Source organism: Oryctolagus cuniculus, chromosome 6, assembly GCF_964237555.1.
Source record: "Oryctolagus cuniculus chromosome 6, mOryCun1.1, whole genome shotgun sequence".
In the NCBI taxonomy this organism is placed as follows: Eukaryota; Metazoa; Chordata; class Mammalia; order Lagomorpha; family Leporidae; genus Oryctolagus; species Oryctolagus cuniculus.
In genome coordinates, this window is record NC_091437.1 from 95216151 (window position 1) to 95781874 (window position 565724).

Consider the following 565724-nt stretch of genomic DNA (forward strand, 5'->3'; position numbering starts at 1 on the left):
AACCTCAAAGGCAGGCACGCAGGCAAAAATAAATTCCACAACAAAAGCCTGTGATACCAGCCTTTGGTGTTTGTGTGTTTGCCAGGGAAGGGAAAGTAACAAAACCATTGCCTTGCAGGTTCATAGATTACTAGGGTTGGATTTATTGGCAGAGGATTGCGATTTTAGGATTTTCCAATGAAGTGTCTTGAAAATTTAAATTTAGCGAGGAGTAAGAGTATATGGTGAGAATCCACAAAGCAAATTTATTTTCATTTATGTCTAAAGCTTATACATAGACACAGATTTATTTGGCCATTCATCTTCATTTGTGCAGTCAGAGTTTCGATTTGCTACCCAGTCCATTGCAACATGCAGCTGCAGGTCCCCTCTTCCTTTTGTCTCCACTCTCTCCGAAATGATTTCTTTTTGTCCATCACAGAAGAATCCAAAGACACACCCTGACTCAGTGTTGACTTACAGACATTTTTAAACAAGCTTGTTTTATATCACAGGAAGTGCTACAGAGAGTGACCCAGAAGCCAGATGAGTCACCATTTTATCCTCTGTAGCTTACAAATAGCGTCTTTACTAAGATATAATCACATGCCGCACAATTCACGCATTTAAAATGCGCATTCATTTTATGTAGTAAATACACAGAGTTGTGCAACCATCACTACAATCAATTTTAGAACATTTTTATTACCCGCAAAGGGAACTCCAGAACCTGTGGCCGTCACTCCACCTTTATTCCTCCCACAGTTCCTGGTAACCAATAATCCACCTGCTGTCAACATGGGTTTGTTTACTCTGGATATTTTGAACAAATGGGGTCATACACTAGCTGTCTATTTATATCTGACTTCCTTCACTTAGCATAACATTTTCGAAATTATCCATGATGTAGCACTTAGCAATATTTTACCCAATTTTTTGATTAATATTATTTTTCTGGATAGACCGCATTGTACAAATCCATTCATCAGTTGATGGATGTTTAGATTGTTACAGCCTTTTGCCTTTGTGTATAATGGTGCTGGGAACACGTTTGAACAGCTTTTGTGTAGTTTATTTTCACAAGGGTATTTTAAAAAGTTTGTAGGAAAATGGAATTCAAAATAAGTTTGGGGCAGGTGTTTGGCACAGTGCTTGGGATGCCTGCACTCCACGTTGAGTGCCTGGTTTTGTGCCTCTATTCTGCTTCTGATCCAGCTCCTTTCTAATACACACCCTGGAAAGCCAGTAATGGCTGAAGCGCTTGGGTCCCTGCCTCCCAGGTGGGAGTCCTGCATGAAACTCCAAGCTCCTAGCCATGGCTTGGGCCATAGAAGATCTCTCTTTCTCTTTCCCTCTTTCTTGCTCTGTCATTCAAATAATAACACATAAATAAATACTTTTTTAAGAGGCAAGTTGATTTAGGTGCAAAATATTTTAGAAATCTATGCATGAGAGGATTCAGAAAGTTTATGAAATACATATTATGGAAATTACAAATGGTTTTTATATGTTGTCTTAGAATCCTCGCTCTACATGTAAGCAACTGAGAAAAGTTAGATAACTTGCTTATCACTTTGTTGAAAGTCACGCAGGTCTAGGGCCAGTGGATTCTAGCGCTGAGGGTACTTGCTTTCGCACCACCTGCGTTGCATTATTATACTCTAACATTCAGATGGTGTCTAATTAGAAACGTTAAAGTTGCCACTGACCCTTTTATTAAAGTTCAAAATTGGCGAGTTTTTTTCATTTCATCAGGAACACAAATAACCCTCTGTGTTAATCAAAACACTTATGGAAGTTTCGGTATATGCCATATGTTTAATGGATTGTTTTGCCTAAGCTATGATATTTCATTTTAAAATCAAACTCATTTTATAAATGAGGAAACTAAGGCTCTAAAAAAAAAAACAAAAGTTATATAGCTTAACACATAATGAGGAAGAGCATAGAAGTCAGAGGTTTTCACTACAGAAGATTTGGTTCCGGGTCTTTTCCTGCACTGTGACTTACTCCCCTCCCTTCCTTGTCCTTCCACTCCCAGCCGCTATGTTCCTAGGTTACTGAGTTTTAAACAGCCTACTAGTGGAGCTTTTATACACTAGAAATACATTGTCTATAAATTTATAGCTGTGTTAAGCAAAAACATGAAATCAGGGGTGGACATTGAGCACCGCAGTGAAGATACCACTTGGGACACCTATATCCCATGTCAGAGTACCTGATGCAAGTCCCTAGCTCTGCTTTCAATTCCTGCTTCCTGCTAATGCAGGCCTTAGGAGGCAGCAGGTGATGGTTCAAGGAGCTGGGTCCCTGACACCAAAGTGGGAGACTTGGATTTAGATCTGGGCTCCTGACGTCATCCTCGAGCTGCTGCAAGCTTTTGAGGAGTGTGCGCTCCCTATCAAATAAAATAAAAAAAAAATTAAAAGAATTAAAATGTAAAATTACACGATTTTAAAATAAAATAAAATACATCCTTCCCTAAACTTATCAACAAAAGCAAAACATTCTTTATCTAAGTGAGGTTGGCAAATGTTTTTGGAACTCCAATACGAACTATAGTCAACTATGGGTGGCTCCTGAAATACTGTGTTGAGAATTCTGAAGCCTTACCCAGGCTCAGAAGAATTCTGAGATTAATTCATGAAGTTCCATCGGTGTGGGAACATAGACTTGAGATATGGGTTTACCTTCCCTGAGCGTTTTAAAAATTCTCACATCAAATTGTGTTGTCTGTCTTAATGTAATGTTTTCCTCAGGTATGACTCTTGTTTCTTCATGGCAAAAACTAATATAATTTTTATGTCTCATTTGAGATATATCATAGTTAAATAAGAAGAGACAACAGGAAATTAAAGGTTGGGGGCTAGGGGACCATCATAGAAGGTTGAACTGCTGCCTGGGATACTGGTATCCCATCTGAGCACCAGTTACAGTCCCAGCTGCTCCTCTTCTGATCCAGCTCCTTTCTCATGCACCTGGGAAAGCAGTGGAAAATGGTCCAAGTCATTAGGCCCCTGCACCCATGGGGAGACCTGGAAGAAGCTCTTGGCTTCTGGCTTCAGCCTGGCCCAGCTCTGGCCATTGAGGCCATTTGGGGAATGAACCAGCAGATGGAAGATGACTCTCTCTCTCTCTCTCTTCTCTCTTTTACTCTGCCTTTCAAATGAACAAATAAATCTTTTAAAAATTGACTACAGCTAAAAAAGTAAACCATGTTCCTTTAAAAAAAAAGAAATCAAAGGTTGGAAATTTTAAATATTATACTAAATAAGAATGACTTCAGTAGAATTCTGGAGTAACTGCAATGATGGTCAGAGTAATGAATGGCGAGGAAAATCTCTCCAGGCATAATTTGGTAGCAAAAGGAAGACCATGAATTGGTAGAATGGCCTTAATTTCCAAACTGAAATTGAAACACACAGTCTCACAATGATTTTTTTAAGCAACTAACTAAATTTATTGGTAGAAAGACATTTTATGAAGATATTAAAATTAGCACCCAAATATGTTTTAAATAAGTCACCTTTATTAAAAAGATCTACGACAACATTATATTGAGAGTGATCCCAGAAATGCAAGACTGCTGATTTATTTATTTTTTCCACCTCACCCAACTTATTTTTTATTATTAGTTGCCTTGGGACTGCTGATTTAAATAGCAGGGAAAGAATTTGGGATTACTGCTCTTGGAGTTCTCCAAAGAAAACTACTTGCACCTTTCCAGCTCCATTGCTCTCCCTGAAATTCACTGGGATCCTTGAGCTTCTGGCTAAAATCCATAGATAGGAGAGGAACAATTTTGGCTGGCTAGAAACAGAGTTCTCTCCAGAATGAGCTAATATTCTAAGAGGGAACTGTCAATCAATTCTGAGAGCTCTAATTCTAGAGGGTTAAGGAAACCACTTCCTATATTAGTTATCATTTCAGGGTCTTTTACGTGGAGATTCTAGATTCTCAACCTTTCATAAGCCTTAAATCCCCCCTTTTAATCATTCGCTTACTTTCAAGGGGTGGCTTCATCTTAGTTTCATTTCAGTGTCAAGTTAGCGTAGGCAATCTGTTATTTTCATGAGTGGTCTAGGAGTTCTTCCGTAGAGTATGAATTCCTCCAAATTCCCCGTGTATTGTCCTTGCTTATGACCTTTAGCCCCTGTCCTAAGACTTTTCCATACCCTTCTGCGTTTAGCTTCAGGACATGCTGCCAAACCCAGCACCGAAAAGTCTTTTTTCACTTTGGCGTTACTACCCAGCCTTATCTATGGATGACTGTTTTTCTCTTTTATCCACAATAAAAGCAGAAATGAGTACCAGTATATTCACTAATTATTCACTATTTACACCTCAAAACAAATTAAGGGAATTTCCTTTAATGCTAGTTCATAATCCTTTCATTTTATCATGTTTTCTTGCCTTTTCCTACTCTATTAGATAGTTGTGATTAAATGTTAACTTCTGCTTCTCCAGCCCTCAATTTTTTCCCTCCCTTCTTTGATCCTTCATTGAAATCATAATGTGGATTTGTGACGTCACTCTCAATTGTTTCCAGATGGTTTCTCAGACTGATCAAAAGAAGGTGAAGCCAATATATGTTGTAAAAAAAATAGATCTTCAAACAGGGAGATGTTTCAGCAAAAAATTTAGAAAAGGAGAATAATAATAATAATGTTGAGAACACAAAACAACTATAGGTAAGACAAATTGCCTTTTCTCTCTGTCTTAAAATAAAGTCTTTGATCAATTGTACCAATGTATGAAAATTTGAACTCTAAAGAGGCCAGGCAGCTTTCTAAACCCAAACATCAAAAGCTTTGCTTCCATTAGAAAAATTTAAACCCATGATACTTTGAATGGATTTGAAATTCTCTAAAATGAGCTCTAATAATAACCTTCACAAACAGAAAGGAGAAGAACAGTAGGTTATGTGGCTTCATGCTACCATTTTCTCTGGTACATTAGTTCTCCAAAGATGGCATTTTGGCTTGTACCAAATAAAAGGGCAAAGGTTACCAAATGCAAGCCTGAGGAAGCCAGAAGAGAGAACAGCTATTACAATGGAGGGGGAAATCCAAGCTGTCAGCTCTGAATGGATAGAAATTGCATGTGTGAAATTGACAACCAGCAACAGCATGGCACCCTAAGAGGGGCCAGGAAATTAACTCTCCCAGAGTATTAGGGGTGTTTCTGTAGAGGTTTATTCAAGATTTCACAGATAGAAATCTCCAGGTCTTTGACAACTTTCATAACGTCCAGTTGTTGTTTGGAAAGCAATCTAAAAGACATAAAATATCAGCGTGAGAATGGTCGAATTATGATATAGAGAGAAAACATATAAAGGGAAAACATCACCCATCATACAATCTCTTAAGAGTCACTGTTAACAAATTGGCATGTTTGCTCCTCTTATAAACATTGCTTTATAAAGTTGAAGCCAATTTGTACATGTAATTTTTATTTCTGCTTTTTTATTTAGTATTATATCATACTTTTCCATGCCATAAAATTATCTTCATAACCATGTTATTAATGTTTATAGAGCCTTCCATCCAATGAACATATAGATTTTAATTTACTTAACCATAATTAATTCTACACTAACTCTTCCCCCATCTCCTTTTTTTTTTTTTTTTTTTTTTTTTGGCCCATATTCCAATATATTTCCCACTCAGGAACTTAAGTGATCTTTTAAAAATTTGAAGTTGACTTTGATACTCTCCTTTTTAAGCCCATTCAATAATATATTCTGTTATTAGAAAATATCACCATCCTTAGCAGATGTGGGCTCTATGTCCTTGCTACTACATTGGTGTCACCTGAGAACTTGTTAGAAATGCAGAATCTCAACTCATTCCTAAACCCACTAAATCAGAATTTGCATTTCTTAAAGAAAGAGCTCTGGCTCTTGCGCCTTTCCCAAGAGCTTTACCAGGACCTGGCTCTTTAGTGCTCCCTGGCAGCAGAGACCCAGCCTCAGTGCCTCACTCACTACACCTCAATCTCTGCAGTTGTTATGCGAAGAATGTTTGTGCTGTCCCCTGTCCCCCTCTAAATCCATGTGATAGTTTTTGGTTTTGGAGCCTTTGGGAGGAAAGCAGATTTAGATTAGATCATGCGGCCAGCGCTCTGGTTTAGCAGGTAAAGCCGCTGCGTGCAATGCCGTCACCCCATATGGGAGCTAGCTCCATTCCCGGCTGCTCCACGTCCAATCCAGCTCTCTGCTACAGCCTGGGAAAGCAGTGGAAGATGGCCCAAGTCCTTAGGGGCCCTGAACCCACGTGGGAGACCTGGAGGAAGCTCCTGGCTCCTGGCTTCGGCTTGGCCCAGCTACTGCCATTGTAGCCACTTGAGGAGTGAACCAGCAGATGGAAGACTCTATCTCTGCACCTGCATCTCGGTAACTCTGCCTTTCAAATAAATATATCTTAAAAAAAAAAAAAAAAAGATTAGGTCATAAAGTTAGGGCCTTCATGATGGGATTAATTTTTCTTTCTCTCCTTGTCTCTCTATCTCCTCTCTCTGTCTCTTTCTCCCTCCCTTGTTCTCTCCCTCCCTTTGCCATGTGAGAGCACTCCCCTGAACCAGACCAAGCTGATTCATGGAACTCTAGCCTCCAGAAGTGTTAGAAAATACCTACAGTTTAAGCCACTCAATATATTATATTTTGTTAAGGCAGCCTGAGCTAATACAGTAGGTATGCCCTGTGTCCTCTGCCTGGAAAGATCATCCCAAGAACTCTTCATCAAGTTTACTTCCATTTACCCTTCAGAACCTTGTTCAAAGGTGAGAGTGTATCTACTGTCCAGAATATTTAAAGAACTTTACAACTCAACAACAACAGCAAAATATCTAACTACTTAATTTGAAAATAGTGAAAGATGGGGCCAGTATTGTGGTATTATAGGTTAAGTCATTGCCTGTGACGTCAGCATCTGATATGGAGACCAGTTCCAGTTCCAGTTCCAGCTGCTCTACTTCCAACCCAGCTCCCTGCTAATGCACCTAGGAAAGCAGCACAAGGTGGCCTATGTCCTTGGGCCCTTGCCAGCCACATGGGAGATCCAGATGAAGTTCTTGGCTCCAAAATGTGGCCCAGCCTAGACGCAGTCATTGTCATCATTTAGGGAGTAAACCAGCAGATGGAAGGTCTCTCTCTCTCTCTCTCCCTCTCTCTGTAACTCTGCCTTTCAAATAAATAAATATTTTTTAAAGTGGTGAAGGACACGATTAGACATTTCTCCAAAAATAGACAAATGGCCAACAGCATATAAAAAAGCTGAATGTCATTAGCTGTCAAAGAAATGCAAATTGAAACCATAATGTCATACTTTTCATGCCCACTGGGATGACTAGATTAGAAAATAAAGGTAATAAACATTTGTGAGGCTATGGGGAAACTGGAACCCTCATACATTGCTGGTGAGAAATTAAAATGATACAATCACTGTATTAGTTAGCTTTTTATGACTATCACAGATCCTGAAAGAAGCTACTTTTAAAGGAAGGTTTATTTGGTCTCATGGCTCTGGAGGTTCACAGTGCAAGATCTGGTAGGCCCTGTCAGTTCTGGCATCTGGTAAGGCTGGAAAATGGCAAGGTGGTGTCATGGGGAGGAAGAAACATGTGGCAAGTGAAAAAGAAGCTAAGCCCACCTCCACTTTTATAACTAATTCTTTTGTAATAACTATCTTCCAAGTGCATGCTCTCAGTGACCAAAGGCCTCCCAGTGGTCTTGCCTCCTAAAGAATATAACTGGAACAAGTCTCCACCCTCTCACTACTATTAACTTACAACTTTGGAAGCTAAATGTCTGTATGTGTTAGGAGCTGTATCTTGTTCAAAACATGGCAGCCCCTGTGGAATACAGTTTGATGGTCTTGCAATGAATTAGTGATAGGATTGTTGCATGAATCCAGACTTTCTCCCCTGGGTAGATGCCCAAGAGAAAGAGAAAGGTACGTCCACGCAAAACCTTGTACACAAATGTTTATAGCAGTCTTATTCATTTTGACCAAAAGATGGGAAAAAAGCCTAAATGTCCATCAGCAGACAGATGGATAAACAAAATGTGGTGTATACATGCAGTATATAAATAGTGATAAAGCTCTAATACATGCTAGAAGGTGAATGGACCCTAAAACATTATGCTGACACAAAGGCCACAAATATTCCATGATTCCATCTACATGAAATGTCCTGAATAGGGGACTCCATTGGGTCAGAAAGCAAATTAGTGGTTGCCAGAGGTTGCCAGTGGTTGCCAGAGGAGGGGAGAATGGGAGGTGGAGTGGCTTTATGGATGTGAGGTTACCTTCTAGTTTTGGAACTAGAGAGTGATGATGGTTACACAACAATAAGAATCTACTAAATGTCACTGAATTGTGTAATTTAAAATAGCTAAAATGTTGAGTTTTTCTCTGTGTATCATACTATAAGAAAAAAAGAAGATGAGAAGCAGAAGGAAAGCACTGAGACAAACAAAAGCAACGAGATCAAGATGAAAGTGGATTCTAAGAAAATTATTTATTCACTGTGAAATTCAACCATGATGTTGTTGAGGTTTATTTATTTATTTATTTATTTATTTGGTTTTGGTTGTTTTGTTATGTTTTGATCACTCTTACTGTTTGATTTTACTGGCAAACAGACCTCCTAAAACTTTCCCAGATTCTTCCAGTCCAAAAAGAAGTGTTTCTTCCAAACTTAGTCCTTGGGCACAGACCTCCTGTTTATATCCTTCCTCCCCCACAAGTTTCAGCTGTCCACATGTGATCACCCAATGTGTATTTTGAATGTGCACCTCAGTCTTGAGCTCAGAGACAGGTATTTCTAGCTCTCCCCGGATAATTCTACTTGAATGTGTCATCATCATCTCTTATTTGATGTATTCATAATTCATCCCTGGAAACAGCACCCGTCTGCCACTTCTCTCTTACACCCTTTAGGCTAATCGTCTTAATTCATAGAATCTGAAACCCAGCAGTGTGAGTTTTTCAAGCCACACAGCCAGCAAGAGCAGTTCCCACTCCAAAAGCTCGTGGTCATCTTTCACTCCCCCCCCCCCCCCTCCATCCAGGATCACTGAATTGTGTTGCTTTTTCCTTCAAACGGTCTTTTATCCATCTGCACCCTTCCGTCCCCACTGCCAAGCCCCCAGTTCAGATTTTCAACACCTCCCAGCTCAGTGCTTCTGGCAGCCTCCTGGCAGGTCTCTAAATCCAGTCTGTACACTGTGGCCTCAGTAGCTTGCCTGAAACCACAGTATGTTTGCATAGAAAGGATTTGGGAGATCATCAAATCTGTTGCACTAAACAGAGAGCATGGGTGAGCCAGCACAAACCTCAGCATGCTGCCTAGGTCCATGCCAATCCCCTGACTATCAAGATGTAGGGGGAGAAAGCAAGAAAGGATGAATTTCAAGATAAACACGGCCTGCCACAGACTGTTAATGGGACATTCTATTTCTGCTTTTTTTAAACATCTATGTCTTTAGTTTCATCTGTGTGAAAGGCAGAATGACAGAGAGAAAGGCAGAGAGGGAAGAAGGGGGGAGAAAGAGAGAGAGAAACAAAGAGAGAGAAAGAGACAGACAGGAGAGAGAATCTTTCATCTGTTGGTTCACTCTCCAAATGCCCAAAATAGCTAAGCCAGGGCAGATCAAAGCTAGGAATTCAGAACTCCATTCAGACCTCCTCTGTGGGTGGCAGAGGCTCAAGCACCTGAGCCATCATCTGCAATACAGACCTACCATATGGGTACCGGTTCAAGTCCCGGTTGCTCCACTTCTGATCCCACTCTCTACTATGGCCTGGGAAAGCAGTGGAAGATAGCCCAAGTCCTTGGACCCCTGCACCCATGTGGGAGACCCAGAAAAAGCTCCTGGCTCCTGGTTTTGGATCAGTGCAGCTCCAGCCGTTGTGGCCATCTGGGGAGTGAACCAGTGGATGGAAGATATCTCTCCTTCTCTCTCTGCCTCTGCCTCTCTGTAACTCTGCCTTTTAAATTAATTAATTAATTAAAAAATAAAGCACACAGAAGGATATACATGCTTTACATGCAAACTCTGCCATTTTATAGAGAGGACTGAGCATCTGATACATGGAACCTGGGAATCAATTTCCTCTGGATACCAAGGGACAACTATATCTCCAAGTTCAATTATACTTACTGCCGTAGAAGTACTCTGAAAAAGGCATGTCATTCAACTTAAGCTTCAGCTCTATTTCTGGCCATAGCTCATATGCCAGCAATCATTTTTAATTAACCTTATCTTTCTAACATGAGTGACAAAATTATAATGTGTTATATATTTGTGAATTACAGACATTTTCAAATATAGGCACATACTGTGTACCACAAGGATGTATTGAGTATGGTGATCTCTTTTTTTATTATTATTATGCTATAAATTTCTGCAAACTTGTCTCCTCCCAACAAAAGTTATCACTAGCAGAGGCTGTTAGCAGACACAAGGAGTCTGTTCACTTGCGGTGTCACCAAATAATCACATTTTAGTGGGAGTTGCTCAGAGACAAGCTTTATTTACTTGTGACAACTCAAGGAGACCGTGTAAAGGGATGGTTCTCCAAAGAGATGGCCTCCCAGAGCTGTGGTTTGCTAGGGCTTTTATAACATCCGTTATGGGAAAGTCTAGGAGGTAGAAAAGAGGGACCTGACAGCTGCTTTTGGGCAGCTTTCCATGTTTGTGGTGGCCTGGTCCCTTCTGGGGACAATGCTGGAAAGAAGACCTTCCTGGGACATGCTCTGAACAAGGTGAAGTGAGTAACCTGGTTCAGATTCTCTGCCCATGCTCCAGTGCCCTCCTTTGCCTAAATCTTACACTTTTGGTTACAGGGTCTGCAGAAATTCATCCCTAGATGAGGGTAAATTTCATCCCCAGAGGTGAGGGTAAAAAAGGAAGCTAAGAGCTCTTCTCCAGAATGACTACATGTGCGAATATTCTTCAGTTGTTCCAGTCTTCACAGAACCTCTTGTCCAGACCAGAAGCTGGCTATATTTCCCATGCCTGACATCCTCCTCTGTTCAAGAACCAGCCTGGGAGCTTGTGCTGACATAACTTCTGCGTCCTGGCCATCTCATGACCCTCCTCAGCCTCGGGGAGCTCTGCTGACCTCTCGGTACGGTCAGCATCTGTTTTTCTGAACACCACGTGCACATATCTTTGCTCCACACTCTTAATGGCAGTGATAGCAAAGTCTATTTTCTGTTGCCCATCCATATTAGCAGCCAGCACCACAATACGAGATGTGAGCATTGCCAAGTGGCAGCAATGCCCATCCCTCCAAATCTACTTTAAAGGACCACAGAGTCACATACAGAGAGCTCAAAAACAACATGGAGTTGGAGCAAAATGTGCAGGACCTTTTCAGGGCCCACAGGCCAAACCACTAGGGTGTCCAAGAAGAAATAAGTCTATGGGCCCATCCTGTTAATAAATAATTTAAATACCCTAATGAAAAGGAAGCTAAGAGAAATGGTAAATATAGGAAGATGTTGGAGACTGCTGAATTTTGACAAATTAAGTGTATTATTAACCTTAGCCTCAAGTTCATTTGCATTTTTAAATCTTCTATAAAAGCAAGCACAGAATATCAGACTTGCTTGGTTTCTGGAAACCAAGAAAACAGTTTTCCATTGACAAGATGTTACCAATGTGTCAGAAGCCTAAATGGTCTGCACTACTGAGTTTATTATAAGAAGATCAAGAGACTGCTCCCTTGCTTAGTGGTAGAGTCAGTCCCAGTTTGGAACAGGTGAAAATGTTATGTGGCATCTTCTAACCCCTGTCTGCCCTCTCAGCATTCCTTCACCCCCCCTTCCCTGCAGGCCCCTCCCACACACATTCCAATATCCTCATCAGGAATTGGCAAATGTTTTCTCTAGGGAATAAAGGGCAGGCATTTAAAAAAATAGAAAGACTTCACAGATACATCGCCATTAGAGGAATTCCAGATAATGTGAGTGAAGCCAATAGGGCTAAGAGTGTTCTATTAGGATCAATCTCCCTAAATTCCCACTTTGTAACTCTCAGATTATGTATAATCCCAAGGTTTTCACAATTCTCAGAGCTACACAAACAGGAGACATTCAGCACAGAAAAGGGGAAACATCTGCCCAATTTTAGATACCAAGTGTTCCCAAGTTCAAGGCTCTCCAAGTAGCCTTCTTCCCTTTCCCTACAAGACCAGACTTATTTTCTTGTTACTACTTTTCCTAAAATTTATTTATTTATTTATCTGAAAAGCAGAGTGATAAGGAGAGGGTAAGGGAGAGGGGGAGAGAGAGAGACAGAGAGAGAGAGAGAGACAGTCCTTCCCTCTGCTAGTTTACTTTCAAAATGGCTACAACAGCCAGGTCATGGCCAAGCCAAAGCCAAGAGACTAGAACTCCAGCTGGGCTCCCACATGAGTGGCATGGACTCAAGTACTTGGGCCATTATCCACAGCCTTCTAAGGCACTTTAGTAGGGAGCTGGATCAGAACTGGAGGAGTCAGAAGTAGAACCAGCATTCTCATACATGGTACAGGCATACCAGGTAGCAGCTTAACCCACTCTGGCACAGTGACCACCTTTGCTTTAAATTTTTAATTTATCTTATTTTAATTTTATTTGAAAGGCAACAAGGTAGAGAAAGGCAGACAGACGTGCAGACAGAGCTCTTCCATCTGCTGCTTTATTCCTCAAAAGATTGGAAAAGCCAGGGCTAGAACAGGCCAGAACCAGCTGCCTGGAACTCAGTCCAGATCTTACATGTGAGTGGTAGGAATCCAAGTACTTGAGCCATCACTGCTCCTCCAAGGGCGCACATTAGCAGGAAGCTGGGATTGGAAGCAGAGCCAGGACTCTTCTGATGTGGAATTAAAGTATCCCAAGTGGATCTTAACCTCTGCAACAAACTCTAACCCTTCTATTTTTATTTTGATACTTTGAATTCATTTTCGTGAGATTGAAACTGCAAGAATAGAGCCTGCTGCACTTTCCTGTTTAATTCTATGCATTTTTATCTGGATTGCCTTCCTTCCTGGCAGCCATGGCCAACCATAAGGAAAGCACCCTTAGTCTTTGGACTTAATGTCCAGTGCTCACTACTGCAATACAGTAATTTATATAATACAAATGTAATACACCAAACATTATACAAATGCACTATGATTACAAATCTAATCAATATCGACTATCAGTAGCATTTAAGGCAATAAGAAAATACTTTATTTTAAAGACTTTTCTTTCCAGAGTAACAAAATACAAGTACTTGGTTAGCACTTTTGTTCTAAAACATGATCAGAGAACAGGAGTTTGGAAATTCTCCCTTCTTCTGTGTTTCCCATGCTTATGACATAAGGAGCTTCCTACCAGCAATTACCCAGAGGGCCTGTCTCTAAAAACAACTGTCCCTTGAATTCAGGTTTTCTAATCTATTTCATTTTCATTTACTTCCCCTCAATTTGTTGAAGTGACACTTCCCAGAAAACGTCTCATTAGTGACTTCACAGTCAAATGCTGAAGTGCATCTTCCCTTAGAGAATACTTTGAAAATCGCATCCCAGATACGTTTTTTCTCAGGAAATTTTTTTATTAGTTGATAAAGGAGTCTGTGCTGAGTGTATTAATTTCCTTAGGAGATCTTCAGAATAAGTAATAATGATGATGATAATGATAATAATAGGTAAGTTTAACCCATTTCCAAAACAACTTAGACAAAATTAATAAAATTAGATATTAGATATAATATCATTTTCTTTTTTAACCCATTTTGGCAAACAATTTTAAGAATATTTCTCGGAGAGGAGGGAATTTGACTTAGTCATTAAGATGCCACTTGGGATACTTGCTATCATATCAAGAGTGCCTGGGTTCAAATTCTGGCTCTACTCCCAACTCTAGCATTCTGCTAACACATACCCTTGAAAGCAACAGGTGATAGTTGGGTCTCTGCCACCCACATGGGAGATTTGGAGTTCATGGCTGCCGGCTTTGGCCTGACCCAGCCCTACTATTGCACACATTTGGGGGAGTGAACAAATCGATGAGAGAGTTCTGTCTGTCTCTATATTTTTCTCTCTGTGTGTATCTCTGCCTTTCAAATAAATTTTAAAAATTATAAAGAATATCTGAAAACAATTAACAATGTTAACTGCCTTTAAAAAATGCAGAAATCCTTTACATTTACCCTTGGCTGCTTTCAAATCTAGCTTCTAATCCCATAGTTGAGTCCACAGCAGTTTGGACTGTTTTCAAATATTCTGGGGTGTTAGAACTCACTTCTGATTCAAATGAAGCATCAGAAAATCAGGCACGGTATTGTCCTGAGAAGCTCAAGAATGACAATTTAGATTCCCCTGGGTTAATTAGAGGAATTAGAAATGACTATTAAGAATGATATTTTAATGACTGCCATGTGGACATGTACCTTGTTTTTAAAAATCAAACACATGTAGCTGTTAGGTACCACAAAAGCCATAGCAGGTAACAGAAGTGAAAGGCAGTCAAGGCTCCAACATAAAGAATTGGTGTGACTAGGTAGACCTACCAACCTCAGTGGAATTGAATATTACCTGAGCACCTGCTTTGTCCAAGGGCTCCAATGTCCTTGGGTTGATGTGGTGAGGGAATGACATCCCTCTCACTGAATGCAAGAGACAGATCACATTGGCAAAATTCTTCTTGAAGGTTCATCTATGTCTATCATTTCAGCACAAAAATAGAGCCTTAGTTCTACAATTTATGGCAATCTCTGAAATACAAAAATAAGCTGTAGTTAAGTGAAAGGAGACTTTGGATGAATTACTTTATCACTTTAAAATTCTCATAAATTGCAATTAATAGGAAGGGCAAATTCATTAGCGATTTAGGCTTGAAGGCAGGAGTTCACATCCAGATTCTGCTTCTTAATGGGTATTTGACCTTGAATCTAAATCAGTTCTCTTGACTGTGAAATACAGCTGGTACCTTCCTTACCCGCGTGTCATGATGAAATTAACCTGAGTAAATACATTGAAAGGACTCACAATGGGAGTTCCAAAATTATTAGAATTATTAGTGATTATTATTTTTATTATAGTAAGAATTTAGAAGAAGAAACAGTCTTTTTCATGGGTTAGGTCAGCAGTAAACAACAAGTGAAAGCAAAGTGTAGTATCAGTGTAGTCCAATGAAAAATACATCAATGCTTGCAAGGTTTCTTTTAGCAAGAGAAAATTAAATTTTTGAATAAAAATCCCCAAGAAAATCTTTTCAGAGAATAGATTTTATATTTATATATGTATGTATGTATGAATGTATATATAAATTCTGTTTGTGAAATAAATAAGAAACATGGTAATTAGCCTCCAAAGTATGTTGTCGTATAGCTTCTGGCTTTAATACTATAATTGATGACATTAGCAGCAATTATGCCATTAATTAAAAATCTGTATTGTTGCTAAGCAGAAAAGAAACAAACTACTTCAATGTTAGTGTCTGACATATTTACACACAAAATAAAAGCTTGAAAGGGCTATTTAGCATAAGAAAGAGTTAACATTCATTTAGGGGTGTCTTTTTTTTTTTTTTTTTTTTTTTTTTTTGAAAAAAGAGGTTTGTTAGAAAATACTGTGCGGGAGGGAGGGAAAGTGGGAAGAATCACTATGTTCCTAAATCTGCGTATGTGAAATACATGAAACTTGTGTAACTTAAATAAAATTTTAAAAAAAGAAAATATGCCCACAATCTACCTTTAAATTTACTGCAAAAATTTTGTGACTGCCCTTTTAACAGTCTCAGGAAGTTTAGCCAATTCTGTAAATAATAAGCAGACCGCACTTTAGAAGTTAAGAGAGAAAGAGCCAGTTTTCTATTTGATTTAGTTGTATTTGTGCACATGCTAGTGTGACGACCAAGAAGGACTAGCATACAGTTAGGTTATTATGTCAATATTTTAGATACCTTTCTGAAAACATCTATCAAAATCCAAGCTCTTATTTAGCCTGCAAAAATCACATTGATCTATTGAGTAAACAACAAAACATTGCTGCTCCTTTGAAGAAAACTAAATTCCATGGAAACAAACCTTTTCTTAACATCTATCTGTAAGCTCTGGTTTCTTGGTCAAGACTGTCACAGAGGTAAGCTTGGGCATTTGTTACTTAGAAACTTTCACACACATACTTACTTCCCAGTAGTTTTAAGTGAGTGGTAGGTACACATTATGTCCTTAGTGAGAAAGGAAAGAGTGCCAAGGAACCATATTCTGCTTTTGAATCTCTATGAACTCAGTAGGTCAGTTTACTGAGAAGTAAATGCCTACAGCAAATCGATTTCAAAAAATGCTGTATCTCCTCCGAGGTGCCAAGCTCTGTGGTTGAAGAAACAGCTCATGGAAATTCTACCAAGACAAGCAACCCACCAATGCTGGAAACTTGTATTGAAGAGCCATCATGTAAATGCACCGTGCTGTGTTTGGAGAGAAGATATGCAAAAACAGAAGGCACAGTTTCTGCTTTCAAAGAGTTTCTGATTTTGCAATGACTTGACTTTGGAGTCTAAGAAAAAAAAAAAGTCCCCCTCTTTTTCCTACTAAGAGGTTTTTTGTTTTTTATTTTTATTAAACAGTATCACTTTTGCCCTATGTCTTCATTTTTCTATTATCTTCCTTTCTTTTTTTTTGCAAGGCTTGTTTATTTATTTATTTGAAAGAGTAACAGAAAGAGAGCAATAGACACACAGAGATGTTCCATCTGCTGGTTCAACCCCCGGATGGCCACAATAGCCAGGGCTGGACCAGGCCAAAGCCAGGTGCCCAGAACTCCATCCAGGTCTCCCAATATGAGTGGCAAGGACTCAAATACTTGGGTCTTTATCTGCTGCCTTCACAGGCACCTTAGTAGTAAGCTGCTCTGAAGTAGAGTAGCCAGCATTGTTACTCTGATGTCACATGCAGGTACCCCAAGCGGCAGTTCAGCTCACTGCACCACAACGCCCACGCCTCTATTGTCTTCTGTTACGTTGGTTCAATGATTATCGCTTTGCCACTAAATTTTTTATTTCTTCAACTCACCTAAGGCTCAGTTTTACATTTCAAATTTTTTAAATAACTCTGAGAAAAGCAGAGAACTCTCCTTTTTGAAACTAGATCCTGGATGAGGGGCAATATACTTTTGTTAATGTCTTGAACATGAGGAAATAACCGGGACACATTCCTGCCTGATAATCCAATTGTTTTACGACCCAAGCAAGGAAAACTTTTTTAGTTCAGAATCTGCTGTCCAGTTCTTCTAAAATCTATACAGCATCAATGTCATTGAGACATCCCTAAATCTCAGTCATATTTTTTGTAAAAAAAAAAAAAAAAAAAAAAAAAAAAAAAAAAAAAACATGAAAGAAAGAGAGGGAATGACAGGGTGATGTGCCCCCCGGGTCCCATCTCAATTGTTACAGTAAAGCACAGCCATTATAAAAATCACTTTAAACAGTGTTTATTAAATGAATCTCCACTGCACTTATAATAACACTACCTACGAGCTCTCACGCCTTTTAACCCTTCTGAGGGTTTAATGAAGAAATACTGCATAACTAAAGGAATTTTTTGTATCTAAATTTACACAGATTTCTCAAGTTACATAATATAGCATGTATAAAGCACAGTCACTCCAGTTTAGGAGAATCTTTGCAGTTTAGAATTTTGTTTCTAATGAAAGCACATTATTGAGAGAAAATAGATAAGCTAGTAGATTAAATCTTCGGGTGTATTCCCAGTTCCATTAATGACTCAAATGTTACCCTTGTACCTTCCGCAGCCTCAATTTTCTCCTTTCTCAAATAGATTTGGGGAGGTGGGGTCAGAGGCACTTTTCACAGTGGATCAATCCCGCTACTTGAAGTACTGGAGTCCTCTATCAGAAGTGCTGATTCTGCTTCTGATCCAGCTTCTTGCTAATGCGCCTGGGAGGCAGCAGGTGATGGTCCAAGTACTTGTGTTCCTGACACCCATGCCAGAAACACAGTTGGAATTCTGGTCAGAATTCTGTCTTTCACCTGGCCCCAGCTGCAAGTATTGTGGGCAGTCGGAGAATGAACCAGCAGATAGGGGATCCTCTCTCTCTTTTTCTTTCTCTTTGCCTCTTCCTCTCTCTTTCTGTCACTCTGCCTTTCAAATAAATAAATCTTTTTAAAAAATATATATTAGGGAGAAGGCTTTCATCCTAACATGCCCACACCTCACATTCACAAACCCGGATTTTATTCCCAGCTCCTGACTACGACTCCTTTTCACTACGTAGACCTTGTAAAGGAAGGCAGTGGTGATGACTCAAGTAATTGGGTTCCTGCCATCCACACGCAAGACTTGGATAGTGTTTGAGGCTCTTGGGTTCAGCTCCACCCCATACCTAGCTTTCACCAACATTTAAAGAATAAAACAGTAGATGAGAGTTCTCTCTCTCTCTTCCCCTCTCCCCCCCCATCTGTTTCTCTCTGTGTGTGTCTCTGTTTCTCAAATACATAAATAAAATGCAAAATTAAATTGAAAATACATTGTGTGTACACTTCCTTCCAAAAGCAAATTCTACTTCATTCTCTGGACAACAGTGATGTTCCTTATTGCTTCCAGTTTTCATTCATACTAATTACTTTAATTAGGAAATGTGCATATTATAAAGAGAAGGTAATTATCTGCCTTATTAGGCTCAAGGTGTAATTCATCACAGATAGCAGCAATCCTATCTCTAGGCACATTCGAACAATAAAACCTCAAGTTTCTATTACTGAATCCTCATTTTCCTCTTAGTCGATATCTATTCTCTCTATTATATCCCATAAATTTAATTATCTTTTCAAATGAAGACTAAATACTGATTCCTACAAGTATGGTTTTAGAATGAATTTTGGAAATTTTTACCATTCTTTGGAATGCAGCATCTTTCATTAAAATACCCCATGGTTATGTCATTGTTTCAAGTCATTTCCTACCCCACCTCAGTTTCCCAGGATTATTTACAGTGCAACCACATAGCACTTTTCAACAAGCTTCAGGTTTGTGTTTCCTGAAGGGAATTCACTACATTGATAAAACCATTTCTCTGGTACGAAACCTACTGCTGGCTCCAGTACCATCTCCTACACGGTGACATAATCACAGCAAACACGAGCAAATCTGGTGCTTGTTGCCCAGCATGTGAATTCATTTAACAAGCGATAGTTCCCTCTCGTTCTGAGAACAATTTGGCTCAATGTGAGTAAAGGCAGTAAAGTTTAGTTGGAGAATAAGGGGATATCTGAAGTTGTGTAGCCTTAAGTAATGTAAATATGCAGGTGTTCCAAATTACAAGATTTATTGCGTCTCTAAAATTTATGATGTGAATGACAAAGGGCTAATTGCTTTTTTTAACTTTCTTTTTTTAAAACTTTTATTTATTATTTATTTATTACCTATTTTAAAGGCAAAATGAAAGAGGGAGAGGGAGAGAGAGGGACCGAGAGAGATAGAGAGATCTTCCATATGCTGGTTCACTCCACGAAATGTCCACAACAGCTGAGGTTGGGCAGGCCAAAGCCAGAGCTCAAAATCCCATTCACATCTCATACAATGCAGAGCAGGAACCCAGCCACTTTAGCCACCACCTGCCACTTCCTAGGGTGTGCATCTGTAGGAAGCTGGATCCAAAGTGGAGCAGGGACTGGAACACAGGCACTCCCAATTTGGAATGTAGACATCTTAACCACTGTGCCGAATGCCAGCCCTAACTAACTGTTATTCCTGTTTCTAGGATCATGGGATTTTTTTTTTTGTCATTTGCCTAACGGGAAAAAAAAAATCTAAGAAATGTTACCATCGAAGAATTCGTCAGTGTAAGGAACTTCACAGATTTCCATATCCTATCAGACACAGCATTGATGATCAGAATTTTTCATTTCCTGTTTCTAATACTTAGATTACAGATGACATCAGATGCCAACCTCCTAAACTATTTTAAGAATAAAACATTCCATTAGAATTGGAGGAATCTTATCCTCAATCACTTGCATGTCAAAATTGGTAATGAGAAAGAGTCAGCAAGAGTAGTTTGTATGAAAAGGAGAAGTTGTAATGCTATCATTTCCATCTACTTTTACCAAGACTACACATGCCCATCAAGGGTGGGTGTTTAGCTTAACAGTTAAGACACCTGCATCCCAAACTAGTATCCCTGGGTTTGGAGTTTGGCTCTGGTTCCTGACTCCAACTTCCAGTGAATGCAGACTCTAGGAGGCAGGTGGTTTGATAGCTTCCATACACCTGGGAGACCTGGACTGATTTCCTGGCCACTGGCTTTGGCCCCTGGAAGGAGCTGTTAACGTGCATTTGGGAAGTGAACCAGTAAATAGAATCTCTCTCTCTTCCTCAAACTAAAACAAAATGTTACAACCCTAAAACAAGGCCAACTCGAAAGAATGCTTGCTTCTAAGTCAAGGACCGATTACCTACAAATAATCCTTAACTGAAATTGAGTTGTGTCCAGAGAAGTAAATTCAGCACAAATGATGAAATCTTGGGGCTTATTGAGCTCCCCAAATTCCATGTGTTTGCGGAAGACCTCTCCACACCCTTCACATCAGATTCTTCAGCTGTAGTCACAGGCCCTGACTGTAGGGACTGCAGCAGCAGCATCTGCTCGTGGCATTATGGTACACAATAGCTTGTGAGTGTGGAGATGCTACAGACTCACACACACACACACACACAAACACGCGCTTACACACACACGCAAGAGTCTGGCGAGCACTTCTCTCAGCCTCCCCATCATTTGTTTACTGCGCTCAAGTTGGGATTCTTGGCCAATTTACAGTGCAGGGGGAAAAGAACCCTGGTGTCTTAAATGCATTAAATCTTCATGTTAGCCCCCTGGCTTGGTAAACCTTTCTGTTAGTTTTGTTCTCTTTTTTTCAAGCATGACAAACAAGTGGATTTTCTTTTTCACTTTAATGATTCGTTCAACAAAACCAGAGCAGTTTAGGGTTTTCGGCAAGGCTGATAGGTGGCTCTGCTTAATGAGGTTTTTATTATACTGTATTGGCCTCCCTGAAAAGAAATTACGAGCCCCACACAGCTGATAATAGAACAAGACTGCAAGAAACAATAACCAAAAAGGGGTGGAAATTAGTGCGGTAGCAGATGCACGCGTTGTAGCTGAGGGATTAAATGGCACTTCCATTCTCCCTTGGCCATCATTGTGCTAGCACTAAAGTGAATGCAGGCACTTATGTGCCAGGGATGTGCGCGCGGGAGACATGGATATGGCTATGGACCCGCTGCACCGCCATGTGTGGGGGAAGAGGGTGGTGACTCAGTCTAGACAAAGATAAGTGAAACTCCGAGTGCGGGGTTTACAAGGGCTGGTCGGTTACCATGGAAACTAATTGGAGCTAATAAGTAAAGGGACATTTTAACTGTGGGAACAGAATAGGAGGGGGCTATTCTTCAATATCACCGTTACCTACAATTAATCTTTCATTTTAGGAGCGTGCGTGCTTCATCCCTAGGCCAAAGCTCTTCGCTCCGCACACGCCCTCACCCTGCTCATCCTGACTTTAAAATGCTGGAGAGCATCTCCTAGAACGTGCTGCACTTTAGGTTTAGATCTTTCAAGACAGAATCAATTTCACTTTTTTTTTTTCCGCCTTAAAAAATAAACTGTTTGCAGATGGCAAGGCGAAAGGAAGGGAAGTAATGGAAAATTCTTAACTTCGAAACTGACATTCTGCTGAGCACTAGAGCTGGCTACGGGGAGAGGGGGAGCTGGGACCTTATCCTGCAGCACCAGCTTCAGGTTTTTGTTTGAGTTGATTTTCCCTAACAAAAGCATTTCAGCCCAAGAAGGAAAAATGTGTCTTTGTGGACTCATTGTGCAATACTTTTCAAAGGTAATCTTTACACTGTGCAGACTCTAGGTATTAAGAACCTAGCAAGTGCCTACTATCTATTGTATGCTTGTATTTTTTTTTTAATTTTAAAGCACATGTTGAGTAAATAGCTGAGTTATCAATGAAAGAAGAGTGACTGAGCCGTAATGAAAAGATTTACAAAGAATAAAATATTCACGTTGAATAGCACTATAAATTATAATGTAGGTCCTAGCCAGACCCATTTGGGAAACGTCCTGTAGAAGGGGGGTTACGAGCATCGCGTTGATGAAACCTCTACAGTTTCTTAAGTTTTCCTTTTATAACTCAATTTGCAGTTTCAGGGAAGGCAAACTACCTTCACAAAGTCTCCAGAGTCTTCAAAATCCATGCAATGGAGGTAATCCAGATTTCCAGACATAGACCTGGTTGGATTAATCCCTCCTCCCCCCAAAAAGAAAAAGGAAACAATTGCCTTACAATAATTGGCACCATTAAAAATTTATGGTGCCCCAGGGAAGTTTTTGCTCTGCCCTGCCACTTGCTATTGTTGGGACTGGTTAGGTTGATGATGTTGATGCATTGAGGCGATCAGGAGTCCAGGTTTAGTGAATGCATTCTGCATTGTGAAACAGATACTTCATAATCACTTCTGGGAAGAAACAGAGCAAATGACGCAGGACTCCTGCTTCTGACTCTTTTTTCTTTCTTTTTTTTTTCTTCCCTACAGCTCAGCTTTAGGAAAAATTCCTTATCTGAAAATTACAATTCTCAACCCAGTGCTTCAGAGAATTGTACCAAGAGCACATGCTAAGTGTCTTAACATAACCTCCCCTGTAAAAACAAGTTAATCAAGTCCACGTTGTGAGAAATTGGAGCAATTGTCTCTGTGGTTCTGGCCCTCCCAATATCAGATGTCTATAGTCTAACTCTGATGCTTGATTCAAGGTTCAAGGTGCTTTTTGTTTGTTTGTTTGTTTGTTTCCAGTCCAAAAAATTCAAAGGGTGCAATATTTAAAATGTTGGCTTCCAGTAGATACTACTCAGAACTGGTACTATTTAAACTCCTGTTTTCTCTCTCAGATCATCAACATCTACTAGACATCTGATGGAATTTTTGAAATGGTAACATCACAAGTCATCTATTTCCAGTTTTCTTCTTAAAGTACCATAATAAGCATGGCTGTTTTGTGGTTCAGACTACTATCAAAGAAATTAGTTCTATAAACCTGTTAAGAGAAATACTACTACTACTACTAATAATAATTACAATAATACACATAAGAAGGAGGTTTTTAAAAAGTCAATGCTTGGAAACATTGCAAAGCAAAATTGTTAATGGGCTGCTTGAGCTGCAGGAACATTATAAGTGCAATTAACTAGAAGCCAATAACCGTGATCAATGACAAGTCTCATACCAAAGGATGTCTGAAAACAGCAAGTGAATTTTTTTAAAAAGCCACCTTTGTCCCTGGGAGTGCATGCCATTTTACTCGAATAGCACTGAAAATGATTTCCATTGGCTCTTTCTGAAGTTCTGCCTGTGGCAAACAGGGACGGTGCATGGTCAGGCAGAAGTTCGGCTTTTCGCTGCGCCCCCTGCTCCCTCCCGCCCAGGAATGCAGAAGGCAGCCACGATCTCCGATCTCCTCGAAGGAAGGTGGGAGTTTAGATTTCAAAACGTAGATGTCACACTTCAGTGCAAACTACTCCCACGGCAACGCTTTATCCGCGTGTCACGATGAATCTGTTATCTCCTACGGGGGTGGGAGAGGGAGTGGCTTGCCAAGCAGACTGCCCTCTGTGAATCGGCAGCAAAGGAGTTTTAAGTGTCTCCGGGCATCCTCGCGAGGGTCCCCCGCGTCCCCAGGGGCACAGCAGGAGTTGTGAAAAGTAACGCACAACTGGCCACCGGCGTAATTCGTTCCCTCCACCTTCCCTCTGGCACCTCCCACTTCTCCTCTTTTTATAGCAGTCCTTTCTCTGCGAAAATCTCAGGTTACTTGACTGGGAGTTCTCAGACCTCCAGTTTCAGCCCTGCCCTCTGCCTCTCAATCGGTAAGAGACGCCCAGCCCCAGCAATTGGATTGGGCAGCCTGTCTTGACACACCACTGTGCTGAGTGCTTGAGGACGTGTTTCAACAGATGGTTGGGGTTAGTGTGTGTCATCACATTCGAGTGGGGATTAAGAGAAGGAAGGCTGCCTGGCTGGAGCTGTGTGGTCTTCTCCAAGGGAGAGTTGCAGGCACTAGAACTGCTTGGCTTTGGGAAGAAGAGGACGAAGTCGTTTGCAGCAGCCACAAGAAAAGCAGTTGGCTCAGGTAAAGGAAAAGACATTGAATGCTTCTCTCTCCCTCTCTCTTCTACCGTAGTTTTGAGCGGAATGCTAGCGCAGCACACGTGTCAAAGCCAGTTGTTGCTGTCCTATCAATGCTGCAGATAACTGCGCACAGAGCTTGATGCTTGGCTGTCTTTGTAGAACGAACACTTCTCCTGCCTGGCTTTTGAAGGTGTAGCTAAGAAAATGTGTTTTGGAGCCATGTGTGTACCCTTTCGTGTCCCCGTTATAAACTCAAAACGGGAGCCATAAATCGCTCGTAAAAACAAAACAAAACAACAGACAAGGTAAAGGGAGCATTTCTTTTAGCTTTCACAGTCAGAATTCACTCTCACACTGTTGCATTTTGCTACTGGATGTGTAACGATTCCGTTAAGGACTGATGCCTGGGTTGCTGCTGATGGAAACGCTTCCTTAACTGATATGTGCAAGGTAGATTATGTCTGATTTATGATAGGGCAAAGAGTTTTTAGACATTTTTTTTGGAGTTTGGCTGCAAAGTTTGGAAACTGCATAAGAGAAGGGGCTGCCGGTAGTCCGGTTTGAAAACAAAAATGCTGGGAGCTGGAAGAAAAGCAGAAAAGGAGGAAGGAGGAAAATGCTCTTTAACATAACCCTCTTGCAGCTGCAGGGGGAGCAGATGGAGGTAATTCATTTGCAGATCTGTTTGTGAAAGTTTTACAAGTCATGGAAAACTAAAGTAGCATCTCTGTAATGGATCATTAAAGTCACTGCATTTATGGGTTTTAAACAAGCTATCTGAAGTGTTAATTAAATGTAAATAGATTTTCAGGCTTGGTTATAAACAAACAAACAAAAAAGGTTTTCATTATAAATTAGTCATTGGAAATTAATGGCCATCCGGTGCCGGGGCAACATAAAATGAGTTGTCATCATGTATGTGAGTAGTCGTTAACCGCTCTGCCAGAAGCACCTACCAAAATTAAACTGAACTGAATATAACAAGGAAGTTGAGGCCAGTGTACTATGTTTAATTTGTGGTATTGGAGAAAAAACAAATTTAGAACTCGACGCCCTATTGTAAAAGCAGGGATGAAAATAGGAAATCCTCAGTCTTGCAAACTTTGGAACCAGAAAAGTGAGCCGCTCAGTTACTGTTTTTGCCCCCAAATTGACTTCTCCCCTACACCATCGTGCCTGTACCTGGAGAACACGGTAATTCTTACTCGCCCTGGACATCACATTTGGTAGAAAAACCCAACAGTGTCCTCATTCTCTTCAGGTGAGAGTCTATGGAATCATACAGTCCAGAAACTATTCGCAAAAGGGAGCTGTTTCGTCATTTGAATAACAGGGTTCATGGCTAGTGTTTTGTGATGTCAGAATTCAGCTGCATAAAGATGCCTGTGAAGTGAGGTTTCAAGTTGCCTTACAAATTTTCCCAAGCAGACAGCTGATTTGTTTTAAATTCTGTTTTTTAAAAAGTAGACACTAAAACAGCATGTAGCGTTTAGTTGTTATTCCGAATAATCTCTGGTTATCGTCTCCAAAATGTCCTTCCCTGAGAAAATATCTCATAAATAACCAGGCACTTACTCTGACAGAGTACTATCTGATTCCTGATATTACATAACCAAAAGAGGACTGAGTTCATAAGCTGAGGTCTTTTGGAATTCCAGTCATTCCATTTTGGCTTTACAATGGAACTAGAGTTTAAAAAAATAAAGACAGAAAAGCCAGCCAGTATCTCTGGTTGTATCAGCATTAGAACCACACGGACAGCACATGCTGTTGATTCATGCCATTTTTCACTAGGGGAGAAATATTTCAGGAAAAAGTAAATTTCTTCCTCCCAGGCCGGATTTCCTGCATGTGACGGGCATGAGGTCAGCCTAACCACTGCAAGGTGCGGTTTCACCAGGGAGCCCCAAGAGCCCAGGTCCCTGTATTACAGACTGATCACAAGGCTGCCTCTGCAAGACCCTGAGAATACCGAAGAAGCCTCTCCATGCCCCCCCCACCCCCCCCACCCCCACCTCCCCCGATCATTTGTGTGCAGCAGCAGGCAGGATAGAAAGAGGAAGGAAGTGTTGAGAAAGAATACATTCACACCTTGAAGAGGCGGACTTGTGTTTTTGTCTCCCTAACTGGGTAATAGGAAGTGACTGAGCCAACTGCAAGGGCTTTCGGGAAGAGGCACTGCCACAGGCAATCCTAGTTTCTTGTCGAATTCTAAATCTGCTGGGCCAGATGGCAAACATTCAGAGCCTTATTTATGGTGACTTCCACATACCTCCCTTTGACATTTGGTCTCTTCCTGACAGAGCTGTGCTGCTAACACACATGAAGTTCCCATCAGCAGCTTCACAGCTGTAAAAGTGTTTGAGGACACGGGGGATCCCTCCCAAGGAAGTGAAAAAAAAAAAAAAGTTGGGAACGGGGAGACCTGGAGTGCACCGTGGATGCATCCCTCTCTCGAGGTGGGCATTACCTAGGTGGGCATTACGACGCGGAATCGCGGAGGTGAAAACGAGCTGAAAGCTCCGCTCCCCAGAGTTACGCGGTGCACAGGAAGCCGAAAAGACACAAATCCAGGTTTTGACTGAACGCGTGGTGAATGCTGAGTGCAGACCGTTATCAAAAAAAATAACAGGGCTCCACTCTGTTTCCCTTAAGGAAATTTATGTGACTTCCGGCAGATCGCCACGACCACTTCCGTTATCACGGTAGAGACAGGTGCCAAGTGGGGCACTTCTCATTTCCTTTGCTCATCCTGTATTCATGTAGGAACGGATGGGGTTGGGTTCTTTTTTTTTTTTTCTGCGTTGTGGATTTAAAACAGATTTATTCTCTAAAAATCCTTAAAGCAGGATTTCTGATGCTGAGCTATATATAGTATTGAGATTTCCCCGACTGTTGCTATGTGGATGAGGCCAACCAATGGGTCAGGTCAGGACATCTGGTTCTTTTTGTCCCTGTGCAATATTTCTGTGGGGAAGAAGATGAAGTAAATTTCAGGGGATTGAAATTTCTAAAAGCTGACTCTAAATAGATTGTTATTTTTATCTTCATTATTGACTGTGGGGGAAAAACAGGCTCATGTATGAAAGTAAGTCTACAGTCATATGGCAAATTCACCTTTACTTTAGGTTAGATCCATGAAAAGAGAAATGAAAATATTTCGTGGAAAAGGTTTATCCTGAAATATGTTTCCTATTTAAAATATCTTCAATTTAATTTCAATATGCTGGGGAAGAGGGGGATTCGCCTGTTAGCTTTTTTTCCCTAATATTCTCTTCTTCCCCATAACCCATCTGTCATCAAATTCTGTGAGTCTTCCCTTTAAAATGTCTTTCACATTTGGCCCACAGCTACCCTCAGAAGGCAGCCATCATCTCGCATGTGTGGCTGTGGGACGTAGCAGCCGTCTTCTACCTTGCTCCATTGCCATGTCCCATCCACTACTTGCAGACTGAGCTGCTCGCCACACCACTTCCATCAAAGCCTTTCTCATCTAAGGATTACCACATGGTGTCTCCTTCCCCACAGGATGAAGTTCAGACTTCTCTGTCGGATCTGTCATTGCCCTAACTTCCTTCCAACCCTATTCCTACAGCGTCAGAAGTCTGCCCTCCCTCCAGCTCCAGTCACAAGCTCAATGTCTCCCCCTTGCTCATCTCTTCTCTCAGCCCTAACGCTCTGGTTTTCTATCTTGCCTGTAGAGCGAGAGTTCATCACCAGGTGCACAGTCCCTTCTGGTTCTATGTGCACAAGGCTGTGTGTAGAATGGCACACTGCTTCATCCTCATTACCTCTACAGATTTATCCTTCAAAGTTGCAGCCGAAAAGCCACCTCCTCTGAGAAGCCTCCCCTGATCTCAACTTCTACAATGATGGTTTATTTCCCTTGAGGCCAACCAATAGTTCTCTATGAATTGAATTTAGCATAGTTGACTTATTGTTTTTAAATTCTGCTTTATCATTTGCTTTAAAAAAAAAAATCCCTGGACCTCTCAAGTTGAGTGACATGGACTACTAGCCTGTGTGTTCCATAGAAGACACTAATAAATGTGTATGTAGAAATTCACTGTAAGGCTAAATAACCTAGGTACCGTCCTCTCTCTAGTTTCTCTACTTTAGAGCCATGACTTGGTTCTAGTAATTTCCACCCCACACGTGGGAGGAAGGGGGAAAAAACGATGAACCTCAATTGCTTTTACTTGGGGGAATCTTAGGAAAATGCCACTTAGGCAGAATGTGAAATTATTCCACAAATTTAAGTTTGAGTATTATATGAAAGACCCTCCCCCCTCAATTTCAACTTTTTATAACTGTGGTAGAAATTACCTCTGTTAGCTGTCTCTCTATCACAGGAAATTGCAAATGTGACTTTCAGGCAGGTGAGTAAAAGTATTGGGTGCCAACAGACCTGTGTTCTAATCCAGGGACCAACCCCCGCTAGCTGTGCAGCCTTGGACCAGTGACCTAGCTGTTATAAGCTTCAGTGCCTCCTCTATAACCCTGTAAAATGGAGATATGAATGCTTACCTTCAGAGTATTATGAAGACAATGGATGAAGCACCTCACTAAGTGTGTGTCCAACATGGGATGTCCGATACATGAGAAAGAGGGAAGGTTGATGGGTGCATATGTGGATACAGATCTAGGCTGCAGGAATGTGTTTCTCTCAGTTATGGCAATCATTAATTCTATCTATTTATCATGAACCTTTTCCTTCTTCTGCCACCAAAGGCGGGGGTATAGGAAGAAGGAAAAAGAGAGAGAGAGAGAAGTGGAGTTCTTGGTATTTAGGGATTTAGCGCAAGTGAGCTGATGGACAGCAGTGACAGCAGGGAGGAGCGGGGTGCTGGGTCCTGTGTGAGGGGTAATAAAGAGCAGGCTCCAGGCTCCTGTGCTGGGCAGGAACAAAGGACGGGATCAGAGGACCCCAGCAGGGAGCTGGATTCACCAAGGGTCATGTGCTGCTCTTCCTTCCTCCCCGCACACTATTTAGAAAGAAATAATAACTTGGCAAAACACCGTGGAGAGTCGGGTCAAGCTTCCAGAAGTAATTGGTAAAGCAATATACCACTTAAACAAAACAGGGGGCTTGGACCTTTGCCGTCCTTCACCTCCAAGGCAAACTGAACAAAGAGCTAAAGGCAATCAGCTTGAGCACTTGTCTTTTCCCAAACCCTGCACCCCATCAGACATGGAACATTCTGCTGGTGCCTTCTCCCCAACCCAGTAGGGCAGCTGACTGAGAAATTCTCTAACAAAGCACTGAACGCCACTTAGAAACCATGTCCTTGACCACTGGTCATTCAATTCCAGTTTTCAGGATCTTGGGATAGATGAAAGGATATGTTTTCCAACCCTGATCATCTGGTCTGCACCTGCCCTGGGCCAGGGACAGGAAAGAAACGGGAACTTCTCAGGATGGCACTGTTTCTAAAGCTCGCTCCCTCAGCCCAGCCATCGTGCATGTAGTACTTTCAAAGAGAAGTTTCAACAGTGATGTTGCTTGACCTTATCTTCAACTACAGTGGCTAAACTGTTTCTCTTTGCTCCCAAGATATATGGTCCATGTACTCCTGTGCAATAGTGTGTTAAGCTTTTGTTAATTAAAAAATAGTAGCTCCCTACTTTACCTTCTACCTTATCTTTCTTAGACCCTTTTTTATAACACAGGTGCAAATCTAAAGGAGTTTACTTCTACGTTTCTAAAATGTGAATCTAGGGGACTTGATCATGCTATGGTTTAACCGTAGTGGGTGTAATTAAATTAAATATCTATGCTATGAACATGCCATGTTTCTAGATGAAAAGCCATAATTGTACAAGGTACAGTCTTCCAAAATTATTCTACGAATTTCATATCATACTCATCAAATGCTAGCACAAGGTTAAATGTTGACAGTAGGTGGAGAGTTTGGGAACTCACAAGAGCCCATATGGCTCTTGTTAAATTAAAAATAAAAAAAGATTGTAAAGTTCATGTGGATAGTAAATTCATGAGCAAGTCTAGACATCTTTGCAAAAGAAGAGTATCAGTATAAGGCAGGGACTTGTCTTACCACATATCTAAGCATGTTATAAAATAATATTTGAATTTTCTGTTCCTAAGCAATTGATTCTGATGTGGATCTTCATCTATGGTCATATAGTTTTACTATTGCTTCATTTCACCTCAATTTTTTAAAGGTTCATTTGGTTGAAAGGTTGAGTGACAGAGAAAAGGAGAGAGAGAGACAGAGAAAGAGAGAGAGGCAGGGAGGGAGGGAGAGAGAGAGATTGTGCACTTCCATTTTCTGTTTCACTTCCCAAATTCCCACAACAGCCAGACCCAGGCCAGGTCAAAACTAGGAGACAAGAGCTCCATCTGAGTTTTCCATGTGGGTGGCAGGAACCCAAGTACTTGGGCCATAAGCTGCTGCTCCTTAGTAATTAGAAGAAAGCAGGATAATAAGTGCAAAATAGCCAGGACTTGAACCAGGCACTCCAGGATGGGATAGGGCATCCCTAGTGGTGGCTTAACCCACTGCACCACAGTGCTTATCCCTTACCTCTGTTGTAATCTATTCTTTTTTTTTTTTTTTAAAGATTTATTTATTTATTTGAAAGTCAGAGTTACACAGAGAGAGAAGAGGCAGAGAGAGAGGTGTTCCACCTGCTGGTCACTTCCCAGATGGCTACATTGGCCGGAGCTGCGCTGATCCAAAGCCAGGAGCCAGGAGCTTCTGCCGGGTCTCCCACGTGGGTGCAGGGGCCCAAGAACTTGGGCCATCTTCTACTGCCTTCGCAGGCCACAGCAGAGAGCTGGATAGGAAGAGGAGCAGCCGGGACTAGAACCAGCGCCCATATGGGATGTCGGCACTTCAGGCCAGGGCGTTAACCCACTGCGCCCCTGTAATCTATTCTTTGGAAGGCATTGCCCAAATCTTTAGTTGAACTACGAACTACTGCTGCTAGGTATTCATTCTGTTGTTACAATTAACTGAGCTAGTTTTTTTTTTTTTTGCTTTGTTCTATGACTTTTTTCCTATCTGCAAACAGGACTACTAATGCATGAAACTTTTCCACTTCATAGAATACCAAGAAGGCCTGAAACAAGGTTGTTTCAAGCTCAGGAAAATGTCCCTGTATTCTCTAAATGAAAGATGCCTAAAAATTACCCAATACTCTCTCTCTCAATTTTTTCTGAGCAATAATTGCAAATTCCTAATGACCAAAATGGAAAACTTAATTCCAGAGAGTGTTGTTTATTGTCCAGTTTAGTAGAATGGTGTTAAAACTTATAGGCAACAGCTGCTATATTAATTCAAAATAAAAGGGAAGGTTAGGCTATTACAAGGTGTTAGCCATCCCAGAGTCAGGGTGAAAAAAAGACATTAATTGCATTCAGAGTGTGCATTTATAGATAAGTCTCTTTAGAAGCATGCACCTGTGGATATTATCTTCAAACTCACATCACTAACAGGGCTTAGCACCAAATTCACCTTTCTATAATCTAACGTGCTCTCTAAATAGACTTCCTGCCAGTGTAACACCTCCCCTTAGCCTTCACCTGCCAATCATCAATCTCTCCCCAAATAGAATGTCCAAGCAGGCAGATGTGCTTGGCAGTGCATCCAGAACTTCTTGAAACTTTAGTGTTTAACTTTCATCTGACAAGAAGTGCATCCCACAAGAAGAGGCCCCTGCAAATCATGTTCTCCTTTTTTTCCTCTTGAGAACGTCATGCTGCTGTGTTAAAGGAATATAATCCAATCATGAAAGCATAAGATATGCAATACTTTTTTTTTTATTCTGGACACTTAGAGTCTTCACACGTGTTATCACGTTCTTTTTCATGCATGACATCTATATTTAGTAAGGGAGATTTGGGGGTGTACTCAGAATCAAACAATTTAAACCTCTTTACTTTCCAGCAGTTGAGTTGATGTTCTTAGAACAGCCACAATATGCCTCTTAAGTAGAATCAGAGCCAAAAGGAACAGGCCAAACAAAGTTCCATTGTATTTAAGAACTTCCTGTGTGTGTGTTTCTATCTCAGGTGCAGAGAGGTCTACAAAACAATATAGGGTACCGTTCTTGCTGAGAAGGCATATCCAGGTTACCTGTAAGGAGAAGATATACACACACAAAATCCCAGGAGCAATGCAAAGAAATTTTTTGGTTAAATATCAGTTATTACATACTCATTAAATGAAAATGGCTGTCAACAGAGCCCCCTGTTGGAGAAGCTGGGATCTGCTCTGGGCAGGATCTGTTGCATGTCCAAACCCATCACTTACAAACTGCAGCTGTGCCCTTGGACTGTGTACTCACACTCTCTTTTGCTTCTCTATAAAATGGGACTATGGTTTTCATAAAGGGTTGTTTATAAATCATATTTTTCTTTTAAAAGTAGGATGTTTTTTAAATTTTTAAAAATATATATTTATTTATTTATTCAAAAGGCAGAGTTACAGAGAGAGTGAGAGAGAGAGAGAGAGATCTTCCATCCACTGGTTTACTCCCCAAACTGCTGCAACAGCTGGGGCTGGGCCAGGCCAAGCCAGAGCCAGAAGCTTCCTCTAAGTCTCCCACGTGGGTGCAGAGGCCCAAGGACTTGGGCCATGTTCTGCTGTTTTCACAGGAACACTAGCAGGGAGCTGGACCAGAATTGGAGCAGTCAGGATTTGAACCTGTAACCATGTGGGATGCTGGCTCTGCAGGCAGAGGCTCAATGTACAATGCCACAGTATCAGCCCCTTGAAATGTTTTAAATCAAAAGTTTCATATAGATGCAACTTGAAAATACAGTAAAGGGAGTAGCTTGGGCAAAGAGAAGCAAGAGGTGAGAGGAAGAGAAAAAGAAGAGGAAGAGAAAGAAAAGTTTGGAGTAAGAGAGGAAAAGAAGAGAAAAGAAGAGATAGAGTAAGACTCTTCCTTGTGCCTCTACTCTGAGCCCTTTTCCTCTCCCACACCCTGCCCCCTTGTTTATTTGAGAGACAGAGAAACACAGACACAGAGAGAGATCTTCCATCTGTGGGTTCACTTTCCAAATGCCAAAGCTAGGATCTCAGTCCAGGTCTCCCACATGGGCGGTGAGGACCCTCAAGCACTTAAGTCATCACTACTGCCTCCTAGGGTGTGCATTAACAGGAAGCTAGACTTGGAAGCACAGCCAACCTCTGAACCCAGGCACTTGCACATGGATGCATATGGATCCAAGTTGCCTGTTAACCACTGTACTGAAAGCCCATCCCCTTTGGGCCCTTCTCTATGTTAAACATGGTCATGTCCTAGCTAAGGTAGACTGGAGTCTAGGGTATCCTGGTACATTAGGTAGAGAGGTTGGACTTTACAGTTAAACTAAGTATTTTTTTTTCAGGAATGGGAAGAGAGACAAAGAAAGAGAAAAGCAGACAATTAGGAGGGTCCCCAAATTCAAATATTTTAAAATTTAAATATTTTAAAAATGATGAAATAATAAATAACAATAACATAACTCGGTGGTGGGTCAAACAGAGGAAGAAAGGGAGAAAAATGACAAAGCTCCACTGAGGTGTGGAGTCCAGCACACAGAGGAGGGAGGCTCCACCTAAGGGTATCAGGGTTGCTGAGGGAAATTTCACTTGGTTGCACCTTACAATTCCAAAGTCAAAGCCACAGTGGTCACTGTGGGGCAAGTGTCTGTTTGTTACAGGCTGCATTTGGGAAAACCAGAACACAAGCATGGGTGAATATATGTGAATACATAGTACAATTAAAACAGATAAAATCTAATTTTATGATCACTAACAGACATAAGAAACAATACACAACTGTGATTTATACACACACACACACACAAATCATATTCCTCCTACAATAAACAGGTTATTTTCTCAAATTAAGAAAATGGTTCACCAAGTAACAGCCTAGTGTTTACCTGGTGTTAAGTAATGAACTTTCAAGTCAGAACAACAAACTAGTTCTGCCAAAGATCTACAATTCTTTTCTTTCAACTAAGGAAATGTTGGTACACAGAGACACAAAATGTAAGGGTCAGAGGGAGGGGGAGATGAAATATGGAAGTTGTTCTGCTCATAAAACTTCAGACCCTGCCCCGAAGGAGGTTGATTGACAACTGTTTACACAACACGAGTGATTTATTTTACAGATGATATATACCCTTCCCTCTTCAATGCAAAAACAAGTCATTCTTTTTTGTCTTTATTTGACACATGATAATTGTATATATTCTCAGAATGCAGGGGGATATTTGGACACCTGTATACAACACACAGTGACAAATCATTCTCAATTGTAAGGTTTGTAAGTGGTTTCCTCATTCCCTGCTTCTTTTCCTACCCCCTTTTATTTGGCCCTTTAATTTTTTATTTGTTTCAGTCATCTTCCTCTTCAAAACAGGAAAGCCATTCTTTAATAAAGTCCTATGTAAAGCAATAGACACTTTTCAGGATTTGGTATAGTTTTGTTAGAAGTAGAAGATTGTCGCCGGCACCGCGGCTAACTAGGCTAATCCTCCGCCTTGTGGCGCCGGCACACCGGGTTCTAGTCCCGGTCGGGGTGCCAGATTCTGTCCCTGTTGCCCCTCTTCCAGGCCAGCTCTCTGCTGTGGCCTGGGAGTGCAGTGGAGGATGACCCAAGTACTTGGGCCCTGATTGGAGGGTGAACCAATGGCAAAAGGAAGACCTTTCTCTCTGTCTCTCTCTCTCACTGTCCACTCTGCCTGTCAAAAAAAAAAAAAAAGTAGAAGATTGTCCTTGCCATTTAAGATGCTTGTATGCTTGTACTGTACAAGAGTACTTCAAAGGGTTTGTGTGAAAATGAAATTAAAAGACCAATCTGGGGCAGGCATTTGACAGAGCAGTTAAAACATCACTTGGGATGCCACATCCCGTGTTTAGAATGCCTAGATTAAGTCCTGAATCTGCTCCACATTCTCACTTCCTGCTAATGTGCACCCTGGAAGGCAGCAGGTGATGGCTCAGGTACTTGGGTTCCTGCCACTCATATGGGAGACCCTGATTGAGTTGCTGGCTCCTGCTTTAGTCCTGACCCAGCCCTCACTGTTGCAGGCATTTGGGGAGTGAATCAACTGATAGAAGATCTATTCTAGCTGCCTATCTGTTTCTTTGTCTGTCTCTCTGCTTGTCAATAAGTAAAAATAAAGACATTGCAGAACAAAAACTATATGATTACCTCAAAAGATGCAGAGAAAGCATTTGATAAACTACAACATCCTTTCATAATGAAAACCTTAAGCAAACTGGGTATAGAAGGAACATTCCTCAACACAATCAAGGCAATCTATGACAAAGGCATTTATTATAAAAAGATGTCTATTGTGGTGCAAAACAACTTTGAAGTCCACAAATTGTCTATGAATTTTTTTTTAAAGATTTATTTATTTAATTGAAAGTTAGAGTTACACAGAGAGAAGGATAGGCACAGAGAGAGAGAGAAAGAGAGGTCTTTCATCCACCTATTCACTCCCCATATGGCCGCAATGGCTAAAACTGCTCTGATCTGAAGCCAGGAGCCAGGACCCAGGAGCTTTTTCTGGGTCTCCTATGTGGGTGCAGGGGCCCAAGGACTTGAGCCATCTTCTGCTGCTTCCCAGGCCATAGCAGAGAGTTGGATCGGAAGTGGAGTAGCTGGGACTGGAATTGGCACCCATACGGGATGCCAGCACTGCAGGTGATAGCTTTACCTGCTAAGCCACAGAGCTGGCCCCATCTATGAACTTTTGAAGGCCACTTGTATGCTGGGCAGTAACACAAAAAATACACAGCTTAAGTTGGCAAGATTTGAAATTGAAATTCCAGCTTGCTACCAAAAATTTGAGGAAATTGCAACAACCGTGGAGACTTGACAGGATTTCAATTCTCAAAAGAGACTTAGTTTCCCTTCAACTTTTTAATGAAGATTTTGGCCTGTTTCATTTCCCCAAAGTAGTTTTCTGAGCATATACTCTGGTCCTAATGGAACGAATGCCAGCCTAAGGATCAGCACCTGTAATCTGTATCTCACTCGGGATTGCCAGGCATGAGTCTAATCAACATGAGCCAATTTATATTCATGGCTAGCCCTGAATTGTGATACCCAGTGCAGTGAACCAGCGGGAAAATGTATACAGATCAATAAGCATCAACTGCACAAACCAAAAAGTTGGCCTCAGCTGCCAGACTTTGCACAGGCTTTCTTTATTCCATACCCAGTTAGGTAAATGCCTATGTCCTGACTGGGAGGTTAGGGAGTAGAACATGACCTGATGCTCCTGAACGTCTTAATTTTAGATATCTAGCTTCACTTTCTTTTTTTTTTAAGATTTTATTCACTTATTTGTGAGATAGAGTTACAGAACAGTGAGAGGGAGAGACAGAGAGAGGTCTTCCTTCTGTTGGTTCACTCTCCAAATGGCTGTAGTGGCTGGAGCTTTGCCAACCTGTAGCCAGGAGCCAGGTGCTTCTTCCCAGTCTCCCACGCAGGTACAGGGGCCCAAGCACTCAGGCCATCTTCCATTGTTTTCCCAGGCCAGAGTAGAGATCTTGATTGGAAGCGGAGCAGCTGGGACTCGAACTGGTGTCCATATGGGATGCTGGCACTGCAGGCGGAGGATTAACCTACTGCGCCATGATGCTGGCCCCTTGGTTCACTTTCAATTCAGGATCCTACTCTTGTATGTGAAGCTTTTAGACCTGTCTTGGAGGTGCAATGATATCTAGAATTGGAGAAGTATAGTCCTTTTGGAGAAAAAAAAAGAAAAAAACGACTGTACAAAGTGGGAAAAAAGGAACACCAATGTAATCAAAACATATTCTGTCATAAAGTCACTTTTTTGACACAAAAATACTGACAGAAAACAGAAAAAAATAAGCAATATAAAAAACTCCACAATTAGCTATTGTTGTTCTCAGCCAGTTTGTCACAGAAATAGTTCCCTATCAGCATGCCATTCTGGTTAACACTGTAGCACAATTGCTTCTGTCATGGTCATAACACCTTTGCAAGCTTAGTTTATTCTGGGAATGCCTCTTTGGCTTCAGGTAAATCATCTTTCCTGCTGGGCAAATAATATATCAGAAAGTATGTTTCGTTATTTTCTTGATAGCTTTTCAAAACTTAAAAATCATTAAGCACATGGTACTAGCAATGATTTGCTGAATAAGAGCAACGGTAGGGATGGTAGGAAAAAGAAGCAGGTGGTACACAGTGGGAAAAACCATTGGAATTCTGAATTATTGAATTGCCAGCCATTAATAATGTGATTGGGAGCTCATTGGCTAGTCTTTCAGGGCCATGCCATCATCCTGTTGCCTGTATTTTGTCATTCTTTCCCTCTAGATTACACGATTCACCTCCTTCACAGGTGCCTACCATTCCCTTAAGATAAGCCTACATGAGCAACAGTTTTCTTGAAATTAAAAACGATGGTAGGGGAAAAGAAGGACTTTAATATGGTTCTGCATCACCTCGTGCTTCTAAATTGAGATCTATACTTTTTCTTACTTCCATGCGTCTTACATACCACTGTTAATCTAATCTTCCTTTACCAGTATTTCACCATCCCACTATCCTAAAGTAGCTGGGTTTGAATACCTGGTTACTCCCGGGGAACTTTCTTTCCTCCCAGCATCAATAATTTCCCTCTCATATGTGCTCTCTTCTCACTTAAAACCTGTCATATAATGTTATTCTTAGTTATGTACAGTTTGCACTAATTGCTATTCATCATAGATTTTTATTCATGCTTCGAATTTTATATTATTAGAAACATTAAGGCAGAAGTTGAGTTTCAAACATCTGCATCTATCAAGCATAGCTTGAAAACGGTGCATCCAATTCCTGCTACAGGCCTTCATTACGCATTCACAGAATGGTCAGAGACAACTGGTATAGCAGCTACATTTTTTTGTCATTGAAAAATTTTAGGAAACTAATCAGCCACAAATCTACAGCTATGCCAGGCATTCTCTGGCAGTGTGGAAGATATTCTCTCAGCCACTAATTCTCTGGCTTCATTTTTTTCTTTTTCCATCTTCTGCCCACTTCAACTCTCCAGGGCTGCATTAGAGCCAGCTGGATTCCCGCCAGAGACAGATTCAAATAGACAATAGGCCAACTAGAATTCCCATCTTTCTTGATTAAATGTGAAATTGTATAGCTGGGTGTCACTCACATGCCAACCATTCAGGATTCTACATTATCAATTAATTTCTCTTGAGGATTGAACTGAGGAGATGGTGACAATTCTATTTTTAAGGACCTGTAAAATGATGATGAGGCCAGAATTTCAGCAATAGTGCTACATACATAGACCTGTCCACTATTTCCTGGATAGCACAAATTAATAAGCTCCATAAACTCCATTGTGAATCATAGGGATTTTTTGTTGTTGTTGTGGGACTTGATTGCAAAAATGCTTTGTCTAAGAATGGTGTTTTCATTTGCAGAATGATTAGAAAGTGAGGTGACAGGATTTAACTTACTTGGAAGAAAGAGGAATTTATCACACATTCTATCCCAGCTAGCAAATCTTATCAGTTGTTTCTTAAATAATTTAGAACTTGAGGTGGGTTTTCTAGGAAATGCAGGTAAAATATAGAAACACAAAATGTTAAAGATGTACCTTAGCATCTTACCATAACCATAAGAAGTTTAAATACCCAGAAGATAGAAGACACTGGCTCTTTGCTGAGAGTACACAGCTGGACTGAAGTTCCAGTTGGAAACAGTTAGTGCTGAAGACCGATTGCTTTAAAATATTCACCTTACTGTTCCATTCACTGTCATCTTTCCTTTGTGCTTATTCTGCAATGTACCTAAATAAGAGAACCGACAAGAGTGGGTAAAGTGACCAAGATAAAGACAGAATGACATACCTAGTTTGCTTCTCAATAGAGATCTAAGAAAAATCTCATCCCACAACTGAGGAAACACGGGACTGAGCTTTTTAAAGACCTGCCCCAAACAGCAAAACTCATTCTACAAGGAATTTCAAAAAATTCATGGGAAAAGGAATTACAAGATAAGTGTATTTTGATACAAAAAAGGGAAATCCATGCACAGTTTTTTCAAAATATGTATTTTCCATGAATTTTTTGAAGACACTTCCTACAGTCCAGACTTTGCCCAATAGTGCAAATCAATGAAATTCCACCAGGACTAACATAAATTCATGTGCTGATTTTAGGGCCCAGCAACAATATGAAGGGATGAGCCCAGTTTTTTCAGTATGGACTCCCTTGTTGAGTGCTACAGTGAATAAACAGGTGGTGTAAAGAATGCTTGGGATTGGAACAAATACAAGAAAAAGTATTTTTCAGATGTACTTCTTTTGGAAAATTCATTTTAATAGACATAACCAAACATTGTTGCTGTGGATGATCTGAAAGTAATTAGTTTTATTATAGAAAGCATTCTTTATAACAGCAATTTTTAACCAATGGCAAAAGAATACTACAACCCAAAATGATAATGACAATATTAACCATCACCCCTTAAAACGATTTTCACTCATTGAAACGTGCTATATTTGGGTAAGCAAAGCACGTCTTCAGTTTTTGTGCTCCAGAAAGGTGAATTTGAGAAAGGATCTGCCATGTGCCTTACATCTAAAGACCAGGAAGTGGAGTAGCTGGTGTTGGAACTCATGACTTCTGACTCCTACCTCATAGCTTCATACTTCAGATCTTTCCAAATATATCACATTTGATCAATATTTGGGAAATCTATTGCCTTAGAACTGTTGAACTATCTATCCCTCAATAGCATCACCTCTTTGGGAAAAAAATTTGAAATATTTCCTTAGATACTGGAACTTTTCCAAGAGAAGTATAGGAATAATTCTTCATAGATAAATAAATTGCATGAGAGTGTATACAATTATGCATTTTTATAATTTATGTTAAAAATGATTTGTAAAAGAAGTAAAAGTAATTATTGTATTGTGTGTTTCACATTAATTAATTTATATTTTTATTTTACATTATAAAGAAATGCAATTCCATAATTCAACATACAAAGATTAATGTAGAATACCTAAGTGTGTTTTGACTTTTTGAAAAATAATTTTCATTTTAAAAACATGTTCCAGATTTTCTTTTTGTTATTGTCATAAGTGTCTAAAGGAAGTCTATGATTCGCAGAGAAATGAAAGAATGTGTTACAGGAGATGAACATTTTAGTTCACATTTTAGGCTATTTCAATCCATTGGAAAATGTGACCTCAAATCTGGTGAGAATTACAAAAACATCATGCTTATCATTATTTCAACTTCTGATGGAAGGGTGACTTCTGTTCAGAATGTGAAGATAATGTGGCAGAGGATTATCCATATTTTTGTATGGCTAAACCTTATTACAGTGAATGCTGAAAAAGAAGTCTATAAAAAGTAATTTATTTGGTCTATAAGAATACTTCGTTCATACTATTTTCGGCAAAGCCTATACAGCAAACATCAAACACTTCTCTAACACAGTGCTTCTCTATTTCCTCTTAGCATCTCAATTGTTGTGTATACTGATAATACAGCATGTCATTTTCACTACTAAAGGGAGGACCAAGAGAAATAAAATTGAGCTCTTCCTAAACTTTACAGCTCTATTGTTCTGCCATTGAGCAGCAACTGCCCTCCAGTTTCTATGACCTTTTCTCAAATTTGTTCATAACTGTCATCAAATAGATCATATAAAATGGCAAATGTTAAAGTGAAAAATTACACCAAAAAAGATATAAATCCTACTCAAGGGGTTCAACTCAAAAAGTATCATGCACGAGGTAAGGGCATCATTCTCTTTTCTCTCACCACAGACACAAATCTGGCAAAATCATCAGCTTGTTATACAAATAGACAATGGACTTTCATAGTCTGTACATTACTTCAATTTGTAAGTCCTCTGAACTTTGATGTAACTTGAATTTTTTGCCCATAATTATTTTTTCTGATACTTTATTTTTTTCATGCTAATGTAATACTAACGCAAAGAGAATAGATTCAATATTGGCCCTAGGTACAATTCTTAGAATGATTTTCCCTTCCCCTCTCCCACCCTTCTTCTATTACTTTCTTCTCTCTCTCTTCCGTTATTTCTTTCTCTCTTTCCTTGCTTCCTTCCTTCTTTTTTGTTTTTGAGTTAGTATATTTTAAATTAACATTATAGTCAAGAGCTTAATGCTTCACTAAACAAAAAGCTTAACAAATAAAAAGATCCTAGTTCAGTGGTAAATAGGCAGTGGGTAACAATAATCAAATGAAAAGGTGACCATTTCACTTATACACCATAAATTTTAAAATAACTACAGATCATTAAAACTATAGTACTATAACAGAATGGTTATGAGGGCATGAAATGATTTAAAATTTTTCATTTGATTTTGGCAGCTTTATGTAGCACATTGCATAAATAAATATCTGTGTCCATTTTAAAGAATAAGAAGCAGAGTCACACACTGAAATAAAATATAACCATACAATGTGTGCAGTAAAGTTTACTCTCAGTGGGTCAAGAAGTTGGGGTTTGGGGAGGAGGCAGGAGGGGATAGCTTTACTTTCTTTCTAGACAGACAGACAGACAGACAGACACACACACACATATGGATCCCAATGTACAATGATTCAATTCACAATTTTACGACTTTACACTACCAAAGCTTACCCATATAACCATTTTTTTTTTTACTTTCTGTACATAAAATGAATGTACAACACTTTATTATAAGATAGGCTTTGCAATTTTGCCCAACTATAGGCTAGCTTAAGTGTTCTAAGTATGTTTAGGGTAGGCTCAGCTAAGCAATGATGTTCAGTAATTTATGCATATTAAATGCAATTTTAACTTGCAATGTTTTCAACTTAGAATGGATTTATCAAGGCACAATCCCAAAGGGCCCACATTGTGGCAAAGTGGGGATGCTGGCATCCCATATGAGCACCTGTTCACTTTCAATCCAGCTTCCTGCTGATGTGCCTGGGAAAGCAGTGGAGGATGGCCCAAGTCCTTGGGCCCCTGTAACCCATATGGGAAACCAGGAAGAAGCTCCTGGCTCCTGGCATTGGTCTGTCAGCCCCACGCATAGTTGCCATTTGGGGAGTGAACCAGTGGATGAAAGATCTCGCTCTATCTGTCTCTATGTCTCTCTCTCTCTCTCTGAAACTATGCCTTTCAAATAAATAAAAATAAATCTTAAAATAAAAAGACACAACCACATCATAAGTTAAGAAGCATCTGTATATGAGAAATAAAATAGAAAAAAACAAGAATCTAGGTCACTGGTATGCAAGTGTTCTTCCGACTATTCCTACTACCTTCTCATGTTTGAAATTGTCTCCAGGGCCGGCGCCGCGACTCACTAGACTAATCCTCCGCCCCGGCACCGGCACACCGGGTTCTAGTCCCGGTCGGGGCGCCGGATTCTGTCCCGGTTGCCCCTCTTCCAGGCCAGCTCTCTGCTGTGGTCAGGGAGTGCAGTGGAGGATGGCCCAAGTGCTTGGGCCCTGCACCCCATGGGAGACCAAGATAAGTACCTGGCTCCTGGCTTCGGATCAGGGCGGTGCGCCAGCCGCAGCTCGCCGGCTGCGGTGGCCATTGGAGGGTGAACCAACGGCAAAGGAAGAACTTTCTCTCTGTCTCTCTCTCTCACTGTCCACTCTGCCTGTAAAAAAAAAAAAAAAAGTCTCCAAATGTAAAATTCTAAAAAGACACAGACACAGGGGAGTTAGATAATTTGCATACACAAACAGAACAGACTAGAGGCAAAGTGAAGAACTCAAATCCAGGTCTTTTATTTTTCCAGACTTTCTCCAAATCTGTAACCTAGTTCTGTAAATAGAAATGTAACTAACTTTCACTTAAAATACTTATAAACTGCCATCACATCTTTTGCCAGTTAGTCATCTATAATCAATATAAGCATCAGCCTAGGAGGAAGAAACATCATCATTATGATTTAAAGTTTACTTATTTATTTATTTTTATTTACTTAAGAGAGAAAGTGAGAGAGACCTTGCATTCACTGGTTCACTTCCCAAATACAGCAGCCAGGGTTGGGCCAGCCTGAAGCCAGGAGTGCAGAACTCCAGCAGAGTCTCCCACTTAGGTGGCAGGCACCCACATACTTGAGATATCATCTGTTACCTCCCAGGGTGCACAATACCAGGAAGCTGGACCAGAAGCAGAGGTGGAGATTTATTCCAGGCATTCAGATATGGGCTAAGAGCATTCTAATCAATGTCTTAACCCACTGCGACACAATGCCTGCCCTGATTGAATAATAACCTTTATTTATACATCATAGTGCCCATTGCGAATCATTTTCACCAATCCTATTATATTTTATCTTCATCATGCTTCAGATGAAGTAAACAGGATAGGCATTATTGGACCCATTTTACAGATTAAGAAACGGGCTGTGAAAGCTACTTTTCTACTAGTGTTCATAGACATTAAATGGTGGAGTTCAGACTCACATTTAAATTCCAGAACCAGAGCTCTTTCCAAAATAACCTTTTTTTTTTTTAAGATGTATTTGTTTATTTGAGAGGCAGAGTTACAGAGGGAGGAAGAAAAACAGAAAGGCCTTCCATCCACCACTTCACTCCCAAAATGTCTGCAATGGCTGGAGCTGAGCAGATCCAAAGCCAGGAGCCAGGAGCTTCCTCTGGGTCTCCCACCTGGATGCAGGGGCCCAAGCACTTTGGCCATCTTCCAATGCTTTCCCAGGCCATAGCAGAGAGCTAGACTGGAAGTGGAGCAGCTGGGACTTGAACTAGTGACCATATGGGATGCCGGCACCACAAGCGTAAGCTTAGCCCACTACACCACAGCACCAGCTCCCCAGTATATCCTCTTGACATTTCAGCTCCTTGTCACACTCCTAACAACCACATCTAAAACTTTTAAACTTATGTTTTATTTGGGAATTAAAAAAAATAATATTCTGTTAAAGAAAACAAAATGACTGATAAGGATGTCAGTGCTGTACTTATTACTACAATTTATAATAATAGCTAAGGTTTATTGAATAGTCCTTACTGTAACTATTCTACATGCATTATCTAATTTAATTTTTCAACATCACTATGACATAGAATCCTCATGACCCCCATCTTAAAAATGATGAAACAGACTTAGACTTAGTTGATCAATGTCACAAAGCTATTGGAGCCAAGGTAGATACAGACCCATGCAACCTACATTGTCCCTTTTTTCCTTTAAGTCCAGTTTAATCAAGCTATTTTCCATGTATTCAACAATATTTTTATTCCACAATTAGAAGACTTCTTTCTAAGAATAACTGGCAGCCGGCGCCGTGGCTCAATAGGCTAATCCTCCACCTTGCGGCGCCGGCACACCGGGTTCTAGTCCCGGTTGGGGCGCCGGATTCTGTCCCGGTTGCCCCTCTTCCAGGCCAGCTCTCTGCTATGGCCAGGGAGTGCAGTGGAGGATGGCCCAGGTGCTTGGGCCCTGCACCCCATGGGAGACCAGGAAAAGCACCTGGCTCCTGGCTCCTGCCAGGATCAGCGCGGTGCGCCGGCTGCAGCGGCGGCCATTGGAGGGTGAACCAACGGCAAAGGAAGACCTTTCTCTCTGTCTCTCTCTCTCACTGTCCACTCTGCCTGTCAAAAAAAAAAAAAAAAAAAAGAATAACTGGCATGTAAAAGTCTATGTATTAAAAAGGACATCACCACATCTTGTCTGCAACCTCTTGAAAGCAGGTGCCACATTTTACCTGTACCAACAGCAGCTCCTAGCATACATTAAACATGCAACAAATGCTTGTTCAATGAGTGAATGACATTTGGAGTTCTGTATTAAAAAGTTTTTAAGATGTCATGATCTAAACACTTAAACCTAAAAAGTGAAAACTAACCTCAGTTTTATGGCAATGCATACAATTTTAAGGTAAGAAAAAAATGATAAAAGGAAAAAAATTTCTACTTTAAGTGGCTTTTAATTCCAACCTTGGAACGTTGAAGTACTCTATCAATAAATTTCTAAAGATTGATTTTGATTTATTTATTTGTTTGAAAGGCAGAGTTACAGAGGGAGAAGGAGAGACAAAGAGAGAGAGAGAGAGAAAGAGAGAGATATTGATTCCATTCACTGGTTCACTCTCCAAGTGGCTATAATGAATGGGGCTAGGTCAGGCCGAAGCCAGGAGGCAACAACTCCCTCCAATCTGCCACAAAGGTGCCTGAGCCTCAGCCATAATCCACTGCCTTCTGAGACACATTAGCAGGGAGCTGGATCATAAATGGAACAGTTGGGACAGTGCTCATATGGGATGCTGGTGATGCAGGTGGCAATGGTTGAAACCACTGCACCCCAATGCTGGCCACTCTATTGATAGTTTGACAGCTGTAGCCTTTGATTTGATGACCACTTTCAAAATCATTTCTTTATTTGAAAGACAGAATGACAGAGAGAGAGAGAGAAAGAGAGAGAGAGAGAATCTTTCATCCATTGGTATATTCCTCAAATACCCACAACAGCCAGGGCTGAGCCAACCCAAAACCAGAAGTATACAACTCCATTTAGGTCTCCCATGTGTATGGCAGGGAGCCGGATACTTGAGCCACCATCTGCTGCCTCCCACGTGCACTAGTAGGAAGCTGGATCTGAAGCAGAGGCAGGGTTTGATCCCAGGCACTCCAATATGGAATGCTATGTCCCAAGCATTGGCTTAACCCATTGTGCCCCAATGCCATCCCCTAGATGACAACTTTTAGATAAAAAGTGATGCTGAGCCTCACCAGGAGTCGGAGTCATGACTTCCCCCTTTGCTATAATCAGTAAGTATAAAAATAAAGAAACACTCTGCCAAAGATCCTGGTCTCAGGGCAGGAGCAGAATCACCTCCAGGATACACGGCTGGCTCTTCAAGGCACTGCATGCAATGGTCCACTGAGCAATGACTCAGAAATGGACCAGCAGGAGGGTAACATTAACCCAAGACAAGCAGTGAACATGGCTTTGTATCTCTCACCTTTCAATCTACACATCCAACCATCTACTTGATGTTTTCTCGCTATTCCAAATTTTCCCATGATATTCATTTGTATATATTTTCCCCTAAACAAGAATGATTAGCTGAGCCAAGAGGACCACATTTAGCCACCTTCCATCCTTCTTTAGAATGCTGCCTTTGTCCTACCCTGTGTATTCCAGTACAGCTCGCAGACACCCTAAGTGCACAGCTTAACTTTATGCACTGTAAGGGAATTTCAGGATGAAAGTGTATTCATTGGAGTCAGTCGCACGTTGGAGCTCAGGTTACTGAGCTTGGCATGCTTTAAAACCCTCAAGTAGCTCCTTTCAGGCACTGCTCCTTATCACTCCTTTTGCTGTCCATCACCCTTGCATCAGGCTCCAGCCTCAGCTCCAGCTTTTTCTTACTAATGCATCTTTCAGCCCCAGACATGAGTGTCTTGCAGATTGTGCAGAGCAAGGCTCTTTCCTGTCTGGGGCTCAGCACATCCTTATCAGCATCTCTTGGAGACTGCAACCTCTGCAGCAGGCTTGTGTCCAGGGTCCAATTCGCCACACCTCTTGTTTCCTCTCCATTCTCTGCCAGTCACTGCCCCATGGCTTTGCCTCACTCCTGCGTCTGGCAAGCGTGGCTTTGCACTGCCAATCTGTGTCTCCACACAGCTTACACAAAGATGAGGTGACAAACTGGACTCCCCACCAACTGACTTGCTTAATGATTTTTCCTATGTCTCTTTAATCAACTGTTTTCCAGCAAAAGTTTCTAAGAGTTCTAATATCCACCCCAACACTGTTTTACCTGAAAGACTGTCTCCAGGGGCTGAACTCATCACAGTAATTCAGATTATTATTAATCATCACTAACCATCATCTTCTTCCAGAGATCCCTATTGTTTTGCCTTTATATCATTGAATATTGTTATTTCTTTATATACATATTTTTAATGTGGAGTTCCACTTCTGTTTTTAATTCATAAATTACTTTTTTTATTTGAGAGGCAGAGAGACAGAGAAAGATGGAGATTGCTCATCCACTGATTCACTCCCCAATGCTCGAGAGCATGGAACTCAATCCAGGTTTCCCTTGTGGGTGGCCAAGGCCATTACTGTGGCCTCCCAGGTTCTGCATTAGAAGAAGCTGGAACTGAGAGCATAACCTGGAATGGAACTCAGGTACACCAGAGTTATAGACAGAGAGAGAGAGACAGAGAGAAAGGTCTTCTTTCCGTTGGTTCACTCCCCAAATGGCCGCTACAGCCGGTGCTGCACCAATCCAAAGCCAGGAGCCAGGCACTTCTTCCTGGTCTCCCATGCAGGTGCAGGTGCCCAAGCACTTGGACCATCCTCCACTCCCTTCCCGGGCCACAGCAAAGAGCTGGACTGGAAGGGAGCAGCCGGGACTAGAACCCGGCGCCCATGTGGGATGCCGGCGCCGCAGGCAGAGGATTAACCAAGTGAGCCACAGTACCAGCCCCGCAAAGTGGTGTCTTAACATCAACACCAAGAACCTGCTCTGAATGTCTATATTGAAACCCAGGAACTCTCAGAGTCACCCCTGAAAAGGGAATAAGTTGCTTCTTCACTTGGGGTGCTTAATGCTGAACTTGTGCTTAAGGGTACTCACAGCCTAAAAGACTCAGAAAAGGAAGAAGAATCTGAGTGAGCGCAAGTCCGTGCATACGCTGGTCACTGCTATTCCCCTTCAGACATTGTTATCCCTACACCAGTCATTCCCTTGACAAGTAAAGGAACTAGACTTTCAAAAATTTGGAAAAACACACACCTGTATACTAGCATTTACTGACAGGTCACTTTGTAAAAAAACATGAGTTCTCTTCAAAAAACTTCTACGTAAATACGAAACAGTAAAACACACTCACTAATTACATGGAGATAAGTTACATTTTGCTCAATGTATACCTTTTTTCCTAAATTTCCTGCTGAGAAGGGATTCGTCCCATGATTTACTGAGCTTTTTGGTAAAGAGCTGTGAAGCTGGTGAAGAAGAGAAGACTGAGATTCCAATAAAAACTTGTTAACGGGTGTGCAGCACCATGCCCATTAAGCGCAGAACAACTCGCTACAGAATACGCAGACTTGTTTACACCTTGCTTTTTAAGTGCAGGTCCAAGTGCTCAACTCTCTTAGTCTTTGTCACTTGGGCTCATGCCCAAGCCAGCCTTGAGAAGCCTGCCATAACTCCTCATGGAAAACTCTATTGGTTATTTAGAATCTAGGACACAACAGTGAATATTCTGCACTGTGTTTTCATAAAACATTACTACTGTTGTTCAGAATAAGCAAGACATGCACGCCTGGTTACTTAATGTGTTTTCCCTTGATTTACATGTTCTTGCTTAAATCATTCCCAGAAATTCTTAGTAAATGTGAAAGGAATTTATCAAACAAACGTGTTATCTTTTCCTCTGACAGAATGTCAGATCGCTTCTTGAAAGATCCTTTCCAGATTCTTCTTCAGTTCAACCTGATTTTAACAAACTTGAATCCGCATGCTATAATTAGGAACCGACAGTAAGCCAATTTATTCAGTTAATTTGCATCAGTCTAAATAATTTTTCCTGACAGATCACTTCCGTTCTAAGCATGAAGTACTTTTTAATCCTACTCAGGTTATTGCTAAGGATAAATGATTTCACATTTCTCATAAAGATGCCAGTCATTAAGAATATTAACACAAATTCCTTCCCCTTGAATAGAAAAGAGCTGTCATGTTAGCAATGTTGCTGTGTCAGCCTTTCTATTGTCAAACACAACAAATGATGAGAAAATCAATTTACTCTTTAGAATTAGTCAAGTGAGGAATTCTTTGAAGTGGGGGTGGGAGCTGTGGGGCGGGTTTTCCCTGGATTCTGTAATTGCCTGAAAGCGAGTACTGTATGTATGTTGGTAAAGTGTTGTGAAGTTGATGGAATACTATTTGTTGCAGTAAGACCTTCCAGACAGACTCTATCTCTGCAAAATAATTCCCCACTCCAAAAATAGAGGTTTGATGAGCAACAGATGTGGTTTAAATGAACCCTTGTTTAACGGCACCAAGAATATATTTCAATCCGTAGGAGCCACAATCTAGGGAGGGGGAGGTGACAGCCTTGCTGTTGAGGTTGGTTGTGGGGTTTGAATATATTTATTTACTGCATGGAATTTCTCTCATAAGGCAGGATGTAAATGAGCTTTTAATTAATACTGTCTATAGCTGGAGGATGTCGTCCACACTTCTTATGAGACAATTTACATTTTTACTTTGTAGTCTCGAATTAGATGGGGAGACGGCCTTCCCATGGGCCCTCCCAATCTCTCAAGTCCTCTCTGCCCTCTCTGTGATTTGCAAGGTCCACAGCCCAGTTTCTCCACCCACAAAGGGAAGATTAGATCGTTGTTCAAGAATGACAAGTATTTAATATTTGAAAATGACTAAATAATGAAGTGTCTGGATTCTATAGAAATGCCAAGGAGAAAAGAAGATTAATTTCAGACCCAAGTCTAGTACAAACATGACCTTCCTTTTGTAAATCTCATGAATAGGAAAAGAAATTATCTCCAAAGCTTTCTTTCTGGGGCTGAGAAGTTGAAAATAGATTAATATTAGGATGTTGCAGATGAAAAAAGCAAAGATCTGTGTATTATAATCTCTTGGCTGTGGAGATGAGAAAAATTATTTCTGGGGTTAGCAAAGATTTCACTGATAAGATGGAAGGACCATGCTTTTACTCCTTTGCCTGTAGGCAGGATTGCAGTTCAGCCATCTCAGGGAAGAACAGTGCTATTGCGCCCAGAAATCTCCAGGTGAGAATGATAAAAATTAAAAAGAGCAGATGGAAAGCTCAGGGACCTGGGAACGAATAAAGGTCGGTTTCGGCTGACATCATTTCAGTTAAAATTCATCTCTATTTGCAAATAGCCTCACCGTGGGTAGAACTCCAACGGATGAGCTGTTTGGCACTCGTTCTCTGCGAAGATTCCATGTCATCCTAGCAGTCACGTCTCGTCGCCGTTTTGATTGCCTCCTCTTCGCCCTGTCAGTAGGGAGTCCTGCCCTAGGGTGGGTTTGGACACCAGAGAAATGACATCAACCCTCAGAGGCACTCACAGCCTGGGAGGAGGAGACCCCACACCGTGCAGGCCACAGGGTGTCACACTCCAGGAAGCAGGCTTGGGAGTAAGGAGAGGATGCGGTGCCCCAGCTTCCCTGCGACTGTTATTCATCTAAATTACAGCCTGGGCTAGTGGGGAAGCGACAACCATGAGGTTGAGCACCAGGTGGAGCGCAGCTGGTGTAGGTGATGGGGAAGAGGATGGGTGGGCGACCTCTTCCACCGCGAAAGAAGCATATCAGGTGGAAGCAAGGAGCCCACAGGTAGACCTCAGGGCCTATGTGATTTTAGCTTTGAGCTGTGCTGGCTTATATGATGTCCACACATTGCCTTGGCCAGAGCTGATGTCTGTAAGAACACTATGTTCCCCACACATGTTGTGTCTCCTGTAAAATGCTTGAGTCACTCTAGACCAGTTTGATAAACGTAGAGTCTTCTCTGGCCGACACTACACACTTTGGGTTGAATGGAAAGCGAGGAGAGCCCTGAATCATCTGGACAAGTGACAAAGTTAACCCTTTCTTGGACTTTTAGTTGTCATGGGTTAAGTGTTGGCCAACTTTAGATTTGCAGCTCAAGGGCTCAACAAACAGACGACCAGGGGGCACAGTGAAAGTATTCCTGCCTCCTCTTGTTCACTGTCAAGACACAGCAGCAGGCAGTGAGCTAAGTCTTACTACAGGTTCTCAGTCACTGTCCCTGCAGTGCAACAGGTGAGGACAGAGGGGAGACGGACAGTAGTCTCTGGCAGAACCAGGACATCTGAAGTAACCTCTGGACCTGTCCCCCTCAGTCATAAGTCCTTGAGCAAGGTATTCAACGTCTCTGTGCCCCAACTTTCATAAGGAAGTTAAACCAGATCAAGAGCCTTAGAATAATTTTAGTAGCAAAACTTTTTGTTTCAATCAAAATCTAAAGTCACTTTATAAAACAGATAGAAGTGGGCCAGCGCCGTGGCTCACTTCGTTAATCCTCCGCCTGCAGCACTGGCATCCCAAATGGGTACGGGATTCTAGTCCCGGCTGCTCCTCTTCCAGTCCAACTCTCTGCTGTGGCCAGGGAAGGCAGTGGAGGATGGTCCAGCTGCTTGGGCCCCTGCACCTGCACGAGAGACCGGGAAGAAGCGCCTGGCTCCTGGCTTCGAATTGGTGCAGCATCGGCAGTGGCGGCCATTTGGGGAGTGAACCAATGGAAGGAAGACCTTTCTGTCTCTCTCTGTCTATAACTCTACCCGTCAAATAAATTAAAAAAAAAAAAAAAAAAACCCAGATAGAAGTGACGCTTCTTCCTTTGGGTCCAGGGAGTGCAGCCCAACTGCAATTGACCTGGCCTCTGCTCACGGTTTCCCTTTTGCCATATATGGCAGAGGTTCCTGAAATACCTCCCTGAAAGCTCACAGCTCCTTGGAACCCAATTTGAAAGCCAGCAATTGAGATAATACCTAAGGTTTCTTTTAGCTTTCAGAAGCCTGGAAAAATCTTGGACCATGCAGTCAATTTTAGGCTCATATCCTAGCCCTGTAACTTTAGTCTGACCAGACTCAGTTTTCCCATTTGCAATAGTTCTGTTAGGATGGTTTCCAGATTAAGAAGCACGGAGAGCCTAAAACATAGAAAGATTCATTAACAGCAGCGCTCACAGAGGTTATGGCCTTGACCTGAGCAGAACAAAGTGAGGGAAGAGCCTACATTGAACTCCAAAACTGCAAGGAGATTTCTTTCTTTCCTGAAGCCAAGCCCTCGAGAACTTGAGGCTAAAATCCTTTCAAACTTGAATTGGTCTTGATTGTTCCAAATTAGTGGAGGCGGGAAAACTCTTCTAATTCACTGCACATTCTGTATGCAGTGGAGAGCGTGTACTGTGAAGACACACCCCGAGTCTCTAAAATGACACCATGGCCGATCTAACTGCCACAGATGGAATTTCAAACATGTTGTTTTTACCAATGAATAACAGGGACAACGTCATTAGGAATGCTTTAATACAAAGCCACAAGAAAAATCAGTAGCTGACAGCTCCTGTTCCATATTTCACCCTGTATCGTCAAACCTTTCGTCAGAGAGCTCTTACTCATTTGTTGAGCTGCTGTTGTGTTAGCCCACACTCTTTCAGCAGTGGAGGTGTTTCCTCCATACAAATGCACCCCAGAGGTCTGTGATCTCTGAAGATCTCACCTTTGAGGAATGTCCCTGGCATTTTGGAAAGTCAACTCCACCTTGCAGGTCCTTTAAATAAAGAGCAGTGGCATTGGTGCAAAAAAAAAAAAAAAAAAAAAAAAAATTGCCAGCAGGCCTATTTCCCAACAACAGTGCATCCCAAAGGAAGCTGCCTCTGTCAAGTTCACATGCTCCCCTTCGTGTTTTATCAAAATCTTTCCTCTCTTTTGGAACTTACAAAAATTTCCCAACAAGCCATCAATCCCACAACCATCAGTACTTCATCACCCAGGAGGCCATGGCCCCTTGCACTTCTCACTGCTGGCTCACGGAAGCTCTCCAGGGTCAACTAAATTCTCATTAGGCACTTGCTTTATGTAGGGCCCTGTCCTAGGCCACCAGGGAGACCAACACAAGATCCCAAACCTATGAAGGCAGGCAGCCTAGAACGAAGCAGAACAGAGAATCAAATCCAAGAACTGGGGCAATCAGGAAGGCTTCGGTGGGGGTGCTGGGGTCTGAACGGGGGTGAGAAGGAGGCATGTGAGGCAGGTAGGAAAAGAGGAACTGAAAAACCATCTTTAGAGGATGATTCATATTCTAGTGTGGTGAGGCAGGAAGGCAGGAGGGGAAGTGGAAAATTAGCGTGGGGACAAAAAATTGTGGGCTTTGAATGCCAGCACGAGGAATTTCTTCACATGTTGGGGAGAGGTGCCAAGAGCAAGGCGGGGTAATAATAATCTAAAGAAAATAGGAACAGCAAGGCGGGGAGGCCAGGGCATCACTCAGAACTTTTCTCAGAGGACCCGGGAACTGAGGGAAAGAGCCCTCTGGCTCTGTTTATTGCTCCCCCAGGGAACAGGGCAGAGCGCTGTTATAAAAGTTTAAAACAGGGTTTGGAGGGCACGGAGAACTCCTTGCTTACCATCATAAAGACAACAGGAGACCCGGAATCAAGAGAGGCGGTAGCAGCACCTAGTCTGAGCGGAGAAAGCTCAGTGTTTACCAAGCCCCTGGGCTCTGGACTGCCTGGCGTGGCCAGCACCCCTCTTCCTCGTGCACCCCACCGTGCCCCAGGCGGCCGCTGTGCCGAGCACCCGGAGTCGGAGCCGGGGCGCAGCCTGGAAGCCGGGGCTGCGGGCCACTCCCACCGCGCCGGTGGCCAGCGGCGGCGCACTGTTTGTTTGCCGAGGTTTGCATACACAGCTTGCCTTGACTTCTCTTTCCCCCCAGTGGGCTCAGCAGTGTCCCGAAATTCACCTCCAGTGTAATAACTTCTGCCTCTGCTCCTCCTCTTCTTGGAACTGCCTTTTGTTTGTCTGGCAGCGCCGGCTTTTCTGGGGGTGTGTGATGATAATAATACGCGGGCTTATATAACCCTCCTCTTACTGCCAGTACTTCGCAGACAGTCCCTAATGAGTCTCGGGGCCGCTGTCAGGCCGGGCGGCCGTCCCCGAGAGTAGGAAACCCTGAGGCTCCGAGGCCAGAAAGCAGGGCGGCGAGGAGCGGAGGCCGGGCCTTCCTGGCTGCCGGCGCCCCTCGGAGGTCAGCGGAGATAACCAACAATGAGTCTCCCCTTCTGGAGGAGGAAGGAAGTCCCGCTGCCACCTTATCTCCGCTCCTCTGCCCCCTCCCTGTTCCCAAGGCTTTTTCTCTAGAGAAGATTGTGAAGGCGGCTTTTGTAAGTATGATGCTCTGCTTTTGCTTTGGAAAAAAGAAGACACGCTTTCCTTCCTGCCCTTGCACGGCTCGCGGCGTGGAGTCCACTGAGACAGGCAACGGGTGTCTCTTGGCCGGAAGTCCTCCGCCCCAGTCTAGACCCTCCTAAGGACACTAGGAGAGGCAAAGGGGTTTCTGATGCTGCTTCATGTATCAAAATAGCACCCACGCCCCGGGCTGAAACTGGCCGCCTTCAGGGATCCTGGTCAAGTCACCCGAGTACACACACACACACACACACACACACCCCTCCCAGATAAGAGCTCTGGGTACTGTCAGTTCCAGTGGGATATAATTGTTGGAAGTTTCGTTTCACACTATGAAACAAACCCCATCTTTCAGGGGGTTTCTTGGAACTTGCTGGCTTTGTGTACAGTGTATACGACACTGTAACTATAGCGGACATGTGGATTTTTATGAAGTCTTTCCGTGCGTAACTGCAAGAATTGATAGTAAAAGAACATGAACACTAAGTTCCTAAACATCGGCAAGATCCAAAGCCCTGCTATTACACTTTGCTGGAAAGCATGCTGAATTGTTGCATTATTCGGCTCAGAGGCGATGCTAGTTACTTGGTGAAATTGCTGTCAACAGAAGGTGAATTTAAAACTCTAGAATAATCACAGGGAAGGTACAATTTCTGAACGCTTAGAAACTATGATTTGCTAATTGTAGAAATCAAGAAAATGAAATTCCATTAGGGGTAATTGTACAATTTATAAAGCCATGATTACAACTGGGTGTGTTATGACATATAGAAAATTATTGTCTTAATTTTAGGTGCAGAAAGTAAGAAAGAGAAATCAGTAATAATATGGAAAAGCAATGCCTCTCATTTTTAATACCATGAGTACTGTGATTAATCCATTGAGCTTAATTGCCTATATCTTTTGAAAAACAGATGTGAAAACCATAAATGTTATGTACGAATATATGTGCACATATATATATACACACTTAGTTTGAAATATTATATTTGTTATATTTATCAGGTGCTCAGTTTGAAGTTTTATATTTATTATATTTATCTGGTGCTTGGTATTTTACATGAGAGTTATAGTCTCCAAAACAGAGAAAGTTGAGAAATTTCATATCAAATTTCAAATTACAATAGGGCTGTTTGTTCATTACTTATTCAATAAACATGGAAGGTGTTATAAAGTTGGCTAATTTTAGGATTCAATTGAAATGGCATTTCCAAGGAGAATTCTCTGTGGCTCCAGAGATAGTCTAAGACATCATTAAAGTTGAAAATGAGACTAAATCCTAGTTGCTTTGTATTTAAAAGTGATCTGTCAACACTAGATTCCCCATTCGAGCTAATTTGATTACAAAGATCAGTCACATAATCTCGACATTAGTCTCAAAGGCATACTGAATCACAGCACCAATAATAGACTTTGACGAGCTCTGGATTGGAGGCTTAGTCTGGCTATCACCCTGTTATATGACCAGCAGCACGACCCTTAAGATTTTCAGCCTCGGGTTTCACATCTATGAGATAAAATCAAAACAACTTGCCCCAAAGAGAGGACTGTTGAGAGGACTAAAAGGAGATAATATATGTCAAATATCTAGCCCAGAGTCTGAACATAGCAGACTATGTGTCAGTCCATTTTAGGGCTTTGCCATTGAATTTCTTTTGTTTCATATTTCATTCTGTTCATTCATTTATTGAGCATCTACTATGTGTTTGTTGTATTCTGTGCTGAGCCCTGGTCCTGCTAGAGAGAATAGATTCATATTCACCTGGGAAGAGTTCACAGACAAGGAGACAGAACAAAATAACACATGACTCACAGAAGTAGACTTGCTTTCAAGGTTAAGAAGCAGCACTGAGGCCCTGCAGTTATCTCTGCCTAGTGAAAGCCAGAGGACTTTGTCACAGGGTGATGAGAATTGGATTTTAGATAAGCAAGACCTGTGGAAGGACATTCCCCAAAGAGCAGGCACTGGAGGGCAGGGCTAAGAACCCTGGGCTTAGTCACTAACTCAAAAGGGCTAGAGCGTGCGGCAGGGTCAACCAGGGTCCCAGTCAGCAGGATCCTGGTGCTTCATGCCGAGGTGTTTGGGCTGATGAGCTTTCGTGGGGGAAAAAAAAAACTCATCTGTGAGCCAGCTCTGATCCATAAATTTTGTTTAACGTGTTCACATCAATTTAAACTTGGTTCCAGATATCACTAAGACACTGATTGGCTAAATGAAGTATTTTATTTGTTTGGACTATTTTGTTTGCAGCAAACCCATGTCTGAAACATTCTAGCACAGGCTGTTTCACTTTCCCAGCTGGGCACTTCCGGGATCACTCTTTAATCAATAGAGAGAAACGAGAATTTTGCATGGGCTAAGAAAGTGGAAAACAGGTGTGATATATGTTTTAGAAAGGCTCTTATGAAATGTGGGTCAGGCAGAGAGGACTGAGAGTAGCAGTACTACGAGCTGGGAGACCAGCTAAGAGACCACTGTAGTGTAGAGTGATAAATTGCTGAGGGTCTGAGCAGAGCAGGTAGATAGTAGGACACAGATTCCAGAGATACTTAGAAGGTAGAACTTCTTTGACTTGAGAACTGAATGAGGGGAATGAAGGAAAAGGAGGCATCTAGAATGTGATGTGGGGGCTTGTGTAAGTGGGTAGCTATAAAATGAGAAGAGAGACTGGTTTCTAGAAGCTTGAGTGAGTTGGGGTAATGTCCGGTTCAACATCAGTAAGAGGTTAAACTCCACTACTGTGTAAAAATAAAAAGTAGTTTCTTAAAAAGCATAAAATTGCTATATTTTTCCCTAAAATTCTTGGAAGAAAAGTAAGGATTGAACTCTTACTCTGACACTCTTATATTCCCAAGAAACATCAATATCTGAGTTCCCCGGGCTCGGAACTTCAATTTTGTGTCCCTGCTGTCTTTAATCCTGTACTCCCATTGCCCAGCACTCTGTCTTCCCATTAACTGTACAACAGGAAGGCCATGTCTCAGACAGTCTCTCTGATAGCCTTGCATCCCCTCAAAGAAAGTCCATCTTTACTTCCTATGAGCCTTCAGAAGTGAGCAGAGATGAGGAGAAACCTTTGTGGCCTACCAGAATACTTATTCCTAAAAATCACACCATCAGAAAGAATGACTACTCATTCACTAAAAAGGAGCCCTTTCCTTAGCAGGGTAAGTTCACTTCCTGGAGCGAGGGTGCCCTTTCAGAGTCTGAAGCAAAGGAGGTAAATTCTAACCTGACCACTAATTAGCCTACAACTATTTCACCCTTCTTCAGTGTGCCAGACAATTCTTCTCATATAGTGTGAATAGTGTGAAACTGGAAAGGAGGGATGAGTAACATTTGTGATTTTTTTTAAATGACAACTTGCAAGAATTTTAGCATTTTGAATGACTAGAAAACAATCTGATTAGAAGACAGGAAGCTGGGACTTTTTCAATCTATGAGGTCTGATTACCTGATAACCTTGGTTTTCTCAAACCCTTCACCCCTTCTGTACTCAGCACTTAATCTTCTATGGCAAGGCCTCATTGGATTTCCTGGATTTCGGAGCTGTTACCCCAGCTGAGCACTTCAGAGCAAATGCCATTTATTATGAATGGGGCTTAGCCCCAGACTTTGTGGCTAGTCTTGCAAAGTTGTATAATATTTCTTTCTGGTAGGTGAACTATATTCATACATTTAAAAGCAGGTTTTCAAAGCTATTTCCGTCTAAATAGAGTTTTATCTCTTATGAGAAAGAAGGTATTTAGTTATAATCTGAATTCCTTCCGGCTTCTGATAACTCACTTCAAAATTCACCAAGCCTGAGAAATGATCTTTGACTTTTGAAGTGATTAAAAAAAAAAGGCTTTTCTATTTTTGCCGAAACACTTTTGCCATAAAAAAAATGAAGACTGCCAAAAAGGAACTGTTAACAGCTCAGCTATGCAAAATAATCACCAGATATATACTTTAGAATTCGATGAGTTTGCCTCATAGCAAAGCAGATCATTTCAAGGAGGAGCAAGATGCATTTGGGGGAATTCCCATTAGCACAATTGAAACGTTGAAGAATATACTGGGCTTCCATATATGGTGTTGGCCATTGCACTTTTAGGTTACTCATGCCATTTAAAGTCTTGGCTTCCTAAGCAAGTGCTCTGCTCCTCACAATCTTTGTGGGTTTGCTGACATCATGATTTACTCCAGGCCGGGTGCTGCCACAGCCACTGTGCTTGCCTATGCAGCGTTTGAAGAGTGGAACAGTCGCAGCTGTGCAGTCCCCCAGACACCTGGATCCAGAGAACTGCTGGATTTTGCTTCATTTCTGTGCTCCGTGGAAAGCTGGAAGCTCCCCAACTCTCTCTTGGGTTTGGCTTCCTGTTCACATGTTTTCGGGTCCCATGTCATTGTGTATGAAGTAACAGTCCCACATGCGTGCACCATCCACAATGGCAAGACTTGTGTGGTTCAGTGCAAGGTTTCTAATGAGGACATTTTGGACCTTCCAGCAATTCTTTGGGGAAAGCAGTTTGGAACCGGTTATTGCTTTCCAAGGCGAAGGGAACAAAAGCAGAATGCACTTCAGCAACTAGACTAAAGCCATGTATAGGAGGCAATTAAAGAACCACTACAAAAGAAAAAGTTTCCTTATGTATCTGTCTAAATGTGCACGTGTGTGTGTGCACAGTATAGAAAAATGTCCAAAATTAACAGTTTTGAAATATCAGTTCCTGTTGCAGCATTCCACTAACTATGAATGAGGCTGGTGTTTTCCGCTGAGGCCTGTTATTTTAATGACATTTCTCGGCAGCAACATCTGATGAGTTTATGAAGTTGGAGAGCCAGGAAATGCAGTTCCATCTCTGAACAACTGAGGAAGCCAAGAGAGTTGAATTCAATCATGTAGCTGCTTTATGGCATGGATTCGCAAGTGCTAAATGCAATAACACACTAACAGAGAGAGAGAGAGAGAGAAGCCAAACCAAACTTTTGAAGTACAGCTGTGCAATGATCGAGCTTAACTTCCTGACATATTATCAACAGGTGAAATTCTGGCACACCTCCACACTTATTTGTGGATGGTAATGTGAAATTAATGGGCATACATGCCAACGCTCTGTGGAATTTTGGAGCAAAAAATGATTTTGGAGGTATTCCAATCCTAACTTCCTTATCCTTTAGTTTTAGGAATGAAAAACAGAATAGTGTGAGCATTCTCTGTCTCTGTCTCTGCAACACTTGCATGGGCATCCCTCATCCCCCTGCAACACACACGCGCACGCACACACACACACTCCTGAGTCTTGTACTGTGTCATTGCTTACAAAAATATCATGGGTCTGACTGAAGAAAAATAAAGAGGAAGGGTGGGTGTTTGTTGCAACAGTTAAGACCTCCACATCTCTTGTTGGAGTTCCTGGGTTCGACACCTGGTTCCTCCTCCCTCCCTTCTAGCTTCCTGCTAGCATGTATCCTGGGAGGCAGCAGGTGATAGCTCAAGTAATTGATTACCTGACAGTCATGTGTGAGATCCAGATTGAATTCCTGGCCCCTGGCTTTAGCCTGGTGCAACCTGGGCTGTTGTGGGCATTTTAGGAGTGAACCACTAGATGGGAGATCTCTGTATTTCTCTCTGTCTCTCTAAGGAAGAAAAAGAGAAAGAGGAAAAAGATAAAGGAAGGGAAGGGAAAGGAAAAGAAGGCTAGAGAAGAGAAAGGAAGAGGAGGAAAGAGGAGGAGGAGGGAGAGGGAAAAAGAAAGGGGCAAAATGGATCCACACAGCAAGGTGATCGGTTCCCTGGTCCATTCAAGGATATGGAGCCCAGCTTCAGGGCTGTGGGCAGACAGTTTGTTCTTGCTTGAGGAATCACTCAGGTCAGATTTTGTAAAATGAAAATCTTGAATAAACCCTAAAACAAATCAAAGATCAGCCTGTGACCCAGACCTGAGCACACTTGACAGTAGTGCTCAGTCACCGTGTGGCAGTCCCTAGCATCACATTGTGATTACAGAATAATATGGACAGGAAGCCCAAGACATAACCCTCCCTCTGAGTTGCCTTGAAACCTGACAAAGAGACAAGACCATCACCCGTGTGAGCCAAGGAGTTAGTAGCAGAGATTACGTCACCAAGTGTGCAGCACGGATTTCCAGTGTTGTAGGTTGTGGTGAGGGAGAGTCATGAAAATTGAGGTTGCTGGAAAATGGAATTTCAGCCGATCCCAGAAGAGCACTTGGAATTTTAATATGTGGAGGAGAGAACAGCACAGGAATGAAAGTGTGGAAAGAACCACTTACCGGTGGGGCTTGATGACCCAAGGCTGAAGTGGGCTCACCAGCAGCAGTGCTCAACCTAGCAATGAACCTGGAGCCCAGCATTCACTTCTGTTATTATCTCTCTCAATGTTTCTAAAATAGATGCCTCAAAACTAGGTATAAGTGCACTTTACATTGGTGAAAATGTACAGCCATGCTTTGGGATTCATGGGGATTTGTTCCAGAACTCCACGGATACTCAAACCCATAGATGTTCACATTCTTCTGTAAGATTACACAGTTTGTGCATATAATCTACACACATCTTCCCATACACTTTAAACCCTCTCTGGATTATTTATCATCCCTAACATGATGCAAATACTAGGTAAAAAGTTGTTATACTGTATTGTTTGGGGAATAATGACAAGGGGGAAAAGTACATGTTCATGACAGATGCATTTATTTTTGATTCATGGTTAGCTGAATCTGCAATTGGTGATACCATTGTCACGCAGTGGGTTAAGCCACCACTTGTGACACCTGCATCCCACTTCAGAGCACTGGTTCTAGTCCCAACTGCTGTGCGTCTGACCCATCTTTGTGCTAATGTGCCTGGGGAAGCAGCGGAGGATGGCCCAAGTGCTTGGGCTCCTGCCACCATGTGGGACACCTGGATGGGATTCCTGGCTTCTGGCTTCAGCAGGGTCCAGCCCCAGCCATTGCAGTCATTTGGGGAGTGAACCAGAGGATGGAAGATGTCTCTTTCTCTCTCTGGCTCTCACTCTGTGTCCCTTTCTGTCACTCTGCCTGTCAAATAAGTAAAACATAAATTCTTTTGAAAGTAATTGATTGTATCTGTAAAAAATTAAAAAAAAACTGCTGATATAGAACCTACTGACCTAACTACATACTAATTACATTTATATCATTGAAAATTCAGAATAAGTTATTAACTTATATAAATGGTAATATTATAATCACTAATATTAATGTTATTTGTAGATGATTTCTTGCTGAAACTAAAGACAATTTTGTTTTAACCAACTACTCATTACTGAAATTGGAAAGGCAAAATATTTATTTTAATAAAAAAAAGTTCTATTGCATATTTAGTGTGATGCCTGTGTGTCAGGAACTGTTATTGGCCCATACAAAGAAGAATGGATCCAGGCAGCACATGTGTTAGGGTTGAGCTGTGGAACTGAGAACCGTGATGACGTGGTCCTCTCATCACCTTCTATTCTGGTGAACAAACAAACCTGCAAATCACACACTGGGAGTATTCGACATTCCTTTTCATACACATGTTAAGCAGGTATGGAAGCCAGCTCTGTTCTCTCTTCAATAGCCTGCACTAATCACATTATTACATAATTTTATCACACATTGTCATTTAGTGATCAGAAATCGAAGTCTCCATGTATAAAATTTAAGAAAATGCTAGTTTCATTCCATGAAATTGTCTTTATAAAAACTTTTCATTGTATTTAAAAAGCAGAGAAGCAGAAAGAGACAAGAGAGACAGAAATGCATAGATCTTGATCCACTGATTCACTCCCCCAGATGCCTGCAATAACCAGAAATGGCCCAGGTGAAACCAAGAATTTTATCCACATTTCCTCTGTGGCTGGCAGGGACAGAAGGACCTATGCTGTCTTCCGCTACCACCCAGGGTTCACATCAGCAGGAAGCTGGCTCAGAAACAGGGTAGCTGGGACTCAACCAGGAGCTCCTATAAGGGTGACAAAACTACTGCCTCACATGCCTGACCCTAAAAGTGTCTTCTGATTGCAAATGCACAAGGGATATTGATTATGATCAAAATTTTTTTTTGTTTTTCACCCAATTAAGAATAAATAATAGCCAATGTTTACCAAGCACTTATTTTGTGCCAGGAATTCATCTTGAGTTTTTACATGGATATTTTCCTGTAATCCTCACATCACAGCACCCTAGGGGGTAAAACATATTTTTAGCTTCCAGAGAAGGATGCTGAGGTATGGAGAGTGTAACTCGCTGAAGGTCAAGTGGCGGAGTAAATGCTGCAGCCTAGAATTCAGACACCGAATTTAGTAACAGATTCAGAACCGGCAGAAAAGGTGTTTTTTTGGCTGTTGGTCTATGCCAACATGACCTGAGCAGATCTTTTGGCATCCCGTTCAGATGTAAATTTTGGCTGCCGGAGATCACAAATCGCACGTGCAACTATAGGCATAAACATTTTTGTGGGGCCGGCACTGTGGTGCAGCAGGTTAATGCCCTGGCCTGAGGCGCCGGCATCCCATGTGGGCTCCAGTTCTAGTCCCAGCCTCTCCACTTCCAATCCAGCTCTCTGCTATGGCCTGGGAAAGCAGTAGAAGATGGCTAAAGTCCTTGGGCCCCTGCACCCTTGTTGGAGACACGGAAGAAGCTCCTGGCTCCTGGCTTCCAATTGGCACAGCTCTGGCCATTGCAGCCAACTGGGGAGTGAACCAGTGGGTGGAAGACCTCTCTCTCTCTCTCTCTCTCTCTCTGCCTCTCCTCTGTGTAACTCTAACTTTCAAATAAATAAATCTTTTAAAAAAATTTTTGTGTGTCCTCTAAGAAGTATTTACAAATTGGGCATCTCCGTGATGGCCGTAATAGTTTACGATATTTTCAGAGCCTTGGAAACAGGATGTAAATGTTCTCCACCTCCCCCACTCCCTGAAGGAAAAGCACAGGGCATGGGTGGGGCATGCCGAATCACACAGCCGGGCACGTACCGGAGGCTGAGACTTCGGCTGTTGTCCAGTGCGGAGAGACACAGCGAGGGTGGTGTGGGAGGCAAAGGAACACAGCAGCCACCGGCCGGTTGCTGAGAGGCTCCGCTGCGGCGATTTTGCCGTAGGAGTGGTGCATCCAGAACGCAGCCCAGGACCTGGGACTGCCCACGTGGACCCTGAATTCCCAAGGCCGGTTAAGAACAAGTGATTCCGGGTCTATGGAGGGAAAACATTGGCACCCATTGCGCCCAAGAGTCTCCTCTCTACACCAGCACACAATTGCGTTCACCAGTGGAGAGGTAAAAAAGAATGCTCCAAATGAAATGCCTTAGTTTTAAAAATTCTTTCTTTCGCCGGTGCCGCGGCTCAATAGGCTAATCCTCCACCTTGCGGGGCCGGCACACCGGGTTCTTTCTAGTCCCAGTCGGGGCGCCGGATTCTTTCCCTGTTGCCCCTCTTCCAGGCCAGCTCTCTGCTGTGGCCAGGGAGTGCAGTGGAGGATGGCCCACGTGCTTGGGCCCTGCACCCCCTGGGAGACCAGGAGAAGCACCTGGCTCCCGCCTTCGGATCAGCGCACCAGCCGTGGCGGCCATTGGAGGGTGAACCAACGGCAAAGGAAGACCTTTCTCTCTGTCTCTCTCTGTCTCACTATCCACTCTGCCTGTCCAAAAAAAATCTTTCTTTCTTTCTTTCTTTCTTTCTTTCTTTCTTTCTTTCTTTCTTTCTTTCTTTCTTTCTTTCTTTCTTTCTTTCTTTCTTTCTTTCTTTCTTCTTTCTTTCTTTCTTTCTTTCTTTCTTTCTTTCTTTCTCTTTCTTTCTTTCTTTCTTTCTTTCTTTCTTTCTTTCTTTCTTTCTTTCTTTCTTTCTTTCTTTCTTTCTTTCCCTTCCTTCCTTCCTTCCTTCCTTCCTTCCTTCCTTCCTTCCTTCCTTCCTTCCTTTACTTGAAAGGCAAAGAGACATAGAGAGATCTCTCATTCACTGGTTCACTTCTCAAATGCTCCCAACAGCCATGGCTGGGCCAAAACAAATCCAGGAGCCAGCAACTCAGTCATTGGGTGGCAAAGACTCAAGTACATCTGCCCTAATCTGCTGCCCCCTCCCCAGGATGCACCTTAACTGGAAGCTAGAATTGGAAGTGGAGCTGGCATTGAAACCCCAACACTCCGGCATAGGATGTGGACAATCCAAGCAGCATCTTAAGTGCTCACTCCAAAATGTCTGATCAAATATTAATATTTACATGGCAAAAGAAATATTTTTAAGTATAAAGGATATTTTCAATTACTTAATGGAATGTATTGTTTTCCTGTTCTGTCTTATTTCATATCAAATGTAATCTCTTATATGAAGGAGCTCAAAAAATGGAACTAAAATATAGAGGTGATCTTTTCCCATGCACTTTTTGAGTCCCTTTATATATCATACCACTTACTTATGTAATGTGTATATGCTAAAATGTGTTATCAAGGCAATGAGACTGCTTCATGGAATCCTTAATGTGTTAAACCAAGGGCTTCCTCTTATTCAAAGTATCTAAATGTATTTTAGTCACATCTCTCAATTGTCATGAATGCAAAATACAAAATTAACCACTTGTCATGCTTACCATTGCTACTCACCAAATAATAGTTTGCAGCAATTTTAAAAGAGTTTATGATTCAGCGTATTTCCCTTTAAATAATAGGTTTCAACACGTGAAATTAGGTGTTATCCAACCTTTCCCCTTGGAACATTTGTAAACTTTAAGAAGAAACATTTCTCTATTGGTTCTGTGATATCCAGGGAACAAATGTTCTGAGACAAACCTCATGGAATATCTTTCCTTTGATAAAGAGACCTCTACAAAAGGACTGGCTTGCCCAGTGCTTCAAAGGCTCTTGTGAATGGTTGTCAGAAAATCAGTCTGCATGAAATTTGGAGAATATGATTGTTAATGATATTCTCCTTTGAGGCTATGAAAAGGCAACATTGGAAATCGCTGATAAATTGCAACTGATTTGGCATTTGCTCTCTTCCATTGTAGCTACCGAAGGCCATCCACCACCAACTGAAGAGGGTGAATTCAGCCAATGACATGCAGCTTCTTCAAGGCAGAATAATTGCAGAAAATCTTCAAAGGTACCCACACCAAGTTTTTACCTCTTGGCTGATTAAACCAAAGGCCACCTGAGCATTCTATGTCACCTGCAGGGGGGATCACTTCACAGATGGGGAATTGTAAGAACTAGTGGGAGCCCAGGAGGCAACAGGCCCTACCCCTTCTGGTCGCATTCTCAACTTCTGGGCTGTGGGAGCTAAAAGGGACCTTAAATGTGGCAGAGCCATGTTGTAAAATCAGGCATCAGGAATGTCCAAGGAGCCATCTGGGAAATGGGCATCTAACCCATGAGACGTTCTTGACATGTTCTGAACTGCTCGGAAGCTTGGGGGAGAGGACGGGGCAGTGAGAACAGGCCAGACGTGTGCAGACATCCACAACATGTTCTGCAGGGTCAGAAATGGAAATCGCACAGATGTCCCCTGCAGTGGTCACTGCTTATCCTCACAGTTTCTTGGCTTGGCCCGGTAAACACTAGCACCAAGAGTGCTACAGGGCCAGGGAAGGTTAGGGAGATCCTCCACCTCAGCCATGTGGCCTTGGTGGCCAAAGCTTCCTCGGGAACTTTCTCTGAAGAGTTCACACCCCCATGAATCTTTTCCCAAACGTCAGCTTTGGAAGTTGCTCCCTTCAATACCCAACCACAACAAATGCAGTGGAAACTCTTGAGTTCCTTTTGGTTTCAGATTGCCCCTCCTCAAAACCATTGGCCTTCGCTTCATTTTCTTTCTAGCCTGGTGTTGGTCCTGACTGGCTTGGAATCCAGCCTCTAATCACCAAAAAGTTCATGAACCCCACACACAAAAACCAAAAACTAAACAAAAGCTTTGAGTCTGGCCTGAATTTTCAGTTTGTCTTTGGAGGAGTGTTTTATCCAGCTGCTCTTTCTAATAGTTCTGGAGTCAAACATTTTAAATTCATTCTGCAAATGGCATGGGAACAAGGGCATGGCTGGAAGGCCATGGTAGTGGTTCAGTTCCTTGACGTAAACGCCTGAGCATCAGCAGTTTTCCCTCCGAGTCTCACAACTCTGCAGATGGTCTGGGGTATTGCCACTGCATTGTACCCTCTGCCTGTCACACACAAGCTGAACCAACAGTAAGACAGGACAAGCTGGAAGTTAGTTCTCTTTACTTCGAAACTCCAAACCGGAGAGGAAAATATTCCCACACAGAAACCAGGAAAGATACACGCTTAGGGGTAAGTTCAATCAAATAGAACCATGACTTTATTAGAGTTCTTTGGCTACTTGAATCTGTTTGCCAAACTTTTCTGTGTGAATCTCCAGCCCAGTGCATCTGCTTCGCTGTTAGAAAGAAGAGACTGGCCTTTGGTAGCATACTGTTTAAAACTGCCTGTAAAACAAGCTAAAAAAAAAAAAAAAAAACCTCTTAGTACTGGAGATCACCCAATATCTTCCCAGGAAGTCCATTCAGATGGGACATCTCCAGGCATCTGTCTTACTGAGTCTCTTTGGTGCTTTGTAGCAGTGACTTTGGGAGCCTCATGTTGTTTCTTACTGGCTGGTAATCTTTGATTTGCGGTTTCTCCTCCTCCTCGTGGGTAATTTTGCCACTCTAATCTTTATATCCTGTTTCTTTCTCAGCATATCCTTATTATGGGAAAATAGAAATAAACGTTTAATAACGGACCACAGTCAGTTTTCAGATTTAACGCATAGGACACTTCTTAAAAACCTGTGGATTCTGTATGAGAGCTGGCTTCAGTCTGCGTTTTCCATCCTTGGGCTGGAAAATTCAAATTTCATGTCTGACTGGCTGCCAGCTTCCATGATCTCCGCGCCTCCTTATCCAGCTCCACCATTGGAGCTGGATTAGATAAGAAGCTGAGTCACTTCCCCCCACCACATCTGTGTTCAGGGATCCGCAGAGCTCTCCTCTGGTGAACTTCGTAGAAAGAAATGGGTCCCTTTTGTGTGTGCTCATACAGTCAGGTTTATAAAATAAGGACCACTTCACTGGACCTTCGGGTTTTGAAGTGCTGCCCTGTGAAGTTGGGTATAAAGTTCTTTCATTTAATATTTGCCCAGCTTTAAGACTGTTTGACTGCAGCTCATTGGACTTGTCATTACCTCGAAGATATATAACCTGAGAAACGGAACCTGCAGATAATAGAAGCAAATTTCAGGAGCTGCCCAGTCCTCTCTGTCTCCCAACAGATTGCCTGAAGATAATCTCTCATTTCAGGGAGAGATGGATTATATTCACATATAATAAGACACCAAGAGAACAATTAAATCTCACAGCTTGAGAGAGATTTGTGAGGGTTCTGACCAAACAGGCTCACACCTGTGGAACAGATTGTTAATTTTTGAGGAGCCTGGGTTTTGACTTGATATACACCTGCCAAAATATGAATGCCTGTTTTTGTACCTTCTGGACTCAAATATGGCACTGTTGGTGCACACAGATGGGATAACTTACAATAGCGGCTGTGCTGGCTATAAGGAAATTAAGACGTTTTCTACCCCACTGATGCATACTTGGGTGGAAAATTTTCTCATAAACATACCTTAGTTGTGCTTCATTGTTAATTTGAAAATGTTGTTTTTGTTAATTTTTTTTAACTTTTGTTTAACAAATATGAATTTCCAAAGTACAGCTTATGAATTACAGTGGTTCCCCCCCATAACTTCCCTCCCACCCACAAGCCTCCCATCTCCCGCTCCCTCTCCCATTCCATTCACATCAAGATTCATTTATTTTGTTAAATTCAATACACTAACTTAAATTTAAATAACTTTAAAATTCTATAACTAAAACAGGTAACTGCATCTTTTTTGATATAAGATGTAGACCCAAAAAAGTCTAAAATTATTACCATCTCAGTATTCCATAAGCATTCAATGCTTGCTGCAGAATATAAAGACTGAATTTGGGACTGGTGATCACCTTTTTAATGAAATATTTTATTAACAATAATTATACATATATATGGGCACAGTATAGTATTTCAATACATGTGTATAATGTATACTGATCAAAACAGGGACATCAGCATTTCTCCTTTGACTTTGCTTTATGATTGGTAGCTTGCAGCTTCTGTTTGTTCACACAACATATACTGTGTTATTGTGAACTATAGTCTCACCACTATGCTATGTAACACTAGGACCTTATTCCTTCAATTGAACTCTGATTTGGTGTCATTATCCAAACTCCCTCTATTCCTCTCACCATCTCTCCCAGCCTCTAGTAATCACTATTCTGTATTCAGATTGAGAATTTTTGCTCCCAGATATGAGAAAGAACATATGGTATTTGCCTTTGTGTGTCTGGTTTATTTCACTTAACAAAGTTCCATCCACTTTGTTGCAAATGACAGGGTTTCATTTTTTTTATAGCTGAATAATATCCGATTGTGTTAACCTACCAAACTTTATTTATTCATTTGATGATGGACACCTTGGTTGACTCCAAGTCTTAGCTACTGTGAACAATGCTGCAGTAAACATAGTGGCACAGGCATCTCTGTGATACAATGATTTCATGTCTTTTGACATGTATGCTCAAGTAGTGGGATTGCTGGGTCATATGGCAGTTCTATTCCTAGATTTTTAAGAAATCTCCCATCCTGTTTTCCATAGTGATTATACTGATTTACATTCCCACCAACAACATGTAAGAGTTACGCTTTCTACACATCTTCACCCACATTTGTTACTTTCTTTTTTGATGATAACCATTCTCACGGGTAAGGTGATAGCTCATCTAATTTTGGTTTGCATTTACCTGATGGCTAATAATATAGGATATCATAAATATTTATATTTGTTGGGCATTTGTAATTATTCTTTTGAGAATTATCTTTTCAAATCCTTTGTCAGATAAATAGTTTACAAATATTTTCTTCCATTCTGTCAGATATCTCTCCATTCTATTGATTATCTCCTTTGCTGTGTAGAAGTTTCTGAGTTTGATATAATCCTTTTTGTCTAGTTGTGCTTTTGTTGCCTGCACTTATAGTTGCCTGCACTATGAAAAACGTATTGCCTATACCAACATCTTTAATTGTTTCTCTTATGTTTTCTTCTAGCCTTCTAATAATTTTGTAGTTTTAGATCTTACATTTAGATACTTGATGCATCTTGAGTTGATTTTTGCATATGTTATGAGGTAGCAATATAATTTTATTCTTCTACATGTGTAAATCCAGTTTTACCACACCATTTATTGAAAAACTATACTTTCTCTAATTTATGTTATTGGCACATTTGTCGCAAATCAATTGGTTGTATGTATGTGGATAAATTTCTGGGTTCTCTATCCTGTTCCATTGATGTATGTGTTGGTTTTGTGCCAGTACTGTGCTGTTTTAATAACTATAGCTTTGTAGATGATGTGAAATCAGGTATCGTGATGCATCAAGCTTTATTTTTATCTCAGGTTATATTTTGTTGTGGTAACTTTTACTTTGCTTTAAACATTTCTCATTAAAGAGGGCAATTTATTGTCCAAAACAACATCATTTTAAATTATGTTTTCATTGTAAAAACAATGTAATAACAGTCTAATACAACATTTAAAGAAAGCTTTAAAAAGCCGCATTTAACCTGTAACTCAGTCTTTTCTGTGTGAATGTATACCAAGAGTAATAATAGAAAATCAGTGCTGCTTGTCTAGCTTGACCCACATATGGTACAACCTAATATTTCGCATAATTGCAAACATGAAGAATATATCATTTTAGTCTATTTTTAAGCTACTTTTTATAAGAAAACTTCATAGTTTTGGCATTATCTGTATAGTTGCTTTAAATTTGTACATCATGTTCTATTACATGAATTTGAGACATGTAAATTGCTATTGCTTTTAACCTATGAAGAGGTAACACTCCAAAAACTAAGTCAATGCCTTTCTTCATACAGTCTTACTATTTGATTGCATTCTAATGTCAGTTTTTAAAACCAGTATCTCTTTCTGCATCATTCTTTCTTCCCTTTGAGGCTAAAATAGTTGGACATGTGTGTCTTCGGTAATAATGTAAGTGATACACAGTTGTCAGTATGTCTAAACATGCACATTTGTGCGCTTATACCTACTTAGGCCAATGGGTCTGTGTATGCAGTATATACATATTCAAAACCAATGAGTCAGTGTTTAAAGAAAATATAAAACTCCACTGGATGAGGAACATGGTGCCCATCGGTTTGTGCCACCTTTAGAGCTTCTCTCCATTCTCATCTGGATGACGCTTGCACCAGCAGATGGCCCTCCCAGTATACTTTGGTGGCCAACAGAATTGGGCATTGTCTGATCAGGCAAGGAAGCAAACCCCAGGGATGCTGACTGGCCAAGGGAAAGCCCTTCGCTCTTGCTATGATATATTCAGACAGGAAGTTAAGAGGAAATAGCTATTTAATGCAGTTTAATTATAATGAGGGTGAGGGCTTCGAGACATTCAGAATTGGGGATCAAGAAAGAGAATGGGATGATGTCATTTTTCACTGGGACAGTCACGGAAATGAAATCAGGTCAATTCAACAATGGTCTTGTTCTATGCGTAGAACCACAAGTTGCTATGAGATTATCAGGGTACTTCAAGAAGTTCTTGGAAAACAAAATTAAAAGACTCATAGTTTTGTTGCAAACAGATTTTGGAATCCATTTGTATAAAGGGTCTTCAAAATCGTCATGGAAAACATGTGTTACGAAAACATTGTGTAGGATTTCAAATATTTTTTGGCACCAAAATAAATTTATCTTTCAATTCAATTTCCCATGATCTTTTTGAAGTTCCTTATACTTTGCTGTGATGCATCTTGGGAAGAGTTCAAGGGTACCTTGCACAAATGAAGATATGTCCACCAAAGACTTTAAAACAGCTAAGAAGTGGATAATCACTTCATCCAGTGCTGAAGTGGCCCACACTAGGTTCGCAGCATGTGAGATCATGGGGTCACTGTTTAGAATGAAAGTGTCTGGGTTCTTACAACACAGTGAATTTATAAAAGCAAAATGGGATCACACAAGTTGGTGTCAGGGCAGATGTTCTAAATTGATGACCTTTTTTCTTAGGATAATTTTGAATGGTACTAAAGCTAAGATGGACTATCTTCCTCAGTAGAAAATCTGAAGGAGCCACTTCCTGAGAAGAAATACTCCTTTGTGCCACATTAGGGCAATTGTGGGGCTGATTAATTCTGCTTACAGAGGAAGCGTTTGATCTGTGTTGATCTTGAGTTCCTAATTGCGGTGGCAAATACACTCGATTTTGGGTTCCTTCTCTCTATGGTGTTCTAATTTGACCTCATTTATCTGCTTAGATTTCACAAGAGTGCATCATAATTACAAAAGAGGTTAGACTTTCTAAGAAGCCATTCCTGGAATAATTAGGTTTCAGGGTCAAATCCTGCTATTAAAATTCTGTTGTTACTGCATTAATGAGACTTAGAACAAATAAGCCATTGGCTGAGGCATGTGTTTGTGTGTGTGCACAGGCACCACACAAGTATTCATAAGAGTAGGACTCAGACAGTGAATGCAAGCCTTTTACATTGGCATCTATGAGATGAGAATTTGCCAAAAAAATGTTCATTTTGGTAAACCACTATTCTTCAAATTTATTTATATTTTCAGAGACAAGGTTCTTCTCTCTTGTATGCTACATGGAAATGTAAAACCAAATTACATCATAGTGGGAATTCCGATTCGTCTTATGAGTTTTGCTTTGAAATTACTAGGGAAACTTGTTGTTATAATCTAGGTTGTAGGGGAACTTGTGATGTGCCTGGAACAAATATGTTTGAAAACTGGTTTGGGTGTGGTTAATAAATAGAGACACATTTTGAAGGAGTCCTTCTGGGGCAGATCCTAAAGTGCAACTTCAGTGATTTCTGTCACAAATGAAAGGTAATTTAGCTAAAGGATCTTTGAGAGAGGATTATTATTTTTAAATAAACAAATAACTGAAGCATTTCCAAATAAAAGGTCAGCAATATCAGAAGTTCCTAAGTTTTCAAGACAATGGTTAATTTTCTTTTTTGTTTGTTTCTACTGCCTTTAAAAACATGAATCCATTATCCCTGGTCAGTGCATAATATCTTCTTAAATGCAGATGTTGTTTTAAGCAAATACATTCTTTACAACACAAATAAGTTACTAGTAGCTTTGTTCAATGGGATTCACCACTGAATGTAAAATTGATTTTATTTAAGTGTGGGGGAAGAGTAGATGGAGAGAGAGTGGTGAATACAAATATGGACACAGGTAGAGAGGAGGAATTTCAAATTGTTCCTAAAATGAAGAAATGCTAAGTATTTGAGATGATGAATATGCCAATGACCCTGATCTAATCATTCCACATTGTACACCTGTATTCAAATATCACACTCTACCCCATATACATATGCAAAAGTTATGAGTCAGTTAAAAGCACATTAAAAAAAGGATTAGCAAAATAAATATCTATATGTAGATTATATTAAAAAAATTAAGCGTGGAAGATTCAGGACAGCATAACATGCACTAAAAAGCATTCATTTTAAAATTACTGGCTTTTACAAGTTTATCAAAAAATGATTTGATGTATTTTCTGCATTAAAAAGTTATTTATTGGGGGCCAGTGTTACGGCATAGGGTAAAGCTGCCACCTGTAATGCCAGCATTTGTGTTCTAGCTGCTACACTTCTAGTCCAGCTCCCTGTTAATGCACCTGGGAAAGCAGTGGAAGAAGGCCCAAGTGCTTGGGCCCCTGCACCCATGTGGGAGACCCAGATGAAGCTCCTGGCTCCTAGTTTCAGCCTGGTCCAGTCCCTGTTGTTGAAGGCATTTGGGAAGTGAACCAGCAGATGGAAGATCTCTCCCTCCCTCCCTCCCTCTCTCTCTCTCTCTCTCTCTGTAACTCCACCTTCCAAATAAATAAAAATAAATATTTTAAAAATATATTTATTTATCACATAAAGTGTGGCTAACATTCCAGGAGAGTGAATCCACTGGCATCCTGCAATATGCGTGCAGGTCTGGTCTGGGCAGAGAGCGGGTCAGGATGTTGATCAGTGGTGTGGAGTGGCCATGGAAATGGGACAGCAGCCACAGAGAGCAGGTGGTGCTGTGCATGGGTTATGGATGATTTGAGTGTTTCTCCTGATGCCAGGGGTGCCAGAGTATGATGAATCATGTGATACTGCTCTGCACTTAGAGTCAAGACACTGGCTCTGGTTTTAGGCATTTTAGTAACTCTGTGACTTTCTACAAAATTAGAATGTCCTTGTCTCATATCCCTCACTGAAATGTTGTAAAGGTAAGATAAAGAATGCAGGGGGCAGGTATTTGGCACAGCAGTTAAGACATTGCTTGAGATGTCTCATTCATATCCAAGTTCCCTACAGCCTCCTGATTGAATGTTTTGCCAGTGCACACCCTGGGAGGCAGCAGGTGCTGCATGCCTCAAATACCTGGACTCCTACAACCCAGGCAAAAGACTCAGATTGTGTTCCTGGCCCCTGGCTTCAGCCTAGTCCAGCCCTGGCTGTGGTAGGCTTCTGGGGAGTGAGCAAGTAGATGAGAGAATGGGAGAGTCTCTGTCTCTCTCCTTCCCTGCCCCCCCCCACTCTCTCTCTCTCTCTGTCTCAAATAAAAAAAAGATAAAGAATGTAAAGAGCACTTTACAGAGATAACAGACACATGAAGCCACTCAACATAACCTCTTCTTATTGTGATAGTAAAAGCCTAAGGTATTATGTGGTAATCATTAGTTCCCATCACACTGTGCTATTCCCAGCACCTATTTCTCTCTCATTATTCTTTTAGTTTTATGTCTCTGTCTGCCAGGAAACTAATCCCCATGTGGATTTTTTGATGATTGGCAAACATTCAAAAATGTTTAGCAAAGAAGGAAGGCTATAGAATCGCTAGGATTATCACTGTATTCAATGCATTGAAAAATAACAAAATAAAATAGAATGAAAACCAGCTTAAGTACTTAAAATAGAAGTGAAAAAAATTAACATGTACTGTATTATAAACTTGGTAGATGTTGGAATTCAGCTAAGGGTTGACTCTAAGTCACTTTATGTTTGGAAAAATAATGTGTGAGGCCAACTCACTGGGGAAAGGTACTACTACTTTGAATATTTTCCCCAGTCTGAGGCCAGAGACAAGAAAATGGCATCCCTCTGTTCACTGACAGTGCCTGTCACAGGAGTGCCTAACGGGACGTTCTTGCCACCTTTTCTACCCCCAAGCATTGGTTTATACAGGACTTCATCCAAATGTCGCATAAGGTATCAGCTTGGTCATTTCTAAGTGCTGAAATGGCCCTTCTGGGCAAAAGAAGAGAACTGTAGTTCACATTTCTCCTTTGAAAGTCCCATCTGTTTTAAAGAACTTTCTTGGGTTGAAGCTGGTATTGTGGCGTAGTAGGTTAAGTCACCACCAGCAATGCTGGCAGCCCATATGGGCACTGATTCAAGTCATGCTGCTCCACGTCCAATCCAGCTCCCTACTAATACACCTGGAAAAGCAGCAGAAGATGGCCTAAGTTCTTGGGCCCCTGCTCCCATGTGGGAGACCAGGATGAAGCTCCTGGTTCCTGGCTTAGGCCTGGCCCAGCCCAGGCCATTGCAGCCATTTGGAGAGTGAACAAGCAGATGGAAGATCTCTGTCTCCCTCTCACTCTGTAACTCTGCCTTTCAAATAAATCAAATAAATATTTTTTAAAAAAAAGAACATTTTGGGGTCAGGCATTGTGGTACAATGGGTTCAAGCTGCAGTTTGGGCACCCACATCCCATATTAGAGTGCCAGTTCAAGTCCCAGCTGCTCTGCTCCGATCCAGCTCCCTGCTAATGTGCCTGGGAAGGCAGCGGGAGATGGACCAAGTGCTTGGTCACCCAACACCTATGTGGGAGACCTGGATGGAGTTCCTGGCTCCTGGCTTCAGCCTGGCCTAGCCCCAAGTGTTGGAGATATTTTGGGAGTGAACCAGTGGATAGAAGAGTCTCTCTCTCTCTCTCTTTCTTTCTCTTTCTCTCACTCTGTCTTTCAAACAAATACATTAGTCCTTAAAAGAAAAAGAATTTTCTTTCTAGTGTGAAACTATTAAGACAAGGTTCATGTGTTGTGTCTTGTTTGTACCTGTGTGAACAACTGTTCTGTGAACTGCCAACCTCTAAATGTGGTAGACAATAATTCTGGCAATCAAAATACTACCATGATTTTTCCTCTCCCTGACTCATGTAAGCATTGAGACCATGCATCTACCTGGTTGTAAGTAGGCTACACTGAAGGCTTTGTTTATACCTGCAAATGTACCAGGTGATTGGTGCACAGTGCAGTGGTGTCAGGACGAGTCTTTTCTACCCCAGGAAGCAGTTAACAAGAATTCAGCAGTCATCAATTACTCAGATGGTCTTGTCTTCTTAAAACAGAAATCTCTTCCTTTTTTTCCTAATGGAGGGTGAGCTGTGAGAGAAGCATGGTTTAATGGTTAGGGGCATAGGTTTGGGAGCCAGACTGCCTGAGTTTGAATCCCTGCTGTGCCATTCACTGGCTCTGATTTAGTTTCGGTGTGCCTTGGCATCTGGAGCTGGAAACTGAGAACCAGTAACAATATCCATTTCATTTCACTGTTTTGAGGATTAGATGACTTCAAATGTAGAAAAGACTCAGCTAATGCTTGGCATTTGGTAAGCGCTTTATGCATAGTAGCTGTCATTATTACCTGTGGAAATTAAAAAATCTATAAGGAATCCCCTAATGTTAGTCTGCCCATAATTCTTTTTTTTTTTTTTTTTTTTTTTTTTTTGGACAGACAGAGTGGACAGTGAGAGAGAGACAGAAAGAAAGGTCTTCCTTTGCCATTGATTCACCCTCCAATGGCCGCCGCAGCTGGCGCACTGCGGCCAGCCCACCGCGCTGATCCAAAGACAGGAGCCAGGTGCTTCTCCTGGTCTCCCATGGGGTGCAGGCCCAAGGACTTGGGCCACCCTCCACTGCACTCCCGGGTCTGCCCATAATTCTGCACAATTGAATGCACACACACACACACACACACACACTCACCATTAGTGCACCAGGCACTCCAGAGAAACCAGTCTCAGGCCACGGTGCCTACTTTGTGCAAACCATGCTAGACAGGAGTGTGACACATGCATGTGCCTCTCAGATAATAGCAATACCAATACCTTATGTTCATACACTTTACATTTCCAAAATATTTCTTTCTTTGAGAGGTAGAGGCACAGAGACATCCACTGGTTCACTTCTCAGATACCCACAACAGCCAGGGCTGGGCTGAAGCTGGAGCCACAAACTCAATCCAGTCTCCCACGTGGCTGGCAGGGACTCAACCACTGGAGCCATGACCAGCTGCCCCCAAGGGTATGCATCAGCAAGAAGCTGGAGTCCAGAACATTTCCGGGACTACACCCTGGCTCTCTGATATGGAAGCATGCAGAGGTCTTAATTGGCATCTTAACCACTATGCCGAACACCTGCCCCTGTCTACACACCTTCAATGTCCATTTGTACACTCTTACCATTTTCTGAGAGAGCCAAATGACATGAAGTGCAGAAAAGGCACCTTGGGAGGATAATATCAGCATATGTACACAAAAACTTTTTTATATGAGTTTTGAATTTTCTAATTTCTGACTTCCCTTGGCAATTATTTGGCCTTTGCTTTGGCTTTTTCCCCCACCATTCAACCATGATTTGGTAAATATGAAGAAACAAAACCTAATCCTCACAAAAATTTTATAAAAGGATTCTCCACATGGGGGCTTTTACTATCTAGCAGACGCAGGTTCTGATCCCCAAACAGGCTGGATGCTTATTCTTCAGTCTAGACCTTACCCTCTCACAGACCTGGATGTGGGGGGTCCACACAAAAGTATCATGGGTCTACATCTTCAAAATGTTTCCCTAAAGCGGCTGGCACCATGGAGCAGCGGGCTACGCAGCTGCATGTAACACTAGCATCCCATATCAGAATGCCATTTGGCATCCCAGCTGCTCTGTTTCCAATCCAGCTCCCCGCTAATGTGTCTGGGACAGCAGCGGATGATGGCCCACGTACCTGAGCCCCTGTCGTTCACGTGGGAGATCAGAATGAATACCTGGCTCATGGCTGTGATTGCTGCTATTATTTGGAGAGTGAACCAGTGAAAGGAAGATTTCCTCTCTCTCTCTCTCTCTCTCTCTCTCTCTCTCTACCTCTTACGTTTTAAATGAATAGAATAAAAACTTTACAAAGCCAAAATATCATAAGCTTTGTAAAATATTCTAATATTCTTTGATTTCTTTACAGCCAGAATTTCTGTTTCTGCACTGCTGTAGATTTTGTACCTTCATTATGGCTCATATGGACATTTTGTTGGTACCATACTGTCATTTACGTCTCTGCCTTTCATTGGGGTATGTACTTTTTGAGACAACATATCAACCATCCCTTTATTACTGCAATTTATTCAGCACAGTATTTTGGTAGTAGTTAAGTGCCTAAAAATGTTCATCATTAATCTAAAAAAACAAAGTTATAACTTCTTGTTTAAGAACTGTTGAGCCTTGGGAATCTCAAAAAAGACTCACCCATGCTTTGGCTCAGGCTAGTCACCTAGGGGTAAATTTTTAAGAACATTTAGATGAAGTTCCTTCTCTTCACTTAAGTGCTTGCATATTTAATAGGATCCTTTGTAAATAGACTTAGAAGTATGAGGAAAAGCCTGGGCTCTGTCATGTGCGTTGCACAGTTCATTGAGAGAGACCGGCTATACATAAAGCTGTCACAGAAGGCAAGAAGTCCATGGAATAGTGAATCAATAACCCCCAAAGCTCTTGGCCATACATCAATATTTATTATTTATATATTTTTGAAATTCAGAATTACAGACAGAGGAGAGAGAGAGAGCGTGCTCTTCCATCTTCTGGTTCACTCCCCAGATGGCTGCAATGGCCAGGGCTGGTCCAGACCAAAGTCAGGAGCCAAGAGCTTCTTCCAGGTCTCCCAGGTAGGGGCAGGGGCCCAAACACTTGGACCTTCTTCTGCTGCTTTTCTCATGCCATTGGAAGAGGGCTGGATCTGAAGTAGAGCAGTTGGGATTCGAGCCTGCACTCATATGGGATGCTGGCCTCTCAGGCAGCAGCTTTACCCACTATGCCATGAAGCTGGCCCCCATCAATGTCTCCTAAAGGTATTTTTTCATAAAGTATCATTCTGAAAGACTATAACTGCTGGCACATATGAATTCTACAGAGACTCCTTCAAACCTAATAATATGGCCATTGCATTGGCGAAAAATAACAAGATGGAGGCAGCAGAAAAGCCCTATTGGTGGCCAGGTGCCTGAAATGAGGTGTTTAATTGGAGCAAAAGCCACTGTGGATCCCATGAGGCAAATAAACTGAGCCACAGCCACCACGTGGTATTTTCTCAGTAATGAGCCTGGATCGGAGGGCAGCCTACTCATGTACTTGTTGTGGCCAGAGCTTCCTCTGGGAAGATGTCCGTGATTTCAGCCAGACCTTCAGAAATGGAAGGATTCCAGCAAAGGCTAACACACCAAAAACAGACAGCAACACTTACTCTTCTGCAGTATTCTACAAAGGGGCTTTAAGATGCGTTTTTTGTTGTTGTCTGTAAAGATAACAGGGTGACCACGTAAGGGCAAGTTTCAGGTAGCCTGGGCTGTGTATCCGACAGGCTGTGTGACCTTGGTCAAGTCACCTAACCTCTCTGGGCATTGAGTTTATCCTCTGTAATATAGAGATCACTTAGCTGTAGGATGATGTGGCCAAGTTTCCTAAGATTATTTCCTTCCAGTTTCCCACCCCGATTACATCACCTCTTGGATGAGAATTGGTCCTTTCATTTGAGTTTTATCAGGAAAATGCAATCTCAAGGAACAAGATGAAACACAAGTGAGTTTTAAATTTTCCCTAACTCAAACTGACTGTTGATTCTCCCACCAAATGAGATTTGTCGTTGATGGATACAAATGTTGCTAAAAATGCACTGATCCCTAGTTACAAATAGCCAAAGTTAAAGATGATCATTTATAAACCAATCTGCAAGGGGTTCTATTTGCATTATAATGTTGGCTGGTGATTGATGCTATTTTTTACAGATACATTAAGACAAATACATTAGTTTTCCTCCCTGGAAATCTAAGCACAGAGCTTAAAGCATTGGCTGGAAGGGCATTTCATGTGACTGTGCGTGCTATCAGAAACCCGCGCCTCATCTGAACTTACCAGCCTCCCATCCTGCTTTTCTGTCCTTGGAAGACGAATAAAACGTCTTTCCCCTGACCCACCACCATGCCAATGCTGACGACATATTCAGTCCAAACTTCTGATGTGACATACATCTCAGACTCAGAAAGAAATGGCTTTAGGGTAGATGATAAGATCTGAAGCAAGGGAAGGCGATGAAGTTTCACCAATAAGCCCTTGAAATGCACGTTGGTGGATGGGGCAAAGCTGAGAATTGGGAACACTGATAGAAAAAATAGATGGGGGTTGAGGCTCGGAGGGCCTGGAGGCCTTTACACAGTACATCCAGGCTGACATAGTTATGAGACATAAGTAGAAGATAACAGAAAAAGTGTTTAATGAACTAGACATCAGTGGAAAACAAAGAGGAAAGGGAAAAAAGGTTTCTCTGTATTTTCATTCTGTACTTGCATTATCTGCTTCTGTCTTCTGTGTTTCTCACTACCATAACCCCAGTCATCCTGACACCGGTAAATGAGGAAGGAAGATGCTAGGCTGAGAAATCCTCCAGGTGATCTACAGAATGAAGGAGAAAAAGAAGTGCATGAATTAATTGAGGAAAATTTCATAAAGCTTGAGTGGCCCTTATCCGGAATGCTTGGGACTGCAAGGGTTTCAGATTGTAGATTTTGGAATATTTGGGTGAACATGATAAATCTTATCTTGGGGATGGGACCCAAGTTTAAACACAAAATTTATTTATATTTCATGTATGCCTTACACATATAGCCTGACGTAGTTTTATATTATTAATAACTATAATATGTGAATCAGAGTTCAGTGGTGTGGAATTTTCTACAGATGGTGTCATGTGGGTGCTCAAAAAGGTTGGAATTTTGAGGCATTTCAGATTTTGTAATTTCAGATTAGGGCTGCTCAACCTCTATTTAAAAATTATTAGAGGCCTTTTGTTGTTATTTCTGTTACAGCACTCAGCAGATTGGATTTAACATGCTTTTGATTAGTCAAGCTTTTTGAATCTCAAGATTTATATATTTCTTAAAAGATAAATTTATTTATTTGAAAGGCAGAGTTACAGAGAGGCAGAGACAGAGAGAGAGAGGTCTTTCATTTACTGATTTCACTCCCAAATGACCTCGATGGCCAGAGTTGGGCCAATCGGAAGCCAGGAGCCAGGAGTTTCCTTCGGGTCTCCCACATGGGTGCAGGGGCCTAAGGACTTGGGCCATCTTCTGCTGCTTCCCCAGGCCATAGCAGAGAGCTGGATAGGAAGTGGAACAGCCAGGACTAGAACCAGTGTCCATATGGGATGCTGGCACTGCAGGCGGATTTACCAACTACGTCACAGCATTGGCCCCAAGATTTATATTTTTGAACATATCTGCAAGTTTTTCAGCCAGTATTTCTTCAAATACTTTTCAATTACCAGTACCCCTTCCCAGGAGTCTAATTACATGTATATTAAACTGGGTGATACTGGAATTTTTCCACAAATCACTGAGACAGGACTCACTTTTACGAAAACCCTTTGATTTCAGTTACTGTGACTTTTAGCTCTACAATTTATATTTGATTGTCACGTCGTTTCCATTTATTTATTCATTATGTTCACATTTTTCTTAAAATTTTTGTGCCTATTTATGATAGTCTTCAACTGTCAGTTCTATCATCTCTGTCACTTTGTCGCTCCCCCATTCGCAGAGGAATGACACCGGACCCTGCGCTGTTCTCTTGCCCGGCCCTTCCTGGGTTTGCTGCTGGTCCTTCCCAGGTTTGCTGCCGTTCCCTCACTCACGGAGGAACGACGCCGTCCCGGGTTAGCTGCCGGCCCCCCCACCCCGCGGAGGGGCAGCACCCCTGCCGCTTTCCCCACTTCTTCGGAGGAGCAGCACACCGCTGGCCGGCTCTCTCAGGGGCTGCTCAGGTGTTCCTCAAGTGTTCCTGGTGCGTGTTGTCTCTCTCCTCCTTTATAGTCCTCTTCCACCAATCCCAACTCTGCTACCCACACGCCGAGCACGCTGCTCTCCTCCAATCAGGAGCAGGATCAGCTCCTGCAGCTTATCAGTCAAACTGATGAGGCAGCTGCATAGAGGTTGTTTGCTCCCTCTCAGCGCCATATTGTTGGAGAGCAGATGCATAGAATAAGTCTTTTTTTTATTTTTATTTTTAATTTTTTTATTTTATTTGACAGAGTGGAGAGTGAGAGAGAGAGAGAGAGAAAGGTCTTCCTTTGCCGTTGGTTCACCCTCCAATGGCCGCCGCGGTCAGCACGCTGCGGCCGGCGCACCACGCTGATCCGATGGCAGGAGCCAGGTACTTATCCTGGTCTCCCATGGGGTGCAGGGCCCAAGCAGTTGGGCCATCCTCCACTGCACTCCCTGGCCACAGCAGAGAGCTGGCCTGGAAGAGGGGCAACCGGGACAGAATCCGGCGCCCCGACCGGGACTAGAACCCGGTGTGCCGGCGCCGCTAGGCGGAGGATTAGCCTAGTGAGCCGCAGCACCGGCCAAGAATAAGTCTTAATTCCAGTAACTTAGTCTAGTCTCAGTTGCTCCCCACACACTTCTGATCACAATTGACTAATTTTTCTCCTAGCTAAGGATCACATTTTCCAGCTTCTTCATATGTCCAATAACTCTCGTTCGACTGCTGAATATTGGGAACATTGCATTGTTGATATCTAGATTTTGTTGTTTTTTGTTTTTGTTCTTCTTTTGAATGAAAACTATTTACTTGTGTTTATTTTAAAGGCGAAGAGTCAGAGAGAGAAAGAAGGAGAGAGACAATCAGAACTTTATCTGCTAATTCCCTTCCCAAATACCCCCAACAACCAGGGCTAGGTCAGGCTGAAGCCAGGAACCAGCAACTCAATCCAAGTTTCCCATGTAGGTGGAAGAAACACAATTACTTGAGTCCACACCTGCTGCCTCCCAGGGTGTGCATTAGACACAACCATCAGAGGGCTTACTACATAGAATGTGACCAGGATAGGAGTCAAACAGTGGTGAGACAACACATGCTGGCTCTGTGAAATGACGGGGGGCTACAGAAAGAGGGGCCCACGAATCACTTTGCTATGTGCATTTAGCGTCTGAGACAGTCGCTTTGTATGCATTATCCAGTTGTCTGGCCAGAGGACCGTGTCACACCACGTACTCCATGACCAGAAATAGAAGTCACAACAAATCTAAATTCATTTCTTTCCTTCACACTAGCCAGTGGAAACCCTTCCAGGCAGTGGCAACAGAAAAATCTATTAGGCACCTAAATACATGTAAGCCAGAGATCAATGCTGATTCTCTGGGAAGCTTACTTAGCATTCTTTATGGCTGTAAGATACCAGTATCAGAAGCAAGGATCACATGTCTTCAGGTGCCTATGGGACACTAATGACAAGTTGCTTTAGATATGAAAATGATAGGGACTGTTTCTACCATTCGGTCCATGATGATGTCTAAGGCTGTATCTCCATTCAGAGATTTCTGCTTCTAAGCATCAGAAACTGCCAGATTATGGTGTTGTTTCCCTGATTCCTTAAAGGACTATGGTGGCTTTTCATTTAACAAGCAAATTTGTAAAAACTCATGCTATCTTTTTCCTGTGATCAAAAAGTTTAACTGCAGTCAGGTTGCTATAAACTATAGAAATTGGAAGAAGGTTTTACATTTCCACGTGAAAGGGTTTACCCTGAAATCTTAACATTTGTACAGAAGATTTGTAAAAAGAAATATCTCTGTCTGGAAGAAAGTCAGATTTGTGAAAGTCTCAAAAAATCTGTTATGCTGGGGCCCGCAATGTGGCATAGTGGGCTAAGGCAACACCTATAATGTCGCATCCCATATGGACGCTGGTTCACCTTCCAGCTGCTCTGCTTCTGATCCAGTCCCCTGTTTGTGCCCATGAAAGTAACAGAAGATGGCCCAAGTACCTGGGCCTCCGCCACCCATATGGGAGACCTAAAAGAAGCTCCTGGCTTTGGCCTGGCCCAGCCCTGCTTGTTCTGGCCTTCTAGGGAGTGAACCAATGGATGGAAGATCTTTCTCTCTCTGAAACTCTTTCAAAATAAATAATAAATACATCTTTTAAAAAAATATGTAATGCTTAAAATCTATGAATACGGGTATATCTCCTGTGGTTTAGAGTATCTTTATTCCATTTTTTAAAAATTTATGTATTTATTTGAAAGGCACAGTTTTTTATATATATACACATATACATATATAACTAATATATATAATATATATATATATATTTTGGAGAGAGAGAAAGAGAGGTCTTCCATCTGCTGGTTCACTCCCCAAATGGCCTTAATGGCCAGGGCTGGGCCAAGCCAAAGCCAGGAACCAGGAGCTTCTTCTGGGTCTCCCACATGGGTGGAGGGGCTCAAGTACTTGGGCCATCTTCCACTACTTTCTAAGGCACATTAGCAGAGAACAGGGTTGGAAGCAGAGTAGCTGAGACTCAAACCAGTGCCTTTATGGGATGCCAGCACTGAGGGCGAAGGCTTTACTTATAGCACAGTGCTAGCCCCTTTATTTCATTATTTAATTTCCAAAGTGTTCCAAACCCATTGATACACACACACACACACACTCATAAGTTAATCCAAGGATCAACAGTATTATCAATAACACAGCCTTTAAATACTCAATCTCACTTCATCCATAGGATTTTCTTTTTCTTTTGACAGGCAGAGTGGACAGTGAAACAGAGAGAAAGGTCTTCCTTTTGGCATTGGTTCACCCTCCAATGGCCGCCGCGGCCCATGTGCTGCGGCCAGCGCACCGCGCTGATCCGATGGCAGGAGCCAGGTACTTATCCTGGTCTCCCATGGGGTGCAGGGCCCAAGCACTTGGGCCATCCTCCACTGCCTTCCCAGGCCACAGCAGAGAGCTGGCCTGGAAGAGGAGCAACCGGGACAGAATCCGGTGCCCCAACCGGGACTAGAACCTGGTGTGCCGGCGCCGCTAGGTGGAGGATTAGCCTAGTGAGCCGCGGCGCCGGCCCAGGATTCTTAAAATTCCCTTTCATTCTTGTTTTACGGTATTCCTGGTTTCTGTCTATGGAAAGTCACAGCAGTTCAGGTTAAAGAACTCAGCTGTGAATGAGATGTCAACCCTGTTGGTTCATTCTTCTAGTTACCTTCAGAAAGTCCCCATTTTATCTTTGTTCTTTGATTACATGACCTACCAGGTGGAAATAATAACTCGGTCTGCACATGAGGGTTAAGGACCCCTGAAATTCTAATACAGAATAACAAAAACCTGGTGCATTATCGAGGGGAATTTGTCAAAGTAATGGCTGTAACTGTTTCAGGCTTGAGTGAAATGATGTTTTTCAAAGCAGTGATTCAAGTTCACAGTCCAAAGTTGTTCAAAACCAGAGATTTTATTTCACTCTGGTTTTTTTTCCCCTGACATTTCCTCCCCTGTTTTACAGTCCCTGCTAAGAATCTCAAGCAAACCTTTGCCAAAGCCTCAGGTTCCACCTGGTTTGGGGTTGAAACCACATGAAGCCACTGAATTTTGCATAGTTTCCATGTGAAATGATCTATCAACTTGGGTTCGCTTTCAGTGTTAGCCAGGTTTACATGAAACCTGGCCAAGCTTTAGATGAACCTGCTCTGAGTTTTGATTTTGTATCAGGCCTTAAAATGAGGCCACTCACCTCACTCTGTCTTTCTAAAAGCTCTCATTATGATGTTCCCAGAGTGTGTGTAATAGTTATTAGAGGCTGTGGTGTGACAACACCTTGTTTTAATATATTGGGATGAAGAATTTTTTGGCTGTTTGGAACTCATTCTGACTGGGAAACCAGACTCACTCATTAATGCAGGCCCTAGCATCAGGCATAACACTTTGGGGAAAGAATTTCTTTTTGAAGTCTCAACAAAAGAATTGTTCAAGTAAATAGCTCAGACAGAACAGATTAATTCATTTTTCCTTCACTTATACATTCGTTAATTCAATGGATATCCATTGAGCACCTTCTACATACTATGCCAAATACCATGTATTTGGGATATATCAGTGAGCCAACGACTGCCGGAAGCTGACATTTGTGAGTCTGACATTGCAGTAGCAAGGGACAGACAACACAACTAACAATGATAACAGATCAGAAATATTATGTTATTATATTCTATCATAGTAGCAAGGAATATAGATGAGTATAAGTTGTAATGTTAAAGAAGATTCAAGGAAAGACTCAGTGAAATGGCAGTATATAAACAAAGATTTGAAGAAAGTAGCAAACAGATATCTTAAGGTAGAACACTCCAGTCTGGAAAAACACCTAGAACAAACATCCCAAGGAAGAAATTACTCATATGTTAGAGGAGCCACAGGGAGACCATTATGCTGAGAGTACTAGGAAGTGAGGTCAAACATGTCACGATAGGTCAGCATATGACCTCTAAACCACAGGAAGGCTTTGGGATATTTTTCTAGATGAAAAGGAAGCCATTGCAGAATTTTGTTCAAAGCAATAGTACATTCTCATCTGTATTTTAAAAGGCTCTATCTGTCATGTTAAGAACAGATAATAGTAGATGTACAAAGATGAGCAGAAGAGACTTATTACACACTATTGAAAAAAATTAGAGTGCTTCAGGGTTGGTGACAGTGATAGAAGCAGTAAAAATAGATGCTAGCTGTATGGCCTGATCAATTTGATGTGGTCTGTGAAAGGCAGAAGAAGGGAGGGAGGGAGGGAGGGAGGGAGGGTGGGAGAAAGGAAAGAAGGACAGGAGGAAGGGAGACAGGGAGGGATCCCAGACACGGTTTGGGCCCCAGCAATTGAAAGGACAGAGTTGCCATTGGAAGGGTAGTTGGATGAGTTTGGGGAAGGTAGATCAGGAGTACATCTCCTCCAAAAGGAGATACCATGATTTAGGCAGTTAGATTTGTGAGTCTGGATTTGGAAATAGAGGTTTGCATTTGGAAGCCATTAGCATGATACCAACAAGGCTGTGAGTACAGGTAGAGAAATGAACTACCTGTACTCACACGTGCAAACATAGGTAGGAGAGAAACAAAAGGGTGAGGAAGACCATGTTTCAAGGAAGAGAGCTTAATCCACTGTGTTCAGTGGGTCCAGTGTGATGAAGATTGAGAACTGGTTTTAGAACTTACCTGCTTGAAGGTCGTTGATGACATATGTGAAAGCAACATTAGTGAAGTGATGAGAAGTTTCATTATAGCAGGTGTAATATAAAATGAGAGAAGAGAGATGAAGTCAGAGTATGGCAGCTTCATTGAGGAGTTTGCTGCAAGTGGAGTGAAGAAATGGGGCAGTAGCCAATGAGAGAAGTAGAGCTAAGAAAGTTTTTAAACAATCAGGTAATAACAACAGATTTACATGGTGATGGAAGTGATGTTAATTGTGAGAGGAAAACATGGTGGCCTGGCAAAAGATGGGAATACTCCTGGAGCTCTGGTTTTCAACTGGTGAGAAGACGTGGATCCCCGTACCGCGGTGGAAGAATCATCTTCAGACAGAAACAACATTGGCAGGGCTGAGCATTTGGTGCAATGGTTAAGATACCACTTGGGACACCCACATTTCATATCAAAGTCCCTCGGTTCAAGTCCTAGCTCTACTTCTTTTCCTTCCCTGGGAGGCAGCAAATAATGGCCCAAGTACTTGGGTCCCTGGACCTACACAGGAAGCTCACATTCAGTTCCAGGCTCCTGGCTTCAGCCTAGCTCAGCTTGGCTGTTGTAGGCATGTGGTGAGTGAACCATTGGATATAAGATTTTCTCTCTCTCTCTCTCTCTCTCTCTCTCTCTTGCTATCACTCTGTCTCTCTACCTTTCAAATAAATGAATAAATAAATTTTAAAATAAGAACATCAGAATCTCATCTACTCAAATAAAGTAGAAGCATATAATGGAGTAGATGCTGGTGGGTGAAGAGACAGGGGGATTGGGGAAGGAGCTGTGGCAGTTCTTTTCCAGCTGCTCTACTTCCTCAGTGAACTATGAGCCAAGGTAACGACCAAGAGTCAGGAGTATGAAATGGACATCTGAGAGAATGGAAGAGTTATGGCCTAGAGAAATCAAGTATGATCACCTGGGAAGCAGTAAGGGCTCCTGGAGGCCCATGGCACTGAATACAACTTAAGATCATTTAAGGTGATTTTGCATTTTTCTCTAGGCACAAGGAGTTGCAGAAGTACAGATGCAGAGTAGGTAGAGTTGAATTTAACCATGGCTTTGGGGTACCATGCAAGGATGGAAAAGTGACAAATGAGGAAGTGGGGGAAGTCATTGAAAGTGTTTGCAGAGGACTCCTTATAATGACTGACAGTGGAATTTAACTTGACAGGGAAGAGTGGAGACTCAAAGGAGTGAGGACCAGGAGAGCGGTAGGATCCAAGGACTGAAGAGTCCTATCATGTCAAAAAAATTGCTAAAGTCCCCTAGTGAGAGTAATAACCAGGGAGTGGAGTGCTTGAAATTGAGATGACAAGAAGATCAGTTACCACTACTGATAAGGGCCAGGATTGACTAGACTGGCCAGGAAATAGAAGGGTTGCGGACAGTAAGTGGTCCAGAAAGGAAGAGGCAATGGAATTGGTAAGCTCACATTCATGAACTTGGAAACCTCGAAGAATTCAGACAGGCATGATCCTGGAGGCAATGAAAGTGAAGCAGAAGTTAGCATCGCTTAGGAATGAGGGGCAATGTCCTGGGGTCAGTTGACAACTGTGGAGTTAGGAGGCTATATAATCTGATAATAATAATTATATCTATGTATACATACATAGATATACAGAGTGTGAAATAAGAAATGTAGGGAGAGCGGGGTGGAAAAATGGGTGAAGGGAGGAAGGAAAGCAGGCTGGCAAGCTTTAAGAAAAGTTTTCTCACAATACTAATTGAACGGAAATACCCAGAATTGCATTCAACTTTCTGGAACTGTGTTATTCAAAGATAATGCAGTCATGAACAAACCTTGGCAAACTACTGCATTTTGTATAAAGTAACAGTTTGCCGAAATGAGATTCTTTCCCCTTTGTCCATCAGAAATGATCAAGGTACCCAATGACTTGCTGCTGCTTGTTTTACGGTGAAATAAACAAGAACATCCTTAGAAATGTGCCAAACACATTCAGATCTGGCTGAAGAGCCCATGAGAGTATTTTAGGCATGGAAAGCCAAGACACTCTGCAAAAAAAAAAAAAAAAAAAAAAAAAAAAAAAAAAAAAAAAAAAACAACTAAATGAAAGACCTCTGCGAGTGAGATCCCAGTAGAAAGAATGGGCCATCGAAGAAGGAGGTACCCTTCTCTGAAGGGAGGAGAGAACTTCCACTTTGACCATGGCCTTGTCTAAATAAGATTGATGTCCGCGAACTCAAAAGGCTTCCATAGCCTTGGCAGCTCATGACTAGAGCCTAGGGAGATTACTGACGCCTTAAACAAGAGTGTCAATTTGTTAAGTCAACAACAGGAGTCACTGTGCACTGACTCCTCATGTAGGATCTCTGTCCTTAATGTGTTGTTCAATGTGAATTAATGCTATAACTAGCACTCAAACAGTATTTTACACTTTATGTTCTGTGTGGGTGCAGACTGTTGAAATCTTTACTTAATATATACTAAATTGATCTTCTGTATATAAAGATAATTGAAAATGAATCTTGATGTGAATGGAATGGGAGAGGGAGCGGGATATGGGAGGGTTGCAGGTGGGAGGGAAGTTATGGGGGAAAAAGCCATTATAATCCAAAAGCTGTACTTTGGAAATTTATATTTACTAAATAAAAGTTAATAACAACAACAACAAAAAAAGAAACACATAAAAAAATGTGCCAAACAATAGTGTAGAAGAAGGAATCTAATTTAAGCATACTATTTGGCAATACTAAACCAAGTATCTTCCCTGGGAAAAAGAGCCCCAGTCTCTAAAGGACAATGGATAGTGCCTTTTGTGTGTAGTGGTGGCTTTACTATTCCTAGGCATCTCCTCCTTGCTTTGACAAAAGATCATGTAGATGGGTAGTTTTTCCAATGATACCTATGAAGATTTTGTGATCACAAAGTAATCGATGTTTATCCGAGTGATAAACATGAGAAGCTTTGAAAAGGTGATCAAGTTTTTATGTTGTCATAGAAAGCCATATTTCATTCATGATGCAAGAGAAATCATTTTTGTAAAAAAATTAACTTCCTGAAAATCTACTTTTCTAAAGATTTCCTGGAACCTCCACTGGGCAAGTCCTGCACCAATCTGAGCCCATAAATACTCAGACAGCACTCATTGGAAAAAAGTCTTTTTTTTAAGATTTATTTATTTATTTGAAAGTCGGAGTTAACACAGAGAGAGAAGGAGAGGCAGAGAGAGAGTGTTCCATCCACTGGTTCAATGCTGGCCGCAATGGCTGGAGCTGTGCCAATCCGAAGCCAGGAGCTTCTTCCAGATCTCCCATGCAGGTGCAGGGGCCCGAAGACTTGGGTCATTTTCTACTGCTTTCCCAGGCCACACCCGAGAGCTGGATCTGAAGTGGAGCAGCTGGGACTTGAACCGGCATGCATATGGGATGCTGGCACTGCAGGCGGCGGCTTTACCTGCTATGCCACAGCGCCAGCCCTGGGAAACAGTCTTATATGTTCAGTCTTATAGTGGAAATGAACCTTACTGTCTTCTGGAGTGATTATACGGAAAAGTTGCCAGGTACACTTTCCCTGGAATAATTTTCCTTTTCATGTTTATGAGTTTCATCTTTCCCTGTGGCAAGCAGAGGCAAAGATGAGAGCAGGTGGCTCATTTTAAAAATTAGTAAAACAGAGAAAATCTCCTTCCTTGAACTTTTCTAGGAAACTGGGGAGAGGGGAGGAATAAATATTCAAATAGGAACAGAATACTAAGTAGAGAATTTTTAATGAACTTGGATATTGTTTGTACTTTACTAATAATAGCAGGATTTTAAAATGGCCAACCCTAATCAACCATTGGTGGGAGAGGAATCTAGTACAGGCACTGTGGAAGACAGTATGCAGATAGCTCAGAAATCTGAAAATAGACCCTCCATATGACCCAGTCATCCCACTCCTGGGAATTTACCCAAAGGAAATAAAATCAGCATATGAAAGAGTTATCTGCACCCCCATGCTTATTGCAACTCAATTCACAATAGCTAAGACATGGAATCAACCCAAACGCCCATCAACTGAATACTGGATAAACAAATTATGTGATATGTACACCATGGAATACTACACAGTAGAAAAAAATGAAATCCTGTCATTTGCAACAAAATGGATGCAACTGGAAAATGCTATACTTAGTGAAATAAGCCAATCCCAGATGGACAGATACCATATGTTCCCCCTGATCTGTGGTAACTGATAGAGCACCTAAAAGGTGATGTATAGAAATGAAATAGACACCTTGAGATGTGATGACTTTGAACAGCCCTTGTCTCGACTGTTGAGGAACAGGTTTTTTGTTTGTTTGTTTTTCTTTTTCATGCTATTTGTTGAACTCCTTACTTAGTACAGAGTTACTATTATGTGTATAAAGTTAACTGGAAATAAATCTTAGTAAAAAATAAGAATGAGATTGGGAAGAGTAGGAGGAAGCAGGGTAGGAGGGCAAGCAGGGTGAGAAGAATCACTATGTTCCTAAAGTTGTATTTATGAAATGCATGACGTTGGTATACCTTAAATAAAAGGTTTCTGGGTAGAAAATAAAATAAAATGAAATGGCCAAAAGCTTCTCTCCATCAACGGACACTCTGCAAAGTGGATTCTGTGAACTTGGCGTGGCATGATAAATCTCAACCATTCATTTATTCATTCAGCAAATGTCAACACATGCCTTTCATATGTGGGATGTTATGCTAGACACTGAGTCTGTAATGAAGAATGTTTCCCGGCAGCTCTGCTCTCAGGTACCTTACATTCTAGAATGGTCGCAATGCAACTACCATGGTGTGAGCTGAAACTGTCACTGCCAGTGCCAGACACTGAAGTTCTCAGTGTGATTATTCCAGATCGTGGATCTGTGGTGGAGGGGATATGAAGGCTCTTTAGCAGTACAAATTTCTTAAAGCTCTTCGGTGCAGGATAACCTTAACTCTACTGTTGCTTAGAATATGATATCAGAAAAATGCTTAGAAACTAATAATGAAAATTTGCAAGATTTTGTAATGAAATAAAATGAAAATTTGCAAGATTTAGCTCAGAACTATAAAATTTGGCAGTAAAAAATTGTTAAATAACCACACGCCTGGCTTCCACCAGTCTTGCCAGTTTCAGGATGTGTAAGACTGTGGAAGGATGTCCCAAGAGCTTCACATCAACCAGTGCTTGGAGTGCAACGGAATCCCCATTCTGCAATGCCAATGACATCCAAGCAGAGAGTTCTTCTTCTGCCTCCCCTAAAGCTAAAGGACTCCTCCCACAGCTCTTGGCTGTGTTGTGATGACAAGGAGAATTGAGCTGTGTGGACTTTTGTTTCCAAATATCAATCTATCTTGTCTTATATTCTGTGGGTTTTTAAAATCAACTGTGATGATTGACTTTTGTGTTTATTAGTCATGATTTTTTAAATGCTTCTGTTTCAAAATATTTGTCTTGTGCCACTTCTAGAGAGGCTACTTGAGCTTTACTCAAGTCACAGGATTAACTTTGTGAGAAAGCAGCAAAAAATTAATAAGGCTCCTTCGAGTGTCTGAAGGAGAGGACTAATCCAAAAGTACTTCAAACACTAGAAGTGTGCATGAGAGGGTCCATGTGCACAGTTCCTGTTGGGCTGCAGCAAGTAGCTGGCTGATCCTGAGAACTTTCTCCCGGTTTGTTGATGACTCACAGTCTGCCCTGCCAAGGATGACGACGACCTAGGCAAGCGGAGTATGTGAGGGGTCTTCCAGAAGTCCACGGAGCACACTTATTAGGAGAAACTGTTTACAGATTTTGAAATTTTTTTGCACCAAGATAAACTTATCTTTTAATTGCCTTTTTCCCTGAGCTTTTTGAGATCGCCTCATACAAGCATTCTTTAGACCTGGCAAGTGCGAAGTGGCTTGTATTCAGAGCTTCATTTTCAAAGCCATGATATCCATCTGCAAACTGTCTATAAACAGAAAAGATGGAAAAGAGAACACAATAAGGGAGGGGAGGGGGGAAGTTCTCTAGCTAGTAGATCGTTCTGCTGAAAGCCTTGTGGTAGAAACCAAAATAATCCAAACCCCTTACAGCAGCCATGTCACTGGGGGCACATGAGGAGGCAAAGCAAATGGCCCGCTGAGCCTCAGAGGGAAGAAGTGAAGGTCAGAGGCATTAGAGGCTCTGCAGAGGGGACAAAAGCCGTCGCTCCAGATGCTCCAAGACAGGCTGGCTGGTGTCAGCGGGGGATTCCGGGGCAGCTTAAGCACAAGGCTTTGGTTTACTTAAAATACCAGTTACGCAAAGACCAGAATTGCAGGTGTCTCCACAAGATGTACTTCTCCACATGTTCCTCAGTCAATAAAGGGTAGGCAGAAGATAGATAGATTAAATGAAAAAACAAACAACCATTATCCATGCAGCCTTAAAGGCTTAAAAATCAATGAGATTTTCATTGTGTGGTTTCTACCCATGTGGTATGGGCACCTATTACTGTGTGTGGGGTGTGTGCGTGTGTGTATACTTTTTCTTTAGAATTACAGGGAAGATGCATGCTGAAAAATGATGCTTGAATATCAGAATTCTTATGTGTTTCCCTGGGTGAGGGCAGAGAGACAAAGATGGGAGAAATTGAAAACAGGAGATTTTTGAGGCATTTGTTTAAATATTACCCTGTCCTATCCACCAATTTAAGCAAAAGGAAGACTAGTTTTGAGAGGATCAAGTTTTTTAAGTTAAATGATAAAAATGATATATATCCAGCCAGTTTCCTGCTTTCCTGGGACCTCTTTTTTGTGCAACTGCACAGTTTCTGTCTTCTTCTAATCTTTCCCAGTCTTCTTGCCCTTTGCCCTTACATGACCTTTGACACATTGCCTCCTGACTTTAAAAATGAAGAGTTCAGAGTTTTCAGGGGAGAGTCTGACAAAGCCACCTGCTGTTCTACTCTACCTTTTCCTCACCACTGAATTCAAATAGAGTGGTAGAGGAATAAATTATGTGAAAATTCTGAACCACTCCTAACCACCACCCCCCCCGCACATTTCCTGTGAGATAAGACCAGGACCATGGGAGGGAAGAGTTTGGGTTATCCTCTTCCCACCCCTACCCAGATAGCAGTGGGCATGGAAGATCCTGTAGACTGGAATGAATCCTGATTTCCCCTCTCAGGCGGAAAAACTGAACAAGTCAGGCCGTGTTCTCAAAAGATTAGTCGCCCGAGCCTTGGGCTTTGAAGTTGAGATGACTCTTTATTTTCTCCCACAATATTTGGTATTCTTTACTAAATACTGTTAAGCTCTAGCTGGAAAACCTGGAATATTTGGTTATCCACAATTTTGCTTCTAAAAATTCCGACTTGGGGCCATCCAAGTATAACTCTTGGAAGGAAGAGCTGTATCAATGTGTCTTGAGTTAGGGGTCATGTAGCTGGAGGAATGAAACAAGTCAACCACAGCATGGGCTCTGAGCTATTGGCCCTGGTGAGATAGATTCAGTCACAGTGGATCAAGATAGGATAGACAAGGAACCATGGTGATTTTGTCAGGTGGTGCTTCCTTGTCTGAGTCTGGCTCAGATTCAGTTTGGAAAATGCTCTAGCTGTTTAAATGCAGGGCACATGAATACATGGATCTCAGAAAGACAAGAAACTGTCACAGAGTTAAAATGACTTGATTGCAACAATAAATTAGCAGTAAAAGTGGCAAGGGCAAGTGTTGTGGTGCACAAGCTGTCTCTTATGATGTCTGGAATAGAGTCCTGACTCACTTCTGGTTCAACTTCCTGCTCATGTGCACCCTGGGAGGCTGCAGGCGATGGCCCAGGTGCTTAGATCCTTGGATCCACAAAAGAGACCAGGACAGAGCTCCTGGCATTTGGCTTAGGCCTGGCCCAGATTACGACTGTTGCAGGCATTCGGGGAGTGAATCAGCCAATCAGTGATTGGCAGCTCTCTCACTCTCTCTCTCTTCTCCTCCTTGTCACCCTCTCTCTCTGTCATTCTGACTTTCAAATAAATAGAATTAAATAACTTTAAAATGGGGGCCAGCACTGTGGCATAGCTGGTTATGCTGCTGTCTGTAGCACTGGCATCCCATGTGGGTAACGGCTCGAGTCCCAGCTGCTCCACTTCCCATGCAGCTCCCTGCTAATACGCCTAAGAAAGCAGAGGATGGCCCAGGTCCTTGGGCCTCTGCACCCATATGGGGGACCTGGAGGAAGCTCCTGGCTCCTGGCTATGGCCTGGCCTACCCCTGGCTGTTGTGGCATTTTGGGGAGTAAACCAGCAGATGGAAGACCTTTTGTTTCTTTCTCTCTTTCTTTGTTTCTTTCTCTCTTTCTGGAATTCTGACTTTCTTTTTTATATTTATTTGACAGGTAGAGTTATAGATAGTGAGAGAGAGAGAGAGAGACAGAGAGAAAGGTCTTCCTTCCATTGGTTCACCCCCCAAATGGCTGCCACGGCCGGTACTGCGCTGATCTGTAGCCAGGAGCCAGGTGCCTCTTCCTGGTCTCCCATGGGGTGCAGGGCCCAAGCACTTGGGCCATCCTCCACTGCCTTCCCAGGCCACAGCCGAGAGCTGGACTGGAAGAGGAGCAACCGGGACAAGAACCCTTTGCCCATATGGGATGCCAGCGCTGCAGGCGGAGGATTAATCAAGTGAGCCATGGTGCTGGCCCCCTGACTTTCAAATTTTTAAAAAAATTTAAAAAACTGTAGCTGAATAGAATGTATGTATATCCTCTTGTATGCTTTAAATCATCTCTAAATTATTTATAATAACTAATATTGTGTAAATACTATGTAAATAGTTGTTAAACTATATTCTTGGGGAAAATAATAAGAAAAAATCGCATATTCAGTGTAGGTGCAATTTTTTTCAAATATTCTCGATCTCTTGTTGGTTGAAGTAAGGCACCAGCTGTACTAATTAGATAGCTTTCTATGTTCCAGCTATTCTCTTTTAATTGACATATATTAGGTTTTTGAAACCTCAAAAAAATCCACCAAGTGGGTACCAGCACCTACTCGAGATCTTACAGCTACCAAGTGGAGGAGCCCACATCAGAACCCTGCGTGTTAGACCTCCCCAAATTCCATGTTCATTGTAAACTACTCACCCACCTGCAAAAGGAATGCTTGGAGATATGCAAGGAAAAAGAAGCAAAAGTGCTCTGAAAAAGCCATTTGGAGACTGCTGCGGATGACCACTGATAAAGCTATTCTCAGACATAATCAACAGTTAATCATGTCACTCTAACTACAGAATTGAAAGTGGCTTCAGTTATTTGTGAAATTGATCTTTTCTAAAAGTTTCTCCTGTCAGTTTCCTATTGTTGCATTGAAAATGACCCCAAAATGTAGGTGGGTTAAAATAGGCTGGCTATTACACTTACTGTCCATTTATTAATAGGGCTGGTTGGATGTCAGCCTCATCAGGATACTCAGCTGTCAGGTACTTTGAGCAAACAGAAAAAGCAGGCATGTTACTGATTACTCTCCATACCATTCAGCTACTGGGCAAATCTACTTGGGACACCTTTTGATGAACAGAGCCACTGTTTGTGCAGAACCTTAGACATACTGGGACCATGGAGAAGGCTCAGTCTGCTATTCGTAGGTATTCATTGCTAATGTGAGTCTTAGAGATAGTTAAGTATAACAAGCACCTTGTGTAAAAATTAGAAAGTTGACACCCCCAGAAAACTAAGACATGATTGCTACTGCATGGTTACATATGGGATGCTCATTACATCTTGATGTCTCGTTGACAAAAGCACAACTAAAACTACTGCCTTCAGAGGATTCTGTAGATTGCACTGCTGTTCCTCTACTCAAGTAACCAGCTGCACCATTTGTTCTGCTTCCCAGAGTTCAGTCCAGGTTCATAGATTATACACTCATAATCTAGTCCTGCTTAGAAAGACAAAGCTAACTAAGCTTCAATGCTGGCATTGACCCATAGCCAAGTAACTACTTTCTTTCCTTTAAACCAGTACATCAAATTAAACAACTGTGCTTTCCAAAGGAGTTGAAGCCATTGGTACCCTGCATAACCAGAAGAGATGGAGTGCAACAAGAAAACAAGAAGGCATTTACTGAGCACTTGTTGTATACCACGCAGGATGCCAACATTTCACACCCATGCCAACTCTTCAGTTCCCACAAAAATGGTGTAAACTAATGGATGTGATGATTATTCCCTTTTACAGAAGAGAAAACTGAGAAGGTAAACAATTTGTCCAAGTATACTCAAGAGGAAAGAGGCATATTTAGGATTCAATGCTGGTCTGCCCAAGTCTGTGTTGCTATCCCAAACTGGCCAGATACCACTCAAAATTAACTTCTCCAGGAACACACCTCATTCCTTCTTGTATTCTGCCTCTGCAAATTGACTCATATTGCTTTGTGAATATTGAGTTTTTTTAAATATTTATTTATTGGAAAGGCTGAGTTACAGATGGAGGGAGAGACAGAGAGAAAGAGGACTTCCATCTGCTGGTTCACTCCCCAAATGACCATAACAGCCGGAGCTGGGCTGATCTGGAGCCAGGAGCCAGGCAGGAGCTTCTTCTGGATCTCCCATGCGGGTACAGGAGCCCAAGGATTTGGACCATCCTCTACTGCTTTCCTAGGCACATTAGCAGGGAGCTGAATCAGAAGTGGAGCAGCCGAGACTCAAACTGGTGCCCATATGGGATGCTACCACCGCAGGTACTGGCTGTCTTAATCTTTAACAAAAAAAATTTAAAAAGTAAAATAAAGCATTCAAGAAAAAAAGAGATAGTTATATCCTCGCTCTCTCTATCACTCTACTTTTCAAATAAATAAATCTTAAGAAAAAAACTTACAAAGGATGTACAGCCATATAACAAGTTTGCATTTCAAGCTGAGTGTTCTTACAAAAACAGCCAAAAAGCTAAGAAAAAAATTGTTTTAAAGAATTATTTTATTTATTTGAAAGACAGAGCTACAGAGAGATGTAGAGACAGAAAGAGAGAGAGAGAGGTCTTCCATCCGCTAGTTCATTCCCCAGATGGCCGCAATGGCCAGGGCCATGCTGATCCCAAGCCAGGAGCCAGGAGCCTCCTCCAGGTCTCCCACATGAGTGCATGGGGGCCCAAGGACTTGGGCCATCTTCCACTGTCTTCCCAGGCCACAGCAGAGAGCTGGATCGGAAGTGGAGCAGCCGGGTCTTGAACCGGCTCCCATATGTGATGCCGGCGCTTTAGGCCAGGGTGTTAACCCACTGTGCCACAGCGTCAGTCCCTGAGAAAATATTAAAATGTGTAAAATAAAAGTGTCACAGCTAGCTAAGATCAATTGATTACTGAAGAAAGAAATTTTATAAATTTATAAATTTCATGTTGAGCCGGCGCTGTGGCTTAAGTGGGTAAAGCCGCCGCCTGCAGTGCCAGCATCCGATATGGTCATCAGTTCAAGTTCCGGTGCCTCCACTTCTGATCCAGATCCCTGCTATGGTCTGGGAGAGCAGTAGAAGATAGCCCAAGCGCTTGGGCCCCTGCACCTGTGTGGGAGACCCGGAAGAAGCTCCTGGCTCCTGGCTTCAGATCGACTCAGCTCCAGCCATTGTGGCCATTTGGGGAGTGAACCAATGGATGGAAGATCTTTCTCTCTGCCTCTCCCTCTCTCTGTAACTCTACCTCTCAAATAAATAAATAAATCTAAAAAGAATAAAAATAAATAGATTTAGTGTAGCCTAAGTGTACAGTGGTGCACAGCAATGTCCTAGGCCTTCCCATTCACCTGCCGTTCACTTACTCACCAGAGCACCTTCCGCTCCTGCAAGCTCCAAGCATGGTATATGCCCCCCTCAGACGTGCCTCTTTTATACCATGTTTAATTGTACCTTTTCTGTGTTTAGACGTGCAAATACTTAGCACTGTGTTCCAACCGTGTGCAGTCTTCAGTACGGTACCATGCTGGACAGGTTTGCAGACAGGCCACCCCATACCATCTGGGGCCACAGCAACCAGGTCTGTGTAAGGACACTCTATGATGTTAGCACAATGACAGACAGTTTTCAGAAAAAATCCCTGTTGTTAAGAGATGCATGGCTATTTGGGTGTGTGCAAGTAAAGAATCCCCAAATATAGTTATCTCCTTAGAACAGCATTCCTTTAAGATTTCCCTTTTCCCCACCAATGGAGTATAGCTCCATACTCTGCCCACAATGAGCTATGGTGGTAGCGCTTGTTCTCAAGACAAATTTTCATCCAGGCCACCACCTTCTTTCTCCCCACCCCTAACCAAACCCACTGAGCATTCTCTTCTGCTAGTGGAGAAAGCAATGATTTTTTTTATTCGTAAGATCATATTATTTCTTCCCCAAATTTGGGCATGGTATTTTCCCCAAGAGTCCTTCTTATACTATACATTCATCTGCTTTAGAGTTGTGATTGCAGCAATTAATGTTGACGCTAAAAATCAGTTTTATTATGACTGGGTGAAATCTCCATGGGGACCCCGTGTCTTAATTCCATCTTAGCAGTATTTTTTTAATTCTGAAATCATGTTTTCAATGTAGCACGCACATTATAATCAAAGCTTTTGGTGGTCCCTCTCTGTAATTACTGAGGAGACCTTCTCTTCGACATTTCTGTCTGTGGAGTGGCTGCACCATCCTGCTTCACCACAGTAGAGAGACAGCTCTAAGCTGATGAACTAAAACCGCTGTCCCTTCCGGGGGGGCTAGCATTGCCGCCAGGCTCGGGAATGCATGTTCCCCACAGCAGTGACAGCCCTTCAGTTAAAGATCTGAGGCTCATCTGCCAGCTGATGACTTTAGTGGGGGGCATTTCTGGCTTTGTGGGGACTCCGAAAGCACCAGTTCAGGGGTGGAGGCCAGTTAAGATGCCAGTGTCCTGTATCAGAGTGGCTGGGCTAGATACCTGGCTCCTGATTCAATTTCCTGCCAATGCGTACCTTGGGAGCAGCTGGCGATGGTTAAAGTAACAGTGTTCCTGTCACCCTCATGGAAGACCTCGGTTGACTTGCTTGTGCCCAGCTTTGGCCTGGCACAGTCCTGGCTATTGCAGGCATTTGTGGAGTGAACCAATGAATTAATTTCTCTCTCTCTCTCTTTCTCTAATTTTTAATTTTTTTAAAGAGCATGGAGAAACAAAACATTACATCCTATTTGCATTGAATAAAGTAGCATATTCACGTAACTTACAAAATGTTTTCTTTTTTATGTTTTCTTGTTTTTTCTCTTTTTTTTCCCTCTCTTTTAAAGGCAGAGAGAGACAGGGAGAGATCTTCTACCCACCTGTTTATTCCACAAATGCTGCAATGAAGGGCTGGGGCAGGCCAAGACGAGGAAACTGGGTCTCCCATGTTGCTGTCAGGGACCCTGGTATTGGAACAATCATCTGCTACTCCCCAGGGTGTTCAATAGCAGGAAGTTGGATGAGAAGAAGAGTAGCAAGGACTTGAACCAGGAACTCTGATACAGGATGAAAGTCATCCTAAATGATTACTTAACCACTGAACCAGATGTTCACCCTTTGAAGTTCTTGGAAGGACATGAGTCATTCTATGTCTTAGAATGATTGTTTCGGCTGGCGCCGCAGCTCAATAGGCTAATCCTCCACCTAGCGGTGCTGGCACACCGGATTCTGTCCCGGTTGCCCCTCTTCCAGGCCAGCTCTCTGCTGTGGCCCAGGAAGGCAGTGGAGGATGACCCAAGTGCTTGGGCCCTGCACCCCATGGGAGACCAGGAGAAGCACCTGGCTCCTGCCGTCGGATCAGCGTGGCACGCCGGCCGCAGTGCGCCAGCCATGGCGGCCATTGGAGGGTGAACCAATGGCAAAAGGAAGACCTTTCTCTCTGTCTCTCTCTCTCACTATCCACTCTGCCTGTCAAAAAAAAAAAAAAAAAAAAGATTGTTTCAAACCAGACATATAAGAACGCTTTGAGATTCGTAGAACATTAAAAATTGTTTTCAATATGTACATAATGCGAGAAATCCTTTGATTCTTTTTAAAAAAAATTGGTCAGCAATACAAGGTGTTCTTGTTAGATAATAGTTCATATGTCTCCTAAAAGCCCATGTATTTTTATACTATTGGTTAATGGATTCATGTTAATGATTGATGGATTTAAGTTAGAGTTTGATCCAACAAAGGTTTCTGGAGACAGACTTATTGGGAGGTCTTTAGGTCACTAGGGACTTACCCTTATGAGCTGAATTCAGTCCAGCCTCTCTCTCTGCTTCCTGGTTCACATATGATTATCTCTATCATTCATCATTCTCTGGCCTCACCAGATGCCCGAATCAATGGGACTGACAGATCTGACAGATCTTGTATTGTGGACCTCCAAACTGTAAGAAAAAAATCTTCCTGCCAAAATAGCTTCTCTCAATTATTTTAGGTGGTTAAGATAACAAAAAGCTGACTAATACACAAGGGCACTTTGAAAAATTCATGGAAAATGGAATTAAACGATATGTTTCTTTTGGTGCAAAAAATTTGAAATCCATGCATAGTTTTGTCAGAGAACACATGTACCAGGAAGTTTCTGAAAGCCTTCCACAGATCCATTAGCAGAGCAGAAAACTTGTTGCTAATACTCTAAAGAAAATCAACAAATACTTACAGATTATAATAACTGCCAGAAAAATTTTCTCATAAACAGAAAGGAAGCAATGTCTTGATGACTTTATGAAAGAATACAATGCATTTTCTTAAAGATTCACTTTATTTTTTATTAATTTGAATGGCAGAGTTTCAAAGAGAGAGAGAAAGAGAGAGACCTTCCATCTGGTGATTCACTCGCCAAATGGCTGCAATAGCTGGGACCAGGCCAGGTACAACGGGAGCCAGGAACTCTACCTGAGTCTCTCACATGGGAGGCAGAAGCCAAAGCACTTAGGCTATCTTCTGTTGCTTTCCCAGGCATCTTCGGTGGGAGGTTGATCAGAAGCAAAGCAGCCAGGATTCAAACCAGCACCCTAATAATCGGATGCCAGCATCACCAACAGCAGCTTAACACACTGAGCTACAATGCTGGTCCCAGTAGGATCTTTAAATGTGCTCCACAGTAAGAAAATAATACAAAAGAAGGCAGGAGACAAGTAGGCAACTACCTATCTGACCTGTAGATACCATAGATTTACTAGTAATTAATAATTTTTAGCACAAATAAATTTAGATTTTAGATTGATTAATATGGATTTACTAATAGTACAAACATCATAAATTATTTCCTGGCTCAAACAAATGCTTAAGTACATTTGTTTGGCTTTTAAATTCTCGTATATAGTCTTCTATATACATGGTTTTGTGCAAAAGTTGTTGAAAATCCCGATCACAGATACCTATAGTCCCAATGAGGCGAGGTTGAATTAAGTGGGGCAGAGTGGGAAAACCCAGCTCTGAAAAAAAAAGACCCTTGGGCTACTTGTTCCAAAACCAAACAAATTGGAAAGAATGTGGTTATTTTTTATCCCTAATTTGTTTCTACTGCAATATTAAAATGAAAGACTTGTGTGTAGCCTAAAACTCCATAAACAAAGTTAAAAAGCAAACAACAGACTAGGAGAAAATATTTGCAAGGTTCAATTGTGAAGTCAACTGTTTTTCCTGGCTTGAGGGAATTTTATTCTTAGCAGTTAAGATAATGCAAAAACCATGACCTGGAATAGAAATGAGAAGGAAGCTCTCAATGGTGTAGGAAAACCTTCTGTTAATGGCTTCATCGATAGCCATATGATGGAAGTTTATCTTGAAAGCTGAGTACCTGATAATGTACATTTCACATTACTGAACCCTGAGGTTTGCTTGCTTGCAGTTCTTGCAGGAAGTAGCTACTAATTAAATAGGCAATCTCCAAGAATCAGATGAAAATTGGAAAATTCAGGAAGCATTTACAAACAATTTGTTTAAATGTCTTTAATATAATATTACATCTTTAGAGTCAAATAGGGAAACTCCTTAATTAAGAGTTCTAAATTGTGCACAGTCAATATTTTTCTGGGTGACTTAGAGTTGACTCAGTCTTTAGGGGAGTTATTTGTATGCCATAAGAAACAAGAACCTCAATGCACTTGAAGATGCTAACACTGAAGAATAAGGATTTATTACTAGAAGCATTACCAGTCATTGAAGTTTTTTTAAAACGTGTATTTATTTGAAAGGCAGAATGCAGAGAAGAGGGAGAGAGAGAGAGAGAGAGAGAGAGAGAGAAGAGAGATTCCATTTAAGAGTTCACATCCCAAATACCCACAATAGCTGGGGATAGGAGAGACAGAAGGCAGGAGCCAGAAACTCCATCTGGGGCTCCTACCTGGGAAGTAGGAGCCCAATACTTGGACCATCATGTGCTGCCTCTCGGGTACATTAGCAGAAGGCTGCATTGGAAGCATGGAATAGCTAGGACTTGAACCAAACGTCTGGTATGGGATACGGGCAACCCAAGCAGGAGCTTAACCCACTGCCTCCCAACATCCGCTCCTCGTTTAAGTTTTATAAAGCCTGAGAAGAAATATTCTCTCCAGGAAGGCAGGAACATTGGGCTGATTTTACTTTTGTCTCTTCTGTTACCAATTCCAACTTCAATATTGGAAAGTAGCTTGATTTTCCATATGTCCTTGACAAAGGAAGGAATTGCAAGACTTTATTCCACTACTCTTTTTCTAAAGAGCAAACTTGATTTGTATTTTTTTTGAATCTATTTGTTTATTTATTTATTTGACAGGCAGAGAGACAGAGAGACAGATGAGAATTTCCGTCTACTGATTCACCCCCCAAATGTCCACAACATCCAGGGCTGAGCCAGGCCAAAGTCAGCAGAGCTGGAATTCAATCCAGGTTTCCATGTGGGTGACAGGGACCCAACTGCCTGACGCATCACTGCAGACTCCCAGCACGCACATTAGCAGGAACTGGAGTTAGGAGCTGGAACCAAACATTGAACTCAGGCATTCTTTCTGATGAGAGATGTAGGCATCTTAACTGCTAAACTAAGTGCACACCCTTATTCCACTACTTTTTGAAACTTAAGAGAAAGGAGACAAGATAAATGTTTCCAAAGACGATTTGAGAGGTTGGCATGATAACAAATTTCTCAGGTCTATGAAATGAATGTGTTATAGATATTTAACAGGAATTGCATTTTAAATTTGCCCTAAACATTAAAGTCACCATTTATAATTCTTAAGTGAAAATCTTTTTAAATAAATCAGATAGGAGTGTGCTGATAAGAAATGAAATAATGTTAGACTTTATAGGAGTTGTTTCCCTCACAAAGGCAAATTGTTTTCAAAATTAAAAGTCGATGTGGTATGTGTGTGTATGTGTGTGTATCAATTAGAATGCTTTGGGTTGAAATAGAAACGTTAGCCAAAATTGCCTTAAGTAACCAGAGACTGTTTGAACTTGCAAGTGATAATTACAGGGACTAAGGCACCTTGCAGCTGGGGCTCTACCTGAGCTTAATTACAGTCACCTGTTCTATTTCCGCCTCTCTATATCTTGGCTTCCATGCCTGCTGTGAAATCATTCCTGTCTAGGCCCTCTTGGTTACAGTGTAGCTGCTGCAGCTCCAGCTTCACATCCTTACAGACTTAAGACAACAGAGCACTGGCTTCCTCCATAACACAAACAACAAAGCCTCTGATGTGAGTGTTGAGTGGCTTTGAGTGACCTGGTTTGGGTCATTTATCAGGCTTTGAAACAATCACTATTGTTAGAGGAAATGGAAATGGAACGAACTCTGGACAATGTGTCCTGAAGGGGAGGGGAGGAATGTGTGACTATTGCTAGAAGTACGAGGGAGATGGAGGGGGACAAATATTTCTGTGAACGCAAGATTCAGAACAGTTACAAGAATGAGGTGTAGCTCCTGGGTAGGGAAAGGCAAATAGCCCCTCAAGGGTTACAGTGTCTGAAGTATGCCCTCATGTATCTCGTAACAGAAAAGTCATGAGTTGACTTGGATAAGATGAGGGCTCCAATTAAAGAGAGCCAATGGAATAGGTGCTAGAAAATGTGAGTGCCTGCCCAGGAACATCACAACCACCCTTATCCTAGGGGAAACCTGAAATCCCTGCCTGTGATCACCAACCAGCACCTGGCCTTTCCTCGTGGGGATGATGTAGGGATCTTGCTCGAGTTAATTTGATCACATTAAAAAAAAAAAGTTATGTATTTTATTTGAAAGGCAGAGACAGACAGACAGAGATTCTGTACACTGATTCATACCCCAGGTGCCTGCAACAGCCAGGACTGGGCCAGACTGCCTCCCACCATGTGCATTAGCAAGAAGCTGGAACTGAGAGCATTGCTGCCACTTGAACCCAGGTATTCTGATAATGGGATGCAGGTATCCCAAGCAGCCACTTTGTGTGTATGTGTGTGTACGTGTTTCTTTTTTTAGAAAAAAAGAGATTTGTTTATTTATCAGAAAGGCGGAGTTAGAGAGAGAGAGAGAATTGAGATCTTCCATACACTGGTTCACTCCCCAAAGGCCACAGCTGCCAAGACTGGGCCAGACCAAAGCCAGGAGCTTCTTCCAGGTCTCCCACGTGGGTGCAGGAGCCCAAGCACTTGGGCCATTCTGCATTGCTGACTCAGCCACATGAGCAAGGAGCTGGATCAGAAGCAGAGCAGCCAGGTCTCATACCGGCACCCATATGGGATGTGGGTGCTGCAGACTGCAGCTTAACCTGCTGCACAACAGAGCCAGCCACCATCCCGCCCCCCACCCAGCAGCCTCTTAAAACTGCTGTGCCAAATGCCCCCTCCACATATTTTTAAATAATTTTTTATGCCCAGGTGTTTTACACAAATCATGTCATGGGTGCTTGTGGTATTGCTGGTGAGCACCCTGACCCACTGGGGTCAACGGTATGATCAGCTGTCTGCGTGTGTGTCAAGGAGGGCTCCTCGTATTGCACATGTGCTTAAATTCACCTTACAGTTCTTAGAAAAGGGCCCTTGAGTTCCTATCTAAACAGTGTTAAGAGGATGGAAGTGAACCATTAAGCACGCTACCAAAATTCGTTTTGTTTATACTTTGTATAAACTCTGGGATCCTGAGTATCTTTTGCAATTTAAATTAAAAATGACTGATGGTCTATGGTTAAAACTACATATCAGAGGGCATTCGGACTTTTTTTGCAGCCTGCTATCTGTGTGTATTAATATCCGTGATTAGCTGGACACTGTGCTTCTATTTGTCCTATTCCCCAGGCTCTAGCAAACTGTGTCTTCAGTAATCATTTTACAAACATAAAATTTCTGAAGATGGAGCCCCACCACCTGCACACCTGGGAAGATTTACCTTTTTCTAAGAGTCCTTGGCATCTTGAGTCACTAGTTGCTATTCACTTAGAACAAGGTGGCAGATGTATTTTCCATTTTAAAAAAAAATTTATTTTTTTCATTCTCTTTGACTGAAACACAGGTAGAGAGAGAAAAATCTTCTATCAGCTGGTTCACTCCCCAAATGTCCTCAATAGCCAAAGCTGGGTCAGGCCAAAGCCAAGAGCCCAGAGCTCCATCTGAATCATCCCCAAGGTGGATGGCAGGGGCCCAAGTACTTGAGCCATCATCTGGTGCCTCCCAGGTGCATTAGCAGGAAGCTAGAATTGGAAATGGAGCTGGAACTCAGACCCAGACAGACTGATAGGGATTTGGGTGTCCCAAGCAACTTATTAACCACTGTGCCAAATGCTGTCCCACATTTGCCATTTTTTAAGGGTCAACATGTGGGACTTATACAACACAGAGTGATAACTATTAGCAAGACCCATGAGACCACAGAAATCCTGGGCACCACGACCCTTCCAAGGAGGCAGGGTGGTGCCCTGTAGAAGGACTTGCCACTAGACTGCCTAAGTTATATGCCAGCACCCATCTATTAGCTGTGTGACCTTGCAAAAACTTTAGTCTCTCTGTACCTCAGTTCCTTCAACTGAAAAAAGGGGGAAACAGCCCTTCTGTTCTGTGGGGGAGTTAATGCACTTTTGCTGGCACTTACTATGTGCTCAGTAAACATAAGCTTTTATTAGTGGAGTCTCTGACTCCCACGTGCATAACTTTGGCAGCATTTGTGTCCTCAGGAGAGAGCAAGCCGCTTGAGCTAGCTCTTTCTCTCGGCAGGTGGAAGGTGATTAGCTAGTAAACCAGGTACAAATCCCTGGATTTCTGGGCATCCCTGAAAGTGTCTGGTACACAGTAGGGCTCCTTGGAGGTTTGTTGAATGAATGGCTAGACGACATACCCTAGACGAAAGCTGCTTTTCTTCTACCAGGTATTCACCACTTAATAATTTCATGCATCTCTTCTTAATAACCTCAACCCATTGCCCTACCAAATGGATTGCTATTGCCAGAAATGATCATTAAATATGCATAATTCTGTTAAAAGATTTTCATGATACAACTTCTGATCTCCGAGAATGTATTTCATATTACTTGGATACTAAATTCGTAGCTCTACTCTCTGTATGGCTGTGGGCATCTTAGGGGTACCTCAAGAATGTGAATTATTCAAGAAGATTCCCTTTCATGCCGAAGCTATTCCTTGATATTAAGGTTCAAATGCTTCCCCTTTTGACCACAAAGGACAAATCAGTCTGCAGAAGCACCTCATGTCCTACTAGCAAGTCAGGGGACCCGAAGGCTGAGGTCATTTGAAATGAGAGTCAGTGATACGTAGTGCTTTGTACAAAATAAGGCAACAACGACTTTGACTTTCAACTTCTCATGTCTTTGACTGATTTTCAAATTCCTTAGAGTGTGTTTTCAAGGTTTTTAAGTTGTGCGTCTGAAACTGAAACAACCTGAAAAATGTCTTTTAAAGGAAAAACTACTCAACCTGCTTTTGGTTTTGCTTATTGATTGATTTTTAGTTTGTTTTCCTTTTTCCTTCCTTGAGCCATTGATTGAGCTCTTTGTGCAGGCAAGTGCTTCTCCTCTACCATGCCACAGAAGCAAAACCTCTCAGCAGCCATGGCTACTAGTCCCCAGGCCATGGCTGTCAATTTGATGTGAGACTTCTAGATTAAGTATGCTCGTGCACAGGGACCAGAGCCCCTTCCTGCAGATGTCAGCATCAGGAGTCCGTAGGTCAGGAGCTTGAGTCTGGAAAGCACCTGTCTGGAAGGTGAGGGAGGGGAACTTTGTAGTGGTTTCTACAGAGAGGAGTTTGGAAACAAAGAACTGAGCAAAGCTGAGACAAGGACAGGAAGCAGAAAATCCTGTCATGCCCAAACTTTCCACCATGATAGTCTGCGTTCTGTGTGCGAGCTTGAATGTATTTTCAAAGCAAAGTGAGGTAAGCCAGGATTGGGCCCTGAAGCTGGACACCTGCGAGAAGTCCAGAGCTATCTTTAAAAGGCACAATAGGGGTGCCTCTGCCAGCAAGTCCCCCTTCACTGCTCATGCACCAACCTCTGTCATCCAGCTTGCTTTCAATTAGAAATACATGAGATTTTGTGTTTGGAAAGCAGAAATTAAAAGCCAAGAAATGGCTTCCAGACTAATTGGAAATGAAGTTCAACTCCATAACTTTTTCTTTTCTTTTTGAGGAAATGAGGCTAGATGAAAAACGAAAGATTATGCAAGATGAAAAATTCCATGTTTTTTGAAAAGGGCATTTATGGGGCTGGCATTGTGGCACAGTGGGTAAAGCTGCCAGTATCCTATAGGAGATCTGGTTTATATACTAGTTGCTCCACTTCCCATCCAGTTCCCTGCTAATGCACCTGGGAAAGCATCAGAGGATGGCTCAAGTGCTTGGGCGCCTGCATCCATATGGGAGACCCGGAAGAAGCTCCTGATTCCTGGCTCCAAGCTGGCCCAGCCTTGGCCATTGTGGTCATTTGGGGAGTGATGGATGGAAGATTGGAAGATCCTTTCTCTCTCTCTCTCTCTCTCTCTCTCTCTCTCTCTCTCTTTCTCTCAGTGTGTGTGTGTGTGTGTGTGTGTGTGTTTCCCTCTCTATAACTCTTTCAAATAAATAAATAAAATCTTTTTTTAAAAAGGGGGCATTTATTTAGATCTCCTAATTTTTCTCATTCAAAAGGTCTTCAAGAAGTTCATGAAAAATGTGTGTTATGAAGAGACTATGCATGGATTACAGAAATGTTTTGTACCACAATTAACTTATCTTCTAATTCCACATTCCATGAACTTTTTCAACTATCCTCATACTATGATAAGCAAATATGGGAAGATCTTTTCCTCTGCAGATATTTAGATATAACTGAAGATAACAAAGGACAGCTACTTCATTATTTAAGTACTTTACATTTGGGCTGAAGAAATACCCATAAGAGTTGGTACAATCCCATTTTTACAACCATTCTTTTATTACAAAATCATTTATTAGTCCCCTATAGTATACCAGAATCCAGGTAGGTTCTAGAGGGAAAATGATGGTTCAAAGTAGAGGTATGCATGGCAAATCTCTGGAGTCCCGGGGAGAAACACAGACTTTCTGGGGAAAGGGGAGTATGAGTAGAGTGACATCTAGGAAGGAATCATTGAGGTCTGAAATTTCTTAGATAATAAGAAGGAATCAACCATTTTGGAAGACTGGAGTTGGTTGGGCTGGTATCAGCAGGTTCTGGAACCTAGAGGGTGTCTTAATACTATGGCTATGATTGAAAGGTACTGAACTTTGAACAGGAAAAAGACATATTGAGGCTAGCATCTAAGTGAAAATGCCTGGATACCTTTAAAATGAATTTACAGGGAAGCCGACAGCAGGCAGAAAGACCACTGGAAGTTGTTATGATTATCTGAAAAAGAGATGAGGAAGGTATGAGCTACTGCAGCGAAGAAAGAAACAGGAAAGGGAACAAAATTCAGAAACATTTGGTGATAAAAAAAAAAATCAGCAGGACAGGTGGTTGCTCGTTTCTGACAACTGGGGAAGGTGCTGGCATAAGTGGGGAGAGGGAAGACATACACATATGGCCTCCAGATTCCTCTCTGACCACAGGATGATGGTTGTGCCACCAGACAAGATAATGGCACAAGTAACACCCTATATTCCCTCCTAGCACAATGACAGGCATTATTCTCTGAATACGGAGACCCAAATACTATAGTGCCTAATATAAGGCATTGTCACATGTATCAAGTGCTTCATTAACTTTGAGCTTTGGTCACTTATAACCACCCTGGATGACATTTTAGAAATGAGAAATTATGAAGTTGATGTTGATGTCTCAAAAATCACACACCTGTTCAGTGGGGAGGCAGAAACTCAGGGGCAGGATTTCCTTCTGGATCAATCCCTTTTCTTCTAGAGCTGGCCTCACTCCTTTGCGAGGAGCTGTCTCCCTGTCAGGACCAAGGCACAAGCTGTTTCTGTGTTGGCATTGGTGTGTCCTGCCATGTGCATTGCTGACCATGCTTCAGACTGTAGATTCTTGCTATAGAATGTCATTTCAGAGCTGCACAGGACATAGATTTGCACTGTATATCTACCTGCTCTTTCCTTTTACCAACTAAAGTCCATAAATGAAAGATGAATGATATGTTTCCATAGCAAATGAACTCTTTGTACCTTTCCCAAGACTTGTCATTGTTGTGATGGCAGACATCTCATACATGAGATCAGTACGGGCTTACTAATACCTCAGTTAGAATCACTCTAAACTAACCCAAATTATCTTGGAATCAAAAAATCCGTATTTTCAATCAGAATCTCTAGTCTGAAAAGGTTGTAGTCTTTTCTGTGTGGTTCTGCTGCTAAAGGATTCATGAAAAGAGGAATTCGGGAATCAGGACAGGAAGAAACAGAAAGCTATGTATGTCTTTGGAAAAGGGAGAATAATGGAGTAGGAGAGGGGAGGTAGGGGCAGGTAGAAGAAAGGATAAAGTCTTAAGATCTATATATTAATTTCTACAAAATTCAATTAAATGTCAGTAGATGACACCCATATTATCCAGAAAAATTATAGTAAAGCAAATTAATTTTAAGTGCCCCCCTACCCCTCCACACACACATAAACACACACACACTTGTGATGCCAGATCACACCTCAGCTACTCTTAACCTAAGTAAGGGCAAGGTGACATTTCTTCTGATGAGCGTGATGCCAGATAGGCCTGCAGGCATTGCTGGAGCAATGTGAGGAATCATCTAATTTTACTGATGTCTTCCATCTGCTGGTTGACTCCCCAGATGCCCATAACTAGGGCAGGGCCAAACAAGAGCCAAGAGCCCAGAATTTAATCTGAGTCTCCCATATCAGTGGCAGGGACCCACAACTTGAGCTATAACCTTCTTCCTTCCTTAACTGGAGACACAACTGGCTTCAGTGAAAAATTTCGTGTAACTAAAAGTGCACTTCTTTGCCTCCAGTATTGTCTGTGTCCCCCACGTGATCATGAGAGAACTTTCTCCCCAATAGGAGAAAAGTACAAGATGTGGGCTTCCTCCTCCACTTTGAGAAACAGTTATTTGAGGCCACTCATTTCGACTCTCTGAACATGGTTTAAACCCTGAAAAGTGAGGGTTCCTGAAAAGTTCATATTAGCTCAAGTCTATGAAATATTTTGCAGTGAAAGTTTAATACAAATGATACTGTCAACTGGTTGAGGCTTCACCTTCCTCAATTTTATATGAGTTGAACAAGATGATTCCTAAAATCCACTCTTGATCAAAACTTCTGAATCTGTGGTTCTGTGAGACAGAGATGTAAGTCATCATCCAAATGATTCTTTTTACTTTTTAAATCAGACTATTTCTGGTTTATTATTATTATTATTATTATTAGTGTAAAAACCATCACTGTATACAATGCATACCTATAAATAAGAAGGCACTTAAAAAACATAATGTGCATTTTCCATGAACCTCTTGAGGACTCCCTATAAAGAAATCAAGCCCTTGACTTTTCTTAATCTGTAATTTCTAATATCTTTACACAGTGTTTGTAAATACTATATTACAATCACATCATGCAGAAATCTTCATAGCCCACTTTGTAGATCAAAGTGTCCTTGTAATCACTGTGCTGGCAAATAGATTACAAGTAAGTGTGTCAAACTGAACTGTTGATTACAGGTATGTCAAGGTGCTGACCTCCTCTGCCTCAAGCTAGACAGGTCCAGGATGGCCGGAGTCTCCCAGGGTCATGAGCAGTCCCATCTGCTTACCCCATTGTGCTGTATATAATCAGCATCACTGATTTCTTTGTGTGCCATGACAGGAAACAGTTTGGAAATCATAGTCCAATCAAATTTACCAAATAATTTTATTTCATGGTAGTTAAATGTAAATCAAACTGATTAAGGTGTTTTAGCTTATATGTCCATGTCGTTCCTTCTAAACTTGGTTAGTGTGTCAATGGCATCTTTGACTTTTAATAATTGCTATGGACCCAGCTTGCCATAAAATGGTGGGTTTGCATTTGAGTTGCAACTAAAGCAATAAAAAAATTTGCTATGGAATCATTACAAGTAACGGTTTTTGTTAGACACTAATTTGAGTTTGTAAAATCCCAATTTGAAGTATAACTGAGGCATATATATGAAACAAATCATTTCAAAAATAACTGTAAAACATAGAAATCTTGAGTTTTAAGCGTTTGAATGTTTCAAAAATCCTTCCCGTCCAAGTAAAGGCTGATTTTTTATTGAAAACTAAAACAAGTCATATTTTCAGGAATGAGAAAAGGAAAATGTCAACAGATGAAGAAAGATCATTAAAGTTTTTTTCAAGAATAAACAATTGAGGACTTGTTTTTGCTTGTTTTTGTTATCATCTTTGTACCCAACATTAAAATTCCACTGTTAGTTTTTTGAAAAAGACTATCTTTAGCAATATTTTATGAAAATATTGAAATTCCTCTTTTGGAGATGAAATAAGAAAATCCATTATGTAGGGGTTACCATTTGACCTCTTTGAAGAAAACTCAGGTAGGGTCCTGGCGTATTGCCTACAACATAGGCTCCAGGCTTTGTTGATGTTGTTGAAAGGGGCTAAAGAACAATTCATACCACAATGAAATCCACTTGAATCCTGGGAAATATACAAGAAGAGGAATCCATTTCTGCTTTTCATTTCCATGGCTAATGAGAAATTCCTAACATTCTTTAATTGACCCAGAAGACTTAAACTGCCTTAAATATTAGTTAAATATAGTCTGGGGTTTAGTGCCTGCTGAGAATTTCGTGTTCCTTCGTGCCCCTATGGATCTCACAGCACTTACCAGAGTTGCAGTTACACATTTATTTGTATACTTCTGTATTTCTTCAAATCCCTCATTAACCACAGGTTGTTGTTTGTCCTATTCCAAATATAAACCAAGCTCTTCTGGTTTGATTTAAAAGACTGTGTTTTCCTAGCATTTTAAATACAGGATGGTTGTAGAATGAGAAAAAATACTTTTCGTTAGGAGATGTAATACATAGCAGACACCAAAATAGTGCCTTATTGACAGAAGGGTTTGCTCTCTCAAGTATAGGAAATCCAGAGTCAGACAGTCAGGGCTGAGATGCCAGTGGCCAAGAAGCCGGCTTCTCTCCTCTCTCTGCTTCACCTTTATGCATACTGTGAGAGCCTCTCATGGCCCAAGATGGCTGCACAGGCTCCAGCCATGAGAAGTGACAAAAGGCCACCCACACTCTTTTATAACACCATCCCAGAAATCCTGCACAACCCTTTCATTACATTTTATTGGAAAGAATTCAGTCATATGGGATAGAGAATCTGAGAAACGTTGCTTAAAGCTGGGCACATTGCCATCGCAAAGAAAATTGGGATCTTGTTATAAATGAAGATGGTAGTGCCTGGTGAGGTGGGTAATTAAGGTGCAAATCAGAGAATTTATGACTATTTATATCACTCAAACATAAAAAGACATGTTCTTTTCAACAAATGATACCAGAAATAAGAGGAGCTTAGGATTTGGAGGAAATTAGATGTCAATATCAAACAAAATAAAGAAAATTTTTGCCTTACAATTGCTATCTGGAATACTTTTTTGACCTTTGTGTGCATCACCATGGTCACTCAAACAGCTTCCAGCAAGGTGAATTTCCAAGAATAACTGGCAATTCCAGCTGTCCTCTCCCACATGAGTCCTACCTAGAGAATCCATTTGTGAGCCACTGTGCACGGAGAAGGTGCTAACTTCATCTTCCTTTCCTCTTCCCTATTTAAAATTTGGAGTTTATGAAATGTACAAGTGCATTTTCAGCACTGTAATCCATCTGGATTCTTAATCTATGTTTGTAATGTCAAGACTTTCCTCTACTACTCATCAATTTATTTAATCTGAACTATTTCATAGACATATTTTTTACCAACGATCTACTTTCAACGTGCATTTTTTTTTAGATTTTTATTTATTTATTTGACAGGTAGAGCTACAGACAGTAAGAGAGAGAGACACACACAGAGAAAGGTCTTCCCTCCTCTGGTTCACTCCCCAAATGGCCACTACGGCTGGCACTGCACCGATCAGAAACCAGGAGCCAGGTGCTTCTTCCTGGGCTCCCATGCAGGTGCAGGGGCCCAAGCACTCGGGCCATCCTCCACTGCCTTCCCGGGGCCACAGCAGAGAGCTGGACTGGAAGAGGAGCAATCAGGACTAGAGCCTGTCGCCCATATGAGATGCCAGCGCCGCAGGCGGAGGATTAGCCAAGTGAGCCACGGCACCAGCCCCAACGTGTATCTTCAAGTATAAGATTCTGATAAAGATACCTTGGTCAACATAATAGTGTTGCTCAAATGATTAGGAGACAGCATTGACACTTCAACTCACCCTATGCCCATTACTAGGGAAATGATGACCCTTTTATATATTCACTTATTGGTGCAGAAAAAGCAAATATATGTAAAACTAATACTCTATTTCCTTGAGATGTAACTATATTTTTTCCTTGCTTGTCTGTGATTTAGTTTATTTTTAATATCTTTGTCCATGGATGATTGAGTTGGTAATAATCAATAAAATAACACAGTGAGATGGAAAAGAACTAATTTCTTATGTGAACCAGGCAGCAGCCTCAGTCACAAGACCTGAGTGTGGATTTCAGTGTAAGCTTCTCCACCTCCTATGCAATGGGGGTGGAATCAAGTGGCAAAGGAATAATAATGCCTGCTCTTCCTCCCCACATACATTGTTGTGAGGAGCAAATCTGATGATTTGTGCCAATGCCTTTCCTGAACTCTGATGCCCTGTGAACTAGAAGGAGTTATTTTATCAATGAAAGAGCAACCCCATCTTCCACTAGAATGTGATATAAGAAACCAGTCAGCAGTTGAAAATCTAGTTTGCCATTCAGTGATTATCAATGCAAGGTCAGGCTTTCAGAAGATAGTTAAATATATATTAGACAAAACCACTAGCTAGGAAATAGTTGTCTACTATTCAAGTTGGAAATTGTTGGCTTTCCTCTACCTTGACTGGTAAGTGTGGCTCTTCGGGGTTTGCTTTCAATGGAAAAAGATGGACATCAGGCTCCACCACGGCATTCAGTGTAATGTCAACCCAAGTGAATAAGTGAATCCCAGGCACAGTTAGGGAACCTTGAGGTCTTTCAGGGTTCATGCTGCATTTAGAGTGTCCATTCTGCCTTTAGAGTAAGGGCTACTTCCAGCACCTTCCAGAACTGCAGGCTGCTTACTCTTGTGTGTAGCTGTCAACTCAAAGGCAGGGCTCTTTGCTCCTTCACCCATCACCTCCAGTAGTGCCCTGTGATGAGCCTTACCAAGTGCTCAGCAAAGGGTCTCTCGGTTTAAATGCCTATGTTCATCAGAATAAATGAAATTGAACAGGAAATGTGAGATAAATAATGTGAGATAAAGTTTATGTGTAGTGAGATATCAAGAGAAAAATATCCTACTAATCATGGACACAGCAGGAGAGTTCACTCGGAGCTTAATCCAAAACCTGATCTTCCATTGCTTCATTTCTCTAACACCCTCAACCAGTCAGCCAGCAAGCACAATCGAAAAAAAGAAATCAAGTTGTAAGTCTCTGAAAGACCCACACTGAGACATTTGTTACAGTATCCATATTCTAAACCTACTAACAGTTCACCTTGAGAGAGACCCCAATGTCTTTACTTGTCGCTCCCCCACTTCGCGGAGGAACAACACAGGACCCTGCGCTGTTCTTTTGTCTGCTCGGCCCTTCCCGGGTTTGCTGCTGGTTCTTCCCGGGTTGGCTGCCGATCCTTCCCACCTCCGTGGAAGGGTGGTTCCCCCTGCCAATTTCCCCACTTCCGCGGGGGAGCGGCACACCGCAGGCCGGCTCTCTCGGGGGCTGCTCAGGTGTTCCTTCAGATAGATGTTCCTGGTGCATGTTGTCTCTCTCCTCCTTTATAGTCCTCTTCCACCAATCCCAACTCTGCTACCCATACGCCGAGTACGCTGCTCTCCTCCAATCAGGAGCAGGATCAGCTCCTGCAGGTTATTGGTCGAACTGGAGGCAGCTGTGCAAAAGTTGTTTACTCCTCTCCCAGCGCCATATTGTGGGAGAGCAGAGGCATAGCATAAGTCTTAATTCCAGTAACTTAGTCTAGTCCGAGTTGCTCCCCACATTTACTTATTTTAAATATGGAGCCAAGAAGCTATCTGGTATCTCTCAGCATATGAGAAGGGAGAAGGTGGGGAATGAGAGGTAAATACATCAATCCTTACTAGAATAGAGCAATAAGAAGGTAAAAAGCAGCACTATTATTGATCTGGTGCCTTTTACGCATTAGGCAAACACCTTGCCACATCCCAGCGTCCCCTAGGGAAAGCTGAATTAGAGCCAAGGGCAATACTGATGTTAACAGAGGTAACCCAGAATCACAAAGCAATGACATCCTCCATGGTGTTCCTTGAAGACCAGGGAATATGCCATTCACTTTTCAAAGTGTGTGGCATATTGTATCACAATTTCCAATGAGGGTTGCCATGCAACCTCCCTCCCCAGGGGAGCAGAATTTATCTCCACTCAGGCTAGACTCCACCGACCACGTGGTTTGCTTTGGCCAACGACAGGTAAGCAAATGTGCCACATGACTGTCCGGGCAGATGTTTGAGCGGCATTCAGCAGCCCTGCTCCTGCCATTGCAATGCCGTGAGAGTTAAGAATGCCAGCTTCTCACCCAGAGGCTGCTGCTGCCACAAGATCTGCAGTGGGAAGGTGTGGAGAGAGTCAAAGCCTGGAGCAGAGTATACTGACCCCCAGTCTGTATCCTCCATGTAGTGAAGTGGGGAATCACCCTTTTTTGTCATCAGTCAGTGAGCTTTAGGAGGTTTGTGGTACAAATCCTGTGGCCTTTAAAACAGTACCTATGTTTTGCTTGTTTTATGTTTGAGCCTTTAAAGAGTTAAATGAAGGTATCAAGGAAATTCACATATCTGGAGACCTTCCTTCCCCCTACTGTGATAGATAATTGAGGTATTACTGTGAATAGCCTGAGTCAAATTGCATGAGAGGAGATGGTGGAGAAACAGCCACAAGCAGTCAAGTGCAATGCATTAAGCAGATTGTACCTCCTCACCCAGCAAGCCAGGAAGCCGGGCTTCCAGGAGGGCTCCCGTGGGTGTGCCTCCCTGGGCTGGAAGAACAACTCCTGCTGGGGGCAGGCGGGTGAAAGGGGATCTCAGAGGACGGAATTTTCATGGACTGGCGATATTGAGGATGATCTCATTAGGGTGTGGGTTAGGACAGCTGGCAGCCACCTGCCTTTCTTTTAGAAAATTGCAGAGATGCAATGGGGGTGGGGGGCGGTGTTGGGTGAATCTTTCAGATCACAGACACAAAAGGGAAAGTCAAGTTCGTCTGCTTTCTGTCTCTGGAAAACTTGAAGCGTTCCAGGAATAACCCAGAGCCTGAGAATGACCGACAGCGTGACTATGCACAAATTATTTCACCTTCTGCCTTGGCACCAAGGATTAATTAATCATTGCAAGATGTCTCTCGACTCCACAATGCTAAATACAAATAGAGGAGACCCTCGAATTCATGGGAGTTGTGACTCATGGTCTTGAATATTCATGTTTAACCACACCAGTCCACTCTCACCCAGCAACGCCGCTTTGTTTTATGGAGCTCTAGGGTTTCCCTTCTGTTTGTAAGATGGAAGGGGTCTGTACGCAGTGTGTGGATGCAATACAGATGCCCTGTTTTCTTCTCTTGGGGAGACACCAGAAGCCTGGAAACACCAGAAACACTAGAAGCTCCTTTTTGTCCCCATACTTCTCCCCATTAATTTTAATTATTTTAATTAATTTTACCAGTCTGATATTTCTTAGGCATGCAAGATCTCTTAAAGTGAATGCACACTTCAAGAGAAAATGCAAAAACAAAACAGTGAGAAGCTAAGACTGATCATTGTGGGGTTGTCCTGGTTGTGTCCCTGGCTGTGTACTTTTTAATGCAATTAAAGGTTGGATGTTTTGGGTTTTTTTGTATTTAAAGATGAATTACTTTATTTATTTGAAAGACAGATTTAAAGAGAGAGGGAAATAAAGACAGAAGTTGCATCACCTGGTTCATCCCCTAAATGGCCGCAATGACTGGGACTGCGCTGGGCCAGACCAAAGCCAGGAGGCAGGAGCTGCATCAGGTCTCCCACATGGATGCAAGGGCCCAAGCACTTGGACCATCCTCTACTGCTTTCCCCAGGCACATTGACAGGTAGCTGGATTGGAAATAGAGCAGCCAGGACTCAAGCTGACACCCATATGGGATACTGGCATTGCAGGTGGAGGCTTACCTGATGCACCACAATGCTAGTCCCACTATGTAATTTTGGATCAATCCTTTAACTTTCTTGACTGTTTCTTTATTTCAAAAATGAACGAGTAATGTTCCTTTATGTGGCTAGGATAAAGTGAACTAGTGAATATGTAAAGCTTAGTACATGATATGTGTTCCATGGGTGTTAGCAAGGATTGTTATTTCTTTTTTATGACATTGCCTGTTTATTTTTAAGATTTATTTTATTTATTTGAAAGGAAGAGTAACAGAGAGAGAGGGAGACACAGAGAAAAAGATCTTCCATCCACTGGTCTACTTGCAGTTCAGTTTCTCAACAGGCTTGGAGCAGAGGACTCACTGATGCAAGGCAACAGGAATAAGGGGGAGGAATATGCTAATAAGTGGGAGTAATAGTCATGGATTTTCTAGGAAGGGGCTGTGTAATTCTTGGAATAGAGATCCACCTTCTTTTTGTCTCTGTGGTTTCTTTCACTGATGCCATTATGATTGTCAATTGTCATAGTGCCAATAGGTGTGACTTTAGCATATAAACGAGATTTTAAGGAATCCTGAAGTCTACCTGAGTTCACATTGGCAGGCATTTTGGATCTTCCAATTTAAAACAGTTGACTTAAGGAGGAATATTTGCCCTTAACCCATCAAAGAGAAATAATGTGAGTATTAGGATAGAAACTTAACTTCAGGTAGAAACTTAGGCAATATTGGCATTGCCCTGGGTAACACTACAAGAATCAAGGACACAAAAGAGTTTGGAAGATGGCAGAGTTGACTTGACTCTGTCTCAGCCCACCGAATCTAGTCCTGAATAGTTCTGTCCCACTTTTTCAGGTTGCTTTGTGTGGCCTCATCTTTTTCTGCACTCTGTCACAGTGTGGGAAGGAAATCAGCTCAGGGTTTCACGTGGCACCTCATGGGGTCTTGCACAGCACAGCAGGTGGATATGTTTTTTGGACCATGTTGTTTAATTGATTCAGAGTTTGTTTACTACCACAACTCTGTATACCTGTGAATGTCTCAAAGAGGAGGTGATCGATGGGGTGATGGGTCCAGAGGAGGCAATCGACAGAGATAGTTAAACAGAATTGGAAAACTGAGGAGTATCATTAAAGCAAAAATGAAGTAATTGGCTCTGCCTCCTTAATCTCTGGCGATAATTTATCTGTGAATAGATCTAATATTTAGTGGTGGTAAACCTATCTTTGTGCATAGCAATTGGTTAATTACGTAACAAGCTTGAACACTGCTCTGGGCCACTGCCGGATCCCGTTGCTTCATGTATGTCAGGGGCTTGAGGAAACTTGTTCCTTCAGACATTGGAAGACAATACATAGAAAGGGCTATTATTAGATGGTCATTTGAAATCTGCTCAAAAGAACACTTTGGGACTTTTTTTTTTTTTTTTTTTTTTTTTGGACAGGCAGAGTGGACAGGGGGAGAGAGAGAGGGACAGAGAGAAAGGTCTTCCTTTTGCCGTTGGTTCACCCTCCAATGGCCGCCACAGCCAGTGCGCTGCGGCTGGTGCACCACGCTGATCCGATGGCAGGAGCCAGGTACTTATCCTGGTCTCCTATGGGGTGCAGGGCCCAAGCACCTGGGCCAACCTCCACTGCACTGCCGGGCCACAGCAGAGAGCTGCCTGGAAGAGGGGCAACTGGGACAGAATCCGGCGCCCCGACAGGGACTAGAACCGGTGTGCCGGCGCTGCAAGGCGGAGGATTTGCCTATTGAGCTGCGGCGCCGGCCTGGGACATTTTCTAAGCGAATTTGAAGGCTCTCCAATGGAAAACTTCTAGATACTTAAAGTGTTGGAATGTTTGTCTTCTCAGCAACTTTGCAAAACATGGTCTTCCAAATTATTGCTGTCAGTTATGAATTAATTGGAATGTGAATGTTCAGCTGCTTGGGTCACTGCAAAAATCTGGGAAATCAACCACGACGGAAAAGACTTGGGAAACCTGCTGTGGTCCTTCACTGTTCCTGTTGTACTGTTACAGAGTTAGGGTTCTCTTTGACTATGACCTTGTCTAAATAAGATAAGAGTCGGAGAACTCAAAAGGCTTCCATAGCCTTGGAAACTCATGACTGGAGCATAGGGAGATTACTGATGCCATAAACAGGAGTGTCAATTTGTAAAGTCAACAACAGGAGTCACTGTGCACTTACTCCTCATGTAGGATCTCTGTCCTTAATGTGCTGTACATTGAGATTTAATGCTATAACGAGTACTCAAACAGTATTTTTCACTTTGTGTTTCTATGTGGGTGCAAACTGTTGAAATCTTTACTTAATGTATGCTAAACTGATCTTCTGTATATATAGGAAGTTGAAAATGAATCTTGATGTGAATGGAAGTGGGGGGAGAGCGGGAAGGGGGAGGGTTGCAGGTGGGAGGGAAGTCATGGGGGGGTGGGGGAAGCCAATGTAGTCCATAAGCTGTACTTTGGAAATTTATATTCATTAAATAAAAGTTAAAAAAAAGAGAGAGAGAGTTAGGGTTCTACGATGTACAATTTCAATTAGCTTCAGCATCACCCAGGAACTTGTTAGGCAAATTCTTGGGGATCACCTGAACTAGCAACTCCAGGGCAATTAGCAAGACCTCTAGATGGTGCTGATGAACACTTGCTGGACTTAATGAATTAAGTACTTGAACCTGGGGCACTTGTTTAACAGTAGAATGGAGATTCTTTTGTTGTGTAGCTCCTTTAAAATATCCAGCATCCTGGAAGCCAAATGTGGTAAAGAAGACACTTCTTCTTGGAAGAAAAATTCCTCAAAATCTAATTGCTGGAGAGGAATCAATGACTAAATTGCCAAGGAATGGGAGAAAAATTTCCAGTACTTGGGTTATGACTTCAGTATAGATATCCATCCTTCTTGTCTAGGTTAACTCTGCCATAAAGCTCTTTAGCAATTTAATTTTGTAGGTTTCAGAAGTTTTCTGAGTTAGATTTAGTCCAAAGAGGAAATAGTGATACATAAGGTATTTTTTTAGTGAATTTGGAAACCACTGGTTTACAGCAGTCTGATAGTCAAAATCCCTTTGAACTAAATGTGCAATATATATATGCTACCTCCCTGTTTGTGTAACTACAGCTTTTTAGGATCTGTTGATCCAATACTTATCCAACCAAAGGCTGGATTCAAAATAACCCCTTCCAACTCTCTTCCATAATTTACTACTAAATCACCACGTAAGTATGATTTGTAAGAGGAGACAATTTTGGAGTCTGATGAAAATAGTCTTGAAATATTGGATCCATTCATCACATAAGAGTATAGAATTATTTTGTGAGGCTCAGAAGAATAGGACCTAATTTAACAATTAGAAAAGAGAGGAAAGTAGATTTTGTCTGGTAAAACCTTAAACGTTGCCCAAAATATAACATGTGGCCTAGTAAGTTTCACGTTTCCTAGACAGAAATTTTGCACTGATAGTCCAGAGACCTTTCATTCCTTAAAGTTAGAGGCAGATGAATTGAAAGATCCATTCCATTAAGGTGTTTCTAGACCATCTCCTTCACTGTAACTCTGGACAGTGAAGGTTGCTATCTCCTTTCTCATATGTGATCTGGGCCATGCATCGGTGTTCCACTGGGGAAGGCAGATTGCCTGCATGCCAGCATGGTGCTTTTTACTGATTTTGCAAAACCATTTGTGATCATTTACACATTTCCGTTGGTGTGTGTCTCAAGGCTACATAAGCTATATGAAGGAGATCCTGAAGTGGAGGACCAGAAGCATCAAATTCAGTCCTCTGTATTATCATCCAAGAGTGCAACTTCATGCAATAGAGAAATAGAAAAAAGATTCAGCAAAAACAAAGCATCAGGAGCTCCACAGGACTTTCAGTTTTGGTAAACTTTAAAGATTTTAGTAAACTTTGCCAGACTTAGCAGCTCTAAGAATCCATGTCCACTAATTATGACAATATTTTGAAGTTGTGAAATACTGCTACATGACACAAAATCTTAATACTTCACCATAATGAGCCAAGAGAATGATATACTTGATATTCACAACTTTGTAAAGAATTTGCTAAATAACTCCAGTTACTCAGTATTCAGTTACAAAATAGTTATTGTACTTTGTGAATCAGTGAAAACTGTTTTTGAGTTTCCCCTTATTTTCATATACAAATTTTATAGACAAACAAAATCCAGATAACACAGGCGCATTCTTTATTTTTGCTTTTTTTTTAATTGGCAAGCATCATCTTTCACTCTATACATATGCTTTTATTAAGCTTACTTATATCATTGAAAATTGCTTTTCTCGTTGAAGACTAAGAAAAATAAAATCAGCCCAACACAGTTGCATTACAATCTCTAATATCACATCAGGTTTTAATAAACCTCCTTTTTGTGATACATATGTGCTTAAGACTTCGTAGAAACCAAATCAGTAGAAAGAGGGATTATCTTCAATGACTCTGAAATATGCATTGTTTGAAGTGGCCTCTGGTGACCAGCTTTCATGAATGGCTGATTTTACTGCTGGGCCCCATCATCTGGTTTAATTATATCAGCTCCTTTGTGTGACAAGTGCTGTTCTTGTGTTCGCTGAAAAATGAAGGCTTCAGACAAAGTAGTTAGTGAGAAAATAAATTCTGGAAGTAGAACACCATTAGGTTAACTACATGTTCTAACATGATGGAGTTAGAAGTTAAGATGAATTCTTAGGTCCAGTCTACCTGTAAACATCTACTTATAAAGACACTCCAGTGATAATAAACATAAATTTGCCCAAACATCCTTGAACAGAGATCAGAATCTGAGCCCTTTCAGGAAGATTTTTTTTCTAAGGAACCGGGCAAGTAAGTGTTTAGGACAGTAATATAGCTCTTAAATTTTTTATTCTATAAATGTTCTATAAATGATTTTTTTAAAAATGTATGTGTTTATTTTTTAAGATTTATTTATTTATTTATTTGAAAGTCAGAGTTACACAGAGAGAGAAGGAGAGGCAGAGAGAGGGAGAGATCTTCCATCTGCTGGTTCACACCCCAGATGGCTGCCACGGCCAGAGCTGAGCTGATCTGAAGCCAGGAGCCAGGAGCTTCTTCTGGATCTCCCACGAGGGTGCAGGGGCCCAAGGACTTGGGCCATCTTCTGCTGCTATCTCAGGCCTTAGCAGAGAGCTGAATCAGAAGTGGAGCAGCTGGGACTCAAACCAGCACCCATATGGGATGCTGGGTCCACAGACGGCGGCTTTACCCGGTATGCCACAGCACCACCCCTATGTATTTATTTTGAAAATCAGAGTTGGGTTGGGGGAGAGAGAGAGAGAGAGAAAGAGAGAGAAAGATCTTCTATCTATTGGCCCATTCCCTAGACAGCTGCAGCAGCTAGTGCTGGACCAAGCCAAAATCAGGAGCCAGTAGCTTCATCTGGACCTCCCATGTGGGTGGCAGGGACCCAAGTAATCCGGCCATTTTTTTAAGGCAAAGTGGACAGTAAGAGAGAGAGAGACAGAGAGAAAGGTCTTCCTTTTGCCATTGGTTCACACTCCAATGGCTGCCACGGCTGGCGCACTGCGGCCGGCGCAAAGCACTGATCCGAAGGCAGGAGCCAGGTGCTTCTCTTGGTCTCCCATGGGGTGCAGGGCCCAAGCACTTGGGCCATCCTCCACTGCACTCCCTGGCCACAGCAGAGAGCTGGCCTGGAAGAGGGGCAATAGGGACAGAATCCGGCGATTAGCCTATTGAGCCGCGGCGCCAGCTGGCCATTTTTTGCTGCTTTCCCAGATGCATTAGCAGGGAGCTGGATCTTTAGTGGAGCAGCTAGATCTCAAACTGATACACATATGGGATGCCAGCATTGCAGGCACTGGCTTTACCCACTATGCCACAAGGCTGTCCCAAAGTTTACACAGCTTGAATTTAATGAAGTTTACTCTTTTGTAAGGATACAGTAAGCTGTTAAGTTTTTTTTTGTTTTGTTTTTGTTTTTGTTTTTTTGACAGGCAGAGTGGACAGTGAGAGAGAGAGACAGAGAGAAAGGTCTTCCTTTGCCGTTGGTTCACCCTCCAATGGCCGCCACGGCTGGCGCACCGCGCTGATCTGAAGCCAGGAGCCAGGTGCTTCTCCTGGTCTCCCATGGGGTGCAGGGCCCAAGCACTTGGGCCATCCTCCACTGCACTCCCTGGCCACAGCAGAGAGCTGGCCTGGAAGAGGGGCAACCAGGACAGAATCCGGCGCCCTGACCGGGACTAGAACCCAGTGTGCTGGCGCCGCTAGGCGGAGGGTTAGCCTAGTGAGCCGCGGCGCCGGCCAGCTGTTAAGTTTTTATTAACTAAAATATCTCCCAACTTCTGCCCAGAGAGTAAACAAAGACAGAAGTGATATATTTTTTAAAAAATTCAAATGTCTTTATTTTTATCTGCTTGAAAGGCAGAGTGACAGAAAGAGAAGGAGAGACAGTGAGAGAACAAAAAGGATCATCCAACTACTGGCTCAGCTTCCAAATGCCATAACCATCAGGGCTGAGACAAGCCAACGCTGGAGCCAGGAACCCCATCCAGGTCTCCCTCTTGGATGGCAGGGGCCCAGGTACTTGGGTCATCCTCCACTGCCTTCCCAGGTACATAACAGGAAGCTGGATCAGAAATGGAGCAACAAGGACTCAAACCAGCACTCTTACAAGGGATGTTGGCTTCCCAGCAGGCAGCTTACCTTGCTGTGTCACAACACCTGCTCAAGAAATCGTATTTTAAATGTCAAGTTACTTTGTGCTTTTTTTTTTTTTTTTGCTACAAACAGCATCATTTGAATTTTGTAAATGTTAGTGAATTCATGGTTTTGAAAATATTCTGCTGTATCTCTGTGGGTACTAATCCATTTGAATATATTGATAAATACCTCTGTTTAGGGAATGATTTGAGGTAGATATATGAGTTTGGGAAAGAATGTCATAAATCAGACAGGTGTCAATAAAAATAGATAATTTGTATTAATTATATGCTTTATGGCAAAGATTAATCAATTATTTTTCCTAGAGCTACCTATTAGTTACCTATTAGCTACCTATTAGTTACCTAATGGCTACCTATTAGTTACTCAGTTTATTCTGTTTCAATAGTATTTTCCATGACTGCATGCCTGAGGTTCTCTAGAAATTTAAGTAGAGCTGATCTTTTCACCTGATAAAGGTAAAACTTGCTTGTTAGTCACTGGGAGCTAAGCTAATAGGGACTCAACAATCTGAAGGTAACACAAGGACTTAGGTACAGGTTAAAGGAAATTTAGTCATCAAAAGGCTTAGAATATATTTAACCAATAGTGCAAAAGATCTCAAAACAACGTTTTACAGTAAAACTTGTAAAGAAGGAGGAGTTTTGAAATATCAATACATGAACGAGTCCGAATTTTAAGGTTTCCCTGAAAACATCTCTGATAGTCAAAGGCACTGACATAAATATAGATGCTTAATTTCTGAACAGGTCTCCTGGTAAGTAGTAAATCTTGAGTAACACAGCTCATCTCTATAATGCGCCTTTAGTTAGGAACTAGAATTTTCTGGAGCTAGGAATTAAAGGGAGCAAGAAACTAGAATTTTCTTATTTGTCTTTTCAAATGCTGTTCTATCCTCTACAGTCTGTTTCTCAGAGCTCCCTTTCTTGGTTGTTGCTCTGCTCTGGCTATCAGGATTCCTGGAAGGTACGTATATCTGCACTCTGCTGGTCTTAAACTCTTAGAAAACAGTAAAGATCATTATGCTGTTGGTGAGCATTATAGCATAGAAAATAGGCCAATAGAATTCTCTCGAGTGTGGCTTAATTTATATAGTAAGGTCAGGTCTTCCTCTTTCCTATCTAGTATACAGTATTTAGAGAAATCCTTTTGAGATAGATACAACATCTAATTGTCTTTCTAAAATATCTTCTTCAACTTAAATGTATCACAAGAATTACGGAAACAAGTTAAATTTGCATTATGCTAGGTTAGGTACATCAAGGAAACAGACCAAAATTAAACATAACTACAATTTCTCCAAATCTATTTAAAGTACATTTTTGTGCCTAAGTGTGTTTTGCTCTAAAAATTTATGTGTTAAGTTCTAAAAATTATGTTTCTTCATTTTTTGAGATACCACGTGTCTGAGTATTTATATGCACAAATCTTAAGTGTGCGTATGAATGCCTGCATGCAAGCGTGAGGAGTAGTAGTAGTAGAGAGAGAGAGAGAGAATTACATAAAGTACTGATGGAACTTTCTGCTTGTGGTGCGGATAGTCACGCTCAGCCAACACTTCATCTGCTCCACCAAATTTCCCAGTCCTCTTGCAATGGGGTGGGACCGTATGACTATTTGCAGTCAACAAAATGTTAGAAATGAAGTCACTTCTCCGTTAAAGCCATGAAAAGCTCCTGCAAAATTCTCTTGTTTTTTTCTTCCCTTGCTTCTTGGTCAAGCTATTGTGACAACAAAACAACACTGTCCCTTCCCCATCAGCTTGCAGTCATGCATGACTGGGCAGAGTAGAACTCTGCCACCTTGGGTGGGACTTGTAATGTGAGCCACAAATAGACTTCTATTGTATTAAGCTATTGACAGTTGGATTTTGTTTTCCAACAATCCACTTCTGCTTACTAACACAATACTTCTTCGAGATACTTCAATACAAATGGGCTATAAGTACATAAAACCAAAGGCAAATTCAGTGGTAATGGAATTTAACATAAAACACCATGTAGTGTAAGAAATGGTGAAGATGCATCCAACTACTTTAGTATTTCTTTTTATCAATATTTCTGTCTTTCCATTAAACCCATTTTAACTGAAGTTCCCAGTGTCCTCCTCTTTCGGAAATCCAGTCATCCCTTTGTTCTCATTTTCTTGGATCTCACAGCCACCATTGAAAGCAGAGGCCATTATCGTCCTTTAAGAAACTGTAGCATCTGCTTCAGGAATAGTGAATCCTTCTGGTTCTTTTCATAATATTTAGATCACTTTGTTTCCCTTTGTTTTGCTAATTCCTGCTTGAAAGAAACTGGATGAATAATAGTCTTGGACTTTTGCATTCTCTAAAATGCCCTTGGTAAGCTCATTTTCACATGATTTTCATTTCTGCCTTTATGAGACTAAATCTCAAAGGTACGTTTCTTGCTATAACCTCATACTTTCAACTCTGTTCTGAGAAGACAGAAAAAAAACTAGAAAGCATAAATGTACTGATTTCTATTTTTCTAATGCAACAGGTCTTGAAAAAAATCCAATATATATACTTGAATGAACTAGAAAATAATATCAGCCCCTCCCTTCACTGTACTCCAGGAATAATCAATACTAATGGTTTTGTGAATGGATGACTTTACAAGATTTCTTTGAATTTCAGAAGCCACAGTGTTGAGGGGAGTCCAGGGAGATATGGAAGAACAGCAAACATCATTCAAGGAGGATCTCATCATTTAGTTGAGCACTTCTCCAAAAGTGCCCCATGTCAGAGGCATATACTGTTTGGCTATCTTTGTTGTGAAAGGATTTATTAGTCAAGGGGGGATTTATGCACCAGAAGACTGCTGTCTATTTTTTTTGCTTGGAATTTTAATAAATTAATTAGGTAAGGAGACTTTCTGGGATTAACAGTAGATGAACTTTGGCAGCTCTGGGGTTGTTAAAAGAAGAGATTATCGCCTTCATGGTTTCACATATATCATAAAGAACATAGCATGAACGAACGACTTTCTCTAAATGAAGTTGGTGATGTATGGGAGACTTGAAAGCCAAAAACTTATGGGGAAAGGGTGACATAAACTGACCCTAAGGGATCCAAGTGTGCAGGCTAGCAGTGGGGAAGGGACAGATAGGAGCTAGACACAATCTCCTTGCTGCTATAATACTGTTTTGCTTCACTCTGACAATAATCTAAGTATGTTCACACTAAATTCAGACTGTAGTGATTGCATAATCTCCCCTGCTGTTTCTGTTGGTTATGTTGTCCCTTTTCTCTGGCCAAACTAGCAAGAGGCATTGCTTTGTGCTGGAAACAATTCCTTTGCCTTGTCTCAGAGACATTTATTTCTGTGGTGAGTAAGTGAGTTATTCTGATCCTGTCCTTTGCAGAATTTAAATGTATGAGCACTCATTTGTAAAATTCAGTGTTACCCTCAGGCTAAACACACACACACACATACACACACACACACACAATGTCATCACTCATCAACAACTGCCATGTTAGTGAAAGACCCAAGACAGTTGAAAGGCTATAGGGAAACCTGTGCATGAGAAGCTTATTAATAAGGCCATAACTACCCCATAGAGGTAGAAGTCTGAGTTATAAAACCAGATGTGCTAGAGGCCAGCAATTCTCAGATGCTTTGGGTTCAGGATCCTTCTATGTTATTAAAATTTACTGAAGCCCTGCCACCCTCTCTCCCAGCAACAGCTTTTTCTTGTGTTGGTTATAGCTATTAATACTCAAAAACTAAACAGAACTTATCAAAAGTTCTATTAATCCTTTTAAAAAGAACACTCAAATAGCTGTATTTTCCAAACTACAAAAGCTGGTGAATAAAGGGATATTAAGTTTTTTGCAAATCTTTTTAATATCTATATCTGAATAAAAGAGAACTAGATTCTTGCAACTGCTTTTGCATTCAGTCTATTGAAATACAGGGAAAAAATTCCTGCTTCACATGGATATTGGAAAGTAGAAGCATTTTAATGCCTTTCTCAGGTACTTGTAAATAGCTTCTTTAATATTACAACATGACTTGATATGTGATAATATCTTAGAGATTAGTTGGAGTAAGAAATCAAACCCTATCAATGAACTTTTCATACTGTTATATTAAAATCCAATGGCCATTTTGTGTTTTGAATGAATGTCTTAACCATGTAGGATTTTTGCAGCACAGTGGTCTTTTGAGAAATATTGGTTCCCTGAAGTAGGTGAATATTCTAAATATTGACACATCTAATTTGACAATACAAAAATAGCATGTGTTAATATTACCACCAACATCGTCAGAAAAGGTTTTATATTTGGGAAAGCTGCCAAGCTCATGAAAAACTGTGCACATTTTCCAAAATTCTGAGTTCAACTTGAAAGTTACATTTCTATCATTGGTAACAAATACTACCAATTGTTCTCCTTGAAATGGCAGGCTCATTTCATTTATTGTTTCAGAAAATGTCTACCAAATATCCAAGTCTGAATGATTCTTTTAATTAAAAATGGTGTCCCATGGGTATGGGCATTGTGTTACAGTAAGTAAAACTGCCACAAATTCGAGTCCTGGCTACTCCACTTCTGATCCAGCTTCCTGCTAATGCACCTGAGAATCAACAGTTGAAGATTCCAGTATCTGGGTTCCTGCCATCCATGTAGGAGACATGGATGAAGTTCTTGTCTTTTGCTTCAGTCCTCCCTAGTCCTGTCATTGTGGTCATTTAGGAAGTTAACCAGAAGAAGGAAGATATTTATGACTCTCTCTTTCTCTGTCTCTCTCCCTCCCTCCACACTCCCTTCTTTCCCTGTTGCTCTGCCTTTCATGTACATACATATTTTTCTTAATTGTGGCCCATGTAAAATGAATTGTTAAGCTTGCAGCTCAGACAGCCAAGTTTAAGTGTTTTTCCTGAAGACAACCACTGCACTTCCCAAGGCAAGTGAGGGACTGTGTGTGCATCTCTTATCTCAGCAGACAGAAGACAAAACAAACAAAAAAGCACCATACTCAAGGTCAACTTTTAATAAAATTAATCCTTTACTGTTTCATCTTAAGTCGTGCTGGCTTTTTGAATGAACTTCCTTCATTCATACTAAAACAAAGTTTTCCCATTTCTGTGCAAATAGCAGCAAAGCAGAAAAAGCAAAATGTGTGTCAGTATTCTTATCAATAATAGCTCTGACCTCTAGAACACCCCCGGAGGGTCTCTAGGTTCCTGAGAAGTCCCAGGCAACACTAAAAACTGCTATGTAGATGAAACCAAGCTGCTTCTGCTGCTTTTTCTTTTTAAATTTGATTTTTTTTTTGAAAGTCAGAGATGGAGAAAGGTCTTCTATCTACTAATTCACTCCCACAGCAACCAGATCTGGGCCAGGCCAAAGTCAACAGCCAGGACCTCCACATGGGTGACAGGAACACAAGTACCTGAGCCATCTTCTGCTGCCTCCCAGGGTGTATATTAGCAGAAAGCTGGATTGGAAATGGAGTTGGGACTCTCACCCAGGAACTCTGATATGGGATGCATTTATCCCAAGCTGCATCAGACCTGCCCCAAACACAGGTTCTGTTAGCATATTGCCACTCTCCGCTTTGAAAGATCTCAGTAGCAACTGCCCAGATGAGGGGGAGGATTGGCAAAGACAGAAGGCCTCTTACACCTGTTGGGAAGATGAGGACTTCCACTCAGTTTCAGGAATTGCTAGACAAGACTGTATGAACACAACGTTCTGTCTAGTTGGCTTAGAGTCCTTTCAATCTTTATTTTTTCCTGTTATTCATGACTTCAACCATGTAATGTCACATGTATCATTTGGTTTGACTGCCCTCAGCAAAGTCCAGTAAATTCTCCACACCAATTGCTCATAACTACGATTTGGGTGTTCTTTTTATGGCTTGGGGAAGAGGCAACTTGTATTCCAGTCCTAATTGTTGAATGCAATAATTAATTCCTCAAGCTCCCTTCCCACGTGTGAGAAAAACTTCTCATTACATTTCGCCCATTTTCTACTATTTCTTGAGACAAATTGTTGGTCTCTAGGGACACTTGTCGTCTGCCACAAAGTATCCAATTCAGACATTGGGTCCTTTGGGGCTATGTCAAGTTCGGCATTTTGTCTGTCAGCGTTTATTCTTTTTCTTTTTTTTTAAACTGCTTTTCCTTCTGGGTCCAGAAAGCAGGCAATGGGAGGACGACAGGTTCTGAAAGGTCATCTTTGAATAAAGAATTGTCTGTGTGCACTTTTGTGACAGTGGTGTGTTTTGTGTGTATGAGTGAAGGCAAGTGGACCCAAAAAAAATGGAGCTCTCCTTCCGTCTCGACCTGTCTAAACGTTCAATTTTCTTTACCATTCAGTTTATTTGCATTTATATATGAATGAATGCCTTGAATTGATAATAAATAGGGAGAGAGGGAATTGAAAGAACTTGACCAAAGGGTTCAAATTCCAGTTAGAAGGAATCAGCTTTTAAGATCTATTGCCTAGGAGGGTGACTATAGTTAGTAACAAATATTGGATATTCCAAAGTGGCTAAAAGAATAGATTTTAAATATTCTCACTATCAAAAATGATAGATGTGTGGGACAGGTTAATTAGCTTAATATAATCATTTCACCATGCATACATGCGTAAAATTGTCACATCATACCCCATAAGTATGTATAATTATTATCAAATAAGAATCAAGATTTAATTAATAAAATAAAATACCATAAACTGTGGGAGAAAAACATGTAGGTCTCTTTCGCACCCTTCGTTCTCCTGAAGGGGATGTCCCATAATAGATAAAAATCTAATCAGTTTTCTCTTTAGTAGGAAATGCTTTTTGATATAGTTTATACAAAGGTACCACTAAAGCGGTTTCTTTTTCCTGAAGGAAGAAGTTAGGAAAATAAGATAAGGAAAAGAATAACTAGCAGTGTTGACAGGCTTCCAGGGACTGTTATCAGCATCAAGATCATCAAGGACTTTCAGTTCCATGTGTGGCTGATAATTTAAAATGAGTGCCACTGTCTGTGCCGTGTAGTGTGACCAAGTGCCTTTCCCTGTGGCCCTTGGCAGCAGAGTTTGGTTTAGATTTAGGCTGCAGCAGGAGCGGGATGGCCCGGTTCACTTTTCCATCATACACTCTGGCAGGCTTTGAGAGGTGACCAAAGTTCTGCTACTTAACAGAACAACCCGCTAAGAAATAGCTATGTGGAACTATTTAGCGTGATTTCCACTCCGTGGGAACAAGCTATTGTTTGACATCTTATTTCTTTGGTTTTCCTGTCCTTTCGTGCCCGTATCAGATTTCTCATGATTTCAAACAAATGCAAGGAAACTAAACAGTCAGTGCAGAATAATTGCAGGCTTTCAGGGTTCAGCATGCACAGCAATCACTGGAGTAAGCTTGAGTTATTAGGAGGAAAGCAGTGCCTCTTACATATTGACTTTTGCAAAGCCACAGGATCAGTTGTAACCAGCTTGTTTTGTTGCTGGGCAGATAATGTAGTCAGTGCTTGCACTGGTGCAGATTCTTGCTTAAAAACCTATGTCTTGTTAAATCAGTAGGTCTCTTTGTGGTTCTCTCTCTCACTCTCTCTCTCTCTTTCTCTTTTCCCTGCCCCCGTCTCTCTCTGTATGTGTCACACACACACACACACACACACACACAGAGTCAGTGTAATTACAGGCTGCGGAGTGAAAAGCATTAGAGCTGTTTACAAAACAACTCATAAAGTTTAAAATAATAAGGGTGTGTACGTGGGTTTTTGTAAAAACCAAACAATGTGTAAGGCAGGAGTAAACAGTGCACAGTCTTTCTTCTTTCTTTTGTCACTGCCCCATGTCACCCCCCAGAGTCTAGGACTCAGAGACGAGTGATGGAGTCCCTTTCCTCCCGCAATGTGATGCTCATGCTTAATTAGTTCTGCTTATGTATCCCATGCCAGTTTATTGTTGCAGGTCAAAATACAGCTCCTCAGGTGTGCAGGGACAGAGTGGGTGGTGGAGCAGGCTGCCATCTAATGCATTTTAGAGCAGCCTAAATGCCCACAAAGGGGTTCCCTTGTGACTTAGAAGAGAGTTTTGGGTTTTGATTTTTGTTTTGTTAATGAGCCCTTTGCTCTCTTTCAAGAATTCAACAGCAAAGCTTTCAGCAGATTTAGTGTTCCAAAGTGAGGCGGGCCTTTTTCCAACCATTTCGTGAAACTCCTCCTATGCAGCTTTGCAAAGATTTTGTAGCACGATGCCATGGATTTTATTGATTGATTCATTTATTTATTTGAATACAGAAGGGTAGCCACTCACCTCCAGCCTGGAAGCCAATCACTCATTTTGCTTTGCAGGTTTAGATCTGCTGTGGCAAAGCAAAACTGCTGTGCTAGCTATGTTGTGGCCGCTCTTAACGACACTAAGGCTAGTGACTGACAGTTGGAGGGGGCCCTGGCCGTTTAGCCGCCAGCGTGAGAGCTGAGGACTTTGGCTGGACAGAGGGGCAGCTGTGTTTGGAAGACGTACCTTCTCCCTTGGTGATTGATGGGGGACAGCGAGGAGCTTTGTAGGGGCTGGAAAAGATTGTCCTCCCAGTCATTCACTGTGAAGTCTTCGTCAACAGAAAGGACTCTTCAGGGTAGTGAGTGACATTAGACAGATGACAAGTGACAGCTTAGCCTTTCATTCTGCCTGATAGGTATTCAATATGACATACAGGTGAGTTCCTGCTGCCCCAACACGCCCCTTACGCCAGCCGCTCCCCACATGTAAACACACCTTCCAAATGCCCTGAATTCCTCCCAGGCACCACCGCCTCCTCCCAGTCAGTGACTTTGTTGGGGATGCTTCGAGTGCTACTGGGGTGAGAGCAGGGATGCCACCCTTGCCATCACTTATGGAGCTGATTATGAAATGAAAATAGTATTTGAGCCATTTGCTAGCAGTTCTGCATATTATTTCTGTCTGTTCTTCTCTTTGGGAGTATTTAAGAAACAAATATATGTATATATATTATATATATATATACACACATGTAGAATATGCTGTTTCAAGAGACTACTTCAGATAAAAAAATCTGTTTCCAAATCCTTGACTGATATTTCCTTTGCATTTTTTTTCTCTCCCTTCCAGGACTCCATCTACATGTTCTGAATACCTCTGAACCTAGAAATTGATATTTTCAACCAGGACACCTAATTCAAGGTATTAGCTCTTGTCAGAAGGCTTTTACATGGGAGCTGTTGGAAATTATGCTTTGGCAATGAATTAAAATAGGAAAAGTTGGAATGAGAATCAAAGACAAAAGCGAATTTGCAAAATAATCAAGTGCTTAAAAAACTACCCAACGCTTGGGAGGGTTTGCACCGTCTGACTCATGTGCAGCCCTCTCGCTGCCAGTGTGTGTGCCAATTCTGACTTATTTGTAACCCTTCTTCTGCAACTGTGTTTGGGGCTTGGGTTTCATTTTAGTCCTCCTTCTCCCTTTGTCTCCCGACTTGCCCAGACTTCCAGAAAGCAGGAGACTGAGACATTTTGTTAACTTTGCGACATTGGACCAAATACAATGAAGTATTCTTGCTGCGCGCTGGTGCTGGCTGTGTTGGGCACAGAATTGCTGGGCAGCCTATGCTCGACGATGAGGTCCCCGAGATTCAGAGGCCGGTTGCAGCAGGAACGGAAAAACATCCGACCCAACATTATCCTTGTGCTCACGGACGATCAAGACGTGGAGCTGGGTGAGCCACTGGATTCTTCGCTTGTTGCTCTCTTTTGTTCAAATGATTTCCTAAGCCGCTGCCTTATGGGTAGCACTCTGAACCTTGGGAGAGGGAGAGTGCACTTAATGATAGCATCTTTACCAGTAATTTCAAGGTTAGCCTGTGAACTTGTGTTGACCATAATGCATTTGGATGCTGTTAAGTCTTTACTTTTTTTTTTTTTTCTTTTTTAACATTACTTTTCTGGTGGTAAGCCTTTGAAACAGTCTCAGGAGGGACGTAGGGAAAGGTTTGGATGGAGGAAGAATACAGTGGAAGATTATATTTGGGTACTTTCAAAAGTTCCTGAGAAAGATAAAATTAAAGTAAAAACTTAGCAAAAAAAATGGAATTTGAAATCCATGCATAGCTTTTTCATAATACATATTTCCATGTACTTTTTGATGATCCCCTTCTCCCTGTAGAAATCAAAGATTTTATTGTGTACCTTGGAAACTCTTGGTCAAAGAATTGTTAAAATATTTGGGCAAAGTTGTTCTCAAGAAGATGAAAATGTGAATGTGATTTTATGCAAGGTATCTGAAAACATATTGACACTAAAGGAACTTTTGGTGATTGTTATTTTTAGCATGAATTACTCGTTGATCACTTGTTACAGTAATTATTAGGTAGCTGAATGTGATGGTGTACGCCACATCATTTTGTAGTAATTTACCCACTGCTACCTTTGCAATGGTGCTTTTTGAATTGTCTGGCTTGGATTAATTCTACAACCTCAGAGTGACGGCCACACCCTGGGAGTTTCAAGTCACTTGTGATTCATCTTTTTCCCCTTCTCCAGTGGGGTGTCCTAGGGTTTATCCATGAGCCTATGACCAAGTTCTTCCATCCTGCAACGGTTGAAAATCTGGCCCCTAGTGGACATCAGCACTCTTCCTTTCCTTTCCTGGACTCCAACTCTTTGCTCTCTGAGGTGTTGCTCGGCTGTGCTTACAGAACACACTCAACTTGACCATGGGTAGAATCTTCCAGAGCACACTGGGCTTCTTTACACAAGCCCTGTGGCGTGGTTGGGTTCTAGAGAACAAAACCTTCCGTGCTGGAACTTATCTGCATGAAAGGGACTTTGAGTTCCAGTTTGAAACTAAACTGTAGAATTCCAACAAAGTTATGTCTTTGGGTTCAGCTGGAAGTAGATGCACTCAGCAAGGATCATCATTGTTGAAGTCGACTTGCGGAGTTGGTTCCCTCACTTCATTTTAAAAACAGAAAGAATTGTTGGTTTTCTGGTCACAAGATATTTTCTAGTCTTGCACATATGGCTTTAGAATGTCTGTAGCTGATCATCTGAATGTTTTCAATCACTTATAGAGCAAGCAAAATGAAGTACGCACATTTGAGTTCACATTCCTAACATCACTATGTCCATCCTTTTCACTCTAGCTGAGTCCTTTTTTTCTGAAGATTTTATCCATTTATTTGAGAGGTAGAGTGACAGGCAGAGAGAGGGAGAGACAGGTCTTCCAGACACTGGTTCACTCCTTAAATGGCCATAATGGCCAGAGCTATGCCAATCCAAAGCCAGGAGCCAGGAGCTTCCTCCAGATCCCTCTGCAGATGCAGGGCCCGAGCACATGGGCCATCCTCTACTGGTTTCCCAGGCAATAGCAGAGAACTGGATTGGAAGAAGAGCAGCCAAGACACAAACTGGTGCTCATATGGGATGTTGGTCCCAGAAGCGGAGGCTTAGCCTACTATGCCACAGCACTGGCTCCCAGCAACTGAGATCTTTGGTTCCTCTGCATCTATCCCAGTTTTTCCATAACCAGGTGGTTACCTGGACTTCCCATCCCCTTTAGTCTCTGTTCTTCTGTGGTCAGAGTTATCTTTCAAATGTCTGATCAGCTCACCTTTTAGCTTAAATCCCTTCCAAGATTTCTGGAGGTTTCCCTTTGCCAAGAGGAGCAAGCCCTTCACCTCTACAAACAAATGAGCACTGGATGACCTGGCCCTGGTTGTCTCTGTAAAACTGTTGCTCTTTTGTCCACCTTCACTCTGTGTTTCATAGAAACAGCTTTCACTCTGCTGAAGGTGACTGGTGGTATCATCCTCCTTGCCTCTAGTCCAAGCATTTCTACAGCTCATCTCCTCTGCCTATCCCCACTCGCTCCACCTGGAGAAACCCTACCTGTTCATGACTGAGTTCTGGTGCTCACCTTCAAGTTCAGTATATTGCACCAAACCATCTTCCCCATCAGCATGGTCAATGGAACTTTCCTTTATACCCTTTAGACATTCTTCTAGCTAGCATGGCTCATGTTCTGTGGTAACAGTTGTAGACCAGACTCAGTCAATCCAGGTGTCACCTACATAATTGTCTATGTCCTCCCTTGGTTTTCTGGCAAGGTAGCATGCTACATGTTAATGTTTAATCTTCCCAATAACCCTAGGAAGTAGTTACTATTACTCCTCTCAATTTGTACATGAGGAAAATGAGGCTTGGAGAAGTCATGTAGCTAGTGGAAAGCTAGTACATTGTAAAGCCTGGACCTGTAGTAGATCTAAGCCTCCTCAGCAGGATATTTAACCACTGCCCATTCCGTCAACCAGCCCTTCGACTAATATGTGAGTCCTTTCTACAAACAAGCTGTGACTGCATACTAATGTTTCTGAGTTCTGAGAGACAACAGAAGCCTAAGATGGGCCTTGTTTACTCATTGGCAAAACAAAATGACTGTGAACAACAGTGAAGTGTGAGTAAGAAATTTAGACAAGACCTCCTTTCTCAACAGAACACTCAGGCTTCTGGGAGTGGTCACTTCTTTGTGGACACCTTTGTGCATCCTTTTGTAACATGCTCAGAATCCTTCCTAAACTTTCTGTGATTTGGTTGGGTTTTTCTGTTTGTTTGACCACCTTAACAGTGTTTAAGTATATAGTTCAGTAGTATTAATCAAGTGCATTCATGTTGTAAAACCAACCCCTAGAACACTTGTCATCTTACAAAATCAAAAGTCTGTGCCTTTTAAAGGACAACTCCCTGTTTCTCCCCTCTCCGAAGCCCTGGCAACCACCATTCTACTTTTATGAAATCAGCTCTTTCAAGTACTTCATAAAAGTAGAGTCACACAGTATTTGTCACTTTGTGAGTAGCTTAATTCACAAAGCCTAATGTCTTCTAATTTCATCGGTGTTAGAATTCCCTCTTTTCTTCAGGCTGAATAATATTTCATTGCATACATAAACCACATTTTTGTTTACCCATGTATTTGCTATTGGGAATCTTAGTTACTTCCTCTTTGTGGTTATTGTGGATAATCCTGCTGTGAACATGGGTGTTCAGGTATCTCTTTAAGTCCTCACTTTCAGTTCTCTTGGGTCTATATACTCAGCTGTGGAATTGATGGATTATACAATATATTTTTAAATTTTTTATTTATTTATTTATTTGAGAGGGAGAGAGAAAGTTCCCATTTGCTAGATCACTACCCAGATGTCCACAGTGGCCAGGGTCAGGCTGCATTCGGCTGAAGCTGGGAGCCAGGAACACAGTCCAGGACTCCCACGTGAGTGGCAGGAATTCCTTTTACTTGAGCCATCACTACTGCCTCCCAGGGTCTGCATTGGCAAGAAGCTAGAATCAGGAACTGGAGCCAGAAATTGAACCCAGCCACTTTGTTGTGGGATGTGGTTGTCTTAACTGCTAGGTGAAATGCTCACCCCAATAATTTTTTTGAGAAACTGTTTTATTATTCTCCATAGCAACTACACTATTTTACGTGTTCTCCAACCATACACAAGTGTTAATGATTACTCCACATCCTCACCAACACTTGCTAGTTTCTGCTTTGTTTTGGTTTTGTGTTTTTAAATGATACCCATCCTAATGGATGTGAGGTGATGTCTCATTGTGGTTTTTATATTGTTGGGTTTTGATTTTTACTTACAAGTAATTTTGTTTGCCAAGCGCTTTCATAAATCTTTGTCTATGCAAAACTTTTTGCACCTGTAATGCTGCAGGCAATTTTGGCTACTATGCCTATAGAAAGATACAACAGACTTAGAAAAGGCTTAAAAGAGCAATTATGAACATTTTTATAGAATGTTTTTCCTATGGGAAGAGAAGAAAATAATTCTGCCTCTTGGGAAAGACAAAGGCAGAGAATCAAATCGGGAAGAAAAGCACTTGTTCAGAATAAGTAGGGGCCACTCCCTCAACTTTGAGGACAAATAAAGTAAACTAATACTTTTAGAAGGAGTAAGACACATAAGGAATTCATTAATAAAAGTGCTAGAACCTTGTATGTGGATAACAAGAGGTTTTGCCAAGGAACATTCACTCACATTATTGTGAATGAACATTGTCATCCCACCCAAGTTGGGCAGTTGGACAAAGATCATCATCCCAAGAGGAAAGAGCCTGTGGAAAAATTAAATGACTTAAATGATGGTCCCCTTATTCTGAATTAGCTTTTTTGCTTTTTCCAGAACTTAAGAAATTTCTAAGGTTGTGCCTATACCCATAAATAGTTCATGTCTTTAGGCTAAAATAATGAGTGGAAAATTTATAAATTTTTTTGAATCTGGGAAAACACACACAGGAATGATCAACTTGAAGTTCGGGATGCAAGGTGCTTCTGGGGAATGATGCCAACCAAGAGCATCAACAGCATTCATTTTTATTTTAAAGATTAAAAAAAAACACACCTGAAGAACTGCAATCATGTTAAGCTTCAATAAAGACAGGGGATGCATTAATTATTCTATTATTCCACACAATTCAAATATTTTATACATCAAAAGGAAGAAAATCAGAAATTCTTGGGGGGACCTACATTTGTGACCTAGAGTGAAAGCTTTAGAGCCTTATAAAGACTTATTTTGTGTTTATTGGAAAGACAGAGTTACAGAGACAGAAGAAGAGACAAAGAGAGATATTCAATCCACTGGTTTACTCTAGGTGGCCACAACCTGGGCCAGGCCCAACGCCAGGAGCTCAGAGCTTCTTCCTGGTCTCCCATGTGGATGCAGGGGCCCAATAACTTGGGCTATCTTCTTCTGCTTTTCCCAGGCCATTAGCAGGAAGCTGGAATGGAAATGGAGCTGCCAGCGCTCAAACCATGCACATGGGATGCCAGCATCACAGGCTGATGCTTAGCCTCCTAAGCCATAATCCTAGTCCCTAGAGGCTTCTAAGCCTTTATCAAACAACCCCTTACTTCCACTCTGAGAAGCAAAATATTGAGCCATTTGGACCATTGATGTGACTCACTCTAGCATTTCTCATATTCTTAGGAAACTGGACTGGTGCTAACATCTAGGTAACACAGAGCCAATGGTTCTCTTGGACCACACGTGGAATTAAGTCACAGAGATACTTTGCATCTTGAAAGAAGTGGTCAACAAAAGGATCTTCCAAACAAAACTAGCCCACAGATGTGTGTTGCTTGACCAATACACTTTTCCAAATTAAGTCAATATTTTTAAAAATCAAGTTTTATACTGTAACAGAAACAAACAAAACCCACATTCCTAGTTTTCTTGAAAATCTAGAAGAATGAGGTCTTGCATTCCCAGGAAGGAGCCATCAGTTCAAAGTCTGAAGGGAAGTTACAGCTGCCCCTTCAGAAGGGGCGTTAAGATCCCCATCTCTCACTACTGTTCACCAACACCCATGCCAAGGAGTTATTGCTGTTTATCAAAGTGCCCGAATTGCTTTTTTGTAGGGAAAAGTTCCATAAACTGACATCTCTATTGAATGTAAAATTACAAAAAGACACAAAAGCCCTATGATGTTTCTTGTATCTGGCTGCCTCTACTTTGCCTACCTTATGTGTAGCCCTGTAGGCAGGCATTTTACCCTCCATTCCCATAAGTAACTCACCTCAGATTTCAATAGCTTTTTGCTCTATGGGAGAGAGTGGGCATTTTGGATCTTAGTGACCTGGAAACACTAGAGAAATTTATTAACTTTTCTCTTTCTCTTCCTCTCTCAACTTGTTTTTCTCTCAAGGTTTTAGCTGAGAGCATCTTTTTTTCCCTGTCAATTTTCTGGTTTTGGTAGAAAAAGTATCCCATTTTATATTATTTCCTTGTGCTTTTATAACTAAAATATTAAATAGCAACTTTAAATTTTATTTTTTATCTTTGTAAAGATTTTACTTATTTATTTGATAGACAAAGCTACAGAGAGAGAGAGAGAGAGAGAGAGAGAGAGAGAGAGAAAGGTCTTCCATCCTCTGGTTCACTCCCCAATTGGCCAAGCTGGGCCAATTCAAAGTCAGGAGCTGGGAGCTTCCTCCACATCTCCCAGATGGGTGCAGGGGCTGAAGCACTTGAGCCATCTTCTACTGATTTCCCAGGCCATAAGCAGAGAGCTCGATAAGACGAGGAGCAGCTGGGACACAAACCAGCATCCATATGTGATGCTGCTGCCTCAGGAGGAGGCTTCTATGAGTCATAATGATGACAATACTTTCTGATTTTTGAGATTTTTCTGGACACCACAAATAAGCTTGATGGAAAATCTAATGTTTAGCAATACCAAATATTGAATAATCTAGTGCTGGGATATTTGAGTTGGGAAAGTGAAGCTGTGTTTAACAGATCCATGGAACATGTCAGCTTGTCTTTGTGCTCTTGGTCATTCAAATGAGGGGATATTTTCCCCCTCCTGGACTTTTTCATGCTAATGAGTTGGGAATCAGATAGTTGGAGTGTGTAGAATAACTCACAATTCCTCACTGTGTTTTTTTATTGTTCATCTCTAACCCATCACATCACCATCCAAAAGCTGTCTCTTGAACCGTGACTTTTAACTTCACTCAAATAGCAACTGTAGTGGATCCTGCAGGATTCTGGAAAGTTGCAGTTTCCCTATTCTCAGACACTGCTGACCTGTTCAGCATCCTGGCCCAAGCCAGTTGCTGTCCCAGCATCCTCCACCTAGCTTGCTGGCACAATGGCAAACGTCCCCAGTCCCCGCCTGGAGCTCTGGCACTATGAGAGTGTTTCCTGGCAATCCTGGGACTCAGCTGTGTCCTGGACCTCCCCTTGCCCCAAGCCCGGCCAGAGAGCAGTGCCCTGCACTGGCTCCTCAGACCTAACTGCAGTAGTTTCATAGCATGTGTCAGGCTCCCACTCCACAGGACCATGGAAATCAACAAAGAATTCAGGCGTTCTGTTTGGGGATTGAGTAACAGTGCAGGTGGAGAGGGGAAGAATAGATTGATTTAAATGTAAGCCGGTATCAGCATTCTCAGTCTTAAAGCACAAAAAAGTTAGTTGCAGCTCTTATTCCACCATTTGGAATTCATATGTAAATTCCAGAGAAGGAGATGGAAGAAGCAGGAAAACTGACCGTGGTGGAATTGAGGTGAGAAGGGTGACATCACAGCCTCATTGCAACTCTCCTTGCAAGGAGTACCTTGATGCTGTCATGCCATTTGCTCCTCCGGGTCCCTACTAGCTAATCAGGACAGCTCCTATCAGCTCCATTTTGAAGATGAGAGATGCAAACCACAAGAAGTTAAAAGGGAGCAGCACTGTAGTGCAGCAGGCTAAGACGCTGCTTAGGACTCCCACATCCCATATTAGGGTGCCTGGGTTCAAGTCTCAACTCCACTGCGCTTCCAGCTTCCAGCTAATGCACACACTGGGAGGTGATGGTTCAACCGTTGGGTTTTTACTACCTAGTTAGAGACTCAAATTAAGCTCCTGGCTTCCAGCTTGAAGCTGGCCTAGCCAGGTCCCAGCTGTTGCAGGCATTTGGGAAATGAACCATTGGATGAAGATTTCCCTCTCTCTCTCTCTCTTTCTCTCTCTCTCTTTTTCTTTCTCTGTCACTGTCTCTCTCTCTCTCCTGTTTGCCTTTCAAATAAAATAACAGAGAATAAATGAATAAAGTAAAACTGAGCCTCTCTACCTGTAGGACAGAATAATTGACCCATCTGCTGCTCTCAACAGCTGTGAATGCATAATCATGAACTTTCTCACAGTCTGATTTTTTGGTAAATGTTGCCAATGAAAAATCAATGGTGCAATCACAGCAGCAATAGATACAATAGATACTGAGAAAGGCATTGTTATTGGCCAACATCAGTCACTGCACAGCCATAAAAAAGAAGGTGGTGCTTGGTGCTTTCCTTCCTGACACACACTAGCTGGCAGGATGAGGGGGCCCAGGTTGTTACACTGTGTCGTCTGTGTCTGCCCAGAGGCTCCAAGATCAGAGTCTGTGACTAACTCCTGTGTGTCAGCCCAGCAGCCCACTCCTCCCTCACCTGTACCTGAGCTCCTGAGATCATTTCAGCCATTAGAGGGCTGGAGGCAGCTGCGAGTGCCTGTCAGCATTCCCCAAGACTCCACATGAGCAAAAGATGAAGGGAAGCTGTAGGAAGTGAGACTTATCTAGACCGCGAGCTGGCATTTCTGTTTCTCAGTCTTGACAATGTCAGTGTCACAGCCAGCACTCAGCCTAGACAGAGCTGATCTCTGAGACAAACCACCCTCATTTGCACCTGGTCTCTGCTATGGGGGGGTCTGTATGGTCCTAGTCGTGTGATTTCACTCTTTCTACCTGAGTTCTATCATCCAGAATATGGCAAAAATAACTGGTGGTCCCCACCAAAAAGGGTTATTGTCAGGAGTAAGTGAAAAGGTGTGTGTTAAAAGAGTGTAGAAGAGTACCTGGCTGAGGGTAAGTGTGAAGTCAATGCTTCTCTTTCCTGTCTGGAGTGTACCTTAGACTTGGGAGCAGTCTCATCCATTTAGATGGCTCAAAAAGATCCACCCACTAAAGCGTCTTCCAACTCCAGGTTTCCTTGAATCTTCACTGACCTGGAATAGCTCTCCAGGTGTGGTCCATCCACAGGCAGACTCGGCATCACCTGGGAACTTTCTAGAATTGCAAATTCTTGAGCCCCATCCGAGAGTCACTAACCCCATATCTCAAAGTGGGCTCAGGATTCTGTGACTATAATCTACTCTCCAGGTGAGCTTAAAGGTGGACAAGCATTTTTTAAAGAAATTTATTTATTTTATTTCTTGAATGGCAGAATGACAGGGAGAGAGAGAGGTGGGAGAGGGAGAGAGAGTTTCCATCCATTAGTTCACTCGCCAAATGCCCACAACAGTAGGGGCTGAGCCAGGCCAAAGCCAAGATCCAAGAATTCCATCTAGTTTCCCATGTGGGTGATGGGGTCCAAATACTGGGAGACAATCACCTGTTACCTCATGGGCACATTAGCAGGAAGCAGGATTGGAAGCAGAGGTAGGACTCAATCCCAGGTACTCTGATATAGAATGCAGGCATCCCACCCAGTGGCTTAGCCTGCTGCATCACAATGCTGGCCCCCAAAAGTTGGATCAGAATAGCCTATTAGGATCTTCTCTTTACGGAGAACTAAGCCTGATGCCCACTTTCAGGCACCTCAGAGATGAAGCTGCGTTGTTCATGGTGGCTGCAGGGATCCAGTGTCGTCTTCTAGATGTGTGCACTGGGCCTTTGCAGAGGTTGCTGAACACACAGCTGATGCACAGACGGATGATCCTGAGAGTGAGAGAAGAGTCCTGACAGGGGCAGTCCCAGCAATTATCAATCAGGCTTAGCTTTAGCCTCCGTTTTTATATATTATTATACCCTTAAATCAGCTTTTCTTCTCCATTCCACATTTGTAGTCTGGATGAATCTGTAAACTGGAGCTTGCAGCTCTGTGATGCAGGACCTTCCAGGATGGCCTCCAGCTGCACCCTTTATTTATTTGAATTCAGCTAAGACTCATACAGGAAACTCGAAGAGCTCACCCTTTGAAATAGGCTATTAGGCAATAAAAATTCATCAGCAGGACTTGTTGTTTTCCCAGAATTCAGGATTCTCCAGTAAGTAACCACTGCAGATGTCTAAGTGGACAGAGGAGGGATGAGTGGACATCCTCAGCCTCTCTTCTTTCTCTCCTCCCTCTTCCACATCCCTCTTCATCCATTTATGTCCAGGACACTTCCTCTTGTTGATCAACCAACAGAGATGAGATGTAACCTTCCTTCCTTCTTCCCCTTCCTGTTCTTTCTCTCTTTCTTCTTTCATTCTTTCTATTTGAAAGGCAGAGAGACAGAGAAACAGAAACATCTTTCTTCTGCTGGTCCACTCTCCAAATGACTGCAACAGCCAGAATTGGGCCAGGCTGAAGCCAGGAGCCCAGAACTCAATCAACGACTTGAGCCATCATCTGCTGCATTCCAGGGTGTGCATTAGCTGGAAGCAGAAGCAGAGCCCAGACTCAACCCAGGCACCACATGGAGATAGGATGCAGGTGTCCCAAGCTATGGCTTAACTACTGCACCAAAGGCCCACCCAGAAGCACTTTTCTAAAATAAACTTCTTTGACCTTCTGTAGGGCAAATTGCTTTTCCGTTACTTCTTCACTACCAGTGAAACCATGCCTTTTCCAGCCTTCTTCCTGGGCTGAGAACTTTGAGGTTTCGGTCAACTCCCAGCCCTCTGAATCAGCACTGCATCGCCTGCATCTGCTCAGAGGCACAGTCCAGTCCAGGTTCCTCTCACCCAGGACTGGATGCCCTCAGTAACCTCTCGGCCTTCCCCCGATGGACCAGCCCTACGACCTCCTTAACCACATGCACTGTTGCCACAGCAACACCTCTCCTAGATGTTTTTCTCATGGCATATTCATGTATTGGCCAAAGGACCTACTTTGCCTTCATTTGTCCACTCTAGCAAATCTGAGTATCTCTGCCCAGTCTCCAAGCCATTTGCTAACCCTGGTCCCACATTTTGTCAAGAAAATTCTCCAGATCCTTTACCATGCCAGGTACTCAGTGTGTCATCCTTATCACTCTACCTGCCTCTTTTCTTTTTTTTTATAAGAGGTGCTCTTATCATGAGGCAGTAGGTTAAGCCATCACTTTTTTTTTAGATTTTTTAAAATTTATTTATTTGCTTGAGAGAGCTACAAAGAGAGGGAGAGACAGAGTAAAAGGCCTTCCATCTGCTGATTCACTCCCCAGATGGCTGCAAAAGCTGGAGCTACACCCATCCGAAGCCAGAAGCCTGGAGCTTCTTCCGGGTCTCCCACAGGGGTGCAAGGGCCCAAGCACTTGGGCCATCTTCCACTTTTTTCCCAGGCCATATCATGGAGATGGATCGTAAGAGGAGCAGCTGGGGCTTGAACTGGCGCCCATATGGGATTCTAGTGCTGCAGGAGGAGGCTTAGCATGCCATGTCACAGCACTGGTCCTCCAACTCCAGCGTCTCACACATGCCATCCTCCCTAGCCCCCAGCAGACACCTCACCCACCCCACATTGCTGCCCTCTTTTCCCCTTCATTTGTCCTCACATTGGCTTTCTAATCTCTTAGTAAGTATTCACTCCAGTCTCCTCTATTCTCACAGATACTGCCACATTCACCTTCTCACGGGTGTGTTGCTTTGCACATACCCCCAAATTATTTTTATATACAGATTCTGGCTAGGGAACTTAGTCCCAATGGCCAGAGGCAGAAAATTTTCCATTTGTTTTGATAATTCTATACATAGGGGACCAGCCCAGAGAGCTAAGAGTGATAGGATGTTCAGCATGAGGTCGGCACACACTTCATGTTATTCAGTGTTGATCCCCCGGAAGACTACAAGAGGAGAAGGAGCAGTGTGGAGTGCCCCCAGCTGAAGCCTATTTTAGGGGGCTCTAATAAGACCCAATTAGAAAACATCCTATGGTGTGTGAAGAGTAACTCTGGTATATGAAGGAGTCAGGCTAACTGTGACCTTTGGGACTGCCGTGTGCTTCTCCTCTGCTCTGAATGCCTGCCTGGTTTGCATTAGGATTTCCTCCCTTGCTGGAAAACATAGGCTTTCTCTCTCTCATTGGAAGAAGTGAGACCTGTTGGAAATCTACAGCTCCAGGATTCAAATGCAATGGCTTGGCTGTGGTGCTGTGCAGTGCAGTTCTTGACAAGTCCTGAAAAGACTATTGAATTCTGGCCTGTTCTTTTCTGCACTTTTGGATGTGTTTCAGCTGCAGGGTTTGGCTGCATAGAGTAATCAAAATCAATTTTTTTCTCTTCCTCAGCAATCCTAGGTTTCCATTTCACCCTTACAGTTAAAATGGGACATTTTTGCAACCATACAGATACTTCTGAATGCAATGCAAACAAACAACCAATCTTTAAAAAGTGCATGTATACAAGTCAAACTATAAACTGGTGATCATGTCAATGAAAAAAAAAAAAACCTGAGGTGCACACATTGATGAGCTCCCTCTGTGGTACCAAGTTACATTGAAGACCTTTTTTTTTTTTAATTAATACACTCATTTTGGAGGGACTTTTACTTAATAAGGATTTGTTTTTCTTTTCTTTCATGTTATTAAAATGCTCCATGTAGTAATCCCAGCAATGTCGGTGGCATTTTGTACATGTGGTGGGCTGGGAGTTTTGATGCTCCCTGTACCCGGCTATTGTTCTCCAGTAATCTTCAAAGGGCCACTAGCCTTTGAGTCTGCTGCGTATCTAAACTTCGAGCTTTCATTATCAGATTAGCCTGCATTTTTTTTTTCTTTGTGATTAAGGAAGGGGGAAGCTAAAATGTGCTTATTATTCTGCAAAAGACTTGAGAAGGTAGGATCCTTCATGTTTAATTTTGTTCTAGAAATGAGAGCTGATCAAATTATAGACTCCTTCCAGCCAGGGGAGGGAAAGTAATAAATCAGGAGAACAGAAGCACTGAGTGACACGAAACAAATGGGTCCCTGTGCGGTGCACCGCACTGAACAATGCCGGGATTGTGCCTTTCAGGGTCCCTGCAGGTCATGAATAAAACCAGGAAGATTATGGAACACGGAGGGGCCACCTTCACCAATGCCTTTGTGACCACACCCATGTGCTGCCCGTCCCGGTCGTCCATGCTCACGGGGAAGTATGTGCACAACCACAATGTCTACACCAACAATGAGAACTGCTCTTCACCCTCGTGGCAGGCCATGCATGAGCCTCGGACTTTTGCTGTATATCTTAACAACACTGGCTATCGAACAGGTAAGGGTGGCATTTCTGGCCCATGAACTTCTGGGAATATGAACTTCTTTCATGTGAAACAATGCACTATGTAATGCAATGTATGAACGTCCAACAAGACTCTCAATGGGAGTAGTGTAGCTTCTCTCTTCTCTACCTGTTGCCTCCCTACCCCATACTCTTTCTTGGAAAAATATACAAATGAGATCCCTTAGAGAAAAATCAAAACATTTCTCAGTAGACACAGTATGAAATTGCTGTAGGTACCCCATCAGAGCCTTCCAGCCTTTGGAATTTTCCAGAATAACTTGCAGTGGAAGAGTTTTTGTCTCATTTGCCTGCTTACTTCAGCCTCCTAACAATCAAGGGATCACGGCTCAGCTTGAGCCTTTTGTTAGATGTTAGTAAAGTCTTACTGTTTGTTTTCTTTTTGAAAATTTCTATTTATTTGAAAGGCAGTGAGACAAAGGCAGAGACAGAGACAGGTAAAGAGAGATCCTCTATCTGTTTGTTCATTACCCAAAAGCCCACAGCAGTCAGGGCTAGATGAGGCTGAAGCCAGGAGCCTGGAGCCTGGAGCCTGGATCCTTGGAACTCCAGTGCTTGAGCCATATGCTGCAGCCTCCCAGTGGATACATTAGCAGGAAACTGGAGTCATAAATAGAGCCAGGCACCCTGACATGAAATGCAGGCATCCCAAGTGGCATCTTACTCGCTGTACCAAATGCTCATTCCCTGTGATTGTCTTCAATAAGATAGTTATCAGGTGTTTTCACAATGCTTAGCACCCACCCCAGAGTACTGTGACCCAACAGATGATCGGAATTATCTATTGAATTAATTAATGACTGAATTAATAAACCAACAAGATATACCTTGTTGATTCACTTGCTTAGTCATTGACAATTAACAGAATTTGGAAAGTTTCTTTAGCTTACATCATGGTGGTTTGTAGGTCTTGAATGTTCACCTCCGTCTTCCAGGAAAGAAAGGTGTCCCAGTTACTATACTTACTGTCATTTACCCTACAAGGGGCCAGGAAAGAGTTGGTTGCTTGGTCTTTAAACAGTTGAGGACCTCTTTCACAAGGGGTCACAGTCATGTCAGTCTTTCTAGAAAGAAGCAATCCTCTTTCTGGTGCTATTCTCCTCGAAGCCCCCTTCTTTCCAGCTTTCTCTCAGATTTTCTGAGTTTTTCTTTGTGGAAGGAAATACTGATGCTGACAGAGGGGCTGCAGTGTCAAAGTGGAGTTTTTGGGTTTTTATTTTTCCTTCAGAATCATTTATCTATATTCTTAAGAATTATAGATGTCATCATTAAAGCTGGTTGTAAATGATTCTCAGGCCTATAGAGTATTTGGAAGGTTTAAAAGTAAAGGATTCCAGATAAATATTCTCTGAAATGTCTTTTGAAAATTAAGTTAATCTTTCCCACTGGACTCAGGAAATACATGGCCATTTACTTCTTTCCTGAGCATCCTGTGGGCACTTAATACTTGGTATTTATGGAATAAATTATTGATTGTGCATGTGATAGCAATGTCACTCGCTAACATTTTGAGATCTCTGCTTGCAGAAGCAGTTCCTCTCATGAATCTCCAGGGCATTTGCCTATGCTTGGGAAAGAAACTAGGTTACAGTGGGGTTACAGGGAGAGCCCTATCCTGAATGTGTTCTCTCACATTAGTGGTTTAAATTTATAGCATCTTTCATCTGAGAACTCTAAAGCAATTTGAAAATCCATCAAACATCCCTGTAGACGTTAAGTGTACTTGGCTCTGTTTTGTAACTGAGATGGGGATTTCAAATATTGTGTGACCAACCCAGAATCAGAATCAGAACTGCTGCCCTAATGCCTAGTTCCTGAGTTTAACCACCAAATTGCATTTGCTCATGGGAAGTGTTGTGTGAAATCAGTACCTTTCAACTCCCGGGCTCCCTATAATTTAATCCCTAGTGGCAGATATGGAGCTCCAAAGGGCGAGGACTTTCACCGCAGCCAGAGTGATATGAATGGTGTTTGTCATAAGAAGTAGAGATGTAGGGTGACAGAGAGCCCTCCCGGGACTTAGACCAGTCAACAAGGACTTGCCACTTTGGTTCAGGGCTGAATCAGCAAAGGAGTGAAAGGATTGGCAAGCTTTCATTGCTTACCTACTCCATACCAGGCATTTTAGCCAAGATATCTAACTTAATTCTTTTTTTTTTTTTTTTTTTTTTTTTGGACAGGCAGAGTTATACAGTGAGAGAGAGAGACAGAGAGAAAGGTCTTCCTTTTTCCGTTGGTTCACCCCCCAAAGTGGCCGCTGCGGCCTGCGCATTGCGGCTGGCGCACTGTGCCTGTCTGAAGCCAGGAGCCAGGTGTCTCCTCCTGGTCTCCCATGCGGGTGCAGAGCCCAAGCACTAGGGCCATCCTCCACTGCCTTCCTAGGCCACAGCAGAGAGCCGGACTGGAAGAGGAGCAACCGGGATAGAACCGGTGCCCCAACCAGGACTAGAACCCTGGGTGCCGGCTCCATAGGCGGAGGATTAGCCTAGTGAGTGCAGCACCGGCCCTACTTAATTCTTACAGCAAGATTTAAAGAAAGGATTCACCCATGTTACCAATAAAATCCAAGACTTCGGAGTACCCTCTAAAGTCACAGGTTCATCAGCTCAAACTCTTTCCTCTTTCATTGTTATTCCTTTACATATTATTCTGTCCTGCTTCATTCCAACTTGCCTTATAGACATACACAAAAATACCGCAATACTGAACAATAAAGGCCTTGGAAAATAGAAACAAAGAGTAGAATTAGAGTCAAGGCCACAGTTCGCTTATCAACTGTATGCCATGGAATTTTAGGGAAAAGCTGCATTTTTGGAATGAAGCTTCAAGCTATTAAGAGTGAAAATGGAAATACTCATTGCAAAGCTTGCTGGGTCAAAGGATAAAAACAAACTAGTTGCATCTAGGAAGCTTAGTATATCCTGGTATTTCTTTTTTTTTGACAGGCAGAGTGGACAGTGAGAGAGAGAGACAGAGAGAAAGGTCTTCCTTTGTCGTTGGTTCACTCTCCAATGACCTGGCTGCCGCGGCCAGCGCACCGCGCTGATCCGAAGACCAGGTACTTATCCTGGTCTCACATGGGGTGCAAGGCCCAAGGACTTGGGCCATCCTACACTGCACTCCCTGGCCACAGCAGAGAGCTGGCCTGGAAGAGGGGCAACCGGGACAGAATTCTGCGCCCCGACTGGGAATAGAACCTGGTGTGCCGGCGCCGCAAGGCGGAGGATTAGCCTAGTGAGCCACGGCGCCGGCCTGGTATTTATTTCAATAATATTGTAGTGTATGCTTCCTTATGACAAAATGAAAGAGCTTTACTAAACTCAGAGATAAATTAGTTCAATTGCCTTATGGCTTGAGAAGCAAACTTATACCCCAAATAATACTGAAGGGACAGATCTAATGTTCTAACCGGAAGAGAAGACACCAGGATTTTAGTCTTCAGGGTGCTTTCTGGTATAGCACCTGAACGTGGAGGATTAGGTGAAGCACCAGAGGCTTTCCTGATGAGAACTGTCAGTCTTTGTCCAGCCCAGTGAGCCTGCTTCAGTCAGGAGGTTTTCTCCTGGAAAGATGTCTGAGTCGAAACTCAGGGGTTTAATAATGGAATTTATAATGACTCATCCCCCAAAATAAAGGGAGTTCTCTAAGGGCAATAAAAACCCAAAGCACTTACATGGAGAGGAAAAGAGAATGGACACTCAGGAAAATAAATTTCTATTTGCTTATTAGTAAATCTGAAAGATGAAGAAGTGGAGAGAATAAAATGGCAGTGATCTATATAAAGTTTGAATTTCTATCTGATGTGAAAACATTAAAGCATCTCAGATAATTAGGAAATGAAGAGGTCTTTTTGAGAACAGTTCTTGATCCAATCATGGACTATGACCCATTCAAAAATACACAAACACCTAAATATGCTAGGAATCCTAGGAAATTAGGAGAGTCAGTGAGTGGCTATTAAACCTGCATAATTATTCATGAGACACGAACCTAATGGAGGAATGCCAATACATAAAGATTGTATTGTTTTCCTAATAATGAAAACATTATTTGGAACACTTAGCTGCAAGTCTAAGAAAAACAATGAGGGAAGCTGAAATATGTGTTTTACATAAACATCCATCTAAGGGAAAAGCACAAAGCGGCCATAAGTTTTATGAAGAACAACTCAGAGCAGACAAATTACTAAGAGGCTTATTTTGGGTGGTATCCAGAATACATGGGTTTAAATGAATTGAATTGATCCAATATTATATTTACTATTGTATGACATGATTTTTCTTTTTCAGAACTGAGGCATATTTTTGGACTGGCTGTAGTCTAAATTTTTCTAACTTTACTCATGGAAAATATGAGTCTGCAAGAGCTTAACCGATCAAGAAGGGAAAAATACAGTAACATTGTTACTGCACTTCATGTTCTGACAAGTGAAGTGGGAATGATACTGATTATCTATCAGAAAAATGAATATCTTGCCTGGAGTCTGCTCTAAACTTCCTAGTTCAAATTTCTTCTGAAGGTGTAGATGTTAGTACAAATCTTGGCATAAATGCTACAGTAAAACTAATTAGTCCCAATCAAAAGGCAGCATCAAGTCTAAGAGAAAACCCTAAGCTGAGACTGGGTGTTGATGTCGCATGCTACTCTGCCCATCTTTTGTTTCAAGGACTTTCCAACCCATGTAGCACAGAGATTGCCCTAGAATGATTCCTACAGTCTCCTTCCACTCCAAAACTATATTGTAGCTTCATTATACTCACTGTACTGATTATATTGACTGGTTTAAAAACTGCAGTGTTCAAATTACAATCATAAAACATGATATACAGAATCACATATGAATTAAATTTTAGTTTCACTAACTAATTCTTCTTCACATTACTGGAGTAGAAAGGGCAATATTTAATAGATATCTGCAAAAAAACCCATTTTATAAAGGATTTTTTGTAATAAATGAATCAACGAATGCATCTACGGTCTAATCCTGTGTCTTCATACATGAAAAAATTATAATATGCTAGCAAATTTATTAATTTGTTCTCTTATATGGGATTTCTAAAATGCAGAGTCCACTTAAAGTAAGATAGACTAATATTCTTATTTTTGTGCATTATGGAATTATAGACATTTTATAAGTGAAAAACCATAAGTACAGCATATATTTATTGACCCATAGTGTGTTTAGAATTATACTGGATACTAGGATATGAAGAGTTTTAAAGTAATATTCCTGTCTTTAGAAGACTTACCAGCTAGTTGGGGAAACCAGACTTCAATACTGACATACATCGTCATTTTAATATGGTTCAAAATTATGTCTACTTATGGGGACTACTGTGAAATCCTGCCACCCCAAATCTATCAGTTGCATGTAGTAAAAACTCAAATAATATATTCATTAACCCATTGAATATATAGTTTGAGGTGTTAAATAAGATTTGCATTCTCTGCACTGTCAGATCTTTTGTGTAGTGACTATTGCTCACTTAAAAATAAATGCCTTTTCTTCTAATAGTTCAAGGAAATTCTTCTGAAGGTTATGTAACAAGTAGTTCTAGGCAGAAATAGTGTGGCCTACAGCCAGCAATAATTATAATTAGGTCTTTCTCCCTGTCTCCCAACCCCCTTCCACTTTCTGAAACAGCTGGGAGGAGAATGATGTCCAAAAACCGGTCAACATCATGTTAACTATGCATTCAGATAGCAGTAGTTGCCACTGCCAAAGGATAAAAAAAATCTTCCAGCTACCCATAACTTATCCACAGACATCATGGCAGCCCAGGCTAGCAAGCGAAGTTCACCTTAGGGAGGGAGAGACTTAATACATGCGGAGGAAAAGAATTAGAAGTCCAGATAATCAGTTGCAGAGTGCTGCCAGGAAGCACGATGCTGAAAAAGGCCAAGGTGATTACAAATGAGTCTCAGTGTCACAAGGCAATAGCAACCAAAAAGAGAGGCTGCAGGAACTTGAGATTGACAGCGTTGGGTGCCGCATCGTGACGCATGGGGGCCTGGTCTCTTGGAGCGAGTGCAATGGGTGAGGGCACATCTGGAATACGGAGTGCATTCTTCACACTCCATTAACACAGACACCAAAAACCTGGAGGGAGTTCTGAAGCAAATAACAGGGACTATTAAGAGACTTGAAGGAATAGTTTACAAGGGAAGGATTAAGGCAAAGGGTGATGGCCATGGCAATGGGTAGCAAACAGTACAGAATTACCTCAAAAGTAAAACAATGAGGGAAGGGCACGAACGACTCGCTGTCTTGACATAGGGGAAAGTCCACTAAAAATAGCAGGAAAAATTGAAAAACAAATTAAGCAAGAAAATGTTATGCCAAAGAGGGAAGATGTGCTGCCACAAAATAAACCCCACTGGGGAACCATGTGTAACCTGTCGAGAGATGTTTGCAAATGGCCTAGAGCCCAATTTGGTAGCACTGCAGGATGGTAAATTATTTACCGTGGAAAGACAGAGCCAAAAGGATGATGCTAAGACTCATACTCGCAGCACTTGGCCAGCGCTGGTTAGGAGCCTGGCGTCACTTATAGGTACTTTACATCTGGACTCATTTCATCCTCGCCACAAGCCCACTGCCGTTACCCTTCTCGTGCCCTGGCATTGCAGCGGGGAGTTGGAGGAGAGGGGTGAATCGATGGGTAGCCAAGGAGCGGAGCCAGGATTTGAACCTAGGCAGGCTGGCACTGGGGGTTCCAAGCTAAATCTCTCTGTTTATTTCCCTCTTTGAAAATAAAAGGAGGAGAAAACAGGGATAATCCCACCCCAGACGAGGAGGAGCCCAAAGGAAAGAGCAGGACCAGACGAAGCTCAAAGCTCTGGGCAACAATCCCCTTCTGAGCTGACCGTGACTGGGCATGGCCTTGGTGTGGCGCCGGCCACCCCAGCTCACGTTGCTTTTGGTCAGAAAAGGAAAATCACTCTGTGGTTCTATGTGGAAAGGTCGCTGAGCCTGTAAAGACAAGAACCCGTCATTAGAAGAGCTTCTCCTGTGCCTGGGCAGCCCAGAGGGAACCCTGACTCATCCGGCGGGAGACTCGCTGACACTTGGTCCTACACCCAGCACCCAGCACCCCACCCAGGGGCCTCCGGGATCCTCCAGCTGAGGGCTGCATTGACTCACTTATTCATTCATTCAACAAATAAGCACTGTCATGATTCTCAGTCCAGGCTCTTTTCAAAGAAAATAAATATAAAAAGAAAAGCTAAGGCAGGTGTTGTACACGGTGCGTTAGCTGCTCGAGACACCCATGTCCAAGGTCGGAATGCTTGGGTTATAGTCCTGTCTCTGCTTCCCATCCAGCTTCTTTCCAGTGAACACGTTGGGAAGCAGCAGATGATGGTTCCGGTACTTGGGCCTCTGCCACCCACGCGGGAGACCTGAGTTGAGTTCCCAGCTCCTGGCTTCAGCCTCAGTTGTCCAAATTCGAGGAGTGGTCTAGCAGATTGCTGCTTTCACTCAGTCTCTCTCTCTTTAGACTATAATTCAAATGCAAACCTGAAAATTTTAAAGTCCAGAACTTGCAGAATCCCCAAAATATATTGGGTCCAAGAATCCCAGGTCAAGAAACAAGTGAGGGGCACAGCAAGTTAAGCTGCTACTTGCAACACTGGCATCCCATATCAGAGGGCTGGTTCCAGTCCTGACTACTCTGCTCCAATCGAGCTCCCTGCTAATGTGCTTAGGAAAACAGTGGAAGATGGCCCAGGTACTTGGGCCCCCAGCCACCCACATGGAAAACCCAGATGGAGTTCCTTGCTCCTGGCTTTGCCTTGACCCAGTTTCAGCAGTTGTGGCCATTTGGGGAATGAACTAACAAATGGAAGTGCTCTCTCTCTCTCCCCACCCCATCTCTCTCCTCTCTCTGCCATTCTGCCTTCCAAATAAATAAATAAATCTTAAAAAAATATTAAAAATGTGAAATCTTTCCAGGGCCTTTTTTAGTGCACCATGGCATTTTTTTGGCCTGGATACTTCTAAACTCATAATGTCTATAGGAACTCCGTGTCGCTAGAATTTTTCATCAGCAGCAGTAGATGTGCATGTTCATAAAACACACATAACAGGGCCGACACTGTGGCAAAGTAGGTTAAGCATCCACCTGCAGTGCCGGCATTGCATATGGGAGCCAGTTCGAGTCCCAGCTGCTCCACTTCCAATCCAGCTCCCTGCTGCTGGCCTGAGGAAGTAGCAAAGATGGCCCAAGTGCTTGGGGCCCTGCAGTCATGTGGGAGACCTGGAAGAAGCTCCTGGCTCCTGGCTTCGGATGGTCCCAGCCCCAGTTGTTGTGGCCATTTGGGAGGTAAACCAGCAGATGGAGATGGAAGACTTTCTCTCTCTCTCTCTCTCTCTCTCTCTCCCCCTCTCTCTGTCTCTCTCTTTCTCTTTCTCTCTGCCTGTAACTATGCCTCTCAAGTAAATAAATAAGTCTTAAAAAAAAAACACAGACATAAACATAAATGCCCATGGTACAAAATACCTTGGACATACAAACCCTAACCATACCCCATAAAAGTTGGGTTGACCATAGTTCCCTGGTTAAGAAAAATTGTAACCTTTGGATACGTAAAAACAAAAACAAGCTTTTTTCCCTAGTATTTTTATAATTCACAAATAGGAAACTTTTTTTTCTCACAAAGACTGAACTTTCAGTTCTCCAGTATGGCCTCTCGGATTATTATATGAACTTGACAAAAGAGTATATTTTGGTTTTATTCCAGTAGGACCATGGGTAATAAATTCACTCAGAGTGCCATGATCATTATGGTGATTTTATTGAACTCTAATCCGTGTACTTGGGTACTACTTATATTTATCCAAAAGGAAAATGTGTATATGTCACTTTGCCAAAGGATCAGAGTATTAAACTAATATTATTTTGGTGTTACCATTACCTAGGTTAACTTTTCTTTGAACATTCTCTATTACAGGTCATAATTTCAGTTTATGCATTTACTTATGATTAGTCATTTCATATGAGAAAATAATCCTTCTTTTCCCCATTGCAGCCTTTTTTGGAAAATACCTCAATGAGTATAATGGCAGCTACATCCCTCCTGGGTGGCGAGAATGGCTTGGATTAATCAAGAATTCTCGTTTCTATAATTACACTGTTTGTCGCAATGGCATCAAAGAAAAGCATGGATTTGATTATGCAAAGGTAATTTTCAGGCACTTTTACACTGCATCAATTTACTTTGTGCATAATGGGGGAAAGCCATTTTCAGTGAGTTACAGTATCCACAAGATTGGCTTTCTGTGTTCTCACAATGTTACAATAAGAAATTTTAAGGTAATTGTAAACTCCAGGCAAGAAAAAAAAAAAACTAGCAAGGAACACTGCCTTTGAATAGTGATTTTTTTCCCCTCATTAGGATAAAAGGCAATCAGCCTTTGATAAAAGAATCATCAAGAAGAGCATAGATCCTTCGCTCTGTCCTGTGATGGTTTTTGTTTGCCCTTCTCTGGATGACTGGTCCACCTAATCAAATGCCCATCGTGTAGTGTTTTAGTTTGCATTGGGGCAAAACTACATTTTGCCCATGACTTCAGATTTAGAAGTAAGAATAAGAGCAGACATGCGCAATAGTTAAAGGTTGGGAAACCGCATTCCTTGCTTTTACTCCTATCTGAGTAAAAGCATGCCCATGGCAGCAAGAGTTCACCGAACTCTCTGAGTCCACCGTCCTAGGATTCCCAAATCAGTTCATAGAAACTGAAACTGACAGGTCCCATGGTTCTCAAACAAATGAATCCCAGATTTGACTTGAAAATTCACAAAGATTTTATGGTTGTAAACTTGAAATTTAAAAATGTCTGGATTCTAAGAGTGAAGGGGAAGTTTAAGGAATTCATGCAGGCAAGGAGTCTTTGGAAAGTCCATGGGAAATGTGCTTCACAACAGAGTTATGCATGGGTTTCAAATTTTTTGCACCAAAATACACACCTTTTAAAATTCTGCTTTCCATGAACTTTTTGAATCACCTTACCTTCGAATTTAGCCTGCTAATTTGTCTAAAATATCCCCCTTTCTTTCTCACCACAGCATTTTTCTGAAAGAAGCTAAAAATCCATGTTAGCTAGCAACCCCTTCCAACTGGCTGGAAATCGGAAAGAGGGAACTTGATTTACTGCTGGCACGTGGCTGTCTTTGTGCTTGGTCTGCTTTGAGCACAAGGGACTGGGGAGAGTTAGGTGTGAATCCCACTCTCTCATACCCTTTGGAAAACAATGAATGCAAATGAATTCGCAAACATGGCTAATGGACTTCCAAACTCATCAAAGTTGAGCCTTGGCAGGGACCTTGGGGGCAAATGTGAACAACATGAACGACACCGTCCTCATTTTAAAAAATGAGGAGGAAGCCCGGAGTGGTTGAGCCACTCACTCACCGTGGGTCATTTCCCACTGCATGCAACGGATGTGTGCCACATGCACTAATTGTCACCGCTATCATCTCTAACTGTGGGGATGCTTTTCAGGCTCCTTGTTCAAGCTATTAACCTTTCATTCCCTGTTGTCCTAAGGAGAGCAAAGTAATCAAGATTCTCTCCAAATACTAAATCAGCGTAACTTGTTCATTATCACAGCTGATTAAGTGTCAAAGACAACTGTGTCCGGAAAGAATATCTATCTTTTTTTTTTTTCAGTGAGGGAAGGAATGAAACAGACACCCCGACAGAAGAAGGGGACAGCCTGTGGTCTTGTCCTCACCATGACATGTGACACAGATTTGTCCCTCTAGCACTGCTTTTGCAGCTGTTCTGGTCCTTAAATCCACAACATGTGATTAGCTATGCCTGGAAGTCTTTGCCATTGTGAACATGGCCCGGGACTTTCTGAATAAAGTTTATACTGGAGCTCCAGGCCAATGATACACACTTAGAGGAAGCAGGTGGTTTAATTTAAGTTTTCATCTTTCCTTTTCATTCCATTTCCCCTCTCCCCCTTACAGACTGGAAGCAGCCCCCGACTGTGGGTTAAGTCATTTTATTAGTGAGTCGGGCTCTAATCCCAGCAGCTGTATTACTTTAGTTGTGCAATTAACACAGTATAATCTGCAGGAAATCAACTGCTCCCCATATTTAAGAGTTTCAAGTAAATTAATTGATAAAACGTTGCAAGCTTTTCCCTATGCTCGGGGATTTTTTTTCCATGGCTATGATTAACAATCATTGTTTAATTTTCATAGTTGAATTTGCAATTGGAAGAGAAAATCCTTTCTTGTGTTTGTGCACTTGTGTGTGTGTGTGCGTTTGGGTGTCCGTGTGTGTGTGTCCTGCAACTGTGGACTTGAAGTGGGCGTGGGTGCTTCCTGCCCTTGAAGTAATTAAATTTTTTGCCAACGAATTACATCAACGAAACCTGAGCATGAACTACATATCCGGTGTTTCATGTGTGCAAGCGCTTGCATTGCCAGATCTGTGTATTATCATGGGCACACTTGACTTGCCTTTTTTTTTGTTTGTTTGCTTTCCTAACTATTAAGGTGTATGTTACTTAAGCTACATTTTTAGCATATCACCGAGCTAGCCACCCTAGGAAACCCTGGGAACTGGTTTTCTCTTTTCATGAAGATGTTTTGCTGCCTTGAAAGGAAGGACCCATTTTCCTTCTTGCTTTAGGCATTCCCTCTGCAGCGAGTCCCTTCTGAGGAGAGCAGTATTCAAATGTGATCTGATAACTGTCACCTTTTGTAATTGTTGTTTTGTGTCAAATGTATGTTTCAGGACTACTTCACAGACTTAATCACTAACGAGAGCATTAATTACTTCAAAATGTCTAAGAGAATGTATCCCCATAGGCCCATTATGATGGTGATCAGCCACGCTGCGCCCCACGGCCCTGAGGACTCGGCCCCACAGTTTTCAAAACTGTACCCCAATGCCTCCCAACACATGTGAGTAATAACCGGGACGCTGCCACCTGCCGCGGGGAACATGGCCCCTTCCTTCCCTAACTTCTACCCCATGTCCTCCCACACTGCACATCCACAAGGCAGGACCGCTGCCTCCTCCTGATGAAAATAAGGGGTTTTCTTAGGAATCAGGTTTCCGACATTTGCATGTAGTGTACTGGAAAGGAAGAGCCTTGTGGAGGGTGGATGGGGACAGTTTTTATCAAGGGTTTTCTTCTGTCGTTTTAAATCAAACAGCAGAACTTTAGAAAACATGTATCATGAAAGAAAAAAAGTGATGCATGGATTTTCAATTTGGGGGGCACCAATAGAAACTTCTCCTTTCATTACATTTTCCATGAAGTCCCCTCATATTCATGAGTCGGATCCAGTAATAATAAATAGTCCAATGGTATGTTTTTCATAGCCACAGAGTGGCGACCCTGGGTCTGGCTCTAGAAACATAGGTTTATTTTCTAGGCAAATTCTGCAGCAGCTTTGCTGCAGATGTATCATGAGGATTGCTTGCAGGAGGCAGCTTGAGTGGTTTGTCCAGGAGGCCTTCCCAGGTCACAGCTTTAAAATAACCTGATGTTTCTTTCTGAGAGGCAGGAGAATCAGAGGGGGCAGGTGGGGGGGGGGGGGCAGCGAGCTGGGCTGCTGCTGTTGGGGGTTGGTGGCAAGGAGGTGAGCCAGAGAGCAGAGAGCTGTAGTATGCAAAGGATTCTCACCGGCCAACGCTGTAATTATCTGGGGGCTTTGGAAGTAAAGAAAATGATTTTGTTGTTGCCGCTGTGGACACAGCCTACTCCCAGCCATTGCCAAAAGCATGCTTGTCCACACAGAGCACTTGGATCTGTCTGCTGGAAGTTTGGTCATGAAAGAGGCAGAGAACAGGGAATTAATATCTGTTTCTCTTACCACTACACCTTCAAAATTGGTTTCTTTTTTTTAACACTTTTTTAAAGATTTTATTTATTTATTTGAAGGCAGAGTTAGAGAGAGGGGGAGAGAGAAAGTGAGAGATCTTCCATCCACTGGTTCACTCCCCATAATGGCCACAATGGCCGGAGTTGCGCCGATCTGAACCCAGGAACCAGGAGCTTCTTCTGGGTCTCCCATATGGGTGCAAGGGCCCAAGGACTTGGGCCATCTTCCACTGCTTTCCCAGGCCATCAGCAGCGAGCTGGATTGGAAGTGAAGCAGCCAGAACTTGAACTATGTGAGATGCCAGCACTGCAGGCGGCGGCTTTACCTGCTACACCACAACGCCCACCCCCAGAATTGGTTCTTAATCTGTTTGTGCTTCTACACCATCCCTTTTCATCCACATGGATTTTCTAGCCAAGATCCCCAACGGACAAAAGCTCTATGACAATAGATACAGGGGTGCCCTGTTTACTGGCCATCCCATGTCCCTGGGAGACCCCTTTCTTTACGTTTTTATTTTGTAGAACTCATTCGCTGAAGATTTCTTGTCAGTGACCTCTATCACACCAAATGTTTAGACTCAAAAGAAGTGGGTCAGAGCTGGCTTGAGACAGGAGCTAACAGTATTGATGCAGACAGGGTGGGGAACCTACTGAGAGTGCCCAGGATCTTAGAGGATGGGAGTGTTTTAATGCATAAAGTATTCTCAACACACAGAGAAGGTTGTCCCAGCCATTGGGGAGTATGGCCTGAATGAGCCATTGTGTTTTGGAATCAGCTCCACGGGCAGACACACAAGCCTCTGACAACCTTACCCTACATTTCACCCTGGCGATCAGCTTCCTGCCACTAAATTCACAAATAAAGCTCATGAGTGGGGAGTGGCTCTCCATTACTGCTTACGCATTTACTAACCCACCGACTCAATGAGAGGAGAAGATTTTGCAGTGAAAACCCATCTGTTCCCTTTTCTTTTGAAGCAGAAATGTGGTTGCCCTTGTACAACCATAAACCTTACAGGTGTTTCCCTCGGTTTGAGGAGAGGGCTTGACAAAAATAAAACATTGTTTTGTGGTTCCTTAGAAGTCAGCCTGCTTTTGAAGCTTCCAGGCCAAGTCCCAAGACCATGGGAAGATCAGGTGCACGTCAAGGGGTTCTGACAGCTCTGTGGCGTAGACAGACAACTGTATGAGGAGCATTTGCACAGTTCTCAAGGCCTGAAATTTTAAAAAGCATCTATGATGCCAACAGTGAAGAGTTTATTGCATTCCACAAGTATTTATGAGAGCAGCTTGGGACATGGTATATCGCAGCAGTGGTATAGGCCTGAGGAAGACACAGTCACTAACATTTAGCAACTGGTATGCTAAGAGATTGAGAGACCAGGGCCCACAAAGTCACCAGGGTTTGTTAATCAGTTTTTATTGAAACACAGCCAGGCTGATATCCTTAGACGTTGTCTGCAACTGTTTTTGCAATATAAAAGCCAAGTTGAGTAGTTGTGGCAGGTACCATGTGACCTGCAATACCTAAAATATTCGCAATCTGATCCTTTGCAGAGTACGTTTGCGCTAACCTCTGCTCTTGGCAGATGGCCAGCTAGTCATATAACCAGTAGTCCCAGAAGTGGTAAGTTTAGAGCAGATATTCATGGGACCGTGGAATTTTGGAGGGCAAACTATTCACTGCATTTGGGGGGAACCAAGGAAACGTCAAGGCCCAAGAGACATTCAAGAATGGGTAAAATCAGGCCGGCGCCGCGGCTCACTAGGCTAATCCTCCGCCTAGCGGCGCCGGCACACCGGGTTCCAGTCCCGGTCGGGGCGCCGGATTCTGTCCCGGTTGCCCCTCTTCCAGGCCAGCCCTCTGCTGTGGCCAGGGAGTGCAGTGGAGGATGGCCCAGGTGCTTGGGCCCTGCACCCCATGGGAGACCAGGAAAAGCACCTGGCTCCTGGCTCCTGCCATCGGATCAGCGCGGTGCGCCGGCCGCAGCGCGCCGGCCGCGGCGGCCATTGGAGGGTGAACCAACGGCAAAGGAAGACCTTTCTCTCTGTCTCTCTCTCTCACTGTCCACTCTGCCTGTCAAAAAAAAAAAAAAAAAAAAAAAAAAAAAAAGAATGGGTAAAATCTCTTCAGAGAATTCTACAGTGATTGGGTAGGTGATTTCAGGAAGAGAATGTGGCACAGACTAGGGTCTCCGTGTAAGCAGGGTGATCTAAGACATGCACTAGAAAATGGAGAATGGGGTACAAATGAGACAATATGGGATAAACCTTAAGAGAGAAACTTGCAGAATTTTGAAGGTTTCAGGGAATTTCTCTGTTTGTAGGCAGAAGGTCACTGGAGATTATTAAGTAGAACAGTAACAAAATATAATGTCAAATATAATGTGGCCATTTCCACATGGAGATAAATTCAGTTATTCATTCTTGGTTCAAAGGAACCAGCTATACCCCAAATAATGATTCCATAAAGCAAAATCTATGCATGTTAGAGTGAAAAGTACTCCAGCCTTAGAGGTAAACAAGGCTAGTTTCCTGATTCAGCTCTACCCTCTGAGCCTATGAGCTGCTGCTTTAACCTCCCAGAATCTCCATTGTCTCATCTGTGAAAGGGGCATAACACCAGCACCTTACTGTGATATTGTGAGCAAAAACTAAGAGAGGCAGTAAAGAAGTCCCTGCATAAGGCCTGGGACACGGTAAGCACAGTGTCAATATTAATTCCTGTTGATCTTTTCTATTGAGATGAACCATTTGGATCTACCAATATTTGATCTTCCTTGACCTCCAAAAAGCACAGTTCTCTCTGGTTCAACTAAGGTTCAAAGGAAGCAGCTAGAGAAATCACAAGTTGGTGCTTGCCCCTTGTGACATGGCAAAGCTCTTGCTAAGATAAGCTAAGGTGATGAGCTTCTCACACCTGGCTGGTCTTAAAAAAAAAAAAAAAAAAAAAAAAAAAGGCAGGATAAGCACCAAACTGAGCTGTGTTATCTTTTCCAGGTGCAAATGTGGGTTATGGGCAGCTGCCAGTTTGGAGGGCATCCTAGCCACAGAAAATGAAAATTCATGTGGTTGGTTGAGTGATTCAGCTTCTCTTTGCTGCTAAGCCTTGGGATTTGTGCACCGAAAAGAATGTGGAGAAGAGCTGTGTCTCCCTCAGGCCTTGGAAGCCTTGAATTCCTGGCATCTTTGCTGTAAAGTTTTCCCTGACTGTTGCTGGAAGAAGGGGTTGCAGGGAGTGAGTGTGCATCCCGTGTGTCCCAGCAAGGGAGTGCTCAGGTTCAGGGTCCAGGCTTCAGACAAAAGGAGTGACACAGATTGAAGACAAGCTGTCCATTGTGGTACCTGGAGCCACCGAATAGCTGGCTGCATTAGCAAAAAGCGTCAGCAATGCATTCAAGCAATGGGATGCAAGAAGTTAAGTGCTTTGCAGAAATATTTGGCAGGTCTCATGAAAACACAGCAAGAAGCTGCAGCCTTTCCCCTGTTGTGAGGGCACCAGGAATGTGAACACTGTCCTTCAGGTCTTCTTCCTTGGTGGCCAACCATCCTCCCTGTCCCTTTCATCTGGCCTTGGGGTATAGCTCAGTGACCTCTGTCTGGGGCCCATGTATCCTGTTTCCAAGGTGTTTGCTGTTCCCAGCAAAGAGAGCAAGTTTAATATGGTCACGTGGCCCCACAACTGGGGCAAGAGATTATGCCTACCAGCTACAGATGGGAGCCAATTATCAACCCCTCATGGACAGGGAGTGCTGTTTAATCAGACAGTAGCCCAGGCACCTGTGCCTCTGAGCGCTCTAAGGAGATCTCGGTCATAATAACACAGAAAAGCCTGATCAGGTCTATAGATAAGGTGCTATGTCCTTAGCTCACCGTAACAGCAGAGGGGATAATATGCACCTGTAGGAAGCTGAGGGCCTCTGGCATCATCCAGTTGTCACCCACTGGCCAACTCTGCCTCCATCAACTTTTTTCAAATTGATTTTTTGTTGCAGTGCAGCACTTCTTTCTCCCATGCCTGGACACATGTATGACTTTGTGAGTGTGTATGTACACACACACACACACAGGTTCAAGGGGACTCTAATTCCATGTTCAGGAATTTGGAAGAACCATTATGAAAGCAGAGCTTGCACCTAAACATGGCTTGTGGATCAACAAAGCAAAAACTTTGCTTGTATAAAACACTTACTGAAACACCTTTGCTCTCTCAGACTGGAAAGAAATGTCTTGCCTTAAAAAGATTGTGTACTTTCTTGCCTCTTTTCTCCTACAAACACCTGAAAGAACATGCTTCTAGAGATGAGAAAATGTTAGATTCTCCAAAAGAAATGACTGATTTAGGCAGAACCAGTGGCTCCCTTTTTCTATTTCCATATTGTTCTTTGTTGCTTTCTACATATCCCATGAATATTAGTCATTTACCCAGAGGTGTGAAGTGGAATTGAACAACTCCTAGTGGAAGCATTCAGAACCTTGTGAGAGGAGTGTCCTGGAGGAGTGCGAGGCAACTTTGTCCCGAACACAGAGACAGAAGAGTTTCTTCTCTCTACCTCCAAGTGTCTGATAGACACGGCTCCTGAGACAGGAGTCGCACTTGTTAACCTCACCACCTAGCTGACATTAAAATGTATCTTAAAAATGATAATAACATCAGAACATTTAAATAGCAAGTTTAATGAACTAAAAGGACACTTAGAGCTACTGTAATTCTGTAATTGTTTTTTTAGATTAAAAAGTGAATCCTCGAAGTCCCAAGTGGCTTTGCCCAAGGCCCCAGGAGGAGTTAGGAACAAAGCTGGTGCCCAGCCTCGAGTCTCATGGCCTAGATAATCTTCCCACCTCACTGGTCTAGCTCAGGGCATGGCACAGGCAGTTCGTGTGTTTTCACTTAACTCTAAATGGTGTTTGCTGCATCCTGAAAATACCAAGTTATTTTTATCAAGTGCCTATAACTATAATTAAGGTCATTTGGTATGATTCTTTCTGCCCAAGTTCAAACGTTACCTATAGAAAGATATTTGAACTCAAGTGGGGAATATCTCCACAAAGTCAATTAAGTAACTTCAATTTTAGTGAAAACCGAGATGGCGTGACTTGGGAGATTTAAGTATAGAATTTCCAATTTAATGTTCTCAGTGTGTGTCTGAAATCTGTAAAACTGGCTTATTCTGGGAATTGAGACCAATTTAATTTCGCAGCAAATGATGGTCCTGCTACCAGTTCCCTTTAAGAATTAGATCATTAGTATTTTGGCTGTTGTATGAGACTAAATAACAAATGTAGAGAATACATGGGCAAATACAAAACACTGGAAGTATTTCTCTGCACTGGAGTGTCGGCAGAGACCAGCCACAGCGAAAATGAGCTGCTAAGTCCTTTCCAACTCCCCAGCAGGAACTTAATATACAACACTTGCACTTCATGAGAACACTTTGCTAGGAAGACTTATTCTCTTTTTTTAATATTTATTTATTTATTTGAAAGGCAGAGTTACACAGAGAGAGGCAGAGAGAGAGAGAGAGAGAGAGAGAGGTCTTCCATCTGATGGTTCATTCCCCAGATAGCCACAACGGCCGGAGCCGCGCCTATCTGGAGCCAGGAGCCAGGAGCCAGGAGTTTCTTCCAGGTCTCCCATGTTGGTGCAGGGGCCCAAGCACTTGGGCCATCTTCTACTGCTTTCCCAGGCCATAGCAGAGAGCTGAACTGGAAGAGGAGCAGCCGGGACTAGAACCGGCGCCCATATGTGATGCTGGCGCTTCAGGCCAGGGCGTTAGCCCACTACCCCACAGCGCCAACCCCAAGACTTATTCTCTTAAAATATTCACCCGCCAAAAAAGAAGGGGACACCCTTGATTTTCAGAATCCTTATTCCTGTGAAGTCAGTCAACAACAAGGCCAATGGAACCCTGAAGAGAAGTGGGTGGTGGTGAAGGCTTGGTGATACATGGGTTGGTCTATAGATTCTGTGGTGCAGTGTGTGAGTGACCATGCGAAACAACCCGGAACTGGAGAACAGCGACAGGCAGAGAAGCCTGGCTGGGAAAAGTCACAGCTTTAAAGATGGGAATCACTTGTGGAAGGTTACAGGTGTGTTTGCCCCGAAGTTCAAGGTCTGGAGTGCACAGTTCTGGTCAACCCCTTCAGTAACAAACACAGAGTCGTAACCAGGCCAGATGTCTGTGACTATACCTGTGACACACAAACAGAGAGAGAGAGAGAAACAGAGAGAGAGAGAGAGAGAGAGAGAGAGATTTTCCATCTACTGTTCACTCTCCAAATGCCCACAACAGCCAAAGCTGGGCCAAGCCAAAACCAAGAATCAAGAATTCCATCTGGTTCTCCCATGTGGGTGGCAGGAACACAAGTTGTTAAACCATCATCAACTGCCCTCCAGATGCGTTAGCAGGGAGCTGCATACAGAGGTGGGATTTGATCTCACATACCCTCATATGAGATGCAGGGGTCCCAACAACACACACAACACGCACCCTAAGTTTTTATAAAGAAAGCAGAAATCTCCCAACAGTCGTCTGGCCATTTGTCCTCTCAGTTTTAAAGCCAATAGCCAGCACGATCTAGCTTGTCACTGATGCATCTGGTGTGCCTTGGGGAGTCAGACTGTATTTGCAGCACAAGTGGACACTCAGGAGCTGGGGGGGAGGCACTGGAATGGGAAGCAGAAGCTGCTGGTATTTCAAGTCAGGATGAAGACCAGGAGTTTTTGGACTGATGACTTTTATTAGGAAGAAATGCATGTAATGTTTTCCTTTTAATCACTGGGATTTGGGGGCCCTTTTGTGGTTCAAGGCTTGGTGAATGTGACATTACAGAAGGAGCACTGGCCAAGCACTGCCCCAGAGGGTGCATTCTGAGCCACCTCTGTGCAGTTTGCACTTTTTTTCATCTGTAAAATAGGAATATGATGCCCTGCCTACTCAGAGTCGCCCCAGCAGTCTATGGAGCTCTTTCTCGGCTACCTGCAAATATGGGTATGATGTGCTCCCTGAATCTTAATAAGAACTCTGAAGTTGCTATTCCCATTATATGGATAAGGAAACTGAGGCTTATACAAAAAAATGTTGTCCAGATTCACATACTAATAAGTAACAGAACTGGGATGAGAATTTGGATCTGATTCCCAACACATTCTGTAATCACTGAATTTGTGGTTTTTCTACTTTTCTGTAGTTACCTGCTTCCTTCAGTCAGACTTGCGTTTTGTCTGACAGCTCCAAGGCCCTGTTTGAATAATTTTAAGTCAATCTTTAGCTAAGGCAGCAAGCCTTAATTATCACTAGAGGGGACAGAAGGCTGCATCTCCCAGAAATTTGGCAGACCTCAGCAGGAAGCAACCACAGGTCTTTGGCAAAAGATCACTTTTCAACAACGTTGTCAATTCCAGCGACCCCTCGACCTTCCACCTGCAGGTCCCTGAACAGCTGCTGTTCTGTGGGAAGCAGTGGCAGCCTGTCTTCCTTTAAAAGGCAAATGAGTGCCCCCTCTCCCTGCTGCCTGCTGGGATCCCACCTGGGATTTCAGCCCCAGAGCTGGGGGTCATCTCCCATATCGAGAAATAAAGAGAAGGGAAGGGGGGTAGAGGAGGACAGCTTTGACAAGCCCTGAGTTCTCCCTTTTAATATAAGCCAGATTTAACATTTGTCATTCTGGAAATCCAGGGGTCCAATTTGAGGCTTGTAATTTGCTACAACCTTCCCTGGTCCTCCAAGGGAGGTGGAGCTATGCCAAGTACATCAAGGTAACTGGTGGAAGACATAATTTGCCCACTGTGAGCCTGCATTTCGGTTCCCTATTGTAATTTTATTTGTCTTGAGGTTTTGTGGTTTCTTTAAAAAAAACAGCCAACTGGATTTATTTTTAAATTAAGCCGATCCAACATCAAAGGCAAAGAGAGGAGGATGTTAGGGTGTTGTAAAGAAACCCCGGGTGATCTGTTATAACTGTGTTATTTTGCAGGGTGTGTATCAGTAGAAGCTAGGGGACCTTTCACGACCAGCTGGCTGGATTTCTTTGACCTCAAACTACCCCCATGGGGGAAAAGCCCTTTGCAAGGGGATTTAGAAGCCCCCTCTCTGCTCCTCCTCAACCTCTTAATCTAATCTTGTTTGTAAGAAGAGGTGAAACCCAGGCTCTGGCCATCCCTCCTTCCCTTTGGTCTGTGGTTTGCTTCTAGATGCGAGGAGCTCTTTCAGGCCAAGAGAAAAAAAAAATGGGACCATTGGGTTCATGGATCCTTTACTCCAAAGACAGAAGAAAGCTTTTGTTGAATGCTTTTCTTAAAAAGTTCCAGAGGAGACATGTGAAGAGTTGGGTTTTTAATACGATGGAATTTTTCAGCCCAGGTACTTATACAAAATGTATCTGTTGCAGGGGTGGGGATTGTCCAACCCACAGGCCATGGAAAGCCCACAATATCATTTGGCCTGACCCTGGCAAGGCAATAGCAGGCAAGACTCCAAATTCAATACATCTATAGCAGGCTAATTTTTAAGTTGATAATTTCTTATGACCCACTGATGTTATTATAAATATGTAAATAGCCCTTGGCAAAGAAAAAAAAAGGAAAGAAAAAGAAAAAACATCAATGTCCCAGCAGAGAGACAGAGATTTTCTGTCCATTAGTTCAGTTGGCAACGGCAAGGGCTGGGCCAGGCCAAAGCCAAGAGCTTAGAACTCTGTTCAGGTATCCCATGTGTGTGGCAGTAACTCAAATACGTGAGCTGCTGTCATCTGCTGCCTTCCAGGGTGTGCATCTGCAGGAAGTTGGATGGAAAGGAAAGGAGCTGGGACTGTGACCAGGCACTTCCATGTAGGATGCAGGTGTTTGAAGCAGTGTCTTAACTGCTGTACCAAACACCTAGCCCATTCCAGGCATTTTTCAATGATAGTATATAATATAGTTGTTCCTCAAAACTGCTGCTTAAGAGAAGTGCCATTAGCCCCATTTACAGCTGAGCAAATTGGGCCACCCCTCTTTTCCACCTTATAAAGGCATCCCTGTAAATGGGAGCTGACTTACATTTCTGTAGGGAAGTCGCGCACTTTGAGAGAAGTGTCAGCTAAGCTAAATGTCATGTTGTACTTATGCCGTCGCCCTCTGCTGGCTGACCAGCACTCACGCTGACCAGCAGGATGACTTTGTGTACCAAGGAGACCCACAGTATTACACAAGCATTTTCTAGTGTCCAAAGGTAGGCTCTGCCAACGCATTGGATAAAAAGAATGCACAGTAACAGGTGACATGTGTATGGCTCATTGTGCATGGACATTTCCCGATGTATATCCATGTCTCAAACATTCAACGTTTTCCACGTGGGAAATCCACATCCCCACCACAAGCAGGGCAGCGATCAAGACGCCTGAGATCTGGACTTGCAGTGACTGACTGCTCCTCTAGCTTTATAACATTAATGATGGCATGGGGTCCCCGTCAATCACCACTGTCCACAATCTCTCACTCGTGGGATCCTCCCCAGAACAGAGACAGGTAATCACCTTTCTCAGCTTAGATCATTGCTTGTTCTGTGAGAGCGGTTGTAAAATTTTGGGTTCATATTAAAAGCAAATCCCTGACATAGGAGGGAAAAATGGGAACCAAATGGTCCCATTTTTTTTCTCTTGGCCTGAAAGAGCTCCTCACTTCTCTCTTTGTTCATGTTATTAAAACAAATGGGTTTTGGGACTCAGTCCTTGTTCTACCACCTACAAACTGTGTTCATCTGGAGAAGTTATTTAACTTTGCTAAGCCTTAGTTTTCTCAGCTATGAAATGGGGGTAATAAACATAGTTCCCAGAGCAGCTAAGGTCATAAATGAGTTAATGTATACCAAACACTTTGCACAATACCTGACACATGGTGAATACCTAGTCTTTAATATTAAATAATTTCTATGGGCTTAGTAGCATTTAAGGAGAAGGTTCAAGTGGATTGTAGTCTGGTGGAGAAACAGTTCTCTTTGAGAATTTCTCTCGTGTAGGTTTGCACTTTGGGAGCAGGAGGTAAAATTATCTAAGTCAAAGGAGCTGTGTAGGATGCCAGTATTGGCTTAAATTGTGGGTTCCCAATTGTGGGGTACATAGGACACTACTTGGATTTCTGAAGTAGGTAAAATCTAGGCTTGGACTAACCTATCCTGCAACAATAGCACCCACTTCCCTGTGTTTAATAAAAATCATGTCCTGCATCCATATTGATTTGTCTGTTGAATGAACAGCTTTATTACTAAATACCTATATTGCAAAAGTAGACTTGGTTATAATTCCAGTAAGGTGTAATTAGATTAATGATATTTACATACAAGATCAAGAGAGGAAAAAATTCATGCAGATTAGATACATAAATAATCAACAAAATAGCTCTAATAAATTCAGGAGGAAAAATGTGTTGAAATGATGATTCATCATCATTTCACATAAACATATGTGTGACTGTATTTAGTAGTGTAATTAGCAGTAAAATTTTTATGAGTTAACATCACCATGAGAACATTTCCTTCTATATGACTGAGTTTTACCTGCAGATTTGTAACAGAACCATATTGTCTGGATGTGCTTCCTACATGTTTTAGTCAATGAACCCAAATAAACTTGCATCAGTTACATGTTCAGCTGCCAGTCTTGGCTTTTTTAAGTTTGAAGTTGTATATCTGTACAGAATATATGCTATGTAGTATGGCGAATACTTCAGATCTTACTATAAGCACAAAAAGAAGGTACTTGGGAGAGAAAAATATCTTAGCAGTGCCTACATTATCTTTTTTAAATGATTGTTTCACCACCTATGACTTGAGATGTTTCCTTAAATGATGACGATATATCAGTAAGATTCCTTTCTGGATGTTTGCAGAACTCCTAGTTATAATTATGCACCAAATATGGATAAACACTGGATTATGCAGTACACAGGACCCATGCTGCCCATCCACATGGAATTCACCAATGTCCTACAGCGCAAAAGGCTTCAGACTTTGATGTCAGTGGATGATTCTGTCGAACGGGTAAGCACACGAACCTGCCTCAGGGAGAGGTTTTGGTCCAGCTTCTTTTGTGGAGACCCATTCTTGCTAATTCTGTTTCCCCTTTTCATTTTCCAGCATTGACAAGAGAGAGCAAAAGAGACAGAGAGAGAGAGAGAGTTCAGTGACTTTCTCACCCTTCCTTCTTTTGCCCCTTTCTGCTCACCTCTCCATGTGTGGCACTTACGGAGCCAGAGACAAAGAGGAGGGGAAAAAATGAAATCATCATAAATTAGGGGCCACACCCTCAAATTCCTTTAGAAATTGGCAATTAACCTAACTGTGTAAATGACTAAAGCAGGTCCTTGTACGACGGTGGAGAGTGGTGGGGATTGCAGGAAACCTGAAATTAAGAACCCCATCTAAAGCAAGCAGCAGCTGCTCAACCTCAGCAAATTTTTGCCATGAGGAAACATGAACAAAGCATCTATCTATAGGCTTCTTAGCATTTTAAAAGAAGATAGAAATACAAAAAATTTATTTCAAATTTCATAACATTCAAACCTAGCGTAAGTCAAACTAGACATACCTGAGGCTGGAGCTAGCTGCATCCATCTTGGAAGCAGCCTTTTTTTTGTTGTTTTTTTTTTTTTTTTTTTTTTTCTGTTGACAGGCAGTTAGACAGTGAGAGAGAGAGAGACCAAGAGAAAGGTCTTACTTTCCTTTGGTTCACCCCCCAAATGGCTGTTGCGGCCAGCGCGCCGCACCGATCCGAAGCCAGGAGCCAGGTGCTTCCTCCTGGTCTCCCATGCAGGTGCAGGGCCCAAGCACTTGGGCCATCCTCCACTGCACTCCCTGGCCACAGCAGAGAGCTGGACTGGAAGAGGAGCAACTGGGACAGAATCCGGCGCCTCAACCGGGACTAGAACCTGCCGGCGCCTCAGGCAGAGAATTAGCCTAGAGAGCCGCGGCACCAGCTGGAAGCAGCCTATTTTTAACCTAGATAATTAGATATCTGAATGATGATATGAAAATTTGCTTTAACAATGAATTTGCAAAACAAAACCTCTAAACTTTGGTGATAGAAATTTTGGCGGGTGGGAGGAGGGTATTGGCTTGTTTGTTTACTTTGTTTCATCAAACAGGTGAGCAAAGTCTGTAAGTAGAATGTTCCAGATTCAAAAAAGTTACTGGCCGGTGCCGTGGCACACTAGGCTAATCCTGCGCCTGCGGCGCTGGCACCCTGGGTTCTAGTCCCGGTTGGGGCACTGGTTCTGTCCCAGTTGCTCCTCTTCCAGTCCAGCTCTCTGCTGTGGCCCGGGAGTGCAGTGGAGGATGGCCCAAGTGCTTGGGCCCTGCACCCGCATGGGAGACCAGGAGGAAGCACCTGGCTCCTGCCTTCGGATCAGTGCAGTGTGCAGGCCGCAGCGGGCCAGCCGCAGTGGCCATTGAGGGGTGAACCAACGGAAAAAGGAAGACCTTTCTCTCTGTCTCTCTCTCTCACTGTCCACTCTGTCAAAAAATAAAAAAATAAAAAGTTACTTCTCAGCAGTGTCACTGGACCTGTAAGCAAACAGAAAATGTGGATGATGTTCAAGTGTGTGTGAGCCTTATCGCAATAACTCCTGCCCCATGGAAGCCATGGGGAAAGGCTTGGGGGAAATCATGCAGTGCTATGAAGTGCCATCTCCGCTGCCACGGTGGGCTCTGACTTGTCCCTGTGTTCTCATTTCAGCTGTATAATATGCTCGTGGAGACGGGGGAGCTGGAGAACACTTACATCATCTACACTGCCGACCACGGTTACCATATTGGGCAGTTTGGACTGGTCAAGGGGAAATCCATGCCATATGACTTTGATATTCGTGTGCCTTTCTTTATTCGTGGTCCAAGTGTGGAACCAGGATCAGTGTACGTACTGCAGCTTGCAACTTTCAGCTGTCATAGCTCATATGTGTCTAAGATAATTTGATTACCAATCTCAGTGTCTGGTTTCCTTTCATCCAAAACAAAAAAGGATGTATATAGGTTGGTAATTTAGAAGATGAAAACCTTTTCCCTCACCGCCACATGTTAAATTAACTGAAATACACTATTTAAAGGGAAAGGGAAAATAAGTGTATCAATGACTAATTCTCCCAAATTGACCAGAATCTGTGTCGTTTCAGCCCATGTACACATACAGAATGTGATCTCTGGGAATATCATTGTTGCCTTCTTTGAATCAGTGATCCACTGTCATTTTTAAAGACCATCTATGCCATTCTGCTTGTTCCTAATTTTAAGTATAGAAGTATATATATATATGTGTATGTATATATATAGAAGTATATATATATATAGAGAAGTATATATATATATATATATATATATACTTCTTTATTGCTAAAGAAACTTAAAAGAAAACTAAAATCTGAAAAGCACTATTTCCTTTCGAAGGAAAAGAGACCTAAAAGACAGAGAATCTGAACTATTGTCTTAGGCCAGTGGCTGCACCTCCCTTTCCGTCTCTATTTCTCCGCCACAATGTGTCTCGCAAGCCTTGCCAGTCACGGCAGAGTCATTTGTGTAATTCAAGTCATGAGGCTGGGCACCTGGCTGGTGGTTAACCTGCTGATAAGGAAGCCTGCATTCCACCCCAGAGTACCTGGGTTTGATCCCCCACTCTGGCTCCTGATTCCAGCTTCCTGCTAATGCAGATCCTGGAAAGCATCAGTGATGGCTCAAGTTGTGTGTTCTTGCTACCCACATGGGAGACCTGGGTTGAATTCTCAGCTCCCTGCTTCAACATGGCCCAGCCCTGGCCATGGCAGGCATTTGGGGAGTGAACCAAAAGATGGGAGCTCTCGCTTATCTCTCTACCTCTAGAATAAATAAATAGTTGTTTCAAAAATATAGTAAATAGTTGTTTTAAAAATATAGTAAATAGTTGTTTTAAAAATACAGGATTATGTACATGAAAGAATTATGGAGAAAAAAGTAGAAAAGTAGAAATAACTGCAATGGCCCTTTAAAAGCACCTGCTTGCTGATATAACAACAGAGAAGCTGAGGGGCCTGACTCAGAGTTCCTGACAGTGACAGGGGGCCCAGACCCCCAGTCTATACTTCATCTGCTGCCACCCCACACTACATGCTGGGGAGACGATGATGGGAGAAAGAAGGGTGTCTTAGAAGAGCGATATGTCACTCAGGAGCATTAGAAATATCCTGGACACTGGCAGACCTTGGTAGAAGGTTTTATGCTTGAAGGACTAGGCAGCATGGATTGGATTGAATTGAATCATAAAAACTAGGTGTCCTCTTTTAGAATACTGACTTTTAAGACTTTGTTCAATATAGGGGTTGTGAACTACTGGGTTTTGAAGAAAGTATACATCCTACGAAAACCATTTATCACGCCACATGTTGCCTGGCAGTGCGGCCGGGGCACAAGGTTGCGGGCATCTCTCCAACCTGAGCACTGTGAGACTCCATTGATCTTTCTCAGTGCCATTGCTGCTGACCACTCCCTCACCCTGGCCGAATGCCACTGCCCATTCCTAGGAGCCCAGACGGGAGGGTGAGAAGAGTGGAAGACCAGTGAGTCTCTGCAGCTCTGAATGCCACCCTCTGACTGTAACCACCTGGCCCTTGCAGAGTCCCCCAGATCGTGCTCAACATCGACCTGGCCCCCACCATCCTGGATATCGCGGGCCTCGACACACCTCCTGATGTGGACGGCAAGTCTGTCCTCAAACTTCTGGACCTGGAAAAGCCAGGTAACAGGTGCGTCACTGTCTCGTCTCTCAGCCATCCCTAAGCACACTGAGCTCTGGCTGGCATCCAGAGCAAGCCCGCAGCTGCAAAAAAAAAAAGGGGGGGGGGAGGCAAAATAAGTTTTTCCCGTGAGGCTCACCCCACGCTGAGCCTTTCTCTGCTGTTGGTGAATAACACATTGATAAAGGTGCAGTCATGGTCTGTGGGAAGTGAGAGGTGTTTCTTTAAATAAACTGTTAGCACAGATCCATTCGGAAAGATGTCCAGATGCCAACAGTAAATATTATTATTTTGCTTTCAGGTTTCGAACAAACAAGAAGGCCAAAATTTGGCGTGATACATTCCTAGTGGAAAGAGGGTAATTATTGGTTCCTGGGGTACTTCTGGGAACCCATCCTAGTGGGCAGCTCTCCCTGCTGGGAATTTTTTTTCTCCTCCTTATTTTGGTTTACAAAGCATGCAGATTTCATAAGCCTAGTTGCAAGATTGAATAGTTTGCTGCCTATTCTTTACCAGCCAGCTGAGTAATTACTGCTGCAGAGAATTGTAAAGAATAAATTCTCGTAAGATAGGACCAAAGCCTTGAATTACTGTTGCATTGCTCAGTCATTGCTAATTGAACCAGCTGGTTCACTTCCCCAGTAGTCTTTCCCAAGTCCTTCTCTCTGTAGACTCCACGGTTGGCCTGGCACCCTACTTTCTACTGCTTTCTTCATGTTGCCTTTTTAATGTCATTAAGTATATACATTTGTTCATTGTAATGATTTTCATAGTCATGTCTGGGTCTCCCATTTCCATTCATAAAGCTCATTGCCTTGTTTTTCTCCAAACATAAATTGGGAGACAGAAAAGCAGGTATATAATTGGGTTATTTTAAGAGAAGAGCTAAAAAAGGACACATAACACCAAATATCTTTCCCAAGTTTTGAGATCAATGCTTTTGAGGGGCATGATTCTTCCATATCCTGACCTCTCATCCTCACAACACCCAGTTTGTAATCTTCATCATGGGCTTTTCAAATGAAGTTCTGTAGACAGAGGGTTAACATCTGTTTCTTGCTGTTTGGAGAACATGAAGTCATTGGACAGGGAAGGCAGAGAGAACAGGTAGGACTCAGGGAATGTCGTTCAGATCACTTCTCACATAAGAGTCTTTTCCCTTTTTGTCAAAGCAAATTTCTACGTAAGAAGGAAGAATCCAGCAAGAATATCCAACAGTCCAATCACTTGCCCAAATATGAGAGGGTCAAAGAGCTGTGCCAGCAGGCCAGGTACCAGACAGCCTGTGAACAACCTGGGCAGGTGAGTGACACCCTTTGCTTTACCCTCCCTCGTGCATTCATTCATTTCTAATTTCAAAGATTTACTTAATGTAGATTTGTGTGGATGTCAGCTTTTCATCCTGGGCATGAGGGCAAACTCACTGTGACACCTCTCCACTGACAGAATCATTTAGCGGTCCAGCCTGGGCTACCTCATTACTACTTGTGTTCCCTCCAGATTAATTAAAAAAAAAAAAAAAAAAAAAAAAAAAAAAAAAGATGGTGCTCTCAGAGAGAGCTCTGTACTGAAAGACACTGGCTCCAACTGAAAAGGTTCCTGGGACCCTGGGACCAAGGAGAATGTTCCTGTTAACCGGTCATCAGGGTGTGGTGAAAAGGCTACATAGTCAAGACATGGGTAGATGCTGGGGCTCTGGGCAGTGAGCCAGCCCTAGAAATGTGCTGGGGTCTTCCCACAAGGCTAACATCTGAGGTCATCTAGCCCAGAGTGGAAGACAGAATCTGTGAGCAAGATGGGGTAATGGGAAAGGAAACCCTGTTCTATATGTGTATTGTTTCTTCCCCTGCTCACAAAGTCTCTTGACTCAACTATTTCATTAGAATGAATCCTTTTTGTGAATGGAAATATTACTGTGGAATCCAAGGCTACCCGGAACACCTACCATTACCAATGAGAGCTAAAGAAATAACATACCAAATTCACATTGCTTTTATGGAAAGTGAGAACACATGGACACCTATCATTTGAAATATTCTTCACTGGAATCTATACTAGCTAAAAGAAAATGCTATGTCATAATGAGAGAGAAGTTGAATCTCTACCTAAATCACCATAACTTAGGAAAAAATCAGGAAAGTGGTAAGAACTAATATGTGCTGAGCACTTGTTTTAAATCATGGTACATAGGTTTCTATATGCGCTTATTCAAATTATTCCCCGTATTTGTCAAGGGTGGTAGGCATTGTCATCCACTATTTGTTTACAAAGGGTGACTGGCAGGTTAGCAAAACTAGGTGCAAAAAGGAGTTTAATTTAAACACCTAAGCCACTTGCTGCCCTCCAAGGTAGATTGCCTTAATGAGGTAAAGGAGACTCCAGATATTTTGTGCATCTTTGTAAGTTATCTGACCTCTCACCATCCACGCGACTTAGTCAATACCAGTTCAAGATAGCATGCATGAAAGGAGTAGCGTGGTTATTAAAATGGACTCATTCATTATACTTTTATGATATGGTATCTAGCTTCTTGAATAGAGACAATTCTTATAAACAACTTGATCCATCTCCTCCTTAGTTCCTCAGACTTTTTCGTACACAGCATCCCTTTGAAATAGAAGAGGGTGGGCAGGGAGAGCTGCTAAAGGAAGGGATAAACCCCGGCCTGCATGGCATTCTAGTAAGTCTTAATTTTCAAGTGTTTAGGAGAGAAGCATAGACCTACTCATTATATTTTAATTTGAAGTCTTCAAACCTTTCTTCTGGAAGCTGTAAGTATCATTATGAATAAAACCTCAGAATTGTTTTGTAACTCTAAGATGATTTTTATGAGCCAGCTGCAATAGACTAGTTACTTTTACTCAGGAGTTGGAAATGTTCAGTATTAAATGTAAATTATACAAATTGGTGCATTTGTTGCTGTTTTAGCCCTCTAAGTGGTGAACATTATAACCATTTGGGAATAAGGTACACTGCCTACCTTTCAGGATACAATTCTGCAAATCCCTCCTATCTGGTTTGCCCTGAAGTTTTACTCTCTGCCCTGAAGGGCAAGTGTTGCATAAACTAGGTTATGGTACTTTGGCACAAGCTTTTCACTTACATGTTGAATGCTATGTTAAAAACTTAATTTTGCTTTTTCCTATTTTTATAAACTCGTTTTGCGCCCATAGAATGCTTGCTTTCCTGTGTGGTTCCCTGCAATTCTCTGCTGCTGCATTCCTATGTGAATTGGAATGAACTAAGATTCCATTGCATGGATATATGAGAATGTCAGCAATGATCACTTTGAGAAGTGCCTGAATTAGGGGAACAAAGAATCAGGCTATGCCCCTGGCAGGGATGTTATTTTTGTAGACTGTCTTTAAATGGGCTATTGTGGGCTCCAGAAAGGGTGAGACACAGAGCAGGTTTCAGACTACTCAAGCCTCAGTGTATCCATGGCCCTAGTGAATTATTCATCTAAGCTCATGGTAGGTGCTGTGTGGTCCCCAAACCAGATCAGCATCACCTGGGAGCTAGTTAGAAATGCAGTTTCTCTGGCCACCCCAGACTTACTGAATCAGAAGCCCTCGGGGTGAGGCAGGGCAGGCTGTGCTTATTATATTTTCCAGGTAACTCTGATGCTCCTTGAAAGTGTGAGAAGTGCTGTTCTCACCCCCTACCGAACCTACTGATGGAGCGCAAGCCATGGCATAAAATTCTGAGAACTTCAGGAAAATGTTGAGCCTCTTGAAGGCACATATGGAAACCGGGTGAAACCTGATAGCTCTCTCGTGTTCTATAGAATCCCTGTGTCTTAGCCTTTTACTCTTCCTAGCTGGCTCTTTTGAAGATCATCTCTCCAGTGGCAGCATTGCTGACTTTAAAAAGGGAGGAAGAAAGCCCAGAAAAATAAGATTGCTTTGTTCAGGGTCAAGGTGACAGCTAAGCCTAGAATGAACTTACTTGGAATCTGCTCCCCTGTCACTGGCTTCGCACCTGGCCTGTACCTCGTCTGACTCAAGCTAACTATTTCCATTGTAAGGTGACACAGTCCTAAGTTTGGCTTTCCACAGGATATGAAGGGGAAAAATCAGCAATATTGCCCTGTTTTTCTCCTTCCCAATCAACAAAGAGAGTGTATGCCCTCTTCTGCCACACTCCGTGCCTGGCTACCTAAGCATGGTTTGGTAGAATCAGCATGAATGCAAGAAACAGAGTAAGAAAAGGAAAAAGGAATTTGAGGTCAAAAGGTTTAGCTTAGAATATTGGCAGCTACCACTTTCTCATCGTATCTTCCTGAGTTTCAGGTTTTCCATCTCGAAACAGAGAAAATGAATCTCACTCTTGTGAAGATTAAGTGATACCATATATGTCAAGTGCTAGGTGAGACTGAGATTAATTTTCTCCAATGTGCAAACATTGGGTGTTGTTACTGTTCCAGGCCATTCTACCTGTCTTATTCATTCCTTGGAACCAAAGGGGAATTAAAATGGGCTGCAATCCCAGATACTTGGCATTGCTTCTTGACTGTGCATAGAACAACCAGCAGGGACTAATTAAGACAACCTGGACATATGTGTTTGCATTATTTCCCTGTTCCTGAATTAATATGAAGTCCCACCACTCTCGCTGCTCGGTGTTACACTCCCAAGTACATTTATGTGCAGACATACCTCTCCCTGTGCACACATGCAGGTGTGCACACTCATGTGCAGATCTCAACTTTCGTCTTCAAAGGCTCCTGTTCAGCAGAAAGCACAGATCGGTGATGCTCAGCTCCGGCTGCACATTGAAATCACCTGGAGAAGCTTTTGAAAAAATACTCATGCATCACCTCACCCCAGACCAGTCAGAGAAGTCAAAGGTGAAGGGAGGCATCTGTATTTATTTAACAGGGTTAAGAAACACATGGGGCAGGTATTTGGTGCAGCAGTTAAGATTGCCACTTGTGATTCCAGCGTCCCATACTGGAGTGCCTAGGTTTGAGTCTCAGCTCCACGCCCTATTGCAGCTCCCCACTAATGTGCATCATGGGAGGCTGCAGACAGATGATGGCTCAAAGAGCTGAGTCCCTGCTACCCATGTGGGAGTCCCAGGTCCTGGCCTTGGTTTTGCCCAGTCACATTGTTCAAGGCATTTGGGGGAGTGAATAGTAAATGGAAGAGATCTCTCTTGTGCTTTCAAATAAATAAGAAAAAGTTTAAAATGCAAAGAAAAGAATCACAGGCCTAGAATCAAAGAATGTCAAAGTTAGAAGGAGTCTTAGAAATCTACCATTTTCTTGCTAAGGAAATTTAGGTCCCAAACACTTAAGCTACAAAGCAAAGCCAAAACCTGCATCTTTTCACTTCACATTGAGGACTTTGTTCCCTATAGTGTGCTACCTCTGCAAAAGTGTAAGGCTGTAGATTTTCCCTTTGAAATTATGAATGGTGTTTGCTATGAATGACTGGCTCCCACCATTCACAGCACCTACAGCAGTGGTTCTCAGTCTTGATTACACGTTAGCATTTCACGAGCAGCTTTAGAAAAGCTGTTCAAGTGCCACCCGGGACAAATTAAATCAGGATCCCTAGGGAGGGATCCCAGGTGGTATTGCTTTTTTCGAGCTCCCAGACGATTGAGAGCCATAGACGCTGAGTGAGCATTATTGGGTTGTTTGTTTTTCCTCCTAGGTATAGATTATGATTCCTTCGACAAGCTATATAAAGGGAAATTCCTCGGGCATCCAGTTTTGAAACACGTTTTATATATGCTCTGGCATTGAAAAGGAAAAAAGCAGCCTGTTTTGTTTTAATAAAGCAAATGCCACGTCCTTTAGTTGGGTTGTTGAATTCCAGTGTTCTGGCAACTTAGTTTGTGGCTCTGCTACTGTGTCAGTAGAGCATCAAAGATTTGTTTAAAATTCTGGAAGGACTGCAGCATCAAGCAAGTTGAGAATATTATAAAAGAAATTCGAATATCACTTGTTGAGAGTAAAATAATTTGGTTCCAGGAATCGTGTTCTCCTCCTAAAGTTTTCCCTTTGACCCTTTGTGGCCAGCTACAGAGCGTGAGTAGAAACACATTTACCAGTGAGCTCTGGTTAGAACTGTTAGTTTGCCAGAAATGGATAGCCTGCTTCCAGAAACTCCTGGAACCCTGGTACAAACTGCAGCCTGGCTCACAGACATCTCCAGGCTGTCCTGATTCCAGAGGGCACATGCAGAAGCACTGAGTCCCCGGCCATCCTTGGACGGAATTCTCATCTGTCCACGGGCCCAGTGGGGCACACTCAGCCTGCAAGGCTTGCTTCCTTACAACTCCAGTCTGAAGGCTGTGTCTGAATGGCTGCTCTGCTCAGACAGATTGATTCTGTACATTTACTTCAAGCAAGACAGAAGGACACGCACGCACCTAAGGACAGCCGTTTACTCATAAACTACGTAACATGAACCCACTGTGTCTACATAGGCTGTGTCTTCTCAACTGCTTGGTCAGGTTCCCCTTAACCCTGTCCCTCAAACACAGCACGGGCATCCCAGGCTCCCATCTGCCTACAAGCTGGTGCCTCCGCCTTCCAGGATCCACACCTTGGCCCAAGCCACTCTCCTTTATATCGCTGTCCTGGGTAGGGTACCCAGTGAAAGTCACTTTCTTGGTACATAACCATGAGTAATCACTTCACCTAACTCTGCCTCTGTTTCTTCACCTGTAAAATGGATGTAATAATAGTACCTGCTGTGGAGCATTGCTGTAAAAACTGAGCTAGGCATGTCAAGCACCAGGAACAGTGCCCGGCACATTGCAAGAACTCAACAAGTTCTTGTGGATTGCTGGGGGCCATGCACCGATTTTATTTTTCCTGAAGTGCAAGGACCATTCTTCCAGCATCCCAGTGTTGATTTTTACAAATGATTACCCAGTTGAAAATTTAAAGGAAGAAACACTTCTCTCCTTTCTACTTCTTCCTTTCTAGTTTCTTGTTCCATCCCCCCCCAAAAAAAACAAAGGAGGTAAACAGCCTGGGCACAGGTTCTTCACAGTTACAGCCAAACATGACAATGGCTTGAGCTCAGTAGCAATTTGAACAGGGATGTTTATTCTGTCTCTTCTTCTCCAGTGCTGAGATAAAATTTTAGACACATGTCCACATGAAGGTAACTGTTTTTTATGATGTTGGTACCGGCATTAAGGATATCAGATTATCACAGAATTGCTGTACATTTGTTACATTTCAGAGAACATGATTTGACCTGCATGATGGCCAAATCCACATAAGACACATAATATTGAAGAATGTGAGCATGTTTGTGTGCATTTGTATGTGTGTAATTAAGCTTTCATTGGTATGTAACTTTGAAAAACTTGCATCCAAATTTGTTTTTGCACATGGGCATGAGTATGCATGCATAAGAACATAGAGCATCCTTAACCAATCTGAGAAATGTATGTATTGCAAAATGTGCAATTATTATCATGATCTGCTAGTTACTTCAGGTGGAGCTATACAATCACCTAATGTCATGCTAAGCATTTTGCATGGGAAACTAGTATATAAAATATTTATTATGCCAATTTGTTTTTTAAAAGATTTGCTTTATTTATTTGAAAGGCAGTGTGTGTGTGTGTGTGTGTGTGTGTGTGTGTGTGAAAAGAGAGAGAGAGATCTATCTATCTGCTGGTTTACTCCCCAAACAACAGCTGTGGCTAGGCCAGGCTGAAGCCAGGAACCAGGAACTCCATCCAGGTGTCCTATGTGGGTGGCCAGGGCCCAATTATTCAGGCCATCTTCTGCTGTCTTTCCAGGCACATTAGCAGGAAGCGATATGGGATGCCATTGTTGCAAGCAGAGGCTTAAACCACTGTGCAAACAATGCCAGCCCTTCATGCCCATTTTAAACAGGAAGACACTGAAGCTGAGATGGGAAAATAATTTTGCCAAAGTCACACAGCTAGAAGAGTGATGAGTCTGAGTTCAAACAGATTTGTGTGATTCAAAGTCATGAACTCCCCCACCAAATAATAATGATTCTGTTATGTATAATTTCCAACCTGGAAACATTAACTTCCCCAAGAGTTAGATAGACATGCTGGAAGGTCAATTACGATAGTACTGCTCTGGATTCATACAGTATATCTTTTCCCCCAGAACTCCACACTCAACAATGTATTCTCAGGACATATGCGTGAGGCCAAGAGAAGAAAGCATTATTTTACCAGATGTGGAATCTAGAAGAACAAAGATTCTGCAAATTGCTGAAGGCCATAGAGATAGCGCAAGAGAAAATTAAAATTGAATTCTTTAGGTTCCCAACCTAATACTTATCTCCATTAAAAATGGCTACCTCTCATCAAGTGGACACTATATCCAGTTCATCAAGCAATAAATTTGGAGGCTGTGTTTGTATAATTAAAGACAAAAAAAAAAAAAAAAAAAAGCTGCCTTTGTTGAGTACCTACCACGTGCCAAATTCTTGCAGAGCCTGTTATCTCCAGCTCTCCTGATCCGCACAGCTAACTTGCCTGGGGCCGCATAGCGATGTGATAAAGCTGGTATTCAAATCCAGGCTTTTATAGTTTGAAAGTCCAGATTTTTTTCCTTTAAGCCACACAATAAGAGTACAAAATTCCATTCCCAAGTCCAAGACAGGATACATGTGGTATTCACCACAAATCCTGCTCCAAAAATGAATGGTGGCAGCGCATTATGTTGTTATAAGGATGAAATGAATATATTCCTATAAAGTGCTCTATACCAGTATGTGATATCAACTAAGAATGCAGTAGATGACAGTAATGGCGTGGTAAAGATGATGATGACTTGGACTGATTGAAAGACATTTGACACATTTCTCATTAAGTTTGATTTTGTCAAGCTGGCTACACACATGTATCCTTGTACCAAAATAGCCAGCTTCCTCATCAGAAGTTATTTGCATGCAGAGCTAATCAATCAAAACCAGTAATGTGTAATTATCTATCAGAGTGATTGTGTGCCAAATTAACTTCTGGGAATAATTCAAGAATATGAGACATAGTCCTTGCCTTTAATTCTAAGTTCCAGTGTAGCTGGAAAGGTTAGAATGAAATAATAATGAAAGAAATTATCTATTGAGCTATTAAATTAGTTCTATCTGCACCATAAATGTGCAGAATAGTTTGTGGAATGAATGTGTACTAAATTATTGCTACAAACTGACCCATCAAAAAGATAGGGGAAAATTGATTGATGTTGTCCCAGGAAGGCAGGAAGGGACTTGCAAAAAACAGTGGATGGTAGATGAAGATGGAGACAGTGGGATTTGGCAATTAACTGACCTTCTGATAAAGTTCAAGGGCTTTGACAAACGTGTGGCAGGGTGAGAGCTGTATTTGTGGCAATGTCCTTGTTGCACAAAGCTCATCTCTGATGCTGACTCCAGGGCTCCTTAGCAGGTGCCCCTCATGAGCTCAGGCGCTCATCTAATTCCCCAAACTGTGATAATGCGGAGTCATTTCCTCTGCTTGTGATTTTGACCACTTACATGGCTTGTGGTGTGAGATTCAGAGTAATTCTTTTAAAAATTCTCTTTCTTTGCCTCCCGCAATAAACTCTCTAAGTAAAATCACTGCTTTAGTGGCAGCTATTTCAAGGTTTTATTGCATTGTCATAAAACTTGTCATGATATCAAGCACTGAAATGATGGTGGCAAATGTGTGGCAATTATATTTCATTGAAATTGCTTGTATGCTTGCCCTTGAGGAGATTGTCTAAGTCTTTAGCTAATTACATTACCTAATAGTAGCCCTGATTTTTTTCAGAGTCCATGGTAGAGAAAGTAATTGCCATTTTTATCAGTGGCTCTTGCTTTATCCAAGCATGTGCGTAGATACCTGCTTTATGTCATATATGAGTGTGTTTGTATTTGTAGACATGTGAATGTATGTGCATGTGTGTACATGTACATACATGTATGTGTGTTTGGTTTTGTATTGTTATTGCCCGACATCTGATGTGGTTAAATCCAACTTTTCATGAAGTGAACCCTTTCTCTTAATCTCTATCCCATAAGAAACCAACAAGCAATTTGACTAATGGGAAAATTCAGGATGGATTCTAAATTGGCTAAGTCACTAAAAATTGTGCCTACACTTTTTTTTAAAGATTTGTTTATTTATTTGGAAGGCAGAGTTACAAAGAGGCAGATGCAGAGAGAGAAAGAGAAAGTGAGAGAGAGAGAGAGAGAGAGAGAGAGAGAGGTCTTCCTTCCACTGGTTCACTCCCCCAAATGGCCGCAATGCCCAGAGCTGAGCCTATCTGGAGCCAGAAGCCAGGAGCTTCTCGTGGGTCTCCCGCACAGGTGCAAGGGCCCAGTCCCTTGGGCCATCTTCTACTGCTTTCTCAGGCCATAACAGAGAGCTGGATCAGAAGTGGAGCAGCCAGGACTCGAACCACTGTCCATATGGAATGCTGGCACTGCAGGCGGCAGCTTTACCTGCTATGCCACAATACCAGCCCTGTGTCTACACTTTTATGTTCTACAAGAATCTCCTTTGTATCGTAAGCTCTTCCTGGCCAAAGAAACAAACAAAAACCAAAACTAACCACGTAGAATTTTTTTAATGTGATGTAGTTATAAAACTCCAGTAAGTTTTCACCATAGTCATGCCATTTAAAAATTAATGTAGTATAATTGACACAAAGCAAATCCACAAAAAGACTTAAAACTATCATTCTTCAAGTATAAAGTCAGTCAGGGCTGGCATTTTGGTTTAGCAGGCTAAGCCTCTGTCTGCAACGCCGGCATCTCATATGGGTTCCGGTTCCTATCCCGGCTGTTCCTCTTCTGATCCAGCTCTCTGCTATGGCCTGTGAAAGTATTAGAAGATTGCCCATGTGCTTGGGCCCCTGTGTCCACATTGGGGACCTGCGAGAAGCTCCTAGCTCCTGGCTTCAGATCAGCCCAGCTCCGGCAGTTGTGGCCATTTGGGGCTTGAACCAGCAGAAGGAAGACCTCTCTATCTCTGTCTCTCCATCTCTTTGTCTGTAACTCTAGCTCTCAAATAAATAAATAAAATGTTTAAACAAAGAAAAAAAGAATAGAGTTAGTCACATTTTTCTGTCATTGAAGATAAGGCATTTCTTTCTTTTTAAAATTTTTTTTAATATTTATTTCTTTATTTGAAAGTCAGAGTTACACAGAGAGAGGAGAGGCAGAGCAGAGAGAGAGTGAGAACTTCCATCTGTTGATTCACTCCCCAATTGGCCGCAACGGCCGGAGCTGCACTGATCTGAAGCCAGGAGCTTCTTCTGGGTCTCCCTCATGGGTGCAGGGACCCAAGGACTTGGGCCATCTTCTACTGCTTTTCCAGGCCATAGCAGAGAGCTGGATCAGAAGTGGAGCAGCCGGGTCTCAAACCGGCGCCCATATGGGATGCCAGCACTGCAGGTGGTGGCTTTACCTGCTACGCCACAGCACCGGCCCCAAGATATGGCATTTCTGAAGCTTCTACTTGGCTATGGATTCGGAATCCACTGACCTCTTCTCTTGCTACTGTAGACTTTAAGTAGTCAACTCTAGTTCCTATTTATTTATTTTACTTTTTAGTTTTTATTTTTAAATTATTTATTTGAAAGGCAGAGAGACACTGACAGAGTTCTCATCCACTGGTTCACTCCCCAAGTGTCTACAACAGCCTAAGCTGGGCCAGGCCAGAGCCACAGGCCGGAAACTCGATCCAAGTCTCCCATATGTGTGGCATGGACCCAACCTCTTGAGCAACTGCAGTCAGGAGCTGAACCAGGAATTGAACCCAAGGCACTCTGATAGGGCACACAGCCTAACCAGATCTTAATCACTAAGCCAAACACCCACCCCCCTTGAAATAATTCTTGTTTGTGTTGCGTTTTCATGGTGTGGCAACTAGGTGGTTGCCTTATCTCATGGGTGCCCCCTTCTCTGGATGAACACTGAGGACTTTTTAGCCAAGCCACCAAAGGGTAGAACCTGACAGGGCTTAAAATATGGGCCTTGAGTAGCACCGAAAGCGCAGAAGGCTAAAGCAAAATCATAGAACAGCCTCTGTAGTTCTAGGATTTAGGAATTAGACAATCAAAGCCCAGAGGCAACTCAGAAATTCAATACATGAGAACATACAACTTCATTAAGAAAAAGCTGTGGCTCTACATCTTGTTTGTTGTGATCCATTGCATGTTGTTTTGCTTACAAGCATCATTTGTCTCATGGCAAAGCCATCTGCAACCCTTAGTCAAACTTCATCTTGCATTAGAAAACTTTGCAATCAAGATGTCACTCAAAGTGCAGTTGTGTTACAACAGGGGAATATGAGGTCATTTTAAATGGTGCATGAAAGAATGTCCTTTAATAGTTATTTACTTATTTCAGTATATCTGAAAGCATGTAAATGGCATAGCAAGCACATAATTGTATAGTGTAGATACTATTGTATTGCCAGAGTTTAGACATGTATTCATCTACAGAAAAGTTTCAACACATAATAATAACCAAGTAATTCTTGTCAAGGGAGCAGGGAAAGAAAAAGAAAGTTTGAAAACACCACATTGTGGCTTGCTGTAATAGTCTTGATCAATTGAAAATTGAGGTCCAATACTAATCTTGCATAACACGGCGGGGGGAGTCCTCAAAAAGTTCATGGAAAATGCATATTTTGCAAAAATTCTGCATGGATGTCAAAATTATTTTGCACCCAAAATAAAGCTCTCTTTCCACTCCATTTTTTTCTACAAACTTTTTGAGGTTCCCTCATGTTAGGGAGGAGAAGGAAAAAGCAAACAAGTTATTAGGCCTTCAAGAGAACTGTGGTGGAACCCATGAAATGACCCCCAGAGTGAGGAGCTGTTATTTCAGCCAGATCACTACTCAAGAGGCACGGGGAAGACTTAACTGTGAAACAGGCTCGGGTTTAATTCGAGGGAGCCTGCAGCATCGTGCGGCAAGCTTGACAGAAGACCCCAACCAGAAAGCCCTGGGCCTGCTCCCCAGGTGGGGGTCCCTTCTAGGAGCATGCTGGGTGTGCAGTGTTTGCAGAAGGAGACACAAAAGGAAACCTGACAAGCTTGCCAATGTCTGGGGAAGGCGAGAGCTGGCTGGCCCTGGGAGGGACTCCGGTTAAACTCATCTCTGTGTTCCTCGTGTGCTGCTCTTCCTGGGCTCTCATTAGAAATGCAGGGGCAGAGAACAAAGCAGCCAAGTTTGTTTTTGCAGAGCAAGAAGGGGCTGGTGAAAACAGCCCTGACAGCTGTGCCCTGTGTCGTGGTGGACTAAGGGCTTTTCCATGTTTCATTCAAGACTGTTTAGTCTGGTTGCTGAGGATTCGTATATCAGTTTTTGGCTCCAGAGTCATCGAGGTCGTTCTGATTTCCAATGATTTCATTGTCATCTCTCTCGGCCCCCGTGAAAGAAATAACAGAGCAATGCGTGATTGCAGGGTCCCTTAAAAGCTTGCTTTCTCCCTTCACTCTCTCTAATGGTTTTGCCAGTGCTTCCACAAAGGCAACACTAAAACTAAGCTAAGGCGGCAAGCAGGCCTTAATCAGTCACCCCCGAGTCGGAATCCATCACCTGCTTTCCCGTTGGCCCTTGCAGAAGTGGCAGTGCATCCAAGATGCGTCTGGCAAGCTGCGGATCCACAAGTGCAAAGGACCCAGTGACCTGCTCGCGGTCCGGCAGAGCACGCGGAACCTCTACTCTCGCGGCTTCCACGACAAGGACAAAGAGTGCAGCTGCAGGGAGTCTGGTTATCGCGCCAGCAGGAGCCAGAGGAAGAGTCAACGGCAGTTCCTGAGAAACCAGGGCACTCCAAGTAAGCCGTACTTTTGTGAGCATCTCCGTGGCTGACCAAGGCCTTACAGGGACAAATGGTCGCTCTTTCCACGTTTTTAGAGATTACCCACGCCTAGTTCTCAGGCTAAAAGCAAATCGATGGCTTTTGTTTTTGCTTTTTGTTTTTTAAATTAGAAAGTTAAGATTAACTTGAAAATTTGCTTTGTAAACATTTTCACTTAGGCAGAGAATGAAAGGATATTTAATATAAGCACCAAATGCAAAATGATTGCATACGTTAAAAAAAAACGTGCAGAGGGGTTATTCCAGAGTAAAAGCATGGTTTAGGTCCATTTTATTTTACTTTCATGCTAATTTTCTGCTTTGTCTGCCTTTAAAAAAAAAAGTAAGTTTTCAGTGTATGTGCATGTGCACGTAAGATGAAGAGTGTAAACACTTTTTTTTAAAAAAGCATATATTTTAATCTCTGTTAGGACAGTATATTTTTCTAAATTCTGTCAAATGGTTAATTCTTGTTGGGTGACAGGGTCAAACTAGTTGGATTCAGAATGAAAAGCACTGCCTAGCATTTTCTTCATAAAAATTCTAGGATTATAGAAATAGGAAAACTCACAGTCTAGCATCTTCTAAAAAATAATGAGAGTCTAGTGCCATCTGGTGGACTAGTGTGAAAGTGACTCAGTTCTGTGGTGATTTTGTACTGGTTTGGAAATAAGCAAACTACATTAAATTCAATTCTGTGTCCAAGATTTGTAAGTCAGATTATTCATTAGACAATATAAGGCCCTAGAACAGACATCTTTATCCTAGAATCCACAATATGAGCATTAGGGTAATGAAACCCCTGAAATTTCATCTAAAATTATAAGTATATTCCGTGTATATATGCACATTTTTCTTCCTCAATGTCAGTAACACTGAAAAAATCCTTTTTTAAAAAACATTTATTTATTATTTTAAAGGCAGAGTGATGAGAGTGGAGAGAGACAGGAAGAGATCTTCCACCCAGATGTCTCCCCAAATGGCTGCAACAGCCAGGCCTGGTCCAAGCCAAAGTCAGGAGCCTGGAACTCCATCTGGGTCTCCCATGTGCATGGCAAGGGACCCCATCTTCCACAGCCTTACCAAGTGCACTAGCAGTTTGCTGTATGGGAAATGAAGCAGCTGAGACTCAACCCGGGGTTCATATGGCATGCCCGCATTGCAAGTGGCAGCATAATCCACTGTTCCACAATGCTGCCCCTCTCAACAAATTCTTTTTTTTCTTTTTTTTTTTTATTTCTTTTTTTTTATTTTTTTGACAGGCAGAGTGGACAGTGAGAGAGAGAGACAGAGAGAAAGGTCTTCCTTTGCCGTTGGTTCACCCTCCAATGGCCGCCACGGCCAGCGCGCTGCTGCCGGCGCACCGCACTGATCCGATGGCAGGAGCCAGGTGCTTCTCCTGGTCTCCCATGCAGGTGCAGGGCCCAAGCACTTGGGCCATCCTCCACTGCACTCCCTGGCCACAGCAGAGTGCTGGGCTGGAAGAGGGGCAACCGGGACAGAATCTGGCGCCCTGACCGGGACTAGAACCCGGTGTGCTGGCGCCGCAGGTGGAGGATTAGCCTAGTGAGCCACGGCACCGGCCCACATTAAAGTTCTTATCTAGCACCTGATGAGCAAGTAACAGTATCCCATGGTCACCAGAAGACACGCTGGCCTCCGCCTGTTACCTTCCATCTACCAAGTGTGAGAAGTCTGTTGGCTAATGAAAGTGTTCGCCAAGTTTTCACTTTGCTGATAGCAATCTTCTACTGCTGGTGTAGCTAGAAGGAGGCTAAGCACTCACCTCTTTTGACAAAGAAGCCTGTAAAGGCAAGACTTTGTAGCCTGAGATTTTAGCCTCACTCCCCAACCCTGCAAAAGATGCAGAACATGCAGAGCCTCCATTTTCTCACCCAGTGGTTAAGGATGAAAACAACGCATTCGTCCGCCTACACTGACAACCTGCTGTGTTTTTTATAATTTATTTTTATTCAACAGGTGGAAAGAGAAACAGAGATAGATAGACAGAATTCCCATCCACTGGTTCACTCCCTAAATATTCACAACAGTCCCCAGCAGGGTTCCAAGCACAAGCCAGGAACTGGAAGGTTTCCTCCCATGTGGGTGCAGGACCCAACTGCAGTCATGTGCAGTCATGTGCTGCCTCCCAAGGCCTACACTGGCAGGAGACTGGAGTATAGAGCTAGCAACAGTGAAGAATTGTCCTTATTACTGTGTGCTTCAAGTAAGCTAGAAGAAAAGGTGTTGAGTGGCATCAGCCTAAAGAAATGATCGCCGTTTTAGAAGAGAGATGTGTTTTCCTTTGTATGGATATTCCACAGTGCTTATATGGATCAAGGTATTACATAGGACCCCACAAACTGGTTTCATTATAATGATTCAGTTAAAGAAAATGAAAAAAAAGATAGTCTTTTTTCCAAATTAATTTCATTTCTTTTTCTTTTGAGAAACAATTAACTTTAAAGAAACACCCAAGATTCTTTAAAGTTAATTAAGTTTCTGAAAAAAAAAAAAAAAGAAATGAACTTAACTTCAAGCTGCAATAACCTTTTTTTTTTTTTTAGAAAGCTTTTATTTAATGAACACAAATTTCATAGGTACAGCTTTAGGAATATAGCAATTCTTCCCCCCATACCCACTTTCCACCTTCCACCCCCACTCCTGTCCCACCTCCTACTCCCTCTCCCATCCCATTCTTCATTAAGATTCATTTTTATTTATCTTTATATACAGAAGACCAACTCTGTACTAAGTAAAGAGTTCAACAGTTGATGCAATGAGTTTGGACAGCCCTTGTCTCGACTGTTGAGGAACAGATTTGTTGTTGTTTTTGTGCAAATTGTTGAACTCTTTACTTAGTATAGAGTTGGTCTTCTGTGTACAAGTTAATCAAAAATGGATCTTAGTAGAGAATGGGACTGGGAATAGGAGAGGGAGGAGGAGGAGGGATGGGAGTGTGGGTGGGAAGGTGGGATGGTGGGAAGAATCACTGTATTCCTAAAGTTGCACCTATGAAATCCATGAAGTTGATAGTCCTTAAATAAAAGGTTTCTTTGAGGGGTGGGAGGGAACAAGTGCCCAAGAATGATACATCTTTTGGGAGCACTTAGCCATCACTAGTTATAGTGATAGTGATAGTCATAAGTTATTATGAGACATAAGACTATCTTCCACTTAATACACTAAAATGAAATAAATCTTGGAGAACAAGTTTTACTGTTAACTCTTGTAACAAAACTCTTTGAGGTCAGATGTCATGCGTGGGAAGTTAGTGCACCATGCATAATGCAGTCATTATGATTAACACCATCATTGGGAACATAGTTGTAGCTGAACCAACTGCCTTAGCAGTTTCCATTGAAAACTGAAGGTAGGAGGTCCTAGGCTGCTGTAAGTGGACAGGATCGTAGAGATCCATACTTGAGGAATGAAAGTTGCCTGAGACTCAGAGAAGCACATTGTCCCTCCCAGCTGTGCAGTGGCATGAACTCTAGGAAGCCGCCCAGGCCACCACAATGCCTCTCAGCAGTGCCCTGGGTCCTGCCAGCCCCTCTCAGGACTGCCCCTGGGCCACATCATCGTTGTCTTCCCTCCTAAACTCCACGAGGACATCCCTGCTAACGTGACTTCCCTTATTTCCAGAGTACAAGCCCAGGTTCGTCCATACCCGGCAGACACGTTCCTTATCCGTTGAATTTGAAGGCGAAATCTATGACATCAATTTGGAAGAAGAGGAATTGCAAGTATTGCAACCAAGAAACATTGCCAAGCGCCATGATGAAGGCCACAGAGGACTGCGAGGCCGCCAGGCGGGCAGCAGTGGCAACGGGGCCGGGATGCTGGCAGACAGCAGCAATGCTGTGGGCCCGCCCACCACTGTGCGAGTGACACACAAGTATGAGGACTCTACATGTTCATTAGGCTTGGGTTCAAACTTACCCTTCCTCCCCTGGGACCACTGTGTTGTGCTTTGCAAAAAGTTGGATCATTCAGAAATATGGTGTCCAAAATAACTGGGTCACTCCAGGAAGCATTGAGGAGTCCCAACCATCATTAGCACACATAGGCTGTGTGCTATGGGTTCAATTTCACTCCAAGGCTGATCAGCTGGGAATCCAGCCAGTCAGTTTGTCCTATCTTGACTTAGCAACACAGAGTTTGTATGTATCTAGAAAACAGATGGAAATAGTTTATGGGAGCTGAGAGAGGCTCTTCCATGCTGCCTGGTCACTGTTCATCCCAGCAATGGGGTGAGTGAGGACCTCAGAAACTAAATGTAGCCAGGGGAGGAAGCTGGGTCTCCGAGAAGCTTCCAGAAAGATGATGTAGGTTAGGAATGGCTGCCCAGACCTCAGAGAACAGAAAGGGCCTTGGAAATCAGGGAAACAGGAAAGGGAGATGACTCCCCCCTAGCTCTAATGGACTCATTGGCTGTTCAGTTCCTTCCAAAATCGCTTGCACTCTTTCTGAATTTATTGGCAAGATCTCTGTTTTCTCCCCAGTTTCACTACTTTGGGGAGGTGAGGTACCAAGATCTTGCCAGGATTTTCATCTGTGGGACAGGTCTCGGTGCCTGCAGCTGTTAGGGTGATATACTAGGAGAGGCAGGCTGGGATTTATTTCTCTTGTATTATAGATTGACCCCATATCCCACCTGCTCTCCATCTCTGGGGCAGCTTCTTTGCTTCAGAGCGTAATGACACACTTAAAGCAAGCTCTTTATGGCAGAATGGATGGGCTGAGTACGCCCTTTCTGGCTCTGCATTTCTTCAAACAAGCCGTTTTTATTAGGACTGTAAAAACTTTTTTCTACATGTATTTGCTTAGGTTTTCAAAACTTGAGTTCTGGGCCGATATCTGTTCCAGGGGTCAGGGATTTTGAGAGCTGCCCTGAAAGGCGGCCTTAGCGACAGCCTCAGTCACAGAGCTGTGACATCATCCCTCTCCCAGCCAAGTGACAGAACACGTTCCACATACTCTGGCTAGGCATGTACTCCAAACTCCCTGTCTCATCTATGTCAAGACTTTAGAGGATAATACGTTCTGTTTGGAATATGAATTTATGTCTTATATTTTGGTTGGTTTGTGCAGGTGTTTTATTCTTCCAAATGACACAATCCATTGTGAGAGAGAACTGTACCAATCAGCCAGAGCCTGGAAGGACCATAAGGCATATATTGACAAAGAGGTAAGCATGGCCATGCAATTGTAGGGTCTAGTCCAAATTCAAAATCGGTGTGCCAGCCCTGCTGTGATGGTGCAACCTGCCGTGTGTCCACCCACCTCATCATTTTTGTAATTACATAAAAAAGGAAAAAAAAAGTAATCAAGGTATCTGTCCTCCAGTGATTGTGTGATAGACTGCTGCAAATGAAACGGAGTGTGAGAAGAGAGTGAGGATGGACTCGTAGCCTTCTGATGTCTCTGCAGGAAAATGATTTATTCATAGAAATGCCAGTATTGTGGTGTGGTGGGTAAAGCCACCGCCTGCCGTGCTGGCATCCCATATGGGCGCTGGCTTGAGACCCAGCTACTCCACTTCCCACCCAGCTCTCTGCCATGGCCTGGGAAAGCAGTGGAAGGTGGCCCAAGTCCTTGGGCCCCTGCACTCATGAGGGAGACCTAGAAGTAGCTCCTGGCTCCTGGCTTCAGATCAGCCCGGCTCTGGCCATTGCGGCCATTTGGGGAGTGAACCAGCAGATGGAAGATCTCTCTTTCTGCCTCTCTGTAACTGTGCCTTTCAAATAAATAAATAAATCTTTAAAAAAATTTTAGTTATAACATATCAGAACACAAGGTGCCTTCAAAAAGTTCATGGAAAATATGTATTATAAAAAGACTAGGCATGAGACATGGGTTGGCATCAAATTGTTGGCATCAAAATAAACAACTTTTCATTCCATTTTCCTACTTTTTTTGAGAAATAGAGAAAGAGATGGGGCTCCCATCAACTGATTGCAATTCCCCACAAAAGCCAGGACTGGCCCTGGCTAAAAGTTTGAAGCTGGGAACTCAAATCTAGGTGTCCTTTGGGGGTATCAGGAGCACAATTCCTTGATCCATCACTGCTGCCTACCAGTTTCTGCATCACCAGGAAGCCGAGATCAGGAGCTGGAGCCTGTATTGAACACAGGTCTTCCAAAGTGAGATGTGAGCTTTGTAACTGTGTCTGAACTGCTAGGCGACACAGCCACGCCTCCACAAACTTTTTAAAGTTTCTTCACATAGAGGTAGATTCGGTTTGTTTCCGAATGAATTATTGTCTCAAATGAGTGGTTATAGAACACAACCAATCCATAAAGCACACTCATAGAATGACAAATGCCCCAAACAGCACTCTGCCCTCGAAATCAACCCTTAAGGCTTCCTGGTCTGGCTGAAAGGCCTCTGAGAGCTTTTCAGGCATAGAAAGCCAAGACATTGTGGCAAAAAATGACCTACATGAAGGATCTCTGTGAGTGAGATGCCAGTGGAAAGAAGGGGCAATCAAAGAAGGAGGTACTTTTCTCTGAAGGGAGGAGATAACTTCCACTTTGCTTATCCCTGTATAAATACTGATGGAGTTGGTGGACTCAAAAGGCTTCCATAGCTTTAGCAGCTCATGACAAGAGCCTTGGGTGATCACTGACATCATAAATAAGAGTGTGAATCTTAATGAAGAATGGGATGGGAGAGGGAGTAGGAGGTGGTACAGTTTGGGCTGGGGAGGGCAGATATGGGGGGAAGAATTGCTATATTCCTAAAGCTGTACCTATGAAATTTGTATTTATTAAATAAAAGCTTTCTTAAAAAAAAGAAGAAGAACACAGCCAATAAGATGAAAAGAAAGGTACAGCCGGCGCTGCGGCTCACTAGGCTAATCCTCCGCCTTGCGGCACCGGCACACCAGGTTCTAGTCCCTGTCGGGGCGCCGGATTCTGTCCCAGTTGCCCCTCTTCCAGGCAGCTCTCTGCTGTGGCCAGGGAGTGCAGTGGAGGATGGCCCAAGTGCTTGGGCCCTGCACCCCATGGGAGACCAAGATAAGTACCTGGCTCCTGCCATCGGATCAGCGTGGTGCGCTGGCCGCAGCGCGCCAGCCGCAGCGCGCCGGCCGCAGCGGCCATTGGAGGGTGAACCAATGGCAAAAGGAAGACCTTTCTCTCTGTCTCTCTCTCTCTCACTGTCCACTCTGTCTGTCCAAAAAAAAAAAAAAAAAAAAAAAAAAGAAAGGTACTTTGCAAAGCAAATCATGATCTCAAAGGGCAATTTTGCAAATCTCTGTTTTGCAGATTGAGGCTCTACAAGATAAAATCAAAAATTTAAGAGAAGTGAGAGGACACCTGAAGAGGAGGAAGCCTGAGGAGTGTAGCTGCGGTAAACAGAGGTGAGCCTGGAGCCTCTGCCGGCTGCTTCTGCAGACTCCAACTCACACAGGCTATGGGGTCGGTACCAGGCTCCTTGTCCTCTCTCACCGACAGAGTTTCCTGTGAATGCATTACTGTATAGTAGATGACCTAACCTATATAAGTCAAACTAAATCTGCCAGAAGGTAAAAAGTCCCAAGAAGCTAGAAGTGTTACGGCAAAGTGCTGACCTTTTTTCTCCGTTGCTTTCTTTTTATGAACGGTTGGGGTCAAATGTGAAGACTCACTTTTTCATTTCCTTGCCTGCAGCTATTATAATAAAGAGAAAGGTGTAAGAAAGCAAGAGAAATTAAAGAGCCATCTTCACCCATTCAAGTAAGTCATGCTCTGTTTTCCACATTTGCTGGATGTCAGGGACTGTCCCCAAGGCGCCTCTGGGAGGCAGGAGGGTTCCCTGTGGGCACAGTGGCACTGCCCTGGAGGAGGCAGTTTCACCCAGTAGGGCACATAACTCGAGAAGGGGGGCACAAAGCCGACGCCTCCCCCGGGAGCCATGCAATGCTTTTGGAATCCTGTGCAACCCAAGCAACGACAGCTGTGTTGCATTCTCTCATCCTGTGTGCATTTCTGCATTCTCTACGGAACCAGTATCTGGACTAAACTCGATGCAAAGTATGCAGAGTGACAGAGTGACAAAGGCTCATTAGGTCAGTTTAGGTTGGTGTGTTCTATGGAGCAGCCTGTAATAGCATTCGGTTCTAAAAGTGGAAAGAAACATCCATATTTGAAAAATACTAGCAAAACTTGCTTGCAAAGGAGATTTAATATTTGAACCTCAACAGAGTTAGAGTTGTATTCAAATGTCAAGATAATGAAAAAAGAAAAAAAATAATGTAGAATTATATCTACAAGGTACCTTGAGTCTGTAAAAACCTAATTTAAAATTTTAAAAATGAAAATTTTTTAAAATTTAATTAAAAAACATTTTTTAAAGATTTATTTATTTGAAAGGCAGAGTTACAGAGAGAGAGCAGGAAAGACAGAGAAAAAGGGAACTTCCATTTTCTGGTTCATGTCCCAAATGGCCACAACAGCCAGGCCAAAGCCAGGAACCAGGAGCTTCCTCCTGGTCTCCCATATGGGTGCAGGGGCCCAGGCACTTGTGCCATCCTCCACTGCTTCCCTAGACACATTAACAGGGAACTGGATTGGAAGTGGAGTGGCTGGGACTCCAACCGGCACTCATAGGGGATGCCAGCATTGCAGGCCGCGGCCTTAACCCACTGAGCCACAGTGCCAGCACCTCTCCAAACTCATCCTGTAGAATTCATCTAAGAATTCTTTAAACCTTCAAATCAAAGCCATCTAATCCAACGCACCATTGATTCAGTGGCTGATAGTGTGGCGCCACCAGCAAGTGAAGACAGTTGTGCAAAGGGCCCGGCCAGCAGCGGCCACTGATTCACCCTGACATTCACCTCCATTGGTGTTTCCATGTAAGTAAGGAGGAAGCTGTTGATCCTGCTAGGGTTCCATCAGCTCCAAGAGAGCTGTCACTGAGTGAGTTTGCCTTCCCTATAGCTGATTAAATGATGATATAATCATAAAATTTGTTAAAAAAAAATCCAGAATTCATTACTGTGCATCTAAATGTCAGTGCAAGACTCATTGCAACAATCCCGTTTTTGATTGAGGAAGTAGTTTCTGATCATGCAAAATAATCTCTTCTGCCGGGCTAGGGAGGCTGCCCAGGAAGTAGACAGCAAACTGCAGCTTTTCAAGGAGAACCGTCGGAGGAAGAAGGAGAGGAAGGAGAAGAAACGCCAGAGGAAGGGGGAGGAGTGCAGCCTGCCTGGCCTCACCTGCTTCACCCACGACAACAACCACTGGCAGACGGCCCCGTTCTGGAACCGTAAGTCGCCCCTCCTGTGCTGCTTCCCACCTCCATGCAGACACTGCGATGCCCACCCCAGGAACACAGACTAGGGATTCTGTGGCATAAAACCAGGAATGTCGATTGCAGAGAAAAGCACCTTGGTATAGTCCATACTCACAATTTGAATCCTTTTTAGGAATTTATTTTTTCGGTTTATTTGAAAAGACCAACTCCTCCTTGGGTTTTTCCTCTCAAGGATGTGGTTCCGCAGGGCAGGCTCCAGCTGGCAGAGCCCCTACTGGGTAAGACTACTCTGAGTCTAAATAGACAAATAAATGGACCGCAAATGGATGCTGTTTCTGCTTTATGTCCAGAGCACACTCAGCGTAATAAAAGGAGTGAAAGGATAGTAAAAGACACTCAAATGTAGGGCCCACGTCCTAGTGATTGTGTGGTTTTGCATTGAATTGCCGAGGGTCTGGAATAATAATACTTTTCAAATTAGTGCTTGTATTTTCTTTTTCAAATAGGACCTGTTTTATTTTTCCTGAACTTTTTATTGGTTTACTTCTTTGTTCAATTTATCTGAAAGGCAGAGAGAGAGAGAGAGAGACCGAGAGAGAGAGTGAGAGAGAGAAAGACCGAGAGAGAGAGAGACTGAGAGAGAGAGAGATCTTCTGTATTCTGATTTACTCTCCAAATGCCCACAAATAACACAAGGCTGAACCATGCTGAAGCCAGCAGCCAGGAACTCCATCCTGATCTCCCACATGGGTGGTAGGGGCCAAGGAACTTGAGCCATCACCCACTGCCTCCCGGGGTACTCATCAGCAGAGCCAGGACTCAAACCAGGCATTCCAACACACGATGTGAGTGACCCCAATGGCATTGTTAACCGCTGCACCACATACCCACCCTGAAATGCAAGTATTTTCTTTAGTGGTGTGTGCACATTATCCACAGAGGCATTATTAGAAATGACACCCAAGCTCTTGGGGAGCATTGTTCAGTTGAAGGCTTTGGAGACCAAGGACCAGATGAGACACCAAATTTTGTGATTGTGGGAGGATCGCTGCATAGCACCTGGCCTCTGCTTCACAAACTGGGATTGGGAGACCCCAAGGAACCCACAGACCATGCTTGGGAGGACCTAGGGCCTCTGCAGGAGCAATTTTTGTTCCACCTTCCTGTTTTGGTACTTTGATTTCAGTGTCCATGTGTGCATTTCATTGAACCATCACATGGAGGCTGATTGAACTCTTACAGTCATAGCATCAAACCTTATTAGAGTTTCTAGAACCAGGAACTCCAAGGCTTATTTCCATTGCTCAGGCTCTGTCCTCTGCCAGGCTCAGAGCTGAGAACTGGGGACACTGAACATGATGCCTTGAGCTCTGCCCTCCTCATACTTAGTTTTAATTGGGGGAGTTTGCATAAGGAAAGAAAGTGAAATAAATACAACAAGCTGTATTAATGATACAAAGGGAACAGTGGGAGATGACAGAGCTCTGTAAGGAGGTGAAGTTTGAGCAGCTGAAACCTAAAGATGGAGCAAGGCAATCCATGTGGAAGGGGAACAGCATCCCAGGCAGATGGAACAGCATAAGTGGGGTCTGCAGAAGTAATGCACTGGTGTAGCCAGGGCTAGAAACTCCTTGAAACAGGAAGTAGTGGACAGCACAATCATAGTTTGTGCACACCAGAAGGAGAGGTCACCCCTCTATCTGCCTGCTTGCTTCCAACCCCGATTGAGGCCAACCTCCCCAACCCTCCGCCACTGCTTACCTCCCCATGGCCAACCTTCCTTAGTGGCATCTCAGACTCCTCTCTGCCTCTCACCAATGTGTCCTGCCCAGAAGAACTAAAGTGGTCTTCGGTGCCCTGTGTTTCTTAGGCTAAAGAGCAATGTCTTTAACATGGACCTGTGTTCTGTAATCCAGTCCTACTCTGGGACATTCCCTCCCACCTTGCTTACTCCACAACTTGCCTTCTCGTTCTCTAGTAAGCATTCCAAGCTCTCTCCCACCACAAGGCCTTTGTACGTCTTGCTCCCTCTTTCCGTAAGGTTCTTCCTCTGTGCCTGTCAAACATTACTCCCCCTTCACATCTCCATTGCCGTGTCACTTCTGATGGACACTTTCCCTGTGCCTCGGGCCACATGAAGCCCCCTTTACACTACACTGTCAGCAAGCCCTACATTTTCTCCATGAGCCTGACCACATCTGTGATTATTTTGAGTTGTTTTACTTGTGTTTTTGTTTAACTTTGATCTCTAGGCTGCAAGCTTCTCAAAATAAGAGACCATGTCTTCATGACACTGCATCCCCTGTCACAGTATTAGCTGAATAAATAAACAAACAAGCAAACTACTCCATCCAAGATCGATAACTCTTGTCAATATAGCTAACCTTTGAGCACCTGACCCTGAGTACCACTGTGCAACAATGTGAGGAATAAAAAGTGAGCCAAAAAAAAAAAATCTGCTGTCACTTGGGTCTTTCAGAGCAAAGTGGAGACTTAATCTCACTTGGTACCAAATCCGGGGCACTTTCTAGCTATCAGAATTCTTTTGGTAATAAGTCACAGTAAAAAAATACCTTTTATCTCAGGATCCTCTGCATATATTGTGCATACAGAAATATATGTATCAGTGTGTATGCTTGTAATATATATGATACATATAATGTATATACTGAAGTTGAAATTTCAGAAAGCAATTCTATGTGCCATAGTTTTGAGTTTTCACCTATTCTGTTTCCTATTTTGAAGAAATAGTTTATTGCCACATTCCCAATATCTGTAGTACTAACCTGAGCCCTTGCCTCAATAACATTGAAAAAAATAGGAAAGAAAAGTCAATGCACCCAGGCATGTGACACTCCAGTGCAATGACCTCTGAACCTTTTTGAGTATGTACCCATGTCTGTTTTTGAAATGAGCACAGAGCTAAGGAGAGGTTAAACTAAACTACTAGATGCATCTTAGCATTCTGCCTGTGGGAGACCACCACCTTGTTTTCCATTTTTCACCTGGTTTTACAGAAAATCTGTATAGAGATGGGGAAAACGTGCAGGTGTCCTTAATATGAAACCACAGCATTTATGGAAAAGAAACCACAAACTTTGAAGTGTAAAGACAAGGAAATGCTGGGACAGCTTGCCTGCTCAAGGTCTTCCATGTTTTTATTTTGCTTTGTTTGTCTTTTCACCCACCAGTGGGATCGTTCTGTGCTTGCACGAGTTCTAACAATAACACCTACTGGTGTTTGCGTACAGTCAATGAGACACATAACTTTCTCTTCTGCGAGTTCGCCACTGGCTTTTTGGAGTATTTCGACATGAACACAGATCCTTATCAGGTAAGAAAATGCATATCATTTTATGGAGGATGTTGAAAGTAGGATAGCCAGAACAAGAGCCAAAATGCATTGTCCTGCTCTCCTCACCCGCAGCTCACAAACACAGTGCACACAGTAGAACGGGGAGTTTTGAATCAGCTGCATGTACAACTGATGGAGCTCCGAAGTTGTCAAGGGTACAAGCAATGCAACCCAAGACCGAAGGGCCTTGACATTGGTAAGGAAAAGATTTATTTTTTTCTTTATTACTGGGACAGCTGTTCGTGTTACCAGCTTTTCTGCCTTTGAAATAATTCTGTGGATATATAGAAATATGCAGTTGGTGGATACTTACAGAGGAAATTTTCTGGACAATTCTACACGTGATTGGTTCTCTAAGCTTAACTCTGGCTGTATTAATGAAAAAATGTAATCCACCAAAACACTTGATGAATGCTTCCTTCCAGTATCTCCCACAGGTCTATTCAGTTGGCAAACCTTGATTCCTAGTAGAAGCATCTACTGGGAGACAAGATCAAAATTTTGGATATTTCTTTGTCATTGCTGTCAACAGTCATAAGAAATGCTCTAAAGTAAATGAGAATCTCTTCTTTGAGGGAATATAGATGGAAACACACAATGTCCTATTTCTGCTTATCACATTTTGAAATGCCCTCTGTTGGATCCAGGTCCACAACACAGGGAACTAGACTTCTTGTCCCAGATTTTCTCATCTGGACCTAGAGATACGTGAGCAGTGCATTAACTCCGTGTCTAGCAGAAGCAAGAAGGTCTCCATGGAAACTGCCAGATGCTCCTTCCCTGCCCTGTAGTGTTAAACTCACTTCCTTTGGTGCAAGGAGGGTACAGCTCTTAGCGTGAGCCCCAGTTCTTTCCTGGTTAATGAGAATACCCATTTTCTTCTCATCATTTCTGTAAAAATTGAAATGTTGGTGGTCCATAGCAAGTTGGAAAAAGGGCTGGAGCTGGTAAGGGCATTGCCATTGGCCTAGCGTGTCAGCCCCAAAAGCATGAAGAGCTGAACTTCCAGGCGTTTGGGAGCAGTATTTATGCAGCTGCTTTCTGGTGTCTTTAACAGCTGTGTCTCTGAGTTCCAGGCAGAGCCAGCAGCACCAGCAATGAAAGTGGGCAGCTCTCTGGGTCATGGGAGACAAAGGGGGCAGGGGATCCCTTTCCAAAATGGACAGTGTCCTCACTTGTCATTTCTACCACTCCAGGGTTCCAAAGGCTTTCGTGCCATAGGAAAATATAAGTCCTGTGGGAGATGTCACATCCCAGGCCTCAATCAACACTTCTCAATGAATACCTAGGGGAGGAGTTGCCAGCCAGGCAGGGACTGGACACACAATATAGGTCTTTGGTCACTGACCTCACTCAGCTCAAATTCAAATATTCTGCTTATCTGTTGATCTTTTCCTCCAATCTCAAAAGAAAAAGAAGAAAGAGCAAGAGATGAATAAAGGACCCACAAAAGCCTGGAATCTAAACCAGCTAGTAGAGACACCCGAACTGTTACACCTAGATATTTCTTCCCAAAAAATCGTAATGCTCTTAACTCCTATTGGTGATGACATAACAACTCTACTCAGCAAAATCTGATATCAGTGTCTCTTGATGGTGAAGTGACACAAGGTGGAGCCAGTCATTGCTGTTACACTTCAGGTAGTCCTCTCCACCTTCTAGATCATTCCTCCAGGAGACTATCCATTGCCCATTTTCTCGAGTGTTTCACATAACCAAAATTTAACTTTGGCTGAGAATTCCACGGACTTCTGGAAGTATTTTTCTCACTGCTTTTAAATAAAGTCTCCTCCCTTTCTCACCCCCTCTCCATTTTTCCCACATGTCTCATATATTTTTATCTTAAGCCTTTTTATTTCTAGCTTTCAATCTTCATTTCGAACCTAATAGAAAAAAAAATCTCTGTTGGACTTCAACCCTCTCTGTGTTTAACACAGTATGTTTCTTTTTAGGATTTAGATGTTATGCATGGAAAACTTCGTAGTGAATGGTTTTATGAGTTCTAAAGCTAACATAAATTACTCTTCTATTTCCCTATATCAGGAAATAAAGATGGAGGAAGCTATGATCTACACAGGTATTCACACTTTTTTATTCTCGGCAGCTTCTTTCCCAATAATTGCATGTTCCAGTCATTCCAACTAATTTCTGTTTCTTACCATGCTGCACAGAGTATAGCTTGGGGTGCATGCTTGTTCTAACAGCATTCCCTGCCATCTTGTGTCATTGGTTACGGATTTTTTTCATTCTGCTTTCAAATCAGCTCACTGTCCCAGCAAGACATTTCTCAGAGCATTTACTCATGCCATGCTTGTTTGCCTGTTGGCTGATGCTTTTAAGCATGAAATGATGTGACAAAAGCAGACCAGCCTTTGGGAGCCTGGGAGAGGGTGGGAGATGTATTTTCTTTGTCATGCTTACATTTTGATTTGGTGGGGAGGCATCATGGAAACAAGTTAGAAATTTTTATTAATTATAATGTCAAAGGCACACGAGGACTGATGCGCATTCTCAAGTGAAAGTTGGGGGGAACAAAGGAACTTCCTGGTCAGTGATCATTAAAGAACTTTGGTCCCCAAATCAGCAACCACTCACACGTGTCAGAGGACTCTGCCAGGCAGTGGTGAATAAAGAGATGGTGGTAGAGAGTGAGGACGGGTACCCGAGGTCGAGAAAGATCCCCACAACACAGTACTGAGACAATAGTGCCTTGTGCACAAAATTTCCCAAACAACCATCAGCCTTATCATCGTATTACCCTCATCTACCCCTCCTACCTCATGGTGCTCTAACAGGGCATCAGACACCTGCTGGCCCTTGGCAATATCAGCCATTGTTAATTTTCTACACTAAGCACTGACCTCAGGAGTGGTGTAGGTAGAGACTGAGGGAACACTGCGTTATGGATGTGTCAGCACCTTAGTTGATGCATTTAGTTGTGAGAAAATTTTCCATTAAAAAAAATATGGACTTAATTGGTGCCATCCATATTGATATCTTCTTAGACAAACAAAAGATTGCTAGTCCAAGACACCCTGCTCGCATCCTGCCTACTCTGACTCAGATTCCTCCTTTCAGAGACAGTTCATTGCTCCCAGGAGAAGCTAAATGACTTTAAGAGAGGTGGTGGGGAATATGAATGCCAACAATAAAGCAAAGGAAGCTGGCTGGACTTTTGGGGATAGTTTACTGCCACTTATGTATGTTTTCTTTTTGCCTTTTTCTCTCATCTTTCTTCTTTTCTTCATTCTGCCCAACACTAATTTTGTGTCCGCCTGCCCCCAGCACATAAAAATAAGACAGCAGGAAAACATTCTTTTTAAGCAATTTTTAATTTATTTTTATTTTTATCTTTTCTGATTTAAAGAAAGAGACAAAGAGGGAGCACACACCCATCTGTTGATTCACTCCCCCAAATTCCCCTGATTGTCAGAGCTGAAGCTAGCAGCCAAGAACTCAGTCCAGGTCTTGCATATGGGTGACAGGAATCCAGCACTTGAGCCATCACCTCTGCCTCCCAGGGTCTGTATTATTTGGAAACTGAAGTCAGGAACCAGAGGTAGATATCAAACCCAGGCACCTTTATACAAGACATAAGCATCTTAACCAAATGCTTGCCCCAGAACACTCTCAAGTGGGTTTTACACAGTGTAGGCTAAGCAGCCTACTTCCTACGGATCACATTAAGGCATTTCCAAAGTATAACATTATAAATGGACCTAACACTAAATATTGACTGCAACTATTCTATGATGCATTCAGTTTTGTAGCAGCACAATCTTCAGTCTAATGTTCTTTTACTTCTGTCATGAAAAAGGCTAAAAAGATGGATTATTTAAGACATCATCCCAGTCAGAACTGAGTTATTCTCCACAAAGTCAACCCTGCTTTGAACAAAAGAATGGCTGACTGCTCTTGAGATGTAATTAAATGACAAGCATCTGGGACTCTCCCATTCCCTGACCTCTGCCACCAGCACTCAATGGGCCAAATAATCAAATGTTTCTTGGGTCATTTTCACATGGCCTTGGCAACTTTACCTGTTGAAAGCCTGTGTACAGGAGTGACAGCGTTACCTGTTGCTCTTTCCCCACCCCCTTCAGATTCCTTATGAAGAGGCAACACTATGGGGACCTTAAAACTCAAACTAGCTGTTATTTTCAGATATAATCTGTAGGGAAAGTCACCTTGCCACAGCGGTCCCTGCCACAGACGGGAAATCTTGGCACAGAATTACTTAAAGAACATTTACTCGTCACACACATCTGGGACTTACGGGAACCCCAAATGCAGCATTTAATGGAACCTTCTCCCTTCACCATGTCTTGTTGAATTGAAAGGGAACAGATGCGAAACACACCATGGTATGTGCAGAATTTTCAGGAAGCCTTTTCCTATGGTGCTGGCCAGTGTGCAGAACCCCCCTTGCTGGCACCCTGAAAGGGGTTTCAGAAGGCTTCCTTCTTCAGATTTTGATGGTTTTGGAAATCTACTCATAGTACATCTTAATCACAAAATTTGATGACAGACTCATCAGTTAAGGAACTGCACAAGACCCCCATATCCTATATCAAAGTTCCAAATTCAAGTCCTTCTCCTAATTCCAGCTTCCTTCTAATGTGCCCCCTGGGAGGCAGCAGATGATGGCTCAAGAACTTGAGTCTTCTGTCACCTATGTGGGAGACCTGGATGGAGTTCTTGACCCCTAGCTGTGGCCTTGCCTACCCTTGGCTGTTGTAAGCATTTGAGGAGTGAACCAGCAAATGGCAGATCTTTTCTTCTCTCTCCTCTGCTTTCCTCTCCTCTCCTCTAAAGTTTTTAGTGGAAATTTCATGAAAAAAGATTTTGAGAGAAATGCCAGATCTGAAGAATTTGAAATTTGAAAATTCAACCAAGTATTTTAGAAAATTGATCTCGTATGAGTTGGACTAAGTATTTTTTAAATGCCTCCTTTTTCTGGTGAATTTTCAAAAATGAATCTTCAGACTTTAAAAAGCAAGTCCATCCCTGATACTGTTTTTCTCTTTTTCCTGTGTCATGTGCAGGTATGAAGCAGGGACAGCTGAAATACTTTGCTGGCTCATACTGGTCATTTGCCAGGTTAAGACCAGTTCAGAGCAAGGACAGAGCTCAGAAAGAGGCATCCATGGCTCAGAAAATAATTGTTAGAGTGCTTTGAAAGCAATTACTTCCATCTGTGTTGCAAAAGAGTCAGAACTATAGGCGATGCCATTTCTTTGTCCTGTTCCTATGAAAGCTGATGATTCTGGTGCCCTTTGATGTCAAAGAAGAGCTCCTTGCAGCTGTGGTCTCGTGGGCGACTCTTGGCACCTTTGCTCTGGCAAGACGGCTTCCTGAGCCTTTGCTCTAAGCCCTCCATGCCCCATCCCCCAGCAACAAGGTTCTGCCCACGTTGCTGCTCCTTCTTTTGATTCATCTCTCCCTAGAGCAGGAGTTTGTGCCCAAGATGGCTGTGGATGACACGGCTGCAGAGCACTGTGGTTGTGAGTGTGGCTGCTGGAGCCAGGCTGCCTTGGGTTCAAATCCCAGCCTCACTGGTGAACATGCTTAGAACAGAGTCAGGAGGTAGCAAGCCCCAGTGAGCGGTAGGAATTATGAATAAATCAGAACAGGGGACACAGAGCACTTCCATGAATGAAATCCTATGTGAAATAGAAAGTTATTTAATTCCAAATATTGCTAGGATGTTTCATCAGAAAGACAAAAATAGGTGCTTGCCAGCATCAGCACCACCTCCATCATCCTTTACAAGCAACCAAGAGTCAAGCCCACAGTGCATTTTCGTGCTGCCTCCTGAGATGAGAAGACTCCAACCTTCACTCCCCAGCTCTGTGTTGCCCTGAGGGGCTTCCCTTGGCTCTCTTCTCTCTGTCTCTTCACAGGGATGCCACATTAGTTTGCAATTGCCTTGCTAGTGCTGTTGGACTTTTCTGTTTCAGGTATTCTAATGAGAGCTGGGGCAAGGTCAGAGTGAAGGGTTGAAAGGAGTGGAGGTGAGGTTGGCCTCTTAAGGCAATGAGGAGACATGTTTGCAGTTATACGGTTTGTAAGAGTAGGCACTGCAGCCCAGGCAAAGAAGCTCTGTTAGACATGTCGCACGCACAGTGGTGAAGGTGGGGGTGATACCAATAGTCACTCTGTTCAGGGTTAAGATCAGACTTTGAGTTAGTCTCGGTTCAATTTTTCTGATGATTCCACATGGCGTACCTTGTTCCTGTGCCACACAAAAAGAAAGTAAATCAGCATCTGCAGAACTGCTTAAGACCCTCCCCACACTGAAGAGTGAAATTGATCTTTAATCAGTTTCACTGTATAGTGGGAAATGACAGGGAAAAAAATTTGTGTGCATTCATTCATTCAGCAAATAAACCAAAACAAAAAATCTAAAGGAACAATTCAGTGCAAGGTACAGACTTCAAGAAGTATGTACTCAAGCAGTAGAACTATGAGGAATTTGCAGAAAGTTCATGGAAAAGGCATATTTAGAAAAAACTGTGCCCAAATTTTAGAAGCTTTTTTTCCTAATATAAATTTGTTTTAATTCCATTTTTCCATGAACTTTTTCTACCCTCATAAAACGCACACTGCAAAGTGCTATAACAGAGAACACAGGGTTCCATGAGAGCCACCAGAAAACCTCTGACCCAACCCAAGGAAATCCAGAAAAGCTCCCCTAGGAGGAGGCACTGATGCTGCATCTGGAAGACAACATTGGAGTGGTCCCCACACAGGTTAAAGGAAGTCAGTCCAGCTAGAAGAGACACCTAGTGGGGACTACAAACAGTTTAGCATGAGAGAAGATAAGGGAGAGGGATGAGCAGAATAGGTCAATGGCCCTGTTTTATGAAGAGTGCTGTGTGCAGGGGGGCAGTGACTTTTCTTCAAAATAGGGTGTGTGTTCGACAATGGGGAAAGGGTACTGAAAATAATCAGGATTATGTAAATGTTGATAGCTGTGTTTCTTGACCAGTGAATTGATCAATAGGTATAGAAAGCAACTGTATTTAAAACAATTTCTGTTCTAAAATTTCAAAAACTCTGGACAAATGCTAAACTGAACAAGATGCAAATGCAATAGGCATAAATTGGAGCCAATCAGGGCAAATCAGAAAATTTGGCCACCCTAGTGATATGTCACATCAAAGATAGCCTATGTCTTGGGGGCTGGCGCCGTGACTCACTTGGTTAATCCTCCACCTGTGGCGCTGGCATCCCATATGGGCACGGGGTTCTAGTCCCAGTTCTAGTCTTCCAGTCCAGCTCTCTTCTGTGGCCCACGAGGGCAGTGAAGGATGGCCCAAGTGCTTGGGCACCTGCACCATGTGGGAGACCAGGAAGAAGCTCCTGGCTTCAGATCAGCGTAGCTCCGGCCATAGCAGCTATTTGGGGGATGAACCAATGGAAGGAAGACCTTTCTCTGTCTCTCTCCCTCACTGTCTAATTCTATCTGTCAAATAAATAAAAGAAAAAGATAGCCTATGTCTTAAGCCATGGAGAGATTTTTGGGAGTGTTCAACTGTGAGAAATAATGTGAGAAGATTTGGGTTGATCAGAGTGGATGACATGAATGCTTAGGAGAACAATTGTGCAGGTCAGATTGAGTTTAAGTTCTGGCTTTGCCACTTCCCAATTTGGGGAACAATTTTTTTCGCAGTATTATACAATCCATTATGCTCCAGCACTCTTCTAAGTGCTTTACATACACTGACTCACTTAGCACTCACAAGGATTTTGTGAAGTTAGTGTTATTATTCCCATTTTACAGATGGTGAAATTAAGTCACAGAGTCATTAAGTAACTTTTGCAGAATGAGGCAGCTGATGAATGGTAGAATAGAGTTGCAAACTCTGCTTCTACCATGCACTCTTATGTGCAAAGTTAGGCATGTCCATCAGTAAGAAGGTATATTGTTTCAATCAATTGACTACACAGTTATTAATCTATAAATATATTTATTTCAGTATAACTCCATAGTTGAACATTCATTGCCTTTTATTCAATGAAATAGTATTCCTGCAACTTATAAATAAAGTAGGTTAGAAATTTGTAATCTTCCATACCAAGCAAATGCTATGAATATGTGATTACCATTGGCTTCTGGATATGATGCAAGACACCAGACTCAGAATCTCCAAAATTTCAAAGCCTGATTCCAATTCCTTTTCAAGCCAAAACGTGTTATGTTTCAAGCAGCATGAGACTTGCTCAAGATACATACCAATGCAATCCCCAATGTTGGAAACCCTGTGTCCTCAGAAAAAATATTCAGAGAGTGCAAAAAAAAAAAAAAATGTGCACAGGTTTACAGAGAAAGGGTAGAATTGTTAGTTCAGGCTCCCTCAATTTTGAACACTAAATTAGTATCATAGAGCTGCAGCCTGCAGGGGCATAGCTGTATTGATTAAAATATCCTCAGATAGAGCATGCAGCAGACTCCAATACTTTATGATTTCCTGGTTGACTCGTCACTCGCTTCATGGAACTGTAGACACCTGATCAGATAAAGTTCAAAATTTACTCTTGGGCATCAGTACCCAGAATCAACTGCAAATGGATGCTGTGGTTTTTTTTTTTTTTTTTTTTTTTCTCCCATAGCTGAGGAAACCCAGGGGAAGGGCAGGGAGGGAAAGATGCTTAAATTTAATCTTGAAGGCTGAGAGCTAGCCAGGACAATGAGGCAGCCTAACACATTCTGCAAATAAACACAAGCACTGAGGAAGAAGGGAGTCTGGTGCTTTCAGGAACTCGTACCTGTTCCATGGGGCTACGGAGGTCTCAGAAGTTGCCAGGAGTTAGGCTGTCTCTGTGGAAAAGCACCTCCCTATTTCTTGTAACACTCTTAAGGCTTGTTGATTATGACACTGCCCCAGAAAGTGTTAAAATTCCATCCATGAATGATCTCTAAGCCACCTGCCTGTAGAGTACAGCATAATGGAGTTGGGTGGTTCTGTTTTTATTTTATTTTTAACAAGGAATGGGTTTTAATTCTTATTTTTTTTTATTTGAGTGACAGCACTCCTAACCCCTAGTTCACTCCCCTAGTGCCTGCAAAGGCCAGAAGAAAGTACATTCCAGGTCTCCCACATGGGTGGCTGGAGCCCATTACTTGAGCTATCCCCACTGTTTCCCTGGGCCTGCATTAGCAGGAAGCTGGACTCAGGAGCCCAGGCTATATATTGAATCTGGGTATTCCGATGTGGGGCTTGGGCATCTCACATCTAGGCCAAACGCCTGCCCCTTATGGATATGTTTTTGAAAGTAAGAAAGTTTTATCTGGAAATTGACTCGGCTTGAAACTTGGGTATGTTCTTCAATGTCTCTTAGAGGCTTCACAATCTTCTGTTTCCAGAGTTGGGTGACAATTACCCATAATTTGAAATCATGTCCATTTATTTCCAAAATTCACTTTTCAGAACCAACCTGTTCTCACCTTTCCTCTCCGAGTGGAGAGCTTCATAATGGCTGTAGGAAAGGATTTCCTTTGCATGCTGATAACTGGCAGAAACCTGCACAGACACATGGAAAACTTGGGTTCTAATGTCTGCTTTTATTTATTTTCTGTTCTTATATAATTTAACTTTTACAGAAAGGGTGCAAGAATCATTCCAAGAAATTTTACCCTATTTGCATCATTGTTTCCTTTTGTTCTCTTTGTCTACATACACACACACTTTTATTTTTCTGAATCATTTGCAAGTAACTTACAAATGTTATACTCCTTTATGTATACATGCTTTAGTATGTATTTTCCTAAGAGAAAAAACATTCTCAGACATAGCTGTTGTACACTTATAAAAATCAGGCAATGCAGCATTGACGCAACACTATAATACATACGCATTCTACATGCAAATGTTGCCAGCTGTTCCAATAATGTACTATTTGTGGCTTTGTTTTTTCTGATCCAGTGTCCAGTCCAGAATCATACATTGTAGTAAATTGCCACCTCTTTTAAGTTTCCTTTCATCTGGAACAGTTCTTCAACTTTTCTCTATCAGTCATGACATGGTAATGGATACAGACTTTCAGTTGGGATTTGTCTGATATTTCTTCATGGTCAGACTAAAGTTGTGCGTTTGAAGCAAGATACCACAAAAAACAGCATTGTGCCCTTGGGATATCTTATCAGGAGCTGCATGGTGTCTGGTGATGTGTCCTTTGACAATTTAGCCAAGGTGATGTTGTCTAGGCTAATCTACCCATAAAATCACTCATTTTCCTTTTTTAATTAACAAATTAAAAAATCTACTACCTTTTATAGGCATTCATAATTCTTGCTCAGATCATTAGCCTAATTGCTGTAAAAAGGTGAATTTTCCACATATTGTTCCCCCAAATTTCTTATTCCCCCAAAATTTATCATATGGTATAAAGAGATTGCCCCTTTTTCTTCTCTATTTATTTTTTTATATCTATGTAGTCTCACTACTTCCCATTTTGTTCCATGGATACCCTTTTGCCATCATTATTTTTGTGATGATCAAAGTGTCCCAGGTTTGGCCCCTGGTCCCTTCAGCTGGCTTCTGTGTCTCCTTGGAGTATCTCCATCAGTTTTGGAGCACTTCACTGCTTTCTGGCCTAACAAAATGTTCTAGATTCATTGGGTATTTTTGCTACCCCACATAAGGAAAAGGCCTTTAGTTCCCTTTAGAAGAAATGGCCTATGGAACCAAGATCTGGATCAGAGGCGTAGAAACTGGCTACTGAGAAGTTTTTACATCTTGACCCTTTCGGGGGATACAGCCAGGATGATACGTATATGCATCCAGTTGACTTCTGCTCCTGCACCTACAGATACATAGGGTGATGTTTAATTGAATGAACTGATGCTTCCAGTGTACTACCTCTTCCTGATCTTAGTGAAAACACTTTTAGAATTTGCTCACTAAGTGAGAGCTGGCTGCAGGACTAAGTTAGGGACCTTTTCAAAATGTTAAGAAAATAGCCGTCAATTCTTTCTTTAATGTTGGTATCATTAATGAGTATTGACTTGGTCAAAAACTTTGTCGACAACAGTGACGGTGTTCAGAAAACTTTTACCTTTAGATCTATTAACAAGGTACCTTATGTTAATAGATTTGCTAAGAATCGATGAACCTTTCATTCCTGTAATAGATCCCACTAGGTCATTGTGTGCTATTTTCTTATATATTACTAAATTCTATTCTCTAATGTTTAATTTTCTGTATCATATTTAAAAACACTATTGTTTTTAAGTTTCTTTTTGTTTGTGCTTACATTATCTTTTAGGTATTTCTTTGGTTTCTTATTGTTGCTGTACTAAGTTGTCAGAGTATTGAAACTACAAATTTATTCTCTCTTATTTCTAAAGGTCTCTTTATTTCTAAAGTCTGAATCAGGTTTTAACAGCTAAAATCAAACTGTCAACAGGGCTTTCTTCCTTCTGGGAGCTCAAGGGTAGAACCCCTTGCCTTGCCTTTTCCTGTTTCCAGTGGTTGCCTGCATTGCTTTGTCATGCCCCCTCCTTCCTCCATCTTTGAAGTCAGTGATGAAGCAAATCTGCAAAACTCCTCCTCCCTCCTTCTCTGCCTCTTTCTGTCTTTCTCTCCATGCATTAAGAATACTTTGAACATTTGCTTCCACCCCTTGGAAGGCAAGGCCTGGACCTGAGGGTCTCTTACTATCAGGACCCCTTATATATCCTCTTCCAGCATGGGCCCAACCTAATCCACTTACCAGCCCTGCTCAGGGCCTTTCCTGGAGGGGAATCTGCCATAGCCACCTGCAGTCTCTGTGTCTCCTGCAGGCAGACAAGACAGTTCCTGTTGTCCTCTGAGAGTGCAGGAAGAACAGGTCTGGATGCAGCCCATCTCTGCACTGCTGCAGCCCCCTTGGCCCACGTCCGTCCATGCATGGACTCAAGTAGGGACCACAAGAGGGTGCACTCCAAGGTTCACCCAGCAGATCCAATATCTCAGTGAATATTCATATTTGGCTTTAGTCTATTTGATATGTCTTGGACTGCATCTGTCCCATCATTATGTTTCTCTGTATTTCTCATTATGTCTTGTATCATCTATTCCACATAAAGATGGTTCTTTTGATTCCCTCTTTGGTACTTAGTAAGAGCTGTATTTTTGTCCCACTGGTTACTTTTGTATTCATATCTTTGTAATGCTCTTAGGTCCTGTTTTCTTGTTTCACCTCTCATGATCAGTTTTTAATGGCATTCTTTGCCTCCCTGCTATTACCTGACCATACTCAATGAGCTCATTCTCTTTCATCTACTCTACTTCTTCCATTTTTAACTAAATTATTTCTACTTTGTTATGTAAAATACATAAATTGTTTTTCACTATTCATCGGCCTTTGTGTTTCTTCTAGATCTAATTAATAAATGTAAATGCTCACCATTAAATGCTCAATCTTTTTTGCTGAAGTTTCCCCAGTGATTTCTTGGTTGAATGAGGCTCGTCTTCTGGAAGGTTGCTCAGAAAGAGCTCATGTGTCCAGGATTCCCGGCATTCTTACATGTTGTGAGCTGTTTTTCTATAGCCTTGAGACTTGAAGGAGAACTTGACTGGATAGAAGATTCCTGGCTCATACTTTGTTTTCTTATTAAAGATGATTTTCACATCCCCAGATGCTTGATTGAGAACATTTAATTTACTTACCCCTGGTGTGTTGTGGTTTTCTTTACCGTAGGGTTTATTTTGGCAGGAGCAAAAGAGATGATTGACTTTTTATTCTTGTTTTCTATAAAAATAATTTGGTATAAATTTAGGCTGCTTTTATTCCACAGATTTGGAGTATTTACAGGATTCCTAGTTTAAAAGGATGCATTCCTCTTGGAGCAATCAAAATACACTCCTTTGCTTTTTGATTTTGTTATTGTTTGAGAGTGGGAGTAGTGGTATGTTTTCCAATTTTTCCCCTTTTTTTCTTACAGGACCTTCAGTGTCTGCCCTTTTGCTTGTGCCCTCCTTTATCACCCATTTTCCATTTCTCCCCACCTACCTTTGCATCTTTTACTCCCTGAACCAATGCCTTTCAAACACCGTGACTTTGAATCGTGCACACTTCTTTTTGATTTTTTAGTATTTATTTATTCATTCGTTTGTTTGCTTGAGAGATACATGGACAGAGATCATCCATCCACTGGTTCACTTCCAAAATGCTTGCAACAGTCAGGGCTGGACCAGCTGAAGCCAGGAGCCCAGGACTCCTTACAGATCTCTCACATGGGTGGTAGGGACATCTACTTGAGCCATCACATCTTGCCTCCCAGGGTTCATGATAGCAAAAAAAAAAAAAAAAAGTTGGAGTCTGGAGCAGAGCTGGGCCTAGAATCCAAGCATCCAAGCAGTCTGACAGGATGTGGGCTTCCTGACCAGCGTTAACCACCAGACCAACACCTGCCCGTGTCATGCAGTTCTAATTCCCTGCTTGCTGTCATTGCTGTGACTCACCAGGATTTCCCCAGTGGTTTCTACTGCAGGTGGACGATCTTTGCAATAATGGCTTCAAATCAGCCTCTGGCACCTTCCTCAATTCCCTTTACTCCCATCCTTGGTGTTTCCCAAGGGTAGTGACACTCAGCTCTGCTGGAGTTTGGAATAATTTTTTAATTACAGATGATCTGAAGACTGCAGAATTCTCTCACTTATGAAACCAGAGGTGTGGGCTTGTGTAGTGTTACTAATTCTTCTTGCTACTATGTGTTGCTTGGTGTTAGCTTACTGCAACCTCTTTAACTGTTCCTTGGGCACAAGGAGGGAAAAAGTGTTGTTTTCTTCAGGACTGTGATCATCTATCATCTTGGAGTGGAGAAAGATCTGAGGGGGAGGACCCATTGTATTCTTTGGGTGTGTGAAAAAGCACTCAAAGATTGATTTACCTAGGGCATTGATTTATGTGAGATATAGAACTATGAGGACAAAAAAAACGAAGAAACAGATTCAAGCATTTGACTTGAAGAGTTTAATTACATTTAAGTTTGGCTTTCTTTTGGGAATAAAAAGTAAAATGTTTATTAGGAATAAAATAGAAATGGAATATAAATTAATTTGCCCTGGAATGTAGAATAAAAATATCATCCTAGGCTTTGCCTATTACATTAAAATGTATTCAAATCCATCATTCACTCAGCAACCCTGTAAGGCAGAATCTTATTCCTCTAAGTAACTATGGCTTTATCACACAACAATTCTACATTTAACAGATGAGGGAGCAAGCCTGAGAGCTTCACTCACAGCCGTCCTGGTCACGGAGTGGATTTGAGTAGCCAAAAGTAAAACCTGAGTCTGCAATTTGATAGGACAGGGCCATTTCCAGCACCAAATAACCATGCTTACTCCTTGAAATTTTCATGTGTTTCATCTTTTTCCCAACTCATTTTGTTTTCAATCACCTTTACAACCTAAGGCCACTCCTTGTGGGCAAATTACTAGGGAAAAACACTTGTTTGTGTTGTATTTCAAATTGATTTGCTCTCTAAAATCAGTGTAAGTTGCTTGTCCAGATGGCAGGAGATGTTTTCTCCACTAATGAGTCACCTTCATCTCTCTTTTCCCAGAGGACAATTATGGGATGGATGGGAAGGTTAGTCTTCCCAGTCTCCCTGCCAACACCAACTGGCAAGGTCTGGAGGATTTATACCGTGTGAATGAAAGCATCTATGAGGACAGACAAAACTATAGACTTAGTCTGGCTGACTGGACTAATTACTTGAAGGATGTAGATAGAGTATTTGCACTGCTGAACAGTCACCACGAGCGAAAGAAAGCAAATAAGACTCAAGCTGCACAAAGCGATGGGGCCCCGGTTGGCTCTGCTGAGCTGCCCGTGCCAGTGGAGATGTCAGATGCAGACCCAAGTCACACAGCTGGGGAAGCGCCTCATTTGACCTTGCCAGCCGACCTTCGAACCCTGCATTTGGACCAGCCAACATTAAACCCAGAGGGTAAACTTGAATGGAATAACGACATTCCAGAAGCGAGTCCTTTGAATTCTGAACACTGGAGCAATCATCAAACTGAAAACTGGGTGGAGCATGAAGACATCAGTCATCTTGAGACCGGGGCCAGTGGCAATGGCTTGACAGAGCTGACGCTCCTGCCCCGCCCCAGGCTGCAGCCACTTAGTGGGTATAAGAAAGACCCTCCCCAGGAGGGTGGCCCAGAAGATGATGTTTTTGAAGATCAGCTGCATCTTCCTGTGCATTCTGATAGAACCCTTGTCCATCAGACGGTCAATGCAGCCACCATGGAGCAACCTATGAATTCCAGCCTAGTGGAGAGGATGTTGACCACAGTGGAGAAGAATTCCACCATGGACAGCTCACCGCATCTGGAAGGCAGTGCCTCCTCTCCACTCTTCTCTGATTAGATGAAATTATGACCTTCCCCTAAACACAGTATTTCCTTTTCACTTTTTATTAGTAAACTGATAGCAGCAATCATTACTGCCAACATTCCTAGCTACCCTGAGTCCATTTGTGCCACAAAATTAAGGCACATGTGAGCAAACGAGATGCACACAGGGACTCATTGTTGTAGTTCACTATTTGCCAAGAGTAGAAAGAAAGGGTGGGAGGTTTTTGTTTTGTTTGTGTTGTTTGGTACTAAAACAGTATTATCTTTTGAACATTGTAAGGACATATATATACACAACATATATATATATATATGTATATATATATATATATATATATATGCTGTCCAATCAAGATGGCTAGAATTGTGCCTTTCCAAGTTTCTAAAACTTGACATCCTCTGTGAATTTTTCAACACACACTTTCACTGCCTGCAGGATGAAGTTTTGAGTCCATTGTAACCACTGGAAGTTTTCAGTGCCATTATTTTTGATTCAGTGATTTTGCACTTTGAGATTGGAATGCCGTACCCATTGGGTGAGTCTTACCATTTTTTGCAGGCTGATCACCGTCGTGTTGCTTGCTCTGCCTGTGACCAAGTCAAATAGAACCTCAAGGATGACACACAGTATGGAACACATATTGTTGAATATACGCTTTGCCAGAAAATATTGCATGTGTTTTACCTCGACTTTGCTAAAACTGATTAGCAGAAAGGCATGGCTAATAATGTTGGTGGTCAAAACAAATAAATAAATAAGTGGACAAAACAAAGATTGCCTGCTCTGTCTATGCCTAGTCTCAAGTTGTTCATCCCATTACTTAAGACTGCTAAACCTAGATTCTTTTCTTGCCAGGAGAAAGAGGACTGAAGACCTTTTACTTTCATCTTTAATTTTGTTTTCTTGGCCTGGTTAATAAGCTTAAGTGTTGAGAAAACATGTTTTGTTTTGAATTTATATAAAGAGTTTCTTTCAGCAAAATCAAATCATGAATGTTTCATAATTAAACCAACCATAAGGGAGCTTCATTTCATAACATTGTGTTGTAAGAATATTTTTAAGGTCTTCTCCATGTTTTGAGAGTTCAAAAGGACATAATTCAAAACTGTATTTGAAAATCTGTATTCCTGCAAATATTCTTGTTTTGTATTATTAGAGTTTTAAATAACAGCAAAAGGATTACCTCATTGAGAGTACCCTATTCAACTAACTTCCCAAAAAGATTTTTTGTTTAACCTAACAGTGGTTTTTACTTTTAGATCATTCAAGTGCTTAGGTAAATTATGCTTTCCTCAAGTGTTAAGATAAACTCTTCTAAAGGAAATTTAATATGTTCTAGTTGACTCTTTGGTAACTTTAAGGTTTTATCACAGACTGTACATATGTTAAAATTAACTAGCTCTTTATCAGATGTGTGTGTCACCGGCTGAATGACAGAATAAACATATTTATGGTCGTGAATGATGTGCTTTGTAAAAAGATTTCAAGTTATTAGGAAGCATACTGTGTTTTTTTAAAATCTTGTATAATACTCTGTAATACTTTTATAGAACAATTCTGGCTTCAGGAAAGTCCAGAAGCAATATTTCTTGAAATAAAAGGTGTTTAAACTACCTGTTTCAGAGAAATGAACTTAACCAAGTTTTTGTGGTACATTCCTTCCTTCCAAGTGAACCGAGGGCTGACCTCAGCCTACACAATTGAAGAAGAGCCAGCCTTGTCACACCAACCCCAAGACCCTGCACTGTGGAACATTCTCTTTAGTGATGCTCCATGGATTTATTTGTCTCACTACTGTCAGGGGGATGTGTCAGAAGCAGCCCCAGGTCCCAGTGGACTCATGCCTGCCTTAGTGCTCTGCTGTTGCCATCTTGAAAGACGTTAGTATTTTTGAGTGAGGGGCTGTCATTGACATTTTTCCCTAGATCCTACAAATTGTGTGGCTGTTCCTGGGCTGCATAAGCAGGATTTTCCAAAAGCAGGGGAAAGACCCACTGAAGGTAGTTTGGATTCTTTGAGGGTCATGAACTTTAGGAGAAACCTAACCTCCAGGACCTGGACTGTTCTAATTAAAACCCCCCTTGAGCTTCTGGTGTTCCAAATCTGAGATGTAGCCTTCAAATGGAGAGACTAACATCTGGGAAGTGTCCAGAGACCAGAAGCTTGAAAAAAAAATGGGGGGTGGGAAGGAGGTTGGAGCAAAGGACCCAGGGATTGAACAAACCACAGTTTTGTTGAGAGAACAGAGTTCAAGATTATAGTGTACCCAAAGATGCATCTTGGGTCCTTGCTCTGTATTCCTCCCCTGTAAAAAGCAAACAGGCCAAAGGCTGCTGTCCTGGAGAATACTCCATTTTAGTTCAACTCATTAACTATTCATGGAGTACCAGTTCCCTGGGGTACCTGTGTGTCTCCCAGGGCTGCTTTTCAGATCTTGAAGGGTCCTTAGAGACTGCCCACCCTCAACTGACCACACATACCCCACTCCTCACAAAAGTGGAAGAGAAAGAGATTTAGCAGAGGTGAGGGCCAAGCACTTCTCACTTTACCCACTCAATCACACGTACACGGGGCAGACGTTTCATGCCATGATTAAGACATCTGCGTCCCATATCAGATGCTGGAGTTCTATTCCCAGCTCCACTCCTGATTCCAGCTTCTGGCTGTTGCCCATCCTGGGAGTCAGCAGCTGATGGCTCAAACACTTGGGTCCTTGTCACCCACATGTGGGTTTTCCCACATGGAGTTCCTGCTCATAGAGTCAGCCTGGCCCACCACCAGTGGCTGTTGGGAGTATTTGGGGAATGAACCAGGGAGGTCTCTCTCTAGCTCACTCACTCATAAATAAATAATTTCATGCATATGCACACACACAGCACAGAAAATCCCACACATGTGCAGCCACACAAACACCAACCAAGTCAGAAGAGAGTGGCCGTAGTGGGGTCCCATTTGACAAAGAACAACGAACATGACAAATAAGAAGACCTCCGTGGATTTCAAACTAAATTTTACTGTCCATGTGAGCTTAGGAAAGCCACATGAACTTTGCTGAAAACAAGTTCAGAGCTGACAAAAATCAACTAAAATAAGAAATTTTGGTCAAGGATGACAAATACCCAGTGTATGAGCTTTCTTTTCCTAAAATGTGCCTTGGAAAGACACTGGACACTTTCCCATTAAATGTTTGCCTTTGTGGCATTAAAACCCCTCTTGCTACTACCAGCTGTTTCTCCAGCCAGCTACCAACTCAGCTTAATTGGAGTTGGTGTGCAAGACAAAAATGCTATTTGCCACCCCCAAACTAGATTCCCTCTGAGGTGCTTTCTGGCCCTTTTGAGACAAAATATCCCCTGATCCCCAGCATCTACAGGGCTTTTTGGTTAAGAGAAAAGCAGTTAATACCTAATACCCCACCCAGGGCAACATATCCAGGCATGCCAGCCTTCTACACTTAAAAGACCTTCAACTGCTTTTTTGTTAGGTCTTGTTTAAGTTCTTCAGTTCCCCAAATTCTTTCTGCCTGGTATGTCCAATCATGTAACAGAAAACAAATCAAAAATCCCAGGGCAATGAAAACCTCAATGTGTTCCTCTGCCCAGGTTTGACAGGCCCTCCTGACTTCTTGTAGAAGCTGCCGTAACAGCTCCAGTAGACACAAAGCCTTTCACGTCTCTGGCCTCTTGCAGCTCACCACGTATCTACGCTCACTTCTGATGAGCCTTTCATTGCCATGGTTCAGGCCAGAGCCTCCTTCCCATCAGAAATCCTCAGTGCTTTCTAACTCCTCTGTGTTAGGGACTTGGAGCCAGAGGAAGCTGCTGCAGCCTTCGTCTCATCTGCTCCCCTCCATCCCGTGGGTCCTCCACTGACTTCCTGGGCCCGAACTGGCCCCTTCTCTACCCTCTGCCCTCCCGTTTCCACCCCTCCAGACCCCATCTCCACTTGCAGAAATACCCTCCATATTTCAATTCCCATCTTGCTTCAAATGTTATTTTTTCTTCTCATGGAAACTTCCTGGACTTCTCTACCCTGGACACGACATCTCCCCCAGTTCACACTCTTCCCTTAGTAAGAAAACTAATTTTGTACCAAGTCCAATGCCAATGGCGGGAAGAACCAGCTACTCCCCAGATCTTGCCCTGTCCCCAGTTGTGATGAAGCAGCTGCCCCTGAATGACCAGGGTTAGCACTGCTCTGGTTCGTTCTCCTTTCTCGTGGCTGTGTGTGGTAGCTGTGTGCCTACACCGTATCTTAGGGCTTCCTAGTGAGCCCATTGCTGTATGAATGCAGTTGAGAAGGAGATTGTCAAAGATCAGATTCTTCCTATTGGCACTAAGGAGTCCCTGCCCCTGCACGCTAGGAAATGCTCCACAGAAAGACAGGGACAATGGAGCCACACTTGCTGGGGTCTTTTGTGCTCAGCATTGCCTCATTCCAGCTGGGAAATGAGAGCAATGAACAGAAGGTGTTGCCTTCTGTGTGACTTCTCTACCTTGACCCCAGGGAGCCTTCCAGGACTCAACCTGGAGGTCCTCTATTCCTGGTTTCCCTGACAGTCCCTGACCTTTCAAGGCCAGCAGAGCTAGAGAGAAGCCAATACAACCTCTAGTAGGTTTCAGCATTAGCAAGTTATGGGCCTTGCTACGTTAATAATAATTATAGAACCACGCTCCCTCAAGTCCAGGAACCAGAAATTCCTTAACACAGTCCATGTGCTTTCCAAAATGACCACTAGGTGTCGCTCTAGTGTAACTAAAGACAGCTAGCTTTGGCGCCAGTATCTGCGCTATCAAAGCTGCCACTTACATTGAATTATCAAACAGCTGTGCTTCTCAGAACACATCTAGAACAACTTGATCCATAGCTGGCTTGCTTCTCCTTCAGTACTTAAGATCTTAGCCATTCCAGCAGACCAAAGAGCAGTTTTAGTTTTTTACTGATTTATATTGGTATTACGAGTTGGAACTGCATCAAACTGACATTTAAATTCAAAAGTGAGCACCAAATATTGATCCATTCACTTTCCAACGACTTTGTACAATTAAAATGTTTTTTGGCTCCTGTACGCTGAAGCCACAGAGGCCATCTCTGCCCAGCTGGCAATTTTAAAAAGAAGAAGAGAACTGGATGCTTTATAATAGCTCTTAAAACACTGAAATTGTCCAGGTCTGGCACTAAAGACAGATAAGTGAACACATTCATCAACTTTCCCCACTTCTCCTTTCTCAAGGAGAAATATTGTCTAGTGTGTCTATTTCAAAATGCCCAAGACCAAAAATGCTGCTGCCTATACCCCAAAAGTGTGAGAAAGAAATTCTGGAGAAATCTTTTTGCCTAACTTCACACATACAATTGAGAAGAAGATGGCAGATTCCGGCAGGAGTCACTGTTTACTCTTTGCACAAAAAGGGCTCCCCTGATGAATGCACAAAGCCAGGAAGAAAAGAGGAGTCAGCACACAGTCATCCCTCAGTCCAGTAGCTCAGGGGCCTGACTGATTGTACAGTGGTTGGGAGAGAGAAGAATGGAAATCAGTTCCCCTGCTTTCCAGCTATGGAGTGCTCAAGGCAGGATTCTAAATACAGTCGTTTTGCACTTCAACCCCTAAGTCATCCTGTTATTTCTCTGCCTCCATTCCCTCTTCTGCTTCTCCTGCAAGAGTTTCCAGGGGTCGGCGATGTGGCATAGTGGGCTAACCCTCCACTTGGGGCACCAGAATCCTGTATGGGCGCTGGTTCAGGTCCTGACTGCTCCACTTCAGATCCAGCTCTCTGTTGTGGCCTGGGAAAGCAGTAGAAGTTGGCCCAAATGCTTGGGAGATCCACATGGGAGATCTGGAAGAAGCTCCTGTCTCCTGGCTTCAGATCCGCACAGCTCCAGCAGATGGAAGACATTTCTGTCTGTCTCTCTGTCTGTTAACTCCACCTCTCAAATAAATACATTAAAAAAACTTTAAAAAAAAAAAAAAAAAGCGTTTCCCATGCCATGCTGTCAATCAGGAAGGCCCTCACCGCCCAGGGTTTTCGATGTACTTGAAAGATACTCTGTTCAGTAAAATAAGAGGCACCCAAAGGCAAACATGGCATATTCTGACTTAGGTGGAAGCTCCAGAAGCTGTTCTCACACAGGTGCAGAATAGAGACTGGCATGGGAGGAGGTGACCAAAGGGACTGCAGAGAGGGTGGATCCTGGGATGGCCGTTGCACAGTAGGAATGACTTCTCATGTTCTATAGCACAATAGGAAAACTATGGTCGACAATTACTTGTGTATTCCAAGTGTTCCCAGCACGAAGAAATGATATATGTTTGAAGTAATGCATTTGCCAGTTACCCTGATCTGAATTGAAATATCACACTGTATAAATTCGTACAATTATCATGTGCCAATTAAAATGTTTTCAACATATTTTTTAAAGTCCAGTGCTTTTTCTCCCTAGCTGGAGTTTGAGCACAAGCTCCTGTCCATGGGCTGCTTTACCAGTCAGCAATGAGTTCATCACTCAGTAGCAATGACAAGACAAGCAAGAGGGTTTTTAGCTAATGTGCTGGCCACATTTGATATTCACTCTTGGATATACTCTCTCTTGTACTTGAGGCTGTCCCTTTACTTATCAAATTTTGGATTCATCAGTTGAACACTTTCACAGTCCTTCCTATCTGATCACAGTCAACCACAAAGAATAATACCCACCCTCACCATGTGTTCCCCATTGGCTTAGGGCTCCAGGCAATTAGGGGAAGCCATGAGAGTAGTTCAAGTAAATGAAGCAGGAGAAGTACCAGGTATCACTTCTGGACTGAGAAAGAAAAAATCCCCTTTGCCGTTTTTCTGGGCTCTTCCTTTCCTTGTTCAGCAACCAAGCCCAACCCTGAAAGTTCAAGATGATGAAGTCTCTGTTCCTGGGTCCCTGAGGTATTGTGTGGAACAGACCCCTAACAGACATGTAATGTGAGTGAGAAATAAACTCATGTGCTATAAAGTTGCCAAGATACTAGGTTAGCACGTCACTTAAGCATAACTTAGCACACCATATTCAAGGCATGTGCCTTATTCTGCAGTCAGAAAGTATTATTTGAATTTTTAGATATTTAATGAGCTACTTAAAATAATTCACTTTGGTGAGTCAGTGAAAGATGGGCTATGGCAGACTCATAACACTATAATCCTAGTACTTCACATGTGATACATTCTGTTTTGAGGCAGAGGTACTACTTAGATAAAGTTAATTTTTTGGGAATGGTGGGAAATCACACTGGCATCATTACTTCATCTCTTCAAACAACAAACATCTCAAGACAAACTAATTCTGATCCAACACAGTTTATTCTTTTTTTAATTTTTGTCCTCAATTTTCAATGATCAAGTATTCAAGATGTTGTAAACCAAAGTTTATTAGTACACTGACAATAGATTTCATTAAACACAAGGAAATTACACATTTTTAAATTACCCTAAGAGGTTTCCAAATAAATACTCATGTTAAAAATCAAAAAATCAAATCCTTTTATGTAACAACTGGAAACAGCCTTTCATTGCAAGCATACCTCTACACACACACACACACACACACACACACAGAACACACACTTCATTAAGATCCTAGAGCCAGCTTATTTGACACAGTTATTATACTATATTTCCTTAAATTAAAAAGTTAGAGGTTGACCCTCCTGATTCGTGCTTCTAAACTAACATTTGGGGTATGGGATAGAGGTATGTATTTTGAGAAAAATGCCCACAATCAAGTCGTATATCAATGATTCTTGCTTTTTACTTCTAGATACAAACTTTAAATAACTTTAGCTCACCCCTTTGGTTTAATATGTCCCTGCAGTTACTTTACTTTTTGAGAATATGTTCTTCAATTTTAACTTGTAAGAGTAGAATACCAGAAAAAGACAACACTTCCAAAAACCCAGTGATAACAATATCTTACATGGGTATAAGCTTTTTGGAGAAGAAATAAGAAAAGATTATCTGAAATATTTTCACCTCTCTCTGAAATTATTTTTAGCATCTAATTATTCTTGCTAAAATAAATATCAAAAACACTGAGTTTTCCATAGAAGAGTATCCCCCTTACACGCTTCCTTTCTGTAGTGTGGAGTGCATGAATTAACTGTTGAAATGCAAGTAGTGGGTGCTTGTTTTCTGGGAAATTTTCCAGATTTCCAAATGGAAAGCACATGCAGCCCCTATCAGTGAATTACTGTGAAGTCAGTGGAGAACATGCATTGTTAGATATTTTTAGCACCAAGGCATTTTTTTAGTATTGCTAAAGCAAACAGCTAAGGAGAGTTTTTATCATATTTGACCCTTCCTAGGGGTGAGTAAAAATGAAGTGTTGAAAATTCCAATGCAACAAGTAGTCTGGGACAGATACAGCCAGCAGCATCCCAGAAGATGAAGAAGAGAGAAAAAAAGAGAGAAGATAAAGTGCACAAGGCAACTAACCTCACCTGCCAGCCACAGGCTTCCTTACTATAGACGGGGAAACACAAACGTGTCAAGCTACCTACAAGTTGGTATAACAGAGAATTACCAAACCTGCAGTCTAGGCGATTCTGAGTTCTATAGTATTTTGGTATCCACTGCTACTCAGAACACTCAGTATGCACCTATGTGTACATAGTTGTATTCATGGTGTGTGTCATCTGGATGTCCTAAGCACATACACAATCACAAAGTGTAACTGGTACCAGCCTAGAATGGCGCTTGTCTCCTGCCCCCAGGCACACTAGAGAATTCCCACAAATGCTTCAGGTCCCTTCAAACCATGAAGGTTCTCTTTGGTGCACAAAAGGTTGCTACAAAACAGGCTGCAAAAAGAAATTTTCTGGATCCCAGTCCACCAATACATGCACTCCAGAAATGCAAACTAAAGAAGCATATCCTTGGTGGTTGGTGAAGATGTAGGACAGCCCTTCCCTCCACGGGGCCCTCCACCAGGTCACTCCCTTCTTGGAACACTTGCAAGTGCATGCTGCAGTCTGTTGTCACAGCTTCTAAAGGTAACAACTGCATCGATGGTTAGCTATGAATTTTGTATACATTCATTTGAAATATTTATTAGGAATCTTAAAATTCATATCACAAAAATACCAATGAATATGCTAATATTCTGAGAGAGAAAAAAACATACACCTGAAACCCCCAAAGCTCAGATTCAACAAATCAATACTACCTTCCCTCATAATGTTTCTTTCTAGAAACTCTACTGTTGACTCAATGTCACAATTGAATTTGTTCTATGTTAAACATGAACTATAAATAAATATTTGAGGTATGTTATGAAAAACAATTTGAATGTAACACTTGGCTAAATACATGTAAATTTACTTTGAAAATCTAGTTAAACATTAAATGTTGATGTTTCCTACAGGTTTTTTTTCTATTTACACAAAGAAATTTTAACTTCTGCACTCTTTAGAAACAGCAACACATCCAAAAAATGAAACATTTCAACTTCACTATTTTATTATCACATCTTGCTTTCATTAACCAAAAACTACTGTATGCATTGGGTAGTGTAATAAGTGAATAACGCAGAGAAATCTTCACCCTGATTTTATCATTCTTTATAATGATACACAAGGTATTTTGCCACTCTTGGCTTCAGTTTTTTATGTATTGAAAAAACAGAATGAAATCTTTGCAAGGTTATTAAAGGGATTAAAATGATGTGTATTAAATACTTGACAAAATGCTCTACAATCAAAACACAAAAAAAGTTCACTTTTTCTTCTCTACTCCCCTTCTCGCCTTCCACCAACATTTTTCACTGTATTTAAGAACTAAATCCACCAGCAAAGAAGAAGGAGTCCATGATGATGAAGATAACCAAGAGGATGTGCTTCAACCACTTAATTCACCCTCTGGGAGCTGCTAAATTAGTAGGCTGGACTCAAGGATATTATATTTGCATATTAAAGCCAAATAATACTGTGACATAGAGTATATAAAGGAATAAGATGACCTTCTGCCAAACAAGTAATCCAAAGCTACACTCATGGAAAGTGGCAATGAAAGCTAATAGTGGCTGTGACCAGAAAGTAACATGATCAATTTATTAACAACCATAGATTGGCTTTGTATACACAATTCAATGAAATCATCTACAAAACAGTCACTGTAATTGGCCATGCACTACTTCAGTGCTCCCACCAGATGCCAAAGCATTTTGGAAACAACTATCAATTGGTACATATTCCAAAACTTCATTCCCTCATGATTTTTACTGCTTAACTGACGTTCATTGACAACACATTAATGACACACCTGCTATTTATAATTATTGGATACTTTAGGAAGTACAATATTAACACTGTGATGCACATTTCAGGCCATTTTCTTTGGATTCTGGCCTGATCAGCAAGAAGGACTTCATGAAGTAATAGATGACAGTCAGGCAAAATGGTACTTGACAGTTAATTGGTGCATGGTCAATGGCTGCACATCTGGATGACTGTTCAAGGTAGAGAAGGGGCTAGAAGAAGGCTCTCTAATTGCCCGCTGGTGAATTCAGCAATCTTAGCTACCAAATAAAGTGTCAATCCCACCAATATCCTGTTATTGCACTACCTTAATGATCACAGGAAAATTAAGAAAGCATCACCCGTTCCCTACCTACACATCTTTAGTTCCAACAATAAAGGAAAACTTCTGAAGGATCAAGATCTCCCGTAGAGGGCAAAGAGCAGCCCTGAGGTCTCACAGTAGACATCAGGTCGATCAGCAGTGTCTTCTGAACACCTTCAGTGTGTGCCACCTTGGCTGAAGTTTGACAGATACCAGTACACTTACAATCTTAGCCAAGCAAGAATGTACGCCACTTTAAGAGCCAAAAACCTAAGACCCAAAGGGAAGTCCTTGTCACTTGAAACCACAAACTCCACCCCTTGCAGACATGATTCAGTCCAATAGAGAAAAACCACCACCACAAATTGCATGTACCAAAAGAACCACTTGACCATTTCTAGGTAGAGAGGAAAATGACCCTTGACCTAGGAATAGTCACACGATTCCAGCTATACAGCCCAGCAAAGATGGAAGTCAAGGGCAGGAATCGTGGGGCCATCCCGCAATCACATCTCTTCCATGAAAGAGTGTAAACCAGGTGAGGAAAGAAACATGGTCCAAATTAGCCCTACACGATCACAGGTGCCTTGGCAGAAATCTCTCATAATTCTATTGGTATTTGGATCTTACAGTCCCCAACAGCCAGATCTCATAAATTCACCTGCTGGCAGTCACTACCCTAAGCACCATGTAGAAAGTGTTACATGTGGTGCCTAAATCAAAGTGACATGCGGGGAGGTACTGATGAGAATGACGGATAATGAATCCAAAGGGCATGTAGGAGCCGAAAAATCCGCTGAGACTCACAGCAGGAAGGTGACAATAGGAGGGGATCAAAGAAGGGTGCACCATGATTCCAACTCTTATCGAGTGTGACAGAACAGTTTATCGTCAAGAATTCTCCACCATCACTTAGAATCATATGCTGGGTCCAGCTTACAGATCTGCCTCTTCCTGCATTCAAAGTGATTTTCATATCCCAGGGTCAGCTTTCCTGCTCTAATGACTCATTGTCAGAAGCAACACAGCAATTTTCTGTATGAAAAAAGAAAACAACATGGATTTGCCAGTGCTTTCAAGATCCTGGTCTTACATCTCTGGAGTCTGTTCTCTGACTACTTTGACTGTGTAGCTTATAATTCCTAACTATCCTAAAGAATTCAAGACATTTTTGCAGCAATTTCCTTAGATGAGAAAGCCATCTGTTTCTCTTTGTATTATGCATCTTAAATTACAATTGTGGGCCATCTTGTTTAGCACACAGGTTTTAGAGTCCCTTATGAAAGAATACTGGAGTTTTTATTCAAACTATCAGATTCATGATCAGCAGCCTCTTTAACTACCTACAATAGGGCAGACAGACTAAAAGAGAATGTGTCTTGGGAAATGATGTAGCTGCTCCTTCTACGAGGCTATGCACATGGTTCCTTTGCAGCATTTAAAAAGTTCTACCTGATTGAAAACTCCGCTATGGCTTAAAAGGCTACTAACAGTACTTTAGGGAATGCTTCCCTTCTTCCATTCAAAGATATACCTGCTCTATTCTCAGGAAGCCAAAGTAGCCTGCTGCACTTTCATTTTTCCCATCAAATTGCATAGTTGAGTCAAATGCATTTGTGCTTTGTAGCAGAACTCACAGTAGGTGTTCGTATCTAAAAACCTTGATGTGTAAGAGTCATGGTCAAGCTCACCATTGTTTGGAGTGTATACTAAGGAGATGCACCACCATTACCTTTCCCAGATTTGGTTAACCATGTACCTCGACGTCATACCATACTGGAGCATGAGCATTGGGTTGACAGAGCAGAAATGCGAACAAATTTAGCTAAACTCTCCTCTTGGAGAAGAGAGGGGCGAGGCTCGCAGTCTTGTTGAGGTATGCAGCCCTCCTCCGATAGTGGCTGAGTATGCTGAGTTTTGTTGGTTTGAGGATTGTGTCTGTAGAGGTTAAAAAAGGAAAGAAAAGAAGGCACGGGTGTTTCTCAAGTCGCCATATTGAACTCAACCAACAAAACCAAAGTCTTCATTTTCAAGCTTCAGGAGGGAGCTATAGGGCAGCGGGACTGCCTTCCAGCCCCGGGTCTGCACAGGAACTGACTGCTTCTGGGAAGGGCCCCGGATAGGTCTGTGCCGTGCAGTGGATGCCCTTCTGCAGAGCTGCCTCTTCGTGGAGTTCTCCCTGGGTGCTGAAAGCGGGACACGATCTAGTCCGGGCGTACTTCTCAGCACCGTGGGGCTGGCCCACGAGCTCACTCACGGTGCTTAGGGGGCGCTCTCTCCACCTCTGCCTCTGACGGCCCTCCTCCTTGTATTTGATGGAGTACCAGGCCAGAAAGATAAAGATGAAGCCGACGAATTTGAGGCCAGCCGCCAAACCAAAGTAGACGAAGCGAAAGGACGTCACGTTGTACTCCCAGCAAGAGCCCTGCACTCCGCACTCCTGCTGCCAGAGCATACAGGTGGTGTCGATAACTGCTCCAAAGTAAATTGGGGTCGGAATGTATGCTACAATTGAGGAGAAGGAGAAAAAATGTCAAGATCCAGCACATCTCAGAGGAGAAAACAGATCGGTAAATGAGCGAGGCAAGCTCTAACACCAGTTGATAAGCCTGATTTTCTTACAAGAGTTTTTAAAAGATGAGTCACATCTTATCATCCTGTATTTACCATAAAAGCATTCACTGAGTGGTAAATACTTAAAAATCCTGCAGTTTGTAATTCAGAATGCATTAATGATTTTAGTCATAAAAATATCCGTTACCTGTATATGCACATTCAATCACTACCTGTACACCTTAGATAGATAGAATTTTATTTGTCAAATATCCTTCCATGATACAAATGCAATTAAAGAATAATTAAAGACTCTTCTTAACCTTAAAAGTGGAATTTTGCCATTAATACTTAGGAGACTGTGCTTAAACTTTTATTGCCACCGCAATTCTGTGGCCTTAGCTCTCATGGGTTGGGTTCCCGTCCTTGGATATAGGAAGAACGTGAGAAAAGCCTTGTCTCTCAGAAGCCAGTTAGCATATCAAGCAGCACCTTTGTAAAGGTACTTGAGGTGTGGAAATCATTATGGCATAGAGTTCATCTCTGAAGCTTAGGAAACATTGGAGATGAGCAGTAACTTCACTGTTTGGCCTATGATTCAGACATAGCTTTATTTTTTCAAATATGTATTTATTGATCTGAAAGACAGAAAGATGGACAGATGGAGAGCTCCCACCTGCTTGGTCACTCCCCAGATGTCATCAACAACCAGGGCTGAGCCACACCCAAATGGGAGCTAAGAACTCATTCTGTGTGTCCCACACGGATGACATGGACCCAATTACTTGAGCCACAACCATGGGCTCCAAGGGTGCACGTTATAGAAAGCTGGAGTCAAGAGCCAGAGGTGGCACTGAACCCAGATTCTCCAGTGTGGGACACAGCTGTCATAACCACCCTTTAATCCCTAGGCCAAACTCCAGCCCCTAGCCATTTCTTTAATATCTTAAGAAAATATGCCCACTAGTCATCTTTCATCGTATGCTTATTTTCTTTGCCAAAACATGCCTTAGCCCCAACTTATTCTGTGGGCAAATGTCTATCCCTCCTTTAAACTCCTTGCTCACTGAGCTGCCACTCTATTCCCAGTGCATTGTATTAACTATGTATTAACTTTGTATTCACCATGTATTAACTATGTATTAACTTTGAATTAACGATCACAGTGTTTAATCTGTTTGCCTCTCAGCTCCTTCATGGCAAGGACTATGCCTTTTTGTCCTTTGCATTCCAGGACCTCTGAGCACAGCCCAGGGGTCCTCAACAAGACTGTGTAGAAGGAGGTCATGGATGTGAGGGACCCAGGGAGGAAAGGAAGAAAGAAGAGGGAAGGAGAGAGGATGATGAACACCAGCCCAGAAGGTTGTGAGTGATGTCTTTTTAAGGAAGTTGTATTTATTTAAATTGAGGGCTACCAATAGAATTAAATTTTAACATTATGAAAGCATTTTTGCTTTGGAAGTTGGGGAATTGAAAATTGGCTTGTTGGCCTGACTACCCTTTTCGCAATCAGTGGAGGTGAAGATCACATTGAATTCAATACTAAAAGCCTGAAATGCTCTCCTCCCACTCCTTCCTGCTGCTGCAGTATGCACCTGCTGGCTTACCTTTACCTTCAAATCCACATCAAATCGCCCAGCCCCAGGGCCACTCCTCCAGCAAAAAGAAAAAGCTATTTTTCTCTTTTCCTATTCAACAACCCCATTGGTGAACAAATTTCCATTTCAATATAATGCTTTTTACTTTTCAGTGAGTACTATAGGGCACACTTCTTAACAATTTCTGAATGTGTCAGAATTTCCTAAAGCAAGCTTGCTTTTAGAAATGATGCCTTTTGAAGTCTTATTAGTACCACAAAGCAAGCCACCAATGAACTGACCCTGGAAGCATTTCATCCTGGAGCTCAGTAGAAAGTTCTCTTTCCTGAGAGACTGAGCCGCCATCACACTGAGGATTACCAGAGAGGATTACTGCTTCAAATGCTCAGAGGAGGCCATTTTAAATATTTTATTCTTCAATACCAAAAACACATTGAATCAAAAAATCTGAATTTTTTTTTCCTCCTGTTGACAATGGTACTGATTACAGGGGATGGGGGAGACAGGCAGGGAGTAGCAGCTGACTGTCACTTTAGAAAGAAAACATCAACTTGGTGATGAGGAAGCCAATTGTAAATGCACTGAAATTGGTTAAGGGAATGAGTTTCTTTGTACGCTTTCTTCCCATTCATGGTCCCAACACTTTACAGGTGACACCATGCTTGTAAACATAAGGAAAGGGGGTGAACATTTAGCAGAGTGGTTAGGACTCTGGCTGGGACAGGACACCCCATATTGGAGGGCCTGGATGCTGTGCCCAGTTCTGACTCCAGTTTCCAGCTAACACAGACCCTAGGAGGCAGCAGTGATGGCTCAGGTAACTGAGTTCCTATCACCCACATGAAAGACCTGGACTGTGTTCTCAGAGCCTGGCTCCCAATTTTGGCCTGGGCCAGTCCCAAATGTTGTGGGTCATCTCTTGGTCTCTGTCAGATAAATTAATTAAATTTTAAAAAAATAAGAACAATATTCTGCCTACACAATGAACTCTTTGGTTTTTCACACTGACATAGAACTAATGAGCTTCTCCTATTAAGAAAATCTATACAAGGCAGTCCTTGTATTTTATTTGGGGAATTTTTTGAATTCTTTTCGGCCAGCGCCATGGCTCAATAGGCTAATCCTCCTCCTTGCAGCACCGGCACACCGGGTTCTAGTCCCAGTCGGGGCGCCAGATTCTGTCCCGGTCGCCCCTCTTCCAGGCCAGCTCTCTGCTATGGCCCGGGAGTGCAGTGGAGGATGGCCCAAGTACTTGGGCCCTGCACCCCATGGGAGACCAGGAGAAGCACCCGGCTCCTGCCATCGGATCAGCGTGGTGCACCGGCCGCGGCAGCCATTGGAGGGTGAACCAATGGCAAAGGAAGACCTTTCTCTCTGTCTCTCTCTCTCACTGTCCACTCTGCCTGCCAAAAAATTTTTTTCTTTTGCTCAGAAAATTTGACAGCTATACTCTTGACCAATAAAATTACTAGAAAGAATTGAAAATTTCATAAAATAATCACCAGTTTCTTCTTCTGCTTTTGTGTTAAAAAGTATAGAGATATCAAAACATCAAGAAAACAAACAAATTTTAAATTTCTGGCTGTACTATTTCTTATGGTACAAAACTCTGGGGAATTCTGCTCAAGTGTATATTCAGAGTGAAAAAGGAACTAACCTAAAGTTGGTTTGGTTTTGTTTCAACCCAGGGAAGAACTTGTCAACTTTAAGTTCACAGCAGAAAGTGGTTAAAGTGCCATCTTAAGTGTTAAAGTGACCATATGAAGTGTCAAAGTGATCATATATATAGAATTCAGTATTAAAGGGATCATATAAATGAGATCAAGTGTCTTGTAATAATAATACATAGAAATAAAAAGGAGAGAATGTCCCAACATGGGAAGCAGTCCACAAGGCACACTCATAGACTGATAGTCACTTTAAATAGCACTCTTACCTCAGAATCAGCCCTTAAGGCACTCTGGTCTGGCTGAAAAGCCCATGAGAGCATTTCAGGCATGGAAAGCCAAGATACTGTGGCAAAAAAAGTCCTACATGAAGGATCTCCTTGAGTGAGACCCCAGTGGAAAGAAGGGGCCATCAAAGAATGATGTAGTTTTCTCTGAAGGAGAAGAAAACTTCCACTTTGCCTATGGCCTTGCCTAAATACTGATGGAGGCTGTGGACTCAAAAGACTTCCATAGCCTTGGCAGCTCATGGCAAAAGCCTCAGGTAATCACTCATGTCATACATAAGGGTGTTAATTATTAAATTAATAGCAGGAGTCACTGTGCACTTACTCCCCATGCAAGACCTTTGTCCTGATTAGTTGTACTATGAGATTTAACTGTAAAACTTGTTCTCAAACAGTTTTTTATATTTTGTATGTATGTATGCTTTACTTTGTGTGTGAAGTCTTTACCTTGCATAGAGGTGGTCTTCTGTGCATAAAATTAATTGAAAATGAATCTTAATGGTGAATGGGACTGGGAAGGAGAGAGGGAGGAGGAAGTGGTGAGGGAGTGGGAATGAGAGGGCAGGTATGGTGGGAAGAAACACTATATTCCTAAAGATGTGCTTATGAAATTAATACTCATTAAATAAAAGGTAAAAAAAAAAGTAGTAGATTGTGGTTAAGGGAATCTGATCAAGCAGAAATATTAAAATACAAAGCATCTATTAAAAAAATCACAGCAGAAAATAGGAATTTGTGTTCTCACCACTAAGCTGTAAATCCCTAGCTGCTAAAAAAAAAAAAAAAAAAAAAAAAAAAAAAAAAAAAATTTCCTAGCTGCTACTGGTGACAAAGGACTTCATTTGCAATTGAAAAGACACAGAGAAACTGCCATCCACAAAGAGGAACTAAAAGCCACCCTTGGAAATTCAGGAACGTACCAAGTGTTCTCAACAAAACAAACTGCATCCCCAATGCGAAAGGTCTCTCCTCATCTTCCACTGATCTACAGTGAAGGGAAAGAAAAAAACATTTTAAAATAGTGCCAAGAAAATGAATGTGGAATCAAGCTTATGTTATGCAGAGCTAGGAACTAAAGGAAAGCTGGGCCCAAACATTTAACCACTAGAATTTCTGACAACAGCCAAGCAAGATGACTGAATAAAGGGGTAGCCCAAGAGATGTTGAATAATGCTGACGGTCTCTTTATAAATACCGGTAAAGGTCAAAGGCTGTTGTCTGAAGAGGCAGCAGCTGTTCTAACTGAGCTTCCCAAACCAGTTCTTTTTTCTTAATTTTTGGAGTTTTATCCCAAATACTGCATTCTTTTTCTCTGTTCACCTCTAGTTGCCAGAATGATAGGTGTGCACACTGAAAATGACTCCCATAATTCCTTATTAGGACAAAACAACCAGAAAATGTAAAAGCACAAGTTAAAAGCCAAAGAAAGAATAAGTCCCTCTCAGACATCTGTTATTTTCCTAAAGCATTTGCTCTGAGCAATTCCTAGATGGCAGGAGGACTGGAGTCCTTTAATTGTGTCATTAGCAAACAGTCAAGGACTCCTTTTTCCAGCCTTTTGGGTGAGAAGCCAACTAGTGGTTCGCCACATCTGAGCACTATAAAATGGTGGCCTTCTGTGGGTTATTTAGATTCTGTAGAATTAACCTGAAAAGATTTATATCATTTAAGTGAGGGAGTCTAGTAATGATTCATGCTCTTTTCAGTTGAGGGAATCCTTATCCTCTCTAAACCATTCACATAAATGTGTGCTTATAAAATGGAAAATGTCCAAGGTGCAGTGTCCTTGTTATCTTCTCCCCGACTTATTTATTTCTCATAAGAATTTGCTGGGTGTTGCACGGGTGGTTGTTACGTCCCAAATATCTGCTAATTGAGGAACCTAGTGAGTAAACCAGTGGGTTTCTCATGCACCAATATCTTACATTCCAGGCACAACTTTACCAAGAGAGTAAAGTACAGCTCACTGCCTTGCTAAGCAGTGCCCAGCACTGTGGTGATCTAAAGAGCCAAAAGGAAGGATGAGGGTTAAATCACTTCTTCACTCCCTTATGGCACAGTGCCCCTGGTCTCCCTACAGGTACCATGCTCTCACTTTACCACACTGCCCCTTCTGCCCACTGCAGGCTTTACTGCAAATACCAAAACACTGATTTGAATGTGACAGTGTCAACTCTTTTACAAGAACAAAAGTAGCTTCCAAGTCCCCTTATAAACAAACAAACAAAAAATCAGATAGGATGAATAATAAGGCAAAGAGGGCACGGCTTAAACAACTGAAAATCACCTCTCCCAGGCTACTGTTTTCTTGACTCATCTCCAGAACGTTATACGATAGGAAAACAAGTGAGCGCAGCATTTGAACTGCAGGCTCAGCATAAATCATCATGGATCCTGGAGGTACAGTATGAACAGCCTACAAGGTTGCAGATAACAGCCTTTGTTGTATGCATCATTTAATAACTCTACCAACTGCCTTCCTGCCTTTCTGTGGGTCTGGCTTCTCATAGTTAACACAGTAATGATTTTTAGCTCCTAAAGATGGACCTCATAGGGCAGAAAATACAGGAACAAAAAGCACCCCAAAGAAGTTTCAGTTAACAGTAGGACCAGAACCTAACTAATAAAGAAAGTTCCGGAATATGAAATGGTACAAATAGCCTTTTTGTAATTGTACTGATAATATCTTCCTTTCCTTTTCACATTTAACTAACAAAAGCCTACTGCTAATCTTGTGATTGATCAGAAGATTTGTTCAATAGATGTTGTCCTAAGAACTTCAGGAGCAAACGTCAGATAAAGAAGGGATTTGCGACTACCAGCCCAAAGTGCCAAGCTTCCTGTCAAAGAAGTTTCCATCCAAGTGACATCAGAATGACCAGAACCAACCCTAAAACCTGTCTGACAGTCTTCCCTAACCCTCTAGTCCCCCAGCTTCCTGCTAACTTGCAAATTATGGAAAGCACTTTTGAGACTAAAGTTGTCTACTTTTTCCCCAAGAAGCCGGACTCTTGAGTAAACCTCAACTCTCAACTCTCGTCTCTGGTGAATTGGCTGCCCAACATTGAGTAACCCCCATCTAATTTTTGACGGTATCATCTTCCCTTTCGGATAGCAAAAAGCTGACTCTTTGTAAATTCACCTGGCAAGTGTCTGAACATTCCTCCATACAACTTGTTTTGCCCGCCTCTCTGCTCTGCCTCATGGGCCCACATTCTGGAATCTGCCTCTGGCAGTTCTAAGCACATCACCCACCGAAGAGGTGGGATGCAGTTCTCACCTGAGTGTTACTATGATGGCTGATGGCTGGGCGCATGCTGTGATGAAGGTGACTATGAAAAGAAAAACTAAGAAGGGGATAAGGGTATTGCAGGCGCGTTTACACTTCCCAGACAGAGCATAGCCATTCTCATTGAGATAAGTTTTAACAATGACCACGCGGAGCTGACCACGCTGTCCCACTGTGGGTGGAGTGATCACTTGTCGGCTTTGGACACAGGTGCATTCTGTGTAATTCCGTATCTAAGTGAGCAAAATAAAGGTCAATGTGCATCAATCAAAAGTAAAAGGTAGCATAGGAATATTAAGACAAAGTTAACATGTTCTAAGACAACCCTAGTATCTAAAAAATTAACAATATTTCATTGATAACACCTTCCTTACTGATAACAGTAAGAATTTAAAATGTGTATCTTAATGATGTTAAAATCTGTTGGTCAAAATTGTTTAGACCTAAATTTTTCTAAGAAAATTTCAATACTCATTTGTATAACACTCACAATCCATAGGCTCATTTTTGGTTATAATTAACTCCTCGACTCTACAATTAGAGAAACTTCTTAAAAACAGGGACCCAGGGGCCAGTGCTGTGGCTTAGCAGGTAGAGCCACCACCTGCAGTGCCAGTATCCCATATGGGCACTGGTTCTAGTCCCAGTTACTCCACTTCCAATCCAACTCTCTGCTGTGGCCTGGGAAAGCAGTAAAAGATGGCCCAACTCCTTGGGCCCCTGCACCCACGTGGGAGACCCGGAAGAAGCTCCTGGCTCCCAGCTTCGGATTGGCACAGCTCTGGCCATTGCGGCCAACTGGGAAGTAAGCCAGTGGATGGAAGACTCTCTCTCTCTGCCTCTCTTTCTCTCTGTGTAACTCTGCCTTTCAAATAAACAAATAAAAAAAAAACTTAAAAACAAACAAACAAAAAAAAAAAACAAAAAACCAGGGACTCAGAGGTGGCTGTTTGGTGATTTGGTGCAACAATTAAGATGTCACTTTGGATGCCCACATCCCATAAAATAATGCACAGTTCAAGTCCTGGCTACTCAACCTCAGATCCAGCTTCCTGTTAATGTGCACCATTAGAGGCAGCAGATGATGGTTTGAGTATCTGGGTCCTGGTCACCCATTGAGAGGCCAAGATTAAGTTCTGGGCTCCTGGCTTTGGTCTGGTAGAGCCCTGGCTGTTAAGGACATTCAGGGAGTGAATCAGAAAATAGGAGACCTTTCTCTGTCTCTCTCTTTCTCTGTGTGACTCTCTCAGAATTTCAAGTAAATATAAATAAATAAGTAAACATAAAAAAACAAGGACCCAACCATATTTTTATCTGTGCTCTTCAGAACACCTAGCACGATGCAGAGCATAGAGTTCCCTATAGGGAACGTCCATTAATGTTAATAAATGCAAAGAATTCATAACACAATCATGAAGAAGTGTGAAGAAGGAGTGCTATCAAATCATCTGTACTCAAAGGACTGCTCGTCTTTTCAAATACTTATTTATTTTCATCTACTTAAAGGGCCAAGAAAGAGAGAGACAGAGACACAGAGAGAGGTCTTCCATCCACTGGTTTACTCCCCCAGTGCTCACAGAAGCTAGGGCTGGACCAGGCTAACACCAGGAGCCAGGAACTCCATCCAGTTCTCACACATGTGTGGTAGGGGGCTCAAGCACATGATCCATCATGTGCTGTCTCCTGGGAAGATGTCATTATCTGCCATCTTAATAAAAAACTGGATCAGAAGCAGAAGAGCCAGAACTCAAATTGGCCTTCCAGTATGGGTAGCAGGCATCCCTAATGGCAGTTTAACCTGCTGTACCATAATACATACCCCTGCTGGTCTTTGTAAAAGAATGAGGACCAGAAGATGCATTGGCTCCCAAGGAAGGACTTAGCCACTGGGAAGTGCAGATTTCAGGGTCTGTTTCAAGTTGGTCACACACTGGAGCTCACTAACTGTACAAGTATAAAGGGGGAACCAGCCACAGGAATTCTCCATTTATCACTCTAGTGTAAAATTCAAAACTCACAAATGACACTTCCTAAAAATTCAATGATATAATCCCTTATTATCTGCACAAAACAAGCAAACACACTTAACTTTTCAATTAAAGCAACTTTCTCCAATCTGTTATTACACAAAGAATTAAACCAGGCTCAGTGAAGAACTGTGTAGGATATGAACACCTTCTCCCACAGCATTAGAACCTATTTATAATTCACAAGGAAGGGAATTCTCAAAATAGCCTATTCTTGAACTGACAGAAATATCTTTACCCTGAAAGTCTTTAAAAGGTCTGAACTAAGCTGATGGTCTTGAAAAATGACTACGGTCCATCTTCACAGATGCCCATCACGGAGCTACTTTCCCATTCTCTCCCATCAGTACCAAATGTGGCCACCCTGACTTTCAAACCTATCACAAGAGTCCTGCAAAGGGAATGAGTGCAACACCTAGAACTCAACTTTGTCCAGTACCATTGAGTTGACACAACATGTAACGTGGAGAGGGCTGACATGGAATCAAATCTCTAGACCCAAATGCCCCAGTCGTGCCTGGGGAAGTGTGTCTTTGGTTGTCTAGTGGCTAGGATTTGGTGCTTTCGTGCCTGGGGAAACAATGATGGTACTGCATAATATTCCTTCCTCTAGGATTTGATCAGAGGTATTTTGTAGGTTATTTGGAGCCTCTTAAAAAAGGAGACTGAAGTCATCATGAGTGCATATGAATTCTGTCACAGGACACTGGATTCACATCGGAAGAGGAATGTAGGGTTTATACTTACTCCAGTGCTAAGGTTACCACTATTGACACAGCCAGCCAGACATGGATTAAAGTATGTGATTCCATCTGATCCACAGACTGGCTCATACTCATGTATCTTACAGCCACAGTTCACATTGCAGCTTCCTGTCAGATTCCTATGGGGCATGGTGAGAGAAGGTCTAAGAGAGAAAAAAAGCAAGCCATCAACAACATTTATTAAAACAAACCAGTAAGAAAGTGCTTGGTGGTTACTCATTTGTCCATTCCAGAGAAGATATTCCCATCAAATCAAAGCTGTGGCCCCACGAAGTAGCCATTTTCAGTAATTATTTTTATGACTTTAAGACAAAACATTTCAGCTTTCTGAGAGTACAGTCAATGAGTTTTTTCAAGTTGTCCATCTTGCCTCAGTTTTGCCCTCTACCTTGGTACAGTGGATCAGGTCTCAATGCCTGGCCTCAGCAATTCTAACTCTTGTATACCTATTTGCTTACTGGAAGTACTTGCCCCCATGTCTTAACTAAGCTGAGCCTCAATTTCTCATTACTTTCAGTTTTATTTTATTTTAGTTGACACATAATACCCGTACACATTTGTGCCCTGCAAGCTAACTTATGTATGTGTACATTGTATAATGATCTGTTCAGGGTGATTATCATATCTTTCACCACAAACATTTGTCAATTGCTTTAGCTGTAGAATATAGAAAGTACTTTTCATGACTGAATCAATAACATCACTGAGAGTAATAAACACAGGCTCCATCCATCACAATTATTAGTGTAGGCTCCCGGGACCAAAATCTTTAATTGTGCTAGAAAAACTTATTGAAGTAAGACGTGGGATTCTAGAAACTCAAAAGGAAGTGACTGTTAAAGATTAATTAGGAAGCACATCACTGGTTTGGAGAAAGATTAAACAGTTCTTCTCTTGGGTATATGGATCTGGATTCACAATGAAACATGGTAAGTTTTGTTTTTCATGACATGTATGATACAAAAACAAGGATACAAGATTTAGGGAAAAAAAACCTGTAAAAAAATCAATTCAGGTTGCAAATATAATGAGGAAAAAAGGCAAGTAAGGACACAGGACTAAGGAGAGAAGTGTACCAAAAATGGCAGTGGGGGAACAGAGGCAATCAGATACTCCAGGAGTCCCCCCCAGAAGGAAGTAAAAGGCAGTGCAGTCCACCCAACAGTCCATTTTTGTGACCACCACTGCTACTCACCACTGATTAGATGCTGTTCCTAAAGCTACATGAGTCAACAATAGCAGACCCTTCATCCATCCACCTAGCCGTCCTTCTATCCATCCATTATCCATCTACCCATCCATCCTTCCATCCATTATTCATCCATTCAGCAAACATTCTGGAACAATGGTCAGGTGCCAAGACTTATCTTGGCAGCATCTTTAGTGTTGCTTATTCCAAGGCTTTTCTCCTCTGGCCTCTTTCATAAGCTGATAACTGAATCCTCAAGTGAATGTTTTTTTGTTTTTTAAGATTTATTTATTTATTTGAAAGTCAGAGTTACACAGAGAGAGGAGAGGCAGAGAGAGAGAGAGAGAGAGGAGGTCTTCCATCTGCTGGCTTACTCTCCAATTGGCCACAACAGCCGGAGCAGCACTGATCTGTAGCCAGGAGCCTGGAATTCTTCTGGGTCTCCCACATGGGTATAGGGGCCCAAGAACTTGGGCCATCCTCCGCTGCTTTCCCAGGCCATAGCAGAGAGCTGGATCGAACGTTGAGCAGCTGGGACTCAAACTGGCACCCATATGGGATGCCAGCACCGCAGATAGCAGCCTCACCTACTATGCCACAGCACCGGCCACTAGTCCTCAAGTTTTAATGGGAGAAAAATTCAAAGCAATATGAAAGTCCTATCAAGAAAGTCTTTTTCCAAGGCAAAAGTCAAATGAATTATGTTCTTCATTCATGTCAACCCACAGAAATATGTTATTCCAAGACTGTGGTCATCATGTTCATAAATTCTTAGTATCCAAACATTTAAAGTTTGAATATATCCCTCTTCTCAAAAAAGTCTGATTCTTGGCCAATGGTTCTCGATGCTATGGCATCTGAGAGAAGAGGTCGGGGAGCTCTTAAACAGCCCCTCACCTCCCACAACAAAGAATGACCTGGCTCAAATGTCAACAGTGCTGAGGGTGAGACTCAGATCGACCAACACATTGTACAGAAGGCCAAGGTAGCCACGTGATCAACCATGAAACTGCTAAGGGCTATGGTAATGGCTAGCACATGAATAGCATTCCATGTGCACTGCTGTTCTCTTCACCAGCACTTCAGGAACTTAACTGCAAGGCATGACCACATAAAAGGGTATGTTTAGTCACTAAAAATGGCAGGCTTAATACCATCCCAGTGGCTACTACTGGTGCTTTTCAGAAGCTGCCTATTAACAACACACTCTGTATTTATTTATGGCAGCCAGATTCTAAATGTCCCAGTCAAGAGAAAGGAACCGGAAGAAAACAGCACCAGATGCTCAAAACACTTGAATAACAGGCAGACCAAAACGCTTTCCAGAGTTCAGGAAACAGAGGCACAGCCCTGGGTCACCCTTCGGTATGTTTGCTTTTCTTGTAACATCATGGTGTCTAATACAAATGATGCAATATAAAAAGCTCTAGAAAAATCAATACTAGGAACAAATACAAGTAGCAATGAAAGGAAGTGAGCATTCATGAAAATGTCATTGGAGAAAGAATGTGGCACAAAAAAGAAAATTGCTGACTTGGCTCTTCTTTTACACTGTACTGAATTAAAGGGAAGTCTTTAAAAAAATTAAGAGGAAGAAAGAGCAAGTCATACACACACACACACAGAGAGAGAGAGAGAGAGAGAGAGAGAGAAATTCCATACCCCGCTTTACCCCCCAGGTTTGGGTCAGGCTGAAGCTGGAACTCAGGAACTCAATCCAGGTCTCCCACATTAGTGGCAGGGATCCAATGACTTGAGCCATCACCACTTGAGCCATCACCATGCCTCGTAGCATCTACCTTAGCAGGAAGCTGGTGTCAGGAGCTGGAGCTGAATACAGGTACTCATCTTTGGCCATACCACCCTGAACACACCAGATCTCGTCTGAATACAGGTACTCTAATTGGGGACATGGGTGTTCCACACACTGGCTTAACAGCTTACCCAAATGCCCCAAGAAATAATTTTTTAGAAGAACAACGTCTTGGTTGATTGTGGTTCACTCTCCTGAAAACAGACTGTTTTCTATCAATAGTGAAAGTGCTTACACCTGGGTGACACTAAGCACTCTCATCAGCCCGGAGTGAAGCCAACATGGGAACAGAAAGCACATCAGGGCCTGCCCTGCGCTGCACTAACCCCTGGGCAAAGGGACCGTGTGTCACCTCTCCAGCACACAAAAACATGTCTGACAGAATAACCTCCCAAATAAAAGGCTCAAGTAAATTCATGGGCTCATGTAAGTATTAATTTCAAGGAAGGCAGACGGCCTAACAAATACCTTATAAACTACACAATCCAAGTCACAAGCTTGAGACTCACTCATAGTCTCTTACTATAAAATGATGAGAGATATGAGAGCTAGAGATATGAGAGGAATCCCAGCGATTAACTAGGAATTTGCTAGTCATAAAGACTAGGAAGCTATGAGAATACAATCTTTGCCACTCAGTCATTGAGGGCTCAAGAAATCCAGCCCTTGGAAGATAAGAAAAGTAGTGAACAAGAAGAAAAAAGAGCCTTGTTGTCCAATCTTTATTAAATCAATAACATGAGTCAATGTTTATTTACAGTAACATATGATAGCACAACAAATTATTATCTAATGTAGGTAAAAACCAATAGTTGTCATGAGGTCATTATAGCTGAATACAAAAGAACACAATATATTTTAAAAAAATACATGGAGGCTGGCACCGCGGCTCAATAGGCAAATCCTCCACCTTGCGGTGCCGGCACACCAGGTTCTAGTCCCGGTCGGGGCGCCGGATTCTGTCCCGGTTGCCCCTCTTCCAGGCCAGCTCTCTGCTATGGCCCAGGAGTGCAGTGGAGGATGGCCCAAGTGCTTGGGCCCTGCACCCCATGGGAGACCAGGAGAAGCACCTGGCTCCTGCCATCAGATCAGCGTGGTGCGACGGCCACAGTGTGCAGGGTGCGGCGGCCATTGGAGGGTGAACCAACGGCAAAGGAAGACCTTTCTCTCTGTCTCTTTCTCACTGTCCACTCTGCCTGTCAAAAAATTTTTTAAAAAATTAAAAAAATACATGGATTCAGCACTGTGGTATAGCAGGTAAAGCTGTCGCCTCCAGTACCAGTATCCCATGTGGGTGCCAAATTGAGTCCTGGCTGTTCCACTTCCAATTCAGCTCTCTGCTATGGCCTGGGAAAGCAGTAGAAGATGGCCTAAGTCCTTGGGCCCCTGTACCTGCGTGGGAGACCCAGAAGAAGTTCCAGGCTCCTGGCTTCAGATCAGCATAGATCCGGCCATTGCAGCCATTTGGGGAATGAACCAGAGGATAGATGACCTCTCTCTCTCTCTCTCTCTCTCTCTCTCTACCTGTCTGTAACTCTGCTTTCAAATAAATCTATATTAAAAAATAAAAACATATACAGAACCAATTGTGTCCCATCACCCTGCACCATGACCTAAACATCACTTGAACTTCCCCATACAACATCCTTTGACTGGTCTCTACAAATCAGAGGTCCCCCTTAACTGGCTTTCTGCCTCCTCTTAGGTTTTTTCCCCATTAAAAGATATGCCAGGGGACTGGCATTGTAGTACAGATGGCAAAGCTGCCGCCTGCAACGCCAGCATCTCATATGGACACTGGTTCATGTCCCGACTGCTCCACTTCAAATCCAGCTCCCTGCTACTGCGCTTGGGAAAACAAGGGAAGATGGCCCAAGTACTTGGGCCCCTGCCACCCATATAGGAGATGTGGATGTAGCTCCTGGTTCCTGGCTTCAGCCTGACCCAGCCCCAGCCATTGCAACCATCAGGGGAGTGAACCGGCAGATGGAAGAGATCGCTTTCCCTCTCCCTCCCCTCCCCCTGCTCTGTAAATATTTCAAATAAAATAAATAAATCTTTAAAAAAAAACTCACAAGATCTGTGAGTTCCAATGGAAAAAAAAAGGTATGATATGAAGAAATAAATGCACATTATACTCAAACCACGTGAATTAAAAGAATATGAAGCTGCCGCCTGCAGTGCCGACATCCCATATGGGCGCCGGTTCTAGTCCCAGCTGCTCCACTTCCAATCCAGCTCTCTGCTATGGCCTGGGAAAGCAATAGAAGATGGCCCAAGTCCTTGGGCCCCTGCACCCATGTGGGAGACCCGGAAGAAGCTCCTGGCTCCTGGCTTCAGGTTGGTGCAGCTCCAGCTGTTGTGGCCAATTGGGAAGTGAACCAGCAGACAGAAGATCTCTCTCTTTCTCTGCCTCTCCTTTTCTCTCCCTCTCTGTGTAACTCTGACTTTCAAATAAATAAATAAATCTTAAAGAAAAAAAAAGAATATGATTCACACAGCAAAACCCTCTTTAGCAAAATGTTCTAATCAATTAGAAAAAAACCTGGTACCTTTCTCATACTTTCTTAATTTTTATCAACTTATTCTTCAAGATGGCTTGAGTTAGAATGTTTCCTTTCAACTCTACTTAAAATTATAAACTTTATACTAAGATTCTTCCTTTGCTTTGCAGAGCTATGCAACTTCGGGTTTATAATAATTATTATTATCATCCTAATCACTGTTGCCGTTTAAAACTGACATTAGCAGAGCCTTATTTTTACTCCACAAATTGCACTCTGAAACCTCCACTGAAGTTGCCTCATTCATTCCTCATGAGAATTACAATTATTTTTGCTGTGCCTCCATCCTTCAGATGAACAAATTGGACTTGAATGAATGGATACTGCCAAAAGTCACACAGCTAGTAAGACTCAGAAGAGGGGTTAAACCCAGTTTTATCTGTCCCCATAGTTGGTGCCCCTCAACCCCTATACCAGCACAGCAGCTTTGCATAGGGTCCAGAGTTTCTACTTCTGTAGCACAACTCTTCTGGTGGCTCCTCCCACTTCCTTCTTTCTGGACAAAGCCCTAATGCAGCTTTTCTGGCACTTAGTGTTTAGTGATCCTGAGTATTAAGTCAGAAAGAGCTGAGTTCAATTCCAGCTCCACAATTCACAGCTGCTATGAACTTTGGATTTCACATCATAAAACAGAGATCAACATGTCCGTGTCTCCTAGTTGTCAGGATTAGATGACTAAATGCATTGTGCTAGGACATGAAGGGCGCTAAGACAGCTGTGTGCTCTCTTTATCTGCACATGGCAGAAGCATTCATGAGTAACAGTAACATAATTACAAACTTGAAGAGCACACAAAAAATAAAAACTCATGATATTTTTCTGCTCAGAAAGGAAGAAGTCATTTTCTAATTTATTCCTACAAAAGATGCTAGGAAAAGCACAAGAATAAGATGTCTTGTCAGGCCTCCCACCTTGTAGCTGCAGACCTTGGGTCAACTCTTTTAATCTGTGACTAATACCCTCCCTGGCTACGTGAGACGAGGCAAAGGTAATCAGAGAAGGGAGTACACGATAATATGTGTGAAAGCACTGGGTTTACTGGAGGGCTATATTCATGAAAGGTGACTACTCTATCCAATTATTTTTTATTTATTTATTTTTTTATTATTTGACAGAGTTAGACAGTGAGATAGAGAAACAGAGAGAAAGATCTTCCCTCCATTGATTCACCCCCCCAAATGGACTAACCAAGTGAGCCATGGCGCCAGCCCCTTTTTTTCTATTGTTAAAGCTCCCTTAACCACTAGGCCAAACACCAGCCCATGGAATCACATATTGTACTCACAGCTCAAAATGTCTCTAATCCCATTAATAAAAATAACTCTCATGCTCACAAAACACATGAGTCTACGATCCTTTTGGAAAACTTTTTTTTTCTGATTTTCTGCAATCTCCTTTAGAATTAGTAATATCTGTAAACACCCAAAAGATTTTTCACTGCTGCAGAAGGATTCCTGGGATTTCCCAGCCATGCTCTTCTTCCAGCCTCCTGCCCACCCTGCAGATTTGAGCTGTCTGACCACCTCAACTTCCTACCCTGCCGGCTGGCCCCCCAGTACCTTCAGGCCATCAGCCTCCTCATTGCTAGAGTTCCACAGATCAGCGGCATATACTGGGGTGAAGATTGTGGGCAGTTACCAGAGCTTACAGAGCTGTACCAAGTCCTACCTTGAGCTGGGCAGGATGGCCTGAGTCCTGCCCTGCTGTGGGGGCCATAATAACCCAAGGGTATTTTCCAGGGTCCTGAGAAAGTGGCTCAGTAACACTGCTTTGGACAATAATGTCCTGCTTTGGAAAGTTGCTGGCAGGCCTAGCCCCGAGCCCACACAGGGAACTCCAACCTTATCCCAATGGTTCTGTTGTAGAAGCCATGAGCCTGGTCCCGCCTCCAGAGTGGTGGGAGAAGTAAAAGGTGGGAAACAAACCCGGCTACTCTCCCCGTGGAAGCCTCTTAATACAGTGAGTTAACTTTTAAATGGAGCCAACTTGCAGCCAGTGTAGGCACAGGAACCACAAGCTACCAGTAGTCTAGGGCCTGGTGAAGGAAGCATCAAAGCCCTAAGCTTCTGTTTCAGTCCCACTGGGGCCAGAGAGGACTGGGGCTGCTGAGACAAGCCAGGAGTGCGCTAACAGGTGACTGAATGTTTCAGCTGAACAGACATCTAATTCAACTGTGAAAGTCACTTGCATGGGCGTTTGGTGCTACAATTAAGTCACCTCTTGAGTACCTGGGTTCCAGTCCCTGCCTAATTCTCTATTCCAGCTTCCTGCTAATGCTGGCCCCCTTCAGAGGCAGCAGGTGATGGCACCTGCCACCCACCTGGGAATCCAAGGTCTAGCTCCTGTGTCCTGGCTCTGGCCCTCTGGCCATTATAAGTATTTGGGGCCTGAGCTAGCAGGTGGGAGGTCCCTCAATATTATTAAAGTTTTAAAGGTTCAGTTTGGAATGATGCCAGAAGATTTAATCAGTGGAAGAGAAAACTTCCATAAAGCTGTCACTGAGGTCCAGGTTTAATGGTTTAATTGGAGAACTGAAGAGTGATCGGCAAGAAATGCTATCACTTGCAAGGGCTGGTACGCCTGAAAGGGTTGGCCCACTCTATAAGTAGGCCATGTTGCACAATTGTAAGACCAGGCATGGTGACATGGAAGATAAGGTGCACCAGAGGAAACCTAGGAGACAGGTTTGCATTAACAAACTGTATCTGCTTCATGTCTACAGTCTGAATGCTATGGGACAAACATGGAGTCATAGAAGAAACTTTAGGGGAAAATCTGAACATCTGACATTTTTTATCTGGTGGGACAGCATACATCATCTTGACCAACAGTCACTGCTATGGAGAGAAATTTGTCATTTCTCTGTCATTTGGCAGCTCAAGAAGTCACCCTGAGAGATTTTAGGCCATTGCTTCAAGTCACGAAACTGTAGGAAGATACATTAGTGATTTTACTTGAAGTTCAAAGAGATGACACCTAGTCAGTGAAAGATAATAAAACTAGAATTATTAAATTATTTATCAAGACATAGTCCTGCTTTAAAATTCTGTGTATAGATATGAGATTTAACCTTATTTTTTTTTAAATTATTTTTGATAGGCAGAGTGGACAGTGAGAAAGAGAGACAGAGAGAGAAAGGTCTTCCTTTGCCGTTGGTTCACCCTCTAATGGCCGCCGCTGCAGCCGGCGCACCGCGCTGATCCGATGGCAGGAGCCAGGATCCAGGTGCTTTTCCTGGTCTCCCATGGGGTGCAGGGCCCAAGCACCTGGGCCATCCTCCACTGCACTCCCTGGCCATAGCAGAGAGCTGGCCTGGAAGAGGGGCAACCGGGACAGATTCCGGCGCCCCGACCAGGACTAGAACCCGGTGTGCCGGCGCCGCTAGGTGGAGGATTAGCCTATTGAGCCGCAGCGCCGGCTGAACCTTATTTTTTTAAAAACTATCTGAAAAGAGATTAGAGTGAGGAGCAGTAATTCATATTACATTTCTATAGAGTATCACTTACACCACTTTTCATAGTAAATGGTGGCTCTGGGCTGCAGGATGACGAGTGCACATGTGTGAAACACAGTTCAGCAGCCACACACAGAAAAAGCAAAGCACATTTCCTAATGAAAACTTCAGGGGAATTGTGGGTGTTAGGAAGGTAATTACTTAGGTTGGAAATAGGCTTGGATATTAACTGGAGCTCCTGGTACCTTTCATAATGAAAACTCATCAGATTTTCAAATCTGAAGTCTCTTGATAAGTAATTTTCATTATGCAGTGGCTGGAACACTTAACGAGAGATCTGCCCACTCAATGAATTTTTAAGTGTGTAATACAGTGCAGTAGGCTCTAGGTCACAATGTTGCATAGCAGATGTCCAGAGCTTGTTCATCTTGGCTGATTGAAATTTTATGCCTATTAGTTGGTAACTCCCCAGTTCCCTCTGCCCTAGTCCATGGCAGCCACCATCCTGCTCTCAGAGTCTACGAATTTGATTATTTCAGACCCCTGATGGGAGCCATGCAGTCTTTGTCTTTACAAGACTGGCTTCTCTCACTTAGCGCAATGTCCCCAATGTTCATCCCTGCTGCCAAATCCTGCAGAATCCCCTCCTTTGTCAAGGCTGAACAGTGTTCCATATGCTCCATTGTATGTACACCTACATTCTCTTTATCCATTCATCTCCTGAGAGACATTTAGGCTGTTTCCACAGCTTGGCTATCAAGTCTGAGGCTTTTTTTATCTGGTTCATTCCACGAAAAGACTGTGACTTCGTTTTGGCTCCACAGGAAAAGTTGATCAGCCTAAAATCTCCCAACCCTACAGTAGGCACTTTGGTGGCTCGTAAGTACTTGACACTAATTCAGAGTTGGGTCAGTGAGCCCTGCAAGGTCAGAAAATCCAGCAATCTCTCTCTCTCTCTGTGTTTCAAATAAAAAATCTTTAAAAATATTTTAAAAACCTCACAAAAACTTCAGTGAATGTTGGTTTGTACTGTATACTATGCATTCTTTTTTATTCTTTTATTTGGCATATGTTAATAATCAAAACCATTGCATTCAGAATCAGAGAAACCTGGGTCTAGTTCAGCCATTTTCTAGCTGTGTGACTTTTAGCAAGTTATTTAACCTCTCTGAACTTCTTTCTATTCATATAAAAATGTAAAATATCAAGTCATTAGTCAATTGCCTACTATTTATGCATCTTAACCCACTTTATTATTTCTATAAGCCTAAGAGATAGACACTACTATTAGACTCCTCTTAACACCGAGGACATTGAGGAACAGAGAGGTTAAGGAATTTGCCAAGTACTTTATTCAGTACTCACATCAATTCAATACTATTAGTATCCTCTCCTTAAATATGTGGAAACCAAGCACAGAAAAAGGTTAAATACTTATTAAATATTAAATCCCTAGGTTATCTCTCTAGCCAGAGAACATTCTCCATGGAAATTGAATTTATCTCTTGCTAATGTGTAAAACCTCATTGACATCAAACTGCAAATACTGGAAATACTGGGTCCATGCAGCTGTTCCCAGCACTCCTAGGCAAGCTGCGTTTTCTTGGATGATTGCAGTGACATGAGAAGAAGCAGGCTGTAAACTACGGATTTAGGAACCTGGGTGCAAATTTACATCAAGGTCTCACTAGGTCCAGGAACACAATCAGTACTGCCCTAGCAGAGGTAGGTGCCACACATGCCCTTGTTTCTCAAAAATAAAAAGGAGGGGCAGGTCCTGTGATGTAGCAGGTGAAGCTGCCGCCTGCAATGCTGGCATCCCATATGGCTGCCAGTTTGTGTCCCAGCTGCTCCATTTCAGATCCAGTTCCCTGCTAATGACCTGGGAAAGCAGTGGAAGATGGCCCAAGTGTTTGGTCCCTGCCACCCACATGGGAGACCTGGAGTAAACCAGCAGTTGGAAGATTGTCTCTCTCTCTTTCTCTCTCTCTGTAATGTTGACTTCCAAGTGAAAAAATTTTTTAATTCTTTTTTTTAAAGAAAAGAATACAATGGAGTGATTTTGCTTGGTGTGATCAGGAAGCCAGTAAAAACTTGAAACTGACTTTTATTAGTGTCCACTGGATTCTAGACTCTGCACGAGGAAACAGGAGAACCTTCCCTTCTGTAATCCTCGAAAATCAAAACTACAAACATTTGTTCAACATATTTGAATGCTTTGGGGCCAGCGTTGTGGCACAGCAGGTTAAGTGGCCACTTGCAATCCTTGCATCTATCCCACTTCTAATCCAGTTTCCTGTTAATGAGACTGGGAAGGCAGTAGATGATGGCTCAAATACTTGGGCCCCATGTGGGAAACCCAGATGGAGTTCCTGACTCTTGGCTTCAACCTGGCCTAGACCTGCAGTAGCTGACATTGGGAAGTGAACCAGCAAACGGTTAGTCTCTATCTCTCTGTCTCTCTCTGCCTTTCAAATAAATAAATAAACCTTAGGGGGAAAATAATTGAGTGTTTTAAACTGGAGGTTGAAGATAGGAGAAAAGAACATTTAATTTCTCATTTTTTAACCATTTCTGCATTATTTAAATTTTTAAGCCACATGAATTTAATTATGCTTGTAACCAGCTAAGACTGATGTTATCACCAATTTCACAGATGAGGAAACCAAGACTCAACAATATTACCTGGCTTTTTTGCAAGGCCTGACAGCTTGAAAATGATGAAGCCAGTCCTCGCCTTGAAACTTTAGGCAGTTCGTTCTTAGTAACCTTGTGATCTCACCAATGTGGCATTGGTTGTCCACTGAGAAAATACAGCTATGGTAAGATAAAGAACTGGAAGAAATGGAATTAAGAAAATGGAGCTACCACCAGGGGCCTGGGGAAGGAAGCTGACTGGAGCTAAGTAAATGAATTGCTCAGCAAAGACGAGGGACTGCTAAGATGGGAACTCATCAATTTGTGATGGGGCCAATTATATAATTTTTCCCAGGGGTGCTGGGAGAGTTCAGAAGCAGTTGATTCAGGATGAGCAAGACAGATGGAGTGTTAAACAAGAAAAAGTCTTGAGAGGACTTGCAGTTTAAAAGCAGGAAAGTATTCATGGAGCCTGTCTTCCATGCCCTGAGTAAATGCTTCAAACACACGTAGGAGTAAGGAATAAAGCCATGGTGGCAAGGAGAATTGCACAGAGCGACACCAGCTTCATGAAAAAGGCACGTAGATAGGCAGAGGCTCCGTGAACTGGGCAGACGCTGCCTGGGAGGAAGAGCAGCCAGGCTGCCCCGGGGATTCTCTACAAGACTCTGAGCTCAAAGTCAGCAGATGGGAGAGGGTGAAGTGTGGAGGGGAAGCAGGCGACTCCCTGGGGATGCCAGAGGGTGGGGGAATGCACATCGGTGAGCCCCTCCCTTCTCATCTGTCCACCCACGCCCATCTCCAATGCAGGGCCCAAAAATTCATCAAAAAGTCCTTCTTGGGGGCCATGTAGTGATACTGTAATGTGGGCTTCCCATACTGATGTGGGAAAAGTCAGGGACACAGTTCATGAGCTGGAGGTCACACCTCCCCCACCCTCATGTAATCATATCAACCCACCCCCAGAATGTACCTGGGGAAAGCTCTCTTTCTCTCTCTCTCCCCTCATGCACTCAGGGAAAGCAGAGTATGGAAGTCCCTCAATACCTGGCCCACTCTCCCTTAATAAACCCTCATGTACCAGTGTATTCTCACTCTGTAAATAAACCTTATCATGCTGCATGATGTGTTTGTACTTTCACTTAGAATTCTTTAAGTAAAAGGCAGGAACCTGAGATAGGAGTTTGAGCCTAACCTAGCCCAGAATAATATGAGCACTAGTACAAATCCTGGCTGCTCAGTGATGGTCCAGCTCCCTGCTAATGTTCCTGGAAAAGCAGCAGATGATGATCCAAGTGCCTGGGCCCCTAAACACACACTGGGAGACCTGGATGGAGTTCCAGGCTCCTGGCTTCAGCCTGGCCCTGCCCCAACTGTTGCAGCCATTTGGGGAGTGAATCAATAGATGGAAGATCTCGATCTCTCTCTTTCTGTCTCTCTTTCTCTCTCTCTCTGTAACTCTACCTCTCAAATAAATAAATAAATCATTTTAGCAAAAAGACACAAGGTGGCCAGCACCGCGGCTCGCTAGGCTAATCCTCTGCCTGCGGCACCAGCACCCCGGGTTCTAGTCCCGGTCAGGGCACCGGATTCTGTCCCGGTTGCTCCTCTTCCAGTCCAGCTCTCTGCTGTAGCCCAGGAGTGCAGTGGAGGATGGCCCGGGTCCTTGGGCCCTGCACCCGCATGGGAGACCAGGAGGAAGCATCTGGCTCCTGGCTTCGGATCGGCACAGTGTGCCGGCCGCCACTTGAGGGGTGAACCAACGGCAAAGGAAGACCTTTCTCTCTGTCTCTCTCCCTCTCACTGTCTAACTCTGCCTGTCAAAAAAAAAAAAAAAAAAAAAAAAAAGACACAAGATAAAAAAAAAATCCAATTTTATTTGCAGAAAGATTTGCAAAGACATCACTTTTTAAAACCATACCAGGATGCTGTGAAAGAAACCAAGCAGAATACAATGAAGAAAAAAATTATCCTCAAAAGAAGTATAGAAATTAAAAAAAAACATAGTTTAGATAACTCCTTCACAGCCAAAGACAAATGCATGAGATATAAGAGAAAATAAACTACAAACAACCAGTTTATAAGTTCCAAAATCCAATTAGCAGGAATCCTGGAGAACAGGAAAGGAAGAAGCAAGAGTGAGTACAGCTAAAGTGAAAGACAATTCCCTGAGATACAGAAAGACATCCCTGTTGGGTTAAAAGGGCCTAGAAAGTGCCTGCAACAATGAACAAACAAAGCCCCGTGCTGAGACATCCACTCATTCATTCATTCATTCACACAACAAACATCATGCATTATTTTACACTTATTGTGATGCAAAAAATTTCTACATCCAGGCATAGTTTTTTGATAATATGCATTTTCCATGAGCTTTTTGGAGATGCCTCTTCCTAGCAGGAATGCTACTATTATGTAGACAGAGATAGTAACTGTTCTCAGGGAGCTCAGACTTCAGAGCTTTGCAAGAATGAAGCAAAGAATTAAACCAAATAATTTCAGATCATGTTAAGTGCTACCAGGGATTTAAGGAAAACTAACATAATTAAACGTGAGTGGGTGGAGAGGATTTGGTTCTCCTGTGCAAAGAGAGAAAGCCTCTCCAAGAAGGTGGCATAGATGACTGTGTAACGCATGGCCTCTGTGGTCTGGACCTCAGTTCTGTCATCTGTGAAACCAGCATAACAATGACACCTGCCTGACAGGACTGCTGTGAGGATTCCTGAGCTAACATATGTAAAGCTCTTGGGAGAATGCTTGGCATGCAGTAGGGGCCATAGAAGGGTGAGCTAGGCTTCATATTGTTGCCACTAACACATGCTTTATGAAGGCCCAGAAAAGTGTGTATTGAATGCTATATGTGGTTATGAAACAGAACAACTTAAAAGCATATAGTTGGGGCCGGCACTGTGGTATAGTAGGCAAAGTCTCTGCCTGCAGCGCCAGCATTCCTCAGGGGCACCGTCGGTTCAACTTTCGGCTCCGGCTCCCTGTTAATGCACCTGGAAAAGCAGTGGAAAATGGCCCAAGTACTTGGGTCCCTGCACCCACATGGGAGACCCAGTAGAGTCTTCTGGCTCCTAGCTTTGGATTGGCCCGTCTCAGGCCTTGGCAGCCATTTGGGGAGTGAAGCAGTAGTTGGAAAACTTTTCTCTCTGTCTCTCCCTCTCTCTGTCTGTAGCTCTATCTCTCAAATAAATTAATATATATATGATATGTATATATATATATATATACACACATTCATAGTTTCTTATATAAAGAAACCCTGGAAGGCTACACAAAAAAATGAAAACAAGTGGTTACCTGGGACATATATTTACTTGGAGAGTAGAAATAAGTAGGTGCATGAAGGAATTGGGTTAGAACAAAGCTTTTGATTGTATTTTATGTTTTTAAGCTATGTGAACGTATTACCTATTCAAAACAATATATTGAAATCCATACATGGGGGAGGCATTTAGCCTGCAGTTAAGATGTCCACATCCTGCACTGGAGCACCAGGCTTCTTCCTCTAGCTCCCCTTCTGACTCCAGCCTCTGGTAATGTGCAACCTGGGAAGCCACAGGTGATGGCACAAGTAGTGAGGCCCCTGCCACCCAAGTTGAGACCCAGACTGAGTTCCTGGCTCTCTGCTTTGGCCTAGGCCAGCCCCAGACATCATGGGCATTTGGGGACCCGAACCAGCAGAGAGGAACACTCACTCTCTCTCTTTCTACCTCCCCCATCTCTGCTTGTCAAATAAGTAATAATAAATAATATATACATTAAAAAAAAAACAGAACAGTCTCATTAAGCCAACAAGTATTTCTTCCTCATCTTCCATAATCAAAATGCTATGGGAGTCACCCTGGGAGAGCAGAAAGGGATGCAGAAGGAGGTGAGACCCCGGTCTCTGCCCTCCAGGAGCGTGAGCCCCCCAGAAGAGACAAAGCAGGCAGGGAGAACAGCAGGGCGGCAGGACCCAGGCTGAACTCAGCACAGAAACAGAACTCACTTCTCCCTTCCATCAGACTGAGGCCAGAGTTACTTACCCTGTTGTATACGGGATGTTTATGCCGCCTAGATTAATACTTTCACATCCAACAATAAACAGGGTTGAGAAGCACAGTAAGGACACACCACTGCAGATCATGGCCAGTTTTGCAGATTCTCGGGCACCGAGTTTCAGTTTTTTTATAATGTAGCCTCCTAGCACAATGCCGACACCAGCACTGGGGACAATGATGACGCCTGGAGAGAAGAAGAGTAGAGGATTAATTTGAATCAGTGTGCAGGCGTGTTTGTCTTTTCCAGTGGTTCTGGTTCTACTTGTTCATTAGCAATGAAGACTCCAAAATTACCATAATCATCAAATCTTCAGTGTGCATGATTTGATTGCATAATAATATTTTCAATACCCACAGTCAACAAAGGAGTCATATCAAGACAACACAAAAAATTCTTACAAAGCAATAAAGACAAACAGCCCAGTGGAAAAGTGACAAAAGTTGAATAGGCCCTCCACTGAAGAGAAAGTCCAGGTGACCAATAAATAGATGAAAGTCTCTCAACCTCATTACTAAGAGGTAAGTTCAGATTAAAGCTCCTGTGAAATACCACCCAACGGGCTGGCACTGTGGCGTAGCAGGTAAGGCCGCCGTCTGCAGTGCCGGCATCCCATATGGGCACCAGTTCAAATCCTGGCTGATTCACTTCCAGTCCAGCTCTCTTCTATGGCCTGGGAAAGCAGTGGATGATGGCCCAAATCCCTGGGCCCCTACACTCACATGGGAGACATAGAGGAGGCTCTTGGCTTCGGATTGGTGCAGCTCCAGCCATTGCAGCCATTTGGAGAGTGAACCAGCAGATGGAAGACCTCTCTCTCTCTCTCTCTCTCTCTCTTTCTCTGCCTCTCCTTCTCTCTATATGTAACTCTTTCTAATAAATAAATAAATCTTTAAAAAAAAAAAAAAGAAATACCACCCAACACCAAGCATGATGGTGTTGATGCAAAACTATGGTAATATTGCATGTTGGCAAAAATACGGTGCTGGGAGCTCTCCACACAGTGAGGGGGTATACATTTCAATGGGCACTTTGAAAACAGACCAGGCAGAGTTCCATTCCTAGACCCATACCTGAAGAAACTCATGCACATGGGTGTCAAGAGAAGTTTAAAAGAGATCTGAAGCATCCCACTAGCCAGAACAGGAATAATGCAAATGTCCACCAATGGATTTTTTATACGTAATATTTCATATGATAGACTACTTCTATATAGCAATAAACAGGGAGTAACATGGCCACCCACAACTACGTGGATGCATCATACAATAACAATGTTGAGTGGAAGAAATAAAATGCAGCTGAGTGCACTAGACATGATTACATTCATATAAAGTTCAAGAACTGGTAAAACTGAACTGTGTTGTCTAAGATCATACACTGGCAGTGCCACTAGAGAAAGCCCAGGAAGCAACTGCCACAAACGCTAAGGAAATCGGGGAAGAGCTGGTACCAGGAAGGGATGTGGGTGCTCCTCTGCTGCTGGAAATCCCCCACTCCACTACCTGGGTAAACAGACATTGCTGTGAACAGCGTGTTTGTGTCCACCCCATTCCTGTGTGAGACCCAAACCCCACAGTGGTGGTATCAGAGACTGGGGCTTTGGGGAGGTGATCGGTCATGAGGATGGCAGCCAGAAACACAGCGGTGTTTAAGAGGTCTAGGAGCTCCCTTGCCCCTTCCATTGGACAGTGAGAAATCGGCCATCTATGGCCCAGGAAGAGGACTCTCACTGGATATCACATCAACTGGGCACCTTCATCTTGGGCTTTCCTCTAAACGTGTGAAAAATAAAATTGTATTATTCATACACCACACCATCTGTGGTAATTCTGTTATAGAAGCCTGGTTGGACTAAGATAGTTATGCAAGTGTTCATGGTCCAATTGTTCATCATCTTTAAATTTTGATTAATGCACTTCTGGGTGTGTTGTATTTCACAATAAAAAATAAAGAAATAGTCATGGCGCCCCCCTCCCCAAGAAGCTTATCATCTAAAAGAGCAAGATGTGGGTTAATGAACGATCAGCATACAATAAAATAACTAAATACAGGGAAAGAAACACCTGAGTCCTCCCTGGAAGAAATCAGCAAGGGCTTCTCATACCTGGCTGCATTTGAGCTGATCCTGTCCAGGTGAGACAGAATCTGCCCAACAGACCAGCAAAGAGAAACTATCCTGCACTAAGGCAAGGAAATATCAGGAAGCAGAATTGAGGTTCAGAGCTGTCCAAAGTATTGGGAGCATGGAATACAAGGGACCTAGGGAGGAGGAGGAAGGAAGAGGAAAACCAGAGACCGTGTAAAGGAACCTATGCTGCACCTCTGAGCAGTGGGAAGCCACGGAGAACTCGCAGCCAGGTCAGATGCAATGGGAATTGTGTATTATAAACACCACTTTTTTTTTTTTTTTTAAGAAAAAGGATTGGTTGACTGATTTACTTGAAAGGCAGAGAGACAAAGGGGGAGAAACAGCGAGAGAGAGAATTTTGTATCTGCTGGTTCACTCCCCAGATGGCTGCAACTGTAGCTACCACCATTACAATGGTGTCATAGAAAATCAAGGAAAGATCATTTCAAGATGGAAATGAACAATGTCATCATTGCTTATTAGAGAAGTCCAATCAGCAAGACTGAAATGAGACAAGTGAGTCACTGGAGATGCTGGCAGGGGCAATTCTAAGGGTGTCTTAAAGGAAGAAGCCAGACTCACATGGGCTGAAAAATCCGTCACAAAGATCTAGAGACTGGGAGTTCACACCACTCTTTCTAGAACTTTGTGGAAAAGAAGCAGGGCTTTGGGTCTAAGAGAGTGAGGCCCAGGTAGAGTTAGGGCTTAGGGGAGAGGGCTGTCTGTGGGCCATGATGCAGAGGGAGCATAAACACACTCGTACACTGAGGAAAGCAGAGTGACAGGGAAAAGTTTAGTTAATGACTATGCAAGATCCTTGAGAAGTCAGAACACAGACTCAGCCAGTAGCACAGACAAGGGGCTTAGCCCTGCACAGGGAGAGACTCCTTCACCCAGGCTACAGCAGATAATGCATCATCAAGTTGAGTTACAGTTCCACAAATATTAGATTTTTCTATTTTCCTACTTTGACTTTATTTTGGAGACAAAATGCAATATGTATTCTAACAGAACATTTGAAAAACATCAAAGTATGAAGGAACAAAATCCCCCGGCTTAGTTTCTGGCATATCTCATTGAAGCCTTTTTTCCTTAGAGAACTGATAACATGCTATAGATTTCCTTTTACAGCTTTGGATGGGGGTGGGGGGGGGCTGGGGAGTGGAAGGGGTTTTCATGCTATTGAAAATAAAACCAACTCTTGGACGGAAGGGATATTGAGAACACTAAATGAAGCCAAGAGTTGGAATAGCCATTGTGAGAAAGTGAAGTGAGAACTCAGTAAAAATATAAGAATTTTTTAAGGTTGGTTGGCATGTCCCAGGGGCCAGACAATATCAGGTTCCAGAAATCCACAGCTGTGTCAGTCAGTACATATGTTGGATGACGGGTTCCAGAATGTTCGCCAGCCCACTTAAGGAAACTGGGGAAGAGCATTAGATTAATTTACACCTAAGTTTTGCCTGAAGGTTCATCTTGTAATCCTCACTAAAGTCCTATAAGATCAGCCATGGCCCTTTTACAGGTGAGGAAACAGGAACAGCCGTGACTTGCCAGGTAGTGCATAGTGCAGCAGGGAGAGGCCTAAGGAAAACTGGCCTCTGTTCCCAGCCCAAAACTTGGACCACGTGACCACAGAAGCCCCCGCAGGGCACAAAATCCCTGGAATTGTGTAAGTAAATTGACCAAAGCTCTTAGGGCAAGATGAGCTCATTTGGAAACAGCATCATGGTTTTAGTGGGTAAAGCCATCGCCTGCAATGCCAGCATCCCATATCGGCACCAGTTCAAGCCAGCTGCTCCACTTCCAATCCAGCTCCCTGCTTATGTGCCTTGGAAAGCAGAGAAAAATGGTCCAAGTGCTTGAGCCCCTGATATCCATGTGAGAGACCTGCAAGAAACTCCTGGCTCCTGGCTCCTGGTTTTGGCTTCCCATAACCATGAGCAGTGTAGCCATCTGGTGAGTGAACCAACAAATGGAAAATCTCTCTCTCTCTCTCTCTCTCTCTCTCTCTCTCTCTCTCTCTCCTCTGTAGCTCTTTCAAATAAATAAATTAACATTTTTTAAAAAAAGATGAACTGGTTACTAAAATCTCCTCCTCGTTAAAAGACTAGCACAACAGGTGAACAACATGATGAAAGAAGCAAAGATTTACATTTAGCATGAAAACAGCCCATTAATAAAATTGCCGTTCTGGTGGAACAATGTATGGAGTGACAGGTGCTGTGCCAGAGCCTCAGGATGGCAAGGGAGCAAGGCCACACTCAGAGCAGAGTTGTGGTCAATCAGCAGGGTCACGTATGTGACTATGCACCCTAATAGCATGCAGCTCTTCACCACAGAAAATGTGGCACCAGTACACTGGGGGTGCATCCAACACGGTGAGGACGCACGTAAGTTTCACCTGCTGGGACCCTCCACCCTGCATCTGAATCTCCCGCATCTTCCAACAGAAGGGCCTGACCAACCAACCCATCACACTAATGTGTAGATGCGCAGAACTCTTGCGCAGGAGACAGGACCCAAATGTTGGGCTTCACAGATTTTAAACGTCCTGAGATGAGCAAGGAAGATCTGGGCGGCGCGCCGCTTGCCGGATCTTAGCTTAAGTCCTCATTCCTGGCTGGTGCCCTCCTTCCCTTGGTTCTGGCCCGAGACCCGGTTCTCTGAGCCTCTGAGCTGATCCCACCCAACCTCCTGGCCCCAGCGGGTCTGTCCTGCGGTCCCCAAGTTCCTGCTCGGCGCGCCCTCTAGTGGTCAAGTATGGGGAGCGCAAGGGACTGCCAGGTAGGGAAAAGGCCATCAGTTGGTGCCCAAGGACCAATCTGGGATTTATGAGCGGGACAGAGCATGGACAAACAGGAATCTGTCCTGCACAAAGCCTGGGGGCCCGGATGTCTAAGAGACAAATCCAGGTAAGAGTGTGGGCTCTGCAGCCAGAGTCCCTGAAAGTATCAAACCAGTTAAGACACATGAAAGTCTTAGAATAGCGTAACCCACAGTACACACTCAATAAATGTTATCATCATCATCTTTTTAAGTATGAACATCTTTATTATCTGTCCAATATTAACAAATTTAATATTTTCAACATAAATTGGAATTATAGCCGGCGCCGCGGCTCACTAGGCTAATCCTCCGCCTAGCGGCGCCGGCACACCGGGTTCTAGTCCCGGTTGGGGCGCCGGATTCTGTCCCGGTTGCCCCTCTTCCAGGCCAGCCCTCTGCTGTGGCCCGGGAGTGCAGTGGAGGATGGCCCAGGTGCTTGGGCCCTGCACCCCATGGGAGACCAGGAAAAGCACCTGGCTCCTGGCTCCTGCCATCGGATCAGCGCGGTGCGCCGGCCGCAGCGTGCCGGCCGCGGCGGCCATTGGAGGGTGAACCAACGGCAAAAGGAAGACCTTTCTCTCTGTCTCTCTCTCTCACTGTCCACTCTGCCTGTCAAAAAAAAAAATTGGAATTATAATAAAGAATTATATAAAATATCATATACATATAAAATTTCTATATGCTATGTTATCTATAGGATTTGAAATTAAGCAGCCTAAAATGTCCTAACAGGAACCTTAGTGTAGTCTTTATATATAAACCACTGATATTCAGCTACCGTGTACTCTAAACACATAACCCTCTGCAGTTAGCTATATGTGTATGTATCTGACTCTAAAGAGCTCACTGCAGCAGTAAGGGCTGACAAAGCAGAAGATTCTGCTTGGTTCGTGAAAGCTCTGGAAACACCCTGTAGGTTTTCTGTTGAAATATTTCACCTGCTTATTTATCCAAGTAAATTGATGTATTCATTGCCATACATCCTTTCTTTCTCTATGTCAAGCACTATCACTACAAAAATTTACATTTGGAAGTTTTTACTCTGGGTCCTGACACTGCTTATCCTTATAAAGGAATCAAAAATCTTTATGAAAACAATATTCATTTAATCAACAAATATTAAAGCTGAATTTTCCCTCTCTTCTGCACTTTTTGTCAATATGTGGACATTCTCTGCACTGTAAACCTACATATAAAATATACTGAAGCTTAGATAAAGCATGATTTGGAGCAGAAGAAAACCTTGAACTGAAGGAGAAGAGGACAAAACTAGGGAATCTATTCACCATCAGAGATGTTTTAAGGGCAGGGAACTTGACCGTGCCGCTGCTGCTGCTGCTGTGAGCAACCGAAACAATCTGCTTTTGCAGTGCCCGTGCTGGCTCCTGTCACCAGGCTGTCACCCTCTGTGGTGCTTACTTCTCTTTCTTCCTGTAAGGTTCCAGATGCCAGGGGGAGCACATTTTCATTATCTTCCTGCCTGTCTGCTAGGGTCAGGTGAATGTATGGATGAATGAACAAATGCTTGCATTAAATTAATACATTAATTTGAGAGAGAGAGGCAGAGAGCTCCCCTCCACTAGCTCACTCCCTCCACTAGCTCACTCCCTCCACTAGCTCACTCCCTCCACTAGCTCACTCCCCTAACCGTCTGCAACAGTCAGGACTGGGGCCAAGGCGGGGAGCTGGGAACTCAGTCCAGGTCTCCCACATGGATGGCAGGGACCCAATTACTTGACCCAGCACCTCTGCCTCCCATGCATCAGCAAGAAGCCAGAACTGAAATCAGAGCTGGAACTCAAGCTCAGGCACTTCGATATGGGATTGGGTGTCTTAACTGTTAGTCCAAATTCCCACCAAAATGAACCAATTCTGTTATTTACAATTTATTATATAAAATCTTTAAATGACTTCCTAATTCATTTCAGTTTTCAATTATTCCTTTTACTAGGCTATATCCTATTTTACAAATAGAAAATTTGAGAGTTTATTTAAACTTGCTGGAATCAATTTAAAACTGACAGGCACTCAATATCTCAACAATGGTGCCTAAAAAAAACTCACTTTCACCAGAATTCTGAATTGAATTTTGTTCACAAAGGCTCCAGATGCCAAACCACCAAAGGCAGTGTGCAATGTCCTGTCTCTGTTAGCCCTTTCCTGTGGCGTGACCGCCGGGCTGCAGAATGGCCCACTCTGGTGAGCTAAGTTAATACAGATGGATTTGGGGATTTCAGGATCTTGAACATCTTCATGCTCTTTACTCTAGATTCACTCTCCCTTTCTAGGTTTTCCACATCCCAAGTTTTCTTTAGTTAAGTGGCAAATAAATGGCTTGCCAAAGTGACTCTGGAGGAGCGAGAGAGGAGGGGATAGAGGAAGAGAAAAAGGAAATATTAGATTCTTTGAATTGTGTGTATGAACTCTGTTGAATCTGTTCTCTTTGTATTAATATCACATTAACATGAGAATTGTCTTGTAATTATTATGCATTGCTGAGAATCTAATATATTAATAAATTCCTTTACAAATTTTTAATGTAGATATATAAAGAAAAATGACTGTGAATAAACAAGCAGTATCATTGGAAGCCATTATGGTATCCAGGTTCTGCTGCTGTGTTTGAAGAAAAGAGCTGGGTAGGGAGGAGAAGAGAGAAAGCCAAAGATGAACATCTGGAGAAGAATGAAGTACAATTCATTCATTCATTCATTCTCCTCTCTCCTCCTCCTCCACCCCTCATCTTCTTCCTGTATGGACCCATGTGTACACATATGCACACACTCACACACACGCTGAAATTGATTGAGTGCCAGGCACTGTGATCACTAACCTCTGTATAGGATTTCATTCAGTTCTCAAAATTGTATGGGTTTTGATACTCTGAAATCGAAATGTGTCTTACAGTCAAGCCTAACCTTAGGGCACGGTCTGATCAGACACATTTTCCGTGTATGGTAACTCACAATCGCGTGCATCATCCACAGTGCTCTGCAGGGGAGGGACTGTAGCATTCTCTCCACACCACAGGTGAGGAAACACATAATGAACAGCCAAGCACAGAAACCAACTCAGGTCTAGTTAACTTCTCAGAAGCCCATGCTTCTGACTCTGTGATACAAAATAGAGGTTTTCCCTTTGCCCTTTTAAGTGTCTAATTTCTTGCACAAACATTGTTTTGTAGGAGTTAACATCAATGCGTGTCAGAGAGGACAATTAAAAAGAATATTTAAAAAGCCCCATTGAAGATAGCAAATGTTGAATGGCCCAAGAACAGACAGCACAGTCAGGACACATGCCCACTAACTTTATATAAATCCACAAAGTATTAAAGCATGATATCTCGCTTTCTCTTTCATCTCTCTGTCTTATTGTTGTGAAAAACCTCAGATGTCCCTCACCATGAACTGGGAGTATCATTAGGATTCACTTACGGCAGTTTTCTCTTAGAATTTCATGGCTCTTTCAAGACAGACTGGATTATTTCTTTAAATCCTTACCATTTCAGTGTAACTTCAAGTCAAATGGTGCAGAGGGCTAGCAAAATCCCATCTGGACTTTAGGAGAAGCAGTCTGTGTGTGTTGAGATGAGTAGCGCGTGTCATATCAAAGCTACTAATACGTCATGTTAAGCGTACAAGTGCAGTGAAAGAACATACAGGAAGTTGTTGGAGGGATTCTCCTAAGGAAGAGAAGCCGCTGGGATAGCTGACCTATCACAGGACTGCTAGGGACCTCACCCCTGTCCAGGCTCAGAGGAGAGACCTCAACAACCTCAACTTCCTGTCAAGTACCCCATGACGGCTATGGTGTGGCTCAGATGAGACCACTTGCTGATAACCAATAGAAAATGTTCTGAAATTTCTTCCAATAGCCTTGCTGAAATTATTAACAAAAGGCTTTCAAAGGAATTATATGCTTCTAAAACCTTGGCCCCAATGACTTCAGTGTGCAAATATCTATATAAAGCCCATTGTTAGCACCTCCTAGGGCAAATGGGTCTCACCCACAATAACACTCTCTCCAGCTCCTTGCCAACACCAGGAGACACTGCACGAGGAGAGAAATATGAGAACCCCACTCACTGGGAGTTGAGGCTTTGGGAGCAGTGAAGAAAAGGGAATAAAAAGGAACATTCAACAGAGAAAACAACCTCGCTTTTCATTTCAGGTTTCTGCACAGTTCTGCCTGACATAATGCATAAAAGCAGATGCTGGGCCGTGGCATGGAGGGGACTGAGGCATCGAATCAAATTAATATTTAATCTTTTGTGACTTACAAACCTAGAAGCGTTTTCTGCAGGCAGGCAATAGCACCACTCAGGACAAAAACAACTTGAAATGATGAAATGCAAAAACATCAGCGTGTTTACTTCCATTCTGCCCTGGCTCTGGGGGACCAAAGGTCGCGGGTTATGAGCAAATACACTGCAAAAGGAGAGGGAGGGGCAGAGGCAGGCAAGGCCTTTGGAAGGGAACATTTCACAGGAGAGTCACGGTTCCTTACTAACTTTCCAGTTATCAAAATCAGCCTCAAACGGAGACTTTGGTGTCAGGTTACTGGACCTGGTTTCCATTCACAGAGGCAAAGCTTGCAGATGTGGGTCTGTGCCAAATGCAAAACCCTCTGTGGAGCCCCTTCGGGCAAGATCCATTTTCTGTCAGCAGTTTTCACCTTCTCCTCTTTCCATTGTTGTCCAAATCCAGCAGCTCTTGGAGCTTTCCCATCCAGAGGGTCGGTCCTCGTTACACCCAACGATAGCTGAGTTGCAAAAACCTGACAAAGCTATCCTTCCCCTGGGAGGAGTAAGCAGATTTGAAAAACTCTGAATAAAGATTTGAAACAGCTTGTGCACACCTAAGCCATGCCTGTTTGCAGGGCCCTGGCCACAATCAGGCCAGGTGGAGAGTTTTCTCTTTAGAAACCATATTAATTCTGCCAAGCAAATGCACAAAGGGGACCAGAGCAATTGCTTCGCAAATATAATTACTAATTTGAGCAGTTGTGGTTTTTTTTTGTTTTATTTACTTGATAGCTTTATTGGGCCATAATTCACAAAGTACACACTTTGCCTCTTAAAGTACACAGTTCAATGTATTTTCGCATGTTTACAGACATGTGTAAACATCATCCACATTTCAGAACATTTTTATCACCTTTACAAGAAGCCCTGTACCCATGATCTATCACAGCCATTTGCTCTTCATCCCCCCTCTGCCACTCCAGCCCTAGACAATTACTCATCTGTGTTCTGTCTCTGTAGGTTCACCTATTGCAGCTAAAAGGAGACGTACAATATGTGTGTCTGGCCTCTATCATTCAGCATAATGTTTTCAAGGTTCACCCATGTTGAAGCATGTGTCAATTCTTCATTCCTATTTATGGCCAAATAACATTCCACTGTACACATAGATCATATTTTATTTATCATATTTTACCATATTTTATTTATATGCCCCAACTGATGGACATTTGGGCTGTTTCCATTTTTTGGTTATTATGAATAATGCTGCTATGAACATTCATGAGCACGTTTTGTGTGGGCATATGTTTTCATTTTTTTTGGCTATATGCCTAGGAATGATATTTCTGGATCATATGTTAACTCTATGTCTGAGGAAGTGCCAAACGGTTTTCCAAAGTTGCTGCAGCATTGGACATTCCCACCAGCAGAGTATGAAGGTTCCAATTTCTCCACATCTTCACCAATATTTACTTTTATAATAGATAATGTTTGACTATCACCATTTAGTGGATATGAAGTGGTATCTCACTGTGGTATTGACTTAAATTTCCCTGGTAACTAATCAGGTTGAGCATCTTTTCCTGTGATTATTGGCAATCTGAATATCTTCGTCACAGAAATGTCTATATAGAGCCTTTTCCCTTCTTCAAACTGGCTTATACAACTTCTGATTATTAAATTGTATGAGTTATTTATATGTTCTAAAAATAGTTATCCTAGAAAACATATGATTTACAGATGTTTTCTCCCATTCTGTAGGTTGTCTCCTTATTTTCTTGATGGTATCCTTTGATGCAAAAATAACTTTAATCTTGATGAAAATAAGTTTACCCATTTTTTTCTTTGGTTCCATTGTCTAATTCAAGATTATGGAGACTTATGTCTACGTTTACTTCTAAAAACAATGTAATTTTAGTTCTTACATTAGGATCTCCAACCAATTTTGAGTTGTCTTTGTCTTTGGTATGAGGTAGGGGTCCAACTACATTCTTTTACATGTGGTTATCCAGTGGTCCCAGAGCCATTTGTTGAAAATATTATTGATTCCCCCATTGAATGATCCTGGCATCATTGTCAAAAATCAGTTAACCATAAATGAATAAGTTTATTTCCGGACTTTCAGTTCTATTCCATTGATGTTTCTGTCTGCTTTAAACCGATACTATACGGTTTTGATTAGTATTACTTTTTAGTAAGTTTTAAAGTTAGGAAGTAAAAGTCATCCTTCAACTTTTTTTTAATAAAAGAAAGACAGAGACAGACAGAGAACTTCCATCCATTAATTCATTCCCCAAATGCCCACAATAGCCAGGGCTGGGCTTGACCAAATCCAGGAGCCCAGAATTCAATCTGGGTCCCCCCAACATGGGTGGCAGGGACTGAAGTACTCGAGCCATCACCCACTACCTCCCAGGGTACACATTATCAGGAAGCTGGTATCAGAGGCAGAGCTAAGACTTGAACCCAGGTACTGTGAGATGGGGGGAGGCATCCCAAGTTATGCCTTAATTTCTGAGCCAAATGCCTGCCCTTCCAACTTGGTTCTTTGTCAAGACTACTTCGACAGTACTGAATCTCTTTAAAATTTCCATATGAATTTTAGGGATAGCTTGCCAATTTCCATAAAGAAGCCAGCTGGAATTATGATGAGGATTATGCCAAATTTATAGGTCAATTTGGGGAGTATTAACATCTTGATAATATTGCCTTCCAACCCATGAATATGAGATGTCTCTACACTTATTTACACTTTCTTTCATTTTTAAACACTTACTATTTAATTGAACAATAAAAATGGTATACATTTTCCATGTATAATGTGTTATTTTGAAATGTATATATATAGTGGAATGGCCAAATCAAGCTAATTAAATGTATTCATAACTTTATATTCTTAAGATTTTTTTTACAGTGAGAACATTTAAAATCTACTCTTTCAGAAAATTTCAAGAATAAAATACACTGTTATGAAGTATAGTCAGATCTCCTGGATTTATTCTTCCTATCTGAGATTTTCTATCATTTGATCATCATTTTCTTAATTTTTAAACAATGTTTTGTGGTGTCCTAGGTATTTCGTTGTTTTTTTTTTTTTTTCATGTAAATGTGGCACAGTGTGTTAAGTTGCCACTTAGGACGCTGGCATTTCATATCAGAGCACTGTTAGAGTCCTGGCTGCTCCACTTCTGATGCAGCTCCCTGCTAGCGTGGCTGGGAAGGCAGCAGATGATGGTCCAAGTGCTTAGATCTCTGCCGCTCCTGTGGCAGACCTGAGTGAAGCTCCTGGCTCCTGACTTCAGCCTGGTCCAACCCCAGCTGTTGCAGCTATCTGGAGAACGAATAAGAGGATGGAGAATCTCGTTCATTCTCATTCTCTCTCTCTCTCTCTCTCTCTCTCCCTTCATCTTCCCCTCCCTCCCTCTCTCTCCAGTTTCCTGCTAATCCACCCAGGAAGATGGCAGATAATGGCCCAAGTATTTGGATCCTGGCACCCACATGAAAGAACCTAATGGAGTTCCAGGCTCCTGGCTTAGGCCTGGCTTAGTCCTGCCTGTTATGATCATTTGAGGAGTGAACTAAAGGGTAGATAATCCTCTTCCCTCCCCTCCCCTCCCCTCCCCTCCTCTCCTTTCCTCTCCTCTCCCCTCCCCTCCTCTCCTCTCCTCTCCTCTTCTCTTTCTCTCTCTCTCCCCCTCTTCTCTCTCTCTCCCTCTCCTCTTTCTCCCTCTTCCTCTCTCTTTCTGTCACTGTTCTTTTCAAAGAAAGAAGGAAATTGTTTTTTTAAGTTATTCCTACACCATATGAAGTGTAATTGTTTGGATTTTTGGCTTGTTTTCTTATCAAAGAATCACAGAATTTGGAAGGGAGCTAGGTATTCTCTATGACTGTTCTTTCTTCTGGAGCAAGGGTCAGCAAGTGTCTTTACTGAGCTAGATAATAAGTGTTTTTTCCACGCTGTGGGTCAACCATTCACCTCTGTTGTTGTAGAACTAGAATAGTCACGGATATTTGTAACCAAATGGGAAGGACTATGTTATAATACAGTTTTATTTTTTAAAAAATGGCATAGGTTGACTGTGGCCGGCCATCCCTCTCCTAGAGTAACAGCTTGGTTTAAGGCTTCCTGGAAGACAGACTACATCTCTCAGCCTTTCTCACGACCAGATGTGCACGTAAGATAAGCAGCAGTGGCATCCCCCCTCCTTCCTTCTCTCCTCCTTCCACTCTGCTGTTCAGAAGGCAAATGTGGTGGCTGGACCACCGCTCTGAGGACAGAGGCCATGGCAGAGAAGACTACCGAAACTGAAAGCACCCCAGGGGCAGTCTCTCCACCAGCTCCACGACGCTGATGCTCACAATCCTTGCGCGCGAGAGAAATAAAACACCTTTTGTACCTAAGACTCTGTTGATACTCTAAAATGTATATAGACATAGTCCCAAATTAACACAGGGACTCAGAGATGATCTCTTGAGGTCCCTCATTTTATAGATGGTAAAACAAAAATGAAGACACGTGACTTAACTCCCGTCAGTGGCTTGTTAATGTCAGTCACAGTAAGGCCTACCTTCTAAGTGTTGTCATTCTGAATCCAAAGCTTTTTCCAGATTTATGTGAGGCTAACACTCCTATAAACACACGTTGAAGTTACAAGGGTTTGTGATTTTCTTGTTTGATTTTTTTTCCCTAAGAACAGGTGCTCAGTTTTATTCTAGCAGTAAAAGGAAAACATGTTTTTATTTATAGGAACTTGTTTTATGGTCAGTTCTTCTCAATTCTATTTATTTCCGAAAAAAGAAAGTGCTTTAGAGTAATTATCCACCGAAAGCAGGAGAAAGTCAAAATTCTTTTCAAAGGGTTTTACATATCATTGTCTTTAATCACGAATTCCACACCAAAAAAATAAATGCCATGATTCAAGCAGAGTGCCTGGGTTCTAGTCCTTGCTGCACTCCCAATTGCAGCTTCCTAGTAATACACACTCTGAGAAGCAGCAGTGATGCCTCAAGTACTTGTGTCCCTGCTGCCCACGTGGGAGATCCAGATGGAGTTCACGGCTCCTGGCCCAGCCCTGGGTGTGGTAGGGGTTTGGGGAGTGAACCAGTAAAAGGAAGCTCGCTCTCTCTCTCTCTTACTCGCTCTTTCTCTGTCTCTTCCCCCTCTCCATGCACCTCACCCCATCTCTGTGCCTTTCAAGTAAAATAAAAATAATTAATGAAAAAGATTTTTTAAAGAGAAAAAAGTAACTAAAGAGATTGCATAATCTTTCTTTGATTTTTTTCCCCCAAAATGAATAGATTCTTATTTGTTTCTGAGCATTTCAGTTTGCCTTTTAGAAACAGCAGTACATGCCAAGTGGCTCAAAGGATAGCACAGCATGTATCTATTCAATTTTTGCACTTAATATATAAGCACCTATTCAATTTTTGCATTTCTGAATTATCTTATATACTACATATTTATGTGATATATATTTATATATGTCAAACAAGTTTAAAGACTATGCTACTAATAATATTGAACTGCATGAAACAAGCTTACACAAATTGTCCCTTGAATGGGTAATAGAATTGTGCACCTATCCTCTTTCTAAATATCCACTTTAATATAAAAAAGATAAATTATATTCCTTTTTTTTGGCAAATAAAGATATGAGAAGCATTTCAGTATGATGACTTGAGAAAATAAACAGTTAGCTTGAAATCTAATCACTCCAGCAGTGAAATCCACATAACCCCCTGTTCCACCTTTGGCCAATGGGAAGATGCCACAACAGGAAGTTGAGCCTGGCAGCAAAGCAGATTTTCTGTGGTGCACTGTGAGAGGGCTCAGGTTACAAAAGGACATGACTTCAACTTCTAATAATGTCCTGCGCATGCTTCACTATTGAGATGGGAAGAGTGAGGTATTTCCTGCCAATATCCTGGCCATACTTAAAGGTCAAGATACTTATTACCTCTGGACGTGATCTTTACAAGCTAACAGAAGCATCTCTGAGGATGTGAGGGCATGAGCAGGAAGTCAGCAGTCTGTGGCCCAGTACAGCACGACTTGTGAGGCCAGGAATGTTTGAATTGGTGCACGTCCCTTTATTTGTTTATCTAGAAAACTGAGATAATATTATGCACTGTCCACTACTTTGCCCTACCCCACATCTCTTTCAATACTAATCCTGAAACCTCCCCTCTTGCTTTGGAGGCCAGAATAGCTGATAACCAAAGAGGGAAGCCAGGCCCGTTCTCATCAGTAATTAATATTTGTGTTCTTTACTCTTCGTAAGTCATTTTTCAAATTTTTAAAACCTCAAACAGTCCACTAAAATGAACATGACTATGGTATTTCACAGCTGGTAAACCTGAGGCCAGAGCAATTAGTTAAGTCACCCAAGGTTACACATCTAACAAATGCAAAGGCAGATCTTGAACCCCAGACTTTCTGAGTCTGAAACCTTTCTCTTACTAGCATGTTGGTTCACCAGAAAGCAGGTAGAGATCACCTTGTTTCACCAGGGCATAGGTCTCCCAGAAGAGGCCCACCTGAGTAAGATGTTCCTGTGTTATCAAAAGTAGAAATTGGGTGCAGGAGGTAAAACACTGCTTGGAATGTTCACATGTCATGTTGGAGTGTCTGGGTTCAAGTCCTGGCTCTGCTTCCAATTCTAACTTCCTGTTAATGCACACCCTGGGAAGTGGCAGATAATGGGGCAAGTGCTTGAGTTCTGGGCTCCTGATTTCAGCCTGGCCTAGTCCTGGCTGCTCTAGGCATTTGGGTAGTAAACCAGCACAAGGAAGAACCCTCGCCCCCTGTCTCTCTCTCTCTCTCTCTCTGCCCTTCAAAAAAAGATACTACATGTATGCAAAATCAAACAGTGAGGCATTGCTTAACCCAAATGCCCAGAAAAAGAGACCACACGCCTCAACAGAAGCTTTTGAGGAGTCAGGGGCATGGTGGGATGTTTGCTAGTGACCTTTGCTGAAAGGTCGTTGAATTCAATCCCTCCTTCTGAAGATGCAGATTCTGAAGGCAGAGAGATAAGCACTTTCATTCATTGCTTCATCAAAACTATTGGGCATATCTTGGATGCTGACATAAGCAAAGAAGCAATGCACTTAGTAGCAGAAATGCTCCCCCGTGTGCACCTGACACTCCACTCTTTCTCCTGAGTTTTCAGTCCTTTTGAAAGCTCCATAGTCTTTATCAACCCAGCCTTATCACAAGTAAATACGGCTTCATGAAAAAAAAAATATATATATAGACTAGCTTTGGTGTCTAACATTCTTAAAGGGGCTCTGGACCATTCTGAACATCAGTGATGATCATGGGGGTTTGTTTGAATGTAGGTGTAGAAATGAGAACACTGGGTGGGATGTCCTCTGAGCCTAGAATATCCCCCATAAGGAGATGACACCTGTCTGCTTCTCTGGGTGAGCGTGTGTGCATCTCTGCATGCAGGGGAAACAGACCCCAGACCTAAGGGCTGGGCTATTAACCATCAAAGTCGAGTGAAACAAAACAATGCAGTTAACGGAGAGAGCTGGTCAACCAGCTTTCACTTTGCTGTACTCAAGTACATGAAATTATTAACACTTACATTTTCTTTTTCCCCCTAAGAGATGTGAACAGTACCCACAGTTGAGGTGGAGAAATAAATGGAAAGCAAGTAAGCCAGAGATATAAAGATTTAAACCTGGGAGCAGGCATTTAGCTTAGATGTTAATACACCTGCATCCCACATCAGGGTTAGCTTCCTCAGTCCCAGCTCCAGAATCCAACTTCCTGTGGTGATTCAAGTAATTGGGTCCCTGGCACCAGCATGAGAGACCCGGACTGTGTTGCCAGCTCTAAGCTTCAGAGCCATCCTAGCTGGGAGATGCATTTCAGGTATTTGGGGGAGAGGGGTGAATGGGTGGACAGAAACACACATTCTCTCTCTCTCTCTCCCATCCTCCCACCCAAATAAATAAATAAAAATTTAAAAGATTAATCCTGGACCCATGTAATGCAGCTAAAATCAGTTTGATGTATAATATGTTACAATTTTAAAGCAATGGTGTTGTCATCATTTATATCACACTTCCAAGCCTCTTTCAGCTATGGTGATATTGTCTTTGAGCCTTTCATTTCAGTATCAAGTCTCTCGCCTTCTTTTCCAGCTTCCCATATCCTGTGAGCCATGCTTTTTCTCTCCTCTGGAATTCTACTCCCTCCAGATAATTTCTTTTTGTGAATGCTTTCCACGTGTCCTAAGTCTTAGTTTACACTTCTGCCTTAAATTCCTTTTCCTGAAAATATCTCTTAATGTGAATATTACAGTTATGATTAATAGCTACTTAAATACATGAAATCTGTTCTCTTTATATTAATAAACATTTTAACAATAGTGACTTCCCAGTCACTATTTTAAGGCCACCGCATACATTCTCTCATTTAATCCTCAGAGACTTTGATAGCCATAGAGCTTAATGAAGTTGTCTATGACCACAGGCAGCCTACCAGGGTCACTGGACTCAGAGGCTCTTGAGGGTGTTCTTATATTGCTTTTCCTGCACCTTGAACAGTTCCAGGCCCAAAAAAGAAGCTTTAGAAATATTTGTGCATGGATGAACAGGGAGTGGGTGGATGGTTGAGTATGTAGATCAGTGGATGGTCATGTGGATGGATGGATTGATGTGTGGGTGGATGAATGGGTATATAGAAGAATGAATAGATGGGTGGGTGGGTGGTTAGATGTATGAATGGGTAGATGGAAATATAGATGAATGAATAGATGGATATATGGATGAATGAATGTATGGATGAATGGGTGGATGGATGGATAATGTGTCAGGGCAAAACTTTAAACAAGAACTATTTACCTTCAAAACTGATCAGTCCTCCTAACTGCTGTACCACATATTGGATCTAATATATAAAAAGTTGGAGAAAGAATTAGTACAATAAAAACTCTAAAACATAAGCAGATTCTCTGAGGGCCAGCTCAATATGTAAAATATGGACCTGTATTGATAGGTGTATAGCTTATAAGAACTGCTCCATACACCTCATTTTCATCAACTGTACACAGGATAGAGTGGGGCCTCAACCGCAGCGTTGTTATGCACTGTGAATTTCCTTGCTAATACTGTGCCTGTCTCAGGGTAGAAACCTAGTAAACACCACCTGTCTACCATCATGGCACAGGCTCACTTTGAAAGAAAGATACCAGTGTGATTGGGAAACTCAAAAGCTATATCAATTTTTTAAAGTCCATCCACAGAGATTGATTTTTGATCTTTATAGAAATCTGAGAGCAAATGCTGAGCTTTGAGCAGGGCTAGGAGTATGGGGATGAGGACTGAGTGTTGTATGACAAATATATTCATGCCTTCTCAGTCTCCTTCCCTGCTTTGGAAATAGTTTTTCTGCCAGGGTGAGGGTTAACTGAATGCTGGCCAATTAAATAAGATGTTTTTTTTTTTAATGTATATCAGACAAATGGATTGCTTAGTATGAAATGACTTGCACATATGTGTCATTTCAGCAAAAGAATGGAAACAATTGCATGTCCATCAATAGACTGAATATATTTCCCTGTAGCTGAGTCCTGGGCAATGTCTCTGTACTGCTATGATACAGAGAAGAGAGGATGGTGTTCCTACCTTGGATAAGAACAGGGTAAATCACAAATATAAAATATTCATGTGTGTATTATATATATACTGCATACACAATACACATACTACCTGTTCAAGAGGAAACAAAAGAAGAATACATGGGGCTCATGCTGTGGTATAGTGGGTAAAGCCACTGCCTGCAGCTCCAGCATCCCACATGAGTGCCAGTTCAAGTCCCAGCTGCTCCACTTCCAACCCAGTTCTCTGCTATGGCCTGGGAAAGCAGTAGAAGATGGCCCAGATCCTTGGGCCCCTGCACCCACATGGGAAATCTGGAAGAAGCTCCTGGCTCCTGGCTTCAGATCAGCGCAGCTCTAGCCATTGCAGCCATCGGGAGAGTGAACTAGCAGATGGAAGACCTCTCTCTCTCTCTCTCTCCCTCCCTCTCCTTTGACCTCTGTGTAACTCTGACTTTCAAATAAATAAATAAATCTTTTTAAAAAAGAAAAAGAATACACTAAAGAAACATGGCTTCCTATAGAGGGATGGAGAGAATTAGAGGAAGCCAGTTGGAAGCAAGATCTCTCTGAATGCAGTTTGCTTTATGATGTTGTCTTTCAAATATCTGAATGTTTTTACATAATCTAAAGTACAAATTTAACTTTAAAATATGAAAATAAAGTAAGCCCAAACAACTGAAATCAAATTAAAACAAATAAAGTTTTCAGTGTATCAGACATAACCAAACAGAATTATTTCAAATAACTTTAGAATGTGTTATTTGGAACATCTCATAGTAAGAGGGCACTTTCTGGTAAAAGAATGACAAAGAAATCTACAGCTGAATTTAGTGTTTCATTGTTTTAATAATACTGAGTGTTGGTTTGAAATTAATACACACTCACACTTGGATAAATTAATAATGCTAAAGTAATTATGAAAAATATTTTCAGCAATTTAGGAAATAAATTACAATATAATATGAAAGAAGTAATAATCTGTAATCTTAAATTGGAAGTGCAGATGTCAATATAAATCATGATTTATTATTCTCTTCCTATTAAGAAATGACTCTGAAACAATGACACCATTTTAGCAATGAGCATCCCCAGTGTCCAGATGATGGCCTCCAAATATCTTCTTCCTTTAAAAGAATCCAGGACTCCTTGGGGGAGTTTGACCACCCACAAGACCAGGGCAAGAAATGTGTAAGATAACTGAGGCATCTTCTGTCAGACACTATAAACCAACGGAGGCAGTGCCAAAAGGCATAGATACTAATTTGAGGGATTCCCAGTGGCCAAAGACAGGACAGCAGGAGCATCTAAAGGAACAATGGCTTCAGTGGACTAGAGGACAACAAATATACATAAAGCCATGAATTTTCACAGTATTCATGTAAGAACTCACTGGCCACTTGGTGGATTTGCTGAAACACAAATTTTCACTGCAAAAATGGATAAATAAAGAAAATCACCAAAGAAGTATCAGTCACCTTGAGAACTGACCAAATAGGAGGCTGATTATTTTGTGGCTTGATTTACAGCAATTAAGAGAGATATAGAAAGCAATAGAGAGAGTGATTTATTCATAATTCATTGTGAGCATAAAAACCCTCCCCAACACTTCCTTGCTATCTCCTACTTTACTCCTATGATACAGACTAAAATAGTCCCCTCCCACAATTTCATTTGAATGCATCACCTCTCTTAGCAAGTGGGGTTTAACTGCCTTTCAATTACCACTCTAGTTAGACCAACACAGTTTTTTTTTTTTAAATCAGAAAGCCCAACAAGACTTTCTATTGGAGATTTAAATTTAATGCAGTCTCATAACAGAAAAGAAGGGAAAGCTGATTTTTATTGAGCATCAACTATATACCAAATGCCTAACAATGTAATTATCTCATTTAATTTTTTGCACAAATGATCATTCCCATTTTGCAAATATGAAACTGAGTAGTTGAATGACTTGGCTCAAAGCCTCATCTGGTTACGTGACAGATCTGAGACTCAGAGAAAGGTCTGTGTACTACATCAGGCTGCCCAAGCCAAGGAAAACAGATGTAGTGGATACTGGGCATGGCCAGAATTTGTGGGATGCAATGCTACTAAAAACGCCCAAGTGATGGATTGGCTAATAACTAGTCTCCTTGTAAGAAAAGAATATAACTCTGTGAGAATTTATTTGATATATGTGGCCTTGTAAAAATTAGTTAAGATTAGAACAGGAAGATATTGTAGAGTTCATTCCAGGCCAAGCTATTGTTTCTAGATTACAAAACAGACCGAGAGACAAAAACTGATAAACCTGAAGTCACACAGTGGACTGATTAGTGTCAAAGGACAAAGACGTAATGAATACGCATTCCCCCAGGAGAACCTGCCAGGCGTAACTTCAGCCAGCCTGGCATTAACCTGAGCCATCTGGCAGAATTGAAAAAGAACATTTGCCGGGCACTGCCTGCTTGCTAGTCAGGGCATGAAACACGGGTCTGATAAGTTTTGAGTGGTTTGGACCAACTTGTCAGCATCGTGTTTTGATGAACATGAGTGTGATCATTTATAAGTGGTCTCATTAAGAGCCAGGCAGAGCTCTGCTACTGAGGCTGGTTACATAATTGGAACCTATGTGACCAGCCAAATATAGAAAATATTAAAGTATTAAAACATTTTTAAATATAAAAAGATCTTAAAAATATAACAGACCTCAGCAACATATATGACCAGCAAAACATGGAAAATACTAAATAGGGTTTAAAATAGAAGAGGTATTTTTTGGATGCATATAAAAGACTCCATCCACGACATCATTCTTGACTCCATGGTTCCTGGGTGTTCCATGTGGACATTAGTGGTGCCTGATGCAAGGGGGAAGGGGGTCCCTGGGGGTCCTGCCACATCTTTCTGCAAGGGGACAATTAGAAGCTGCCTCATGCTGGGCAATGGCTGTGTCTGCAAAGCGCACCTTCCTTTAAAGTTGTTGTCAGACAGTATCCTTGCCTGCAGCCAGGGTCAGCAGTCCAGCATTGTCCTTTGGGTCTTCTGCAGTACACGAATCCTAGTTAACCGCCATTAGTCATGCACGGGCTAAGAACTTGCCCCATGGTAGCCACTCCACCATTTCTTAAACTACTTGATGAATGAAAAAATAATCAGAATCTGAGTGTCCTGACATTGTCCACCATAACCTTTTACAAAAGTCCTCGTTAGCATGGAAGAAACACAAATGTAACCCCTGTGATTGATACCTCTCTGACCCAAAGACAAAGCACCTGTAATTTTGCTCTCAGCTCCTAATGGCCTCTATCTATCGTAAGGTTGATTAAAATTACGTAAGTGAGGAGACTCGAGAAGCTAAGATAGAATGCTGTTTTTAAGTGGCTTTCTCTTCTTTCTGAGGACACCTTCTTAAAGGGTGGTGCCAGCACAGGTCTCCAAGTCAAACAATATCACCTGATCTTAGCAGTGGCCCGTGATGCTAACACACACCTATGGCCAAGCTACTCTGTTAGTATTTAAAAGCTTAATGTCAATGATAGAATGATAGAAAGGACATCTCTGTATACCTTTATGAAACTAGTACAAAAACTAATCTTAAAACTATTCTCATAAAAAAGAACTGGCATTGAAAATTCGTACATACCCAAGGAACAACGAAACATATCAAAGCTCCTTCATTTCTCCCTCCCATCTGAAGATGCAATGATCCTAAAAGCTGCCATTTGAGTTCAGTGTCCCTGCCTTGCATTTTGTCAATGAAACCACAAATCAATAGCTAAAAATGGATGGCAAACATTTGATTATGTAGACAACAAAAAAAATAGGAATTTTTTTAAAAAAAATCATACTCCAAGGCCAGCGCCGCGGCTCACTAGGCTAATCCTCCGCCTAGCGGCGCCGGCACACCGGGTTCTAGTCCCGGTCAGGGTGCCGGATTCTGTCACGGTTGCCCCTCTTCCAGGCCAGCTCTCTGCTGTGGCCAGGGAGTGCAGTGGAGGATGGCCCAGGTGCTTGGGCCCTGCACCCCATGGGAGACCAGGAAAAGCACCTGGCTCCTGGCTCTTGCCATCGGATCAGCGCGGTGCGCCGGCCGCAGCGCGCCGGCCGCAGCGGCCATTGGAGGGTGAACCAACGGCAAAGGAAGACCTTTCTCTCTGTCTCTCTCTCTCACTGTTCACTCTGCCTGTCAAAAAAATAAAAAATAATAAATAAATAAATAAAAATAAAAAATCATACTCCAGCCTAATCCCCTTGCTACAGAAATAAGTATCTTGATTATTCTACAATGAAAAACAAATTGGAGTTTTCCAAGTCTACTTCCCTGGTGAAGATAAACTAATTCTTTTTTTTTTTTTTTTTTTTTTTGGACAGGCAGAGTTAGACAGTGAGAGATAGAGAGACAGAGAGAAAGGTCTTCCTTTCCATTGGTTCACACCCCAAATGGCTGCCACGGCCAGCACGCTGCACCAATCCGAAGCCAGGAGCCAGGTGCTTCCTCCTGGTCTCCCATGCAGGTGCAGGGCCCAAGCACTTGGGCCATCCTCCACTTCCTTCCTGGGCTACAACAGAGAGCTGGACTGGAAGAGGAGCAACTGGGACAGAATCCAGCACCCCGACCGGGACTAGAACCTGGTGTGCCAGTGCTACAGGCGGAGGATTAGCCTAGTGAGCCACGGGCGCCGGCCCAAGATAAACTAATTCTACACACCAAAGGGCAGGATCCGAAGCAAATTTTGTGCTGAAGGATCAAAGCGCTGGGCCCCACGTTGTGACGTAGTGAGTTAAGCCTCTGCCTACAACTCCAGCATCCCATATGAGTGCTGGTTAGAGTCCTTGCTGCTTCACTTCCAATTCAGCACCCTGCTAAGACTCCTGGGAAAGCAGAGGAAGATGGACAAAGTACTTGGGTCCCTGAACCCATGTGGGAGACCCATATGGTCCAGGCTCCTGGCTTCAGCTTAGGCCAGCCCCAACCTTTGTGGCTATTTGTGGAGAGAACCAGCAGATGGAAGATATCTCTCTCTCCTTCCCTTTCTCTCTCTCTCTTTTCTGTTACTTTATCTTTCAAATAAATAAATAACTTTTTTGTTTAAAAATCACAGTGTTTTAAAAGCAAATATTGTTCACCATGGCCCAGTGGCAATGAGGTAGATGCAGAATCTTTCTTTTTTTCTTTTTTAAAGATTTTATTTATTTGAGAGGTAGAGTTACAGAGAGAGAATCTTCTATCTGATGGTTCACTGCCCAAATGGCCACAATGTTTGGAGATGAGCCAATCTGAAACCAGGAACTAACTAGGAGCTTCTTCCAGGTCTCCCACATGGGTGCAGGGGCCCAAGGACTTGGGCCATCTTCTGCTGCTTTCCCAGGCCATTAGCAGAAAGGTGGATAGGAAGTGGAGCAAGTAGGACTTGAACTGGCACCCAAATCAGATTCTGGCGCTGCAGGCAGAGGCTTAGCACACTATGCCACGGTACCAGCCCTGAAGTACAATCTTAAAATGACCAATATTGTTTCTTTGGAAACAGTAAAAAATTTGAATAGAGCAATGATAATAACATGTGCCTGTTACAACATTTCAATAAGAATCATGCATCCATATTGATAGACTGCAAGACTATAGCATGCTGGTTCTACAACTCATGATTTGCCTTTAAGCAAGGTACTCAAAATTCCCTGACCCTTTTTTTGCTCATCTGGAAAATGGCCATAATTAGTAATACATACTGCATGGGCATGAGATACATGGATCATACGATGTTATCCATATAAAGACATCTAGTGTTTTATTCTAGGAAACACTGGATAATTGCCAGTAGTTGTCATTTCATTCTCAGACCTGTTCAAGCAGCGCAACTTCAGATGTAAGGTGTTATCCCACCATCATCATAAACAACCATTTTCTTCCTCATAACATGTGATTAAGTCATGTTTTCCATTTATATGGTGCACCTGTCTGAAGCTAGCTAAGTGTCAGAGCAAATCACCATTCACTTCATTATTTTATTCTTACCATAGCTTCAGCCCCTGGGGAGATGGGAGAGATTAGTCTCATTTTACAGACAAATTCCAGTCTGAGCTGAGATTTAGGGGTTTAGGGAGGTAAGTGACTTGTCCCACGTCACACAGCTGGTTACCAGCTGCAGCAGGATTCAATGTTGTGCTGTCCCTGTCCTCCTTCTGGGGTCTTCACATCACTTTAGGCTTTTGCGAAATAACCATTTCAAAAATCTTTAACTACATCCAGTAAATGTGACCCCAGATGGGTTAGCAGGGAGACCATGAATGGGAAGAATGTTCTAGACCCAGATCTGCTGTTGGACAGACACATGCACTAGAAGAATGAAGTGTGATGCCTATGCATGTCGCACTGACATCCTCATCATACACTGGGGTCACCAACTCCCTTCCATCAGGACACGGGGCCTCCATATGACAGCAGAGTGAGCCACGCGGGACTGAAGTCCCTGAGCAGATCCCACCCCCAATTCCAGAAAGCATCCCTCCCACACCCACCTGCTTGCCTTCAGAGGCCCTCCTTCCTATTTCCAACCCAGGGGTGAACTGTCTTTTCTTCTTCTTTAATTTTTTTTAGAACAAGCCTTACCCTCATCTCCTGCATTTGCTAAACCAATCCTCTACCGGAAAAAAAGATCTTTCCTCCAAACTCTAAGTGAGCAAATTCAACTTTTCCTTAAAAGCTACTGCCTCCATAAAATGCAGCTCAAACATACTACCCCATCTGCCCAAGTAAGCTCTGCAGCCCAAGTCTTCTACGAATTTATTTAAACAGGTTTTTCTAACTTATTGTATGAGCTCCCTCTTTTCTCTTTGATCTGTAAGTGAGCTAAGAGCCTGGTTTGGGTCTTTCTGTTTCCAGCAACACACAAGGCCTCATGCCTTGCAGAGAACTGGTGCTCAGTGATCCTGGGAATGAGAAAATGATGGAAAGCCCATCTTCTGGAACCATCTAGAGCTTCATCTCTCCCATGTGACACAAACAGCAATCCGCTATAGAGGGTCAAGATATTTGTCAAAATAATTTTTAAATATAATTTGAACACTTTGTCGGATGAAAAATTAAAGCTATTTTTCAGTTTCTCAGATAAATGTCTTAATTCCACCCTATGCATTCCACATGCATAGGAAAGGATTCAATGAACAAAAGCTCTTCAATTAAGCAAATCTTTTTTAAAAAAAAAATACAAAACTGGGGCTGACATGGTGTAGTAGGTTAGGCTGCCTGCAACATCATCATTTCATAACTCTGATTAGAGTCCCAGCTGCTCCATTTACAATTCAGTAACTGCTAATGGCCTGTAAAAGCAGCAGAAGATGGCCCAAGTGCTTAAGCCCCTGTCACCCCTGTGGGAGCCCCAGATGAGTCCTTGCTCCTGGCTTTGGTTTGGCCCAGTCCCAGGATTTGTGGCCATTTGGGGAGGGACCCAGCAAACAGAAGTGCTCTCTCTCTCTCTCTTTTTTTTTTTTTTTTGGACAGGCAGAGTGGACAGTGAGAGAGAGACAGAGAGAAAGGTCTTCCTTTTGCTGTTGGTTCACCCCTCAATGGCCACTGAGGCCGGCGCACCGCGCTGATCCAAAACCAGGAGCCAGGTGCTTCTCCTGGTCTCCCATGCGGGTGCAGGACCCAAGGACTTGGGCCATCCTCCACTTCACTCCCAGGCCATAGCAGAGAGCTGGACTGGAAGAGGGGCAACCAGGACAGAATCCGATGCCCCGACTGAGACTAGAACCCTGTGTGCTGGCGCCACAGGCGGAGGATTAGCCTAGTGAGCCACGGTGCCAGCCTCTCTCTCTCTTTCTCTCTGTCTTTCTCTATGTCCCCTTAATTCTGTCACTTTGCCTTTCAAATTGTAGCATTTGGAGAGTGAACCAGCAGATGGAATATATCTCTTTCTCTCTCTTCGCCTCTTTCTATAACTGTCTTTTGAATAAATAGATTAATCCTTTACAAAATAAAATAAAAATTAAAAAAATTTAAAAATACAAATCAATGCCCAGGGAGAAAGAAGGATTCACTTGATAAAAATTCAAAAAACAAAGGGGAGTTTTAAAAAGACTTACTAGGATGGGAGAGAGAGTAGGAGGTGGGATGGGAGTTAGGGTAGGAAGGCAGGTATGGGGGGAAGAACCACTATATTCCTAAAGCTGTACCTATGAAATTTGTATTCATTAAATAAAAGCTTTCATAACAAATAAATAAACAAACAAACAAATAAATAAAAAGACTTACCATCCCTTTTCAATTTTACTGTAACATAACAGGCCACCCTCTACTCTTAAGCAATCTGTCCCTTATCTGGAGGTACCTTTCTCTGAAGGGAGGAGAGAACTTCCACTTTGACTATGACCTTGTCTAAACATGATCAGAGTCAGTGAACTCAAAGGGCTAGCCTTGGCAGCTCATGACAAGAGCCTAGGGTGATTACTGAGGCCATAAACAAGAGTGTCAATTTGTTAAGTCAACAACAGGAGTCACTCCTGTTACTCCTCATGTAGGATCTCTGCCCTTAATGTGCTGTACATTGTGATTTAATGCTATAACGAGTACTCAAACAGTATTTTTCACTTTGTGTTTCTATGTGGGTGCAAACTGTTGAAATCTTTACTTAATATATACTAAACTGATCTTCTGTATATAAAGAGAATTAAAAATGAAACTTGATGTGAATGGAAGGGGAGAGGGAGCGGGAAAGGGGAGGGTTGAGGGTGGGAGGGAAGTTATGGGGGGAGGAGCCATTGTAATCCATAAGCTGTACTTTGGAAATTTATATTCATTAAATAAAAGTAAAAAAACAAAAAAAATAAAGATAGAAAAAGTATTAGCTGGGAATACAAATATTTTATCAAAATAAAAGAGTTGTTAATGACAAAACCAGAATGGAACTGGCACTCTGAGACATGGCTTCTTTAATTCAGATATTAAAGCACAGGGTTGGGGCAGGTTAAGATGCTGTTTGGGATACCACATCCCATATTGGAAGGCTTGGGTTCAAGTCCTAGCTCTGCTTCTAATTCCACTTTCCTACTAATGCACACCCCGAGAGGCAGCAGTAATGGCCCAAGTAGTTGGGTCCCTGCCACACACCTGGAAGACTCAGATTGAGTTCCAGGCTCCTGGCTTCAGCCTGGCCAAGCCCCAGCTGTTGCAGGCATCTGAGGAATGAAGTAGCTAACGGAATTTCATCCTCTCCCACTCTCTCTTGACTTCCAAACAATGAAAATAAATAAATAAATTTGTATTTAGAGAAAGAGAAAGTAGGGGGTACATACATCCTGTGAATTAGGCTTTCCCAGTAATGCACTCTCCTGGCCAGGTGGGCCACATCTGGGGACTGCTATCCCAACCACACCACAAGGGAACTGCAGTCAAAAGTCCCAGGTCCAGCTGCACTGTTCACCCCATGTTTTCCATAGGTGTTGTCTATCGAACCTCTGTCTCTATCAGTCATTTTGAGACAGCTTTAGTCAACATGCATTCAAGACACATCAATTTCTCCCCAGCTTATCACTGTCCCACTGTGCAGTAACCTGGGGATCCAAAGGACACATCTGGAGGGAAATGGGTGATCCAGACAGCTCTGCTCCCTAGTCTGACTGGAACAGGGGATACACAGAGGATGGCTTCCCTGTGTGGGTCCTGAGAGGTGCCCTTCCATGAGAAAGACACCTCCAAAACAATTGGGATTCATGGTCAAACTTGGAAAAGACTGTAGTAAGAACCTTCCTCTGGAAAATACCATGCACACTGGACATAGCAAGGCTGACGAACAGACCAGAAGTAGAGAACCCCATAAAACTTTGTTTAATTCCAGTTTATCCAACTACAACATTCGTTCCCAGAACACCTTCCAACATCAAAACTTAATTTGGGGAACACTTGAGACTGCTTCATACTTATAGCCATAATCTAGTAAGCAGCTTTCACTTTCCCTGTCCAAGAGTCACTGTTCAAAAAAGGGCCAGTGGAAGAGTCAAGTAGAAATGAGAAGTTTAGGTTTCCTGGCATCACACTGCAAAATAATCTGGAAATTTTATGTTAATAAAAGAAAACACATTTTTTTTTAGCCAAGATAGAGAAAAAAACCATTTTGGGTCACATGACAATAGTCGACAGCAGTATATTCTTTATAAAAATATTTGCTACTGTGGACTCACAACCCAATTCCAGTCTTTCTATGTTATGTGCAAGATGAAGTGCAGAATAGAGTGACTACTTACACCTTGGAAATCAACTTCTCTGTCTACAGCCACAGAATTTTGCCTAGTCATTTCCAAGTAATTCAAGCTTCCCGGACTTGAGTATGAAATTGGAAAGGGAGGAGCCTAAGTCATCTGAAAGGCTATCATCATTCTTTACTATCTAAATTCATTTCAACTATATGAATAGACTTTATTAATAAACTGGCCCTTCAAAAAGACATAGTCATTTGGCTATCTTTGATACCACTAAGGAAATATCCAGAATATCGCATGACAGTACACTGAAAATTCTTTCAGCATCTGAGAACTAATGTTCCCATATTTTTAGATATCCAACTTCCGACGAAAGAAGTTTCGAGTACTCAGCAGTATGAATGCATGCATTGAAGACTCCTAAAAATCAGCTTGTCCATACATACATCACCTAAAATAAAATTCATAAAATTTCTTTTTTAACTTTAAGCATTTCAGGTAATTTAAATAAAAGCTCTTCACGTTTTTAAAGGGAAAACCTTAATTGCAATGAACTGATCTATATTTCAGGTTATCAATGTTTTTAACTTCAACACTTTGAGACTCACACCAACCCTTGAAAAGGTATATTGAGATTTACATTTGAATGTCAATGCTTCTTTCATTTTTTAAGCTGAGAACCATCTCCCTTTCCAAAACACAGTTGGTAAATATGCCACATGGTAACACAATCTGATTCAAAGAGAACACATTCCAGGATTTCCTCCTCATAAAATCTGGGGGAAAGGTAACTGTTAATGAACTTAACACTCTGATGTTAGATTGCACTTTGTTGTCACTCATTCCATTTCAGTTTAGTGATCAAAAGGACCATGTTTGTAAGTAGCCCTAGAGGCAGTGCCTTACCAGTGTAGATGCTGGCATTGGAAGCTGGGATACCAAACTGTGACTCGATGAACTTGGGAATGAAGGTAATGAAAGCAGTTACAATGGCACTCTCAGCTGTGTATGACAAACTCACAAAAAGGAATGTCATGTTGCTTAAGATCCTGACAGCTGCTCTTGGTAGGTCTACAAAATGACAAAAATGACAAATGAATGTTATAAACAATGGATGGAAAACAAAATAAAACTGAACTGTTTTAGAAATGAACTGGAAATAGCCATTTGGCAACATTTGCCACAAGAAAATAAAAATAGAAAGATCTGATGACATTTAGAAGCATCTCCTTTATTAAATCAATTTTTATGACTTTTTTTTTCTTAAACTTTATACCAGGGTAAGGAAATTAAATAAAGTATCTAAAAACATACCCACACACAAACATCCTGACAAGTAATACCCAAGCTGTCACTACTGTTTTAAAAACTGTTAAGTAATTACTTGAATTTTTCATTGAATAAACCATGTTACTCTCTGTTAGGATCCAAAGTCTACTAAACGTAAGAGGACCTGCAAAACAATCCTTAATTATAGTTTCCACTTCACCCAACCACCACTCCCCTGGGAAGATGCACTTGTGAGCTGACCCAGCCCTGACCCTGCACTGCCACTGCCCACAGGGAAGGGAATGGGCACATAATGTCAGAGATCTGATCTTCCAGACTCATCATGAAACAGGAAATAATCATTGCTAGAAAAGCCAAGAGGGACGAGGCCAACTTCTCAGACATTGCTAAGGACTTTGAATTGGAAAACAAAAAGTCCTGAGAGTTCATGGGGAAGGAGAACTCAGAGGTGGGACTTCAGCATCTACAGGGCTGCCCCCACAAGGAAGAGAGAAAAGTTTCATTCCTGAGTTCAGATTTATTTCACAGAACTTGCCACAAATATGCTTCAAGACACAGGTGCAAGTAATGTCATTGTAGTTTGGGTGTAGCAGAAAAAATTGGGAGAAAATACTTAAATGTCCATCAATGGGAAATGTTTAAATAAATTATGGCCTAACCATATGATAGAATTGTATATGGTAGTTAAAAATGAAATAGAGGTGCATGTACTGGCATAAAATAACTCCAAGAAGTATTTTTTGTTAGTAAATAAATCAGGCCACAGAAACACACACAAGTAGAGTGTGTGTGTGTGTAACTAAAATAAAGAACAAACAGACCAAAATATAGTATTTATGTGTGGTCAAATGTATACTTCTCAATATATATCACACCAAACTATTAAGGGTTTGATCTCTATGAAAATTGAGAGAGGAATAAAAAAAGACTCATGGGGCTGGCTCTCTGGTATAGCAGGTAAAGACACCGCCTGCAGTGCCAGCATCCCATATGGGTGCCAGTTTAGCTGCTCCACTTCCGATCCAGGTCTCTGCTATGGCCTGGGAAAGCAGAAAAAGATGGCCCAAGTCCTTGGGCCCCTGAACCTATGTGAAGACCTGGAGGAGATTCTTGGCTCCTGTCTTCAGATCAACTCAGCTCTGACTGTTGCGGCCATTTGTGGAGTGAACCTGCGGATGGAAGACCTCTCTCTCTCTCTCTCTCTCTCTCTCTCTCTCTGCCTCTCCCTTTCTGTAACTCTGCCTTTCAAATAAATAAAATATATCTTTTAAAAAAAAGAAGACTCATGTGTTTATACTTTTGTGTTTTTGCATGTTTATAACTTGAATCAAAGGACATTTATACAATTTTCACATATCCTCATGGAAAAAGTAAACATTGCATTATGTTTAAGAATATAGTCATCTCAAAGATTATACTACTTTGCTCTAACATAATAAAGCTGTTTCATTAAAATTAACAACTTTTACAAAAGCTATAATTCTTAGCCTCCTATCATCAAAATTTAAAAACCTAAAAAAATTAAGAACATTTGCTATTATCATTTTAAAATTCAAATTAAATTTAATGTGTCAAATAATTTTTCCAGTGTCAAATAACATTTTAAAAGGAAGGTTAAGATGCAGACTTGATTTTTTTAACATGTTTTAAATACACCATAGGAAAACATAATTAAAGTACTTCATTAAATTATCCTCTATTCTATTGTAAACACTGTAAATAAAACATTAAATCCAATTTAAACAGCCATTTTTCAAAAGAGGAAATACAAACAGCCAACAGACACATGAAAAAATGCTCAGGATCATTAGCCATCAGGGAAATGCAAATCAAAACCACAATGAGGTTTCACCTCACCCCCATTAGAATGGCTTTCATACAGAAATCAACAAACAGCAAATGCTAGCAAGGATGTGGGGGAAAAGGTACCCTAATCCACTGTTGGGAATGTAAACTGGTACAGTGACTGCAGAAGACAGTCTGGAGATTCCTCAGGAATCTGAATATAGACCCACCATATGACCCAGCCATCCCACCCTTGGGAATTTACCCAAAGGAAATGAAGTCAGCATATGAAAGAGCTATCAGTACCTCCATGTTTATTGTTGCTCAAGTTATAATAGTTAAGATATGCAATCAACCCAAATGTCCATCAACTGAAGACCAGATAAAGAAACTATGGCATATATACACCATGGGATACTACACAGCAGTAAAAAAATAAATTAAATCCTGTCATTTGCAACAAAATGAATGCAACTGGAAAACATTATACTTAGTGAAATAAGTCAGTCCCAAAAGGACAAATACTATATGTTCTCCCTGATCTGTGGTAACTAAAAGAGTACCTAAAAGATAATCTATAGAAGTGACATTGACTCTACGCTGTGCTAACTTTGAACAAGCCTTGTCTCAAATATTGAGGAACAGTTTTTTGTTTTTTTCATATTATTTGTTGAACTCTTTACTTAGTATAGGGTTAATGTTATGTGTATAAAGTTAACTGAAAATAGATCTTAGTAAAAAATAAGAATGGGAATAGGAGAGGGACGAAGAAGAGTGGGAGGGTGGGATGGGAGGGAGGAATCACTGTGTTCCTAAATTTGTATTTATGAAAGGCATGATGTTTGTATACCTTAAATAAAAAGTTTTCGTGTAAAATAAATAAATAAATAAATATAAATATTGAATTCAAAATTTGAAAGTTAAAATTCTCCATCAACAATTAAAGATTCAAATTAAATTTAGCTCCTATGTTGAAAGCCAGTGTGCTGAATCTAAAACATCTGGAGAAAATAGAAAATAAATTTTAATATAAGAAGACAACATAAGCATCACATGAATATTTTAAGAGACAGCGCTATATTAGACTGTTTATTTTAGATTCATTTGGCATGATAAAGTAGGCTTCTAATTTCAAAAGTAACTAAAAATATATATGATGGCTGTTTATTTTCTTTCATTAAAAAATTCTGCTGTTATTTAGGAAGAATTTAGCTAAAATCCATATTTTTCAACAACTTTAAGTGAGCCTCCTTCTTTCTTCCCCCTCCTCCTTTCTCTTTGTTGAGGCTAAAGTTTCACCCTACATGCCCTGCAGGGATAGAGACCAGAGTATCCAAGACTGCTGGTGGCAGTGGGTATTTTTTCACATATGCAACTAAATACATTGAAAGGTGTAGAAGATAGTTTTCCAACTGCCAAAGAAGAAAATTACAAACATGGAAATAGAGACAATGGATTGTCAGAGACTGGAACTGGAGGTATTAGTATGTATTCAAGGTTTAGCCAGGTGGTTAAATAAGTACATAAAATAATAGATGATGGGTAGATGGATGGATGGATGGATGGATGGATTGATAGAGGAAGAGAGATGACAGATAAGAGAGGATGTGTAAGTGATCAGTTTTCATGTGTATGCATACACACATATTTCGCAATTCTGTCTGTTAACAGGGCTTAGAAATAATGGCACCCCAGTAGGAATTAGCACATCTAACACCCAGTTCTTGGTTACTCAGAGCCATTTTCCACTAAATGGAATGAGAGCTCCTTGGTGAAATGTCTAACTTCAGAGTTGCGATGGAGAAAATACAAGATGCACCTAGAAGATCCTGTTGCACAAGAAAGTAAAGAGTTGCTCATGGAATGCTGGGGCCATGTCAGGAGCACACAGAAGACAGCTTGGCAGATTCTCAACAACCAACTAGGACAATGACTCAATGATGCCAAAACTGACAAGAGAAAGTCTAACAGGAACAAGAGATGACTGATCCTCAATTATTCCTGAACTTTGTATATGCTAATTTGCCCATTTGTTTAAATTAATTGATAACCTCAAAATTAATATTCGCAGGACATTTGTAGTCATGCACAGACCAGCAAAAATTTTCAGTCTTCTGACTAGCCCGTTCCTAGCTGAAGTGAAACAAGGTGTCATTGTGCATTCTTATTTCAGTTTCCATAGTATAAACAAGGGTCCTTCTGATAACATATTCCCACATACCTCTCTTTGCTGTGCTTTCTATTAGTAACTTCATGGTTCTAAATGCCCTCCCAAGCATGCTGCTGCAATGTTGCCTGGTGTTGATAAGCACAGGAGGCTAAGAGGTGTCTTGTGGAGAAACTACATGTGTTAGACAGTGCCTCACTCAGGCATGGGTTGCAGTACTCTTGACCAAGAATTCAATGTCAGTGAATCAACATCGTGTATTAAATAAAGAGTCTTTAAATCAAAGTGCATGTAAAGCAAGATTAAGCCCTGACTGGTCGACAGTTACGATGAGTCTGTCAGGGACTCAACCCTGTATCTGTTCTGGGAATAGTGCTTTTGTATGCATTGACTCCATGTTCATGGTGGTTTTACAGAACAGAACAGGTGTGAATAAGAGAAATTAACTGACTAGTCTCAAAATACTTCCCCACAAATAAGTTATAAATTACTTACAGATTTATTATTACATGATACTTACTAGGGTGGAGAAACCTGGCAAATAGAATCTTAAAGTGATCAAAGCAAACCTAAATGGAAATAGAGCAAATGAATACTGTGGGTCTCTATTATATCCTGAGCACAACTTCATTTCAGGAGGAAACCTGCAAAAAATGCATAAATCCAGAGACATCATAAAACCCACATAACCTACAAATTTAATGACTTATACTTTTTAAAAAATATCAAAGTCAGGGCCAGCATTGTTGTGCTGCTTATGATGCCAGTACCCCATAAAAGCACCAGTTCTACCCCCAGCTGCTCCACTTCTGATCTAGGTCCCTACTAATGTGCCAGCAGAAAATGAGCCAAGTACTTGGGCCCCTGCCACCACCTAAGAGACCCAGATGGAGTTCCAGGCTCCTGGCTTCAGCCCACCCAAGCCCTGGCCTTTGCTGTCATTTGAGGAGTGAACAAGCAGATGGAAGATCTCTTTCTGTGTCTCTACCCTTCTCTCTATAACTTAGCCTTTAAAATAAACAAAATATATCTTTAAATAATACTACTACTAATAATAAAATGATCAAGGTCATGAGAACAATGAAAGATAAAGAGTTGATCCAGACTGAAGAGAACTAAAGACACAAAAACTAAATACATGTGATCCAGGATTGGATCTTGGACATCAGTGGCATTATTGGGATCACTGGCAAAATCTGAATGGAGTCCATGGTTTCAGGGCCAAGGAAATCATGGACCCCATTTTCCCCTGTCAAGAGCCATTTGGATATTGATAACATTAGTCGCAGGTAGTATAAAATTATCAACTTCAAAAATTAGCCTGCTGTAGATTTATTGAATCTCAAGTCTCTCCTGAGGTTGCCATGGCAGCACAAGACTTGAATGATATCGTGGGCTTTATATGCCCATGGGCTGGATGTTCCCCGCCCCTGGAGGCCATGCCACCAGATCGATTTTAATTTTCCATCTTTGATGGTTGTCCTGTGGTTATGGAGGAGAGCGTCCTTGTACTTACAAAACACACAATGAACTATTAGGGGGCAGTATGACATTACATCTGCAACTTCCCACAAATGTTAATGATTGGAGAATCAGGGTGTAGGGTAGCTGGAGCTTTGTGTGTGCTATTTCTGTAGCTTTTATATAAATTCAAAATTATTTCAAAACCACAAACTTTAAAAACTGAGTTAGCTAAGAGGTTGTTAAATCCATAAATTTGCCACCAACTACCTAATTTTTTATGCTGCAGAATGCATTTTAGATCAATTTCTTGGTGTCCTTTATAACTGTCATTGTAAAAAGCCTAACAAAGGACAGATAATGAAATAATGATAGCAAATATAATTTTCCTTGATCACTACTAAGAAATCCTACAAATCAATTCCAAGAGCAAGTTGGCTAAAACCAGGAAATGCCTTAGACAGTAGTAAAGTAGAAATAAAATTCAATACAAAACACCAATATTAAAGAGAATGTGGAATAAAGTGGATTCTATTTAGAAATCACTTTTAAAAGAAATGTTAATACATTGGCAGATCTTTGGCTGCTTTCACTAAGATAGCCGCCCCCACACCATGGACACCTGGACCAGATGTTAACTTGTACTCCAATCACACGAGGGCCGTGCTATCATGGATTTAACATGGTCCCTCCCAATGATCTTGCAAACCTTTATTCACAGTTTCGGAAAACCTGAGATGCGTGGTGTGACTGGATGCCCTTGGAAGCAATAAGGAATGGGGTTGACGAGAACTTTTACCCCTGGAGACAATACCACCAAAGCCACATAGATCACAGCAGAACGAGAGGCAGCAGGTATTGAAAGGTTGGCAATTTTTTGACCACTAAGCAAACATGCTCTAGCATGTGTGACTACTTCATGCTCATTCATAAAATAAGTCAACCATTTAGAGTACTTATTACACTACAGTCTTTGTTTAGAAGAAGAAAGCTTTAAATGAGCTTTAATTCCAGCAAATCTGAAAGCTTGATCTTCTTTTGAAGTAGGCAGAGGGAGGAACTTACTTGGAGGTGACTAGCTTGGTAAAGAATGTACACCATTGTGAAGAGGGGTCTACGATCCTGAGGCTCCTTAGGCCAAAGCTACATGGGTTTTACCACGTGACCTGACATCCCAGAATGAGTTAACCAGACCAGGGAAGGAGGCTGGACTCAAAGGCGCTACCCACAGGCAGCCACACAGCTATGAAGGGTGCTGGGGCTCCTGCTGCAAGCAACAATCTACCACTCCCTCTACTTCGTTCCCCTCAGAGAATCTGCAGTGGGACATGCAGAGAAAGAATTGGGCAGGCAGTATGAAAATGACCAGAGTGAGAAAGAAAAGTGAGAAAAAGGCACTGAGCCCCACACCTCAGGCCACCATACAGCGGGACAAGTGACCATGGGCCTTGATGGCAGTGGGCACTACCTATCAGCCAGAAGCCTAGATGTCAGGTACCTGCCTTCTTCTGGAGCCTTTTGTCACATCCTCCATATCTCACATGGCTTTACTTGCTTCAGTCCTTTATACCCTGAAAGCACCTTTTTGCTGTTGTCTTGGACTATAAAAATCAACCCTTTTTTATTTATTTTTTATTTTTTTGACAGGCAGAATTAGACAGAGAGAGAGAGAGAGAGAGAGAGAGAGAGAGAAAGGTCTTCCTTCCATTGGTTCACCCCCAAAATGACCGCTATGGCTGGCACACGGCGCTGATCCAAAGCCAGGAGCGAGGTGCTTCCTCCTGGTCTCCCATGGGGTGCAGGGCCCAAGCACTTGAGCCATCCTCCACTGCACTCCCGGGCCACAGCAGAGAGCTGGACTGGAACAGGAGCAACCAGGACAGAATCTGGCGCCCCGACCGGGACTAGAACCCCGGGTGCTGGCGCTGCAGGCGGAGGGTTAGCCTAGTGAGCCTTGGCGCTGGCCCCAATCAACCCTTTTTTTAAAAAAAAAAAAAAAAAATGACATGTTTGAAAATGATATGCACACGGTGGAACTGACCAAGCCTAGGAGAAGGCAGACCAGCTTCTAGGAACTTGCCCACTCTCACCAAGCCCTGCAGCATTGGGTTCCAGCCTGCCTTTCCAGTCAGAAGCCCTGTGATTGCCCTACCACAGGCTCCAGCCATGGTTGTGATATTTCTTCTCTCTGTACTGTTTACAGCATTCCCCACCAACATCCCTGGCCAATGTCAAACTCGTCCATCAAGCCTCAGCATCAGCCTCTCCTCCACAGGGAGCCGTCTACAGCTGCCCCACACAGACCCTGTGCTCCCCCAACACTTGGTTCATATCTGTAGTCATGAATTCCTCCTTGCTGTGTGTGTCTACCTTGTCTGTTCCCTTCAGGAGACTACAGAGGCCACGAGGACAGGAACTTAGGATATCTGTCCATCTGCAACTCCTAGCATACATCTGGCCTATAGTAGGTGCTCAAAATGTATACTTAGGATGTATTTATTTAACATTCATTCTTTATTACGTCACAGTAATAATTTGTCCAAAACAATACCTAGACCCTTGTAAGAAAATTAAGTTCATTCCAAAGCTATATAACTGCCTGCCGGAGATGGGTTAGGTGTTAAGAATGCATGTCATACAGTGGGTGGTCCACGTGGGGACTTCCAAAAACAGAAAAACATGAACAATGGTGGAATCAATGATTCTTTTTAAAGTATGGTGCTTTTTTAAGATTTATTTTGATTTATTTTAAAGACAGAGTTACAAAGAGAGGTAGAGACAGAGAGAGAGGTCTTCCATGCTCTGGTTGACTCCCCAGATGGTAGCCTGGCCAGAGCTGGCCAGAGCCAGGAGCTTCTTCCTGGTGCAGGGGCTCAAGGACTTGGGCCATCTTCTACTGCTTTCCCAGGCCATAGCAGAGAGCTGGATTGGAAGAGGAGCAACTGGGACTAGAGCCAATGCCCAAATGGGATGCCGGCGCTTCAAGAACCCGCTACACCACAGCGTTGGTCCCAAAGTATGGTGCTTTAAAGCTAAAGAATCCTGAATTAGTGGGCATTTGGTGGAGCAATTAAGGTGCTGTTTGGGACACTCACATCCCACATTGGGAGCCATATCAGGAGTCCCCTCCAGATACCAGCTCTTTGTTAATGAGCACCTGAGGAGACAGGAGGTGATGGCTCAAGTACTTGTGTCCCTACCACCCATGTGGGAGACCAGCTGGAGTTCCTGGCTCCTGGCTTTGGCCTAGCCCAGCCCCAGTTGTTGCAGGCAGTTGGGGAGTAAACCAGCAGATAGCAAATCAATATCTCTCTCTCCTTCTCTCTCTCTCTCTTTCTCTCTTTCTTTCTCCCCTTTTCAAATAAAATGAGAATAGAGAAAAAAATTTTAAAAGAATCTCGAAGGTATTTAGATAAGATTATAAATGACAACATTTTTTAAAGAAAAATTAAGCTGCTATTGGGAGAAGAAATAGGAAATACACAGATGTCATTTATCCAGCATCTCTGGGAAAGAGGTATTTGAGATGCTGGAACCTTTAGTTAACTGAGCAATTACCTCTTTAAGCAACAAATATTTTTCAAGTATTTTTGGTGTGTTAGCAGGGATTACTAGTGAACCCATAGAACCATTTGACATTTTCATCAAGATTCATTTTAGCATATTTTTAACCTTCTATTTGTTTTCTGATTTTTTTTCTAGTTGCAAGAAAATTGCTTCCCTATGAGGTGTCATTCATGTGTTCATTTCTATCTGATCACATCCTGCTTGCACATTAACTTTTCTCTGTGATGTTCTTCTAGAAAGTCCTTCTAAATAAATGAAGGTTATCAATTTTGTTACTTTGACCTATTAATAAAATATCTAAACTTCCGAGATCAGACAAGATCGGGTGCATTCAGGGTGGTGTTAGAAACGTGCCAGGGGATTCCAACTCAATCCCATCAAGATGGCATGTACCAATGATGCACCATCATCATCATCATCATCATGCCATGAAAATCTCAATAACTTTTTTAATGGCCTAGAAGGCTTCCCCCGCCTGTTTCCATACCTACTATGTGATCACATAAAACCATTTTTGTCCATGACTTTTTGTAAAAGTAAAACCAAGAGTTGGCATTACATTTTGATGTGTTAAGCTGCTGCCCGCAATGCCCACATCCCATGTCAGGGCACCAGTTTGAGTCTAGGCTGCCCTATTTCCAATCCAAATTCTTGCTAATGTGCCTGGGAAGGCAGCAGAAGATAGTCCAAGTTCTTGAATACCTGCCACCCACATGAGAGACCCAAATGGAGTTCCTGGCTCCTGTCTTTGGCCTGGCCCAGCCCAACTGTGGTGGCCATTTGGAGAGTGAACCGGCAGATGGAAGATAGCTCTCTCTCTCTCTCTCTCCCATCCCCAGCCTTTCAAATAAATATTTAAAATCCTAAAAAAGAGTAAGGCCTAGCATTGTGGTATACTGAGTTAAGCTACCACTTGCAATGCCATCATCCCATATGGGCACTGGTTTGAGTCCTGGCTGCTCCACTTCCTATCCAGCTCCCTGTTATTGCACCTGGGCAAGCAACAGAAGATGGTCCAAGTGCTTGGACCCACTTGTGAAACCTGAATGGAGTTCCAGGCTTCTGGCTTTGGCTTGCCTAGCCCCAAGTGTTGTGCCACTTAGAGAGCAAACCAGCAGGTGAAAGGTCTCTCTTTCTCTCTCTTTCCCTCTCTCTCTCTCTCTTTCTCTATAACTACAAATAAATATTTAAAAGAAAAACAGGAAAGTCAGCTGCTTATCATCTACAATATGGCCACTTGGGACCTCTGTGCCCCCACTTCTTGCCATTTTCTTTGAAACTAATGACCCTGTGGGTTACCCAACCACAAGTCTTCCCTCCCCTTCAGAACACACTAGCAAGTGGTATTTCCTGCTGTGTGGAAAACAGCAGAAGAAACTGGATGACACTGGTACAGCACAGTCACCTCCTGACTTAGCCCACGGAGCCCTGAGCCACTTACCTACAGCCAGGAGAATGGACACGCTGCTTCTGGCCCAAAATATATCACTAGCAGCTACTGGCCACAGGATTACCTTGCTTGTTTAAATTTGGCACCACTGAGCATTTGAATATACAAGAGGTTTTCAAAAAACTCAAGGAAAATATATATTATGAAAACACAATGCTTGGACTTCAAATTTGTACCAAAAATGAACTTATATTTTGATTCTACTTTCCATGGACTTTTAAAGCACCCTTGTATATTGCTAAGCAGATACTGCTCTGATGAATAAGCCCCATTTATTCCACACTGACTGTAAGAGAAGGTTTTCTGTTTTAGGGATTCTTCATTGCCAGGCTGGCTACCATTTACCTTTCACTTCATAAGCTTTGTGTTCCAGTCTAAAGGTTTGGCTTTACCGTATGACTGCACAAGCACAATAAAATAAAGGCAAAACAGAAACACAACAAAGAATTAGAGCTTCAGGAAACACAACAGAGCAGACCATCAAAACCAGGAAAAAGAATTGAATATGGTCCTTTAGCTCTTTCTCAGACTAGTCTTTTTAGACTGGTCTCTATGCTTCCTGGCAACCACACCAAAGAGTGATACCAGGATGTTTCAAAAAGTCTGTGGCAGCTAGATTGAAAGGATAAGTTTATTTTGGTGTGAGAAACATTTGGAAATCCAAGGCCCTGCGGTGAGGGGGTGTCTCTGGCATACTTAAAGACCAGCGATGAGCCCAACGTAGCTGAAGCAGAACAAACAAATGGGACTGAAAGAAGTAGGTGGTGCTGAAGAGTTCACCAGGGGTTAGACCAGAGGGGACTCTTCTGTGAGTGCGAGGGAAGACTGCAGAAGCTTTGGACAGAGGAGCAGCGTGTTAACAGGCTCCCTCTGGTGCCGAGTGGAAGACAGCTGAAAGGGACGGGTGGGAAGCTGGAGGAGCAGTCAGCAGGCCACTGACCTTTTCTTCTCATCCCATTCTACTCCTTTCTCTCTCACATCTACTTCCTAGAATGCTGCCAAATGCCTGGTCAAACCTCCCCACTCCTAGTAGGGAAGAATTCAGCATAGGCCTAGAACGCACACTCTCCAAGGGATGGCCCTCCCTCGCCTTCTCAGTCACATGTCTCCAACACGCCAACCACCATCAGCTCATTCAGCACTCTCAAATACACCTACACAGTCTTGCTATCTTCCAGAAATTCTCCTGCCATCTCACCTCCACCTATGGAAGTTCTCCCAGTCTTTGGAGATCATCCTAAATCCCACCTCCTCCACGTCACCTTTCCTACCTGCCTTCAGTACACCATGCCCCTGTGTCCACCCTCTTTGGATAGTCCTTAGTATGTTTCCATCTCTTCTTGTCTTCTCTTCCTCAGTGGGCTCCAAGCTCTCTGATAGTAGACCAGGGTTCCTTAACCTTCACAATGACCATAGGCCTTCTATAACAGGGAATACTCACTGAATTTAATGGGGCCAACATTATCCTTCAGTGGACACAATTCTGAAACTCCCAACAGCTTCTCTCAATCTGTGCATAACCTTACAGTAACTTTTATTTAGTCAGCATTATAAATATACAAGAGCACTTCAAAAAGTTCATGAAAAATGGAATGGAAAGAATTTATTTTGGTGCAAAAGCAATTTTGAACTTCATGCATAGCTTTTTCATCATATGTATCTCAGTACAAAAATATTTTCATAATATGCAGAAATGCTTATTATAAAAATATTATGCATGGATTTCCAAATTGGTTTTGCATCAAAATAAACCCACACTTTTAATTCCATTCTTCCACAAACTTTCTAAACTACTCTTGTACCAGTTGCACTTAAACAGACAAAACTCTAACCCAGAAAAATCTGTTACATTTCATGCTAAATTAGTAATGCTAAGCAATTAAGTTTGAAAGACTAGAAGTGGACACAAAAACACAATTTTCCTCAGGGTTAACTGTCAGCAAAAGTTTTCTACATAGGAAGATGTCCAGTTAAATTTGGAAGGCTTTAAAATGCTGGGCCTCAAACCACAGAAAAATTGATCTATTTAAATATTTTAAGCATTTATTTTTATTGGTAAGACTTTGATGGAATCAACGCTAACCTCTTTATGGGGAGGTAATGCAGACACACTGAAAATTTGACTTTCTTTTTTGTGGTGTTTTTAAAACAGCCCTATTCCTGCATAATTTATAATAAGAATCTGAAAACACTGAGTCAGATTTTCCCAATGTGTCATTAAAATGTGGAGGTGTAGAGTTAAAAGTGCAGTGTATTTTCCTCTAGCATTCTATGCAAGAGAACTTCCCAGAAGGGCACCCCCTGGAAGGCCCAGATCATTTTCTTCTTAAGAAAGTGTAAGTTACTAACTTAGCTCTCTTTCCACCTCCTTGTTGAAGAAACTAACGTTTGTGTCCAGATGCAAAATAAAAACCAAAAGAAACCCTGTACCAGGAAACACAAGGCAAAAGGATCTAGAACTCAGACTCAGATTCAACTCAAAATGAAATCCTTGAACCATTGTTTAATGTGAGGCCATAACAGTGACTCTCAGCTTTGTAATACAAACTATATGAATGGCAGAATAATTCCCAGGGACTTAATCTGTCCTTTTGAGAATCAGAGAGCTATTAGACTTCCTATACGGGATGTGTATTAGACATGCTAGAGAACATCAATGTGTACCAGGTAAATACTAATTAATTTGAAAGATTCCTGCCATGGAACTCCAAATCCTATTAAGCCAGGTGGCACTAATGCCATCTTACATGTTAAAGTGATCATATTAAGTGTGTAACTGATCATATAGATAGGATTAAGTGTCAAAGGGATTACATACATAAGAACAAGTGTCTGATAATAATAATAGATAGAATTAAAAAGGAGAGAATGCTCCAACAGGCCACACAGCAGACTCATGGAACGACAAACAACCTAAACAACATTCTGACCTCAGAATCAGCCCTTAAGGCATTCGGATCTGGCTGAAAAGCCCACGTGAGCATTTCAGGCATGGAAATCCAGACACTGTGGCAAAAAATTATCTACATGAAGGATCTCTGTGAGTGAGATCCCAGAGGAAAGAAGGGCCATCAAAGAAGGAGGTATCTTTCTCTGAAAGGAGGAGATGTGGGGAGCAACTCGGACTATACTGTTACTGGAATTAAGACTTATTCTATGCATCTGCTCTCCCACAATATGGTGCTGGGAGAGAAGAAAACAGCTTCTGCACAGCTGCCTCCAGTTCAGCCAATAAACTCTAGGACTTGCTCCTGATTGGAGGAGAGCAGCGTACTCGGCGTGTGGGCAGCCGAGTTAGGATTGGCGGAGGAGGACTATAAAGGAGGAGAGAGACGGCATGCACCAGGAACATCTAAGGGGAACATCTAAGGGGAACACCTGTGCAGCCCCCAAGAGAGCCGGCCGGCGGTGTGCCGCTCCCCTGCGGAAGTGGGGAATGTGGCAGGGGGAACCGCCCTTCCACGGAGGTGGAAGGGACAGTAGCCAACCCGGGAAGAACCAGCAGCAAACCCGGGGAGGGCCGAGCAGACAAAAGAACAGCGCAGGGTCCTGTGTCGTTCCTCCACAAAGACGGGGAGCGACAGGAGAGAACTTCCACTTTGATTATGGCCCTGTCTAAATACTGATGGAGTTTGTGAACTCAAGAGGCTTCCAGAGCCTTGGCAGCTCATGACAAGAGCCTCAGGTGGTTACTGATGTCATAAATAAGGGTGGCAATTGTTAAATCAACAACAGGAGTCACTGTGCACTATTCCCCATGTAGGATCTCTGTCCTTAATGTGTTGTACTATGAGAATTAATGGTAAAATTAGTCTTCAGACAACACTTTATACTTTGTGTGTCTGTGTGGGTGCAAACTGTTGAAATCTTTACTCAGTGTAGAGTTGATCTTCTGTATATAAAGATAAATAAAAATGAATCTTAAAGAAGAATGGGATGGGAGAGGGAGTAGGAGGTGAGACAGGAGTGGGGGTAGGAGGGCAGGTATGGGGGATGAACAGCTATGTTCCTAAAGCTGTACTTATGAAATTTGTATTCATTAAATAAAAGCTTTCTTTAAAAAATTTAAGAGATTCTAATAACATCATTTCAGTGTCATCAATATTGTCTGAATCATTTTTGGCAAAACATTTTCCGTATCATCTGACTGAAACAGCATTTCTTTCTAACAAGATGATGTGTCTCTTGCAGTTCTAGCCTTTGTACAGTTAGAGAACCTCAGAATGAGAGGAACCGACAAAAATGAGCTTGTCCTCTAGGTCTCAATCAGGAGGCTCAGCCACAGAAGTGGGGTCACTCATTATAATCAAGCCACAGTTGAAAATGGAGAATTTGTCAGAAATACTAACAAGGAAATCAGAAGAGAAACAGATTTTAGAAACCAAGTACCTATCACTGTGCAACAACACTTCCTATTATTTCTTTTAAAAGAAGATATCCTGAGTCATTAAACTGAACATCGGAAAGGCAGAACAGCAACTCCTAGCAGTCCAGGAAGATATCCAATACAACATTTCCATTTCAAACATTTCCATTCCCAAAAGTCATTTTTATTTTTTTTTTATCTTTTATTTAATGAATATAAATTTCCAAAGTACGACTCATGTGTTACAATGGCTTCCCCCCCATACCGTCCCTCCCACCCACAACCCTCCCCTTTCCCACTCCCTCTCCCCTTCCATTCACATCAAGATTCATTTTCGATTATCTTAATATACAGAAGATCAGCTTAGTATACCTTAAGTAAGTATTTCAACAGTTTGCTCCCACACAGAAACATAAAGTGAAAAATAATAGATGATTTTTTTTAAATGATGATGAAATCAGATCAGACCTATTGTCATGTTTAATCCCAGTGAGAGTCAAGTTGGGAATTGATAATTTCTTTCTTTTTTTTTTTTTTTTTTTTTTACAGAAGATCAGTTTAGTGTACATTAAGTAAAGATTTCAGTCGTTTGCACCCCCATAGAAACACAAAGTGAAATATACTGTTTGAGTACTCGTTATAGCATTAAGCCTCAGTGTACAGCACGTTAAGGACAGAGATCCTACATGAGGAGTAAGTGCACAGTGACTCCTGTTGTTGCCAAAAGTCATTTTTATATTCTCTGATGCTTTTATCATTTTGAATCTGCTGATCTACCTGTAGTCTCCCCCACAAGCAGACCCAGAGACAAGAATTCAAGTCCAAGGAATTTATGTGGAAGGCTCTCAAAACAATGGGCCAGGAGGGAGGTCATCAAGCATAGGAAGAGGAAAGTTGAATTGTTGATCAGCCATTTACTTAAAACTTCTTTGGGGAATGGGAGACCAGGAGCATTAATCCTTTGGTACATGAAACATCCCACAAGAACTGCCTCATAGCTGTCCCAGTCTACAAAGAAAATCTTCAGGCAGATAATGAAGGTCCTGGAAGTTGGTGCGCCTCCACCATGAAAATGCTAAGGTCCAAGAATGTGGGTGGAGTACTGACAGTGTTGCCTACATTGCACCCTCCCAAAGCACTTCATGCCCAGCAACAGATTGTATGCACTCTGGCTTTTTTTTATATATCAATGTTCTCCCCCTATCTTCTACCAACCAATACACCACGTAGTTCATATTCAAGTCATCTAGCTCAAAGCTACAAAACAGTTTTCTTGCCTTTGCCTTTATTTCTACCCATAAGTCTCCGTTATATTCTCCTATATTTATTCTAAGTCTATTTTTATGTATTGAATTATTTAACATCAACCTTGCTCTCAACTGAACTGTTTTTTTCTAAAAAAAAAAAAAAATCACTCCAATGATAGTGGCCATAATTGTTCATAACAATATCCACCAAAAAAAAATGGGCTGATCCACAAAGGGGAAGAATTCAGGCCATGTTGTCATCCAGAGAATCCTTTGTTATTGGAGCAAAAGAAGTCACAATTCCTGGCTGCTCCACTTCTGATCCAGCTCCTTGCTAATGGCCTGGGAAAGCAGCAGAAGATGGCCCAAGTTCTTGGATCCCTACCACCCACATTAGAGACTTGGAAGAAGCCCCTGGCTCCTGGCTTCAGCCTGCCTCAACCCCAGCCATTGTGGCTATTTGGGGAATGAACCAGCTGATGAAAGATTTCTCTCTCTCTCTAATTCTAAGTCTGACCCACAAATAAATAAATAAATAAATCTTTTTAAAAAATAAGTCATAATGGTAGTTCCAAAACGCAACTATCTCAAAATAATATGTAGGAGGAGGGAGAATTTTAACCTTAAGTAGGGAGAAGAATTTTCAATTAATTGTCTTTGCACTTGCTTTCACAAATGCGATCTTTAAAAATGGTCCAATTTGAATGCATTATTCTGAGGCTGTAAAGAGAAGCCTATAATATGTTAGTAACTTTATTCTAAGCCTTAAAGTTTCATCTTTGCCCTTATTGCATGCATAGTCAAAATGAAATGATAATGTGCCTAGGTAAATTGAACTTAAAATAACCTTGACTGCCATAAGTCCTTGGTAAATATTATGCTTCATAATTTATACCCAAAAAAATCAATTCAGAGAATTCAGGAAATAAGTCTAAAATGAATGTGACTATAGTATTATAGGTTTCTTGAATTAAAAGGACATACTTCTGTTCAACACATACAAAGGTACTTCAAAAAGTTCATGGGAAATGGAATTGAAGAATAAGCTTGTTTTGGAACAAAAACTTTGAAATGTGTGCATAGCTTTTTCCATAATTTGCATTTTGTGTTAACTCTTTGAAGACCTCTCATACTAAACAGATTATATAATTAAAGTCAATTCTAATTATCTAGCTGTTACATCACCAAATACAGCTTTAATAAAACAGTTTTTAAGAGAAAGAAAAAAGAAAAAATAGGCCAGAACATCACTGAACTTTTGGATGTTTTTGCCCTGGAGTTGGAGGTCCACCCCCAGCCGTGCTTCTCCATAGCCATACACCAGCATTTGACAGAGCCACTGTGAGATGATATCTCTTTCTAGTAGCAGGTTTTATACTTGCATAAGGATCAGACCACACCACCAAAGCCACTGTTCCCCTAAAATAAATTATCCCTGTATAACGCTATCAATATTTTTCAAACCAGACATCCCTAATAACTGTAAATATATATTTAAACATTGGCATCTTTATTATCTAAACCAGTGCTTCTCAATCTATGTATGTAGGAATATTCTTTTCAATCTGTCATCTATGGATACATTTGCAAAATACATTAATGATAAATTATTAGGCAATTTAGTGTTTTTAAAATTAAGCAAAGTAGAAGCCCAACTTTTTATTACTACTCGATTCAACAGATATCAAAGTACAAAATCCAATTTCTAAAACAGTTGTGCAGCCCTCATTCTTCATTTCAGTATTTATCTGCCTGTTGACCTGTACCAGACAGCGGTGGGCTGTGGGCAGCTGTCGCCTAGAACTGCACCTCGGGGAGCACTGATGGATTATACACGTACTTATTCAAGAGCTACACCTTACCTCGGACATTCTTCCCAAATCCCATAGAAGAAACTTTCTTGTCCACGTGGTCACTGTTGTTTGATTTCTCTTTCATAACATCATCATCGCTGGCAGCATCATTAGAAAACTTTTTCTTTTTCTTTTTCTTGTGTCGAGGTGGAAGCTTTTTTGGAAAAGTAAACATTGGGAATATCACAAGAAACATTGCAATGGCACAAAGGAGGAATCCGCTCCACCTAAAAAATTGGGAGATGTGAATAGCATTTTGGTTTTTGTTTTGTAAGCAAGAACAAATCAGCGACGCAGAAGCTTTCAATGATAAAAGTCTCCAGAGAAAACTTTTAGCCTGGAACAATTGTGAGGCAGGAGGAAACTGAACAAATTAAGAAACCAAAGGATTCTCCCCTCTGTGGTATAAATAGAAAATCTAGCCAATCATTATACTAGTATTATAACAAAAATTATACTTAACTGCCTTGATTAGAATTCAACTAAGTACTTTTGAGCACTTATGTGTAGTTCTAACATCATTAACCCTTCTACAATGTGCATTTTGTAATAAGTCACTAAATTATAAATCTGATAGAAAAATAGAACAGACTCTATACATAGCATGCTTTGTGGACCAATGTAGAAACTTTATTCTCAGGAGGAAAAAAGTCATATCTCAAGTGAAATATTTTTAAGCTGCTGATAATATTCAAATATTTATCTATAAGCACATAAAAATCTACTGGCCTCCACTTAGCTGGTCCTCTCAATTCTTAACCAATGTGAAGGCTGAGATACTTAGCCTTAAACTTCACCTTCAAGAACTTATCATCTACTTGCAAGCAAGCCAAAAATATAAGATGCAATCTCTAAGACATGCAAAAACACATACAATTAAATGTTGGATTATGTTGTATAGATTTCAAATGTTATGAAACTTCAGAGGGGAGGTTAATGTGTATCAAAGTTTCCTGGGAGAAGCAGCACTTCAGTGACGTAGATTTGGGATTCTGTCCCAATTCATCTGAGATTACTGTGTTGCAGACAGCTTGTGACACATACCAAGAGTAGAACTCAAATTCCAGTCCAGTGTCAGAGCCATGTGTTAAGGTCTTGTGCTTCTTGCCTGCATAACTCCTCATGGACAATTTCCCAGTCCCCTTCAACCTTTCCTTGGCAAGCATAGGTCCTCAGTCCTACCTAACACGGCCAACACTTCTAACAAGGATACATCAGCTTCACATTCTGCCTTTAGAGCCTCCAGGTTCATAAATGCCCAGACTCTGTCCTCTGTATCAACAAATTTTTAGGGGGCCAGTACCGTGGTGTAGTGGGTAAAGCTGCCATTTGCAGTGCTGGCATTCCATATGGGCACCAGTTCAAGTCCCAAGTGCTCTACTTCCGATCCAGTTCTCTGCTATGCTTTGGGAAAGCAGTGGAGGATGACCCAGCCTTAGGGACCCTGCACCCGCATGGGAGACCAAGAAGAAGCTCCTGGCTCCTGGCTCCTGGCTTCAGATCAGCACAGCTCCGGCCATTGCAGCCATCTGGAGAGTGAACCAGCAGATAGAAGACCTCTCTCTGCCTCTGCCTCTCTGTAACTCAGCCTTCCAAATAAATAAATCTTAAAAAAAAAAAAAAAAAACAATTTCCCACCCACTTTAACTGAAATACAAGCAGTGCCCCAAACATTAACGTTGAATTTGATCCAGGAAGGCTAGAGATCATTTGCAAAGTGAAAATTCATCTTTAAAAAAAACATGTTTGGATCAACTGTGCTCAAGGTCATGGTGCAGTTGAGAAAAACAGTCATTAATAATCAGTGTGCTATTTTCAAAGATATACTTACATCAGAGAATGTTTTTAAGATAATCAGGAAAAGGCTCTATTTTGAGAAGATTGCTTGGAGCAGATACACAGATTAGGTACTATAAAAATTGTTGAATAAGTAAATTGAAAGAGAGAGGTTTTTTAAAAATGCCATCAATCTGCAGGGAACATAGCTATGATATTGTCCAGCCTCTTTAGTACTTGGTTGCTTAGGAGGCCCTCATCTGTCGGCCCCTTCCTCCCACTTACCTCTCCCTGCACTAACTCTAAACACAAGTCCTCCAAACTCCTTCAGTTCCCCACACCTCCAGAAGGGGGCAGGCAGGGGCGGGCAGCAGCAGACAATGGAGGGCAGTGATGGGGAGCGGCTCATGAGCTGTAGTTTCAGACAGTTGGGGGTTCATATCCTGTTTTCACCACTTACTAACAATGAGATCCTAGGGAAATTAGTTTGCTTTTCCAAATTAGCTTTTTCCTGTGAAAGAGGGACAATAAGAAGTGTTTGCTGGAGTCAACAAGAGTGTGTGAAGTGTGTGTGTGTGTGTGTGTGTATACTAAAAAAAAATGCCTGTCCTCAAATCAGCAATTAATTAATGTTAGCTAATTTGGTTTGTTTTATTTCGATTCTATGTAAATCTGTGCTCAGCCACCCCACCATCCCATCCCCAGCCATTGATGTAAAATGAGAGGTAAGTATAAAAAATATATTCTTAATAGAGTATATAACAGAAGGGGAAGAATTGCAGCAAGTCAACAAAAATAGCACAGAAGTGTGAGGCCATTTCCAGGCAGAGCAGACAAGCCTCCAAGTCCACATGCTTCAACAGTCTCCAGGGCTGGCGCTGTGGCATAGAGGGTTAAGCCTCTGTCTTCAGTGTTGATATCCCATATGGGCACCGGTTCAAGTCCAGCTCCCTGCTAATGTGACTGGGAAAGCATCAGAGGATGGCACAAGTGCTTGGGCTCCTGCACCCGCGTGGGAGATCCAGAAGAAGCCCCTGGCTTCTGGCTTTGGATCAGCTCAGCTCTGCCTGTTGTAGCCATGTGAGGAATAAATCAGTGAATGGAAGATTCTCTCTCTTTCTCTCTCTCTCTCTCTCTCTCCTTCTTTCTCTGTATCTATGCCTTTATAATAAATAAATCAATCTTTAAAAAAAACAGTCTCAAATCTATATAACTCATGACATAATGATGGCTCTGGGAAACCTGAATAAGGCAAGAAGATGTGCATTATATGTTGAGGAAAGATCCATCAATAGCTAAAATTGAGAAGTCAAGGTACCTAGACTCCTTCCTAAGCCACTACTTGAAGACCATTCACCAAAGGAGGCTATTTAAATATATTGACTCAGAGCCTCACCCTGGAGTGAGTTTCTTATCCCAGCTCCTCCTGACTCTGAGCTTTGGGAAAATTATTTAACTTCCTGAGCATCAATTTTCTCATCTGCAAAATGAGCATAATATTAGGGACTACATATGGTTGCTTGCAAAGCTCTTAGTATAATGCTTGACACAAAGTAAACAGCCAGTAAATATTAGCATTATCCACTCATTCCTTCCATAACTTTCACATTTATTTATTAAAAAATCATTACTGCCAGACATCATATCAAATAACTGTGCCTTTGTTAGGTTCAAGTCTGTTACAAACAGTACTTAGTCAGTAAATAAAATTCAAATGTATTTTAAATAGATTTGTGTATTTCTATATTGATCATTTTATCACTCATAGAACTAATACTGAGCCCTTTAAATGGATCAACTTATGTGAACACTGACTACATTCAAAGGACTGAATAACTAACACTTTCCAGTGAGCAGGAACTGTTTAGAAGTCTACGTATGTAAACACTCATTCATTCTTCCCAACGACCTTGGAAATTTGGTACTATAACTACTTCCCTTTATGAATTTTTTTAAATGAGGCACAAAGAAGTAACTTCCTCAAAGTCATGTCACTCTTGAGTGCAGAGAAGAACTTAAACCTAGGGGAGCACAGCTTTAGGGTGTGAGCTTGGAATCTCTCCATTCTGCTACCAGTTGCAATGATGTCTACTAGAACATTTTTAAGAGTCAGCATGAAGCACCTGTAAGACTAAAGTTCCCACTTGCCCGCCTTCTCCCCACCCCTTTGCTGGTTCCCCCAGTTTTTCTTTCCTTCCACATAGGCCCTGATTCCATGCTCTTCTCATGACATCTGTAGAGAACAGAGCATATACATTGGATGCTCATAACCTCATTTTAATCCTCCAGTTTTCTGACCATGAAAAAAAAATCTTACACTGATTGATTTCAGAATTTCAAAGAGAATAGCTGAGACCAAATTTACACTAGGAGCCAAAACCCTAAAACTCCTGTGTTAGTTCCCTAACACTGATAGGGGAATTCTTTGTGAGATCTGAAAGTTCTATGAGGTCAAGCTCATCTAGATTTTTAGCTCTTCTAATGTCAAAGAGCATTACTTATGAAGATAAGTTATTGATATTTGTTAACCTCCTTAAAAATAGATTATTCCCACTAGTCTCCTAGGGTAACATGTGGCTGTTGTCCTATAATGAAACACAGAGAACAAGGTACTTTAAGAAACTCTTTAAAAAGTAAATTACTAAACACACACAGTTGCCAATACAGAAGTAATCTCTTTGCTATAAAATGAAAACTCCTTACCAATGTATATTTATTCTAATCTATGTGAAATGAATTCAGGACACTGGTATTTTCTGTCAGTGCTTGCAATCATAAAGAAATAACTTAGTGTGTTCAAGTTAAGGACTGTGAAGAACTCAAAACACAACTCTGGTTATTCAGGGAAATAATATAATCTCCAGAGTTGAATGTCTTGTTCTGAGTCATAAATGTTACTTATTTTGTAGAACAATTAGGGTCTAGCAAGTGAGCCAGCAGCTAAAACTCCAGCACACTCAGGGCAAGAAAATACTATCAAGAGAAAACACCCACTGACAGGGTGACCAGACTAGAGTTCTGGGCAGTAGGGAACATCATAAATCAGAAACCCAAATTCCAGCTTCCTGCTAACGCACACCATGGAAGACAGCAGCTGGTGGCGCAAGTACAGTTCCTTGCCACCCCAGGAAACCTGGATTGAGTTCTAGTTCCAGGCTTCAGCCTCTTCCAGGCTCCAGATGTGCGCATTCGGGAAGCAAACCATAAAATGGGAACTCTCTCTATATACATCTGTCTGCCATTTCTCTGTCTCTCTGCCCCCAAATACATGTTAGATAATTAAACTTGGATAATTTGGGTTGGCAGGGCTGCATCCCTGCTGGAGGCTCGAGAGGAGAACCCATTCCCTGGAGTCTGCCTGCCTTCTTTAGCTCATAGCCCCTTCCTCCATCTTCAAAGCACATCACCCTGGCTTCTGCTTTGATCACACTATCTTCTCTGCCCACAGCCCTCCTGCCTCCCTCTTGCCTTTACAAGGATCTTTTAATGAAATAGGGTACATCCAGTTCATTTAGGATCATCTCCCCATCTCAAAGATCCTTCACGCAGGCACATCTGTAAAGTCTCTTCTGTCAGGTAGGGCACCGTATTCACAGGTTCTCTAAATGAAGAGGGGGAGAGGTGGGAGCCGTGGAAATCATTCTGCCTACTGCCACTGTTCAGGGGACTTTTACTATTTTACTCTCTTTGATAGGAACTTTTTTAGCTGTTATCACACTAGCATTATCAGTAAGGAGTGAAATGAAAAATATAGAAAACCATTCTTACCAGTTTCCGATGAAACGCGGATCATTCTGGTCAAGGTGAACGGGATTTCTGGGATCAACATAAAAACCAATAAGAAGTCCACCTAACAAGTATCCCACTGCAGGGCCAAGTGCTCCCATGACATACATGATGGCTGAGAAGACAGAAGGGGAAATGTGAAAAAGCAGTATATTCATTGGAGCATGTGCAGTTCACTAATCCCCCACCCTACCACAGAACTGCCCCAGTGAAATAGTCTCCAAAAAATGAGAAACATCGGAAGTTTGTGTCTCTCTTGACATTTCACTTTTCAATACTGCCCCTTTTTTAATTGCTACCTGCTGTCCTCTGAGGGAATCAGAATCCTCTGGAGAGTTTTTTGATCACTTTAGTTTTAGTTTTTTTTTTTTTTTTAGCATCTGATACTTTTATTTAATAAACATAAATTTCAAAAGTACAACTTTTGGATTATAGCAGTTCTTCCCCCCATTACCACCCTCCCACACGCAAACCATCCCATCTCCTATTCCATCTCCCATTCCATTATTCTTTACGATTCATTTTTAATTATCTTTATATACAGAAGATCAACTCTACACTGAGTAAAGATTTCAACAGTTAGCACCCACACAGACACACAAAGTACAAAGTACTGCTTGAACATTAGTTTTACCTTTAGTTCTCATAGTACAACACATGAAGGACAGAGATCCTACATGGGGAGTAAGTGCACAGTGCCTCCCGTTGTTGATTTAACAATTGACACTCTTATTTATGACGTCAGTAACCACCTGAGGCTCTTGTCATGAGCTGCCAAGGCTCTGGAAGTCTCTTGAGTTCACAAACTCTGACCTTATTTAGATAAGGCCATAATCAAAGTGGAAGTTCTCTCCTCCCTTCAGAGAAAGGTACCTCCTTCTTTGATGGCCGGTTCTTTCCACTGGGATCTCACTCACAGAGATCTTTGATTTAGGTTTTTTGTTTGTTTGTTTGTTTGTTTGTTTTTTTCCCCCACAGTGTCTTGGCTTTCCATGCCTGAGAAACTTTCATGGTTTTGTTGTTGTTTTTTTTTTTTTTTTTCCAAATTCGAATGCCTTAGGGCTGATTCTGAGGCCAAAGTGCTGTTTAGGGCATTTGTTTGTTTTAGTTTTTAATGGAAGTGTTCAAGTCCCACCCCAGAAACACTGAATTCAAATTTGTTAGAGATCCAGGGTAGTTAAGGAGGCTGTCATGAAGTAGCCAAAAGCAAGTAAAACAAAAACAAAACACAGTCTTAAAATAAGAAAGATAAATAATAATGAAGGAAAAAATAAGTAAAAGGAAAATGTGGGTTTCATTTATCACAGCTGGGAGGTTCTGGCAGGAGGAGGGACCTCAATAAGGCCAGATTTGGCTCCCCAGTTGGATTCAGCTGGATTGGCAGAGCTGTCTAAATGCCCTTAAATTGCTAATATTCTTCAAAACATCACTTTAGAATCAAATAATATCTTGTAGTGCATTTGGCTTATTGTTAATTGAGAAATATTAAAGATAAGTAAGTCTCTGTAAATGGCATGGGTCAGCAGATCCAAATGCAGGACACCAACTACAGATGGATGAGAAAATAGTTTTATTAAAAGATTTATATATTTTACTTGACAGGCAGAGTTACAGGGGCTGGCACTGTGGAGGAGCGGGTAAAGCCTCTGCATGTGACGCTGGCATCCCAGATGGGTGCCGGTTCTAGTCCCAGACGCTCCACTTCTGATCCACTCCCTGCTAATGGAAAGCAATGAAAGATGACCCAGGTGCTTGGGCCCCTGCACCCATGTGGGAGACCTGGGAGAAGCTCCTGGCTCCTGGCTTCGGATCAGCTCAGCTCTGGCCATTGCAACCATTTGGGGAGTGAACCAGCAGATGGAAGACCTCTTTCTCTCCCAGTCTCTATCTCTCTCTCTGTAACTCTGTCTTTCAAATAAATATTTAAAAAGAAGTGAAAGAAAGAAAGAGAGAGAGAGAGAGAGAGAGAGAGAGGAAAGAAGGAAGGAAGGAAGGAAGGAAGGGGGAGGGAGAGAGAGAGAGAGAGAGAGAGAGGAAAGAAGGAAGGAAGGAAGGAAGGGGGAGGGAGAGAGAGAGAGAGAGAGCGCGAGCCAGGAGCTTCTTCTGCATTTCCCACATTGGTGTAAGGGACCCAAATACTTGGGCCATCTTATACTGCTTTTCCATTCCATTAGCAGAGAGCTGAACTGGAAGTGGAGCAGCTGGGAATTGAACCAGCACCCACATGGGATGCCAGCACTGCTGGCAGCAGCTTAACCCACTATGCCACAGCACCAGCCCCAAGAAAATAAGTTTTAAAAGCACATGTTCAAGGCGTGGGAGGACTACATGTCTCACTGTCAGTGGATCAGAAAGATGGTAATTTTTTCCAAACACTGTGCCACCAAAATTACCAAACAACCAGAAATTCATTAGCATTACTTGTTTTTAATTTTCATATCTTCACTTCTATAATTTAAAATTCTTTTTAAAAATTTTTTTTAATTTATTTGACAGGTAGAGTTGTAGACAGTGAAAGAGAGAAACAGAGAATGGCCACTACAACTAGCGTATTGCGGCCGGTGCTGCACTGATCGGAAGTCCGGAGCCAGGTGCTTCTCCTGGTCTCCCATGCGGGTGCAGGGCCCAAGCACTTGGGCCATCCTCCACTGCACTCCCTGGCCACAGCAGAGAGCTGGACTGGAAGAGGAGCAACTGGGACTAGAACCCGACACCCATATGGGATGCCAGCGCTGCAGGCGGAGGATTTACCAAGTGAACCACGGTACCGGCCCCTATAATTTAAAATTCTAAAATAAATAATATATTGCCAATTTAAACACTTTAAGAGAGGATAAGAAATTTCTTAAGCATTATAGAATGATTTTGCCAAACCCATTTTCTGATTCCTATTCAAACTCAGTTGTAAGGAGACAAATCCATAAACCATTTAAAGGCACGGTATTTGTAAAGCGTGAAAACAAGCTCAGGTGCTAAGTGCTTCTCACTTCTATTGCTATCATGCATTTTTAGCCAGCAAATAAAACAGGACATTTTGCCATGTCCTTTCAGTAGCACTCTGTTTACCAAAAAGCAAACTGGAATAATCAGAATGACTTCTTACTTTGTCATCCACATCGAAATAAACTTTGAATAATCTTGTGCCTCCTGTTACTTGTAACCACAGGCAACAATACAGTAATTTAACACCTGCTCTCACTTTTCACACTATTTCAAAAGAGAGAGCACAGTGTTGATTTTACAGAATCATCTGCTTTCAACAATAAGACACTCAGTTCTTCGACGTCTCCATCTGTGTCTGGAAATGGAGAATGGAGGCACAGCCACAAGTGATGGGTACTCTTTTGGAAGCATGTTTTTCATAATTAGGATCTTGTTTTTTTTTTTTTAATTTACTTATTTATGAGAGGCAAAGTTACAGAGAGAGGGAGAGACAGAGACAGAGAGAGAAGAGATCTTTCATTCACTGGTCCACTCCCCAAATGGCTACAACAGCTGGAGCTAGGCTAATCCAAAGCCAGGAGCCAGGAGCTTCTTCCGGGTCTCCTGTGTGGGTGCAGGGGCCCAAAGGACTTGGGCCATCTTCCACTGTTTTCCCCGACCATAGCAGAGAGCTGGATCAGAAATAGAGCAGCCAGCCAGGACCCGAACCGGTGCCCATATGGGATGCCAGCACTGCAGGCAGAGGCTTAATCTACTACACCAAAGTGTCAGGCAAGTATTTTGAGAAATATCTTATTAATCTGCTTATAGTGTAGACTGTAGCTCAGGAATAGAAAGTTCGTTTTTCAGTTTCAGGTATTCCCGTATGCATATGAAGATAAAACTTACACCTCCAGGAAGCCAACACCATTGACAACCTAAAACCGTAAAGAGGCCAAAATGTGACATGAATCATCCTCCCAAAATAGCTCTCCTGGCACAGAAGAGGCTGCCTCACAAACACAGACAGAGAAAAGGGCACTTCCGCCATTCTGTTTATGCCTGAGGCACTTGGGTGCATCATCTTGGAGTGCCAAGCAGGACCGGGTAGGACGTGTGCGAACAAGACCCTGCAGCTCTCCCGTGAGCGGAAGAGTGATTCAGTGGCATTCACCAGAAAACCTTAACTAGTTTACAAACATAGACAATGCTTTTTGAAACTCAGCAATATTGTCACAGTTATTTTTATTGTATGGCAAACACTTGAAGTCCAAAGGCATTACCCTAACACACACACACACACACACACACACCCATCTCTTAGGTCCCATAGATCATTCTCTGGAAACAAAACCTGTATGGGCCAGTGAGTTAACATTCAGTAATTGATTCAACAATGGAACTCACTCACAGCTTGTAAGAGGAGCAAACTGTTGAAACAAACTTACACCATTCACTTGCCCTGTCAAATCTCCCAGTCAGTCCCTACTGACTTATAAAAGGTCTCAAAGGCTGGACCTGGAGTTCAAGGGTGGGACAAACTACCCTCCAGCTACTGCTCCAGACCTCAAACCATAACTTCATGATCCTGTATTCCGGGGTGGAGGACAGGCCTGGGCAGAGCCATCTTTCTTCCTTTGCTGACCTCATCATTCCCTCCCTGGATCCTGGCTCAACCCCATTCATTCTTTAACCAACTTTCATTGTCGTCCCCCAGATGTCTCTCTCCTCAGTGTCTCCCTGTAGACTATCCATCGTCTATTGCAATGGCTGCCACACTTCCTCATGCAACCCTGTAAGAGGTTCTAAGCATGGATTCCCAGTGCATTTACATTTCTGAATAAATAATGTATATACCCTATTAGTCTTCCTTTTGCAGCTTACATGTAATGCACCAGCAAATCGTGTTGGTTCTCCCTTCAACTCTTATTCAGTATTCAGCCACTTCCCCCTATTTCTACTGCTAACAGCCAGGTCCTAGCTGTTATCATTGCTCAGCTAGAAAATTGCCGTTGGCCTTCCTGGTGTCCCTGCTTCCTCCTTTCCTTCCCTGCAATGTATTTGCAACACAGCAGCCTAATGATCCTCTCTAGAAACATGAGCCAGATCATATCACTTCTTCATTCAAACCTTCCAGTGGCTTCCCATCTCATTCTCAGTAAAAACCAAGGTCCCTATGTGGCTAAAAAGACCTGCCTGCACATCTGCACTCTGCCCCCATGATCTCTGCACTGCATCTCCAGTCACTCTCCTTTGTTCACCGGGCTCCCTTCTTAGTGATCTCCTCACACATCTTCAACCTTCAGGCGGGCCCTTGCCTTGGGATCTTAGCACTTGCTCAGTAAGAGTGTGTGTGTGTGTGTGTGTGTGTTGTGTAGTGTGTGGTGTTTGTGTGTAGTGTGTGTGGTGTGTAGTGTAGTGTGTGGAGTGTGTAGTATGTGCTGTGTGTACCATGTGCTATGTATGTAGTATGCATATGTTGTGTAGTGTGGTGTGTGTGTGTGTATGTGTGTGTGTGTTGAATACTCCTGCCCCACATAGCAACATGGATCATTCCCTATGTTCTGCAGGGAGCTACTCAAACAGTTCCTTCTGACGGAGGCCATCCTCAAATACCCTACCTAAAACTTAAAAGCTCTTTTCCCCAATTCTTCCCATCTAACACACTCTACCTCTCCTTTGCTCTCATTTGTCATCTGTCCTCTCCTCCCTGAGGAAAGAGATTCTTGTCAGTGATGATCACTGCTACATCCCCAGGGTGCCCAGATGGTGTAGGAGGCACACAACCCACATTCACTCCCACCCCTCAGTGCTCTCATCACTCTCATTGAATGGGTCCGCAGAAGTTCATGTGTTGGAAGCTGCTTCCCAGTGCAGCAAAGCTGAGATGGGACCTTAGGGAGGTGATTAGACCTTAAGGTTCTGTCCTCAGAAATGCAGAGGTCCATTATGCATGCATCATGGGTTATCATGGGAGTGGTTTCATTATAGACGTGAGGTCTCTCTTTCTGTGTCATGCTTGTTCTGTCTTGCCACGTGATGTCATACACAGCAAGAAGGCCCTCACCAGGCGCAGACAGATGCCAGCATGATGCTCTGGAACTTTTCAGTCTCCAGAGCTGTGTGCTAAATAAACCTCTGTTCTTTACAAATTACCCAGTCTCAGGCAATTTGTTATAGCAATAGAAGTCAGACCAAGATGGTCAGTGAACATTCTAGTGTCATTAACAATGGTAGATGTCAACAATGAAACTTTCTCAGTGTACATTTTGAGATTTTTTGCCAATGACAGTAGATGTCAATCCATAGTTCCTTCAGTGAATTTGATCATTTTACATCTCTTGACTGTGTCTCGTCAGATCTGATTATATCGTCATTGGTTTACTGCCAGGATAAGGAAGTCATACTAGAAGCTTGGGCTATTCAATGAACTAGTAACATAAACGTAAATACAAGTTCCATTCTTGTCTTCTTATATCCCATTGAATTGTCTTATATATCCCCTGGGGTATACACATCACTCTTTGAGAGAACACTGAATCATTCCATGCATTTGAGATTGAATATGCCCCATTTTAACTCCTACTTATCTCTTCAAATATTTGTATCTTAATCTTTTCAAGTAGCTCTTCATCTCAGACAGCAGGAGCCACATCATCGATAGTACTATGCAGTGGTTAAAGCACAGATTCCAAAATTATGTATTCATATCCAGGCTCCAACTGTTAATGATCAAGTGCCCTTCAGCAATTTGCTTAGCCTCTCTGAGCCTCATTTCCCCATCTGTAAAGTTGAGATGGCAAAAGTATTTATTATAGGGATTAAAAGAGTCAGTGCTGTGTGTGGAATGCCTGGCATGTGGAATACTTGTGTATAAGGACAAGGGCTATCAACAAATAAGCTGTGGAGTTGGTATGATTTCATTATCATCTAATTGGTGGCTGGGCACATGAGCTATTCAATAAATGTTTATAAACTGATGACATGTCATGACCAGAAGAATGAAGGTGTCCTGGATTTCATAACCTAAGCTTCTGATTTCTCCTCTTTCTGGCTTACTTCCTCCCAATCTTGACAAGGCATACAGATTATGCATCAGAGCAAGTCCTGTCAATGGCCATTGGTCCCAGACCCACCAAATGACCTGACTCTTGCCAACTTTTTGTCAGTATTTCCTACACTTAACTATCTTTTACCCTCAGACCTCTAATTTTCATTTTCTTCTTAAATCACTTTTCACCTTGTATCCTTTCTTACATTAAAGTACATTAACTCTTATTTTTAATCCCATTTACTGTCTCGTTTTCAACTGTCTCCTATAGATATAACCTTTACTATACTCTCATCTCTCTTTTACTTTTACTTTCACATCACAAACAGTTGTAGCTCTTGATCTTACTTAATTTTTTATATTTTTTAATATTTTTAAACATTTTAATAGAGCTTTGAATCTCAAAACTTAACATTCCAGTTTTTCTTTAAAATGACTTATCTTCTACTTCTCATGACTTAAATAAGTTTGCTTACCTTTTGAATTTTCTATCAAGCTAAAATTTTTATTTGTATGAATTCTCTTGACTTTAAAACATCCAGTGTTTAATTGTTTCTCTTGCCTTTTTTATCCTTCTTGCACTATCATTTTTTCACAATCTTTATCTTATCCTTATGTTTTGCTTGTTCTGTGATCAATTTTAGCAACAACTGATGAGAAGCTGGATCCATCTCCACCACTGTCTTGCAGTCATTGCCCTATGTGCCCCTCAGTGGCTCTGCTAGTCAGTTAATGATGGTAGCCTGAGAGACTCAGGGTTAATTCTCCCCAGGACTCAAGTCTCACTTTGTAATAGCATATTTCAAACTACTTAGTTAGTTAGTTGTCTATTTATTATTTATCTATTTATAAGGAAGAAAGAGAGAGAGAGAGAGAGAAAGGAAGGAAGAACGGGAGGGAGGGAGAGAGAAATCTCCCATCCACTAAAATTCACTCCCAAAATGCCCATCACAGCCAGGGTTGTACCAGGACAAAGCCAGGAACCAAGAACTCAATTCATGGGTGGCAGAGATCCAACTAACTGAGCCATCAGCTGCTGCCTTCCAGGTCGGACATTAGCAAAAAGCTAGAATCAGGAATAGAACCAGGACTCAAACCCAGACTCCTATTTGGGATGAGGGTGTCCCCAGCAGCACTTGAGGGTGCTGAGCCAGACACCCCCCCACACACACAGGGCATATTTAATTAGGTGAATCTAAGCTTGCTCTTTCTCGTTATCCAGTAACAAGAAAACACGAGTCCTAAATGCAAGGTCTCTGATGAATCACTGCTGACACTGAGACAAGCCATGCCCACAGAGGAAACAAGCCCGAGGGCTCTTCATTCTGCTCCCTTGTGGCCCTGGGGAGAGTCCTACCATCTGACCTTCCCAATAGCTCCTTGATAGAAGAGGCGTAATAGCACCCTGCAATGTTCTCCTACCGAATTCACCTCTTGTCAAAGCTGCCATCTCCATTCCTTGCAGAACTGATAGATGCTCTTCCTTCCTCATCACAGATCCACAGTGGGCTGCCCTGGAGATTCTCTCAAACAAGGTCATTCCATAAGGTCAGCTGCAACCAGAGGTAACAGCTCACAAAATCTGCAGCCCACATTGGATAACTTAACCTGCCTCGAAATCCATGCTGCTGACTTAGAAGAAATGATTCTAGAACTCCTAGTAGCTTCAGCCAGCCACAGGCCTCACTGGACCCATGGGAAACTGAGAGGCTCCATCAAACCCAGCAAAGATTCAAGCACCATGGAAGGCTACAGAGTCAACTCCTTTCCAGCCTAAGACATTAAAAAGCTGAGTAGAGCCCACATCTCCAGGTCAGAGGCCACTCTCTCATTCATGCACTCTGTGACACAAGGCCATGGGACAAGGAAGAAACATTGCAAAAGTGAGTAAGACGGATGCACAGCCCTCCAGGAGAGAAATGTGTAATGTGTGTGTGACCCAACACCAGCAACCTGCTGTGGAATGTGGGAGAGCAATGATAGGCTTTAATTAGCCAGAAGGGAAGAACAGAGGAGGCTTCAGGGAAAGAATGACTTTAGACACAACATTCAGGCATGGAAGAAAGAACAGGTGAAGATGAGGCGCTCACCTGGGAAAGGCATACAAGTCTGGAAGTGCATTATGTATCCAGGGAATCACAAGTGCTTTTGCACTCATTGAGAGGCAGAGCAGAGGGGCCACCATTCTGGCTGTGAGGACTGTGAGGACAACCACTAAGTGGCCCAGGGAAATGCTTTTCCTATCATTTTCCACTCGGCTGGGAAGGAGCAAGTCAGCTCTGGTGTGCTACTGAGAGCAGGCTCCAACATCCAGAATGGAAAGCCAAGGCACTCACCTTTGGGGCCCTCTGGGCATGGGCATCTATTTTTTCTCCCATCCCACATCCTTCTCTCACTCCTCCTGCACCAATCAAGGGAATTCAGCCTAACTCCAGAATATCATGTCACAGCTGGAGGCCTCTCTGTTCACCACATTCCTGCTGTCCCCATCACTTGGGAGTGAGAACAATTTCCCTACTTGTTCATTCTGTGTATAAGCAGAATTCAGTGAAACAATTACTAACCTCAACTAAAGTGCACAGCTTTCCTTTCTGCTTCTTGAGTTTCTATGCCCGCCTCTTTTGGTTAAAGCAATTCAACCCCCATTCTTGCACACAGTCTTGATGGCACATCATTTTTGGGGTCCTGTCTTCATGATTCATTGGCAGACAGGTGATCAGCTCAGGCCAATCCAATGCTCTTCACCCAGAAAGACCTTCCCCCAGGTGCCCATGTGGCTCACTCAATTGCTTCTTCTGGATCTCTGCTCAAACACCACTCGGCAGAGAAGCCAGAGCTCTGCCACCTGTCCCCAACACTATATCATCCTACCTTGCTGGAGCACTCACTAGGGCATGCAATCACCATACAGCACACGTTTGTTTATTTCCTTATCTGTCTCTCCCACTGGAATGCCAGGCCCATGAGGGTAAGAACATTTTCTTACTGATGTACTGTCAGTGCCTAAGTGGTACGCAGTGTAAGCACTAAAAAATACAGGTTTAATGAATGAACAAAGGGTAAAGACACAGACTCTTGAATGTTCGGTGCAACAATGAAAGTCACTGCTTTTGTTGAAGTTCAGCCTTACAGCAGAACCTTGAAGAGTTATCCACCAGCTCCTGCTCCACAGACCCTGGGACTGTCTATCCTTGTGAGCCATCCATAGCCTCCCCTCCTCAGGTGCCCTGATTTAGAGATCTGGTCGCTGTAGCTCTCAGCCAGGGAGCTCTGACTTGCACCTTTGTCAGGCTCTCTACACTTGGGTTTCCTGGGTCCTTGGTGCCTGGATCTGCTGTGTCTTCACTTGAACATGATCTCTAATATATCAGCCTCTGCTTCCAACCTGCTCCCTGCCTCCAGCTTCTCACTGCTCATTGTCCATGCCTTTCCCACATTCCTTCTGGCTCAGGACCACCCTCTCAGCCTCCCTTGCTTGGCAGTGAATGCTACTGAAGACTGACGCTGGCAGTGGTTGAGATTATAACAATAATTTGGGTCTGATCTCAGGGACTAGGGTGGAACCCAGAACTCTGCCACTGGAAAACATTCTGTGTACATGGCTAAAGCCCTCAAATGACTACTAAACCTTGTCTGGGACAATGACAGGAGGCTACCCTCTTGTTATGTATGGCGACACAGCTATGGCAGATAAGAGGGCATGAAAAGCAATCCACAGCTCACTGTAACATCGCAGCGGTGATATAGCTCTCATCCCCCTTGCATAATGCCATGAAAAATGGCCCAAGTATTTCACAGCTGCAGAGCACCATATTTAAAGAAAATACGCCCTGCTCATTCCTTCCACTCACAAGCATGGGCAGATAAGAAGCCTTTGATGCTGGGTATTTTAAGCAGTGATTTAAAAAAAAATTCTTTTAAATGATTCAGTTATTTTGACACAGGCCTGATAGCAAAAGAGCAGCTGCCACAGCAGTCAGGGAATCGTCTATCACCTTGCCAAAGCACCCTGACAGCATCGCAAGTCCCAAGGACAGGAGAAAGGGGCCTAGGTAGAATTCAAGTGCTTTTTCCTCACTATCACAGTGAGAAATAGGTGGTTTAAGTTCACAGTCTTCCTTTAGAAATATTTTAAGCCATTTGAAAATTATTTAAGAAATAATGCATTCCCTAAAGGGAATATATAAGTATATGCAGAAGTGCCCATTGCACTTCCATGGCTTGGAAGGGAGACCACTACTATCTGTAAAATTAATCAGATCCTCAGGATTGATCACAAAGATAGCTACCATAAAGTCATAGGCCAAATTTTTTAAATTATATTTTGGTATATGAGAAGAAGTTTTTATTAAAGCACATCTCAAATATGTTGCATGACATTTGCTTCAGTAATTGTAGTCCCTGACACCATGTTGGAGATCCAGCTTGAGTTCCAGGTTCTTGGCTTGAGCCTGGCCCAGCCCTGGCTATTGTGAACATCTGGGGAGTGAACCAGCAGATGGAAAATATCTCTCTCTCTTTCTGTCTCTCTTTCTCTCACTCTGCCTTTCAAGTAAGTAGAGTAAATCTAAAAAAAATACATAAATTACTATGCACAGATTTGAAAATTTTATACCAATATAAACTGATCTTTTCACTCTAATTACTACAGAAGAGAAAGTCCCTGAGAAGGTAAGGAGATCAGCAATTAATAAGTGGTAGAGCAAAACTTGAACTTGACTTTATCTGAAGCCAAACTAGCCCTCAAAGAAAGGTGTTAGCACAGTAGCTTATGGACGATGCATGCCCAATGCTATCTTTTAGTAATAATTCTCCCCTCAGCAACAGTAGACTTCAACAGTAGGCTTTGTAATACTTCTCACAGAAATTCTTTATATGGAACCATAGCACATGCAGTCTTCCTGCTTCCCATGGACTGATGAAAGAAAAAAAAAAAGACCACATTAAAAGTGTCCTAAAAGGTTTATATTACTTGAATGCCTATAAAATCCAGTGGACAGCCAAGGCCATGCCAGGAACGGTAGGCACATGACATTGTTGCACTCTGCCTCGCGTTGCTCTGGACTTGGCTCTATCCTATTGGAATCATACTTCTTCAAGTGCCTAGAAAGCAGAACTGTGTCACACCTGTGCCTGTTTACCTGGAAGGTGCTTTCTGGCAGCGATTTACCTTCCCCAGAGATAAATTTAAACCACCCTTCACAGCTGGTGTGCTCTTCTGAGTCTTTACCATAATCATCGGAGTAAATGTCACACAACATAGTTGGGGTACACTTTTCAGATAATGTACATTCCCTTCCTCCTATGGCAGATAAACAGTGATGAAAATCTCAAAAATGAGCTCCTTTTTAATTTAAATTGTTTTTAAATGCTTCCAATGGTTCCAAAAATATTTTTAGATTTTCAGCTATTATGAGACTGATTTCTTTACTAGAAGAGACACATTGCTTCCTATCACTAAAGTTTTGCAACATTTTTGTATTTGGGAGACACATGCTTGGTTCCAGATAAAGCCAAGTTCAAGTTTGGCTCTACCACTTATTAACTGCTGATCTCCTTAACTTCTCAGAGACTTTCTCTTCTGTAAATGATAGTAATGATAATATTTTTTCATAAAATTATTAATGTTGAATGGCATAAATGATGCATGCTATGGTCATTAACAAATAGGTTAGGATATAATGTTACTTCAGCATGAATTATACTTCAACTGAAATGTTGCCTTTTGTTTGCATCTCATAGGTCAATTCTTCTAGAAATTGACAAGCCTAGCAAAATCAGCTCTACAAATGAATTTACTTTTTATACAAATAGTCTTTCCTTTTAAATTTATAATTTTTGTTCTTTATAGATAACCTACTACAACAATTTCATAAACAGTTTTGAATTACGTATCTAAAAAATTGACCCATACCTATGTGATTTCTGTAGCTTAGATAATTTTTTTTTTTTGGACATGCAGAGTGGACACAGAGAGAGAGACAGAGAGAAAGGTCTTCCTTTTGCCATTGGTTCACCCTCCAATGGCCACCGTGGCCGGCGTGCTGCGCTGATCCGATGGCAGGAGCCAGGTACTTATCCTGGTCTCCCATGGGGTGCAGGGCCCAAGCACTTGGGCCATCCTCCACTGCACTCCCTGGCCACAGCAGAGAGCTGGCCTGGAAGAGGGGCAACTGGGACAGAATGCGGTGCCCTGACTGGGACTAGAACCTGGTGTGCCGGCGCCGCAAGGCAGAGGATTAGCCTAGTGAGCGCGGCAAACAACCTAAGATATGAGAATTAAAAGAAGTAATGTAATGTACAAACATCTAGCTGATACTTGGAACAAGGTAAATGTTCAATAAATGGTCACCGTCATTTATTACAAGAGCCAGCAAACTATGTCTTTGATTAGACTTTATGGGTCACACCATCTCTGGTGCAACTACTTGGCTCTGCTGTTATAGAATGAAAGCAATCACATCCAGGACATAAGCAAATTTGTGTAGCTATGTTCTAATAAAACCAACCAGATCTGGTTCATAGTGTCAACTTTTGATTTGTTAGAATAGTTTGGCCTGCAAGAAGTCATCATGAAGTATTAGGCAGATCAATCTTAAGAAAAGTTGGGAGGGCCGGCGCCGCGGCTCACTAGGCTAATCCTCCGCCTAGCGGCGCCGGCACACCAGGTTCTAGTCCCGGTTGGGGCGCCGGATTCTGTCCCGGTTGCCCCTCTTCCAGGCCAGCTCTCTGCTGTGGCCAGGGAGTGCAGTGGAGGATGGCCCAAGTGCTTGGGCCCTGCATCCCATGGGAGACCAGGAAAAGCACCTGGCTCCTGGCTCCTGCCATCGGATCAGCGCAGCGCACCAGCCGCGGCGGCCATTGGAGGGTGAACCAACGGCAAAAGGAAGATCTTTCTCTCTGTCTCTCTCTCTCACTGTCCACTCTGCCACTCTGCCTGTCAAAAAAAAGAAAAAAGAAAAAAAAGAAAAGTTGGGAGAATGCTGTATGTCCATTCCTCAAAGATTTACTGATGCTCATTACATGTCCTGGTGCTACTCAGTGTCCCTGTAGGTTGAGCTATACATATACAAGGGGATTCAAAATCCTCATGTGAAAATGGAGTTAAAAGATAAAGCAGAGGTAGTCATTTGGTCTGACAGCTAAGGTGCCAGTTAAGATGCCTGCATCCTACATCAGAGTTCCTGGGTTCAAGTCCAGGCTCCGCTCCTGAGTCCAGCTTCCTGATTTTGCAAACCCTGGAAGGCAGCAGATGATGTGCCAAATCATTGGGTTCCTGTCAACCATATGGGAAACCTGTACTGAGTTCCCAGCTCAGGGCTTCAGCCTGGCCCAGTCCCAGTCATTGCAGGCATTTGAGGAGTTAACCAGTAGAAAAGTATGCATTTTCTGCCCCCACCCAAATTAAAGAAAAAAGGTAAAGCACATTTTCCATGAACTTTATAAAGCCCCCTCATAAGAGCAAATAAAACAAGTCAATTAGCCTGCAAAGGTTTACTTGAAGTTCTAAAATATATATTTATCCTACATTTACACAAAGATGACTTTTCATGGCTAGAATATTAGTAGCTGAAAAGACAAAGACAGTATTCCAGAAGATGTGTCTTTTAAAATTATTTTGCTAATCTTAATTTATATTCAATTAGAAATACCTGAAAATATGGAAAGTTATAAAGAAAACACCAAAAAAACCCATTGGAATTTTAATACACCAAACCAATAACTTTTCATACCTGGGCGCATTCCCTCTAGCCCTTCCTTTTTAAGGACATTGGGGAAGCATAATTTATATACCACAAAATCCACCCACTCTAAGCATATGGTTCAGTAGCTTTAGTAAATGTACACCACTGGGTGATGATCACCAGAATCCACTTTTACAACACTGATCCATTCTTTTTCCTGAAGCAAATTTGCTGTAAGCAATTTGCAAAGTTCTCTCTCACACATAACACACACACACAGGTACACATACACACCCAGTAAGCCATCACTACAATCAACAAGGGGAACACACCCTTTTTGCTTCTTTGTGATCTTCCCCCTCTGCCCCAGGTCATCACTGACCCATGCTTTTATTACTGAAGATTAGTTTACATTTTCCAAAATGTCATAAATTGAATCATCTAATGTGTACTCTTTTATGTCTGCTTTGTTTCATTCAATATAATTATTTTGAGATTTGTCTGTGCTTTAGAATGTATCAATAATTCATTCCTGGTGCCATCGTTGTGGAATACCTGATGAAGCCACCTCTTGCGATGTGGGCATCCTATATGAGCACCAGTTAAAGTTCCAGCTGCTGCTCTTCTTCCAGTTCGGCTCCCTGCTAACGGCCTGGGAAAGCAGTGAATGATAGCCCAGTACTTAGGCCTCTGCCACCCACATGGGAGACCTGAAAAAAGCTCCTGGCTCCTGAGTTCAGCTTGGCCCAGCCTTGGACACTGCAACCATCTGGAAGTGAATCAGCAGATAAAAGACCTCTCTCTCTCTCTGTTTCTCCCTCTCACTCTGTAGCTCTGACTTCCAAATAAGTAAATCTTTAAAAAATAATAATAATAATTCATTCCTTTGTATTGCAAAGTAGTATTTCATTGTATGAATATACAGCTTGTTTATCCATTCAAACCCAGTAGACATTTGTAATTGTGTGTTTCTAGTTTCTGTTATGTGGGTGGGTATTTGGCACAGTGGTTAAATCGCTGCCTGAGATGCCTACATCCCATATTGGCGTCCCTGGGTTAAAGTCTTGGCTCTGCCTCCGATTCAGGTTCATGCTAATGTGCACCCTAGGGTACAGAAGTTGATGGCTCAAGTAATTGGGTCACTGCCACTCACTTGGGAGACCTGGATTGAGATCTGACTACCAGCTTCTTCCTGGATGTTGTGGTCATTTGGTGAGTGAATCACTGGATGGAAGAACACTCACTCTCTCTCTCTCTCTCTCTCTCTCTCTCCAACTGCTTTCTCCTAGAAATGTTATAGCCTTAGGTCTTTAATGCACATTTTATATAACTATAGTATTTATATAATAATATAACACTTACATAAATTTGTTTATATTAATTGTGTATCCACTTTGAGACAATTTCACATATGGATTTATAGTGGTTTCAGCACAGTTTGTTGGAAAGACTATCCTTTTTCCTGTGAATGACTCTGTACCTCTGCCAAAGGTCAGTTGTTCTGGATTTTCTTTTCTAATAATCTGTGAGTGTACTTCAAAAAAAATCGTGGAATTTTCTCATTTAATCTTCACAGCAACTCTCTTCTGGTAGGATCTACTATTGTCCCAACTTAAACCATTTTCCTTCATAAACACAATAAATTTTCCTTCAGCAATATAAGAGATTCATCAGAATTAAGAATAAATAATCCTAGGGCCAGTGCTGTGGCACAGCAGCTAAAGCTGCCACCTACAGTGCCAGTTCCATATGGGTGCCAGTTCAAGTCCCGGCTGCTCCACTTCAATTCTATCTCTCTGCTATGGCCTGAGAAAGCAGTAGAAGATGGCCCAGGTCCTTGGGCTTCTGAACCCACGTGGGAGACCTGGAAGAAGCTCCTGGCTCCTGGCTTCAGATCAGCACAGCTCTGGCAGTTAGGGTCAATTGGGGAATGAACCAGTGGATGATAGACCTCTCGATCTCTCTCTCTTTGCCTCTCCTCTCTCTGTGTAATGCTGGCTGTGAAAGAAAGGAAGAAAGGAAGAAAGAAAAGAAAAGAGAAAAGAAAAGAAAAGAAAAGAAAAGAAAAGAAAAGAAAAGAAAAGAAAAGAAAAGAAAAGAGAAAAGAAAAGAAAAGAAAAGGAAAGGAAAGGAAAGGAAAGGAAAGGAAAGAAAAGAAGAAGAGGAAGAGGAAGAAGAAGAAGAAGAAGAGGAAGAAGAGGAAGAAGAGGAAGAGGAGGAAGAAGAGGAAGAAGAGGAAGAGGAGGAAGAAGAGGAAGAAGAGGAAGAAGAGGAAGAAGAGGAAGAAGAAGAATAGTCCCAGGGCCGGTGCTGTGGTGTAGCAGGTAAAGCTGCCGCCTGAAGTGCTGGCATCTCATATGGACGCCTATTTGAGACTCAGCTGCTCCACTTCCGATCCAGCTCTCTGCTATGACCTGGGAAAGCAGTAGAAGATGGCTCAAGTGTTTGGGTCCCTGCAACCACATAGGAGACTTGGAAGAAGCTCCTGGCTCTTGGCTTCCAATCAGCCCAGCTCCAGCCATTGCTGCCATTTGGGAAATGAACCAGTGGATGAAAGATCTTTCTGCCTCTACCTGTGCCTCTTTGTAATTCTGCCTTTCAAATAAATAAATATTTTTAAAAAAAAAAAGAATAACTAGTCTCTGTCAGTTAACAAAAAGAAAGATGATATGGTTTTACCAAGCGAATATGGTTAAGCTTTTTATGACTCCTGTATCACACGATAGTAACTGATAGTAAATAACTGATAGTAAATACTCATGTGGAAACAAGTAGTATACAGTCTACTTCCATATGAAGGAAATGTGGCAAATGACCAGTCTTACACCATATATTTTGTTTAAAATTTTTAAATGTAAAGTCCATTGTCCTAGGGGAAGTTATGATGCTACTCAATATTCACTTGGTTCCTAAGAACACAGACCAGGCATAGGATATCCACATAGGTCTCCATCAGGGACCAGCTCTGTGATCAGAGATTAGATTAAGTTACTTAATCCCACTGGACAGGCTTCCACATCTATAAATAGGTGGTCATAACATTTCCCCTCCCAAAAGTTAGTGAGGGCACTCAACAAGATAATGCATCTAAAGCCCTTAACACTCACTAAGAGCTCAGTATCAACTATAACAAGTATCATACTATTACTCCAGTTAATATATCTGACTCTGCAGTTAAAATCACAATTCTGAGATAACACAGGACTTGAAAGTATTTTCACAACCGCCAAAGGATGGTGATGAAGTTTTATTCAGCATGATTTTAGTGTTAAGTATATGTTATTGTTTCCAAAGTCTTTAAATATGGAATTTGAAAATCTAGATGTCAGAGATCCAGAATATCCATGTACCGAAACTACTGTATTCCGTAATCATTGATCAATCAGTGGTTCATTATTGAAATCATATGAAATGCATTGTATTAGATATTATAAGTGATAAAGAGGGTATGTGACCTATGTGGAGAATGAAATGCACATGAAAGGATTCCTGAGATGAATACATCATTATATATTTGTCCAAATTCATGAAATACACACCAAGAGTGAATGCTACTGTAAACCATAAACTCTGAGTTATAAGTACGTGTTAGTATAGGTTCTTCAATGATAAAAAATGTACCTCTCTGATGGGGCATATTGATAATGGGAGGGACTATATATGTTTGGAAGCAGAGAATACATAGGAAATTCTTTTGCCTTACAATTTTTCTCTGAACCTAAAATACTAGAAAATAAAGTCTGTGTTTAAGAAAAAAGCAAGACCCTAATTTGCAAAAAAAAAAAAATACAAAACATGTACCTGACAAAAGACTCATGTCCAGACTCTCTAAAGAATCCTGCCATGTCAGGAATAAGATTAAAAAGCTCATCCTGAAATGGACAAAAACATCAAACAGTCATTTTACCAAAAAAGGTATTGAGTGACAAAATAACCCATGAAAAGATGCCTAACATCATTAATCATTAGACATATGCAAATTAAAGCAGTGAAAAGCTACTATAACTAGAATGGCTAAAATTAAAAAGAATAGTCATACTCAGTAATGGTAAGGATGCGGAGCAACTAGAAGCCTCGGACACTGCTGGGGGAGTGGCACAGACACCAACAAAGCTGTAGCTTCTTTTTAAGTTAAACATACATTTACCATATGACTCAGAAACTGCATTCTCATTTTAACCAGGAAATATTAAAATAAATATTCACATACCTAGTAAGGGAGGATGTTCAGAGCAGTAACTAAGTCATACTTGGGATGCTTATATCCCATATCAGAGTACCAGGGTTCAAGTCCAGTCTACTCCACTTCTGATACAATTTCCTCTAATGCACACCCCAGGAGGCAGTAATGATGGGTCCCTGTCACCCATGTGAGAGATTTAGATTGAGTTCTGGGTTCCTGGTTTCAGCCTGGTCTAGCTTTAGCTGTTGTGGGCTTTTGCAGCATGTACCCATGGATGAAAGTTTCTCTCTCTCTCTCTCTCTCCCCCCCCCCCCCCTCTCCTCTCCTCTCCTCTCCTCTCCTCTCCTCTCCTCTCCTCTTCTCTCTCCTCTCCTTTCTTCTATAAATAAATAAAAATGTCTTTTAAAGGGAGATATCTCAGTTGCCAGCACTGTGGCAAAGTGTGTTAAAGCCCTGGCCTGCAGCACAGGCATCCCACATGGGTGCCAGTTCAAGTCTCAGCTGCTCCAGAGCAGTAGAGGATGGCCCAAGTCCTTGAGGCCCCGCACCCACATGGGAGACCCACAAGAAGCTCCTGGTTCCTGGCTTCAGATCAGCTCAGCTCCAGCCATTACAGCCATCTGGGGAATGAAACATGGAAGACCTCTCTCTGTCTCTGTCTCTACCTCTCTCTGTAACTCTTTCAAATAAATAAAATAAATCTTTTAGGCCCTAAACAGCACTCTGGCCTCAGAATCAACCCTTGGGACATTCGGATCTGGCTAAAAGGCCCATGAGAGTCTCACAGGCATGGAAAGCCAAGACACTGTGGCAAAAACAACCTAAATGAAAGATCTCAGTGAACAAGACCCCAGCAGAAAGAACAGGCCATCAAAGAAGGAGGCACCTTATTCTGAAGGGAGGAAGGAACCTCCACTGTGATATGGCCTTGACTAAATAAGTTCAGAGTTGGTGAACTCGAGGGGCTTCCATAGCCTCGACAGCTCATGGCAAGAGCCTCGGGTGATTACTGACATCATAAAAAAGAGTGGCAATTGTTAAATCAACAACAGGAGTCACTGTGCACATGCTCCCCACGTAGGATCTCTGTCCTTAATGTGTTTGACTATGAGAGTTAACAATAACACTACTAGTCGAACAGTACTCTATATTTTGTGCGGTTGTGTGGGTGCAGTCTGTTGAAATCTTTGCTTAGTATATACTAAGTTGATCTTCTGTATTTAAAGATAATTAAAAATGAAACATGATGAAGAGTGGGATAGGAGAGAGAGTGAGAGATGAGATGGCTGCGGGTGGGAGGGAGGTTGGGGGGGGAGCCACAACAATGCAAAAGTTGCACTTTATAAATTCACATTTATTAAATAAAAAAATAAAATAATCTTTTAAAGAGAGAGAGAGAGAGACCATCTCAGGGCCTGTACTATATTCCTGGTGGGTTAAGTCTCTGCCTGCAGTATTGGCATCCCATATGGGTGCCTGTTTGTGTCCTGGTTGCTCCACTTCAGATCCATCTCTCTGCTAATGGCCTGAGAAGGCAGTAGAGGATGGCCTGGGTGCTTGGGCCCCTGCACCCACGTGGGAGACCTGGAAGAAGCTCCTGGCTCCTGGCTTTAGATTGGGCCAGCTCCAGCCACTGTGGCCATTTGGGGAGTTAACCAGTAGATGGAAGATCTCTCTTTCTGTCTCTCCCTCTGTCTGCAACTCTGCCTCTCAAATAAACAAATAAAATTTTTTTTAAAAAAGAGCATCTCAAGTGTTTACCAGGGGCAACATGGAGCAAAGATGGATTGTATAGTAGCTCAAGCAAACTTTTCAGGGAGAGGGGTGGCGAAAACCTTCTGTATCATGATAGTACTGATAATAAGATGACTATACACCAAATTGTGTACTGGAAATTGACAAATTGTATGTTAAACCTTATACCTCAACAAAATTGATGCAAAAATGAAAGATAATTAGTGCTAAATAGTGGTTTCAAAAAAAACTACATGATGACTTAACAAGTGAGAGAAGAGAACTAATACAATGACTCCTGTGTGCTTTTCAAACACAATAGTTAATCCCACCAACAAAACATCTAAAAAAGAAGTTTAATTCATTTGTGCTTTACAGCAGGAGTCTGCCCTTCAACATGCTGAGGAATATCTGTCCAGGTCACAAAACCAGTAGGCAGTAGATTCAAGTCCAGGTCTGTCTGACTCCAAAGTTCAAATACACTACGCCTCATGCCTCCCACACGATTTAAATAAAGCCACAAATGAAACAATACTTTAAATCCAATAGATACCAAAATCAAACCATTAGAAAAATCAAATCACCATTAGGGACCCCTAATGGAAAGATTAATAGCAATTTGTGCAACAGCCAAATAATACATAAGAAATCTCAACACACTAAGTCCTAATCTTTTAAAAAGAAAATCCTGAATTGTTATGGGAGTTACTATAATTTTTAGAGCAAAGCTATCCCAGAGATGTTTTCATTAATTTACTATGATGAATTTTCAAATTTACTCACATATTTTATCAAGTTCTTAAGGACATTTCTAGAGTAATCTCATCACTTATAGAGCATTAATTCTGAGACCTGACCAGAGATAATAGCTATTATGTAATATTTAGCAGTTCAAAATGGGAAGTTAATATACTTCTAAAAATACCAAAGAAACCGGTATATAAAAATGTCAACTGTGATTATCAAAAATTACTTTCAATTGTATCTAATTATGTCTTTCTCTTTTTAAGGTTTTTGAATTTCATATCAGGGGTGGCCTTAAATTATAATATTTAATTAATACCACGCACCAAGATTTCACTAGTATCATGTATCCTTACAGCTCAGTGAATGGAGTTTTAGTGATGCTCTCATTAATAGGAAATCTTAGAAACAAGCATTATTGGCTCTCCCCAAGAAAATGATCTTTTCATGTTCTAGTAAATGTGTGTACAGACACACAAATATTCCCACCACCAGCAATAACAATATCAAAAAGATGGAGGCCTAAGATACATATCTGGATCTCCTCACCCCCCAAAAAATTAATCTTTCCTAGAACTATCTGGAAAACTGAGGAAATATTTTATATATACATAAACATACATGCATATATATATATACATACATACATATATATATGGCTCCACTTCTGATCTAGCTCCCTGCTATTGCACCTGGGAAAGAAGCAGAAGATTATTCAAGCTTTGGGCCCCTGCAGCCACATGGGAGACCCAGACGAAGCTCCTGGCTCCTGGCTTCAGTCTGGCCCAGTCCTAGCAGTTGTGGTCATCTAGGGAAAGAATCAGAGGATGAATGATTCTCTCTCTCTCTCTCTCTCTCTCTCCCTCTCATTCTCACTCTCGCTCCCTCTATAACTCTTTCAAATAAATAAAATAAATGTTTCTAAAAGAATTTTCCCCATTTTACAAAAATAAAATGATGTTTGATGCTGTATACCTAGTAACACTTCTAGTGGAGTCTGCAGTGGTTCCCCAAAGTCAAGTTCACTGATATTTCTTCAATAGAATAATAAATACTCACGCTAAATGTGATTGTTATACTCAGAATTTATCTATGAATTACATGGAATCTGTGCTCTGTATTAATATCACATTAACATGAGAACTGATGAGAATCATATTGTAGTAAATATCATTCATTTACTTTAACTCTCAAAATCTAGTGTGTTAATAAATTCCTTAAAAGTTAAAAAATTTAAGAAATAACCTCTAGTCAGGTCAGGTAAGGAAGTATTATCAAATGAGTTGCAAGACTAAGCTTTGGATTTCAAAGTTCTTAGTGGGATGTAGAAGAAACAGTAAAGAATAGTAGCGGTAGAAAATGTTTATGGAGAAAATGTTTGGCACAACAGTTTACATCACTACTTGGGATGCCTATAACCCATATTGCAGTGCCTGGGTCAACTTCTGGCTCCTCCACTTCAGAACCAGCTTCCTACTAATGTGCATCCTCGGAGGTGGCAGTGATGGTTCAAGTACTTGATTCCTTGCCACTCACATGGGAGATCCAAATGGAATTTCTGGCTTTTGGCTTCAGTGTAGCCTATACTAGCATTTGGGGAGTGAACCAACAGATGGAAGATCTCTGTCTGTCTTCTTCTCTGTTTTAATCTGTGTATCTGTGTGTATCTGTGTGTATATGTGTGTGTATGTGTGTGTGTCCTTTCAAAAACACTAAAAAATAAGTCAATAAGTTTAAAATAAATATTTGCAATTATTATGAGAATTTGCTCATGCAAACCAATACCAGGTACAAGCTATGCATCACCTCATTTAATCTCCCTAACAACCTGGAGGTCAAAGCTATTATCAAGAGGGTGTTGCACTCCAACTCATTTTCAAAATCTTAAATCATTAATCAAGTACAATATTGTTATTATCTCACTATTGTTAGCCTTCTCAATTTGAATACTACCTTCGTTCCTCCTTAATTATAGGATCTTAATATCATTAGAGCTCTGCTTAGCAAGTGGAGATAAATTTAAAATAAAAAACATCAGAATTTCAAGCTATTTCAGGAGATTCAGAAAACCACATGGCCAACCCTTGTGTTATTTGCTAGCTCTGCCTCCTTTGATCAAAATTTTGTGTTGACAGTCATCCATGAAGGCATGAAGGCATGTCTTTTAGTGGATGCCTGATCGCTTCTTGGCCTTTTGGCTAAGATCAAGTGTAGTGGATGTCTGTATGATCATCCCTTAATTTTAAAATTATGTTTACTCTAACTACCACTACAAGAAAATTTTTTATTTAAAAAGGCAGGGGCCAAATTGCTAAAGTAATCTTATACAACAGAAACAAAGCCATAAACATCACAATACCAGATTTCAAGACATACTACAGGACAGTTATAATCAAAACAGCCTGATACTGGTCAAAAAAAAAAAAAACACAAATGAGTAGACCAATGGAACAGAATAGAAACTCCAGAAATCAATCTACACATCTACAACCAACTTAATCTTTGACAAAGGAGCTAAAATCAATTCCTAGAGCAAGGGCAGTCTCTTCAACAAATGGTGCTGGGAAAACTGGATTTCCACATGCAGAAGTATGAAGCAGACCCCTACCTTACACCTTACACAAAAATCCACTCAAAGCAGATCAAAAAACCTAAATCTATGACTCAATACCATGAAAATATTAGAGAACACTGGGGATACTCTGCAAGACAGTAGCATAGTCAAACACATCTTGTAAAAGACCGCAGAGGCACAGGCATTCAAAGCCAAAATTGGTAAATAGGTGTATATAAAGTTAAGAAGCTTCTGCACTGTAAAAGAAAAACTCAGCAAAGTGAAGAGCCAAAAGACAGAATGGGAGGAAATATCTGCAAACTATGCAACTGTTAAAGGATCAATATCCATAATCTATAATGAGCTCAAGAAACTCAACAACAATAAAACAAACAATCCAGTTATGAAATGAGCAAAGGACTTTAATGGGCATTTTTCTAAAGACGAAACCCAAATGGCCAACAGTCACATGAAAAGACGTTCAGAATCACTAGCCATCAGGGAAATGCAAGTCAAGACCACAGTGAGGCTTCACCTCACCCAGTTGGAATGGCTTTAATATAGAAATCAACAAACAACAAATGCTGGTGAGAATGTAGGGGAAAGTTACCTTAATCCACTGTTAGTGGGAATATAAACTGGTACAGCCACTATGTAAGACTGTGGAGATACCTCAGAAATCTGAATGTTGATCTACCATATAACACAGCCATCCCACTCCTCAGAATTTACCCAAAGGAAATGAAATCAGCATATGAAAGAGTGACCTGTACCCCAATGTTTATTGCAATTCAACTCATAATAGCTAAGATATGGAATCAACCCAGATGTCTGTCAGCTGAAGACTGAATAAATTATGGTATATGTACACCAGAGAGTATTATACAGCAATAAAAAAATTTGACTGGAAAACATTATACTTAGTGAAATAGGCTGGTCCCAAAATGTCAAATACCATATGTTTTCCCTAATCTGTAATAACTAATACTAAAAGGCAACTAATAGAGTACCTAAATGGTAATAAAAAGTGAAATTGACACTTAGAGATGCAATGACTTTGAAAAGTTCTTGTCCCAACTGTTGAGGGGCAGTTTTTTTTTTCTTTCATACTATTTGTTGAACTACTTACTTAGTGTAGGGTTATTTTTATATGTATAAAGTTAACTGAAAATAAATCTTAGTAAAAAAATAAGAATGGGAATAGGAGACGGAGGAAGAATGGTGGGAGTGCAGGTGGAAGGGAGAAAAGGTTGGGAAGAATCACTATGTTTCTCAATTTGTATATATGAAATGCATGAAGTTTGTATGCCTTAAATAAAAGGTATCTATGTGGAAAAAGAAGACGGGAGCATGGAGGGGCTCAAGTGTTCATATTGAACTAGAAAGTAATTTGCTAAGTCCAGAACTCACACTCAAATACCTGTGCAGACACCATTACATGCCCTGGCCCATAGTCACCATCAGCTGCCTAAGTGATCCTCAGTCTCCTCATTGTTCTACACGTTTGCCCTGTAATTTGGTTAATCTCATCCAAACCATGCCAACCCAGCTTGAAAATCACTGGCCCAGATTACAACGTGCAGGGTTTTTATAAACATGACTCTAAGAGTTGAAAACATTGTAATATCAGAGACTGGAGTGATATGATTATAATACCTTGGGTCTCCTGTGAACGATTCACTCTAATAACCTTGGTATACACTGATTATGCATATAATGATGATTTTTAATATTCATTTATGTTCAAACAATGCATTAGACTCTATAACAACATAATGTGCAAGCATTTTATTCTTTCAGTAAGATGCCTCCCTACTGTGCTTAATTACAGAACAAGGAAAGCATTCCAAATAAATTAATAGCTTTGGTATCATCGGAAATTCTCTTCTCACAAATATGAACATCTGGGCTACTGTAAGCATCTTAGGTTGAGTTCCCCAGAAGCAGATCCTAAAACAAGGCTTTGAGTGCAAGCAGTTTAGAATGATTCTGGTACACAGGACTATAGTGTTCAGAGAGATCACATACTATGTTGATTCAGGTAAATACTATCTCCGAAATATCAGTAAATACATATATTTATTTACATACATATGAGGGTACTTCAAAAAGTGCATGTAAAAATGAAATTAAAACTACGTTTATGGGCCGGCGCCATGGCTCAATAGGCTAATCCTCCGCCTTGTGGCACCGGCACACTGGGTTCTAGTCCCGGTCAGGGTGCCGGATTCTGTCCCACTTGCTCCTCTTCCAGTCCAGCTCTCTGCTGTGGCCAGGGAGTGCAGTGGAGGATGGCCCAAGTCCTTGGGGCCCTGCACCCCCATGGGAGACCAGGAGAAGCACCTGGCTCCTGGCTTCAGATCAGTGCAATGCACCAGCCGCGGCAGCCATTGGAGGGTGAACCAACGGCAAAGGAAGACCTTTCTCTCTGTCTCTCTCTCTCTCAGTGTCCACTATGCCTATCAAAAAATAAATAAATAAAAATTTAAAAGAAAAAAAACTACGTTTATGGGACAGGTATTTGGCACAGTAGTTAAGACGCCACTTGGGACATCCACATCCCATATTGGAGTGTTTGGGTCTGAGTTCCTGCTCTGCTCTCAATTCCAACTTCCTGCTAATGCACTCCTGTAGAGGCACCATGAGATGCCTCAAATAGTTAAGTCTCTGACAATCATATGGGAGACGCGGATTGAGCTTTGGCTCCTGACTTTGGCTCTGGCCCAGCCAGAGCAATAGCAAATATATGGGAAGTGAACCAGCAGATGGGAAATATCTCTGTTTCTCTCTCTCTCTCCCCCCTCCCTTTTCAAATAAATTAAATTAAAAAAATTTTTAAGTTTGTTTTGGTGAAAAAAATTGAAATCTATGCATAGTTTTTTCATAGTTTGCATGTTTCATGAATCTTTTGTAGACCCCTCATATGCATGGATTTACAATTTTTCCACCAAAATAAACCTATCTTTAAATTCCACTTTACTCAAACTTTTTAGATTTTCCTTGTGTTATAATCTGTTTCAGCACTGTGTATGTTCATTCCCCCAGGAAACATGGTTTGTTCTCAAGCAGTAGAAATAGGCCGTTGAGCTTTAGCCACCATAACAGCAGTTACCCTCAGCCGATATAGTGAAGTCAATGAATGTCTGCATATGGTAGACTCCTATTTTACCCAGTTATTTTGTGGCCTGTGAATAATTTTTTTAATTTATTTGACAGAGAGAGACAGAGAGAAAGGTCTTCCTTCCGTTGGTTCACCCCCCAAATGGCCACTACAGCTGGAGCCACGCCGATCTGAAGCCAGGAGCCAGGTGCTTCTCCTGGTCTCCCATGCAGGTGCAGAGGCCCAAGCACTTGGGCCATCCTCCACTGCCTTCCTGGGCCAAAGCAGAGAGCTGGACTGGAAGAGGAGCAACGGGGACTAGAACCAAGTGCCCATATGGGATTTGCGACACAGGCGGAGGATTAACCAAGTGAGCCATGGCGCTGGCCCCCATGGTCTGTGAATAATTTAATAATGCTAGACATATGACCAAACTTAGGAATCAGCCTGGATGTTGGAAGGCAATTAAGTTCGTCTCTCATGAGGTATCATCAAAGAACTGGTTAAAGAGACATTGAGTGAAGACCAAGAGGACGTGGCATTGGTGAAGGAAGCCCTATGAAATTCTGAGCATGTCATGAACATAACTGCAGCTCAGGAGGACTGGGCAGCACTGCCTGAGTAGAACTTTAAAGGAGCAATGCCAGAGGCACATCCTGACTTCAGGGGCTTTGAAGAGAACATAGAGTCCTTGCCAAGTCTGCCATGATACATAGTGTGTTCCCTTCAGATGTTACTTACATCGTGGGGGAAAGGGAAGGAAGGAATGAAGGACAGAAGGAATGAAGGGAGGAAGGAAGGAAAGCAGAAGATTAGATTGTTCCTGTTCCGCTCGACATCGATTGGTACAGAGTGAGACTTCTTCCTGTACCCAGCCCTCCATCCCTAGACAACAACGGTTTTCTGATGACATCCTCCAGCTTTTTTTGTCTGCTACTGGGTCCTCATCACTACCCACCACCTGGGAAGGGCTAACCATGGGTGTCTTAAAGAAGTTCCAAGGCAGCAGAAACTGAGAGTGAGAACAGGCATGCAGCCGGTCCACCATGACGGCTCTGCAGCAAGCAAGAAAGAGAAATGGGTCAGCTTCACAAAACCAGAATGGCAGCAGTCGCAGGAAAGTGAGTATTCTGTAAATTCAAGACACAGACATATGGAAAGGAGGAGAGAGGAATTTTTTGGTATTATATTGTTAAGTTATAGTCATTAATAATCGTGCTTTGTTAGTTCAGAAGACAAATACTAAATTCATGCAAATACTCAGTGCACTAAAAAAAATGCCTGAGTTGTAATTTTCCCTCCCTGCAAGTGTGCCATGCTGCTCTGCAGGTTTCCAGATGACACAGGAAGCACCCACCATGTGCCAGACTGTAGCAGGACCTGGGGTCATGGAGACGACTGAGAAACAGTAATTCTCCAGGAGCTCGCGGCCCCACGGGACAGCCGCTGAGTCATTAACAACAGAAGCATTTGCTCTGTCACTGGGAATTTACAAGCTGGGGTTTATTTCATTTTAAAAACCTTGTACTTGGCAATTTAATGGACTTCTCTAATAAGTGAATTACAGAAGACTTGTTTTGGGAGATAGTCAAGCAAATATTGATCTGACCATTAAAAGGCGCTTAGACTGCAGGATAAACAACATTATAAATAGCAGAATGCAAAAAATAAAGTCAACAAGGAAAACATCTTAGTTGAATTCTATCTGTGCTTTAAAAAAAAGTCTTTTTTTATCTGACATCTATTTTTATCAAATATTACAGATGTATGAACCTGTCCATCAATACCCCATCTATCACCCATCTTCTTCTCTACTGCACTGAGAAATGTAAGCAGCCTCTGAGACATCACAGTGTAGTTAGGGAAAGGAGATAGACACCCGATGTGAAAAGACATAGGGGTTGGGAGTTTGGCATAGCAGTTAAGACATTAAGATATCCTGGATTTGGGGGCCGGTGCTGTGGCTCAGCAGGTTAATACCCTGGCCTGAAGTGCTGGCATTCCATATGGGCGCCGGTTCTAGTCCCGGCTGCTCCAATTCCCATCCAGCTCTCTTCTGTGGCCTGGGAAATCAGTAGAAGATGGCCCTAGGCTTTGGGCCCCTGCACCCGCATGGGAGACCTGAAAGAAGCTCCTGGCTCTTGGCTTCGGATCGGCGCAGCTCCAGCCGTTGCGGCCAACTGGGGAGTGAACCATCAGATGAGAGACTTCTCTCTCCCTGCCTCTCCTCTCTCTATGTAACTCCGACTTTCAAATAAATATTAAATAAATCTTTAAAAAAAATGTACCTGGATTTGACACCTGCACTAGCTCCTAACTCCAGCTTCCTGCTAATGCAAACACTGGGAGGCAGTAATCATGGCTCAAATGATTAGGTTCCTGCCACTTATGTAGGAAACTTGGATTGGGTTCCCAGGTCCTGGCTTTGGCCCCAGCAGTGGAACAGCAGGTACTTGGGGAGTAAACCAGAAGATGAGATATCTCACCCCACCCCCTCTCTCTGCCATGCTTCCTCTAAAATAAAATGAAATAAAATAAAACACACAAGTCAATACAACTTCAACACCACAAAATCACAAGCCAGGGTGTGATTAATGGCCAAATGAAAAGAACAGGGTTATTGCAGTTTAAAAAGAAACAAAAAAAAAAAAGCTGAATATTTTTGAACAAGCATACATTTAATACAAGTCTTAAAGAATGGATGAAATCTAGACATAGACAATGCAAAAGGGCGATTACATTCACATGCTGAAGTACAGGGGGCAAAGGTCATAGACCAAGCAAAAAGTGAACTACTGGGAATATCAGGGAAAAGGTCAATGTAGCCAAGCCTCTAAGGTCAAGCCAGAAAATTAGACTTTATCCTCAGTCACAGGGAGCATAAAGAGCCCTTGAAAGGGAGCAAAAGCATAACACAAAGTGGTATTTTAAGAGCATTGATCTGACATTAAAAAATGCTCGGTATCACTAGTCATCAGAGAAATGCAAATCTAAACCACAGTGGGGTTTTACCTCACTCCCACTAGAATGGCTCTCATACAGAAATCAAAAAACAACAAATGCTGGTGAGGATGTGGGGGAAAAGGTACACTAATCCACTGTTGGGAATATAAACTGGTACAGCCATTGAGGAAGACAGTATGGAGATACTTCAGAAATCTGAATGTAGACATACCATATGATCCGGCCATCACACTCCTGAGAATTTACCCAAGGGAAATGAAATCAGCATGTGAAAGAATCATCTGTACCTTCTGCACCTGCGTGGGAGACCTGGAAGAAGCTCCAGCTCCTGGCTTCGGCATAGCCCAACTCCAACTGTTGCAGCCATTTGGGGAGTAAACCAGCAGATGGAAGGCCTCTCTGTCTTTCTCTTTCTCTCTCTCTTTCTCTGCCTCTGCCTGTCTGTAACTCTGCTCTTTAAATAAATAAATCTTTAAAAAAATCAAAATGAGAATAAGAGAGGGAGGAGGAAGAGGGGTGGGGTGTGTATGGGAGGGTGGGTATGATGGAAAGAATCACTTTGTTCCTAAACTCGTACTTATGAAATGCATGCATTTTATATTCCTTAAATAAAAGGGTTTTTTGGGGGAGAAGAGGAGAGCACTGGTCTGCATCACTAGTAAGGATTAAAAGGAAATTGGAAGATGAGAAAATTCAACTCTGCAGGTATAAGGTGGTAAGAATCCAAACAAGATAAGGAAGGTGGATAGTGGTGTGAGAGAGAATTATGAAAAAGAGTTTATAAAATGTGGTGATACATAAGAGACCAAGATATTCATGTGCCTCAACACCAGGTAGCCAAGAGAAAGAAAAATCATTAATTAAATAAAGCCAAGAGAAGAACTATTACAAACACCTATATGCCAACAAATTAAAAAATCTAGAAGAAATGGATAGATTTCTGGACACATACAATTTACCATAATTTAGGCATGAAAATATAGAAAGCCTAAATAGACCAATAACCAAGATGTAGACTGAATCAGTAATAAGGAACCTCCCAGAAGAGAAGCTTAGGACCTGATGGCTTCATTATTGAATTCTACCAAAATTTTAAAGAAGAACTAATCCCAATTCTTCTTAAACTATTGAAAAGGAGAGAGCTCTTCCAGACTCCTTCTATTAGGCCAGTATCACCTTAACTTGAAAACCAGAAAAAGGTAAGTGAGATTTAGCTTGGGGATGCAAGGATTGTTCAAAATACACAAATCAGTAAATGTAATACATCACATTAACAAATTATCAATAAAAATCACCTGATTATCTCAATAGATGCAGAGAAATCATTTGATAAAATACAACACCCTTTCATGATTAAAAAAAAACTTAAGCAAATTTGGTATAAAAGGAACATATCTCAACACAATCAATGCAATATGACAAACCCACATCCAGCATCATATTGAATGGGGAAAAGCTGGAAGCATTTCCACTAAGATCCAGAACCAAACAAGGATGCTCACTTTCACCATTGTTATTCAACATAGTTCTGGAAGTTTTAGCCAGAACCATTAGGCAAGAAAAAGAAATCAAGGGTATACAAACTGGAAAGGAGGAAATCAAATTATTCCGATTTGCAGATGACATGATCCTATAATAGAGGAACCAATAGACTAAGAGACTATTGGAACTCATGGGAGAGTTTGGTAAAGTTGAAGGTTATAAAATCATCACACAAAAATCAATACCATTTGTATATACAAATCGTGTCATAGCTGAGAAAGAACTTGAAGGATCAGTACCATTCACAACAGCTACAAAAAATTCTTAAATACCTAGAACTAAATTTAACCAAGGACATGAAAGATCTCTGCAATGAAAGTTACAAAACATTAAGGAACGAAATAGAAGAAGACACCAAAAAATGGAGAAATATTCCATGATTATGGATTGGAAGAAATAATATTATCAAAATTTCCAAGGGCCATCACTGTGGCCTAATGGGTAATGCCACCGCCTGCAGTGCTGGCATACCATGTGGGCACTGGTTTGAGTCCCAGCTGCTCCACTTCTGATCCAGCTCTCTGCCATGGCCTGGGAAAGCAGTAGAAGATGGCCCAAGTCCTTGGGCCCCTGCACCCACATGGGAGATCCAGAAAAAGCTCCTGGCTCCTGGCTTCAGATTGGCACAGCTCCAGCCATTGCGGCCATCTGGGGAGTGAACCAGCGGATGGAAGACCTCTCTCTCTCTCTCTCTCTCTCTCTCTGCCTCTGCCTCTCTGTAACTCTGCCTTTCAAATAAATAAATAAATCTTTTAAAAAACATCTCTACTATCCAAAACAATTTACAGATTCAGTGCAATCCCAATCAAAGTACCAATGACATTCTTCTCAGACCTAGAAAAAAAGATCTTAAAATTCATGTGGAAACAAGAGACCCCAAATATTTAAAGCAATCTTAAAACCAAAGCTGGAGGCATCAAAATACCAGATTTTAAGACATGCTACAGGACAGTTATAATCAAAATAGCCTGGTACTAGCACAAACAACAATGTGTAGACCAATGGAACAGAATAGAAACCCCAGAAATTAATCCATGCAGCTACAACCAACTAATCTTTGACAAAAAGGCTGAAATCAACCCCTGGGGAAAGGACAGTCTCTTCAACAAATGGTTTTGGAAAACTGGATGTATGCATGCAGAAGTATGAAACAAGACCCCTACCTTACACCTTATACAAAAAGCAAATCCCAATGTATCTAAATCTACAACCTGGCCGGCGCCACAGCTCAATAGGCTATTCCTCCACCTAGTGGCGCCGGCACACTGGGTTCTAGTCCCAGTCGGGGCACCGGATTCTGTCCCGGTTGCCCCCCTTCCAGGCCAGCTCTCTGCCATGGCCCAGGAGTGCAGTGGAGGATGGCCCAAGTGCTTGGGCCCTGCACCCCATGGGAGACCAGGAAAAGCACCTGGCTCCTGCCTTCGGATCAGCGTGGTGCGCCGGCCACAGGGCGCCGGCTGCGGCAGCCATTGGAGGGTGAACCAACGGCAAAAGGAAGACCTTTCTCTCTGTCTCTCTCTCTCACTATCCACTCTGCCTGTCAAAAAAAAAAAAAACTAAATCTATAACCTGCTATTATCAAACACTAGAAGAAAACATTGAGGAAACTCAGCAAGATGTTGGCATAGGCAAAGACTTCTTGGAAAATAACTCAAAAGCACAGACAATAATAGCAAAAATAGACAAATGGGATTACATCAAGTTAAGAGGCTTCTTCACTGCAAAAGAAACAGCAAAGTGAAGAGGCAACCAACAGAATGGGAGAAAGTATTTGCAAACTATGTAACTGTTAAAGGATTGATATCTAGAATCCATAAAGAGCTCAAGAAACTCAACAATCAAGTTATGAAATGAGGCCGGCGCCGCGGCTCAATAGGCTAATCCTCCGCCTAGCGGCGCCGGCACACCGGGTTCTAGTCCCGGTCGGGGCGCCGGATTCTGTCCCGGTTGCCCCTCTTCCAGGCCAGCCCTCTGCTGTGGCCAGGGAGTGCAGTGGAGGATGACCCAGGTGCTTGGGCCCTGCACCCCATGGGAGACCAGGAAAAGCACCTGGCTCCTGGCTCCTGCCATTGGATCAGCGCGGTGCGCCGGCCGCAGCGCGCCGGCCACGGCGGCCATTGGAGGGTGAACCAACGGCAAAAGGAAGACCTTTCTCTCTGTCTCTCTCTCTCACTGTCCACTCTGCCTGTCAAAAAAAAAATTAAAAATAAAAATAAAAAAAAAAAAGAAATGAGCAGAGGACATAAACAGGCATTTTTCAAAGGATGAAATACAAATGGCCAACAGACACGTGAAAAGATGTTCAGGAACCCTAGCCATCATGGAAATGCAAATAAAAACCACAATGAGGTTTAACCTCACCCCAGCTGGCTATCATCCAAAAACTGAAAAACAATAGATGCTGGTTAGGATGTGGAGAAATATACTTTTTGGGCACATAAACTAGTACAACCATTATGGAAGACAGTATGGAGATTCCTCAGAAATCTGAAAACAGATCTACCACGTGACCCAGCCATTGCACTCCAGGAAATTTACCCAAAGAAAATGAAACCAGCATATGAAAGAGTTATAAGTACCCCCATGTTTATAGCAGTTCAATTCACAATGACTCAACCCAGATGTCCATCAACTGATGACTGGGTAAAGAAATTATGGTATATATACATGATGGAATACTACTCAGCCCTAAAAAATGAAATACTGTCTTTTGTAATAACATGGAAGCAACTGGATACCATTATGCTTAGTGAAATAAGCTAGTCCAAAAACACAAACATCAAATGTTTTCTCTTATATTTGGTAGTTAGTATAGAATACAAAAAAGGTGTATAAGAATGAAATCATCATCTTATGACTTAATTATTTTTTGAACCTTTGTCTATATTCCAGTGGAACAGTGGCCTTTCCACTTACTTGTTGAACATTATGATTAGTGTGCATTAAGCCTGTGATTATAAACTAATTTGAAAGTACACTATTGCAAAAATTAAAGGAAAAAAAGAAAGGAAGGAAGGAAGGTAGATGACAGAGGGAATCGAGGGAGGAAAGTATGGCTGTCATCTTAGAATTTTATCTATCAGCTTTGCACAGTGGCAGTATCGTAGCCAATGAGGTTTATCCAAGGTGCGATTATTGCTAATAAAAAAAGAATTATATCTATGAAATACATAAGATATGTTCTCTTTATATTAATAAAAATTTAAAAATAGAAAGCTTATTTCAAAAATGACAAAAAGTCAACAGAAATGGGCACAAAGCTGTGAGGCAAAAGCAGTGAGCACAGAACTGTGGCGAGTAGCATACACCCTTGGGGAAAGCACCATAGAAAATGCAGACAGCAAAGTCAATCAGCTGTGGGCCAAAAATATTCAGAAAAAACATTGTATCAGTATTAAACATTTACAAATCTGTTTCCTTGTCATTATTCCCTAAACAATATAGTATAACAACTACCTACAGAGCATTTATGTGATAGTTTTTGTAAGTACTCTGGAGATTATTTTAAGTATATGAGAGGATGTGCCTAGTTCTTATGCAAAATATATGTCATTTTAGACAAAGGATGTGAGCATCCAGGCACTTTGGTATCCTAGGGGATCCTGGAACCAATTCTACACATCTACACAGAAACAGAGAGGCAAGTGCATTCTTCTTTTAAAATACTATTTTTTTCTAAGAATAAAGCCACTTACATTTAGTGCAACAAATCTGATACCAAGAAAAAAAGAACAAAAAGAAAAAAAAAAAACCTAAGTGTCCTGCTATTCCGAGATGATCACTTTAATGCTATGTCTATTCTTTCAGACTTTTTTTTCCTGTGTCGAGTGACAACTGTTACAAAAAATAAAAATAAAAAAGAGTAACAACTGTAAGAGGGGAAGGAAAGGGAGAAAAATGGCTGAGATTTGTTGATTGCCTACTACATTCCAAGCACTGTTCTAAGCTCTTGACAAATATTGGCTAAGCCGTTCTTTGCAATAACACTATGAGATAAGCACTATTATTATACTTTTTCTGTAGATAGAAAAACTAGAGCCTAGAAAGCTCAAGAAATCTGCCCAAAGAAATTCAGCTTGTAGGGGACAGTTATGCCCTGAACCCAGGCCACCCAGCCACAGTCCTATGGTCTTAACCACCACACACTCTGCCTCTTGCATGATGCACAACAGATAATACTAAAATCTGTGCATTCCATTCATTCTTCAACCAACTCTCCAAACTTTGCTGCTCCAAAGCAATAGCAAAACTCTGTAGGAAAAGTACACCAAAAGCCTCCAACTGGCATCTTTTCTTTAAAATAGTTCTCGGGATTGTTGTTTGGTGTAGTGGTTAAGACATTGCTTGGGACACTGCATTCCATAACAGAGTGCCTGAATTTGAGTCCTAGCTCCACTTCTGATTCCAGCTTCCTGCTAATGCAGACCATGGGAGGAAGCAGCGGTGGTTCAAGTGGTTAAGTCCCTGCCACCCATGTGGGAGACCTGGATTGAATTCTGGATTACAGCTTTGTCTGAGTTCAGCCTCTGCTGTTTCAGGCATTTGCAGTGCGGTGGAGGTTGAACCAGTGGATGAAAGAGATCTCACTCTCTCATGCTCTCTGTGTTTGAAATAAATAGTTAATAAATAAAATATTATTTACCAAATACCTATCTTCCTTTCATCCCTTGGGATTTTTTCGTTTATTGACAGAGTCAGGATAGACAATATCCCTGCTACAGTAACAAGCAATCTAAAACCTTCTAAGACTTAGAACCATAAAAGCTGATTCCTTGTTCACCATTCACAATCCATCCAGGGCACCTGCAGGGTCTGCTCCATGACTTCTGGTTCCACAGTTGAGGTTGATGGCACCAGAATGTTGCCCACCTCTGTCAGAGGGAAAGCTCTGGAGGGCGTTCCCCTGGCAATGACACACTCTGGCCTGGAAATGGCCCCATCACTCTACATGACTCACTGGCTAGAATTTGTCACATGACCCCACCCAAGCAAAAGGAGGCCAGGAAGGACATACCCACCCTAGGCCCAGAATGGGGGAGAACTAATGCCTGTGAGCACCTCTCACTCCACCTTACCTGTGCACAACTCACATCCTGAGACCCTGGAATACTCAGGTCACCGCCATACCTAGACTAGGAGTCTATTGTTGACATCTCTCTCTTTTTTTTTTTTTTTTAAAGATGTATTTCATTTATTTTATTTAAAGACAGAGTGACAAAAAGAATAGGAGCGACAGAGAGAATGAGAGAGAGAAAAAGAGAGAGAGAGAGGAAATCCCCCATCTCCTGGCTTACTCTCCAAATGGCCACAACAACCAGGTCAGGCTCAGGCTGAAACCAGGAACTAGGAGCTGCATCCAGGTCTCCCATGTGGGTGTCAGGGGCCCAAGTACTTGGACCATCTTTGCCTACCTTCCCGGGTGCATTTTCAGGAAGCTGGATTAGAAGCAGAGCTGCCAGAACTTGAACAGCACTGTGACAAGGGATGTCAGCATGGCAAGCAATGGCTTAACCCATTGGGCGACACGCCAGCCCCTACTGACCTCTCTTTAAGGGAAAAAATGTTAAATATAAATATGTTGAATTATCGAGCTGTAAAGATATTAAAGACTACTTGGGTCCTTTCTACAGAGGAAGAAGATGAAGTCCAGAGAACATCAGTCCTAAACAACTCCTGTTGTAAAAAATTAAACTCCAAGCCGGCGCCGTGGCTCAATAGGCTAATCCTCCACCTTGCGGCGCCGGCACACCGGGTTCTAGTCCCGGTTGGGGCGCCGGATTCTGTCCCGGTTGCCCCTCTTCCAGGCCAGCTCTCTGCTATGGCCAGGGAGTGCAGTGGAGGATGGCCCAGGTGCTTGGGCCCTGCACCCCATGGGAGACCAGGAAAAGCACCTGGCTCCTGGCTCCTGCCAGGATCAGCGCGGTGCGCCGGCTGCAGCGGCGGCCATTGGAGGGTGAACCAGCGGCAAAGGAAGACCTTTCTCTCTCTGTCTCTCTCTCTCACTGTCCACTCTGCCTGTCAAAAAAAAAAAAAAAAAAAAAATTAAACTCCAAGATTTTTTTAAAAATTATCCCCTCAACAATTTCTCAGAAACCACATGAGAAAAAAAATGGACCACCTGTTGTGAAAGTTGATGTTTATATTCAAATCAACTGTGAATTTCATGAAAATTGAAATTTATGCTGAAATATTTTTGCAGCAAAGTCAATTACCATACATCTTAGTCTTCATATGTTTATTTGCTTTACCAACATTTTTACAACTTAGAATTTTATGTTCTCTGACAGATTTTACTTTAATTACTTCTCTGGGAAGTATATTCATTTGCAAGCAAAAAAATCATCTTGATGGTGTTGTTTGGTAAATATATTTATGTGCATATTCCAGTGTTTTTCCTTTGGCTTAGCTGACACAAACTCCACAGTCAAGAAAATTGACAAAATCGATGGTCATCCATCCAGAGTGACGCCAGCATCCTTTCAGAGCAAAGAGAGCAATCTCCTCATTTTAGTTGAGGAAACTAAAACCCACAGAGTCCAGAAGATGCCCTCCAGGCCCACATTCACAAAATATCCCAGCAAAATCTATTCTTCTACTTGCAAACCCAGTGCACTGTCCACCATGCCATGTCATAGCAAGCTACCTTATTTTGGATCAAGTTATTTGATATGTCTGATCCTCAATTTCCTTAGAAAATGAGGAACTGAGAATGGATAAACCAAATGTGGTTTATATACCCAACAGAATACTGCTTAGTCATAAAAAGCATGGGATCCAGTCATTTGTAGCTACATTGGTAAAACTGGAGTTCATTGTGTAAAGTGCAATAAGTCGAGCACAGAAAGACAAACACTGCATGTTCTCAATTTTATGGAAATGAAGCCATTTGCAGAGGCAGGGACAGGGAAGAGTGAAGAGGGCATTGTTAATGGATCCAAAGGTGGAGGTATGTAGGAGGAATAACATCTCAGGGTCTGTAGCATACCATTGTGGGACACCCATAGTCAATAACATTGTTTATTTCAAAATAACTAATGGAGAAGATTTTGAATCTTCCCAACACAAAGAATTACAAGTTTCTGAGATGAAGAATACATCAATTACCCTGAATACATCAATTACCTTGTCTACATGTATTGCAATATTATATTGTTTTCTAGAAATCTGTACAATTATGTGTCAATTAAAATTTTAAAACATATTTATAAAGATTTATTTTATTTAAAGGCAGAATTAAAAAGAGAGAGACAGAGAGATCTTCCTTCTGCTGGCTCATTTCCCAAACGGCTGTGATGGTTGGGGCTGGACCAGCCCCAAGGCAGGAGTCTAGAACTCCATCTGGGTTTCCCAATTGGGTGGCAGGGGCCCAAGTACTTGGGCTACCTTACACTGCTTCCTCTGGCACATTACCAGGAAGCTGGACTGGTGCTCATGTGGTATGCCAGCACCACAAGTGGCAGCTTAACCCACAGTGCCACAACTCTGGCCCCAGAAATGTAAGAATTATTTATTTATTTGAAAGGCAGAGTTGCAGAGAGAGAGAAAGAGAGAGGGAATCTTCCATCTGCTGGCTTATTCTCCAAATGGCCACAACAACCAGGTCAGGGCCAAGCTGAAGCCAGGAACCAGAAGCTTCTTCCAGGTCTCCCACATGGTAAATAAGTCCAGGAACTTGGACCATCCTCTGCTGCTTTCCCAGGCACATTAGCAGGGAGATGGATTGGAAGTGGAGCAGCTGGGACTTGAACTGTTGCCCATAAGGGACGCTGGCACTGCAGGCCGTGGCTTAACCTGCTGCATCACGGTACCAGCCCCTAAAAATATTTTTTTAAAGAAAATTAGGGAGTAAGACTCACTAGATCAAAACTTCCCATGTAAGTTTCAAAGAAAGTCAGCTTCTGAGATGATTGGAGATTAAAAGTTTTATTGTCATGTGTATTTGAAAAAGATGAAATACTTTATTCCTCTCCTGAAGATTAATAAATGGTTAAGATGCCCATGTTCCAGGTCCAGACTTGGTTCCAGCTCCTGACTCCAGCTTCCTACTAATGCGATCTCTGGGAGGTGGCAGTGATGGCTCAAGTAGTTGGGGTCTTGCTACCCTCTTGGAGATCTGAACTGGGCTCTCAGCTCTCAAGTTTCAGCCATGACCCTGTCCCAGCTGTTATAGCATTTAGGGAATGGAAGATTGATGAGAGCTCCCTCTCCTTCACTTTCACTGTCTCTCTGCCTCTCAAGTGATTTTTTAAAATCAATCTTAAAAAGTAATGAGGCCGGCGCCACGGCTCATTAGGCTAATCCTCTGCCTTGCGGCGCCGGCACACCGGGTTCTAGTCCCGGTCAGGGTGCCGGATTCTGTCCCGGTTGCCCCTCTTGCAGGCCAGCTCTCTGCTGTGGCCAGGGAGTACAGTGGAGGATGGCCCAAGTCCTTGGGCCCTGCACCCCATGGGAGACCAGGAGAAGTACCTGGCTCCTGCCATCGGATCAACGCGGTGCGCCGGCTGCAGTGTGCCGGCCGCGGCGGCCATTGGAGGGCGAACCAGCGACAAAGGAAGACCTTTCTCTCTGTCTCTCTCTCTCACTGTCCACTCTGCCTGCCAAAAAAAAAAAAAAAGTAATGAATAGCAGCACAGAAAAGGCTTTAGGAAATTCTGAAATAAAGGAAAACATTTAATGTTGCTGAGGCCAGCATTTCCTGACCTTATATTTGGGCACAGGAATGTTCTGTGTGTGACTCTGCGTGATGTCCTGCCATCCTCTCTGACCACACCCCCTCCTCTCTCTCCATCTCCCTCCTCCAAGTGAGTCCAGCCTCCGTTCTGCTGAGCCGCCAGCACAACGCGTGCCCTCCTGCCTGAGGCCCTCCCTCAGACCTACTGTATGATCTTTGCTAACCACCTTTCCCCTGCAAGGTGTCCTATCTTGTTTTCCCTTCTTCATAGTTCTGACCTCTGCCAAATATCACATGACGCTGTGTCTGCCTCTTGCACAAAACTAGTGGCTCCCACAGACAAGAACTTTGTATTAGATATCACTGGAACATCTAGCACCCAAAACCCTGCCTGAAAGCAGAAGTACACTAAATATTTGTTGAATTAATAAACCTGTGAATGAAGTCTGTGAAACTAGTGACCAGGATAGATATTGTGGTGCTGCGGTTAACTCACATCTTGGGATGTTCGCATCCCACATCAGAGTGCCTGGTTCAAGTCCTTCCTCCTCTGCTTCTGATTCCAGCTTCCTGCTAATACGCACTCCAGGAGGTAGTGAGTGAGGGCTCACGTACTTGGGTCACTGCCACCCATGTGGTAGACCTGGATCTTTTGGCTTCAGACTGGCCCAGGCCAGCTGTTGAGGGCAATCACCAGATCAGTGGCATCAGCATCACCTGGCATTGTTAAATTCTCAGGCCCTGCCCTGGATCAACTGATGCACGTGCACTAGGGGTGGGGTGGGGCCCAGCGAGCCGGAGTCTCACAAGCCCTCCAGGTATCACAGTCTGAACACCACCAGTCTCAACCATCTTCAAGAGAAATTCAATCTGTAGGATCAGTTCTATTATTGGTACAGTTCTATTATGGTGAGCAGTTCTCTTAAGGTGCTTTGAGCATTTGACAGAGGAATGGACTAATTTATCAAGTTTCCTTGGAGTCTTAGAATGTTCATATATGGCAACATACTGGTTTCTCCCTCCAATAGAAACAAAGCTCTAATTAACACAAAATGTCCCACTGAGAACCAATCAGTTTAACTACCCCAACACACTTGTGGGCCATTTTGCCATCTGTTAAAAGTTGAGAAAAATCAGTTACCCTGAAATAATTAAAGTTCTTTCTAAAAAAAGGCTAAGTTTCTCCAAAATAAGGAAGGAGCAAACACGCACACAGGCGCACACATGTTCACACACAAACACAGTCTTTTCATCATGAAATAATCCATTGATTATATTCCCAAGGATAATGCAAAGAAAAAGCTAAATTAATTTTAGAATTCTACTTGTTTGTTTGAGTGAAAGAGATACATGGAATGGCATTGTGGTGCAATGGGTTAAGCCACTACCTACAATGCCAGCATCCCATATGAACGCTGGTTCAAGTACTGACTGCTCCTCTTCTGACTGAGCTCCATACTAAAGTGCCTGATAAAGGAGTGGAAAATGGCCCAAGTACTTGGGCTCTTGCTACCCAAGTGGGAGACCTGAACGGAGTTCCAGGCTTCTGGCTTCAGCCTGGCCCCGCCCCAGCCATTGTGACCACTTAGAGGATGAACCAGCAGATAGATCAATCTCTCTCTGCCTTCCACTCTCTTTCTGCAACTTTACCTTTCAAATAAATAAATAAATAAATCTTTTTTAAAAAAGAAGGGAAAGACAGAGAAAGAGAGCTTCCATCTATGGATTTACTCCCTAAATGTTCACAACGGTTACCTGGGCTGAAGTCAAAGCCAGAAGCCAGGAATTCAATCCAGGTCTCCCACATGGGTGACAAGAATCCAATTACCTGAGCAATGAGTGTTTCCTTTTAGGGTCTACCTTAGCAGGAGGCTGGAGACAGGAACCAGGGGCAGTTATGGAACCCAGTCCAGGCACTCCAATATGGGACACAGGTGTCTTAACTGGCATCTTAACTGCTAGGCCAAATACCTCCCACCACTCCACTGATTTTTAATATTGAGAACTACTCTTAGGGGCAATTTGTATGTTCTCATTTTTATCTGTTTTCATTTTCTGTTGAATCAAAATGGAAAATAGGGTAGTTTTTTGCTAACAAGTTTAAGAGAAGATGCTAAATGAACCATAGTGAATGCCTATAACTGGAAAATACCAATGGTTGTTCTGTGTTCTCAAATATTCTGCTACCGGCTCCCCCGACAACCTCCAGGAGGAACATAGAAGCAAGAAAGCAGCTTCCAACAGGATCACTAGACATCAGGGAAATGTAAATCAAAACCACAATGAGGTTTCACCTACTCCAGTTAGAATGACTCTCATAGAGAAATCAACAAACACTAAGGATGTGGGAAAAAAGATAGCCTAATCCACTGTTTGTGGACATGTAAAATGATCCAGCCACTGTGGAAGACAATATGGAGATACCTCAGAAATCTGAATATAGACCTACTATATGATCCAGCCTTCCACTCCTGAGAACTTACCAAAATGAAAAGAAACGAGTATATGAAAGAGTGATCTGTACCCCCCATGTTTATTGCAGCTCAGTTTAAAATAGCTAATATATGGAATCAACATAGATGTCCATCAACTGATGACTGCATAAAGAAATTATGGCATATATACACTATGATATTCCACTCAGCTGTAAAAAAGAATGAAATCCTATCTTTTGCAACAAAATGGATGAAACTGGAAACCATTATACTTACTGAAATAAGCCAACCCCAAAAAGACAAATAACATGTTTTCCCTGATCTGTGGTAACTAATACGCTACCAAAAATGTAATGAATAGGAGAGAAATTTACATTTTGAGATTCAGTGATTGTTTACAGCCCTTGTCTCTACTGTTGAGAAACAGGTTTTTTTTTTTCTTATGATTTGTTGAACTCTTCATTTAGTGTAGGGTTAATCTTATGAGTATAAATCAAACTGAAAGTAGATCTTTGTAAAAATTAAGAGAGGAAGGAAGATGAGGGGTGGGAGCGTGGACAGGAAAGAGGGTAGGGTGGGAAGTATCACTATGTTCTGAAATCTGTATATATTAAATACATGAAATATGTTCATGTAAATAAAATTTTAAAATTATTATATTAAATTTAAAAAGAAAGTGGCTTCTGGCTCCCTTTACCCAAGACTCAACCTGGGCTTTGATAGAACCCAAAATAATCACTATTCTTCATTATGTATTTTAAAACATTCATTTACACTATAGCTGTGTGGGAAGGTGCAAGCTGTGGCTGGGGCTTTGGGCAGTCACTGTGAGTGGCTTCACATGCTTGGGCTCCCTGATTTCCTAGTAAGAGTCATTGCTGTGGGATCTGTGTTCACACCAAGAACTGCACAGATCCTTTGTGTGGTTCTTGGGGCAGCACAGATGAATATTGTACATACTGGGGCTAGCGCCCAGGTGCTGGTCTCCTTTGAGGAGAGGAGGCGAGTGTGAGAAAATGCCAACTTCCCCTCTGACTAAAAAAGAGAGAGAGAGAGAGAGAGAAATATTTACCATGAGCAACCTGAGTGTCACCTTGGACACTCCCTCTCCCTGGTGCACTGAACAGAGCTCCCTGGCCACATCCTCCACACACCTCTGTGTATTCACTGATAAAGCAGACACTCCACTAAGCCACAGAGGTATAGTCCAAAGATAAAAGTCATCACAGGGAAAAAAAAACAAAACAAAACAAAAAAGAAACCAACAAGTATCTCTACAAATGCCTAATAATAAATGCTACAATTCAAGAAACAAGAATAAGGAAGAAACATGATGCCCCCAAAAGATATAACACTTCAATACTAGAATGTGAAGATGAAGAGATTGCAGAAATGCAAGAAACAAAATTTAAAAATTGATCATAAGATTATTTAGAAGTAATCAGAAGCAAATCCATGAACTAATGAAATCCATATATAATATAAAAAATTATCTCCCATGAAATTGAGATCATAAAGAGAAATCAAAATGAAATCTTGGATATGAAGAATTCAATAGAACAAATAAAGAATGTGGTGGAAAAACAACAGACTTCATGAAGCAGAAGAAACAATATCCAAGTTAGAAGACAAATCTCTGGAAATTTTACAGTCAGACCAAAACCAAGAAAAAGAAACTAGAAACTAAAAAACTCTGTTGGGGCCAGCACTGTGGCATAGCAAGTTAAAGCCCCAGCCTGCAATGCCGGCATCTCATACGGGTGCCAGTTTGAGCCCCGGCTGCACCACTTACAATGCAGCTCTCTGCTATAGCCTGGGAAAGCAGGAGAAGATAGCTCAAGTCCTTGGGCCCCTGAACCCACATGGGAGACCTGGAAGAAGCTCCTGGCTCCTGGCTTTGGATCAGCTCTGGCCATTGTGAACCAGTGAATGGAAGACCTCTCTCTCTCCCTCTCTGTCTCTCTCTCTCATTCATTCTCTGGCTCTATCTCTTTCTGTAACTCTGTCTTTCAAATAAATTAAATATATCTTTAAAAAAAAACACACACTGTTGGAGATCTACAGGTTACTATCAAATGACACAACATACAGGTCTTAGGAATTGCTGATGGCATGGAAAGAGAGAATTGATTAGAAGGCCTTTTTAGTGAAATAATTACAGAAAACTTCCCTAATTTGTCTTTTTAAAAATATTTTGTTTATTTATTTGAGAGTTAGAGTTACAGACAGCAAGAGGGAGAGACAGAAAGAAAGGTCTTCCTTCCTTTGGTTCACTCCCCAGATGGCTGCAACGGCCCGAGCAGGGCCAATCTGAAGCCAGGAGCCAGGTGCTTCTTCCCAGTCTCCCATGCGGATGCAGGGGCCCAAGGACTTGGGCCATCTTCTACTGCTTTCTCAGACCATAGCAGAGAGCTGGATGGGAAGTGAAGCAACCGGGACTCAAGCTGGTGCCCATACGGGATGCCGGCACTGCAGGCAGAGGATTAACCTACTGCACCACGGCACCAGCCCCAAAACTTTCCTGATTTGGAAAAGAATGGGACATCCAAGTACAGGAAGCCCATAGAACTCCTCTAATAGACATGACCAGAAAAGATCTTCATCACAACACATTGTAGTCAAACTCTCCACAGCAAAACATAAAGATTCTAAAATGTACACAAGAGAAACACTAGATTACTTTCAGAGAATCTCCAATTAGACTCACAGTTGACTTCTCTTAGGCTAGGAGAGAATGGGAGATAGACTCTAAGTCTTAAGAGAAAAAAACTGACAATCCAGAATATTGTACTCCAGCAGTTGTGGCCATCTGGGAAGTGAACCAATAGATGGAAGACCTCTCTCTCTCTCTCTCTCTCTCTCTCTCTTTCTCTCTCTCTGCCTCTCCTTCTCTCTATATATAACTCTTACTTTCAAATAAATAAATAAATCTTTTAAAAAATAGTAATGGGGGACTTCAATATCCTACTTTCAGCAATGGACAGATCAACCAGACAGAAAATCAGCAAGTAAACAACAGTTAATCTACCCTAAAGACCAAATGGACCTAACAGATATCTATAGAACTTTCCATCCCATAGCTACAGAATACATATTACATACACAGAATGGAGACATCTCAGAGATCTGAATATAGACCTGCCATATGACCCAGCCATTCCACTCCTTGATATTTACCCAATGGAAATGAAATCAGTATATGAAAAGAGTTATCTATAATCCCCATGTTTATTGCAGCTCAATTAACAATAGCTAAGATATGGAATTAACCCAAGTGTCCATCAACTGAATATTGGATAAAGAAATTATGGGATATGTACACCATGGAATATCACACCTAAACACTCAACCAAAAAGCTGTTAAAATTTACAAACCAATACAGTAAAATTGCAGCTTAGGAAATAAGTATATAAAAATAGTTTTTATGCTATTGATGAACTCACTGAAAGAGAAATCAGAAAGAAATCTCATTTACAATAGCCACAAAAAACTAAAATATTTAGGAATAAACTTAACCAAAGAAGTGAAAGATCTCTACAATGAAAATTATAAAATATTGATGAAAGAAATGATTAAGAAAACCAAAAAAAGAAAAGATATTCCTTGCTCAGGGATTGGAAGGATCAAAAGCATTAAAAATGGCTATACTGAGGCTAGCACTGTGGCATAGTATATTAAGCTGCCACCTGCAGCACCAGCATCCCATATGGGTGCCAATTTGAGTCTTTGCTGCTCCACTTTCTTTTTTTAACTTTTATTTAATGAATATAAATTTCCAAAGTACAGCTTATGGATTACAGTGGCTTCCCTCACCATAACTTCCCTCCCACCTGCAACCCTCCCCTTTCTCGTTCCTTCTCCCCTTCCATTAACATCAAGATTCATTTTCATTTCTCTTATATACAGAAGATCAATTTAGTATATTTTAAGTAAAGATTTCAACAGTTTGTACCCACACAGAAACACAAAGTGAAATATACTGTTTGAGTACTAGTTATAGCATTAAATCACAGTGTACAGCACATTAAGGACCGAGATCCTACATGAAGAGTAAGTGCACAGTGACTCCTGTGGTTGACTTAACAAATTGACACTCTTGTTTATGGCATCAGTAATCTCCCTGGGCTCCAGTCATGAGTTGCCAAGGCTATGGAAGCCTTTTGAGTTCACCAACTCTTATCATGTTTAGACAAGGTCATAGTCAAAGTGGAAGTTTTCTCCTCCCTTCAGAGAAAGGTACCTCCTTCTTTGATGGCCCGTTCTTTCCACTGGGATCTCACTCACAGAGATCTTTCATTTAGGTCATTTTTTTTTGCCAGAGTTCTTGGCTTTCCATGCCTAAAATACTCTCATGGGCTCTACAGCCAGATCCACAAGCCTTCAGGGCTGATTCTGAGGCCAGAGTGCTGTTCAGGACATCTGCCATTCTATGAGTCTGCTGTGTATCCCGCTTCCCATGTTGGATCATTCTTTCCCTTTTTTGTTCTATCAGTTAGTATTAGCAGACACTAGTCTTGTTTATGTGATCCCTTTGATTCTTAGTCCGATCATTATGATCAATTGTGAACAGAAATTGATCACTTGGACTAGTGAGATGGCATTGGTATATGCCTCCTTGATGGGATTGAATTGGAACCCCCTGGCATGTTTCTAACTCTGCCATTTGGGGCAAGTCAGTTTGTGCTGCTCCACTTTCAATCCAGCTCCCTGTTAATGTGCCTAGGAGGGTAGCAGAAGATGGCCCAAGTACTTGGGCCCCTATACCCATGTGAAAGACCTGGAAAGCTCTTGTTTCCTGGCTTTGGATCAGCGCAGCTCTGGCCACTGTGGCCATCTGGGAAGTGAACCAGCAGATGGAAGACCTCTCTCTCTCTGTCTCTCTGTCTCTCTGTAGCTGTGCTTTCAGATAATTGGGTCTTTAAATAAAAAGTCTATACTACCAAAAGCAATCTACTGAATCTACAAAGTGAATGCAATCCCTGTCAAAATACCAATAACAGGGGCTAGCATTGTGGTGCAGAAGTTTAAAGCCCCGACCTGCAGGGCTGGATCTCATATGGGTGCCGGTTCAAGTCTTGGCTGTTCCACTTCCAGTCCAGCTTTCTGCTAATGCACCTGAGAAATCAGTGGAGGATGGCCCAAGTCTTTGGGCCCCTACATCCACATAAGAGACCCTGGGGAAGCTCCTGGCTCCTGGCTTCAGTCAGCTCAGCTCCAGCTATTGTGGCCATTTGGGGAGTGAGCCAGCAGATGGAAGACATCTCACTCGCTCTGTCTCTACCTCTCTGTGTAACTATATCTTTCAAATAAATAAAATAAATCTTTATAAACTAAATAAATAAAATAAAAATTAAAAGGTACCAATAATATTTTTTACAAAATTAGAAAAAAATCCTAAAAATCATACAAAATCACAAAAAAATCCAGAATAGTCACTGTTCCTGAGCAAAAAAAAAAAAAAACACCTAATCTAGATGCATCACAATACCAGACTTTAAGCACACTATAAATCTATAGTAATTAAAACAGCATGGTGCTGCTTCAGAAACCAACACACAGGATTCCAAGATGGTAGATTAGGGAATGACATATGTGCGAGGCTACAGATAAATAGTTTTCAAAAAAGTGTAGGAAGTGCACCCTCAGGGGAGAATTGGAAATAAAACTGCACTGGAAATCCTACAAGAGGAAGAGGAACGTCATGGATCCGTGTGGAGTGTGCAGATACACAGCACGAACACAGACACAACTGCAGCAGCCGAGAGCCTGAGCATGCAGCAGCTTGGAGACAGAGGTGAGACCGGACTGCAGCAGCCCATGGTGATAGAGCTGGAGGGAGAGCATGGCATGAACACAGACTAGAGTCCTGGGAGCTAAAAGTTGCTAGTGATTGCCCACAGACCCTGTGGAAGTAGAGGGGGCACGCTTATCTCACCCCACAGTTTATCTCAACACACCAGTGCCAGTGCCCGGCTGAGAAAGGGCAGGCACCCTTTGGGGTATGGGCAGGAGGTGCAGAAGGTTTGTATGCACACAACAACTGGCTGAGACTAGCTGAGACAGGACACGATCTTCTCAGCAGTCCTGGCAGGGTGGCAGGGAGAGAGCAACATTCAGCCAGTGGCTCTTGAGTATGCATGTGATCCAAAGATTCCAGTAGAGGGAACAATCCAGCCCCCACTGACTTAGAGCCTGGCTGGCAGATGGCTGGGCAACCACACAAGATGGTGAGGTGCCCGCAGCCTCTCAGGATGAAGACATCTAGGTGGAGCTGTCTCAGGGAACCTCTGCCTCTCTGTTGACTGGACAGGCTGGCAGGGCAGATAGAAACCTCTGCACCCAGTGGCTATGGGAGCTTTGTGTGCTGAAACCGTGGGAACAAGAAGGTGCAGGGTGTATCTGGGTCTCCCAGCAATCACTGGGTGTAGTTCCTCAGTAGTCTAGAGCAGGTCATTGCAGTGGGAACTGTGCTCACAGTGAGGACTGTGCATATCATTTGTGTGGTTCATATGGTGGTATGGAACACATGTGGGTTAACACCTGGGCATTGAGATCTACCACACCCAACTTAGGTGTTACCCTGGATACTCACCCCACCCTGGAGCACTGACCAGAGCTCCCAGACCACATCCACCACATACCTCTTGGTATTCACTGAAAGTGTAGACATTCTACTAAGCTACATAGGCATAGCTCAAAGATAAAAGCCATCAGCAGGAAAAAAAATCAACCTACAGATGCCTTAAAACAAATGCAGAGGGGCCAGTGCTGTGGCACAGTGGTTTAACGCCCTGGCCTGAAGGGCCAGCATCCCATATGGATGCTCAAGACCCACCTGCTCCACTTCTGATCCAGCTCTCTGCTATGGCCTGGGAAAGCAGTAGAAGATGACCCAAGTGCTTAGGCCCCTGCTCCCAAGTTGGGGACCCAGAAGAAGCTCCTGGCTCCTGGCTTCGGATCAGTGCAGCTCTGGCCATTGCAGCCAATTGGGGAGTGAACCATCTGATGGAAGACCTCTGTCTGTCTGTCTGTCTGTCTCTCTCTCTCTCTGCCTCTGCCTCTCCTTCTCTCTCTGTTTAACTCTAAAAAAAAACACAAATTCAGAAATTTAAGAAACAAGAATAAGGAAGACACCATAACCACCCCCCTCAAAGGAACACAACAACATTTCAATATTAGAATGTGAAGATGAAGAAAATGAGGAAATGCCATAAATGGAATTCAAAAAATTAATCTTAGAATTACTCAAAAGCAATCAGAAGCAAATGCACAAAATAAAGAAAACCATGCATGACATGAATGAAAATTTTTCCCATGAAATTGAGATCCTCCAGAGAAATCAAAATGAAATATTAGAAATAAAAAAGTCAATAGATGAAATAAAACAATGCAGTGGAAAGCTTTCACAGCAGACTTGGTGGGGCAGAAGAAAGAATACCTAAACTAGAAGATAAATCCTTGGAAATCTTACAGTCACATCAAAAAAAAGAAAATACAAAAACCTAAAAACAGTGTTGGAGATTTACAGTATACTATCAAACAACCCAGCATACAGGTCTAGGAGTTCCTGAAGGTGTGGAAAGAGAGAATGGACTAGAAAGTCTGTTTAGTGAAATAATTACAGAAAAGTTTCCCAATTTGGAAAAAGAAAAGGATGTCCAAGTAGGGAAAGCACATAGAACTCCTAAAAGACATGACCAGAAAAGAGCTTCACCATGACACCTTGTAGTCAAACTTTCCACAGTAAAAGACAAAGAAAAGATTCTAAAATGTACATAAGGGGCTGGAGCTGTGGCATAGAAGGTAAAGCCTCCACCTACAGCGCTGGCATCCCATATGGGTACCAGTTCAAGTCCTGGCTGCTGTGCTTACTTTTTCTTAATATTTATTTTTTTATTTACTTGAAAGGCAGAGTTACAGAGAGGCAGAGGCAGGGAGAGAGAGGTCTTCCCTCCACTGGTTCACTCCCTAAATGGCTGCAATGGTCAGAGCTGGGCCTATCCAAAACCAGGAGCCAGGAACTTCTGGGTCTCCCACAAGGGTGCAGGGCCCTAAACTTGGACCATCTTCTAGTGATTCCCAGGCCATAGCAGAGAGATGGATTGGAAGTGGAGCAGCCGGAAATCAAACCAGTGTCCATATAGGAAGGATGCCGGCACTGAAGGCTGCAGCTTCACCAGCTATGCTACAGTTCTGGCCCCTGCTCCACTCAAATTCTTGGGCCCTTGCCACAATGTGGGAGACCTGGAAGAAGCTCCAGGCTCCTGCCATCGGATAGGTTCAGCTCTGGCCTTTACAGTCATTTGAAGAGTGAACTAGTGCATGGAAGCTTGCTCTCTCTCTCTCTCTCTCTCTCTCTTTCTCTCTCTCTCTCTGCCTCTGTAACTCCACATTTCAAATAAATAAATATATATTTTTAAAAAAGAATCAGTTTTTTTTTTTTTTTTTTTTTTTTTTTTTTTTTTTTGACAGGCAGAGTGGACAGTGAGAGAGAGAGACAGAGAGAGAAAGGTCTTCCTTTGCCGCTGGTTCACCCTCCAATGGCCGCCGCTGCAGCCGGCGCACCGCGCTGATCCTGGCAGGAGCCAGGAGCCAGGTGCTTTTCCTGGTCTCCCATGGGGTGCAGGGCCCAAGCACCTGGGCCATCCTCCACTGCACTCCCTGGCCATAGCAGAGAGCTGGCCTGGAAGAGGGGCAACCGGGACAGAATCCGGCGCCCCAACCGGGACTAGAACCCGGTGTGCCGGCGCCGCAAGGTGGAGGATTAGCCTATTGAGCCACGGCGCCGGCTAAGAATCAGTTTTTTTTAAAAATGTGCACAAGAGAAATGCTAGATTACTCTCAAAGAATCTCCAATTAGACTCACAGTTGACTTCTCATCAAAACCTTGAGGCTAGAAGGCAATGGTAAGATATAGTCCAAGTCTTAAAATAAAAAAACTTTCAATCTAGAATACTGTACCCTGAAAAGTTCTCATTTATGAAGGAAGGTGAAATAAAGACTTTCCATAACAAAAAGAAATTGAAAGAATTTGGCACCACCCATCTAGCCTTATAAAAGATGTTTAAGTATGTGTTACACACAGAAACACAAAAAGATAAAATAGTTATGGGAAAATGGCAGGGCCACATCGTTACTTATCAACAGTCACTTTGAATGTAAATGGACTCAACTCTCCAGTTAAAAGATACAGACTGGCTGAATGGATTAAAAAACAAGATCCATCTATTTGCTGCCTACAAGAAATGCATCTCACCAACAAAGATAGCAGACTGAAAGTGGAAGTATGGAAAAAGATATTCCATACTAGTAGAAAATATAAAAGGGTAGTGTTGTCATCCTAACATCAGACAAAATAGACTTTAACATAAAAACTGTTAAAAGGGACGAAGTAGGACACTATCTAATGATTAAGGGATCAACTCAACAGGAAGATGTGACTATAATAAATGTGTACACACCCAATTACAGGGAGCCTGGCTATTTAAAATAAATGTTAATGGATCTGAATGGAAACATAGACTACAATACAATAGTAATGGAGGATTTCAACACCCCACTTTCATCCATGGACAGATGAACTATACATACTTACTTGTTGAACTCTTTTACTTTCTGTAGCATTAATCATGCAATCATTAAGTAAAGTTAAAATATATCTTTGTAAAAATTAAGAGTGGGAATGTGAGAGTGAGGAGAAGGAGGAGGGGTTGAAGCGTGGGCAGGAGGGAGTGTAAGGAGGGTAGTATCACTATGTTCCTAAATCTGTATATATGAAATACATGAAACTTGTGTAACTTAAATAAAATCTAAAAAAAAAGAACACACAAATCAATGGAACAGAAATTAATCTACATACATACAGCCAACTGAGTTCTGGGAAAAGTACCCAGACCTCACAATGGAGAAAGAACAATCAAACAGTGCTAACAACACAGCATGTCTATATGCAGAAGAATGAAATTAGATCCCTACCTCTCACCATATACAAAAAGTCAAGTCAGATGATTGATGATTAACTTGAGGAAGTTGTAGGAAGGAAATGTAGGAGAAACACTCCAAAACTTTGGAGTAGGTGACTTCTTGGATAAGAACTGCAAAGCACAGGAAACAAAAGTAAAACTAGACAAATGGAATTATCTCAAACTCAGAAGCTTCTGCACAGCAAAGGAAACAATCAATAGAATAAAGAGACATCCAATAGAATGGGATAAATATTTGCAAGTTACCTATCCAACAAAGGATTAATATCCAGAGTATAACAACTCAAAAAGGTGAACAATGAAAAAACAACAAATCCACTTAAGAAATGGGCAAAAGACCTCAATAAAAAGTTCTCAAAAGAAGAAATACAAATAGCTAACAAATACATTTTTAAAAAATGTTCAATATCACTAACCATCAGGGAAATGTAAATCAAAACCATAGTGAAATATCACCTCACCCCTGTTATAATGGCTAACACCCAAAAAACAGAAAGCAATGAATACTGGCAAAGATGTAGGAAAAGGGGAAACTTTTATACATAGTTGATAGGAATGTAAATTAGTGCAGCCACTGTGGAAAACACAATGGAGATTTCTTTAAAAACTAGAAATACAATGCCAGACTTGTGGCATAGCAGGTTAAATCACTGCCTGCAATGCCAACCTCCCATATGAGTACTGGTTCAAGTCCCAGCTGCTCCACTTCTGATACAGCTCCCTGCTAATGCACCAAGAAAAGCAGTGGAAGATAGCCCTAGTGCTTTGGCCCCTGCACCCACATGGGAGACTCAAAAGAAACCGTGGGCTCTTAGCTTTGGCCTGACAGCTCCAACCATTGCAGCCATTTGGGGAGTGAATCAGTGGATGAAAGATCTCTGTCTTTCTCTCTCTCTCTCTATCTCTCCCTCTTTCTCTGTAATTCTGCCTTTCACAAAAAAAAAGTGAAAAGAAAAAACTAGAAACAGATTTACCATATGATCCAGCAACCCCACTACTCCCTACATACCCAAAAGATTTGAATACATTTTATCAAAGAGATACCTGCACCACAGTATTTATAGCAGCACTGTTCACAATAGCAAAAATATGGAACCAAATGAGGTATCCATCATCAGATGAATGGATAAAGAAAAAAATTTTTATATATAAAAATGTTTTATATATACTGTTTATGCATATAAATGTTTTATACATGCACAAACATACATTTTATTATTATTCATTTATTTTATTATTTTATTCAGCTATAAAAAGAATGAAATTCTACAATTTGCATCAAAATGGTTACAACTTGAGGACATCATGTTGAGTGAAATAAGCTGGACACAAAAAGATAAATACTACAAGTTCTCCCTGATGAGTGAGATCTCAAATTAAAAAAGAAAAAAATCAAAAACAAAACAAGAAATGTCTGTGTGTATCAGTATTGCTGCAAAAACAGTTTTGTCAAACTTTGTTTTATATATTTGTCAAATCAGTGATTAAGAATGATATACAGGACTGGCACTGTGGCACAGCAGGTTAAAGCCCTGGCCTAAAGCGCAGGCATCCCATATGGGCACCGGTTCTGGTCCCAACTGATCCTTTTCCTATACAGCTCTCTGCTATGGCCTGGGAAAGCAGTTGAGGAGGACCTGAGTCCTTGGTCCTCTGTGCCCACTTGGGGGACCTGGGGGAGGCTCCTGGCTCCTGGCTTCAGATCGGCACAGCTCCGGCCATTGTGGCCATCTGGGGAGTGGGCCAGTAGATTGAAGACTTCTCTCTCTGTCTCTACTCTCTGTAGCTCTGTCTTTCAGATAAATAAAATAAATCTTTAAGGAAAAAAATGATATACTATGCCCAAGATAGCGGTATAGCAACAGGACAATCTGAGTCACATGGGGCAAAATAGATAGTTAAAAAGGAGAGAGGATATACACCAGAGATAGAACCATGAGAAATTTGTGATGAGAATCCCAGGAGTCCAGCAGAGACTGGGCTGAAGGAGTTCCATGCTGAAGGAGCAAATAAGAAAGGGAAGTGGTGGAGGCGTGGTGGATACACAAAATGAGGAGGCTGGCACCAGCCCCCAACAAATCAGGTTAGATGGGAAATTGCAGGTCTATAGAGCTGCAGATAGCAGCAGGGGTGGGAGGGGAGGAGCTTGGCAAACTGCATTTGAAGTTTCATGCTGGATAAAAGAGAAAGTATAGAGGAACAGAGAGGTCGGGCACCCCCTGCACATCTATGTCTCCGCTGCAGCTGGCAGGGAGAAGCCATATTGATTGTTCACATTTTCAAATGTAAGCAGGAGGCTAATGCCTTTGCCTCACATGCACTTGCCCATCAATTGTGGGGGCACGTCACCACACCCCCCACCTAGGAACAAGGACCACAACATTTCAGAGTAATTTCTTCACCACACAAGCTGTACAACAAGAAGTCCTGAATATAAAAACTCGAGCTCAATCCATGCACCAGTAAGAAGTGGGCCAGGCCCCAGTAGGAGGGACTCAGTGCACCAGAGCTTGTACCCACCCCCACCATGATTGAGAAGTGAGCAGGGCTCCCAGAGGCAGGGCTGTATTCTTCCACTTGCAACACACAGACACTTATCAGCTCATAAAAGAGGGAAACCTCACCACAAGCACTAAGACACAAATTAAAGAGAAAAGCAACCAGACCAAATAAATAAATAAATAAATAAACAAATACAAAGAAACAAAGAAAAAACCCTAAATAAGAATAAGGAAGACACTATGAGTCCCCCAAAGGAACACTGCAACTCTTCAATTATAGAAGGTGAAGATGAAGAGATCAAGGATATGCCAGAAACAAAATTCAGAAAATTAATCATCTGATTACTTAGAAGAAATCAAAGCAAATTCACAATCTAAATGAAAAGTGCTCCCAAGAAATTGAGATATGAAAAAGAAATCAGAATGAAACACTAGAAATGAAGAATTCAAACAAAAAAAAATGCAATGGAAAGCCTTAACAACAGAATAGCTGAGACAGATGAAAGACTATCAAAACTAGAAGACAAATTTCTGGAACTATTACAGTCAGACGAAATAAAAGAAGAATAAACTTGAAAATTAAACAACAAGGTTGGAGATATACAAGGATCTATCAAATGACCCAACATACAGATCCTAGGAGTTCCAGAAGGCATGGAAAGAGAGAAAGGGTTAGAAGGCCTCCTTAATGGAATAATAATAGAAAACTTCCCCAATATGAAGAAAGAGACATGCAAGTACAGGAAGTACACAGAACTCCCAATAGAGATGACCAGAAAATATCTTCACCTCGACACCACGACACACTTCAAACTTCCACAGTAAAACATAAAGAAAAGATTTTAAAACATGCACAAGAGAAATTCCAAATCACATTCAGAGGAAACCCAATTAGACTCATTGCAGACTTCTCATCAGAAACCCTACAGGCAAGAAGAGAATGGCAAGATATATTCCAAGTCTTAAGAAAAAACTGTCAACCCAGAATACTGTACCCTGAAAAGCTCTCATTTATGAATGAAGGAGGAATAAAGATCTTCCACAACAAACAGAAATTCAAAGAATTTGTAACTACTCGCCCAGCCCTATAAAAGATGCTCAACGATGTGCTACACATAGAAAGAGAGAAACAGGAACATCACTACAAAAGAAGATGAGTGCAAAAAAAGACCCAGTAAAAGTACAAAGGAAACCCAAAATACAAAATTAGGACTATTTACGGAAACATGGCAGCACAAAGTCAGTACTTAATAAGAGTCACCCTGAATGCAACTAGTCTCAACTCCCCAATTAAAAGACCAACTGGCTGAATGGATGCAAAAACAAAACCCATCTATTTTCTGCCTACAAGAAACACATCTTACCAACAAAGATGCACACAGATTGAAAGTGAAAGGAGGCCGGCGCCGCGGCTCACTAGGCTAATCCTCTGCCTAGCGGCGCCGGCACACCGGGTTCTAGTCCCGGTCGGGGCGCCGGATTCTGTCCCGGTTGCCCCTCTTCCAGGCCAGCTCTCTGCTGTGGCCCAGGAGTGCAGTGGAGGATGGCCCAAGTGCTTGGGCCCTGCACCCCATGGGAGACCAGGAAAAGCACCTGGCTCCTGGCTCCCGCCACCAGATCAGCGCGGTGCGCCGGCCGCAGCACGCCGGCCGCGGCGGCCATTGGAGGGTGAACCAACAGCAAAGGAAGACCTTTCTCTCTGTCTCTCTCTCTCACTGTCCACTCTGCCTGTCAAAAAAAAATTTTAAAAAATTAAAAAAAAAAGAAAGTGAAAGGATGGTAGAAGCTAATCCATGCTAAGAGAAAACAAAAAAGAGCTGGTGTAGCCATCATAATATCAGACAAAATAGATTTTGCACAAAAAGTATTAAAAGATACAAAGAAGGACACTATATAATGATTAAAGGATCAATTCAACAGCAAGATGTGACTATTATAAATGTATATGCACCTAATTACAGGGCACCTGGCTATCTAAAAGAAATGTTAATGGATTTAAAGGGAGAGATAGACTTCAAAACAATAGCAGTGGGGGACTTCAATACCCCACTTTCAGCAATGGACAATAAACCAGAAAGAAAATCAATAAGGAAACAACAGAGTTAATCAACACAATAGATCAGATAGACCTAGCAGATATCTACAGAATCTTCCACCCTACAGCCACAGAATACACATGCTAGGCCATAAGGCAAGTCTCAGCAAATTCAAAAAAATAAAAATCATATCATGTATCTTCTCAGGCCACAATGAAATGAAACTGGAAATCAACAACTCAGGAATCCCTAGAACATAGGCAAATACATGAGGCTGAACAACATGCTCCTGAATCAACAGTGGGTCATAGAAGAAATCAAAATAGACATCAAAAAATCTCTGGAAACAAATGAAGATGACAATACAACATATCAAAACTTATGGGATACAGCAAAAGCAGTGTTAAGAGGAAAGTTTATAGCAATTGATGCCTACATCATGAAATTGGAAAGGCACCAAATAAATGAGCCATCAATGCATCTCAAGGATATAGAAAAACAACAGCAAACCAAACCCAAAACTAGTAGGAGAAAATAAATAATTAAAATTAAAGGAGAAATCAAGAAAATTGAAACCACAAAAAATACAAATATCAGCAAAACGAAGAGCTGGTTTCTTGAAAAAATAAGCAAAATTGACACACTATTGGCCCAACTCACCAATAAAAGGAGAGAGAAGACCTAAACCAATAAAATTAGAGATGAAAAAAGAAATGTAACAACAGACATCACAGAAATAAAAAGCATCATCAGAATTACTACAAAGAGCTGTATGCCAACAAACTGGGAAACCTGGAAGAAATGAATAAATTCCTGGACACATACAACCTACCTAAATTGAGCCATGAAGACATAGAAAACCAAAACAGACCCATTACCAAGATGGAAATTCAATTAGTAATAAAGACCTTCCCAAACAAGAAAAGCCCAGGACCAGATGGCTTCAGTGCTGAATTCTACAAGGCATTTAAAGGAAAACTAACTCCAATTCTTATCAAGCTATTCAAAACAATTGAAAGAGAGGGAATCCTCCCAAATTCTTTCTATGAAGCCAGCATCACCTTAGCTAGTATCCTATTGAATGGGGAAAAGTTGGAAGCATTCCCACTGAGATCCGGAACCAGACAAGGATGGCCACTCTCACCATTGCTATTCAATATATTCCTGGGAGTTTTAGCCAGAGTCATTAGTCAAGAATAGGAAATCGGCCGGTGCCGCAGCTCAATAGGCTAATCCTCCACCTGTGGTGCCAGCACACTGGGTTCTAGTCCCGGTCGGGGTGCCGGATTCTGTCCCGGTTGCCCCTCTTCCAGGCCAGCTCTCTGCTATGGCCTGAGAGTGCAGTGGAGGATGGCCCAAGTCCTTGGGCCCTGCACCCGCATGGGAGATCAGGAGAAGCACCTGGCTCCTTGCTTCGGATCAGCGCGATGCACAAGCTGCAGCACGCCAGCTGCGGCAGCCATTGGTGGGTGAACCAACGGAAAAGGAAGACCTTTCTCTCTGTCTCTCTCTCTCTCTCACTGTCCACTCTGCTTGTCAGAAAATAAAAATAAAAAAAATTTAAAAAAGAAAAGGAAATCAAAGGGATTCAAATTGAAAAATAGGAAGTCAAACTATCCTATTTGCAGATCGTATTATTCTATATATAGGGGATCCAAAAGACTCCACCAAGAGACTATTAGAACTCATAGAAAAGTTTGGTAAAGTAGCAGTATATAAAATTGTTACACACACACACACACACAAAGCCTTTGTATACACAGACAATGCCACGACTGAAAAAAAAACTAAGATCAATCTCATTCACAATAGCTACAAAAAAAATCAAAACCTTGGAATAAATTAAATCAAGGAAATAAAATATCTCTATGATGAAAATTACAAAACATTAAAGAAAGAAATAGAAGAATATACAAAAAAAAGGAAAAATCTTCCATGTTCATGGATTGGAAGAATCAGTATCATCAAAATGTACATTCTTCCAAAAGCAATTTACCGACTCAATGTGATACTAATCAAAATACCAAAGACATTCTTCTCAGATCTTGAAAAAATGATGCTGAAATTCATTTGGAAACATAGAAGACCTAGAATAGCTAAAGCAATCTAATTAACAAAATCAAAGCCAGAGGCATCACAATACCACATTTCAAGACATACAAGGCAGTTATAATCAAAACAGCCTGATACTGCTACAAAAACAGATGGATAGACCAATGGAACAGAATAGAAATTCCAGAAATCAATCCATGCATCTACAACCAACTTAATTTGACAAAGGAGCTAAAACCAATCCCTGGAGCAAGAACAGTCTCTTCAACAAATGGTGCTTGGAAAACAGGATCTCCACATGCAGAAGTATGAAGAAAGACCCCTACCTTAAGCCTTACACAAAAATCCACTCAAAATGGATTAAAGACTTAAATCTATGACCCAATACCATCAAATTACTAGAGAACATTGGGGAAACCCTGCAAAACATTGGCACAGGCAAAGAGATCTTGGAGAAGACCCCAGAGGCACAGGCAGTCAAAGCCAAAATTAACAAATGGGATTACATCAAATTGAGAAGCTTCTGTACTGCAAAAGAAACACTCAGGAAAGGGAAGAGGCAACCAAGAGGGTGGGAGAAAGTATTTGAAAACTATGCAATGGATAAAAGATTAATAACCAGACTATATAAAAGATCAAGAAACTCAACAACAACAAAACAAACAACCCTGTTAAGAAATGAGTGAAGGACTTAGGCAGTTTTCAGAAGAGGCTATCCAAATGGCCAACAGACACATGAAAAAATGCTCAGTACCACTAGCCATCAGGGAAATGCAAATTGGAAGCACAATGAGATTTCACTTCACCCCCACTAGAATGGTTTTCATACAGAAATCAACAAACAATAAATGCTGGTGAGGATATGAGGGAAAAGGTACCCTTACCCACTGTTGGTGGGAATGTAAACTGGTGAAGACACTATGGAAGACAGTAATGGAGATACCTCAGAAATCTGAATATAGTTCTACCATATGACCCAGACATCCTACACTCGGGAATTTACACAAGGGAAATAAAATCAGCAAATAAAATTATTATCTGTGCCCCCATGTTTATTGCAGTTAAATTCACAGTAGTTAACATGGAATCAACCTAAATGCCCATCAACTGAAAACTGGATAAAGAAATTATGGGATATGTACACTATGGAATACTACACAGCATTAAAAAAAATGAAATCCAGTCATTTGCAACAAAATTGAGGAATCTGGAAAACATCATAATTAGCGAAATAAACCAGTCCTAAAGGGACAAATACCATATGTTCTCCCTGATCTGTGATAAATAAGAGAATACCTAAAAGGAAATCTGTAGAAGTAAAATTGACACTTTAAGAAGTAATGACTTGAACAGCCCTTGTCTTGACTGTCGAGGAACAGTTTTTGTGGTTTTGTTTTGTTTTGTTTGTTTTTTTCTTAATGGAGAATGGGACTGGGAATGGGAGTGAGAGGAGAAGGTGAGGGGGGAGCAGGTATGATGGGAAGAATCTCTATATTCCTGAAGTTGTACTCAGGAAATTTGTACTCATTAAATAAACAGTTTCTTTGGAGAATAAAATGAATAGAAAAGACCATTAAAAACTTTATAATGCCACTAAACTGAAAACAAAGAATGATACACTAATATGATTTTCATGATGAGTGATTATTTTAAAATTTACTGTACATGAGTGAAATGGACATCTTTTCATTTGATTATTATTTATAGTCCTTACCTATATTCTAAATGAACTAGGATTTTCTACTTTTTACTGTTGAACTCTTCACTTAGTGAAGCATTAAAAGTCTTTGACTTTAAATTAAAAATATGTTATCATAAAAAATGAAAGAAAGAAAAATAGAGAAAAGAAGGAATAAAGGAAGGAAGGAGGGAAGGAATAGAGAGAGGGAGGGAGGGAGAGAGGGAAGTATCATTTTCTTAGAACTGTGTGAACTACATGGAATCTGTTCTCTTTTTATTAATATCACATTAATAGAGAATTGTGCTGTCGATATTACGCATTTTCTGTGATCCAACATATATTAATATAATGGATTAATAAATTTTTTAAAGTAAATTTTTTCAAAAGAAGAATTTTCTGGCCCAATTAGTGTACTATACATTTAAAATGCAGGGGCGGGGCCAAGATGATGGAATAGTGAGGACACGCACTGATAGTCTGGGAAAAGATAGTTTAATAAAAATGGAGTTACTGTAGTTTCAGGGAAAGGCTTGGGGAAAAAAATTGCAGAGGAAACTCTTCCAGATCTAGTGGATGTGACCCGGAGGACCTACGGGGAGAGCAAGGATGCCCATGGCTTGGAAGCCCAGCTGCGGAGTCTACGCACCAGCGCTGGAAGGGGAGGTGAGGCAAAACCTCAGTAGCCCGAGACATTGACGGGGAAATGGCAGAAAGAGCCTAGAGGGAACAAGGCTTGAAGCCCTGCTGGGGAAAGTTCACCAGGCTAACTAGAGGAGGGAAAAAAATAAATAAAAGGGACCAGCATGGACACGAGCCTCTCTCTCCACTCACCTTACAAAGCCAAGCAAGACAAAGAGCAGGCGCCATTTTGGACATATGTAAGGTGGGACTCACCATCAGCCAAGCAGAAAAACCTGACTTTGGTGGGGAGAAATAACAGGAGGTTAGGACCTAGTGATGGTATGGAGCTAATGAACTGAGACTGTGAAAATCTGAGGGTGGGCTAGAGAACTCACGGAGTATACAAACTCAGTAACCTTGGCAACCTGGTGAGAGACTGCAGAGAAATTTGAGACCACACTGAGGGCTGCATAGACCCTTTGTGTGGTCCTTGGGGCAGAGCAGATGAACATTAAACCCACAGGGGCCAGATTTTATACATTGACTACCCTCAATTCCGCTCAGTTGTGTGGAATTACTTCCCTTCTGAGTTAAAAGAGAGAGAGAGAAGCAACCTGGGTGAGTCACCTTTGGCACACCCTTAACACTGAAAAACCAAACAGCTCTCTGGCCACACCAATCACAGCATCTAAGGATGCATCAAAAGCAGACAGTCCACTTAATCTAGAGTCATAGTATAATGAGAAAAACCACTAAAGCGAAGAAACCAAAGAATAGCTCCACAATGCCAAGCAACAAACACAGAAACTGAGGAAACAAGAACAAGGAAGACACTATGATGCCCCCAAATGAAATAGACACCCCAATTCAAGATTATGAAGATGATGAGATAGAAGAAATGCAAGAAGCGGATCTCAAAAAATTAATAAGAACATTAAGAATTTCTCAAAAATAAATTCTTGAACTACAGAAATCCTTACTGGACAGGATAGAAACTCTCTCTCATGAAAATGAAATCTTAAGGAGAAATCAAAATGAAATGAAGCAACGTAGAACATGAAACTGTGATAGTGAAGAGAAATCATAATGGAATGAAGAATTCAATAGATCAAATGACAAACACATTAGACAGCCTTAAAAACAGAATGAATGAAGCAGAAGAGAGAATATCGGACTTAGAAGACAGAGCACAGGAAAGTATACAGTCAAACCAAAGACAAAAAGAAATTAGAAATCTAAAAAATATTGTCAGGAATCTACAGGATACTATTTAAAAACCCAACATTCAGGTTCTAGGAGTTCCTGAAGGCATGGAGAGAGAGAAAGGATCAGAAGGCCTTCTTAGTGAGATACTAGCAGAGAATGTCCCGGGTTTGGAGAAGGACAGAGACATCCTAGTACAGGAAGCTCATAGAACCCCTAATAGACATGACCAAAAGAGATTCTCACCATGACACGTTGTAATTAAAATCATCACAGTGAAACATAAAGAAAAGATCCTAAAATGTGCAAGAGAGAAACATCAGATTACTCTCAGAGGATTTCCAATTAGACTCACAACTGACTTCTCATAAGAAACCCTACAGACTAGGAGGGAATGGCAAGATATAGCCCAGGTACTAAGAGAGAAAAATTGCCATCCAAGAATATTATATCCTGCAAAGCTCTCATTTGTGAATGAAGGTGAAATAAAGACCTTTCATAGCAAACAGAAAGTTAAAGAATTTGTTGCCACTCATCCAGCCCTGCAAAAAATGCTTAAAGATGTGCTACACACAGAAACACAAAAACACAGCCATCAATATGAAAGAAGTTAAAGGAAGAAAACTTCACAGTTAAGCGGGTACACAGTAGACTCATAGAATGGCAGATGTCCTAAACAGCACTCTGGCCTCAGAATCAGCCCTTAAGACATTCAGATATGGTTGAAGAGCCCATGAGAGTATTTTAGGCATGGAAAGCCAAGACACCCTGGAAAAAAAAAAGAAGAATACCTAAATGGAAGATCTCTGCGAGTGAGATCCCAGTGGAAAGAACAGGTTATCTAAGAAGGAGGTACCTTTCTCTGAAGGGAGGAGAGAACTTCCACCCACAGCCTTGGCAACTCATGACTAGAGCCTAGGGAGATTACCGATGCCATAAACAAGAGTGTCAAATTGTTAAGTCAACAACAGGAGTCACTGTGTACTTACTTCTCATGTGGGATCTGTCCTTAGTATGTTGTCGAATGTGAAGTAACGCTATAACTAGTACTGAAACAGTATTTTACACTTTGTGTTTCTGTGTGGGTGCAAACTGATGAAATCTTTACTTAATATATACTGAATTGATCTTCTGTATGTAAAGATAATTGAAAATGAATCTTGATGTGAATGGAATGGGAGAGGGAGCAGGAGATGGGAGGGATGTGAGTGGGAGGGAAATTATGGGGGGGGAAGCCATTGTAATCCATTAACTGTACTTTGAAAATTTATATTTACTAAATAAAAAATAAATAAAAGAGAAAAAAATTTAAAAAAAAACTACCCAATTTGGGACATGCTCAAGCTGACTTGCCCCAAATGGTAGAGTTAGAAACATACCAGGGGATTCCAATTCAATCCCATCAAGGTGGCATGTACCAAGGCCATCTCACTAGTCCAAGTGATCAATTTCAGTTCACAATTGATCATAATGAAAGGACTGAGAGTCAAAGGGAACACATAAACAAGTCTAGTACCTGCTAACACTAACCAATAGAATAAATAAAGGGGAGAGTGATCCAACATGGGAAGTGAGATACTCAGCAGACTCATAGAATGGCAGATGTCCTAAATAGCACTCTGGCCTCAGAATCAGCCCTAAAGGCATTTGGATCTGGCTGAAAAGCCCATGAGAGTATTTCAGGCATGGAAAGCCAAGACACTCTGGCAAAAGATCTCTGTGAGTGAGATCCCAGTGGAAAGAACAGGTCATCAAAAAGGAGGTACCTTTCTCTGAAGGGAGGAGAGAACCTCCACTTTGACTATGACCTTGTCTAAACAAGATAAGAGTCGGAGAACTCAGAGGGCTTCCATAGCCTTGGAAACTCATGACTGGAGCATAGGGAGATTACTGATGCCATAGACAGGAGTGTCAATTGGTAAAGTCAACAACAGGAGTCACTGTGCACTTACTCCTCATGTAGGATCTCTGTCCTTAATGTGCTGTGCATTGAGATTTAATGCTATAAAGAGTACTCAAGCAATATATTTCACTTTGTGTTTCTATGGGGGTGCAAACTGTTGAAATCTTTACTTAATGCATACTAAACTGATCCTCTGTAAAAAAAAAAAAAAAAAAAGAAATTATCAACTCCCAACTTGACTCTCACTGGGATTAAACATGACAATAGGTCTGATCTGATTTCATCATCATTTAAAAAAATCATCTATTATTTTTCACTTTATGTTTCTGTGTGGGAGCAAACTGTTGAAATCCTTACTAAATGTATACTAAGCTGATCTTCTGTATATTAAGATAATCGAAAATGAATCTTGATGTGAATGGAAGGGGAGAGGGAGTGGGAAAGGGGAGGGTTGTGGGTGGGAGGGACGGTATGGGGGGGGGAAGCCATTGTAATCCATAAATCGTATGTGGAAATTTATATTCATTAAATAAAAGTTTAAAAAAATGTAGCAAAAAAAAATTCCCAGTAAAAGATCATAGGAAGCTCAAAGCATACACTAGAAAATATCTTTGGAAAAATGGCAGTGCAAAGTTACTACTTATCAATAGTCACATTGAACGTTAATGGCCTCAACTATCCAGTTAAAAATCACAGACTGGCTGAATGGGTTAAGGAACAAAACCCATCTATTTGCTGCCTACAAGAAACACATCTTTCCAACAAAGATGCATGCAGACTGAAAGTGAAAGGTTGGAAAAAGATATTCCATGCCAACAGAAACCAAAAAAAAGCAGGTGTAGCATATTAATATCAGACAAAATAAACTTTAACACAAAAACTGCTAAGAGAGACAAAGAGGGGCACTATATAATTATTAAGGGTTCAATTCAACAGGAAGATGTAACTATTATAAATGTATATGTACCAAACTACAGAGCACCGGTTTATTTAAAAGAAATGTTAAGGGACTTAAAGGGAGACTTAGATTCTAATACAATAGTGCTGGGGGACTTCAATACTCCACTCTCAGAAATAGATAGATCAACTACACAGAAGATCAACAAGGAAACAGCAGATTTAATCGACACTATTGCCCAAACGGATCTAACAGATATCTACAGAACTTTCAATCCTACATTTAAAGAATTTACATTCTTCTCAGCAGTGCATGGAACCTTCTCTAGGATTGACCACATACTAGGCCATAAAGCAAGTCTCAGCAAATTCAAAATAATTAGAATCATACCATGCAGCTTCTGAGACCACAGTGGAAAGAAGCTGGAAATTCGCAACTCAGGAATCCCTAGAGAGTATGAAAACACATGGAGACTAAATAACATGCTCCTGAATGAACAATGGGTCATTGAAGAAATCAAAAGAGAAATCAAAAACTTTCTGGAAGTAAATGAGGATAACAACACAACCTATCAAAACTTATGGGATACAGCAAAAGCAGTGTTGAGAGGAAAGTTTATAGCAATAGGTGCCTACATCAAGAAATTGGAAAGGCACCAAATAAATGAGTTTCAACGCATCTCAACGATCTAGAAAAACTGCAGCAAACCAGGCCCAAATCTAGTAGGAGAAGAGAAATAATTAAAACCAGAGAAGAAATCAACAGGATTGAATCCAAAAAAATTACAAAAAATCAGCCAAATGAAGAGCTTTTTTTGAAAAAATAAATAAAATTGACCACCATTGGCTCAACTAACTAAAAAAAGAAGAGAAAAGACCCAAATCAATAAAATCATAGATGAAAAAGGAAACGTAACAACAGACATCACAGAAATAAAAAGAATCATCAGAAATTACTACAAAGAGTTGTATGCCAGCAAGCAGGGAAATCTATCAGAAATGCATAGATTGCTGGACACATGCAATCTACATAAATGGAACCATGAAGACATAGAAAACCTAAATAGACCCATAACTGAGACAGAAATTGAAACCATAATAAAGGCCCTCCCAACAAAGAAAAGCCCAGGACCAGATGGATTCACTGCTGAATTCTACCAGACATTTAAAGAAAAACTAACTCCAATTCTTCTCAAACTATTCAGAACAATCGAAAAAGATGGAATCCTCCCAAATTCTTTCTATGAAGCCAGCATCACCTTAATTCCTAAGCTGGAAAAAGATGCAGCATTGAAAGAAAATTACAGACCAATATCCCTGATGACCATAGACGCAAAAATCCTCAATAAAATTCTCGCCAATAGAATACAACACATCAGAAAGATCATCCACCCAGATCAAGTGGGATTTATCCCTGGTATGCAGGGATGGTTCAACATTCACAAATCAATCAATGTGATTCACCACATTAACAGACTGCAGAAGAAAAACCATATGATTATCTCAATAGAAGCAGAGAAAGCATGTGATAAAATACAATACCCTTTCATGATGAAAACTCTAAGCAAACTGGGTATAGAAGGAACATTCCTCAATATAATCAAAGCAATTTATGAAAAACCCTTGGCCAGCAACCTATTGAATGGGGAAAAGTTGGAAGCATTTCCACTGAGATCTGGTACCAGAAAGGGATGCCCACTCTCTCCACTGCTATTCAATATAGTTCTGGAAGTTTTAGCCAGAGCCATCAGGCAAGAAAAAGAAATTAAAGGGATACAAATTGGGAAGGAAGAACTCAAACTATCCCTCTTTGTGGACAATATGATGCTTTATTTAGGGGATCCAAAGAACTCTACTAAGAGACTATTGGAACTCATAGAAGAGTTTGGCAAAGTGGCAGGATATAAAATCAATGCACAAAAATCAACAGCCTTTGTATACACAGGCAATGCCATGGCTGAGAAAGAACTGCTAAGATCAATCCCATTCACAATAGCTACAAAAACAATCAAATACCTTGGAATAAACTTAACCAAGGATGTTAAAGATCTCTACGCTGAGAATTACAAAACCTTAAAGAAAGAAATAGAAGAGGATACCAAAAAATAGAAAAATCTTCCATGCTCATGGATTGGAAGAATCAACATCATCAAAATGTCCATTCTCCCAAAAGCAATTTATAGATTCATTTCGATGCCAATCAAAATACCAAAGACATTCTTTTCAAATCTAGAAAAAATGATGCTAAAATTCATATGGAGATGCAGGAGACCCTGAATAGCTAAATCAATCTTGTTCATCAAAAACAAAGCCAGAAGCATCACAATACCAGATTTCAGGACATACTACAGGGCAGTTGTAATCAAAACAGCATGGTACTGGTACAGAAACAGATGGATAGACCACTGGAACAGAATTGAAACACCAGAAATCAATCCAACCATCTACAGCCAACTTATATTTGATCAAGGATCTAAAACCAATTCCTGGAGCAAGGACAGTCTATTCAACAAATGGTGCTGGGAAAACTGAATTTCCATGTGCAGAAGCATGAAGCAAGACCCCTATCTTACACCGTACACAAAAATCCACTCAACATGGACTAAAGACCTAAATCTATTACCTGACACCATCAAATTATTAAAGAACATTGGAGAAACCCTGCAAGATATTGGCACAGGCAAAGACTTCTTGGAAAAGACCCCGGAGGCACAGGTAGTCAAAGCCACAATTAACATTTGGGATTGCATCAAATTGAGAAGTTTCTGTACTGCAAAAGAAATAGTCAGGCAAGTGAAGATGCAACCAACAGAATGGGAAAAAGATATTTGCAAACTATGCAACAGATAAAGAATTAATAACCAGAATCTACAAAGAGATCAAGAAACTCCACAACAACAAAACAAACAAACCACTTGAGAAATGGGCCAAGGACCTCAATATACATTTTTCAAAAGAGGAAATCCAAATGGCCAACAGGCACATGAAAAAATGTTCAAGATCACTAGTAATCAGGGAAATGCAAATAAAAACCACAATGAGGTTTCACCTCACCCCGGTTAGAATGGCTCACATACAGAAATCTACCAACAACAGATGCTGGAGAGGATGTGGGGAAAAAGGGACACTAACCCACTGTTGGTGGGAATGCAAACTGGTCAAGCCACTATGGAAGTCAGTCTGGAGATTCCTCAGATACCTGAATATAACCCTACCATACAACCCAGCCATCCCAGTCCTTTGAATTTACCCAAAGGAAATTAAATTGGCAAACATAAAAGTAGTCTACACCTTAATGTTTATTGTAGCTCAATTCATAATAGCTAAAACCTGGAACCAACCTAAATGCCCATCAACAGTAGACTGGATAAAGAAATTATGGGATATGTACTCTATAGAATACTATACAGCAGTAAAAAAACAATGAAAGCCGGTCATTTGCAACAAAATGGAGGAATCTGGAAAACATCATGCTGAGTGAAATTAGCCAATCCCAAAGGGACAAATATCATATGTTCTCCCTGATTGGTGACAACTAACCGAGCACCAAAAAGGAAACCTGTTGTAGTGAAATGGACACTATGAGCAACAGTGACTTGATCAGCCCTTGCCCTGACTATTGATGAACAACCTAATACTTTATCATGTTCAGTATTTTTTTGTTCTATTTAATACAATTGGTTGAACTCTGTAATTAATACACAATTATTCTTAAGTGTTGAAACTTAACTGAAAAGTGATCGCTGTTAAATATAAGAGTGGGAATAAGAGAGGGAAGAGATGTACAGTTTGGGACATGCTCAATCAGACTTGCCCCAAATGGTAGAGTTAGAAACATGCCAGGAGGTTCCAATTCAATCCCATCAAGGTGGCATGTACCAAGACATCTCACTAGTTCAAGTGATCAATTTCAGTTCACAATTGATCATAATGATAGGATTAAGAGTCAAAGGGATCACGTAAACAAGACTAGTGTCTGCTAATACTAACTGATAGAATCAAAAAGGGAGAGAATGATCCAACATGGGAAGCGGGATACACAGCAGACTCATAGAATGGCAGATGTCCTAAACAGCACTCTGGCCTCAGAATCATTCCTAAAGGCATTCGGATCTGGCTGAAGAGCCCATGAGAGTATTTTAGGCATGGAAAGCCAAGACACTCTGGAAAAAAAAAATACCTAAATGAAAGATCTCTGCAAGTGAGATTCCAGTGGAAAGAACGGGCCATCAAAGAAGGAGGTACCTTTCTCTGAAGGGAGAAGAGAACTTCCACTTTGACTATGACCTTGTCTAAATAAGATCAGAATCAGTGAACTCAAAAGGCTTCCATAGCCTTGGCAACTCATGACAAGAGCCTATGGTGATTACTGACACCATAAACAAGAGTGTCAATTGTTAAGTCAACAACAGTAGTCGCTGTGCACTTACTCCCCATGTAGGATCTCTGTCCTTAATGTGTTGTACAATGTGAATTAATGCTATAACTAGTACTCAAAGAGTACTTTATGCTTTGTGTTTCTGTGTGGGTGCAAACTGATGAAATCTTTACTAATATATACTAAATTGATCTTCTGTATACAAAGATAATTGAAAATGAATCTTGATGTGAATGGAATGGGAGAGGGAGCAGGAGATGGGAGGGTTGCGGGTGGGAGGGAAGTTATGGGGGGGGGGGGAGCCACAGTAATCCAAAAGCTATACTTTGGAAATTTATATTTATTAAATAAAAGTTAAAAAAAGAAAAAAATTGATCATAAAAGAAACCTTTGTTGGAAATAAAAGCACATTTATCTGAAACCTAGAATGCAGAGAAGAGGCTAATGAATTAATACAATGAGCTTATTCCAACCTAAATAATTTAGAAAAAACTATAAGAGGTACCTAGAAATAACAAATTCTAGATTTACATGGATTAAAACACAATAACACTGAAATGACTAACTTAGCCATTAAAAAATCTGATTTTAGATGCCAGCATTGTGGCACAGCAGAGAAGCTGATGGTTATGATGCCAGCATCCCATATCTGAGTGCCAGCTGGAGTCCAGCTGCTCTTCTGATCGAACCTCCCACTATCACCCCTGGGAGGCAGCCGAAGATGGTCAGAGTACTTGTGCCCCTGCCATCTGTGTGGGAGACCCAGATGGAGTTCTTGGCTTCTGGCTTCTTCATCCTGATCCAGACCTCGCTGCTTTGGCCATTTGGGGAGTGAACCAGCAGATTGAAGATCTCTCTGTGTCTCAAGTTCTGTCTCTCCCTCTTTCTCTGTTTCTCTGCCTTTCAAATAAATACATAAATAAATTTACAATATCTGATTTCAACATTAATGAAATTAGAAACTCATCCTTTAAGGAGTATTAATGTTAACATATCTTTTAATATATTTGCACTATTCTGGAGAAATTAGATTTAATCACAGTAGCAGTTTTAGATTATATGAAGCCACAAAGAGAGTTGGTTACTAAACCTCTTAGCACACTGGAAGTTAATTTTTTTAAAAAAATTCTTGAGTTTTTCAAATATATTAACCCAAAAGTATCTAATGGAAATCTCTTACAAAAGAATAGCACAAAAAGGAGAAAGAATCAGAACAAATTAGGTCATAAAATCAGCAGTAGATTACCTGGCCACTTTAGGGGAAAAAATGAGATTTGTATGGAATAACTAAATTAGTAGACACAAGAACCTCAGTAAGCAATTGAATGTAGGCCTCCAAGGATCTTCTCTGAAACATTAATTCACACTGATTCATTGAAGCATTCAAAGGCTTTAAATCAGTAGCACAGGGTAATAAACCAATAATGTTCTAGGAGTTAGGGAAGGTCCCAGTAGGAGCACAGGGACTTGATGGAGAGCCTGAACTGTGACATCACTGAAAGGATTAAAAGCCCTCCAACTAAAATCCCAATTGATGTCAAATAAAAAAGACAATGATATTCAAAAGGGGGGAAGGGCGGTTATTGGCTGGATTCTGTGATCAGTAAGAAATAAACATTTATAATTAGGATATCATTCATGTATGAGACTTTAATGGATGAATATACCCTTAAAAGCTGCATTAAAAGTATAGCTGTTAATAGTCATAGCTAAAGGAATTCATAACAATGTAAAAAATGTAATGTAAAAAATTCACCTGAAAACAAGAATGTATTCCAGAGCCAGCTTTGTGGCACTGGCATCCCATAATGCAGTGCCAAGTCAAATCCTGGCCACTTTGCTTCCAATCCAGCTCTGGCGGATGATGGCCCAAGTACTTGGGCCCCTGTCACCTACATGAGAGACCCAAATGGAGTTCCTGGCTCATGGCTCCTGGCTTCTCTTTGCCCCAAATCTGTTATGGCCATATGAGTAGTGAATTGATGGTTGGGAAATCAAGCTTTCTCTCTCTCTCTCTCTCTCTCTCTCTCTCTCTCTCTCCTTCCTGTCCCTCTTTCAAATAAATAAATGCATTATTTAAAAGCAAGGATGTATTCCAAGTTCTTACTTTTGCCTAACCATCTTTCTTAAAGTAAAGCAAACCTAAAAGCTCCAACATGAGCCAGCATAATCTGAAGTCAGATTATTAAACAAAATGTGCAATAATCAACCTATAATTCCAGCCTGATAACTCAAATAGACTGAGAATTTCTCCTTTAGGTGTCTGAAGAGATAACACCAAAGAGGAACAATATGTTTTTCTTACCTAGATACGACTGCCACTGAAACAAGTATGGATGTTTTGTTAGGTGTACAAATTTTAAAAAGAAAAAAGTACAAGCAGTCAATCAGAACAGTTAAATTTGCCAAAAGAAAAGACCTAGAATCATTTGAGCCATTTAAAACCAGCTTGGTCAGAACATTTAAACACGCTGCCTTCCCAAGGCTACTTACAAGATGATAATTACCATATCATCATTATTATGCCAAGTTAATTATTATTATTATGCTATCTTCCATGTGCTGAGATCCAGCTACTGACCTGAGGTTGGGGAGGCAGGAAGCTTGCAAGGAAGGGAGAGGGAGGGAGGGCAGCTTTGTGTTTTAGCTTTGATTTTCCTCTTTGCAATGGGTATGGGTGAGTGCTGCTCCCATGCCCTTCCTCCTGGAGTTCAGCAACATCATTTGCAAGCTGACAGAATGGGATGTGAGCAGTGCAGTACGGAATGCAGCAAATGGTGACTGATTCACACCTAACTCACATTCATGACCACAAATCTCACTGACATTCCACTAGGCCTAACCCCACGAGAGCACCAGCTACAGACACAAGACCATCCCCACCAAGAATCATAGCTGCACACAGCAAAGCACCTGTATATGGCTGAAATGTCTGAATTCCACGACAGGACAAGGAGGTTCTCATACCCCAGACCCAAGGGGGCTGGGTGGGTTCTGAGAGCTTGAAGAGGAGCTGCAGATGGTAGAATTGGCCCTGTTGCAAGGTACAGGCAACTCAGTATCCTGGGAAAAACTGCAGCTCAGTCAAGGAGACCTCTACTAGAATCCGCAGGGACTGGGTAGGAAACAGGAAGCAGAGGGCCCAAGAGGGAAGCACTAGGGAAAAGCAAGCTGGTGGAGAATTTAGGAGAGGAAGTGGAGCTTGCAGAGAATTTTCTGAGACATGTGAATGCTATTCTCAGTTAACCTGAAGGCTTCAACATGGAAAGGAAAGAAGCTGGTGGGATGGGGTGCCAGTTCCAACAGAAAAGACAAAAGAAAGGCAAACCATAACACTGATAAGAATTATGTGATACCCCGGTACAAATCATATGGATCGTGGATAGGAATCCAAGCTTTATTTCAGACATCATTTTCAATTTTTTTAAAATACTTATTTATTTTGAAAGGCAGAGTTACAGAGAGGGGGAGAAAGAGATGGATCTTCCATCCAGGACTTCACTCCCAAGATGACTACAACCACCAGGGCTGGACCAGGCTGAAGCCAGGAGCCAGGAGCTTCATCCTGTCTCCCACGTGGTGCTAGCGGGCACAAGTACCTGGGCCATCCTCTGCTGCTTTTTCCAGGTCATCAGAAGGGAGATGGATCAAAAGTGGAGCAGTCAGGACACAAACCAGCATCCATACGGCATGCTGTTGCAGGAGGCAGCTTTACCTGCTATGCCACAGTGCTGGCCCCACTTTCAATTTTTTAAGTAAAACGTTTTATAGGACAAATTACATGTAAAAATCAATTAACTAAATCTTGATTTCCTCTCTGTGTCCATGTAAACTCTGGATGGAACCCCAATGACAATAAACTTACTATAATTAAGCAGAGAAGAAGAACCAAAGGCTTTGGTGATAATCTACAAACTCTCATTTGACCCCAGAAAAATAAGTATTAGAAGAAATTCAAAAATTCCTGCTCTAGCTCTAGCAAAATTGGGTCACGTCTCTGGAAGACAGTGTGAAACAATCCCCGAAAATGCTTTCAGGCATTTCTTCCGCTCATTTTGTTTTTCTTTCTGAACTCCCAAGTCTAACACAGACACTAACCTGCATGCACAGGAACCCAGACTGTGCACCCTCTATGAGAGAAGCTAAGCAAGGAAGCCCAGCTCTGTGTTTCCAGGCCATTGGTTGTCTGCTCCTTTACATAATCCAACCCACTCTCCCGTTAAAACCACATGAACCAAGGTTTCAGGAAGCAGACTAGCCATGAAAATCGCGGGACCACCCCAGGAACCACAAAAGGCTCGAGTTGCCCTCATTCAAACATATCTTGCTGTATGGGAGACATAACCGAAGACTTTTCAGTCTAGCACAGGATAGAAACATCATAAAGATAGCCCGTGAGCTTATATATTTGGTGCTACCTCCCCACACAATTAAACTTGATTATAGCCAACAGCTTCCATCATAATTATCAGAAGCCCACGGCAAGAGCATATTGTTAGGAAGCTATTTATAACCTCAAAGCTTTGTCTTCTCTCTCCCCAGGATCACTTTTTATAAAGAGGATATCCACAGACAGCCCAGACACCAGGAGGCACAGATTCCATGCATCGCTGCAGGGTTGGGGAAAGAGGCAGAGGCCTGCAGAAGAGGCAGCGCCCAGACAAGAACACCTCCATGCGATGCAACCCACATGCCTTGTACCTCCTGGCTCATGTCAGCCGAACCCACCATGACCTGAGCAGGCAGTCAGTGCAAGCACAATGAGCCAGGCTTGCAAGGCAGACAACTTGTTTAGAAAAAAAGCACTACCTGTAGAACTGTACCTTGGCAGCTACAATAAAAACTAACACCAACATCTTCCTGAGCTGGATTAGTGTTTTAAAAATATTGACAGCCCATATTTTTAAGTGTTTAACCACGTGCAGACCAGGCCCTATTTTTGGTACATCACACACAGTAGCTCAGAACAGCCCACTAGGATCCCTGTGTTAACAGAAGCAGAGTCAGACACACAGAGGTGGCAGAACCTGCCCCAACTTATGTTACTGACCAGGACAGAGGTAGGATTCAAATCCAGGCAGCCGAGATTCCAGAAGCCACACTCTTCACCACAACCTCCACTCCCTCACAATATGCTCATTTCCAGATGTACTCGAGACAGAGTAGTTCAGCAAAGATTTTTTTTTGAGACCTTCTAACTCAATTCCATCACTTCACAAATGTGAAAAATGAAATCCAGAGATGCCACGTGGCTTGCTGGAGGTCACACATCTCACAGATTGCTTCCAATCATCAAGAATAATCAGGGCTGGGGCTGGCAGAGTGGGCTAAGCTTCCACCCGCAGCACTTGTATCTTATTTGGGAGCCGATTGGTGTCCCAGCTGCTCTTCTTCCTATCCAGCCCTCTGCTATGGCCTAGGGAAGCAGTGGGAGATAGCCCAAGTGCATGGGCCCCTGCAGCTTCATGAGAGACCTGGAAGAAGCTCCTGGCTCCTGCCTTCGGATGGGCTCAGCTTCAGCCATTAAGGCCATTTGGGGAGTGAACCAGCAGATGGAAGACCTCTCTCTCTGTCTCTCTCGCTGTCTATAACTCTACTTCTCAAATAAATAAATAAAATCTTGGAAGAAGAAGAAGGAGAAGAAAAAGAATCAGTACTAAAGAAATCATCAAATGGATTTTCAGTTCCTGGGGGATCAGGAGCTACTTCTTAGGGTTAGTTTTAGAAGTACAGTTTACAGGATAGCAACTCCCCTCTCTCACTGCTGCAGTCATGATGCTGTTGCAAAACCACACAAATTAGTTTAGAAGCCATCTGAGAAGATGTGGAGTCAAATATTCTACAGGAAAAGGAAAAATGAGGTCCTGAAACGTTACATAATTTGGTCAAAGTTGTGTCTGTAATTAAGTTGAGCTTTTGTCAAATTACACATTAGCTATCTATATATATGAAATCGTTTCCACAAAGCAGGATGTCCTGCAAGATTCAAGCCCTAAATTAATCATCTGCAAAGTAGGATAAGCCTCCTTTAAGTGAATAAATAACCGCCCCACCAGAATGCATGTGAAGGCCCTGCACTCTCCCTGACAACATTGGCTCTGGAATCTAAAATGAAAGAAATTGCATGGAGAGCAATGCACATCCAAAAGCTACAAACCCAACAGTTCAAATAATGCTGCCCATTATTCTTCCAGGCTTGGATTTAGCTATTACTGCCCTCCACCAATCTTATGAAATCAAAACAAATTATTTTGAGTTTCACAGCAATGAAATCACTGGAGACATCTTAAGCAGCAGCAGAACTGAATTTCAAAATCATTATTCTAAGATGTATACTTTTTAAAGGTTTATTTGTTTATTTTAAAGGCAGAGTGACAGAAAGAGTAACATCTCCCATCTGATGGTTTACCTCCTAAATGCTCACAACAGCCAGGGTTGGGCCAGTCTGAAGCTACAAGCTTGGAACTCCATCAGAGTCTCCCAGATGGGTAGAAGGAACTGAAGTACTTGAGCCATCCACTGATGCTTCCCAGAGTGTGTATTAGCAGGAAGCTGGATTGAAAGTGGAGTAGCCAGGGACTCAAACCAGCAATCTGATATGGGCATCAAGCTTCCTACATGGCCACTTAACACTGTGCCACAATGCCTCCCATGTATATAAATATAAGTCTTTCCCAGAGATAACCTCTCAAGTTTCTCACAGGAAGATACTTGTTTTTCGTTAAAAAGTGGTGCTGCCCCGGATCTGAAGGGAAGCCATTAAAATGCAGTTCAAATTAGGACATATTTCTCTTTCATATTAAATAAAACACCATGGACATAATCATTATATTTCTAGACAAAATACTAGCAAACATTTGTCACCCAATAATGCAAAGACACTTTGCAAATGAGGATTGTTGGTCCATTATTATACATTGATTAGAAATTGATTAACAATCAAGAAATATAAGAACTATAATTCACTCAACACAGTCTTGTTCAGTTAAATTTCCTCTTCTCTCTTTACTACAAAGAAAGGTTGAAGCTTCTAGGACTTTTATAAGAATTCAAGGCCAAAAACATGGGAAACTACCTAGCAACACTAAAATCATTATTATTATTTCTGAAATGTTATAGTTAAGAATTCTTACATGCTAGAAAGTCAGGAACTGTACCATTCAATTTCAGACACTTGTAAATCATGTCACTTCATCCTGCTGATAGTATTAATTACATGAATATGCTCTTTACTTTTCAGTGAGAGCAACCTGCACCTGCCTTTCCAGGTTATATTCAGTAACGGGAATTAGAGTTTTTTCCCGGTCAACAGTTTCACAAGCAATCACAACTCCACGGAGGGGGGGTAGAATCCGATTTTACCATCAGTTAATATGCAGCTGCAGGAAAAAATGAGCAGGAGGGATGCCTGATTCCCCCAGGGACAGCTGTTATTCAGCAATGCTGCTCAAGCCACCAGGGGATGCAAAAAGGGCTAAGGGGATGGGCTTTTGACAGCTCAAGGAAAAGCACAGCAGGCGAAACTCCTCTCCGGGACAAGGGCCTTGTTTCAGTAAAAGACCCTATCAAGTCAGGCCGAACAAGGCACAGACCGAAAAACTGCAGAACACAAGAGGTGACAGAAATCTAAGAAGCCATTAGCCTTACCTCTTCATCTTCTCTATACATAATGAAATCAGAAAACACAGCCAAAGTCACACCAGAAGTTTATGAACTTCATTCCCTTCCTTTCTCTGTAAGGCCAATGGTTAGAGCTCTGGCTTTGAACAAAGACCTTGATCCCTGGTTGTGCCATTTTTTGGATGACCTTGACCATGTTATTTCACCTTAATTTCCTCTTCTATAAAATGTGGGAGGAGGAAAAGTGGTTACCACAGAGTTATTCTGAGGATAAAATAAGTTGAAAATGTATTTAGCACAATGCCCTGGCATATTTTAAACAATCAGAAATATTCACTGGAAAGAATAATTCATATTAGACCCCATATATAAGTCACATCAACATTTGTGGAGTTTTTCAAGCTAATTTAGCTTTCATGTATTTTGAAGATTGACTCTAGGTCTTAGAACCCTCCTTAAATCTATCCTACATCTCCTCTTGAGGTCCAGCTATTGGGCTGGTGAGCTCCGTAGTAGAATGCTTCTTCACTGTTTTATATGTTTTCGGAATTTCTTGTCTCCATGTTGTTTTCACTCAAGTCACTGCCTCTAAAAGAAAGCTTGGATATCAAGGTCTGGATAATGGCATTTCTGCTCCCTTAAACACACACACACTCTTCAAGGGTTATAGTATTCCCATCTTGAAGAACATAGTCTAGAAAATCTCCATGGTTAGTCTTCTTTTAAGCTTAGGGGACCTGAAGTCATTATAGAAACCAAGAAAATCTTAATATTTTTGCACCCATTAAAAATAATCCTCTATATTTCACCATAGTATCTCCTATAATCTACTAAGCATAGTTCAGTAGAGATCCTACAGCATCTCCTGAGCAATGATATAGCAATGGGTGGTGCACAATTAATTTCTATTTCTTATCCCTCGCTTTCAAAAAGACCTTGCTATTTACACAGTTTGTTTTCCTGAGTTTCCTCCATCTGCTTGCTCAATATTTTTCTGATTCTATAATCTGGAGATTTCTACTTCCAGTTCCATGACATGAGAAACTCAAAATATAGAGTAACTCAAAAGCTTTAGATGAAAAGAGTTTGGAGCATCACTATTGAGAATTCTTGGCTGGATAATTGTTTTATTAGAGGGGCTCTCTTATTAATATAATTACATTGATAATAATATAATAATAACTTAATAATGTAGATACACCTCTATCATTAACTCCAGCTTCTGCTGAAGCAGACTCTGTGAGGCAGAAGATGATGGCTCAAGTAACTGGGTTCCTGATATTCACATGGGAGACCTGGATAGCATTGCTAACTCTGGGCTGAAGCCCTGGTCCAGTCTCAGGTACTGGGCATTTGGGGAGAGAACCAGAAGATAGGACCCCTCTCTCTTCCATTTCTCTGTCTCTCCACCTCTCAAACAAATAAAAATTTTACAATAATAATAGCCTCAGACATTGTCAAATGCCCCTTGGAAAGAGCAAAATCACTCTTGTTTGAGAAAGACCAGAAACTTCTGTCATTTTCATAGGAACTGTGGTTCAGAACCTGCAACACCTGAATAGGGCAAAATTGTGATGGGTTTTGGAGGAGGAGGCCCAGGCAGCTGTGGAAACCCCATCTATTTTTCTCTGCCGAAAGGAAGCTAAGAAAACAGGGTAGGAACTCTAGCTGCAGCAAGAACACCCAGCACAACAGAACATACAGACAAGGGCTGATGGTTGCTACTTCCAAATATTCCAATTCCCCAAAAAGACAAGAGAACAACACAATCCCTCTGGTACATTTATACACCTTCATTTCTATCTCTGACGGCTGTAGTACTCAAATGCCTGTTCTAAAATCCACTTTGTCTCCATTTTTCTTTTCCCAAATCTCTGGGGTTTTTTTTCTTTAAAAAATTATGCCCAGGAAAAATAAGAGTGAGAATAATAGAGAGAGAAGGAAGCGTGGTGAGAGTGTAGGTGGGAAGGCGGGCATAGTGGGAAGAATCACCATGTTCCTAAAGTTGTAATTGTGAAATGTATGACGTTTGTAACTGTAAAGCAGTATAGTTCTGCATACATTCCTACGGACTTACTTCTAAGGGCACAATTTAAAAATTTGCCATGGGACCACAAATCCCCTTAAGCTGAGTGGTAAAAATAGCATTTTAAGTGTTATAGTGATGCTATGGATAGGATTAAGTATTAAAGTGATCATATATAGATAGGATTAAGTGTTTAGTAATAAATAATAGAATTAAAAAGAAGTGAATGCTCCAACAAGGGAAGCAGTCCATACAGCAAACTCATAGAATGACAACAGCCTTCAGTAGTACTCGGACCTAAGAATCAGCCCTTAAGGCATTCTGGTCTGGCTGAAAAACTCATGAGAGTATTCCAGGCATGGAAAGCCATGACATTGTGGTAAGAAAGTGTCCTACATTACTAAGAGTCAAAGGGAGCACATAAACAAGTCTAGTACCTGCTAACACTAACCAATAGAATAAATAAAGGGGAGAGTGATCCAACATGGGAAGTGAGATACTCAGCAGACTCATAGAATGGCAGATGTCCTAAACAGCACTCTGGCCTCAGAATCAGCCCTAAAGGCATTCGGATCTGGCTGAAAAGCCCATGAGAGTATTTCAGGCATGGAAAGCCAAGACACTCTGGCAAAAGATCTCTGTGAGTGAGATCCCAGTGGAAAGAACAGGCCATCAAAGAAGGAGGTACCTTTCTCTGAAGGGAGGAGAGAACCTCCACTTTGACTATGACCTTGTCTAAACAAGATAAGAGTCAGAGAACTCAGAGGGCTTCCATAGCCTTGGAAACTCATGACTGGAGCATAGGAAGATTACTGATGCCATAGACAGGAGTGTCAATTGGTAAAGTCAACAACAGGAGTCACTGTGCACTTACTCCTCATGTAGGATCTCTGTCCTTAATGTGCTGTGCATTGAGATTTAATGCTATAATGAGTACTCAAACAATATATTTCACTTTGTGTTTCTATGTGGGTGCAAACTGTTGAAATCTTTACTTAATGCATACTAAACTGATCTTCTGTAAAAAAAAAAAAAAGAAGAAGAAGAAATTATCAATTCCCAACTTGACTCTCACTGGGATTAAACATGACAATAGGTCTGATCTGATTTCATCATCATTTAAAAAAAATCATCTATTATTTTTCACTTTATGTTTCTGTGTGGGAGCAAACTGTTGAAATCCTTACTAAATGTATACTAAGCTGATCTTCTGTATATTAAGATAATCGAAAATGAATCTTGATGTGAATGGAAGGGGAGAGGGAGTGGGAAAGGGGAGGGTTGTGGGTGGGAGGGACGGTATGGGGGGGAAGCCATTGTAATCCATAAGTCGTACTTTGGAAATTTATATTCATTAAATAAAAGTAAAAAAAAAAAGTGTCCTACATTAAATGACCTCTGTGGGTGAGACCTCAGTGGAAAGAAGTGGCTATCAATAAAGGATGTACTTTTCGCTGAAGGGAGGAGAGAACTTCCATTTTGCTTATGGCCTTATCGGAATACTGAAGGAGTTTGTGAATTCAAAAGCTTCCATAGCCTAGGCAGCTCATGTCAAGAGCCTTGGGTGATCACTGAAGTCATACATAAGAGCGTTAATTATTAAATTAACCACAGCAGTCACTGTGCACTAACTTCCCATGCAGGACCTCAGTCCTCAAAGAGTTGTATTATAAGAGTTAACAGTAAAATTTGTTTTCAAAGAATTACTTCATTTTAGTGTATTAAGTGGAGGATATTCTTATGTCTCATAAGTTACACTTATATCTAAGTGCTTGCAAAAGATGTATCATTCTTCCAGCTCTCTGCTGTGGCCTAGGAAAGCAGTAGAAGATGACCCAGGCTCTTGCGCCTGTGCACCCACGTGGGAGACCTGGAAGAAGCTCCTGGCTCCTGGCTTTGATTCGGCACAGCTCCGGACATTGCAGCCAACTGGGGAGTGAACCAGCAGATGGAAGACCTCTCTCTCTCTCCAGCTCTCCTCTCTCTGTGTAACTCTGATTTTCAAATAAATAAATAAATCTTTTAAAAAAATGTATCATTCTTGGGTTCTTCTTTAAAGATAAGTTTCTCAAAAAAAAAAAAAAAAAGAATGCCAAAAAAAAAAAAAGAGAGAGAGAGAAGAGGAAAAAAAAGGCAAAATTAACTTCAAGATACAATGACTTTGAACAGCCTTTGTCTGGACTGTGGAGGAACAGTAGTTTTCTGGTTTTTTTTTTCTTTTTCTTTTACTTTATCATACAATGTGTTGAACTCTTTTCTTAGAATAGAGTTTCTGTTCTGTGTATAAAGTTAATTGAAAATAGATCTTAGTAAAAAAATAAGACTAGGAATAGGAGAGAGAGAGGAGTAGTGTGGGTGAGAGGGTGGGTACAGTGAGAAGAATTACTATGTTCTTAAAGTATTTATGAAATTCATGCAAATAAATAATGTCCAGGGCCGGTACTGGGGTGTAGCAGGTAAAGTCACAGCCTGCATTGTCAGCATCCCATATGGGCACCAGATGCTTCATTTTGGAAAGATTTTAATTATTTATTTGAAAGTCAGAGTTACACAGAGAGAGAAGAAGAGTCTGAGAGAGAGAGAGAGAAAGAGAGAGAGAGATCCATAGTAGAGAGCTGGATTGGAAGTGGAGCAGCTGGGAATCGAACCGGCATGCCAGCATGCAGGTGGTGGTTTTACCAGCTACACCACAATGCCAGCCCCTGCTTCACTTCTGATCCAGCTCTCTGCCTAGGAAAGTAGTAGAAGATGGCCCAAGTGCTTGGGCCCCTGCACCCGCATAGGAGACCCAGAGGAAGCTCCCCCTGGCTTCAGATCAGCCCAGCTCTGGCCATTGTGGCTATTTGGGAAGTAAACTGGCAGATGGAAAACTTTCTCTCTCTCTCTATCCCTCTCTGTCTCTCTGCCTCCAACTCTGCCTTTTCTGTAACTCTGCCTTTCAAATAAATAAATAAATCTTTTTAAAAAATAAAATAATGGGGCCAGTGTCATAGCGCACTAGGTTAATCCTTCGCCTGCAGCACTGGCATCCCATATGGGCACTGGGTTCTAGTCCCAGTGGCTCCTCTTCCAGTCCAGCTCTCTGCTGTGGCCCTGGAGGGCAGTGGAGGATGGCCCAGGTGCTTGGGCCCCTGCACCTGCATGGGAGACCAGGAAGAAGCACCTGGCTCCTGGCTTCAGATCAGCGCTATGCACCGGCCGCGGCGGCCATTGGAGGATGAACCAATGGAAGGAAGAAGACCTTTTCTCTCTGTCTCTCTCTCTCTCTCAATGTCTGTAGCTCTACCTGTCAAATAAATAAATAAATAAATATATTTTAAAAAAATAGAATAAAATAATGCCCATGGGTGGACAAATTCTCTAATAGGGATGGATACCCAGGTTCCATATCTAGTGCCTGGGTTCAAGTCCCAGTTCTGCTCCTGATTCCAATTTCCTGTAAATGTGCACCCTTGTAGGCAACATTGATGGCTCAAGTACTGAAGTTCCTGCCATCTACATGTAAGACCTGGATTGAGTTCCCAGCTATTAGCTTCAGTGTGAGCCAGTCTCTGTTGTGGGCAAAGCAGCAGAAGGGAGCTCTATGATTGTCAGTCTGTCTCTCTGTCTCTATCTTGGTGGGTGGGTGTGTGTGAGTATGAGTGTGTGTGTGTGTGTATGTGTGTGTGCCTCTCAAATAAAAAAAAATAAAGTTATGCCCAAAAGAAACGACTTTAAATTCCTACACATTTGAAGAAATTCTCAGAGGTAAAGTACAGACAGGTATTAACCAATGCTAGAATGTTGCATGGTCTGTGGAGTTGGGACTCTACCATCCAAGGACCTGGACTTACGAGAATTTGCATTTGCAGAGTAATAATTCGTAAAAATACAAATGAGTCTATAGTTTATAAATCAGTTCAGACCCAAAGCAGTGACAAGGTATGATCTGGGCAAATCCATTGTAACTATCTTTAACTGTAGAGTTTGATGGTGTTACATACATTCACATCATCAAACAGCAGGTCACGCATAGCTTCTTCATCTTGCACAACAAAAACTCTATAATTCAGGGTGGAATCAAGATTTAAGCCACCTCCTGGGATGCCGGCATCCCGTATCATTGCACCAGTTCAAGCCCCAGCTGCTCCTTTTCCAATCCAGCTCCCTGATAATGTGCAGAGGATAGCCCAAGTACATGAGATCCTTCTACTCATGTGCAAGACCCAAATGGAGTTGCAGGCTCCTGGCTTCATTCTGGACCAGTCCTAGACAGTGCAGACATTTGGGGAGTGAACCAATGGATGGAAGACCTTTCTCTATCTTTCTCTACCCACCCCCCATCACTCTGCCTGTCAAATAAATAAATATGTTGTTTAAAAACACTCAACATTCATCAAACAACTTTCTAGGTTCCCTGCCTTCAGTCCCTGACAACTGGCTCTCTAATCTCCATTTCTATGCATTTGGATACTTTAGATATCTAATATAAGTAGAATCACACAGTATTTTCCTTTTGGGTCTGGCTTATTTCACCTAGCATAATATTCTCAAGAATCATCCGTATTGTATGTTTTTATTTCCTTCCTTTTTCAGACTGAATAATAGCCCATTTTAGGTATATATCACATTTTATTAATTCATCCACAGATATAGTTCTGGCTTGCCTCCACCATCTGACAACTGTAAATATATTGCTATGAACCTTATGTGCAAATATCTTTTCAAGACCCTCCTTTTGAGACCAGCACTGTAGTAGAGCAGGTTAAGCCATGGACTACTGCACCAGTATCCCATATGGGTGCCAGTGAGTCTCAGCTACTCTACTTCCAATCCAGCTCCCTGCTAATGCACCTGGGAAAGCATCAGAGGATGGCCCAAGGTCTTGGGCTCCTTCACCCACATGGGAAACCTGGAAGAAGCTCCCAGCTCCCTGATTCAGCCTGGCCCAGCCCCTGTCATTGTGGCCATCTGGGGAGTGAACCAGCAGATAGAAGCTCTGCCTCTCCTTCTCTCTCTGTAACTCTGCCTTTCAAAAAAATCAATAAATCTTTGGGTGAAAAAAGACCCACTTTCAATTATTTTGGAATATACCAGAAGTGGTATTATGTAATTCTATTTTTGACTTTTTGAGGAACCACCATCCTGTCTTACATCACACAAATTCATCTTTTTGAATCTGGGTTCCTTTGTCTACCAAATGATCAGGTTTTTTTTGTTGTTTTGTTTTGTTTTTTGATAGAGTGAACAGTAAAATGATCAGTTTTACAAATGGGACTGAATGAGATGATCTCTATCACACATCTTGGTTTCAATATTACTGCTGGAGAGAATCTCAGCCAGTCAAGCCAGCATGCCCCTTTACTTTGTTTTTTAATTTTTTATTTATTTATTTACTTTATTTGAAAGAGACAGATGGTGAGAGAAACAGAAAGATACAGACGGTGAGCTCCCATCCACTGGTTCCCTCCCCAAATGCTCACAACAGCCAGGACTGGCCAGGCCAAAGCCAAGAGCCCAGGACTCAATCCAGGTCTCCCACATTTGTGTCAGGGACTCAACTACTTGAACCATCCTTGGCTGTCTCCCAGAGTGATCATTAGCATGAAACTGGAATTGAAAGTGGAGCGAAATGCAGGCATTCCAAGCAGCATCTCAGCTGTGCCAAACACTTCCCAGCCTGTCCATTTCCCGTCTGACCACTCTGCAATGGACAAGCTCCTGATCCTCATTCTCCAAAACCATTTCCAATATACCCAGCCCTTACATTTGTCTGTAACCAAATCTCCCAATTATTCCTAAAACTTCTAAATCATCTAAAAGAAAACAGAGCCAAGTGTGGGTTTCTTTGTTTTCCCCTCCCCAGGGGTCCTTATAAAGTGAGCCCACTTAGGGGTGCATAGTTCCCAGACTCATCTCTGACTCCAAGAGTTCCACCAGCAGAACTTCAGAGTGTGGAGAAGGAGAAGGTGGTGTTTTCTTTGGTCAATAACAGAAGGAACACCTTTTGTCTAAGGTCATTTCTCTCACTGAACTCAGCCCTGAGGAGGATATTGCACAACTGTGCGATTCAAAGAAGCAGTGACTGCTTACAAAACACCTGAAAATGACTTCTTGCTTTCAAAAATGCATCTTCATCCTCCTGATGAAGCAGAACTGCAAGCAGCAGCTGGTTTTACCAAGAGTGGCCCCAACCCAAGCCCAGCGAAAGACAGAGTTCCCATCTGTGAAAAGCGCCAAGATCTCCAGTCCTTGGATGGATTCTCGCTGCTCAAAATGTGGTCTTGGTGCAGGCATTTGGCACAGAGGCTAAGCCGTGGCTTGGGATGCCCACATGCCACATCAGAGTGCCTGGATTCAAGTCACTGTTTTACTCTCAAATTCCAGTTTTCTGCTATTGAAAACCCTGGGAGACAGCAGATGATGGCTCAAATACTTGGATCTCTATCACCCATGTGGGAGACTGGGATTGAGCTACTGAACCCAGCATATGGGTGATCTCTCTCTATCTCTCTCTCTCCCTCTCTCCCTCTCTCTCCCTCTCCCTCTCTTCCACCCCCACCTCTCTACATTTTAAATAAATAAAAATAAATAAAGTTTTTTTAATGTGGTCCTTAGAACAACAGCAATGGCCTCACCTAGGAACACATAAGACATGCAGACTCTCAGCCCCAAGCCAAATAGACAGAAACCAAATCTCCATGATGATCGGGCCCCCCTGATGATTCACATTCAGATTCAAGTGTCAGAAGGACTGTTTCAGACTACAAAGATGTCAAAATTCACGCAGTGTGAGGGGAAAGGTCAGCACACCGTGCTTAGCAGTGGACACTCTGTCTGTGCAGATGGACTGAATAAATCATCGTGCCCTCAGTGGCCTTTCCCATAATGAGGCAGCAAACCTCTGTGCTTCTCAGTTACACCTGAAGTTTGTTGGGTTCTCAGCATCTTAGGCTGACGAATTCACCTTAGAGGTCAAAACTGCCCATCACACAACTGATTCAGTTGCTGCTAGGAGAACAGAAGACACACCTGCTATGACACAGAATATCCGTCCTAGATGCACACAGGACTCAGGAACACCCAGCCAAGGTGACGCGGTGTCATCCTCCACTTACTGCACTGCATCGCTCCAGATGATGCTCCACAGATCCTCACTTCCTCAGCTCTCACAAGCATCAGCCTCCCTCACAGGAGTTCTCAGTGGAGATTACTTTTTTGTCTTTTCATGATTTACATAGAGCCTACTTCCAAAAAGGATTTGATGTGGCTTACTAAGATAAACATCTCAAAACAGGACAAAGGAATTAAAGGCAGAATTTTAAAACCAGTTACCGGAAGAATGTGTTCCCGCTGTCCAGGAATGTTTCCTTTCTTGCCTTCTCCCTGCCTCCACTGTTCCTCCCCAGGGAAAAAGAAGGGAATGCATGTGATTGATGAACTTGAAATACGTGGGTGTTCTCAGCCTACCTCCTGCTCTTGCCTCTTGGGAGTGAGTACACACACAGGGAGTAAAACTCTGACCCTGCTTCCTCTTGGAATAAGTCTTCCATAAGCACCTGCTGCTCCAACCCCACACTGGGAGACCAAGGCTGCCACACTGATTAGGGCCAGCATTGCCTGAAACTGAATGGATACGTCCATGTAATTCTATGACTATAGGAAGTCCACTTGCACAAAGATATGAACTACATTCTTCAATTTCACTTCTATCAGTTTTATTATTCTTCTTTCTTAAAGATTTATGCTTTGTTTATTTATGCTTTATTTATTTATTTGAAAGAGTGACAGAGAGAGAAAGAGAATTTTCCATCCTCTGGTTCATCCTCAAATGCCCATAATGGCCAAGGATGATCCAGGAGTCAGGAGTGCCTTCCTGATCTCCCATGTGGGTGGCAGGGACCCAAGTACTTGGGCCATCTTCCACTGTCTTCCCAGGCACATTATCAGGAAGCTGTAAAGGAAATGGAGCAGTCAGGACCCAAACCACACTCTATACAGGAAACCAGCAACTCAAGCAGCAGTTTAACTTGCTGTCCCTATCAGTTTTAAAAAGTGATGTTTAGGCCCCATCGTGTTTACTCCTCTGTGTATTTCTCAATTTACTCACAACTCAAGTGAGGGAACGTAGTGCTGTTTATTGGTCCCTTTCCAAATCCCAACAAAAGAATCAGGAAAAGAAATGCTACAAGGCACTTAAAATACATTGTTAACACTGACTGGGGTGGGGATGGGGAGTCTGGCTTTTTCTGGCTACTAAGCAAAAAAGTAAACAGGACTACTGCAGCAGATATGACAAGGGGCACTCGGTATGCTCCCCAACCCCGTCTCACCCTGCCTTCCTCTTCCATACAAATTAGAAAAATCTAAAACCCACCCTTCCCCAAAGTCATATCAGCCTGACCAGAGGACTCCATTGGGTCAATAGGACATCTTTGAGAAGAAAGGGATGTTGCCTCTTCTTGCTTTTTTTTTTCCTCTGAAGGGAACAGGTGCATGATGCCTGAGGCACTGCAGTCATTGCTAAAGGACAGCCAAGCAAGAAGAAAAGAGGAAGCTGATACCACCAAAGGCTGTTCTAGTCCTTGACTGCCTACCCTAGACAACTGGAAAAAAAGCCCCAACTTGTCCAAGTCCCTGGAGCACATGATTATGTTGTTCCAGAGAACAATGAAAGATACTATATCACTGTTTATAGGACTATAAATAAAATCATATAGGGCAGGCATTTGGTACAGTGCTTATGTCACCGCTTGGGACAACCACATCCCATATCAGAGTGCTTAGATGCAGTCCCAGTCTTTCCACTTCCAATCCAGCTTTCTGCTAATGCGTACCCATGGAGGGAGTGATGATGGCTCAAGTATTAGGCTCCCTGCCACTGCTGTGGGAGACCCAGATGGAGTTCCAGACTCCTGGCTTCTGTAGGCATTTGGGAAGTGAATCAGCAGGTGGAGGATTTTTGTCTGTTTCTCTCTCTATCTCTATCTCTATCTCTATCTCTATCTCTCCCTTTCAAATAAAATAGAGACAAACAAAAGAACATTTTAAAACCATATAGATAGACCTATAGTATAAGAAATAGATTGCCCTGTGTATCATCCCTGAAACACTGATCAGAACTTTCTATGAAGTATTTCTAAGGTGTTATTTCTTTTTTTTTTTTTTTTTTTTTTTTTTTGACAGGCAGAGTGGACAGTGAGAGAGACAGAGAGAAAGGTCTTCCTTTGCCGTTGGTTCACCCTCCAATGGCCACCATGGCCAGCTGATCCGATGGCAGGAGCCAGGTACTTATCCTGGTCTCCCATGGGGTGCAGGGCCCAAGCACTTGGGCCATCCTCCACTGCATTCCCTGGCCACAGCAGAGAGCTGGCCTGGAAGAGGGGCAACCAGGACAGAATCCGGCGCCCCAACCGGGACTAGAACCCGGTGTGCCGGCGCCGCAAGGCGGAGGATTAGCCTAGTGAGCCGCAGTGCCGGCCTAAGGTGTTATTTCTTTTCTTTTTTCCAATTATAAATGATATGTGTATGGATGACTCATGCTTGATAGGAGAAAAACATAAGAAAAAAAATATATGATTATGTACAATCATACATGCACTTTTGCTACATTCTACAAGGCACAAATGTATATGACTTCAATGTTCATACATTATAGAAAGATGATTGCCTAAGGTTGACATGCAGAAAGTTCTGGTGAGAAAATCTTGGGTCTTTGGACAACTGCATGAATCAGACTGGTCAAGATTTTCCTGTTCAATGCTTCTTTATCAATAAACAAGTCTTTTAATATAGATTTATTTATTTGAAAGAATTACACACACACACAGAGAGAGAGAGAGAGAGAGATCGAGAGAGAGAGAGAGAGAGAGAGAGAGATCTCCCATCTGCAGGTTCACTCCCCAAATGGCAACAACACCCAGGGTTAGGCCAGGCTAAATTAGCCAGGAGCCAAGAGCTTCTTCTGGGTCTCCCTCATGGGTGACAGGGTCCCATGTACCTAGGCCATTTTCACTTCTTTCCCAGGCACATTATTAGGAAGCTGGATCAGAAGTGGACAGCCAGGACTCCCACCGGCACCCACATGGGATGCCAGCACTGCAGGGGAAGACTTAACCTTCTATACCGCAATGCCAAACCCCTGCACAATATTTCTAAGGAGAGATTTCCTACACAATTATTTCATTTTCTACACAGTGTCTCTTCCCTTTTTTCAATTATATTTTTAAAAGATAGTTTCAGAGTTTTCACATTCAGAAAGCACAGATTCTCTCTCTCCCCTCTCTGCCCACTCACAAGGATAGCTCTGAATTCTGCTCTGACAGCAAAGTAAGAAAGTCCCTTTACAGCTTGCAAAACACTTGTACATATGGAGTTTCACCTCATCCTGAAAATGTAACAGTGAGGGAAACACATGTAAAAATCCCCACTGGAAATGCAGACTGGGCGAAGTGCAGGTGTTTGTCTAATGTGCCACGAGCAGTCACTGGCAGAGCAGGGCTGAAATACAGACTTTCTGCCTCCCTCCCCGGAGCCCTTTCTTGCACACTGAGCCAGTTCCAACCTCTCTGGTGCGAAGTCAGGGACGACAATTAAGGGGCTGATGGCTGAAATCTGTACCTAGGAAGGGTCTTCAAAAAGTTCATGAAAGTGCATATTATGAGAGAACTATGGATTTTATATTTTTTAACCAAAATAATCTTATATTTTAATTCCATTTTTCCATGAAGTGTTGTTGAAGTGCCCTTGTAAAATAGCTGGCACCCACATTGTTTGACTGATGGCCAGGCTGATGCCAATCACAGCCTATCCTGAGTATCACTGAATTGGACTTGGAGTTTTTTAATTCCAGAAGTGCATCCTCTTCTTCTTCCCACCCCATTAACTGTTCACTCTCCTTTCCCTGTTGATTCGTGAATGTCTTGCCTCTAGTGGATCACATTTCTTCTCACTCCTTGAGATGGAATATGAATCGTGGTTTCATTTCTTGCTAATAGCAAATCTTTCTCTATACTCCAGGTCAACACTGAGCTTCTCTCCTTGCAAAGGAGGAGCGCATTTAGTGGGTATAAATGCTGCTATCTCCCGTCTGTGACCACATCTATTCTAAAGCGAATGCTGCCAGGTTAACTAACATGGAGCTTCCTAAAGATGAAGTTATACAATTACATTCCATTTCCATGGTTTGAGTCCTACTCTGGCTATTCCTTCCTGCCTGCAATTACTAACCTGCTACTTGGGTTTTCTTTCTTCTTTCGTTGTGATGAGAAATCAGAAACACTCACAAAAGAGGTGGGTGTTGGAAAAGGTAATATAAGACATTCGGGAGAGAAATAACAAAGATTCTTTAACCTGTTAGTTACCAGGAAATATCCCACATCATAGTTGGTTAACGTGTTCTTAAGATCTTAATTTATTTTAATTCACACAGAAGTAGCCCAGAACAGCCATGTTGTTTTGATGGCATTGGGATCACATTGGGCCAGACCCGCACTCTGTACACCTTTCCAAACTTCTGTGAACGTGTGACAGCCTTTGGTGTCCTTGGGTTCTCAGGACCTCTTGCCAAAGCACCATGCAGCATGGAGGGAAGCTCAGGGGTTCTGGGGTCAAAAAGGCCTGGGCTCAGATCCCTGATACAAGTGCCCCCAACTCTCTGAATCTCAGATTCCTCAACCATAAAATAGGAAAAATGATCCCTACCTCCTTAGGCCAATGAAAATATTAAATAAAATAATACATGGAAGAGTATTATTTTGTGTTGTCCTTTATACTGAGCCCTAATGAATTTAAAGCAGGATTCTCATGGATTCACTAAAAGAATGTGTCCTGACTGTTCATCAAAATTTTTTCCAAAAAATTTAACTGAGGTTGGCATTGTGGTACAGCAGGTCAAGCAAAATCAGTATCCCATATTAGAATGCCAGTTCAAGTTCCAGCTGCACCGCTTCCAATCCAGCTTTCTGATAATGCACCTGCGAAAGCAGGGAAAGATGGTCTAAGTAGTAGGGCCCTTGACACCCACGTGGGAGACGAGGCTGGAGTCCCTTGTTCCTAGCTGTAGCCAGTCCCAATCAATGTGGCCAGATAGAAGATTTCTCTCACACTCACTCTCCTGTTACTCTGCCTTTTAAATAAATGAATAAATACATATTTTTTATAAATTTTAAAAATAAAATGGGGAAAGGACTTGAGGAGACTTTTTTAATATAACCAATATTTTTAAAACAAGTAGAAAAGGAAGCAAAGAATGTTTCTCTAACTTTTCTCCACTTGGATCTGTCACTTCACCCTATGCTGAGTTGGCACTATTTTTTCACCTCATTGAAAGCTCCTCAAAGTGCTAAAACTACATGTCAGTTTTGGTCTTCTCAAAATTGACACAATGCCTAACACAGACCATGTACTTAATATGCACCTGCTATTGCTTTTCTTTGTAGGTGACCGTATTGGAAAAGTTAAATCTCAGGGCTCTTGCTGGTAAATGTTCTCCCTTTGCATGAGGTTTGCCTGTGGGTTTAATGAAGAAAGTTTGTGTCAGTGGTACACAGAAGTAGGATTCAAGAGAGATTCAAGTTTTCAAAGTAAGTGGGAGCAAAGATAATTAAGAATATAAAAAATAATCGGGATAATTATGGTCAAGGCATCATTTATTATTTTCTTTTTTTTTTCTTTTTACAGGTAGAGTGGACAGTGAGAGAGACAGAGAGAAAGGTCTTCCTTTTCCGTTGGTTCATACTCCAATGGCCACTGCGGCCGGCGCACTGCGCTGATCTGAAACCAGGAGCCAGGTGCTTCTCCTGGTCTCTCATGCAGGTGCAGGGCCCAAGGACTTGGGCCATCCTCCACTGCACTCCCGGGCCACAGCAGAGAGCTGGACTGGAAGAGGAGCAACTGCGACAGAATTCAGCACCCCGACCGGGACTAGAATCCGGGATGCTGGCGCCGCAGGCAGAGGATTAGCCTATTGAGCCGCCATGCTGGCCCCATTTATTATTTTCAAAAGGAGAAATGTATCTTCACAATAAAATATCTGACAATCACTCATTCAACCAAGTGATTAAATTTAATGTCACTCACGAATGCCCAGATGCGCATAATATGAAACACACAGCATTGACTATAAAGTAGTCTGATCATAATGTTTTGCACAAATTCAATCAGGCCTTTAGATTGAACTTCCAGTATATAAGAAATAGGGGGAGGAGTGGGGTGGCATTGTATTACAGTGGGTTAAGCCACTGCTCACAACAGCAGCATCCCATATGGGCACTGGTTTGCATACCTGCTGCCCCACTTCTGATCCAGCTTCCCACTAATACACCTAGAAAAGCAAAGGAAGATGGTCCAAGTGCTTGGGGTCCCTGTCACCCACATGGAAGACACGGTTGTAATTGCAGTCCCCTGATTTAATTTGGCCCAGCCCTGGTCATTGCAGCCATTTGGAGAGTGAACCTTCAAATGAAAGATATCTTTGTCTTTCCCTCTCTAATTCTGCCTTTTAAAGAAATAAATAAATCTTGAAAGAAAGAAAGAAAGAAAGAAAGAAAGAAAGAAAGAAAGAAAAGAAAAGAAAGAAAAAGAGAAGAAAAGAAAAAAGAAAAGAAAAGGAAGGAAAAACAGGGGGGAAAGGGTAAGTCATATCATGAGAACTAATCAGATAAATCTAAAATGTGGAACATTCTACAAATCAAGTAACCTTATTCCTTCAAGAAGTCCATGTCACACTGTCCTAGGTTATAAAAAACTGAAAAGGCTAATTGCCAAATGCTGTGTAAGAGTGAACTTCATAGAAATGTGCCAGGGGATTCCAATACAATCCCATCAAGGTGGCATGTACCAATGCCATCTCACTAGTACCAGTGATCAATTTCAATTCACAATTGATCACACTGATAGGTCTAAGTGTCAAAGGGATCACACAAACAAGACCAGTGTCTGCTAATACTAACTGATAGAATCAAAAAGGAAGAGAATGATCCAACAAGGGAAGCAGGATAAACAGCAGACTCATAGAATGGCAGATGTCCTAAATAGCACTCTGGCCTCAGAATCAGCCCTTAAGACATTCGGATCTGGCTGAAGAGCCCATGAGAGTATTTTAGGCATGGAAAGCCAAGACACTCTGGCAGAAAAAAAAAAAAAAAAAAGAGGGCCTAAATGAAAGGTCTCTGTGAGTGAGATCCCAGTGGAAAGAACAGGGCCATCAAAGAAGGAGGTAACTTTCTCTGAAGGGAGGAGAGAACTTCCACTTTGACTATGACCCTGTCGGAATAAGATCGAAGTTGGTGAACTCAAAAGGCTTCCATAGCCTTGGCAACTCATGACTAGAGCCTAGGGAGATTACTGACACCATAAACAAGAGTGTCAAATTGTTAAGTCAACAACAGGAGTCATTGTGTACTTACTTCTCATGTGGGATCTGTCCTTAATGTGTTGTCCAATGTGAAGTAATGCTGTAACTAGTACTGAAACAGTATTTTACCCTTTGTGTTTCTGTGTGGGTGCAAACTGATGAAATCTTTACTTAATATATACTGAATTGATCTTCTGTATGTAAAGATAATTGAAAATGAATCTTGATGTGAATGGAATGGGAGAGGGAGCGGGAGATGGGAGGGGTGCGAGTGGGAGGGAAATTATGGGGGGAGGAAAGCCATTGTAATCCATAAACTGTACTTCAGAAATTTATATTTACTAAATAAAAGTTAAAAAAAAGTTACATAATAAAAAAAGAGTGAACTTCAGTAGGCTCCTAGCTTTATTGACAGCAATTATGAAAGACTTTTGAAGGCATCTGGAAAGTTTCATACAAATTAAATATCTGATGATATTAGGGTGTGATAGTTGAGAATGCTAATGCTGCTGCAGTTATGTCAAAAATGGTCCTTAGTTTTAAAAGATACATGTTCAAGTCTAGCAGTGTCTGTAATTACTTTCAAAGGACTCGGTTCTCCCCCCCCCAAAAAAATACATTCCTATACATACATGGATCCATACAGATTGATAACAATGAGCAATTACTGAGTCTAGGTAGTGAGGATACTGGTGTCCAGTATGCTATTGTTTCAACTTTCCTATATGTTTGAAATTTGCATGTTAGACCACATGGAGGCAAGGTAACAAGCAAACTATTCTTTTAGGCCCAGAATGGAAACTTCTTCCTGCATTCAATAATAAAAATAATACTTACAACTATGTCCTGACATATTGGACCAGTTACAGGGGACTGTTAAGGACTTGCACCCCCCTCTACACCAGGGTCTGGGGACAGTGGCTGCACCAAAGACAAGGCACAGCTCTCTTGTTTCAGATGTCTTTTTCACTGTGTTTTGAAAACATTACTATTTCCACACCAAGGATCCTGTCAGAGCATAGCTAATAAATTACTAAATGTAACTAGTATTTTCTTATTTACCACCTTAATTTTTTGTAAAGTAAATTCCTTTATCTAGTTTTAGTTTGACTCCAGTGGAGAAACAGAAAGGCAAAGACCTCTTCCAAAGTATGATGGTTACTGGTTCTTTTCAAAGGTTCAAAACTTGGTTTTGAAGGAGCAGCCACGACAGCAGGTGATGGTAACTGCGGAGATTTCTAAGAAGTACATTTTCCCACCCACGGCCTAGCCTCCCATGGTTTCTCTGTACTTAACCCAAGCATTCTGGTACTGATTTATGCAAGTCAATAGGACAAATTCCAGAGGCTTTGCTCTTGAGAAAATAGCACCGCCTTCTCCCAAGTTCATGTAATGAGAGTCTTCAATCAGCAGTATAATTAGCTTTGAATAAATCTTACAACATGTGGTGTTACTTCTGCATTAAAGATAACTTAGCTGGTATCATCAAGGTTTTGTTGGATGCCAGTGATATGTAAAAAATACAGGCATGGGGCAATAAATCATGTTTTATGTAATTTGGCTTCTTCATTACCTCTGCTGTTATGTACAGGAATGAGAAGCATGAGTAAGTGAAAAAAGTAAATTATTCAAAACTTCACACACCAGTTCTTTCTCCCTTCCTGAGTCCTTCTAAGACAGGCAGCTATTACAAAATAGACAAATTCAAATTTTTCCAAAGGTAGGCAGCAAGAGAGGGTATCACTACCCAGAGACCAAAAGATTGTATTACTTTGGGAAAAGACAAGTGTGAAGCGTGAGCCTGAGAACTAGTTCCAACTAACTGATTCTTCCCCAACTAACTGATTCCAACTCTAGAATAACTGATTCTTCCCCAAAACCAAGATTAAACCTATAAACTATGTCCTGACATATTGGACCATGGCGCCAAGGTTAAACAGAAAGTGAATCTTAATGAAAACATGAAAGAACGTGTTTCCTTTGGATTTGAGGAAGGAGAGTAAAACTTATCACAAACAAAGGCAAGTCTTACCTAGGTACAAGGAGGCATTTTCTTTCTTGACATTGTCATCTAAGTAGGTTGGTCCCAGGGTATAAATCGGTGTGGAGCCCATTCCAATGAGAATCTGTGCACAAATGAATAAAGCTACATAGACCCAGTGGCTATTTCCTCCTGAGTCCTTCAAACAGGGCGGAGGCTCCAGAACCGTGGTGGAGTTGCCATTCTGACACAGGCCGTCATTGGAGGCGGAGGCGTTCAGCTCTTGGATCTGGTAGGGAGGCGAGATGAAGTGAGGTAGGGCGAAAAGCGCAGCCCCGACGGCGATGAGAAGCCCACCCACAGCCAGCCACAGGGGCCTCCGACCGCGGCCACCAAAGTAGCTGACAAACACCACCACCACCAGGTTCCCGATGTCAAAGCAGCTGACCAGCAGCCCTGACTCGGAACTTTTCAGACTGTAGCGCCTTTCAATGGTGGTGATGACACTGCTCAGGTACCCAGAGACCATTAATGCCTGGATGAAGGTCAGAAAGCACATGCAGACCAGGAAGCAGCGGGAATCTGTGAGGACCACGTAGAGACACCTTCTCTCCTGGAGCGGAGGCAGAGTGGAGGACCCCGAGACAGGTTTGCCGACGTCTATCCTGTGGTTACATTCCATGAGCCCCGCCGCCCCCGCCGAAGTAGACGGGGCGGAGGGGCTGGGGGCCAACGGGTGCGGGCCTTGCTTCAACTCCTGGTGGCCCAGTGAATCCGTACAGACAGAGACCGGCTTGGCGTCTACACTCGCAGGACTGCAGCTCGGCCGGCAGGAGGCGCAGTTCAAGACTGGTAAACTCTTAGACCTAAAGGTCTCGGGTTCGCACTTCTCTTGGACAGCTCCTATCGTGACCCGCACCTCCAGCTGCTCTCCCGGCCGGGGCTGCAGCCCAGACCCTGCGTCCATGGCTCTTAGAATTCAAATCCGATCGTTGATCCCACACAAGGACTCCGCCGCTTTTCATCCACCGGCAGGAGGGGCCGAAGCCGGGCCCTCTCAGTCGTGCCCACCTGAGACCGAGGCTGGGGGTGCAGAGCCGAGCAGCAGGGCATCCTCACCCGCAGCGAGGCGCCCAGGGCATCCTGACCGCACACGCTGCCCCGAGGCTCCGCAGCCGCATGCCTCTGGGGGCAGGGGTCCTCGCGGTCCCGCGATGAGCCCTACTTGGCGTCCACCTTGGGGCTGTAGCAGGCGCTTGGCGCGTCCTGGGCGCATCCCCTCCGCCACCGCCGCTGCTAATGCCGCCGCCGCCGCCGTTTGGCCCGCGGCCAGGAGCTAGTGCGCCCCGCGCCCAGCGTGGGGGCGCTTAGCGCTGCTGTCCGCACCGCATCCCGCCCAGCTGTCCCTGGGGTGCCTGGTGCTCGCCACCTGGCTTGGAGATACCCTCGGGCGTGAAGCTGCCAACCTGCAAAGCGGAGAAAAGACTGTCAGCTAAAGGCTGCTGAGCCTGGGCTGTCGTCTCTGTGTCCAGGGGGCCAGCACTGGGTGACCCCAATGGTCCCAAGTGGGGCACGGCACGAGCGAGGAGCCAAGCCTGGAGGAGGGGACAGCTGCGGGCTTGGTCTCCAGTCCGGAAACAATGAGCTGCAGGCGGTCGGCAGAGACTCTCCCTCATTGTCTGCCGCGGACCTGCCCCCACCCCGCCCCTTTGCCTTTAACAGTCTGCCTTTTTTAATAATTATCAACCTGGCAGCTCTGACTCAGAGGAGTGTCTTTATTCGAGTGAACTAATTGCAACCTTTTCGTACTCCTACTCCATTACTCAAAATAGAAAATGCCCAAAAGAACAAAGGAAAGTTTTTTTCTTTCCTTGCAAACACACAATGCATTTCCAGTCTCAATTTTTAAAAAGAGGGAGAGTTACGTGTGTCGAAATGTGTGTGCACACTTGTGCGCTGGAACGCGTGCGCGACTAGAAGCGATCCGACTGCTCCCCCAGAGACACGTACTCAAAGCCAAAGGCAGCAGAAAAAGGTCAGCGTGCTTGCCTCTTTATTCCAACACTAAAAATAACCGCCCCCTCCCGCACCCCCCACCTCCTCCACCAAGAACGATTCAATTACAAACACCAGGGGCATTCAAGGCTTTGGCCCACGGTAAGTCCCAGCGCGCCGTGTCAAGCAAACGGAGAATCAATTTGCTTTGCTAGGGCTGGGGAAGCCACAAGCAAACAAAGAGATGCCGCCACGCTGTCACACCGCGCGCGAGGAGCCCCCTGAGCCGGCTTGGCACGCGCGGGCCGGCTGGGAGGTGTGCTCTTCAGAGAGCGCACCCCGCGGGGAGCGTGGGCCCGGGTTGCGCGCGTGCGCGGACACACACACACACACACACACACACCGGCGTTTGCTTGTTGCAACCGCTCGCGCCATCCCGCACCCAGCTTGAATGCATTAAGAGCCGAAAACAGGTGTGCCCCCAGGGTCTACCCCCACCCCGAATCTTGGGGAGCCCCCACTCCGAGACTCCTCCCACCGGGGTGGGGGTGGGGAGGGCGAGTATGCACCAGGTGGGAGCGAGCCCGGCGTCGCTGCTTTGGGGTTCGTTCTGCCCCGCGCCTTTGTGATGCTGCTGAGAAAAGAAAGGAGGAAGGGTAATACGGCAGAAAGGCGGAGAGGCAGGGCGGCCAGGGGTGGCGGCTTCGGTGGCTCCCACAGTTGTGCTGGGCCGGTCCCTGTCGCAGATTCCCGGCCTGCCCGGGCTTCCCCGCCGTCGGCTCGCCCAGGCGCCTTCCCGGGGAACCCCACCAGCAGCTGGGCGCCGAGCCGGGGAATCCCGGTAAACTCAGTCTGCGCGCTGGGGGCGGCCGAGCCCCTACCTCAGGGAGCATCCGCACCGAAGCGCAGGATCGGATGGACGCACGGAGCAGGCGTGGAATCCCAGGGACACCCCCTGCGCGGGCGCGCGTACACACACACACACACACACACACACGTACACAGCCCGTGGGAGGACAGGGCTGCCGGGTGTCCTGGCGCACCAGCCGCCGCTACTCACTGGCGAGTCTGTAGTCAGCCGGGTTGCGAGTGGAGTGGCGGGACGTGGGGACTGTGGAGGTGTGGGTATAGTTGAAAGCTGCCTTGGGAGGCAGGCAGCCTCGGTCCAGCCGCCGAGAAATCAGTGAATGAGACTGCGACTCGGGCTGAACTCTTCCAGCCGCTTGTCTGTCACCCAAGCCTCTCCTCCTCCCAGACACACGCGCGCAGAGCCTCGCCTGGAGCTGAGCTGCAGAGGGCGCAGGCGCGCGGGCAGCCACCCAGCCCAGCCGGCAGCGAGCCAGCCAGCCCTCTGCCCTTCACCTGCTGGGCGGCGGGGAGGGCCCGCAGCGCCAAAGCCTGGAGGGTGCAGGATTCTTAATTAAAAAAAAAAAAAAAAAAAAAAAAGGCAGCCAGAGAGCCCGCTCTGGATTAAGAAATTATTTCTGTTCGTTTATTCTGTGCCCTCAGCACACACTGTGCCTTACCCACCATAGTAGTTTCTGGGCACCAATGAACAAGACAGGACCCTTGGTTTAAAAAAAAAAAAAATCTGGCATGTGGGTGAAATATTCAGGTAAGTGGTTTGAAATAACTTAGTCCATTCTATATAGCCCACTACTGGAGACCCAAATACCCACTAACCTTCATTTCCAGGCAACCAGAAAAGTATGGCTAAACAGGGGCATGGAGCTACCAGTAGATGAGCTGCTCCGAGATCACAGGGATGGGGCAGAGGGTGGGATTCCAAAAGTGGCCTGGTAGGGATGGACACTAGGAGTCTGCCTTCTAGGGCCTCTAGTTAAGCCACCCAGGCATCCCATATCAGAGTGCCCTTTTGAGTCCTGTCTGCTCAGTTTCTGATCCAGCTCCCTGCTAATGAAGACTGGGAAAGTAGTGGGAAACCGCCCAAGTGCTTGGACCCTTGCCACCTGTGTGGAAGACCCAGATGGAGATCCTGACTCCTGTCTTCTGCCTGGCACAGCTCCAGCCATTTGGAGCCATTTGGAAAGTGAACAGCAGATAGAATGTTTCTGTCTCTCCTTTGCTCTGTTGTTATGCCTTTCAAAGAAATAAATAAATTCTTTTTATATAAGTTTTCTCCTTTCCTCTGTAAGTGCTTTACAACCACTTTATTAAAAAAGACACGAACCACTTTAAAAAAAAAAAGCACCAAGAATTTTTTTAAAAGATTTATTTTATTTATTTGAAAGACAGAGTTACAGAGATGTAGAGACACAGAGAGAGGTCTTCCATCCACTGGCTTACTCCCCAAATGGCTACAACAGACGGAGCTGGGCCAATCTGAAGCCAGGAGTCAGGAGTTTCTTCTGTGTCTCCCATGTGGGTGTAGGGACCCAAGGACTTGGGCCATCTTCCACTGCTATCTAAGAATTTTGTAAGATGTGAATTGCCAGTAGTGAGGGGACAGCTGGCTTTCTGGGCATAGAGGAATTAGCAGGTAATCCCAAATCAAAATGTGATGAGGGAGTGGTAGGGGGATGTACAGGAGGGAATGGCTGGAAAACTCATTGGGAAGATAGATGTGGTAGGACTTGCCAGCTGATGCAATGTAGGGGGTGAGGAAATGGGCCAAGGTAGCAAGACTCCCAAGTTTCACACTTGGTAACTGAGTGGATAAACGTCCAGTCAAAACACAGAAGAGAAGCAGGCTTGAAAGATGATTCCCATATTGTATGCATTGAGTTTGAAGTGCCTCTGAGATATCCAAGTAGCCATGTCTCATGAAACCCTGGAGGTTTGGACTAGAGCTATAGATCCATAGTCAGCATCCTGAAGTGGCGTGAGAAAGGCTGAGATACACAGGAACATCCTCCAAATTGTGAAGAGGCACAATCTACAGACAGGGAACACCAAGATTTAAGACGAGAGGCAGAAACCTGAGGAAGGAGACTAGACAGGCATGGAAGGAAGCAGAAAACAGGGGAGAGAGTGTTTGATTCAACAGTTCAGCGGACACCCTCGTGTCATAGCCGAGAGCCTGGTTCCAGAACCAGTTCTGCTTCCAATCCGGCTGCCTGATAATGCACACCCTAGGAAGCAGCAAGTGATGGCTCAAGGACTTAGGTCTCTGCCACCCACTGAGAGATCCAGATAGAGGTCCAGGCTCAAGGTTTTAGCTGTTGCAGGCATAGAAGATCTGTGTGTGTGTGTGTGTGTGTGTGTGTGCGTGTGTCCCCCATCCCTCCCCATTCCCGCCCTTTCTGCCTTTCAAGTAAAAAGAAAATTTAAAAATACAAATTCAGAAAAAAAAAAAAAAGAAGATAGGGGCCAGATCCATAACAGGCTGCAGAGAAGTCAAATAGGATGACAACTGAAGAGTATCTGAGGACTCCATTGACCTCTACAGAGCGGGACAGTGACCTAATGGAGGGAGGGAGCTGCTTATTAGTAGCAGTGACTATGCTGGCCTTGACTGCCATGCCAAGCCCACCCATTTGACCCCTTGCCTTGCCTAATGAGAGCATTGTCCCTGCTTCACATATGTGACAAGCGTGAGAGTAACTTGGCAAAGGCACCCGGCTGATCTGCAGGCCATATGAACTCTTGTGTTCCCACAGCCTATGCCCTGAACCCTGACTCTCTACTCCCTCCCCTGTCATTGTACAATAGCCTGACTTGTCAATGCACTTTGTACCTGCTCATTATCTCATTTTAGTCCAATCACCACCACATCTGCAGTTGGTCATCAGACAGCAAGTGAGACCAGCTGACACCAAAGCACAGCTTACATGTGCTTGAAACTCACACTAAGACAGCTGCCAGAAGCTGTCCCATCTTCTCAGGAGCTCCCTCAGTCCCACAGGTACCATTGCGCAAATGGGATGCCAAACACAACATGACTCCAGCTGCCAACCCTGCCCACAAAGTGGGAAGAGATGTGTGGCACTTCCTTACTCAAATACTCTTGTGAGATTCTTCTGGATCCAAACAGATTCACTCTACTGCCTACTACCTCCTCCCAAGCTCTTTGCTATTCTTTCGCTTCAGTGCCATGCCAGACATCAGCTGTTCTGTAGCAAATGCAATCTGTTGCATCAGGTGCCAACAGAGGGCTTCCCTACCGAAAGCCAAACAATCGTGTCCCTGGAACCTGCAGAGCTCATTCATGGGAAATTACCATAGTCACACAAGAAGCAACCCTGAGAACTCATGTTTTTTGTTGTTTTTGTGTTTTGTTTTTGCCACTAATAGAAAAATCATGCTTTATAGACACTATTTAAATATAGACGATGTTAAATATAGATAATATTTAACAGATCCAATTAACTATCCACCTAGGAAATAAGAATATACTCAACAAGAAATATTTCTCTCACTTTCTCTTTTATAGATAAATATGACTTTGGAAAGACTCAGAAATGCCTCCATCAGCCCTAATCTTTAGATGGGTGGAAAGACATGGATTCACACCACAGGCTTCCACTGACCCCATGGCTATTTCACTCAAGATGTATGCTTGCCTAGTGACTCTTTGGGACAACAGGGGGTCCCTGCCTTTCCTGGTGTATTTAGAGTGGGAGCAAATGACTGTAAAGCTTTGTGATTCTCAGGTTTGCTTCTGCTTCTTCTAAGTCAGTCTAGCTTATACATGCATGGCTTCTTTTCCAATCTTCACACGAGGGGTAGCCTTTGGAAAGCAGAAGGGGGCCTGTTCTCTCCCTTCCCTTCGTTACGAGGGTTCCTGTCCGAAGTTTCTCACACACGGGGAGAAGAACTGAGTTTGGGTCCTGAATGGTTTTTGATCATAAAATATAATAACATAATTGCCAGTACTAAAACCTAATTAGGGACTGGTTCTTTAAGGGGGGAGGGGGGGATTGCATCATTAAAGCGAACTGTCAATAGAACTTGCCTTACACCATTACTTAGATGTGAATTTCAAGCTGGGTTGAACAGGAGAGGGACAGACCTGGCCCTGGAGTGGGATGAATGCAGGCAGTCACACCCGACCTGTGGCTTGGGGACCCCACCAATGCCAAAAGAGCCTAATGAGCAACCCTGTCCATTTCAGCACCACAAGTCCCGAGCTCTGAAAAACCAGTCCCATGAACAATTAGATGTTTGGTCACCCTAGAAAGGAGCCAACTGGTTGGGCAGCCATGAGGACAAAGTTAATACCTCATTGGTTAGGACCTTCTAAAAATTTCCAGCTCCCTTAATAAAACTAAATCACATACTTGAAGGCTACTCATGAAAATACAATTCTCTGTGGGGAGGAGACACTCATCCCAAAAGATTCATGTTCCCTGAAAGGTGTTCCATAGTGACCAATGCCGCCAGCTGGGCTTGGAAAAGAAGGAGGCTGGGGAAGGAAGGAAGGTAGGAGAGGCAATCTCCCAGACTGTAAGTATCCCTGCCTGGTTTTGTTTTGGTTTTGGTTTTGGTTTTTGTGCATGTGAAGAACTCAATGCTCTGAGCACTTTTTTACTCAGGCCATTTTTTTAAATATTTATTTTATTAATTTGAAAGACAGAGTTACAGACAGAGGTAGAGACAGAGAGAAAGGTCTTCCATCTGCTGATTCATTTCCCAAATGGCCACAGCGACCAGGACTGGGCCAGGCCAAAGCCAGGAGCCAGGAGCTTCTTCTGGCTCTCCCATGTGGGTGCAGAGTCCCAAGCACTTGGGCCATCTTCTGCTGCTTTCCAGGCACATTAGCAGGGATTAGAAGTGGAGCAGCTGGCATACAGGATGCCCTCGCTGCAGGCACGGCTTTAACCTGCTATGCTACAGCACTGGCCCTGCTCAGGCCATTTCTTAGAGTTGTGTTTGAAGCCAAAAACCTGGAGAAAGGGGCAACATGTTTCCCTGGACAAAGAGCAGGCTGGCATCTGCTTTACAAAGCAGTGCATCTCCCAAGCTCGGGACTCCTTTCGTGTGTGCAACCTACTGTGTGCAAAAGCATCCATGAGTGTCCCTTGGCTTCACCCTGTGGGACTTGGAGTGAACTGGAAATGGGCAGAAGTATCATGACCCTGACAGAGTGGCTGCTGCTTTTGCCCTAATACCGTCCTTTGTCACCAATTCTAGACTCTTTCCTCCCTCAGAATCCATGAAACAGTAGCAGACTAGCTTGTCAGCTTGAACATCAGGTAAAATTCTACCCCCTATATAGTTATTTTTATTATTTTTATTTGAAAGGCAAAGGGATGGAGGAGGGAGGAAGGGAGGGGGGAGAGAGAGAGAGAGAGAAAGAGAGAGAGAGAGAGAGATTCCAATATTCCATCTACTATTTCATTTCACAAATGCCTACAATGGCCAGGGTTGGGCCAGGCTGAAGCCAAGAGCCTAGAACTCCAACCATGTCTCCCACATGGGTGGCAAGGACCCAAATACTTGAATCATCACCTGCTGCTTTCCAGGATACAGATTAGCAAGAAAATATATCAAAAGCATAAGAGGCAGGACTCGAACCAGGCACTCTGATATGGGACACAAGCCTCTCAATCAGTGACTTAACCATTGTACCACACACCTGCTCCCCCACAGTTCTGGACAGGTACTGCCCAATTTAGCATTCCCACCCAGATATTGGCCTCCTTTATAATCTACAGCACAGCTGGCCTATTGCCTGAGCTTCTGTTTTACTTTTTTCATTCTTGATTGACACATTGTTATACAAATGTATTTCCCAGGGTCTCCCACATGGGAGTCAGGGACCCAAGGACTTGAGCCATCACCTGCTGGCATCCAGGATGTATATTAACAAAAAGAAGGGCCGGCACTGCGGCTCAATAGGCTAATTTTCCGCCTGCGGCGCAGGCACACCAGGTTCTAGTCCCAGTTGGGGCACTGGATTCTGTCCCTGTCACTCCTCTTCCTGTCCAGCTCTCTGCTGTGGCCCGGGAGTGCAGGAGAGGATGGCCCAAGTCCGTGGGCCCTGCACCCGCATGGGAGACCAGGAGAAGCACCTGGCTCCTGGCTTCGGATCAGTGCAGCCATTGGGGGGTGAACCAACGGAAAAGGAAGACCTTTCTCTCTGTCTCTCTCTCTCTCTCTCTCTCTCTCTCACTGTCCACTCTGCCTGTCAAAAAAATAAAATAAAATAAAAAGGATTTAGAAATGGAGGGGCCGGGACTCAAGCACAGGTTCTCCAATACTGGATGTGGGTGTGCCCAGTGGCATCTTAACCACTGGACTAAACGCCTGCCACTATGCTCCTCCTAATCACATGTTTCTGCTGTGATTGTTGGAGGGAAGCAAACCCAGAATCTCTTGTTTTATGCAAGCCACACTTCTCTAGGATTAGCTCATGACAGAACCTTGTTTTCAGACTGATAGAGTATCATATATCCTTTAGGATTCAGCATTAATTTGCTTTTGTTTGTTTTACTTTTCACTTTTCAGCCACAGGAAACCCTATCCCTTTTTTAAATATTTATTTTATTGGAGCTAGCACTGTGGTGTAGTGGGTAAAACCACCCCATGCAATGCCAGCATCCCATATGGGCACCAGTTCGAATCCCAACTGCTCCACTTCCAGTCCAGCTCTCTCTGATGCACCTAGGAAGGCAATGGAGGATGGCCCAAGTTCTTGGGCCTCTGCACCTATGTGAGAGACCCAGAATAAGCTCCTGGCTTCTGATTGGCCTAGCTCTGGCCGTTGTGGCCATCTGTGGAGTGAACCAGTGGATGGAAGACATATTCTCTCTCTCTCACTTGCTCTCTCGCTCTCTTGCTCTCTCACTCTCTTCCTCTCTGTAACTCTGCCTTTCCAAAAAAAAGAGACTACCCTGAGCTCTCTGTACATTTCTCCAAATCTAAATCTTTTTTTAAAGAAAGATTCATTTTATTTTATTTATTTGAAAGGCAGAATTACAGAGTAGGAGATAGAGATCTTCTATCCACTAATTTACTCCCTAGATGGTCACAATGGCCACGGCTGGGCCAAGCCAAAGCCAGAAGCCAGGAGCCTCAGGGCCAGCGCCATGGCACAGTGGATTAATCCTCTGCCTGCGGTTCCAGCATCCCGTATGTGTGCCGGTTCTAGTCCCAGCTGCTCCTCTTCCAATCCAGCTCTCTGCTATGGCCTGGGAAAGCAGTACAAGATGGCCCAAGTCCTTGGGCCTCTGCACCCACATGGGAGACCTGGAGAAAGCTCCTGGCTCAGGGAGAGAACCAGCAGACAGAAGACCTTTCTCTCTGTCTCTCCCCCTCACTGTAACCTACCTCTCAAATGAACAAATAAAATCTTTATTAAAAAAAAACCCACACATTAAAAAAAGAAGCCAGGAGCCTCATCCAGGTCTCCCACATGGATGATAGAGGCTCAAACATGTGGGTCAGGGGCCAACACTGTGGCACAGTAGGCTAAGCCTCCACCTGAGGTACCCGCATCCCATATGGGTGTTGTTTCTAGTCCTGGCTGCTCCTCTTCTGATCTCTGCTGTGGTCTGGGAAAGCAATGGAAGATGGCCCAAGTGCTTGGTCCCCTGCACCCACATGGGAGACCCAGAAGAAGCTCCTGACCCCTGGCTTCTGATTGGCCCAGCTCCATCTGTTGCTCTAAGTTCTAAGACCAGGCCAATGGCATGGGTACAATGGAGATAAAACATCCAAGCATGGAGATGTTGTTTCCTTTAGCTGACATTATTTGTGAAACTTCACACTAGAAAAAAAATTCAGTTTTTAAACCAAAAAGAGCTATTTGTGAAGTTAGTTCATATTAGACCTGGAATGAATTTCAAACTCTGTAGGAGGTGTTGTGGCACAGTGGATTAAGCCACTGCTGGGAATGCCCCCACATCCCATACTGGAGTACCTGGCTTGAGTCCTGGCTATTCTGAACTTCCGCTGATCCAGCTTTCTGCTAATGTGCCTGGAAGGCAAAGGCTGAGGGCCCGAGTACTTGGGTCACTGTCACTCACTTTGGAGGTTGGGATTGAGTTGTGGGCTCCTCGCTTCTGCTTGACCCAGTCCTGTTTCTGTGGAGTAAACCAATAGATGGAAGATTCTCTCTCTCTCTCTCTCTCTCTCTCTCTCTCTCTCTCTCCTACAAATAAATATATCTTTAAAGATAGGGTGCTGGCATTGTGGCATAAGGGCTTAAGCTGCCTCCTGCAATGCCAGCATCCCATATGGGTGCCATTTCAAGTCCCAGCTGCTCTACTTCTGATCCAGCTCCCTGCTAATGTGCCTGGGAAAGCAGCAAGGGTGGCCCAAATCCTTGGACCCCTGCACCCATATGGGAGAACTGGATGAAGCTCCTGATTTCCTGACTTCAATCTGACCCAGCCCCAGTCATTGTGGCCATTTGGGGAGTGAACCAGAGGATGCAAGATCTTTCTCTCTCTATCTCCACTCTACCACCCTGTGACTCTGCCTTTCAAATAAATAAAATAAATCTTCTAAAAATACATACATAAGTAAATAACCTCCAGAGAGGGAACTCAAGTGTGCTTCATGGAGAATTAAGAAATTGATAAGTAATTGAACATGAGCACTTTTTTCCTTGGGCTATGTGCATCCTTCTTCAGTGTCCTCAAAGAAAGTTCTAGAGTTTTGGAAAGAAACTATTTTTGCTAATCTTAGTATCTTTCATATAGCCGACAAAAAGGCACAGCTGAAAACAAGCAAAGCAATCTGCCCTACTGAAAACTTGATAAAATTAGTTCCTCCATTGGCTTCCAAGACTGAAAGTTACCAGTCTCCTGCGTTCCAAAGATCAAGTCTCTCCAGCTCCTGCTAACGCTCCTGGGAAAGCAGTGAAAGATGGCCCAAGTGCTTGGACCCCTGCACCCATGAGGGAGACCCAGAAGAAGCTTGCCTGGTCCAACCCTGGCTGTTGTGGCCTTTTGGGGAGTGAGCCCGATAGATGGAAGATCTAGCTCTCTCTGTTTCTCCCTCTGTCTCTCTCTCTCTTACTCTTTCAAATGATAAAAAAAAAATCTTTAAAAATAAATAAAGATCAAGATCCTGACTCCTGTTGGAGCAAAGCCTGTGGTAGGAAACACCCTAGAGGTGAAGGATTTAATCTGGAGTCTGAAAACTAAGCAGAATTTTACCCACATGACTGGGGCTCACCACCTCCCAGACAGCTGAAAAGGGAGGTGGAAAGAGAGGCACTCTAGGACAGGGTGTCTGGGGACAGCTGGGTGTGTGAAAGGGGAGCTGGAAGGAAGACAGGAAAGCTGGTCACCTCTGGCTAAGCAGCTCAGACTGTGGTCTACTGGCAGTGACAACCAAGAAAGCTTCCTCCGCAGAACAGGGCCAGGGATACATACAACCTGATGAAGATTAATTTCTCAGTTAAAAGTGGGAGAGCCTGGAGCGAGGAAAAGATGGTAAATAGAGAAGACACTCCCAGGGCTGTCAGAACCATGCAGGCAGAACACAACTGACCGGGCTTCATGTTGGAAAGTACAGAGCAGGAGCGCTGTGGTGCAGTAGGCTAAGCCTCCGCCTGTGGCGCTGGCATCCCCTATGGGTGCCAGTTCGAGTCCCAGCTGCTCCACTTCTGATCCAGCTCTCTATAGCCTGAGAAAGCAGTAGAAGATGGCCCAAGTCCTTGGGCCTCTGTACCTGCGTGGGAGACCCAAAAGAGGCTCCTGGCTCCTGGCTTCAGATTGGCACAGCTCCAGCGGTTGCAGCCAACTGGGGAGTGAACCAGCAAATGGAAGACCTCTCTCTCTCTCTCTCTCTCTCTCTCTCTCTCTGTGTGTGTGTGTGTGTAACTCTGATTTTCAAATAAGTAAATCTTTAGGAAAAAAAAAAAGGTTGAAGAAACTGAAACCCCAGGAAGGTAAGTAATTTTCCCGAGTTTCACTGACAGGTAGTAGCAAGGTCAGTGACGGATGATGATGGGATGCAACCCCAATTCTACTCGTTACAGCAACTTGAGACATCTGTCCTCTGTAGTTTCCAAGCCTGAAAGGTGGCTATTATTTATTCTCATTTTGTAAGAGGAAGTGAGCTGAGAGATTAAATAACCAAGCTGCTCAGCTCAGCTGGTCAGCAAGAGAAACAGCGTTCAAACCTGCATCTACGGGCCAGCACTGTCCCACAGCAGGTTAACACCCTGGCCTGAAGTGCCGACATCCCATATGGGCACTGGTTCTAGTCCCAGCTGCTCCTCTTCCAATCCAGCTCTCTGCTATGGCCTGGGAAAGCAGTAGAAGATGTCCCAAGTCCTTGGGCCCCTGCATCCACGTGGGAGACCCAGAAGAAGCTCCTGGCTCCTGGCTTCGGATCAGTGCACTTCCGGCCATTGCAGCCATCTGGGGAGTGAACCAGCAGATGGAAGACCTCTCTGCCTCTCCCTCTCTATCTTTGTAACTCTGGCTTTCAGATAAATAAATAAATCCTTTAAAAAAATAAAAAACATACATCTAGAGGTACATGTCTGGAATAGTGATTAGCGTGCTGCTTGGGATGTCAGCATCCATTCTGGAGTGCCTGGGTTGGAGTTCTGGCTCTGCTCTCTAGTCCAGCTTCCTACTGACGCACACCTTAGGAGACAACAGATAATGGTTCAAGTGCTTGGGCCCATTACAGCCATGTGGGAGACTTGAATTGAGATTCTAGCTCCTGGCTTCAGTTTGACACAGCCCCAGCTATTGCAGGCGGAACCAGCAGATGGAAAAAATCTCTCTCGCTCTCGCTCTCTTCCTTTCAAATAAAATAAAAGTAAAGGAAAAAAATTCAAATCAATATTGTTATCAGTTGAACTATATTCCACATCACCACCAAAAAAATTCACGTGTTAAAGTCTTAGTCTCTAAGACCTCAAACTTATTTGGAAATGGGGCTCCTAAACAGATGATTAACCTGGGGCCAGCACCTTGGCACAGTAGATTAATCCTCCACCTGCAGTGCCGGCATCACATATGGGTGCCGGTTCTAGTCCCAGCTGCTCCTTTTCCAATCCAGCTCTCTGCTGTGGCCTGGGAAAGCAGTAGAAAATGGCCCAAGTCCTTGGAACCCTGCACCTGTGTGGGAGACCGGGGGATGTTCCTGGCTTCAGATCGGTGCAGCTCCAGACATTGTGGCCATTTGGGGAGTGAACAGCAGACGGAAGACCTTTCTCTCTGTCTCTTCCTCTCACTGTCTGTAACTCTGCCTCTCAAATAAATAAATAAAAATCTTTTTTTAAAAAAGAGAGATGATTAACCTAAAATAAGGGCAGTAAGGTGGGCACTAATCCAATATGATCCGTGTCCTTACGAAAAGAGGAAATTTGTACAGAGGGAAGAAGACGTGAAGACACAGGGAGAAGACAGGCACCTGCCGGGCAAGGAGCAAGGCCTCAGAAGCAAGCAGCCCTGTGGAAACCTTGCGCTCAGAACTCCAGCCTCCAGAGCTGCTGTGTAAGCCACCAGCCTGTGGTGCTTTGCACCAGTGACTCTAGAAAACAGATATAAATACCGACAAAAACAAAAGCCAATATTTTAAAACAATAAAAAATGTATTATAAGGTTCGTTCTTAAAGAATTTGCAGGATTCTAGACACTCCGACAATAGGGAAAAGTCTTTAAACAACTTGTATGATTCACGTCTCGATTGGAAGATGACCTAAATAAACAAACAAAAAAAGTCCTACAGTGCCTGTTTTATATTAGAGAACGTGCTCCCACAGCATGCGTTTTAATCCATGAGAGATATTACTATGATTATTGATTGGGCTAAGATAGGATAATTAGAACATATTAAAAAATAAGAGGTACAGGCATTTGGCCTAGCAATTAAGTAATGCTGGGTTAAGACACCCTCACCCCAAACTGGAGGTCCTGGGATTGATACCTGCTAGCTCCTGCTTATGCAGACCCCAGGAGGCAGCAGTGATGGCTCAATCAGTCGGGTCCCTGCCACACACATTGCAGTACTGGATTCAGTTCCAGGCTCCTGGCTTTGGCCCCACCTAGGGACTGTTGAGGGCAGTTGAGGAATGAACTGGGGGGGGGGGGGGGGGGGGGCTCTCTCTTTGTGTGTGTGTGTGGTGAGTGTACACACACACATATGCATTTGTGTGCCTGTCTCTCTTTGTCTCTCTGCCTCTCAAATAAATAATTTTTATATCCTCTCTTTAAAAATAATAAAGCCATTTACATCAAAGTACAGTCATGAGTCACAGTCAGAGATGTGTTACAGGACTGCTTCAGTAGGTGCTTTCATCATTGTACAAACATCAGAGCGTGTCTTTACAGAGCTGACTGCTGAGGCGTACCTACCACACACCCAGGCCACACGGTGTAGCCTACTGCTCAGGCTACAGACCTGTCCAGTATGTTACTGTACTTAAGTCTATAGACAGGGGCCAGCATTGTGGCATAGTGGATAAAGATGCCACCATCCCATATGGGCACCAGTTCAAGTCCTAGCTGCTCCATTTCTGATCCAGCTCTCTGCTAATGTGCCTGGGAAAGCAATGGGAGATGGCCCAAATCCCTGGGCCCCTGCACCTGTGTGGGAGACCCAGAAGAAGCTCCTGGTTCTTGGCTTCAGATCAGCCCAGCTCCAGCCATTGTGGCCATTTGGGGAATGAAGCAGTGGATGGAAGACTTCTCTCTCTCTCTCTCTCTCTGCCTCTGCCTCTCTGTAACTCTGCCTTTCAAATAAATAAATAAATCTTTTTTAAAAATCTTTTTTTAAATGACCGTAGACAATTGTAACACAATAGTGGGTGTTTGTGGAGCTAAACATATCTAAATAGGTTTGTTTACACCCAGTGAGTAATGCATTGAACGATGATTTTACAACTGCTATGATGTTACTCTACAATAGGAATTTTTCAACTCCAATATCATCTCATGGGACCAACTTGGTATATTATAGAAACATCATTATTCAGCACACGATGGTCATTTCGTCCATAAGTAAATAATTCATAAGAAACCAATAAGAAATAATTCAAAAAAATTCAAAAGAAAAAAAAACAGGCAAATACATGTGTCCCATGGGAAAAAAAAGATTGTGTCTAAAAGAAAATGCTAATCAAATCTTAGAACTTCCTTAAGATTCTTAAATATATAAGGAAGCACAGATTTGGGAAAACTGACAAACACATAGTGACACTAGGAGATATCTTTGCTCTCACTTCAGGCTTCCCCAGTTGACATAGGGGTCCCCAGGAGCACCAGGCCCTCTGCCAAAGTAAAGCCACCCCATAAACATGGGGCTTCTTCCTGGAAATAGTATGACAGCCAGATACATCATGGGGTAGAAAGAAAAAACCAGATCATATCTTCTGGTGAAACAAGGCCCTCTTAGGCAACGTGGTTTGCTGAAAGTCATGCAGGGTTGCCAGCATCCTAGACTCCCTAGGGCATGCGGCCACTCCCTCCAGTCAGATGACCTTTGTTGGAAAGTTTAGGAAGTCCCTTTATCTGATGCCAATTTTATCCTCACCTGGTGTGTGTTTTATTTAGGGGACCCAAGGAAAAAGAAATCTCAACCATACAGTTTGAATTTTGCCCAGGCAATTCTTTTACACATGAGGATGATGCTATTAGTGTGGATTATATCATTCTTAGTTGTTCTCAATATCTGAAATGAATCATTTGTAGGAATTGAGGGTGAGTGCGGTATTTAGCTTGGTGGTAAAGACACCACCATGTGCCATATCACAGTGCCTGGGTTCAATACCTTGCTCCAGCTCCTGCTAATGTAGACCTTAGAAGGCAGCAGTGATGGCTAAAGTGACTGGATTCCTGTCACCTACATGAGATACCAGGGTTGAGTTCCCAGCTCCCAACTTTGGTCCCTAGTCTGGAGAGATGATGGGCATTTGAGAGTAGACCAATGGATGAGAGCATTCTCTCTCACTCGCTCACTTGCTCACTCCCCACCCTAACCCACCCCCAGTAATAAGTGTGGGTAGTAGGGAGACATTTGTCACAGTTTCCATGGAAGAAGCAGACTTCTCAGTTGGGTAATTCCAGGGGACTCTTCATCAAGACATGGCAAGGTATGGAGTCAATGCAAGGAATCTGCTGTGCCCTGAAGGGCAACAATGGAATGCTCTGCTCTTCCCACCCTAAGCCTGAGAGTAGGAGAAGGCAGTAGCTTGCAAAGGTTGGACAGAGCTCTTCCTTTCCATTAGGGCCAGGCAGAATGGTTCTGAAAAAGGCGACAAGAAGAGTGACCATTCTTCAATAAAAGAAGTGGCACCCTGAGAATACACCATCAACATTTACATGTGCATCCATAGATGGGTCTTGGCACAGCATGCCCCTCCAGCACTCAAAGACACCCAGAAATGCAGCAAAGAGCTGGCAACTCCGGGTGTCCGGGTGTGCTCATTGATACCAGGCTCAGCTAAGCTGTGTGGGTCAAAGGAGTAAGTAACACCCACCCATCTTGGTGTGTGGTTACCAAGAAAACATGACGAGGATGAAGCTCACCAAACAAGCTGTGTACATTGGCTGCCTGTGTACCTGTTACATTTTTAAAAATCTACTTAAGAAGTGGGTGTCTTATAGTGGTTAAGACACAGATGCCCATATCCCATGTCAAGAGTGCCTGGGTTTGAGGGGCCAATGCTCTAGCATAGCGGGTAAAGCTGCCGCCTGCAGTGCTGCTATCCTATATGAGCGCCGGTTAAAGTCCTGGCTGCTCCGCTTCTGATCCAGCTCTCTGCTATGGCCTGGGATAGCAGTAGAAGATGACCCAAGTCCTTGGGCCCCTGCACCCACATGGGAGACCCGGAAGAAGCTCCTGGCTCCTGCCTTTGAATTAGCACAGCTCCAGCTGTTGCAGCCAACTGGGGAATGAACCAGCAGATGAAAGACTCACTCTCTCTCTCTCTCTCTCTCTCTCTCTCTCTGTCTCTGCCTCTCCTTCTCTCTCTGTGTAACTCTGGCTTTCAAATAAATAAATAAAGGTTTAATTAAAAAAAAGTGTTGGCTTTGAGTCCCAGCTCCGCTCCTGATTCCAGGTTCCTGCTAATGCACACTCCTGGGGGCAGCAGTGATGGTTCCATAGTTGTGTCCTTGCCACCCACGGAGGAGACCTGAATTGAGTTCCTGGCTGCAAGCTTCAGCCTGGCCCAGTCTCAGGTATTGCAGGTCTTTGGAGAGTGAACCAGCAGAGGGGGAGATCTCTCTCTCTCTCTCTCTCTCTCTCTCTCTAGCTATCTCCCTCTCTTTGTCTCTTCCTTCGTCTCTCTCCCCTTTCCAAACCAATAAATAAACAAATGCTTTCTTTTTTTAAAATCTGGTCACAGTGGCTAACCACTAACCACTGATTGTCAAAGTTATAAAACACAAAAATTTGGACAGAAAAGTCACACAATGGGAGCTGTGGCCGTCAGTAGAAGAACCAGTTCAGCCCGAGTGACCCTGCAGGGAGAAACAGGGAGAATGAACGCAGTCTGGAGTCTTCACTCTCCTGTCTGCCTCCGATCTCCTGTCAGTTGTCTCCACTGGCAGCTGAAGGCAAGGGAGCCCGATGTGGCCGTCTGTCCAAGGAGGCTTTGGGGCATCAGGGGACAGGAGAGTTGATCTGGAAGGAGAAACAAGATGCTAGCATGGGAAGGTTAAACAAGGCAGACAGTGTTAAAGGACTGAAAATGTTCAAACAGTTGGAAGAGCTTGGGTTCTGTTCTCAAAGACTTAAAAGTTTTTCTGTGAAAAAAGATTTAGAAAATATGCTCAGAGAGCCTCCGAGGAAAGCACAGATGAATGCTACAGATTCTGGAGCTGAAGAAAGTGGACGTGAGCTACCCTTTGAGGCAGGGCGCTTAGCTCCCTGGGTGACAGCTGCTGGCATCTGCCAGCATTCTGTCTCCAACCTCCTTCCACTCCCACTTGCAGCAGCACACCTGGTCCAGTGGCCAGAGAAGCAGTCCTCCATGACGATGACATTCTCCTGACCCTGTTGGCTATTGCATGAATAGGTGTGGGACCAGTAGGGTAACCAGAATCTTTCCCTGGCCTTGTGTATGTTGAAGCTGAGAGACCTTTCCTTTGGCATCCCTCAGCTGGGCTGTTGAAAGCCCTGCACTGCCTGAACCACGCTCCAGAGCACAGGGAAAATTCCCATCTGCAGTGGTGGAGAATGAGTGTGGGCTCACGCACAATGAACAGTGGTGGCCAGAGAGTCTCAGCAGGAACAACTGAAGCCCTCCTTTGATTTGTCCTTAGGTTAGTGTGCTCTGTCCTTTCCTTCATGCGAATCAATACTTTACCCATGTGTTAGACTGATTTAAATTTAGTTTCTGTCACTTGCAACCCGAAGACTCCTGACAAACCCACTCCCAGACATTGCAGGTGGAATTGTGTCCCACCAAAAGAGATACATTGAATTCCTAATACCCAGTAACTCACAATGGGCCCTTATTTCAAAATAAAGTCTTTACAGAAGCAATAAAATTGAATGAGGTCAGCAGGTGAGCCCTAATGCTATGTGACTGATGTCCTTACAAAAAGGTGACATTTAGAGACAGACAGGCATGGGGGAACAACAGCACATGATGAGTGGACTCATGCTACCACATGCCAAGGAACCACAAAAAGCTAGGAGGGAGACCTGAAATAGATTCTTCCCCTACAGCTCTCAGAAGAAGCTGCCAACACTACCAACACCCTGATGCAGACTTCTGGTCTCTGAAACTTTGGGACAATAAATTCCTGTGGCTTCTGCTTCTCTGTTCGGGTGTTTTGTTACAGCAACCCTGGCAGACTAACCTACCCCATAACTAGAGTATAGTAAGAAGGATTCTGACCAAGAGCTAGACAAGGTAATTTACAAAGTCTTCCAGTTCATAATCACGTCAATCCTATAGGATATGAATACTGATTCCAGGGGCTGGCACTGTGGTATAGCAGGTTAAAGCCCCAGCCTGCAGCATTGACATCCCCTGTGGGTGCCAGTTCGAGTCCTGGCTGCTCCATTTCCAATCCAGCTCCCAGCTAATGCACATGGGAAGGCAACAGAGGATGGCCCAAGTCCTTGGGCACCTGCACCCATGTGGGAGACCCGGAAAAAGCTCCTGACTTCTGGCTTCAGATCAGCTCAGCTCTGGCCATTGCTGCCAACTGAGGAGTGAACCAGCAGATGGAAGACCTCTCTCTCTCTTTCCCTCTCCCTCTCTCTCTCTTCCTCTCCCTCTCTCTGTAACTTTTCAAATAAATAAAATAAATCTTAAAAGAATAATAATAGTGCTAATTCCACAATCACCAGAAGTTGAGTCTCCTTTAATCAGAAAAGACATGGATCTAGCTGCAAATTCAGAGACTGTGCTTGTAATCCTCCAAAGGATCCCATACCTTAACACTATCAGTCAGCCTAGCAGCTTATGAAAGATTTCTGTTCATATACATGAAGTACAAATGCTAAATAAGAAGCCAAAATACTAATAGAAAGAGATTTGGGGGTGTTTTTGTACTACATGGGAAAAAATAACAGATATGCAGAAATCAACTTAGTCACAGAGTACAAATTAATACTTACGATTCAGCACCCCCATGTGGTATTTTTAGTGACTCCCATACCCCAGTACTCCACTAGAACAGAGTCTATAGGGGCTGCATTCTCAAGCATTTTGTATAATAAAACAAATTATTCTAAAGGAGGCTAAAATTTTTTTAAATGTTTCTGAGACCTACATAGATTCCCAAATATGAAGTGTATTATTAAAAACCAGAAATAAGGTGCAGGTAATGAGTTAAACTGCCATTTGAGATACCCACACTCTGTGTAAGAATGCTTGATATTGAATACTGCCTCCCCTTCCAATCCAGCTTCCTGCTAATGCACATGGAAGACTGCAAATGATAGCAGAAATACTTGGGTTCCTGTCACCCACTTGAAAGACCCAAATGGAGTTCATGGCTCCTGGCTTCAGCCTGCCCCAACCTGGCTATTGTGAACATCTGTGGAGTGAACCAGTGGATGGAAGATCTCTCTCCCACTATCTCTTAACCCTTCCCCCTTCCCCTTCTTTCTCTTTCTCTCTCTCCCCTCCCTCCCTCCCTCCCTCCCTCCCTCTCTCTCCCCCCTCCTTTCAAGAAAACAAACTATGAAGGAAAATGAACTAACAGCAAATTCATTTTTTTCAAGAGAGTATGTGTTTCAACGTTGTTCGCTTGAGAAACTCCACACATTCCAATAATGAATCAATCGCTCATCTGTAATTCGTATTAGTCAGACAACCAAATACACTTAGCTAGTTTAAGTAGCAGGAGTTTATGAGAGTATTAGCCTTCTCATGAATCTCCAGGAAGGCTAGGCAAGCAGAATTGGGTATTGCACAGCCAGAAACAATATTTGGAAGCAGGTCTATAGGAGTGTCCTGGATAGAACCCAAGTGCTACCACCTCAATCAACTTGGCAACCCTAATGTTAGAGACCAGAATCTTAAACCTCGGGCAGAACTTTCCAAGAAGAACCGAATGCCTACTTCCCTGTCCCCTGCTGGAAGAACCAACTCCCTACCTGGCCACTGATCTCCTGGTCCACTTGTACCTCCATGTCCCTTGCCAAGGTCACTGTTCAGCAAAACCAGCCACATCTGGGCTTCTGACTGTAAAGGATCCAGGAAATGTAAATCACAGCTTCCTAGTGCCTTTGTTCTAGGAAATGGTTCAAAAGCCATGGGCAAATTTACAGTATCTGTCACAGCACTGCCCTCAGAACGAGTTTGTCAACCAAAGAGAAAATTGTATTTCAATATTTTATAGTCACACTTTGTTTTGACAAGGTAAACTATACTTTATTTGCATTTCTGGCTCTGAAAATCTTTTTAGTCTCTGAAGAATATAATCTAATTCCAAACTCTGATATTTTCCACTATAGATAGCACTCTGAACCTTTCTCTAAACAGTTTGGGCAAGAGCAGGAGTATTGAAAGTGACATTTGCATCCCAAATATCCTGCTTTGAGAGGGACAAAACAGTAAGAGTGAAGATATTCTGAAATGTTTGCTTTTTTTTATCAATCCATTTAATCTTACTAATCATAGACCTACATCATTAGAGCTGCCCACCTGCTTCCTCCAAGAAGGTTGCCAAAACACCTGACGGTGAGCAAAGAGCATCACCATTTTTGGCTTTTTGCCAAAATTCTTACACCCATTGACCTTTCAAAAGGTTGAGGCCACTGCTTAATGAATTTGGTAAGCAACAGCACTGCAATGACACAATACCTAGACAGAAAGCCTTCCATAAATGAAGCATACTTCAAAAAATTGTAATCTCTTAACCATCGCCATTTATCCTTTTGGTTGAATTGACTTCTTCTTAAGATTCTGATGACCTCAAGTCAGGTTTTAATTTGTACATCCCAGGGCATGTTCTTGGACAGTCTTTAGAGCGTATGCTCTGCCAACACAAAGTTCTGGACAAGATCCAAAACCTTACTCAAAGTTCAGACTTAGTTCTTTTAGGCAATGGAATTCTCTTTATAGGTACACAGGCAAATGATCTTAGTTTCTAGTCTTAGTGAGCACACATTCATTCTTGTAGGCAGCCATCGGATTGATATTTGGGATAGGGAGTATTAGAAGGAATGAGGATCAGCGTTATGGTTAATTCCTGCAACACCAGGATCCCATTTCAGAGTGCCCAGTTCAAGTCCCAGAGACCCTTTCTGATCAAGCTTCCTGTTAATGCTCCTGGGAAAGCAATGGATGATGGTCCAGCTATGTGGGCCCCTGCCACCTTCATGGGAGACACTGATGGAGTTCCAGGTTCCTGGCTTCCATCTGGCCCTACCTGGCCATTGTAGCCCTTTGGGGAATGAACCAGAGGATAGAAGATCTCTATCTCTTCTTCCCTCTCCCTATTCCTCTGCCTTTCATGTAAATAAAAATAAAGTTTTCCAAAAAAAATGAAATAGGGGCTGATACTGTGGTGTAGGAGGTAAAGCTACCACCTGTAGCGCCAGCATCCCATATGGGCTCTGGTGCGAGTTCTGGCTGCTTCACTTCTGATCCAGCTCCCTGCTAATGCATCTGAGAAAGCAGTAGAAAATGGTCCAAGTCCTTGGGCCCCTGAGCCCACATGGGAGGTCCGGAGGAAGCTCCTGGCTTCTGACTTCAAATTGGTCCAGCTCTGGCCATTGCAGCCATTTGGAGAGCGATCCAGTGGACAGAAGTACTCTCTCTCTCTCTCTCTTTCTCTCTCCCCCCCCCCAATGCTTCTCTGTAACTCTGCATTTCAAATAAATAACAAATCTTTAAAAATAAAGAAATAAATTAGAGGGTCAGCATAGTGGCACAATGGGTAAAGCTGCCACTATGATACTGGCATCTCAATGTGAGTTCCAGAGGCTCCACTTCTGATCCAGTTCCCTGCTAATGCATCTGGGAAAGCGGCAGAAGATGGCTCAAGATGGGCCCCTGCCACCCACGTGGAAGATCCACGGAGTTCCTGGCTCCTGGCTTCTGCCTAGCCTTTCACCAGCTGTTGCAGCCATTGGGGAGTGAACCAGAGGATGGAAGATCTCTCTCTCTCTCTCTCTCTCTCTCTCTCTCTCTCTCTCTCCTCTCTCCCTCCCTCTCCCTCTTTCTCTCTCTCTCTCCCCACCCTGCCTCTCTCTCAACACAGCCTTTCAAATAAAAAATAGAGAAATCTTCTTAATAAAATAAAATAACTACTTTAACTGACTTAGCCATTTTGCAAGTGTGTTTTATTTGCAAATGACAATGAACATGACCACCAAGATGGTGTCAAATCACAACCAGGACCAAGATAGATGAGGATGGGTGAACCACAACTCTTGGCTGGCTACTGTATGGGTTCGCCCCAGTCATTTCATTCACTTCTCAATAACACAATGCTGTTTCATCTTTTGAACTCTTTGAATCCCACTTCACACAACATGGCAGGGTTACTCTGCACCTACAATGCCCTACCCATTGTATAATCTCAATATATACCAGGTCAGGGTGGGGGTTGGCACAATGGTAAAGATGCCTACATCCTGTTATCAGAGTGACTGATTCAAGTCCCAGCTCCTCTGCTTCTGAACCAGCTTTCTGCTAATGTGCATCCTGGGAAGGCACTAGATGATGGCTTCAGTACTTGGGTCCCTGCCTTCCACGTGGGAGACCTGAATTTAGTTCCAGGCTTCTGGCTTTGACCTGGCCCTGGCTGTTGCAGGCATCTAAAGAATGAAGCAGAAGGTAGAAAATCTCTCTCTCTCTCTCTCTCTTTCTGTCCTCTGTTTCTCTGCCTTTCAAGTAAAATTAAAAAAGATTTTAAAAAAAATTTTTAAGAAAGAAATGAAGTTTCTAAGGTTTAGAGAAACAGAAGCAATAGGATGTAGATATAGGCACAGATGTATATACATAAAATGTATAAATGTGTAAAATTACATAAATGTGTGAATTACATGTATATGTAAAATTTATTATAAGGAGTTTTTTTAATAGAGAATTGAATCACATGATTACAGATACTGAGAAGTTCCAAGATCTACTGCCAGTGAACTGGAGACCTGGGAGGGCAGCAGAAGATGGCTCAAGTATTTTAGTTCCTGCCTCCCACATGGGGAATCCATTTCTGGGCTGCTGGCTTTGGCCTGGCCTAGGCCTGGGTGTTTGCTGGCATTTGAGGATTGAACCAGCAGATGAAAGATATATCTCTGTCTCTCAAGAAACGTAGAAGAAATAAATGTCAAAGACATATGTGTGGTAGTTAATTAATTTAAAAAAACCATTTTTCTGACTTATTTTTTAACATCTGACATATTTGTTGGCTTTTTAAAATGATTCATTCCAAATAAATTTTCTTTTTAGTATCTATTTTGTTTGTGATTTTGTATTCTTTTTTTGGTCTCCAGGTGCAGGTGTCTAACCTCATAGTTAAGACACTTATATTCTACATGGAAGTGTTTGGGTTTGATTCCCATTTCCTGCTCCTGATGCCAGTTTCCTGCTAATGCAGACCATGGGCGGCAGCAGAGAAGGTTTAAGTGGTTAGGTTTCAGTTACCCACATGGAAGACCTGGATTGAGTTAGGGGCTCCTAGCTATGGTCCTGGCTCAGCTCCCACCATTGTAGATATTTGGGGAGGGAACCAGCAGATGGGAGTATGCTCTCTCCCCTCACTAAATTAATAAAAATAAAATTGAAAGGCTGGACCCTGACATTGCTTAAGGTCCATAAAATCTGTCCCTGAACAGGCCTACATCATTTCATAGAATAAGACTTTCTAGCCATTAAGGCCCTTGGAGATCTGTCTGGTCCAATTGTCTCAACCCTGATTGCACACCAGAACCAACCATAGAACTTTACAAAAATACCAGTACCAGACCTCAACACAGACCAATTCAGATGGACTCCCGGCAATGCGGCCTGCCATGGTGTTTTCTAAAAGTTCAGCAGTTGACTGTACCGTACAACTATGGCTGCCAAAGAAAGTTCTAGCCTGATCTCTTCATCTCACAGATGATGAGCTACAGGCTCAGGGAGAGGACGGAGCTTGCTATGAGGCACTCAGCTCATCAGTGGCAGAACTGACCTTAGACCAGGAATCTCAGCAATGGTGCATTCTCTACGTAATCTTAGGAGTTATCACAAACAATACTAAAGTAGATTATCAATGTTATACACTCACAAAGGATTGCTGGCCAGCCAGACCAAGAGATGGACATTTTAAAATCCTGAGGTAGAGAATATACTGTTTACATTCAATTTTCATCCTGCTGAAGCAGAGCGTTTAAGCGCCTGAAGAGGTTTAAAGAGAAAAGGTAGAATGTGGGGGTTTATAATCAGACCTAAAACTACTGTGTTGACTTAAATGTCAAGGTCATGCCAGACTAAAAGCTCCTAAATATAGGTGTTCTATTTTAAGCAAAATTGTCCATTCTGTTTCCATAGCTTCATGTAAAGTTTGTCCTACATTTTTATTATTTTAAGGTCTTGTTTAGACCCTATTATTTAGATGAGGCAAAGTCACTGGCATATCCTAGGGCTTTAATTTCCATTTCAGCATTCAAATGCGAAGTCTTAACAACCTCTCCTTCTTTGGATTCCCATGGATGGGATTTACCAGACCCCAAAGATCTTTAATGACCTTTCCCACATACGAACCATTTTATTCTACAAAATAGTGCATGCCAATCATTTGCTTACTGTTATTATTTTGACTTAGCAGTTATTGGAAGTCTACAATGAGTGGGGCAGTGTTGTATCTCTTTTCAACAGCTGGTGTTTTTTAAATGGCTCCTTTATTGTACATAGCAATATTTGAAAAATATTTTCATATATAGTCATCCCTCAATATCCATAAGCGATTTGTTCCAGGATCCCTGCTGAGGATACCAGAATGCACTGATGCTCAAGTCCTTTATATAAAGTGGTGTAGTATTTGCATATAACCATTGCTCATCCTCCTATATACCATAAGCCAACAAGAGAGAGAGAGAGCTCTTCCAACCACTGGTTCACTCCCCAAATGGCTGCAATGGCCAGAGCTGGGCTGATCCAAAGAAGTCAGGAGCTTCTTCTGGGTCTCCCATATGGATACAGGAGACCAAGGACTTGGGAAATCTTCCACTGCTTTCCCAAGCACATTAGCAAGGAGCTGGATCAGAAGTGGAGCAGCTGGGACTCGAACCTCTGCCCACATGGGATGCCAGTGCCACAGTTGGCAACTTTACCCCCTAGCTACAGTGCCAGCCCTCTTCATATCTTCATATACTTTTATTTTGTGGTTGGTTGAATCTCAATATGCAGAACCCAGATACAAATTGCACAGTGCATTTTGATAATTAATCGTCCATGTGGTCTCATGTCACAATCTGCTTTAGAACCTTATGTTTGTATATCTTGTTTCCATAATGAAATTGTAAACCTTCAAGTGCTTATACTCTCTATTAAATTTTGTCAAATTGAAAGAATAAAAGCTGTAATTTTACAAAAAAAAAAGCTATTTATAAAATTCTTTCTGCAAACAACTTTATTTTCTATTTATTTATTTTAGAGACAGGGAGAGAGAAATGGATATACAGGGAGAGTTCCCATCACTGCTTCACTCCCCAGATGCCTGCAATAGCCAGGGCTGAGCCAGGCCAAAGCCAAGAGTCAGGAACTCAATCCAAGTTTCCCAAGTGACTGGCAAGAACCCAAGTATTTGAGCCATGACTGCTGCCTCCTAGGGAATATACTAGCAGGAAGCTGGAATTGGAAGTAGATGTAGGACCTGAACCCAGGCACTCCAACTTGGAATGCAGGAGCCTTAACCAGTCTCTTAACCACTACAACCAAATGCCTACCCCTGCAAGTCACATGTTCTTTCTCTCATTTAAAAAAAATCACTTATTTACTTTTATTTATCTGCAAGACAGAGAGAGAGAGAGAGAGATCTTCCATCTACTGGTTCACGCCCCTACAGCACCCCAAATGCCTGTAACAGTCAGGGCTAGGGCTAGGTCAGGCAGAAGCCAGCTCAGAATTCTCCTGGTCTCCCACCTGGGTAGGAGGCACCCAAGCACTCAAACTACCATCTTCCTCCTCCCAGGATATGCATTAACAGGCAACTGGATCAGAAGCAGAGTAGTAGCCAGAACATGAACCAGGCACTTTGATATGGGATGGGGGTGTTCCATGGTTTAACCCTTACTTTCCTGTCCTACCACTGTGGCCTTATCTAAGCCCTCAACATCTCTCTCCTGGACTGTTACAATCACCTCCTAAATTCTCCCTTCTCCTGTGTTCCCCTCCAGCCTCCCCACTATCTTCTTCTTCTGCTTCCTCAAGAACTCTCTTGGCCAGTGGGCCAGCATATCAAGTTATCCACTATGTGGTCTCCTCCTTCTGCACCAACTGCCACTCTGACCATTCCTTACATGCATAACTCCTGTGTCCCTGCCATACTACACCACTCACACGTTTTTAAACTCCTGTATAAGCATTGTTCTGCCTAGTGCAGCCCTCCTCCTACTGACCACTTCGCTAACCCACTCATGTCCGCTAAGACACTGTTCAGTAGTCACTTGCTTCTGAAACTTTTTCTAACCACAGTTATCCAGAGGTGACTGCACCCTCCTTGTCCCCCCAACAAGTACTACACATACTTAGCATAGCATGATTTTCTCATTTGTTGTGGGTCCATTTGTACTCCCTAGAGTGGCCTGGTGAGAAATTACCTTGGCCCTTGAGTGAGCAAGGCCCCAGGGAAGATTTCAATTAGAGAAAAGAAAGGTTGGGCAATGGTCTTCCTGGGTACCACAATCTGTGGCCTGGACAACCAGGAGCCAAGCCTGAAGGTCCTGAATGAGATAAGAATGAGCCTTAGGAGTAGGTATTCGACCTAATGGTTAAGATGTCTGGGTCCCACAAGAGTGCCTGGCTTCAAACCCCAGCTCTTGCTCCTGATTCCAGCTTCCCACCAATGCAAACCCTGGGAAGCAATGGTGATGGCCAAGATGGATATCCTTGCTTCGGCTTTGGTTCCACCCAGGCACTAGTCATTGCAGGAATTTGGGGAATGAACTAGCAGATAGGAGTGTTGCTCTCTCTCCTCCTCTCTCCCTCTCTCCTTTCCCCCCTCTCCACCCCCCCATAAATCTATTAATGTATTAAAAGAAGAGTGATCTTCAGGACCAGCACTCTGGCACGGTGGGTTAGGCCACCAGTTGCAGCACTGGCATCTCTTATTGGCACTGGTTCAAATGCCAGATACTCCACCTCTGATCCAGCTCCCTGCTAATGTGCCTGGGAAAGCAGTGGAAGATGGTTCAAGTCCTTGGGCCCCTGCTTCCATGTGGGAGACCCAGATGAAGCTCCTGGCTCCTAACTTTGGCCTGGCCCAGGTCCAGCCATTGCTACCATTTGGGGAGTGAACCAGCAGACAGAAGATCTCTGTCTCTCTTGTTCTGTCTTTCCTTCTCTCTCTCTGTGACTCTACCTTTCAAATAAATAAGTAAATCTTTTAAAGAAAGAAAGAAAAGATAGAGTCAACTTTTTAAATTTTTATTTATTTATTCGAGAAGCAGATTTACGACAGCGAGAGGAAAAGACGGAGAGAAAGGTCTTCCGTCCTCTGGTTCACTCCCCAAATGGCCACAACAGCTGGAGCTGGGCCAATCCGAAGCCAGGAGCCAATAGCTTCCTCCAGGTCTCCCATGCAGGTGCAGGGGCCCGAGCACTTGGGCCATTTACAGCTTTTCCAGGCCACAACAGAGCGCTGGATCAGAGGAGGAACAGCCAGGATACAAACCGGCACCCATATGGGATGATGGCACTGCAGGCGGAGGCTTAGCCCGCTATGCCACAGCACCAGCCCCAATTCAGCATTAAACAAAAACTTTACTTACTTTACTTAAATCAAAGAGGTACACAAGTGGAAGACAAATGCAGGCGAACCGATTTGATCATCATAGATTGATCCTAAGTCCACAGCACCCAACTCTGTTGTCTAAACAGAAAAGCAAGAAGATTAAGGAGCTCCTGGGATTTTTTTAACCATTCATAAGTATGGATCAAGAAGACATTGATAAAGCAGGTGATGTTGCAATGGCCAGAAGGATAAAATGGGAATTTGCTGATGAACAAACCCAAAGCACCAGAGCGAAGAAGGGGAGGCTTTTGCAAGAAACCCTCCCCATATTTTTAAGTAGGTTGGGGATGGATGAAAATATGAGAATTTGGCAGTTAGGAGTGAGGGCAGGAGAAATGAAAGATTAAACTCATCGTGTTCCCTTCTCATGAACTGTACTCACAAGCGCTTGATGGAGGAAAAGGCTGAAACTCACAGCTAAAATGGATGCCAGAGGATTATTGGTAACATTCATTAGCATGCATGACAAGCAGTGGACGCGGGCATGGTCTCAGAATCACTTCTCTGTGGCAGGTGGACTGTCTGGCCTCAGGGAAGATCCGCTTTTGAGTTGTGCGAGGAGAGAATGTCACGACCCCACAGTAATGACAGAGCAACAAAGCGACACTGCCTCTCTCGGCTGTTTTCAAAGGGCTGAGAGTGCCCTATGGCTCCGTCTAGTTCCAGAAATTATACACTCGTGATAACTGCTAAGCAGCCCCAAACAAAGCAGCTCTAGTTTCCATTCCTCATTTACTTCAACCAGCAGAGGCAAAGGCAGATGTCACAATCCTGATCCTAAGACGAAAGGGCATGCTTCAGGCAAGACCAGATCACTGGAAAAAATATACTGCATTTAGGTTATAAAATCACAGGATAGTATAGCAACTTGTCCAGCAGGCCTCACCATTTTTCAAACAATTTGTTTAATAGTACTAATGAATGAGCCTTCATTAAGGTGGAAATACCCCCCCACACATTACCCTTCATTTTAATTGAGGGCACTGCAAGCAGGTTAGAAGGAAAGTCTGCACAGATTTTTCAGGATCATGATTATGGTTACTGCATTGCCATAGTCAAATCCCAATTAGCACACTGCACAGTGAGAAGCAAAAATCGTGAAAGGATTTTGAAAATTCTTTGAGCCCTATCTAAGAGTTCCTATACATGCAGAATTATGGGTAACTGGTTGTGGGGAGCAACTGGGAGCAACTCGGACTAGACTAAGTTACTGGAATTAAGACTTATTCTATGCATCTGCTCTCCCACAATATGGCGCTGAGAAGGGAGAAACAGCTTCTACGCAGCTGCCTCCAGTTCAACCAATAAACTGTAGGACCTGCTCCTGATTGGAGGAGAGCAGCGTACTCGGCGTGTGGGTAGCAGAGTTGGGATTGGTGGAAGAGGACTATAAAGGAGGAGAGAGACAACATGCACCAGGAACATCTAGGGGGAACATCTATCTGAAGGAACACCTGTGCAGCCCCCGAGAGAGCCGGCCGGCGGTGTGCCGCTCCCCCGCGGAAGTGGGGAAAGTGGCTAGGGGGAACCGCCCTTCCACGGAGGTGGAAGGGTCGGTAGCCAACCCGGGAAGAACCAGCAGCAAACCCGGGGAGGGCCGAGCAGACAAAAGAACAGCGCAGGGTCCTGTGTCGTTCCTCCACGAAGACGGGGAGCGACAACTGGTAAGAGCTGTAAGGGCAGAAAACTCCCAGATTTTTGAGTGAAAGTTTAAACCAAAAGTCTTCACTAAGACTTTAGACAAATTCTTCAGAGTTTTAGCTGGTGCCGCGGCTCAATAGGCTAATCCTCCGCCTGCAGTGCTCGCACTCAGGGTTCAAGTCCCGGTCGGGGCGCCGGATTCTGTCCCGCTTGCCCCTCTTCCAGGCCAGCCCTCTGCTGTGGCCCGGGAAGGCAGTGGAGGATGGCCCAAGTGCTTGGGCCCTGCACCTGCATGGGAGACCAGGAGAGCACCTGGCTCCTGGCTTCAGATCAGCGCTATGCACCGGCCGCGGCGGCCATTGGAGGGTGAACCAATGGCAAAGGAAGACCTTTCTCTTTGTCTCTCTCTCTCTCTCACTATCCACTCTGCCTGTCAAAAATAAAAAAATAAATCTTCAGAGTTTCAACAGTTTGACAAACTCTATTAAGATCTCAGAGAAATAACGGACTACAGCCCAAAGATAACATATGAGAAAGCATTTATGATCAATAACATGGGGCATAAAGGCCCACTGTTATTACTACCACAGGTTTAAAAGTTCCTCCAGGGGTGGGCACTTAGCCTAGCACTGCTTCCTGTATCATAGTTCCTAAGATAAATTCCCAGTTCCAGTTCCTGGATTTAGCATTCCTTCTAATGCAGACCCTGGAAGACAGCAGTGATGGCTCACGTAGTTGGATCCTTGCCACCCATATGGGAGACCTGGATCGAGTTCCTGGCTCCCAGCTTCAGTCCAGCCTAGCCCCCACAATTGCAGGCATTTGGAGAGTGAAATGCAGAGGAAAGCTCTTGCTCTTTTTCTGTCTCTCAAATACATTTTTTAAAAAATAAAATACAAAAATGATTCTAGAATATTGAATTAAAGAAGAAATAGACACAGGGAGGGGCTGGCGCTGTGGTATAACGGGTAAAGCCGCCGCCTGCAGTGCCACCATCCCATATGGGCACCAGCTCGAGTCCCGGCTGCTCCACTTCCCATCCAGCTCTGTGCTATGGCCTGGGAAAGCAGTAGAAGATGGCCCAAGTCCTTGGGCCCCTGTGCCCGTGTGGGAGACCCGAAAGAAGCTCCTGGCTCCTGTCTTCGGATCGGCGTAGCTCCAGCCATTGAGGCCATCTGGGGAGTGAACCAGCGGATGAAAGACCTCTCTCTCTCTCTCTCTCTCTCTCTCTGTGCCTCTCCTTCTCTCTGTGTGTAACTTTGTAATTTCAAGTAAGTAAATATCGCAAAAAAAAGATAGAAATAGACACAGGAAAACATTTGTCAACTTTAAAGACCTATATTGTCATCTTCAAATAGCTACCCTCCCAACCATAAATATGTATATTCATATATGTTGAGGACAATAAGAAGTACACTCAAACTAAGATGTTGTCAGAATCATTCTGTAACTGCCTTTCTAAAAATAAGAAGTTGGGGCTGGTGTTGTGGTGTAGGGGGCTAAGCCTCTGCCTGAGACACCGGCATCCCATATGGGCGCCGGTTCTAGTCCCACTGCTCCACTTCTAATCCAGCTCTCTTCTGTGGCCTGGGAAACAATAGAAGATGGCCCAAGTCCTAGGGCCCCTGCACCCACGTGGAAGACCCAGAAGAAGCTTCTGGCTCCTGGCTTCGGATTGGTCCAGCTCTGGCCATTGCAGACATTTGGGGAGTGAACCAGCGGATGGAAGACCTTTCTCTCTGTTTGAAACTCTACCTCTCAATTAAATAAATAAAACTTTAAAAAAAAAAAAAAGAAGAAGAAGTAAGGGCATTTGGTGCAAGAGTTAAGATGCTGCTTGGAACACCTGCATGCCATATCTGAATGTCTGCGTTCAAGTCCCTGATCTGATTCTGATACAGATTCCTGCTAATGCAGCTGATGGCTCAAGTGCTTGGATTCCTGCCACTCACATAGGAGACCCCATCTGGGTCTTCAACCTGGCCCTATCCTAGCTGCTGCAAACATTTGGGAAGTAAACCAACTCTCTCTCTCTCTCTCTCTCTCACTCTGCCTTATAAATAATTAAAAATAAATGCTTAAAGAGCCTCAGGTGATTACTGACATCATAAATAAGAGTGTCAATTGTTAAATCAACAACAGGAGTCACTGTGCACTTACTCCCCATGTAGGATCTCTGTCCTTAATGTGTTGTGCTATGCGAATTAATGGTAAAACTACTACTCAAACAGTACTTTATACTTTGTGTGTCTGTGTGGGTGCAATCTGTTGAAATCTTTACTTAGTATAGACTAAGTTGATCTTCTGTATATAAAGATAATTAAAAATGAATCTTAATGAAGAATGGGATGGGAGAGGCAGTAGGAGATGGGATGGTTTGCATGTGGGAGGCTGGTTATGGGGGGAAAAACCGCTATAATCCAAAAGTTGTACTTTTTAAATTTATATTTATTAAATAAGTTTTCTAAAAATGTTTAAAATACAATACAAAAAAGAACTCAGTATATTTTCCACAGATAATTTAGATGCCTATGGTGTTCATGTTACATTAAAAAAAGCATTAAGCTTTTTTTTAATTAGGAACTTGTGCTTTCAGTTATTTAAAATTATGAATCTGTTCATCTTGCACTTGCCAAAGAAAAATAGTTAAAGCAAGATTCAACATGGAGGGGACTGTCGGGGGAAGCACAAATCTCCTCCACCATCAACAGAATCATCATTAGACACATTTAGACATTTAGTAAATTACCTCCACCCTGTTCACAACTCTAAACTGATGTTCATTAGAAAAGGCTATGGCTCAGAGAGGAGAGGCAGAAGCAGAGGGAGAGAGTGAATCACTGTGTACAGAGCACACGCCATGCTGAAAGGAGACAACAAGAAAGGACACAGAAAGTCTTCCAACCTCGGCACTTGTGAGTGCTGGGGACAGGCAGAAAAGCCATGCGATTAACAAGGCTCCAGCTCCAAATGGAAGGCTGGCATACAGTTGTCGTTGGCTGCAGACCGACTCAGTCTTCCAAGTCCTGGGGAAGATTTGATTTCCACCAGCTAACAATTGCCAGTGACCTTGGGAAGTGTGGAAATGAATCCAGATTCCTGACACCTGACATGCTGATTTCAAGCTAATTCTGTGTGGCCAATGAATTGGTTAGAAGGTGACACAGCCAACCGGGGACCTTCTAATCTTAAGTGACCAAAACAGAGTACAAAACATGTGACCAGGAATTAGAATTGGTTATTGCTAAACATGAATGTGGACACATCTAGGAGAGGATCTGCAAAATTAAAATGGGTGTCCTGAGGCCATAGAATAATATAAATGATTGCTTTCCTTGACTTTATTGTATTGTTTTTGCCATTTTAAAAGCAACAAGGAAACTCAAGATAAATTATAGTCTATGAGAAAAAATTTACAACATATCACAAAGAATACATAGAAAGGCTTAAAATTTGAGGGGAAAAAGATGTCTACAGAAAAAAAGTCTTAAAAGGATAAACAGTTTTTATATAAAAAAATGGCATTTTGGGGGTGAAAAAGATGTTTCATGGCCAGGCATTGTAGTGTAGTGGGTTAAGCTACAACTTGGAAAGCCCACATTCCATATTGGAGTGCCTGGAATTGAGTCCCACCTCCGAGTCTCATCCAGCTTCCTGCTAATGCACACCCTGGGAGCCTGGGAGGCAGCAGATGATGGCTCAATTACTTCTCTCTCATCTCTGTCCCTGGAACAACAGAGCCCCTGTTTGGAGGCTTCAGACTCCAGAACGTGTGGCATTGCCTCCATGTCCCAATTCTCAGGCATTCAACCCCAACCGAGAGGTCTACCATGGGCTCCTCTGGGTCTCAAGTCTTCAGACTCAGATTGAATTCCACCTCTGGCTGTCCCAATTCTCCAGGGACTTAGCCTACACAATCATGTCAGCCAATAGCCATAACAAATTCCTCTTACACGCAGGGTGTATATTGACATTGTATATTCTATTGGTTCTGTCTCTTGGGAGAATTCTGACATATCCACCTAGCACCTAGATTCTAGTTTCCAAAAACGTTTCCTCAAGACTCCTCAAAATACTAATCGCAGGTGTAGGTCAAGGAGTGGGGGAAAAAAGTGAGCAAAGAATCCTGGAAAGCAAAGAAGCTAATAAAGACTAATAGGGGGAGGAGGGGTGGCACTGTGGCATAGAAGGTGGGGCCACCACGTGCAGTGCCACCATCCCATGTGGGCGCTGTTTCAAGTCCCAGCTGCTCCACTTCTGATCCAGCTCTCTACTAGGGCCTAGGAAAGCAGTAGAAGATGACCCAAGTCCTTAGGCCCCTGTACCCACTTGGGAAACCCAGAAGAAGCTCCTGGCTCCTACCTTCGGATCGGGGTAGATCTGGCTGTCACAGCCATCTTGAGAGTGAGCCAGCCTCTCTCTCTGCCTCTGCCTCTCTGTAACTCTGCCTTTCAAATAAATAAATAAATCTTTAAAAAGAGAGAGAGCGAGAGACTAACGGGGTGGTGACAAAGAGGCAAGTTTAAAGGATCAAAGCCAAATTGGAGGCATTTCCGAGGCCACATTGAACAATTAAGGCGTTTCCAAAATTTTAACTATAATTGATTGTAAGTACTGGGTAAATGGAATTTAAAATGAGTCCATAGTAATGCTACAAGTAGGAGGGAGAGAAGAAAAGTCATTCATGGGCCGGTGCCGCGGCTCACTAGGCTAATCCTCCACCTGCGGCGCCGGCACACCTGGTTCTAGTCCCATTCAGGGCGCCGGATTCTGTCCCGCTTGCCCCTCTTCCAGGCCAGCTCTCTGCTGTGGCCAGGGAGTGCAGTGGAGGATGGCCCAAGTTCTTGGGCCCTGCACCCCATGGGAGACCAGGAGAAGCACCTGGCTCCTGGCTTCGGATCAGCACGGTGCACCGGCTGCAGCGTGCCGGCCGCAGCGTGCCGGCCATGGCGGCCATTGGAGGGTGAACCAACAGCAATGGAAGCCCTTTCTCTCTGTCTCTCTCACTGTCCACTCTGCCTGTCAAAAAAAAAAAAAAAAAGTCATTCATGACTATGAAGTTGACTATTAAACTAACTGCCCTCTAAAATTAATAATTAAAGGGGGGAAATAAGTGTTTACCTTACTTTTTAATCTCTCTTTTACAGAAAGATGCCAGGTAAAAAAAAATTTAAGAGGAGCAATACTATGGAAAATTCCCTTTTCCAAACCCTAATGAAGACAGTATTCAGGAAAGAATCATCATTGCACGCTTAAAAAAAATACAGAAAATGTTTGTGCAAATAGTCACAAGGTGCAAGTGTTACCCCACATCTTTTTTCATTAACTGTGAAGGTGAAAGTAACGGTAAGATCTGGTAATCATCACCTTTACTAGGGGTTAAATGTCACTTGAGGGGGCAGGCATTGTGGCACAGCTGGTTACGCTGCAGCTTGGGATGCCCAAAGCCCATATCAGAGTGCCTGAGTTCGAGTCCCACCTCTGCTTCCAACTTCCAATGCAGCTTTCCAGCTCATGTACACCCCAGGAGCCAGATGATGGCTCAAGTACATGAGCTCTGCAAACCATGTGAAAGACCCAGATTGAATTTCTGGCTCCTGGCTTTGGCCTAACCTAGCCCAGATATTGGGGAGTTAACCATTGGATGGAAGATCTCTCTCTCTCTCTCTCCCTCTCTCTCTATCTCTCTCTCTCTCCCTCCCTCCCTACCTCCCTCGTCCCTTCTCTTTCCCGCGTCAGTATGCTTTTCACATAAATAAAAATACAGAATAAACAATTTTTAAACTTTTTTTTTTGACAGGCAGAGTGGATAGTGAGAGAGAGAAACAGAGAGAAAGGTCTTCCTTTTGCCATTGGTTCACCCTCCAATGGCCGCCACGGCTGGCGCGCTGCAGCCGGCGCACTGCGCTGATCCGAAGGCAGGAGCCAGGTGCTTCTCCTGGTCTCCCATCGGGTGCAGGGCCCAAGCACTTGGGCCATCCTCCACTGCCTTCCCGGGCCACAGCAGAGAGCTGGCCTGGAAGAGGGGCAAGAGGGACAGAATCCGGCGCCCCGACCGGGACTAGAACCCGGTGTGCCGGTGCCGCTAGGTGGAGGATTAGCCTAGTGAGCCGCTGCACTGGTAGAATAAACAATTTTTAAAATGTGGTAAAAAGGGATACTTCTACTTCTAGCCAAGGAGCGCCAAACACCAGATTTACTCTCCTGATTGAAATAACCATAGCAGACAAAATATATGAAGCAACAGTTTGCAAAATACTAAACAGCAGGTAACAAAGGCCAATAATCCTTGACTAATCCCTGCTGGTTACCAATTTATTGCCTCTTAACTCCAAATTTACCCTTCCCTGTCTAATCTACAAAAAAGGAGACAGGACCTTGCAGTATTCTCCCCTTGTCATCATGCACAACGTTAAGTTTTATCAGCAGAGGGCACAGGAGAGACCCTGCAGGAAGTCGTTTTGCTTGATGACTCAGGTGTGCTTGCTGATCAGAACCCTGCAACATATGCAGCTCCCCATGGGCCCGAGCAGCACAGCTAAACTGCACTTACAAAGTGGGAATCAGGGAGCAGGCATCTAGCCCAACAGTTAAGATGCCCGCAGCCCACATCACAGTGCCTGAGCATAATTCCTGGTTCCCGCAATGATGACTCCAGCAGGTGGATTCTGCTGCTTACATGGGAGATGGGGATTGCGTTCCCAGCCCCTGGCTCCTGGCTTTATCGCCAGCCCAGCCCCGCATTTATTTATTTTTATTCATTTGAAAAGCAGAGAGACAGAGACAGGTAGAAAAAGATCTTCCATCCTCTGGTTCATTCCCCAAGTGCTGTCAACAGTCAGGCCAGCCAGGAGCCTGGGACTCAATCCAGGTCTGTTAAACAGTTCTTCCAATCCAGCTCCCTGCCAATAGCACCAGGGAAAGCAGCAGAGGATGGCCTAAGAGCAAGGGCCCCTGGGAGACCACATGGGAGACCTAGAAGGAGTTCCAGGCTCCAGACTACAGCTTGGACCAGCCCCCACAAATGTGGACATTTGGGGAGTGAACCAGCAGGTGTAAGATCTCTCTCTCTCTCTCTCTCTTTCTTCCTCTCTCAGTTTCTCTGCCTTTAATACAAATAAATCTTTTTAAAAATTGTTAATATAGCAAAATTTAAGTTATGTATATTTTACAGTTCTTAAAATCAAGATACATGCAAAACAAATATGACAAAATAATAACAAAATTTTAAAGCTTACTTACTTATTTTCACTTAATTGAAAGACACAGTGACAGAGGCAGAGACAGGGAGACCTTCCGTCTGCTGGTTTAATCCTGAAATGCCTGCCACAACCAGGGCTGGGTCAGGCTGAAGCCATGAGCCAGGGACTCCATCCAGGTTTCCTACACGGGTGGTGGGGGGACCCAAGTGCTTGAGCTATCTCCCGCTGCCTCCCAGGGTTCACATTAGCAGGAAGCTGCAACGGAAGCAGATCCCAGGCACTCTAAAATGGGATACAGGCATCCAAGCAGCAGCTTAACCTGCAGCATCACAGGTTGAAGTCTGCCCCCAAACGACTAACAACTGTTAAAAAGTTAGAGGATAGATAGTTGGTGGGTTATTACATTCCTTTAACTGTTTATTGTTTCAATTTTTGTATATTAGGGAAGTCCCATAGCAAGTAATTTTTGAGTTACCTGAAAAGTAAAATGGTACAAGGGGAAAAGAGAGAAGAAAGTAAGAAAATCCCCTCTGTTAATGATACAAATTATTGCAAGGCTAAGCTTCCCAATACAGACTGCCTCACACATGGTAAAGAGCAGGTGCCCTTCAGCTCACACCTGTGGAAGCGACATCTCCACAGATCTCCACAGCCAGAATGCTGTGGGGTTTTGTCCTACATCAGGGTGACATGTAATAGACCTTGAAGATTGATATATATAAATATATAGATATAGATATATGCTATAAACACATATATACTCATACTCACACACACATTTTCCCCACAAGGATGAATCCACGGAACCCTGTACATTAGGGTGGCATTTTAAAAAGATTAAATGAGGGCAAGCACTTGGCATAGTGGTTAAGACGCCACAAGGCACATCCACAGCCCATATCAGAGGGCCCAGCTCTTCTCCTGAGTCCAGCCTCCCTCCTTCTAGTGTGCACCCTGGAAGGCAGCAGATGATAGCTCAAGTGGCAGAGTCCCTGCCTCCCACCTGGGAGACTTGGGTTGAGTTTCTGTCTGCTGGCTTCAGCCTGGCCCCACCCTGACCGTTGTGAGCATTTCTGAAATGAGCCAGTGGATGGGAGATCTCCCTGTGCCTGTTTCATTCTCTCTCCCTGCCTGTCTGCCTATCAAATAAATAAAACTCTTCAAAGGAAGTCTTGAAAAAAAAATGAACAAATATTGAAATCCTAAAGGATTGAAAGTTGAAATTAAATATCATATAGCATTGTTCTAGCTAGCTAACAAAGCCATGTGAGATTTAACAATAAAATGATATTTCATATTGAAGCATTTGGTAGATTTCCTGTTGCTTGTATTCTTTTTTTTTTTTTTGCTTATATTCTTTTTTAAAAAAATAATATTTCAAAGAGTTTGATTTCATGAATAATTGGTGGCTTCATATTATCACTAATGTTGAAAATTACAAATAGACCAAGCATGATTTAAGTTAGTTTTTTTTATGTCCTAACATGCCTACCTTCCAAAAAGCGGTAACCATTTTGAAGAATACGTGATGCTCCTGAGATTAAATTTATCATTTGTTAAAGTGACGCTGACTCAGCATGGGCTTAGCGGAGTTGATGACATTTTCTCTTCCCAACTCCCACACCTCTAATCTGGGAGCTGACCTGATTTTGGGCAGGAACATTTCAGAAAGCAAGGCAAAACAAAAGGAAGAGGGGGCTAAAAAAGAGCGGAAAAAATCAGTAACAACCTACATTCCTGTTAAAACTACAGCACCAGTCAGTCACAAGATGATTGGGAATACCAAGTGCCTGCATGTGAATAGTAGTATATGCATTTCATCAAAATAAACCTCACTTTCTGACTTAACTAAATCTTGCTTTGCTTAAAAAATAAATAAATAAACCTCACTAATAATAAATGATATTCCCAAGGAGTTCATCGGCTTAAGGGATTTTTTTTAATGAGAGAAATCATTTCAAGTTTGATTAAACCCTGTAATAGACAAAAATTCTGTTTGCTTTAAACAAGCTCCCTCTTGTTACCAGAGTTTAGAATTATATGAGTCAATCTAAAAAAGGAAAGGCTCCAATTCACTCACCATACATCTGATCCTGGAGCTTTTGGCAAAAGATTCCCAGAAAATCATTCATCTGACTCAGGGATTACTCCATGTATAAATGTGTCTGGTAATGTTTTTCATATCACTACTAATGAGTATGCCAGATTTTTATTCATTGAATGGCTACTGGTCTAATGCAAATGTGTACATAGTTAAAAATAAAGAGCCCCATTTAATCCTACTCAAGACTTTTTGTTTTGCTTCTCAGTATAAGACTGCTGTATCTACGTCAATGTTACTTCCAGAATGATAGCTACCTATAGAATATTCAAACATCCTAATGATGATAGCAGGAGGACAAAGAACTCCATGTGCACTGCTCAGACGCTATTCATTAAAACTCTTAAGGTTTTGAAAAAAATGAAAAGAAGTGAAAGATGCAGTCTGCATACACAATCAACTGTGGTCAAAAACATGCAGCTCCAAGCCAGCCAATTAAGAAACAAAAGCTAACACTGAACTGCAGTGATTCAAAGACCACAAAAGCTGGAGAAACCATTGCGAGCCACCAAAAATATAAGACCCTAGACTTGAATTCCTCTGGGAATTGTACCGCATTGTATCCAATTTAGATGCCCAATATTTAGCAGGGTGCCTGGAACATGGTAGGAGGCTGAACAAATAGTCTGTACTATGAGGCATATTCTAATATCCAGTCTCCATAGTGATAGAATGTCATATTTTTAGCTGTGTATTCTACAGGAATACACAGAATCCAGACTATATTTCCCAGACTCCCTTGCAGCTAGCTGTGACCATGTGACTAGGCTGACCAATAGGATAAGCTTAGAAGTCCAATGCTCCATTTTCCTCTCTACTTCCTCCTTCCTCCTGGCTGGAATGTAAATACAAAGAAGGGAGTTACCACAACCATCTTGTAAAACAAGTGCTACCTTAGGAATGTAAGTAACCCACGGTGGAGCCACAAGAGGGACAGAGCCTGGATCTCTGGCCTTTGGAACTTCACAACATTCAGAAATGACTGCCTTTCAAATTTTTGAATACGAAGCCAAGTTACATTTTCCTAAAGTTACTGACATGTGGGGGTTTCCTTTATTTACCGCTATTTTCTAATCCTAAGTAACATGCACATCTAACTCATTTCCCTACTATATGTTTATCACTTCCTAAAAATTATTTATTAACTTATTTGAGAGACAGATAAGAATGATAGAGTTCCCTTCCACTGGTCCACTTCTTAAAAGCTTGAAAAGACTGGGGCTGAGCCACACCAAAGCTAAGAATTGAGAAGGTAATCCAAGTTGCCCTTGTGGGTGGCAGGAACCCAAGTACTTGAGACATAACCTTCTGCTCCCAGGATCTGCCTTAGCAGGAAGCTGAAATTAGGATCACAGCCAGGATTCAAACATAGGCACTCCCATATGGAACATGGATGCAGTCACCCATGTCTTAACCTGTAGGTTAAATGTCCACCCAGCCCTTCCTTTTATGAAGATTTTGTATTTATTTGAAAAACAAAGTTTCAGAGATAGAAGGAGACAGAGAGAGATATGGGGGGGGGGAGAGATTCTATCCATTTGGTTCACTCTCCAAATGGCCACAACAGCTGGAACTAGGCCATTCAGAAGCCAGGAGCCAAGAATTTCATCTGGGTGTCTCACAGGGATGGGAGGAACCCAAGTACTTCAGCCATCATCTACTTGCCTCCCTGGTGCTTCAGCTAGAAACTGGATCAGAAGCATGGAGTAGCTGAGACCGGAACCAAGCACTCAGGAACGTGGGCAGGCCAAGAGGTGGCTTTACTTGCTGTGCCACAACACCTGCCGCAGTTTTTCACTTGTAGCCTCTACAGATACTGCCACAGTCAAGTTCCACAGCAAAGGCTGACACTCTTTTCCTGAACAGGGCCAGACAGTAAAAATGGTATGCTTTGCAGCTCACATCTGGTCTCTCTCTCTCTCTCTCTCTCTCTCTCTCTGTTAATCTCCTTGTTTTCATTTTTTTTCAACTCCTTAAAAATTTAAGAACCACTCCTAGATCATAGGCTATACAAAATCAAACCATATAAGGGCCAGATTTGCAGTTTGCAGGCCTATATTTTATGACAATAACTTTTAAACTTTTTTCTAGGTTTCTGTTATCATTTGAGCAGAATTTGGCTCACCAAAACTCATACAGATATTTAAACTGTAATGTCTTATGTGGAAGGTTAATGGATCGATGTTAGTAGATTAAGACTGGAAACTTAACCTAAGTATGGGATCTGGGAGATGGACCTAGGGAAAGTCTTTTTTTTAACTTTTATTTAATGAATATAAATTTCCAAAGTATAGCTTATGGAGTACAATGGCTTAGGGAAAGTCTTTATGTCAACGGAGACTTGCCCATGTATATATGTGTCTGGTAAGATAGTTCTGACATGAGGGTTGGTTATACAGGCAGAGTGTGTACTTCCTGCGCCTCTCTGCTTCCTGGCTCACCAATGTGATCATTCCTCCTGCCTCACCAGATGCCTGAACCAGTAAGAGTACCTGAACATGGACTGTGAATCTCCAAACAGTAAATCAAGTCAACCTTCCTCTCTCTGCCTCTCTTTCACTGTCTATAACTCTCTCTCTCTGTCTCTCTCTCTCACTAACTCTGCCTGTCAAAAAAAAAGTAAAAAAAAAAAAAAATCAACCTTCCTCCTCTAAAGTCACTCTTCTCAAACATTTTAGTTCAGGTTAACAAAAAAAAAAAAAAAAAGTGACTACCACACCTTTGAACTTAATTATTCACACAAAATTTTATTGGCATCTAAATGTTTAAAAGAGGGAAAGGCTATTGAGAAAGCAGCATGAAAGCTTGAATGCTGCCCATTAAGCTGATTTCTTCCCTCTTCTTTATCCTCATCTGTCACTCCCATATCCCAGTTCAGTAACAGGCTTCACCAATCCTAGAGTATGTAGTTTGAAAACTACTGATCCACGATTTAGGATTAGCAGTCTCTTCCACCTTCTTATTCACATGTTGTAGTCAGTCTAGGTCAGTTGTTAGGGGGAAATCTCAAGCATATCATTAGGTACTCTAAGTTGTGTGCATAAGGTTTTACGTATACAAGACAGATGAGAGGTCTTTAAAAAATTCTTGAAGGGGCCGGCGCCGTGGTGTAGTAGGTTAAACTTCTGCCTGCAGCACTGGCATCCCATATGGGCATCGGTTCTAGTCCCAGCCGCTCCTCTTCCAATCCAGCTCTCTGCTGTGGTCTGGGAAAGCAGTAGAAGATGGCCCAAGTGCTTGGGCCCCTGCACCCACATGGGAGCCCAGGAAGAAGCACCTGGCTCCTGGCTTTGGATCGGCGCAGCACTGACCATAGCAGCCATTTGGGGAGTGAACCAACGGAAGGAAGACATTTCTCTCTCTCTCTCCTTCTCATTGTCTGTAACTCTACCTCTCAAATAAATAAATAAAAATCTTCATAAAAAAAAAGTTCTTGGAAAGCGTGTGTTACAAAAATTGTACATATATTTCTAGTGTTTTTTTTTTTAAGATTCATTTATTTGAGAGGCAGAGTTATAGAGAGAGAGAGGGAGAGGCAGAGAGTAGGTCTTTTATCTGCCGGTTCACTCCCCAAACGGACACAACAGCCGGAGCTGGGCCGATCTGAAGCCAGGATCCAAGAGTTTCCTCCAGGTCTCCCACATGGGTACAGGGGCCCAAGCACTTGGGCCATCTCCCACTGCTTTCCTAGGCCATCAGCAGGGAGGTGTGTTGGAAGTGAAGCAGCCAGGATGGGAACCATCACCCATATGGGACGCTGACGCTGCAGGTGGAGGCTTAACCTATTACACCATAGCATCAGTCCTCAAAATTTCTTTGCACCAAATTAACTTACTTTTTAATTTCTTTTCTCCATGAACTTTCTGAAGTCACCTCATGTATAATCATGAACACAAAACTATGTATGTAGTACATTTATTTTTAGCAAGAGGGGAAAATATGTTAGTTAAGCAATCTAATGCTCAGTAATTCTCCTTAAAAGGGAAAGTGAGTCCCACCCCAGTCAAAGAGAAAAATTTCATACTGGTTTGCTCACAAAAGCTGGTGTGGGAGGGAAGGCACACTTAAAACTCTGATTCTGTTAAAGAAGAGACTGAAGACTGTATTTGAAAACTCTATCCCACGTTTTGCTAAAGGTTGAGACCCAGAAGAATTGACTCAGCCCACAGAACAGCTTAATGAGGTCTCAAATATTTGAAGACAATAATGGAAGTGGTATTAGTGAGGGCTGGAGCCAATAACTGCACTGTGTGAGAAATAAACATGAATTTTAAGGGTAGGGATCTCTTCATGCAAAAGTAGAGGGGCAAAAAGACATGGGAAAAGTTGAAGAGAAAACACAGCTACTGAGAAATTGCCAGTTGCTGGGTTGCTTTGTTGTTGTTGTTTTTAATTACTTGAGAAACATAGAAGAAAAGAGAGCTCCCATCACTCTTCAAATGCCAATAACATCTGGGGTACCAAAGCCAGGAACACAGCCCAGGTCACCCACACAGGTAGCAGAACCCAACTACCTAAGGCATCACCACTGTCTCCCAAGGTCAACATTAGCAGGAAGTTGGAATCAGGAGCCAGAGCTGGGAATTGAACCCAGGTAGTCTGATGTAGGATGCAGGTGTCTTAACCTGCAAACTAACCACTAAGGCAAACATTAGCCCCTGCATGAAATCTAACAGTGATTGACAATGAGTACTTATTAGGACAGGCACTGGGTTAAATGCCTTTGGAGAACTATCTCATCTAGCCAAGTAGTGGCAGCTTTGGCATAAATGAGATCCACTCCAGGCCTTTGGATTCCAATCCCGGAATATCTCCAGTCTTCAGTGGTGGAACAATTGTGCAAGATTGCACCACACACTTTTTATAGACTTCTTAACAAAATGAGTCCATGAATTTTATATAATTATACACACATTTTATGCTGGGTAAGTACACTTGGAAATGAAACATAGATAAAAAAAACAAAAGTGTTCCAGATAAACTAGATGAATAATTTCATGTAGAGGGGGAATCTCTTTTACTTTAATTTCCTAACTCTCTTTTAATTAAAGTTGCTGCCGGAATGCAAAGACTATCTGCATAAAGTTTTTGCATAAAAGTCCAATGGGTAAGTTAATACCTAAAGACAAGAGAGGGCCCCCTTTAAGAGACCCTTTCCTCCTTGCTTGATGGCAACACACACTCTGCTGCCTGTGACAGTGAACTCTAGAGTTTGTCTAACATCCCACTATATTTTATGGTTTCTGGCTTACACATACATCATACAATGAAACAATTTAAAGTCATATTTTAGAATGCACATAGATTGTATTACTTCATAACTTCCATCTTCATATTTGAAACTATTTTAGGCACTATAGAGCAGTGTGTTAACGCCCTGGCCTGAAGCGCCGGCATCCCATATGGGCACCGGTTTGAGACCTGGCTGCTCCACTTCCCATCTAGCTCTCTGCTAGGCCCTGGGAAAGCAGTAGAAGATGGCCCAATTCCTTGGGACCCTGCACCCATGTGGGAGACCCGGAAGAAGCTCCTGGCTCCTGGCTTCTGGCTCCTGGCTTCGGATCGGCACAGCTCCAGCTGTTGTGGCCAATTGCGGAGTGAACCATCAGATGAAAGACCTCTCTCTCTCTCTCTCTCTCTCTCTGCCTCTCTTCTCTCTGTGTAACTCTGACTTTCAAATAAATAAATAAATAAATCTTTAAAAAAAAAAAAGAAACTATTTGAACTCTGAGCTTAACCATAATAATTATTTAAAAGATCAAAACAGGGGCCAGCACTTTGGTACAATGGGTAAAGCTGCCACCTGCAACACCAGCATCCCATATGGGCAGCGATTCAATTCTCAGCTGTTCCATTTCCAATCCAGCTCCCTGCTAATGCACCTGGGAAAGTAGCGGAGGATGGCCCAAGTACTTGAACCCCTGTACCCATATGGGAGACCTGGTAGAAGCTCCTGGCTCCTGGCTTGGGATCAACCCAGCTCTGGCCATTGCAGCCATCTGGAGAGTGAACCAGTGGATGGAAGATTTTTCTCTGTCTCTCCCCCTCTCTTCGTGTAACTCTGTCTTTCAAATAGAAAAATAAATTTTTTTAAGGAAGGGTCAAAACAAAAGGTTTGGAGGTCTGTTTAAGATTATTAAGACTGAAGAAGAAATGATTAAAGCCATCTCCAAACAGAATTTGTTCTCTCCTTAGGGCTCCTACCTCGGTCACACTTGTGTCCCTGAAGATGTGGATAAATTTCTAGAGCAGATCTAAACACAAGCCGTAGTAAGACACACAGGCAGAAGCAGGTGGTTGTCTATGGTGACAGTCATGTCCTCTCCTTCCTGGCCACTAGTCTTGATTTGGTTCAATAGCACACAGCCATTTATTCCAAGGGAGTTTAGACTTATCCCTAATCACAGAGGGCTTAATCACACTCTTGATTCTCTCAAATACTACTTGCATTAGATATGAGCATGTGGCAAGATTCTGACCACTGAGACTTGAGGAGAAGTCTATCCAATGAGAGAAAATGGTGTCTGGGGAAAATGGTGTACTGGCAGAAAGAATGAGACACCAGGGGCCGGCGCTGTGGCGTAGCAGGTAAAGCCGCCACCTGCAGTGCCAGCATCCCATATCGGTGCCAGTTCAAGCCCCAACTCTACTTCCTATCCAGCTCTCTGCTATGGCCTGGGAAAGCAATAGAGGATGGCCCAAGTTCTTGGGCCCCTGTACCTGCGTGGGAGACCCAGGGGAAGCTCTTGGCTCCTGGCTTCAGAACGGTTCAGCTCCAGTTGTTGCGGCCACTTGGGGAATGGACCAGCGGGATGGAAGACCTCTCTCTCTCTCTCTCTCTCTCTCTCTTTCTCTCTCTGTAACTCTGACTTTCAAATAAATAAATAAATCTAAAAATTTTTTTTAAAAAAGAATTATAAACTAGAGCAGCCATCTTGGACCATGAAGAAAGCCAACCAATGCCATAACTATCATGCCAACTCACTGAATATTGAAGAGAATGAGTTCTTTTTTTAAGATTTATTTATTTATTTATTTGGAAGCCAGAGTTACACAGAGAGAGGAGAGGCAGAGAGAGAGAGAGAGAAAGAGGTCCTCCATCTGCTGGTTCACTCCCCAATTGGCTGCCAACAGCCAGAGCTGCGCCAATCCGAAGCCAGGAGCCAGGAGCCTTTTCTGGGTCTCCCATGTGGGTGCAGAGGCCCAAGGACTTGGGCCATCTTCCACTGCTTTCCTAGGCTACAGCAGAGAAGTGGATCAGAAGTGGAGCAGCTGGGACTTGAACCAGCACCCATATGGGATGCTGGCACTGCAGGCGGTGGCTTTACCCACTATGCCACAGCAGCAGCCCTCAGCTACTCTTAATGGTTTGTTTCTCAACTTAATTTTGCTCACCTTTTGGGTTTCTTGCTCCCACCTTTGTCTTTCTTTTCTTTTGCTTTAAATGTTTGTTTCCTCTTTTTTGAGGACTTTTTTTAAAGTTCCTTTTCTTTGACAATCTTTCAAAAAACTATTTTCATTCTCAATTCTAGCTTTATTCTTAACATATTTTATATCTTTCTCACTTTAACACTTACCTTTTCATTTCAGTAGTTCTAATTTCTCACAACTTTTATTTTATATCTCTTATGTCACCTCTCCTTTTCAAAATATCTTTTACCTGTCTTCAACATTTAGCCACTAATCGCATTCCTTTCTTTTTTTTTTTTAGATGATTCTCAATTTTAAGTCTTTAACCTCTTATCTTTCCTTGTTTTACTCCCCCTCCTTCTTTAACTTTCCTAATATGCAAGGGTACATAAAAAAGTCATGGAAAAACTGAATTAAAATGAGTTTATTTTGGAGCAAAGAAGTTTTGAAATCCATGCATAGTTTTTCATAATACCTATTCCATGAATTTTTGAAGTCTTACCTCAGATGTTTCTTTCATATCATTGGTTTTTCTTGAGACTACCAAGAAGTGTGACTAGTTGTATAAAGCCCACGGGCACAAACAGGGAAGAGCAGAGGTCTTTGCCCTTCTCTCCATGGTTCCTATACCCACGTGAAGCCTTGAACTACAGCTTACCTTGTATTTCCACACTGGTCACCTCCCTTCTTGGCAGGCTCAACTTAATAAAGTTCCTACCACTGCACCACCTCACTTCTTTTCTTTCCTAATTCAGAAGAGTATGGTAAAGGTGTGATCACAGACTCACACCTCACTGAGCCCTGAGTGGTTATCCCAACTAAGTTACCGTGTCGGCTGGATTGTGGTCAGTTGATATCTCATACTTAAATTATCAGAACCTAAGAAGAAAAGGAGACTTGCTTTATTCTACATTATTCAGAAGTACTCTAGGCACTGAGAAGTGATTTTTTTAAGACTTAGCTATTTATTTGAAAGTCAGAGTTACAGAGGGGAGGAGGCAAACAGATCTTCCGCCCACTGATTCACTCTCCAGATGGCTGCAAGAGTTTCGACCCACTCTCCCATGCGTGTGGCACTCGAGCCACCTTTCCCAGCTACATCAGCAGTGAGTTGAATGGGAGGTGGAGCAGCCAGGACATGAGCCAGCCCCCGTAGGGGATGTCAGCATTGCAGGCAGTGGCTTAACTGACTGGATCACAATGCCAGCCCCTGAGAAGTAATTAAAGTTAAAGCCTCTCTTGCCTCTCTTCCAAAAGTGGAACTGGACACTATTCTAGAGAGATTCGTCTCCTGAGAAGCTCATTCTCATCCGGGTGTCCATCCATTATTCAACAAATGTCTTGAGCACCTTTTTTAAATGTATTTATTTTTATTTTTTTATTTGACAGAGTTAGACAGTGAGAAAGAGAGACAGAGAGAAAGGTCTTCCTTCCATTGGTTCACCCCCAAATGGCCGCTACGGCCGGAGCTACGCCAATCCAAAGCCAGGAGCCAGGTGCCTCCTCTTGGTCTTCCACGCGGGCACAGGGGTCCAAGCACCCGGGCCATCCTCCACCACCTTCCCGGGCCACAACAGAGAGCTGGACCGGAAGAGAAGCAACCAGGACCAGAACCCGGTGCCCACATGGAATGCCAGTGCTGCAGGCAGAAGACCAACCAAGTGAGCCACAACGCCGGCCCCTTGAGCATCTTTTTGTGTGCTAGGTACTAGGGATGCAGCACTGACAAAGACAGGCATGGTCTCCGCTCTTCTGATGTATAGATATCAGCTTCTTAACATGTGACAAATACCTCAGAGAAGCTACTTATGAAGGAAGGAGGTTGTGAAATTTTTCAGTCCAAGACTGAGCAGACCCATGGGTCATGCATCTGATGAGGTGGTGAATGAAACAATGCATGCAGAGGGAGGGCCTCATGGTGAGCCAGGAAGCAAGGAGAGAGACAGAGAACACACGGGACCATTTCTATGTGCTCTATCTTTATAAAGCAGTCATGATTAAATCGTGGGAATTCCTGCCTAACAACCTAATCCAACATAATCATTGCCCAAAGACCCCTACCTTCAGGCACCATAATTGGATTGTTTCCACTCTTAACTTATTATCATTAACATAAGAATTTGGAGAGGGGCAGGCGCTGTGTGGCATAGCATGTTAATGCTCCACCTGCAGTGCCAGCATCCCATTTGAGCGCCGGTTCTAGTCCTGGCTGCTCCTCTTCTGATCCAGCTTTCTACTCTGGCCTGGGAAAGCAATGGAAGATGGCCCAAGCGCTGGGGCCCCTGCACCTGCATGGGAGACCTGGAGGAAGCTCCTGGCTCCTGGCTTTGGATTGATGCAGCTCTGGCCATTGTGGCCATTTGGGGAGTGAACAAGCAGATGGAAGACATTTATCTCTGTCTGTCACTGTCTTTAACTCTACTTCTCAAATAAATAAATAAAATCTTTTAAAAAAATGAAAAAGAACTTGGAGAAAAATCCTTTAACATATGGTCTTTTGGGAGACACCTAAACTTGTATTCAAAGTATAGCATGGTGCTTATGTTTTAGTGGAGAAAGAGACAACAAGGAAATAAATGTACAAAGTGTTTTCAAAACAAGAGAAAAAAACATTGTTCCTACAACACTACTGTAAAGGTCTGATTGGAGATGTCAAGGTAGATTGGCTGAGAAAGTGATATTGAGGTTAAGACTCCAGGGGCAGGGCAGGTGTTGTGGCTCAGCAGGTTAAGCCACTGCTGGGGATGCCCACATCCTTCATCAGAGTGCCAGTTCAAGTCCTGGCTCCTCTACTTCTGACCCAGCTCCCCTGCTAATGCGCCTGGGAAGCAGTGGATGATGTCTCAAGTACTTGAATCCCTGCCACCCACATGGTCTAGCCCAGCTATTGCAACCATTTGGGCAATAAACCAGTAGACAGAAGATCTCTCTCTCACTCTCTCTCCACTCCTCCCGCCCTGCAGCTTTTCAAATACATAAAAATAAATATATTAGTTACTCCAAATAAAAAGAAAAAAAATAAAGAAAAGGCAAAAAGTGTTTAAGGAATTATAATCCAGTTCTGGGATTTTTCTCCCAAGCATCCAAAATGACTAAACCTAAACCTAAAGCCATATTGTGCTCATTGTGGGTTTAGTAATCTCACACTAGTAAGATTCCCTAAAGAATGAATAATGTTTGCAAAACAAGACAACCAGACATCCTTGCAAAGAATGAATAATATTCTCCAGCTATGCACTCAGACACCCTCCGTGAACTCACAGGATATTTTAAACTTTCGAGAGGCACTTGATACCCGTCAGACACCAGGCAAACTGTTAAGGTAAACTGCTAACTTGAGGCTGTTCACAGTTTCAACATTAAACAGCTACATTCTTTTCGATGATGTCATACCTTTACAAAGCTAGGTGTTTGATAGTTGCTTTGATAAAAAGCAAGCAACACATAAAAATAAACATTAAACAGGAAAGGAAGGTGGCAGTGTCCTGGGAAGCAGCAGGAGATGGCTTGGTGTTTGGGCCCCTGACAATCACGTGGGAGACCCAGATAGAATTTCATGCTCTTGGCTTAGGGCTGGCCCAACCCTGGCTGTTGCAGGCATTCAGGGAGAGAAGCAGTGAGTGGAAGGTTGATCTCTCTGTCTCTCTCTGTAATTCTGTCTTTCAGATAAATAAATAAATCTCAAAAAAAAAAAAATAATGGGAAAGAAAAGCTGAAACAAAAAACTCAGTGACATGGTTTTCAAAGATAAAAAGCAAATGGAATTTAGAAGGGAAAGTTAAGCTCCACCGCTACCTTATGGACTCTATCTGTGCCTCCCAGGAATTGTTTTTATCATCTGCCTGTAACAGTTGATTCTTACGTACAAATATCCAAACCAGCAGAGCCCTAACCTGTTCCGTTTAGGACTCTTGATGTCGACTACGTGGGAAACAGCATTCTTGGAAAGCCAGCTCAATGTGTTTGTTTTTGTTTTTTGTTTTTTGGGTTTTTTTGGTCATTATGTACGTAAGAGTCAAGGGACAATCAAGTTAGAAGCAGACATCCACAAACTCGACTTGTGCTTTGGTAACTTGGAAACACACAACAAGCCCTAGCAGTGTCTAATTGATTCAAGTAGGAGGAGGACAAGAGTGACGAAGGGGGCAAGGAAAGGAAAAAAAAAATAATGATAACCTTTACAAATAGCCAGATACTCTGGGAAGTGCTTTCGCAAATACTGGTTCTAAATTACATGCCTGTTAAGTCAGAAATTATCTCTCTGACATTAATCACAAGCAGCAGGGTCAAATTTTTTAAAGCCCTAAAGCTTTGAACATGAATTAATTTGTCCTCTAAATCCAGGACTCAAACAAATGATGTTAATGCGTGACAGGGTTATGAGATCCAGCTGCGGATATGCATTTCCATTCCTTATCCTGCCTCAGTTCCAAAATTGCTATCTAGATATCTCGCTTTTGAATCCACCTACCAGGAGTTGCTTTATCTCCAACTTTCTCTCTCCTGTGAGACAAGGGAGCAGAATGGACGCCAAACACCCACTGGAGGCCTCCTGTGTGACAATGAGCAGCACTCACTTGGAACCTTTATTGCCTGCGTTATGTATTTGCATGCTATGAATTTGTGTCAAAGGAGAATTAGGAGCTAGAAACGTCTGCCCCCTGATCAAGGTGGACATGACATATCTTCGCGTGTTTTGAAAGACCATGGTGTTTCCAGGAGATCAGCTTTACACTCAGGGCTAGGACGTGAAGGTGGCAGGGAGGTCATCTAGTCACTGCAACTCTTCCACACTGAGAGGGGCCTCCTGGCGAGATGATGGTCACCACTCCGTGGGGCGTACCTATACACAATCTGTCAGGATTGCTGTACCTGAGATTTCTGTCTAAGACCAATAATGGGAGGCTTCAGTGATGTCTCAAGGGGATAGGTCCCTGCCACCCACACAGAAGACCTGGACTGAGTTCCCAACTCTCAGGGGGAGACAATGGGTGGGAACACTCTCCCACTTTTTCTCTCTAATAAATAATTAAGTTTAAAAATTTTTTAAATATATAAACGGGGCACACTTGGTCTAGCAAAAGTTAAGGCATTGGTTAAGATGTCTTAACCCTCAACCCGTGTCCCACATGGGAGAGCCTGAGTTCAATTCCCAGCTCTGGTTCTTGACTCTAGCTTCCTGATAATGCATAATCTGAGAGGTAGCTCAAGAGATTGGATTCCTGCCACTCACATGGGGTACATGAAATGTGTTCCTAGCTTGTAGCCACTGTAGGCACTTGGGAAGTGAACCAGCACATGAGAGCTTGTTTCTCTCTCTCTCTCTCTCTATCTATCTATCTATCTATCTCTATCTCTCTTTCTCTCACTCTCTCTCTCTCTCATTTATATATCACTCTGCCTCTCAAATAAATAAAGACACCAATGACACTCAAATATCTGTTCAGGTATTGTAAAGTTCCTCCTGATATATAACTAAGCAATCAAAAAATAAGAACAATGTCAGGTTGTTTCCCAAGAGCTCACTTTATTGAATTAAAAGAATTTCTCAAGGCTGGCATTTGGCCTCATGGTTGGGCTATCTACAGCCCACATCAGAGTGCCTCGGTTTGCGTCCCAGCTACGCTCTCAATTCCAGCTGCCTACTGACACACACCCTGGGAAGCTGAAGGTGATGACTCAAGTACTTGGATCCCTCCCACCCATGTGGGAAAATCAGATTGAGTTCCCAGCTCATGACTTCGACCTGGCTCAGGACTAGCTGTTGTGGGCATTTAGGGAGTAAACCAGCCAATGAGTAAGTGAGCTCTGTCTCTTTGTGAGTCTCTATGGCTATGTCTTTCACAAAAGTTAAATAATTTTTAAAGTGAGTTTTTAAAAAAAAATAATAAAATATGACTTACCTTAATTTTCAGATCAATCAAAATTAACCCTTCCTAATTTCTTATTGGTAGAGTTTCCTCTCTTTTGTGAAATTGTGTGGTAAAAGGTTGGTAGTTGTTGCTTCTATAATAAAATAAAATCACTATGCTGACTTCCCTGTGTTTTTACATGGTAATGGTTCATAGGATTCAAATTAAGAGGTCTACTGGATTCGATGAACTCAAATTTCATCCATTTATTCAAGCCAAAAGTGTGGGGGTCATCCTTGAGTCTTCTCCTTTCCTCAAACCCCCACATCCAACCATCAGCATGTCATGTTGATTCTATGTGCACACATCCCCAGAGTCACCCTCCTCTCCTGTACAATGACCCTAGTTCAGGCTTCCAGGATCTCTCCCCAGAATCTTTGCATCCAGTTCATAAACGAGGTTCCCTGATTCCATTCTTTGCCTCTCACTTCAACTCATTCTCAGGATTAGCAATTACAGCAATTAAAAATGCAAATTAGCAGGGCAGGCATTTATCCAAGCTGTGAAGATGCCCCTGGAGTGATTGGATTTGATCCCTCACTATGACTCCAGCTTTCTGCTAATGCACACCCTGGGACGTGATAGCCAAGTCTGGGTTCCTGCCACCACATGGGAGACCTGGATTGCATTCCCAGCTCCTGGCTTCAGCACCAGCCTTGCCTCAGTCATTGCAGACATTTGAGAAATTAACCAGTGCATGGAAGAGTCTCTCTCTCTCTCTCTCTCTCCCTTTCAAATAAACACAAAAATTATTTTTAAGTAAATTTGTTTGGTGCAAAAAACACTTGAAATTCATGCATTTTTTCATAAAACACATACTCCATGAATTTTTTAAGAACTGCCTTAATTCTAATACCTATAACAATTGTTAGCATTTAGATTATTGTGCACTAGACCCTATTCTGAGTACTCTCTATTAACCTGTTTAATCTTCACCATAATCCTACAAAAAAGATTCTTTTATTATTCTTATTTTACAGAGGGGAAAAGCTGACCAATTTAAAACACCTACAGGAAAAAAAAATGGCCAAGATTCTTACATTGCTCCCCCCATGTAATGATTTTCATTGGTTGGGTCAGTGATTGTTTTAATTTCCTTCTAATTTTTATTTATTTATTTAAGGGACAGAGACACATAAAGAGAGAACTCCCATCTACTGGTTCACTCCCAGGGCCTGCAATGGCCAGGCTGCTGGGGCTGAAGCCAGAAGCCAGGAATGCTATCCAAGTCTCCCTGGTGGGTGGTAAGAACTCAATTACTTTAACCATCACCTCTGCCTCCCAAGCTCTGCATTAACAGCATGCTGGAGTCAGGAGTCACAGCCAGGTATCCAACCCAGCTACTCTGTGTAGCATCTTAACCTCCAGACTAAATACCAGTTCCTTATCAGAAATGTTTTCTTTCTAGTTTCTCTGAGCGTAATGGAGAGAGTGGAAAGAGGGGATATCTTCATTTCTTTCTGATGCAAAGATTAATTCCAGTAACACAGATAATCTGTCATGTCCTATAATTTTCTAGAATGAGCTGTCAATTTCTAACTTTTGTGACAAGTTAAGCAAATAAGCATAGCCTAACAGAATGCACAAAAACGATGCAATAGCAGCAGGAAAACAGAACAATAGCACCACTTACATTTTCTCTTCTGGCAGCAGTCTGCTGAAAAGCGGCCTTGTCAACGTGTGGAGGATCAGGAGTTTGTAGAGAAAGAACTGCACAGCTCCCCGCAAGCACCACCTGAGAGCCAGCCCCGCAGGAAGACACCAAGAGTCTCTTTCACTGCCTCTCCCCTGCCCTCTCCCCTGCTGCTTTCCCAGGCCATTAGCAGAGAGCTGGACCAGGAGTGGAGCAGCTGGGACGCGAACTGGCACCCATATGGAATGTATCTCCCCTGCATGAGTCCCTGCACAAGACAGAAGGAAGCACTCTTTGAAATGCGCCACTCCACTAGGAACCATGGCCCTTGGAGTCTCCCTGGACAACACTTTTTTTGTGGCAGGGCAATGTGGTATGGCTTGCTGGCACCTTTTTTGCATTCAGAGTTCCACTGGCATGTGTCCACATGCAAAATAAATAAGATTCGTGGGTGATTCTGAAAGTTTGTGGGAAACACAATGAAAACAAAAAAATGTTGAAATCTTTTCATAGTCCCTACATAATACGCATTTTCTGCAAACTTTCTGAATTATGCTCATAGTCCCAAATTAATTGGCTCATCTGCTGGGAGTGATGCCTGCAACAAGGCTGGGGACAAGTTCTCAGGAGGTGTGAAAGAGGCATTTCTTTTTTTATTTTTTAAGATTTATTTATTTATTTGAGAAATAGAGTTATAGACAGAGAGAGGGAGAAACAGAGAGAAAGGTCTTCCACCTGCTCTCCCTAAATGGCCACAGTAGGCTAGGCCAAAGCCAGGACACAGTAACTTCCTCTAGGTCACCCATGTAGGTGCAGGGACTCAAGGAGTTGGACCATTTTCTGCTGCTTTCTCAGGCCATTAGCAGAGAGCTGGATCAGAAGTGGAGCAGCTGGGACACAAACTGGTGCCCACATGGGATGCCAGCACCACAGGCAGAGGCTTAGCCCACTATGCCACAGTGCAGGCCCTGAAAGGGGCATTTCTCTGTCTAAATAACATTAAGAGAATCTCATCAAAGGGCCAGGTATTTGGTACAGCAGTGAAGATACCTCTTGGGATGCGAGTATCCCATATCAGAGTGCCAGCCATTCAGATCAATTTCTTAATGGCCAGATTTAATGTATTGGCATTTAGAGCCAAGAAACAAATTTGTTTCACAGAATGCATTTGTGTTGCAGAGAGATGCCATGTGTGTTGGCTTCAAATTACTGACTGGCTTTGCTTCTCAAGGATTTGAGACACATTTTTAAGCTGATCTCTGTGTTTTTAAAGACAAGCTGTAAATTTCTTTTAAAAAGTGACTGGTTGGGAGACCAAACTGTGGTGCAGTGGGTTAAGCCACTGCTTATAATGGCTGCATCCTATATCAGAGCACCAGCTTGAGTCCCAGCTGCTCCACTTCTGATCCAGCTCCCTGCTAATGCCCCTGCCACCCAAGTAGGGGACCAGGATGGAGCTTCTGGCTCCTAGATACAGCCTAAGCCAGCCCTAGCCATCGCAGTCATTTGAGGAGTGACCCAGCAAATGGAAGAACTCTCTCCTTTTGTCTCTTCCTCTCTCTCTGTCACTCTGCCTGTCAAATAAATAAATAAATCTTTAAAAACTGAATTAAAAAAATGTGAGCTCCTTGCTGAAAAGTTTCTAGGGGGAAAGTGGGGAAATAAAGAGAGATCAGATGGCAGGTACCTACACGGTCAGATAGAAAGAACCGGTGCTGGTGTCCCACAGCATAGTGGGTGACTGGAGTCCACACGAGGATATTGTATTCTTTTTTTTTTTTTTTTTTTTTTTTTTTTTTTTTTTTTTTGATAGGCAGAGTGGACAGTGAGAGAGAGAGACAGAGAGAAAGGTCTTCCTTTGCCGTTGGTTCACCCTCCAATGGCCGCCGCTGCAGCCGGCGCACCGCGCTGATCCGATGGCAGGAGCCAGGAGCCAGGTGCTTTTCCTGGTCTCCCATGGGGTGCAGGGCCCAAGCACCTGGGCCATCCTCCACTGCACTCCCTGGCCACAGCAGAGAGCTGGCCTGGAAGAGGGGCAACCGGGACAGAATCCGGTGCCCCGACCGGGACTAGAACCCGGTGTGCCGGCGCCGCAAGGTGGAGAATTAGCCTATTGAGCCACGGCGCCGGCTCAAGCTATTTTTTTTTTTTTTTTGACAGGCAGAGTGGACAGTGAGAGAGAGAGATAGAGAGAAAGGTCTTCCTTTGCCATTGGTTCACCCTCCAATGGCCGCCGCGGACAGCGCGCTGCGGCCGGCGCGCCGCGCTGATCCGATGGCAGGAGCCAGGAGCCAGGTGCTTTTCCTGGTCTCCCATGGGGTGCAGGGCCCAAGCACCTGGGCCATCCTCCACTGCACTCCCTGGCCACAGCAGAGAGCTGGCCTGGAAGAGGGGCAACCGGGACAGAATCCGGCGCCCCGACCGGGACTAGAACCCGGTGTGCCGGCGCCGCAAGGTGGAGGATTAGCCTAGTGAGCCGCGGCGCCGGCGCTGATATTGTATTCTGCATGAAAAACTTGAAGGGGGAAAGAAAGAACTGAAACAGAGGAGCTGGTAGGTGCCAAAGAAAGAAAAATGCTAATTGCCTGATTTGATCGTTTATGATGTGTGCATGTTGAAATATTACATGGCACCCCAGAAAATGATACAAATATTACCTAAAATTCATTTTTTAAAAAAATTGTACTTAAAAATATTTTTTAGGGGCCGGCGCTGGGGCACAGTGGGTTAACGCCCTGGCCTGGGATGCCGGCATGCCATATGGGCACCAGTTCTAGTCCCCGCTGCTCCTATTCTGATCTGGCTCTCTGCTGTGGCCTGGGAGAGCAGTGGAAGATGGCCCGGGTCCTTGGGCCCCTGCACCCATGTGGGAGACCCAGAGGAAGCTCCTGGCTCCTGGCTTCCGATTGGCCTAGCTCCGGCTGTTGTGGGCAATTGGGGGGTGAACCATCGGATGGAAGACCTCTCTCTCCCTGCCTCTCCTCTCTCTGTGTAACTCTGACTTTCAAATAGATAAATGAATCTTTGAAAAAAAAAATTTTTAAGTTTGTAAGAGAAGGCCCTGGGATGTCTTGTTAATTAGGCTCAGAATGAGAGAAAAGTAGGGATGGGCATGTGGTACAGCAATTAAGAGGCTGTCCACATCCACACCCCATATTCGAAGGTCTGGTTCTAGTACCAGGTCCTCTGCTTCCAGTTTCAGCTTCCTGTGTATGGGAGGCAACAGGTGATGGGTCTAGTACTGGAGTGCCTGCCACCCACGCTGGTGATCTAGATTGAGTTCCAAGCTCCTGGCCCTGCCCTGGCTCTTGTGGGCGTTGGGGGAGTGAATAGGCGAATGGGAAAGCTCTCTCTTTCTCTCTCAGTCTGCTTCTCCTTGCAGATAAAATGAAAACCAACAAATTAAATTTTTTAACAGAACAGGAGGGAAGTAGCATCTGGACTTTAAATCTCCCTTTCCAGGTCCCATGTGCACAATTTCCGGAGTCATTTTATTCTTCTCATAGCCATCCTTCCAACAGCTCTGTACGACTCACAAAAGAAACTTGCCACAGAGGAACATATTGACTTGTCCAAGGTCAAATGGAGCTTTCAACAAGTCCAGGAATCAAGTCCAGGTTTCCAGTCCCTTCTGGCTGATGCGCCTTCACATGTCGGGAAACATTCCTTCCCTCACCCATCCTTGCCCTATTCTATTCTCAGCCTGTGTGGATGCCTGCACTGAAAATAAACTTCCCCTACTGTTGCCAGAAGCTCTTCCATCCGGCACCAGGCTGAGGGAGAGGTACAGGAAGGTGGAAGTGCCCATTCAAGCTTACTCCAGTAGTCCCTGCATGAGCAGGGAACTGGATTGGAAGTGGAGCAGCCAGGACTCGAACTGGTGCCCTTATGGAATGCTGGCACTGCAGGCTGCGGCTTAACCCACTACACCACAGCGCCAGCCCCTCCCCAAAGTTTTAAAAGCAATTGCCTTTTCATGTATAATTATAGGTGACTACTCTCTTTCTTTATCTTTCTGCAATGAGCACGTATTATGTTTTTACTATTATTGCTGGACAACAGACTATTGAAAATGTGATGTTATAAAGCAGTCATTATTTTATCATGCTGACAAGTTCTAGGGGCCAGGCATTCAGAAGGTCAGAGCAGGGGTGACTTGTCTCTGCCTCATTGCTTCTCAGACCCCAGCTGGGAAGTGATGCAACAGCGGAGGGCTGGAGTCACCTGGAGATGCCTTTGCTCACGTGTCTGACACCTAGCCAGGGGTTGAAGACCAGATCGGCCTGTTGCGGTGCCTCTATGTGACCTTTCCACGTAGCTTGGCTTTCAACCAACGTGGCAGGCTCTGTGCAGCCCGGTCTTAGGATAGCTCAGAGCTCCACATGCAAGTGTTCCAGTGAGCAAGGCAGAGGTTGCACTGACTCTTCAAATTTAGCCTTGGAAGGTTTTTTTGTTTTCTGGATATATATATATATATATATCCAGAAAGTCCAAATATATATATCTGACAGTCTAAATTACAAAGAGAGAGAGAGAGCAAGAGAGATCTTCCATCTGCTGGTTCACTCCCCAGATAGCTGCAGCAGCCAGTGTTAGGCCAAGCCAAAGTCAGGAACCAAACAATTCATTTGAGTCTCCTATATGGGTGACAGAGGTCCAGGTACTTGGGCCATCTCTTCTGTTGCTTTACCCAGGCTATTTGTAGGGAGTTGAGTTGGAGCTGGAACAGCCTGGATATAAACCAGAGTCCGTATGGGATGCTGGTTTTGCAGGTGGTAGCTTAACCTGCTGTGCCACAATGTTGGCCCCAGCCTTAGAAGTTTTGTGGTGTCCCTTCTGCTATTTCTGTTGAGTACAGGTCGTAAGCCTATACACATTCAAAAGGGAAGGGACATAGACACCACTTCTCAGTCATACAGTAGAAAAGTGAGACGGGAGATAAGGTGACAGCCATCATTGTAAAATATACACATATTACTTTTGCAATTGGAAAAAAGTCCCAAAACAATCCATAAATATCACTGCAATTTTCTTAAATTTTATTTATTTTCATTTTATTTGAAAGGCAGAGACAGAGAAAGAGAAAGAGAACTCTCCCATCTGCTGGTTCACTCCCCCAAATGACCACAATAGCCAGGGTTAGGCCAGGCAATAGCTGGGCACCTGGAACTCAATCCAGGACTCCCAGGTTCATGGCAGCGACCCAAGCAATTGAGCCATCATTGGCTGCCTCCCAGATGCATTAGCAGGAAGCTGGATCAGAAGCCAAGTAGTTAGGACTCAGGCTAGCATTCCAATATGGTAGATTGGCTTCCCAAGTGGCAGCTTAACCTGCTGTGCCCCAATATACACCTCTGGCCCCTGACATCCAAGTGGAAGACCCAGAAGAAGCTCCAAGCTCCTGGCTCCGGCCCGACCCTAGCAGCTATTTGGGGAGTGACCCGGCAAATGGAAGATCTCTCTCTGTCCCTCCTTCTCCATCTCTGTAACTCTGCCTTTCAAATTTAAAACAAACTTGGGCAAATGTATGGAACAGGTTTTGTGGCACAGCAGGGTAAAGTTGCTGCATGTGTCACCCATATCCCACGTTGGAGTGCTTGGTTCAAGTTCTGACTACTCCACTTCCAATCCAGCTTCCTGCTAACTTGTACCACAGGAGGCAGCAGTTGAGTCCTTACCACCCACATGGGGGACTCAGATGGAATTCCTGGCTCCTGCCTTTGGCCTGGCTCAGCCCCAACTATTGTAGCATTTGGAGAGTGAATCCATGGATAGAAGATCAATCTCTCTCTCCCCCTCCCTTTCAAATAAATCAATCTGTTTTTTAAAGGAATGAGGTATGTGTTTCTAATATTTAATCTACGACTAAATGCATTCTTGTTTCTACCTAGACAAATGTGATGTAGCACAGGTTACATTTTATAGTCTGATTTTTGCCTTAACAATCTTAATTGAAAATTCTTTCCATCTCATTGAACGGTGGCATCTTTGACAATAATAGTTATAACAGCTATTACTGAACCTTAGGCTGTTTCCAATTTCTTACTATTATAAACAGCTGCAGTGAATACCCTCCTACAAATCTTTGTATTCATCAATTTTTTTAAGATAAACTCCTGGAAACGGAATTACTGGGTCAAACAGCCTGCGTATTCCTCCAGAAGTAGCTATCCTTCTTATGAATAGGTTAAGTCATTGTGTGCTGCCAACATCATTGTATGACTGCTGTCATGTTTACACTCCACTAGTGACAGATATTCTGATTACTTAAAAATTTGCCAATTTTCTAAGTAAAAATTACCATTCATTATTACAGTACAGGATGAGCACTGCTGATGTGTGTTCTAGCCATTTGTATTTCTTCTTTGGCATGATTTGCCCCATCAAGCAGTTGTCTCATTTTTCTATTGGAATAGTTGTTATCTCTTAGTGATATTCAAAACTCTTTGAATATTAATTATGCAAAAAAATTCCAGTTGGGCATTTGCCTTGTATTGAATAAGCATTTCAAAAATGAAATGTCTGAAAGATAAGATAGTATCTATGAAATTGAATATTGTTATATGACTAGATCTTGAACTATCAGCTTATTATTCCTAATGGCACTGATGTTTATCTAGTATAGAGAAAGAAACTAAATTCCAGAAATGGAGACAAGCAAAAAACACACACACATTGAAACCAAGTGCATGGAGCCTGCTGTGCTGTAGTGAGTAAAGCTGCCACCTGCAGTGCCAGCATCTCATATGGGCACCGGTTCGAGTCCTGGCTGCTCCACTTCTGATCCAGCTCTCTGCTATGACCTGGGAAAGCAGTAGAAGGTAGCCCAGGTCCTTGGGCCCCTGCACCCACATAGGAGACCTGGAAGAAGCTCCTGGCTCCTGGCTTCATATAGGCCCAGCTCCGACCATTGCAGCCATTTGGGGAGTGAACCAGCGGATGGAAGATCTCTCTCTCTCTCTCTCTCTGCCTCTCCTTCTCTCTCTGTGTAACTCTGACTTTCAAATAAATAAATAAATAAATAAATCTTTAAAAGCAAATAAAAAGAAAGAAAAATAAACCAAGTGCAGCATCCCAGTTGAAACAAAAAGAAAAATGGACAAAAGCACTGACCCTGATCATCATAGCTCTATTATATATTATAACTGCTATATTTATATTTCAAATATAATTACTAAATATATGTTTATATCATAAATACAATTTGCTATAATTATCACATTTACATCACAAATGTTAAATTCATTATATTTAATATATTCATTAACTGTATTATAACAATACATCTCTTTACTATGCATTTTATATGCATTCTGTCATAGCATTCTCACAACAGCCCTTGAGAGAATCACTGTTAGTATTTCCAATTTAGATTTAAGGGAACAAGGCCTAGCAAGCATCCGATGCCCCATAAGTGCTGCCACCTGAGGCCAGCTTGGACTCAGGCTGGTGTACTCAAACACTGAACAAGCATCGCCTCCCCTGCCCAACCTGCCCAACCACTCCAAACCTCACGTCCCGTTCCTGGTCTTTTGAAGATTAAATGGCATCAGGCATGTATGATGCACAGTGCCTGGCACACATCACACCCTCAATAAAAGGGGTGCCATCGCCCTCATCATCTTCAACAACATCATGCAGCCTCTGCCACACCACAATAGCTGCACATCCACATTCATACAGATTTCCGCTTCTATGGACAGTTTTTTCTAATCACACCTCACTCACTCTGAAATTTTAATACTACATACATGAGACGTGTATGGGTAGGTAGATGAGCATTTATGGACTGCAGCCCTTTGGAAAGTCACAAACCATGGCAATAGCTACGGAAGCATCTATAAAGGTTTTTTTGCTTGTTTCTCCCACCCCCAAGAATCAGTTCCCATAGCCTTGGCAGTGATATTGGCCTTCCACGCTTTCCTCCTTGAGAATGCTTGGCCTGTGTTGCCCTGGAAAGCTGGTGAGTGCTCGGGCCCCTGCACCTGCGTGAGAGACACAGAGGAGGCTCCTGGCTCCTGGCTTTGGATCAGTGCAGCTCCAGCTGTTGCAGCCATTTGGGGAGTGAACCAGAGGATGGAAGACTCTCTCTTTGCCTCTGCTTCTCTGTAATTCTGCCTTTCAAATAAATAAATGAATCTTAAAAAATAAAATAAAACCGTGCTCCAACATGGGATATCAGGGTAGCAGGTGGCAGCTTAACCTGCCGTGCCACACAAGAATAAAATATTTTAAAAGTGTTGTGTAAAAATAGAGACCTATAATATTACTAGTAAAAGGGACCAGCATTGTGGTGTAGCAGGTAAAGCTGCCGCCTTCAATGCCAGCATCCCATGTGAGTGCTGGTTCAAGTCCCAGCTGCTCCACTTCTCCATTTTCAACCCAGCCCCCTGCTAATGTGCCTAGGAAGGCAGCAGAGGATGGCCCAAGTCCTTGGCCCCTGCACCCATGTGGGAGACCTGGAAGAGGCTCCTGGCTTCTGGCTTTGGCCTGGCCCAGCTCCAGACGCTGTGGCCATTTGGAGAGTGAACTAGTGGATGGAGGATCTCGCTGTCTCCCCCTCTCTCTGTAATCCTGCCTTTCAAATAAATAAATGCCTTTAAGAAAAAAATAGATATGTATGAAATGCATGAAGTTTGTATACCTTAAATAAGTTTCTGGGTTAAAAAAAGATTTGTAAATAAAAATAATATTATAAATAAAATAAAATAAAAGGAAGGAAGGAAGGAAGTAGTTAGTTGCTGGGAGGCGTTATCTCCCAGGCCTTTAAGACCAGAGCCCGATGTGGTTCCTCTGCACAATACTGCCACTGCCAGCTGTAAGCAGGCAGACAACAGTCCTTTTAAACCTCTGCCCCAGGGGCAGGCATTTGGCCTTTGGGTTAAAATGAGAGTTAAGACACTACGTTCTACAAGTCCCATCTCTGCTCCTCCCTGCGAATGCGTATCCTGAGTGGCAGCAGGTGTCTCTGCCACCCACTTAGAGGACCTAGATTGCATTCTCAGCTCCCAGCTTTAACTTGGCCCAATCCTGACTATTGAGGATATTTGCGAGTGAACCTGTGGATAGCAGCACTCTCCCTCTCTCTCTCTCTCTTTCTCTCCCTGCGTCTGTGTATGTGTGTGTGTGTGTGTACATGGTATGTGTGTGTCTGTCTCTCAAATTAAAACAATTTGTTTAACTCAGCCCCAATTCTGACATTTAAAACCTTCATGAAAACAAATATGCCAATTAAGGCAAACATATTGATCACCTATTTTTTCCTCCACTTTTAAAGAGGAAATAATTATCACTGATGACTTTTGCAAAGTTGAGCCTGCATAAATTATGCTGTCTGGACTAAATCAATACGATCTTCTGTGGGTTTCGCTCATCATTGTCTGATACATAATTGATCTAGTGATGAAAACTAGTGAAGAAGTGATGCTCAAAATACCTTGAAGTCATTAAATCATTGGCCAACAAGCCTTCTACATTACACTGTAAGACCATGGATCTTTATCAATTTAGCTAATTAATTTTCTGCTCAAGGTCAAAAAGATCTTATGTTCATTAACCGGAGTATAGTGGGTCTTTGCTGAAGATTAAGAAATAAAGATGATCATTTAACCAGAAGGACAGAGGATAATCTGTTCCTGAAAATAGCAACCTCAATCAGCTGTCAAAGTGGACTATGGGAAAAAAATGTACTCAGGACAGTGCCCAGCTACGGTCCCTGTGCCAGAATATTCTTCCTCCCAGTGAGAGCCCTGAATCGCATTCTTCATATATCAAACACAGCCCCACCCCATCCTCAAATTCTTTCTGGTGAGTTACACTTCTGTATTATGACTTCTGTGTACCATGAAGCAATAGCAAAAGAAGGAACCGCATGATATGCGTAGTCCCTGCAAGAACGCTGTTGAGAATATTGGTTGGCACCTGCCCATACACTGTCCCCTAGAAGACAGTGGAAAGGGACCTTTGTTTTCAGCCCCCAGGAATAGCTGTTCTCCTCTGAACAGCCAGTTTATTTTCAGATGGCAACCAGGAACGGAAGGCTTGTGGGCCTTGGCAGACTTGATCTTTGCATTTTCAACCACTCACAAGGCACACTCCAGTTTAACCACAGCCACTACAAAGCTGGGGTGTGGTGCCAAGCCCTTGCTGTGGAGTGAGTCTGGCGCCCAGTGGGCACTTAGCATAGCTTTGTTGTTCAGGTACCCCCAGTGACCTGCACTGTTCCTCACACACTGTCCTGTCTGGACATGCGCTCCTCTCTACGCTGGCTGCGGAAGCACAAAGAATTGTACACCCCTTCCAAAGTGAGTGGCCCCAACCCCATTCTTCTTAACAATTCCGGCGTATCGCGGATACATCCGAAGTGTCCAGGTGCCCCTTCCAAGGGTCGCGGGATCTGCACAGCTCCCTGAGCAAGCTCAGAGAGCTCAGGTCCCCGGAAACCTCGCAGCTGGGCTCAGCAACACAGAACTGTCTGTCATTGCCTAGGGCCACCTGACGACCGGAAATGCTTGCTTACCGGGTAGGGTTCCGTCTTCACAGAGGAGAGGGAAGTGGGAAATCAAAAAGGGAACGGAAATGTTCCTCTTTCCCCCCACAGTGAGAAAAAGGAGGTATCCTTCCCCGCTGTTGGGGGTGGGGAGGGTGTGAGTGGATGGGACTGCCAATTCTCCAAGCCCAATTTTGATAACTGCTTCTAGGTACTTCCAGCAGAGGGCGCTCTGGTAAAGGTAGAAAGAAAGCAAAGTACTCCAGTTTCCAGGGGGAACCAAGAGACGGCTTATGGTGGTTGCCAAGCCAGTATGGGAAGCTTGGGATACGTTCTGGGTGAAAGTCGGGGTGAATTCAAAGGTGTCCTTATGGAGAAGGGGAAGATGGAGTGGGATAGAAGTCCTTGGAGCTAATAACTCTTTATGCAAAATAAAACCAGTCTCCCAAATAGGTAAAATACTAGCAGCCATAAAGACCTATTTTAGCCACAGTTTCTCCTAATATGTCCATCCTAGCATCTTTCTGTGCTTGGGACATCCCCTCAATATGTTCATTTTACAGGTGGACAGGATAGCAGATGCCAGGGAGATATAAAAAGTGCAAATCCACCTTTGCCTTCAATGAGTTTGTCATCTAAAAGTAAAATCGAGGGTTCACAATTGTGGCACACGCTAAGCCACGGCTTGCAGCACCAACATCCCATACCGGAATGCCTTTTTGGAGTCCTGGCTGCTCAGCTTCTGATCCAACTCCACGCTAATGTGCCTGAGAAGGCAGCAGATAACAGCCCACATATGTGGCCCCCCGCCACCTACACAGGAGACCCAGATGGAGTTCCTGGCTCCCGGCTTATGCTTGACCTAGCCCTGGCTGGTACAGCCACTTGGGGAATGATTCTCTCCCTCTCTCCCTCCCTTTGTCTGTCTCTTCCCTCCTCTGTCATCCTGCCTTTCAAATAAATAAATAATTTTTTTAAATTGGAGATTGAAAAATGCACAAATTATCATACTCCCCAAGCATTAGAAAGACAGAAATGGTCTATAGCAGAAACAGGAATCTCATGTGAGCTGAGAATTACAAAGAAATCATTTGTGGTTAGGGGCTGTTTAGGGTTAGCCCAGCCGTTCTCTCTGCCTCTCAAGTGTAACCCTTGCTCATACTTGCATTTTTACTGAGAGATGATGTTTTTGAAGAGGTAATTATTTAAGAGCCAAAGTCTTGGAAAAAGGTGGAGCTTTGGGGTAAGAAAGGAGGGATTTTTTTTTCAGGGGGCCCCCGACATCACATCCCAGAGGCACAACGCCTTCTCTGTCACTCCTAGATCCCCAGCTATGCTTTTCCCTCATCAAAGCCACTCGTTATCTGTACCTTATGAATATTAATGTAACTACCATGGCCTGAACATGAGTATCTAGCACCTTTGTGAGAAAGCCGAGAATGTATTAGGGAAATGTTGCGCGTTTCTTCCACAAGTCCTGTAGGTGGCGCCCATGCGCTGATTTCGATTGAAGAAAGCCCGCTCTGCCCTTTCCTGAATACTGATACGCATCTCCCCATCTTGGGCTTCGGGGAGAGAGAACAGAGAAGTGCAGCCTCGATCCTGTGCCCTCCCCTGAAAGTTCTCCTTTTTAACAAAGCTTACGCTCACCTGGAGAAGACGGAGCTCCTGCCACTGAAGGAGAAATACCAGCTTCCCGGTACCGCTCAGGACAACCAGCCTTGGGAGCTGGAGCCTAGCTGGAGCCTAGCCTTTTAGGGGCCCTGTCTCCTCACCTAGAAAACAAGGCCTAGCTGGTCTCTATAATTAATTCCCTTAATTATACATATATTTTATTCTCCCCCTGAAAAATCCTAAATGGACCGTGAGCAAAAAGGAAGGAATTTGTAAAACCAGAGCTTAAAAGGACTTTGAGGGCAACCTAGCTAAAAAGCCATCCTGTCTTGGGAATCTGCTACCATATCTCCCCAAAAGATTTTTTTTCAAGATTTTTATTGTTTATTTTGAAAGGCAGAATGACAGAGAGAGAAAGAGATCTTCCATCCTCTGCTTCACTCCCCCAATGCCTGCGACAGCCAAGGCTAGGCCACACTGAAGCCTGGGACTCCATCCGGGTCTCCCACGTGGGTGGCACATTCGCAGGAAGATGGCTGAGAAGCAGAGCAGCTGGGACTTGAACCTGCGGTCCAGTCTGGGGTGCGGGCATCCCAAGCAGCAGCTTAACCCCACTCTGCCGCAATACCTGCTCCACTGGAAACCCTCACATGTGCTTGGAAGAACTTGGATACGCAAGTCTGCTTTTTCAACTATAAATGTTATGAAATCCAAGTATAAACCAAGTAGTCCCAATGACATGTAATTTTTTTGTTTAAAAATGATTTTTAGCAGACACATGAAAATTTAAAATTGGACACATTTATGGGGTACTATGTGGTATTTCAGTGCAGGCACACATTGTGTAATTGAGATTGCTATAAGTGTAAAATAGGACCAGATTTCAAAGTCTTCCTGTAAAAAAAAAACTGTGAATATTTCAGTAATGGTTATATTGATTACATGTAGAAATAATATTTGGGATATACTGAATTCAATTAAAATATAATTAATTTTATCTGCTAATTTTTTGCTTTTTTTCAGGTAGACCTGCCAGAGAATGTAAAACATCTTTTATTGCTTGGGTTATTCTATTTCTATCAGATCATGCAGCTGACAGTCCATCATTTCTGTGCAAATTTGTCTGGTTGGATTTTTAGATTCCATTGTAGAGTCTTCTATTAATCCCCACGCGTTCCTGTTTCTTGGATCTGACATGTCATTCCAGTCAGGCAGTGGGATCTTTTGGAATTTTGATGTCACATGTTTGTAGCCCCCTTTAGCTTCGCACTCTCCACAAGTTTGATAAATAAACTTGATTTCAAGCATGCAGAAGATGTGCAGCACTTGCAGTGCCCTGCTGGAGCCTGTCCCTGCTGCTAACCTGGCCAGGGCCCCAAACCATCTCAAGAATTTCTGACCAGTATCAGGAGGCCCCAGGGCCATCATCTACACTTTTCTTGTTTCATTGTCGTCACAGAAGCCACTGGGGCTGGAGCTGTGGCTTAGGGGGTAAAACCGCCTCCTGTAGTGCCAGCATCCCATATGGGCACCGGTTCGAGTCCCAGAGACTCCACTTCCAATCCAGCTCTCTGCTATGGCCTGGGAAAGCAGTAGGAGATGGACCAAGTCCCCTGCACCCACGTGCATGGACCTGGAAGAAGTTCCTGGCTCCTGCCTTCGGATCAGCGCAGCTCCAGCTGTTACAGCCAACTGGGGAGTGAACCAGAGGATGGAAGACCTCTTTCTCTGCCTCTCCTTCTCTCTGTGTGTAACTCTGACTTTCAAATAAATAAATAAAACTTTAAAAAAAAAAAAGAAGAAGCCATTAAGCAACACCTACTGTATATTTGAAATTTGTAAAGAAGATAGATCTCATGTGTGCTCACCATAAATAAAAGGGAGCAGGCATTTAACCTAGTGGTTAACACACTTGTGTCCTACATCAGGGTTCCTGGGTTCCAGTCCCAGTCTGGCTACTGACTCCTGCTTCCTACTGATACAGAACCTGGGAGGAAGTGTTGATGGCTCAAATAACTGGGCTCCTGTCGCCTATGTGGGAGACCTGGAATGAGTGTTTGGCTTCCGGCTCTGATCCCAACCCATCCCTCGGTTTTCCTCGGTGTTGCAGGTATTTGGGGAATGAGCCAACAGAAGGAATCTCTCTCTCTCTCTCTCTCTCTCTCTCTCTCCCCCTCCCTCCATCTCTCTGCCTCACAAATAGTTTTTTTTTTTCTTTTAAGGAAACTAACTATTTGACATGATGGATATATTAACTAACTCAGTGGTGATGACTTTTTCACAAGTGTATGCATGTATCAAAACATCAAGTTGGAGGCTGGCGCCGTGGCTCACTAGGCTAATCCTCCACCTAGCAGCGCCGGCATACCGGGTTCTAGTCCCGGTCGGGGAGCCGGATTCTGTCCCGGTTGCCCCTCTTCCAGGCCAGCTCTCTGCTGTGGCCCGGGAAGGCAGTGGAGGATGGCCCAAGTGCTTGGGCCCTGCACCCCATGGGAGACCAGGAGAAGCACCTGGCTCCTGCCATCGGATCAGTGCGGTGTGCTGGCCGCGGCAGCCATTGGAGGGTGAACCAACAGCAAAAAAGGAAGACCTTTCTCTCTGTCTCTCTCTCTCTCTCTCACTGTCCACTCTGCCTGTCAAAAAAAAAAAAATCCAGTTGGGGCTGGAATTGTGGTGCAGCGGATTAAGCCACCACCTGTGACACTGGCATCCCGTGTGAACGCCACTTCAAACCTTAGCCGTCCTACTTCCGATCCAGCTCCCTGTGCATGTGCCTGGGAAAGCAGCAGCAGATGACCCAAAGGCTTAGGCCCCTGCACCCACATGGGAGACCCAGATGGAGCTCATGGCCTCAACTTGACCCAGCCTTGGCTGTTGAGGAGTGAACCAGAGGGTAGAAGAGCTCCCTTTCTCTGTCTCTCTGTAACCGCCTTTCAGATAAATAAATAAATGTTTGAAAAACCAAGTTGTATACCTTAAATAGATACAATTTGCATTCATCAATTATACCTCCATAGAGGGAGGAAAGGAAGAAGCCTCAAGTCCTTTAGCAGCATAGCATGTGAGTTTGCCCCGCAGGTCAGAAAGGGAGGGCTCGGGTTTAGAACGTTGGTCGCTCTGCGGAGTCCCGGCGTCTTAGCCCTGATTCCCACAACATGGACATGGGGCTTGGATGCAGTTTCTGGGCAAATCAGATCTTCCAGCAAGTTGGGTTTCAGCTCACTAGCATCTTTGGTCTTTGAAGCAGAGTTTCAGTCCATGGCCATGCCATCGGCTAAGCGTGCGGGTTTTATATCCCACCCCACCCCACCCCCTTAACCCTGCTGTCACAGGTCTCTGTGTCCCAGATAGAGAAGTAACTGACCATCACCTACGTGCCTAGCTCACACACAGGCGCGCAAACCCAGGATCCAAACCATGAGCCCCATCATTGCTTCCCCTCCCCGGCCGCATACCCAGCCACCGTGTTATTGGGGATGGGAGACTCTGCCAGACAGGATAGCGTCTAATTGAAATTACCCAAAGACAACCGTGTGATGAAGTGGTTTGAGCATAGAGGCCACAAGGAGAGATCCATTTTCCAATCCAACTAGGAGGCTAATGATTTTGTGTCACTTTGGAAAATCATCACCTCTCTGTGGAAATGAAAACTAAGTCCAAATGCATGTTGCTTTGTGTTGGGTCAGACCCTCTCACCTTTAGGATCGGAGGTCAAGGCCCCCTTCATTCCATACTGCCACTCCTCTGCAAGAGCCGGAGGAGGAGGAGGGCTGCTCTCCTGGCTACCAGGTGCATAACCCAGTGACGTAGCCAGAAGGTGCAACTTTCCATGGGAGCAGAAACAAAGCTCAACAGGCCCCTCTACCCAACTTAACGAATCCAGTGGAGGAGGTGGGGGGTTTTAGAGACCCTACAGCTCCTGGGGTGCTCTCACCACTAACAAGCCCAGCAAATGCATGGTACTGTGGCACAGAGGGTTCAGCCACAGCTTGCAAGGCGCCCCAGCTGTAGTTTCAGCTGCTCTGCTTCCAATCCAGCTCCCTGCTAATGCACCTGGGAAAGCAGCCGAGGAGGGCCCAAATGCTTGGGCCCCTGCCACTTACATGGGAGATCTGGATGGAGTTCCAGATTCCTGGTTTTGGCCTGGCCCAGCCCCAACTATTGTGGTCATTTGAGCAGCAACCATTGGATGGGAAATTTTCTCTTTCTCTCTCTCTCTCTCTCTCATCTCTCCCTCTCTCTGTGTCACTCTGTCTCTCAAAGAAATCTTTTTGAAAAAATCAGGCCCAGCAAGACCCTTGTGGGGCCCAGGTTAGAGGAAGCAAGCCCAGGCAGGTGGATTGCAGTCAACTTGTCTCAGGGCCTTCAGACTGGATGAAGACTGAAATTATGAGGCTTGCACACCATCTGTCTGCCTCAACTGATCACCAGAACAGATCTGGCAGGAATTGGGGAAATGTTTTCAACAGTAATTCTAGAAACGAACGAACGAACGAACGAACGAACGAAAGAAGGAAGGAAGGAAAGAAGGAAGGAAGGAAGGAAGGAAGGAAGGAAGGAAGGAAGGAAGGAAGAAAAAAAAAAGAGAGTGGGTATTTGCCTCCATGTTCCTTGAACCTGGAACCTAGCAGTTCGGTAGAGGCAGTAGGAGGTCTTGAACTATGAGGCTGTGGATGCCTGTCTGCCAAAATGACTGCTGTTCTGGACTCAGGCAGCTGTACCCTGCAGGCAAGAGTGGAATCCTGGAGGCAGTGAGCTGGTTTTGCCATGTTGGTTCAGCCTTGCAACTGTGCAACCCTGAGCCTCAGCTGTCTCATCTGTACAGTGGGGATAATGATAGTATCCACCTCGGAGGGGTAAGAATGGAAAGGCCAGAAGGAAATAGAGAGAGTGGCAGAAAGTCAATGGCAAAGCCAGTGTTCTATGAATAGTAGCCATGGTGATGAAGGGGAAGCTTTCCAAGCTGGTGTTTGAACACATCAATTGGTGTCAGCATAATCAAGGCCCTTGGTTCCGATTATAAACACCCACAAGGAGCCTCAGAAAAGAGAGCACGGGCAGAGAACACCCTGGGGCATCCCCCAGAGAGAATCCGTAATAACGAGAGACACTGCTGGGCCAGGACCCAATGTTAGCTACAGTAGTTTCCACCCATACCCCAGTGGCAGCAGCAGCAGCAGCAGCTCAGAACATGCAGTGAGATAAACACCTGGTGATGGCAGTAGAAAAACAGAGGCTGGGACTGGCACCGTGGCAAAACAGGTAAAGTGGTTGCCTGCAACGTCAGCATCCCGTATGGGTATTGGTTTGAGTCCTGGCTGCTCTGCTTCCAATCCAGCTCCCTGCTATTGGCCTGGGAAGGCAGGGTAAGATGGGTCAAGTGTTTTGGTCCCTGCATCCCACATGGGAGACCTGGTGGAAGCCCCTGGCTACTGGTTTCAGCCTGCCCCAGCCCTGACCACTGCAGACATTTGGGTAGTGAATCAACAGATGGAAGATCTTCCCCTGTTCTCGTTCTCTCTCTCTCTCTCCCTCCCCCCATCTCTCTCTCTTTCTCTGTAACTCTGCCTTTCAAACAAATAAAATAAATCTTCCAAAAAAAAAAAAAAAGAAAGAGAGAGAGAGAGAGAGAGGGAGAGAGAGAGAGAAACCAAAGCACCACACGATATCCCTGGCCCATGCAGTTCTGATGTGTTAGTGCCGAAAGGGAGACAACAAATATAGAAACCAATACAGGGGCTGGCACTGTGGTGTAGCGAGTAAATCCGCTGCCTGCAGTGCCGGCATCCCATATGGGCGCCAGTTCGAGTCCTGGCTGCTGCATTTCTCATCTACTTCTCTGCTACGGCCTGGGAAAGCAATGGAAGATGACCCAAGTCCTTGGGCCCCTGCACCCACATGGGAGACCCGGAAAAAGCTCCTGGCTCCTGGCTTTGGATCAGCACAGCTCCAGCCATTGTGACCAGTTGGGGAGTAAACCAGCAGATGAAAGACCTCTTTCTCTCTCTGTTTCTCTTTCTCTCTCTGTGTAACTCTGACTTTCAAATAAATAACATTTTTTAAAAAAGAAAAAGAGCCGGCGCCGCGGCTCACTAGGCTAATCCTCCGCCTAGCGGCGCCGGCACACCGGGTTCTAGTCCCGGTCGGGGCGCCGGATTCTGTCCCGGTTGCCCCTCTTCCAGGCCAGCCCTCTGCTGTGGCCAGGGAGTGCAGTGGAGGATGGCCCAGGTGCTTGGGCCCTACACCCCATGGGAGACCAGGAAAAGCACCTGGCTCCTGGCTCCTGCCATCGGATCAGCGCGGTGTGCCGGCCGCAGCGCGCCAACCGCGGCGGCCATTGGAGGGTGAACCAACGGCAAAGGAAGACCTTTCTCTCTGTCTCTCTCTCTCACTGTCCACTCTGCCTGTCAAAAAATAAAAAAAAATAAAAAAAAAAAAAAGAAAAAGAAAGAAGCCAATACAAATATAATGCAACAGTATATTACGAAGAAAAATAGCAAGCTGTGGGTGGAAGAGGCCTGAGGGAGGACTTTAAAGTAAGAGGGTAGAGATCTCAGAGGAGATGGCATTTGAGCAGAGAATGGACTGATGAGAAAAATGGATATATATGAGGAAGTGCTCCGGGCAGAGGAGCGATGTGTGCAAAGGCCCTGAGGCAGAGCACTTAGTAGTCAGTGTATGGGAAGCCCCATAGTTAAGGGCTTGCTGAAAAGGACATTTCACAGAGCAGGAGTTGTGGCACAGTAAGTTCTGCCTCTGCTGGGACACCCAAGCCCATACCTGAGCACCAGTCACACCCCAGCTACTCTGTACTTCCTATCCAGCTTCCTGCTAATGCTCCTGGGAAAGCAGTGGATAAAGTAAACCTCCCATGCCCCTGCTACCCCCGTGGGACACCAGATAGTGTTCCGGCCCCCTGGTTTCAGTGTGGCCCAACCCTGGCTGTTGTGGGCATTTGGGGAGTAAGCCAGCACAGGGAAGCTTCTCTTTGCATGTCTTCCTCTCTCCTTTTCACTCTGCTTTGCAAATAAATAAATCTTAAAGGAAAAAAAAAAAGGCAACTCACCACCACACACTACCACGTGCTTATCACTTTCTAACAAACTTTACCACTCACTGTGCATCTTACGTATTTTCGCTATCTCCCCTTGCTAAATGCAAGTTCCCACAGCACAGAGGTCTCAGTTTGCTTCAGTGGCCCACTCTGAATATCTAAAATTGGCCCTGTCCCAGCATAGAACATGCAAGAAATATTGATGGAGCGAAAGGTTGATAAGATGAAGTCCTAGGATTTCTTCTAAGGGCAATAGACATATATAGGGATATGTCTAGCAGAAAATGAAATGATCTGATTTATTTTTTAAATGTTTATTTATTAGAGAGAAAGAGAGAGAGAAGGAAAGAGAGTGTGTGCCCATCCGCTGGTTCACTCCTCAAATGCCTGCAATGGCCAGGGCTGGGCAAAGCCAAAGCCAAGAGCTGGAAATTCAGTGCGGGTCTTCCCCATGGGTGGCTGGGACCCAGTCACTTGGGCCATCACCACTGCCTCACAGGCTCTGCATTAGCAGGAAGCCAGAGTCGAGTGCTGAACCCAGGAACTTTGAAATGGGATGCATGCACACTAAATGACAACTTAGTTTCTAGGCAAAACAATGACCCCCCAAATTTACTTATATTTTTAATTGCTTTAGCTACTTTAATGGGAAAAATTATCAAAATGGATGGATGGATGAATGGGTGGACAGATTGGATGGATGGATGGATGAATGGATGGGTGGAGTGTGTCATTGACTGAATCTCAGAATCCATGGCTCCTGGTTTGGGGAGGAGAAATTTTCAGTGCAGTACAAACTGGAAGCTGCTCTGCTGGCATCAGAGAGGTAAGCAGTATGCCCTTGCATCCCACACCTACCCCATGGCTCACAGGGACCTAAGTTCACACCATGCAGCAAGGAGGAAACTTTCCCAGGGAGGGGTGAGAGCTTCCAAAAGCACCCGAACATCCACCCTTCAGAAGCCTGAGCAACCAGGACAGAGGCCAGGCATTTCTGTGGCTGGATCCTGGTGTGAGTCATCAGGGAGCTATAGAGGAGCCAGAGGAGAACTGGGGCAGCCACAGGGGTCTGGACACAACTGCCAGAGATGTCCGTGACACATGGCCTGCTGTGGGGCCCACTAGCCTCCTCCTCGTGAGGAGTGGAACTTAATGCCAAAGCTACCCTATGGGCTATGGGTGGGAAAGAGACCCATGCTTAAGCTGATGATTTCAGAAAGCAGAGGTCTTGGGGCAATAAGCTAAGCCTCATCCTGTGTTCTGCAACCCCTATGGGCGCCAGTTCAAGTCCTGGCTGCTCCACTTCAATCCTGCTCTCTACTATGGCCTGGGAAAACAGTAGAAGATCATCCAGAAAGAAGCTCCTGGCTTCAGTTTGGCCCAGCTCTGGCCATTGCTGCCATTTGGGGAGTGAGCCAGTGGATGGAAGACCTCTCCCTCTGTCTCTTCCTCTCTCTGCCTGTAACTCTGCCTCTCAGAGAAATAAACTCACTAGACTAATCCTCTGCCTGCGGCGCCGGCACCCCGGGTGCTAGTCCCGGTTGGGGCACCGGATTCTGTCCCTGCTGCTCCTCTTCCAGTCCAGCTCTCTGCTGTGACCCAGGAAGGCAGTGGAGGGTGGCCCAGGTCCTTGGGCCCTGCACCCGCATGGGAGACCAAGAGAAGCACCTGGCTCCTGGCTTCGGACGGGCGCAGCACGCTGGCCATAGCACCCTGGCCGTAGCAGCCATTTGGGGGGTGAACCAACGGAAGGAAGACTTTTCTCTCTGTCTCTCTCTCTCTCACTGTCTAACTCTGCCTGTCAAAAATAGAAAACAGAGGTCTCAATCCATTGTGTATGTGACCATTCTCAGTTAACCTTTCTGATGTTATTGTAAGCTCCTAAAACAACAATCTTACAGGGTGGGAACTACTGGAAATTTCTGTCCTGACTCTCATGATCTGAATCCTGTGGCACCTCCAGAAAGGTGCCTTACTCCCATGTATCACACAGGCCTTCCTTTCTAGGCCTGGTAATTTTTTTTACATTTTTTTATTTTATTTTATCTGCTTGAAAGGCAAAATGACATTATCAGATGCCCAGTTCATCTGAATTTACTATTACAATGCCAGCTCTCTTTTGGTAAAATATCATCATGGTATGTCTTTTTCTTATACATTTTGCAAATGTGTAATTTTTTAATTTATTTTAAAGGCAGAGCAAAAGAGAGAAAGAAAGAGAGAGATCTTCCACCAACTGTTCACTCCTCAGAGGTCCACAACAGCCAGGGCTGGGCCAAGCTGAAGCCAGGAGCACAGAATTCAATGCAAGTCTCCCACATGGGTTGCAGGAGCTCAAGTACTTGAGCCATCATCTGCTGCCTCCCAGGGTGTGCATTAGCAGGAAGTCAGAGAGGAAGCGGAGGCAGGACTCAAACCCAGGCACTCCAATATGGGATGTGGACATCCCAAGCAGCACCTTAACCCACTGCACCAAGCATCTGCCCATGCCAGGTTATTTTTATTATGCAACTTTACTCACTAATATGTGACACAAAGCAAAGGGTCTGTCTGCATTCCGTGTGACACCACAGTTACCTGTTTTCCACCTTTAATTTGTAAGCGCACAGGGTAAGTGTTTTCCTCGCTGTGCATCAACATTTGCTCTCATTAACTGAGCCATCCATCTGCAGAAAGGCAACAAGCCAGGAACACCCACACTCCCAGAAAGGAACATGAAGTTTTCCCTCTTCAAAATGTGCCTTATAGCTTTGCATTTGCCTTTTAGCTTCTGGTTTCCTCCTGTGGCTTCTATAATCCTATGCAAGTGATATTTTACATTTCCTAAGCCCTTTTAAAAGCATGAAGTTTGGTAAAGTAGACAGTATCCTCTTTCTGCTTTGCAAGAAGCAATTGCAGTCGTGTCCTTTACTGAAATCATTTTATGGGCCATTAATTGAATAGATAATGTTTCTCAGCAAAGGCTGAAGGTCGTTTACCATTTTCAACTTGACAACTCCTTGTGATCACAGGAGAGCAATGCAGAGGGAGGTGGCACTGAGCCACTGCAATCACAAAGCCACCCATTTGGCCCCTTCTTTTACACCGACACATGAGTGAGAGGACCACTGATTTCTTTCACAGTAATGAATCTTTGTTTTCACTGGAAAGTCTCAGTATTAAAATGTCTCCTGATGTGAAAGTTTCATTTAGGAAACCAGGGGATTTGCTCTTCTCTTTGAGAGTCAAGAAGTAGCCAAAGATGATTCAAGCCATGCCAGAAGGGTAGCCATTTGGTGCAGGAGGTTGAGATACGGCTTGAGCAAGGCATCCCATGTAAGAGTGCCTGGGTTCCAGTGTTGTCTCCACCTCCAATGGCAGCTTCCTGCTAGAGCACATCCTGGGAGACAGCAGAGATGGCTCAAGTCTTTGGGTTGCTGCCATCCATGTAGGAAACCCACACTGAGCGCCATGCTCGTGGCCAAGCCTTGGATGTTGGGGGAATCTGGGAAGTGAACTAGCTGATGGAAGATCTCTGTCTCCCTCTCACTGTGTCTTTCAAATAAATAAATGGGCTTTTTTTATATATAAAAAGAGGAGGGTGGGGGTTGGTGTTGTGGGACAGAGAATTAAGCTGCTACCTGCAATGCCAGCATCCCATATGGCTCCTATTCTGACCCAGCTCTCTGCTAATGGCCCAGGAAACTAGCAGAAGATGACCCCAGTGCTTTGGGCCCCTACACCCATGTGGGAGACCCAGATGGTATTCCTGACTCCTGACTTTGGCTTGGTCCAACCCCAGCCATTTGCTTCCATTTGGGGAGTGAACCAGTGGATAAAAGATCTCTCTCTTTCTCTCTTCCTCTCTATTTTTCTCTCTGTAACTCTGCCTTTCAAATAAATAAATGAATCTTTGTTGCTTGGTGAGTTAAGCATCCCTTTGGGACGCCCACATTCCATTTCCAAGTGCCTGATTTGAGTTCCCCCAAGTACTTGGGTTCCTGCCACCCACAAGGGAGACCTAGATGGAGTTCCTGGTTCCTGGCTTCATCTTGACCTGGCCCCAACTGTTGCAGGTATTTGGGAAGTGAACCGGTGAATGGAAGATCCCCCTCTCTGTCTCTCCCTCTGTCTCTATCACTCTACCTTACAAATAAATCAATAAATAAATCTTTTTTAAAAAATTGAAGACAGAAAAAGGAAGGGAGGGAGGAAGGGAAAGAGGGGAGGAGAGCGAGAGAGAAGGAATAGCCAGAGATAAAAGTCAAGGAGCTCACATCCCAAATGCCCACAGCTTTGCCCTTGAACTTCTACACATTTTCAGTGAAGACAGCAGAGGCTGATTAGTGCTTTCCCAGGCAGGATCAGATGAGTACTCAAGTCTCCAAGAAAACGACTCTACACCCCATAAATATCTATACCTGTTGTTAATAAAAAAAATTTTTAAAGAACAACTCTACAAGTGACTGGATCACTCAAGTCAGAGGCAAAGTGATTCCCCTTTAAAGAGATGTCAAACAAACAGCACAAAATGACAAAATAAAACTCATCAAATCCCTCCTCCACCACTGTTACTCCCTGCCCTACCTCCCAACACCAAACAGCTGTTGCTTGTTGGGTGAGACCATGCTTTATTGCCCAAAGAGCAGAGAGTGTGACCCCCTGTGCTGGGTCAGTTTCTTCCATCTCAGGGACATTGGTCTAGCCATTATTATTACTGTTATCATAAATATATATGTAACATAAAATTTACCACTTTATTTTGTTGTTGTTCGTGGAGGAATATACAGACATAAAAGTTACCATTTGAACCGTTTTTAAGTTTACAGTTCAATAGGATGAAGCATTCACACAGATGTCCGCTCTAGGACTTTATCATCTTCCCTCCGGAAACCGCAACATTGAACACACTCCTGAGTTCTCCTCCCTCCAGCCTTGACAACCACCATTCTAATTTCTGTCTCCATTAACATGACTACTCTAGGAGCCCTGCACATGAGAGGAGTATTTCACTTGGTATTACATCCTCAAAGTTCTTCCATGTGGCAGCGTAGGTCAGAATTTCTTTTTTTTTTTTTTTTAAGGTTTATTTATTTTAGTTGAAGGGCAGAGTTACAGAGAGAGGGAGAGGGGGAGGGGGAGGGGGAGGGGTGAGGAGGAGAGGGGGAGAGAGAGAGAGAGAGAGAGAGAGAGAGAGAGAGAGAGAGAATGAGAATCTTTCATCTGCTGGTTCACTCCCCCAAATAGCTGCAACAGCCAAGGCAGGCCAGGCTGAAGCCAGGAGCCAGCAGCCACTTCTGGGTTTCCTATGTGGGTGCAGGGTCCCAAACACTTTGGCCATCTTCAGCTCCCTTCCCAGGAGCATTAGCAGGGAAACTGGATTGGAAGTTGAGCAGCCAGAAATCGAAACTGTGTCCATATGTGATACCTGTGTTGCAGCTGGCAGCTTAACCCACTAGTCATAGTGCAGGGGCCCAAAACTTCTTTTGGGGCCAGTATCATAGAATAGGAGGGTAAACTGCCACTCCTGAATGAGTCCTGAAGTTGTGAGTTCTAGTCCTGGCTGCTCCACTTCCAATCTAGCTCTCTGCTAAAGTGCCTGGGAAAGTAGCAGAGGATGGCCCAGGTGCTTGGGCCCCTGCACCCAGGTGGGAGACCTGGAAGAAGTTCCTGGCTCCTGACTTCAGCCTGACCCAGCTCTGGTCAGTATGGCCATCTGGAGAGTGAACTGGTGGATGGAAAATCTCTCTCTCTCTCTTGCTCTCTCTCACTCTCTCTCTCCTCTCTCACTCTTGCTCTCTCACTCTCTGCAACTGTGACTTTCAAATAAAATAAATCTTAAAAAAAAATTCTTTCCTTTTTATTTATGCTTTCATCTGTTGAAGGGCAGCAGGGTTGCTTCCACCTTTTGGCTGTTGTAATAGTGCTGCTGTGAATATGGGTGCACAAATACCTGCTCAGCTCGCTGCTTCCTCTGTTGCTGTGATGTACCCACAAGTGGAATCACTGGATCCTTTGGTAATTCTATGTTTCACTTTGTAGAGGACAGTCATACCATATTCCGTAACAAATGCGCCATTTACATTCCCACCAGCAACAGCATATCCTCTTTTTTTTTTTTAAGATTTTATTTATTTATTTGAGAGGTAGAGTTACAGACAGCAAGAGGGAGAGACAGAGAGAGAGAGAAGTCTTTCTTCCATTGGTTCACTTCCCAGATGGCCTCAATGGCCGGAGCTGCTCCGATCTGAAGCCAGGTACTTCTTCCTGGTCTCCCACACGGGTGCAGGGGCCCAAGCAATTGGACCATCTTCCACTGCTTTTCCAGGCCATAGCAGAGAGCTGGATTGGAAGAGGGGCAGCTGGGACTAGAATCGGTGCCCACATGGGATGCCAGCGCTGCAGGCGGAGGATTAACCTACCATGTCACAGTGCCAGCATATTCTCATGATGTCTACTGGCCAGTGTATTGCAAAACCTTTAGCTCAAAACATTGCCATTCTTCCATTCCACCTCTTTGCTTTTTACAATCACAAAAAGATAAGCAATGTCCAGCAAAAGGGCTTCAATGAACTCTTCGCCTTAGAAGGCTGGTCAGCAAATAGCTCATCCTGCTGTCAAAAAGAAGATTCTGACCTCACGCTACCCAAGCTCCTGAGAAGGAAGAGCAATCCTTCAGACTGAAGAATAAAACCTCAGGCAGGGGTTGTGGGTAGCGGGTTAAGCCACAGCCTGTGACACCAGCATCCCATATGGGCTCCTGTTTGAGTCCTGACTGCTCTGCTTCTGATCCAGCCCCCTGCTAATGGCCTGGAAAAACAACGGTAGATGGTTCAAGTGCTTGGGCTCCTGCATCCATATTGGGAGACCCAGAGGAAGCATCTGGCTCCTGGCTTCAGGCCTGACCCAACCCTTTCCTTTGGCAGCCATTTGGGGAGTAAACCAGTGGATGGAAGATCTCTGTCTCCCTCTCTCTGTGTTACTCTGCTTTTCAAGTAAATAAATAAATCTTGAAGAAAAAGAAGGAGGAGGAGGAGAAGGAGGAGAAATAAATCTTGGCCACATATTCTCTCCATCCTACTTCATCTTCAAGAAGTAGGCAGGGGTTCTGATACGAAGCCTTGAATGGAGCCACAGAGAATACAGGAGGAGGTGGGAGATCTACCGGAGGAAAGACTGAGATGATGCAAGACCAGAACTAGCACACCTGAGTCTACTCTTCCCACCAGGTCTGTGTGGGCTTCCCCTCAGGGCCAGGGGCATGTCTTGGGGAAAGTTCCTAGCAAATGCTTGAAGAATGAAGATTAAAAGCAATTCTTTGAGATTTGACATCCAGGACCAAAGCCCCACCCCAAATTTCAAAATTTACAGTCAACCCATGTGTGTTTTCTTCCAGAAATGTTGAGCCCTGTAATACAGCCTGAAGCCTATGGCAAATTCATTAGAGATGGCAGAGACTTGGAGCCAGTCATTGGTAGAACTGTGCTCTCCAAAAACATGTGTGAGAGTGCGAGCTCTCCTTCTCATGCACACACACACACACCTGACAATATGGCCTTGGAAATGGAATCCTTGCCTAAGTAATCAAGTGGAGTTGAGGCCGTTACAGTACACCCTGATCTAACACGGCCGGTGTCCTTGTATGAAGAGGGAAGACAGAAATAGAGACTGAAGCTACACCAAGGAACTGCTGGGGCTGCCAGAGGCAAGACAAGGAATGTACCTCCCTAAGGGAGCAAACACCTTTTCTAAAATGTGTTTTGTTTGAGACAGGCAGACAGGTCTCATTCCATCTCAAGATCTTGATTTCAGGTTTCTAGTCTTCAGAACCGTGAGAAAGCACATTGTTCTCATTTTAAGCCACCTCATTTGTGGTCTTTGTTACAGTGACCCTGGGAAACTAGAGCGCAAAATCTAGAAATCGCAGCCAGCAGCCTTCAACCACATCACTGCTGTTGCCATTATTTATTATAACAGATGTTGAGCTACGAGGGTTTCTATTTTTTTAAAAGATTTTATTTATTTATTTGAAAGTCAGTTACACAGAGAGAGGGAGAAAGAGAGAGATCTCCCATCCCCTGGTTCATTCCCCAAATGGCCACAATGGCCAGGGCTGGGCCAGGCTGAAGTCAGGAGCTTCTTCTAGGTCTCCCATGTGGCTGCAGGGGCCCAAGCAGTTGGTCCATCTTCTGCTGCCTTCCCAGGTGCGTTAGCAGGGAACTGGATCAGAAGTGGAACAGCCAGGACATGAACTGGCACCCATTTGTATGTGGTAGCTTTACCAACTACACCATAGTGCCTGCCCAGTTTTCTATATTTTTTTTAGCCACTTTTAAAAAATTTTATTTACAGGGCTGGTGCTGTGGCTCAGCAGGTTAAAGTCTCAGCCTATAGTGCCAGCATCCCATAAGGGTGCCGGTTCAAGTCCCGGCTGCTCCACTTCCAATCTATCTCCCTGCTAATGCACCTGGGAAAGCAGCAGAGTATGGCCCAAATCTTTGAACCCCTGCACCCCTGTGGGGGACCCAGAAGAAGCTCCTGGCTCCTGGCTTTGGATCAGCTCAGCTCTAGCCATTGCAGACAGGTGGGGAGTGAACCAGCAGATGGAAGAGCTCTCTCTGTCTCTACCTCTCTCTGTAATTCCTTCAAATAAAAACAATTCTCTAAAATAAATAAAATTTTTATTTGTGAGGCAGAGACAAAGGACGATGAGGAAAGAGAAAGAGGGTGCAAACTCCGATCTGCTGGTTCACTCTCCAAATGCCCACGGTGGCTGGAGCGGAACCAGGCTGAAACCAGGAGACAGGGGTTCAATTTAGTTCTCCTACATGAGTGGTAGGGACCTAACATCACTGCTGCCACCCAAGGAGCCATTAGCAGGAAGCTGGAGTCAGGCACCAGAGGCAGGAATCAAACCCCTGCACTTCTATGTGGGACTTCATTGTGGGTATATTAACCACTGGGAGGTTCTCTTGAAGCAGTGATTACCTGCCTTATTTTCAGATTTCTCTAAGCATTTGTGGATGTATAAGCCATAACCTTGGTTAATTAAGTCATCCCTGTTGGTTAGAAGGGTTTTAAAAAAATTTTTTTTATTTATTTATCTTCATTTTATTTGAAAGGCAAAGACAGAAAGACAGAGACAGCGAGGTCTTCCAACTGCTGATTCACTCCCCAAGCGCCCACAACAGCCAGTGCTGGGTCAGATTGAAGAACAGAGCCTGATCTCAATCCAGGTCCCCGACATGGATGGCAGGGACCCAGGTACCCAAGTATTTGAGCCACCATCTGCTGCCTCCCATGGTGCTCACCAGCAGGAAGCCAGATCAGAAGCAGAGGGGCTAGGACTCAAAACCAGGATTCCAATATGGGATATGGGTGTCCAATGTGGCTATTTAATTGCTGTGCCAAACACTCGCCCTGAAAATTTTTGCTTTTAGTACATAGGTATTTCTAAGTACATAGTCCTTGGTACTTTTCCTTAGTACATTTCTGTGCACATAATACTTATTTTTAGTGCATAGGTATTTCTGATCCAAACACAGTAAAAACTCAATTTTGTTCAGATGTTCCTTAGATTCATACAGACACATCTAAGTGAGGACTGATTTAGCATGCTGGATGGAGGCGAAGGTTCTCTGTCTCCACTTTGTTTCTCTTTGAAAATATAAGTTTGGCCGGCACCGTGGCTCACTAGGCTAATCCTCCACCTGTGGCGCTGGCACCCTGGGTTCTAGTCCTGGTTGGAGCACCAGATTCTGTCCCGGTTACTCCTCTTCCAGTCCAGCTCTCTGCTGTGGCCCAGGAGTGCAGTGGAGGATGGCCCAGGTCCTTGGGCCCTGCACCCTCATGGGAGACCAGGAGGAAGCACCTATCTCCTGGCTTCGGATGGGCGCAGCGTGCCGGCTGCAGCGCACCAGCCATAGCGGCCATTTGGGGGGTGAACCAATGGAAAAAGAAGACCTTTCTCTCTGTCTCTCTCTCTCTCTCTCTCTCTCTGTGTCTAACTCTGCCTGTTAAAAAAAAAAAAAAAAGAAAAAAAGAAAAAATAAATTTGCTGGGAGATGGTTCACAAGTGGTTTCTGAGGCTCATCAGGCTAACCAAAATTCCAGTGCTTCCTGAAAGATCATTCAAATTTGGCAGCCATTCCTTCTTGTGGTCTGGGAGTTGATGCGAACCCCTCCCCCACGGCCTTCTCAATGAAATGAAACCAGGGTGGCCCTCTGCCACTCCCGCCCTTGGAAATAGCATCCCAGGTGTTGCTGCCTGTTGGTCTGTTGTGTCACGTGTTCTGCAATGCAGTGAAGAAATCTAAAAGAGTGCAGAAAGCGGGGTGCATCTACCTAATACGATTTCTAGCAGGTGCACTGGGGATAGTAACTGAAGTCAATTCACCAAGGTCGTTGTGTTCCCTTCCAGTTGGTGAGGAGGAAAGCAGGATGAAAGTACAAAATCAGAGTGAGGAGGGTGAAGGAGGGAAGCTCAGCCACAGAAAAACCCACCTTTTATTTTTTTAAAGATTTATTTCGGGAGCCCGGGCTATGACATAGCAGCAGGTTAAGCCACCGCCTGCAGTGCTGGCATCCCACTGGTTTGAGTCCCAGCTGCTCCACTTCCAATACAACTCCCTACTAATGCGCCTGGGAAGGCAACAGAAGATGGCCCATGTGCTTGGGCCCCTGTATCCACACGGGAGAACTGGAAGAAGCTCCTCACTCCAGACTTCTGTCTGGCCCAATCCCAGCTGTTCTGGCCATTTGGGGAAGACTTCTCTCTCTTTGTCTCTGCCTCCCCCTCTCAGTAACTCTGTCTCAGATAAATAAAAATTAAAAAAAAATTATGGGTGGGTTGTTTCCAAGACCCCTCATGGATACCAAAATCTGCAGGTGTTCAACTCCCTTATATAAGATAGTATAGTATTTGCATGTAATCTACGTACATTATCCTGTATACTTTAAATCATCTCTTGATTACTTTTTCTTAAAGATTTATTTATTTATTTAAATGGCAGAGTTACAGACAGAGAGAGAGGGAGAGACAGAGAGTGAGGTCTTCCATCCGCTGGTTTGTTCCCCAAATGGCCACAACGGCCAGAGCTGGACCAATCCGAAGCCAAGAGCCAGGAACTTTATCCAGGTCTCCCAAGTGGGTGCAGAGGCCCAAGCACTTGGGCCATCTTCTACTTTTTTTCCCAGGTGCATTAACAGGGACTGGATTGGAAGTGGAGCAGCCAGGTAATAAGCTGGTGCCTACATAGAATGCTTGCGTTGCAGCCCACCACTTTACTCAATATGCCACAACACTGGCCCCACATTTATCTCTTGATCCAGAAAAACTACTTTCTGAAATTTGTCTTGAAGTGCCTGCATACATTCTTTTTTTTTTTTTTTTTCAAAGATTTATTTATTTGAAAGGCAGAGTTACGGGGTTGGGTGGGGAAAGAGACAGAGAGAGAGAGAGATCTTCCACCCACTGGCTCACTCCCCAAATGGCCACTAATGCTTTCCCAGGCACATTAGCAGGGAGCTGGATCAGAAGTGAGCAGCTGGGATGGCGCTGTGGTGCAGCCCGTTATCACCCAGGCCTGAAGCACTGGCATCCCATATGGGTGCTGGCTGCTCCACTTCTGATCCAGCTCTCTGCTATGGCCTGGGAAAGCAGGAGAAGATGGCCCAAGTCCTTGGGCCCCTGCACCCATGTGGGAGACCCATTAGAAGCTCTTGGCTCCTGGCTTTGGATCGGCACAGCTCTGGTGAATGTGGCCAATTAGGGAGTGAAAGATGGAAAGACCTCTCTCTCTCTCTCTCTCCTCTCTCTGTGTAACTTTGACTTTCAAATAAATAAATAAATCTTTAAAAAAAAATGCGTGCACAAATTCTTTGACACGCCCCCTTCAGGAGGTGGAACCTACAGCCACTCCTCTTGGGTGTGGCCTCCACTTAGTCACCCACCTGTCATGAATAAGCAGACAGGATGGCGAGTGACGGCAGAGACTGCCCCACAAGAGGCACTATTTCCCCCTTGCTCTTTCTCACAGATCACTCACCCCGGGGGGAAGCCAGCTGCTGTGTCACGAGGATACTCCAAGAGTTCCATGCAAGGGACTAAGTCAGCCTCAGGGGTGAGCCGTCAGTTTGGAAGCATGTCTGCCAGGCACAGTCAAGTTTTCAGATGACTGTGTCCCAGGGGACAGCTTAAATGAAAGCCTAAGTGAGACCTGGAGCCAGAACCACCGGCCAAGTCATTGCAGGATTCACAGATCTCAAAAACTGAGAGAAGTGATAAGTGCTGGTTGTTTTGAGATAGCAAGTTTTGGAAAAATCTCATTCTGTAACAATACCTACTAATCTAACAATGTTTATAACAGGTTGCCTTTTTGCATAAAAAAGGAGAAAAATAGTACATATTTGCATGTTTTGTTTTTACAGTAATGAAACATTGACAGAGTACCTAAGGTCACCATAAAAAGCATGTGGAATGAGGAACAGAATGGATAGGGACAAGAGTAAGACATTTCAACCTATGCCTTTTCTTTTTTGTTGTTTTTTGTTTGTTTGTTTGTTTGTTTTGACAGGCAGAGTGGACAGTGAAAGAGAGAGACAGAGAGAAAGGTCTTCCTTTGCCGTTGGTTCACCCTCCAATGGCCGCCGCGGCTGGCGCACCACACTGATCCGAAGCCAGGAGCCAGGTGCTTCTCCTGGTCTCCCATGGGGTGCAGGGCCCAAGGACTTGGGCCATCCTCCACTGCACTCCTGGGCCATAGCAGAGAGCTGGCCTGGAAGAGGGGCTACCAAGACTAGAACCCGGGGTGCCGGCGCCACAAGGCAGAGGATTAGCCTGTTGAGCCATGGCGCCAGCCTCAATCTATGCCTTTTCTGTAGCCTCTTTTTAAAAATAAAGTTCATACATACTTGCATATTTTATTTTGATTTATTTATCTATTTATTTGAGAGGCAGAGAGAGAAAGATAGGCATAGAAAGAGAGAAACTTAGATCTGATTGCAGGCATCCCCGGATGCCCACAAAGGCCCCAGGCCAAGCAGAGAGTCATAGCCAGGAAGCCAGGAATTCAGTTCAGGTGTGTGGCAGGAAGCCAGTCGCTAGAGCCATCACCACTGCTCCCAGGGAGTCTGCACTGGTAGACAGATGGAGTCAGGAGCCGGAGCCGCAAGCACTCAGACCCTCCAAGGTGGGACACAGACATCTTCACTAAATGCCCACTCCCTGTATTTGCACATTTTAAAAATAATTTATTTTTAAAAAAGTAAAATTCTCTAAAAAGGACTGCTAGGGAAGAAATATTTTCTCCAATTAGTGGCTATCCCGAATGCTCGCAGTGTCAGCCAGCCTGGGTTTGTCACTAGCAAGAAATGCATTCTGATCCAGAAAGTGATAATGGGGGAACTAGGCAGGAAGATTAGGCAAGAATAAATGATATGGGAGCTGGTGCTGTGGCTTAAAGGGTAAAGCCACTGCCTGCAATGCCGGCATCCCATATAGGTGTCACTTCGAGTCCCGGCTGCTCCACTTCCAATCCAGCTCCTTGCTAATGCACCTGGAAAAGCAGCATGAGATGGTCTAAGTGCTTGGGCCCCTGCATCCCCATGGGAGACTTTAGTGGAGTTCCTGGCTCCGGGCCACTGACTTTGGCCTGGCCCAACCTCTGCCACTGTGACCTTTGGGAGTTGAACAAGTGGATGGAAGAGCTCTCTCTATATCTTTCTATCTCTGTAACTCTGCTTTCAAAAAAATAAATAAAATATTTTTTAAAAAATCAAAAGAGGGGTCGGCACTGTGGCATAGTAGGTAAAGCTGCACCTGTGACACTGGCATCCCATATGGGTGCTGGTTCAAGTCCTGGCTGCTCTGCTTCCAATCCAGCTCTCTGCTACTGTGCCTGGGAAAGCAGCAGAGGATGGCCCAATGCTTGGATCCCTGCACTCACATGGGAGACCCAGATGAAACTCCACTCTCCTGGCTTCATTCTGGCCAGGCTCTGGCCCTTGCAGCCATTTGGGGAGTGAATCAGAGGATGGAAGATCTCTCTCTTCTCTCTCTCTCTCTCTCTGTAAGTCTGACTTTAAATAAATAAATAAATAATTTCTTAAAAAGTCAAAAGATGTTCTGCCTGGAAAAAGCAACAAAGAAGGGGAGAGACAGTGATGGTCCATGACTAACAAACAGCATGGAACAGGCACACACAGTAATAAAAAAAAGAAAGAGCCAAGCAATCGGCTTGTGCCGAAACAAAGACGCAGGTGTTGCTTTCCCCTCATTCAAGCCAGGTGAGGAACAGGGCCCATCTCTTTCCAAAGAGCTGAGCACAAAGCAGAGATGGGGGAAACGGCTGCCTGGGGATTCTGGAAGAATGAGAAGCTGTGCTCTCAGAAGTCTCAGAAATGGGGCAATGATCGGGCACACTCAGGGACAGGGCAGGAGGCAAAATCAGAACCTTTTTGCCTGGTCAGGCATTATAAACTGGTTAAAAAAAAAAAATCCAAAAGATTGGGATTTTCTGATATGGGAAAATTTCAGCTTCCTTATTCTGTTTACAGACCTGCAGGTTGTTGGATCTTATTTTCTGTTACTTCAAGTTCTATTGTAATCATCTCAAAATGAATTTTTTTCTAAGAGTTTTTTTTGGGGGGGAGGGGGGCAGAGAATTGGGATGGAGTTTCAAAAAAATCTTGGGAATATAGGAAGAGGATTCTAAGCAATAAACAAAGAAAATAATTAGGGATGACAAGAAAAGAAGTGAATGAGGCATAGATACCATAAGAATGTTGTGAATGGTTAAGTGCTGTCCAGCTAATATATTTCTTTTCAGATAAATACTGAGAAAAAAATTGAGAAGTGACGCAAGACAGACACTTTAGACCTTGGCCAACAACTTCCTGGCACTCGGGATAAAAACACTCGAACGTGCCTGGAACCCCTATCAAATTTTCTGCCAGGGGACCCAGTTTCTCCTGGAGGCGAGTGAACACCTCTCCAAATTCTTGCTTATACGATTGGCTCCCTCCAGACTTACGGAGGGACCTAACCTTGACCTCGTGGTGGCGCTTGACTCCCATTAGGAACCTGGCTCAGAGCTTTCACTTGTGCCTGGGGCCCAGAAGGAGGTTTAAGCTCTGCAGGCAAGCTGGACCTGTAGTCTCTAAATTCGGAAGTTGACGGCAGCCATTTGTGCCCCTGCCACGTGAACAGGAGGAGTGCCAGGAAGATGCTGCAGAGAGAACAGGAATGGAGCAGATGCCCAGGAAGAGCGCAGAGAGGAGAGAAAGAAAACAGAGTGGATCCACTCAGGTCCCTGCCTTGGATTTAGGAACCTCAGCTTCCAAGGTTACCAGTGTCCTTACAATAAGTTCTAACTTGAGGCAGCTTCTGTTCTTGCAGCCAAAAGATTCTTAGCCCAAATCCCACAAATTATCACATAGAATTAATAGAACCAAAAGCCACGGAAGTGACTCTGTCTTCTACTTCTTCCTTTCCTGTGATTCATGCTTTGTATTAATTCAACAATTTTATTGAGAAATATTTATGACTACCTACATGGACAAGACCTCTATGATTGTGCTTAAAGACCAAAGAGAACGTTTTACTGCTATTTAACAGTAAGGTGGGGAAGTTTCAACACCGTGTTCTAACCCACTTGAAAGAAAAGAATTTCAAATGTTTACAAAATCATAACATAATATATATTATTATTATTGTATATGTTATAAGTATACTCAGGTATATAACATGTGAAAAATAATAAACATATATATGTATAAAACTCTCAAATAGCTTTGTTTTGAAGATGACGTATGAATAAAGAGAATCCAGTGTTCCAGTTTGGGGCTGTTTTTGGTAATAGCTTCATGGTAGAAGGAATCTGATCAATGTCATTAACATGTGCCAGATTTCCCCCGACGTGAGCATCCACAGAGTAACAGTTATTGCCTGCTCTCTGCCCCTGATGGGATGTTAACTCCCAAAGCTCTCATTTCTTTCTCACATCAGCTGGAGCAAAATAAAGTAGTATTGGACTGTGTATTTGCAAATTACTCCATGTAAGAATTTTTCATCAAACCTTGGCTACATAGTTTTCTAATTCCAAATTTATGTTTCTCCAATTTTTAAAATAGTGTGAAAAGAAATACAGCGTAGAATTGTTTTCTATACAGTCCATTAAATAGCATCAACATATGTTCAAAGGTGCCTTCTTTTAGGTATGGTTTGTTCTAGAACCAACAAGCCATGAGAATGTCTAAAACCAAACATAGCTAGAAATTAGTCTTATCATTGCATTCCACTGATCAACAGGAGAGAAGACTATATATATATATATATATATATATATATATATATCAGGTTCATTAACCTATGTGACATTTGTTGAGAACTTTCTACATGCTATTGCATTGGTTCAAGTTATATAATAAGAATACTTTCCTTATCTCTCAAACCCACAGCAATCCTATGAAGAAAGTGTTATCTCCATTTTAAAGAAGAGGAATTGAGCCAAGGCTGGCCTAGAGTCACAGAGTTAATGAACCCAGTGTGTGTGTGTGGAAGACCATGCTTTGCCATGTGCACTGATGCCTTCATAGTTTTAAATACAAACTAATGGGAAACAGGAGATAAAAATACACTGTGATAATTAAGCGCATAGCGGGGAAGTTGCAGTGTTTGGGGTGTTACATAGAAGGGTCCAATCAATGGTTGCACTGGAGCCGGTGACAGTGCTGAGAAGCGAGAAGCGAGAAGTGAAGCAGGACACTGAGCTGAGTCTTCTGGAAAAAGGAATTATCCAGATCAGGTGGACCAGGGAACTCCAGGAGTTTTGAGTGGTATTCCAACCTGTGAAAATGACCCTGGTTTTCAAGGTGAGCCATGGAAAGGGGCCAGATCACCAAGTGTCTGTAAGTCTGACCGCAGAGTTCGGAATGTGTTCTGAATAGGCGGAGGCGTCTCAGAAGGATAATTTAATATATATAAGATTGGGACCGGCATTGTGGCACAGCGGGTTAAAGCCCCAGCATGCAGTATGCCAGCATCCCATATGGGCTGTTCCTTTTCTGATCCAGCTCTCTGCTATGGCCTGGAAAAGCAGTAGAAGATGGCCCAAGTGCTTGGGCCCCTGCACTTGTATGGGAGACCCGGAATAGGCTCCTGGCTCCTGGCTTTGGATTGGCTCAGCTCTGACCGTTGCTATCATTTGGGGAGTGAACCAGTGGATGGAAGACACTCTCTCTCTCTCTCTCTCTCTCTCTCTCTCTCTCTGCCTCTCCTCTCTCTGTGTAACTCTGACTTTCAAATAAATAAAATAATTCTTTATATATATGTGCTTGAAAAGGTGAGTTTTGGAAAAAATGTTCATGCACTCTAAAGTAGATAATAGCTATTGGATAGAAAGGAAGATTTCAGAGAGAATTTAAAATTGGAACAGAGCAGAACCTAATGCTCAATTGGATGTGGAAGAGAAAGGAAAGAGAGATGCAAGGTCCTCAGTAACCCCCAAGTTTCTGGTGACACCACTAAATGACAATAGAGAATTCAGGAGGACAGTGAGTTGGGAAAGGCGTTCAATTTGAGATATAAAGAGGATGCACTTGGAGATAATGGGGCTGGAGCTTAGCAGAGAGATCTGACTGCAGTCACGGAATCGCCAGTAGCAGTAGGAGGCAGAGAAGTGGTTGGACTGACTGAGGGGTGGCACAGAGGGAGAAGAAAACACTGGGTGCCAATCTAATAGTGACATCGCATAGCGAGTGTGCCCAGCACTGGAGCCCCACAGCCTGGGCACCCCTTGCCAGCTCTGCCACAGCACATGGCCCTGGACAGCTTATTCAGCCTCTGCAAGTAAAGGCAGTACTAATTCCCACCTCAAAAGGTAACTGGGAAAATCAAGTGAGAAAAAAAAAAAAAGAGCTTGAATGTGACTGTCCCCAAGTGAGTCCTCAGCAAATGTTTGTTCTTCTCATATCTCTACTGGAAAACACCTCAAAGGTATCCTAAGTTCTTGAATGTTTATATCTAACTCTCATCTCTAGTAAGAGAAATATATAGATATGAGACTTCTATTGAGTACGTACCAGATACTAAACCCTAGAGCTGGGTGTTTTACATTAGTGTCTCCTGTCTGCACAGTAGTTCTCTGATTCAGCATCATGCTTATTACTCCTACCTGACGAGGAAGAAGCAAGAGCTAAGGAGGTCATTGACTTGCCCAAGGTCACACATTCCTTATAAGCCTGAAGGGATAGGATAGTCTCTGCCCTTGGCCCAGCAGAAAGCTAAGAAAAGAATAACAAAGCTTGCTGTCCACACCCAGGGCCCCAGACACACACCCATTAGAGATTTCTATACAGGTAACACGTCATTGAGATTTGCTCTGTTTGGAAGTTCCAGATAAAGTGACTGCTCCACAGTCCTAAAAACCAGGGCAAAAGTCTGCCAAAGGTGACGAAAGTGAAAAGTAGACTTCTTAAACCTTTCCCTTGCAAATTTATCTTGCCTCTTTACATAAAGTAACAAAAAGACAAATTGTGAATAACTAGACTGTATTTGGCACACTCTAATTATATTCAAGAAGGAGAAAAATGATGTGTATGAATATATTCAAAGAATAAGCTACCTAAATATCTCACCTAATCCCAATCAAATTTACGAACAGTACAATTCAATTTTACACTGTGCTGTTTATAACTGAAGAACTTTACATAATGCTTAAAGAAACATGTACAATTGCACATGCACTTCTATTTTCTTCTTCCATTGCTTTATTCCTTGAATGACGAGTAATGTAGGTTAAAGAATTTTTTAATTGCTTCTTTTTCTTGCATATTTATTTGCATTCCTAAATTAACTTCACAAAAGCTTTTCTCATTTACATAGATCAATCTAGAGTGCAAAGCCTGTAGGATATACTTGTAAGTAGACAATAGCCCCGTGGGGTTAAGGTATTAGAACGTGACTACTTTTCATTGTTTGAAAGATGGGCTAAGTGCTTCATTTTAACCTAAATAGAGACCCCACTAGCACAAAGAACCCCAGTCAGTCACGGGTCCCTCCAATGAGGTGTAAAACTCTGAAAACCCCAAAAAGGCTTTAAAAATGTGTGCACCCCCACCCCCACCACCAAAATCATCAGTCACTCACTGCTGACCGCGATGCAGCAATTGCAATTACTATAGCACGTGCTAATTGGGCTTATTAGGTCTTGGTTTGGTGTTGGGACTAGGCCTTTCCTAAAGGAGCATACAAGTCCAATCTGTAGATTATTAACTCAGTGGGTCTATATGCCATAAAGACCATTCTGACCTTTTTATTTTTTCATGAGACATTCATCAATGAATGGATTAATAGGACCACAAAGGAAAAGTGAAGCATTTGTGTGCAATAATCTATCCCCCAAAAGAATGATTAACTGACAGCTTCTATTGAATGCCAAAATCTACGATGAAAATTTATTCTTAAACTGATGCGGTTTAGTTAGTACAATAGTCATAAGAAACAGTTTTATAAGTCCACAGAGAGCCTGGGAAAACTCAAGCCTGGAGTGAACCCAAAGACCCGATGGCTATGATTCCCAGTTAATTCTCCAAGAGAGTAGTCATTTATTCATACTATCCCTTAGTTTTCTGATTCAAATGGAACTGCTATTTGGGGGCGGGGGGGAGGGTTAATTTCTCATAACTTTTCCTGTGTTTGAGTTTTTTATGACAGGCACACATTATTTGATAACCACACGGAAGAATTTTTAAAATTTACAAAATGTTGATCTTTATCATTTTTCCCAGCAAACAGAAAGGAGTACAGGCAGGATGGAAGCTTTCAAATGTCACTATTAGGTGAGGTTTGTGGTGACTGTTTTGTTCCTTGCAAAATTTCTCTGAGGCACAGCTTCCCTGCTAGCTGATTTTTCATTTCATTTCCTTGTTTCACTCCCATATCCTTCAAAAACCTTGTGCTAGCCAGAAAAATCTACTTTTGATTTCTTTTCCTGTATGCCGTACAAAGCTGAATCTTGGAGTCTCGCCCTTGACCTCAGTGGATAACAACCAAACCTAGAAGGAATTGGAAAGAAGACATAAAAAGAAGCAGCTTTGTAAATGGGACTTCAGTTTTACTACATTCTTTTTTTCTTTAACTCTGGTTGTTTTGCTTAGTTCTTGCGAGTTTAATTTCCAACCAAATTTTCTGTTGGACTATTCTTTATACTTTTACACAGAGACTTTTTGGAAGGTACTGAAAACAATTAAAGTGAATATCTAATACTTTCTTTTACCCTCTCTCTGTAACGAATTGGAACTTCTCTGCCTAAAGATAGGATCCTGAAAAGAACATTTGCCCTTTCCCTTTTACTAAGTCATTTTCTTTCTATCAAGTTTGCACCCTTCACTCCTGAAATGATAATTAACATTTTCATTAATGCTACTCCTCTCTTTGGCTGTGCATATTCCAAAGGTGCTCACAGGTTTGAGACCAGGAATTAAAATGTGCATGCATCCAAGGATACCATAATTTCTCTTGATATTGTTTCTTTCAGGAAGCCAGAAGTGCTAGAAAGTAGAATCACAATAATAATACACTGAAACTACAGGATTCTGCAAATAGATCACTGATGAATGTGAATGTTGATAATCAGTTTTCCCTCTACATTTTTCCTGTTACTTTAATTGCGAGCGCACACACAGAGGACTATGCGAGAGTAAATTAGTGATTTGTTCCTGGCCAGAAGGAAGCTAAGAAGCTAAAAGGTAATGAGTTTTATTAACTCTCATAATGTCTGCAAAGTAGCATAGCATCAAAGTATTGGATCCGTTTTTAGGCACTCCCCAAAGACCTACTTACAGGAGCGAGCACATCAATGCCTAATTGACCGAAAGCCGGCTGATGCATTCTGCGTTCAGTCCCGAGCTCAACGTTTGCACCATTTCCGCGGTCTGTAATGAAGCTACCAAAACACACGGTGCCCTGTACCGGGATCAGCGAGACCTCTTCCCAAAGTGTATTCAAAACTCCTGTGTTTGGCATTGGACTGCCTCATGCCATAAAAAGGATGTTACAATCGCTGTAAAATCCTTTGGTTAGTTCCGTGGAAACTGCAATGCAAAAAAAAAAGGCACAGAAATCAAACTGAAATTAAACAAAACTTTAAAAAAATGAAAGAACGATAAATTGGTCACTCTAGTGCTTGAGAGCAGCGAATGGAAGAGAGACTTTCACGGCCTTGACCGGAGCTGGCGGGAGGGCGTTTCCTAGTAAGCGGTCTCTGGTCACTGCATCTAACGGAGAAGCAGGGCTGCCAGACTCAGACGTGGCCCTATTCTCAGTTGCAATGCGACAGCCCCTCCACCTTCAAACGAAGGCCCTAGACAAAGAATCAGAGGACCAGGGGTGGGGTTCCCAGGCCAGCAGCTTCAGCATCCTTGGGACCTGGTTAGAAATGCAGACTCTCCCGCCCGGTCCCACACTACTGAGAACTAGAACTCCCCAGGGCTGGAGCCCAGCAGCTCGGGTTTCCAAAAGGCCCTCCAGGGGATTCTGAGGGCCCTGGGGTTTGAGAAGCCCTGGAATAGACATCTGTTTCCAAAACTCTCCTGGTGATAAAAAAAAAAAAAAGAACAACAACAACAACCTGGGGCCCTGATTCAAGCTAGAGATTCCAGAACCCTTCCCTGGAGATGCACGGGGGAAGCTGCTCTGGGCTGGAAGCTCTGTGGTCTACCCAGCAGCCTGCTGCCTCTCCTCCTCCAAGTTTAGGAAGTCCCACGTGAGTTCACTTGCACTCTGCCTGGGTCTGGCTTTCTCTGTTGCCTGAGTAGCATAGTATTTTGCAATAGGGAAAGAGAGCAAGAGCCAGATAGAGTGAGGTTTGGAGAGTACCTCTCCTTCGGAATAGGAATTGGAGGACAGAGGGAGCCCAGGCAGGGAAAGGAGGTTGTGTTGCTATCTGCCAGGAAACCAGGAAAAGACAAGGCAAAGGAGGGAGGCATGGCGAGGCCTTGTACACACAGGTGAAGAAGATGGGAAACAGACCTTGGCTCCTGACTGAGACAGCCTCCAGACAACAAGAGCTAGGGAAGCAGCGTATATAACTGACCACCTAGCTCGGCAGGATATTCTTCAGTCAGGTGCCTATAATTCAAGAGATCAAGTTCATGTGCATGGCACATTCCAAGTGTGTGGCTTCAACCAGCAATGGATCAAATGGGAGGATTCTATGCAAACACTATTGCATTTTCTATAAGGGACTTGAGCCTACAAGGATTTTGGTATCCTTGGTTGTCCTGGAAGCAATCCCTCATGCATGCTGGGAGATGATTGTCACTTGGTTTGTGCAAATAGCCCTAGCAGTCTGCTGATCTTAGACTGCAGTCTTCAATGGCACCACAGCCAATATCAATGACTAGATCCCTTCCTGATGGATGGGCAAAGGAGGCCAGTGCTGGAGACCCCCAAGCTTCTGCTGACAAATCTCGGAAACAATTTCATTCTAATAGCTCTTTAGTCTATTACACCAGATCCCTTAAAGAGTGGAAAAATTAAGTTTAATTTATCTCAAGAATTCTGCAGCTGGTCATGTAAAGTTCAGTCATTTTTTGCAAGGAGCACATCTAGAGATTGCAGCTAAGTGGATGAATATCTGTATTTGAGGTGGCTTAAGAGAGCCCTTAGGACTGTCTTGTTTGTTTAAAATGGATAGAGAACCAGGTTAGAGGGTATGAATATAAATAATAAATGAGTGACAGCTCAAGATCACAATTAGGCCAAGGTTAATAAGCCTCAGTCCCAGTGGGTAAAGTTGCTGTCTTTGGAAGGAGATAGTACTTAACTGTGTATCACTGATGTACCTGTCAGTATACCTGTCATTTAAAAAAATCTAAATAAGGTGCTGGCACTGTGGCATAGTAGATTAAGCCTCTGCCTGTGGCACCAGCATCCCATTATGGGTTCCAGTTCAAGTTCCAGTTGCTCCACTTCTGATCCAGCTCAACACTAATGCACATGGAAAGACAGCAGAAGATGGCCCAGTGCTTGGGGTCCTGCACCCACATGGGGCACCTGGGTGGAGTTCCAGGCTCCTGACTTTGGCCTGGACCAGTCCGTGATGCAGTCATTAAGGAGTGAACCAGCGGATGGAAGATCTCTCTCCCTCTCTCTCTCTCTGTAACTCTTTCAAAAATACCTCACAAAATAATACATCCATTGCACAGATTAAGACCTCAGGAAAATCACAAATATGTTTGATGAGAGGACAAGAAGGATTCTTTTTTTTTTTTTTTTTTGACAGGCAGAGTGGACAGTGAGAGAGAGACAGAGAGAAAGGTCTTCCTTTGCCGTTGGTTCACCTTCCAATGGCCACCGCAGCCGGCGCGCTGCGCTGATCCGAAGCCAGGAGCCAGGTGCTTCTCCTGGTCTCCCATGGGGTGCAGGGCCCAAGCACTTGAGCCATCCTCCACTGCACTCCCTGGCCACAGCAGAGAGCTGGCCTGGAAGAGGGGCAACCGGGACAGAATCCGGCGCCCTGACCAAGAAGGATTCTTTTTAAAGCACCCTGAGGACCTAAACTGCATAATAGGAGGTGAACAGATCTGAAAGCACCATCTGGTCTCCTTCTAGTACAGCTCTTTACTTCAGTTCTAAAGATTCAGCTAAGACAAAAGATCCTAGCACCATACTTCTCAGCTGGAAATGCAATCACGTCCCATCTGGTCACTTGGCTAAGTCACATTATAGTGGCCTTTAGAGTAGGAAATGAAGGCTGTGACAGTTGTCTTCAGTGTTTGCCACACTAAACTCATCATTCCTGGCTCTTTAAGAAAAAAATCCAAGATCAGAAAGTCTTTAACTGTATCATTAAAATATCACAAATTAGCTTCATAATCTGGACTCTTGTTTTTCTTTTAAAAAAATACATTTAGTGATTGATTCATTTATTCAAAAGCAGAGTGACAGAAAGAGAGACAGAGAGAGAGGGATCTTCCATCCCCTGATTCACTCCTCATACTCCTGCAACAAGCCAGAGCTGGGCTAGGTGAAAGCCAGGAGCCAGGAACTCCAACCTGGTCTCCCACAGTGGATAGCAGGATCCCAAGTACTTGGACCATCATTTACTGCTTTCCCAGGTACCCTAGCAGAGAGCTGGATCAGAAATGGAACAGCTAGGATTAGAACTGGCACCCAACATAGGTAGCAGGTGTTTTAGGCAACAGCTTAACCCACTGCCCCACAGTGGCAGCCCACAATGCATATGTTTGAAATTGTGCATTGTTCTGAGTAACATGACACCTTCCTGTGCTGACCCAACTGGAACATGAATCATCCCTTAACCCAGCATATCCACACTGTACACTCCACCTGCTTGTTAGTCACTTAGGAGCCATCTGGGTTATCAGATCCACTGTTCATGGTGTTGCAGTGCTTGTTTGTAAGGTTTAGTACTACCCACAGTTTCAGGCATCTACTATGGGCCTTGAAACAATCCCTGCCAATAATGAGAGACTACTGGATTATCTTCCTCATTTTATATGTGAGCATGCTGAAGCGTAGAGAGGTAAAGGCTTTGCCCTCGCTCATGTGGCTGATAGAACAGCAGAGCTGGCTTCACACGTCTAGGCAGAGCAGCTCCAAAGTTTGGGTCGTTGACCACTGTATGCACTGCCTCTTCCCATCACTGTCCGCCTACTGGACTGCAGAGTCTTTAATGCTAGAAAATACTGGATGGTGTGGGCATTGTGGCACAGTCAGTTGAGCTACCACTTGGGTTACCCCCATTCCATGTTAGAGTGCCTGGACCAAGTCCTGCCTCGGCTTTAGATACAGCTTCCTGCTAATGGGCAGCCTGGGAGGCAGCGGGTGATGGCTTGAGCACTTGGGTCCCTGCTATCCATGTGGGAGACCCAAATGGAGTCACTTGCTCCTGGCTTTGGCCTGGCCCAGCCCCAGCTGTTGTTTGCAGTTGGGAATTGGACCAGTGGATGGACCATCTCTGTCTCTTTCAGTCATTCTGGCTTTCAAATAAATAAAAATTAATTCAATTATTTTAAAAGTTTTAAAGAAAATGTCGGAGTAGCAATATTTTTTCCAATAGTTTTGGAAACAAAGGTTGAAATGATGCATGAGCAACTGAAAATTATAGTAGAAACACTATGGTTCCTAACTTCAAGCTCAAAAATAAACCTGGCAGGGGAGGGAAGGTGGTGACAAGGCTGTGAGGGTAAGGGAAGGAAGAGTCCTGGAGAATCACCCATCTAAACCTCTTTCTCAGAGTAGAGGTTTCCTGGCCAACCACCAGATTGCAGTTGGTTTCCCATGCACATTTGCCTACAGAGAGAATGTGCTGTAATTAACAACACGGCACTTAGCGCTGGCAATGGGTATACTGCTCATTGAAAATGAAGTAACCTGCTTTCTGTTTGCAGGGTATTTCGGGTCCTGCTTTCTGCTAATGTATCTGGGACAGAATCCGGCGCCCCGACCGGGACTAGAACCCGGTGTGCCGGCGCCGCAAGGTGGAGGATTAGCCTATTGAGCCACGGCGCCGGCCCCATAATACCAAGTTTTATGTCCAGTGCATTTGCATTATTCACCAAATAATAAGCCATTGCTTAGCTGACAGTATACTTGACCCACTGAAGTGCAGCTCAGTCTTCACAGAGTATACAATCCTCATATCATATAATCCTACCCAAGTTAAATCATGATACAAGAATATTCAATAACATGTACATTTTACCAACTGAAAATTGAGCCATATACCCCATTAGTTGATATAATATGTGCAGCAATGTCTTCCCCGGGGCCGGCGCTGTGGTGTAGTGGTTAAAAGCCACTGCCTGCAGTACCAGCATCTCATTTGGGCACCGGTTCAAGTCCTGGCTGCTCCACTTCTGATCCAACTCTCTGCTTTGGCCTGGGAAAGCAGTAGAAGATGGCCCAAGTCCTTGGGCCCCTGCACTCGCATGGGAGACCCAGAAGAAGCTCCTGGCTCCTGGGTTCAGATCAGTGCAGCTCTGGCCATTGTGACCAAGTGGGGAGTGAACCAGTGGATGGAAGACCTCTCTCTCTCTTTGCCTCTCCTTCTTCTCTGTGTGTAACTCTTTCAAATAAATAAATCTTTTTTTTAAAATGCCTTTCCTTCCACCACCCTTTTGCTGTTGCTGAGAATATAAACTCTCATGGGTACAGACCTAATTTTTTTAATAAAAATTTTGTTGTGATATAATTTATTCACATACCATGTAACTCATTCTTTTAAAATGTACAGTTCAATGGTTTCCAATATATTTTGAGTTATCAGGGTCTTCCAAAATTGAACTTTTGATATACAAAAATATGAAATGTGGGGGCCAGCACTGTGGAGTAGTGAGCTAAGCCTCCACCTGCAGCATCGGCATCCCAAATGGACACCTGTTTGAGTCCTGGCTGTTCCATTTCCAATCCAGCTCTCTACTATGGTCTGGGAAAGTAGTAGAAGATGGCCCCAGTGCTTAGGTCCCTGTGTGGGAGACCTGGAAGAGGCTCCTGGCTCCTGGCTTCAGATTGGCACAACTCTGGCTGTTGCAGCCATCTGGGGAGTGAACCAGCGAATGGAAATCTCTTTCTCTCTCTCTCTCTCTCTCTCTCTGCCTCTCTGTAACTCTGCCTTTCAAATAAATAAACAAATAAATCTTTTTAAAAATGTACAAAATGTGAAAGAATCAACTCGGGCATTGTGGTACAGTGAGTTAAGCCACCGCTTGGAATGCCAGCATCTTATGTCAGAGTGCTGATGACTGTCCCAGCTACTCTGCTTCCAATCCAGCTCTCTGGTAACGCACCTGGGAAGGCAGCAAATGATGGCCCAGGTGTCTGAGTCCCTGCTACTCACAGAGGAGACCAAAATAGAGTCCCTGGCCCCTGACTCTGCCTTGCTCAGACTTGATTATGGTGGCCATTTGGACAGTGAAACACCAGATGAAAGATCTCTCTTTCTCTCTCTCTCTTTTTCTCTGTCTCTCCCTCTCTGTCACTCTGCCTTTCAAATAAATAAATATTTTTAGAAGTATGAAATAATCAATTTTCATTAATTATGGTGAGAGTGTTAGTTTTTTCCTCTAATTGTGTTATTTTATGCAATTCTGTTTAAAGGAAAGAAGGTAATTACCAGTGATAAACTTATCTTTAATGAAAAGAACTGTCATTAACAGGAAAAGTCAATTTTCTCACGATGTTCATTCATCTTCTCTGATAGGACACGGAACGCTCTCAGTGATGATTAGATCCAAAATTTATATGCTCTGCTTTATACACTCTTTGATTAATCCATAACAACCAATTACCATTGCTTACCTTTATTATGAGATTTCGCCAGCACCATTACACTCCTGACTAATGAAAATGCTAAGAAGAGTCTATTAACAGCATAGCAATATTGTTCTAGCTAATGCTGAATGGCTGTGTTCAGACTTTGAAGGCATGGTCTCACGATGTAAGGGATGTGAACTATGCATAACGGAACCCATATGAAGCACATATCCAGCACAAAGTAAGTGCTCAGTGAATAGGGTGATCTTATGATCAAAACCAGAACACTTTCCGGATTGACAGGGGGCACCCAATGTGTCTGCTGTCGAGGCCAGCATTGTGGAACAGCAGCTAAAGTTGTCAGTTGTGACACTACCAGCTTCCCATATCAGAGTGCCAGTTCGAGTCCTGGCTGCTCTGCTTCCCAGCCAGCTCCCTGCTGACATACCTGGGAAGGCAGCAGATCATGGCCTAAGTACTTGGGCCCCTGCACCCAAGTGGGAGCCTCAGATGGAGTTCCTGGCTCCTGGCTTTGAACATCCCGGGGCTGGATGTTCGGAGCCATTTGAGAAGTGAACCAGTAGATGGGAGATTTCTCTCTCCCTCCCTCCCTCTCTCTCTCTCTCTCTCTCTCTGTCTCTCTGGAGCTTTCTCTCTGTCACACTGCATTTCAGATAACAAATATTTTTAAATAATAAATATTTTATAATATATACTCTGTTATTAATATTACACAGATATCTATTGTACACAATTGAAATGATAATACAAACAAGCAGCCAATCTTATTTATTTATTTACTCATTTTTAAAAAAAAAGATGGATTAATTTTTTTGAAAGGCAGATTTACAGAGAGAGAGAAAGATCTTCCATCTGCTGGTTCACTCCCCAAATGGCCACAATGGCTAGATCTGGGCCATACCAAAGCCAGGAGCCAGGAACTTCTTCTGAGTCTCCCATGTGGGTGCAGTGGCCCAAGCACTTGGAACATCCTCCGCTGCTTTCCCAGATGTGTTAGCAGAGAGCTGGACAGGAAGTGGAGCAGTCCGGACTCGAACTGGTACCCATATGGGATGCTGGCACTGCAGACGGTGGCCTTACTCACTACACCACAGCACCAGCCCTTATTTACTCATTTGTAAAGGTTTATTTTATTTCTTTGAAAGGCAGTTACAGAGTGATAAAGAGACAGATAGGGATGTCCCTGGTGGAAGCCAGCTTCCCTCCCAAGAATGTGGGAGCCCAAGCATTGAAGCTATTTTTGACTGCTTTACCAGGCATTTTAGCAGGTAGCTGGACCAGAAGTGGGGCAGCCAGGTCTTGAATCAGCGCCCATATCGGATACTGGCATTGCAGGCAGTGGCTTAACTTGTTTCATTACAACACTGGCCCCAAGTGGCTAATTTTTTAAATTAATTTATAATTGAATCTTGGAAAGAAATCTGACATACTTGGGGCCGGCACTGTGGCACACTAGGTTAATCCTCTGCCTGCAGCGCCAGCATCCATATGGGCGCCGGTTCTAGTCCCAGCTGCTCCTCTTCCAGTCCAGCTCTCTGCTGTGGCCTGGGATGGCAGTGGAGGATGGCCCAAGTGCTTGGGCCCCTGCACCTGGATGGGAGATCAGGAGGAAGCACCTGGCTCCTGGCTCCTGGCTTCGGTTCTGCGCAGTTCCGGCTGTTTCGGCCATTTGAGGAGTGAACCAACAGAAGGAAGACCTTTCTTTCTGTCTCTCCATCTCACTGTTTGTAACTCTACCTATCTAAATAAATAAATAATCTTTTTAAAAATTAAAAAAAAATCTGACATACTGTCTTCAAGATCTTCCATTAGAATTGAAGTATCTATAAATAAATAAAGCAAATGCTGTCATCTTTGTCTTGTACTTCTGAATCACACTGTACCTCTCCATACCTTACCCTGATGAACCATGCTACCTATTAGTTACTAAGCAGCCAGAATTATAGATGTCTAGGAACCTGGGTAGTTCCTCTTGAGCCAAACATTCAAGCACCAGCTGTTTGCAGGTGCCAGGCTCTCACACATCTGGGTTTCTGGTACAATTAGTCTGTCACTTTCCGACATGTGATCAATTTTCTGATCATTGAAGTTTCAGAGGAATGGGTAGACAATGCATCTTTGTTCTCCAGCTGTAAGAAAGTAACACACAGCGAGAGTTTTCCCAGTCACAGCAGCGTCCATCACCAGAACTGCTAATCATTTTAGGTGGGAATCTTTCTAAGTATGTGAGTCTCATAACTGTGTTTTCCAAGGAAGCCTGGGTTTTTCTTCTAGAGAGCTTCATTTCACATCATGAAAAATATACCTAGTAGTTAGCACAGTGCTTCAGCCTTCCAGATAGAACATGCACACACACACACACACACATACACGATTGCATGCCAAGGAGGAAAGCCTGGCAAAGACCACAGTCACCGCCCTGTATCCGTGCATGGCTGCCCTTGTTTCATCCCCAGGCAAGGAGGAAGCTTCTGGAATCAGCCTCTCACAGCTCTTACTTCACGGCCTTCTAGCCTTCCAGTTTCACTCCCTTTTCCACCGTGGTGTTGTCCACATTCCCAACACATGTCTGCCCAACACGGATGACTTACAACTTTGCCTGTCTTCCTCTCACTCAATAAAGTTGGAAAGCAAGTGAGCAGGAGAGATGTTACCATATGGGTAGTCTCAAGTCTATTCTGAATTTTTTTAAAAAGCAAGTCAACTTGGGTTTATTTGCAAACTTGGACGTATTTTTGAAAAAAAAAAAAAAAAACAAAGTATAGACACGTGCCACATAAAGACACAGTTAATGACAGTCTGCATACATGACAATGATTTCATAGAATGTCCTGAGAAATTTCTATCACCTAGTGACATTGTAGCCAAAATCACAAAGCAAGGCATCACTCACGTGTCTGTGGTGATGCAGTGTAAACAAACCCACTGTGCTTCCAGTCACACAAAAGTAGGGCACACACAAGCACGTACAGTACAGAACTCGGGAGAGCTAATACACGGTTACTGATATATGTGCTTTGTGCACCAAGCGTTTATTTTTTTAATAACAGTATTTATTTATTTGAAAGCTAGAGTTACAGAGAGGGAGAGATAGAGAGATCTTCCATCTGTTTCTTCACTCTCCAAATGGCCATAACAGCCACAACAGCCAGGCCTGGGCCAAGCCGATGCCAGGATCTTGGAACTCCATCCGGGTCTCCCACGTGGGTGGCAGGAGTCCATGCTCTTGGGCCATCTTCTGCTGCTTTCCCAGGAGCATTGCTGGGAGCTGGATGGGAAGTGGAGCTGCAGGGACTTGAACAAGCGCCTTTATGGGATGCCAGCATCACGCCACCACACCGGCCCCGGGAGGCTACATCTTGCTGCAGGAAGAAATTTTGCCAGACAGACAAGGGAGGCCAGTCCTTCTTATGACCACAGCCAAGCTCTGAAGCCCGTGTGCAGGCCTGAAGGGGTACTGCGGGTAATGTGGAGACACACAAAAGGTGACAATTCTGCAAGAGGAGGAATGTCAGCTGTATTTTTGTTTTTCCTTAAGGCCACAGCAGAGAGCTGTGAAGTCAAGAGAAAATAGAGATTTGAGAGGATTACTGGGGTAGACAAAAAGGGTGTTAAGGACTGGAGCCCCTTCCTCTTCCTCACCTACCCACCACCTTTACTTACACAATTTTTCTCCCTGCACCCTCATCTCTTCAAAGCTGTTTGATCAAATCATTTTATTAGCTTTGTTTAAAAATGAGATAATCATTTGGTTCCCTAAAATTTCTGAGTTGCCAAAGTGTTTCCTCTACACACAGATTTGAACCTGAAGGTTTCTGCCAATAGTATTTGTAAGTTGCCCAAAACATAATGGGTGGTATATCCAGATGATGGAATATTCCACATTTTAAAAAAGCAAAAATCTATTGATATTTGCAGCAACCATATAAACCTCAAAACCTTATGCTAAGGAAGAGACGCCAGATGCATATTGTATGCTGTACATAACTACTTGGCTTTTTTTCTTCCTTTTTTCCTAGAAAAGGAAAATCTATATAGAAAGTGGATCAGTGGTCTTCTGGGGCTGAGGGTAGGCGTGGGGATTGATTGCTCATGCAGTAAGCTTTTGGGGTTATGCAAGTGTTCTGAACAGAATTGTGGAATTGGTTGTGCAGCTATAAATTCACTATAAATCATTTGAGCAATTATTTATTTGTGTAAATAATCTATTTACAATAAACAAATGTTATAGTATGTGTACTATACCTTGGGGAGGCTACTTTATAATGTACTTCCCAGGGCTGGCATTCAGCTTAGCAATTAAGACAGGCTTTAAGACACCCATGACCCACATTGGAGTGCCTGCGTTCAATACCAGTTCTGGCTCCTAACTCCAGCTTCCTACTAATGCAGACCCCGGGAGACACTTGGCGATGAACAAAGTAACTGAGTCTCTGCCACTTACGTGGAGACCTGGATTGAATTCCCAGTAGCCAGCTTCAACCCTGGCAGCCAAAGCCACTACATACACTGGCAGTGAACCAGTGGTTGCAAGCTTTCTCTCTCCATGCGTCTTTCTCTCTTTGTCTCTGAAATAAATACAGAAAAATAAGAAGTAAAATAAAATGTACTTCCCACTTCTCTGCCCTTTTAAAATATGTATTTTGGACATTCTCTTTTTCTTTAAGATCATCAATATAAATATGCTGTGTTATCAGTACAATGGAGTAAGTACTGGGCTGTGCAATTCCTCGGGAAGTTATAAAACCTCCAAAACCTCACTTTCCTCATCTGGAAAATGAGGTTCATAGAAGTATCCACCACAAGTCATAGGACTGTTGGGAAAAGTAAGATAAACATGTAGGGGCGGGGCTGGCGTTGTGACGTAGTGGGTAAAGCCACCACCCGTAGTGCCAGCATCCCATATGGGCACCAGCTTGAGTCCCGGCTGCTCCGCTTCTGATCCAGCTCTCTGCTGTGGCCTGGGAAAGCAGTGGAAGATGGCCCAAGTCCTTGGGCCCCTGCATCCACGTGGGAGACCTGGAAGAAACTCCTGGCTCCTGGCTTAGGATTGGCTCAGCTCCAGCCATTGCAGCCATTTGACGAGGATGGAGGATCTTTCTCCCTCTCCCTCTCCCTCTCCCTCTCCCTCTCCCTCTCCCTCTCCCTCTCCCTCTCCCTCTCCCTCTCCCTCTCCCTCTCCCTCTCCCTCTCCCTCTGCCTCTCCCTCTCCCTCTCCCTCTGCCTCTCTGTGACTCTCTGCCTTTCAAATAAATAAATAAAAATCTTTAAAAAAAAATGTAGGGGCAGGTGTTTGGTTGAGTGGTTAAGCCACTGGGTAGGAAACTCATCCTATATCAGAGTACCAGGATTCTATTCCTAGTTCTGGCTCCCATGTCCAGCTTCTTACAAACCCAGAGCCTAGGAAGCAGTGGTAATGGCTAAGTGGTTGGATTCCTACTACCTACAGGGGAGTCCAGGACCAGTGCATGGGAGCGTGCTCTCTCTTTCTACCTGTCTCACTTTCTCTGTCTTTCAAAATAACTAACTTTAGAAAACAGAAAACATATGAAATACTTAAGACAGAGTTAATGAAATCTCAGTAACAGTGGCTGAAATGGTGTTTGTAATTCCCGTGCCATGATTAATAGATACAAAGGGTTCAGCACATCTCAATCGGACTTACCCCTAATGGTAGAGTTAGTAGCTGATTAACTACTGCAAAGGGGACTTTTTAAATCAATACAGTACTTTAATAAAAGCCCAGAGCCAGAACAACTTACTGCTTTAGGGAATATCCCACTCAGACAGAGGTTCAGGAAAGCACACTGCTCATTCTACTATCCCTCTTGAAATTTCCAACAGGACACACCTTGGGGACAACATTTCTCAAAATTTGTGTGTGCTAGGACAACTGGAAATAGACAGTTTCATTCTGAACAGCTGTAAGGAGCTGACATAAAAACAGCAAGAAGTGGGTGGGCTTTTGGTGCAGCAGTTAAGTCACAACTAGCGATGCCAGCATCCCGTATCGGAGCAGCTGGCGTGGGTCCCAGTTCCTCCACTTCTGGTGCAGCTTCTGGCAACAAGAGATCCAGGGAGGCAATGGGTAATGACTCTAGTACTTGAGAGACTTGGCTTCAGCCTATCTCCCTGCAATATTGTGAGCGTTTAGGGAATAAAGCAGTGAATGGACTATCTCTCCCTGTCCGTCTCTCTGACTTTCAAATTTAAAACAAAAAAAATACATTTTATAAAAAAAAAAAAAAAAGTTGGTCACTACCTAGCAGAGCTGGCACAAAGAGTGTGATGACACTGCTTCCGACCCAGGGACCGGCTTTGAGGAGCACCTGTCGCTGGTGGCCGCAAACGTCTGTGACATTAGAGGGTTTCGCCACCATTTTTGCCCTTGCTCTGCAGATGGAGGCCATTGCAGGGCCTGGCCAGACACAGGGTACCTGCAACGTGAAGAAAGAGGTAAGCAGAAGGATTCTTGCTTGAGGATGAGGATCTGAGGTAAACACATGCCAGTTGTCATTCCTTTTTCTGTTTCTCAGTCTACCTGCACATAACCTGGCTATCCTGTGTGGATAAATGGATAGGCTAGCATCTGATATGTTAGCTCTAGCAAGGTGCCTCAGCACCTGCCCCAAAGTTGCTCAGTAACACATTTAAGCTTGTGTGAAAGAAAAGACATAAGCCACCTGCCAGTTTGCTACGTCCCAGAAATCTGCCTATTTTTCCATTAGAACCAGAGCACTCCTAGACAACTTTATAACTACTAATTATCTCTCTAACAACAAATAGCTTCTCTAAATATAATAGATTTCATTCATGAATACTCAGAGATTACCCAAGATTGTAGTCACCAAAAACCTGCCGCTAACACATCTAAATAATTTCTTGAAATCATGTAGAGATGATTTTCACTCATTATAACTATTAATAAAAACCATAATCTTAAAAAAAGATGAAATTAATCAGCAATATGCTGTGTTTTGATAATCAATTTGAAGAAAACTTGAATTCAATGTAAATGGGAAATTTGTTGCATCACTAGGACTTAGAAATTATGAATACTCGGGGTCAGCACTGTGGCATAGTGGATAAAGCCGCTGCCTGCAGTGCCAGCATCCCATATGGGCATCGGTTCGAGTCCTGGCTGCTCCACTTCCGATCCAGTTCTCTGCTATGGCCTGGGAAAGCAGTAGAAGATGGCCCAAGTGCTTGGGCCCCTGCACCCACATAGGAGACCCAGAAGAAGCTCCTGGCCATTGCAGCCATCTGGAAGACCTCTCTCTCTCTTTCTCTATCTGTAACTCTTTTAACAAATAAATAAAAATCTTTAAAAAATGTATTTAATGATTAATACCTACCTCTAACAAAATTATTTGCTTTCTTTGTAAGAATTTTCTCCACTATTGATTCCTCATGAATACTTTGCTGCTGCACCAGCCCAAGCAGATGAATGGGCAGAGAATTGTTTGGGAAGAACAAGGAGCTGAAACATGAGACTATAATGCCCATGATTTTTTATTCTTACTCTAGAAGTAAAGCCAAAGTCAGAGCAGTGAGATAGAGGCCAGAAGCCTGCTGAGACAGCTGCCACAGGTATTCAGCCAGCTCTGTAGTCAATATATATTGACTTGCAGTATCTCTACACAGAACAATATAGTGGTTCAAGAATATGGGCTTAGGGGCTGGCGTCGTGGAATAGTAGATTAAGCCACTGTCTGCAATGCTGGCATCCCATGTGGGCGCTGGTTTGAGTTTCAGCTGCTCTACCTCCAATCCAGCTTCCTGCTAACGGAAAGCAGGTGGGAGACACAGATGAAGCTTCTGGTTTTGGCCTGGCCCAGCCCGGGCCGTTGCAGCCATTTGGGAAATGAACCAATAATGGAAGATCTCTCTGTCTATCACTCTTCCTCTCTCTCTCTGTCACTCTGCCTTTCAAATACAATAAATAGGGGCCAGCACTGTGGCGCAGCAGGTTAACGCCCTGGCCTGAAGCGCCAGCACCCCATGTGGGCACCGGTTCGAGACCTGGCTGCTCCACTTCCAATCTGGCTCTCTGCTGTGGCCTGGGAAAGCAGTAGAAGATGGCCCAGGTCCTTGAGCCCCTGCACTCGCGTGGGAGACCCAGAAGAAGCTCCTGGCTCCTGGCTTCGGATCAGTGCAGCTCTGGCCATTGTGACCAAGTGGGGAGTGAACCAGTGGATGGAAGACCTCTCTCTCTGTGCAACTCTGACTTTCAAGTAAAATAAAATAAATCTTAAAAAAAAAATAAAAATAAAAATAAATCTTAACAAAAGCCTTTTAGCTTGGGAATCAGAATAATATCTCAACCTTATTTTTTTTAAGATTTATTGAAAATCAGAGTTACACAGAGAGAAGGAGAGGCAGAGAGAGAGAGAGGTCTTCTATCGGCTGGCTCACTCCCCAATTGGGCCACCAACCGCTGGAGCCAGGAGCTTCCTCCTGGTCTCCCATGTGGGTGCAGGGGCCCAAGGACTTGAGCCATCTTCTCCTGCTTTCCCAGGCCATAGCAGAGAGAGCTGGATTGGAAATGGACCAGCTGGGACTTGAACAGGCACCCACATGTGATGCTGGCACTGCAGGCAGCGGCTTTACCCACTTTGCCACAGCGCCAGCCCCTCAGCTCTACTTTATTAACTGTGTGGCCATCATGAATGAATGACTCCACTTTCTATGTCTCAATTTTGACACCTGTAAAATGCGGTAATGATAGCTATATGCATTGAATGAATTACCATGTGTTCAATGCTTAGAATCATCTTCAGTGAATGTTGCTAGGCACTAAGCTAAGTGCTGGAGGAAAAACAGTGAACAAGGCAGAAGTGCTCTCTGCCTAAAGAAGCCTAGGCTGCCATAGTGCGGGGTGCAAACTTGCAAGCAGCATTTACAATCACATATTTTATAAATTTTCAAAGATGGGGTCAGCTCTCTCTCTCTCTCTCTCTCTCTCCCTGTCTTTCCTCTGACTCTCTGTAACTCAGACTTTCAAATAAATAAATATTCAAAAAAAAAAAAAAAGATAGGGAAGAGTCCATTGGGATTAGCCACCAGAAAAACATTGGGTCCTTATCAACAGCCTTTTGAGATTGCTATTTCTTCACTCTTAGGTTCTCCTTCCTTTCCCTTTATTATGTATTCTTCAGCCTTGGAGTGGAGTAGAGGGAGGGGTGAGAGGTGTCAGGTGGAGGCAGAATGTACAAGGTCCTTACACAAGTTATGAAGGGAGGAGAGAGTTAGTGCTGTCGGTTGGAGAGGGAGGTATTCTTGGAAGAGTTTGGAGTCTGTTGTTTTGTTGTGGTTTAGAGGCTAGATTCAGGGTTGCTGACAAAGTGAGGTGATAAAGGGAACAATGGTATCTTCCTTGTTGTTTGAGATGGGACGGCTAGAGAATGTTTGCTTTTTATTTTTGTTTACTTGTTTTCATTTTATTTGAAAGGCAGAAAGAGAGAGACAGAGGGAGCTTCAATTCATAGACTTACTCCACCCAAAGCCCACAACAGCCGCTGGTGGGCCAGGTCTAAACCTGGGAACTCAGTCTGGGTCTCAGAGTGGATGCCAGGGACCCATGTACCGGAGCCATTATCTGCTGCCTCCCAGGGTGCTCCTTAACTGAATTGGAGATGAAGTAGCTGGTGGGATGCAGGCCACCAAAGCATCATCTTAACCCACAAGGCCACATGCCTGCCCCATGAGAATGTCTGAAATGAAAGGCAGGAGGGAGACAGCATGGATCCGCAGGAGGGAGGAAGCCTCCAGGAAGCCTAACGCAGAGCACAGATGAGGGCCGGAATGTGAAGGCGTCCTCTTCTGACAGCTGCTCTTCTCCCTGTGCTAGTGAGAGCAGGTCAATCTGCTGACTGCATTGGCAGAAACAGGATGCCTAGGACAGTGGCGTTTTGAAGAAATCTTGCTAAATGGGAAAGCAAGCTCATGGGATAAAGAAAAAATGGCAAGGACCAGCACCATGGCACGGTAGGTTAATCCTCCTCCTGTGGTGCCAGCATCCTATGTGGGCATCGGTTCAAGTCCTGGCTGCTCCTCTTCTGATCCAGCTCTCTGCTGTGGCCTGGGAAAGCAGTGGAGGATGGCTCATGTACTTGGGCCCCTGCACCCACGTGGAAGGCCCGGAGGAGGTGCCTGGCTCCTGGCTTTGGATCGGCTCAGCTCCAGCCATTGCGGCCATTTGGAGAGTGAGCCAGCGGACAGAAGCTCTCTCTCTCTGTCTCCTCTCGCTGTCTGTAACTCTACATCTCAAATAAATAAAATCTTAAAAAAAGGAAAGAAATACAGAATGGCAGGCAGTGTGAAGGAAGACCCCAATAGTTTAATTCTGACTTCAGAAGGTGCAGCTCACAAGCTCACAGTTGTGTAAGGAAAAAGTCCCTGGAATGGAGTGCAGAGGAAGACAGGACCCTGAGATAGGGAAATTAGGAAAGAGTTATTTGAACTGAAGGGAATTTGCAGTCAATGGACTCCTATTGTCCATCTTTATGGTATGAATTTCACGCACACACAAACATATGTTTTTTTGTTGTTGTGTTTTGTTTTGTTTTGTTTTTAAACATTTATTTATTTATTTGAAAGTCAGAGTTACACAGAGAGGAGAGGCAAAGAGAGAGAGGTCTTCCATCCACTGGTTCACTCCCCAAATGGCCACAACAGCCGGAGCTGCGCCAATCCAAAGCCAGGAGCCAGGAGCTTCTTCCAGGTCTCCCACGTGGGTGCAGGGGCCCAAGGACTTGGGCCATCTTCTACTGTTTTCCCAGGCCATAGCAGAGAACTGGATCAGAAGTGGAGCAGGGGCCGGCACTGTGGTGTAATGAGTAAAGCCGCCACCTGAAGTGCCGGTATCCCATATGGGCACCAGTTCAAGTCCCGACTGCTCCACTTCTGATCCAGCTCTCTGCTGTGGCCTGGGAACACAGTAGAAGATGGCTCAGGTCCTTGGGCCCCTGCACTGCATGCAAGACACAGAGGAAGCTCCCGGCTCCTGGCTTCGGATCAGCACAGCTCCAGCTGTTGTGGCCAGTTGGGGAGTGAACCAGCAGATGGAAGACATCTCTCTCTCTGCCTCTGCCTGTCTGTAACTCTGTCTCTCAAATAAAATACATACATACATATATACATACAATTTTTTAAATTGAATATAACAGTTTTAAAAAAAAAGAAGTGGAACAACTGGGACTCGAACTGGTGCCCATAGGGATGCTGGCTTCGCCTGTAGTTTAACCTGCTGCACAACAATGCCAGCTCATTTGATCTTCACAATAAGCCTAAAAGTCTGGGATTACTCCCATTAAAGAAAAATTGTGTTTTTCAGCAGTTGAACCTGGAGTTACACTCTGGTCTTTCCTTTTATATTAAATATTATTATTGTTCCAAAGTCACTAGAAATAATTAAACCACTTTTACATTTTTCATTAAAGTAAATTTTTAAATAAAATATCAAGCTAGGGGGGCAATTGGGATAGTGGTTGGGATGCTTCTTAGAGCACCCACATCCCACATTGTAGTACCTTAGTTCAAGTGCTGCCTTCACTCCCTACTCCAGCTTCCTGCTAATCTTCACCGTAAGTGGGGACTCAAGTGGTTGAGTCCTTGACATTCACATGGGAGATATGGGACGAGTTCCTGGTTCCTGGCTTTGCCCTGGCTGGGTCCTGACTATTGTGGGCCTCTGGGGGGAGGGAACCAGCATTTGGAAGGTGTTTCCCAGGAAGAGACAGATTGAGGTCAGTGTTGCTGGTGATGAAAGAATTTACCAGTGCAAGGATGGCCCAAGTACTTGGGCCCTGCACCCCATGGGAGACCAGGATAAGTACCTGGCTCCTCTCATTGGATCAGCACGGTGCGCCGGCCGTGGCGGCCATTGGAGGGTGAACCAACAGCAAAGGAAGACCTTTCTCTCTGTCTCTCTCTCTCACTGTCCACTCTGCCTGTCAAAAAATAAAAAATAAAAATTTTACCAGTGCAATACAATAGGGGAGGCAGAGTTACATTTGTTGAACAAGCTGCAAGGGAGCAGTGGAGAGGCAGAACAGCCAGAGGCTTGCTGCTGCTGGAGCATGGACTAGAATCTGATGTGTATACTTGTGACTGCAGCATCTTCTTGGTTAGGGTGAGTTTTCCCAGCCCAGGTAATCTGCATTTCTGGGCAGACATGGAGCCTGCACCACACTTCACCTGGGAACTCCACCTGGTGCCCTGGGACAACCTTCCATAGATCTTTCCATCTCCAGCCTCTCAAATAAATATAGAATAAAAAATTAAGTATATAAAAAAGTCAAAACAATTCAAGCTATAGAAAGGAATAAGTATAAGGAGCACTCAATCTCTTCACCATTCTCAGCTTCCTAAATAGTCTTGTAGAATATTTCCTTGCACTTGTGTGTGTGTTTTTACATAAGACCTGCCAGAGGGTGTTCAGCACCCTCTTTTTATATATCTTTTTTCAGGTTAATATATAGTTTAAGGGAGCCAGTGCTGTGGCATAGCTGGTAAAGCTGCCTCCCACAGTGCTGGCATCTCATATGGGCACCGGTTCAAGTTCCAACTGCTCCACTTCTGATCCAGCTCTCTGCTATGGCCTGGGAAAGCAGTGGAGGATGACCCAAGTCCTTGGTCCCCTGCACCCATGTGGGAGACCCAGAAGAAGCTCCTGGCTCCTGGCTTCAGATGGGCCCCACTCTGGCCATTGTGGTCAATTGGCGAGTGAATCAGCAGATAGTAGACCTCTCTCTCTCTCTCTCTGCCTCTCTGTAACTCTACCATTTAAATAAATAAGTATTTAAAAATATATATGTAAGTGGAGAATGGAACTGGGAATGGGAGAGGGAGGAGGAGGAGTGGTAGGAGTGTGGGTGGGAGAGCAGGTATGGTGGGAAGAATCACTATATTCCTAAAATTGTACTTACAAATTGCATGAAATTTGCATTCCTTAAATAAAAGGTTTCTTTGGGAAAATATACTTTAGGTTAATTTTTTTAATTTTTATTAATATAAAGAGAATAGATTTCATGTATTTCATAGGTACAGTTTTAAGAAGATAACCATACTTCCCTCCTTGCTCCTCTCTTCCTTCCCTAGACCCCTTTCTTTCCTCCCTCCTTTCTTTTCATTAATTTCTTTAAAGGTTATTTATTTGAAAGTCAGAGTTACACAGAGAGACGAGAGGCCTTCCATCCAATAGTTCACTCCCCAGTTGGCCGCAATGGCTGGATCTGTGCCAATCCGAAGCCAGGAGCCAGGAGCCTCTTCTGGGTCTCCCACATGGGTGCAGGGCCCCAATGACTTGGGCCATCTTCTCCTGCTTTCGCAGGCCGAAGCAGAGAGCTGGATCAGAAGAGGAGCAGCCGGGACTCAAACCGGAGCCCATATGTGATGCAGCACTGCAGGCTTTGGCTTTACCCACTACACCACAGCACCGGCCCCTCCCCCTATGTATTCTTGATCCCTTATTCATGTATCAATTCCAAACTGTTTTGTGTACTGTAATCTTACAACACGATTTAATGCCTGTCAAAGCTAGGATTCCCTCACTCTTTTTATTTATTCTCACAATTTTGGCAGCTGATCTTGGAAAATAACATTACATTACATAGAACACTTAATTTAGAGACATTTCCTTTTCACATTTTTTAAAGACTTATTTATTTATTTATTTATTTGAAAGGCAGGGTTACAGAGAAGCAGAGGCAGAGAGAGAAAGAGAAGCCTTCCATCCACTGATTCACTCCCCAAATGGCTGCAAAGGCCAGAGCTGAGCCGATCCAAAGCCAGGAGCCAGGAGCTTCTTCTGGGTCTCCCACATGGGTGCAGGGGCCCAAGGACTTGGGCCATCTTCTACTGCTTTCCCGGGCCATAGCAGAGAGCTGGATCGGAAGTGGAGCAGCTGGGACTGGAAGTAGCACCCATGTGGGTTGCAGGCGGAGGCTTTACCTGCTATGTCACAGCACTGGCTCCTCTTATTCACATTTTAATAAAGCCTGATAAATCTACAGGAACTCAAGGAATCAGAGATTTGATTGGAGTAGGAAAAAAAAAAAAGAAGGAGCATTCAGATAGTAATTAGTTCAGGAAGGTCACACATACACTGTGCTGTAAGAAAAACAAGGGAGAAAAGAGTTTAAAGAGAGAAATGGAAGACCAGAGGGGTGACTTCTGTTCTATCTATTCCACTTGAAATGCTGTTGACAAGGATGCTAGGTTCTTCTGGTCCCAAAATCCAGAAAATCCTTTTCATAGTGTACTGTGGGCAACACCCCAAATCTAGCAATGCCTTGCAGAAACACTAAGTAAGTTATAAGATCAGATTCAACTTGAGTGGCTGCACATCTTCCCTTCCTTTAAGTTTAGTCTGTCTCCTCAGTCTCCAAGAGAACTTCACCCACACTCAACAATGTCTAGATCTCACCCACACTCAACAATGTCTAGATCATATACAATAATCTCTGCCTTTACTTTCATACATCTTCTTTCCCTTTCTCCATCATCCTTACTCCTTCCCACTTGAGTTTCAGAATGGTACAAAGATGTGTATGGGGTACAGGAATGTGCAGGGACAGATGACAGAGGCCCAGGGTTATAAACCATTTCTCCAGTGGTCAGCATTGTGGCATAGCAGGTAAAGCCACCACCTGCAATGCTGGCTTTCCATCTGGATACTGGTTGGTGCCCTAGATGCTCCACTTCTGATCCAGCTCCCTGTTAATGGCCTGGGAAAAGCAGAAGAAGATGGTCTAAAGTGTTTGGGTCCCTGCCACCCACCTGGGAGACCTGGTTGAAGCTCCTGGATCCTGGCTTTGGCCTGTCCCAGGATTGGCCATTGTGGCCATATCAGGAGTGAACCAGCAGATGGAAGATCTCTCTCTCACTCTCTGTCTCTGTCTCTTTCTCTGTAACTCTTTCAAATCAATAGATAAATCTTGAAAAAAACAAACTTTCTCCTAATCTCCAACATTCGCCTCACAGCATAGTTTACTAGACTAAGCCACTCTCTACTGTTCACGAGGTCCAAACACAGTGTCTAGTACGATGTTTGAGAGCAAGAGCATCCAGTGTCTGTTGAATGATCAACTACTGAATTATTTGTTGCTTATAAGTCAAAATTGCTGCACCCATTAAGGACAACTGCAGGTTATCCTAAAGAACTCATTTCTGCAGAACCTGACAGAGACTAAATTTATACATAAGTATAGTTTCATTGACATCTAGTCTAGGGCAAGTAAATTACCCAATGAGGTGATTTATAAATTCATTCAACTTAATTCTCTGATAGGAAGCTGAGCAATGCGCTGTGGTCATTGGGTCTGATTTATAACAGAAAAGTGCACAAAAGAAAATGGAGGTTCTCTATCTTGCTCTTGTCCTCTCCTGGTCTCCTGTTACTATATAACAGGCATCCTTTTCCTTTAATTACCTTCTTCATGGCTTGAGAGCTTTGATGACTTGATTAAGCCTTGCAGTGCAGTTCCAGTCCCTACCCATCTGATTAATTAGCCCAAACCTTATTAACTTCCTAATTCTGATCAATAAGGCACTGATGCTAAACTGTGCAAGGGCAAACTAAGGAGGCAATTTTACTTCAAGACAGAGTCCCTACTGTTGTTTTAATCCATTTTTCTTTATCTCACGTTTAAACACTAGCCAAGGTAGAATATTGTAATGCCATAATAGTTCTACAAAGAAGACACACATTCTATAGTCAAGCCCTTTTCCCTAACTGCACTACTTGATGGCCTCACTGGGGGACTTTACACTAAGAACATGAGGCCTCCATTATTCAGGATATCAGGTAAGTCTGTTCGGAGCAGAAACAAAAGATGATACTCATGTTGGTACCGATGATTTTGATGATGAAGAAAAGGGCAAAAATGGATCAGGAAATACCTCTTCAGAGCAGGCATTTGGCACATGTGTTAAGATGCTGCTTGGGATGCTTGCATCCCATATCAAAGTGCCCGGGTTTGACTCCTGGTTCTGTCTCTAAACCAGTTTCCTGCTAATGCACACCCTGGGAGGCGACAGTGATGGCTCAAAGCCTTGGATCCCTGACACCCATGTAAGAGACCCAGAGTGAGTTCCCAGCTCCTGGCTTCAGCCTGGCCCAGCCCTAACTGTTCTAGATATTTGAACAGTGAACCAGTGGATGGAAGGTCTTACTATCTGTCTTTACCTCTATGCCTTTCAAACAGATACAATCAATAAATAGAAATTAAAAAAAAGAAATTCTTTCCCAAACTCAAACTGAGAATGCAGTTATTCAACATTGAGGGAATATTTCAATAATGTAGACTGAATTAATAGAAATATTTTAAATTTTTCTAGTAGCCAGCCATCTTCTAAAACCAACAAGTGAGGTTGGTTTTAATGGTACATTTTATATAAGCTGGCATTGTGGCACAGTGTATGGTTAAACTGCTGCTTGATATGCTGGCATTCCATACCTGAGTGTCGGTTCAAATCCTGGCTGCTCCACTTCCCATCCACCTCCCTCCTAATACTCCTGGGAAAGCAGTGGAAAATGGCTCAAGAACTTGGACCCCTGCCACCCATGTGGGAAACCAGGATGGGGCTTCAAGCTCCTGACTTTGACCTGGATCAATGTAAGCCAATGGGGCTGTTAACCAGTGGATGGAAAATCTCTTTCTCTCTCTGCTTTTCCCTCTCTCTGCCACTTTACCTTTCAAATAAAGAAAATGAATGTCTAAAATAAACCTTATTATTGCAACATATACCCTAAATAAAATTAATAATGAGTTATTTGCTTTATTTTTCACTCCAAAGCTTTTTCTTAAAAAGAATATATTAATACATTAGATTCTCAGGGTGACAGCAAATGCACAATAATTGCTACAACACAATTATGTCAAGGTGACATTAATACAAACAGAACAGATTCCGTGCAGTTCATAGACACAATTCTAAGAATATAACGATACTTCAATTCCTCTCTTTCTCTTTTACTTCTCCCTTTCTTTCTTCCCTTCTTTCTTTTTTCAATTTTTGAGATAGCATATTTTTAATTTACATTATAGTCAAAGGCTTAATGCTCCACTAAATCAAGAATCCAAAGGTCAAACGTGAAAAACCTCCACGCAAAACCTTTGAAACCAGGTGTACATTTCACACTTCCAGCGTGTCTACATTCTGACTAGCCACATTTCAAGAGCCCAATAAAATCAGTTCACTAATGGTTAACGTAGTTCTAGCTCAGGGAAGCTCACACCTCTGCATGCCTCAGGTGTACCTGGAGGGCTGGTTAAAGCACGCAGTGTTGGCCTCACTCCCATGGTCTGACTCAGGAGGCTGCTGGGGTTGGGCTAGAAAATTTCCATGTCCAATAAATTCCCAAGTGACACTGATGCCATCGGGAACCCTGTGTTAAGAACCACTGCTCTGGGGAGTGAGCCAATGGATGGAAGACTCTTCTCTGTCTCTCCCTCTCTGTAACTCTAACTTTCAAATAAACAAATAAATAGAAAGAAAAAGAAAGAAAGAAAGAAAGAAAGAAAGAAAGAAAGAAAGAAAGAAAGAAAGAAAGAAAGAAAGAAAGAAAGAAAGGGGGGGGAGAGGAGGGGAGGGGGAGGAGGGGAGGGGAGAGGAGGAGGGAGGTGGAGGGAAAGGAAGGGAAGGAAAGGAAGGGCAGGGCAGGGCCACTGTTGTGACTGTAGGGCTTATTTCAAGCCCATCTTCTCCATCCTATGGAGATCCATGCCGAAGCAACGCCCCTTTCTATCAAGATTGGTTCAGGAGTTGCTCTCAGTTCTGTTGCCCTTTAACACTTTCAGAGCCTGGATTAACTCTAATCCTCCACAATCACATGAAATTCTAGGCTTAACAAACAAAGCAGATTTGACCTTGAGCTAGGAAATCATTTTTGCATCGTGTGTGCTGATGAAACAGCGTACTTCACGTGTTCCTGCTCTGCTTCTCCTAGGAACGCTTGCACTTCCAAGGACAGGGGGTGCACCTCCTGGAAGCCTCTGAGAAAGGATTCCCCAACTTAAGGCCACAAATCTGTGCCAGGGAATCCAGCACCCAGACCTTCTGCCCTCACCCCCACACTCCTGTCTCTCCTTTTCCTTCTCGGGCTGCCTTTCCCTTTGTTGCCGGCTTAAGAAAGTCATCACAAAGTTCAATTCCTTATTTTCGTCCCCAGTTCTTTTCTTTATTGAATGAAGTCAGCAGATACCGTATTTACAAAGTTCGGACGATGAGAAAGCAACGCTTCCTGAAGCCCCTGGTCCCCACTTTTTCCCAACCTGTTTTCCTCCTAGAAACTGAACCCTTCTGGGAAAAAAAACACATCTTTAAAAAGGAAAGAAAAGTTGTTTTATGACCTTCTATAGTAAATAATATTTTCCATATTTTCAACAGACACCTTTAGGATCCCAGGATTATCAAATTTTTGACTTAGTTTTTCCTTGATTTATATGTAATTTTGTGAAATCATTTTTATATAAACCTATATATATATAAAACTATCTTTCAAACCCAGTTTTGTATTTCAACCCCTAATTAATGTGTAATATTACAATATTACTTGTATTCTACATAGAAACTCTGCCAATATGCTATTAAATGTGGCTTTGGCTTTTTGCTAAAGGAAGAAAATTTCCAGCATCGTGCACATAATATTTCTTGGATGATTTTCTGAATGGTGTGCATCAACATGCCAAAAAACAAAAAATTTATATGAGTTCAAAAGATATACACCATTATTTTTATCATTGGCATATAATGTGTCACTAATAATTGTATCTATAAAATCATTTCAATTTATACACAACAAAAAAGAAACAACCCATATTACCATATTTTGATTGTCTTCTCAGATTATCTGTGCATAGATTTGTGCATACATACACATACATTTATATTTTTAGAATTTATTTATTACTTGAAAGAGTTTTTATTTATTTATTTATTTATTTTTTGACAGGCAGAGTGCACAGTGAGAGAGAGAGAGAGAAAGGTCTTCCTTTGCCGTTGGTTCACCCTCCAATGGCCACCGCGGCCAGCGCGCTGCGGCTGGTGCACTGCGCTGATCCGATGGCAGGAGCCAGGTGCTTCTCCTGGTCTCCCATGGGGTGCAGGACCCAAGAACTTGGGCCATCCTCCACTGCACTCCCTGGCCACAGCAGAGAGCTGGCCTGGAAGAGGGGCAACCGGGACAGAATCCGACGCCCCAACCGGGACTAGAACCCGGTGTGCCGGCGCCACAAGGTGGAGGATTAGCCTAGTGAGCCGTGGCGCCGGCCGAAAGATTTTTATTTTACTTGAAAGGCAGAGAAAGAGTGAGATATCTTTCATCCACTGGTTCACTTCCAAATGGCCACAATGGCCAGAGCTGGGACAGGCCAAATCCTGGTATTTGTATACACATATTTATAGCAGTATTGTTTATACTCTTATTATTGGCTTATTTCTTGTGATATAATGTCTTCGAGGCTCACTTCTGTCCTGGCACATGTAAAAATTGTCTGACTTTTCAAATCTCAATAATATTCCATTGTACATTGAGATCATTTGAATGTCACTTGGAGGGTTAATTTTCCATGTGAGGCATTAAGGGTAGAAAGTTAATCTATGGTCTCTGGAGCTGGAGCATTTTGAAGGTGAATAAGATTAGAGGAGAGTGTCAGAGTGGAACTCATGAATGAATTGTGGTGGCTTTTAAAGATGGAGGGAGACAGGCCGGTGCCACGGCTCACTAGGCTAATCCTCCGCCTTGTGGCACCGGCACGCCGGGTTCTAGTCCCGATCGGGGCGCCGGAGTCTGTCCAGGTTGCCCCTCTTCCAGGCCAGCTCTCTGCTGTGGCCAGGGAGTGCAGTGGAGGATGGCCCAAGTGCTTGGGCCCTGCACCCCATGGGAGACCAGGAGAAGCACCTGGCTCCTGCCATCGGATCAGCGCAGTGCACCGGCCATTGGAGGGTGAACCAACGGCAAAGGAAGACCTTTCTCTGTGTCTCTCTCTCACTGTCCACTCTGCCTGTCAAAAAAAAAAAGAGGGAGACGACTCATGCATGGTCCCTCTCTTGCCATGTGACACCTTGTGCTGCATTAGGGCTATGCCTGCATTAGGGCTATGCCAGTTAGGAGGCAATCATCAGATGCAGCCTCTGACCCTTCAACCAGAGCTGTGGACCAAAATGCACCTCTTTATAACTTGCTCCCTTTGTGGTATTGTGTTGTTAGCAATGGAGAAGAGACTGATGCATATGCATATGCCACATATTGTTTATCTACTCTTCCTTCCTGGAAGCTTGAGTTGCTTCTGCCTTTTGTCTATTATTAATAATACTGCTATGAACATGCGTATACAAATACCTGTTCTAGTCTCTGCTTTCACTTTTTTTTATTGTTTCCTCAGTGGAATTGCTGGGTCATATGATAATTTTGTTTAGTTTTTTTTTTTTTTTCCAGGAATCTCAGTACCTTCTTTCATAATGATTCCATTATTTTACACTCGTAACAGCAATGCACTAGAATGTCAACTTCTCCAGCCTTACCACACACTTACATTTTTCATATTGTCATTGCAGTGGGTGTAAAAGGATATTTTACTAAAAAAAGATTACTGTGTTTATTATTTGCATTTGCCTAAGACAAATAATGTTGAGGATTTTTTCACATGCTAAGATGTCATTTGTACATCTTTATAGAAATGTCTGCTTTATCGATTATTCATTTTAAATGTTTTTAATGTTTTTAAATTTAAAATGTTCTGATGTACAATATATTCCCACTATTAATCTCTTATTAAAGAAAGAACAGTGCTTTGATCTGCAAAATCTTCACCCTGAGGTGTTCTCAGGGGCTGGCTCTGTGGTGCAGTAGGCTAAGCCTCTCCCTGTGCTTCCCGCATCACATATGGGCGGGCACCAGTTGGAGTCCCAGCTGCTCCACTTGCGATCCAGCTCCCTGCTCCTGCCTGGGAAAGCAGGGGAGGATAGCCCAAATGCTTGAGCCCCTGCACCCACGTAGGAGACTCAGAAGAATCTCCTGGCTCCTGGCTCCTGGCTTTGGATTGGCCCAGCTCTAGCCTTTGTGGCCATTTGGGAAGTAAACTAGCAATGGAAGCCCTCTCCCTCTTTGTCTGTAACTCTGCCCTGGCCACTGTGGCCATCTGGAGGGTGAGTCAATAGATGGAAAAACCATCTCTGTGTGTGGGTATGAGTACCTCCTTCTCTTTCTATCTCTGCCTTCCAAATATATATATATATATATATACACACACACACATACACACACATATTTAAGATTTATTTATTTATTTGAAAGGCAGAGTTACAGAGAGGCAGAAGCAGAGAGAGAGAAAGAGGTCTTCCATCTGCTGGTTCACTCTCCAAATGGCCACAACGGCCAGAGCTGAGTTGATCCAAAGCCAGGAGCCAGGAGCTTCCTCCGGGTCTCTCACGTGGGTGCAGGGGCCCAAGTGTCGCTCCCCCTCTTCGAGGAGGAACGACACAGGACCCTGCGCTGTTCTTTCGTCTGCTCGGCCCTCCCCGGGTTTGCTGCTGGTTCTTCCCGGGTTGGCTACCGTCCCTTCCACCTCCGTGGAAGGGCGGTTCCCCCTGCCACATTCCCCACTTCCACGGGGGAGCGGCACACCGCCGGCCGGCTCTCTCGGGGGCTGCACAGGTGTTCCTCAGGTGTTCCCCTTAGATGTTCCTGGTGCATGTTGTCTCTCTCCTCCTTTATAGTCCTCTTCCACCAATCCGTGCTCTGCTACCCACACGCCGAGTACGCTGCTCTCCTCCAATCAGGAGCAGGTCCCACAGTCTATTGGTTGAACTGGAGGCAGCTGCGTAGAAGCTGTTTCCTCCTCTCCCAGTGCCATATTGTGGGAGAGCAGATGCATAGAATAAGTCCTAATTCCAGTAACTTAGTCTAGTCCGAGTTGCTCCCCACACCCAAGGACTTGGGCCATCTCCTCCTGCTTTCCCAAACCATAGCAGAGAGCTGGATCAAAAGAGGAGGAGCCGGGACTTGAACCAGCGTCCATATGGGATGCCGGCACTGCAGGCTGCAGCTTTACCCGCTGCGCCACAGCACCAGCCCCTGGGCTGCTTTTCCAGAGGCATTGCCAGGGAGCTCTACTGGAAGCAGAGCAGTCAGGACCTGAACTGATGCTCATATGGGATGCCAGCACCACAGGCAGCAGCTTAACCCACTGTGCCAAAACACCAGCCCCTAAATAAATTAAATTTTATTCAAAATAAAATAAAATATTTGTGTTATTTTAAATGTATTTGTTTGAAAATCAGAGAAACAAGGAGAGAGGGAGAGAGAGAAAAAGAGAGAAACAGAGTGAGATCTTCCACTCTGCAGATGGCCACAACGACTGACACTGGGCCTTGCCAGAGCCAGGAGCCAGGAGCTCCATCTGGGTCTCCCAAGTGGGTGGCAGGGGCACAGGCACTTGGACCATCTTCTGCTGCTTTCCCAGGCACATTATCAGGGAGCTGGCTATTGGAAGTGGAGCAGCCAGGACTGGAACCTGTGCTCATTTGGAATGCCACCAATACAAAAGGCAGCTCAACCCACTGGGCCATGACACAGGCCCCAAGTTTTCTACTTCAAAATCACATGAATGTCTGGCTGATACAAGAAATTTAAAACTTCGAAAGAAGTGGAACGCTTCTGTAGGAGACATGACTCTACTTCATACCTAGACAAATTATTTCGCTCTTCTTCAAATTCCTTCATCTGGGCAAAAATGATGATAAAATCCACCACTAGTGTTTAGAACAAGGCCTGATACATACAAGACTACTTCTGGAAGATATTTTTTTTTAAGAGTTATTTACTTATTTATTTGAAAGGCAAAGTTACAGAGAGGCAGAGGCAGAGAGAGAGAGGTCTTCCATTTGCTGGTTCCCTCTCCAAATAGCCACAACAGCCCTAGCTGCGCCAATCTGAAGCCAGGAGCCAGGAGCTTCTTCTGGGTCTCCTACGCTGGTGCAGGGGCACAAGGACTTGGGCCATTCTCCACTGCTTTTCCAGGCCACAGCAGAGAGCTGGATTAGAAGAGGAGCAGCTGGGTCTTGAACCGGCGCCCATAGCGGATGCTGGCGCTGCAGATGGCAGTTTTACCTGCTATGCCACAGTGCCAGCCCTGATAGTGCTTTTTTTTTAATATTTATTTATTTGAAAGGCAGAGTTACAGAGATATAGGGAGAGACAGAGAAAGAGAGAGAGAGAGATCTTCCATCCACTGGTTCACTCCACAAATGGCTGCAATGGTCAGGGCTGGGCCACAGTGAAGCCAGAAGCCAGGAACTTCATTCATCTGGGTCTCCCAAGTGGGTGCAGGGGCCCAAGAACTTGGGCCATCTTCCACTGCTTTTCCAGGCACACTAGCAGGGAACTGGATCTGAAGTGGAGCTACAGGAACTCGAGTCAACACCCATATGGAATGCCTGTGCTGCAGGCAGCGGTTTAACCACAGTGCTGGCCCTTGGAAGATAAAATTTTAATCAGAGTATTCAGTTTTAAAAATAAAGTATAGAGGCCAGTGCTGTGGCATAACAGGTAAAGCCGCTACCTGCAGTGCTGGCATCCCATATGGGCACTAGTTTGAGTCCTGACTGCTCCTCTTCCGATCCAGCTCCCTGCTATGGCCTGGGAAAGCAGTGGAAGACGGCCCAAGTCCTTGTGCCCCTGCACCAGCATAGGAGACCCAGAAGAAGCTCCTGGCTCCTGGCTTCAGATTGGCGCAGCTAGGGCTGTTGTGGCTATTTGGAGAGGGAACCAGCAAATGGAAGACCTCTCTCTCTCTGCCTCTCCTTCTCTCTGTGTGTAACTCTTTCAAATAAATAAATAAATCTTTAAAAAAAATAATAAAGTATAACCTATTGTCAGAAAGTACTTCAACAATATCAATCATACTATCCAAGAAAAACATCCTGCTCTATTTGTATGAGATATTGTCCTAAGCATTTGTCATAAAATATAAGGGTATTTCAAACAGTTCATAGATAATGGAATTAAAAGATAAATTTATTTTGGTGCAAAAAATGTTGACATTTATGCATGTGAGATATTTTCAAGAAGGTCATGGACAATGCATATCATGAAAAAAAAATTACACTTGGAGTAGCTTTTTTACTTAGAGGATGCTTTTAGCAATAAGGTATTGTCTTCATCTACTGCTCTGCATGAGTGACAGCCTCAAATGAAAGATTTCACAATTTGAGCTTCCTGGGCACCGATTTGGAGCTCTTACTTAAAAATTTCTTTCTCTTTATTCTCTCAGGGCCTTGTCAAATAAAACAAAAAAAATGTGTGAAAGTATTTTTGGAAAATTGAAGTTATTTTTTCCTTTGGAAGGATATGCGATCATCACCTTGTCCAGTTGGTCGGTCTTTCACCTAGTTTGGTCTGGCACAGAAATCAGCTTCATTTTCCAGCTCATCACACTCAGCATATGCTCCAACAAATGGATTCCTGTGTCCAGAGACCAGTAAAATCCCTGTGTCCCTTGGGGATTCTGCTACTGCATTTGTTCTAGGACATTAATGGATGTCCTAACCAGTCCACGTTTTCTCAAGCAATGACAACTCAAGGTCATACTTAAAATGAGGCATGTTCAATATAATGACTACAAAAAAATTGTCCATATGCAGCACATAGACATGGCTGGTGACGTCCATCATATATATCGCTTCTTTTTCCAATATGAAATTTAGTGAGGATTCTAATTCTAAGAGGCATTTTAAAAATCAACAAATCAATTCCTAGTAAGAAGCCTTTGCATGAATTAGAGCAAATGTTCAATCAGTACCCAATTTTCACTCAAAGGCAGGGAACTGCAGGGAAGCATAACTAGGCACATGGGCCAGACAATTGACCCCAAATTGGTCACTATCACCGGTTCTCTCAGAATGCATACCCTAAGCCACAAAGAAAGATTTAAGGAAAATCTGCACCACACGTCTTCAAATTGTAGGTCACCAACTCTGTTTGAAATTCTTTGTTAATATTTTTGTCCGGTGAACTAAATTGTTCAGTGTGACTGAAGAATGACTGTATTTCTGTGTGGAGTTTGTGATTGTTCAAAAGGAAAAAGGGAACTATTCAGAATGAAGGGGAACCAAATAAGAAAGGAGAATACAATTTAGAATTTGAAGGAATGTGCCAAAAACACTGCGGGATAAATCACAGGAAGTTTTTCAAGAACATGTAGCAAGACCAGAATGCCAAGTCCTCTTGCAGCAAAATAGCAAGTGATTAAAGCGATATTTCCTGAGTATGAAAATTAGACTAACAGAAATAGGTTATCATCCCCTGTAATAATACAATAGAAATGAACACCCATCTGACTGTATTGGAAGGAAGTAGGTGAATTTTCTCTGTTAGTGGCTTGAACTAACAGACACAAATCAAATTGTTTTACCCTGGTTTTAGACAAGCTACTAATCAACCAAATTATGATTATCTACACTTCGCTTGATGTGCAAATTGTAAAATAGAACACCATAAAAGGGTATCGACATATATAGTAGCACAATTAGAACAATGCTCATAGAAATGGTAAAAAAGATGATCAAAATCGTTATTTTCTCTTTATGAAATTGAAACAAAAGCAGCAAGGATTTTTAAAAGCTCTACCAGATAGATGATGGTAAAACAGAAAGCAGGGGAGGGGGCCCTGCGGCACAGGAGAGGAGTCCTAGCTCCTCTCCCAACTCCAGCTTCCTGAATGCACACCCTGGGAGGTGCTTATGATGGCTCAAGTACTTGGGTCCCTCCCAGCCACGTGGGAGACCTGGATTGAGCAGTTGTCTCCCAGCTTGAGCCTATTTCAGCCCCAGCCATTGTGAGCCTTTGGGGAATGATCCAGCAAATGTGAGATCTCTCTGTCTGGTTCTTTCTCCCTCTCTCTCTCAAATAAACATTTTAAGAAAGAAAAAAAAAAAAGAAAGCAGGTATAGCAATAATTTTGCTAGATAATTAAGTTTAAAATTTTAAAGGGGACAAGAGAGATATTTTATATTCATAAAAGTTATGATGCCAGGCCAGCACTGTGGTATAGTGGGTAAAGCTGCCACCTGCAGTGCCAGCATCCCATATGGGCACTGGTTCAAGTCCCAACTGCTCCACTTGCAATCCAGCTCTCTGCTACAGCCTGGGATAGCAGTGGAGGATGGCCCAAGTCCTTGGGCCCCTGCACCTGCATGGGAGACCAGGAAGAAGCATCTGGGTCCTGGCTTCTGATCAGCGCAGCTCCGACTGTTGCGGCCAATTGGGGAGTGAACCAGCGGATGAAAGACCACTCTCTCTCTCTCTCTCTGCATCTCCTTCTCTCTCTGTGTAAATCTGACTTTCAAATAAATAAGTAAATCTTTAAAAAAAAAAATGATCCACCAAGGATATATAGTAGCTGGGAAACTTTGTCTGTTCAATAATATAAATTCAGAATATATAAAGCAATACATGATAGGTCAAAGAGCTATTGACAAATCCCAAACATGGTGGGATATGCAACTTATCACTCAAAAATCAACAGAATAGGATCTGGTGTTGTGGTGCATTGGGTTAAGCCACTGACTTCAGTGCCAGCAGCCCATATGAGTGCTGGTTGGAGTCCAGGCTACCCTGCTTCTGATCCAGCTCCCTGCTAGTGTACCTGGAAAAGCAGCAGAAGATGGCCCAAGTGAAAGCAGTAGAAGACAGCCTGAGTGCCATCACTAATTCAACCAGAGATGGAAAATATTTGCAGAAATAAATTAAATCTGTATGGAACATGCGTGTGGACTTTATTTGTTGTCATTTTCCCCTAAACAATACAGCATAAGGCCGGCGCCGCGGCTCACTAGGCTAATCCTCCGCCTTGCAGCGCCGGCACACCGGGTTCTAGTCCTGGTCGGGGCGTCGGATTCTGTCCCAGTTGCCCCTCTTCCAGGCCAGCTCTCTGCTGTGGCCAGGGAGTGCAGTGGAGGATGGCCCAAGTGCTTGGGCCCTGAACCCCATGGGAGACCAGGAGAAGTACCTGGCTCCTGCCATCGGATCAGCGCGGTGCGCCGGCCGCAGTGCGCTGGCCGCAGCGGCCATTGGAGGGTGAACCAACGGCAAAAGGAAGACCTTTCTCTCTGTCTCTCTCTCACTGTCCACTCTGCCTGTCCAAAAAAAAAAAAAAAAAAAAGCATAAAAATTCCATACAATTACATTAGATTAGGTATGAGGTACATCTAGAGATGACAAAGCATATTTATGGGAGGACTGCATAGGCTACATGCAACTATTATCCCATTTTATATAGGGGACTTGAGAATCATGGATTTGGGTATCCATAAGGAGTCCTGGAACCAATCCACACCACTCCAAACCATGCATCTATGAAGTCTTCAAGGAGTTCGAGGGAAATGCGCGTTACAGAAAAACTGTTTGGATTCCAGGATTTTTGCAGCAAAATAAACCTATCTTTTCGTTCCATTTTCCATGAACTTTTTGAAGTCGCTTGGTGCATCAGGGAACCAGTGTAAGAAGTCTAAGAGTGAGAGTGTCTTGCATTCAAGTTCACACAGCAGGGAAGGACAGCTTCCCACCTGAGAGCTAGGAAAGTAAAAGGTGAGAAGGCATCAGGAGACGCCTGCCGGGTGGTCGGACCCAAACTGGCACTTGAGTCTCCATTTCTTCCCTACCTGAAAAGCAAGCAAAACAGAAGGGCAAGGGTGGGGGAAACCACCTGAATTACCTCTCTCTAACACCCAGGAACCTTTAGGCAAAAAAAAAAAAAAAACCATAATAAAACAAAACCAGAAACGCTGCCCAGGGGCCCGGAGGTTAGCTGGGCAATCAAGCAGCAGGTTTGCACGACGGAGGAATCCTCTATCCTGTTGCCTGGGTTCCTGTCCCACCCCTTTCCAATCCAGCTTCCTGCTTATGCGCACCCCTGGCGGCAGCAGGTGACGGCTCAGGTACCTGCCACCCACGTGGGACACCAAGATCGAATTCCAGGCATTTGGGGAGTGAACTAGCAGACAGGCGCGTCTGCTTGTCACTCTCTCTGAAATAAACAGCTTAAATTAAAAAAAAAAAAAAAAACAAAAAAACCGCCCACACCCAGATGGAATTCTGGGCTCCTGGCTTCCGTCCTGCGCAGCCCTGGCTGTGGCAGGTACTATGCAGAGTCAACCAGCAGATGAAAGATCTCTCTCCGTCTATCTCTCTGACTTTTAAATAAAATAAAGGCAAATTAAAAATAAAAATAAAAACAACCAGTACCACCCAAAAACCCCGGTCGCCTCACTTCAGTGTGCAGGTATAGACCCCGAGGTGGGCTCCGGTCTCCAGCTGCTGCTGGCCACTCCCGAAAGTCAGAGGCGGAGCGGCTCAGCGACCGGGCTAGGGCGGCTGCAGAGCCGGCGGGTTTCCAGCTGGGCGGTTTCCTGCGGAGCGCGGCCCTGGGAGACGCGGGGTCTGCTGGCCCCGCTCCAGCCCCTCTGTAGCCGGAGTCAGGTCCGTGGAGTGGAGGATGGAGCCAGGGGAAGGCGTAGACGCCGGGTCTCTCCGCCCCGATCCTGTCTTTCCTACCGAAGAAACCCTGGCGCGCGTTTTTTTTTTTTCCGGGTGCGATCGGCGCCCTGCTTTATCCAGGAAAACTCTGAATAATTATTATGGGGTGAGGATAGGGGGGTGAGGGAATCAGGTAAATCAGAAAAGGAACGACAGAAACAGCCCCGGCAGGTGTCTGTGCGCCGCGCGGTCGCTGTTACACCGCGCCCCTGGCCCCCAACGGTTCCACTCCTGACCCAAGTTTGGCCCCCTTATTTCGCCTCTAGAAACAGATATCAACGAAAAACAATCCTGGATGTAAGCATACATCTATCTACACCGACGTTTAGCACAGCAACTGATAACGGTGAGACATTGGAAGCTACCAAAATGACTAACAGTGTGGACGGTTGATTCTCAACCGTAATAATCCTTTCGGTGGAATTTAATGCGCACATTTTTCGGGAGAATAGCATGGCTCGGCAAACAAAACAAAACAAAACAAAACAAAACAAAACAAAACAAAAACAATCCGCTGTGTAGGAAGCAGAGTCGCTTACAAAAGTTTCTGATTGTCGGAAAGCAAACATGTAGATTTAAACTGGATGGACAGAGAACGGAAAATTGTTTTCTCCGACATGGCTAGCTGCTGAGTATAAATTTTCCTCAATGTTATTTTGGTATGGATGGAGTGGGGGGAGGTGGCTATTTTACATTTCTTGAATCTGCACCTCTCCAAATCGGCTCGCCCTCTTTCTTCCCTGGAGGTTGGTGGATTCCAGAGCCCCCAGCCCCGAGGGCTTCAGACAGGGCGCGCACCTGCACCTCGGGCGGGGACCGCGAGAGCCCCAGGAACGTGGCCCGGCTCGGGGCCCGGGGGCGGGGGCTGGGTGGAGGCCGGCGGAGTCTGGGCCTAGGACGTGGGGGACGTAGGTTACGCCGCGATCCCAAAGCGGGTTGGGGAAGAGGGATTAGGACCAAACGTCCACACCCCTTCTCGCTCCCTGGCCCCCCTTCCGGCTGAAGGCTATTTTTTTCCCCCAAAATGTGTTAACTTCGAGAGAATCGATCGGAAACTACAAGCCCAATTTAAAGCCTCCGATTTAGAGTTCCGATTAGGCCTGAAAGGCTTACAACAGCCCCTGGGCCCCTCAGGGGCGTCTGCCGCGGTGACCTTTCGCGTCCCCTCCCCCAGTGGCTGTCAGTGTGCGTGGGCGGGGACTGTGCCCCTCGGCTCCAAAGCACCTAGCCATTAGGGAGGGACGCTCGTGGGTCTTAGCGCACAGACCTGGTGGATTCCCACTCGAGGCCAGAAAACTAGCGGGAGGCAGAACCCAGGGCTGGGCAAGCTTGCCGGGGAGGGCATGCGGGCCAAGTGTCCGGCCGCCGGGGAGGGGGCTGGGAGCTGCGAACGGATCCCTCAGACTCAGCCACGTCCTCCTCCCCACCCCCAAGCCCCCAAGAAACAGGATGTCTCATCCCGCCATTCTCTCACGCAGGTGGAGGCCGCCAATTAGGAGAAAAAAACCCCACTTTCCAGTTCAAGTGCTTATCAGCTTTGCGCCCCATTCTGCCTCTCCAAGCTGGGGTCGGGGGTCGAAACTAGATACAACATAATAGCGAAAAAAAACAGATCCGCGCTTACCTTGCGTATTTTGTTCGTGAAAGACTCAGCAATGATGATATAACCCGATTCTTCGTTTTACAAACAAGAGACCCAAGCCCAATGCGTGACCGCCAGGCTTGATACCAGTCCTCCTGATAACTTGAGCGCATACAGACAGACCTGAAAGAATTCAAATAAGTGCTGGGGAAGTTTGTTTGGAGGTTTTCTCATCTAAGCCCTTCTGCCTGGCTCCTAATGCCTGGCGACCTGTAGTTACTTTTTTTTTTTTTTAAGATTTATTTATTTATTTATTTGAAAGGCAGAGTTAGAGAGAGGCAGAGAGAGGTCTTCCATCCACTAGTTCACTCCCCAAATGACCGCAATGGCGGAGCTGCGCTGATCTGGAGCCAGGAGCTTCCTCCAGCTCTCCCACACGGGTGACTGTCTTGAATGAAAACTGTGAGGGCTCCTTATGGACGTAGACCTGCTATGGAGAGAGTTTGGATGTTTTTTGGCATAGTCTCGTTATTGAGCTTCCACAAGTGTCATGCAGGATATTCTCAAAAACGTTTGTGGAAAGACCTGTTTTCAATTCTTTGAAAAACCTCCGTTTTAAGAGCGCCTTCTCCATCCCGTCCTGCACTGTGTCCATGTGTCACAAGTCCTGTGGCTAAACATTTAAGCCCTCCATTTTCACTGTGCTAAGAACATCTTTTGTTCATAAATCTTTGCCTTTCCGATTCTCTTTAGCCACGATTCCTTAAACTGGAATTACCGAGTTAAAGACTGTAGATCTGTTTGGGGCACGGTGCTTGATGGCTTCCCTAGAATGTGGTGCCAGTCTACAGATCCAGCAGAGTGAGCGTGCCCACTTCATTTCCTTGGTGGTGAGGGTGAGAATTTGCTGTGTGGAAGTGGAAGTGACAAGGTCTACTCAGGACACAGCACCTTCCTTCTCTGTACCATCAACCCACTGTAGTTGGCATTTCCCGTACACCCAGCACAAGGGTTTGTTGACTGAATGAACGTGTTCCCAGCTTGCTTCTCATTCCACCCTGGCCCCCCTCACCACCACTCCCGTGGGTCCCACTGTGATAGAACTGCGGGAATGTCATCTTTCCTTGCCTGTTGAGCGGAGAAACGGGAAGATCTATAATCTGCTAGCAGGGCGCATAAACTCACCCTTGTGTGGTCTTTCCCAGTCTTGTCTTTGCACCTGCCATGCTTTCTCAGTTGTTCTTTGGCTTTGTGTCCCTGTTATTCTTTCTTTAGGCTGTTACATCCCCTGGGTGGCTGCTGTCAGTCTTAACTTAGGGATGCAGTAATGACAATAAGAGGAAGGCCAGATCTCATCTTTCATACACTCATTCATTCGACAACTATTTATTGAACCACCTAGTATACAGAGGCCAGGATGGTTGTTGGGGACACAGAAGATGATATTAATAGCTAGCACTTATTGAGAATAGGCTCAATGACAGATACTGCATTAAAAATAAGATTATATATGATCTTGCTTAATCCTTATTGGAGCCCAATCAGATAAGGATTGTTATTGCCCCCATTTTACAGATAGGGCAACTGATGCCTACAGAGGGTAAAGGGTAAAGTTCACACAGTGGTTTAAATGGTAGAGGCTACATCTTTTTTTTTTTTTTTTAAGGATTTATTTTATTTATTTGAAAGAGTTACACAGAGAGGTAGAGACAGAGAGGTCTTCCATCCGCTGGTTCACTCCCTAGGTGGCCGCAACTGCTGGAGATGTGCTGATCTGAAGCCAGGAGCCAGCCAGGCCATAGCAGAGAGCTGGATCAGAAGTGGAGCAACCAGGACTAGAAGCAGCGCCCATGTGGGATGCTGGTGCTTCAGGCCAGGGCTTTAACCCACTGCACCACAGCGCCGACCCGGAGCCTACATCTTAATCCAAGCAGTCCTAGTTGAAAGCTGGATAACAGAAGGGAGGGGAGTATGGAAGGCAGAAAAGGTTTACGTGAAGGCCCTGGGGCAGAAGGTGTTTTGGCTTGTCAAAGAAACTGTAAGGAAATTCCTGTGGCCACAGCACAGTATTCTAAAGGAAGCCTATCTCAGAGCAAAGTTAGAGGAAGAGGCCAAGGCCTTGTAACTAAGTGTTAAAGAATTTGAATCATGAAAGTGAGCCTACTAATGGCCTTGTGATGATAGGTTGTGCTCTGCAAAGATGCCTCTGGCCAGGAAGAGAAATATGTGGAGAGGGACAGGAACAGGAGAGGGCAGTGGCTGTTGTACTTAGCCCAGGTGGAAGCCATGGGGGCCAAAGGTGGACTGGATGGGAGGCGTGACAACCAGCTTCCTAGGGCAGTAGACAGATGGCCAGTGCCATTCCTGGGGTAGGGTCCTCAGTGGGGTAGAGAGGTGAATGAAGCTTATAGGAAGCTCTTTTTATTTATTTTAGATTTATTTGTTTTATTTGAAAGGCAGAATCACAGAGGGGGGAATAGAGAGAGAGAGAGAGACAAAGTTTTCCATCCACTGGTTCACTCCCCAAATGACTGCAATGGCCAGAGCTGGGCCAATACGAAGCCAGGAGCCAGGAGCTTCCTCCAGGTCCTGCAAAAGGGTACAGAGGCCCAAGGACTTGGGCTGTCTTCCATTGCTTTTGTGGGCCATAGCAGAGAGCTGGAGCAGCCAAGACAGAAACAGGCGCCCCATGGGATGCCAGCACTGCAGAGGCAGCTTTATTTGCTATGCCACAAGGCAGCTCCAGGCAAGCTCTTGAGTTTAGTTATGAACATGTCAAAATCAGATACCTCTGAAACACCCAGGTAGAGATTGCAAGTGGGGGAGTCAGATGGGAATTGAAGCCAGGGCCGGAGACTGTGCAGGGGCAGCAGGGGCAGTGGCAAGAAGCCAGGACACCACCATTTACAAACTGGACATCACAGGATGCTTGTGAAGGTACGAGAGGATCCGGAAGGTGAGGACATCAGGAGGAACCGTGTGTGGTGCAGGGAAAGCAGTGGAAACTGGCATAGCCAGGGGACGAAGGCTCGCGTGGGCAATGGAAGCCATGCTGCCTGTTTCTCAACTCACACACCCTCATGACAAGATCAGTGATTTCACAGTGGGATCCCAGGCAGTTGCCCTTCTGTCTGTTTGGATTCATGTCCCAACTAACAAAAAAAAGGGGGGGGGGATAATATAGGCAAAGAATACTGTCAACATTTTTATTACTCTCATTTTCTGTTGTTTCAGCATTCGTCAACAACAACTAAATACAACTGAACGTTTAAACATAATCTTTACAGTGGCACAAACAGAAATAGTGGATCAAGTTCTAAACCCCAATCTTCAGAGGACACCAAGGTTTCCAGAACCAGGCCTAGATCGGTCAGAGACTGGTGGCATGGAGGCACTACTTTTGTCCCCAAGGAGACTGATTCTGTCCACAGTGTGGAGTTCCTGCTGTGCAGACACCGACTGTTTAATGAACAAAGAAGGTGGCCCTTGTCATGCCAGAGCCCAGAACACGGTGGTGCAGATCTACTTTAAATCACTAGTGGATGTTGTCGCTCTCTTTTGGTAAAATGATAACATGCTTATTTCCAAAGAATGTGGTTGAAGATAAATCTTTGTGCATTTAGGATCAAATATGCACGCAAATATAAAATACTAAAATATACACGCGATGGCTGAATTTAAATAGAGTGCAAAGCCAGTGTATTTGCACTTAAAATGACTAAAGAAACTTAAATCACCCTGCTTGCTGACAGATTGCATGGAGCCCACGGCAGTCTATCTTCTTTTTAGCAATTTATCAACCAATCATTAAGTGAGTTAACTCTACACTCGGGGAATGCTGATGGCAGCATTAGCCATAAATAAATAAGCTAATATGTACAATGGCTAAATGAATAGGCTTTGCCTTGTTGTTTTACGGCCCGAAAAGAACGCAGCTCTTCATTAAAGGAATCATTAGAAAATGTGGAAACTGATACTGCTGCAGTTCAGTGCTCTCTGCCCATTGATAATGGCCTCTGTATTCATTGTGGGGGAGGGAGACTGATGTCCACTTACTTCAGCAAGGACTGCTATTGAATGAATCCTTTAATGGGGACATTTACGACTGAAGGCAGCTAAGAGCTTGGGGCGGCCTCAAACCGGTCTTTCCCTCTACCCTGCCAGCTCTTAGGGAATCAATACAGGTAGTGCATCAGTTGGTGGTCAGCGGGCCTGTGAGCAGAGAGGTAGGGCTGAAATGGAAACTGACAGGTAGCCACTTAGAGGGAGGCTAGGGGTAAACACTTTGAAAAGTGAGGCTTCTCTCGGGAGTTAGTGCTGGGGTTCAAGGTTCAACAGGACCAGATTAGGAGCAAAGGGAAGGGGAATGGTAGGGAGGAGCCGCACAGACCCACCCGTGTGGGTGGTAGCTTTAGAGCCTCCTGATTCCCGAGGTAGCATCTGTGGTGGCTCCCACTGAAAATTATTTAAAATTAATTGTTAAGAATCGTGATAAAACACACCTAGTAGAACTTACCATCCAAAGCATTTTTTAAGCCAGTGGTTCAGCAGCATCAGCGCATTCACACTGTTGAGTAGCTGTCCCACCGCCCATCTCCAGAATAGTTGGAATTCTGTCCTCACGGAACAGAACCCCCCCCCCCAAGCCCTGCCCCCACAGTTCTGCTTCTTAGGAATCCGACTGCCCTGGCTGGACTCACACAGTGCTTTTCCTTCAGTGACTGGCTAACCTCACTTAGCACAGGTTCTTCCAAGTTCTTGTGTCACACTTTTCCTTCCTGTTCAAGGCTGAATAAGCCGCGCTATGTATGAGCATATATACACATATATGTTGTTTATTTGTTCATCAGTGCCCATTTGGTTGCTTCCTCCTTTTGGCTCTTGTACGCTCTCATTTTTTTTTTCAACCTTAAATTTACTATTTTGTCATTATTCTAAGAGTTATAAAGGGAAAACATTTCTTGTATTTCCTATATACAGTTTTAAGAGCAAAGTGATATACTTCCCATCTCTCCTCTTCGTTTTCTTATTTGTTTTTTCATTTTTACAATGGCATACTTTCAATATTCTTTACACTCACAAGTTTAACCCTCCACTAAATGAAAAAATACAACAAGTAGTAAGTAGAAAAACCACTGTTCCTCAAGACCATTTTAAGAGCCACCAAGACCCCAAAAACTTTTGTCTTTTTTTAAAGATATATTTGAGGGGCCGGCATTGTGGCGTGGTGGGTTGGGTCATCACCTGCTGCGCTGGCATCCCATCCGGGCAAGGGTTCAAGCCCTAGCTGCTCCACTTCCCATTCATCTCCCTGCTAATGCTCCTGGAAAGGTAGCAGAGGATGGCCCAAGTGGTTGGGCCCCTGTACCTACATGGGAGACCAGGAAGAAACTCCTGGCTCCTGGCCATTTGGGGAGTGAACCAGCAGACAGAAGATCAGTCTCTCTGTCTCTCCTTCTCTTTTGGTAACTTTGCCTTTGAAATAAATAAATAATTCTTTTTTTTAAAAAAAAAAGAAACTGAATATGTATAAGTAATGTTCAGTTAAAACTACTTATTGTATTTGAAAGGCAGAGTGACAGAGAAAGACAGAAGATTCTTCACCTTCTGGTTCATTTCCCAAATGGCCAGATAGACCAGGACCATGCTAAAGCCAGGAACCCAGAACTCCATCCAGGTCTGTCACGTGGGTGCAGGAACCCAAGCACTTGGGCCATCTTCTAGTGCTTTCCCGGGTGCATTAGTGGGGAGCTGGACCAGAAGAGGAGCAGCCGGAACTCCGATATAGGATACCGGTGTCACACAAGGCAGCTTGACCTGTTGCACCACAAGGCCAGCGCCCTGAAAACCTTGAAAAACATAAAAAAGCAAGCTTTAGATTTGACACGTCCCTTCCCCCACCCTGGACCCCCAGCATTTGCCATTAAGAGTTCTCACTGCAACAATGGGACACAATATTGCCTTTTAGCGAGGATTAGTGTCTCCCAAGCTTCCAATCGTAATAAGTGTCCAGGTCCTCATTAAAATGTGAGTTTCTCTGAGGCTCAGCTCCCCCAGGACTGGGACTCCGAGATTCAGAGTGCCATCTCCAGGACGTGTGCTTTCAAGGGTATTGCAGGTGATTCTTAACTGTAGGGACGTTTGAGACATTCAGACTTGTGCTTGATAGCGACCCCTTCTCTTTGGGAGTTAGAACATGACATCTTGGAAATGAATGGCTGATTCTATTTCTTTCTTTTTTTGTATTTGATAGGCAGAGTTTCCATTGGTTCACCCCCCAAAATGGCCACTATGGTCGACCGAAGCCAGGAGGCAGGTGCTTCCTCCTGGTCTCCCATGCAGGTGTAGGGGCCCAAGCATTTGGGCCATCCTCCACTGCCCTCCCGGGCCACAGCAGAGAGCTGGACTGGAAGAGGAGCAACCAGGACTAGAACCTGGCATCCATACAGGATGCCGGCGCCGAAGGCGGAGGATTAACAAAGTGAGCCGTGGTACCGGCCCCCTGGTTCTATTTCTTTCTAAATATTGACTCACAGTCGTGCACTGTGCAGTGCATTACTAGAAAGCTAAGGGGCAGGCGTTACCCAAGGTATTGAATAAATGAACCGTTCTAACCACGAGCCTGCTACGCCCGGACCTATAAACTCCTGGATGACTTGACATTTGGGTTGTGGGGCTAGGTTTCCTGGAGAGAATTTCCCCTATCCTGCCTCTCAGCATTTCTGTAATTAATATAATTCACAGAGAACCCCACTTTTAAGGAGTATTTGTTATTCAAGACCCATTGCTTCCTTTCCCTTGCAAATCCTGCCACACCCTGAATAAGCAATTGCATGGAACTGATCAACCAGGAGAGGTCTTGGCAATGGGCACGTCAGTCACTGCCAAATTTCCTGGCTGGCGGTGCTTAAGGATCATTTCCCAAACCCCAGCTCTTGACATCCAGCCTTAACCGAGGTTCCTGGTCTACGTGAAAGATTTCAAGACCCTCAGACCCTCCCATTATTTCTGGGAACAGAAAGACCTGCCTTGGGCTTGGCCGGCAGTGGTGGGGGTGGGGGAGAGGTGAATTGCTGAGAGGATTTGGTATTTAAGAACTGGGAAAGAGAGCAGGTTCCTTCCAAGGGAGAACTTGGTTAACAACCTTGGGAAACACCCAGTTCAGTTTTAGTAAAAGAGAATTTGGCCTTGGCACCATTAAATCAGACAGCCTGGAGCAGTGGAATTCACCAAGCACTCCTGAGGGTCTTCCTTGGTTCAGGTCCCACAGCCTTGCCAAAAACATTTTCCATCCTCAAAAACAATTTCAAAAGTGAATGATCTTGTTGTGTACCATTTTCCCTCTCAATTCTCTTGCTGTATCTCAATAGATGAGTCGATTTCAAATGAGTAAATGTATCTTAGAGGAAAAAAGAATGGGAAAGATCACATATTTGACCCTAAAATATTTCTCAATATTTTTATTGGCACTTAAAGATAATCGATATAAATGCCAAATAGAACACACATAGAAGGAAATAGAATACTTGGCATTTTTGTAAAAGCAAGGAGGAGATTCAAATCCCTCTGACATTTATATTTCCTTGATGGCAAACTGCTTTCAATACCAAGTACTGTGCTAGAAATAAACTTGGAATAAGTTTTATAACTATATTGATATTTATATATTAAAGCGACCTTTTCATATATGGCAAAAAAATCCTGAAGAATCTCAAGAATCTGAAATTAAGTTGAAAAAGATGGGACCAGGTGTTGTGGGTTTTGTGGCATAGTAGGGTAAGCCACCACCCGCTGCTCCACTTCCGATCTAGCTCCCTGCTGATGCACCTGGGAAAGCCGTGAGAGATGATTAGTTGGGCCCCTGTCCCCCTTGTGGGGGACCTGGCTAGAATCTCTGGCTCCCAGCTTCAACCCAGCTCAGTTCTACAGTTGCAGGCATTTGCCTAGTGGATCTCTCCAAATGGAGAATAAATGAACTCCATCTCCAGATGGGAGCTCTTTACATCTCTCAAACACATTTTTGGGAAAGTTGGGATCCACACATAATAGATGCTGCTGAACAATGTTTTGTGACTTTACCTCTATTTTGTGAATGGGAGTTCCTCCCAACCCCAGCATATCCTATATTTTGCTTGGAAACAAACTGAGCTGTGACTTTATGGCCTCAACAAGGAGCCTCCTGTGTCCTCACTGAGGTCCCAAACATCTGTCAGTTTTGATAGCTTTGTTCTGCCAGCACCCCCCAACCTCAGGACACCCTGAGGGCCCATTAAGAGCTCTATCGATGTCATAAATACCACTTTACTTCCAGCGTAGAGATTCCCCCCTCCCCCATTTTCAAATGTCCCTTTCTAAATATTTATTTTATTAGTTTCCCTGATTAGGTCATTATCCAAAATAAGTTACCTAAGCTGATTTTGACCTTTAAGAAGTAAGAAAAAAAATTTTTATTGTAATGAATGACCAGATATTTATCCTGAGACTCCGGTAAGGAAAAAAAGTATGAACAGAGAAGCTGCCTCACCCTGTGTCCGCTTTCCCTCCCCACAAAGCTTTGAAGCTGCACAGTTCTGCATTTCTAACAAATATGTCAACTGTGGTCTCTTGATTCCCAGTAAGAGTACTCCTCTGCCTGCAGTCTGTATTCTAATGGCTTCTCAAGTCAACATCCTCTTGATGCTCATTTTCACCCGCTGCTACCTTACAGGGATTGGGAGGATAACAGATAAAGCAATGGCTCTGAAACTTCCCCCAGACTATAGGATCAGTAGATAATGGCTACAGCCAGAGAGAGAATTTGCATTTTTAACAAGTGCCTCGAAGCCACTTTGGGGAACCACTGTCAACAATAAAAGCTGTGTAACTCTGTCTCCCTTTTCTTTAACTGATAGCATAAGGGAAAAGAAATATTTATTAGGTATCATTCCATATACATGTAATCTCACTTCAGTTAAGTCTCACAACAGCCTAGAACATGACTACATTATTTTCTGGATGAGGATGTTAACCCTCAGACACTAAATGACCTTCCTAACATTAAACAGTGAGAAATTGATAGACACACTTTTCAAAAAAAATTTTTTTTACAGGCAGAGTTAGAGAGAGAGACAAGAAAGGTCTTCCTTTTCCGTCGGTTCACCCCCAAATGGCCGCTACGGCCGGCGCACTGGGCCAATCCGAAGCCAGGAGCCAGGTGCTTCCTCCTGGTCTCCCATGCGGGTGCAGGTCCTCTATGTGGTGATTTGCCCGACTTTGTCTTAGTCTTTTTTATTCCTGCTGCAAGTTGGTCCAAATCATTTTTAGAGACAGAAGAGATCCACACTTTAAAGAAACAAGCAAGAGTTTCAGGTAATCACTCAAGGATGATGTTAGGGGGAGCATATCAGGACGTGATGACTCGTGTTACCATTTGATTCAAAAATAATATTCAAAGCCTTAAACAGCAAGAAAATGTCTCAAGTAATATATTTTTGAGCTAGCAGTGGAAGAAAGGCTGCCTAATTACCTGATGAGCCCCAGTCTTTCCAGAAGACCATTGTTTGACTTAATTAACATGAGCTTAAACAGTCCTAAAACAACAGGGCACATTCCCATTAGGAGAAATTGCCGAATTCCCTAGAGGGAAATCTGTGCCTGCTTTTCCACCTGCCGTACATCTCTTCCTAAGGATTCTGCTGAAGCTCAGAGCCTCCTTCTGCAAGACCATCTGTTCCATGCCGAATTGCTCCATTCGGGGAGCATGGGCCATGCATACAGGGTGAAGCAAAGCCCTAAGTAGCCAATAAAAACATAGCTAGGGGAGGGACACGACCTTAGCAGCTAGGGCTGCCCATCAAGCACTTTTTTGGGGGACTGGGCTAATTGACCTTCTTAGAGAAAGCCAGGATTACAAAGGAATTTAAGAATTGCCTTCTTCCCAAAGGTGGGTACTACGTTGATAAAATGCCACTTGTACTGCATTCATCACCATGGTCTGACCTCTCACCTCCCCAGCATTTACTTCCAGAGTGATGGTCAGGGATTCCACCCCGCACTGGCCCAGGATAGCTTCATCCTCCAAGGGGATACTGCCAGGAGCTCAACTTCATCTTTCCAATGAGGCTGCACAAGTCCGGTAGGTCACCTTGAGGCTGTATGGCTCCCAGATGTGGACAAAGAACTGCACATTGGCAGTTAGCTCCTGGTAGTTGCTATCACGAAGAGTTGAGAAAGCACTGTAACCCTAATCCTGGTCTTGGATTTTCCATGTTAACATTTAAGCTTGTTGTTGCTTGCTTTGAGAAATGAGACGCTAATGGAAAACACTCTATTGCCTTAGGATTCAAGCTGAGGAAATGGTGAGTTCGAAGGTTGGGCTTTGTAGTCTGACTCTGGCAGGCCTGGCTCTGCCCCTTTGAGGTAGATGACCACTCACCACTTCCTTCATCTCTCAGCCTCAACTTCCTCATCTGTGCAGCAGTGAATATCCTCAGATCTAATGTCACCCACACCTGAGATGAGTCTCCTGTAGCAAAGTGAATTCTCAGGGCAGGTATATAATGTGTTTGTTGCAGTAGGCTAAGCTGCCATTTGCTTAGGATGCCTGCATCCCAAATGGGAGTGCTGATTCCAGCTATTCCCTTCCAATCCAGCTTCCTGCTGATGTACCTGGAAGGCAGCAGATGATGGCCCAAGTACTTGGGTGCCTACCACCTATGTGGGAGGCCAGAGGGACTTACAGGCTCCTGGCTTTGGCCTGGTTCAACTTTTTGACTGTTGCAGGCATTTGAACCAGTGGATGGAAGAGCTCTGTCACCCTGCCTTTCAAATAAATAAATTTTTTAAAAATTGCATTTCCCCCACACTCACACCAGCCTGGTGATCCCTTATACAGTACATTTTTCTTTTCAGTGGGATTACTTGTTTCTTTTTGCTCTCTGGTAGCATGAGTCAGCTAATTAGAAAACAAAAATCCACTTGCTTATCCATTAAGAATGCAATCAGCTTTAAGAGGGAAGATTAGTTCATGGAGCCAGCACTGTGGTGTAGAAGGTTAAGCCTCTGCCTGCAACACCCACATAGGCAACAGGTCACATCCCAGCTGCTCCACTTCCAATCCAGCTCCCTGCTAATGTGCCTGGGAAAGCAGCAGAGGATGGCCCAAGTGCTTGGGCCCCTGCACCCATGTGGGAGACAAGGAAGAATCTCCTGGTTCCTGGCTTCAGAATGGCCCAGCTCCCACCCTTGTGACCATTTGGGGAGTGAGCCAGCAGATGGAAAATCTCTCTCCCTCCCTGTAACTCAGCTATTCAAATAAATAAGTAAATCTTTAAACAAAAAGATTCATGCCTGAATACTTAGTTTCAACAGTAATGAAACATTAGCTTGGATAGATTTTTAAAGAATTTTTTTATGCAGAAATAGAGCAGGTGATGGCCACAAACAGTACAGGTGAGGGTCCAAGGCAATGAACCTGTTGAAGAATAGGCTTCCTTCCCTCTCATTACAAAATCTGGAAACCTGCCCCAGCCTCTGTACCACAGGGACTGCGAGTCACTCTCAGAGTATGTGTTGTTTTCAGACCCCGAGCACAATCACCCCTCCAGCTTTCATCACTTCTTGTTAAGTCTGCCAAAATTCCATTTTTGTTAAAAGCTCCAGGAACCATTTCTGTGAAACCTGTAAAACCAAGGTCAATAGATCCGGCAAATTCAGCAGACGGGTCAGTTCTACTTTTCTGCTTCTCATTCAATATTGCCATCACTTGTTCATTCGACGCACCTACCACAGGACATTTTGACAGAGAATCCGTGTCCCCAGTCTCCACACTGCCCATGCTGTGAGGGCTAGTAGTGTTCGTGAGACTTCATGTGCGAGCAGACAGCGTCCTGACCTGTGAAGGTCTGTCCACAAACACTGCAAGAGCAGCCTTCATCCTCCTTGTGGGAGCGCCGGACATGGCTGTCATGGGCCGCGTGCGATGCAAAAGATTTGCCACAGTACTTGCATTTGAAGGGCTTCTCCCCGGAGTGCTGTCTTATATGTGTGCGGAGTATGCTGGAGGCAGTGAATTTCTGCAGAGAACAGAGAGCAGAAGAAAAGTCAGCTTCCAGCAGTTGGACACCAATTAAACAAAAGGGTTAAAGCCCGGTGTTGTGGCATAACAGGTAAGCCATCACCTGCGGCTTATGGATGCCATATGAGCACTGGTCCCAGCTGCTCCATTTCTGACCCAGTTCCCCGTTCATGCAAACACCTATGCCAACTTTAGTTTAATTCACTGAATTTTAATTAACCTTAATTAAAATGGTCCCATGTGGTTAACAGCTAACTATGCATTAGACAACATAGATGTGTATCTATCATCAAAGTGCTATAATATCTCTCAGGTGTCCTCTGTTTCAGCAGCCCCTAACCAAATGAGGGCAGTTCAGAAAGTTCATAGAAATGAAATTAAAAGTCAAGTTAATTGTTGAAATCCATGGATGACAGGGGTCTTTGAAATGTTCATGGAAAATGAGCAGTACAAAAAAACTAATAAACTTTTTTTTGGAAGATTTATTCATTTATTGAGAGGGCAGTTACAGAGAGAGAAGGGAGTGTGAGAGAGAGAGAGAGAGAGAGATCCTCCATCTGCTGATTCACTCCCCAGATGGCCAAGCGAAAGCCAGGAGACTGGAAATACGTCTCCCTCATGGGTGCAGAGGCCCAAGCACTTGGGCCATCTTCCACTGCTTTCCCTGATGCATTAGCAGGGAGTTGGACTGGAAGTGCAGCAGATGGGACTGGAACAGGCGCCCATATGGGATGCTGGCCAGTGTTGTCACAGGCCACAACACCACCCCCTAAGCTTATCCTTAATTCTATTTCTCCATGAACTTTTTCAGCATTCTTCCAATTTAAGTCTTCTAGATTAAAGCAGTAATAATGGTAGCTACCGTTTTAGTAGCAGTTACAATGTGTTGGGTATGGTTATGAGAACTTTACCTATTGACTCATGTAATTCAACAGCTCCATAAAAACTACTTACCCCTATTTTGACAATGAAGAAACTAAACAACAGAGAACTTAATGGACTGACTCAAGGTTGCACACCTAGGTTAGGAGTGAGAAGTTGTGTCACAATGGGTTAAGCTGCTTCTCAAGTTGTCTGCATCCCATATCAGAGCACCAGTTGGAGGCCTGGCTGCTCATCCTCTGATCCAGCTCCTTGCTAATGTACCTGGGAGTCACTGGGAAATGGCCCAAGTACTTAGCTCCCTGACAACCACGTGGGAGACCTGGATGCCATTCCTGGCTCCTGGTTTTCAGCCCAACGCAGACCCGGCTGTGTGGCCATTTGGGGAATGAACCAGTGGATAGAAGATCTCTTTTTCTTTCTCTCTCCCTACAACTCTGCCCTTCAAATAAAACATAAAAACATAAAAAAAACTTTTATTTAAAAAGTAAATCTATGGGGCTGGCGCTGTGGTGCAGTGGGTTAAAGCCCTGGCCTGAAGCACTGGCATCCCACGTAGGCGCCGGTTCTAGTCCCGGCTGCTCCTCTTCTGATCCTGCTCTCTGCTATGGCCTGGGAAAGCAGTAGAGGATGGCCCAGGTCCGTGGGCAAGTGCACCCACATGGGAGACCCAGAAGAAGCTCCTGGCTCCTGGCTTCGGATTGGCACAGCTCCAGCCATTTCGGCCATCTGGGGAATGAACCAGAAGATGGAAGACACCTCTCTCTCTGCCTCTACCTGTCTGTATCTCTGCCTTTCAAAGAAATTAATTTCTTAAAAAGAAAAACACATCAGTTCTTAAACATTAAAAACAAAAAATAAAAGAACAGAGAAGACAAGTCAAAAGAGAGCTTTGAACATTGGTCAAACCTCTGATCATTAGGTTCCTATCTATTTGGAAAGTGTTTCATGACACATGCCCTGAACACCAGCTTAGTAACAGGTCATACCCGGGGTAGAAATTGAGAATGAGCTGATAATTGACTAAGATTTACCGAGAACTCAGTATAAGCCAGACTTTTTGCTTTAAATCACCTATGGGCACCCAAGTAGGGTTCAAGACGGATCCTTTGAAGGTGGTTCTGCTTACCTTTGTGCAATATACACACTGGTACGGTCTGTCTCCAGAGTGGACACGCATGTGTTTGTTCAGGCTGGAAGACTGAGAGAAACACTTCCCACAGGTGGAGCACTGAGGGAGAAAACCATCATGTTGAAATTGCATGTTTCCCTAACCAAGTCTCTCCCAACCTTTACACTGACCTGGAGGGGCGAGGGGAGCGCTGTGTTTATTTTGTGTCCATCTGTAAGCAGCGGATCCCCCTGCCCCAGGCTGGGCACCTACTGAGACAGTAGAAAGACATCCTGGGATTCAGTGAATAATCAGCGGCATGGGCACTGGCACTGGTCCAGACCCTGCCGATATCATCCCTAATGCTAATGCTGTGACTCTAGGAAATTCACGAGTGTCTTTGGGTGTCAGTTGTTTCAGATATGAAATCTGGAACCCAAGAGGACCGTGGTATACAATGGAGATCCGAATCAGCCCTGCTCTGTAAACTAGTAGCTGTGTAACCCCAGCAAGTCTGCTCTATTTGCAATCTTTGTGCTCCTGGTTCCAACGGGATCTTTTCCAGGAATTTCACACCAGGGAAAGGGAACCACTGAGAGGTGGCCAAGGACACCTGTTGACGGACATCATTTTTGAAGCAGTCGCACAGACTGCAGGGAAACCTGTGTCCTCTGGAGAAGGCATGCGTGCTACCGTGGCCTCGTCCCCAGGTGTGCTCAGGTGCAGATAGAGCTCATCTTTTTAGATGGTGGGATTTTAGGGCTTCCCTTATTTTCCTCTATGGCTTGGAGTTTGAATAATGAACACCTATAAAAGTGCTCCTAAAAAGTCTACGTAAAATAGAATTAAATTTGGGTTGGCATCGTGGGGTAGCAGGTAAAGCTGCTGCCAGCAATGCCATCGTCCCAGTTCCCTGCTCTTGGGAAAGCAGTGGAAGACGGCCCAAGTCCTTGGGTCCATGTACCTACCTACATGGGAGACCCGGAAGTTCCTGGCTCCTGGCTTCGGCCTGGCCCAGCTCTACGCATTGCGGCCATTTGGGGAGTAAACTAGTGGATGGAAGATCTCTCTGTCTCCCTCCCTCTCTGTAACTCAGCCTTTCAAATAAATATAGGAAACCCAAATGAAGCTCCTGGCTTCAGCCCAATCCAGCCCCTGGTCATCATGGCCTTATCTGGGGAGTGAACCAGTGCATGGAAGCCCACACTCTCTCTCCCTTTCTCTGCCTTTCAACTAAATAAATAAATCTAAATATAAACAGGAAAAAAAAATAATCAAAAAAACTATGGCACTCCATCAACTGTAGAACAGAGCCCAATTTCAAAAATCTTAAAATGTGAAAAGACCTTAAATCCTAAAATTGAAAATATATGACTTGCAAAATATTATTACAAAAGCATTTAATGACAGAAATACCTAATAAGGACATAAATTGATATATTACAAGACCAGTATAAATGGCAAACAAAAAGTTATCTTACAAACTGAAACCTCATGAATAATGAGGATGCAGGGGGCCGGTGCTGTGGCGCAGGGGGCCGGTGCTGTGGCGCAGTGGGTTAAAGCCCTGACCTGAAGCGCCAGCACCCCATATGGGCATCGGTTCTAGTCCCAGCTGCTCCTCTTGTGATCCAGCTCTCTGCTATGGCCTGGGAAAGCAGCAGAGGATAGCCCAGGTCCTTGGGCCCCTGCACCCATGTGGGAGACCCAGAAGAAGCTCCTGGTTCCTGATAGGTGCAGCTCAGGCCATTGGGGCCATCTGGGGAGTGAACTAGTGGAAAGACCTCTCTCTCTCTGCCTCTCTTCTCTCTGTGTAACTCTTTTGAATAAATAAATAAAATAAATCTTTAAAAAAACCCAGTAAGTTGAAAAGAAAAGATAATTATTGGCAAGATAGCCGAGCCCAGGTGCGGTCCATGGATTCCTGCCACCTTCTCTGGAAAGTGATGTAGCACTTTCAGAATTCAAAACTCTCAACACTGGACTCGCTCTTTAACTCAGTTTTTTCTATTCCTAGGAGTCTATCATGAAGAAATAATCAGAAATATACAGCAGAGGCAGCAGCCTCCATAGAATACTGTTCACGGCTGCAATATTGGAGTTAATGGCACAAAATAGGGGATTAAATAAACAAAGTATGGCACATCCATCTGATGTAGAGATATAGCACTGTTATTTTTACACGTAGCTTGTGATATATGTAATGTCAAATCAGAACAGTACCCTTATCATATTCAGTAGGATCCCAATCACACACATATATACACAAACAGAAAACTATTCCTAAAATGGCTCAACTTTGAATCACAGGGTGTCAGGTATCTTTCATACGTTTATTCTCAAAATCCTGTGCACCCAGCATATTGTTTTCTCACATTCAAAAATAAAAGTAAATACTAAAGACATTTATCAAGTACAAACATGAAAGTCACTCCTGGCTTCACTTTCAGTCATACTCCAAAACATGCAGCTGGTGGCTTCTTGTCCTTCACCCTGTTTTCCATTTATATGCAAGACATTATACATATACATTTTAAATAACACCATTCTATACATATTCTGTAACTTGCTTTTTGCTGAATACGTTTATGCATCAGAATACTGAGTAGTTTAATTGTACCTTTGCCAGTCTGATGGGCAAGAAATAACTTCACTGTCTTAATATTTTTAAATCCATTTAGAATGATCCAAATAATAAATGATCATTGCAAAAGGATGCAATCTTCAAAGGGTTGTTACCTAAGACCACATACATGCCAAGCTTTTTCCCCTACCGGACTAACCCTGTCTCCAATATGAATCAGACCCCTCCCTAACCCTTCCAGACTCTGATCAAGGCCACCTTGCCTATGGTGCTTTCACATTCTTCCTTCTGCCTGGTGTCTGTCTGTCCTCTCCCATGGCTTAGTAAACCTGAAGCTAGCCACTGGGAACCCAAGCCAGGGAGGGAGGGTGGCAGCAGGCCCAGGGTCAGCCGGTCATGCACCTGCCCAGTGCTCACCTTGTGAGGCCGATGCTTCTCATGAACATGGAGGATGTGGATCCGGAGCCGGTCCCGCTTCTCAAAGGACCGTTTGCAGAGAGAACAGGGAAATTTCCTATCACCCTTGTCCACGCAGGGGGTGTACTTGAGGTGCTTATCTCTGTAGTATTTGTAGGTAAACACTTTCCCACATCTCTCACATCTGTAACCTTCTGCAGACTCTGTCAAACACAGTGGGGTTAAGTGTCAGTGCCTTTTTCAGCTTCCTTCTCTTTTCTCTCCAAAAGAATTCGTACCAAAGTCAAAATAATACTGCTAAGAAGCCCTCATGTGCCCAATACCCAGCTTTGACAAACATCAACTCATAGCAAGTTTTGTTTTCTCTTGTATCACTTCTCTCCATAATGGGTTATTTTAATACTAATCTATCATTTGATTTACAAACACTGAATCTCAAATTGTAATCTTTGGAATATTTTTAAAGCATGACCATAATGCTATTGTTTTCCCTAAAATATTAGCTGATTCCTTAATAGAAATATGTGCACATATATATGCATATGTGTTTAGCTACTTTATAAAAGAGGGAGGAGAAAGAGATCTTCCATCCACTGCTTCACTCCCCAAATACACTCAACAGCCAGTGTGGGCGAGGCTAAAGCCAGGAGCCCAGACCTCATCAGGTCTCCCACTGGGTAGCAGGGGCCCCAGAAACTTGAGCCATCATGTGCTGCCTCACAGAATGCGCATTAGCAGGAAATGCTGGATTCAGAAGCAGAGTAGGTGGTACTAGAAACCAAACTCCAGCATGGGATGTTACAAGCAGTGGGCTTAACCCCTCTCTTAAGTGCCTTAATCTATAAGCTCTCCTTCCCTTTGCCATGAAATATACTCAAAGAAACTCTTTCTGTAGCATGGGTAAGGTTCTTAAACACGCTTCTGTCCAGCACTTGTTCCAAGGTTAATGCACTCAGACATCCGGACTTTCTCCCCTCAAGATCAGCCTGAGCTGTAAATGCAAAACACTCACCAGGACACCCACAGCTGGCTTCCCAGTGCTGTTTCCTCAGTTTACAATTCACTTTTCCAGGGCTACCATCTTCACATAGAGAGCAATGGGGAAAGTATCTTGACTTCCTCAACACAGTCACCTAATCCTGGTCCGTGCTGAGCTACGACTGCGACTGCGTGCCAGGCAGCCTCCCCCAAAGGCTTGTTGCTTTCAAAGGATGTTTTGGGGGGGAGGTTAGAGAGGGCACAGCGGACTCTAGCTGAGGACACTGCAGATCCAGAGGTGTCTATGTGTTGAGGGCAAGAGAGAGGACAGAGGCCACCTACAAAAGCACCCCCACTGAGGCCTCCCTGGATTCCAGAGGATAAAGTGGCTTTGACTATGAATGTCCCACTGAGACCTCATTGTCTGCTGGCTGTGAGCGAGAAGAGCCAAGAGCCAGTCCATGCAAGAATCTGTAGATAGAAATCTCTTAAGCATCGGGACAGCAGGGAAGCTGTCCATCAGGGACTTTGTTAGTTGACAACTACTTCCCAGGCACGTTTAACAGGTGGCTAAGGAAATAAACCCTTCATTAAGTAAATAACCAAGAAGCCAGCAGCCAACCCAGCGAGGATCTGCCCTGCTTTGTCTATCACTTTCATTGAGGTGCTTAAAACTCAGAATTCCCCTGGTGGGGCTGCTTCCAGCTCAGAGCTAGAGTAGTCATTGGTCAGAAATACCGGGCCTTCCTGCTTCCTGGCCCAGGGGAGGCGAAACAGGAAGGGGAGTCAACGATTTTATAAGCTGAAGCATCAAAACGCACCAAAGTTTAGAATAAGAGTTCAACAGTGAGTCTGCGTAGAACCACTGAGGCAGTAATGAGTCAGGATCTTTAGTAATTAGGCTCCGGAGGCCTACATTCTCTGCTCAGGTTGTAGGAAATTTATCTTCATTTCATTTAATCCCAGTCCCTTCTCCCACTCCCTATCTCTATAGTTTTTTTTCTTTTTCTTTCTTTTCTTTTCTTTTCTTTTTTTTTTTTTTTTTTTTTTTTGACAGGCAGAGTGGACAGTGAGAGAGAGAGAGACAGAAAGGTCTTCCTTTACCGTTGGTTCACCCTCCAATGGCCACTGCAGCCGGCGCACGGTGCTGATCCGAAGCCAGGAGCCAGGTGCTTCTCCTGGTCTCCCATGGGGTGCAGGACCCAAGTACCTGGGCCATCCTCCACTGCACTCCCTGGCCACAGCAGAGAGCTGGCCTGGAAGAGGGGCAACCGGGACAGAATCCGGCGCCCCGACTGGGACTAGAACCCAGTGTGCCAGTGCTGCAGGCGGTTCCACTCCCTATCTCAATCAGCTACTCTTTTAATCCAAGGAGTTTCTAAATACTGATAAGGATATTTTCTGTCCAAACCCAGTTTAGACAATTTGCCAAAGATTAAGAGTTGTCTTTCAGATAGCAGATCACATGTTAAAGTGTTTTCATCACAACTGGGAAAAAAAAAAAAGCTCTATCTTCACATTCCACACCTCCATCCCCCAAAACACACACACACTTGCATATTCAAATATCCCGCCCACATAGAGTCCAGAGCCTTCTCTCCCCACTCCAGCCAAACCTGAAGGGGAAGGCCGCCTCCAAATCCCTTCTCAATGCCAAAATGACCTTGAGAAAAAAACATTTGATTGACATTAATTTCGAACTTCCTTTCCTTTTCAGTCATATCCAGTTCCGATCACAGTAACAGAAGGCAAATGAATTCACTGAGAATTCTTTGCAATAGATTAAGGGGTATACAAGTTTCTTTCCCCACATGGGCCAAAAGACATGCTATCATCTCAATGCCAAAAGCATCAGATGTCATTTTTGCAAAGGTGAGGCAAGTTAGGTTCCCCCTGCTGATCATCGTAAGATCTCATCCCTGGTGCTTGCTATGGTTACGATCTTTGATATCTGCAGGTGATTCCACGTCAATAATGTATCAGGGGCCAGCGCTGTGACAAAATGTGTAAGGCTGCCGCCTGCAGTGCCAGTATCCCATATGGGTGTGGGTTCGAGTCCCAGCTGCTCCACTTCTGATCCAGCTCTCTGCTATGGCCTGGGAAAGCAGTAGAAGATGGCCCAGGTGTTTGGGCCCCTGCACTCAACGTGGTAGACCTGGAGGAAGCTTCCGGCTCCTGGCTTCGGATCGGCCCAGCTCCAGCTATTGTGGCCATTTGGGGAGTGAACCAGCAGATAGAAGACCTCTCTCTCTGCCTCTCTGTGACTCTGTCTTTCAAATAAAGAAATCTTAAATGTATGATTTATTCAATATTTCTACTGTTGAGCACTTAGTTTGTGATTTTCATGAATATGGATAATGCCACAGTAAAAATCCTGACATGCAAAGTGTTTTTTTCCTTTTAGGCTACTTCTTTTCTTTCTTTTTTTCAATCTTTATTTGAAGGGCAGAGCAATAGCGAGAGGAAGAGAGAATCTTCCATGTGTTGGTTCATTCCCCAGGTAACCTCAACACCCAGGGTTGGGTCAGGCCAAAGCCAGGAAACATGAACTCTGAGTCACCCACATGGGTGGCAGGGATCCCAGCACTTGAATAGTCATCCCAGGTTCATTAGCAGGGAGCTTGATTAGAAGTGGAGCAGCTGTCACTCACCAAGCATTGCAATACAGGATGCTGCTAATTAGGTGGCAGCTTAATATGCTCTACAACTCCAACAGTTGACTGTTCCTAGTGACAATTTGCAGAAAGTATTACTGAGGTGTCAAAGGTTAATAAATACTGTATTAGTTTGATGCGTATTATTAAGCAGAATGCACATTTCTAGAAGTGACCAAAACAGACTGAGTTGGCTGGGGGAGTGAGAAGACAGCTCACCTAAACGACACGGAGAAGCCCTCGTTATCCAGGCTGTGGGAAGAGACTGCTCCTCACTTACCTCCTAGCCCCTGCTGCACATTTCCCTGCCTTTGGCTCCCCTGTTTTCTGAAATTGGGTTGCTTTCCCTCTCTCCTGCTGCCCTACACCTCCCTTACTTCACTTCATCCCAAAGCAGCCTGTCCCAATTTAGCAGTAGCTCTTTCTCTTCCATTCAGTTCACACCAGGATCCAGGGGGGGCATGGGGTGTGGAGGGACTCAGGGTCATTCCCCATCCTGAAGGGATCCATGTAGGAAGGAGACAAGCACCCAGCCAACCACCATGGGGTACGACGAATTCAAGCCAGGCTTGGCCGGCGCCGCGGCTCAATAGGCTAATCCTCCGCCTAGCAGCGCCGGCACACTGGGTTCTAGTCCCAGTTGGGGCGCCGGATTCTGTCCCAATTGCCCCTCTTCCAGGACAGCTCTCTGCTGTGGCCAGGGAGTACAGTGGAGGATGGCCCAAGTGCTTGAGCCCTGCACCCCATGGGAGACCAGGAGAGGCACCTGGCTCCCGTGTTCGGATCAGCACGATGCGCTGGCCGCAGCGGCCATTGGAGGGTGAAGGAAGACCTTTCTCTGTCTCTCTCTCTCTCTCTCTCTCTCAGTCCACTCTGCCTGTCAAAAATTTTAAAAAATTATAAAAAGAATTCAAGCCAGGCTTTTTTTTTCCTGTAGCTTAGCATATTTATTAGACCATAACAGGGTTGCTTTTCACCAGACTACACATATTACATGGTTTACACGGTCTTGTCCCACCTGCTGGATGACTGACTAGTCCCAAAACTTTTATGTGTATAAAAATCGCTTGGCGGTTACTTAAAATGCCAAATGCAGAGACTCATCCTTCAGGGTGAACTGGGGTTCCTCCAGCTCCCTGCTGCTCAGATGTGATCCAGGGACAGCAGCATCATAGCCCTAGAAGCGTGATAGAAAGTAGACAGGTAGGCATTGGTATAGCAGTTAAGACACTGCCTAGGAAGCTCACATGCCTTATTGGAGGGCCTGGATTCAAGTCCTGAATCTACTCTTGATTCTTGCTTTCTGCTAAATGCAACAAGTGATGGCTCAAGTGGTTGGGTCCTGGCCAGCCACATGGAAGATGCAGATTGAGTTTGGGGCTTCTGATTTCAGCCTGGCCCAGCCCTGGCTATTGTGAGCACTTGAGAAGTGAACCAGCTTCTCGTCTGTGCCTCTCTCTCTCTCAAATAAGTAAGAATTTTGAAAAATTAAAGAAAAATAAACAAGGCAAAAGGAAGAAAAAAAAAAAAAAGGAAATGAAGAACCTGAACTCCAACCCTGAATGAGAATCAGCATCTTTACAAGATCTCCAAGTACACATACTCAGGCTAGTTCAAGGTCAAGAGCAAGAGTCCAGTCCTATGTTTCTCAGACTTACCTGAGATCCACTTGACATCCAGCACAGGCACACGCATCCATTTGAAACAAGAACTTCACAAATAATACTTCCTATTTCTTACGTGATTCCAATCAGTAATTTCCATCCTGCTTTATTCTGCCACCCTCTTCCACCCCACAACCCACCATCTGAAAAACGCTGCTCTAGCACCTTGACTGCATCAACTGTGGCAGCCTGAGCAGAGATGACAGAAAATTGGCTCTGCTAAAGCACAGGTTTGAGGGGGGTGAAGGGATTGGGGGAAAAGGATGTCCTTATAATCAGAAGTAGTTTCAACAGGTTGGGAGCTGAGAGCTCTTTTCCTTCAGCCAGGTAGCCCCCCCCCCCCCATTACAGACATCCTCAATTGAGTCTCTGCTTTAGCCTGGGGGAGAGGCCCCAGTAAGGAGGGCTTTATGGAAACGAGCCCAGTCCTTCCAGTGGGAGGCCTTCCTGGGGAGGCAAAGCCACACACTCACCTTCAGAGGGCCTGGTTGGCTGCTTGCCGGGCTCTGTGACCTGGAGACTCACAGGAATGTCCAGGAACTTCTCATAGCAGTCTCCATACCACACAAGGAGCTCTTGGTTCTGGTAGATCTCCTTGCAGCTCTCATAAAATATCTGCCCTTGGCACTGCACGGCAACTAGGTTCTGCTCCTTGGGGAAGCGGGCACAGTTGACATAGGACATCCAGTTCCCAGTGCCTTTTCCATCTATAAAGTGGCTTAAATGACCATCTTCAAAGATCTGAATAAAAAAAGACAGAGTCTGGAATGAACTGCTTTTCCCTCTAATTTAGATAATATTTACTTAAAAATTAAAAATTTATAGATTTCTATAAATTAGATTTCTATTATCAAAGTAAGTAGCATATAATCCTACTTAAGCCTAAATAGATTTATTAGTTTAAGGAGTTCTCTAATGGTGAAGTAACAGATTTCCATTAGGCTAACCATGTACCCCTAACACATATATTTTTTAAAAATATATTTATTTATTGGAAAATCAGTTACAGAGAGAGGGAATGAGGAGAGACAGAGATCTTCCTGGCTCACTCCACAAATAGCAGCAATGGCCAGGGCTGAGCCAGGCAAAAGTGAGGATCCAGGAGCTTCTTCCAGGTTTCCTACGTGGGTACAAGGGCACAAGCACTTTGGCCATCCTCCGCTGCTTTCCCAAGCTCATTTGCAGACAGCTGGATCAGAATCAGAGCAGCTGGGACTTGAACCAGTGCCCATTTAGAAGGCGGACAATGGCTTAACCCACTGTGCCACAGTGCTGACCCCTCCCCAGCATATATTTACAAGAATCCTACTTTTATCCCTTCCTGGATACCAAAATTTCTGTAGTAATTTAATGAATTTCATAAGCAAGAGTCATGGAAACAAAGAAGAGATTCTATTTAATTCCACCTCTGAAAGACAACCAATTAGTTTTGCTTTATGCCCACTTAGTTTTCAGCCATATACACTGAATCATATTACTTAATTCTTTCTCCACTGGTAGAGATCTCACTGTCTACAACATTTTGTTATTATAAACAACCCAGTGATTAACATTGTCTGCATAGCCTGAAATTTCAGATTCGTTTCCTAAACTAGATTCCTAGAAGGAGAAATTCAGGATCAGCGGTTTTGCACATTTCAAGGTATCTGATACACTCTGACAACAAACATACTTCAATCCCACCAGCATGCCCTATACACCAGCACTAATTTAAAGCCTGCCAGATTTTAAAAATCCTTGACTAATTTCAGAGGCAAACAATACAGAATCCTAAAATTCTGTGTCTATTTCCTCTGGCATCCTTTCAGAACTTTAGAATAGTAGAAGGGGTTGGTTTTGTCCATAAACATAACACAATGTGTTCAGCTCTCTCAATGGATAGTCTAAGGCTGGCCTTCACAGACTCAAATGACTTAGGGCACCACAAAACACAGAAGTCGTGCAGAGGCACTGTCCTCACGCAGGGAACACCCGCTGTTCCCCCCTTTACAGGCAACACAAACAGCAGATAGCTGCTGGGATGTCCCCTCCCGCGCCAGGAACCACCCCACCCCCACCCCCCCGCCCCGCCTCAGCTCCCCCTCCCCCACCAGAAACCTGTACCTCCCACATCACAGAATTGTCTCGGCAGGTCTTGACTTCGCTGGCTTGGACCACTTTGCCTTGAAAGGGCCCGAACCTGACTCCCTTGGCAATGAAGCTGCTGCAGAACACCCCAAAATGCGAGACTTTCCCAAACATCGTCCGCAGGAGGCGGAGACCTGGGGGACAAATCCAAGGCAAGGAGAAAATGAGAAAAGGGGGACCGCACAAGTGCCACGGAGAAATCCGAGCAAGGGGTTCTGCCCACCTTCTGGAAGTTGAAGGGAGTCTTTGTCCAGAGTTTGAGGAAGCGAATCAGACCCTAGAAATAGGCAGAGGTAGACAATTTTCTTAAGTAAAAATTATGAAATGCTTTTAAAGGCATTTTTCTCCATCCCTCCCCTTGCCCTGTGTTTGATGTTTTATCCATACATTGCATTTTTCCTGTTCCTTTCACACTTGATCCTCAACTGACACTCAGGATGACCCTTTGCAGGTTATTTCGCCCCTGCGTGAACCATTTCTCTCCTGGTCCTCAGCGCTCACTAATACCAACCTCAGGAGCTATGCGGTTAAGCAGGGCTTCTTTCCCAGCGAGCCTGGACCCTCCAGCCTCTAATAAAGTTCCCACCCCCACCTCCACCCGGTGCAGTGACTGCTACAGAGCCGCCCTGCCGCGCCCTCTCCCCTACTCTTGTCCCACCCAACTCAACTCTCAGAAGTCAAGCCTTCCGGTTACCTGAGGCAGCGCTGTCTGCGGGGACCGGGACGCCGGAAACGGCGTGCTGCAGGAGAGCTGGGTGCTCCAGGCTGGGAGTGATCCCATACAGAACCAACTGCAGGTCCTCCTCGGTGAAGTGGAAACGTTGAGGCGACTTCCTCTCCGGGCTCGGAGCCTTGGGGCCATCCTCAGACTGCTTTGGCGGGGAGCAAGACGCTAACTGAGCAGACTTCAGCCCCTCAGGGACCAGGGACGCCTCCGCAGAGGCCGGCAGCGTTACAGGCTCGGGGCCACAGTACTGGGCCCCGTCGCTGCGGCCCAAATCCTCGTTGCTGGCGCCCGCGTACTCGCGGCCGCCGCTCATTAAGTATGGCACCTCCCCAGGGAGGTGGGCGATCGGGTACCACGGCGGCCACTTGCTGTACCAGGGCACATCGTAGAACGGTTCCCGCTGGAGAGCCAGACTGGGACTCAACAAGGGAGGTGCCATCCGGAAGGCGAAGGAGGCCATGGCCTGGGGCGCGGCTACGGCGCCGTCCAGCTGCTGGAAAGGTTGGAAATCCTCTGCCGCGCTCAGGGCGCTCCTGTAGGGGCCGTAGGCGGCAAAAGGTGCGTAGTAGGCAGCTAGGGGTTGGGGGCTGTTCTGCAGCCTCTCCGGTGGGTAGCACACCTTGTCCTGGAGCTCGGTCTCATCCGAAGGTCGCAGAGCCATCCTCGGGGCGGAGTGCTCGGCGGCTCTGCCGGGAAGCAAGCGGGACTGAGCGCGCGCCTCCCCCCGGGGCCCTGCGCCTGGCCGCCCCTGCCATCCCCAGGTTGAAGGAATCGGATAAACCCATTTCGATCCCTCCTCCAGTCTGGTTTCCACGATAAAGGCAAAACAAGAGAAAAAAAAAAAAAAGCAGCAAGCCATAAATAGCCGCAAACGAAAATTTGCCAGGATATCGGCCGACTTCAAGTTCTTAGTTAATGTCACCTCCCCCTTCCCGCTCCACACCCATCTACACCTAGCGCGGCTGCTTTTCAACACCCGCTCCCAACCTGCGGCCCCTAACCCGGCTCCTGCAAAACCTTTTTCGAGTTCCCTACCCTCCGCCTTCTCCGTCCAACAAAACTCCTTCAGGCAGTCGCTTCCAGCCACCCGACCTTCCCGCGCCCCGGGCGGAGGTGGAGAACCCACTGCGAGACACCCCGAGGGCTTCGGAGCACGCGGCGGCTCCAGGCGCCCCTGGGCCCTCTGCAGAGCCCGCGCAGATGGAGGAGGACCGGGAAGCCCGCGTCTGACTGTGCGGGTCCTGGAAATGCAGGCTGCACCGAGGGGAGAGGCGCGCCACCTCCCGCTCCCCAGGGAAGCGCCGTTTCCCACGCCGGCCCAGTCCCGCCACATGCCGCAAGTCCTCTGGCCAACTCCAGTCGCCTCACCTGGGGAACAAGGGGTTTAGGATCGCTTCTCGGGCGTCGGTGGGGGCAAGCCCCCAAGCCAGGTAGGACAGAGACCTCGGCGGCCGCTGGGGTCGCACCGCCCGGAAGGTTTGCGTTTAAGGGACACGTAGCAAGTTCACCAAGGCTGAGGAATGAAGCCCCTTCAGTGTCTCCGTGTCCTGAGGGCAAGATCAATGAGTCCAATAAGAAAACCCAGCCGGGTCGTGACTCAGAAATTAAAGAACACGAGGTCAGGAGCAGAGGTCAGCCGCGACGCAGGCATCTGCCAGTCTCTCTGGCAGCGTCTCAGAAGGCGCGCAGCTCCCGGCCTCAAGCATCTGCAACTTGGAGTTGAGGGAACGCTGAAAGAATAAGAACCCCCCGGGAAGGCAAAGACGATCACCCGAAACGAACTGCGCCAGAGACAGCTGCCCGCACTTCCCAGCCGCCCGGGAAGACGCCGGCCAGAGACGGGGCCCCCTAGGCGCGCCCCGCTGGGCACCTACCTCGGCCACCGCCACGAGTGCACTCCTCCCACACCGTGTATGGGGCTCGGGCTCCGGCCCTGTAGGCTTCGGACGAGCCCCGAGGGCCGAGCTGGGCTTAAGAGGGAGGGTGGGCGGGCGGGGCACGCGGCCGGCGAGGGTGTGGAAGGGACCGGGCCCACGCAGGCCCCCAGCTCGGTTTTCTCCCCGCCCACCGCAGCTATTGGCGGGAGCTCGAATCGTCCCCGGGCCCCCAGGGGTCGCCCACCCAAACTCGTCAGTTCTCCCAACGCTCCGGGACCCTAGTGGAGGGCGCGCTCTTTGCCTGTCTCCGGCGGGCTTTTCTGTCGCTCTGGACTACCTGGATCCGGGTGGGGTGGGGACAAAAAGCTGTGCAGGGGCTCCCAGAGAGTCTCCTCTGCGCACACACGCACCCTAATCGGGTGTCCAAATCGCAGGGGTCGCGAACCTGCCGGTGGGCTTCTGGTTCCCAGGAGATGAGCCTGCCGGAAGGCGGCGTCAGAGCCGCCCGACGTCGCTGACACCCTTCGAGGAGCCGGGCGCCACCCTCAGGGCTGGAGAGCCGCGCCTCGAGCAAAGCGGCTGCAAAGACAAGCCCTCCGCTCTTCCGAGGTTTGGGAGCTCTTACTGAAATGGCTTTCAGTGACAGAGGAGCGTCCACCGCGCCGCCACAGCGGCCCCTTCCCTCGGGAAAGCTCGCGACCTTGGATGCGCAGAGCACAGAAAACCCCAAGGCCCAGACACACACCCGGTTCTCAACGACCGCATTTTTATTCGCGGGACCGGTGATTGAAGGAGAGAAAAGAGCGCTTAATTCCATTCACATTCACAGGGGAAGCACCTGGGGAGGGGACCCGCTGGAACGCCAGGTGACCTTGACCGGGGCCCCTAGCCACCCCGGCCGCGGCTTCTCTTTGCAGAGGGGTGCGGCTGTGAGAGAGGGAGAGAAAGGCTCACTCCCCGCACCGTTCCTGCACGGAGCTAGGCAGCCGAACGGGCAGGAAGGAGGAAGCGAGAGAAGAGTCCACCTGGCTACCAGACGCCACCCAAGTTCCCAGAGCTGGCGGCCACGGCACCGCCCCAACCTTCCACGACGGCCGCCGCCTTCCTTCTAGATCCCGGGAACCCGACGCTGCAGCCTTCGCCCTCGGTGCGGCCGGTCGAGGGGGCTCAGAAAGGCGCAGGGCCCCGAGGAGGCGGGAGGGGCGCGCGCCCGCCAGGCCAGGCGGGGGTCCTGGCTTCCGCTAGGAAGCGTGGGCCCGTGCTGTCCTCGTCCATACCCGTGTGAAGTCGCAAGGAGCATCCGAGCTAAGAGGTGGCGCGCGTTCTACGATATTGACCAGCAGGTTGATGGAGTGAGGAGCACGCGCGCAATCTTGCGCCCTGCACCTCTTGGGGAGGATGGCTGACCTGGAAACCGGTTCCTCCCCGAAGCATCCCCGCGCAGGATCCCTACGACTCGGTCCATTACAGTGGCTTCCTTCCTGCCTCCGGAACTTTACCTGTAGGATTTAATGACTGCTGTGGGGACACATGGGTGGTCCGGGGCGGGGGGCGCGGGGGGGGGGGGGGGGCTCGTGAGCACTTTTTTTTTTTAAGCCTCCAAAGGCTGTAGCTTTCTCTCCTTCCCTCTTCTCTCCCTCTCTCTCCCATCTCCATCCCTCTCCCCTTTCTCCAGGAGCAACATGAACCTTATCTTAGAGTCTCTGCAAAGAAGACAGAGTGTATATGTTAAATATTGCAAACATTAGTCTGCTTAAATGGTTTAAAGAAATAGATGAAATCAAACTGGAAGTTCCTGCTCACTCCAACCCCACTCTATGGAGGTAATCCTGAGCAGCAGTTTGCTTCATTCCCTTCCTTCATTCCTTTTAATTTTCGTTAAAG

At 43.2% G+C, this 565724-nt stretch overlaps 3 protein-coding genes, 2 long non-coding RNA genes and 2 pseudogenes across 14 annotated transcripts; 4 read left to right on the top strand and 3 right to left on the bottom strand.

Moving 5' to 3' along the window:
* Nucleotides 1-23795: 23795 nt before the first annotated feature.
* Nucleotides 23796-218624, top strand: SULF1 (sulfatase 1). 8 transcript variants are annotated; one of them, XM_051844555.2, is made up of 22 exons: nt 23796-24173; nt 65120-65214; nt 133995-134066; nt 134368-134599; nt 147389-147628; nt 156686-156837; nt 159407-159576; nt 171373-171523; nt 173217-173392; nt 175120-175248; nt 175541-175597; nt 176412-176541; nt 188814-189030; nt 192699-192951; nt 194148-194244; nt 196325-196419; nt 196709-196774; nt 198139-198311; nt 201491-201633; nt 201727-201850; nt 203698-203731; nt 216212-218624. In XM_051844555.2, exons 4-22 carry the CDS (start codon nt 134428-134430, stop codon nt 216240-216242), a joined length of 2610 nt encoding a protein of 869 aa, XP_051700515.1. In that variant the 5' UTR covers nt 23796-24173; nt 65120-65214; nt 133995-134066; nt 134368-134427; the 3' UTR covers nt 216243-218624. The 8 variants fall into 8 exon arrangements, with proteins under 8 accessions (XP_051700515.1, XP_051700511.1, XP_051700514.1 ...); XM_051844556.2 differs by having other exon boundaries at nt 23849-24173; nt 159481-159576; XM_070075147.1 differs by lacking the exon at nt 23796-24173 and adding an exon at nt 53737-54087.
* On the bottom strand, nt 35534-53509 carry LOC127490724 (uncharacterized). The gene is made up of 4 exons (XR_011389129.1): nt 53332-53509; nt 42676-42803; nt 38791-38970; nt 35534-36891 (listed from the first exon to the last, which is right to left on the bottom strand). It is a non-coding gene; the product is annotated as an uncharacterized lncRNA (long non-coding RNA).
* A 5696-nt stretch (nt 218625-224320) lies between the features above and the next one.
* SLCO5A1 (solute carrier organic anion transporter family member 5A1) lies at nt 224321-408307 on the bottom strand. Of its 3 annotated transcripts, XR_011389128.1 has the most exons (11): nt 408083-408307; nt 405079-406493; nt 309207-309339; nt 303672-303889; nt 285383-285547; nt 255471-255669; nt 239763-239922; nt 236980-237221; nt 234620-234684; nt 229327-230099; nt 224321-228629 (listed from the first exon to the last, which is right to left on the bottom strand). XR_011389128.1 is itself a non-coding variant. In XM_002710462.5 (10 exons), exons 2-10 carry the CDS (start codon nt 405992-405994, stop codon nt 229642-229644), a joined length of 2556 nt encoding a protein of 851 aa, XP_002710508.1. In that variant the 5' UTR covers nt 405995-406493; nt 408083-408307; the 3' UTR covers nt 224321-229641. The 3 variants fall into 3 exon arrangements, 2 of the variants coding, with proteins under 2 accessions (XP_002710508.1, XP_051700519.1); XM_002710462.5 differs by having other exon boundaries at nt 224321-230099; XM_051844559.2 differs by lacking the exon at nt 285383-285547 and having other exon boundaries at nt 224321-230099.
* Nucleotides 332722-332815, top strand: LOC127490905 (U2 spliceosomal RNA; annotated as a pseudogene).
* Nucleotides 343785-343916, top strand: LOC127490819 (U4 spliceosomal RNA; annotated as a pseudogene).
* Nucleotides 408308-534943: 126636 nt separating the features above from the next.
* LOC127490723 (uncharacterized) lies at nt 534944-540734 on the top strand. The gene is made up of 2 exons (XR_007919089.2): nt 534944-535528; nt 539999-540734. It is a non-coding gene; the product is annotated as an uncharacterized lncRNA (long non-coding RNA).
* Nucleotides 540735-547828: 7094 nt separating this feature from the next.
* PRDM14 (PR/SET domain 14) lies at nt 547829-563663 on the bottom strand. Its single transcript, XM_002710518.4, has 8 exons — nt 563332-563663; nt 561931-562649; nt 561460-561513; nt 561213-561370; nt 559583-559850; nt 553814-554016; nt 550831-550932; nt 547829-548817 (listed from the first exon to the last, which is right to left on the bottom strand). The coding sequence occupies exons 2-8, from the start codon at nt 562622-562624 to the stop codon at nt 548590-548592; spliced, it is 1707 nt and encodes a 568-aa protein (XP_002710564.3). The 5' UTR covers nt 562625-562649; nt 563332-563663; the 3' UTR covers nt 547829-548589.
* Nucleotides 563664-565724: the final 2061 nt, after the last annotated feature.

Bases quoted from the DNA above. Each gene is read 5' to 3' on its own strand.
- SULF1 (XM_051844551.2), top strand. From the start codon at position 134,428: ATGAAGTATTCTTGCTGCGCGCTGGTGCTGGCTGTGTTGGGCACAGAA. The intron at 175,598-176,411 runs GTAATTATTGGT...TTTTTGTCAAAG, and splicing joins ACATTCCTAGTGGAAAGAGG to CAAATTTCTACGTAAGAAGG. The intron at 201,634-201,726 runs GTAAGAAAATGC...CCTCACCCGCAG, and splicing joins TGAACACAGATCCTTATCAG to CTCACAAACACAGTGCACAC.
- SLCO5A1 (XM_002710462.5), bottom strand. From the start codon at position 405,994: ATGGACGCAGGGTCTGGGCTGCAGCCCCGGCCGGGAGAGCAGCTGGAG. The intron at 303,890-309,206 runs GTAAGAATGGTT...CCAATTTTTTAG, and splicing joins CCGCGTTTCATCGGAAACTG to GTGGAGCGGATTCCTCCTTT. The intron at 234,685-236,979 runs GTGAGAACTGCA...CCTTCACTGTAG, and splicing joins GCCATCATAGTAACACTCAG to ATCAGTGGAAGATGAGGAGA.
- PRDM14 (XM_002710518.4), bottom strand. From the start codon at position 562,624: ATGGCTCTGCGACCTTCGGATGAGACCGAGCTCCAGGACAAGGTGTGC. The intron at 561,371-561,459 runs GTGGGCAGAACC...TTTGTCCCCCAG, and splicing joins CTCCCTTCAACTTCCAGAAG to GTCTCCGCCTCCTGCGGACG. The intron at 554,017-559,582 runs GTGAGTGTGTGG...TGTGTTTGACAG, and splicing joins GCCAACCAGGCCCTCTGAAG to AGTCTGCAGAAGGTTACAGA.